The following is a 442,553-nucleotide window of genomic DNA, read 5'->3' on the forward strand; positions in this document are numbered from 1 at the left end:
GCACTGACAAGACAAATGCAAATGCCTCGATATAATCTTTGCAAGCAGAGAAATTGGTTTGACCCATTCTGAAAGCCTCTCTCTGCCATCCTTTTATGGGAACAATACAAATAATTACACAGGCCTGGTAATGCGAGAAATAGCTTGGTTTCAGATAAGGGAAAAATTTACATTTTGCACTACATGAATACAAATATAATCCATGTAGCAAAGACAACTGCTCAGCAGCATCGCTCTGCTCACTACATTTTTTATTGCTTCTCTTCTTAGAGTTGTCCAAAAATGTCCATCTTACATAATTAAAATAAATTCCAACTTGTGATATATCAAAATTCTAATTATACCTTTTAAACCTTATAAATACCATAGCTTGGACATCTTTAGATCTAGGAGGCAGATGGAGTTTAACAGGAAATATTACATCAACAGATGCCACTACCTAGTTATCTTTGTTCAGTCTAGGAATAAATTGAAGGGTAAGGCATGGAAACATGTTTTCTTATAGGGCCACCATCTGCTAATTTGAGAAGTTGCTATCACTGATGACTCAGTATCATTTGTGTTTATAAAAGTATTACTGATATAATTCTCAAGATAGCTATTATTTTATATTAACTTTATCATAACAATCGATTAACACCAAGATGACTGCTGTAAGAAAGTATTGCAATAAGAAAAACTGATGAGTCTAAAAGGAAAATAACTTTGAGCAGAATTAATTGAGAAAGGGCACTTATTTCTCACGGGGATCTTCAGAAAACAAACTTTTTTTTTCTTTCTTTTTTTTTATTTTTTTCCTTTTCTGTCATATTCTGTTAGGAAAGAAAAATTTAGAACTTCCAGCCTGAGCTTCCAGGAAGGAACCCAAACACATATTTGATTTTGAGCTGGCAGACGGATAATGATGTAGCTTTAAATCATCATCTTTGCTTTCCATTGCACTCTGTGTGCACCAAGTACATGCACCAGTCTTTCTGTCTTCGGGAATTCAGTTCAAAGAACAAAAGGAAAGAAAAAGAGATGTTCTGATAGCCTCAAGCTTTTTTTTAATTTTTATTTTTATTTTTTTTTTGTCAAAAAAACTTTTGAGTGTGGAATGTTGCTAAAGCTGACAGTGCTCTGCAAAGTTTTAGCTTCAGTGAATCTGTATTTTAGGGAGTCAGAAAAAGGGAGAAAGGGCTGACTGGAAGAAACAAACAAACAAACCAACCCTCCAACTCAGCATATAATGCTTGCATTTGGAAACCAAGCATTGAATATTAACTTATTTTCAGCTTTAAAACATCCACTGGGGGTTGGACCTGATGATCATTTGAGGTTCCTTCCAACCCCTACAGTTCTGTGATTTCAAAATAAACATTTGTTTTTTCTTGGCAGACTTGTTTGTGATAACTTAAGCAGCCACCTCCTCAGATGTCTTCTTTGGAAGGATGATGGTGTGTAGAAGTCTGCTGATTTCATGATGTACCTGGTAGAATTATTTCATTTCAGTACAGAGCAGAGTCTAAATAAGTGAATGTGACATTTCCTTCTGATTTCATTGCCAAGGGCGACAGGTTGTGGCAGGACACAGCCCTGGCCTCACGTTGGGCAGGTGAGCTCCTGACAGGACTCTGCCCACACCAGCAGCTGTAGGCATGTGTCTGCTCACCTGCCACAGAGCGCGGGGCTGCAGTGGTTAACCAGTTGTGAATTCAGTCCAGTAACAGATCGTATGCTTGCAGGGACACAGCACAATGTGTTCTATGAAAAGAGAGGGCCTGTTGCAACCACACACAACAAAAGCGGCTCCTGCCTTGGAGGGCTCCAACGTTACACAGGCCACTTGGTCCTGGCACCCCAAGGCCCTGGCTGGCATTCTGAGACAGCACCGCGTCCACAGACCTCTGCTCCATGGCACTTAGCAGAGCTAGAAAGAGAATTCTTGCTTTTGGTGTACAATTAGAATATCAGAATAATTTCACAATTGAAATTATTCCCCTGTGACACAAATTTTATTGCATGATCCAAATCTGGGGACCAAAATCTGCTCGAACAGTTTTGCAACACAGCGAAGCCAAGAGCGCTATCTTAAGGTAACATGTAGCAATGTTTTATTTATCTACCACGCATGTTATCTGCATCTATTTGCATTTTAAGTTGTAGGAATATTTAGATGCCAATTACTCTTAAGAACAGTAGGATATTAAATTATATGTTCCCATAGATATACATATATACATATAACTTTGGAATCAGCAAAGTAACTAGTTTCAACTTCAGTAAGAGTCTGAATCTGTCTGATTTACTGGGGAAGTGTTTTAATAGCAATAACTTTCTCACATGAGAGCTAAAATAAAAAGGCTGTATGCTAAGTAGAAATTGCACTCTGTAAGTATCTTACAAGTATCCTTTTTTTTTTTTTTTTTTTTTTCTCTCAACTCAGAGAGTGACTGGCTTCACAAACAGCTGCAAAGTTGAAGGGAAGCCAAAAAAGCAGAAATTCAGCTGAGAAACATCAGTCAAAAGCTAGAGGCCAAGTTTAGAAGACCACCAGGGAAAGGAAACTCACAGATCCAGACAAATCGTATAGCTTAATTTACTGTAGATTTTCTGCTGCTAAAGATCTGAGCTGAATATATTGAAATCAGAAGCACCAAACACCTGATTATCAATTGTCTTTATGTGAAGCAGTGTCATGGTTGAGAGAGGATGTAAGGAATATGGTCCAAATGAGCTGCGATGCCTGCCAGCCACCACATGCTCCCCTTACACAGGGCTGAGGGACTGAAGGAAGACCAAAAGCACAACAAATGTCTCCAGCCCAAGCTTACGCAGCCAAGTCCCATGGGAAAATTAGAGTTCTGAATCACATTTGCTGTCATTCATTGTGAAAATAAACGGCAACACAGAGTTCAATAAACACTAAACATTAAACAAAGGAAAGTTTTGTAACTATCCAGTAGTCACAGAGCAGTGTAGATAAAAAGCTTCTCCTCCAGATGAGCCCTAGAGCAGGGGGCTGTGCTGCCAAGCACCCATGCTTACACCAGGACAGAGGATGACGTACACACTCCCAGGCAGGAATTTGAATGTAGTTCCTGCAGTGCGAGCCCAGTGTGTTGGGTTCACAGAGTCTTTGATAGAGAAATAATTTCAAAAGGAACTTGAAAACTCGCAGGGTAACCAGATCCACTGGGGCTTCTCAAAAGGAACTGTGCTGGTTTTTGCTAAAACCAATGAATGCAGGCAGCAGCAACAAGCATGATTGCACAGATTTGGGTCCTGTAAAAGGATATCGACTCCAAATCACTTTGACTCATTGAGTGCAAGGGTTCATGACTCAATTAGCTCCGTGCACTTGAATGAGCACTTATTTCACTCATGTTCTTCCATAATTTATGCATTTCTGCAGGCATTTTTCTCCCACTGTGTTTGACGAAAGCTAGAGCCTTGCAAGTGTGTGTTACAGCACTTGTAATTTTTGTGCTTCTGATGTCCTGTAGCATATGACAGCATTAGGGAGGGGAACGCACTTACACAGGAGAACCACTGAGTACCTGTTTCCCCACCATTCCTGCAGGCCTCCTTTGGAGAGGCACAGTGTGGCCACCTGCTGCAGCTCGCTGATAAGGCCGCTGCTTTTCAACAGCGTTAGTAGCATTCATACCTTTAACATCATTCATCAGTTTTGATTCCTTCCGAGCAGTTTGTGTCAATAAGTAAAGTTTGGTTTAAAATATTTGGGAGACTATAAAAAGGATTTCTTTTCAATTCACCAGTTCAGCACAGATTTCTTGTGGTTTCGGTATTGCTCTGTCAGAACAAGCAGTGCCTCAAAAGGAGGTAGTAAATAACTTTGTAATTCAACCACTGTAGCATTTATTTATTTACTTATTGCCAGTTCCCATGCCTGAAAATCTTCCGGTACAGCACTGTGGCAGTTTTTCTTTTCCTTCAGGTATTTGACAAAGCCAATGTTGCAGCTCTGCATTCCCAAAAGAAGGAATTCTCTTTACCTTACCCCTGCACAATAACAATTTTGCCCAGGAGGGGCACTGTCACACAACCTTTATGCAGGTTACTTGTATCACAGGAGTTCCTAAGAATTTTTTTTTTTTTTTAAGAGAGTATCACTGACAAAAGCATTTGCAAGCAGCACTCTCAGCAGTATCACTGCCAAGACATTAACATGTGGTTGAATGTGGCCCAGATTCCACTTCAAAAATGTACTTGACTCCAGATACATTGATCCGCTTTGTTGTGTGTGTGATACATAGCACACAGAGATGAACACAAGTACACACAGGCATTTATTTTGTGGTAGGACAACAGGAGGGACCAGGCTGCCATCAGCAAGTCCAGGAGCTGCACTGGGCCATGCACACAGCTGAACTGGGAACACGTGTTGAACAACCACGGTTCTCAACCCAAGCTGTACAGATCCATACCATTTAAGGACTCTGCAGAACGTCTGCCAGAAATCCTGCACTCTATACGACACCTTACCTCCCTGCAAGACTTCAGGTGAATGTAATTGTGTAAGAGCTTGTTTGGCTGACAGTGTACATCAGGGCACATGGCAGACATACAAGAAATACTGATTCACATTTCCTAGATATACTGGCAAAAAGACAGTTTCATCTTCTTCTAAGTGTCAGAAACACACTGTGGCAACAATCACAGAAGAACAACGTGCACTGTAACACTAAGTTGTACCACAGATGTACAGTGCCATGACCATGCATTTTTAACAACACCCTCTCAGAGTATGGCAAAGATTATGCCACAGCAAAATCCACTGCTACAGATTTAGAAACAGAGCAAGCAAATTGCCTGCTCCCATCCATCTCATCAGAGGAAAGTGTGTTTTAACACCAGAGGGGGATGCTGCATTACAACCAGAATCATGCCAGAGGACAGCATGACAGAAATTAGCAGGGGGGCTTCCACTGTAGTGTGCAGTCAGTCCTACCTCTGTTTTAAACCCACTCCACTTTTAACCAGCAAATTACCAATGTGATTGCAATGTAGTGTACAAACAGATGCAGTACTGTACCTGTTAGGACAGGTGAACTGCTTGCCATAAAGCGCAGCTATTTTTTGATTAAAATGAGGCCATTATTTCCATTACAACCAGAGCTGATAATCTAATGGATGTTCCAAATAAAATGATTTCTTCTTTGCAGATGCAGTGTTGAAACAGCCTGCAGTGCATGCAGAGTCTGCATATCACTAAGACAGGCATAAAGCAAAACCCACAAACCTCTGAGAATCTGCAAGTCGACATCTTATGGTTACTTTGCACTTCCTTGAAAGACAGCAATGGTTCTGAGAGGACAAAAAGCACAAAACATATTTGGCACTTTTTATGACATTCTCAAAACAGTTCTTAAAAATTACTGGACCAATCCCCCAGTCAGCCCTGCAAGGCAGGTACTGTGGATACTGCTGGCATTAAACAGGAGGGAAGGGAAAGGAGAACAGCAAACACATTAAGATAAGAAATGAACAGAGAAGAATCCTGCGATCAGTTTAAATATCTAGAGTGCTGAAAAATAGCATGTTTAGAGAGGAATTCACCTGAGCAGTGTTAGCCCCCTAGAGGTTAGGTATCTCTAGGCTGCCTGGTCATAATCAATAGGAGGCGCCTGCCTCTGCGGGACAAGGTGTGCTGCCCTACAGCACACACCCCATATGCATCTATTACAGGATGGCAGGACAGAATACAAGAAACTAGAGCTGCCTAACATGTAGAGAGGTGAAATAAGTCCTAACCATCAAGCTACATGATTATAGAGCCTACGAACCATATCTGAGCTGTTTTAACCTCTGTCCTTCTGTACAGTGAAATCGCTTGCACAACAGGTTGAAGACTTTTCATTCTAATTTCAATTGACTCCAAAAAATGAAAGCAGAGTACTGGAAAAATGGATTTCTATCTAAAAAAAAATAGATGAGGAAGTCCTAGTCATTTCCTCCTGCACTTGCAGTAGCACTTTGAGTGATGAAAGTACGTGCGGAGGCTGGTTGATGTGGGAACACACAGCCCACGTGCACCACGTGCTCATGCTCATCGTGCATGCCAGCAGAAATGATGGGAGACAGCATTTCTAATTAGCTTTTAAAATAAACCTGCTATGACTAAATTGCAGCAGTGGTACCTTAGAAATTTAGTAACTGCTTAATTTCCATAACATTAAGGTGTTCTTATTACTCCATTCCTAGATAATTGCAATTACTAAACTAAAAGATGAGCAAACTTAAAAAAAAAAAGAAAAAAAAAAAAGGAAAAGAAGACACCTCCAAACCCTCCTCCCACACCTGGTACCCTAAAACGTCTAATTCATAGCAAACACCTTGGATATCAAAAGGTAACATGCCATAAAGTGAATAGATCTTACTCTGAATTAAAATTCTGTGCAAGGAGGGAGTAATAATGAAAAGTATTATACTTACGGAAGTCAGGAACATACGTTAAGATGAACACAGCCCTGAGGATTAATGGATGACAGAGTGGCCAAAGCCACTAACTAGCTGACACAGAACGGGGGAAAAGAGTTGATGCATGAACAAAAGCAACATCTACAGAGACAGAGAAACTGCCTTGAAAACTGCTGGTGAGCAGCTACATGGTGCAGATGATCTTCTGTGGCCAATGGGACAATTTAAGGACACACAAGGTACAAAGTTGTTTTACTGAGGTGGTAACTTGCAGAGCTTTATGTAGATATAGAAGGCAAATTCACTCACACCATTTATGTGGAAGGTCAAGATAGTCTCCATTTCAATATGAAGAGTGCCTTGATTAGACTACAACAGGCAGTGGCTACAGCAGTTCAAAAGGTGGCCTTGTTCAAACACCTCCTGCCATTAAAGCAGTTGCCTTTTGAGAGGAATAACATGTGAGAAACAACTGGCAAAGAGAACATGAAAAATTCCATTAGGTCAACACTCTATGTGATGTAAACTGAGGATAACATTTTACCCACTGTATTCAGCTATTTTCTTCCCCCAGTCTCAACATCAGGTAGGAAGTTAACTGGTTTCCCTGGGCTCTGGTGTCAAGTGGTGCAATCCAGGAACACCAGCTGACGACCTCTGCCACCAGAAGGCTTCAGATCTCAGCTGCGCCAAAATGAGATCCCAGCATTACTTCAGTCAGTACTTCTGACCAGGGGCAACCTGAGTTCCAAAGGGTATTCTGCTCATCTGGTGCCGTCACGGTGCAACCACTGCTCTGACAGTCTCACTGCGTGCGATAAATGGGTAAGAGTACCCTAGGAGAGGTTTATGCAGAAGCATAAAACCGTTCCTACTAAACCTATCAGCAGCATCATGATTTCAGAGTGCTATTCAGAAACACTTTAGAGGAGAAATCTTCCATCCTACAGACCTCATACAAAGTGGAGAAAACAGACTGACAGAGAAAGATGCTCGTACAGGTCGGTACAAAATCTCTTACTGCCTGTACGGTACGGATCTCCTCTGGCAATTTGCCACCACACAGCAACACACGAGAGGCTGCTTAACCAAGGGCAGTGGCAGCTGGTGCAGCGTTACGTCCCAGCTCTGCCTTCTGGGCTCACAGACGAGCACAGCCAGCATAGTAAGCAAAGGCCAAGGACATGAAATTCAGAATGCCAAACCAAATGAATCCTAAGCCGTCACTGCTGGAGAGCTCTTTATAAGCCTCTCATGTTCCCCTACTTCCATCACTTGCTAAAAACAGGATCACTCTCTGAAGTTCAGTGGTGCATTAACAATAACTTCTTGCATTCATATTAGCCTCTCAGCGCAGAGTCGGGAGAGAACAGAAAAAGAGCATTGGCCTTTCTGAAGGTGTGAACTTCTCCTTTGCCAGACAAGCCTGAGCTTATTTAGACTACCTTCAAGCCTGTCTTCCAACCCTATTCAACTCTGAAAAAGAGAAACCAACACCAGTAAGTCACGCAAAAATCCATAGATAAAGCAGCTGGCAAACTAACACAGCCTAGCAGATAATTCAAGATAAAAATAAGTACTATCCTCACAAAATCACCCTTCAGGAAAAAAAGCAAGGCAGTTAGCTCACACAGGGCATCACAACCAGAGACAGCTTTAACAAATGCCTAGGTAAGTTTAGTAATCTATTTTAATCCTACTGACTTCACTGAGATTTAAACGTTGGCTCATTTATGCATGCTTAACTTTTAAAGTGCTTTGCTGGATAGGGGCCAAAAGGAAACACATGCCTCTTACAGCTCATCCGTAAGCAGTGGAATGTTTCACCCTTAACACCAACGATCAGAACAGTTAAAGCAGGTCCAAAAGGCAGCAATACATCGAGAAAATGCATTTCCATCACCACCCCTTTTGAAGTAGGACTCAGACAATAAAGATCTTCCCCACAGACCCTACTTTCGCAGGTCCTTCGTCAGACGATGTGCAGAGGTCTCCTCCCAACCTCTACAGCCCCGTGACCTTTTCTTTACCACGTTCAAACACAGTTACATTTCAAGCATCTCAGGTATTGATCTCCAAAGGTTGGAGCTGGCCCACTGCCAGCTTTAAGCCGTGCCCCGAGACAGCTCCTCGTGCCCAGCACTGCCGCTCCTGGGAGCCTGTCCCATGTCACCAAGGTCAGAGCACACCTGCAAATGAGCACACAAATACAGCCAGCGAGTCCTTTGCCTTCTAGACAGCTTTTAGGGTTTCAAAACAACTTTATCTACATTTCTCATGAAAATGGACAAAATACTGCTGAAACTAGCTGGGATGTCTCTGTGAGGTGATGGAAAAACATCACCTTGGCTTAACCAGCAGGCAGGTTGAGATAGAAGAAGCTAGAAAGCATAGAAAAGTGCAAAAAAAAAAATAAAATCCTCTACTACTAAGTGCATACTTTGAGAAACCTGTACAGGAACAGGGTGCAGGTGTGCTCAACCTGAATTGAAGCTCACAAATCAGATTTGCCCTTCTCGTTAAGAAACAGAAACTTTTTCTACAAAATGCATTTTTAATGGAGTTTTGTTGACTTATTTTTTTGTTGTTTTTAAATTGGAAGAAGTAGGACAATACAGCATCTACATATGCACAGATACATCTTGTGGACAACAGTTTATTTCAAGAATAAGAAATAAAATAAGTTCTCATAGTAATTAGAAAATTGTGACAACACATTGACTAAATATTACAGTACCAGAACATTTCTCAAGCTATACTTTCAATTTATAAGTCAATTACACAGGATAATTAACACACAGGTACATCTCAATCCTCAGTAAATAGGTCACTATTTAATACCCTCCAAAAGAGATATCAGAAACTCAAGCTCATTTGCAGATTACCTCAAGCATGGCTGTCATTTTGGAAAGAACTACATTAATTTCCACATACATATATCCACTTTTCAGTGCAAATTAATTTGAAGATCAGCAGATCTAGTTAACAAGGCCGTTAATAGCCCAAGCAGAGCCCTCCCTGAGCATCCAGCCAACACGCCAGAGGATTGCAGCAGAAGGTGTCGTTCTCAACTGAGGATTTAAGCTGGTTTGTCCATCACATCAATAGAACAAAATTTTCAACTTTTTTTGCTACCTACTTAATTTTTCTAAAGTAAAGTATTACTTCATGATGAGGGTCCTAATTAAAGCAATGCTGCTTATCAGTGTTATCAAGGCAGGAGAGATTACTGCCTGTATCTGAAAACTCTCTTTAACAGAGGTTTTCTCTCTGTAACCTCACACCCTCATGATTTCAAAGTACCAAGTCTTTTAAAAACCTAAAAAAAAAAACACAAAAAAACATGTCAAAACCTTTTAAAAAACAACAACAAAAAACTTATAAAAACATCAATTTTCTCACAATCTTCCCCAAATACACATAGGCAGGTAACATATTTCTAGGTATTCTAAAACAAAACATTAGAAAAAGAGTGTCTTTTTGATCAAACTATTCAACCTGAACAAGCAAAACAGTTCAGTAAGCAAAACTGTCCTTTCCTGGACACAGACCAAAAGAATCTGTGTTATCTAAAAAGATAACAGCTAGTCCAGACGAGTTCCATCTGTTCCCTTTGGTCAACGAAGTAGTAAAGCACCATATGGAAGTAGCTCGTTTGCCTCTTAGTACAGGATCACCTGCCTTCTGAAGGTGCCTATACCTCTGCATTGCATAGGAAAATTACGGGTTTTAAAAGCTAAAGGCCCTGGAAGCCTAGCTTGCTTTTGGCATCTAGCCCACGGAGAGATTAACTCCACCTTTAAGCTCCAAAGCAAATGCACACACATAGAGGCTGCAGGGAAACAGGCAAGATCTCGGGCCCTGACTTGAAGGCATTGGCTCTCACCTTCTGCAGGCTGCACTCGAAGTAGCTTTACACGTTTTATGTTTGTGTATGCTGGAGTCGTTATCTTGGGCTTTCATAGTTATTGGTTAGACTTTTCCTTTAACCTTTTTATTTGAAAGAACATGAATTCATTTGGCCCAGAAAACATTTGAGTAGTTCTTTGGTTGTTTGTTCTTTTAAAATCACCACAAGAAAAACACTGGCTGATATCCAGAAACACCATCCCGCTACTTCAGCCTGAAGAACCTCAAAATTTTCACTCATCTTGCCCGTTCCCTTTCAGCCTTCAGTATATTTTATTGCAGGACTACCTATACAATCCTTTGTTTGCAACAAACAGGTACTTTTCTCCCTGACATTTCCATTTAGTGTTCCAGAACAGAAAAAGACCACCTTTCCAGCAACTAGCTCAGTATAAATCTTGTGTGTGATATGAGACAAAAATTATCTTGAGAACAATCCACCACAGTAAGAATCTGATTTTGTTTCCTCTGATTATTTGTAAGCTAGTATTCTCTCTCTCAAAGCGATGTTAGTTTATTAGCTCAGTTCCTCTTCTCATCCTCACCTTTTGCTTTCCTTGCACAGTTCAGCATCTGTCAGTTTCTGCCAAACACTGGCAGAAGCGTACATGCAAAATGCAGTAAATGCTGATTATTAGCTAGATCCAAAGGACAGGAACGTCAATGATTGATCTTAATATATACATGAGGAAGAAAAGAAACTGGAGTCTTCAAGGAGACATTCTTAACACTGCATATTAAAACACCACATCTTCACTTCTGTAAAAGCTCCCCCTTCGTTCAGTTCATTTACTTCATGTGTCACCTTATATACTCAACAGCAGGTTGTTACAACATACTAACACATAAAACTTCGCTCTAATGCAGTATGTAAAAAGAAATCCCTGGATCCTAGACAACTGAAAGGTGGAAGAGAGAAAAATATTATTTATCATTTGTGGGGGGGGGGGGGGGTAATGGATTTTAAAAAATCACATTAAATGATAGAGAACATGGAAATTCATTTTCCTACTTAAGTCTGTCAACATTTTTCCCACTAACAGCTAGGCATGGGTTGTTTCTTTTTTTTTTTTTTTTTTGTATAGGATGAGCAGCTCCTCTCTAAAAAACAGAGTATTTATGAAGCATATGTTTACAGTAAATCTTGTAACTCCAGAAGGTACTGGAGGAGAAGCAGCTGGGAAGTTCCAAGGCTCTACTATCAAGAGAAACTCTGACATGATAACCAGGATTATACATATTCTGCATCTGAAACAGTAAGTTTCCTGCCAGAGATGTATGGTTGCCTGTGTTCATTAGTTGCCTGACAGCCATATCATGGAATATGAAACTTGAGTTTGTGTTTTTGCATGTATCAAGCTTCTAATGGTAGGACAAAAAAAAAAAATAAATCATGCCTTTTCATTCCTAAATCTATCAGTCCAGTTTTGTCTCCTTAGATCTGAGAAGTTTTCCCTGAGAGCAGTATGAACTAACACACATCATATCCTCATTCCCAATACCACCTCTAGACTCTCCGGTCCCTTTGACTCAAAGTCCCCAAAATCCAGAAGATGGATAGGCACTGTGGAAAGTCTCCTATCCAAAGATGATATCTGGTCTGTTCTGAAGACATCACAGCTACTGCTGCTTAGAGAACCTAAGGCTGTCAGAAAGGAGGAATTCCAGTTCAACAGTATCATCTGTAGTCTCTACTGGCACATTACTTTTTTGTGCAGGGGATTGGTAATTCTGTACTTCATGTCTTGAAGCTAATATTCTTGAAGTCCCATTGCAAGAACATGCCTCCGGTTGTCTAACGCTGTCTGAGCAAGTACGGTTTCCATGGTAAACGCCTGGGCAGGAATTTGGTTGGCAGTGACCAGGGAAGTAGTAGTTAGTTGCCACTGGACTTGATTCTACTTGATTGTGAAAAGGATTATTAGTCACACAACAGGTCTGGAGGCAGTTATTTTTGAATCCATGATGGAGGCCTAATTTAGCAATAAGGGGCTTCCCAACATTAACTTCCTTTCTTTCATCCATTGTATCTTCTATTCCTGGATATTCATAGTGCAAACAAACCGTGAAGATCAAGTGTTCCTACAAAACAGAATGGGGGGGGGGGGAAGGTTATACTTCTCTAAATAAGCCAAATAGGAAAAATTTCAAGAAGCACAATCTACTAATGGAGGAGACCACCGATCTATTTTAGGAGCTAAAACCGCATATTAGTCAAGTCTTAACCACATTAGTTACATGCATGCTGCTTGAAAGGTGGAGGTTCTCGACTGATGTGTTAATATTCTTAAGAACTCTGTGGGATTGCAAAAAGCAATCTACTCATCATAAAGCTTTTTCTGCAAACTCATATTTCATGCTAATTCAAGGTTCAGTTTCCCTCTACTGCTTAAAATGTAGGTAAACCAGATCAGATGTCCCTGTACATGACAGGCAGACAGGATTTCTCAATTATGTTGCAGTCTGGATGCCCAAGATATGCTGCAGGCCAGAAAGTTTTATTTTCTGTTGCTGCAGGGCAACACGACAACAAAAAACCTCCCCTGTTGCCCACTCCTCCGAACATTTTAGAGAACAGAGTAAAATTAAACTTTGTCCCCTTTACTGGCGAAGGACACCTCAGAACTTTACTGAAGACCTCCTGATCTGCTTAATACTTGCCCACCTGACAGTCTTTATTTCTAGAAGCATTTTTATTACAACACCTGCCAGAAGCATTTAAGAAAAGATACCTAGCCATGTCCAGATAGGATGTTCATAACAAAAAGATACAAAAGATAAACTTAACAGCGCCACAGTATGCTGAAGTGAGAACCTTTCAAAAGCCTCATCCAAGTACACAACTTGGAATAGAAATATGTAACATTTTTATCTCCTTCTAATAACTGTAAGATGCAGCTATGTTTCAGGTCACACTCTTACTGTACTACAAGGTACAGGAACATTTCCACAATGTGCACAAGATGATGATCATAAAAATAATCATCCTGTCAAAGTTCAGTACAATCCTAGAAAATACAAAGTGCCTTGCACAATGGCATTGGGATTGCACATGCATTGATTCTCTGGCTTTTATTTTACAGCGGAGGAACTAGTTATAGTCACTAAGTGTTGCTATTAGTCATTCTCCCTTCTAAGTAGCTAGGATTTAAATCTGGTATGTTGCATATGTCTCCAGAACCTGTTACCTACCATGCAAACAATACACAGCCAACTCAACAGAACTGCAAAGCGACATGATTAATCTATGCTATCTGAACAAACTTGTGAGGAACAATTTATATTAACCCTTAGTTTTTGGAGTGAACTTAGCCTGGTGTAGAGGCAGTGTTTGGGAAGGTCCTTTGATACTAAATAGCTTCCAGTTTCCTCAGGAGTTCCTTTATTGGCCTCTTTAGGATCCACATCCAGGTCCTATTGCAAGAAAGAAATGATAACTCATCTGAAGGTACAGAACTTGTAGATCATAAAACAGTTAGGAACATTTATTTTTTTTATGAAGTCAACATTTGCTTCTTCTTAAAAGGAAAGAACACCCATCTTGGATTACTTGCAGAAGCTGCTGAAACCACTATTAGTCACAGGCAGAAGAGGTTATTTATTTAGGTTACCCTCTTCTGCTGACTATTCCTTTGAAATCAGCTGAAGTACAGTACCATAACAGCAATTCTGTGGGCTACAGAGACACATCTTTATTATGCACATTAACTGAAATGCTTTCTTCACCAAGCATCAAAAGTGTCCTGTTTATTAAACACCAGAAAAGGTTTCCTGCACCTAAGGAACTTCCAGTTTTACTCTTATCCTTCACCTTACTGCACTGAGCTGAGTAACATCAATGGAACCAGAAAGATCACCCAGCTGTAAAGAAAACACTAAATTCTAAGAAACCTTGTACTGCAAGGTAGACGTGCCGTAGGCCCAAAAAGAAGCTATTGACATTTAACTCACTCAATTAAATGTAACTACCTAATGTTATAATGACAATAAAAAGGTGACTTTGAAAAGGATGACCACATATAAAAATGTTGCTGTATATGTACAGAGACAGTCATGTAAGCACCTGGTTTCAATATTTTAGATTCACTTTATTACAAAAGGTGCAGTTTGACGTGGACAGACCTGACAGTTTTCAACTTCAGTGGAGGGAGATCACACCAAGACACCTACAGAAAGCACTTACAAGTGCGAAGTCTGTAACGTAGGCTCTGCAAACTACTATTTCAGGTGGCTTCTTTACTATTCGCGTGTAGATTATCATGACATTGGAAAACTCGGCTGCAAACCCCAACTGAATCTGAACACCACATTTGAATTCGAGATACATACTTTCTGGAAGCTCTGCAAGTAAATAACACATCATTACATTCTAAATAGAAGTATGTATTTTCTATTATTACTCTTTGGGAATATTAAAAAACTTTAGAAGATACAGACCTTTCCTTGTGTACTCCCTCTACCTATTGCTTACATAGTCACGCAGAAGCAACTCTTAGAAGCTAACCTGGCAGCAATATTGTTTGCTAGATGCAGTATCAGAAGGTAACTGACTAACATTGCCATAGAGCTGACTTTTCAACTTCTTTCCAATCTTTCAATTCCAAGGTTTCTTTCCAATCACCATGCAACTAGCAAGGCAACATCTAATGCTACATACATAGAATACTGACCCAAGAATATGTTTATGTATCTGTAATCAAATCAGTAAGGTTAATACAGTATTGTATATTCAGGAGACACAGAGATAGCTTTATAATAAACTTTGAATGTGACAGCACGAAAAACTTCAGGTTCACAACACAAAAAATTCTAACATCTGAACACACTAATGAAAATCAAGATATGAACTTGAATTTCTTCAATTTCTATTCATAATTATGGCTTATGGACTAGAGATTATAAAGAATGTACATCCTCTTATTTTCGAGGGAACTATTTTAGTTCTAGTGATGTAACATCCTAATATGACATTCCCACCATTCAAGTAGTATCACCTAAAGGTAGATCATACCATACCATGAGCTTTAGCCCACTGTAGGTTCCGTGCCATACACTCTGCAGAAGATATGGTTTGTTGAATGGGATCAGTTAATGCCCTTTTCTCAGACAAACTGCTGCGGATCTCCAAAGCTTGTTTGCCTTTGGTAAGGTGACACTTGCCCATATCTAAAAACAAGATGCATAGTTTCTCTCAAGATCATTGCTGCTGAAATTCTAAATAAATTGACTATACAATGTAGCAGTGGCATAGCTGCTATGGTTATGACAGTATGAACACTTTGATACCAACTTGTAGTTTCAGAAGTATTCCTTTCAGTTATTTATTCATAAGATGTTGTGGATTAACCCTGGTAGATGGCCAAGCACCACACAACTGCTTGCTTACTCCCTCCCTCACCCACTTCCAGTGGGACAAGGGAGAAGGAAAAGAATCATAAAAGCAAGAAAGCTTGAGATAAAAAATAAAACATGTTTGATAATGGAAGGAGAAGTGGAAAGACGAAAAAAAAAAGAAGCGATACAAAGGCACTCACCACCACCCCTGTGTAGACCAACGCCCAGCCAGTTACCAAGCAAAAGATAACTAACTTTCCTAAACCTCTTCCTCTCTCTTATTGCTAAGCGTTACTGCATATGGTATGGAATATCTCTTTGGTTAGCTCAGGTCATCTGCCCAGTTGTGTCCCCTCCCCACCTCTTGCGCACCCCTGAACCTATTCACTGCGGAGCAGAGTCAGGAATAGAGAAGGCCTTGATGCTGTGCAAACACTGTTCATCATTTACATACAGCACTTTTAATGTGAGTATCACCAGTGTACCACTGTACTCACTAATACCCAGCATCTGGTAATACTCACAGCAGTTGTCTCACTGCCTGATGCGATTTTTCCTCACGCTACCAAATGCGCACACACTAGCTGACTGAAACAACCAGTGCAGACACACTTCTTTTGAGCACCTGGAACTCTCAAGCAGTGGGAACACTATGTACTGCGTTTGTATTTTGTTTAGTGCAGTCCTCAGATCTTTTAGAGGTTGCCAGTTCTATTTCTTAACACAGGACTTATCTGCCTTCTATATTACCTCCCTCCTCACCCTCCTGTTTACTTGTTGGGAGAAGACTTCCACTGCAAATCCCAACAGAAGCTGCCATCATGTTCTCCTCTGTGAAATCAGTCTTTGCACTCTGAGCTCAAGCATGAGATAATGTCACACATCAGGATATCTACAGCATGGGACATTAACCTGAAAGCACAGACTAAGCAGTAAGAGACACAACATCCGGGGAAGCACAGGGAAAATGGATGCAGGCAGAGCTAAAGTAGTGTAACATTTGCCATGAGAAGAGTGACAGTTAAGCAAATAAGTTTTTAGTAAGAATTGACTAGTGTAGTAAGCTGCAATTCACCTTCTGCAACCTCATCAAGCAGTACAGTAATCTTTTTGTCTTCTAACAGACGCTCCTTCAAGAACTTCATGAAAATTCCATTGGCCAGCCCTGACTGCTGAATCTCAAAAGCTTCTGCTCCTTGGCACCTACAAGATAACCAGTGACAAGGGGAAAACAAAACAAAACAAAAAACAACGCACTGCAACAGCTGCATGACTAAGATCAACGTGAAGACAAAAGGAATAACATTTGGGAGTGGGAGAAAGAAGCCCTTATACAGCAGGTTTATGGTCAACCTGCTCTTCATTTGCAAGCAACTCATCCTGGGAAGATTTCACTTACAACCAAGCCATAGACCAGAGGCAATATTAGCTGTTTATGTGAGAGGCTTGAAATGCTCATGGAAGATTTCACTAAAGCTCTTGACTATTTCTGTTCAATAGGTATTTCACATCATTTGAAAACTAATAGCAAGAGGTTATACAGGTATCTGCAAAGTAACCTCTTCAAGTAGTTTCATTTGCAGGTGTAACTATGTATTACACCTACATGAAGCAAAAAAAGCAGGGACAGTCTATATGCCACTCTTCTAAAAAATGATTAATTTGTCTTATATATACGTATACATTTTTTAATATAAATTTAATTTGCATTTGCAGAGGAGACATAACTGCAGAGGGTACAGTAGGTAGGTTAAAGTTAATCAGTCCCTCAACAGTACGTGACTTCCTATACAAGTGGACAGACTGGTAAGCACCATTAGGAACACACAAGACAAAACTCCCACTTCCCCATCAGCACAAACATTATAGGTTTGAGGGTAAAATTTGCTTTTTCATTCTGTGTGCTTTTAAAATCTCTAATAAATAGTATTCAGATAATTAGAGAATTCCTACAAGTAGCCATTAAAAATAATCAGAAATATTGTCTAGCAGTTTCTGATTTGCTGCTGAATGCAGTTCTCTCACTGGCATTCCCTTACACCTGAATAGGAACATTAAATACCAGGAATATATATGGATATCCATGATCAGTAGACCATGGAATCATTCAAAGAATGAAGTCCAAAAGGTAGTCTGAGGATACAGATACCAATACAAGTTATCAGTCCCTTAACACAACAGTTGGTATTTTCTGTAAAAGATTAGCTACACAATCTCAGTGATATCTTCTGGCTTCAAAATATCTGCAGCACAGCAGGAGAAAAGTTTCCTTACGTGGCGTATCCAAAAACAATGTTGGCTGTAACCTTCAGAGCATCTAAGATAAGTATAGTATCATCATATTCATTTCTGCAATAAGAGGAAACAAAAGAATATTTTGAGAACTAATAATAGTAACCAACTCCATAGTTGTTCAAAATATCAAACCAGCATAGTTTAGAAACATTATTTTTCTCCCACAGTTCTAGTCACTCCTTCTAGACAAAAGCAGCACCATCAACACTCTCCATGGAGAGAATTCAAAGAGTCAGTCAAACATCACGTTAACTATATGAGGGAATGATATATTAAGCAATACAGTGCTAATTTGGCTAAAATCTCTGCAAAAATGTCTTATAACTAGCCACTTTAGGTTATAACATAAACTATATTAATTCTGTCTTTCAAAAGATGGTGGTGTCTGCACAATTAACATGAGGCTTATGTAGCTAATCGCACAGCAGATTGTGAAGCTGAATTGGGTCACTGGCATTTCATTAGCAGTGAGGTTTAAAAGCTCCACAAACATTAAAGCACTAGCAATTTTCCGTTATGAAACATTCCATAGAGACCAAATTCAGAGGTGCTGGCTGAAGAGCTAATTTCAAGTGCAAGTTTAATAGGACATAGTATTCTCTGAACATGTAAAGAAAACAGTACTTTGTTTAGAAAAAAATGATGAGCCAGTTGATTTTTAATTTCTAAATAAAGATACAACATCCCCAGCATAAAAGCAGTCCACCAAATTCATGCCTCTTAAGAGTTCTAAAATAAGTACTTCACTTGAGCCCTTCTGTCAAATTAACATGTTTTTGATAATATGGATTCTCCTTCCTTCCTGTAATGATAAAGATGGTTAACGATGCAAGGGGAGAAGGGTCATTCTTCTTCTTCAAGATGCCTAATTTCACTTTTATCTAGTCACACTGATGCTTTATAATTTGTAAACCACCACCAAAAAAAAGGGAAGAAAAAGATGTAATTCAAATCAAGAGGCAAGCATCTATCTGCACATGGAAATGGAAAGTCTAGTCCCCAGCTTCATATATCCATCCAAGGCCAAAGACAAAATAAGCCTATGAATAAATTCTATTGACTTTAAAAAAGCTCAGGTGCAGGCCATAGATTTTCAGAACCAGGAACGTTTGAGAACAGTGTATACTCAGCCCAGGTTAAAGATTTCTCTTAAGCTTGAAGTCCAGCTTTCCCTCAAGATCCTTTGCTATTTTCCCAAAGCAAATGTTCAATTTCATTCATTCATTTTAAAAGTAAGCTGCATTTTAATCTCTTACTGCAGTGAATAAACTGAACTTCACAGCTGGTTCCTGGAACTACTATCATTATACTCTCTCCCCCTCTATCACAAACCAGAAACACCCCTCAAACATTTAACAACACTTCTCAGTATTCATGAACTATTAGATTAAATTATACCTTTTCCGACACATATCCAACAGGAATACGTTGAGCCCCGTCTCTTTTTCCTGCATTAATTTGAGGATGTTTTGTACACACAGACAGTTCGCGGATCGGTAGGGATTTGGAGCATCAATAGGAACCATGAAACTGTTTCCATAGTTTTCGTAGCCATGGCCAGCATAGTACAACAAACCTGAGAGATCAAACAGATTTAACTGAAAACACAGCTCAAGAGTACACTGCAACATTCCCATCAATTTTAACATGTTAAAAAATTTCATGCGCACTACGCATCTGAGGGAGATTAAGATCCTTCAAGATACTCCAAGTAGGTTTTTTGGTATCACTATGCCTTTGTTAAAACAGGAAGGAAGAGGGGGAGATAAAAAAAAAAAAAAGTAACATCAATTTCACAATGTGCAGAGAAGTTAAAAAAAAAAAAAAAAAAAAAAAACCACAACAATTTTCAACTCATGAAACAGAATCAATTCGATATTTATATCAATCACACAAATAAAGATAGCTAAATACTCTTGAAGTGTTTTAAGTAGAGTTATGACCTCTAACAGAAATAATCTGTTATCTACTATATATAACTCTCAGACATAAGCAAGGAACCGTGCCAACTGTAAAACAGCTTCTCCACATGTGCAACTACAAAGCTTTGTGTAGCTAAGAGTCAGTGCAGATTTTACAGACAGAAAAGATAACCCTGAACAGTTTGGTTGGATTTTTTTTTTTTTGTATAGGAAAAACTGCCACCTTTAGAACTATTCTCTTTTCTTTTTAAGCTTACTATTATCATTGGCAATTCTTAAAATTAGTTTAACAAGAAAGAAATATATGTTTTACACTATGATAGCTTTTTTTTTTTTTTTTAATTTTTATAGGGAAAAAAATATTACTCCATGGTTATACTTGATAGGATTCCAGAGCACATTTGTATTACCAAATTACCAGCAACTCATTTTTATTTGATGACATTTATATCTCTTCACAGTTGCATGAACCCATAACTCCTGCTATACAAAGAAATGATTTCCTAGACACAGCAAATTATCCTCCAATCATCTTCATGTGTCAATACATAAGGCTACAGTAGTTTTGAAGATTTAAAAGTCTTAAAAAAGCACAGATTTAAAGATTTAAAAATCTTCAAGATTTAAAAGATTTAAAAATCTTCAAAAAGCACACAACAATTTTATATAAAGAAAATAAATCATGTAATTAAAAAAGCTTTTTGTAATTCTGAAACGGGAACTACAATCTATAAGTTAGATTTAATCCATATATGAATTAAAACATGAAACATTAAGGTCACATCAGTTTGCAGTAAAATTAGGCTATCTTGGAATTAATGACTTCTGCCAAAACATGCCAGAAGCTTGTATTGTCCAATGAAATTTTCCTGTTTCCAGTGCTGTTTTTGTTTATCAACAAGTTTCATTTTTTAAGAGAAGTTTTTATTTATCTATACAAAGCAGTCCATGGGTCAGATATTCAATTAGTACATAGCACTGCAATTAAATCAAAGTCAGCACAGACACGACAATTTATGCTAACTGTAGACATGGTCTTGTTATGCCTTTATTCTTACTAAAAGCAGCTCTGAAATTTGTATCACAATAGAACTTGAATATTTACTAAAAACAAGCCTCACCTTAACATACTAAAAGATCAATATTCAAGTCAGCTTGCGTAGGTAGACATGCTACATGCTCTCCCTTTTCATTACCGATAGCTACAGCAACTGAAAATACTTCTCTTGCACAGCCCTGCATGTCCTGTAAAGGAATACCAAGATACAACTATATCCCTTCAAACTAAGCCTTGCGTTTTCTTTTACTTGTAAGCTCTCAAGTCATTAGCACCTATGCCAAGACCTTGCTAACCGCTCCATTCAATCAGCAGTGCTCAATTTCTTTTTATGGGAAACTTCCATAGTCAAGATAAGCAGCAAGCAAGTGCATACAAGGTAAACTCCAGGACTTAAGGCTTCACTTCAAGAGCTTAATGGCTATTCACCTGCCAGCATCTTGGAAAATGACCTTTTAATTAACTCAAACTGTTATAAATGTCTAAAGGGCACAGAATTTTAAATGTGTCATTAAAACATTAGTTTCAAACAAGTTAAAAATGAAGTGCCACCATCAGTGATCTCGTGTCACACCTTAAGTGAAAGGGACTCCTATATTTCTTTTCCACAGAGTTTGGATCTGGACCTAAATTGAGGATATATTTGAGATCATATATCTGAGCATGTGTTAGGTAAGTAATTGGACTGACTGAAGGAAACTAGTGTCTTAAATTTAAAAACATATCAGTTTATCTTCAGTTTTTGCAAGGTTTACTATGTTAAATCAAGAAAAAAAAAGCAGAAAAAACACAAAGCTAACATCTTTGAAATACTTCGATTTGTTTTTCAAGCCCAAATTAATCAGTTGGGGCTATGTTAAAACAGAACATTTACTTATGTTCCCATTGCCTCCTCATTGGATTGTTTTGCTTCCTAACAATGAAGTTAATAACTTGCTTTCTTCAATTAAAAAATCAGTTAGAAAGGAACAGCGGATATGGACTAGTGGAATATATTATACATAAAGCAATAAATCCCAACAGTACCATTCCCCACAGCTAAAAGTTACCTTTTTCCAACATGTCCCACAGATTACGTTCAATGAGGGCAAATCAAAGTCTGCTGTGAGATGGCTTCCTGACAACAGGACTTGCCATCCCTTTGAATGCAGATGGTAAGTAACAATATTCACATGCACCCGTCCATCCGAAACAAGGAAATAATTGCTAAAGGACTATGGAAACCCAGCAGCAGATCTGCCCAACTCAATCGATGGCACGTGGACCTGGCTCACTCACGGCAGTGGCCAAGACACCTGCACCATACAGCACCAACCCAGTCACCGCTCTAGCTGGTGACCTCCAGCTTTCCTCAGCTTTTTGCCTGCTGCCAGTGGAGTTTGCGCGGCAGCAGTCACAGCTCCATTCTCACAGGGCCCTACGCTAAGAATACCATGTTGTCTTTACAATACCAGAGAGAGAAAAAAATTGATGCCAACTTGAAGTTTTTACTCCATGTGACTGCAAGCACCCTGAGGGCTGTTTCCTTCATGTCAGATCAGCAAGGCTCCTGTAGCACACTCTGAATGGCAGCTGCAAATAAGCACCCGTCAGCCAGCAAAAAAGCTCGGGAGCAAAGACAAGCATCCAGAGCTACAAAATACCTGGATAACGCACCACAGATTCATGCCATTTCCATTCTCAGCTTTGGGACAGCTGTCCTCAACGCCATTTGTGCAGGAGGATTTTTTGTTGTTACAGAGCACTCGGAACACGAAGTCAAGAAAGCAGAAGTGCCTTGACCTTCATCCTACCGAAACAAACTGAATATAGAGGTGCATGCTGTCTTTTTACAGTAGAAAAAGTATTGGAAAGGGCAGGAACCTGATATATCAGAGCCTTTTCCCAATGAATAGGAATATTTCAGAAATAGCTATGTTTCTTATTTATTTATTTATTTATTTATTTTTCCCTTGAGTGGATAACTGCAGCGTGTTGTTTTTTTTTCCTAAGTACCTTCAACAGTTAATCTGTTGAGCTCAAGATCAGAAATAAACCTCTGCATACCCAGAGTAAGCAAACATGTTTGGAGGGCCTCATTAGACACTTTGGCGCAACAATTTTAAGTAGGCTCAAGTTCCTCACAGACGTCAGCGTCTAAGTGATATCAGCAGCTTTTTTTTTTTTTTTTTTTTTTTTTAAAGAAAAAAGCCTAACTATTTTTAGTCTTTAAAATATATAGGTTCATGCTTTTCTCCTTCGTAGGATAGAATACTAACTGCACATTACATTTAATACAACATAAACTAAAACATTAGAGGAGACCATCATCATCATGTTGTTTACTAGTCTTGCTCTTAAGGAACAATATCTGAAATGCCAGTTTCCTGGCAGTAAGCAGCAATTACCCAATGTCATACTAGGCATCACGAGTATGTGTAACAAGGACTGATCAGGAGTATCTGCTATGCTTCTGTTTGGAGCTATGCCCACTAAAAATGCAATAAATCATCATCTATTTGTGCCCTGACAGCATCTTTTATATGCTTTAAGACATTAGTAGACACTATCCAGAAAGAACAAAGCGATCACAACATAGTTATTGTCAAACACTACTGAAAGAACACTCTGCTTTTCTTTCAGAAATATCAACTTGCTGGGAAAATATAACTGCCAAAACATGGCTTATAAGAGCTTTCATATGTTGCTGGTGAGAAACTTGTTAATGCCTTTCAGTACTTTATTTTCTAAATTCTTGTCAACGATTACAGAAGAAAAAAAAATAGAAGGTGCAAGAATCTAAAAGCTCACTCAAATGCATGAGCCCATCTATCCCCCAGGGTACAAAACCAAAAACAGCTACCAGAAAGTCTACTAAACTTTACTGCCATAATTAGTCCCCATATCATACGAGTTTTGGCTCCGATGTAAATGCCCAAATGTCAGATCATCCAGTTCTGCACAGAGCATCAGGTAACACACCATTTAAAAAGTCATACTAAGAAATAACTTGACCTTGTGTTACAAAAAATAATTGAACAATGTTTTCTTGACTGGATATTACTATAAAAATTCTGCAATTTAAACAGTACAATTGGATGAGCTTTCTGATCTCTGTTCTAAAGGATTTCTACAGTTATTTATGCAAACAGCATTTAGGAAAAATGACAAAGATGGGGGCATTCAGCAGCACGCTCCTCAGAGCCCACCAAAACAATTTTTTTTTTTCCCAATTCAAGTTGTGTCATTCTAGGCCTTTTCCACCTAAGGCATCAAGGTTTTTTGCTGAGTGGATCAATTCCATCATGTCCCAGCCAGCACAGCCACTGGTTCCAACCTTGTGCTTTCTCTCTCAAAGCTTATTCATAAATTCTTTGTCTTGCCTAATCATCTAAGAATCAGTGGATAACAGCACAACATGTATCAGACTTGATTGGTTACTCTTCATCCAAGAAGAAGGCAACTGCTACGCAATATGTAGAGGACAGCTTAAAATTCTTATTAATATTATGTTACAGGTATCTGATAAATAAATGTTACTCCAATTAACAAGAACATAGGGGAAAAAAAAGAGATGTGTTAAACACACACCTTTCAGTATGCTTAATTTTTACTCCTGTAACTTAAACCAGTATTGATAAGATGTTGCAGAACAATTATTAAAGTGATGGTGCAATTTAGAGGGCTGTTGCCTGGTTAAGCAATGTAACTGCGTATTAAGTTTCCCACATAATGTGCACAGAGAACACTCTGCATTCACACTGTCCACAAAGATGTGAAACAATAGCTGTATCTGAGTTTGGAGTAGAAATACAGCTTTGGAGAACTTTTTCACTCCCTCTTTAAGACTTTATGAAAAACTCTGTGCTTGCCAGGCCAGTATCATGACAATTGAAAGAAACCTGCAATCCAAAAAATAAGGATTTCTACTTAACCTGAAAACTTGGCAGAAAGAGAACAAAACATGATTTCCCCCCCGACTCCCAACACACCTGGTATCAGAGTGCAGCTTACTGTCTGTCAAGGCAGAGAAAAGCACACCTCTTCCTCTGTTCTTTAAAGATCTGGTGAGCAAGGACTAAGAGAGCACAGCAGCCCCTCCCAAAGAGCTCCAGAAGGATGGAAGTCCAGAAGTAAAGAGCAGTCTGTAGACAGCCAGTAGAAAGACAGAGGATGAACAGAAAGGTCCCAGTCCCATGAACAAGCTCAGAACATACTGCATGCTGTACTTCTGGCTGTTCCCCACTTCCTCAGCAGAAATGCAAACTAGGAACCTGAACACACCAAGGGGCTGGTCAACCTTAACCAAAACAGCAACTTGTAGGCACAGGAAAGGGGGAAGGAGGACAGAGAAGGTGTTTAAGAAGAAGGTATTTAAAAGATCTCTTAAGACCAGCACAGACTGCTGTTCAAGACTACACGTAGTCTTGCATACTGCAGTTACACATTTTTGACTACTCTGCTACGAGCTCTTAGCTGTAACACAATAATACGGAAGACACAACACTTGCTCTTGCTTGTAAGATTAGCAGAAATGCGCATTTTCTGCAGAGTACATTGTCAAACACACTACACAGATGCAGCAGCTGTTGGCAGACAAACACACTGATAGTATCGAACACAGAAGTACACTGCAGTTTTAGGTGTGGTTAAAGAAAAAAGTGCAAAGATTTTATCTGTTCCAATAATAAAGTAACAGTAATGTTTTTAAACTAACGTCTAAGGATGCTGGTGGGTGTGTTTAACTTTTCCCACTCTACATACATACTATTTGCAATGAAGTTTGTTTTATTGTCACATACAGGGAACTGGCAGAGGTAGATACGAGATGTTTGTGTGTTTCATGTCATGAAACTGACCTACTTCAGAAGGGATCCCACTTGTTCTTACCATATACTCCTCTGTCGAGGAGAAGCAAAAATTCATCCACAGCATTTCGCATCTCAGACTCAGTAAGATCCAGCAAAGAAACAACTTTGAAATCCATCTGTCTTAGCAAGTTGGTCAATTCATAGACATCCACCATTGGAGCCTTGAGTCGGGGGTGATTCCAGTAGTTCATATTTCCAATTAAGAGAGCTACTTTGTCTGTTGCTGCAAAGACAAAGGGAAAACAAAACAGCAGCACATTTGTTGTATTCCCTAGATTCAGTACCTTAAATTTAATTTATATCAAAGCAACAATAGTATCCAACCTCACTTCAGGCACAATACTTGCAAGTCATTCTGTATCAGCTATACAGCTAACTCAATTCTCATTCAAAGAACAAAGAACATTTCAGCATGTTCTGACAGTCAACATATCTGAACTGTGAGGCATTTAAGACTGGATAATTTACCAAGAAGTGAGTCACTAAGGCTATATGTCATTTAACTTTTCCTGAAAGCACAATTACTGAATTCCTCCATACAGAAAGAAATTTAATAAACATGGAAATTCTTACGCCAAGTTGCTAAAGGTATGGCCGGTTATATTCCACCTCTCCCACCCCTCAGGCCAGCATTATGACAACTGAAAGGAACCTGCAGATTCACAAAATCTTGTGCTTCTTAAAAATAAAACAAAGCAAACAAAAAACCACCACACACAAAAGACCACTTTCGTATCTCCAATTCCTACATTCACATCTTGCTAAAACATAGTATGTTTGAAGTAGAAGCTTTTACTTAAATAACAGAAAACTTTATTTAGGTCAGAAGTAAAAAGTCATTTTTTTCTGTTTGTTAAGGTTTCTTTGGTTGCTAAACAAAAGGTCCCTTCTCTTTGGGCCTCTTCTTCTGTTGCTGTAGTTAAAAACTGAGAGAAGATGAATTTACAAAACTGGGAGGGAAGTCTAACAATGTTCTTATATCCTGAGATATATTCATGATGATTTTAACACAGCCAGAAGTATTTCTGTCCCGAGGAAACAGAGCAGCTATGAAACAAAAGAAAAAAAAATCTACATTGACAGAAGTGCTTCAGAGACAGGTAGTCTCATTTTTATCCAAAAATTTTACACCAAGGTACAGAAAGGCATTTATTCAAAGTAAGGCACTTCTCCTCTGGTTTATTTGTTACTTCTCCTCTCTAACAGGAATTTTTGTCCTACTGCTCTGGTTGCAAATAGGATCATATGACTGCCCCAAATCTGCTTCAGAGCCTGTAACCCCACTAACCAGGAGACAGCCTTTGTCCATAGCCTCAGCATCTAACATTTCAATTCCTTTAGCAAGATTCCCAACTTGCTTTTAACATTCTTACAGCTGAAAAACCTTCAAGGTCTTGAACAGCATGGACTATTTTAATGGCAGAGAAAGATGTATAGTGACAGTAGAAGACTGATGTTGAAAAATACTTTTAAAAGCGTGAGTTTGCTATACAATTTAGAAAAGATGAGCCAGAACTGCACTTACACTCCCCCTCATGCTGATGAGCCTGAGAGAAGTAAGATTTTGACATAGTCTGGCAACCCTTCCACCTGGTTTGGCACTGAAGAAGTCAACTCGCCTGACCACAGTCAAATCTATGATGCAATGTGAAGAATGTGATTAAAAAAAACCCACCAAATGTTCTTCAAAACACCTATCCTTATCCATCTACCTCAGCAAGCTGCAGCTCAGGATCAATGCCTCCACGCACTGTGCACAGTTGAAGCTGAGTTTGCAGGCACAACATACTCTCTTAGCAGACAACACCAATCCCTTTACTCACCTCACCCTAATGCCATGATCTCCAACCACAGAAGTATTCAAAATAATGGTGTAACACACTTGTTAAGGTCACAGCCAGAGGAATTTATAACCGTAAACTGAAACAGGCGAGAAGTCATAGACACTCCACCAAGTCACTAAAAATCTGGTGCCTTCATCACAGCTTACTACTTAAAGGGCAACCAAACATTATAAAGGGCTATAGAAATGCAGGCGTCTTCCTCCCTGCAGCTATTTCACAAGTTATTTCATAAGCAATGACAGAAGAAGCAAAATTCAGAAGCAACATTACCTCCTAGATAAGAAATAAAAGCGTTCATTACAACCACAAAACTACTTACCAAAAGGTCTGTCATTTGATTGTTCTTGTAGGTCTGCAAGAAATCAATTACAAGAACAGATCATCATTAAGTACAATCATAGTTGTCAGCAACAGAAAATGAACTGCATGTTCCATAAAGCAACAGTCTACTAGGAAGGCTTTAATAACTTAATTTCTTCACTGGTTTTAAGAAAATAAAAATGCTTTTTTGTTGCTGTTATTTACCTGATTTCTTTGACCTATAGCAAACATACCCCAGTAGGATATGAATAGCTAGTCCTATTTATTAAGAAATGTTAGAAACTTGTGGTATTATTTTAAATTTTACAAACTGTATGTCAGCATTTTCAGTAATGTCTGAGAGTTCATATTCTCCAAATGAAATGCAGATATGTAAGATGGAGATAGTAGCAGAGATGACAATTGAATATGTGCAAAATCTTTTATTTCGTACTTCACAGAGGAATGGTAAAGCCAATGCCCTGCAAAGCCTAACTCTGGATAGCATGTCACAACAACACTACTGAACTATCTTTCAGTGACTAAGCCTTAGCAGAAGTAAACATATCTTTGATGTCTAACCCAGGAAATTATGACTTCTGTGATTTGATATTTTAGGAACCCTATCAGAGATAATCCCTGATAGGGTATTATTTCAGAATTTGTTTCTATAATAAATATCAAACAGGCTTCAAGTCACATGAGCTCACTCCAACATTGAGTTGGTCTATTTCATAAATCCATCTATCATTGGTGACAGCCAGACATCTTATACTTCATTCACTGTAATCATCTGAAAAAGCAGCAACATAGTAAAACTTACAGCCCAACAAAGCCACGGACAAGAAAACAAAACACAATTTCTTCTGTATTTACATAAGTATGTATGTAGTATAAAAGAGCAGCTTTGTGTGATTTTGAAAAGCAACTCTATGGTTCATTGCTTATCTACAAGTTTGTTTATTGGGACCAGAAAGTGGTACTGCCCCTACCTGTCACTAATAAATCCCCAGTTATAAAACACATCCAAATAATGTAAACTAAATATTGTAACTGAGCTAGGCTTCAGTGAATTGTAACATGAAATGAAGATGTGAAATTAAAGCTTTTCAAAACATAACACTTACCTGTTTTTTGAAGATCACTTAGATCTTCTGTGAAGAAATGCACCAATTCATAGTTTAAACAAGATGCAAAAATACATATGCTATTAATATATATAATTAATATATCTATATCTCTCAACATCTTTTGTGTTTTAAACGAAATTATAAGTGCAGGGCACAAAAACAGTACAAAAATGAATATTGCAAAAGAAATCTTGCTTTCCCTCCTCCCCCACCCCCCCAAGCTTTAGATCATGCTATCAAGGCAAAGAGAGAAGCACGTGCAGAAGAAATGTTACATCACACATCAGTGTTTTAAAGCACACTGAAGCTCTTAACCCACATATGCTTTTCAGCAATGCACTTAGTAATAAATCATCCCAATAATTAATCTTTAAAAATTGATTGACAACTAAAGAGTTACTTTACCTTCTGTGCACTCCACTGCCATAGATTTCCTTCCTTGTGTTTTAAGCGGGGGGAAATTGGAAGACAATTGCTCTCAGTTATGAGAGTTAGCACATAAAATGGAAGAAAAAAGTCACTTCCAAGCTTCTCTGTAATCTGGCTCATTTTACAGCAGTATAAATCTTTCAGCACTGACTGTGATACTGTACAGTAATTATTACTAAAATTCAGCAGTACTAGAATGTTCTTAGGATAGGAAAGAACTTTTCATATGAATTATGCAATAGTAGTCCCAGATAAATATAGAAGCTATATAAACAGATCTTCTCTTCTTTAGTTTACTGCAAATACATGCACATGCCCTAAACAGTGTTATATCCATTTATTTCACTTGCTGTGAATAATCTCACCTGCCCCAATTGCTAAAGAGCTCAGTGTAACACAGTTCAAATCACTAACAAGATGTTAATGAAATCAAGGTTTAAACTGTTGTCAGAAACAAAAATATAAAGAAAACAGCTCACCATCTGTTGTCAAGCTACATTCATACTAGCAATGCCAAAAAGCGGTAGCATTTCTATGCTAGCTACCTTAAAAACCCAAAGCACTTTATAACTTACAGAACTGTAAAACTGCCTCTGCTGTCAGCAAGCAACACTATTTTAACAAAGGGATGCACTAAAAATATAGAAGATTATGTGCTTGGCTTAATACTAGAAGTCTGAAAAGCAAATTCTGGTGATAGAGAAGAAATTGGTAAATCAACTGACCTCTATCAAACTGAAAAACTCCTTACCTACAACAACTTCTATCTTCTTGCTGTCTTGGTCTTCCTGGTCATTGAACACGTGACACCAATATGTTCCCCCATGTTCCATGTCCACACAAGTTACCTATGTGAGCACAATCATAGTCATCCTGCCAGGCCCCAGGCCCCCAGATAAAACAGTAAAAATTAAAAGCAAAACCTAAACAATTCCACAATTTTCTGATACCCTCATTCTACAGAAAGCTGAACAGCATACATTCTAGAAATGCTTTCAAGAATTGAAGAAAGACTGCAAATCCACATAACAGGCCTGAGATACTTTAAGCATTAAATGTAGCAGCTCTTACAAATCACAGAGCTTTGCAGTCTGGGATAGAAATACAAGCTTTCACTTTTACTGGTACTTCATCTTTATTATGTAAATAAACCTCTCTAACTCAAAATACACTGTAGCTGTCCACCCCATGACCACCACCTGGAACACCTTCAGGATTACAATTCTGCACCCTGGAGCCTCAGAGCTATATTGGCATTTGAGTAACAAAACAGGATAGCTACTTAGAAACTGTATTTGCATAAAAGGTTATCAAGGCTATGAAGAAGTTATTTTCTTCAAGGAAGCTTTATATGATAAGCTAAAGGTGATTACATATTAACCCCCCAAGAGCACTCTGCAGTAACTTACCATGTAGACATTCTTGCTCCCATTTGCCAAGGGAAATCCATTTCTGAACCACTGATATTGAGGAATTGGGTTTCCAACAGCTCTGCATTCTAATACCAAAGCATCTCCCACTGTCAAGTTTTGTGGCTGAGGCTGAATACAAATGCATATCTTCTTTTCAGGCAAACTAATTAAGCTCCCTTCAAAAAACAAAGGAAACAATGACAGGAAAGAAACTTTTCCATCTGTCAGTGTGCTTGTCTTGTTTACTTGTAGTACAGTTAACCCTCACTCCATTTCCACAGAATCTAGGTTTGCTTACGTGTCCAGGCTTTAAGCATACAAGTGCTATGAGCTTCTGTATAAGGTAGGACTTTTTTCTAGTGGCCAGGAAAGCACTGAAACTCATTAGGTTCTTCTTTACCCAGTATCTTTATTCTCAGACTGGCAGCAAACAGATAGGCAGTGGACAAAAATTCCTGATTATCAGACTAGAACCCATAGGACAAACATGCATAAAGGACTGCGTGTGTAAACACACTAACAGGTTACAGGGCTCAGGTTAAAAAAAAATAAAAAAAAATTGATTTTTCTGGTACAAGAATCCTTTAGGAATTCAAAGGATTCCAAGACACTGTTTTCCACCTATTCTTATCCGCTATTCATAAAATCATAGAATGGCTTGGGTTGGAAGGGGCCTTAAAGTTCACCCAGTTCCAACACCCCTGCCATTTCTTCCTAATGTCTAATCTAAATCTATCCTCTATTAGTTTAAGACCATTCCCATTTATCCTAACATTATCTACCCAGTAGAGTCCCTCTCTCTCCTTTTTATAAGACTCCTCGAAAGGCCCCTATTGTGGAACTTTGTTTCTCTTCTGCTTTTATAGCCAGTACAAGAGCACAATAATTGAGTATCACCCTTTTAATCATCCTTCTCTCATGTCTGCGCAAGACAGTGACGGGGACCTGAGTTTCTCTAACAAGCAGGAAGGCAGACTTTCAGAAGACCATATTTGTCCAATAAATGCTCACTCGAACGCAAAAAAAAAGACTTCAGCTTCAAGGTACAATCCACACGGAGATGTCCCGCTATAAAAAGCTTCTGCCACTCACTGTGAGATGCACCCTGGAGATCGCAAACTTCCAGTCGTGCCCACTGACTGAACGCAAATGAAGATTCACTGTTCACTCGACAGATGTAGAAGCCAGCATCGTTTACTTTCACTGGATTCAAAACCAGTTCTGGAGAATTACCATAGGGAACCTGAATCACACACGAACCAAGAAATACTTTGATTTAGTTTGATTTAAGCTAAACTAGGATCAAACATTAGAATATTTATTCATCAACTCCTCAGTATTAGAATATTTATTAACAGCAGCCTCAACTTCCGTACTTGCTTAAAAATTTTGAATGAGAAAATCTTGCTCTACACGCTTGGTAGCTTAGAGAGGGACTTTCTTCTAGGCATTATTCATGTGCGCCTATTTAAGAGGATTCTGAGCATTTAAGCTGGTTAAATAACCCTTCCTGATATTATTTATTTTCTAGGAAGATAATCAGGACAAGAAATATGGGCATTACTGCTTCCGTTCACACTCCAGAGATACTAGCTCACATACACTCTGGTATTTTACCCAAGTCTGTGACACACTTGTGTTCAGGCCTTCAATTGCTCAGTCTTTGGAACCAGTTTCCATCTGTCTAAAGCCAACGGTGACTGACATTTATTCCACTGCAGCAGTTTCTCCTCAGGGTGTGAAATTTCTTGGTCGGGTCGTTATAGCATTTATTCAACTTTTATTTTTATTAGTAGGTGAAGCAAGCATCTCCCCTTATAATTAAGGGTAACAGCCTTCAAAAAATTTTGGAGAGAAATTCCCATCTAACACCAGGAATACCATAAGCTAGTTTATGTAGTCATTACCTATTCTTTTCACCAATTTTATATACATACATGTGTGTGTATATATATATATATATTTTTTTTTTTTTTCCCCCTATTACCTCTTTTTCCTGTTTGAACCACTGGTAATGTACAAATGGGTGTCCTGTTGCCCAGCAACACAGCTTGACAATCTGGCCGGAGAGCACTGCTTGAGAGTCTGGCTGTATAACAATCTTTATACCTTTAAAAAAGAATTTAGACATAGAAAAGTGATTAAGAAATACAACTCAACCATTTAAATTTGTGCTTAAATTATCTTCCAAGCAAAGAAAGTTTCTGTCATTAATTATACTTGAAAGTAATCTATTTTTACTGTGTGAAATGAAACAGTTTCATTTAGTTAATTCTAAGACATTCAAAATTGTCTTCCATTTCACAAAATCCACACGCGAATCAATCAGCACTCTATGGAATTTTATTAAAGATTTACAGGAGATGACTGATGTTTTAATTTCTGGAAACTTCCATCACCTCTTGCTCTCTACTCACTATAGCAAACAGTACTTCCAATGGCATCACAGTTTCCTTCTGGGAGGAGTATTCCCACAATACACCTTATGGAGTTTGCTCACACCAAATGATTTCTTTGAGTTGTTAAACTTCAGATATGAGACAAGGCACAGCCTGAGGGAGCGTTCAAAATAGTAAAACCTTGTTTAACTACAACATACTGAGTTTTTCAGGTATTGCTCATGCAACTTAATAGCCAACGTTAGTTTCTTTAATGGCTTTTGCTCCTGTAGAGCACAGGGCTGGGGCTTTCTTTTTACTAGGCTGCAAGGTAAAATTTTCCACTTCAGATTTTAACTGCCAGGAAATAGTGTGAGTGAAATTCTGACACCAGTCTGATACGATCCAGTTGTTTTCTTAACCTAGACCATTCCAGAGATCTAATTACAGTACAACCCCCAAAGCAGATCCACTGTTACAACCAAGGTCATGGGAAGAAAAGGGGGGAAAAAAAAGTTATTTGCAGAACAGAAAGTTTAACCTCAAGGTGCTGACAAAGAATATACGCACCTCTGGCCAAGTACAGAAACAGCGAACGGCACAGAGGCACTTCATTACCTTTTCATTATTCTCTGAAATTAACAATCAGATACAAAATAGGTATTCATATTTAATATTTCATTTTTATTAGAGTCAGTCTATTTCCTTGTATTGGAAGAAAGTAGGTTCCTTATTACTATTTAAAAGGAACACACTTTGCAGAAGCTGAAAGCGCAGTTTGGTACAGAAGCAGCATCCCAGACTGGGGGGGGGGAATAATTTTAGAGAGTAATGTAAACTAAACAGAAGCTGCAAGCAAAAATAGCTGCAAAGAGATTGCAAACATCCCAGTACAAGGCTCAAGATTATAATTTGCTCCAAGCCTTCTTACTACACTCTATCAGGAGTTTTCTTTTTGTCTGCTTCCCCTCCCAACTCCCCACTTGCGTTCAATAGCTTAGTCACACATGGGGACTTTTTCCTAACAGAGAATGCTTGAGGAAAGAAACTGTAATGATTTGATCAACAGGCTGAAACTTGAGCAGAAACACATGTGGTTAGACCGAAACAGAGATTCTGTGTCATATAGAAATCACAGGGTCTTTGTCTAGCAGGGAAGCAGGCTATGTTAGCTTCCTCCATACAGAATCTTATTCTAAAATAGTTGAGTGCACAGGGGTCTACTCCAAACTAGCTACAGGACTTGAAAGCTCCTTGTCTATCTTTCCATAAAACATTTTCCCTCTAGAGCTTAGCTCCAGAGATGGATACTTCAGTTTTTCATTTAATACTTCCTCTGCTGTTTTTCTGAGTTAAAGGAAGCATATTAAGTCGTTCACAATCACCTAATATTAAACAATATTATCACAATCACCTCATATTAAACAAGACAAGTAGGATGTTTACAATATCAATTTAAAGGGCTTTGCACTTTCCAAAGACTTCCATTTCTATTTTTTTAATCTCTCCTGATTTGCATCACTAACATCTCTTAAGAAAGTAGCTGAGAAAAGCAAGTCATCTGAAAGATCAATATCTTGTACTCCTTAGAGTTGTTACAAACAAGTTCTAAGAAAACTGATTCATAATTTCTTCAGTTTCAGTTATTTTCCTGTCATTCACTCAGCATTATATAGCTACTTCCTGCAAACATTACAGAATTTAATGTGTTAAAAAACAAAACATCTGGCTTAATTTTCTGAATGATTACAAAGATACACCAACACTTCTTTGTTCATTCAACGAACCATGGTGCTCCTAGCAGAGTAAAAATCAGCCGCCTTAACTAGATGAAATGGCTGCAAAGCATTGCTACTACTAGTTAACCTGAAAAATTCCACTGTTGTCTTAATAGTAGTTCTAAGTCCATTGCTTCAGTTCTCATGCTGTCCAAAGAAAAGAAGAACAACTATCAGTACGGCAAAGAGCTTGCTAGTATCATTCCCAATCCCCACTTTCATGAGGGGCTTTTGTAACTTCCTAGTAGACCGAATTTTACCACATCCTGAAGGACTATACTTGTACTCTACAAGAAGCACTTGGTCTACATGGTCTTACCCATGCATGCCCTTGCATTGTCCACACTTCTGCAATTTTTGAGAAGCAGCAAACTGAATGCGTTAGCAGAAAATAATCTAGTTCGCTGCTAGGTTAGCCTCTCTGCCCAATTAGCTAGTTGGAATGGATCCAATACACAACAGAACTGGTGCTAATTGAACAATTCCCTTTCAATCAGGGTAAGCTATGAACTGAAGTTCTCAAAACCTGTAGCCTAAACAGATGGCTGGCAATGCTACTTGCCTTTCTAACTCAACCACTGCAGTTCTATAAGCATCTCCCAAAGCCCCAGTTTAATACAAGTTAGCAGAGCAAATGACAGCACCTGTCACATCGATGCAGCAAAGTCCAAGCTTACAAGACTGCATTAAGCCTGCTTACCTACTTAGCCTACTTTTAATCTCAGAATCATATAAATGATACCAGTTACTAGAATTCAACAACAACAAAAAAATGTTTTTATTTATTATAGAAAACAAATACTTCAGTGTTTCCAGTGGAAAATGCCTAGTTTCACTGAAAGCACGAACCAGAACTGACCTGAATAGCTGAGGCACTGGAGAGCCTCTGTATGCTCCAGGGCCTGCAGGAACTCCACCAGTTCCACCACAGTGCAACCCCTATCACCCAGCAGCTTCAGGAGACTCCAGCTTGGACTTCCTTCTGGCTCCAGGACTTTGAGGGAACATTGTTCTAAATCGAGAGGGCTACAAAATAATAAGACATGGCTTAGACCTTCTTAATACTCTTTCTCAAAAAGGACCTAGATTATGAAAAATCAGTTTGAGACCAAAACAAACAAATGAGATGGGAAAATCGTAGCTGATCTGGGCTTTTTCGGAGTATTTCCTTCAGGTTTCAGGAGTCCAGAGGTTATATAGCAGCACTTCCACAGACAGAAATTAGTAAGTTGTATGCTGTAAAACAAGAGATGTTTGTACCTAACAATTCTGACCAAACATACTGAGAAATCTTCCAATTTTTTTATTTTCTAAGTCTCAGCAGAAAAACAAGTACAGCACCTTTCGTTTTCATGTGCCTAATTCAGAAGCGGTAAAAACTGAGTCAGACTCTAACTTGAAAGCCCAGGAAGACTTAGATCTGCAGAGTAGCTGTTAAAACAGGCAACCGCGGCAGCTTCGCTGCTGCACACACGGCTACAGCTACAGCTGACAGCTCCAATAAATTTATGGCCAGCTATAAACTTTCCCGCTTTTAAACTTCAGTTTTATGACTTCACGTGCTTTTGTTCTCAGCAGACTGAAACAACACAGATGATAAGGGAATGAGTACTTATGGAAAGGGAACGCAAGTTTATGCATTACCGCTAAAAAGCTTCATCAACGTTTCCTTCATTAAATCCCAGTGCCACACGAACCTGGAGGCAGGACACTTTCCCACTCTCCCTTATCAAGAGCCTCGTTGCATTTCGCTGGGTAACACGGGCACAGAAACGCAGCACCAGGCCTCTCGAGGGCGTCGTGCTGCTGGTCTCGGGGTGTTTCCCCGTAGCAACAAATGACCGCCCCAGGGAAAGGAAACGTCTTCGCAGCGCACCTTCAGCGCTGCGCTCGGGCCGCCTTTCTGTTATTTCCCCCTCCAGGCTCTACCCTCTGCACGAGAGCGACACGAGCAGGAAGCGCCGCGCCGAGCGTGACCCGGGCAGGAAGCGCCGCTCAACGCCCCCAGACAGCGGAGCCGCCCCGCAGGCAGCAGCGGCCGCGCACCTGCGGCGGGGGCGCGGGGCGGGAGGCGCTCGGTGCTGGCTGCTGCCGGGGCTCGGGGCCCGCCGCCCGCCGCCGCCCTGCCCCGGGAGGCTCGCCCAGGCGCCGGGCAGCAGGGCGAGCCCCGCCCGCCTCGCCCCCTCGCCAGCGGCCCCTGCCCCGCGCCCCCGCCCGGCTCCCCGCAGCGGGCAGCGCCCTCACCTCAGGCGGACCCTGCCGCGGCTCCCCGCTCGCTGCGCCAGGTCCCGCCAGCCCTTGCCGGGCGCCGCCCGGTCCAGCAGCTCGCTGAGCCGCCGCAGCACCGGCTCGGCCAGGCGGCTGAGGGGAAGGGAGCCCGGCGGGCTGCGCGGCGGCTCCGACATCGCCCCGCTGCTGCCTCCGCCGGGGCGGTGCTCCCGCCCGGAAGGACGCGCCCAGCGCAGCCGCACGGCCCGGCCCCCGCCGCCGGCGTCCCGGTACCGCCCGGCCCCGTCCCGGTACCGCCTGGCACCGCCCGGACCCCCGCAGGGGGCCGCCTGCCCCGGGCGCGGTTCGCTGCCGGCGGCCCGAGGGGAGCGGTGGGGCGTTGGCGCCCCGTCGTGAGGCAGAGCGATGCCGCGGCCAAAAAACACCGCGTGCAGCCGGGGTCGGCCGGGGAGCAGCTCCCCTGTGGAGGGAGCGCGGCCGGGCAGGGCGGTGGGGCGAGCCAAAGCGGGGAGCTGGCAGCAGGCAGCAGGCGTTTGGCCCGGCCGCAGCGCTCCCCGCCTCACGCTCCGTCCCCGGGAGCCGGGGTCCCGGCGGGGGCGGGAGCTGCCGCTGAGGGGAGGCCCCCGAGTCCCTGCTCCAGCGCCGTGAGGCGAGCGCGGGCACGGTGTGAGGTGAATTCGCATCTTCCCGGAGCTACAGGTTGCTCAAAGTGGGCTGAAAGTGTCTTAGAAATTACTCCTACTACCATTTTTAATCAGTGACCGAGCACTCAGGTGTGACCGCCCATACTCTGCAGTGTTTCCCTGCGTAGCTGCAAGCCTGCCCCGATGTCCCTGTGTGCAAACTGGAGGCCGGTGGCTGCAGTAGCGCAATGTGGAGACCAAATCCATCAGCTGTGCATGTAGCTGGTTGTCTCGTGCCCGGCACTAGTCAGAGCTGCACAGAGACACACACCTGCCTGCAGAGCTGCTAACAGCACAGCATCTCCCCTTGGCTTCTGTGGGGTCCAGCACCTCTGAAAAACAAGCCATTTATTTGGACCTGAATTTGCATGGAGTGGCTTCTTCACGCACTGTTAATCAAGAATGTATTCCTCCCAAGTTATGTGCGAAACCAATCTGCATGGCAGCATGGGTACAGGTAAGACAGTGCATTTGGCTTCCTGGTGACATTCGCGTACCCACAGTTGTGTATGATACCAGGCTGGTGTCTTTCACCCGCCTTGGGCTGTGGACGTGCTTGTTGGGACACCCCATGGTGTCAAACAGTCAAATGAGATCACGTTGAAAATGGCTTCAGATCCTGGTCTCTCAGTTCTTTGGGGATTATTTTGGCTATTAAGCTATTGTATGAATCATAGATATCCCTGCTGCTCTGTTTGTTGCTAAACACACTTGTTTTTTTTAGCCTGTGGCCTAGGTCTCGGGAACACTGGGAATCTGAAGTATTTAGCACCTTAGTATCTGATAAGGGGCATTTTAGCTGCACTTTCTGCAAAACAGTCAAGAAAAAAACATGGCACTAAACCGGCTTTTCAGCCTTTTCTGAGCTCCTTGAGCTGAGGGCATTTTGTGTAATTCAGACAAGTTCCTTGTGTGAGAATTGGCTTCTTGGATAGCAGGCAGAGGAATACTTTTTCAGGATTCATTTAGATGTGTGTTTGATTATCATTGCCTTTGAGAAATGCAAATTGTTAGGTGATTTTTTGTGTGTAGTGATTGTTAAAAGTTCACTGTTCACCTTTGGCTTCCTCAGTCTACTTGTTAAGGAGAGTTGCGTAGATTTTTTTGCATTTTTAACTTTAAGCATGTCAGAAATTCCAACCGTGCCTAGCAAAGCAGTTAAGCACACTAAAGCATGTGCTTTAAAAGTGAGCCCAGTGCCTTATTATGAAAACCTAAGGCCAACACTTCCTCTCTCTTAAGGCCACGAGGAAATGCCCGTGGACTTCTATGGAAGTAGGATCTACCCTCTCATCACTGCCAGCTCTCTCACTCTCGCCCTCTCTGGCTGAGGTTTTCCTAGGAAGAGCCATCTGCTGCGTGTAATGAAATAGTCTCTCTTGGAAGACAAACTGCTGTGATCAGACTCACTATACTAAGGTCACACTAGCAAAACAACACTGAAGAGCTTCTCAGCTTTGAAGCAAAATGCATAAACTAAATGTCTTCTCTCTTGTAATGCAGAGTCAAACCGCAGGCCTGGTCCACAACTAGAACTTAAAGAGTGAGCACAGAAGGGTAAGTGCACATGTTTATGGTTTGAGAGGTCAAATTGTTTACAGTTTTAAAATGACTCAGCTACTTATTTCTCCTATGTTCAAATAGGAAAAGAAATATTGTAGAAAATAGAAAAGTGATCGTTAAAGATAAATAAATGAAGAAGAGCCAGTTACTTTATTCTTAGTGTATGACATGAATATAGTGATTTATACTGTTTATGTAACAGTATCATTTGTTATTTGCTTATTGTAAAGCAACTCTTGATAGATTCTAGATATTTAGATTCTGCTAAATATTTCTGAAATCACAGTCTGGTAATATCCACTGAGTTTGAGCAAGACAAACAAAATTGCAAAAGCCGCACAAAAGCGAACTTTATTCTGTAAGGAATGTGTAAATGACACTAGGTGTCCTGAAATATACATATTATTCTTTCCAAAGGTTTATTACATGGCCTAGTACTCCTGTGTTTAAAATTTCCTCCGTTTCTCCAAAAAATCTGGTCACTTACTAGCATGATAGATGGTTATTGGTCACGAATTGCTCATGCGACACTGTCAGATGCTTGACAAATGTTAAAAATAGATTAACACAGATCAGTGTTAAGAGTTGTGCTGTGATTGCTTATTTTAATTAGTCTATATTAAGCTCTTCGTTAGAGATACGCAGAACGGTCACTTACTCTTCTTAGGTTTAGCCAATGGATTATACATGTAGCTGTGGCGTTTCCTTTATACTGTGTTGCTGTTTACAATAGGTAGTGCACTAGTAGTGCACTGGTGTAAGAAATTTTCAAATCACCTCCTATGTGAGAAGTTTAAGAAGCACAGCATGTTTGCCAAGGTCACATTTTCCAGATATCTGCTTTTTGCACAGCCCAAACTTCACTGCTGTTTTTCTTATCCAAACCTTGTTAATGCAACAGATATACAATAATTGGATTAGATAATACAGTGTTTTGCTAGTTTGGTTTCTGACATTATAGGAATTTTGACAACTTTGCTGCTCTAAATGTTTGATTTGATCACAGTGTCTTGAAGTATTTGTAAAAGAATAAAATGATTATAGTTATTATTTATATTCTAGCATTAGAGATTCTGGTCAGAACTGAGTCAGAATTTCATTACTGCGAGATACAGAAAGCTCAGTCATTGTGGATCATTTTGTGCATGGGTTCTCACTACTCTTACCCCATCAAATATTATACTGCAGTAAGCAAAGTGCTGTATAAATATTTAACCATGCTAATGTGAGTAGAGTTAGCAGAGTTATAACTGAATTTTAGAATTTCAGGTTTTGTTGACTCAGAGATTTTAACTTTTTAAAAGTAATAACACTGAAGACTGAATGCATGATCACAACCTTTTTGGAAAGGAACACAACTTTTTCTGGAAGTGTTTCTACTGCTGTCTGGAACAATCACTTTGGAAAGCTTGTGTAGACAAGGAGTAGAGGAAAGCGGATCAGAAATTTCAGGTGGAATTTGATTCAATCAGTACTGATGGATGCACTGAAAAATTGCCTCACAGAAACAGGCAAACATTGATGAAACTTTTAAAAGAAAAGTTTATTAAAAGATTTGACTTATGTTAAAGGAAAAGTTTTTAAAGAGCACGTGAAAATTAGCATTTAAGTAGGGTAAACCATGTATGGCAACCTTTTTGGAAAAGAAAGTTATATCTTTCTAATCATAAATACAAATATCTTCTATGAATTTCCATTCAGGGAATATAATAACTCATTTAAAAGATGTAAATAGGAATTTGTGTCTGTGTTTATAGCAGCTATTTTGTTGAACAGGGAAAGTCTGTTTTGTTTCATTTTGTTTTGTAAGCAGAAATGTGCTAAATTTGGAGAATTTACTACAAAGTGAAAAATCTCTGAGTTGGCCTGGAAGAGAGAGAAAAAATGCATGTATTCCCAAACATAAAATCCTGTTAGGCTGGGAACAGAGCGTGCATGGAATTTTGGGTAGTACAGGAATGTTGTAGTTGTGCAAACTGTATGCAGGCTCTGTGCAAGATTGTTGAGACGTATTTGAGAAATATTTCTGGGGAGAAGGTGAAGTGAATTAGCATTAACCTTGGAACATGGCTGCATTTAAGCAGCAGACTTGGATTTCACAGATGACTGGGTGGCAGGTTGTGTACCGTACGCACGGTGCCATAGTAGTGCAAAGGGCCTGTAAGGTTATTTGAGTTATTTGCATACGAGGTCTTTGTGTCTCTGCAAACCAAGAGTCACAGTGATAAAATTGCAAGCAATCCAAGAATCAGGGTCGTAAAAACTCAAGCTTTGTTAGCAGGGATATCTAATTTTACTCTGCTTTTGCTACTGCAAGTTAATTGCTATTGCAAGCTACTGCAGTAACCATTCAAGTTACTCTTGTAGTTCTTAACCCTGGAAGTAATTGTTCAAGACCAGGGTGAACGAGGCTCTGGCAGCCTGATTTAGGGGGTGGCAGGTCTGAGTGCTGGGAAGATGTGCCTAGTCCCACTGTATGGTACTGCCCATTCTAGGTTTTTCTTGGGATTATGTTTTTAATGGAGGTTCCTTACCACTTTTATTCTTGTTTCTGTTCTGCTTTTGCTGCTGTCTCACACTTTAATCAATATAATATTTCTAAAATCCTGCTGCCCACACCAACTAGATTTCTGATTGGACCTGCATAGTACACAACTGTTTCTATTCATCAGAAAGGAAGGTTTCGTGGCTGTTAGTGTTTTGGTTTGGAGTTTTGTCATGTTCATCTTACCTGAGGTCTGGTTATGTCAGCCACCTTTCTTTGTGGCTAAGCTACCCGTCAGCATCTCTAAAAGGGGATGTATGCATCGGTTTATAATGCACCTCAGCAGGAGGAGAAGGAGCTGTTGATACATCTAAAGTTCATCTGGATAGTCTAGGGGATTGTATTTGTTTTTTCAAATGAGCAAGTCCAGTTCCCAAATTTTAGCCTATAGAGTAGAGCTAATACTAGGAAACTGCTGGCATTTGGAGAATTTGTTGTTTCAGACCAAGTATCTCAGGATGAATGGTGAAGCAGATAAAAAATGTTCCACTGACTTTCTAAACATGGCCTGTCAGATACGGAAGTGTTAACAGAGCAGGCAAGCAGACTGTGCTAGCCATGTACCTATATCCTCCTCATATACACATATGTACATAGGAGAAAGATTATGCTTCCTGTTTATTCAAGTCTCTCTCCAAGCTCATTTGAAGTGGTGTAGTTCTGTTTTCCTATCACAGTGATGACATTTAGCACAGCTATCTCTTTCTAGCTGTAAGCTCCTACCAAAATAGCCAAACAAAACCAAAAATCAACAGTGAGAACAAAGTGAAGAGCCTAATTCTGATGTTGGAGAAGCTCCCTCTGCTTCATGGAGACAGATTCTAGTTCATAACTAGTTCCCATATGTCCTGTCACTCCTGGTTTTAAAGCATACTTCTTTTATCAGGTCTATCTGATTTAAATTAGTCTTTGTTACATAAAGAGAAATAAGAACATCCAACAATCTGTGGGGGCTAATGTGCTCCAATCTCCATGCTCTGCAGGAGGTTTTGAACCAGAACCCACAATGGAACTAACTTCACCAGGAAAATCCTTTATCTGTGGTCAGTTTGGCATGCTTTTATCATTATACCCCAGTTTCTGTAAAACATGCAAATCTGAATGGCTTCTTTGAAGCCAGGAGAATTTCATGCAGGGCAGAGGTTAAGTATCTGCTTTGGGACCTTGGCCTAAAACCAAGTTTCTCAGAAGAGTGACTGTAGAATGACCTGCTGCCTGCCTCCTTTTTTTGTTTTTCATTTGATAGTAAACTGCTGACGTATATACTGGCAATTTGCATCTACTCTACTAGTTATTAGGAAAATAACTGTAATTCAAATACAATTAAGTACATATACAAAAAAGGCTGCAAACCTTTGGGTCAACCCTTTGAACCAAGTGGTGTGATTACCATCAAGATGAAACCGATTTACTCAGTTTTGCAGATTGAACTTTTCTCCCAGAGACAGACTGTGTGATAAGTCATATTTTCATTTGAGAGAGAATATAAATGTAGTTAGCTAAATGTAATATAATTACACTTGGATATACCCAAATAAATATAATTATAGAAATAACGCTCAGTTATGGTTCAGCTCTGCAATGGCATTGTGCACTGCCTAAGTACATCTTTATTATATACAATATAAAAGAACTTTGTCCATGACATTTTATGTAATGTTCATGTGTTACTTAATTCTGCATGCAAATTCATTTCATCAAATTTTAGTAGAAACTGTATGAAATGATTTTTTTTTGTACATTGTGACAGTCACCATTTTTTGTCTGTTATTTGTGTCCTCAGGAGAAAGATCTTTATAGAGTTTTAGGTGGTAAGCTGAGAACCATTGAAGAGTTTTGTTTTGGAACTCCGATACCAACTTCTGATACACGCAGGGAGAAATCACATTGTGCCTTGATTCCTTGTCCGTAAAACTGAAAATCCCAAACTTCTCTCTTCAATTTGTATGTGGTTCTCTCCTACTTTTGCAGGAGTGATCCAAGTGTGACCGCATTGTTTTGCACCAGGAGGTGCTGGTTCATTACGATTTCTGAAAGAAACACGTGCAGACTGTGTGAAGCATCGCTTAGAACGCCACTTGCAGGGGTGTCTGTAAAAAGAGAGCAGTAGAGAGAATCTCACGTCCCTTCAGAAGCTGGGTTCCCTGCACTGCATGGCAGGGCGTGGGCCTCCGGTCAGGGCGCAGTGTGCCACACAGTCCCCATCCTGGAACGGTTACGCTACGTGGGGCATTCGTGCTTCTGTCGTGTGTGCCTAAAGCACAGCAGCTCCATTCATGGCTGAGATGGCCACACAGAACTAAAGAAAAAAGGGTAGTGACAGAGTGAACGAGAAGTGGGAAGCTGGGAATTTCAGAGGTTTGTTGAGAAGCTGTGCAGAAGTCCTCCCTTGAAAGCTGCACAGGAAGTCTGTAAGAGCACAAATCTGCGCTGAACTGCACTGCCTGCATTGCTGGACGGATTCTGATGTGTGAGAAAGAGAGCACTTCGCCTGTCAGCAAGCAGTGTGCAAGCACCACAGCAGGACTTCAGAAATTCACGAGCTCTGGCTTGAAAAGCATGTCGTTTACAAAAACAGAAATAGATAAGCCTCTTTCGATTCATCTTTTGAGTTTAGTGCATTTATGGTTCATGTTTTCAAGGTTTGTCCTTTATAGTGGTGGACAGTGGGTTAGTGAGTCATTTTTCTGGAAAATGAAAACTATGGTGTTCATATTTTTGGCCAATGCACAGAACCTTCAAAAATATGTTTGTGATTTTTGATTCAGAGAATTAAGGGGGGAAGACTAATGGTTTAGTCGTGTAAATTTAGACGTGATCTAAGGAAGTTACAAGCACAGATTATTTATGGAACTATCCATTTCTCTTGAGTTTTCAGGTGTCACAGACCTGGTGTCAGTTTGGTATAGGGAAGCCAAAATACTGGCATCAGGATCTCTCTTAACATGAGACACAGGAGGGTTATCAGTTGTGTTCCTGCATGTGCTGAGCTCAGATAACGTCTGTGTGGGCCGGTGCAGGTTCTTCTCTGCCACCCCGTTGCACTGGTGTGGGCGTAAAGCCAGGCACGGGCAGAACACGCGCGGCAGGTGGGGGCATTGGTGCTCTCACGTGGAGGTTTTCAGCGTGCCCAGGCAGCGCTCCGGTTGTCAAAGCATGCTTACACCTATTACATCTACAAGATTTAGGCCTGGGTGAGGTGCTCCTTGTGCCAGGCAGCATGTGAATGCACAGCGTGGTCCCCAACCCAAAAAGCTGGCACCTTGATGATAAAGGAAGAGACAATAGGTGGGTGTGGGCGGATGGGTCTGCCCAACGAGGGCAGCAGCAAGTGCGTCTGAACGATAGGAGGGTTGAGTTTGGGGGTGGGCTGAGCAGGGCTGTGCAGGGGAACAGAGATTACGGGATGAACAGGTAGAAAATAAGCAGAAAAAACTTCAGAGAGGTCTTAAAGGGATTTTTTTTTTTCCCATTGGCTTTGGAGGAAATGAACAGGAAGGCAGAAAGTCCCTCCTAAAACACAAGCTTTCTGTAGGAATACCTTCCGCGAGTGTAAAACTGCTTGCAGAGGAAGATTACCATTTTTGTAATAACTAAATAAAGTAGAAAAATATGATGCAAGAGAGGAAATTAGCTGCCATTTAGAGAGGAAATTAACTGCCATTTTTTAAGTTTAACCAGATTTATATATTTTTGTCAGTTAAAAAAACATGCCAACGTTAGGATTAAGACCACAGTTTCTTATAAAATCAATAGAAGCAACTTTGGGTCCAAAATAACCTCCAAAAATGGCTGTATTTAAAAAATTAAAGATAATTTCATCTTTTTCATCGTTCCTTTCATCTTAAAATGTAATTTTCCAAAAATATTTTAGTTGCATTGTTAGAGCTTTCCACCAGTCTACATCTGCCCTAACTCACACCTGGGCACAGTTCTTGAGCTGCCGTGCTCGTGCCGCTGCTTCCTCTTCCCTTGACCTCGGTTCCTGGGGCACTAAGCTCAGGCAGCGTTGTGACCCTGGAGAAGAGGAGCCCACCAAACACGTCTTTCCTAGGTCCCAGCTGTTGGAGCTGTCAGGGAGAGGCAGCTTCTCTGTGCTGGCTTCGCCCCTTTGTTGTCTGTGCCCTTTTTATGGGAGATTGCGAGTGGCCGTAGGGCGCTACGTAAGGCACGATATGCGTGAAGTGCAGACGGGCCTGTGATGGATGGAGGGAGGGGAAGGGGAAGGGGAAAGCCAACATGTTGAGGGATAGCCACTGATCTACAGCAGGTGGAAAATATGTTCGCAGCTCGTTGGAGGACCAACACAGGACCCTTCTTTCCATTTCCTGCTCAGACCTGGTGGTGTTGGTTTCTCCTCCTGTGATGAGCAAACACCTGAGTCAGCAAGTAGCATCACTGGTGTCCAGAGCAAGACTTGAGACAAGCAGCCAGAACACCTTACACCTTTAGACATTCTCTCATCTTCAGCTGAACATTCAAAGCCCAGTTTGTTAGTATTTGAGCTCATTTTTGGGTTATTTGCCAATAGCCGATGGTAAATTGTCATGATCTCCAGTTCATCTTTGCTCGGTGAATTTCTTTATATATTTTCTGTTGTATTTTATAAGTTTTCCTGAGGAGCCAGGAGGGTAATGTAGTACCAATCTTTTCCCTGTTTCTATCTAAATTCAGTAATTGACATTATGGTTATATCTCATATCTTCTATTTTCTCTCCAAAATTAAAAAAAAATAATCATGTTTCCATCTTAGATGGAAAAACGTAATTTATGGTGATTTTCCTCATGCAACGTTATTTTGCTCTAATTTCCATTGCTGGATCTGACTAAACGCACAGCAATCTAATCTAATTTTCACATCAAGAAATCTGACAGCTCTTTTCCCCTTGATGTCAAAATGCAGCTGAACTAAGAAAATGATAACTGTGTAGTACAACTGCTTTGGTAAAGAGTATTCATGAGTTGGTCTGCATGAAAAATTATTGCCAAGGCTCTTTTCAGCTGGGAAAATTACCACACTTTTAAAATAACTTATACCCTCCAAAAAAAGAGGAAAGAGGCATCTGGTCTTCTGAAAAGCAAAGATGAAAGCAGATTTGAAAGAAAGCAACAGGGAACATTAGGCAAATGCATATTTAAGAGGCGATGCGTGAATGCTGGGGGTTAATTCCATGGCACAGTAATCAAATGGATGAGGGAAAAATTAATCTCTGCTGCTCCATTTTTTCCTGTTAAATATTTATATTTCTTAGAGCTGAAATGGAAAGCAAAACGTGATCATCGATCTGAAAGGCTGAAGATAATGGGATCTGATGCCTTTTTTCTCCAGGCTCTTGTTGCACATGCGGTCCAGATTGATGTTCAAAGCCCTGCATGAAGCACAAGTGTAGAGTATTGGCCCAGGGCCCAGTCAACAGGTGTCCACATTATCTAAAACCAGCACAATATGCATGATTTGTCCTCTTCTTGTCCTCTGTGTCAGGGAAGCCCTTGTTACTATGGATTTTGAACTAGACTTCTTCTCAGGCTCCGAAGGTGGCAGTGTGAGGAAGCCTGCACTCCGGCTTCCTGCCCCCTTCCTCCTGCGTGCAGCAGCGCATCTTTCCCCTGCCAGCTCTCAAGCTCAGAGCATCGCTGGCCAAGGCACTGTGACCAGGCTGACCTGCACGGCTTTCAGGTGGTTTTGTCACCGTCTGTGCCTTCTGGCAACTCCCTGGCTACACTTCCGAGCTGACAATACACCTGTGTGGCACATCAGGCTTGCTCTTCAGGCCATTCTCTCCTGTTGGTCTTTGCTTCCTTGCATACTGGACCTTTGCCAGTTTATTCCAAGGCTAAATTGCCAAACATGTTCCTTTTCTGCTACCTCCTTCCGCTCCTCCTTCTCCAGCCAGTATTCAGGCTGTACCAGGAGGCACGTACACGTGTGTGTATGGCACGCATACGTAGTGCACTGGCAGAGGGTGGTGCTCTGCTCCTCTCACCTGCCATTGTTCCTCCGCACTCCTTTGTGTGTGTGGAGACCAACTGTTCATCACACAACCTAATGTTGCCCCTTCCGCTATCTTTCCCTTCAACCTTTTTCTTGTCCAACCTTTCCCCTCCCAGGTAAGCCTGTGAAAAAGGTGTCCGTGACAGGGAATGCATGAAGGAAATGAAAATATACCCAGCTGCTTTGTGCTGTTTGCATGAGGGGCAGATTCCAAGCAAGCCTTGCAAGCACCTCTCTGTTTGGCCATCGAGCTCTAATCTAGCTCCCCACATGTTTTCTTACTGACTGTGATCAGTGTCAGCAGCGAGCTGTGACACAAAGCTGGGTGCTGACAGGTCCAGTGGCTGCTCTGCCTGTGGCCCTGCAGGGAGCAGATGGCGCCTCAGAGCGCTTGAAAGGGCATCAGGAAGGGCCACAGCCAGCACAGGAGGTCTCGCAGCCAGGACAGAGAGCTTACCGAGAAGGGTCCCCATGGGAGAAGCAGAGGAGGAAAGAGAGAATGAACATCATCAGATTAGCAGGCTGGCAAGAAAGGTTTTCCTGCTGTTCTTCGTGTCACACCAGTTCTATGAATTATTTTTCAATGTTTAGTTTGGCATCCTTTGTGAGATTGAGTACTTTTCTGTGATGAGGGAATCCCTGGGCTGTGGAAAAGATCATGGGTTAGTAGGGATACTCTAGTGAAGAATCAGCCAGAGTGATTTTTTTTTTTAATGTCCCTGTGATGCCAATGTGACTAGAATGCTTGGTAGCTGTAGAAGTCATGTACATGTAACTATTTGCATTAGTCTGTATATTTCTGTTAGCAGTTAGAAATGCCTAAGTGACGTGCACTAAAGCATGTTTTGTGCTGCTGCTGGGTGTATGTGCAGGCATGCTTAGGAATTTGTCTTCCTAACACAAATCACTTTGGACAGCTACAGTGTGTTCCCCCGAAGTGGTTCTGCATAGATAACTGGATTATAGTTCCTGCTGTTAATGTTTGATCTTGATTTTTAGATCATTATGTTTCCTTTTTTGGAAATGCTTGAAACTGTGTGGTGGTTTACCATCTGTTAGAAAATATGTATACCCATTTTCAAAATCATGTTAAACTTCAGATTTATTTTATTTGCAGGTGCACACAGCAAGATGCTGCACTTCACTGGACAATATCTGGAAACTGGCAGCTAGAATGACCTGCTACTCAACCCTTGTTGAGAGGGAATCTCACACAAAAATTGAAACTTCCCCAGAATTGGTTGCTGACCTAAATGACAGTGGGAAGCTTCAGAGTAAAATGAGGAACATCTTTTACAATACAAGTGTTACTCTTAAGAGGGTGACCCCATGTTAATTTCAACAAATTCCAACTCACCAAGAGTCAGTGTTTTATTGCATGAGAAGCCCAAAAGTATCATTCCCATGTGAGAAATCCCGCAGACGCTTGCCTAACATGGAAGACAACATGGATGCAAAAAATGTATTTGAAACACAGGAAAATATATGCTGCCTTAGGGATGCATCAGAGAATGGTGATGACCTAATTAGTTTTAACAGTATGGTCTGCGTCGCTGCTGGAGAAGCAGAGAAATACTGCATCGGTCAGGTGCATTCCCACCCTACAGATCTAATCACTGATCACACAGACAATTGTTGCCTTAAAGTGGAAGACTCGGTTTCTTGTCCACCTCCAGCTGAAGTCCAGACACACAGAAAGACTGGGTTCAGTAGACCTCTAACCATGAATGCCCTGTTGAGTGAGCAGGCAGATACTCCCGTAGTAAATCAGAATTATTTTACAAAACATGATTCTGAAAATTCTGGAGGCATTTTGGAGGCTTGTGCAAGTGTAAGTGATGACTTTTCCGATGATGTCCTAGAGTATTTTGAATGTTCAGATGTGCTGACAGCACATGAAAATGAAATCTGGGAAAAGAAATTACAGTTTTTATTAGAAAGCGGTGATGAAGATGATTTAAAACTGAGTAAGGATTGTGATGGGTGTGCTTACTTCCTCAGTGAGATGCCGTGTCTGTTCCGAGTGTCAGATAACACTACGCCTATGGATACTACCATTGGCTTCTGTGGTCATCACTCAAAATTCAAAGGAGTAAATGTAAGGAGAGACCCCTCTACATACAGCCAGTCAACTTTGCAGGCAGAGATGACTCTAGCTGTTGGACAACACCGAGATAAAACTACCAGTGTGAAAGACGAAGAGAAGGGTAAAGTGCCTGTTGCATCTGCTGTCATTGAAAATGAGCGTCTCCGAACTGAAGAAGAAAATAATGGAGTTGGCCAGACAGATTTCTCAACCAGCAAACCTCAGAACGTGGATAATGTACATGCAAAGGCGGACTCCTCTGCTGGTGGCATAGGTACTGCTTTGACAAATCAGGCTTCAGAGACAATGACAGAAAACAAGGTGGACGAGAACTTGCTAGGTGAAAGCTCATTGCTGCTAGAGGAGGGGAGAAGAAATTCATCAGAGGAAAATGCAAGGCATGCTGTCTCTACCTTAACAGAAACTCTAACAAGAAACCTTTTAAAGTTGCTAAACCCTATAGAGCTCTGCAGATATGTTGGTAATATAGGGCAATCTTTTCAGGCTGCTGCAGAGGTGAGGGAATCCAGTGCTTTGTTTCCCAGTGAGGAAGGAGTCTTTTCAGCACAAATGTGTGAGGAGACAGAAAGCTTGCAAATGCAGGCTGGTTTGTGTTGTACAGAAGAGGCGGATAAAGACTGTCATTGGGAACAGAAAAAGACTCGGGGCCCGTCTGAGCAAAATCAGGTGCCAGATGACAACGTCTCACCCAGGGTAAGTAAAGTGCTTATCATTTAACAGAAAGAGTGGTTTGACTGATTTTGTTCCTGTTTGTCAGAAAATAATGCAAATTTAAATTACTTTGAAAGACACTATTCATGCACTTCTGAATGACAGCTACGTCTGGGAAGGAAATCTGGTTTTGAAAAAGGCCCAAATAAACCATAAGCTGTTCTAATTATAGAGTGAGACTGATAATAGTAAGAGGCACTAATGGGACTCTGGACAGCTGGATAGAGAAATCTGATATTTAGGCTACTGCATAGGTCTTATCAAAGCAATGTTTCTTTCAACTCAGAAGTTTTCTCACATCCCTGTTGTGAGCAGAGAACATTTTGATTTACTTTCTTTTCAGTTTACACTCAAAGAACAAAATTGTGTCCAGTTACGGAGCTGGAAATTTAAAACAAGTAAACAGAGCTTTGCTCTGAATTCTATCAAGGGGGGAGAATTTAATCCAGAGAATTAATGTTACAGAAGCGTATGGACCTTTTTTTTTTAAAAGTAAATCAATGAAAGATTTAGGTATTCCGTGGAAATGTAAAGAGCAGTTACAAATCAAAAACCCAAGCTGATACTCTCCAAGTACTTAAATATTTTATGCTGTTGGGCAGGAAATTGACCAGGGAAATCAGTACAGATGTGCTGACTGATACGATGCCCCACCAGTTTTCATAACCAGGAGAATTGGATCATACTTTTTATTTCACATAGTAAAGTCTGAAGATATATATTTATGAGTATTAAATCATGAATAATCTTATTATCACCCACTTCGCTGATTTTAAAGTGCATAGCCAAGTGCACAGAAAAACAGTTATGACAAATAAGCACAAGCTTTTTTTCACATGCTCTACTTCATCTGTATTCTTTAAGCAAATATCTCTCCCAGTTCTGAATCACAGATTGACTTTAATCTGACCGCTGGGGTGTCTTAAGCAATGAAAAATCACTGATTTCTTCTGCCTGAAAAGCATCCATAAGTTTCTCTGTTTTTATGGTACATAAAATTCCAATCACATTTTAGCAGCACTTAATGTTCTTATGATGGAGAATAGCCCCTTATTGGAATTAACCTACTGAGATTTTCTTGACAGTGTGTGTTGCCATGGTTTGCATGAGGCATTTTTTTCATTTTTTTTCAACTTGCGGTATAACCGTTTAAATCCCAGAACCCTACTAGCACAGAGCAGCTGTTATGTTACTGTAAGTGCTGTGGCCAGGTTTCAGATTGGCGAGTTCAGATTAGACTCCTGCTACCTGCAGCCAAGAGGTATTAGTTCTTTGAGCATCCATGATCAAAACTCTGTATTAGTTAAAAATTAAGTAGGAAAGAAATATCAGCGTACAGAAAAGGGCTAGAGATGAGCAGAAGCCAAACCCTGTGTTTTAGACAGTCCTTGGGTACAGGATAACTCTGTCAAGTGGTTAGCATACTCTTGTTCTGAGTATTACATTTATACCATGTGCCACAGATCCAACAGGCGAGTCTGGCAGGCTAGACTTGTAATTTGTACAAGTTTAAATACAGAACTATGATTTCTTCTTTCTGTCAGGGTAGAGTGATAGCTACAAACCAGAAACCTCAGACGTTAACAAATACTTTAAAAAACAAACAAACAACAAAAAAAAACAAACAACAAAAAACCCTTTCATTTCAATTTAGGTCTACAGTTCAGGCCTGTGTCAAGCAGCAGTCGCATATTTTAATTCTATCACTTTTTTTTTTTTTTTTTTTTTTTTTTTTTGTAGAATCAAGGTGCCAGTCTTAAAATCTCTATCCAGAATTGTGATAGAGAATGTATGGAGCCTGAAATAGCAAAGGAAGGCATCCTCATAACTTGCCAGAATGCAGAAAACATCCATTCAGCTTCAGAATGTACTGAAAAGCCACTACAAGCAAAAAATGGAAGTTTACAAACCTATTCTCAACACCATGCTCCTTGTGATAAGAGAGAAAATTGTCACCAGCAAGTCTTCTGGGAACAAGGGAAGGATATTAGTAGTAATGGCAACAAATCAAAGAAAGACATTTCACCTTTTCCCTTATGGGACGCAGACTCTGTTCCTGATAAACAAGAAAGTTTATGTGCTGTTCTCTCTTCTGCAAAGCTGTGTGATGAGCCAAAGGAGGGAGGGCAAAGGTATGGTTTTGATTCGCATGACGGCAATGACAGAGATACTCTCTGCAGTGTATCATGTGATGAGTCTCTGTTTGAAGCTAATCCCAAGTCAGTTCTGGAATCTGGAGAACCTGGGTGCAAAGGAGATGCCGATTTATCTGCAGTGCATGACAAGCTCTGGAAACTTCTTCAAGAAGATGACTCAGACTATCAAATCCCATTTGAAAACTGGGGAATCACAAGTTTGGAGGTAAGGCTGACAGATACCAAAGTCACAGAACCGAACTCTGTGCAAGAGACCTGTTCTGATCATCCTTTGCCCTCAAATTTCATAGAACAGCAGGAACCTATTACACAGCCACCTACTAGACAAAGAACAGAGAAAGAAGACTGCACTGTCTCTAACGTCCTACTGAAAACAGATGAAGCGTGTAACAGTGCATCCATAGAAAACTTTTCTCTTACACGAGTGGTAGAAGCAGATGGTTTATGTATCAGTTCTAGCACTGAATATAAAACAGAAACACCATCCACTTGTATTTCAGAAAATAGTATCTTAAATACAGAGGAGTGCTTTGAGCAGAAGCCAAGTCAAACATTAATTGTCAATAATGGAGCCGTTCAAACGACTGTTTCTTGGGAAGGAAAGCTTACCATTCATAACACTTTCCAAACATGTGATACAGATTCTCAAAGATTAAAAAATGCTCAGAGTAGTAACTTAGCATGTGATAAACAAAACCCAGCTTACATGTCAGATAAGTCATGTTGGACAACTGGACAATTACCTCATACTGAGCAGAACATATCCTTGATAAATGAGAATATGACTGAGACCACAGATAAAGATGCTGGTAAAGACTGTCATTTTAAAGACTGTTACCTAGAAAGAAAAAAACTGGCATATTTCCCTGAGGAGAAAGTTATTTTCCCCAGTAATTCCTCTGTTGAAAATACCCATCAGTTTACACATGAAAAACACTCTTCTGTTAACACCATACGTAGAAGTTATGAAAATAATTTACAAGAAAAAAGAAATCACTCAGAGTTGAATGCACAAAATGGCACTAATTGTAGCAGGTATCATCCTTCAAAAAATTATGACTCTCAAGATTTTCAAGTTGTTTCTAATACCCAGAAATGTAGTTACACAATGAAATTGCCTAATTTCATTAAGACTCCTGAAACCATAACATGTAAGAATCTACCCCAAAATGTGCACCAAATGACAGAATTAGAAAAACAAGAAGTGATGTTCACTGCCTCTCCTGAGAGTCCCCTTTTAACAGATTTCTTTGTAAAAGTGCCCAAATATGAACCAAGTAAACCGGGAAAAGAACAGAGAGCCATTTTCATAGGTGATGAACAAAGGGCTGAAACATCCTGTGACTCTGGAGTTAGGCATGTTTCCGAGAGTCAGCCTGCAGTTTCCCCTCATAACATGTCTGAACAACATCTATTTTTTGCTGACAACACCTTTAAGTTTGACGAAGAGTTAAAAACAGATTCTTTGAAAAGTCCCACGTATGCCTCTGGGAATGTAACGTCAGTGTCAGTTAGTACCCTGCTGCCTAGAAAGGTTCAGAATGAGTACTGCACAGTAGCAAAGGAAGATTGTAGAGACATCGGTAATCAGATGGATCTCCAGCAACAGGGTGTAAGAGAAACATCACCATTCATACCTGTAAGGCAGTCAGAGGGCTCTCTTAACAGTGTAGCAGCAATGGGGTGTTCTGGCACAGGAAGTCGCGTACAAACAGAATGCACACAAACCGCTGTCAAAGGAGATGAAAAATTGACTAAGTTGGAAGCTTTCTGCGAAGCATTGCAGGATCACATCCATAGGGTACCAGAAGAAAATAAGGAGGAAGCAATCTTGCGTGGAAATAAACAAGAGATTCAAAGAACTACTGAATACAACCTGGATGCTGCTAAAATGAAGTCTCCTTTGCATGCTTTAATTAGCTCCAAGGCTCAGAGGCGAATTAGGAATAGTATCACTAAGCAGTCCTCTCCTGACTTGATCACTTCCAGCAAGCCGGCTGAGGTTGTTTGTTCAATTAAGTCTACTGAGCATAATAAAGACAAAGAAGTCATGACTTCAGAGACTGCACTAAGTGCTTTAGTTAACTTGCCAGCAGTTGATTCAGGGGACAACCGCTTTCTTCAAAGGCAGCCACCCTACAGCAGGACTCAGCCACACTCCTTAGCATTGGCCACATATGATCCGTTCTCAGTCAGCGTGGAAAGGCCAGAAGATCAAGAAGGGTCAAAGTCCTGCCAGACATCACCAACTGTTGCTGAGTCTGAGCCCATCAAATGTAAACACACAGCAAAGAGTGAGAACTTAGCTACTGGAGCAAAGAAGAAGTTACCACCAGCAACACTGTCGAAGAAACCCCGACTGGAGGAGAGAGGAAGTGTCAGCAAGGATCCTAGCTGTGTTAGAAGTGAGGCAAACGTGATTCATAAAGAAAATAGAAAAGAGCAAAGGACACTAATTTTGAAAAAGGATAGCAAAGGTAAGAGAAAACTGATTGTCATTTCTGTCCTTTCCCATCCTTATGACTCCAGTAGGAAGTTCAAATTCGTTAAACCCACTGCAAGCCTCCCTCAGTTGAAATCTTAGCAGTCAAAAGTGTCCTGCCCTCACTGATGTTATTTACAGTTCTGTGAACTTAATAACTACTGCTATCCTCATGCCACAGAGCTGGTACCTCCCTAGCATCCTTTTCCCTGCTGACAAATATATTTATTATTTTTTATCCTTTTTGAAAAGCCTACTTTTCACTTGTCTCTTCAAGTCAGTTTCCAGGGCTGTGTAGCAGGATGGTAGCACCTAACTGCACACAACACAGTGGCGGCAAGCCCAGTCCTAGCATGTCATTTCGTTCCTGCAGGGCGGTGTTCCCAGTTACGCTCCCACACTGCAGCTCCCAAATGCAATTACTCTCTCTTGGTTACCAAATGCTTTTACTGCTAGCAAAGTATTATTGTTACTTGTAGGGTGCCACTGATAAACAGAATGTTTTGCAGTCCTGTCTGATGACTGATGGCTGGTTCTGTATCCCTTTTCACCACGATTGGTCAGAAATGACACTGATGAAATTAGCATTATTAAACTGACATAAGAAGCACATAATTCAGATGAGAATTGGGTTGCTTGTCAGAGTCTCCAGGAGATTGCTAACGGATAAAATGCAGACAGGAGTAGTAGCAGCATAACAGCTCGACAGATGAGGTGTTTGTGGTTTCCATGGATACTTTGCAAGGGCCAGGGTCTTATGTTCGCCTTCTGACATTGTCTTTTATGTTCACATCATGAAATAATTTTAAAGATAAGAGCAAGACTGAATAGTGACTAATGGTAGGCTAAACAGCTCTGAAGCTCTTCAGAGATTCAAATTATAGTGAAGTCTGGTCAGAGTTCAATTTTCCAATCACATAGAAAGAGAAAAAAAACAACTTTATTCAAAAATGTGTCCTTTGCAAGCATGTTTGTCTACAAGAAATGACTGTGAAAGGGAATAATGGGAGACAAGCTATACTGAGCAAGAAAAAGGACTGGACACGGTGAGAATTTGCTGTAGGTGTTTGCTATACACCTGCAGGCCCATCAGCGATAACTGAGAGCAGAGCTAAAGTGGAAATTACCAGAGAACCAAATGTGTGGGAGAAGGAGAGACACATTTCTTCAAAGTAGAACAAGCAAACTGCAACTACCGAGAAAAAATAGACCTTTTCCATGTATCTGAGCCTATACTTGAAAAATGTTGTCCATATTCAGGCTGAATTTTGTTCTCCTGCTTCTGTTCTGCTGCATTCTAGACTGAAGGGAATGTGTGTTTGTATTTTAGAGTGTTTGCATGGGCCTCTTCCCGGCATTACGGGGAGGTTGCCGTGGTTAGCCCGGTATGCACTCGGAGTGTGCTCCTGTGTATTTTTTTACCTCCAGGAGAAAGGGCTTTGTGGCTGAGGCAGGAAAACTGGAGCCTTTAGTTCTATTTCCAGTACTGTCGCATACTCGGTGCTGGTTTAGCCCTGATTCAGCAGGATTCTTAGGCCTAAGGACTTAAGTGGCTGCAAATCAAACATAGCAACGAATTCCAGGTGCCTGACCCTTTGGGTCGGATTTAGCATTCCTTAGGCGTTAGGTGGGGAAAGTTAGACTGCTGGCAGGGGACCAGCGAGGAGATGTGTCATGCCAGCTCACTCAGAAGAGACTGGAGCGAGCCAACAAACAGTTTTAGCAGAGAGCCAGGTTATCGGGACCTTCCTGGACTGGGCAGGGTACTTTATTTCTGGAACCTGAATAATTCTGCGATTTTCTGTGCACAGCGGTCGGTGTTAAGTAAAAGAACCATGTCCTGGGTCTGGAAAAGTAGGGACTTGCTTTAGAAGAAGGAAATTGATTCTTTGAAGTAAAGGCCACTGCCGTTACCAAATGCCATGTCATTGCTAGAGCAAATATCTAACCGGAGTGTGGATTCCTCCCTCCAGCTGTGTTTTAAAAGAAATGAAGCCATCACTGCATCTTGAAAAACGCCTGATCCTGGCCGTGTGCATTAGGTGTGCTCCAAGAACACCTCGGAGCCTGAGCATCTTGCGGGACTTGGAGTCGTTTCTCTTAAAGGCCGTGATTAGATAAAAAATGCACCACATACAAGGATTCAGTTAATATGAACTCTGATCATGTAACCGTATGGTATGCTGTACCATTTTGGTGTCTCTTTTTTAGCATCAAAGCCAGCTGATTCTTCAGTCAGAGAGAATGTGTTCATAGTAAGAAACAATGTTATTCTGATGTATTTTCAGACTAGAAATTCCCTTTGGTCCTGTTCCATAAATTCAGAATGTCTTTGCATTGAAAACATTTCCATTGGCTGGGTGGGGCACTGAATCAGTCTTTTAAAACCTCCGTATTTTAAAATGTTGGTTTTATCAGTAATGTCAGATTCACATGAACAATATCTGCAAAATGTTCTGGGATTCCTTTAAACTGCCAAAACACTGTAATTATCTTCTAATCCTAAACTGTGGCTCTTCTGTTTCAAGCTCCCAAGCTGCTGAAGAAAATCCAAGCAGAGTTGTTCCCTGACTGCTCTGGAAATGTTAAGCTGTGCTGCCAGTTTGGAAACATTCATGGGGACTCCACCATTACATGGACTAAAGACTCCAAGTTACTAGCTCGACTGCAGAGAAAGTGAGTAAATGTTTCTGATGGGCTGCTAATTTCTGAACAGCGGTTGAGAAAATACTAAATGTGCCAGTAATTCACTCTTTAATGTAACAACATTAGTGTGATAGGTGCAAAAAAAAAGTTAAAATAGGGTAATTAAGAAGTATTTTTCACACAGAGCATTAATATTTGTTACAGTTTGCATTCCATCACCTGCAATTCCTCTCAGCCCATTCATAACCAGTCTCATCCAACTTCCAAGTACAGTAAAAGATCATCTGAAGTTTCAACCTCAACACCCAGGCCAAATGATATAAACATGCCTGGTTAATATGTGGCGGGCTGTCTGCCCTTGTGTGGTGGTAGTGAATTGCTGAAACAACTAACATGCAATGTAGAGCTTGATGTGATCACTCCTTTGAACTTTATATTCCGTATCAAATGGAGCTTGAAGCTTGTTGGACTAAAAGATGGAGTTGCATTTAAGGAAAAATGATCTCTTCCCTCTGCCCAGCCAGTTAACCTGACTCTGAGTGACTAGAGGCAGGGCAATGAGAAGACTGGAAAACAAAAGCTTCCTAAGGCCTTTATCAGGGTCTTGTCCAGCTTCTCCTAAAACAACATCTTCATGGAACAAGTTATTTTCTTCCATTACAGTAATAACCTTCTTATAAAATAGCTCTTAAAATTTGCTTATAGTGCTTCAAAAATTAAGTTAACGTTTTCTAAAACAAAACAAAACAAAAATGTTTCTATCAGAAGGCACAATTTTGCAAAAATCAAAAATATTTATAGGAAGGCATCTGCCAAGATGCTATTTTAAGTTGAGAGGAAACATTGAATGAATTGGATAGACTACTCATATTATTCTGATTCTTGTTTTAACTACATTGATTTTGATTATTGCATTACCATATTGGTAATGGATATTACCACATCAATTTTTTTATTGTTATATAATATTATCTGCTAAGTAATGTTGCAGTGTTTCAATAAAGAAAAATATTTGGTAATATTTTGGTAACAAAATATTTGAATTTTTACTTCATGGGATAACATGCCATTGCTAAGTGTTTTCAGATATTCCCATGCAGAGTTTTTTCAAATATTTTAAGTATCAACGAGAAGACACCCTTTATAACTTCTTGGAGATATACCCTATCTTACCATTACCATCATACTTTACATATTTGCCATGGCATGAATGGGAACTTTAGAATGCCTTTTGGTGTGATTCAATTTGTTTTATCTGGATTAAGTTGAAGTACTTTTCTCTCAGAATATAGTATGATCAGCTATTGTGAAACACTTAATAGGGTGAATGGTTCTAAATGGGGTGAAATGAAATATTTTCTCTACTTGCAGCATATGTGAATCGGTCTTGGCAGTGACAGGCAGAAATTCCAGGAAAAGATACATGGAAATATCTTTTACAGGTATTAACGTGAAAAATTAATATATTCTGTTCCAGTGCCCAGGATGACTCTCCTGTCTCTTTGGCGATAGCTAAAGCCAGTGACAAAGACCAAGGAATGTATTATTGCTGCTTGAATAATATATATGGAAAGGTAACTGCGGAGTTTAATCTGACTTCTGAAGGTAAATCCTAGTTTATAATTTGAATTAATAACAACAATGGCAGTTTTCATTCATACTTCTTGAAAATCTCTTTGTTTCCTTGTAGTCCTGGAACATCTTTCAAGTTTTCAGAATTTTGAAGGTAAGTACACGCGTCTGGTTAATTGTGTGCTTAAATCTTTGTTCCTTCTTATTTTCAAATAGAACAAACGATGGAAAAATATAACCAAAATAATTAGCAGTATTTTCACCCAAGATGTGTACCTTCTGATTTGGTGGTACAAACTGTTTTCAAATCTTTTTACCACCCAGGTAAACTGGTCTACAGTTGCTTAACATTATCAGAAAGTTACTAAGAAGCTGCACTGTCTTTGTGAATTTGACCCAAGATATGATAGTGTGAGCTATAAGAAGCACTTCTGAACCCTCTTAATAAGAAAATGAGCAGATATACATAAACAGTTATAACGAACTGTGTTTGGTTAGGAAATGGCTAGGCTGTAGCGGTGCAATCAGTTTCAGTTGAGTCACCTAATTTGTACTAAATCCTTGTTTTTATCTCTTGTCCATTTATAGGATCATAACATAATTCAGGTTGGAAGGGACCCCAGAGGGTCATCTTCTGCTCAAAGCAGGGTTAACTGTGGGGTGAGACCAAGAGGCTTAAGGCTTTATACAACAAGATCTTGAAAACATCTAGGGATGGAGACTGCACGGTATCTCTGTGCCACTGCTTGACTGTTCTTGTGAAAAAGTTTCTTCTTATATCCAGACTGAACATCTCTTGTATCAATTTACATCAGTTGTCTGTCATCCTCTCACTATGCACCATTGTGCAGAGCTTCATGCCATCTTCTTGATAAACTTCATAGTTTTATGCACCAGCTGCTGTTAGGTTCCCTGAAGCCTTCTCTTTTCCAGGCTGAGCAAGCCCCATTCCCTCAGACTCTCTTCATATGCCAGGTGCTCCAGGCCCCTCATCATCTTGGTGGCCCACTGCTGAAAGTGGTTCGGTTGTTTGAATGTCTTTACTGTACTGGGGGCCCCAAACTAGATGCAGTGTTCCAGATATGGTCTCACTTCTCTTGATCTGCTGGCTGTCTTACTGTTGACACAGCCCTGGTGCAATTGGCCTTTGCTGCCAGGGTGCACTGGCAGCTCATATTCATTTGTGTCCCTAAGACTCCCAGCAGTGCCCTTTCAGCAGAGCTGTTCCCCAGCCAGGCTGTGCTGTTGCAAGAGACTTTTCCTTCCCAGGTGCAGGACTTTCCATTTGCCCTAGTGGAATTTCATGAGGTTCCTGTTGGCCCAATCCTCCAGCCTATGCGGGTTCCCCTGAGCGACAGCCCTGCACTAGATCATGTTGTCTGTTCCCCCAGTTTGATGTCACCTGCAATTTTATGAGCAAACACTCCATTGCTTCTTCCAGGTCTTTGGCAAAGATGTTAAAAGAGGACAAGGTGAAGATTGGACCCCTGTGGTACTCCGCTTGTTACATTAACCACTGCTTCCTGAGCCTGATGATCTCACCAGTTTTCTACTCGTATGCTTATTCACTTGTCTAAACTGGATACAAGAATATCGTGAGACAGCTTCAAAAGCCTTAAAAAAGTCAAGTTAAATGACAGCCACTCCTCTTCACGTCTCAACAGATCCCGTTATTTTATAACAGAAGGTCTGGCAGGATTTAACCCTTATCTTCCTCCTTCTCCTTCATGGTTCATAAATATGTTCCAAGACAATTCACTCTGTGTTTTTTTCCAGGGACTGAAGTGAGGCCAACCAGCCTCACTTCCAGTTCTCTACATTGTTCTTTTGGCCTTTTTTGAGGATGAGTGCAATGCTTGCTTTCCTCCAGTCACTAGGGTCCTCTCCTGACATCCATGACTTTTCAAATATTCAGAGGGTGGTCTTGAAAGGACATCAGCCTGTTCTGTCAACACGTGTATGCAGCCTGCCTGGTCTAATCCCTGACGTGATCCTCACACACTGGTGGTAGTTCTTCTCTTCCTTGAACACTTTCACTAAGCAGAGAGCTCTGAGAGGCCTCACTGAGAATTCCAGCTGTATTTATGTCTCTGAATTACCCATCCCATTCAGTAATACGCCTTCAATTTACTTTTTCTGCCTTTTGTTACTGATGTAGCAGTTGCAGCTCTTTCCATTGCCCTTGATTATTCCTCAGAAGTGTCAACTACAGGTGCTGTTGAATGCGACACTGGCAACTCAAGGGCTAGCAGAAACAGTTTTGCAATACACTTTTTCAAAGACAGTCCCATGGCCCTGCAATGAAGTCCATGCATTCACAACAGCTGGTGCTGCATATTTAATACCCTGCATTTATCACTGTGTGCTCAACACACAGTTGGATGCAGCATTTCAGCAGCTGCTGCATTTTCAGCTAGCTCTGAACGCACAGGCCTTTTTCTCTGTCTACAAGAGGTGCATTACGTTTACACAAAATCTGTGTTTCAGGGGAGACAAAACAATTTAAGGAATATTTTGTTTGTTTGAGATACTCATGTCCTTAGTGATTTCCAAATCACACAACAAAGTCATCACAATATAAATTCTAGTATGGGTTGAAAGAGGCCATACAGTTTGATTTCCACCAATACTGCTTGTTTTTGGGGAGCGGTGTGAATGCAGCTATTTACAACTCATGCTTGAATTCTCATGAGGATTAAGTACATTTACGAAGGTACAGGGCATGCACTGTGCAAATTGGAAAGTCTGTGCCTGATACTATCCAGGTGAAAGTTCATTAAAGAACTGAGAAATACTCAAAATTCAGATGTGTGATTGGGTTTTTAATTTCTTTAAATCATAGAGAAGCTGAGTTCTGGGCTTCAGCTGTAATACCTCACCCCTTTTAGATTTCAATCTGAAACGCAGTGACCAGAACACCTCAAACATTTCACTGGACTACAGAGTACAAGAGACATTTTACAGTTACTCAGAAACTGTGGGAATCCCTCAAGCTGTTGAACACTGTGTTTTTGCTACTTATTTTTCCTTTTTGTAGTCAACTCTGCTATACCATCAAAGATAAAATCCACTTGAATTCATGGGAGTTTCATTGGTGAAATACCTTCATGTAGGGTAGAATGCTTTGTGCAGGGGGGTGGAGTGCACACCATGCCAGACTACTGATTTGAACTTGACTGACTAACTTCCCACTAATTTGATTCACTAGCACTTCGCACACAGTAAACAGTGAAGCAGCATTGCATCACAGTACACAGAGACAGAGACACACAGTGCACAGAAAGCTGCTTTGGCAGAAAAAACTTGCTAGTTCTGTTTGAACACATGGTCTTTGCAAGTCACCTGCTGTGTAACTTTACTCCAAGAGCCAGACAGGCATTAAGATTTGGAATGCTTTCCCCATATGTTATCTTGTGTTTAATCACACTTGGCATATGTCTTGCTGTGCTGCAGCTAAAGATAGACAGTGCATCGCAAATTGGTTTATTTGAACCAATATCTGGACACACTGTGTTAGTCAGGTTGTTCATTCAGTCAATTGATTCTTGTTCTTGAAGAATAAAATTAAAGACAGGTGTTCTCACATAGCAGTACTGTGTAACTTCTGATCTGCAGAGAATTGTAGGTGGAGTTAAGGAGCTTTCTGATTTATGTTCTCTGTTGTACTGTTGAAGTCCATGGTTAGGAATAAAACAAGTATTACTGTATCAATTTCTCTTGAATATAAAGATCACTCAAATCAATTACTCTCCAAATGACATTGACGTGGTCATCTGTAGAAATTTTAGAAATAGAAAGAATAGAAATCTTATTCAAAATCATGTAAGAAATAAAAATCCTGTTTTCTTCTGCCTTTGCTAATGAACCTGTTTTTAATTTGGTGCTTGGTGTGCCAGACCGTAAATAAATAAGTAGTTCAGCATGCTAGTCTTCAGCACTGGAGCTTCTGTAGAGAATGTGGTTAGTACTAGGAGAGGCAAATTTTCATTATGGTCATACCAGAGAATGTCTGAGACCTCTTTCAGCTGAATGCCTGTATGAACAGGTTGACAGAATCTCTTCCTGAAAAGGTTCCAAGCTGAAAGTTAAAACAAGCTCTGGTTGTATCAGCAAAAGCCACCTTCTCCCCCCCCCCATTCTTCTGGCTTTCCTGAAAAGAAAAGGAAGGCTAGCTTCAGGAGAATGTGATGTGCCTGGAACACAGTAGGCACAGAACTGTGTTCTACTTTTAAATTCATGTCTACATACACTGCTGCACATTAACTTTATTACGGTCTCTGTCTTCCCAAAACAGCAGAGTTGGACGGATCTCAGTATCCTCTCAATGCCTCTTTAGTTCTCAGCCGGCTTGACTTACTTCACATTCATTTGAAGCTCCAGTTTACAACTACCCTTACAGTTTTTAAATATTTGTTATATTTTCCTCTAAGTTTTGTGATGCTTTCTGTATTCTTGCCTTATGAAACTGAGCTGCCGCCTTTCTCTGTGTTAGCTTTAGACAATAAACTATAGCAACAAACTATGTTTAGAGGAGGGATGTCCCAGCCTCATATTAGCACAAGTGAGGACACGAGTTCTGCTTCCATAGAGCCTACTCTTTAATCCTCTATGGAGAGATACATTCATCCGCCCATGTCCATCCCTTTCCCTGTGACTGCAGAAAGATGTGTAGAACAAAGTGACATTGTCTTTTAGGTGTGGAAGAAATTGAATTCATGCAGCTCATGTTCAGAGAAGATTTCATCAGTGACAGTTATTTTGGTGGGAACCTGCATGGAATAATAGCTACAGAAGAATTTCACTTTGGTGAAGGCATGCATCGGAAAGCTTTCCGGAGTAAAGTGATGCAAGGCCTTGTACCAGTGTTCAGCCCTGGCCATCCCTGCGTTCTCAAAGTGCACAATGCTATCACGTATGGGACCAAGAGTAAGGATGACCTAGTTCAGAAGAACTACAAACTAGCACTGCAGGTAAGATTCCTCAGTCCTTTGCAGGCAAGAATTGTGGGGAAAAGCTGTCTTGGAAATATTCAAACAGTTGATCTATTAAGTGTTTTGAATAATATTCCATATGGATATCTCTTTGTAATATAGGAATGCTATGTCCAAAATACTGCAAGAGAGTATGCGAAGATATATGCAGCTGAAGCTGAACCTTTGGAAGGCTTTGGAGAAGTACCAGAGTGAGTACCACACATACACACACGTCTACGTGTGCCACACAGTCCTGTGCCTCACTTGCCCACCAATTGCTGGGGATGATTTCTAAAGAAGAAAGAGGAGTCCTGTGAACATTTGGAGTCATGACTCAGTAAATAATACTGTGTATCCAGCTGGTATGAGAGATTCTCTTTCCTTTAGAAAAAAGATAAGGAGTAGAGACAGTAAGTGGCAGAGATCTAGGAGTAAAAGGCCTGTTTATATTATAAATTTAGAGGAAATTATAGTCATGTTGGTGAAGAATATAATACTATTAATATCATCTAGTAAGAGCAGTAGGGAATAAGTCAGACCTTCCAACTTTCCCTTAAAAATGAAACCTTGAGAGAAATCATGATCACTCTGTAGCTGGTATGAAGTTACTTTTTTGGCAAGTTTTCTACGTAAAAGGAGGCTTGTCATGGAGTCATAGAATGGATTGGGTTGGAAGGGACCTCTAAAGATCATTTATCTCCAATCCCCCTACTGAGGGCAGGGACACCTCCCACTAGATCAATTTGCCCAAAGCCCCATCCAACCTGGCCTTGAATTCTTCTGGGGATGGGGCACCCACAGCCGCTCTGGGCAAACTGTACCAGTGCCTCACCACCCACATATTAAAAAATTTCTTCCTTATATCTAATCTAAATCTACCCTCTTCTAGTTAAGCCAGAAAAGCTCAATTCTGATTCTAGATTTTCCCACAGAATGGTCTATTTCATATCTGAAATTTTCCATTTCACAAATATGTGTACAGAATTATCTCTGCCCCTGAAGCTGGGAGATGACGCCTTGCAGATTTGGCAATAGAACTTTTTCAAAGGATTTGCTGTTCCAGTGTCAAACTACTGTGTAGAGTTGAAACTGCAATGGATGGTTGACATTCCATCTGCTTTGTTTCAAGGATAAGACCTACGTGCTTGACAGCAGGCTAGATCTGTATCTCCTTTTAGATGATACAAGGTCTGCTAAGCTGCAATGATTTACTGGAGAAAAAAAATAGAGTTGTGTTCTCAGCAGTGTCCATAAAAAAATCAAGTCAATTGGCTTGAGGATCCTATCCACAGACAGTTAAATAAAACATTTTAATGCCCTGACTCAAGCTGCAAAAAACTAAGCCTTTGCTAACCAGATACAGTGTGCAGTTTTCTTATTGCAAATTATTTTCCTGTCTTTACTAAGTAGGATAATTGATATCCATGCTATTCACAGTGGCAGCCATTTTACGCAGAACTGAAAGGGAAGAGGAAGGCTGGACGAACTCCATTTGGATACTTTGTGTGCAGTGTGCATGCTCGGCATTGCTGTTTTATTTTCTTTGCAGCTCTTAGATAAAACTGTCAGTGTGATGTTGCTGGGTTTGTGAGGGAAAAAAGCAGACCAGAGCAAAAAAATGAAGCTGTTACGTAAGCCTTATAAAGGTAGCTATATTCTTAGAACTGTTTCGTAGCGTTTTTCAGTGAGTATTTTTGTAATTATACAATAAAGTTTGAGCAAAAACCTTGTGGCTGTAACTGCTTCTACACAAAGGTTTCTCAAAAAAACATATTTTCAGCAGTACTAAAAATGCAACCTCTGGAAAGGTTCCTTAAAGCAACCTTTTTGGCATTAGAAATAGTATTGGAGATGGCAGTGAAATCTTCAAGTGAAAATATTTGTGCAGGCCAGCCTCTTTTCTGGAAACATATTGTTCCTGGTAAAATTTCTTTTTTAGAGATTTCTCTAGGTGTGGGATATAACCATCTAATTTTAATACGAGAGAGAGAGCATGCACTCTACAAAAACGAAGTCTGGTGTAAATAGCAAGCACACAGAAGGTTAGATCTGGTTGCTTTATTCTAAGTAATTGGCTGGAAGACAGCAGCTAGCAGAGAAAAGAGATGATGTGCGCATACATGTTTTGGTTTGCTTTTTGATTTCAAAATTTCGGGGCTTGATTACTTTCTTCTAGCCTGTCCTTGTCAGAGCAAACTTTTATTTAAAGGAACATTTTATAAGGGAAATAGAGCAAGGGAAAAGTCATCTGCATTCTCCAGAGTTGGCTTTAAAGCTACAGCCTTAGCCTATCTATGCACATTTGACTATAAAAGTGAGAAAAGGATAGAGGGAGCACTGCTGTATAATGAGCAGCAGGCTGGCAGCTAGACACTTATAAAGAGATAGGAAGGAGAGAGAAAGGGATTCTGTGGTCTTAATATTGCTTATGATACGTGCACAGTGGAGTTCTGCTAACACTTCTATTAACCCCTGACCCATTGCTTTTCCTTTAGTCTGGCTTTAAGAAAGCAAGCTACTAGAAACCTGTTTCACGTAAAACTGGTCACAGTCATCCCCCCATCTGTTCTGAGATAATGGCAGGAACACGTGTCAGCTAGCTGATAAAGTATGTTCATAAAGTAGTTGATAAAGTGACGAACTCCAGCTGAACGGCTTTCCAAAATTACCTCACAGCAGTATTAAATTCCACTCTAATATACACTGATGACGCTTTTTTGCATACTTCTAAGGTTTTAATTTTGGAGATTTATACTGTAATATTAGAATGTTGCCTAGTAAAAATGCTGAGTTATCCCAGTGTAAGCACAAGCAGAAGTAGTCTATCTGTGAGGTAAGGTACCACACTGCTTCTCCAGATAGCATAAGCTCTGGCAACCAAGAAGTTCATGTTGCCAGTGAAGCAAATACTTCCTTCCAACCTATTGTCTTTCTCACGTTATATTCAGTCTTTCTCTCTGGGAAGACCCTGAAACTCCAAGCAACATTTTATTTGATTTTATTATTTTATTTGATTTATTTGATATTTTGTTATGATGCATCTTTAGATATAAAGGGACCTAGCTTGGATTTCTTTGTCTTTCTGGCTAAACTAGGTCTCCTGGTTTGGTTGACTTGGTTGCTGTTCATTTACTCTCTGAGATCACCGGCTAATTTGTCTATTTCTTACTCTTTCCTTGCCAGAGCTCAGCGTGTTTTATTATTTTTCACCCTTTCATTTCAGGATTATTCCTATTTTTCTTGTTCATCGCCCTGCTAATAACATCCCCTATGCAACAGTGGAGGAGGAGCTGATTGGGGAATTTGTGAAATACTCTGTCAGGGATGGCAAGGAAGTCAATTTCCTGAGGAGAGACTCAGAGGCTGGCCAGAAGTGCTGCACCTTCCAGCACTGGGTGTATGAGAAAACCAATGGGAGCTTGCTTGTCACTGACCTGCAAGGTGAGTTGTCTGAGGGGGAACAGTAAAATGGCTGTGCTCATTGTCAGATCCCATAGCTTCAGGGCTTCCAGGGACTTACTTCTGAGCAATGTTATTCTTGGTATTCTGTGGCTTATTGACAATGCTGAAAGTGCTCCTCCTGTATCCTCGTAATGGGCAGTCTCCAGCTGGGGACAGTACCCTGGCCCACAGCTAATAATATGGTTAGGGCATCTTTGCACATAGGTGTGCATACTGTGAATTGGTTTTGCTTAGGAGATCTTAGACTACACTACAGGGTTGCCTTATGCAGGATGTATGCAGAAGCAGTATTCCTGTGTTCATGTGGTTCATCTTGTGTCCTACCTGACAAATCTGCTTTCTGCTACTCAGGGTGTATTTATGGCTTGAGACCGTCAGTTTGGCAACTCTGGATCATGTTTCATGGAGCTGTGTATACATGCCATCACTCTCTCCATGAATAGATGTCCGATACTCTTAAATCCCATGTCTTGTTAATCCCATACATGATATATTGTTTACCCTGCACCCCGGAAGCTCCAGAAGTTTGTGTCTCTCAGCCTTTTGGTTTGGCCTTCTTGGATGGTCTTACCAGGAATTCAGGAGCCTTCCAAGTGCACTAGAGAGCAGTCCGCAGCGTAGGGCTAAACTGTTAATGCATATCTCAACCATTCTGTGATTCCGTGATGAAAAAGTTAAGTGCCATAACCTCCAACAGCCCTTGTCATCCTACATTGTGCCTTATTGAAGAAGTAGTGTGCCACTCTGATTCCCTCTCCATCAGCATGTTGCTGTTTGAGCCATTTAGCAGCAAGAAGTTGGGAGCAATGCTCAATCTGAATCTGTTATGCAAACAAGAATGTCTCATAACTGGAATTTTCAGTGAATGTTTATGCTGCCACAGTAAAGATATAGAGCTGTGTGTGGACCCAGAGGCATCACAGCAATACAACTACATAACAGTAACTCTACAAGATTAGTTTCATGAAAACCATCCCTCATGATTAAAAACAAACTGCTATACAAAACTTTTTATAATTCTTCAAATTGCAGTTTAAGCTACTATAGTGCCAGAGGAGGCAGATGAATTATTAAATGGGGACATCAGATGTATTTTCACTGAAATCTTTTTCAGTATAATTTAGGCACTGAGACTTACTCTTTGCAAGTGCCTTTGGCAAAGCAAACAGAGAAGTAATACAAGTGTAGATTTTTGAGACAGTTCAAATAGCATGTGCTCTTTTTATAAAGAATCTCATGCAGGTCAGAGTGAAAAATATGAGAGAGAGAAAGGATATTTACTTTTCTAGCCTCTTTTGAGTGCACTGTATTTATGTGTGTGCGTTACCCTAGGGAACAGAAAGAAATGCACGAGTTCCCTACTGTGGTAGCAGCAGCAAACACATATTGACCTATGCAGTAGTATGACATTTATCTATTCAGCAGAGAAAGGGAATTTTTAACTAGCTTGAATCGTTGTAAGAAAATAGTTTGGAAAAGGGAAAAATAAATCTTACACTCTTAATGGGAGAGTTGTCCTTCCACATGTCTTCTCAGTAAATCAGAACACTCAATATGAGTCATCTGGTTTATTATCTCACCTCCCAGATGTTAATGAAATGCCTTGTTGGTTAAAGATTTTCAGTTTTTAATAACATCCTACTCATTCGCTTTTTCTTATATTTAAATACTTATCAACTGCTCCACATTTGGGTCCTGGCTGGGTTTGAAGAAGCAGATTCCTTCCAAAAAAGAATGGTGAAGAAGTACACTCCTCACAGACACCAAATGCGGTCCTTATGCTCCTATGGGTGTGACTCCCTTTCCCTGCTCATATGCTGGGCCTGTACCCAACACAATATGCATACGTGTACTTGAAACAGAGAAAAGCAGATGCTGGCTAGAGAAATAGAGAAATACTTCCCGTATTGTTTAACATGAGAAAGCAGGAATCAGCAACATCTAAACGAGGCCCCTGAAATAATTAAAAGGGAGAAGAAAGAACAACAGCCTAGCCTGAGGGAAGGAAAATGACAGAAATGGTATCTGAACCTGTACAATGATTGTTTACAATGATTGTTGCCACAAAAGGACAACGTACCTGCTGCTGCTGAAGAGAAACAACCTTCCTCTATGATCATCCTGTCATTTGAATATTTGGCTGCATTTTTCAGTTGAGATTTGTGAGAGTGTTCTCCTAGGAAAATGGTCTTGAGACCATTGTTTTTCTGTACAGACAAAATGCATACTACAGAACTGTTTTTTGCCTATAAAGAAGTCAACAAAGGGACAGGATGAAAAAAAAAAAAAAAAGTTTTGGAAATACTGAAGTAGAAAAGGATCTGGGCTTTCTCATCCAAAAAGTAAAAACAAGGTTGACTGACCAGGTTGATTAGCAAAGCAAATACAAAATTCTTACTGATAAACATTGTGGTGCAAGTTTTGCAAAGCACCAAAAACATAAACCTGCCAGTGAATATAGGCAGGTGCATAAGTGAAGACTTCAAATCTTTCTTAAAATGCAGTCATGAAAGTGTATCCCTCCTGCCAGTGACTATCCAGACAGGAAATAAGTTATGCTCTCTTTGTAACTTTGCTATCTGTAAATGACTGTAATGAGTTTGACTTCTAGTGATACAGAGCACAAACATCTTGGTTCTAATTGGGGTACATTAAAATGTTCAAAAAATAGTGACAAATTGTTAAAATGAAAAAAAAAAAAAGAATCAGTAAATAATACTTAAGTCTTCTATATATGGCTTTTTTGAATCTGAAAATATTGCAGAAATTCTACTGTAACACAAACTCTGTTTCCTTGATGTCTTGTAGGTGTAGGAATGAAGTTAACTGATGTTGGCATAGCAACACTGGCCAAAGGGTGAGTGAAAAATTGCTTTGCTACAGCACGGTTTTGCTTTATGCATCAAACTCACAGTGTAAATATTTTGCGGGAGGGTCTGTTGGAAATTTATTCTTGCTTTAACTTTGGAAGAAAGCAATATGCATCAGACTCTTTTAAACTCCTCTTTTTGTTCATGTTTACGGGAACCCTTCTATAAGGGAAACACATTTGTTTTGTTTAAAGGGATGGATCTACAGTGTAGATTGGGCTTTGCTTTTGCTTTATGCCTGCGTTAAAATAGGCTTATTCACAGGGCTTCTCAAGAATGAAATCAAGGTCTCAGGTAACTTACAAACAGGCTACTTAGTATGTCAGCTGAAGGAAGGTAGGGCTGAAAAAGCAGGGCCAACACAGGCTCCAGCCTGGGGTACAGTAAAAGACCTGTTGTTGTCTGTGCTGTCCAGAGCTTCTGACCACAGGAAATATTTCTGATTCCAGCATGCTGTTGGAGCCAGAGCTCGAGCTGAGCTTGCACTCTCTAGCACCTGCCCCAGCCAATACAAATACAAGTGCTTATACATACCTAGCCCTACTACTAGATCCTGCTGCCAGTAGCTCAGATGACCCTTTCCCCTTTCTCTGTTCCACTGAAAGAAGAGAGAAAATCTGCCACTGTGGGATCTAGAGGAGTAGCCCTTTTTGCAAGGACTACATGGGGGAACAAAGCTAAAATCCCTTTTGCAGCTAGCAAAAGTGTCAATGCTTTAGAATATGTATTTCCAAAACGAGCTTTTACAGAGGCTCTGTTTTCAACTTAGAACCCTCTGAGTTAGTTTTTCTGCCTGTGGCGAAACAGAAGAGAATATCCTGAGTTGCAAGGGACCCAAAAGGATTGTCGAGTCCATAGTAGGCAGTGGCCATTAACTTTTCTCGAGCTTGTGTTCTTGTCAGATACATGGGTGGAAGGAAGATGTCTATTCAGATTTGTATAGACCGCTTACCTGATATAAAGAGGAAATGTGTTAAGAGATTTTCTGGTATGTCTTGCCCTTCTCTCTCAAAGGCAATAATTCTGAGCTATAACAAAAGATCTTTTCGTAATACTTAAGGAGGTCCATTTCCTAGTAGTTTTGTAATAGCTTTGGATCTTTTGGGAAGATTTAAGCATAGGTATAAAGATACAGGCCATTAATGTTCTAACTTTCTTTCACTTCTCTTAAGTTTCTGTTAATTAAAGCTTCTGATTATGTCACAGATAAACAGAGCCACTGACAGAAATAGGCAGTGAAGGCAGCCATCCGAATCAGCTGTCTGCTGGAAAGGGAAAGGGGCAGGGGGCAGCAAAATAGCCATGGTCCTACTGTAGTCCACTTTATCTGTACTATTGCTTGAAATGCTGGCCAGTGGCAGCTCTTTCCTGTACAGAGGGAAGAATCTAGATGCAGCATTTACCACTGTAGGGAAGGATGGTCACCACTGTCTATCCCAGCTCTTGTATTGCAACAAGAGCACCGTGACTGTTCCCCAAGCTTGCTCGCCCCACGGGTTTGCCTGTTTCCCAGATCTGCCTCTTGGGAGAAACAAAGATAAAGAGAATGAAAAGCACACTGGTTAATATTTTTTTATTCAGAGGCTCACCTCTTACCTTAAATATACTATATTGTTTTCCCCGGTAGTATCACATTGCAATGAGATCCAGAGATTTAATGCATACTGTAGTGATGTACTTTGTGTTACCAGTTTGAAGTTATCCTGGAACATGCAGTGATTCAACCCTTTAGTCATTATGGCTACATAATTTTTCACCAGAAAAAGGTACTCCTTCCAGTATGGTTTTCTGTAAGCACATTCTTTCTCCAATGACTATATGTTATTCTTCCCACGACGCACACACACTTGGCTGTGTTGTATTGTCACCATTCTGTTTCCTGGCATCCTACACAGCTTTCTGGGTAAATGCATGTGACAGGTGCTTTAAATTCTTATTCTTCCTTTAGAAACTGATAGAAGAAAACAGATTTGATCACATGTACTCAGTCCTTATACTGAAACGGAACTTGTTTATATATGCATGGTACAGGAGAAAATCCCTCACAACGTCTTATATTATTAAAAATTTGACCACAGAATATTCTGGGAAAGTTCTTAATGCTTGCAGGCTGGCATCCCTTCAAAACTTACGTGGGTTTACTCTTTTAGCTGAAGGTCCGAAGTTAAATCAGTTGAAATATCTTTTGAAATGAAATTGCATCGTCCGGCTGTAAAACAAAGTCATACAAATTTTATTTGGGCAACACTGTTCTCTGGAATCAGGAGATTTATAGAAGGACTTCAGCTGATGTCATCCAGTTCACTATGGGCAATTACTCATATAAAAACACATATTGGCCTAAGGAAGAGGAAGGTGAAGTGAGAAAACAAATATACAATGCAAGCTGTAGTAAGGATCATCTCAGTCATATACAAGGGAATTCCCTTCATGTATAACCTCTTAAAAATATTGTCACTTAGTTTGACATATAGCTAATGATATTGCTATAAGACAAAAAATAATTTCTGGTTCTGTGTCTTTCTTTCATGCTTCTTTCCCAGAAAGGACACCGCTGCATTAATAATCTGCCATTTGATTTTTAATTCAGTGAACCTGAATGGGAAAAACAAGTACAGAGAATTCATCTGTAGTACAGGTTATTGCTACCTTTGGTATTGTACGACCATGCTAGTGAGAGATTTTATATCTTACATGTCGGGGTGAACATACATAGTCATACTTAACCAGAACTTACAGTGCAATTCTGTTCTGTTTTTAACAGTATTGTTAGAGAAGACACAAAGCTGACTTTTAGTTACTATTGCCTATACAAGTCCCCAGCAACCACTCCTTGCAGAGGTTATGACCTCACCAATCACAGTTAGGTCCTCCAGTTCTCTAAGCATATACTGATTACATCAAGGCAAAACAAAAATATTCTTGGGAAATGCTTCTGTGATCCTTGGTGAATGTAAACAAAATCGTATTGTTTCTTCTTGGGATGGAAATTAAATACAATTCTAATTTCACTCTAAAATTAAACCCATGATCCAGGGAAAAAAAGAAACTGAAAAAAAATCGCCCCCCTTCCCGCCTCTGTGCTCATAGTGTAATCAAGCTGACAAATAATCTAATGCCATGATACAAACTGTTATTGATGGCTTTGCAAAAACAAATATGGCAACTGTCATAAATTATTCATGGTCATTATTTTTCCCCCAGTGCTTCTTGTAAACCAAGCATAATAAACAGCATATATTAAATTTTCATACCTATATTCAGCATTGCTCATTGCCATTAATTTTTTATTTTTATTTTTTTGGTTCAGACTCATATTCCAGGTCTGAACAAACATTTCAGAATGAGTATTTATGTATCCTTTGTCTTTTATCTTTCTCTTCTTTCATGTGGAGAGATGGTTGTTTTCAACAACTAACATCCTTCAACACAATTATGATCTTTTATCCTTTCTGTGGCTGTTTTATCAGTGAATAGGAAAGCAAAAGAACTGACAAGCAAAATGTAGTTTATCCAGTGCAGTGAAGTAGCCACAATACAGTTTCTGTCAATAAAAGGTGAAGCCTAACTAGAATCAGGAAAGCCTGGAAAGTATTTTTTTTGAAGTAGCCACTGGGGTGCACCAGAGTCAGGAAATGCTCCTTTAGATATGATATTTAGTACATTCGTTGAACATATACAAGAATAGTACAACCTGGTGACTGGCTTTTAAGTGTGGGCAGTGAACCACTTTAGCAGCTGTGCAAATTGTCCAGGTATTTATCCAAGAATGGTGAACAAAAAGATGAAGGAAACAGAAACAGAGTGACCCACAGGCATGGTGATTAACAGGAGTGCTGTTTGCCAGAAGTGGATCTGAAAATCTGTCTGATTTCAAGACTGTGACGGGTTTGGCTTGACCCAACATGGCAATGACAGGCACTGGGGAGTTTAAGCCTGGGGACAAATTCAGCACTCACCCTTCACATTTAAGGAGAATTTGGTCTGGGCCGGACCCCAGTTGCCAGCTTTGAGAGCTGGAATTCTGTCTGTGTTTTGCTCACCAGACATCCAGTCAGTGAATTAAGAGAGAAAGTTGTGTAAAACAGAAGACCTATTTCTCATGGCTTGAAATAGTCAGTGGGCTGGTGTTACTGAATGCAGAACACGTGACAGCAATATGGACCATGCAATTTGGAAGACATTCACTAATGCAGACCTTCTCCCTATTACACATACCAGAAGCTATAGCAGCATGGAATGGTTTGAATTAAGCTCACAAGTCCTGCCAAATTACAACAGGGCTGTGTTCATTATGCCTGTACAGAAAAATGATGCAGTCTGGAAGCATCCAGGGAGGGCTGTGTGGAATCGGTGACTAACAAGCAGCAAACAGCTGAGAGATCTCAGATGCAAAGCTTTGGTCTCACATCTCTAGATTAGTTTCCTATGGCCCACTGTAAGAACTGGAGCTGTGTGCATGTTGCAGAGCCAAGCTAGGCTCAGTCATGCCTCTCAGCTTCCAAAATGGACAAAGAATGTTACCTAGGCCCCATCTGTAGCACCAAGATCACATGCAAATCTGTTATTCGAAGAGAAGGGAAATGAAGATGACTATTTAGGAGTAAAGCTAGTGAAATGATGTTTTTAATATAAATGTTGTCCCTTGTTCACAAGATATTTATGTTCTTACCTTTTTTACCAAAAATGTTGGTAATTGTTGAATTCTGAAGCTGAAGTTAGTTAGAGCATTCAGTTGTTCATTTAAAGCGTCTCTTATAGTATTGTATGAGCAAAAGCTACTGATACTGCTCTTTGTCTAGACATTCCTTCAAAGACATAGAGGAAGTGACAAATACTAAATACAGATGGGAAAGCAATTTGGACAGACCTTTATTTCATGAGAAAAGTGGGATAATTTTGCTCAACTTTTTCATGCCAGGATTATTTCCGCAAATAAATGAACATTGTCAGAATTTTATAGCTCTTGAGCTTTCTGTGAGGGAGAAAACCCCATGAAGAGATTTCCTTTAGCTGTGGTAAAATGTCCACCAAAGAAAGACAAATGAGAACAAGACAGTGTGTGGTGCAACCACAAATTAAAATAACCATTATCCCCTGCAGCAAAACTTCTTACTGAACTGCTAGTCCTGAAGATTCTTTATCATTAATATTTCTGCCAGCTCAGCAGAAAACACCTACACAACCTGCAGGAGAAATGAAGGCTCTTAATCAGTCTTGCAGCAGAAATGGAGAACTTCAGATACCAGAGTAAGCAGATGCTACCCAAAGGCTGCACAGAGCTCCTTATCTGCTCAGATAGGTAATTGGCAGCTGCATCTGTGTTACACACGCTGCTGCAGCATCCAGCAGTGACACACCATGACTGTGCAAGGTGTTGTAACAACAGCTGCTTGAATTATTTGTTGCCACTGGCGCTTACTGGAAAGATCCAATGGTTTGTTGAATATTCATGGTAAATTAATCAGAATATTTCAGTCAAAGTTATTGCCATTTGCTGGCAGTGTATTGCTCTGCTCTGAGTAGCTTCTGGAGTCACCATCAATGCTTGATAAGATTCTCTTCCTGAGCACAGCCAGGTTTGTCTGGGAAAATTATGTTCTGCTGATGGCTGTAGTAAAGGAGCTCCAGTATAAGGTCAGAAGTCTGTTACTTCCCCAGAGAAGCAAGAGAATACTTCCTTCTCTTACTGAGCCTCTGGTATAGTCATAGAATGGCTTGGGCTGGAAGGGACCTCAAAGACCAGCTAGGTCCAAGCCCCCTGCCATGGGCAGGGACACCTCCCACTAGATCAGCTTGCTCAAAGCCTCTTCCAGCCTGGCCTTGGGCACTTCCACGGATGGGGCATCAGGCAGCACTTCTGGGCAGATGTGGAGACAGATATCATCCCCCCCTTGTTTTGTAAGGAATTTCATTATATTTTCATCACTGGCACCATTCTTTTTTAGGAGAAAATTTGGCAAAACGTGTTGCAATAGAGATGTTTATCCATCTAAGAGTTTGAATGTCTCAGAGCAATGGTATTTTCTTTAACACTGTGCAATCTGCATGAGAAAATAAGTTCTCTGGAATGCTGTGCAGGGATCATATCGTGTTAATTTCAGTGCTAAATCTTTTTGTTTGTTTTGTGCAGTGATAACTCACAATATACATCTGAGGACTTTGTATGTCCAGTGAACCAAGAGAACAGGGTAGAAGACGAGCTTATTAAGATGACCAGACAAGAAGAGCACCCTAGTGTTTCTTCTCCCTTTTCTGCCTTGTCAGTCTGGCCAAAAATGACTCCTTCAAAAAGCAGGTGCAAGTTTTAAAAAGCTACTGCAGCCATTGAAATGCTGATACAGCTTAAAAAGCAGGTACCAGAGGGAAAGATAGCAACCAGAAGAGGGAAGTATGTGCTCTGTCTTCTCCCTGGCTTTTCTAGCCTGCTGAAGAAGGGAGAGGTAGCAATGGGAGATAGTTGGAGGCTTGAGAACTGTGAAGGCTGGATGAGTCTGCTTTCTTGAGGAATCCTCCTTACATCCTTCTTCCCCAAGAGGCTTGGCTCCGGGAGATCTTGTAGTCGAATCCTGAGCGAGGGAAGAGCATAGCAGAGAAGTTATTTACACACTTGGATGAAAACAGCCTCCAGTTCTGACAACACCTCCTGCTGCAACCTTGTCTCTTCCTGGTAGTCGAAAAACACTGTTTATAGAGAATGATGTATGATGGATTTCATTTGTATATTACCAAAGAAAAGTTAGCCAGCAAACAATTATGTTACCAATGAAATAAAATGAAAAAGAATAGCCAGGCTGCAGAGCTAAGCCCTATCAGCCCTTTTCTGTCTTCTGTCACTGCTTATTACCTGGTTTCTTTCACATCTTAATGGCTCACTTTGCATATCTGTGAAAGAGTTAGTGCTTCTCAAAACAGCATGGGTGGAAGAGACTTGCTTAATATTGTCAAGTTGCTTTTGAGTCAACAGTCATACTCTGCCTCCCCTGTGCTGAAAATTAATCTTGAAATCCCATTTGGCTTTGTTTTTTCTTTGTTGCTACAGATACAAAGGTTTTAAAGGCAACTGCTCCATTTCCTTCATTGAGCAGTTCAGAGCCCTCCACCAGTGCAATAAGTACTGTGAGATGCTGGGGCTGAAATCTCTCCGATCCACTCATCAAAAACAGAGGAAACCAACATCCACGAAAAGCAAAACTCTACCAAACTCACCGACTATTAAGAAAACAGTGCCCAAGAAAGCAAGAGAACCTAGAGACTTCATATCTTCGGAGCATTAAGTAGCACTGTCCCATCTTGTGAAAACTTCTCTTGAGGATATGTAATAGTGATAGGCACCAAGGCTCTGATGGGAGGATAATGTTGGTCTTTTACTAATGACTTTATTTTGAAGTCATCCTGATGCTGATGCCAGCAGCAAAAAAAGGAGCTGATTCTATGGCGTAGGTACCTGAGATTTAACAATAGGGCAAGGTTTTGAAGATAAATTAAGCCATCTGCCTGGATTGTCTTACAACCCTTCTATGTATTGGTATCTGTATGCTTTGAGTCGTGGCCTCTGAGTGCACCATGGGTTGCTGGAGAACATCTTCCTTTCTGTGTGTCTGTGCCTGTGAGACTGTGGGTTCAGCTGCAGTGTAAACATCAAAATATTTAAGATGCCACTTAGTAAAAGTTTTGCACAGTATTGTTGTTCAGGCTGCTCTGGAAAAGTTGTTTTCTCTCCCAGATCTTTGCATGTTGTAGTACTGCTATATTCCTATTCTGATAATATTTTTCCCTACTTATATGTCCCTACTTCAATACAAAACAGAGTTATTCTCGATTGGACATTTGTGCCTTCTGTCCTACATAAAGATGGCTAGGATCTTTAAGTTTCTCACAAAGTGATGTCATCATCTTAAAGATGGACAATGTGTGATTCTCCATAGAATTCCTTGCTTCCCAGGAAAACTTCTTTAACTCTACAGTTAACCCTGTGGCACAGTCCTTTTGCACTTGCACCAATCCTATTGTAAGATAGAGGTTTGAAGTCTGCATGTTGCCAAAGAGCTAGCATCTGAAACAAGCCATTACAGATGGAGAGTATTTCAATACCTTGAAACATTTTCAACTCAAATAATACAAGGGCTTTTATGTGAGAGTTGTTTCTGAAGGAACATGAAAGGTACCTTGAGCCAGCGTGTGACTACTAAGGAGTAGTCCAGACTCAGTACAGCTATCAGAATATATCAGAAATCAGTACAGCTGTATTACAGAGCTAAACCTTATGCAGCTGAACAGGATTTGTGCAGTATCACAGCTAGTGCTGCTGCACTGTGTTCCCAGAACCTAGGGCGCTGCTGGGTGTGACACTACAAAAATGGTTTTGGAGGAGTTACCTTGGCTCTAGCATGATTGATGCTGGACCAGGGTTAACAAAGTTAACAAAGGGTTTGTGTTCATTGGGTGTTTACATGTTCTCACTTGTGTTCTTGGCCTTACCTCTCAGCTTTAGCTGTCCCTCAATAAAGGTAATAAAGTCTCCTTCATATGGTACTGATCTAGCTCGGGTCTGAACCCCCACCTTCCTTTTCTACCTTTGAAGCACCTTGCTCCTCAAGCTTCATGTTTTCTGTGCTCCTCTGTCCACCATCTCACTCCCGCTTCTCCTTCATATTTTCTATCGTTGACTTCGCTCCTTCCCTTTCCTTGTCACTGTGCCTGATGTTTATTTTGGATTGGAAGGGGGAAAAAAAGCAACTCCTCATAAATGGCTGTCAGCCCATCTGGGGTGATCTGTGCTTCTGGAATGCAGGATCTGGGGAACTGCAAGCTGAAACGACATTGGTAAGATCCAGAAGGCAAAAGGTGACAATGTCTGCACTGTGTTTGTCTCTAGCCTTGGCACTCTGTAGAACCTGTACCATCAGGACTATTCCTGAACAGAAGAGCTGTTTGTGCAGTCATTCCTGCATCTGGCTAATAATAAAGTATACTCCATGCACACAGGTGTGGGCCATCCCTGGTTTAAACTTCTCATTTTTGCCTAGTGTGTAACCACTTTGAAGCTACTAAACAACAGGCTTTGTATCTAGCTGTGTATTTTTTACTGCCTCAGAAACTCAGTTTTGAAGATGGGACTGAACTGCTGACAAGATCACCCTAGTTAAATTAGGCTACAAAGGAAATTTTTACACATTTTTATACATTCTGGAGTATATATTTTTATTTAAAAAAGTAAATGTTAACATCCTTGAAATACCTAGAAATGTACTGGACAAAACACTAAATAATACTATGTGTAGAAGAGCTCAGGAGATAATGCCCATCTCTTAGTTCCTATGATTTAAATCACAAGAACTTTGACTTTTAAATTACCCTCTCTTCTTCATTTTTTTTCCTACAGTCTTCCTTCTCCCTGTAGGCAGTAAGCTTTATACATGTATTCTTCCCTATGCAAGAGTGTTCCTGCACTGATTAGTCTGAAGGCCACAGGATTATTCTCCATTCAGATATCTTTTATTGCTCTATCAGGTACCTGTGCAGAGGGGCAGTGCAGGTTTCCAGAACAGATGAAAACAAAAGGAAAAGGAGACTACAAAGAGCAGTTAGGATATATATAAGGCATAGGGAAACTGCTCTGTGTTTCTCTGTGAAGTCCAGAGGTTGTTATTATCATTTGAGGTGCTGAGAATTCTTTTTACAAAAATCTGGACTAGAACTGAATTTTACTGTACAATATTGTAGTTATTCTGTTAGTTTTCAGCAGTATGCATTGCTAATGACTATTGCACAGCAATAACTCCTGGAAGAAAACAAGGTTTAGAGAATAAAATTAAGTAACTTACTGAGCATATTCTGCTGGGAAAAACTGTAATGAAATTGGTTGCAAATGGAAATGCTGTATAATATATGAAGGATAAATATATCTTCCAACAGCAGTCTACACATCACTTAAATACAGCCATAGGAAGCTTCCTATTCATTATGTGTGCCTGATTACTTAACAATCGAAATTTGGCACATGCTGATGAACGTGAACATGCTGAATTATGGTTACCACTCTTTGCAAATCAGAAAACAATATCCTGTGAACCTAAATCTTGGATTATTTAATGGAATTTAGGCTCCCTGTTACATTGTTTGTTCCTGGCTTTCATTAATCCCTTTGAAAGTTCCCACAGTTGATTCTTATTCTTCACAAAAGTTTTCAGGAGAACTTCTATGAGGAAATTATGTCCCTTCCCGAAACAGCAGGTTCAGAACATAAAATGGTGGACTTGAGCATAGTGCTGAAATTGTATATACAGTTGTGATATGGAAGGGAACAAAGCTGCAAGCATTTGAAACGTGAATAAATGTTGTTTCCAGTTGGGTGTAATAGCTTTTTATCAACATTTTGAAAGGTGTTCTGTTTGAAAAGTGTTACAAGCATCTCAGTCAATTAATGTTTGAAACCTGTATGTTTGAATGGGGTGCCAAAATAAGAGCCAGGGTTTGACTACATCAGGTAACTGGCTTCAGTACTCTATTGTCACGGTCAATCCAACAGGCAAATGAAAATCCCAAGCCAGCCTTGTTTTTCAGAGGTAGAGTAATTACAGCTGCATCGACTGCAATGAAATCCACTTTGCCAACACTGGTGTTATGATCCCTTCAGAATTCTATGATTCTGTGATTCAGATGATTCTTGTGTGCTTTACAGCGCGAATCTGGAAATGCACAGAGTTATGTATTTCCCACGTATTATTGTGGGTTTACTTGTAAAAGGAGTCATCCTGACATGTAGAAAGCTTATTTATTCCACAGCACAGTAGGAGAATGTATTGCTACAGTTCATATACTTTTCTGAATTGATGTCTGATCTACCAGTAGCTATTTAGTGTGATAATGGCGTTTGATAGAATGGACACAAACACCATTGTCACACTCCACAGCTCTCCTAGTAGACTGTTAGTCCATGGAAGAAGTAACATGTACACATGCAGACTTCAGCATGGAGACTTCAAAGATCTGCAAAACACAGAGAAAAGACCATCAGTATGCATACTTAATGTGGCACATCAGGGTTCTCACCAAGGAAGTGGGAGATAGGATTCAGCATTTTTGTCTCAGCTAGCTGTAGACATCTGAAAGCGAAGTAGCTTTAAATGTGCCTTTATAGGCAAAGGAAACTGACAGGCACTTTTAGAAAGTCATCAGTGCTGCCCTAAGAGACAAATTTATGGAGAGAGGGATGAAGCATTCTCTGCAAGGACTTGCACCTTTCTCTTATTGATGGAGATAACTCAGAATAAGTGCTTGACTTCTATAGATATACGTTAGATCAGAGTCATGATGCTAAAGACTATATTTGTTTTCCATATACTTGTTTTTGATAGTGTTTTAGAACCAGCCTACTTAGACAGCAAGTTGGTCTTCTCTTCCAACTGTTTCATTCAGTGCAAGATCTTCTGTGACGCTTCACATCCAACAGTGAATTAAGCAGTGTAACTAAGGTACATTATTATTGTTTCTTCTTCACATTTTTTTGTTTGTTGTTGTTTGACAAGACAGAGTACATTTCTGTGTTTAACCTGCAAGTCTAGTAACTTTTCTGCACATCCTCAGTAAGTATTAAAAAAATGAAACTGTAAAATTCATGAGGAGTGGTCTAAGAGCATACAAAAAGTTACTGAGTGTCATCTTCTGCACGGTGATTTCTTAAACCATGGGTATTCAGTTGGATGTTATGATCACATCTGAATACTGCAAAGCAGCAGAGAAAATAGAGAAGGAGCCCAGAGAAGGGAGGACATTAGAATTAGAAACCATTAGGTATCCTGTGCAGATAGAAAGTAGCTTTGTGAAAGTGCAAGCCAGCTAGTGAACATTCATTATTAGCAATAACAAAATAAATTACTAATTGATAACACTAATGAAGCCTACTAACTTCAAGAAAAAGGAGGACTACGGAATGTAAGTCCTATACTCCCCTAGAATTGGATTAAAAAAAAAACAACTCAGGGAGAGCAGAGTACATTAAATATTAATTTTCAGTTTTTCAAGAATTTGGTAAGATTTTATATGTGCTTAGTTCAGCAATGGTTTCTTGTGGCTACTGAAGGCTTGAACTTTTTAACTCAGAAAAAATGCTGTATGGACTGGCTGGAAGCACCCTTCTGATGTGTTCCTGAGAGGGGAAGGAGTTGTCTTTTTGTGTCGGGACAACAGAACATATTAGTATTATACTTTTAAAACATCCATCTAATTTTTTATGCTTAGTAAATGCATTCACATTTTTATGTATTTGGGAGTATTTTCTGCCAATATATAAGAAAGCTACACCTTCTTATAGTCTTCTGGATCCGATAGCATTTTAGCAATAGAAAACGTTAAGCAAGTTAAATCATTCAATGGGTAGACTTCTCAGATCCTCAAAACTCCTCCCATGGATTTAGCCTTCTTGTCAGTCTCGTTTTTTTAATGTTTCCTAATTCACTCCCCTGATGATGTGTCATTCTCACACAGTAACAGCCTTAGCACCTGTGCTTTATTCCCAGTCTGCTGTCAGCACTCGCATCGTACGTTACAGCTTAGAAACAAAAGGGAGAGGCATAAATCTCTATCATCAGCTGTTTGTAAAATATGTTTGACAGAACTGAGGCATATCAGCTGAATGTGGTACAGCTATGGAGGGAAATCACAGTTCTGTACTTGTTCAGACCAAGTGGTCATTACTTTAAGTATCAGCTTTAAGGAGAGACATTCCCTAGCTTGAATCAGGGCATGCTGCAGTTTGTGAGAAGCAGAGGTCTGTGTGCCCCAAAATAAGAGCCTGTGTATGGGCGACTGCCACTAGGTCAACTGAAGCATTGGAGGTAGAGGGGAGTAGGACATGGCTCTCTGCAGGAAAAGCTCCCGCACAGAAACCTGATCTCCAGGTGACACACGGATTGAGGGGTACTACAAAAATAGCAGCCCTGGCTTGAGAAAGTGGAATGAAATAGCAGAGAAATGGTAAATAGCAGAGAAATGAACTGCCACTAGCTGCTTACCTTGTCAGATTGTTTTGTGTTTTGAACATGATTATTACAGATGCTCCATCATTCCCACCTTTGTCAAAGAAGCAAGCCTATAAATGCTTGGGCAGGGCCAAAACTTTTCCAATTGCTTTTTATCTTTGACTGACTTTGTGTTTTGAGTCTGCATGTGCTGTGGGGAAATGCATATGCAGAGTGGTTGGACAGATTTGCAGATCCACAGACAGGTCAGGCCACTGTGAAATCACAGCTATGAAGGAGTCACCTCCAAAAGAAGGAAAGGATATGCAGCACATCCTGTGCATCAAAATGGCACTGAGTTTTTTGAATTAATGACGGGACACACAGTCACACCCAGAACACATTATGTCTAGTCAGGATGTGGCTTGCTGAGGTCCAGAGACTATTTTTCATAAATGTGTCTATGCTTTAGCTGGTGATAATTAGAAATTAATGCCAAATAGACACAAATACTTTTACATTGTTTTCTAACTCATACCATAACCATATAAGTGGTTTCCCCCTTTCCCCATGCACATTTTACTTGGCATTATATCTGCATCAGAGAAGAAAGGTTACACAAGATCCTACTCTAAGTTCGCTAAGGTAAAGTTGGACAGTCACTGACATACACAGTGCCAAGAGCAGCAGCAGGGAACTGGCAGATGAGCCTTTAGGCTTTCTTGTGAAATGTTTATGTCCGTAGACAGCCAGATAACTACAAGCAGGCAGTTTTATAGTTCCACAACTACATGGAAGCTGCCAGCAATTCAACAGGAGTATTTCCATGGACAAAAGGTAATGAAAGAAAGAAATGGCCACCATCTAAAAGTACTGCAACTCAGAACAACAGATTAGCACAGGGAGAAAGCAAAAAATAATCAGCACAGAAAAAGAAAAACCTACTTTTTGCTTTTCTTCTGCTAGATGTTCATATAAAGAATACTACTAGAATGTTCCAGTTGAGAAGATCATTGTGAAGAACAAAAGAATTTTTAAAGAAGTATCTGAATATGGATCACAAAAATTGTCCTTTTTATATATTCAGACTTGGAAGCATTCCTGTAACCCTGGTGAAGCCTAGGCGTGCTTACTACCAACTTTATTTTTTTCCTAAAGCTACCTAATCTCTATAATAGAAAGTGCAGGCTGAGATCACCATGTACAAGACATTAAATCCTGTTAAATTACACAAGCCACAGGCATTTGCAGACATCTTGATATGCCAAAGTGTTTATTATTCAAAACTCATTTACACTATTTAATTTTTGTTAGTACATGTTAGCATTTCATTTTCTTTACGTGAAGCAAGCACAGGAAAGCACTTACCATCTCACACGACTAGCAAATGATCCCATGGTGTGTCGTTAGGATGTGTCAGAACTGAGATTCTGTTGTATGACATTTTGATGACTATCACTGTATTCTGATCATTGCAGATCTTGGTTTTCTTTTACGAGTCACAGCAGTGGTCAGCTGTTGAAAGCCTCTGTTTCCAGTGGACACCTTTGCCTTGCCCTTTATGGGATCCTGAGGTTTTAAAGTAAACAATTCATTCTCTTTCCGATAAGACATATTAAAATATTGATCTGGGGGTGGGAGATGGCCCTCACTGCACAGAGCCAGAGTCATCTTCAGTCAAACAGATTGAAGAACAGGGGAAAAAAATCCTTGAAAGCTCCATTTTCTCTCCCTTTAGAGACGACATATGTGGGCAGGGAAAAATGAAAAATACTTTTTTTTTTTTTTTTTCAGCTGCTTGTTCTCCTTAACCCCAAGATGCAGTGTTTACTAGGTCTTCATATTAATTACTTACTTGTAGCAAGAGTGAATTCATCAGTCTAATCTTAATGTTCACTGCCGGACTTTACCAATCTTTTTATTTTGATTTACTGTCTTTTTGTGCAGGAATTTTCATAACTCTGCAAGAGTCCATTGCATTTTTAATTAGTTTCATTTTCCAACTCACCTATGAGATTAAGGAAAAGTCTGACTTCAGTTAAACCTATCTGAACACTAATGACAAAAATGCTGCCTAATCACGGTGTAGTTCCAGTCTCAGATACACTAATAACATAATAATGGCTGCAGACATGAATAAAAGAGAAAGGTGTGTAACTGTGCTTTTTGTGCAATAAAGGAGCTATATTTAGAGCAGTCAAGAATAGTTTTTTTGCCTTATGAAAAAACTGCAGAATCATTATTAGAGATATAATGACATATTTTTCTAAACTTAGTTTTAAAAGCAACGCCACTGTACCATTTCCAGTTTTGTTAAAGTTTTTAATTAACACAAAGCACAAATGATTAGTGCTAACAGGTGACATGTAGTAGGGAAGTGGAGAATGAAATGAGACAGAAAAAGAAAAAAGCACGTGCCTGAGTGTTGGCTTTAATACTCTGCTCTATATGATAGAGTATTGAAGAAAGTTATTGAAATTAAGAATTTTGTAAGAACACAATCCTAGTCACTTACTCGTAGGTTAGAAGCACCTGTAATCTGTGCTGTCTAACTTCAGGTGTTCTATGAGAAGGGAAACCATGGCTACCTGCCAAGCTCAGCTGGCTGTGCAGCTACTTGCATGCACTGATACCATCTCATTTTCTATCCTTAAAAATACATGAACTTGAGACAACTGGGAAAATTCTGGAGTGAATCACAGTCATCTGATTGCTTAACATCAACCAAAACAGGGTATATTAAAGTCTTTAGAAGCATTCCCACTAACTTCTAAAAGATCAGGATATGATCTACAGCATTTGTATGTATGTATATTCTTTGTGTATGCAGACATCTTGTGCAGTGAGACCTGACTGTGACATGATTATTACTACTAACAGACTTGCGTTAAAATTAGGCAAAATATACCCCCAGTTAAAACTGTTGTTTAGGGTCCCAGTGATTAGAGCTTTTCGATGCTGCTCTCAGCCTTTGTGTTACCTTCTGCCTTTGGTCTGTTCAGGAAACCTGCTGACGCAGGGACTGCTTTTCATTTGGTACTGATAGTGCTTGTTTTCAGTGAGAAGTGTCTTAGCCGGGATATGTACATGCACACAGCATGAAGAAGATGGAATTAATAGTAGAAGCAGCAGCATTAGTAGTAGGTCATAGTCTGCTTATAGTACTAGAACAAGTCTAGGGAGAAAAATGTACTGAAAAATTACCTGTATAATTATACCAGAGTTCTGGGTGCAAACAACACATGCTGCTCTGAAAATATGAAGATACATCTACAGCAGGTATCTGGCAATAAACTTATAAATAAAAAGAGGACAAAACATCTCAAAAATAAAATGTCATCCTGTTCTCCAAAAATAATAGAGAAAAACTAAAATGTGCTACATTTCTGTGCACAAAAGAAACACCACTTACCCAGTGTTTTGGGGGATATGTTTCTGTATAAAAGCTCTTTTCTTCAAAATGGCAATCTGCAATTGTAAATGAAGTACACATGAAGCCACAGATGAGAGTCTGAAACAGCATTGCAACATTCATTACTGTTGCAGACTGGTTTTGGTCCAATTCTGTGAAATTAAATGCCAAATTATTTGGAAATTCTGGAGAAAAAAAAAAAAAAAAAAGAAAAAAAGAACTGGTTTGTTTAAATGTCAGCACAGGTGACACAAGGACAAATAATGCAATACACACTGCACATTCATCCAAGAGCCAAATTCTTCTCTTGAAAAAATGTAGGTATGACCCCAAGCAAAATTATCTAACTTCGAAGTTCATCCTAACTTTGAAGTTGGCACTGCTTAGAGCACTCCCTGTGACCTCCAAAGGTCCTTTCCAACCTGAAGAATTCTGTGATTGTCTGACTCCATTTTATGTGCTCTGCTCCTGTTTACTAAGGGGTCGCTGTACAAACACTGAAATTTGGTCCATGGAAGAATTCTTTCCTATCATTTTTCTTACATGTAATATGGAGGATATGAAGTGTGAAATAGGTATCTGAGGAATGAAGTGCTTTCCATGTGAAAAGAATGAAGGAACAACTGCAAAATTGTGGGAATGATAACTTACCACAGAAATAAAAACTGGATTTTCTATGTGGGGAATTTTTAACAATGGGATGAAGGAGATGGGCAACTGGACCCTCGGCTGAGATTCTGGTCTGAAAAATGTGATGCCGAAAGATGTAGAGATTTAAAGGGAAATTACTGAGGCACCAGTCCAAGGAGATTCCCATCCTGTAGTCCTGTGGAATAGATATTTAAACATTTTATTTTACTTTGCTTACTTAGATTACCAGCCTCAGAATTTAACAGTTATACTGATGGCCATTCGCATATGAGAATTTGAGCTATTTTATGGCTTTACATTTATGGCTTTACTCAGCCTCTATCTTTAATGAGCATACAGTGAATGCCTTTAGAATTAAACTGAGCTGGAGTTGGCTGTTTTATCTATGGAAAATTTTACAATTCCCCAGCTGTGGGCATGGTTTAAAACTTTCAGACTACTCTTGGTCAAAGTTTTAGGCCACATCATTTTATGGAAAAAAATGATATGAAACTAATGATGTATATGAATTTGTCCCTTTGCTATAACATACTAATTTCTGTAGAGCTATTCAGATTTTTGTCAGTTTAGTGTATGACCATTACATTTGTGAGAGGAAATTGCTACAGGAATTACTGGGCTGGAAGTGGGCAAAATTGGTATTTGTTTATCATTTTATTACAAATTCCTACAATATCCCAGAGGCAACAACCTTCGTGAACATTAAAGGAAGCACATTTTCCTGGCACTAATACTACAATATAATAGGCAAAGGTAAGGCATATATAGCACTAGGACAACTTAAATTACAGCAGTGAAAATGTTGTGACCCTTGTTAGTCAACTGCAAGGGGTTAAAGATTACCTATGCTGGTCATTCTGACTACTAGATAGGGAAAGATTAACTTAAAGCATTATAAAGTAGAGCAAAGGTATTTAACCTGGAAAACATGATCTCTCCTGATTACTTCTGGGGCTCAGTAAACGAAATTGATTTGAATTTCCCAATCATCAAACTCATTACATCAGTTCTAGATCATCCTGGCATTCTTCACGACAATTCACCATCTGACAGATCAGACACAAAGAATTCAGGTTGAGGATTATCTTCAGATTAAGTAAATTAGTACAAAGTCCAACTAACAATGTACCATCCATGAAATTTGTGTGTTCCCCCAGCAAAACAGCTGTGGATAGAATTTAAGTAATTTGTTGTAAGCAGATGGCTAACACAGAAAACCTGTGTTCATTTACCTGACCCTAGGAGCAACTCCTCACCCACCAAGAATACTACTCCCTCAGAAAATGTTGTTACTTGCTTCTTAGCTTTAAGTCTTTTGCTGAGGTCAGTGATACTGCTTCCATTCATCTGAGAAATTACTTACCAATCAATTAATTACCATTCAGACAATCAGATATTATCAAAGACACAGAACTTCATTTTTCCTGCCAACCACTTCTGCAACCTATGCATTTCAGGCAAAGCATTAGCCCTATAAATCGTGAATCTCAGCAGATCGAATTATTTAGTAATGGACATTTACAACGAATGCGAGATAAGTTTTTTGTAACCTGTCTTCCTTCCTAGATGCTACCAGGAGGTCTGCAGACCTCCCCTCTACACACAGCTAGCTGTAAGCACTGAGTGGTAACGGCCCTAAAATTGCCCTGCTCCTGCCTTGTACAAACTGGTACTCTGAATTTGGGTCAGTGAGTATTGGTTCACTGTGCTGCTGTATGATTTATTTTGGTCTGCCAGTCATCAAACACATAAAACTTAGTAGAACAAGTGTTTCTGTGATCAGAGAGATTTGTACCACCACTTCTCTCTTGGCCACAATTTCAACTCTTTCCGTACTGTGGTAGATACTGACATGTTACACACATGGGGTCCAGAAAGTGTAATCTTTGATCAGTAAGCATGGGCTAATCATTTCAAGACTAGAGCTCTAAGTCATTTTGGAGTCTGAATCCCAGTAGTGTTATTGCCTTCAGAATTTGCCACAATAAGTCAAATCTTTGCTCAGTAGTGGCTAATGCCACCTACGTCAGAAAAGAGAAGAAAACAAAAGTTAGCGCTTGTTCCACAGAGGAAAAGGTCTTAACATCTTACTAATTTTCACTCATGTGTGTTCAGTGTCGTTGTATCTGTGTGATACTTTTACACCCAGCAGAGGAATGATTCAGATTTTTACCTGCAGGCTTTACCCCCCACTCTCACACCTGAGAGGGAAAATAGCGTGGGTGCGACCCTCGCAGGCAGCGGAACCTTCCGGAAGGCGCCCTCCCGGCACAGGGCCTGGGCTGGGGGCAGTCGGCGGCTGTGTTCTGCAGGGAGGAGATGCACGTTTTCTGCCTGTGTTTTCTGCTCCCTTCGGAGCCATCTCACTGCAGCTGTCTTTGGCCTGCTTGGACCTGCTTGCAGAGGACACGGTGAGTGTTGGTGGCCTGCGAGGCAGCGCTCTGCAGCCTGGGCAGCTGAGCCCAGAATGTCCCTTTCTGGAGGGAACGGTCTGACCACCCACGGGAGGGAAAAGCACCCCACGGGTGAATTCAGCTCCGCTTGTCTGCACCAGAGCAGATAATGAAAATGTTGTAGAGAGTAGGCTGGAAAGGGTGCCTGGCACTGATTGCTTGCTATAATCAGCTCTAATTAATCATTGTTTTAACTTCTCTGTGAGTGATGAAGTTCATTCTGGATATGAGTGGTCACCACGTGCTTTGCCTCTGTCTCCCACTGTACTTCAGGTGAAGCATTTCAGCCAGTACAGCTCAGCACAGGCTTGGGCTGCTTTTTATTATTTTTGTCTTTTGATAAAAATTGCAGGCTCAGAAATTGGTTGAAAAATCATGACACTGTTTTCATAATTCTGTGTTGAAAATTTAACCCATCCTTTTGCTACCAGTTTGAACTTGTTCTGGCCACATGGTGACTGGAAAAAGAACTCTCTAGAATTGACCTCTATAGCAGGAGTGCATTGAGCCAAGAAATAGCCAAGTTAAGGGTACTTCAATGGAGCTTAGCAGGGCTTTTTCCCCTCTTTGTTATTCCTCGACATCTGTTATAATAAGCAAAAATAATGTGGCTGTAATATCAATGTTTTGGAGACAAAAAACGGGGACAAAATCAAAAAATGTTAGTTGTTATATGACATTGCAGACATTTCACTTGCTAAATGTAATCTTTACATAGATCTCATGTTTAGTCTCCTCAGGTAGTAGTGTTCCTTAGTTGACTAACTCACTGTCCTATGCAGCATGAAGTTGAATTTCGTGTGGCTATTCTAGTCCGGGATGCCATAGCTCTGCTGAACTGAGATACTTGTCACAAAACCTCGATTTCAAGGCCACAGAAAAACAATCCGCTGTTTCTTTTTCTAGTCTGTCTGAGTAGTCATGTTTCTGTCACAAAGGGTGTGTGTAAGGGAAGGGGATAAGCATCTTGAGCACAGCTGTCCCTCTTTGCTCAGATTAATGCAGGTGGCTAGAGTCAGGCATCACAATTTCTCTTCATGTGTTGCAAGACATTTCTATGGGGAAAAGAGAACAAGGACTAAAGCAGGAAGAAAAAGAAAGCAGCTGCTTCTGTGAAAATAGATCTTCCTCTCTTTCAAACAGAAAAATTTGATATATTGGTAATTGGAGAACGCTATGGAAGGGATATTGTTTCAGGAAGCAGAAGCTGGTTTTCAGTTTGAAGCCTGAATGGCATCCTTTAACCTGGCCAGTGAGATCTATGCAGTTTGCGTGTTGTGGATAACTTTGCACGTAGAAACAACAGGTGAGTAAAATATGGATTTTTGAGCTCAAATTAAAATGAAGTATTGGCAATTCTGGGCAACATTGCAGCATTGTTTAACAAAAATATTGGAAGAGGAATTGTTAATGTGCTGGCTGCTGAAGTAGGGTTTAGGAGTTATACTGTTGTTGAGACAAAGAGAAATGAGTAAGTCTTCAGTAAAAGTGGGTGTGATGGTGGCTTGGGGACCTTTCTAGAGACTTCTGAATCCTTGGATTCAAAGCAGATAGGTCATCAGAACAGTCTCTATTAAATTGTAAAAGATTACCTATGCACTGGGTATTAAATTTACTGGATAGTAATGGCACTAGAATTATTGCAACTGCTCATCTGGACTGACTTGGCTGGAGTAAGTTTCCAATTGACAACTAAAGCAGGAAAGATTTGTTCTAAGATCATCTTTGTAATATGGTCACTCTGAAGTGTTAATATTCAGCAATTAAAACTGCAGGAGTCATTGTTCCCTTGGCATATATCAGATTCTACTTTTTTTTTTTTTTTTTTAAATGTGTATCCATAGATGGTAGAAAGACAGCTGGATTTGAAGTTAATCATCAGTAAACTTGTGTTTCCCCCCTCCCCTCTCAATCTCTATGCCTGGGAATTGACTTAGAATTTCCAAGGGTGGATAAATCAGGTTTGTGGTTAATAGAATAAGAAGTGATCCTATGTTCAGATGGTTTGGGTAGGCGTGATAACCTCAGTCTATGCCACATGTGCAGTTTCTGTTTTGTGTATTGGAGAAAGGCTCTCTGGGCAAGACTGTTCAGGACAGAGTAACAAACTTTTTCACATTGGCTTCTGGAAATGCTCTGTATTTGCAGTCTTCTAACTGAGCAGCGTGGCACAGAGTTCCCAAAAACACTTGTCTGAGGTGTAATTCCAAAATCAGTGTTGATCAATGAGGCTTAGCTATTCATGTCCCAGCAATGTGTTGGGTAAAGTGCTTGACTTCCAACAGTGAAGCTACATAATTTCCAAAGACATATATAAATGAAATGCTGGAAAACTTACTTAGGGATAAGTGATCTATTTTGGGTTTAACAAGGGCAGATTCCACTGGTATCAGGTTCCCAAGAAATTTCCTACCCCATGGACCATGCTTAACCAATGTTCACCTCAGGGACTTGTTACCCTGCAACAGATGGTAGCACACATAAATGCTTCTTGGTATCTTACAGAAATCTGGTGTAGCGTACCATAACTTTGGAGTCTAAGAAACTACCTTTTTAAAAATTGTTTTTTTTTTTTTTTTTTTTTTTTTTTTTAATATTGAATGTTAACAGGCATGCTTTTGATGGTGTTTGAGAACATGCTATCCTGTACCTTGCCAGGAAATGTTTGCTATAAGAAAGGAAACGTGCAGTATTGTGGTCCTTCCTCATGTACATTCATATACTCTGTTGGCCTGCGTGCAAATGTAGGCTTGTTTTTGAAAGGAAGAACTCAGTGTAAAATGGTAAGAGATTCTTACTGCCTCCTCGATCCTAGATAGGGTGGTAAATGGCTGAGTGTATGAGCTTTTAAAGACACCTGGCAGTTTTGATGTTAATAGGACTTAAGTGCAAATAATGGGAATTGGCTGCCTCTAATCACATAGCAATTCAGATGACCAGAACTTTAAATTTATTGCCATGGCCACAGCAGTTTCTCAGGTTATACAGCATTGTGCTCAGAATGCATTTGAAAGGCAAATTAATTTGAAACATCTCCCTTTTTTCTGTGCTTCTCTCCTTACTATCTCATTGCTTTGTTATTAGTGTTAGAAAAGGAAATGAATTTGACCAGCAAACTAGTTCCTAAAACACCAATGTGGAGGAGTGGGGAAGAAAACTGCAAGTTCAGTTTGCAACAGATGGCCATTTGAAATATTTATATCTTGAAACAAAAATATTTTTATTTGGAAGTGCAACTGAGATGTTTCAGTATTTTTTTTGGAAACAGGATTAGCCTGTAATAGTGTGTATAGGGACTATACTTCAGAGCCCCCATAATGCAATATGACATTCGTCTTTTGGAGTATCACTGATAGCTTCTTGTTGTTTCTCAGAAAACAAACAAATAAAAAAAACCCCACATATCTAAGCTACATTTCTTGTAAAGTCATGCAAACCTATTGAAATATACGTTTAGTCTCAGAGGAGTTGTCTTGAGCTTCTTCAAGTTTGAATTTTCTGGCCTTTATTTTTAAAAGCTTAAAATTTCTACTGGCAATAAAATAAAACATCACTTTCTATGTTTGTTGTTTTTCTGTTGTATTGGAAATCAATTCAACATGTTCAATTGCTGTTTCAGTAATATAAGTAGATTAAACTCTTTTCCTACGTAGAAGATAGGCTTGAGTTTATATAAAGAACAAGTAGAAATTAGTTATTTTCTTGTTGAAGTGAAGGTTCTTAAACTATGCAATTTGTAGTCATTTCAACACTTTACTTTCATGGCTTATTCAGGGATTCAGAAATTATATATATATACATATATTTTTAACTGGTAAGCAGAATATATTCTTAAATTTTTGTTTGCTGGATAAATTCTGTATGAAATGAAATTGGAACTCACCTGCTGTTCCTAGAATACTCTTCAAAACTTGTTTTTCTTCTGCGGAAATTTATTATGACTGGAAGAAAACAAAACAAGAAACCCACCACATATGCAAAGCTTAGTCTTTATCCCCAGTGGAGAGTGGGTTATTTTCTGCTGACTTTAGCTGATGTTTTTCCAGCTTACTTTCAAACAATATCCTACTGCAGCTATCTTTGAAACTGCATGCTGAGAATGGCAGTGTACAAAGGTGGCATTTGTATCCACTCTGCCAAAACAACAGGCTCTATGTGCTGCTCTGGGGTCAGAATAGACCCTTTCTGTGGAGTTTGTTAAAGATTACTCAGTCTGAAATGTATCAAGAGCTAGTCTTCTCTTTGATTTGATCGTTACTGTGGGTATTATTTCTCCAGGACTTGTCAGCTCTGGTCTGCTGTTTACGCTTGTGATAGGACTTAATTTTTCACGGTGGTATTTGGCAGTGTCTGTTTGCTAGAAAAGTTATTGCAGCTTCAACACCTGTGAGTAGTTTCAATCACTAGTAGTGCTCTCTCCTGTTACAGCTGTTAGGCTGCTCAGTTTTGTGAGCACAGTCCTGTTCTTGGAGTGAAAGAGCTTGTAACTGCAGTGCTTTGACTCTCCTGGCAGCCTGATGGCATGCTAAATTGAGGTATGCTTTAATAAGACCTGGTCAGTGATGCAGGGAGGACGTGTATTTTAACATTGTGAAATATGCCTTCTGGTGGGGAAAATGTGCATGCATTTCCAGTGTCATTGGTGATTTAAGCTACGATATTCTCATTGATAGCTTGTTTGAGCCATTTCACATACATGAACTTGAGAATGTTAAATATTAATCATTCTTATCAGCCCTCTGTAAGCAGTAAGTCAGAGCCCTGTTTTAACTTCAGGTAAATGAACAAACGAACTGGGGCGATTCGTGAAACTAAGTGATATATGTAGCAAGATTAAGTTTGTTTCACAACTCCTAAATGCTTGTGGAACATAAAGTTCCATTTTAATTTAGGATTGGTGAGTAACTCAGCCAGACACAAGTAAAAGGTCTGTGTGCAAGCTACCTCGGTTGTGTATTACAATATATTTTAAGTGAAAGCAAGGGAAAAAATGGAATGGACTGTGTTAATGTGATCTCAAGAATACAAGCTGTGTCCAGAACTGCACTGAAAAACCTGAGCAGGGTTAGTTATCCGTCTTCGAACTTTTTCTGGTTTCTTCCTAAAGAAGCAATGAGAAAATAGCGTTGTTCCCTGAGATGGCTGCTGAGGAGTAGCTGCAACAGTAAGATCCTAAGATCCTGGTTTAATTCAGGTAGCGAGGGACGACAGGAGGTCTCTGGTCCGACCTCCTGCTCAAAGCAGGGTTAGCTGTAGGGTCAGACCAAGCTGGTCAGGGCTTTATCCAATTGGGTCTTGAAATCCTCCCCGGGGGAGAGACTGCACAACTTCTCAGCTTGACCAGATGTAATCTGGTGCATCAGCTGTGGAAGTACCAGGTACTGAGCAAGGTAACAGCAGCTGAAACAGCTGCTCTTTGGCCCGAAGCTTCCCATGGGAAATCTTACCACAGCTGCCTGTTTTTGGACCTACACACAGAATATAAGTTCTTTCTTTCAAGTGTTTGTATGCCAAAACATTTCAGAGGTGCTGTGTTGTTGGAACACCTACTGAAATCAGGGGAGCTTCCTACGGAGCGGGGCAGGTGCAGAGAGCTCCGTTCTGGAAGTCTGCAGGAAGTAGCAGCTGAAGGGGCTGGGTGTGCAGCACGTGCGTGTGCTCGTCCACAGGCTTATCGCTGGGGCTGGTAGCGCTGGCCGATGCGCTCTCACTCAGAGGGTGGTGAGGCACTGGAACAGGCTGCCCAGGGAGGTTCTGGATGCCCCATCCCTGGAGGCAGTCAAGGCCAGGCTAGATGCGGCTGTGGGCATCCTGCTCTAGTGGCTGGCAACCCTGCCTGGAGCAGGGGGGTTGGAACTAGGTGATCTTGAAGGGCCTTTTCAACCCAGGCCGTGCTATGATTCTGCTGCCTGCTAATTGAACGGAAACAGAACGTCTGAAGTGCTGCGTGGAACAGTGAAAATGAGGGTTTCTTCCATATGGATTTTTATAGTTCCAGTAAAAGCAAACAAGAGCTTGATGAGGGAGCACAAGGAAACAGTGGGAATTTCATTCTTTAAATGTGCTAGTAGCTAATCTCATAGCATGTAGTGGGGTTTTAGTAATTTTTAGTGATTTTTTTAAATTTATTTACTTTTTCCTTCTCTATGTGTGTGGTGGTTGTTGTTGGTGGCTTTTTTTTGTTTGCTTGTTTTTGGGGCAGCTCATGCTGCTGGATCGGGGACCTGTGCAGGGAGCTGCAGGCAGTCGTTGTGGCCTTGGTTGTGACAGGCACTGGTGAAAGTTTAGGGGAAAGCCCTGGGGTAGCGCTGCTGGCAGAATTCCTGCTGGCTGCCGTGGGGCCAGAATTCCCCCCACTGCATAGAATCACCCGTTTGGGCTGGAAGGGACCTTAACGAAGAAAAGGGCAGGGACACTTCTCACCAGATCAGGTGGCTTGACGCCCTGTCTGACCTGGCCTCAAACAGTTCCAGGGATGGGACATCTGTTCTGCCACAACAGACAGTTATTGTATGGTTTAAAGGATTTTACTGGAAAGTGTGAAGATGAGAGACTCTCTCTGTTAGACGGAGCATGTGGTACAGTATCTATCGGTGTCCACAGGTTCGTGAGAACTGCCTGAAGCACCTCAGTCCAACACAGAGAGGTTTTTTCAAATACATTTTTTTTCCTGAAGCATATCATTTGGCAAAATACTTCGGCTCAAGTGGAAATTTCAAACCTAAATAAGTTTCTATTTCATCTCTAACTGCAATTTTATTTAATTCTTGAAAGCTGACGTGAATGTTGTGATTGAATTAAAATATGTTGCTTTTCAAGTGTTTAGAATTACTATGCTTCTGTTTTTATTTCATTGGCATGAAGGTGTGTTTTTGTTCAAATCCAGCTTTCGGATATGGTTGTGAACATGAGGGGAACAGAGAATATTGAGCACAGACCAGGGAAAGGTACTATGTATTGTTTGAGTTCTCTAGTCCAGCACCTATTGATAGAATACTAATTGGAAAGGATGAATATTGGATTATGTCCTTAGTTTTTAATGAAAATTGGTATTTCTGTTTCTTTAATTCAGCTATTTTTTAGAAGAAATTTTTCCACATGTTTCACGTGTAACCCTTTTAACAAGTTCATTTGATTGGTCTACTAAAACCAGTGATGTGACAATCCAGGTTTCAAGACTTGAGGGTGGGCGTTGGTTTATTTATTTTTTATTTATAATCTTGCTAGCTATAGCTTCTGGGAAATCTTCACTTGGGTGATGGTGCCTTAACTCAGGTTAGAGCAAAAGATTATCAGAGAAACCTAGACTTGCCGATTCTTTCTTTCACAACCAAATAACCTGATTCTTCTCTTTTGTTACATAAACACCATTGTATGCTTTATGAATGCTCAGAATACTTGGAGATAAAATATTGTCTCATCTTGCACTTGATCTACTTTAAATCTATGAGCCTTGGTGCCTGACTTGCTGACTATTGAGCTAAACTTTTTTTGTTGGTGGTGTTTATTAATAGCTTTTGGGAACACAAAAGAGATGTAAACTGCATTGAAATGGTTTCTGAGCAATATACTTATAGGCAAGAGTGTTTCGTTAGCCATAACAGCTGCTTAGTAGTTGCTGTAATAAGCTGAAACCTCAAAGTGGGATGATACACGTGGAACTCAAGGTAGCTCCATGTCTGCTTGAACTTCTGCTGAGAGATTGTCCTTGTCCAGGTATATTATTCCAGCAAATTAGGAATCCATTTTAATCCATTTTCTGGGTATTGTATTCTTGCACATACCAAGTAGCATCTGATTTCGTGATTATCCCAACAAAGCTGGTGGGGGTTCCTGAGGATCTTTTTGTGGAAAAATCAGACCTGTGATTTTGCATTTCATTGATCGTGCTGATTACTTACTTGTTACAGTTTTAGATTGACTAGAAACAGTGGGGAGGAAGGCGATCTACTTTGCTTCTAGGAACATGTGTACATGTGTAGTCTGAGATGTCTGACAATATAATAAATCACAGAAGTTTTGCGGTGAGGGATAAGCTGATGCTGGGAAGGAGTTGGAATGCTTTCTGCTCTTGTAAAGAAGAAAACCATGCACCTCAAATGTAAGAGATGCCATGGCATGTAGGGAAGGGAAAGTCGCTTGATACTTTTTTTTTTTTTTTTTTTTGGATTTGCAAGACATTTAACAAACTTTTAGAAAACTGAGGCTGACATGAGACAAAGGGGAAAGTCTTCATATAACAAAATGTCAACCTATAGGAGAGGAAACAAAATGGGGAGTGGAGACAGTTGTCGTCAGTTCAGTCTCTGGAGTTCCTCAAAAGTACACAGGAAACTTTCAATAGATTTCAGGATATCATTGCAGGATGCAACAGGATTTTACTAATTCCCCGGTTTGAGGTTCTTGGGTGTTTTTAGCCCCACCAATAGAGATCAGTAACCAGGACAAACAAGCTACTCAGCGGATGACCAGGTGGGCTGACTGACTGGTCATTGGACTCCTGTCCTTTGGTGTATGGACAGATCGGCTCAAACAAAGATATTTAAACAGATGCCTATGGCACAGATAAGAGGTGGTATGGATATATGTGTGTATATACACTGGCCTTAGAAGAAAAAAAAAAAGGCATTTTTTTTTCTTACTGACAATCGAACACGAAAACATGACGACAGTTACTTTAGCAGAATAATTTGAAGTTTCTGTGACAGTCAAATGAGTCTTAGTTTTCTCTTTTAAATGTCACTCATGCTGATGTTGTTGCTAGATATTGTTAAGATTGAACATGCTCTGGATTTTCTAAGGTAACTCTCATTTGTGCTTGCAGTAGGCATAAAGACCTCTGAATACTGTATTTGCTTCCCTTCTAAGTGCAGCTTGATGTGAAGTACTGCTTATTCTAGCCATCCTGATGGTTGTTTTTTGTTTGTTTGTTTGTTTGTTTTTTAAAAAGCTCCGTATGTAGCCTCATTTCTTTTCCTGGGAGACAGATGTGTGCACTTGTACCAGGAAATACTTGTGTAAAAGTTGCTGTAGATTGAACTAGCACTGGATACAAAATGTAAGAAACTGTCACTTCCTCAACTGCAATGAATATATCACAAATACCCTCTGAAGTGCTTTTAATTGCTTCCATCTATTCTTTTTCTTTCCGCCGAGGTTAGATATTAGTGATAAACTTTGTTTTGGTACTGTGAACAAAGGGGCAGGAGCAGGGATGCAGTATCTGCAGACCTTCAATGTGGGCTAAAAGAAGCTCAGGCGTGGTTGTGACACTGTTTCTTCATCCCTTCCTTTTTGTGTAGAGCCAAGTGAGAGCTGTGGAAGTGTAAGGTAATGTTAAGAAAACACGTTTTTTGGAATGAAATTGGAGGGAATGTTCCTATCAGTATTGCTCAGAGCAAAGTCTGGCTCTGTGCTTACAACTGCAGGGGATGGAAAGTCATGTTTTTATCACCAGAAGTCAGAAAATACTAAGCTAGATTTGCTGATGCTGTTGGAAGACTGTTTTTGCCACATAACAGATTTTCTCTTTCTGGGGTTCTTTACGCCAGTTCTGGTTGTTCTTTATGCCAGCACACTGCCAAACTGCAGCTAGCAGCAGCTACTGTACAGCACCTCTGCACCTCTTGTAGTGCATGTGCTGCTGCTGCATAGAGACTGAAAATGCAAGAGAGCACTTGTCAAATCCAGGTCTGAGGAACGCTTTGATTTGTGTTGGGCTGCTTCCCTGTAATGGAGCAGTACCTGCCTCTTTCTTGGACTAATCCTCACCAAATACTGAGTGACTGGCAAACTCTTCTCATTGCTCGTTAGGGATGGTACAGTTGTTAAAAGATAAAAGGCAGAAAGGAGCAAAAGGAAGATGTTTCCCAACTCACAGTCAAATAGTCAAATCTGTTATAAAAGAAGAAAAAAACCCATGATTTGGACTGCGTGCTTTTTTTTTTTTTTTAACATGGAAGCACAGTTGAGAAATACAGTCTGAGATGTGTATGTTGTAACAAGTCATTGAGATAACAAAATGTTACCGTGATTTCTATTTAAATCATTATTAAATAATCACAGGGAACTATCTGCATGTTTGAGTAGAAATCAGAGCTGTTTAAAACTTGGTAGTATTCTTAACAGCTGTTTTTCATGGAACTAAAGCACTGGGACATAAGAAGTGACTGAGATGGTAGAAGACAGAAAAGGTTGTTAGTGGTCAGGTAACACTCAGTTCTATGCTCCAGATGGACTGCAGAGGAAAGAGATCACTAGGTTAGCACCAACTATTAGTCCCTAGTTGCTTCAGAATGTTTTTTAAAAATTTTCTTTGTGTAAAGAAACCCTTAAACCTAAGGGTGCATTCTGCATTAGCATACCGAAATAGTGAGAAGTACAGCAGAGAGGCACCTGTCCACTGCATGCAACTAATATTTGCCAGGTATTGATCTAGTGTCCAGCACTGTTATTCTTTAACTTTAGCCCAAGGTTCAAAGTTTTGCCTTTTGTTTAAAAACTGATTTCAAAGGGAGGTCATGTACTCTAGCTAATCCAGACGTGATAGATATCTGTGGAATAGAAATAGTTTACTGCAATCTGGAGGAAGGCTCGGAAGCCTGTACAGAACCCCCTATGGCACTGAGATATGTATGTTTCCACCCACGCTGCGGCACATAGTGAGCCTGAAAAAGTGACAAAGTGGGGCAAGTAATTAGTGCAAATTTGCAGAACAAGCAGAAGCCCCAGGTTTTTCCCACTGTTTATGCACACGCACAGCAAAAGTGAAATTGTGGTTATAACTTCTGCAGTTGTATCTGTACTAGCTTCGTCTGGTAGGACTAGATAGTACAATATTGCTGGAAACCAGAGTACAACTGTTATGGTCGTATCTGGGCTATGTGCAATGTTACTGTGTCTTTGCTGACACTGGGTTGCTTGCACTAGCTTGAGGCAGTGGTGATTGCCCACATGCCTGTATAAATGGGCATTACAGCTGAATTTCTCGTAACTCTGAGTGCATTCAGCACTCCACGAGGTCAAGCTCACTGTATTCAGGTTCAAAGGAGATTTTCAAATTTATCAGGTTCAAGCTGGACAAAAATTAAATTTAAAATTGCATGGTTAACCTGATTGTTCTCTGTTAGTATACATCCTTGCCCATTTGATAGTCACAGTCTTGTTTTGGGGACCTAACTCAGAAACCAGTTTTGGTTTCCACAAAGCCAGTGGCACTGCAGATGCTCCTCTGCACGCTGGTCAAGGGCAACTGGGTTGCAGAGCAGCCATCGAGAGGAGCCTTCTCCTGCACTGTGCTTAGGAAAATGAGGTACCTTTGTCACTTACAGCCACTGTGCGTTACCCAGTAACTTCTTTGCAAGGTCCTCAGCTTACTGTTTGGTTGTAAAGTAGTCTATCAAGGCACAACATTGAATGTCCTGCAGATCAAACACAGGTCTGTCTCCTGTTCAGGTCTTGTAACTCATGGAGCAAGAATACTGTGTACCCCAATGGATCTGGACTTGGCTAGTGGAAAATCCAGTTGCTAGAAAGGTGGCTGTCATCTTCCTCTTTGCTTTCATAGTGAAACTTGCTGGAAATCGTAGATGTTTGAACCAGCTTCCAAATTATTTAGCAAAGCATTGTGCAAGTGATCAGAATACGTAGAAATTTGAAAATATATTGAATAACTAGAGGCACAGAATTTTTATGTGGTCGCATTGTTATACACTACTGCTAGAGAATTGTCAAAGAGGAAAATGCTCTGAAACTTAATGTAAAAAGCATTGATAGTGTATTTGTAGTGTTAAGGTACAATGTACAGAGTAGAAGTGAGTAGATACAGAGCAGTATATTTTTGGTGATTATATCTTAATTTTATATTCCACTGCACTTCAAACTAAAGTCTAATCAGTTAAGCTAGTGAAACCCAGAGCAAATAGCAGAAAGTAAGTTGGGTGAAAATAGCAGGTGCATTTAAGCAAGAATAAGTTTAATTTGGTCAAGGCTCTGTAATCAAAGGGGTAAATAGCAAAGAGTAATTGTCAAGAGATTATTTATCATTGTGATCCTTGTATCAGAGAGGTTTGATACAGGAGCATTTCCTGTTGGGTTACCATAGTGAACCCTGGGTTTCTTTCTCATGATACTATTATGTATGAATATAAATGATAGTGGGTTTATGTAGAATCAATCGTGGAACGAAAGAAAAGCATCAAATTCAGCTCAATTTAAAACACTCGAGATTGCTGAAACAGTAAAGAGGCTAGCTTTGAGAAGAGAGCACAGGACAGATTTTTTAAAAGAAATTTCTGCCTTTTGTGACTGCCAGAATGTTTTGAATGCCCAAATACTCATTAAATACAACTCTTAACTGCAAGTCTTAGACAGCAACTGTAACTTCCACGTTGAGAATTGCTCCGTTATGTTATCCCTACCTAATTAATGTTTCCATAGCCATAATGTATTTCTGGGCCTTAACACAGGGTCTGTCCCTTCAGCCATTCTGCAGAGCAGATGAAGTGGCCAAGCACAGTAAGATGGAGTTAATGCCATTGTGGCAGTGGGTGCCTGGTGCTGTCATCCGGCACTCGCATGTCCTCTTTTTCCTCTAGCTTCCCCGGAAGCTGAGGTGTGCTGTTTAACTCCACACGTACGGTTGTTTCTATCAGACAGCCTACGTTTGCACCAGTAGGCAGCTCTAAACGTTACCAGAAGTTCTGTGCCAGCCTGCAGAGGTGATGGACTTTGCTCAGATTGTCACCACTGACGTAAATATGACCATGCTTTTTGTCGCTTGTCTTCCCTCGGCTGGATCCAGAACTAGGGCTGGCTTCCACTCGAGGGAACCACCTCCAGAGGCTGTTTGCATCCATGTTTTCTTGCCATGGCCTCATAGCAATCAGTCCCTTACTTGAGGAGTGTTCAGTGAGGCAGAGGTAGGGGAATGTGCTGACATCCAAATACATATCTAGTTATTTATATGCCAGGTTTCCAACAACCACAAAAAAAGAACCATTTCTGCTGTGGTAGGTCCTTGAGCTGTATGTTACTCGTGTTTTGAAAGTAAATTTGCTGGAAGCACTGCTGTTTGTCCTGCATTTCTATTGTTTGGGCAGGCTGTTAACCAAGTCTAACTTGATCTGGTATGATTGTTTTTATTATGACAGAAAGTGTTGTTGGTTTGTATTTGTTAAAGGAATTAAGTTTGCTAGTTTAGGAATTTGCTGTTAGGATAGGAAGTGTCAGGGTAGCAAAGAACCAGGTGTCAGGGTGAGCATGTCCTCATGAGCATGTCCCCGCTGCTGATACAGCGACTGCAGCGTCTCCTAGGGGTGGCTGTGGCGCATTGGTCGTACGTGGGCACGGATTTCAGGTGCTAATGCAGTAACATGCTGTTGTGGTTTGCTTGTTTTCAAAGAATAGCAAAACCTTGCTAGAAGTAGGGAAATGCCATAGACTAAGGATTTGCACAGACATCGTCAGCCACTGAGAAAGCTCCACCACAGAATGGTCTGGGGGGAACAGCTGGGGTCTCAAAAGAGCAGGGCAGAGGGGGAGAATCCCCTCCCTTGTCCTGCTGGCCGTGCTGCTTCGGATGCAGCCCGGGATATGGTTGGCTTTCTGGGCTGCAAGCACACGTTGCTGGCTCATGCTGAGTTTTTCATCAACCAACACCCCCAGGTCCTTCTCATCGGAAGGCTTCCACAGATGAATTTTCATTTCCAATTAGAAACAAATGGAGTCTTGTTGTCTTGTTTTTTTTAAACCTCCTGGATGTAACTGTGCTGAAACATTAACACAAGTAGGTATCACTGGAAAAGACGTGTATGTTGTGGTGGTCTTTGTTGGGTTATTTTTAAATCTTTGTTGTAAAGAGCCCTGGTTAGTCCTGTGTTTCAGCATCACATGTAGGTCTTCACTTTCCAGTGCTAAGGTGTGTGCTCCTGCTACAGCTGAGTTGGGAGGATGCGCTGTTAGTCGATGGCATGCACTTTGAAACATGCCACCTGGCTGCTCCAGCCCAGGAAGAAGTGGAGGCTGGAACAAAGGGGAGGAGATGGGGAAATCTTTGAGAAACCTCTGCCCAAGGGAGGAGAAGACAGACGGGCACAAGCAGTGTTTATACAAAATGAATTAGTTGCTGCTCTAGGGTCAGGAACATGTTGTGCACAGTCCAAGTTATGAAACCAGAGAATTAGTGTAAAGCAATTTGCGCTCTCAGCATGAAGGAGTCAGTAATCAACGCCGTCAGCCTGTAAGCAGAAGCTTGTCTGTTTTGGCTTTCTGAACTGCATTGTTGGCACAGCTCAGAGATTACTGCATTAATTATTAAAGCAGACTAAGTCATGCTACGATTGTGAGTTGAGATGGTGTATCCAATACCACACATGTGCACATGCAAGGAATAGCTCAGCTGCAAAACTTAATAGGCTGAATCATCCAGGGGTTTGGTGTCTTTTCAGTAGTCATATGGCGACATTGGTGAGCTCTGAGTAACTTGATTCGTTACAGGCATTGCCATCTGTTGGCAAGATGACCACGATTTCTGATGACGTGGTGTTTCTGGGTCATATTGAGATTTACTTGTTTGCCTAGTCACCTTGCTTGCTCTCGTTCCTCTCCCAGTTCCCAGACACTTGCTGAAGCCGATGGGGTGGTTGTAGCAGTGGTGGTTTGTTGTTTAGCAAATGGCATCCAAGGGTAGCTGCACAAAAATGCTCATGACCCTTGAGGTGTATTAGGCACATCACATCTGTATCTCTTGTAGGCTGTTCTTAATGCATAGAGAATCCGTGAGTGTTAATTTACGTTCTGGTTTTGTGTTTAAGACTAATAGGCACCTTAGTGCAGCCACATCTCTCTTGAGTGCTGATAGTAGGAAGACAAGCAAGCTGAGGAGGAAAATTCTGTATACCTAAGGCGAACTGTTAAGTCAAACCATGCCTTGGTTACAAACAAGACGGTCACCCTGAGTAGCAAAAAAGGCAACGTGGGTTCCATCGCTGTTGGCGAGGGCACTGAAATGTGAAGACTTGCATTGTAAAACTCAGCTTCTGTCAGTCTATGAGGTTGTTCGTCTGTACTGTGTTTTCTGTAATACAGATATTATAGTGGGGTGCAGAAAGTTCTGTTGTAAGCATATGAATATGCAGCAGAAATAGTAGCATCTGTGTTTTTATTTTGTATGTGGCTTAAACAGGAAAAGCTTGCAGGCATGCTGCTTGCCTGGTCTCTGCAGAGTTAGATAATTTGAGAACAGCCTTCTTGGTTGTGGTGTTTCGATGGAGGGTTTCTGTTCCTGTAACATAAATGGTGACGCAACAGAGGGGATACCAATAAAAAGTTGGGAAAGATGCCAGTTTTGTATTTAGTCTTTAAAGAACACTACATAATCACTGGCTTGTACTAGTTGTTCAAATCCTTATAGATAGAGAAATTCCCTTGGATGGTGCCTTCTGAAGGTGTTTGTGTGCCAGTGACTGACCAGTAGCCACTGTAAACATTTTTCAGTTTCACCTTACACACCTGAAAACCCTATACGCATCCGTTTTGTGGAAACATTGAGGATCACAGAAAAATTTGGGAACCGCTTTTACAGAAGCTGAAATAAATGGATGGTGCTTTTAACCATTTAGGAATTAAATCAGGTACAGATGTGACTACAGATAGGCTCCCTGAACCATCTCCCAGGGTGAGAATGTCTTCCAGCAGGCAATTTTTTTTAAATAAAACAAAGCTTCCATTAGACAAAAATATATTTGAAGTATAAAATGTTGTAACTTCCATAGTTCTTTATTAAATATTTAATTAAGTTGCATCATTTCATTACAACAACTTCATTTTGTCACATTGAGCTTCTGCTGTCAGGAAAAACAAACTACAATTTCATTCATTTCTTTTCAGAAAATAAATGGAAAAAATGTTTTTCTTTTTTTTTTTTTTTTGTCCTTAAACAAAACCTTTCTCCACAGTGTATCAAATCCAACCACAGTTTAAAGCTGTATTAATTGTGAAAATTAGCATTATTTATAAGTAGCATTTTAAAATCAATTTTAAGTAGTCTGGTGTTATTTTGAATAGCCTTCTAGTGTGAGGCAATTCTTACAAAAATATTAAACAGTGTGAATTTAATCTGGAATGTTTGATGCTTTCTGCATGTTTGGAGATATAAATTATCTCAGTTTTAAGTCTGAATTTTAGGTTCACAGACGTGGAACATAGCAACATCATTTTCTGGAGTTTTGCATTTGGGTTTTGAGAATCATAACCCGTTCACTTCTATGTGGTTGCGCTACTGCTGTAGCAGAGAGGGTGCTCACGAGCTGCTTTCAATTCAACAGAACAGATTAAAGTACAAAAACGCAACGCATATGTACTGTTGTATGTGGGTACATACTGTGCATATTTTTACATACATATATACAAAATTGTTAAGAAAAAAAGAGCAAAGTATGTGAAAATTGTATGGAAAAGGGGGGAACCAAGAACATGTAAGTGGCAGCTCATGTGGACGAACAGAACGTGAGAGGTGTGTACATAAACAGACGTATGACTAACTACGGCTTGCATTGATGACAGTGTTATGTATCTAAGGAGGTTCTATGTGCAGTAGGACAGACCTGCTAGGTATGTAACATTAATATGGTTAGATTCCAGTTCTGTAAGTTTCCTGTGCATTGTAACTATGCATTACTTCTTAGTGCAACATCGTAAGAGATGCCTGAAGACTGCAGGCTTTTCTTTGTTGCTGTAGTTTTAGATACAAAAGGAAAAGCTTTTTTATACAAAAGAAGGAAATTAATGTTCATTTAAGAAAGATGTCCAATGTGGTAGTCTACCTCTTTTCTACTACACATATAATGATTAGCCCTTGCCCTCAGATAGGTATGATGACTTCTTTTAACTCTGACAAATGCAGTCCAACTATCCAGCTTTCCCTCGCTAGCTTTCCCAATTCCTGGTCCACTGGTGGCACGTGCAGTGCTCCAGCCAAGCACCTAGAGGGGCTGGGCACACGCAGTGAGTGCTGCCCTTCTGGGGCTGCGGTGCAGGGCTAGTGCTTGTGGCAGCGTTTATCTGAACGTGCTTGAGGCTAGTGTGCTCCTTGCACTCAGAAACCAGCGAGGGGTCTGAGTGAGAGAGATGGAAATGAGATGATAAAAGCTCCCACTCCAAGTTTCATCTATCTTAGGACTGAAAAACAGAAAGCAACTTCCAGCACTGAGGCCTGGAAGCTGGAGTTACTGTGATAGTACAGTGTATGTTAAGTACAGCCTTACAAGGCTCAAAACTATAAGCCTTGATGAGAAGAGGAGGTGACAGCTACAGACCCTATACTCTAAATAGTGACCAAATTGGCTTTGGGCTAAACTGAATACTGTGTTAAGAAAGGCACAAAACTATGGTAGTTGCTTTGTGTTTTACTTCAAATTGTAACCAACTGACATTTCGCTACCTTTTTTCCTAGAAAGATTCCTTCAAATGCTACTTCAGGAGCTCCAGAAGGATTGCTAGGTGGCTAGAGTGTCAGAAGATAAAGCTCAAATCCTGCTCAGGACCTCAGAAAGAGTGGTAAGTCCTTATATTAAAGGGTTGGGGGCAATTTCTTCTGCAGCTGCTGCCTTGTACAGCTCATGCCAGTTACTTAGCCTCATGTAGTCTGTTGCAAAACTAGAGATAATTTCCTGGGTTTTGTCCTGGTATAGAAGATCTTAGCTTTTTGACTGATGTGAAGGGCATATCTGCCCTTTGGGTTAGCTATCAAGATAGCCATTGATAACAAAATCTGAGTTGTGTGGCTATAGTACGTTTCAGTAGGGGTTACATCTCTTAACTTCCCTGATACATGAAAACCAGACGAAGTCAAGAGTGGCATTCTTATAACCTGTCAATAACAGCAGTTGCTGTAGCTAACAGGGAGGCTTCTGCTGTCCAACACAAAAGCTTTATGCAGCAAGGGACTGGGCTGAGCAATTCCCTTCAGATTTTCTAACAAGTAGTTATGCTCAATAGTGAATGCCAAATCTGGATTACTCCTGCATCCCAACAAGAAAAGGACAAAGTTACTGTAGTGACAGAAGCTGCATTATATAAAGCTGCTTCTGTACAGGCAAAATGTGGTGGTGTGTGGTAATAGCACAGCTAACTTGGACACCCAAAAGTAATGAGCTGGCTTACTGTTAAGTTCACCTGGACTAGGTAACTCTATTGTTTGGAAGGACTTTTAAGTATTAGAAAACCTCTCGTAGAAGATGACCTCCAACCATACAAAATCCTCCAGGTAAACACAGAAAGAAAAATGATTTTGGAGTGTGACATTTCCCTTAAGGGCATCTGTGTTATAACTAGTAGTGCTTAGCATATAGAAGATCACTTTACCCCATTCTCTCAATCTTCCCCACAGTAAATGATCAGTATAGTGTTTCTCTGTCTATTCAGATGCAGTACGTTTCTGTCTCATTCAAGGTTTTCTGCTCATTAAAATGTAACAATTCAGAAAGGAATGTCAGAAAACATTTAATACAAAATTAATCTTGTGTTCAATAATAATAAAAAATCACGCATCTATTAGCTTTTCAAAATTTTTGCTAGTATGTACAGATTTGCTGAATGTTAATTACTGTTGTCTTCTTTCCAGTAGCCTTTTTAGCCAAAGCGTTAACATGCTGAAGTTTCTGGACCGTGGCTACTTATTGTCAGCGCTGGACTGTACTTGCCAGTGGGAGCTGTGAAGCAGGTAAGGCCACCACTGTTGGCAACAAGGTGAAGATTTGTTTTTTACATTGTGGTATCATCTTGTCTCATAAAGCATTAGATGGGCTCTTGGGGAAAAATCCTATGCATAGTAAGTACGTGGACTAAACTTAGAAAACTGAAGATCATCAAATTGATGAAGCCATCCCTTCAAACCTACTGTAGTAATACTGTAACCATTTAACTACAGTGGATAAAATACAAATCTTTCACTTTTAATCCATCACACAAGAGATGCAACTCAGACATTATAGTTTAAGCATGCAACATGTCATAGGTAACAAAACTGATTAGATAGATAGTGTATATTAAATAAATCTTTGTGATTAAGTAAAAAATAAATCACAAAAACAATTGCTGAGGAACATGTCTGCAGGCTCAGCTCTATATCTGTTTTTTTTCTTTTATACATCAGCAGCAGCCAGATTCACAATTGATAGATATTGCACCAGAAAGACATGTGCAGTGAGAAGGAATATAATCACATTAATGTTTATGATAAAAAACAGATATGACTTCCATGTGTTACATAAAGTGCCTTTAGAGTTGGTGCAGTTAGAAACAAACAAAAAAAATTGTTATTTAGATATCATTAGCAAATGCTTACAAACAGGAGACAAAACAGATCTGTTTTCTGTAGTGCCAAATCACATAGTGCCAGGTTTCTTTCAAAATGCCTCCATTGCAAACAGTAAAGAGGAAAAAATAATAAAAGAATCACTATACAAAGATAATGACAGGGTTAAGCATATTTTCCTAAAATGATTAATGCCAACCCTACCCCAAAATGTTTTATAGTACATGTAAATATTATCAAGGAATAATGAGGCAATTTTTTCATTGAACATGAGATTTGGCATGCTATGTTATGATTCTCTCTTGACTCATAACTATTCTATTATTTATACAAAAATGCAACATTGAATCCATACATTTTCTGGATACGGAAAAATATTTATATGCTCAATGAAAAGAGTTACTCTTGATGTAGCCAATATAGAGAAAATTCCCAACATAGCTTTCTCCTATTTTCTTAATGGTTTGGGAACACAAGGCTCAACATGTGCACATGTGCTTTGAAAAAAGGACACTGGCATCAAGTCTTGTATGAAATTAAGAAAAATGCTCATTTTTTTCCAAGTACATGATATTTAATTGTAATGAAATATAATCTGAAAATGTCTAAATGAATTAAAAAGTAAACATGAGTTGTAATACTATACCTGTAAAATGATTAATTCCATTCATTGTCATTAGAAATTATGTAAAATATTTATTAAGGGCTTTGCCTACAGAGGCACAACATAAATAGAGTAAGTCCTGCTGAAATGTAATCAGAGTACAAGTTAACCAGTTGGTAATCTGCTGTGGAAACATCAAAAAGCCATCCACAGGTTATAGTTCAAAATTCTGGATTTAGGCAACTGCACTGTCGAAGGGTTTGCTCCATGAACCAACGTTGTGCAACTGTTCTGCCATAGTCACTCAAGAGTCCGTTAGGCAAATGCAAAAGTGCAGCAGAACTTGCTTGAATGGGGGGAAAAAAGTATTTGTTTTAATCCACTCCTTCAAATCCTTGAGCGTTTTCAACTGCCATAAGTAGCTTCTCTCGCAAATCTTCAAAAGATTCATAAAGAGGTAAGTCAAGGCGATTAAAGCTGAAATTCAGAAGGAAAAAAAAAGTCCATTGAAAAACATATGAGATTTTGAAGAAATAGAAAAGGCCACATAACTTGGGGGCCTTAATAATGGACCATATGTTTTTGACCAAACACACACAATCTCTGCAGTATCCTCTGCAAATATAACTGATGCTTGGTGTTCCCTGATTATAGCATCTGAAGACAATTGTGCCTGTACTGTGATGAGTTTTCAGAAATAACTACATTTTTTCTTTCCAGAACTGAAAATGGGAAGTTGTTAATGCCCTCCCTACCTTCCCCCATAAAAAAAAAAAAAGATTAAAAAATAATTGTTAGATTGAAAATATTTCAGCTTTTGTCAACCTGTCAAAAGTCTGTTTTCCTAGGAATTAGCAAAGATGTTCTGAAAAATAATATTAAAAACTCCAAAGAAGCTCTTTAAAAAGTCATGTACAATTTAACAGGTAACTGAGATGAGAGTTGATTTTTTGGAATGCATTTTTTCTTATTTTTTTAATATAATTATTAAATAAATATAAATATAAATATTTTATTAATTATATATATATAATATTTTCTTAATATTTTTTATTCTATAACTCTCTCTTTACTGAAAGAGTGCCATGTTCTAAACACTAGCTTTTCTAAATTTACCTTAGAAAGCCTATGGGGAAAAGCTAGCTCTTCTAACATGCATTTTAGTGCAAAAACAGTTATCAGAAGAAATGTCCAGAGTTGCAAGGGTTACTTAGAGTAAATTAAAATACCATTTAAAAATTATTATCAAAAAGGCTAAGCTGTAATGAGTTTCTTGTGGATTCCTTTACCTACATTTATTGCAGAACACCTACAACTACTTTATTAACAGAGGCTTTTATCTTTCATGTGTGCATGTGAAGGCTAAACCAAGCCTTCTTCAGAGACTCTCAGAAGCAATGGCAAGCTACTGAAGTTGAACCTTGCTACTTCCTGGAACACATTCTGCAACTGTGTCAGCAGGTAAGTACTAACTTTTCTTTGCCTTTTAATAAATACATGCACACACACACGGTATTGTCCCAAGCTAAAATGTATTTGAAATAGGCACAGACATCACTCTCTCCCCTTTCCTGGCCCTATAACAATACAGAAAAGCAATAATTTTATGCTTTTATGACTTACCATGTGTGAGCTCTGGGCAGTTTATCAGGAGTTCCCCATTGCTCTATTGTAAACAGCTGAGGACCATTTGAACCTGGATGAAAATGAAAAATAGGAAATTTAAATTACTGGACATTACAGAAACTACCTAAATGCTATTTTTAAAATTATATGTTTGCACAAATTAAGTTTTCCTTAAGGCTAAGTTTTCAACTGGTATAGAATACCTGGTACAAATTCCCTCAATCAAAATTACATTAAAGTAAATAGGAGTGCAGATACTTATTTGCAAATAAATAGTTAGCTTAAGTTTACCTAGCTACCTTTGCATAGAGTATGTACAATGCCAATGAAATAAGCTCAAATATTAACACAGGAAAAAAAATAGCATTCTTGGATAAACTTGCAGTCTCCTCTTCTTCATGTGCTGTGAATATTATTGTTGTTGATAGCTGAACTCTTCTTTGGGGAGTTGATTCATTCCTGTGCAAGGAGAATGTCTACACAACACCCATGGTGCACAAAAACTTTTACTTCCCAAATACTCCAGGGCTGGTGGAATCTAGAAGAAATCTTATGTGGGAGTAAAGGTTGACTATACCTATATTCATTAATGCCCAGGCTTTCCTGTGGAAGTTCAGAAGCGGTCTGTATGGTCATTCTAAAGGTGAGCATATGGGTGGGCAGCTGAAAGGAAGCTTACCATAAAGTTCAGCAAATCCATTCATAGGCACGCGTGACGTCCCAGTAACAAACTGTAGTAATCGAATCCGTTTTTCAGCATCCATCAGTAAAACAGCCTATTGAGAAAGAAAGAGTCACTTTCACAGTTGTACATGTTGCTGTTAAGCAAAAACCAACCCAAACCTGAGTACATTATCTATTTGTATTAGACTGTAATAAACAGGCATGTAACTTTGAAGGGGAGCATAGAGGTAGCCGGCCATTTCTCTGGTTAAACCAGAGGCATCCTTTTCCAACTGTCCTCAGGCCACAACAAAGAGACAATACCCTGGCACCAGCTGGAAGCTACAACTGCTGTTCACCTTTGAGGTGACTTGCTTTTTCATCCAATCTATGACCTGTGCCTGCCTGGTGGCATGTGATAATTTATAAATATACCTAGCAGGGAGAATAGAGAAACAGAGATGGCAGAAAAACCTTAAACATCAGGCAGAGGAATGCAGTTTCAAAGAAGAATCAGTGTTGCACTACGACAGGATCTCTTAGGACCATAACACTGTTTGGGTTAGTGAAACATCACTATATCATAATGATTGTTGGTACAATTACATAGTCTTCATGTTTACCATGCATCATCATGACGATGATTTTAAAAAAGCAGAAACAAACAAACTGCAACACAGTAAGGTAGCTTTGACTTTTAGGAATAGCCACAGAAGTGAAATGTGATGAGAGTATTACCTTCCAGAACCACTGGATAACAGGATGATTTGGGCAGTAACCGTTTTTGTAGATTGTGTGTTGCCTCCAGTCATTAACATCAACATCGCCAAGGCCACACATCAGTAACTGTATACAGAAGTAATCATTAGGGTGTTAACTGAAGATGGTATTAGTATTATCCTGTGCACTTTAACAGAAAAACAAGATTAAGCTCTCCCTCTGTTGTCTGACCTCTTAAACAGCTAAGTGGTGCAAATATAAATGCAGACATAAAGGAGAGCTGAGCTCCTCTTCAAGAGAGTTCTCAAAGAATATCTCACTTTCCTGGAGAAACACTGTACAATATGAAGTACGTGTGCTTCACGTGACAGCATCTTTTATAGTATTGTGCTCAAAATATGACGGGTATAAGCATAACAACATTAACTCAGTAAGTTACTTGCATGCTTTACATATGAACATACTTAATCACCTCATTGAGTAAATAATATTTTTGTACTTTTACTTTATCAATAGGTTTATTATTTTTTTTAGGGAAAAAGTTCTCATTTCCCACTATAAGTAAAGCATCTTTGTCTCCTAATTCACTGAAGATCTAGAGACTTCAGGATATAACATATCTTTTGCAATGAGATTGATCTGGTTTATTGCCTCTGGACATCAGTTACACAAACTTACCTCTAGTTCATTTTCATCAAAAATTTTAATCAGGTCAATAGGAAGAAGTTCTGTGAATCCCTAAGAGAAAGCAAAATAAGGGTGATATTTGTACAATATGTAACACTACGTTTTTTATGTATGGGTCTTGGCTTCAGGGAAAGCCACTAGTTAATTAAATGACATACAACAAAGAAGGATTTTGAAAATGAAATACATGGTTCCTGAGTATTAATGAATCTCTAATTTAAAAATTAATCACTAGATTATTTCAAACTCAAGTAATTTAAACTTGAAAGAGAATAATCTTATAAAAGGAGAAATGTGAAACCATTATATGTAAGCATTCCAGAACTTGTGCAGTCATGCAAAGCTTCTCACTCCCTTAATGAGATACAGATATATGAGAAGTCTGCATAAAAATATGTATGTATTATGTGGGTAGAACGGAAAAAAAGTACTTTACCTCCAAAAAAGCATTCATCTGTTTTTGAACTCTGTTGACAAACCTCCACTGGATGACCAGACTATAGTAGTTAAATAAAAACATGAACACATTCATTAGAAGACTTTAGACTTAATTAGCAACCTTAACAGTTTCCGTTTCTCTTCAAGCATCTCCCAACAATACTTTGATGCTAAGGAAGCTAAATTAGACAGACATCCTATTTGCATTCTTTTCTCCAGAATTAGTTTGCTGTTCAGATCTGCCTTTATTCTGGTTTTGTATTCTGTGACAGCAGTTCATCAGGAAAAATGAAATTCCAGGGTAGAAACTCACTCCCATTAGGAGCTCTGCGAAGCTGACATAGTTAACCCTAGGCACTTCGGTGTAGTCAACGCACAGAAGCAGGCTGAATTCATACGCCTGCTTTAACATGATAATTACTATATCCAACAAGTGCCATTTTTTTCACAATTTCATCAATTGTGAAGGGTGAAGTTTCAGCTTAGAGTAATTAGTGAGTAATTTAGATGTAGATGTCTGCAATAATAATAATTCAGAGAAATGCCATCCCTTCTTGAATATTCCTCATGTCTACACATCATCAAGAAGATACTGTTTCCTGTTACGTCATAGACTACATTGATTAGTTAAATCATACAACAATAAAGGTTAAAATCTAAACTTTCTAAGGATCAGGTATAAACAAACTATGTTAACAAAAGGATTTTCTTTTAAAGGGATGTCTGATGATTTATTGCACTACAATAATTACAGTAGGGTGAATTTCAAACCAGTACTACTGTGTATTGTTACACTCCGGATAAATTCCATAAATGTATACTTACTCAATGTATTCCCTTTTGTTTTCATTTGTTACCATGATTTCTGACCCATTTGGCTTCAGGTCAACTTGATACGTCTATATTTTAAAGAAGAAAAAAAAAACACAACAACAAAAGATGACATTATTTCAGGACACGTTTCTCATGAAATCCACTGCCCTTGAGCAGCATTTTACAAGTAGTACTAGAAAACTATTATACTGTAATAGCTAATGAGCCATCATAGTATTCCACATCTAAAGATGGCATCATTATGAACAAATTATTCTATGATCACTCTTAAGAATGAATTATTTTCAAAATTCTAGTCCTGAACAGCAGGTTCATTTGGGTAAAAAAAACACATACTTCATTTTCATAAGGATAGAAAAATGTCTTCTAATTCTTCAAAATGCTTAAAAAAAAATACTATTTAAAATCCAGAGAGAAATTCTTCTGTTAAAAGGACAAATAAGCAAAGTAGAAAAATGCATTACAGAAATGTTTAAACGCAGATTTGTTGAGAATGATGAGCATAACCATCATATGAGCATAAGATAGAAACAAACAGATTCATTACAGTTCACAAGAAACTACAAGACCAAATAATACATTCAATTTTTGGTGAAAGTAATTTATCAGCAGAAATTCAACAGAATTAATGCAGACTTAGGTTCCATGAAAGCCAGAAGTTGCTAACTTTTTTACCAGTTAATGCTTACATAAAAGAGCTACCAAACCACGTGCTCAGTAGTGCAGCTATGGGGAAGGATATTTCTGAATGCAGATCCCGGTGTTTACATACATTGTAGGCACAAGATTTCATTTTTTAAAAAGAATGGGCACTTGGGAGCATTTTTCATTAAAGGAAAAGAGAGAAGGAAAGTCAAATATTCTGGCTATTGTCAGGAACGTCCCCAACAACCCCACACATACTATGAAAACATGGAAAAATGTTATATTCACGACAAAAGAAATCATAAATGCCATTACTTAATCTGCAGCCCCTGATAGATAGAAACAACATGCAGAGAGATATAATAAGGTAAGCTAAGAAACAAATCTATGAGCCTCAACCTGCAGCTATTTATAAAAGCAGTTTGTAAAGTTTCCCCAAAAGCATAAACACTTACGTACTTTTTTTTTTTTTTTAAATTATGCATCACTCGTCATGCACTTCACTGATTATCATTCTACTATTTATTTTGTCTTTTGAGAACATCTTTACCTATAGGCCCCAAACAGTCCTAAGCTGAGACAATTTTCTAATAAAGATTCTGTAACACCTTTATTACTCCTTATAAGTATTTCAGTCTGCTTCTCAGCCAGCTTCTACTGCTTTTCAGAAAGACATCGTATCGCTCTTGACAAGAATAGAATTCCTTCGTTGGCATCTCCAGCCTTAGATAGCTCATAAAAAATCATAGAATCATTTCAGCTGGAAAAGACCTGTAAGATCGTCAAGTCCAACCATTACCTACCACAACTAAGTCCACTGCTAAACCATGTCCCTAAGCACCGCACCACACATCTCTTAAATAACCACCAGGGTGGCAACCACCACTTCCCTGGGGAGCCTGTTCCCCACCCTTTCTGTGAAGAAATTCTTCCTGATATCAAATCTCAACCTCCCGTGGAACAACTTCAGGCTCTTTCCTCACATCCTGTCACTTGTCACCTGAGAAAAGACTGGCACCCTCCTTGCTGCAAGCTCCTCAGCCTCCTTTCCTCCAGACTAAACAATCCCAGTTCTCGCAGCTGCTCCTCACATGCCTTCTTTTCATTTTACTTTACAAAAGACACTTTACAGTTCTCACAACTGTGCAAGAAAGCTTAAAGGTGTAACCTGCTGAAGGGTGAAGAACAGTTAGGTCCCTCACCCTCCAAGCATTTATGAGGGTGAGCCAAACTGGTTCCTGTGCCTGAGGGAGCCACCAGGGGAGTGTGGCCAAGCCACAGCTCTTGCAGGGAAAATATCCTGACCTCTGGAGCACCACAGGCAGCTGGCTGGTGGCTGCTCATCCTCTCCAGGCCCAACAGAGGTGGGGGAGATGGCTTGTGTTAGTCATGGGTAAAGACAACTTGCACTTAATTTTTTCCCACATTCATGGACAGGCCCCAAGCTCACAGACGTAGCCAGTCTGTCACCAAGACCTCTCTGAGGTTACGTGCGGCCTCAGCTCACCACAGATGGGCTCTGCCATCGCTTGTCCCCTACCCCTCCAAGTGCCACCTGAGTACTTACAGCAACCACAGCCAAAAAAAAAACAAAACTCAGCAGCAGAGAAAGAGAGATTAATACTCAAAGCCCATAATGAGATTAACGTTCAGTAGTCCCGATCAGGTCCACAAGCACGTGATGCTGGCTTTTGGCAATAACCAGTAGGATGGATGTACAGACTTTTGGGTTAATCTTTACATACCTGTCCGAAGTTTTCCTCATCTATGCAAAACATGAGATCCAGCTCTGTAGGGTCATTTTCCAGGATCCACTTCAAAGAGTTGTAGTATTCACTGTCCTACAGGAGATTGAAATTAAGCAAAGTTGGAATATATAAACATTAAATACGCAATTTAATTTTAAAATAAACAAATAAAAACATCTAAAATTAGAACTCCAAAGGGGTTGGAAGGATGGGAACCTTTTTATTTGTATAGCTACTGTAAAGCAGTGTAAAGATGAATTACCTTATTCATTTGCATTTTTTAGATGCTATATTTTTAGGTATGTGTAACTCTCCTTAATTGACGTGTAACTATTATACAATACAATAGATTGACTGTACTAATTGGTTAGAGAATGTCTTCTAGATAAAGCTGTTCTTCTCAACACTATTTATGTACTGCTTTCATTACATCAACAATATATTATACAATTACTATTATATTGTTGTTATTAAAAACTCTTGAAATTTGCTGAATAAAAAATCCCCTCTAAATTCCTGAACAGGCTGTATCTTTATTATGTAGAAAACATTAAGAAGACAAGAAGGGTATCATACTACTAACTTCAAGGAAACCTTTTACATTTAGCTATTGTATACATCTGAAGTGTACTGTATTTCAGTACTGGTGGAGTGCACATGTCTAGATTGGGCATCTGCACAATCCTGTTAGTTGTGCTCCTTCATTTTAAAATGCAAAGTTAGAGATTACTAACTCATAAAGCAGTTATTTTTTCTCCCAGGGAGCAATGAACACAAAAGTACTTGATTGCAATTCATGTTGAAGAAGTGGAAGTCGATGAAGTGCAGAGAACAAAACCAAAGCCTGTACCAGGGCATAAGTAGTGCTGCATTCATTGTCTCTTTGTGGGTAAAACCGTTAATCATTTGGCAACCCCTTCTTCCACTACTGTGGACAACTTCCCATGCTACCAGGTCAGAACTATGTCCTTTCATCTACCTCATCCTGCTTCACAGTATGAAAAGAAGGGAAAAAAAGAAGAAGGGAAAAACAGGACCTCTTGCTAGTGTTCCTCACAACAGGGAGACAGCTGACTCAGTGGAAAAGGCAAAAACACAACCGCGAATCATTCTGTATTGCGTCTCTTACTGGCCTATTCATGCCTCTTCTCCCTCAACCCTAACTGCTCTAAATGCACTGGTCCTGAAACTGCTGATGTGGCAGGGAATATTTGTTTTATTAAAAAAATACGCACATACCATTCTCAAGTTCTTAAAACCATAACCTTGTGTTTTCCACCATGCACTTTACTGGAACTATTAGCTCTTATAATATTTCCCAGATGAAAAAAAAAAAATCAAATAATTACTAATGCTGATAAGTTTCAAATGTTATCTTACCACTGATTCCATGTCTTTTAGAGTTATTGGTTTCCCCAACATCATCTTGTAAAAAGGTCTGATGAAGAAGCCTAAAACAGAGGGAAAAGCGTTACCTCTGCTATTCTGCATTCTCACCTTACCTAAAGATATGACTGCTAAAGGATGAAACACCATGCTATTTCTTACTGTGTCTGTGGGAAAGAAATATCCTGCAAGGAACAGCGCTGTAACTGCTCAAGTTAACACAGCAGACCCATTTTTTATTTAGACTTGGCAAGCCCAATTTTTCAATTACAAGAATTATGCCAATGTTAGTTACATGGTAGAGACACTGAAGATAGAGAATTGCGCTCAGGATACTCTAATCCACTTAAAATCGCCATTCTTCTCTCAAAGGAGATACTAGAAAAACAGGACCATGAGCTTCATCTGTTGTTGGGCTGCACTGTCTTTAAATAACATCTAGGCAGTTTATAATGGTTGCTTGCTTGGATATTCTGGGATTTCAAAGTTGAGCAAAAATTTATTTACTCATTCAATCAATTGTTTTATTAACTCGTTCAATCAACGAGAAATAATTTTATAGAAAAATTCAGGCTGCAATTGACAAGCAACTGCTTTGGCTTCAGCTGGTTTGCATGTAAGTTGCTGATACAAACTTAGTGATTTTCCTTCAGGATAGAGATTATTTGAAAATGGAGATTCTCTAGGGTTAACAGGAGTGGACAGAGGAGCAAAACTTTATATGAAACATATTTGTTGAGCAAGACACTATCATTTTACCAAAATCACCATTCAAAACAGGAATGCAATTTCCAAAGCTTCCAGTTCCATTACTTTAATCTCTTAGACTTTGTTTCAAGATATACTACATTCTAAAGCATATGAATTATTGAAGTGATTCATTTCATTTAAAAAAAAATCCAGTAAGAGTAGCTTAGCAATACAGAATAGTAACTCACCATCTAATAGCTTCCCATGATATACTGCCAGACCAGCAACCCGTCCAATAAATGTAAAATACGAAAGATGATCTTCATTACAAAGACCTGAATTAGGATTAATCTGAAGTGTATAGTTGTCCCTATTTTGGGGAAAGAAAACAGCAGATTGAAACCATCAGTGCGTTATCAGTACTATTCTCATCCTAAATCCAAAACACAGATTGTTCAGAATATTTTCTTTGAATAAACCAGGTTCAACCGCTAAGATAGGAAGAGTGTGCAAAGTCTAAGCTGGTAACTTCCAGTTTCCCAAGACATTTCTATTTCAAACTTTCTAGTACACTAATAGATTCCTAAAAATCCCAACTAAATCCTATTTTATATTCTGATTATCTAAATAAAATCAATGGGACTTAAAACTATAAAATGTTGTATTAACGAGTTAATGAATAACCATGGGTGGTAATGTTTAATTTTCAGATGTGTATGTATTTCCCAGAATTAATTAAATACTACTCCCAGAAACATCAGTTATAAACAGGCTGTCTCTAGTAAAGTTTTATTTGTCTTTGCTGTTGATAGGAAGTCTCACTCTAGAGTGAATGCTTACAATTTAAAATACACCTTTCCATCAAATTGAACCTCGAATGAAAATAATGTTTTTAAAGTGATTGCAGTGATATTTTTATCACATAAGCAGTAGTAATATTTCAAAACAAATGTTTATCCAGTGAATTCTACTAACACAAAGGCATACTGAACTAGTCAATATTCTGTAAGCTATGTTTTCCTCCAAAAACAAAACGTGTATTTTCTGAGAAACAAATGCAACAAAACCCTCATTATACAGCCTTTGTTCATCTACTTTACAATTTATTCAATGCTCATTAAAGAAAGAAGCAAGTTTGATATTGGCATGAAAACATAAAAACTGCTGCTGGCAATTAAGAAATCCATCCTTACTGTGGCTAAGTGCACAATGTGGAATTACATAAGTAGACCAAAACAGATGTAATTTAAGCAAGAGACTTGCTCTCTTGTTTACTAATGCAACACTCAGGGGGTTTAAAATTGGACAAAAATACATTTAAATTCATGCAAAGCCAGTGCTGTATGACTACTGAAATGTAAATGAGAAGGTGTTTTATGAACTAATTACAAAGAACACTAATTCCGGAAGGCAGGTGCTTTACAATGCACTGGGAGGACATCAAAACATCTTGTCTAGCATCAATCCTCTTACTATTGCTAGCTTCAAAAATGGAATCTACTATTGTTGCAAGCAAGGCAACATCGAATACTATTTTAGCAATAAGAATGTTCTATGAGATTTCAACAGCAAATTTAAAGTTTCTTGGAAAAGGAAATGATAAATGATAATGCAGAACAGAGAGATTTGACTGATAGGAGTACAAATTCATGTATCATGAAGGATGATCTGACTACTCTCCAATGTAACTTTCCATTTTACTCAAAATCTAACATATATTGCTTACGAATGAGAATATTATAATGGATACTTACGTTGCTGAATATTCAAAAAGACCATAATAAGGGTTGAACATCTCCTTGGACAAGAGAAAAAACCATTCTCTGGCCACGCCTCCATAGTCAAGTCCTTTTTCTGACTCAAATTCAATCCAGAGCCTGGCTTTTAGTACATCAGGTCTCTTCACAGACATGATTCTTCTGTAGGACTCCTCAAAAATATTATTTCTGTGTAGCTTCATCTCAAATCTATTTGGTATATCGGCCTGTGTGAAAGGAAATCAATTAGTCTCAATAAATAGTCTTCAGGGAAATTACTGATCGTACGCTTAAAACTAAAGGACAGATTAGACATCTGAGTGTACCAAGTTTCCTTTATTCTTGTTTTCCAATGCTCTCTAAGTCCACAGGTTGATACATTATGGTGAACTGGGTAAGTTCCACTAGTGGGGTTCAGAGATTTCTATGATATTTGATAAAATAATGAAAACAACAAGAAAAGCAACAACAACAACAAAAGTAAGAATTGTTGATATTACCACGCTCTATTTAAAGGTCATTTTAGCTTAACATGTTAAAAAACACACAAGCTTTATGCAACCCTTTCACTCAAATATCTGTAAAGGCCAGAACTGTTTCACCATTAAGAACACCAACAGTACTACACATAAAACAGTATTGAATTGCCAAGATGTAAGCAGAACAGGACTGCCAAAATATTTAAGAATTTCTGTCTGAAAAAAAGAGAACACTAACACCCATTATAAAAGCCCAGGGAGACGAATTCAGAAAAGACAGAAGAGAATTGTGTAAAGTATTTGAAGAAAGAAGCAGAAGATGAACAGATAAATATGACCCTTACAGTCAGGTACAGTTTTCCTGATAAAATTGACTTGAAACAAGCATTTCAGGAGGTTTGCTTTTTCCTGTCAATTAAAGTACTTATTGTGTACAGTCACAAGTCAAGCTCAAGGTGCAAATTCAAGGAACTATCAACAATCCCATAAAGACATTGGTGAGTCCCTCTTCATATTAGAGTTGATGCTGCCAAGGCTGTTTGCTGTCAATTACAAGTCAATATCACATGCATGCTAATAACTTGCATTCTCTTAAGTTAAAGAAGTTATTTTTACAGAACATGAATGTGAGAAGCTTGTGCCAGATGCAGTAATACTGTGGGCTCTGCTCTGCCAGTTTGTTCCAGCTCTGTCTTTCCAAACCTACTGTTGAAGACAAAGGGAAATACCAATCCTCTAGCCTATTTTCAATCTAAAGTCTCTTAAACTAACATACAAATTAGACTCAGTTAGAATGGAAAATAGTGAATCACCGCTTGTTATCTCATCACTCTGACTTTCCATTCGTATTAGAAAGTGCAAATCTTAAAGATTTGTAAATGCTGTTGTTGAGAAATCCATCGATCAAATTCAAACTTTTCTTCATTTTCTTGGTTTCTACTTAACTCTTTTAAGGAACAAGACAAACAAGAAAAAACAGCAAATTTGTTATTGCATGAAACACCATTCTGTATCTACCCCTGGGATATTTAATTTTTTCTCCCCAGACATAACATAACTGGCTTCAACACAAAGCAGCATGGCTATTATACTCACGGGTTTCTTTAACTTCTTCCGGAAATAGTCATATTTCTGTTTGAACTCCCTAGAATATGGAACTGCCTATCAGAGAGAGAATCATAAACACAGATTATTCCAGGTATTTAACAAATTGATATTCCAATATTATTTAAACAAATGAAAACTAAATTTGAAGACTACCTAGATATGTATGCCATAGGTTCACGTAAAAAAAAAACAACAGTATGCATGAAATACAGAACCCAAAATCTTCCCATTTCTCAGTGTGTAAGTTCAGTTAAAAGGTATCAAAACGTTTAGCCATTTTTTTAAACAAGTACTTACCCTCATTTTTTTTCTTATTTTAGGAGCAGAAAAAACAAAAACATTTTTTAACACAGAGAAAAAGAGATTAGAATGCAGTGCTGCCAACTATGCTTTTCACTAGGAAATGATAAGCATGCCATATGATATTTTTTAAAATGACTTTTTGCAGAATCATAGAATGGCCTGGGTTGGAAGGGACCTCAAAGATGATCTAGTTCCAACCCCCCTGCCATGGGCAGGGATGCCGCCCACTAGATCACGTTGCTTAGGGCCTCATCTAACCTGGTCGTGAAACAGTTGTTACCAAAGAATATGGATTTATGGATTTAAAAATTACATTTTCTATTCCTTGAAAGATGAATCACAAACTGCAAAGCTCTGGTTCAAGTTCAGATCTGAGGGGAGAGTGGGTTTTCATGAGAGGGCTGGTCTTGAAGTAGACTCATGTATGTGAGAGCGTAAGACAGAAATATTTCTATATAATCTTTCTCTTGTGAAAGATAAGACATGAAAAGTTAAAAAAAAAAAAACATATTAAATCATTTTACTCTGATGATAATATGACTTTACCACAGCCATTAAAGAATCTTTTGACATGTTATCATTGTTTGAACACAATGTGAAATACAATTTACGTACTTCTTTGTTTTTGTCATAGCACCAAAAATACTGTTAAAGGCACTAAGATGAATGCTTAATGGGTATATGACTGCAAAACGGATCTAATCTTGCTTTTTCGTAAAAATAAAATAATACTGTTGTTTCCTTAATTTGGTCAGGATTGACCCTGATTATGTTGAAACAAATATCCCCCAAACAGACTGTCTCGTCTATGTTTATGGTTTCTGGGAACATAAGTAGAAGAATTTGTGTAACATTGCGTACTAGTATCTCAAGCATTATGTGCATGTTAAATGGGTACATCAGTACAACAGCAATTACGTTCAAACACGTGACTATTATCAACCTTGTTCATAAACACAAGGAACTGGAATTAAACACTAGCAACTAGGATTACAACATCCAGTAGTTCATCTGCTGTGGCCTGTCTGAGATCCTTGAGCATTTACCCCAAATTAAAAAGTATTATTGGCAGATTTCTTCCTGGAAACATCTTTAGGTTGGAAATCCAATCACTTGAAATACCACAAAGTAGCCTAAAGCAGCATAAAAAGGTCAAAGAACCATTCCATATATTTAATGTTTTAAAAAACTGATACTAAATTAAAAACATTCGTTTTTTCTAAAGTTGTTTTTCTGAAAGCTTAGTTCATATGCAGGATTTTTTATGACTCTTAAATTTGATAGGCCTGATTATTGCCTTTATTGCATTCAGAATCCACAAAGTAGTCACATCTTTTCCATATCGAGTGGTAACAGCTTTTTATTTTCCAGAAATGCAAAAATGAACAGCTCAGTGTCTCAGCTCAATAGAATTGTCTTGACGGTAATGACACAGGTAATGGTAAATATGAACAGTTCTCCTATATACGTTCCTAAAACCTTACAATCTAGAACTCAGCACAGAGTATTTGGTCTGAAACTGACAAAATCTTCCAACCAAAGAATCAGAGCAGACACCCCTCATGCCCAGCTTAATAAAAAATATACTATTTGAACACAATGGAGCAATAAAGATGGTCCACAGAGGGGCATCAATTTGGGGGAACCTTGTCAGGGTGGTGCATGACAGCAACTTCCCCTGCCCTTGGAGGCTTACAAAAGCAGGTACTTGAGCCTCCCATGTCCCTCAGGAAAAGGCAGAGGTTGGTCCTGCTTCCTTGGTTGTTCAACAGTCTGAGCTCATCCGGAGAACAGGCATGACCTGTTGCTTAACAGTACCTGAGTCACAGCATTTCATGCAAAAAGAACCATAGCAGTACTTACTGGACCCGTAATCGCTGGGTTCTGCAGTCTGGGGTCTTCCCACTGGGTAATTTTGTTATCTGTAAATAACAGAAGAAATTATATCATTACTTCTTGATTATCACACCATGAATTTACGGTGTTTTGTTTTGTTTTCCCTACAGATGTTTTCCCTACCATTTCCACAACTTAGTATTTCAGGGTTAGAAAAGACTGCATTCACGCATCTCCATCAAAACCCCACCACACCGTTTAGTTAAAACACTCATACAAAAATGCAAAACTACAACATAATCCAGCGTAACTACACTGGTTTTATTTCAACACCCATAGTAGTAAACATGTTCTATTCAAACATGGTCTTGGATTCAACACATATTAGGAATACACAGATCTCATGCCTGAAAGGTAAAGGAATCCAAAAACTTTGTCAAATGACAAACTAAGTTTACTTATTTCAAATTCTGCAAGGTTTAATAATTTTAAAACAGTCTGAATTTAAATTTGGAGGGGAAGGAATAACGACTAATTTTGGGAAAAAAAGTCCTAGACACTGATTTTAATGAAAAGGCTATAGGATCGGTAAAGGGAGGAAAAATTACACAGTTATGGTATAAGAAATTGTTCAGTTTTGGCAAGGCAGATTTTGGCATCAAGGCAACAGAATTCAGTTCTTTTCATCTACAGTTTTTAAGAGCACCAGCAGCGTTACATGGTTATACAGTGAGTTATACAGGACCATGGTGAAACTCTCCCTGCCTCCAGACAACTGTTTCTCACAAGATTCTGAACACAACAGAATCACAACAAAATGATGATGTTGCAACAATAAGACAATGCTCCAAAAACCAAACTAAACGCCATCTCCAATGGCAAGGTTCAAATCATCTCTTTCCTACACTGGAATAGTAATAATAATACACCTGTTAGTTACATGCACTGCTTTGATTTATGAACTGCATATTAAAAGGGTAGTCAAGATTTTAAGTTTTGTAATTACTACATGTTTGGGAATGAAACCACTAAATTTCAAGAAAATTGTTTTTAAGGACACAATGGGTAAAAGCAAACAACCAATCCCACTTATTTTAAAACAGGAATTTTCCATGTTTCTACAGTTGGAAAAACAAAAACAAAACCAAAAAACATCAGTTTTGAGCATCCCAAATTAATTTTAACATGGACTAGATTTTGAAAGCTGACATTCATTAAATGTTACTAAAGAAAATTCAAAAAGATCACAAGCACATTTCAAGAAAATTTGACCTATCAGTTAATTTAATATTAAATTACTCTTTTATTTTCCTTTACATGTTAAGTCTATTTAGTGCTCATGGCAATTATGGAGGAAATTTGTTAGACTCACAGCTCCATGTACTTCACAGCCTGCCCTAAAAGCATGACTCCTGAGCTGGCCCTTGTCATCTTGTTTCAACCTGTGCAGTCAAATTGAGTTCTACAATGTTTGCCAGTTCATTTCTTATACCTACTTGAAACTGACAGCTGCAAATTATGGTGGTAATTTTCTATGAAGTCAGACAGAACTGTAAATGACTTTGAGAGTTTGTCAGTTCTCTCTTACTACCGTGGCATATGTTTAAGAGCATATGCTGTTACTGATAAGTCTTTGTCTAAGTTGTTTTTCAGAATATTACAGTGATAGAGACTTCATATCATAAACACTATTCCAGGGCTTAAATGCCCTTAAATAATATCCATTCCTCTGTCAGTGAACCACTGGTAACTATTCTGAATATGGTTGGAAAGCCTTTGTGTTTTTCTTCAGGATACCTTCTAACAGGTTGATCGTAATTTCCTATAAGGCTCCTAGGAAATGCAGAAGTTTAAACATGCTATGTGAATACAGAATATTACTTCGTTTATGGATGGCAAATAATGTTGACTCAGCTGGCTAAGGCCAATCGCAGAGAACTAGAGACCACATATATATATGTATAAAGATAAATATACATATAAAGGAATTTACTATTGGACAAATTAGGACTGTGTACACTTAAAATCTGAAAAGTATCATGTTTTCACATTAGTATGTTACAAGTACTACCTAAATTATTTTATCTGTATTTTGATAGGTCAAAAGTATTAAATAATTATGCATAAGAATTACAAAATATATCTGGAAAACCAAGACATTAATAGTAGCTGAATCAGTTCATACTTCCAACATTCTTATTGTATTCTAACAGTGAAATCGAGTACACTGGTTGCATCTTAACTAATCACTTCAGTTAAGAATGACTAAAATGATGGCCAGTTTGTCACAGTAATGGGCTACTGAGACTTGCGTGTTTAGAGGGAGCACAGTTATCATGCGCATGGCTGATTTCAGTGTATGTTCTCAAGTTCTCATCAAACAATTAAGAGCCAGCAGGCTCTGTCATAAACCTATCATTATGGTCAAATGTCATTGTACTTCCTTACCAAAACTGTGGAAACAAATGCTACTATTGAGATTGTTCAAGCCAAATGACTGAACACCAAATGCTGATTGCAGTCATTTACTCAATACTGAGCATGATGTTATCACAATGGAGCTGCAAGGTGGCCACTGTAATATCACTGGCATCACCTCTGCTTCTAGAGTCCCCTGGCAATTGTAGTAGTATGGTACCACAATGAGACAAAAAGGATTTTTGCTGGAAGCAAGTAGCATCATCAGGGGGAAAAAAAAAACAACAAACTTTTATAAAGTTTGCTATCTAAAAAGGTGAAAGAAAAATTAAATCAACAGAGGGAATAGAAAGAGATTTCAGATGCAAATAAATGTATTTTTATCTAAAAATTAAACTAGTTTGGAAAATATATTTTTTCGACACTCCATTTACTTTTAGAGACAAAATAAATAAACCTTTTCAAAGCTAGGAAGATTCAACAATTATACAGATATTTTTAAAATAACAGTTCTATTCTGTGACTGTTCAGTGGCAGCAGTTTACCATAATTTGCCAGATTTAAGTTTCCAAATAACTCTTGGCAGAATCAATAACAGAAGATACAAAGAATAATTCTATAATAATATTTGAAAAAGGCTAATCTTGTTGATGAGTGTACTATTTCTGTTTTTTATTTACAAGTATGTATGTGATTCTGAAATAGGTATTACTTTTGGAGACAGTGATTTAGAAATAGGGATTTAATAACGTACTATATATATACAACTACAGATTTGCATAGCATTTATTGTTACTGATACTGAAAGAAAAACAAACTATAATGCATATTTGGCAGTATTAAGATTTTAATTCTGTAAGTTTTATGTAGCAAATATACCCTCTTCCAATTGTTTTGTGAATTATCTATTTCTGTGAAGCTTATACAGTCTGTAGTAATACCTCATTAGAAAGTTCAGATTAAGTATTTAAAAAAAGGGGGTGGGGGAATAAAACCCTTTCTGGGCTGCTTTATTTTCAAACAATGACAAAAACTAACACAGTAGTTCTGAGATGCTGTAATAAGACAAATCTACAATGAAACATCACTTACACTAGAACTTCACTAACAGAACTGAATAGATATTAATGGGCTGGGTGCAATATAACATGCTATAAATAGGAAATAAGATCAGAATCAGCACTGCCACAAGACCTTCTCAAGGGAGAGGAAAGAGTATTATCAGTGCTAATTTCTCCACTGCCTATATATGGAGTTGTGGCTATATGATCTTTTCTCATCTTATTTTCTATTCCTAGTGTGTATTTTAATTTATTAAAGTGCAAAAAAGCCATGGGATCATCAACAACAACAACAAAGAATCCAAAATATCAACAAGAACAAAAGAAACCACAAAGAAGAAATGTTAATGCTTCACAAGTCAGAGAGGGACAAAGCTTGATGAGCCAATTAAAAGCAAGCTTTCAGTGAATATACAGTACCGTATGAGGGCACTAAGTCTCTGGTATCAATGTCTCCACATATCAACACCTGGCTTCCTAAATGAAGAGTAAAATTATAAAGCTTTCACTTCAATATTTATTACCTCCCTTTGTCTAATTGCTGTAGTACCTGAGTGCTTACTTACTATGATCTATGTAAAATGTTCTTCCATCCAAATGTATTCTTTCCTCCCAGCCAGGCTGGAATTGGGAAAAAAAAAAGAGAAAATACATGAAATAATACCACTCTCAAACAGCACAAAGCAATACATTATCCGTGCCTGCTTAAATTGCCTGAAAGGTGCTTGCCAAGTAGAACACACAAAACCAGATGCATTATGCCAAGGACAAAAACCTAGCAAGATTCAAAGAACTGGCTGTTTACCCAGGTGACTGCATCTAATACAGTAAATATTTTTTTAAGGTTTGAAGTGGAAACATCTTGCATCAGGGTTTATACCTGTTTCCTACGAGGAAATGATCACAGTGAATAGATTATCCATAATCTGTTAGATTTGAGAATTTCTGGTTCTACTTCTGAAACACCTGTGGGTTACTCACTGTAATTATATAAATCCTAATAGCATGGGATAAGAACGTCTAATCTAGTCCTCAATTCTTGCCTTTTTTTCCATTCTCTTTTTCACATTTTCCATACAATTATTGTATAGAAAGGAGAACAAATTGCACAGTGCTAGCACATGCAACAATGGCCAATCTAGTACTCACTCCCTCTGTATGCCATACGCTAGCTTCAGCCTTCTATACAATATAGAAAATAAATGATTTCATTTCAATATTTTTTAAGTAACTCCTTCTAAATTCTGCAGCCATTACACTGGGAGGATACTCTTTATCAGGGAGTGTAGCAATAGGATGAGAGGTAATCATTTCAAACTAAAAGAGGGTAGATTCAGATTAGACATTGGGAAGAAGTTGTTAACTATGAGGGTGGTGAGGTAGTGGAACAGGTTGCCCAGAGGAGCTGTGGATGCTTCATCCCTGGAGGTGTTCAAGGCCAAGTTGGATGGGGCTTTGAGAGACCTGGTCTGGTGGGAGGCGTCCCTACTCATTGCAGGGGGGTTGGAAGTGGGTGGTCTTTCAAGTCTCTTCCAACTCAAAGCGTTCAATGATTCTGTGATTTTTACCTCAGTCAAAAATGGCTTGTTTAATTGAGTTTAAATCTGTGACTAATTATACACTTCCATTGATGTACGTCAGGCTACCCTGACTTCATAGCACATTTTACCTCTTGCAATTAACAGGCTAAGTTTCTCCTGTTCAGCACCTCCTTATCTAAGGAGCATGTCCTTGGACATTAATGCATGCTCAATGTATCTGAAAAATTACAAAGGAACAGCTACTTCCACAGCTTTCAAGAAAAATCACATTACTTCTGTGTTGTAATCAGAACATTCAACATAATAAATACATTCAACTGAACATAGCTTTTGATGTAATCAGTGTTTTGAGATACCGGGCCTGAAAAGTTGCCTAGCTGGATTTAAATACAAGGCAAAACTTTTTGCCAATCAAGACCAGGGCAGGGAGATTGCAGGATGTTTAAGAGGTGGATGTCTGATCATAGGCAGTAACAGGCTTTTTATTGTCCCCAGATGAAAGGCAGAATTTGTTACCAGTTGCCCAAAAGCAGAACTCATTCTGGTCTGCTGACAGAGCAGTTCTTCTAAGTAAATTGCAACTCATTTCAATGAAAATCAGTAAGATCAAAGACACATTCTTCAATTTGTTTAAGATAATATAACCTGCCGCGTCCTATACAGTGGGACAGTCACCTTTTCTAATGGCACAGCTGTCTGCAGACAAAGCCCATAATACATGCTGAGACTGCTGGTGACAACTAGTAGCTGAGTTGTAAATAAAATTTCAATGACCATTTCTCAAAAGCATATTTAATATATATAAGGCAATGGGATGAACCACTGCTATACTGTAAAAATTTTAACTTTATAAAAAGTTTCAGATTTCATGCATTATCCTCTGACATTAAGAACACAGCTGTTTAAAAACAAAGCAAAACTCTGTATTTGACATGCATGTAAATCAGTATTATGTATCAGTCACAAATATGACAAAACTTTTGAGGTTAGTACCATGATTTTCCCTACAGAATACGGGAGTTTCATTCAAAAACAAAATTTATTTAGATTTCTGAATGCCAGTATACACTGGTACAATAACAAAGTTCACTTTGAACTATCTGCTTCTTTTTTTCTAAAGCAACTGTTAATTACCTAAAATCACACAGATGGAGGTAAAACCAAGGTAAGTTTCTTCAAAGCTCCAAGCTTCAGATAAGCAAATAAATGTTCAATCACTTCAGAATACTATGGACTGGCTTCAAAAAGCCTGACTGATTCACAGATAACAACAAAGTTTTTGGTGCTATCCGTAAACATTGCTTTAATAAGTCCATAAAAGCAATGAGATCAACATATGTGTCTATATACAATATATGACTACAGTAATAGATCAGTTTTTATAAGATAGCAGGTATATACTCAAATACATACACATTGTCACTTACAGGAAGGGGGCCCAAATCATTAGGGTTCAAAGAAGCTTTTGATCTCAAATGCACTGGAAATTTCAGTCGTGGATCTTCCTGTAACAGATATATGGAACTGTAAATCCAACAGATCAAGTTGTGACAGATAAAAGTGACAACACATTTAGCATTTGCATGTATCACATATTTTATTAAGAATCAAAAATTGCAATGAATTTTTTAAATATTAAGAGGTAGTTAGGGTAAGTCCTTAACTCCATTAAGTGTGTTATTTGCAGAGATATGGTTAAAAATTAAAGCCCTCTTCCTACGAATGCATGCATTCCCCTAAGTGGTATTTAGATTCATCTGCACATTTTTGGCTCTTAAAACTTAATGAGAAATAAGCCTATCATAAAAAAGCTGGGAAATTATGCAAATGAGCTTCTTACATTTTAATTAATGCACAGATACGACACTTATGAATGAATGAGGTAAAAAGGGGCAAGCAAAACAGGTCATGAAAGACTGATATGCAATAGTTTGTCAAGTATAAAAAGGTCAAATACAAAATGCAAAACACCATTGCATCGTGCATGATATGTAAATCCTCCAAAATCTATTTTCAGTGGATATGTACGAGTAAGTTTCCTTTCTCTGAAATGAGCACCACTACAGGCATGACATGAAATTAGATACTTAAAAACTATTGCTACTGTACATCATTGCATGGAGGACTCAAGTCAGATCCCCATATCAGTTTTATGAAATGTTAGGCTAACAAATCCCATGGAACTTGAACCTTAAAGACAAGACAAATGCCAGAAAAAGAAAAAGACTGGTCAAGATGAAAACATTTAAAAGATGGCAAACGATTTAAAATTCATTACCTAGAATTCCCCTTACCCATGTAGTAGTTTTAGTATTATGATCAATGAAGAAGGGCCTGCCGTTGGGCGCTATTCGCATCTCCCAACCAGGAGGAAGGAAGCTTTGTGCAACTTTGTGTTGTGGTTTAGGAGAGTTGTAGGGCGAGGGCTGTGGAGACTGGGGATTGGAAAGGGTGTCCTTCACTGCTCTGCGCACAGGGGAGTCCTTCATACCCTGAAGAAAATGAAAGATAAAAAGATTTGCAAAATATCACTTAATACAGGAAACTGAGTAAAACGTATTTCACAGCACAATTTTTTTTCATTCCAGATGTAATTCATTCTAGAATTAAGTGCTGGGATTGATTTCCTAGAACTTAGCTAAATTCCTCTTAATTAGCTACTTCTAACTTACTATGGTTTTTGTTTTAAAGGACGCAATGTTTTATCACTTCTCTTGGCAATGATAATGTCCGCAGTATTTACATTTGTTTGTATCTTTTACTGAAGCTGTCCTGTACATGTCAATGTTTCATTTTACAGAGAAAAAAATTGCAAACATTGCTTTGTGTTTCCCGGTGCAATGTATCTCATTTTTAAACAGGAAAGTATCCTAAATTTAAGGCAACATTATCCACTTTTTAATGGATCTCTCAATTAAACTTTCAGACAAAACATTTAAACATGACCTTAAAACAAGTTCCTAAAATAAATGGAGGTTTATTCTCCTTATATCATTTTGAAATTACGGATTTTCAACATTTTGACCAGGACAGAAAGAGACAGAATTAGGAATGAGATGGTGAGAAAGAACAAATAAGGTGCCACACTTTCAGTCCAAAGAAGAAACTTTTAAGAACTTGCTCTCCTCAACACAGCCACATTTAATAGATTTGTGAGGTTTAACCATACTTTCAGAAGTAAAAAACACACCATCTTTGATTGCTTAGCCATGTAAGTTCTACTTCTGATATGTTGCAATGAACAACATATAACAGTATTCTAAACTATTTGTAAAGACACATACATTGAATACCCTTTTGAAAGACAAGGAATACGAAATTCAATCAGTATCTTAATTACAAAATTATCCAAACTAAATTGCATGTATTATTTTCAAAGGTAACACCATCAAAATAAATGTTGACCCAAAAAAATATTTCTGATCTTACACAACTGTAGCACTTGAGAGGAGTCATAGCAGCCCATGTTTCAGAAATGCACAGAATTAGTTTTAGCTGACCAACTCAAATTATCATATGTAAGACAGACTATTAATTCATATCATTCAATAATAATAGAAGTAATACCATTGTATAATATAAAGATCCAGATGGAAAACTGCAAGAAAACAGCAACATATTACGATAAAATCAACAATAGGGGAAAATGGCTATTAGTAACTAAAAAGGAAATCGAAAGTTATAAAGACACAGAGAGAGAAATCACACATAAGTGATATTTGTTGATAAGTCTGTTTCTCACCTCAAGTGGAGCAGATAAAGTTACTGTGGGTGAACTAAGGCTGCGAGGCCGTCTGATCTGAGGTTCGCTTAAGTGGTTGTTGCTGCTTGCTGCTGACCCAACCATGCCATCTTCAGCAAGCTAGTTCAGATGGAAAACTGAGTTAGTTAGTTGTCAGGATCATGGTTCATCCAGAGTTAGGACATTTAAAATATAGTATCAATATTTATTATTATTATTATTATTATTATTATTATTATTATTATTATTATTAAATACTGAGTATACTATTTTAAAGAGCAAGTACATTATTTAATTTTAATTCCATTGGAAGGGCAAACAATATACAGTATTATTAATCAAGCAACCAAACTTTCAATTTCAATCCTAAGAATGCGTTTGCCTCTATTTATTAGTACTATGTAACTCTCTGTAAATTCCTTCCATTGTAGCAATCGACTTAATCTGTACCTTAATAAAGTTAAGAAAAGCAACAAAAAAAATCCCAGGCATTGCAATTTTTTTTTATGATTATCCTGAGTTGTCATGACAATGCTTAGATTTTTATTTATTTTTTAAAGTTCTGAAGAGAGTCTTCAACTGAAGTTATACTCAATACATGCTAAGTGTGTGCTATCTAAATTGAGCAATATAACAGATTCTCATACCTGCATAATGGGACGTGTCCATGTTGTGGTTCGATTGTTATGATTGACATAATAAGTACGGCCCTTTGCATCCTTTCTTTCTTCCCAGCCTGAAGGTAAGCCTGGTGTAGTATGTACATAGGCCACTGAAGGCTGTTCAAGCAAGAAATAACCGTATTGTTACTCAATAACAACAACAACAAAAAAAAGTCTGCTCTTTAAAACGAACTTTTTAACTTACACCATTCTAAAAAACAACAAACGGAAAAACATGACTCAGATTTAATATAGTATAAGCTCTTCTTCATGCCCCTTTGACACAAATCATCTTTTCTCACAATAGATCTTTTGATTCACTTTTGCAAAAGTATAAGAAGTATCTTGTTCTAAAGCCAGCTAAGCTTATATGCCCTCAAACATTTTAATTTGTACATTATACATATTGACAAAAATGAACTTTGCATTTTAATGATTCCTCCTTAGAAAGGTTGAATTTTTCCTCTGTATTAGTGTGGATAAGTAAGAATTGAAGTGACCACGCTGTCTAGTCAAATCTCTCAAGTTCTGATCTCGTCTCTATCACAGGCTGTCCTGAGTTGGTTGCAGCAAACTACTATGCCTATAAAAACTGAAGTCCAAACATTTTGTTAGGTACAAACGTTGCATTCAGGGTCAGGTGTCCTGAAGACTCAGGATATACCCTAAAATAGAGTCCAGATTTTAGAGTGAGATGTTGCTTTCTGTAATTAAAAAGTTGCACCACAAATACATCGTTTTAAAGAAAACATACATATAATGGTGCCAAAGGCACCAATTGTTATAAAACAAGTTGCGTAAAAAGTTAAAGCCAAAAACTTTTTTACAAAAGGTAAAGCAGCTGAGGAGGCAAATGTTAGAACAAATCACCATTGCAGAAGAGGTCTTAAAAACACTGAGCTCTCTCAAAGGAAAAAAAAAGATGTTGGAATATGAGTCAGTGCATGCTATTAAGAGATGGAAGATGTTTAAAAAAGACTCTTCAAAATTTTTTCACATGATCTTAAAATAAAACCAAGGGAAGAATCAGCCTTCGAGATTACCAAATACCTCCACATAGGCTAGAAAACAACTGCTAGGCTTTCTAGTTTTAGAAAGGGGTCTTCCTGATAAAGTGACAACTGCGCTGATGACCATTATTTTGATGGAAAAATAACTAAGTATATTTGACATAAACATTTCTAGTCCTTGTAATTAAACTAAAAATCCAACACATGATGAGGAAGTGTTACTCCTACCTTACCGTTCTACTGCCCTGAACATTTAAAGAAACATTGAGATCAGTCTCCTGAAAATTCAGGATATGTTTTTGCTCTTGCTCTTATCTGACATGACTATCTATAATATTGGATACTTTAAAAACAATAATAATAAAAAAATACTGTGATGGGTAGCTCGTTAACATTCATTTTTATTCTATGTCTTTATACATTTGATATTTAATTCATTTTAAACCTGAAGTAGTCACTATCAAATTATATATGGCAGTATTGTTAAAGAAATACACGGAAAGTGGTGAGCTAGAAAATTGTAACAAAGTGGAATTAGCAAATTGCTTTAACTCAGAGTTTGATGCACTAGAAGATATGTGTTTTTTTAGCCATGAAACAGTAAAAGGAAGATGAATAAATGGTTAAAAGGACTGAAATTAAAAGTCATAAGGAATACCACAAATACATTTTTAATTGTTGAATTTATATTCATTTGAAAGAAAAAAATTTGCCAGATTTAAAAAATATATATATAAAAAAATCACTAACAACTGCACTACTAGAAAAGATGCAACATCAACCTGTAAAACTGACAGCTAAGTATGATTCCAGTTTTCAGTTCAATACAAAAACACAAAATGGGTAAGGTTGGAAGGGACCTCTGGAGGTCATACGATCCTACTCCTCTGCTTAAGCATGGACACTTCAAGCAAGTTGCTCAGAACCATGTCCAGGCAGCCTCTGAAGATCTACAGTACTTAATATCTATTCATGAATATCTTAAATTCTGTAAGACTTTCACTGTTTTTTCCTTATTTTACTTAGATTCGTAAATGTATGCATTCTGCAACTTCTTTTCTTTTCTTAAACTATCATCCACGTTTCGAGTTACTATGAAAACTTATAAGACCGTAGGATGCATTAAGCCACTACTAACTTTACATGGATAGCTACCTCTGTGTCTCTAGGTTTTTAGGTTTACTCACCATGCTAATCACAAAGTAGCCAAAGAAATTACTCTTTCAATGTCCTAATAAACGGTGGCTTCTGCTGTATGATCTTTCTATTTAAAATATTAATACAGTGGAAAACTACTACCTAGAGATCAAAGAAGCGAGTGGCACTGCACAGAAGGATTTGGTATCTCTTCAGGCTTCTAAAGGCTCCTGTTGAAACTCAGGATACATTCTTTTTCTACGGTCTACATTCTTTGCTCCAGCGAAGTAATTTACTGTAATTCTTGTTCTTGCTTCTTATTCTTAAGACCTCTTCCCAAGACTTTTGCTAAGTTAATCAATATATTTGCTTTTTAACAGAAGAGCATAATAGACACAATGAGCTGGAGAACTGTCTAGATAATCAAGAATGGAAATTAGAAAAGATAATGGATGGATCAGAAAGTTGATGGAGCACATCAGGAAATAGGAAGCAAAGGAAAACAGATGAGAAAACAAAGTAATACTCATTGAAATGAACTATGAGACTGATTTATTAATTTCCTGAGTAGACAAGTGCTGGAAATACTGCTGTTTTTCCACTTAGTTCAAAGAGCTGACAGGAGACTGACTACCTTTCCCAAGACTGTTCTAACAGTTTCCAAGCTATTAATTAACCAGTGATCAACAAGGTAACAGGTATTAGTCTGAATACAGTCCACAGATCATGTTTTAGTTTAAAATTATTTAATTAAGGTAACTGATAGCCTGGGTTCTAACATTAAACATTCTATGCGCTGTATGATGGCATGCTGCAAATGATCAACTTTGACTTACTAAAATACAGAAATACTAGAAAGATGCTCTAGCTGTACCACCTGATCTTCCCTTTCTCTTTAACACTCTATCAAAAATAAATCCAGCTGTCAGCAGTCTTTCCCCTTACTAGTCATTGTGGGTTAATGAAACCAGAATGCAATCTGCAAAACAGAAAGTTTGAAAGTTTGCCCTTCAAACTCCTTTCCATACATTAGATACCAATGTAAAAGGTATTCTACATGGTAGAATGGAAACTTAGGAGATTTATCAAGACCCTTTTACCCAAAACAAGAGTGCTTTTTAACAGGTGCCTTCAATAAACAACATGGGGAGACTGCCTCTGAAGTTAAAGCCAAAATGTCATGAGAACAGAGATGCTGGGATATATGATGCATTAACTAATGTTTTGCTCAGCCTATTTTTACAATGCACCTTTCACAGAGGAATGTGGTAAGGGGACAAAAAACAAACAAACATTAAAAAGTAAATCCATGGTGCTTTTATAACCGTAGTTATATTTACCCAAACCTGCAATTTATCTACAAACATCAACATCTACTTCATTGCAGACACTCAAGTAACAAATTTACTCATCCTCTGTCACTGACCTAAATAAAAAGTCCGCTATGCAGATGTAACATTTTTACAGTGTTAAAAAAAAATACGTTTAGATTACTGATATCTTATGAGCTATCTAAATGCTTAGACTCGGACCCACGAGTGGACAAAATCAAGTACTTGAAGTTAGTTTGCCTGAATACGCCCTTTAATAGCCACCTCAGGCCCCAGAGTTTGCTTTGACAATTCAAATCAACAGACTCTTTCCTATCTCCATCACCCTCCGAGAAAGACCAGAGGCCATGCCTGAAATCTGGGACACAAGGCTATCTGGGACACACAGGCTTGATGGTAATAACTGTCACACAAAATAACACTAATTAAGAACAATCATGCTGGTTATGCCCAATAGTAAGTTGCAACAAATTTACATAAAAAAATATGATTTAATCATTTTAATTAGGAGTCAGTGTAGTTTGAACTTAGCTATTAGCAGAAAATACTAATATTTTGTTCTAAAACGTATAATTAACACAAGATCATCTGTCAAAAGAAGACTCTCTTTACATTACAATTCAATGTAGCGTACATTTTAGCTAATGATGAGCTAGTCAAGCAAATTCTGCAAGGACACTAAAAAAATCTGCTGTTTGCAGGAACAAAATAAAAGTATGCTCCTTTGATTCTGAAATTCAAAAAACAGTAAATACATACAATATTGCAGAATGATACATCAACGCCCAAATTAAGGTCTGACATTACTATATAGAAACAAGAAACATGCCAAGTCTGAATTACATTTCTTTCCCTGAAGCAAATTATCTAGGAATGCAAATGTTCATGAAAGCCAAGTATTACAGTCACTATAAAATGATTTCTATGAAACAAATTTGCTTCAGATCAACATTTTAAAATATCAGCAAAGTCCAATATAAGCTGAATCTGTTTTCCTTTTATTATGTGGAAAAATTATTTCAGAAAAACATTTCAATAATTTTATTGGATGAGCAAAATAAAAATTCAGACTTGGACTGAAGAATGAACACTGGAAGATGAAAACTGGCAGTAAATAAGACCATTAAGAGCTGTAACGATATACCATTGTACCTCCACCGTTCTCAAATTAAGATCAACTTTAAGAATAAAAATGAATTAGTCTAATGGAGAGTAAGGAAACAAAGCAAGTTAAAAACAAAGCTATGTATATATTGATTTGATGTCTCTAATCAATTATTTCAACATCAGCTTTTAAAGAATTAGGTATTGTCTCTCATTTTTTAGAAATTTCTGGTATTTTCTTAGTGCACTCTGTTAATACTCTGGCATCTATTCATACTAGACAAGTATTGAATTAGAGTGAAATTGCAGTATTATTTGAGAAAACCTGAAACAAAAATATATATATAACTATTGATTCAGGCTGTATTTAACACATTGCATCTCTGTGAAAAAATGTTCATTACGGTACAAGACCTAAATCTACCCACATTTTATTTACAGATAGTGTTTGATAAAGAGTATTATTACCGTTGGTTCCTCACCACCTGTGACAGTTGAAGAACGAGCTCTCCTAGATGGGCCACTCTGCTGTTAAATGATAATGTTACACATAAGTATACTTTGTGATGAAGGTCACAGATTACTCTTACATCTTTAGGAAAAAGGAATCATCCATACTCTCATATTTATTAAAAGAGAGCAAGTAGATTGAAATAATGTTTCAGATAATAGCGAAAAAATGAACCCATCAATCACTGGTAACCAAGTCAGAATCTCATCCCAAAAGAACTAATTTCAAGTATCCAATTCTGTTTTTTCAATATTTCTATCAATAATTAGACCACTTAGTCTAAGTTTAACATGATTAATTTTCCTCTTTCTTATTTGAGATACAAATTTTATACGTTACACCCAAAAATATGGTATTTAAAAAGAAAATAGGTACATTCTGGTCATCAGTGAGTGCACAGAAAAACTCAGGCCAAAAATATGAAACTGGTGTTTCACATTTTCAGTAAAAATTAATGCAGTCAAGTCAAGAACAGCACTTTACTTAGAAAGAAATTATAGATTCAGTTGCTAGAAGATAAATTATCATTAGTTCAGTAAAGATTAAGGTCAGGAAACATCCTTCTTATAGAGCAATGATTTCAGTTCTGCTGTTTTGAACATCTGCTAGAGAAATGAGTGTTCTACAATAGTAAACTGAAAGATACATCATGACAAGGCCCAATCTGACTACAGCAATTAAAGAAATCCAGACTCCATAGGGCAATAGTAAATTAAGAAGTAGACCACCTCTGGAACAGACTTCATTAGGAATCAACTTCTAGAAGGGAGAGAAGACAGATAAGAAGGAATTGTACTGGAAACCACACCATTGCTGGTCCGGAGGAGAAAGTAGAGAGGTGGATAATACTTCAAAAACACTTCTTTGAATAATAGCTATGACATGCAAATATAAGCAGCAAATGTAGATACACTAAAAATCTTTGAGAACACATGAAAAATTAAAGAGAAAAATACTGTGGTTACTCTAAGTGTCTGCCCAATAGCAACAGGAAAAAAACAACAACAAAGGAGTGACGTCAGCTTTAAAAATGAACATACTAATAACACTCTACTTACTCAACATTTCCACAGCAAATTTGTGTAATCTTTTTTATGTGTGGATTCATATGTAATATATTCCTAATAAAAATTGTAAAAAAAAAAAAAAAAAAAAAAAAGAAAATCCTGGAACATGTACTCCAGAAAAAATAAAATGTTTAAAGTATTATATTGTTTTGAAATAATTGGAGCAGTTTTATTCACACGCATAATTTGCACAATCCTAGTTTAAGTTGTTTCTCTATAGCTTACCACCTTTGCTAACCTCATACTTCTGTTGTAGTATAAAACAGGTAGAACTATGAATTAGAGGGAAGGTGTGCATAGTTATAGAGTGAAGGAGAATCTTACTCTTTTCAAAACTATCTTTGCTTTTTTTTTTTTTCTTTCCTGTTTGAAGAACGTGCTTAAACAAAATTGCAGAAGCTGATGCTTAAATCACTTGGATGAAAAAATTCCAACACGCAGTTCTATTCAGTTCTATTGTACAAGGACTATCACTAAAAGGCTTGTTTTAACTACAGCTAGGCAAACACTAAGCCTGTTAAATGTTATACGTATTTCTATATTCCAAGTAAAAACAATTTACAGGACACTTTTTTTCTCTTTTTCAAACACTTTTTTCCCTCTCTTATGACCTTTCTCATTCTACTTTCTAATCGTGATGATATTAATTTGGTTTCCATTATGATTTGGGATAGTCATATGCCCATATTGGTAACTGAACTAGATCTGACTAGAACTCATCTAGGAAAAGATACTATTTACAATCAGATAATGTTGAAACAAGAAGAAAGAAATAAAACTTAGTTTTTGCTTACCAAAGATAATTGAGACTGTTCAGCGACTGTATCTGTTACGCTGCAAGATCTTAATCTTGAAGAAGGATCTCTTTGCTGAAGAAAAGAAATAAGGATGTCTGTAAGTTAAGATGTCTTAAAACATGGGGGTTTGTTTTTCTCACATTGAATTACTATGAATAGTAGCCCAAAGTCTTAAAGTCTTCCTCTTCCCAAAGAGGGAAAGAAAGCGAAAGGGGAAGGGAAAGGGAGAAAAAGCAAAACAAGCTCATGAAGCGTTTTACCAGAACTGCCTACTTTCAGTTGTAATCCTTTGTTAGTGTTATAACAGCTGATCCAGTAAACTATGAAGGGTTTGTAAAATCCTAATGTAAGAAGAGACACCCTTTAACATAAAGATGTACAACAAACTTTTGAAAAATTACCATATAATAACGTGGACAATGATTGAAACAGCACTAGCAGTCTTTCCTTTTTCCTTTGTAAATGCCTAGTTTGATACTCTCTAGTATTATTTGATGTATTTTGCTTCACTAAAGAAACAGGATAGAAACACTAAAGCTAAACACTAAAGAAACACTAAGGATAACAGAAGCAGGCTCTCAAATTAAGCTCATACAGAAAAAAATATTGAACCTAAATTGAGAAAATCTCTTCTTCAAGGCAGTTTGTTCCATGATGTAACTAAGATGCTTTTTTGAAGATACTTTTACCTGTGTGCTCAGTTTTTCCTAAGTCCATCAATTACTACTCATCCATATAAATGAGTCAGATTACTTTGAACTAACAAAAGATTACAGTAATAGAGATGTATTCAGAAAGAACAGCATGTCACGTACAATCAAAGAACTCAGTTGTTCCCCATTAGAATCAGGAGTGACCTGAAGTCTTCTGCTCAGTTCCTCAGACAGCTCCTGAGGACTGGTACGGGATACCGGCGATGCAGGAGGTGGTGGCAATGACAAGCTTAAGGAATCTCCACTTGCGCTTGCCTCCTCTGAAATGGTTTCCCAAGGCTGACAAAAGAAAAGGAACTAAGTTAAGTGTTTGTAAAGACAGACCAAGTGTCTCCTTTGCCTTCCAGATGACTACCTGATTGTGACAAACACAGGTGTGATAATCAGGTGTGATAAATGTTTAATTAAATAAACCAATCCATAGAACATACATACAAACATCCTCAGTATAAAGGGAAAAGATTTTCTTGTTGTCTTCAAGGTGGTGATGAAACAATGCTTTATGATTCAATACAGATGCAAATGAAAAGATGTATACAAATCAGCTATCACTAAATAAAATCTATTGGAAATTTTTGTTCAAAATATAACTAATTCTGCACTCTTACTAAAAACCTGTAAGAAACAACTCTCAATTTTAAGTTAGAATAAAATGCATAATAATATTCATAAGTACCTGCAAATAAAATATTAACGGATGATGAGCAAAGTAAGAGCTTCCACAATCTTTTTATTGCTCTGAAGAGCATTCAGTGAATCAAAACTTTCACAAAGAATTTTGCCTGTGATTCTCATAATAAAATATTCCTCAAGGTTGAATGGGATTATAGCTTTGCACAAAAAGCTCACCTAGGTGTACAAATATTTATGAAACTTCATTTAGTTAGTCTAGCTGTAAATTAAACAAACGTGCTGATTATTAAGATCTCAGAATTTCAAACAGAACAAAGCACTTTGGGTAGAAAAAACAGCTTCACTTTCTTCTAAATCAAGACGCTAAAGAACACTGAAGCAAACATCTATTCTATTCAGCACATTTCACGTCTTTTTACGACTCATTTCATTGTTATTCAAAGCAGAATATTGAAAGTGTTTTTATCAACTTATATACAACAAGCAATGCTTGGCATTATAAATGATTGTCCTTGCATTTACATGGTATTTATAGTGCATACACTTCCAGTCACCCACAAACGCATATGACCTTGAAAGTATAGCTCTGTCTAGGATTTTTGCTGTGTCACTAATATTTAATTCAGGCAATTTCCGTAAAATATTATGCATGTTGTATATTAATTAGCTTACAAAGGAGAAACACTCTGGCTTGAAGTTTAGTTAAATTCTTAAAAGCAAGACCTTTATATACCTCAGGAATGTCTCCGCTCTCCATAGGTTCTGGTTCCAAATCCTCACTAATGTGTCTCCGAGAGCGAAACCGTCTATGGGCTGCTTCTTGGTTTATTTGTCTGATGTTGTTATCTGAATCAGATCCCACATCACTGGATAGTGGGGAAAAGAAAGAAGGAAGGGGAAAAGTACAAGAAAACAATGAATATTAAACTGAAACACCTACTTCTTCATCCATTGCTTCCAAAAACTCATTAATGCTTCTGATTATAGTATAAAATTCATTACTCTTGCATATGTCAGGCTTCATAAATAGGAAACAGTTTAATCCTTTAGTTTAAATAATATAAAACTGGAAGCACTTCACAAATACCATGTAATACTGGAAATTAACATTCTTTGCACATCAAAGTTGGCACAACAGAAAAATTAAGTCCCCACTCTAACATACTAACCCGTTATTACTCATTGTGACCCAGGATAACGAGACTCAAAATACAAATGCATGTGACCTTGAAAGTATAATAGCAGACCCTGAGGCCTCCACCTTATATACACATCTGATGATGCTTTCTAGCCATGACTAATTGGTTATCTGTCAGTTAAAAATTTGTGAAGCCATGTACTCCTTGTTTCATTTAACATAATCAGAACACAAGGGGGTCCTAAATTAAATAATTTATAAAATTAAATTTTTATAGATGCTTACGGACTGTTACCAACCAGAACAGTGGTAGTTGATGAAAAAATAAAAGCTGCATAGTAAATAGCTCAGCATTTACAAAAATATTTCAAAACCTTCAGAATGAAATTTAATTAAATTCTAAGATAAACACATCAGACAAAAAGAACAAACAGTGCCATAAATACAGACAACACACATTTGCGTAATTTAACAATGAATATGAACATTCAAGAAGGAACAAACATCACTTATTAGAAACAATAGTGTAAGAATAGTAGCTACTCTAAAATAATGCAAGATATTTGAATAATGCATGATTTCAGTATAACTCTTAACATTTTTGATTAAAACATACTATTTAAAATGTAAACTTGCTACAGTACTATAACTCTCATTATAAGCAATGTGTAATGGAAGTTTGAACAGGAGCTGCACATTAACACAAGCGTGCATAAACAATGAAGTCTACACACTGAATAGTAAAGAGGATCTCTTCAAAATCAATCAGTTTAACTTAATCAAAACTTAATAGACTTGAAATGCTTGTGTGTTGTTTTTTGTTTGTTTGTTTGTTTGTTTTTAATACCCTTTCAACAGTCCCTGCAGAGGAATTTATTCCTTTTAAATTCCTCATCTATCTCCCAATATATGAAGGTACGTATTAATTTCTCTTCCACCTTCAGATTCCCTAGATTTTCCCAGAATACTTATGTGTATATCTGATTTGCTTGGTGTGGGGAAGTCTCTTTATATTCTTTAAAAAAGATGTTTCATTTTTAACTGAAGCTCTGCAAACTTTGGTTCTCAATTTACCAGAATACCTGAAAATTTCCTCATAGTTTCAGATAGGTAGCAGTTAGCACCAGAATCAAAATTAGTTTGTTACTCAAAAGAAAAGCGTGCCTTTACAAACAGCTTTGTAAAATTGTGCTTAAACTTTTTCCAACCTTGAATTCAAATCCAAAACAATAATGTTTGTTGGAAAAAAATCACTATCCTGACAGATAATTTTTCACTCACCCGTAAAACATTTATCTACACTGCCACTTACATTAAACTTGGTCGATGCCATTGAGTAGTTCTGTTGTTATGGTTGACATAGTAAGTCCGCCCCAGGTTGTCAACCTTTTCTTCCCATCCAGGAGGCAGTGGAGGAGGTGGTAACTCCTCCTGACGCTGAGATGCGGAGTCACTGGAATCAACCACGTCCCATCCATGCTTAGGAATGAAAGAAAAAAAAAGATTATAAACTTTGAGTTAAAGAGAAGTTGTATTACTGTTACTTACATTACTGCATGGGTGCAGATTCAGATTTTTTTTCCAAAGAGAAGTTAAAAATTACTTAAACCTCAACCATACACACATAAACTCCATGGTTACAGTGTGCACTACATTTCTATGATTAAAAAAACAACAACAACAACAAAAAAAAACACTAAAATTCTACCAGTTTATTAAAACAGGGATTCCTAAACTTATTTGGGCAGGCACTCTGCCTGGTGGTGGCCAGGTGCAGATTTTCAGTCATGAAGCCAAACAGAACCAACTGCTAACTTTTGAACTCAAGCTGTGACCTTTTCTTCATGAAGCATAATCCTTCATTTTTCCTTTCTCTTTCCCAGCTGCTATTTTCTTAAAGCATATGGGAACTTCTATTCACCACATCTATTCTATCCTTTTGTCAAATTCAGCTGCAGCTTGCCAAATGGTCTAAAAGTTATTGACAGCAGCAAAAAAGCTATGCAAAAGCAGGACAACATACAGATGTGCAGATCATTCAACCATACCTCTTCTGGGAAAATAAACAAACCTAAAATCAATATTATTTCTAAACATATTCAATAACTTCACTTATACCACCACCACGCTATATTTTACTCCTGTTTCATAAGCATAACCCAAAAGACTTTAAAATGTAAATCTACTTGAATTCAAACTGAAATCTAATTGCCTTTGTGGATTCTTTCTAGGTAAAATATCCTCACTTATGTAAGATTCAACAGGCATAAAATGCTACCTTACTGTAATTCAATTATAGTTAAAAATATTCCTTCCCCATTAATCCTCAAAAATTGAAGTATAAAATTAAGGAATAGTTGTAAGTGTGTTGATAAAACAAAGCCTAAAAGAATTTCTCTACTATTGACTTACTTGAAATGCTGTTTTCACAGGACACTACTAGAACCTTGTGGCATTACCTTATGTATATAAGTCAGGAGGATCTTGACTTAAGATTCTTGTTATTTGAAGTATCAAAGAAAATTCAGATTACATTAGAATTTGGCAATTTCTAGGATATACGGATTATATACGGAATATAATTCAGATATACGGATTATTGATTATTTTATATAAATACTATATATTTATGTGACACATAAAACTTTTTGGATTCATATATGAATTCATATACGAAATTATAATACAATACGTACAAAGTATAGACAAAATACAAAAGTACTTATACACGAACACACTCACTTTTTCATATGAGATGAGAGAGAAAAAAAATGGTTTTGAACCTGTAAACTGCCTTCATAGTAATAAGAGACTCAACACCCTGCCATAAGATCCAGACAAAGCATGGTTTTGGCTGGATATGCTGATAGGCTGGATAGCCTGATAGGCTGCTTTAACATGTGCAGATCAACGACTGCTAAGAAACAGCTCTGCTGCCTCTGTACCAGGACCAAGGCAGACCCTCTGAAAAGCAACCTCCAGAGTAGAAAAATATAGCTTGGGATGAGAGCCCTCATTCTCAAGTTACAGGCAACTGTTGTGCATTATTAGTAAAGCAAACTTGGGCTAACATCCACTTGGTCAACTCTAAATGCAGTAATTCTTAAGATGCATGATGGCTGATAAGAGTGCTGAGAAATCTTTAAACCTGCTGTGCCTCCATGAGCTCTATTCTCTGTAAAGCCAGTGCTGCCAAGAAGTGTAGAAAAGCGTTTTGACGGCTACGTTGAAATGGCTTCTCAGGAAGAGGTACTTATATATTTAATACAGACCATCATGTTTATGTCAAATATAAATTACCTGGATAGACTTCTGAATTCTTCTGCCCTCTTTGCATGACTTACAAGGTCTTGAGAATGTTCATAAAAATGAAAAAAACACCACCATAACTGAGTAAGACAAACTTTAGAATTCATTGTGCCACTTGAAATACTTTGATGTACTTGAAATAGTAGAGAAAACATCACCTTACAGCTAAAAAAAAAAACACACCTGTGTGCATGTGTGGTTGGGAGTAAGTTGCTACCAACATTGTTACCAGCATTTTATATTTCAAAAATACAACTTTTTCTATAATTATATTTTTAGATCTCTAATAATTTGAATACCTCAACCTGTATAAAAATGACAAAAAGAGGTTATCAACTAGTGAACTCTTGATTAAGTGTCTTACCTCAGATTCATCCCTTTGATCATTTTCTTCATCTTGACCACCATTTTTAGGCATATAAGCCATCTTCAGTCTCAAGAAACCCTTTACACGAGATTTGTGGCTACAAAATAAAGAAAAGCATTTCATTCAATAGCCCTCAAATAGTTGCAAATAATAAATCTCGAGGTAAGAAATGTTTTAAAACACAAAGGTCTTCCCCCTCACCTTCTTGGTCTGAGAAGGAAATCCTTAAACGTGTACGGCCTTTCCATGGTTGGGTCTTCAGTCTACAAGTATTTAAGAAAATAGCACATTACAGGGCTTTCCAACAAGCACAGAGATCTATAAAGAACATTCACATCACAGACCAACTAAAACTGCTAGGGAGGATTTGTTCAAGTGACAAAGTTGCAGCAGGCAGACCTGCTCCAGTATAATTACAGTGGGTGGATGTTTAATATATAGCTGCGGAAGAGGTCCACTAGATGTCACTGCAAATACCAGTAACGGGCTGAACCAAGCCTTGTTTTTAAGTGCACAGAAACGTTTGTAAATGCACAGAAACGTTCATATCTCAGTGAAAGCTGGGAAAGACCCAGTAAACAACCCCTTTCCAACTTGATGCAGTCACCCAACAGCATCGTCAGAGAAGGCTGCATCCACTTGAAGCAGTATTTTGACTGCACTTTAGAAAGCTATTAAATAAAATATTCTTCAGTTGGCTTTCATTTTTTTATTTCAAAACTGTTGAACCTTTCAAAACTTTCAGTTAAGACTATATGAATTATGAAATTCTGTATGAAGCAGATTTGTAATACTATCAGGCTGACAGATCACATTTTCTGATTTCCACTTAATTATGTTTCACAAAGCCTTAAATCTTAAAAAACCTTTCTATTACATAAGAATTTCAGCTTCTTTATCAAGGTAAGTTACATCCATCAAGTCTGTGAGATCAGGCACTTTATAGGTACAAAACTAGAGATTTAAAAATGAGAAGGTAAATAAAAGAACCAGAGGCCCATATACAAGTATAATCTTTGGACTGCTTGGGGCACATTAACCTGTTGTACCATTGGGGCTGACAGATTGGAAGCATGAGCTGTGTTACACTGAAAAAGTAAGCACGTTACCACACATGCTCCAACAGAGACCTGAGATCTAGTTCCTTGGATTACCATGAAACTTTCTCAAAATGAGCACCAAGGTAGCAGGAATGTTGCTCCTTTCTGCCACCTACTAAAAAAAAATGGTGGTACATCTAGAAATCCCTTTCCAGCCCCATCCTTAAAAACAACAACACTTTTTGTGCCCCATTCCTCTACACTAAGCCTTTATAAACACAGAATAACCTGCCTCCCGGGTTACTAATCAGTAAAAGCTTTATTGTCTGTGGTATTTCAAAGTGAATAAGTAATAACTTCAAAATGAAGCCTAACTCATGATCTCAGATTTTATATCAGATAACATACAGTCTTTCACGGAATGAACTCTTATCCTGCAAGGCATTTCCTGCATTAAGTTTCCACTCAATCTGTGCAAGACAGACGTCCCATTTTCTCGGTGAGATAGTAGATTATAATCAAATCAAGGACTTTAAAAAATGCACGATTGAGAAGTATTGCTTTTTAGTACTCTCATCTGTATGCAATGTGCATTAAAAACGAAGCTGTTTATTTTAACCAAATATTGCAGATAGCAATTAGATAGTGCCAGAGAAAGCCAGGATTTTGCCAAACAAATCAGCAACACAGTTAGAATGAGAAAGAAAATATTTTAAATAATTGCTCCATGATCTCTCATGGAGCATACTGGAAGGATAAATGAGGAAAACATTGATTAGAACGTAAAGAATTATAGCATGTTTCCCTGAACATCAAATGAGTACACACACCTTGATGAGCACGATGTAAGTAACTGACGCAGAGCGTGAGAACAGCCCATGGGAGACACTGCTATGTCAGAGCCAGAAACAGAACGAATGACAGCTCTGAGATGTGTATTACAAGTTTTCCAGGAGAAATTTTGGAGAAAAAAAAAGTTGCTTCTGGAGCTAAACAAATTATCTGCAAATATGGAGAGTGAGGAAGGATTTTGTACAGGACTCACATTCACTTCGGAGTGAGCCTCAATGGAAGGAAGCGGGGAGTTCTGGACTACATTTTCTCATTTTAGATAATGGAATTTATTCTTCAATGGCAGCAAAGGAGCTCAACCAGACAATTTGCATTTTCTATTTAAAGACAGCAGAAGACTTAAAAATAATTTGAAAGAGTAAGTTTAGCGTTCCACTGTTCAAACAAGAGCTAGAACGTGAGATGCACGCTGAAGTGCGAGGCAAGTCCCTGGGGAGAGGACAGTAGGGCTGTCGTCTGCCTATAGAATGCCGACGGAAAGCAGAAAGCTGCCAATTCCTCCAAAGAGCTCACAGCCTGTGACATGCCTCTAGCTCTACCTCAACTCTTGCTGATGATTTTTAATTATTAAAATAACATTTACTAAAAAGGAACTGTAAAATGCTACCTGACTGCAAAATAGACATGCACTAATACGTCCCTCATCATTTTCTACTTTGGAGCAGCGTGTCTGCAGTACACATGCAGCTTCACACCGGGCACTCTCTGTACAGTTGTGTATCTGCTACTGTGAGAGAGAGAATGTCTGCGCACATGCATGTGTGTAAATGGAAGCATACACACAAATATGGACCCAATAATACTAAAAAATGCTGCTATTATGCTAGGGAATGGAATAATGCTTTTTTCATCAGAATACATTTTTGATCCTTCCATCATATTCTTCAACTATCGCAGTTTATAAGCCAACAACAACAGTGTTATGACTCAAGATCAACCATAACAGACATATCCAAATAAGCATCATTGTGAAAGTCACTGCAAAGCCATTTTCCTCACGTAATAACATCCATCAATAGCAAGGGGTCAAATTCAGGCAAAAATAACAATGTTCATGCTCCATGAGTACTCAATGCTCATGACACTTTAATTTGATGTAAATGTTTTTCAATAACTTCCAACATTCCTGTGTTAACCCATTCAACTATAAAAATAAAAACAAATTCAAGTTCACATATCTGGTGATGACAAAGAGAGCACACAGAGACAAAAGCACTGCTTACCGGGAGGTGACTAAGTGGCACATCCACCTGACCCAGGAAGTCGTCTCTAGTCTGTCAAATAGAAGAAGAAGAAGAAGAAAATAAAAAAAAAAAAAAAAAAAAAAAAGAAGTCTTTTTACTCCTAAAATTTTTACATCAGAAAAGCAAAAATTTATAAACAGTAATCCAAGGACAAGGAAGCAAGAATAAAGATGGTTTGGTACCATTATTTTTGCAATTACTGGTTTCTACCCCTTTATTGTTGCGCATTATCAGTGGTTACAATTAAGCTATTTCAGCAGAGCATTTATGTGACACTCCAAAATGCCTTCTTAGTCCACAGCATCTATGTTAAGCACTGATGAAATTCAAATGTTTCCTGTGCCAACTCATGTATAATTCAAAGCATAAAATAATAATAATCCACTCTTTGCATGAATTATAGTCTCCATCCACATTTGAAAAAGCAGAGTGAAATTACAGTTCACCACGTAGTTGAAACGTTCATGTCAAAGCTTGGTGACTTTTTGACTTGTATGGTAAGGAAAACAGGAAAATGTTATATCCACATGGAACCGGTATGGGAGGGGGAGCCTGACATCCAATCGGTGAAGAGAGAACTGCATGAATTGTAAACATTTTTCCCCAAATAAAAAATTATCATTTTATCAAAGAGAAAACAAAGTATTAGAAAGTATTAAAAAAAAAAAAAAGTAGAAACTGCTGTTCCAGTGACTAAGCACGCTGACTTTGGAAGGAACAGTTAGGAACATCTCCTAGAGGCAGCCCTTAGGGAACTCCCACTCGTGCAGCACTTCAGGCCTGGCTCATGGATGTGGCTATGCCAGCGTTCAGGCCACACCGTGCCACCACGATACTCATGCACAGTTATGCCTGTATGCAGACCACGACTGATACTTTTCCATATTTAATTCAGTAGAAGTCAAAAGCCGCCCAAAACGTGACAATGTTCTTTGCTGCAGGCTCGACCAGTGCCGTGTCTCGGAGTGAGCAGCCTGAAGGCACTGCTGGGAGGCAGCGGTGGGAGCCGGCCTCCAGGGAAGGCAAGGAAGGCCTCCTGGCTGCCTCCCGGCCTGCCACGGCACAGGTTGGCTTTGGAGCAAGCACCGCCAGCAACCACCTGGAAACTTCCAGGTCTCAAGGTTCACATTAGCTATCTCATCTTTCAATGCTCAGCGGTGCTTAAGATGCTCAAACTGGACCATACGCAGTGGCCAAGTCACCCACTCACACCCACCGCTTCGGACAGCGCAGAAATTCCCACAAGGTTTCTCAGCGCCCTTCCAGCAACACCCTTACAGAGGCTGACAGAGGGAAAGGAACGTAACATAGCAGCAGAGATGCACAGACTAAGGATAAACTTTGAGAGGGAGAACATGCTCCGTTATCATTCACTTCACGCTTCAGTAAAACCTAGAAAGAAATAGCTCTCAATGATTTTCTCACAAAACAGCAATGTCTGTTCTTGAAATGTCTGTCCAATCAATACACTCAAGAGCAGTAGATATAATTTCAGTGGAAAATATTTGCATGCTGTCTGGACTGGGATTTCTTTAAAAACTTTGTATCCTTAAAGCACTGCTCAGGCATTGTCTTTATCATTTAGAGACACCTCAAAGCTAATTCAGCATTTTTTCACAAATCACTAGTTTTTACAATTAACAGTTTCACTGAAAGAGCAGACGAAGCTGCAAATTCAACTAAACCTCAAGGGCCATTTCTCTTTAAAAACTTTCAGGTAAGTTCCATCTGACTTTAACACATCCCATACGCAAACCAGAAATGCAGAGCACCTCCCCGCTTGAATCGCATACACATGGATCTGATGATCTTCCCTGCTGGTAAGTAACAGAGGGCAACAGGAATAAAACCAAGGAGAACACAGGCGGCACAGTTCAGCACCACACGGAGAGATTCCCTCCTGCCCCTCGGTGCTGCACCTCCTCAAAGTGCCACGTGTCCCAGGAGCTCGCTGGCAGCGCCAAGTCCCCGGAACGTGCTGGAGCGCTGTCCCACGTGGCGCTGAACGAAGCACACGCTCCTAGCAGACAGGTCTAATGAGACGGGAGAACCAGGGGCAAGGGCCCCGCCATGGGGAGGCCGAGCCCTACAACAAGGGCGCTGCATGTAAGGTAACAATAAGTTCATAAAACAGTAGCAACGAAGCAGAAAACATCAATTCTTGCAGCTTATTAACAACTTGGGCAACGAAGAGAATACTTTTTTATAGACTGAAAAAGTGTACTTAATTGAATACAAATACATAACGTTTCCAGTGCTATGCACTCATGCACAAATGAAAAATAATTCCCTTTCAAATTAATTAATTTTAAAGCCAGAATTAAACCCTGTATTTGCAACCCATGCCTAGCACCATTTTTTGTCCTATTTTAAAATGATTTAAATTTGACTGTGATGCTTCTATGATGCTTCCAAAGGAATAAAATTTTGGCAAGAGATGAGATGGAAAGTAATTAAATAGCATATACGTATTTGCTTTATGAGCCAGTCACCATGCTGGATTTATGCTTGGTATTCATTAATTTTCTAAGATACTGGTTTTCATAACAAAGCATATTGCATTAATCAAAAATCAACTGTCTGTCAGGGAAAACAATTTCTGCCAGATACTGTTAACGATACCAGATATCAGCCCTAGTGAATCCCAAATAACCTGCTGCTTATTTATAACCACACTATGCACAGAATTCCAGGAAGTGCATGCTGCTCCTTTGAAGCCAAGTTTACATATTTCTCATAGCAAAGCATTACATTTAGTATTAAAATTCATATTTTATATGATAACATAACAAAAATGCTGTTTCTGCCACAAAGAGCACCAAGTGCTACTGTCCCCAAAGCATGGACACCTGCTGCTGTGCTACAAGCTCATGTAGCAACGCAAAAAGAGTGCCTGCACCAAGGAGCCTGTCTTTTCCGAATTTAAGTAAACACAGCTAACATATTTTTAATTATGGAGTTTTGATTATTACCCTTCTTATCAGCTACCAGAAATAACTGGTAACAGGTATTGCTCTTAGGGAATTAACATGTTTCTCCCTTACTACTGCCAAATAGCAAGTACATTCAACATCCCACTTCAATACAATTACCCCAATATCAACTAATCAGAAAAAAACTATGCATACTTATTCGTAGAGCTCTTTATGCAGCTTTTCATTCAAGAAAAATGCAGCTCGTGCACATGGAAAATGCTCTTCACAGTCCAAATATGAAGCAGATAAGTATTTAATGCTAGTAAAAAGATAACTGCATGGAAATTCTCTTTGAAACACCACCTGAGCTACCATAAAGATGCTTTTATCATAGGGTCAGAGAATGCATCAAGTGGAAGATGCCTGGCCTTGAGGACAATTTCTTCAGCCAGGTGACAGATGCTCCAACCAGAGGAGGCTCTCTACAGGACCTGCTGCTCACTAACACAGATGATCTCATCAGGGAGGGCAGGGCAGAACATTAATTGCCTGATCTAGTTCGCTATGTGACTCTATAAATAATTTCACTGGAATGACTGAGGAGAATGGATGGCACAGCAAGGAGGTAGGAACTCGAGCGAGAGGGCCAGGACAGGCGTGTGTTGGGAAAGCTCACCAAGAGGTTCCCACTGAATGCTCTTGTGAAACTGTGCCGTTCATTGCCTCTGCCTGGGAACTGGCAACACCTGCAAACCACTGCAGAGATCTCATCATCTGTACGTGAAATTTCAATAATGGACAGAAATGGGGAAAAGATGAATAAAAAATAAAATTGAAAGATACAGCAGAATTCATGTTGCTTCATGTTGATGCTCATCCGTGATGCGGAGGTGAGTCCTGATCAGCTGTGGTTATCACCAATCCCTCAGAAGTTCAGAGATGTTCTGGTTCTCTAGCCAAATCCCACACTGGATAGAAGCACTCCACCCACCTACAGTTCCCTTGGCATTTTCAGTTAATCACGGTGCTCCCAGCTTCCCCCCCTTAAAAATTGTTGTGTACTATTTCTGGGCGCTGTTTCAGCAGATGCTGCATTCCAGTCCTGATATTGCTTGATTTCAGAGCTGGGTGACACAACCCCTGTAGTAACTTCGATGGCACAAACAGAGTGAGGAGGTGCAGAGCCCGTGTTATCTTTGAATTCTATTCTAAATAGACGAAAGGTATGTTAATTCCAGTCTTTTCGAATCCCTGATGGACTAGCAGGGTGACACCTAACATGACAAGAACAGCCGTGTGAAGGGCGCTCATGTGAACATAATTCAGTGATGAGGGACCACAACACGGGCAGGAATAGGACACCTGTGCAGGCACTGATGCGATGGACACGCTTCCAGGGCCAGGCCATGAGAAAGGCTGGGTGGCACTGAACTGATCTGAGACCAAACTCTCCCTTCAAAGTGCGCAGGCTGGACCAGTGCATGCAGGGACAAGAAGGCAGAATGGTGTGTTTGCACTTCTGCACAGTACTCATCCGCCTTAAGGGGGTAGCAGAGAAAGAACGTGAATGCAAGACCTGCAAGCTGCAAACAGAGGGCTCCGTGAAAAGCTAAGAGAGGAGTTGCATTGTTCAATCAGTTCTCACGTGTTTGGTGAAACAATGGGTCAGATCTTTATCTTCTGTTGTAATTTTCTCATCTTTCTTTCATGCCTAAGAGCAGGAGCTCCTGTTGGGGGACTCGGAAATGCAGTGCACCGCCGTGACGTGCCCTGGTGTGTAACCAAAGAGGGCTGAGGGGCTATAATCATTAGGGGACAATTTTAACACTGGCAGCCTTAGTCACGAAGAACGATCAGTATGTCAACATACGTCATCCCCTCACTGTGCAGGACTACATGAGACTTTGGGGAGATACAGTCGAGCTTTAAGCTGATGTTTTCTACAAGTCAGCAGCTAATGAGGTGGTATAAGCCTGGAGAAACTGGCAAAATAAACTAAACCAATGACAAAAAGAGGGAGGTCGTGAAGAGGTGATTATCACAATTGAGCAAATTCAGCTGCCAAATTATTATAAAACAGTATAAAATTAAGCAAGAATTAAGCAAATTTTGCTTATACATTACTTGGGCCCTGCACTTGAGAAATGATATATCACTGCCAAGTGTCACTGAAGCCCTTCCCAGAGTTTTAAAGACTCACACCTCTACAGCACTACATCTTCACAGCATAAATACAATAGAGTTGCACATACCAAAAGTGAAAAAACAACTCAGAAGCAGAAAATACCTAGTAGCTTTAGATAAAAGCTACACAAAATCACATATTTTACCCGGACAGAGAGCTCTTTTCACCTCAATTAGCAAACTAAATATATTACACAGTGTTGTAACAATGAAGTGAAATCCTGCTTTTGTCACTTCATGAACAAAAACAGTACTAGTTTTCTAATTTTTTGTAGAAAAGTGTTACATTTTTGCAGAAGGAGACACAGGTAAGTCAGGCTTGACTTGCCTTTGGTAGCTTCTCCTGGCTTTTCCCAGTTTCCAGCTTCATTTGGCTTGGAACACTTTCCAGGCAGACTCATTCCTGTGCTTTCCCAGGACTGAGGCCCTGTAGTTTCCAGGTCCTGTTTCTATCCATTTGATGGAACTTGTGGTCTCCATCGCTGACCTTCACATGCTCAAACATCTCTCGTACATGAAGTGCGACTCCAGCTTCTCTTCTTCCCTTCCATTTTTCGGAGGGAGTCTGTAGCCATCCACTGTTTTCCCACTGCACCACTGTGACTCCCACAACACCATACCTCTGCCTGGGCATGGAGCTCCCTTTTCCTCCCCCAGATGATGTGGGCTGGCATAGACACACTTGTGGTGGCAAGGCTCAGGGTTCTTGCCTTTGGAGAGGGCTGGGGAGCAGGAGCAGTCCTGCTGGCAGAGCCTCAGCTCAGCTGTAAGCACGGTATGCACGTGCGGTGCAGAATCCTAAACTATGGTTTCGATTAAGGAGGAAAACTCACGTACCAGTCAAATGAGATGATTTGTCTAACTATTTTCAATCTCTCCTTGCTACCACAATAATGATAAAAAAAAAAAAAGCCTAAAAGAAAACCAGTCACTGACTCTACATTTTGTAGGAAATGTAAGACTTTACTTGTAAAAATCGTTCCCGTACCAAGCATTTATTAAAAATACATTACAAAACTAAGTCCATACTTTTTACATACAGAGGTAGCTCATGCTTTATTTCTAGAGTTTAAAACACGACAAAGAAAGAACTAAAATTAAGAGAAGGGATATTTAATGCTGAAATAATTAGATTAGAATTATAATCTGTTACTGAAATTATTAGAACTTCTGATTTAGAAGGTGACGTTTTCAATTGTATTCAAATGCTGACAAAATAGGCATTCAGAAACCTGAAACTTAGTGTTCCTAAAAGCACAAGCACCACAGAGCAGTAGGCACATCACTTCTAATGAACTGCTTTCACACGTGGAAAGGCATTTAGTTGCATCTGTTAGATTCTTTAAATATGCAATACTATCCTATTTTTCACCTAACATCTGAAAGGTGCAGTTTTTGTTTTTAATCTAGCTCTTTTTTGCACTATATCTTTTGTAGCATAAACCATTCAGCGTTTTTAAAAATTTGAAGACATTTCAGTAATGCTTTGTACATAGCAAAGTGGCTCAGGAAACAATATTTTACATTGCAGACTTAAGTTTTGTTGTTAAACGTGAATGCACTGTTTGTTTATTTTTAAATAGCTCTATTGAAAAAGGGTCTACATGAAATTTTGATTTGGAATCAGAATTTACTACCTAACAATAATATAAAGTTAGTTCAGTGTTTGTGTTCAAGGCATACAATACGGCAATGCATTAAATGAACCACAGAAAAAAACAGAAGGCATTCTAGTGGCTATGCTTTTTCCTATTCCAAACCTGTCTTAAAGGGAAGGTACTACAGAAAGACCAAAACTTCATTCATTTCCTAAACAATTATCTTGACACTCATTTGTGCAGTAATGAAAGAATAGTCACTGTTCCTCTAACAGCACTCACACGAATTTAATACTAGAACAGCCATTTCGGTTAGTTATATTTTAGTTTCCATAATATTTTCTTTCTCACTGCAAACTCCTGTCTGTTGTGGTGACACGTTGATCTGAATCTTGCCTTTAAATCGCAGGTTGGGTTTTTAAGGAGTTACTGGGAAACAGTAAATTAAAAAACACAGGGCGAACCAGTAGGTTTCTATGTATTATTCTGTATGCACTAATGATACCCCCTGGAATACTGCTGCACATCAGAATGAATTTATTCTCATTCAGCCCGATCTATCACATTACGACTTCATTACTGTAACCCCTCTGGTATCGTTTCCACCCATTAGGAATAGTTAATGAGAAGATACCGCACAATCGGTTCCCAGGATATTACACACACTTGGGCACGCCTGCTGAAGGCTAAGTCTTATCTCTGGCAAGATGATAATGCATAACACCCAGACAGAGGCCCTTCACAGATCAAACTAGAAATAAAAGACACAGAGTCGCAGTTTCAGAGCTGAGGCAGCAGCGCTCCCTAACAGCCACAGCTGAGCGAGACAAGTCTATTTCCTAGGGAGCATGGACAACCATGACAACTAGATCCTTAATGAAATGGATTAAGTAAGCTGTAGTACATAAGCATAAAATATTTAAATTTTAAAATATTTGTCTTCTGTTGCCACTGCTTATTTAAACCCACTCAAAGCCATCAAGCACTTACACCAAAATCTGATACATTACTGAAATATGAGTAACACCCACCCCAAAACTCTGGACAATGCCAGAGAAAAGACAGCAAGTTAAAGATGTATTCTACATTACACTGAAACATCTTCCTTGTTAGATCCCTCCTGTAGTTAAGCGTATGCCAGAGGAGTGCTGAAACAGGCTCCTGTTGCCTCCCTCTACCAGGGCTCCCAGAGCTCTCTCTACCTGCTGGTACCCGCTGCTCGCAGCCTCCGGGAAGAGGCAGCTCTGCGTGGGGACAGGCAGCTCTGCGTGGGGACAGGCAGCTCTGCGGGTCGGTGCGAGCAGAGCCCGTGCCTGAGAGATGCTCAGCACAGGACTGAGCCGGGAGAGGGTTGGGAAAAGAAGAGCAGAGTTGTTGTGCTTAAGGGGAAGGACGGGCAGAAAGTCTCAAAGAAACTGAACGCAATAGGACAGTTCCTGTCCCTTGTTCCATAAAAAATGAAGGAACAGATGAAAAAAACAACAGGAAAAAAAAAATGAAGTCATCTTACTATGAAGCTTCACTATAACTCAGCAATTTACCACCGTCCTATCCATTAGTACTCTAAGACCAAAAAGGATTGGGTCACCCAGGACAATTTTTTAGAGCCACTAAAGTTGAATGTCTGTTGTGCTCTTGAAATTAAATACGTATTGCCACTGGTACAAAAAAGGGACCAAAACATTTTTCACACTGTGCATGTTTGAGACTGCACAGGATTCAGTAGGGAATCACAATCCCTCATATCCAACAGAGAAAAATTTATTCAAATTCTATATTCTTGTGTATTAAAAAAAAAAAAAAAAAAAAAAAGAGTACTGAATTTAGAAAACAATGACATTTTAGATAGGAAGCTAACTTTACCAAAGTCAGAGCAAAATCCAGCCAGGTTTACAGCAGAAGGGTTGTTACAAGGAAGAGATGCTGGTCTCTCTCCAAAGCCCAAACAACTGGACTTTACTGCTTGGAGCTTTCTCAGAGGCCCCAAAATTCTTCATTTGCTCAGACTCTTTTTTTTTTTTTTTATTGCTTCTTGCCTGGGAGAGGCTGGTCCTGGAGAGGATGCACGGAAGTATACCTCAAGCACACAGCTCTCGTGCAGCAGACCCCACACACGACTGACCGATAGTATTCCTCACCTTACACCTAGTAACGTACATGCAGCGGGACTCTGATGTTCCAAGCTGTGTTGCTGAAAAGTGATGGTGAACAAATGCAGCATAAGACAGAGAAAACACCAACAACTTCTACTGAGATTATGTGAAGAAAAAAGACTAAACCGTTATGACATTTCACAAAAATGTATAAAATACAATAAAATACAAAGTATCAGATTCCACAACTGGGGATTGCAATGTGCTCCAATGAAGGGCCAGGGAAATGCTTTTTTTCTTTCAGATATGCAGACTGCCAGAGATCTAGAAGAATGAGAACCCAGGTCAAGTTTCATTCCAGCTGATGGATGTCCAGCACAGAAGGGCAGCTGCCTTCAGCTCCCTCTGTCAGCAAGGAGAAGCAGCTCGGTTGGATTAATGAACTTTTTCATCTGGGCAGACCCCTAATGATGACAAACAAAAGCCTCCAAGGACTGCGTTTCTGTCAGCTAGGTGCCTAAAGTTAGCTGGCATAAATGCAGGACTTGGCACTCTCAAGACAAGAACTCTGTGATCGTCCCCACAGAACTGCCTATTTTATTTAAACTCAGCCCTTGCGTTCCAGCAAGCGTTTGTATTTTTTCCTTTCAAAATTATTCACTGTCAAGGACTGCTGCTCAGATAACTCCCCTTCAGAAACCAGTAATTCACGGAGCCATAGTGAGGGGATTTCTGAAATGAATCACAACTGTAGCTGGGAACTGCTAATAATGGTAATCACGAGAGGCAGGCTTGGGGAACTCTGCAGTGGTGCACAGATTAAGCCAATTATAAAGAGTATAATTAGCTGGCAAATTGTTCATTAATACCGCCTTGTGTTGCAGACAATACGAACCATTCAAATGGCACAGATCTTTTTACCTTCTTTCTCTATTACCACTCCTTTTCCCCTCTTCGCTAACCTCCTTATTCTACCTTTTGCTTAAGAAGTCCTACTTTTCCCTTTCTGTTTCTTTTCCTTACCAATAACAGTCTTGCCTTCTATCCAGCCTTTTGGGTTTCAGTATACACCTGTCCTTCCATGACCAATTTTTTTTTGGCATGCATGTTCTTTCTTGGCAGAAAGCACTTAAGAAATATAACCCACAGAAAAGCCAAACATTGTACGAGTATAAATGCTCCAGTGTGCTGGAGGGATTCATGTTCTCACTGCAACAAACTCCACCGTTTATAACCCTGTAACATCCTGGACAACTGCAGCAATTGAGATACAAGAGCTCAGGAAGCAACACGCACGTATAACTCTTGCAACCGTGCTGAAAGATTACCAAGAGGGTAGCAAATAATGTTAAAAATTGACATAACCTCCTCCTAAAATTTTAGCTTTTTCTGCTTATTCTTGGAAAAAACAGCTGAAAAGTATGACAGCAGTCTTTTTTTCCTCTATTGTCTTAACTGTACACTAAGATTTGTCTGGAGGAAGTCGATGATAGGTTTAGAGCATGTTGGAATGCAGCTGCCTTTGAAAAACACCAAGAATATTTTACTTCTATGGGAACTGAACGTGGACAAACCTAAGAAAATCCTTAAGTCATAATTAATTATCTCAAATATTTTCTCTTCTATTGTAGAAATATTTCTCTCAAAATCTATCAAGAATAGAACTGCTATTTTAATAAGGAGCTCAGAAAATAGAAGGATTAGTTGGACATCGTTATCACAAGGCATAATGTGTATATATATTCTGCATGCATACATGCAAGCAAACAAGATGGCATTCTTTGTACATTTTCTAACCACTGATTTTTCACTCTGCAGCTCTTCCTCCTTCACTTGCTGACTCTCTACTTTTTAATAAAAAGTAATGTACAAGTAGGGATCTGCGGCTAAAGAATCGTTTCAGTAGTGCAAAACCAGCTCTTCACAAATAAGCATGCCTTCAGTCACCTGTCACACACAGAGCTCCTTTCGTGCTGATGTAGGATTCCTTTATCACCGAGTACCATTCCTCAACTTGTTCACCTGAATACGTGCACCGCTGTGTACCAACGTCAGAGTAGCAGTAAAATAGAACAATAGAACTCAAGGAGATAGAAAAGTCCCCAGTTTTCCATTCTACAGACAGACTCATTCCTGCTATTTGGTACTCTCTTTAAGCATGCTATAGACCTGGGCATAAAGCCACTATAAACAGTTCAAGGCAGTATGAAAGACCAGTAATCCCCGCAGTGCTTTGAAATTCGCTGTAACCTGACCACATAACACAACATACTCAAATGACCAGAGACAGGTTTTGAAAGCCACTAAATGTTTATCTGACCCCTTGTGAACTCTTAAAAAACACTTAGCTGTAGGGGCAAACAACTAACATTTATACAAGCCACGACTCCCACTGAGAGCAGATCTGTTGTGTCCAGCTACCAGAGTCACGGCTCCTCCAGCACAAAGCTTGGTCACCTTTCTTTCTGGAGAAGCTGAAGGTGCATCTTCCGTAGCAACGTTCTAGAAAACTGCAATTTAAACAAGCCCCAGTAAAATTGTAGAGTCAAGCTTTTGTTTAAAGACTGCATACCAGAGCTCCAGCGACATTTTCAAAACCCTGTTCCTCCTGAATGATGTGTGAGTGTCCTATAAATTGCCAGGGATGAAAGGGATCAGAAGTCACATTAAGCACCTTCCCCAAGTATTCAGTTATATTACATTAGTAGCCATCAACATGTTTATCTTGGACCATGATGCAGCCCTTTAGGTATGCAGCTGATGGAAGAACCGTAGACCGAGGTTAAACAAAAGAGAACAGCGACAACGAAAAGAATGGGGAAAGTATCAGGAGGCAGAGAAATGAGATAGCAGTAACGGCAGCACAGAAAGCATGCTGACATTTATTCAGGCAAAATTTTCCAAAGCTACTAAGTAAGTTCTTTCAACAGTCTGATCCCAGTAGTGCTTATGTTCGAGAAGGCATTACGCTTGGCAGTATTCGAAGTAATATTTTTGCTTTAATGATTTTCCTAACGTTAAGAGAAAATGCAGCAAATACCTTGTAAGAATTCTAAATGCCACATGTATCCGACCCGAGAACACAATACCTGCTATTTCTTCGGGCACTGAGGAGAAACTGCCAGAGAGAAATTAGAACCTCAGGAGTCGAGGTTCTCCCTCCCTCACACCTCTGGAAATGGAGAACTGCCTGGTTTAGTGGAGGGCTGTTAGCGTTAGGTTGGAGGTTGGACTCGATGACCTTGAGGTCTCTTCCAACCTAGAAATTCTGTGATTCTGTGATTCTGTGATTCTGTAGAAGTGCCCTGGGATGAGGTGACTTTGGTTTATTTAATTCTTTAAGAAAAAGATAGTTACAAGTCCATTTTTACAAGTCCATTTAGCTCAGTCAAAAATATTTCCTGTAAGGTCTTTTTGGTGGGTAATTACTCACTTAGGTTGCAGTCAAACAACAGTGTATTTGGTGATACGATTTCTCTGTGTGAAAGTTAAAAAACGTAAGTAAGGGTTTGTACGGTGCATTACTTTTTTAAACTAGTGACCAATCTATTTTGTTTGTATCCTGCACGGTGAGTTGATGCTTACATATTTACTTTTGATTATAACAAAACAAAACAAAACAAAAACAGGAAGGGCAGAGACTGCAAAAATATTTGCTGCAAATGTTTGGTCAGAAATGCTAATTCCCATAAAATTCAGGGACCTAACAAAAGGCAGCAAAGAGTGCTCTCCAGCTCTGAGCTCTCAGAAACTTGAGAGAAGGAGACAGCATTGGCTGTGGAAAGGCACACAGCACAGGGAAAACACACACATCAGCTCCATGGAGAATGGAGCTGGCGCTGCAAACTGAAGACTCCAAATTCTTTTCTCCCTCCTCTTCCCGCATCTGTTTTGGCTGGCATCCGGCACAAGAAATCCAACTGATGTCACCTGCCCAGGCGAGCACTGCTGTGATTCACTGCTCAAGACAAAAACAAATCTGAAAAGCAGGCAGACAGCTCAGCAATCTGGGGACAGGAGAGGGAGTTCACGCTGAACTGCTGCCTGGAACAGCGGCTTCGACTTGCCAGTTACTGCTTCCTCCACCCCAGATTGCTGCCCTGTCACCTCCCAGATTCCCAACTGGTTATGAGCTTTTTTGTGAGCAGCATCAGGGCAGAGCGACAGGTCACAGTACAAACACACACTGACCAAAACAGATGTAAAAAATAAAGCAGCAAGTGCTTTAAGCTCCTTTAGAGAGCAGAGCACGCCAGCTCCCAGCGACTGAGCACACTTTGTGAACCCGATGCAGCACCTCGGGACCTCCTGCACCTCAGGAGTCGAGGTTCTCCCTCCCTCACACCTCTGGAAATGGAGAACTGCCTGGCTGCAAATCCCGGCAGAGTTAAAGTGCCTCCCCTTTCCATAGGCTACCATGGGTATGAGAGACAAAGTGCTTAAGGTAAGGTTATGAAGTTTTCCCTGCCGTAATTCTAAGTAACAAACTGTATTGAAATAACACCAGTTTTTTAGTATCAGGAAAAACATAGCTGTATTGCTAAACTCCAAAGCTATCTGGTCCTACTGCAGGATAAAGATACAGCTATTTAACAGGAAATTCTTCTGTGTACAGATATAGCCTGAAAATTTGGGCAATTAATTGATCCAAATTCACAGTATTTACAGGTTTATACAGGGAAAACAAGAAACTTCTTTATGTAAACCTTTCTCTACCCCATTGTTTTTTATTTCTCTTAAGAGAAAACTAAATATGAAAAAATAACATAACACAACACTAATTCGTTAAGATAAAACCACTACAAGGTTTTCTGTGGGGACGGCAGTATAAAGACACTGCACACGTACAGGTTTTATTTTTCATTTTTCCCAATGAGTATAAAGTACGGTTTGCATTTGCTTGAGGCTGGATGTGAATGGGGAAAGCTGATACTGTCACAAGTACTGTAAAATATATATATACACGTCTATATAAAACAAACCTTCCAGAGTTACTCTATGGCTTGATCAGTATGCCTTGTAGAGCATCTATTGCAATCCTACACCTTGTAACTGATGAATTTATTATTTACACATACTTCTTTTGTGGCAAAAGAGACTACTTGAAAGTTAACTTTCTCTCTCAGTATCCCATTATTTGTATTGACCTTACAACTTGTATTTTTTTTTCTTTTCAGCAGCTAACAATCTCCATGTACATATTGGTACACATTTGGTGTAGAACACCTGAAAACCAGCAGCTCCAATGACAAACTGATTTTTACAAGTCAGGAGATGTGCTCTGAGTGCACTGTAAAAAAAAAAAAAAATGCATCTCAACAGTGGACAACTTTCCCTCAAAGACATAGTTCAGACATAGTTCATATTAAGGTCCGAAGGGGCTTGTTTAACAAAATTTTGGAAGTATCTGAAAACGGGACACTGGTTCTAACACCTGCAAAAACCTTAGATCCCTTTGTGGTATTGTCTGCTAACAAAAACCTGACATAGTAAGGTAGAAAACATGCAATAAATTGTCAAAGGAGATCTGCCAGAAATAATCACTAAGTCCAACATAAAAGCATAGAACTGTTGGCTGGCCACACGACGTTGTGACAAAACAAGGAGCCCTTAGATCTGTCTGACCTCCTCTGCCTCCCACCCATTTCGCTGGCATTCTCTTCGTCCATCAGTTTTTCAGCACTAGCGCTCTCAAGCTAGTTAATTGAATGTTCCTCATCCAACACAAAAGGCCTAAAATCACTGAACTGCAGGCAAACCTTTGTTCTATCCATAAAGAAATGATGAATCCCGTTTCTGGGATGTTGTGGATTCAAACAGATTTTGGCTTTTCAGAGGTGTTTGAGAAGACTTGTGACACAACGCAAGGCCCCTAACACTACGCTGTGTTCCCCAACTTGCCCAAGTCACAAGTCAGGAAATTTCAAGACAGAAAATCCTCCTGCTTGCTGAAACCAGAGCTACTCTTGACAACGATGACAGACTAACTTCATAGGTTTGATAAAAGCACAAACCATATTGCAAATCATGCAGATCACATTCTAGCAAATAGTTTATAAATCCCCGTTTTTCTATGATAGAATATATATGGATAAATCCATTAGTCCCATTCATCAGACTTCATTTCTGCAAATGACACAGATTGCTTACATTTGGACAACAGACAGCTTCTGTAAGACATGCTAATGCATTAGGCCAGAAATTCACCACATAACAGCATATTCACTGCTTAAGGGAGAAATATGTTCCAAAAAAAAAAAAAAATCTCCTTTGTTGTGAAATAAAAGAATACCAACAACCTGTGCTTAACCAGATATATCAAATAGATACGCTGCTAATGCAAATAATTTGTATCCAAGGACATTTTAGTGTTGCGCTTCATATCATTCATTTAAAAAAATCATTAAAAGGTCACAACTTGCCATCTGAAGCTTTCTGAACTGCAAAAGAAATACTGTCTTTCTGGATTAAGGCGGCGATCTACAACTTTCAGCAATGCTTTTGGGCATTAGCATATTTATTTCTTTTTATTATTATTTTTAATAGAGAGAAAAATATGAAAACCGTGTGATTCTCACAATTCAAACATTCAAAAAGACGTTCTGTCCAGGACCAGAAACCTGCATTACGGATTACTGAATTCTGGAAAGATGTATGTTAGTAAACACTGCTACATAACTGCAAGCTGCATCACCAAATATATTGCAATCATTTCCCAACAAGTATAGTTCACTTGTGTTTATAATAATTCAGTGTACTGGCAGGCACGCTCTGATAGAGTTTCTAAAAATACTGAAGTGTTAGTAATACAGCAACTACAGCAGCCTCCACTTCCAGATCTCTGGAGAGAGCGCAAGATTCTGTGCACGTAAAGGGAAGGAGATTCTGCTAACTTTTCAACAATAACATTTATTTCCACTTTTATAGAATTTGAAGCAAATAATTTTCTTCTGGTAATATAACGCCCTGCTTGAAGCAGATTTCAAGTAACTAAATGATTAGCATATTTGTAACCCAAAGTCTTTACAGTGCAGATGTACTAAAACGTAATTATATTACTGTTAAAATGCACAAAGCTTACACTAGAAGCAGGGAGATGTGTAGAATGTAACAAATATAATTCTTTGCTTTAATAATAATGCTTCAAATTTTATTTAGCAATAGGAAAATGCTTTAAATAATTGTGATTTGACATAATCCTTTAAAATAATATTGCTATCCACACGTGTGGATATGCTATGCTCATTACTTACAGGACATTATGTAGAAATAAAATTAAAAGCAGCTCAAAGCAGAAAATTTATTTTTGGAACAAAATACACCAACTGGTTTAAATGTTAACTTGGTAAAACTTAGGCTCTAACTTTGTCAAGGAGGATACTAGTCAGCCTCCAATAGCTTGTTTTAAAGGATTTTCACTGCTTGATGAATAACTGTTTAGTTTTGAAGTGGCTTGCTTTCTGTAATAAAAGAGTTCAAAATAACTTACTCCAGAGTTTTATTTCTGTCTTTCCAGCAATCTGCTGAATACTAAAACTGATGTTTAAAAGTAGGCTCCTGTTGCCTTGCTTCTCTTCATTATAAACACTGCTTAATTAATCTTTACCACTAAAAATTTCTTTTAGTAGTAGGATTAAGGATGTAAGACTTCAACAAGCAAAGAAGGCTAGCGAGCTCATACAAGCTCACTGCTGAATGTCCCTCGTGCTGAGGACAGAACTCCCACCTTACGGCCTCTCGTTCTTCTCCAGCCTACACAAAGTGCCGCCTGGGAACGCGGCTGAGCAGGGAGGATAATTCTTGCCAACCAAGGCTGAAAGGGAAGACGAAGCTTTTACCAAAGCAATTCAAAAACCATCTGAATTCACACCACAGTACACGGTGCAGTACATGTTTCATTTGCACAACTGATCTAATTAGAAACAGATTTTCCTTTTGCCTTTCGCTTCCCGAATAGCGCACGTGTCGGCCCCTCCCCAGGCCCGAGCAGTGGGCACATCACGAACCTGGGAACAGGAATAGTGCTTTGATAACATGCCTGGGCCTTTAACTTCAGAATCAGCTTCTTCCACACACACAACACAGCCCCGCGTTTGGCTGGGTAGATGGTATCAGAGGATTTAAAGCCAGCGATGGTGATTTTTTTCCTCTTTTTGGCAACAGAAACCAGCCCAGTCATACTGCTGATGTTATTAACGTCTTTTTCTGTACATAATTGCTGTATTTGGAAGCTACCAATGCCATCTTACTAAAAGAAAAACAACAAAAGCACCAGATTTTAGATGAATGTACGCAGCAGTACATTTTACAATGGGATGTAATCCAGAAACTAAGTTAACAGGATATATTTGGATTTAGAAGAGCTTTTTTGAACAAGAATGGTCACAAAACATATATATTCCTAAATTCTTCGCTACTTGATCACCTTTCTCAAACAGCTGAGTAGTGCAAGAAGCCATGAACGCTCTGTATCTGTTTTATTACGTGCAGTTCTCTGTGGCTAGCTCTCTACTGAAGCTGCTCTGGCTGGCACCTTCGGTGTTAAGACTGTGTCAGCATTTCCATTGTAAATCGAGGGCCTTATAAACTCAGCTTTACAGAGATCACCATGTACTGAGACTCAGCACACAATTTTTCCATGTAGGAGCAAATAGTTTATTACTGCTTTTAAATCAAAATGTTATTTCCAATTCTTTTGTTCAAGGTTTTATTTTGGTTTCCTTACAGAGAAATACCAAGATTCAGCTTCCAGCAAGAAAAATGCCCAACAACAAAGTCTAGTAAAATCAGAATACTTTACCAGGGAACTCTGGGGATGGATAGGGGTAAGGTAAAGACAGTATTGCCAATTCTTCACTCTGAAAACTTGACTAAGAGAGATACCTAGATATCTATATGTGAATAAATCCATGCTTGAAGTAGTTTTCAACTAACTAAATGGTTAGGATATTTGTGACCATCAAGGGATAGCATCCTCCACCCCTCCAGGGAGATGTGAGCAAAGTCCCCACCTGCACAGCACTGAGGCCCTTAGATGGCCATCTGCACCCCTTGTGCAGCAAGCAGAGAAACACAAATTTCACAGCCCTCTTCCTTTGAGGTATGTTAAGCACCTAGCTATGGGCAGCATTAATTTTGTTCTAGAGATGCCTATCAGAGTCCAGATAGCAGTCCCTGAAGTAGGTCTCCAACCTTGGACAAGTGCAATATAAAAGATACTAACTGCTGGGTGCAGTATTAGCTCTGTGTAGCACTGGAAGGCAAGGCAGCCTCTCAAGGTGCACAGCACTTCTCACAGCACTTGTCTACCGATGTCTTCTCTCTAAAGAAGCTTGGAAAGAAATACTGCTGATCCAGCCTTCACCTTTCTGTGTTAGAAAAATCTCTAAGTCCTCAATATGCAAGTAGTATAACCAAGAATAGCACATAAGGAAAGACAAATTGTTAGCGGCTTGCTTTGTAGCATTGAAAGCAGAGGTGCACTCAGTAAGTGCTGCAGGAGCGGCAGGGAGAGCCCCATAACGCTCACCGGGCACAGGGGTGGGCACAGGGGCAGACGGACCCCAAGACCAAGTGCTTGCCTGCTCCTCACATCCCGTCCTGGATTAGAGTGCCGGCTCCGATGTGCTTCACCACCCAGGTGAAAACAGGAGAGGCAGGTCAACTGTTACAGACACGTTCTTAGGAACAGGATCTGTCCCATTTTTATCTGTTTATTCTTTGGATTTTTTGGGCAGACTTGGCTCAACAATTGCAAGAAGCAACTAAACCTCTTCTCCAAACCAACAGCACCACTGTACTCAGGTCCTGAAAAAGCATCCGAGGGAGGCTAGTTAAAGACGACAAATGTTGTATGTGCTGAACACCACATTGAGGACAGGCCAGTGAATGGCCTCAAGAATTGGCAAGAAGTGCCATGCTAAAAGGAAAATTAGGATTTCCCCCTCTCTCAGCAGACTGGATTAGCTAGCCTAAAACAAAATCTCTTGCAATGGTTATTTGAATGAGGGTAGAGGAGTGGGCGCATGGAAATGCTTTTTTCATTTTATCTTTAAATAATCCCCACCAGTTTTTCACGCGAGGATCACCAGTGTATAATCCATTTATTGGCTCAATACCATCTCAGGAAAGAGACTCGCAGACCTGCCCATAGTTTACACCAGTGAGGCAACGATATATAAGAATGTTAAGATAGGACAAGAGGACACTAAAGCAGAACCTTGCTACTGAAAACTACATAGCTTTTGAGACTGACTGCAGAGCAAATGTTCAAGCTAAAAAAGCACAAGCTTGTTTCCCTTTAAGAGTCTATTTTTTTTAAAGGTTCTGTTAAAATGTGTAAAAGTAAATAAAAACTGCATTTCCCCTATTTGCTTTTGAGCCGAATTAAAACATCCCAAGACTTCCGTATCACGGACTATAAACATCTTAGAGCACTGTGCATCAAGAGGAAGACCAAGAATAGGGTAATAATAAACATCAAATCCATAAACTTAATTGGCATTTCCCTGTCCCTTTTATTTGATAATACATGATATACTACATCATGATTGCAATCCCTTTTCCAACAAACTGCTGTCAATACATGCTTCTGAGGGGTCGCCTGTTTATACTTTGCATGGGGAACTTGTCTGCATTTCTGAGCATAAGTTCTTATATATCTGATATTAATTTCAAGCCCATCTAAGGCAGAAATATTTTTGCAGGACTTCGCTGTGAGAAAGGTTACTACAAGTGTTGCATTCTTTTGACATACATTTCTAATCCTAGGTAGAGCAGAAATGTGCTTCTTTTTTACATTCTTAATTTAGCATTAGATACTGTTCTAGTAACAGAGCTGAACACCAGCAAATTTTCACTGGGAGCATGGAGACCAATTACTACTTCACTCTGCAATCCCATTGACATATTTCCTCTAATGTCAAACACAAATAAGCAATCCCCAATGTGATTAATTAAAGAGATTTGACTCAGCTCTACTAGTGGGATAGAAATTAAATGAAGATGGTACAAGGTTCTAAGCTTGAGTACTAGTAGCAATTTATTGCATGGATTGCTATCTTTGCAAAATTTTGCCCTCTTATAACTGTATTTAAATTCCCAGAAGATCTCTCTGGTAAGAGGAGGTTACCAGCAAGCACTTACACTGAAAGTAAGAAAAATGGCAAGCAGAACAAAACAGCTCAGAGATGCCCGCATCCCCTCTGTGGGGGAAACTACTGTCAAAAGCCATTGTGCTAGGTCACAGTATAATAATGCATTAAAATACAGTGTAAAACAATTCTGTGGAAGTCTGTCCTCACCTGCACCAGCACTGCAGTCATGCAATTGTTAACTGCTAATGACTAATTTTGTAGAAGGGTTCTAGTAACTAGCCCTGCCTTCCCCCATACAGCTTTACACACAGGAGCTGGCTCTGCTCTAGGTGATGAGAATTACACCTGATCCAGCACAGAACTCACCACCGACACATCTGAAGTCCGCTGTCCCAACGATGGGCAGAGGCCTCACACAAAAACATTTTCATTAAACCAATCACCAGCATCCAGGGTATCAACAGAAGCACGAGGTTTTGAATGGCCAAGGACCACGTGCAGAACAAGGCAGGGAACTGGATGCTCCGAGCCTCTGGAGAGGCATCAGCAGAGGAGCAGCAGTCCCAGCTCCTTGACTCCATGGTGTCCCACATACCTAACATGAACTTTTTAGCCACTTCACACAGAGTCTGTATGAAAGCCACCATGTGCACTGCGTATATTCACCCAACACTGCTTCCACTTTCTAGAAAGGAAATCTTGCCAAAGACCATCTCAGCCAGACTTTGGGTACTCAACCGCCAGATTGTCACGCAGCATCAGCCCGAGCAGGACCTGTGTCTTTAGGTGCACACGTCCAAGTCTTCTGGACACTCTGCAGAATTTCAGCCCCTTGTGTTGGCTGAGCTGTGTTTATTCTAAGCTGCTCTTTTAGGTTTAGATGCCCCAGTCCCAGCTGATATCTTAGGAGCATAATTAGATTCTCTGTACTTTCACAATAAAATTTACTCAAATTATTTTTAAGGAAGGGTAGGAAGGAAAATAAAAAGCTGACTTGCGAAATGCAGACCAGCAGAGTCAAGAGTTGCCATTTCTGTTTGTCAGCTACGTATAATTCAATACTACAACTACAACATTTTGCCAGGGAGCTTTGCATTTTTTCATCACAACAAAGACGCCTTTGTCAGAGCTCTAACACAGTTGTCCAATATATGGGATTTTTGAAGATACAAATATGCACTCGCAGACCCCAAATTAAAAACAACGTAAGTATTTGTTACATGCCATGGCATATATACACGCTTAGCAGTAGTCTATTGTATTACATATAAAATACCACGGTAGCCAAAAGAGTTTCCAACTATGCTTCCAAATAAAAATGTTCACAGTTGGGCACAAGCTCATATTTTAGTTAATATTTTATAACAACTTGTAATGAAATACATCCTGCTTGCCCAAAAACACTTCTGTCTAAAACAAGATATTTGAAAGGTCATAAACACTTGGTAGCAGTAGGACTGCAGACGCCCGCATGAATGTTTTCACTCAAGATAAATAAGGCTGTAGCAGCTGCTGCGTACAGCCCCAGGCCCAGGCCCTATATCAATCAAATACACACAAACTTGTTTAACTGGAAGAGTCCAGATTTTTTTATTTTTTTTTTTCCTTCTCTAACAACCATAGGACATGGCAGCTTTTCCCCTCAGCTTCACGGAACAAACACTTCAGGCACACCCTCCCTTAGCCTCAGAGATCCCCAAACTTCTGTGGGATAGCTCAGAAATCGCACCATACCGAGGAACGTTTTATACCTAGACAAACTAAAGCAAGACCTTCAGCAAGACGTTTTCATTGCCCACACTTCCTATGGCAACTTGCCTGGCCAATCACCTCTACCCACAACACTTCTGGGCTTACTCGAAATATGAGAAAACACCACAAAGAAGCTTTATGTTTCAATTAATTCTTCATTTTTGAAATGTTTTGCACTAAAGAATGCACGCTCTGTTTGGACCGAGTGCCTCCGTGACTGCCACGCTTCATGGCAGGCTAAATTGATTTCACATGGTAACTAAAGCTAAGAGCATGCAGGAACAAATTTCTTAATTCTCTTCTGGAAACACTGAAGTACATCTTTGGTATGTGAATTGCTACGACAGCGAGGATCAAAGAAGTGACTGTGGGGGTATATCCTTTAGGAAAATGAGAAGCACAGCAGAGGCACGGGCTGAAGACACAGGGCACATCTCTGCGACTTGCACAAATCTGTAAATCTCTGACACTTTTGTACCAGGTTTGACCTACTACAGCTACTTATATAACTGGTTACGGTGGTTCTCTGTGAACAGCTATTGTTGGATAATAGGAAATGGAAAATCAGGCATACATTTCTAGTATGAGACAGAACTCTTGATGTATTGCATACATGAAATTCAAATGAAGAAAAACCAGCGGAGATCATGCATTCCAAATTTTCCTGCTGAAACAGTCTCAGGCTGGCAGAAAAGACACTATGCACTACTTAACGACACTGCTAGCTAACAAACTGAAATGAAACCTGCATTTCTTTGGCAAGAGAATTTCTAACATTTATTTTTAATGAATGCTTAGGAATATTCTGTGCATAAATATGAATAATAGTGAATTTCTACACATAATAGTGACTGAAGAGCTAAAAAAGGTTACACTGGAATAGCTTTGAGATGATCAGCTTTTTTTATAAGAAAGCTGCAGAGTCATCATATGGCCTCTCTGCAGTGAGCAGCTGTCTTTCTGTACTACATTTCACTGAAAGAAAGCGCAGGAGAATGAGAACACACAAGCAGTGAAGACCAAAATCTCTTCTAGTGAATCTGTTTTCACAGCTGGAGATAGAGTACTTACTATTCTATATACAGCATCACTGAGCTTAGGAACTCAAGTGGGCAGTGTTAAATTGCACAGTAAAGCAATTTAAGCAAATGACTAATCTAAACCCTTGAATTTCATTCCTGCCTTGGTCTTTTAAGAACGGCTTAAAACCACAAAACTTCAGCTTTTGTCCATTATAACAAAAAAAAAAAAAAAAAGCAGCGGATGAATTTTGACATCTTAAAGCAAAGTCAAAGCAAATACAAATGACAGTACAGTTCCTGAGTTGTGCCAAGCTACTTGTATAGTACTTTGATCAGGACTTGTGGCATACCATAAACAGGACACGTTTGTAATTTGCAGAAGGCCAAAAGCAAGAAAAAAAATAAAGATTTTTTTTTCTAACCTCTAAGTCATTATTGTCATCAGAATTATAAAATTTCTAGTCTTAGTTCCTATAGCGTTACAGGGCACATTTTTAAGTCAAACAGAGATACGAATGGGTACGCTATCCTTAGAAGTTATCCAAGTATTTGTTTTTTAAAGCAAAGCAAATGAAGAATTCTTTATGCGGCAGGGTCTCAGACAGCGAAATTAACACAAACAATTTGCCATTTGAATGTCCTGATTTTAAAAATCTTTCAATTGATGCAACACTGAACTGAGTAATGTGTGACATTAGAATCTCAAAATATTACACGGGATGCAAGCATAACTGAGAGCAAAGTTAAGTCGGATTAGAAATAGAGATGATTTGCAGCTTGTTCCAGAGAAACGCAGAACGTTCTAGCACTAACAACGGAAGCCCTTCAGTTGCTTCAATTTCAGAAGCCTTTGTATGGCAATTCTGTATTTTAGCAGCACAGTACACTCAGCATCATACTTACCGTGGTGCCGGCTGGTGTAGGGCCAGGGGTGCCACGACCATCTTTACCAACAACCTGATTTTGTTCTTCAGGATTACGGGTGACAAGGATTCTGAAGTGCTGTTGCCTCGTATTTTGATCTGGTCTGATTTTAAACAAACATCCCTGCCCTTGAGGAATCCTCTCTACTGAATTGCTTCTAGATATTTCTGACCCGTTCCTTCCATTTCCGTGCAGTTCTGAATTCACTCCATCATCTGCGGGGCTAATTTCTTCTGGTCGTGGCTGGACAGGGTAGGAGGTACTCCTTTCTAGCCGTATCCGAGGATACCTGACCAACCTGTCCCCTTTTGTCCCAGTAAAACCAAAGTTATATTCGCCACCGGTCCCACTTGCCTGCGGTTGCTGTAACTGGAGAACAAAGAACTTTTTCCCTGAATTTGCTGACATATCTGGCACATGTTGCAGAGACCAACGCCGGGGCTCAGGGGTGGGGGCATTATTTTGAGCCTCAGATCCAAAGGGTAATAGAGTAACCTGAGGCACGTCTACACTGGAAGCACGATGCTGAATCCTCACACCGCTTATGTTTAAACCTGAAGCTGCTTCATTTGTCTCATCCTCTTGGGCAGTAGATGGAGCATCTTCGCTCTGGTTATTGGAGGGAATAGTACAGAATATCCTCTGATTACAGCAAGGAGTTCCATTAAGCTGTCGCCCTAACTCTTCCGTCAGCCCGGGTGGAGAATTGTCAGGAGTCACCTCTGGACTGCCCAGAGAGGAAGACTGGTTTTCAACAGGGGGTGCAAAATGCTCCCTGAAGTCTGGGAACTTACAGGGAAGCGTCTCCTCGGGAGATTCCAGGGTTGCACTCTCATCCGCACAGTCGCTCGCAGCTTTGCGCTGAAGAGAGATCTGCATCGACGAGCTTCTCGTCGGACGCACGTCAATACTGTTCAGCAGCTGGGGAATAAACATGGATGTGCTCCTTTTTAAGGAGCCCACTTCCTGAAAATCGCTGCCCCCACCATAATCTGCTCCGTGTCGGGAGAAAGCGTGAGGACTGTTTCTTCTTGGCAAAGTGTGGAATGCCATGAAAAAGTCATCTTCTCTTTCCCGGTCGAGGATCTCCGATTCAGGGGCTGTGTTGCTTCGCCCAGAGCCAAAATGAAACCGCAGCCGATGGGCCATGGTTTTACAGAAAGAAGAAAAGGAGAGGGAGAACAGCAACAATTCAGGCACTGCCAGAAGTTAAAAACCAAAGACATAAACTCCAAGAAAAAGTGTCCCATCTGCCAAACTGTTAGCACTGCAGCACTGATAGCGACAGATAGCAGAAATAGCCCAAGTGGCAAGCAGCATTCCAGGCATGATTGGGTAAGAGCAATCAGCGCTCCTACACACTGTGACATAGGGTAGGATGGTGGGAGTCACGTGGCCTGGTTCCCCCTCTCCAATCTAAGCTAGTGGGGGTTTTGTTTTTTGTTTTTTTGTTTTTTAATGCCAGCAAGAGCCTGAAACAGCACCTTCACAGCTGCTCCTTTTCCATCAGAGAGGAGCGGCCCCGGCCCCAGCGGGAGAGCTCTCACAGCTGACTAAGGCAGCAAACACACTCGGCACTGCTATAAATCTAAACCACATCGTATTCGTACAGCACATTTGTATAAAGCACACGAAAAGTTAACTGCAACAGAAACACTTGGATTTAGTGTTAAAAGCAAGTCAACTCCACATGCAAATAAGAAAAAATATTTCAAGCTTAACATTTGGGTGTGCGTTACAGCATTCGGCTATCATGGCAGAACGGGAATAAATATAGCACGGTTATGCTTTCAATTTTAACTGTGCTCATAACGTGATTAAGTAACAAACTTCTTGCCTTTAAAAAGCCACGGCTTTTGCATTGTCCCTGTGGACGTCATATAGCCTACACTAGCCTGCTCGGTCCCTTTTAATAATTAAAAATCCACAACAAACAAAGCAACCCTACATATCCAAAGACTTCTCACACATTAAAAACAGCAGAAATGTGCAAAGTGACAGAAAATAAAGTTTCTTTTTAGTTTTACCAGGCAGTGAAGACGAGTGAAAACCGGAGACGGGTGTTGCATGTCGTTTTGTACTGATTTGTCTTAAACACCGTACAGAAACTCTGCCCATTGCTGGCCAGCCTCCAGTGAGAAAGTTAGCAATATTACCACGAGTGTGACTGCCAGCATGGAATACAGTTACGCTCTCTGAGAGCCAAAAGACCTCAGAAGAACAACAGACAGACAGGATACACCAAAACGCAAAACAAACACCCTACATGCAGAAAATCAGTGATCCGAGGATACTCACATTTGATGCACACGGCACAGCACTTGTTAGCACATACTAGAAAGGAAAGTGTTTAGCAAAAAGCCTACCTACAAAAAGAGACAGTGTATCTTCAATTAAATACATGGACATCTGCTCCCTAGAAGAACTCGAAAGCTTTACAGTTTTGTCAACAGCTCTGAAAATTTGTAGGTGGCGGGTCAATACTCTCTCTAGACATTTAAACCTCTGTACACGAGCATACACGAGCAGCTTGCTTTCAAAAGACAGAAAACGACCAATCACAAGAGAAATGGAAGCTTAGAATGATTTAACTGCCAAGAGCCAGCACAATCCACTATTGTTTTAAGCAGACTACGAGCCAATAAGAAGAAAAACATGAATAGCTTGTACACAGCAACAGTTCTGCGGAATTGCCTTGTGCAAGCACAGGTGTTGACTTTTTTTTATTATTATTTTCCAGGTAAAACATTACGCAAGGACAGTGTCTCTTTGCACTGAAGATGAAGCTTGCATCATATGTTCTTTGTCTCGACTGGGGAAAAAGAAAGGAAAGGACATACTGCAAAGACAAAGTGCTCTGATAATTTAGGGACATGAAGAAAGAGTTCTTATGGGGGCCAAAACCATGCAAGTATTCACAATGAGTATTTCACACAAAAGCCAAAATAAATCTGTTCAATGCTTCTCATTCTGTAAACATAAGATGGAAAATTGCTACTCTAAAAATCCCACTGTACTTGCTTTCCTTTGCCAACTGTTCAGAACACCTGAAAGGAAAGCAATGGCTCCTAAACCCAGGGCTACAGCCTAAGGGAAGGCTGTCTACAGAAGCAAGATCACAGAAAGAGCAGCCAGAAAATGGTTCAAGTATAAAATAGTACTGAAAGTACCAGTATAAGGCCAGTACCACATACAAGAAACTTGGAAATCATAAGCAACGTGTATCTGAAATGAGTATACCAGAACTGTTATTTGTCAGCTGTCACTGTGCAGCCACACTGGAATTTCTTCTGAACTGTCACCCCTTTACTGTCACACATGGACATCCCCACACATGCCACTGCCCTCTGCAGGCTAGAACGAAGCCTCTTCCACGAGTTTCAGGTTTGCCCTCTACGCCAACACAAACTTATTCCAACCATCCTCCAGGGCACACGCAAGCCACGCGGGAATGTCAGCGCAGTCCTGAGCCCAGGCTTACATACCCTGCGCGCAGTTACGGTTACAGGATTGCTGCTTCAGTGTTGTTTGCATCCGCTGGCAGCACGGCGCCTTAAAGCCAGGAAGAACTGACCGGTGATCTCCTTTAACTTCAAAAGGCATAGGAGTTTTGATAGTGCAAATGTTCATTATGATCATCTTTGCCAACAAATACACTCAGTCAGCCCAGTCTACATACATGCTGTCACAGATTTATTACATTTTGTCAGTTTACTTCACCCTAAAGGGGTGAAAATACAAAATAGTATTGTTTCACTGAGTCCTTTTTTCCCCCAGAATATTTTAACTTTTATTTTTCTTTGCTCTATATTTAATAGGAACACACAGAAAAACAACATATTTTTGGAGATTGATATTGCCATATTATGTTTGTTTAGAGAAAAAATACCTTCACAACACTGATCCTTATCTTCATAAGGCAAGCAATTTTCGTAGAGATTGTACTGCTCCCAACCAAGAAATGTAATACCTCATCTCATAAACAAAAACAATTGTGCTACAATTTTCAGAAGACAAAGCTAGCAGAAGGAACCAGAATTAAGATTTGGAGAGACTTCTCTAGAACAACTATTGCATCAGCAAAATGAATTTCAAGGCTAAAAACCCTGAAAATATGTCAGGTGTCACTGGGGACAGAACTGAATGCAAAATTCAGAGCATTCATTATTTTACCAGTTCCTAGAGCCTTCATGCACCCGCTTCTTGAGTCTTAAGTGGCGCTCTGGTTACCACATCCCAAAAAAGGATTAAGAAGTATTAAAAGGTACAAGAAATAGACACTAAAATGATCAGAGGATGAAGCAGCTGCTTTGTAAGTGACTAAAAGGGCTGGGACTGCTTATCAGTTTACATCAGAGAAGCCTAAGGAAGAATCCGATGTGGCTTCCACTGTCAGAATACTGGCTTAAGAGTGTTCTGAGCCAGCAGAGTGCTCCTGTGTGCAATGTTCCATTTGTCCATAAAATAGACGCTTTTTATGCTTTAACCTGTATTGCCCAGCACACCAATGTACAGACAAAAATACCCCATTAAGATGTGCTGTGTTCTTGCCGTTCACGTTACACAGCCTGCGATCATTGAAACAATGAAGGAGCACTCACCAGTCTGTTTTCATCAAACACTTCAAACAGGAGACGATGATTGGTTGGGTTTACCTGTGAGAAAATTAAAATATCGCTTTAGGTTCATTCGCTTGATAACAACGCTATACGGGTGCTAGTTCATACAACGATTAAACCAAGGCAAACAGAACAGGACTAACAGGTCTTAGGGATTTTAGTTTTACTTAAACTGGAGCACTCAAACAATTTGTTTCTAAACCCTACGGCAATTAGACCTAGCCTACCAGGGAATATTCAAGGCTCTTATTTACTGTGCTCAGTGCAGGACAGCTACCACGCCTCTCTGTCTACAGACAGCTCTGAAGAGAGGCCAAGCTGCATGTAGGCTGACAGCAGCCTGGAGATGTCCCAGGGCAGCATCCCAGCAGCTTCCCCCTCAGGTAAGCCTCCGTCTGTGCCACATGTGGGGACCTCGGTGGCGAGCACAGCGGCACAGCTCACCTCATCCATGACACCTACAGAGCTTCCTTTCTCTCCCCTTCCCTGTGCAATCGCCATAATGGTCATCTCTATGTAATTTGTCCTCTACGCTAAGAGCAATGTATTTGAACTCTGCCATAAAAGGTTCTCTGAAGGTAGCAACTTTGTGGTAAAATGACAGTATTGAAGCCCAGCTGCACTGCGGGCAGCTGCTGGGGTCACCTCCGCAACGAGGGGGTGCAACTATCAAGGACCACCGGGATGAAGATGGAAAGCCTCCAGGCAGTCAAAATGAACTTAGTGTCAAGACAGTTCCTATCGACTCTGCACAGCTTAAAGAAGCAACTCTGAGTCCATATTTCCCACTCATGAGTTATTACACAAATGAAAACATTAGATAAAGACAATTTTCAGAGATATAAATATTTATTAAACAGTTACAATCTAGAAAAAACTACTCGGTACATGTTTAAAAGTCAAAATTCTGTTCAAACCTTAAAAAAATGTGTATAGCAATAATATTGGTGGGAACGATTTAAATGATCTTATTGGCAGGACAGTCAAGTGCTAGGGCTATAAACAAAGTTTGACAGGATACCCATTTCTAACAATCTACAATGACAACATCTGTTCTCAAGCAGCTGTTTAAGATTAGATGTTAAACCACTGAAATTTTACCTAACCTCCTTTCGTGAAAGCTACAGCTGCAGTAAAATTAAGCCATTCTTCCTCAGAAAAATACTTTCAGCAAGTAAATAAAGTTATCATCCTTCTCATTTATACTATGTTGGTTCTGATAATAACAATTTTAACCCCCTCCTTTCTCATTTTCAAATATGAAGTTGTTTTCTCTTCTGATGAGAAGTCACCTACTAAGGAAACTGTGTCACACAGTTTTTGGTGAAACAAACTATTAACTCATTTTAAGAAAGATCTAAAAAGATAGAAGTAAACTACAAGAAAAAAAGCATATTTTGATTTATTTTGGCAAGTTATATGAAGGTCAAGATAAATTACTTTTTCAGTATTGCTTCTCTACATTTGTATTTCATTATTTTTTGCCATGATAGCTTGAATTTCCTACAGTTCCCTAAGATATTTCTGATAATTTGCCACCACACTAACATTTTAAGACCACAGCAAACATCAGGACAAGCATTTTTTAAGAAAACATACACAATGACAACAAGCTTCTTCCCAACCTTATAAAACACCATGTGATAAATCATACATGTTATAATGACTGCAAGTAAAGGGAAACTTACTCTAAAATAAAATTCTTCATTCCATTTTGGATTCAGTGTCTGTAAAAGAAATTAACATTAACACACTAAGATCTCCTTAGGTTTGCACTTTTGCAATTATTGAAATGTGCATGCAAATCACAATTTTCTAGAAAAACACAAGGAGAGAAAATAGCATGTCATAACAAAATAATGCAAATAAAAATATTGCTGTCAAATGATTTAGAACTTCTCTACTGAGTAAACCACATGTGGGAAGATATTTGAGTCAGATGATCCGAAAATAGATATTAAGCATAAATGCTGTTCTGTGAGTAAAAGGGAAATCACTGGAAATCTACAGAAACAAAACCTTCAGGTATTTCATTCTCCACATTTATTTACATCAAGACAGAAAAATATATTTTTTAAACACAAGGTCAACATTAGTATTGCAAAGATAAGGGCAGTCACATTATATAGATTAAAAAGAAAGAACAAAAGGAAAGGTTATGTCCTTTGAACAGGTACCGTACTCTTCTTAATCTCCTCCAAGACTGGAGGATTAGAGTTTCAATTTAATCATTTGAATAAAACATTTAGAATAAAATGTGTTTCATTTGCAATCTTAACAGAGCTCAAGCATGAAATCATAAATTGAAGTTTAAAAAACTAGAACTACAAACATTAACAATTTGTGCACTTCAGATTTGGATAAATTTAAAATCTAGTACGATATGTCCAATGGCTTTGTTTTCTTGCCAAACCATTCCCTCATTCTCTCACACAGCAGAGATTTACCAGAAGAGCTGATGGTAGGAGTTGGCTCTACACCCACCAAAATTTTATTAGAGCAGAAGGACAATCTCGGTTGTTTCTCTCGAACTGCTCGATATAGACGCAATAGATCTATCACGTCCAGGACACAGTGGCTCACGCACTTCTCTGCGCTAAGGAAACGTGAGTCAGTGCGCAGCTCAGCATGCGCTCGGGTGCCACGCAATGCTGACTCTCATAAAGCCCCTTCCCCTGTCAGCGTGGGCTGGATCTCAACCCGACACATATATACACACATTGTACAACTGATAATCAAATACTGAAGCTTAAAAACCTTGTTCCAGAAGATTTAAGAACTATAGAATGAGAAAGTGAAATAACTCTACAAAAAGAAAGATGTAATAAAAATCTTCAACCTCTAAACCTTTATAAGCGGTTATGCAGGTGGTTAAGGTTTGTACTCACGTTAGATGTGGATCCTGAACAACTCTCTGATTTGGGGCAGGAAAACATTTCACAAAAGAAACAACCAGCGATCACAGTGGTGGAATAGGGGGCAGAGACACTTTCAGCTTTTTATTTTTCTTTTTTGCGTTATATGGGCAAAGATGTATTTACTCAAACGATGAAGCAATATAGGAAAATGTTATGTTTCAAATATTTGTATTCATTCACTGTGGCTGCTCTTGGCAACAGAGCCTTTTTATGTAATTTAGCAACTAAATTTGAGGGCACTACTACCAATCAATAATGCAATGATTTTGAATGCCACTTAACCACAATTACAAATCTCAGGGAACGTGTGATGTATTAGGAGGCACAAGCTTTAGTAAATGAACTGGTGACTGTTACCACCTTTACAAATACAACAACTGATAGGTCAAGTCAGAAAGCACAAACACTAGAATCACAGCAAAGGAGAAAACCACTTGTAAAGAAAGTCTCCAGAAATAAATGGATGAATAACCACTTCAGAAAGGGTATTAGCAGGGAAACAACAACAAAAAGACTCATCAGCAAAAAGAGCTACATCCTAAAAAGGGCAAGTATTGTGGAGATAAAGAACTGCCAAGAGTCAAGCTGAGTTAGATCTTCCACAGGATATTAGAACAAACACAAAGAAAGTTCTTCAACCATATAAATAAAAAGAGAACAAGAAAAGAAAGAAGAGATGCTACTAAGCAATGAAGCTCTCAGGGGAGACCCAACACTTTTAGATGTAGGAAATTGTGTGTTTAACACTATGGTAAAGGCAGAAAGGTAACAGGGCTCAGTAGGAAGACACTGGTGTCACAACTGAAGTAGAATTGGAGTCTTCAAAGCTCAACGCAGTCAAATCAAGGAAACTGAATAGTCTTCATCTGGACTTTTGAAAGGACTGACACGTGAAATCACACGCTGAGTAGTAGCAAAAATTTTGAAGAGGTCATACTGAGCAGCTTAAAAATGGCAAAGAGTTCTTTTACTACAGCAAGAGAGCAAAAGAGCACTTCTAGCGAGTCATTCAAAACAAAGCTCCAAAAGGAAACGCAAGGCTTTCATCAAACGCCACAGCTGGACTAACTAGACGTGTGGAGGGAGGTAAAGCAAAACAAACAGCCTCAGAAATTCAGCATCCCTACATCACGACAGATGCATCCCAAACTCTTTGCTGATAACTTTATTTCTGCGGAGTAAGGAAACATTGTAGGTTTAATCCTGCTTGGCTGTACATAAGCACTTCAGGAGGCTAGGCCCAGCTGTACAGCAGGACACCTATCAGATAACTGCTCTGGTAATTTAAAAGGAGAATAAAAAGGGGAAACTGCAGTCCCTTATGCCTTCTTATAAGCACTCCTGCAAGCCAGTGCACACAGAAATTTACCCATTCGAGTGAGGAAGACAACGAGTAGAAAAATAAGGAAGAGGTGAAGGGTTAGATGCCATCACATTAAAAGCTGCAGACTAGAAGGAGATAATCATCAGGGTCTTTCAGAATCGCTCCTGGGAGTGACTTTGCTCAATATTTTTTCCTTAATAAATGCAACTCAAAATGAAGACAACATACACATTTGCTATTCATGAAATAAACACACAAGTTGTATGTTGCATAGGAAGAAAACTGCTCAGAGGGCAGACAAGATGAAATTCAATTCAATAATGAAATGACTGACGAGAAGTTTCCAAAGGATGAGTTAACATTACTATTACGGAAACAACCGAGAGAGTCCAGACTAAGTGACAGTTACAAGAAACAGTGAAAGAAGGCAGATGCAATCCCAAGAGTACATCATCATCATCTCGCCCTCAGCCTTCTGCACAGAAGTCCAACTGCAGACAAACACTGTCCTTTTTCTCCTTCCTAGGGCAGCACAAGGATCCCTGAGTTTACCACCTTCCCTCCGAGAAACAACACAATGCTTTCGCAACTTCACTACGGCTTTTATTTATGGTAGCCTTCTCAGAAGCTCTTATTCTCCTACCTGTCACACACATCCAAAGATGGTAATTATCATTTCAGCAATAACATTATAACCTTATTTCCAAGCCAATGCTCTCATTTCAACTGCTTGTAACTTTTACACTACTCTTCTATAGCCACCACATTTCAGGCATTTAGGAGCCAAATATGCCATCTCTTTAGTACTCATGCTTTTACACTAGCAACACCCTTCCAAATACAGGCAATGTTATCCGAGTAAGAAAAAAAAAAATAGACATAAGGCAATCTGCTTTGACTGTAACACCCCAAGAAAAACTGCACTGCTACTGGAAGAAATGAGACATTCAATAAAGCTCTGGATGTGATCACCATTTTTTCCTACAAAGCCAGGGGACAAAAAAAGCCTTATCCATGCCACACTTCCTCACCTCCCCACCCCTATTGCATGGACTTGCTACAAAGCATCTCTCCCCCAAGCCAAAGGACCCTTGCACCTCCATGACCTGTCCCACATCTGCCATGACATGTCCCCTCTGCCATCACAACAGTCCTGCGTTTCATCCAAAGTCACAAAACAGCTGAAGTCAGAAGGGACCTCTGGAGGTCATCCAGCCCATCGCAATTCACACCACCTCGTGTTCAAAGTCTTTCCTTCCACTCAAGCGAAAGGTGAAAGATCAGAATCTTTCTCCCACCTACAGGCATTTGCCAGCTAGCAGAAGCTGCCATGCTATTTTAGGAGAACAAACAAGTGCTACAAGGGCTGGACTTGGCTGTGACAGGAAGAAAGCCATCATTTTTCAGGAATGCTGAAGCATCCATTTTCAAACAAGCCCCCAAAAGCTAATGCATGGGCTGTCAGTAGGGTGTAACCTTTGCAATGTAAGAAAGATTTTTCAGTACACAGATACTGATGTAACGGTTTCTTATGAATACTGCTGTTCCATAATAAAACAAAACCAATCCCAGACTTCGGAGAGAACACACCATTTGATATTATAGCACAATTATAGCCAGGTATTATACAGCCTGCAAGTGACCTATCTAGCCTATGTGTTTTCCATTGATATGACGCCAGGACCAGGAGGCAGGCCTGTGCAAACGTGTCCCACGAAAGGGCATGACAGCATGCCCTGCCTTCTACAAAAACGAGGTATGGGAATCATAAGAAAACCTCCCACATACTTACATAGAAGTGGCTATAAATCTTGAACCTATTTGAGGAAACAAAAAATGTCACAGCCCATGTTGTTACTACACCAGCTAACTTGGTACTGCTTTTCAGAAAAATTAATGTTTTTCTCACAAACTTTACACAAAACTAAGCTAGACAGGCTATAAAGAAGGTATTTTACAGAAAGAATATATGCAAAAATGCTATTATGAAACAACAACAGATCACACGCATTGAACTCGTATACCTTTGTTTTCTCATTCTGGTTTGAAAGAAGAATGGGTTATTGGGTTTCTATACATGTATGTGACAAGTTAAGTGTTGTACCACATTACAGAAACAGGTTCAGGTGTTCTTAGTGTCTCCAAAACAATGAAATAAAGAAGTATACGCATACCTTTTTAATAGTTTTTGTCTGCACCAGGGCAAGTTCTCTGTTCTCATCTGCTACATACAAGGAAAGTTTCACGTAGGGGTCACTGCAAAAGAAGAGGTCACATTTAATGGGAATTTCACAGCCAAATGTAATTTCAATATAAGTTTGTCATTTAATGGGATAACAATAACAGCTAAATAGTTTTAGAGGAAGTGTTTTTACTGAAACCAATGTACTGTAACAAGCTACGGAAACACTTAAAAGATGTGTTTGAATGTGCTCACTCCATACTGACCACAGCACTAACTTGCAGCTTTCTCCCATTGCTGTGGACAAACAGCACGTGCTTGCATACAAGTTCTGCCCACCAGCACTAGCAAATAATTCAGCCTCCCTTCAAATACCGTTTCTAAACACGATGAAGCATAGTGACCATCAAATTCGCAGCCATGGGGTATTCTAAGCTTTGCAGAGCAGCAAGCAGAACCACCACTACAGCTAATCCCGTTGAAATTTATTTGGGGACGGTCTTGTCCACAGCATTGTACCAGCTAGCACAGATGAGCCTGGCTTCAGATTTTCTTCCCCCGCCCCCCCCTTCCTCTTTTCTGAAGGAGAAGGAATTAAGGAACTAGACGTGCATATTCCAGAGGCCATACAGCTCTGTATGTCAGATGTCTTTCAGACATAGGCTGTGGCACTAAAGGAGGTCACTGCTTTCACCAAGCTGCTCATCCCTGTCACTGTGCTGCAGGTTTGCTGTCCTCCAAATCTGCATTTCCTTATTTCTCTCAGCAGGGAGACAGTAGCTGCCAGTATGGGGTAGTAGCACTACTACCGCAGAGCAGTAACCTCTTGCATGGTACAGCCTCCTAGCACCTTCTCTTCCTGCAAGAAAGAGCGTTCTAGAAGGGGGAGTTCAAGGATGCTTTTGAAGAAAGGATAGGCAGCAGACACTGAGGCTATCCAACTAATTCATTCAGACTTGCAGAGACTCTCTCAAATACATCTCTGATACTTCATAAAACTGAAAAATAATTGTTTGTCAGTATTGCTAAAGAATAATCAGCATTTGAGTGTTCATTATACTAGGAGTTCAATTTACTTGGAAAATAACACTGCAGAGTGAAAATAACATACAAATAAACAAGATGTTGTGCAGGATTATCCTATCTGTTGATGCACATAAATGCACCTACTTAAACTGCAATTAAATTCATCACTGAGCGCCAAGGTCTGACAGGAAACAAAGCATCACAGTGATTAAAAAGAAATGCTACCACCACTCAGAATTGCTTAATGTACCATGCCACCTATATTTACTGAAAAATACCCTATTACAAGAAGCAGCAGAAACCAGACATTCATCGAAGTAAATCATACGCTTTTCAGCTTCGATAGATCAGAGTTAACACCATTTCTTCAAAATATCCAACTTCTACTACTTGAAACCCTGCAACACCCATCAGGTTTGCACGTTTCAGACTGTGCTGTCACTGAGCTGGAGAAAGGGGAAAGCACTGGAAGGGGAGAGATGCAAGAAAACTGTCATAGGCATTCACAGATCCTGAGCTCGTTCTGATTTGAGTATACAGTAACAAAACCGGAGGAGTAAACCCATTCCCCTTGCAAGGAATTCACCATGAAAAACCATGAAGAAATACTCGTTCAGACCTCAGTGTTATTCGTCTTTTCAAATGCTCTTCTCAAGGTGAGCATCAACATCATTGCCTAAAGACACAAGTTTGCTGTAACTGCATGGTGCAAATACAAATGTTTCCATAACTAAATATTAGAACCAACACTAAGATCAACATCTGAAAAATAAAAATGCAAATAATTGCTATTAGGATACCACACAACAATATCCATGAAAAATGAGGAATGGTGAAGGAGGCAACAGATTTTTTTTGCAAGACTTTTGTTTGTTTGTTTAACAAGGGAAAAACAGGTTTCTTACAAAATTGAGTAAGAAAATGTAGCCTTTCCTGAACTATTGACCCCTCAGCCTGCTCTAAAACAGCCAATGAACTGTACAAGTTTCCACTCCTGAATGCGAGCTGGGAGTTTATCTGAACGCCTAGATCTTTACAACTATTTACTCATGGGCAATCACTTCCTAAAAAAAAGCACGTAGCCTGACAGATGCTGAGGCACTGTGAGCCTGCCCGGCAGTGCACCCAGCTCTGCCCCAGCTCCTTGTTCTGGCCCTTGTGCTGCCCCCGTCTTCAGTGGGGAACACCTCCGTGTGGAGCTACCCACGGGTATAGGTGAGAGGAAGAATTCGAGTCAAAAGCAGCTGTTGGGGGGAAAGAGGTCAGCTCTCAGCCCAGTCAGTACTGTGGCTCGGTCCAGTGGAGGCATGCTAGTAGCTGCTGCTTCAGGAGAGACAGAATGCACAGCAGAGGTGGGAAGGAGCATCAAGAGGAAGGGCAGAGGAGTTTCTTCCCCTTTCCTTGCCCTTCCCTTTTCTAAAGTCATCTTAATGTTTTCTAAAGTCTACCTGACTGACTTTGTCAAATTAAACATCGCGAACAGATAGAAAACAGCCCTTGGTAGAGACATCTCTAAGCCACATGAAATGCAGAGCCAGCTTGGTTTTGGTCTTTAAGCTTTTTTTTTTCTTTTTAATAATAACAAGCATTTACAAATAAACAAGCAAACTTAAAAAGAGCATAAGGACACAAATAAAAAGTAAAGGATGAAAGAGCTGAGATCCACCATAAGTTTCTTATCCAGAGGCTGTGACTGATGGGATTTGCTGACAGCTTATAGAGGAAGCGGCCTCAGTCACGCTGCCTGCCTTACCTGCTGCTAAATCGAGCACTTCATTCACAGCCCGGGAAGCTGCAGCTGCCTCAACTGATCTGACAGTTGACATTTTTTTCTCTCCTTTGAACCCATCATCTGTCCTAAAGAACCATGAAGCTTCCCGTGTAAGGAAAGCTTCTTGTGGCACTGGAAGTGAGGATAAGAGCACCGAACTCACCGAGCAACAGCGGCACAGAGAGCATCCCAGTCACAGACCGCAGCTTCCCAGCCAAAGTCTCCCAGAAGGATTTAGCTACCCAAATAACTGCCACGCTCACTTCTGCTTGCTCCATCAAAAAATAAGAGGACGTAAGTAAGAGATACCAAAGAGCACTGAGTTTATAACCACTTCATTTCTCCACTTAGAAGTAGCTGCCGATAAGAAACGTTGCAGCCTATTCTGCTTCTCCCACCACGTGGCAGTTCCAGCTAAGTCAGCCCCAGCGTGCAGCAGATCACCTTAACCCTGCCTGCTGCTGCTACACCGGGGCGGTCACGCTGAGCTGGGAGCTCACAGAACAGACGTACCTCCCAAACCATGGACGTGGGTGTCTTCTGCATCCGCAGAAAACAACGATCAAGACTCCTGTGCATTAACTTTTTTCAATATTCAATATCAGCATGTTGGTGTACTCCTATAACATACCATTTAAACTCCTGTTCATCATAAATGAAGGCTTTTTCTATTGAACTCTAACGCTACCTGCCAGAACTAGGGAAAAAAGAAAAAAAAAGAAGTATTTCTGGGCAGAGGATGTCAGGGGTACTTAAACATCTCCATAATGAGGCCGTGGCACTATTTTCAAAAAGTAACTGCTGGCAAAACCTATGCAAATACTCTGGTCATGAAAACACAACCATATGGATTCATCACTAGAACACCTGTTCTCAGATACTGAACAAGATGAAAAGCAAACTAAACCAAAATCTTTTATAAGCAAAACAAAACAAAACAAAACAAACAAACAAACAAAAACCACAAACACAAAAGGCCAAAACAAACCACCAAACAAAGGCCAGAGCAAAGCACCAGAGAAACCCACCCGTTATGCTTAAGAGGTTTCCCTGGGCTCCCAGGAAGAAGGACAGACACACAAGGAAGGATGAGGAGGTGTTCGCCACACACTTCTGAAAGACAAGCACGCCGTCAGCTGGCCTCAGCCTCTCCTGGAGGGATGCTACAGTGGAGGCAGGCAGGAGTCCCAGTCTCAGGTACTTCACAGAAAGGCCATTTACAAAGCACGTAGCAATGGCTCTCCCTGCACAGAAAGGGCCATCCACCAGGCCACTCACCAACCAGACGTGCCCAGTACAACTCAGAACATGTTTTGATGCTCTGTCTCACAAGGTTTTACTGCAGGACTCTTGATACACAGTCCCAGATCGGTTGGGGTGGGCAGGGAGTCGCAGGTGCTGCCCCCCCGGCCCAGCAGCCCCCCGAGCAGGGTGCCCAGCCCCATGGCCTGGCGGCTGCTGAAGACCTCCCCGAGGAGCCCCCAGCCCCTCTCTGGGCAGCCTGGGCCAGGGCTGCGGCACCCACATGTAATTGCCCAGCTTCACATGAAGATTTGGAGCTGCCTCAGATTCCTACAGATTCCACTGAAACAGAATTGCCCCCAAACCCAACGTGGTGTTCACATCTGTCCCACCTAAAAACTCTTTGTTTTGCAATTTCAGTTTATCCATTCAGTTCTGGTTGGTAGAGATCCTGGATACACCTGGACGGGGCATGCACTTGAGACGAGAACGTGAATCACCAGATGCTGAGAACACCGCACGTTGGTCATTTCCATGTCATTAAGCCCGCAGTGCATCGTTCTGGCCCTTTTCCCTGTGACTTTACCAGGCCCACTTTTCATGCCAACAGGCAGCACGGACACAAAGCAACCCATGCAGGCTTTCCAAGGCAGTCACCATGACCAGGATTAAGCCAACTCAAGTGGTCAAGCACACACAATAAAAGCTTGTCATTTATTGTTTCCCACACACTTGTAATTCTCCGCAGTGATCTGCTAATGCTTTTAGGCAGCAGGCCTCTCAACACAAAGCCCTGAAACCCGCTTTTGTGCGCACATCAGCTGGCACGTTCAGGCGCACAATGTGACAGCGGGTCAAGCAAACAAGACGCACTCCTTGCTCTGCAGGGCGCTGCTCCCTCGAGCTCCCACGGCACCGCACTGTTCGAGCAGCCCACATGCCGGTACCCAAAGCAGGGGGCAGGCCTTTTGCTGAAGCACGGGGCTGCTATCCAGGGGGCACCAACGCAGAGAGATGCAGGCTGGATATACGGGGACACTACTTCACGGAGAGGACTCGAGCAGTGTCACGGGGGCTCAGGGCAACTGTAAAGCCTGCGTCTTTGGAGGTCTTGACTAGAGAAAGCCCTGAGCGACCTGGTGTGATCCCAGAGCTAACCCTGCTCCGGGGGCAAGGCTGGACCAGAGACCTTCTAAGGTTCCCTCCGGTCCTACAGTCATACCCAAATAAAAGCATCAGGACTCGCCGATCCCAGCCAGTTTTTAAAAACACACGCGCACAGTTCATGCTTGTTCCCTCCCACCGATGGTTAAAGGGCTCTGTACCCAGGCTATTTCAGCTAGGGCTGAAATTAGCAAAGTCCCTGCCCCAGCTGTAAAATTCCAGATCAGACTGCACGCTGCTCGTTAATTTAGATCAACGTCTACACAGAAAATGTTAAAACACTTCAATATTCAATATTTTAAAGGGTACAGGTGCTCAAATGGACTGGCTATGTTTTTAAAAATGAAAAAATATTATTGTGTAGTCTGAGTAATTATACTGCAATTTATTCCTTAATCCAGCAGACTTAACCCCTTTCTTCTCCTCCTTCCTGTGTTGGTGCCACTCCCCGGTTTCCAAGCACTTTATTACATTTGGCTCCTCAGCAGCACGTGTTTCAGCAAGCCAACCGTGCGGCACTGGGAGCATTCTTCTACAAATTTCCCAAGTAACACGACAGAGTTTCCAACAGTCATAAATATAATCAGGCAATTCTTTACATTGCAGTTACACAAACTCTTGTTGACTACAATATATCTGACTAATATTAAACTTCTGGTGTTTGGAAGTCTATAAATAAGTTACAAAGTCAAGCTTTTAAGAAACTTGTTACTTAGAGTCTGGCTCAGATTGCAACAAACAAATAAGCAGTCTAATTTGTAACTGCCTGTAATTCAGAAGATATTGACGAAATACACGGGTTTCACATCCACAAACTAAATGCCTCAAATGCCTGCAGAATTAGAGCTCTGTTATCAGAGCAAGGACACTAACACAGCCCTATAGGATTCAACATTAATCATACCCAAAGGGTTACAGAAAACTAGAGACGACCTGCCAGGAAACCTGTGCTTGTATAACATTCAAATAAAATCCATCAAAAGTAATTTATATTATAATCTGCCTTTTCATTGTCAATCACCCGATTCCATCTTGAAAAATTAAAAATGTGTGTTTTTTCCCTGGAATTTAAATGTTTGACAAACACACTACTTTTCTATTCTTGTGGCCAAGAAAAGTGCTTATTATTCAACAACATGTCTTGTTAAATTTCTAATAACTCTGCATTTGTTATATAATAAAACCATTACTAGCGAGCACTTACTGTATTCAGCTACAGTGGGAAAGGAGGAAACCATTCATTCCACTACCTTCAAGCGTTCCGCGGGGTTTGCTGCATAATAATGTTAAACGTAGTCCCTGCCAATAAGTTGTAGTTTGCATCTCTCTTCCTGGCATTAGAATCTGTTCAACCAGGAAAAGTCAGAAGTGACTCAAATCGTTAATGTTCATTAGGAAGACCTCCACTTAGTAAAACAAACAAACAAAAACCCTTTAAAAAAGAAAAAAAACACACGCCCCGAGCTTCTGTTGCATAATTAATCCATTGCATAATTAAACCTCAGAGCTGTCTTTTCTACAATAATCTGTGCTCATGCACCAGAAGCTTCTGGTACTCAAGTAAGGAAGTGATGATGTGCCCACACGTGCTGGACTGTGTCCAGCCCCAAAAACAGGGATGTGGAAAAGACACTGACTAGACCACTAGTGGCCCTGTAATAAGGGTGCCTGCCCAAGATTTTGTAACTCACCCTGAGTCTGCTTTACCTCACCTCGTGCATGCCTTTTAGCAACCTCTTTTCCCTGCCCTTCTCAGCACTCGTGGCCCTTGGTGACAAAGACATGCCTGGAACCAGATGGAATTTGGCAGGGTGTCAAGCAAAACCAAACCAACTGTCTGCAGCAGTAACACGCAGTCTGCTGCTCCTTATCTCTACAGCTGCCAGGTAGTACCAGCAGGTTTCCTCAGCCACCACGAGCACATTCAGCCACACCAGGCCTCAGGCAGCTAAAAACAGTGTGTCCCAAATAGAGGGACACAGGTTAATACCTACAGAATGATGTTGGTCTCTCATTCCTGATTATTAATAAATCTTATCACAGAGCAGATGAGAGACATGCATGGAAGTAGCACAACAGAACTTCCTGAGATCAGTACCTCTACCAGGAAACACAAAACATGCAAAGTAAAAGGAGACAGACTGGTTGAGACTTCTCAGAGAGCCGGCATAATAGAACACACTGAGCAAACAGGTGATGATATCGAAGGATGGCAGGACAAGGAAAGAAGCAGATCCATAATTAGTAACACAACTACAATAACAAAATGAAATATGAAAACGTATCCCAGAGAACAGACATTACATGTCAAAGGCGTAGTAGAAGCAAGCACTGAAGGAGCTTTACAGTGGCAACATGCAAGGCAAACCGATGGATTTATTAGGTAATAGCATGAAGATCTATAAAACTGTTCGAGGAAAATCTGCACAAGGACAAATACAGTATCTGATCTGTACAAAGGTACTGTGAAAAGTATCAATGAAGTGGAATGAAACATATGTGAAGACAAGAGGAAATACCAGGCATCTGTTTAACAGCAGAATTTGTAGAAGTGTTAAAGAAGGGAAATCCTGACGATCCAGATCACAGAAGAGTCAAAAATAAAGACACCTGCTAAGATTACTGAGGAAAACCAACAAAGTAGGTTATAGGGAGCTTCTGTGCACAGAAAGCAGACTGATCAGTTTCAAGTTGTAGTTAGCAGATCTTTTCACCCTGAAACTGATGGATAAAAAGGAGGGGAGGTATGGGCATTAAGATAGAGTATTATTTTCTTGACTTTTATAATGGAGAAAAGTTCATTCCTGAAGAAAGCATTATATAAAAACCCTATATGGCACTCCTGGTAACCACAGTTATAAGAAGTGATGTATGAGTACTTTTATTGTGCTCTAAAAATAAGTAACAAATGAGGCAAGTCATTCCACAGTTCCTTGTCAGCATCAGTCTCCGGCTTGAATCACTGCTGATTTGCATCAGGTTTTAAAACTGAGTGCTAGATAAATTTAAGAGCATGACACTGGATGAGTAGAATTAAGCCCTTTAAATCATGCAGATGACATCATGTACCTGACAAATGTTTGAACTAATAATAGTTTTGCAATTTGCTTAGAAAACTTGCCATAGAAATAGTTTTCGGCCAAAGTACTGGTTTTGTGTTGAGAAGAGGGCAGAACATCAAATGCAGAAGCTCAGCAAAATAATTCAGGTAGAAAGCTACAAGCCGAAAACTTAACCTGCATGAGTTTTTATCTAAAGCAGTGCTGGTATTAAGAAGGCAATCGTAATGAAGCCTGCCATGTGATAAATAGAAAAAAATCATGGACTTCTGTTAACGCAGTTGATATGTAAGTGAAAACGTACAGCAGCATTCTAGTAGCATTACTGTAATAACCGAAAGTGGATATAGGAACCGGGACAGAAGCCTGGAGCCCAGGGACAACGCAGATGGCAGTTCCTCACGGCCTGCCCCTGCTGCCCCGACACTGGCTGGCTTTCAGACAGGAGCGCAACGCCAGGGACGCCAGCAAAGGAAGGTGGCAGGCTGACACAGGAAGCCACGCAATGCAAGCAAGGTCACTGTGACCAGGAGGCTGCCATCAGAGAGATGACCCGATTGCAGCAGCTGGGCATAATAAACCTACGATTAACAGAACAAAGTAGTGCTGTAATACCCTCTGTGTCCGCGAGGATGCTTCTTGACATGGGAGAAGCAATTTTTTGCTGAAGATTAAGGGAGATAGGAGGAAGTGTATACAAAAGTTTGACCCTTTCACCTGCTATAGGACTCCTCCTTCCTAAGTATCGCTGGAGAAATTATACCAAAAGAGCCAACCCCAGCTCTATCCATAGCACAGCGCAACAACATAAAAAGGAAGGAGAACCCCCCAGGTGCAGTGAAGGAGGTCAGCACAGCCATTCTTGCAATCAGAAAGATTACAGGGTTATTAGTGCTTTGAATTTCTTATACAACGTCATCGCCCACTGCTGTCAGAAGTCAGCAGATCATTCCGCACGTGTTATTAGGCATTCAAGGGACTAAGCAGGGATTTCAAGTCAGGTCTTCGTAAATAAAGAGAAATGAGCCCAGTCATTATCTCACTAGTGCCGGGAGATGAATGGGAGTTGATTTCTTGAACACCTATCTATAACGCTCCTCCTTACAAAATCCCAAACTCATTAATTACAATCTTAGCCATCTTGACATGATTTGCCCAAACCTACAGAAAACATCAATACCTACCCAGATTAGCAGCACTATGGAGCTGATCACAGTTCTTTGGAGAATAAACTGGAATCCTAAGAGAGTTCTGTTAACAAGAAACGTTCCGCTAATCATAATCACAAGGCAGCACAAAGTGGGTTTGGCAGAACAACAGCCATAAAAACTTTGAGGTCTTAATAAAGCCTTTTCCTGACCTTCTGAAATGCCTCACATATTCAGAATTACCCACTTGTCATCTTTTTACCAACTCTGTATTTATTATTTTCTTAAAGGTCAAGCAATTCTAGAGCCTTCATTAGATCTGCAGCTTCAAAAGGCAACCTTACAGCTCTTCTTATTGGGGAGGACAACAAAGCATTGATTTGTTAAAAAAAAAAAAAATATATATATATATATATATATCTCTGAAATAAAAGAGCAAACAGACCAACACCTTTTTAAAAACTATGTTATTTCAGAGTACTGTAATACTGGAGCCCATAAACAGTTTATTTGTTTACTTGAGTCTGGAATTATATTTACTATATATTCTTGAACCAGATTTGAAAGCAGGTCTTAAAGCATCCTTTGACAATGATCCAAATTATTATTTCTTTATTTTAAGCCATAAAAGAAGGGGGTGGAGAGCACACGCATACGTGAAAGAACAATGAAACTACTAAGCCCTGCACTGCTCCATTTTTATTTTTACATATGAAAACACCTCCCAAAGTACAAGATTTAGTACCACTCGTTATGCAAGTGCATGCATGCCAAGCTTCTCACATGAAGGCAAACTTCACATTTCAGAACAGCTGTATTACTTCAAAGGAGACAAGTCTTGCCTGAAATGACAATTTTGCTTCTGTGAGAAATGCATATGCATTCCTACTGGGCCAACCCTTTCCCACCTCTGTTTCACACACACGAAAGGAACTAATCAACAGCTCACATGATTCTGTCTAGAAAAGTACTAACATCTTCAAACATGAAGGCAGAGAAGGCTTTTTCTTGAAGCCATATCCAAATTCAATTATTTCCATAGTTTTAAGGGAATCTCCACCTGGCTATTGGTCAGCTTTCATCCAACCTCTCCTCCCCCCCATTTACCCAATCTAACCTACCTGTACTCTCCCTACTCTCCCTCGGGCAGCCTCTCTGCTGCAGCAGGGCAGCCACCGCAACCTCTGGCTCCACAAAGCACGCCTGACCATACCCCAGCTGAGGGACACTGGGGACAGAAGCCCAATTTAACTTGACCTCTGCCAAATTCAAAAGAAGCAGCAAAAGCAGAATGCATTTGAAACTGTTAATATCCTATACTATTGCACCACAACTGGAGAGCTCTGCACAGTCTGCTGTGCTTATCCCCTCCTTATAGGTGGAGCAACAGAGCCAGTCTGCCACTTTCCAGGCACGATAGAGTAAAGACAGGGCAGGCCAAACATCCAGGTATGGGGAAGGGACGCCAGCACAACTAAACCTGCAAGAACTCACCTGTCAGGTTCTGCTGTTGTTTTCATTTGGTTTTACATACTTATCTGTCTGCCCAGTCTTCAAAAGGGGGTGATATTCATTTTCACCGGGATTTTGTAAACACTAGAAAATGTGAGTACCAGCATAAAAACAGTCTGCCCGGTTACTCAGGGGAAAGCAAACTTTGGACTGAGTTTCATACTGAGATTTTTTTGTAGATTGCAGTCTACGTGTACTATTAGAGATCTACTTGTACAGCCAATATACCTTCAGAAATAATTTACAAATTCAGGTCAGTAAAATACACTCTTCAAAACTATCCATCTCAGCGAGTCTCCATAAGTTTACGGGAGTAATGAACAGTAATTAACAGCAGGACAGAATGCAGACTGTATTTGGCAAGAGGAAGTTCCTTGAAAAATGTTTTACAACATCATTAAAAATACTTAGAGACGACTCTGTGCACACAAGCACTTAGTGCAGGTTAGAAAGTAATCACTGATTTTAAAAGATTAAAGTTTTGCCTAGTGTTTCAAAGGGATGATGGAAACAAAGTTCAAAATATGCATTATTAAGGTTAAGATAGGAAATAAATACTTCTACCAAAGTTTTATGAAGAGTAGTAAAACCTCAATGTTACAAGACAAATAACTTTTACAGTCTCTATTATTTTTATCTCAATAACCATTGACAGGTTTCCCTATTCTTGTCACTTTAAGTGAGAAGTACAATAAAACCATACAGAAAATAACTAGAATGTTTCAGAGTGTATGGTCTGTTTTTTGTTTTTTTTTCCTTTAGGATGAGCTTCTAGGGGTTTGTCTTCCTGTCCATACCATTTAAAATGTATTAAAGAGTTCTTCTAAAAGAGAAATGAAGCAGCTTTTTCCCCCTCACAGTCCCACAAGGTTCACACGTACTGTGACTAAAGCAAAGCCAGAAGTGACTACTTGCACTAAAATAAAGAAATGTTTTTCAGAAGGAACAGAAATCCTTACCTTATCTTTCACCAAAGAGACAAACTTGCAATCCATTGTGTCCAAGCATCCTAAAAATCTCACCTCTTCATACTAAATCCCAGAGCCATTTTATAGGCCTCACATCTTTCCTTTTTTATGTTATTATTATTGTTTTCCAAAGAAAGGCTGACACCTCATCTAGCACTACAAGAAATTTAGCAAGGCTTTATTCAAAGAGCTGCTAGAGATAATGATGACTCACATCATAGACAGCTGCAAAGAAGTGCCTGTGGGTGAAAAAGGGAGTTAAAACTGTATAGCAAACTCCACCTACAGTGTCTCCACCTTCCCTGGACGTTACTTGAGAATGCTGTGTTCTGGTAAAGAGCAACAAGACCAGATTCATTTTGCATTTTTCCTGAACTGAAAAACTCCCAGAGCATGAGTTGAGTTTTCTAAATACATCTCAAAAAATGTATCTTGGCCTTGTAAAAAGATAGAAGCGTAAACACACGTATTTCTTCCTTTTCCTTGAGGCCATTTTTCATGATTGCAAGCCAAAGGTAAATGAATGCTCTAAGGGAGAGCCTGCATACCTCAGTCTTGATCTGAATTCTTCCTATGATGTTCCACCCCACCAAAACATCTCACTAAGTCCAAAAATCCAGCAGAAAAAAATAAATTCAGCAGCACCCGGCTTTTGGAAAAGAGAAGTTCGCAGGAATTCTAGGCAGCATCTGTAGCAACGAATAGCACACGCTGGTAGTGCTGAGGAACAGGCTTTTCTGGCTTTACACAACCGGACAAGAGAGGCCACAATTTCGGAGCCACTTTAAATGACCTAATTGAGTGCTGCTGCTAGAGGAGGCTGGCTCCTCCCATGGCATGTTCCCAGCCCTGTACCATCTCCTCTTCTGTCAACAAACAGGAACATCACAGAGATGGAACAGACAGGGACACAAACGTGGGTTAAAGCTTTCCGTCCCTCAGTCCAGGCTGTCGTAAACCCAGATTAGGTCCTTCATGCAGTTCGCCACAGAGCCTCAGAAATACCTGTGCTGGCCAGCAGAAAGGAGCAAGCAGCCAGCTAGGGCAGAGGAAGGCCGGACGTGTATCCTCAGCGTGATGTGCAGGGCTCAGAACAGCTGGTCTCACCTTACCAGCCCATGCAGTCCCACTGCCACCACCCCCTGTTGTGTTGGATGGGACAAATTGAGGCGTTTTGCAGGACCAAACTGAAGAGGACTGTTCGCTGTCTTCACCAGGCTTTCTGCTCAGCAGAAGAAAGAGTGGTATGAGCAAGAACAGGACACCTTTGAAGATCCAAGTCTTCAAATAGGTCAGAAAAACTGCATATGTCATGCCACATGCAACAGTGAACGCTCTTCAAGAGAAGCAACTGTAAATGTAAATCGTCATCTCACGTAAACATAAATTGGCTTCTAACAACCAGAAAGCCAGGCTCACCCACGAGGTCGTCAGCTCTTCCATCAGCCTCACAAACCCCGTGCCCTTGGCTGCTGCAAGCAGATCTCGTGAACCCGACATGGAGCAGAATGACGTTGGATGAAAGGAAAAGCCAGAAAGCACAGGAAGCACGTAATTAGCCTGTGGGATTCGCTGCGGGTTAGGGAATTAGACAGGTTCAAAAGGGACCAAGTTGGTCATGTGGATAATAACAGTAATCGGCTAATTACTTCAAAAACTTCGGAATCCTCTCGCCTGAAGTCTGATGTTAATCTCTAGTTAGAGATAAAATTGCAACCTCTGAGAAGCACGTTATTTTCTTGCTAACGCAGGTTGAATTAGCTCAGAGACACCACTGTAAAAGCCAGACTTTCAACCACCTCAGATGAAAAAATACATTTGCAGACTTAACATAATAATTGGAATCTCAGGATAGGCTGCTAGCATGAGGTTTCCAGGGAAAAATATGGAGCTGGCTTTTATCTAAGTACATTCAGTGAGCCTTATTCTGCAACATGCCACTAGGAAAGAAGCAATGCCCTCACAGGCATGGAGGAAGACATGCAGTGAAGGTGACAGGGCTCTTTTCCAGCTCTTTTTTTTTTTTTTTTTTTTTTTTTGTTCTCCATCCCCTTCCCGTACAAAGGCTTTGCCAAGAGCAAACAGGTTTCAGTGACTGTTCCTCTTTTTCAGCACCATTCATACCGAGTACACTGTCTAGGAAACAGTATCAGAAGTTAAAGAAAGAAGAAAACAACACAGGAAAACACTTATGCAGACGACGTGCCACAGTCTCACAAATCAGTGCAGCACATGCTTCTGCCTGGAGAGCCCTACTTAACTCTCAGATGTTTTTTGTTTTGTGTAGATGGAAGCCATACGAAGCTTGCTGATGAAGAAAGCCACTTTTTGAATGCCCCACAGCAGGCTATGTTTAGTGGGAACAGGATACAGTTAACAGGCTAGAAAAGTAAAAGCACCACGCGCTGCCACGATGTCCTAGGCTGTCTCAAAGTGTTACCACATGCTTGCTACAGGCCAGACATGCTTGCCAGCTTCTTTCCTAAAACATCTCTGATCAGAAGGTGCAGGGGCCAGCAGGCTGCTGAGCTACCCTAATGCTACAACAGACTTAGGGACCAGCAACACACTGCACTTCACACCCCAACTGGTGCCCGCCAGCACAGCCACAATAGCTACGAACATTTACCACAGAAGTTACAGAAAGGGGTGAGTTCCTCTGAATTCCAAAGGGAGAGGTCTGCTAGTCTCTCGCACAAACACATACGTTTACAAACCTGTAATTCTTCTATGCTGCCTCAGGTATCGCAGTACACCTCACCGTGCCTGTTCATCATCACCTCCACGGTGCCACCTCTGCAGTGAATCCTCCTGCTGTCACGTTTCCAGGACACTCCCAGCGCCAAGCAGCTACTTGAATATGTGCGGAATTTACCCAACAACAACGAACAATGGGCTCACATCGCCCGTCCTCAGACAGATCCATTACTCTCCCCTTCAGCCCACTCCCAGCTGACACAACTAATACATTTCTTGGTTAATAAAAGAAAATAAGAGGTTGGAGAAGCAATTATTTTCCTTCCACAACACAGTTCTCTTTGTAGAATAGTGTCAACAAAAAGATCAACTGTGCTGAAACTGCTAATCAGCCTGGAGTTGCTGTCCCTCGCAGTGTTAAACCAAACAGTATTACTCCACAGAATCATGGTATAAGCCAAATCATTAGAATGTGAAATAAGATAAAACTTTCAAGACAATCAATGGAGGCAAATTACTAACAAACCAGAGCTGTCAGATGTAGCATTCTGAATGATTCTATGAATACTGGACAAACGACAGTGTAATACAGGGAAAAAAAGAAAAAAAAAAGAAAAATTAGTTCTCTACACTATACAACACACAACACATTCTAAACCTTGACTTTCAACAGCCACAGAGGTCACAGATGGAGATGTAAGCTAAGAATTCACAAAATAAATGACATTTCCATTATGGTTAAATTGTAAGGAAAGTGGCAGAGGTAAAAGTTTCTCACTATTTATCCCAAGTACAGGAGATGGCAAGCTCTGTACAAAAGCACTAACATTAACAGTCTTGAACCATTGACCTTTACGAGGGGGACTTGGCAACAAGGGTTGGGTTTAATGAATCAAATTCCCCGATGATTACTCTGTCAACAATTGCATGAAAAATGCAGGCAATGCTAACTCAGAGCAGGCAACTTGCCTCCATTGTTTCCAATGAGCTGTGGTCACCGACATCCTACAGGTTAGGCAGTGACATGCAGGCACAGCCTCTGCTGGCGCAGGCCAGCCTTGCTCAGTCACACCAGAAGTTTGTTGAACACCACAAACTTCTAAAGCTGTTTGTAAGCAGAAGGCCAGATCTACACATCATGAACGTTATCCAAAAGGGCTCCCCCCGCATCCCTTCTCTCAGCTGATATGTAAATGTCTAACTCTGTTGTTTCTCCTTGAAACACCTGAATTCATTTTCTTCCATGTGACATTTCAAGACTTGGTCATCACCAGGGTCAGCGCGTTCTCTTGGTCACTACTGTAGGCTCGCCTACAATGAATTTTGAAGGATGTGTCTCTACAGTGGCATAAAAGCCTCCACCCACCTGAAGACACATGTCACGTGCTAATTGTTGAGCAACAAAATTTCATTCATTACTGCTAAGAAATGCCACATTACTCCTCACCCAACAGTATGAGATAAGTCTGAACTTCTGACTGACTGAGCAGCTGCTTCCTAAGGGCTTTCTCTCTGTAATACAGGAGGCAAACACTCTTGAACAGAACTTATCCCTATCTGAAGATTTTTTTTTTTGTCCTGGTGCAGACACGGCTATGACTTGAAGACAGCATGCATTTGCTATCTATCTGATGCATTTGCTCAGAAGATGGCTCGCAAGACTGCAATTTAATTAAATTGCCTTTCAGACTGCAGTTCAATTAAATTGTTTTCTACATCTAGAGTGGACAGGATCCATAAGTTGCCAAAAGTTCCCAGAAACCAGTATTTGTGGGCGCCAGAGGCAATCTACTTAATTAAAAAGGAATTAACTGCTAAACAACTGAGTGCAACCCTGACTACCATGCCTGTGGAACTCAGTACAACCCAGCCCTAACATCTGCGTTAGCACCGTCCTTCCCTCAGACCCACACCACAGGCCTGCCTCACTTTCCACAGCCTCCCTCGAGCCTCAGAGGAGGGTAGGCAGCTCCAGTCCACCACATGAAGCCGCATTTCCACCACAGAGCAAGCCCTACACAGACCACAGCACAGGTCAGCCAGGAAGGGGCACCCAGTAACTGACATCACCTGCATAAATGAGAAAGTCCTTATTCAAATGAGCGGCTTTGATTGTGTTTCCAGTTGCCCTTGCATTACACCTGCCAGCCAAAGTGCAAGGCCTTGCAACCAGGAGCTCTGCCAGGCGAGATGCCCAACCACTGGTATCCTTACCACAGCCACATGCATTGCTTTTGTCAAACCTGAGCCCGAGACCTTCAGCTTCAGCAAGGGACACCTGTACTACAGCAAGTTGGGTCGACAACCTCAGCCTGTAAAAAGAGCATTTCCAAAGTCTTTCCCAAGCACTAGCCTACTTCTGCTTCAACTAAAATCAGGGCTGCACATCTCCAACCCTCAAGTCAATTTTAAAATAAAAGAAAAAATATCACACACTGTAGAAAAGTAGTAAGAATGGGGAGTGGAAAACACTAACAGTGCCTTCCCAGCAACCTGCAAGGTCTGCCTGTCCCAGGTAGGCCCAGTTTAGGCTGCAAACCCTCGCCTTCATTTGCAGACATGCATTTCCGACGAGCAGTCCAGTTAAAAACAGACTGGAACTCTCTTCCTTTTACCACAGAAAGGAACCAGAAGCTGCAGTAAATGTGCTGCTATGCCCACAAAGCAGCTGAACCCCAACTGCTGCCCGCGCAGCTCCGCGCTCCCTCACGCCTCAGCACGGCCAGGCCACGCGGCTCCTGCGCCTTTGTGTGTGACACGAAGCCACGTTTTCTATTTCACCCCAGCAGCTCATTTTATGTGATGTTTAGCCCTGTTCTGGAGGCTAGACAATTAATTTCCCCGTAGCCTTTTCTCAGGCTCCAATTTCCATGGTATCCGAGTATTTCACAAGCATTAATCCTGCCCTCCCCCAACACCCATGGAAACCGAAGGCTGGTATTTTTCCACATTTTGCAATTAGCTAACCAAGACACTGATAGAAAACAGTGATTTTCTGTGCTTCTCCTCTGACCTTGGTACTTGCAGACCTCTCTCTCACACTTTTCTCCTCAGCCTTCTGCCCATCCAGCATTTCTGCCCCTCAGACCCAGCGGCCTGGCTGCTGGGCTCAGCTCCGCGCCGCTGGGGGGGCCAAACAGGCCCGGGGCAGGCCCGGCTTCCCCTCACGCAGGCCCCTGCAGCCCCGCTGCCCATGCACGGGCACCAATGCGCGGACATGTTCAAAATACAGCTTTTGTAGAGTACTTTGTATTCCACAGCATTTTATGGCTATATTAATGTTGCTTTTGCGGACAGATGTAAACTGTTTCTGCACTCCGAGCTGCACAGACGCGAACTCTAGTTTGTGTCAGCTCTGGCACCTGGCAGACACCACCACGAGCTGGCCCCATCTGCCACACTCAACAGAAAAAGTCTTCTTGCCCATCTAGCACCCCAAAAGCACGCAGGTAGCTTCCTGCTGGTTAGTGACCTAGTCACGGCTCCTGAAAACCAACCTTGCCCCTGGGTTGTAAAATAGAAAGTGGGTTCTTCAAAACCAAAGTTAAGGGAAACAAGCTTCTAACTGAAATTTAAGCCCAGTTAAACTCTAAGGAAATTCTTTGTGCTTTAGCCTATGCTCATTTCTTTGGTGAAATATACAAGCACAGATATAAGATATGAAGCCTTACCAGAAATGCCAGCAACACTTTAATACTACCACTGACTTAAAGAAAAAAACTAATGCTTAATTGCATTGTATTATTTATTGATCTATTTCCACAACAGTTTATTCATTCATTTTCAATTAAAATAGAATATTATATATCTATTCACAAAATAATAGTTCTAGAGCAACGCTTTTTATGTATCTGTTTCAAGGCTCTTTACTGAGGAGCCCAAAATTGCAAACGTCTTCATACAGTTTGGAGAGGTACCAAACAGCATAGGAAAACCAAACCTCCCTCACCCACCCAGGATCTTTTACTTCTGCTATACAGCTGAAAATTTAGTGCTATATTTTAGCTAGGGTAGGAAAAAGAAAAAGGAAGCCGTACTTTTCCCATGCTTTCCCACCCCCCTCCTTAGGTATGAGTGCTATACCCAGTCACGAGGGCTCTGCGCAGGCACACTCACACACTTTGTGGCTCTAATAAGAACTAAAAAAGGGAACTGAAAGTTATGTCTGCCACCCTGTCCCTAACTTACCCGACAATGATTTCATAGCAAAGCCCTAAGAATACAGAAAGACTGTTTCTTGGCAGTGTGTCCAAAATAAAGCTTCTGGCTAAGAGAGCACATCTCTTTCCTCCCCCCCCCCAGTACTGGAACAATATCTACAGAGTAAGTAATAATACATGATTGCCCTACGGAAAAAAAATAAATGAACAGGCTTCAAAGCAAGATGGAGCAGCAGCTGTGCCACTCAAGCAACACCCAAAAGCAAACACACAAGCAGCAACCACGCACGCTCACTGGCGTTAGGAAACACGGCACGGTTACTTGGGCTAAGGGAGGGCTGGGCCCACAGCCTCTCACAGAGCAGCAAACCAGGGCTCATCTTCATGAAAGCAGGCAGCTACAGCTAGCTGCAATTTCCCTGCTGGTCTGTGTGCTGGCACCCACTGCCCTCAATACCTCCAGCCCCTGCCCGTGCAAAGAGAGCAGCAAGGGGCTGCCTTCTGTGTCCCAACACCAAAGCTGCAGCCCAGGAGCCTTCCAAGGCAGAAACAGAGAAATGAGTAAGTAGTAACAACATCCTGGTTAAACCTTCAGCAAATAAATCAATGCAGAAGACTAGTCCATGATTTATTACCTCCTAACACATGGACAGAGGCTTTTCCTTGTCTCAGGTAGCACTGGCAGGCATGAAACAATGAATTGCATGTCACATGTACATAAGCTCATTAAGGTATTATTTTAAAAACTAGTCCAAAAACAGAGCTCACAAGTTAGCACAGTCTGAGATGCATTTATATCCTTTCTTTTTTTTTTTATGCCTAAAAAGAAACTGGGATACATGAAGCTTTCTGTATAAAGTTGTCTTGACTGAAGTCCATCCTCTGCAAATCTTAAACCTGCATCAGGACTTCCAATGTGGAAGTGCAGAGGGAAACTCCTCAGTTCTTTAGTTCACTAACAAGGACAAATGCATGTAGAATTTGCTTGATTTTAACGTGCACCAGAAGCACTTACAGCAACAAAAACTGTGTTAGCCAGCAGCAAAATTGCATAATACAAACAAACCACCAAGTTATACCTGCTCCAGTTACTTACAAAGAAATCTGAAAAAATGCTAGTGCTATTTTTGCAAGCGCCTGTATTCCTCTCTGCTTTCTTCTCTCCACATCAGCCTACATTGCAAGGACCCACGCTGCCCCTAACATCTTAGGGGCTTCTACCTGAGCAGCTCCCCTGCCCTTAGCACAGCCCCAGCCCTGGCCAAGCCGTGTTCCCCAGGGGCTGCCTGCCCCCAGCCCACTCTCCTGACTCCAGCAGTCGCTGCCTGGCCCCAGGCAGGGTGCTATGAGTCTGCCGTGCAGTGGGTGCAGGAAGGCAGCGGCTGCCCCACCAAGGGGCACTCTGACAGCCAGCACAATACTGCAGGATGTCTCCAATTGTCCACCTGTGGGAGATGCCGGCTCCCAATAACCAGCATCAGCTCACCTCCTCACCCACAGCTACACATCTCCGCACACAGCTGCAGGCTGTGGTTCTCCTCTTCTTCCTGCAGCCACAGCATGTTCCGTATCTGCAAGCTACCACACAGCTTTAATCATAGGCTCATTTTCAACCAAACTGCCTCCCCGAACCAAGACGCAGTGCTGTGGCCCTTCCACAAGTGAGCAGATGCTGGCACCATGAGGGCACAACCATTAGGAAATGGGGCCACTACTGAAACTGTCATGAGTTTGCACTCAGTGACACTCCAAAGGCTTAGGCACAGACAGATGGTAATTATTGGACAAAGAGCAAAGAGGCAAAATTGCAGCATTTACCTGTTCTCTAGCAACTCTTTTCATGCACAAAGAGCTTACACCAAGCTTAATCAAAGTGAGGTCTAAACACCTCACACAAAGATAGAGCATCTAAGTGGAACAGTTATCAGCTTACACTGTAATTTCTCAGCCAAAGCTTACTGCCAAGTAATGTCCACCTATTGACAATCTGTCTACTGAAAGCGATGTCATTGCCATTTCCTATTACACATTTTACTTGATACATGATGTGATGCAGACACGACAGTGATTATATCTGTACCTGCCCAAAGCTGCAACCATCTTCAGAGGCACTTGCAGAATCAAGCGGAAAATAAGCCAAGAGAATCGACTTGTAAGAACTTTACAAATGATTATTTATGCTTGTATTAATAAGCCTTCCAAAAAACTGGAATCAGTAATGCTATTTTTATTTTACAATTCTGATGTTCTTAATGAGTTACTGCAGCCATAATCTATTTCTGTCCAGCACACATTCCTGCTGAAGACAGTGCTAAAAGAAAAACAAGTTGCTCTGTAAACAAATGGAATTTGCCACCCACAAATAAAGGGTGTTTTATAACAGTTCACAAGTCATGTTTTCTACTTTATAAACAGCAACAAAAACTCTGCAGAATAAATCCTCTTGGCTACTTCTCTCACGTGGTGCATCTTTAGCACATACTGCCCCCAGCAATTTCCAAGGACCCAGAGTTAGGTGTCACAAGGAACTGTTGGACCAAATACTGGCAGGAGTGCCAGTAAATCCAAGAGCTGATGTGGGTGAAAAAACAGGGAAGCCTAATTTCCGCTAAACCCAGAGTACCAGCTAGTGGTAAAAGTTGAGGAAATTCTCTGGTGCCCTCTGCTGCCAGCTAGCAAGAAATCAGCCAGATGCGACGTGGCCTGCTCCTCGCACGCTTTTCTCAACCTTCACACAGAGGCCAGCTACAGCAGAGCACCCACCTGCCCTGGCACACCGCACATCCCTGCTGTGGGAAGCCTCCCTCTGTAAACCAAAAGCCACTGAGCCGATTTAATAAATACATCGATAAACCACGTGCCCCCACTCCCAACCTTAATTCTTTTGTTGGACTTTGCCACCTCCTCTGATGGAAAATAGAGAAGACTCAGACAATTCTTCACATTTTGGCCTGCTTTTCACACGTATTCTAACAAATTTAATAATTTACCTCTTCCCCAACAATCATTACAGTTCTGCTTGGCACCTGGAGCACTCGTCCCGCTTTCAAGAGGTGTCAGACAGCAGCCTTAGACTATCAGCATTGCAGACATCATCTCTGCTGAATGTCCACCTACACACCGCTAGGAAAAAACATTTCTGTGCAGCTTTGTTTAAGAAATAAAAATTGGTGACCAAATCTTACTTCAGTTAACTAGTACAGATGCTATCTTGTCAAAGGTGCTTCTTCCTTCAGGACACCCTCACCATCTAGTGCTTTACAGTCAGCCTCTGAATTAACTTATTCGGTTTTATTCCTTTGCGCTTCAAAGCACAGCTTGGCCTAGATTTGGTGAGGCTCTTAACTGCTTTCTTTCCCTTCCCCTGCCTGGTAAATAACATGTTTGTTTCCACTACATTAGAAGTGCTTACAGTTTTTCTGAGTGACAGCTCCATACCAATGAAAGTAATGCCAGCAAACTCTTCCTCCCTCCTTGCCCCACACAATACCCTGGTAGGCACAGTGATTCAGAAGTGTTGAATCATTTGTCATTTAAAAAAATAAGAAAAGACAGTGCTGACAGGAAATCATCAGTTTCATCCCCATGCCTGCTGAAGCACTCATTTTGAGTTCACAACAATAAGAAGTCTCATTTGATGCTTATTTTTGTTAAGTACCAAAACACTGAGATTTTCCAGTGAAATTCAACCTGAATTGCCTGGTGCTCCATTGAAACGTAGCAAGTGAGAAAATTAAATAGCTGCACTGTGCACAAAGCAATAGTACAGAGCAAGCACAGCACTCGTTGGGTAAGACTAAAGACTTTTACTGATCAATGGCATTGCACAAAACTCAAGTGGAAGACTTGTGCTGCTCTGAACATCACATTTCTCAGTGCATTACACCAGCAGAAGGAAAGTGGTTTTTTGTATTCCCCCCCCCCCCAATTAGAAAAAGGAAAGAAATGCACTCTGAACTCTATCCTACTTGAGCAACTGCCACCTAGTGAAGCGGCTTTGTTGAATTCAGGCATTTGAAAAGTTTGCAGCACAAAACCCCTTTGCTTTGCTTCATCCCCAGGAACGCCTTGAGAGCACATACCCCGTACTTTCACTTTGGCACATGCCATCTTGTGCTTCTGAAACATTCCTCCAGAAGCTACTTCTATGAATCTGGCTAATCTCACATTTTACTGGGTAAAATTTCTGACTAATGGTTGATGCCAAAACAATATTTTAAGCCCTACACAAAATCAATTTAAGAGTTCAAATTTCATCTATGTTTACATAGAGTAGATCACTTTAAAGAAAATAAAAGTTACTGATAATAGATTTCTTTTTAAGCTGTTTATTAAACTAGCCACCAGAGGGAGCCTTGCTGTGTACTAGGATAACAGCTGGGAAGGGCTGTATGACTGCACTAAGGAGTCAGCTTATTAGGAGCCAGGTTATTTAAAAAAAAAAAAAAAGCTTGGTTAATTTTTGAGAGCAACTCACTTCAACTGATTTATCTCCTGCTAGAGTAGAAAAAAGAGGCAGAAAATAGGCTGTTTTTAAAACTCAATCCAACATAGCAGACTTGCTAGGACCTCCAGGGGCATAGCTGTGACAGGAATTTTCCCATTAGCTAGAAGAGCATAACCTCAATTGGACTGGAAATAGCGGTAGCGGACTGGCTAGAAGGCAGCCATCTGCTGTCTGTATCATCTGCAAGGCACAGGCACGTGTGCTCCACATTCATCACAAACCCCAGTAACAGCACGCACACGAACTAGAGTTCAGCCCCATTTCAGGTAGACTTCTCAATAGGGACACACGATGTGATTTACCATAGCTCACCAGGTGCCTGGAGCCTGCGGGGCCTAGCGCTAACGCTATTAGTTAAATCACTGACCCTAGGCCCAGGTAAAATGAAAAGGAAAAAGGCTTGTATCTTGCCTGTGTTTTCCAGGCTGCAGGCTTTTCAGAAAAGAGCAGGTAAAAGCAATAAACCCAGAGGGACTCATAACAAGCTATCACGTCATTAGAAGTGCAGCTTCCTCTTAATGAAAAACGTTCTTAATTTTATCGGAGAAGCACTCTACTTTCCTTAACTTCCCGACAGCCCCAGTTCTCATTTACTTCATGATTCAGAAGGCAGCAGCAAGTAACACATTCAGATATACCCTCTCACATATACACACAACCCTTTTTACTTCCAAACCTTTTAGTTGAATAAGAACATCCACACCATGGGGTCTTACTTCACACAACAAACAACCACAGAATCATATGAATTCTATAATTATTAATAATAATCAGAAGACATTTTTTCTTATTTATACATATGCATTCACCTTTATTACCTATGAAACCATTTGTGTGTGTATATGAAGAAACTGCATTTATAAAAAGCATGCCACAACTGTGCCAAGTAACCCAAGAGGCAGCCCAGCGCTGCTTTCAATACTGCTGTATTTCTTCTTTGTTTATTTTGGAGTGGATGAATTCTAAATTTAAGATATATAGTACATAGTGATGCAATAATTTATCTCATGTTGTTTCAACATGGTGTAAAAACAATGCTAAAAAGTAATTATATTCAGTAGATTGGTCAAACTCTAGTGATAATGAATAGCCATGATCTATTCCACCACCTAACACAAAGTTATTTATTCAATACAGTGACATGAGGGGCTGCTCTCCAGACCTTCTAGGAATCATAAATCCATGTTAAAAGCAGAAAAAGACCACCTCCTTGCCTATAATTAATAGTATTCCTCTCCTATAATTCTGGGTAAACCCCACAATCAAAACCCAAGCCCACACTGGAAGTACCTTCAGATGAGATGTATATTGTCCACTCGGGCAGACTGTGCTCAGCAGTCAGACTGAGTCACTCAAGAATGTGCTAGATTCCAGAAAATAGCGAACATATGCAGCATTCGGGAGAGGAAATTTCATTTTATTTTACAAATTTCTCTAGGCAGTAACTGTAGTTGCGTGCAGTGAAATGCACAGAGCAGCCTCAGTCACAATAGTACTCAAGGCATCATTCTAGTATGCAAGTAAAAAGAAAATAATCTGTTAAGCATGTTCTGTAATTAAGATTAATTACATTATAATTTGTGTTACTTAATTGCATACAAGAATACAAATACTAGCTGAATTCATTAAGACATAGCATTTAAGAAGTTTAGAGAGGGAATTAAGAGGAAATAAATATAAAATTATGTAATACAGTCATGACAGGTGGTAAATACGTATACATACTTGCAAATGCACTAGAGAACAACACAGAGCATAGTGTTTTTTTCAGAGTTAAGCATGCAAAGCATTCACAAAATTCCAGTTTGTAATTACTATAGCCATTGGCATATATCAAAGACTAAGCCTTATAATTTTGCAGGGCAAAATGCAAACAGGTTATAAAACAAGCCAGTTATATCCACACCAACTAGCCACTTATGCCTACATCAACTAGATCTCTAGATAAAATTCATCTCATTTAACCACCACCTTGGGTTACTCAGCAGCTATTTCATTCGACATTTACTATATATTGTGTCATTAAAATCATCGTTCTATGAATTTCTGAACTCTCATGTATCATTATTTACTATCGAAATGATTTCATAAGCCAAGAGCAGTTTCAGAAGAAAAACACTTTCCTCTAGCACTCTACACTGGTAAGACTTCCCTTGGATTTAATCAGGCAAGAAATGGCTTTCAGACTGCAAACCTACAGCTGGCGTTTTCTAATGGTAAAGTTGATTAAAAACTGTAAGGAAAGCCTACTGAAAGGCAGAGCACAGCGTATGCCTTGTGGTTCATCTTTCACAGCTACGCGGTAACTCATCATTCTGCCCCAGTGCAAACGACTGCATAACTCAACTACACGGAGGCAACTGACTGCTGGGGCTGCACCTTTGCAATTTTAACACATTTTCAAATGATTTTAGGATAAACTTATTCTGAAGTTTGCAACTATCCAAAATATTTAACACAGGCACTTGGCCTTCTTTCTCCCTAAAAGAGTGTTTACCAGGACCAGGAATTTGTCCTTAAAGCTTTGTGTCACGTATGAAAAGAGCCCAATAAAACAAAACCATGTTTGTCCATGACCCAGAACGTGCCTGCAGGCAGACATGCTGGTCAGGAACAGCACAGAAACCCAGCGTCTCCCACCACGGGGCACAGCACAGGCTGCAACGTGCATGCACTGAAGTCCTTGACCAGCCATGGCGCTGTGTGTTTCGGTGCTGACAACTTTTCCCTTTGCTAAGTCAATGACGAATGCATAATGCAACCCCATCCAAACCTGCAGCTGGAGGAACCACAAGGCATTTTCCTCTCCCCGTAAGGGTTCTGTGTTCCCCAAGGAAGGTCAATTTACCTCCTCACTTTCAAGTGCCCAGCCTGCTCATCCACGCGGAGCTGCCTCTGAACTTCATTCCCGCACCTCCCTGGCTGCCTCTGCACAGCCCAGGGCCCCGGGAGGCCTTCCAGGAGAGAAAGTGACAAACCCTCTCCCTGTTCCCTGCTCCACCCCGCTGCACAACTGGTCCCCAAGGCTCTTTGCACCCAACAAGAGCAGCCCCAAGCACATTCCGCTCTGTTATTTCATCCTTCGCCAAGTCTGCTAACAGAGGCCTCAGCGACAGCAAGCAGCACGCTCTGCCTTTCCAAATTCACGAGGCTTGCTTTCCCCTAAGATACCAGCTAGCCAGTGGCTGTGTCCAGGACTTGCAGTGTCACACATTGCTTCCAAGCTGACTTTTGGTACTCATGAAAATTACTGACGGGAGAGGGACCAAGAGCGCATGGGGGGGTGCATCTGCAGCAACAAAGAAAACCCAGCTAGCACCAGTCGCTGCTGTTTTCCAGGGATCCTGAACAGACAGTACACAGGAAATAAATATTTGGTGAGGCTGTAATGTCTGTTAATTTCCTACATCCTCCTGCTGAGTTTAAACATTTACGTATGCTTCTGCAGCTCCCCCAAACAAGAAGTCAACCAGCAACTCCAGGTGATTCCCAGCAAACCCGTTACTGGGCCAGTCAGCCACAGCACGCTCCTGACAGCCACGTTAGAATGATACTACCTGGAGAAACTTACACCGTACTTAAGATTCAAGCAGCATGAAACGTTAGTATCTCAGCAAGGTATGCAAGGCCAGTAAAACAAACAGAAAAGTCAAACTGAAACGCTAGCCAAGAACAAAGCTTCCTGAACACTTGTCAGCACAGCAGTACGAGCATTTCACCAAGCTTACGGCTGTGACGCCGTTACTTTCACTTTTACTAGAGAACTGCTTAGAACAAAGCTAAAAACATATTCCCAACTTACGTTTTTAGCTCCTCACTTTTATGGAAATGCTACTGGCTTGAGACTAATCTACTTAAATATTAAGGGCCACATAAACAGGACTCGGTTCACATTTCACTTAGTTTTAAGGTTTTGCATTTTGAAAGATATTAGTTCAATTTATCAATACCTAAGCAAATGTTAGGAGTTCTTTTGAATGACACCTGATAATAACACGAGCAATCTGTAATAGTATGAATAGGCCAAGTTACACGAGGTAAAGAAAAAGCAAAGTTAGTATGTACACACGGCAATTCTAGGGTTAGTATTGATAATAAAAAAATTGCTTTTTCTGTGCCTTAGCCTTATCTCTTCTCTGGAATTTGCTCCTCCTCTCCTTCCCTTTGGTACTGCAGCATCTCAATGCCAACTGCGGGCATAGGTGGCAAGCGGGAATTGCACAAGGGATACACTAACGCCGTGAGCAAGCAGCAGTACTCTGATAGTGCGACCCAGCCACGCTATCAGCAGGACTACCTGGGCTCTGCTTAGCAAGCACTGCGTGTCCAAGTACATCTACACGAGCTGCCTCTCTTGTTGCTTGTGGTCACCGTATCAATGTGATCTTCTAAACAGCACATTTAGAGGAAGAAATAAAGCTTTGTCTTACCATATTCTGCACACAGCTACCAATGGAACGTTTGTTGGAAATTTCACAAAAAATTAAAGTTGATTAAACTTTTAATTGCTGCTTTCATGTAGTTTCAAGCTAGATATGCAAGCTAATGAACAATTTGTAAGCATCACTCAAGAGATACAGGAAAGTCCACAGGGAGGCTTGTTTATACATTAAGAAATTAGAGTAATTTCAATAGGAGCTAAATTGGATACCATTGATTTCAAACCAATTTAAAAAAAAAATGTAAATAGGTTGGAGCATTTGCATTAAGGAATTTCCTCACAGCTGGGGGAGACAGAATGTCAAACCTCTATTAGCCTTCAAAAAAAAATGTTTACTGATCATTTCTGGCTTCAGAACCAGCTTCTCTCTCAATTACTACTACCTGATTGGATTCTTTAGATCATTATTTGTACAACAAGCCTAGACTTGGAAAAAGCTTATTTTTAAACCTGTGACCAATTCTTTTAAAATAAAAGTCTTGAAAACACACACAGTGTCTGTATTTGTATCTTTCCACACTACCTTTTAGAGCCAGTTTTCTTGTTTGACAGCTGTTATTTTGGCCGAAGACTACTGTTTGCTCCACCTTTGGATACAAAGATGAACAGGGAAACGATCTTATGAGACTGCCTTATATACTCCAAAAACTTACCTTGTCCCTGAAGTCCCCAGTTTAAAACTCAAGATGATTCAAAACTTAACTAGAAATAAAACCCAGGCCTGCCACAGCCTAACAGAAAAGCACCAGGTCAGCACAGTTCATGCTGAACTCTTTTCTACATTAGCACTTACTACTAGCCTTCTTATGCCATAGGCTCAACAGGTGAATATGTTTTTATTGCCTTTCTCTTTTAAGGTACCATACTTAAGAACTGCAGCAGTGGCACCTGAACACATCTAAGAGTTCAAGAAAATTCACAGTCTGTCTGTTCAGCCAGACTTCAACACTTGGCACCAGAGTCCTAAAAAACAGTAAGGAAAGTAGAGCTCTCACAAAGCAGGACAGAGGGTACTGCTGGCTTTTGGTCTTTCCTACGTTACGTGGGGCGTATGGGGAGATAGTTGGGAGTAATGTTAAATATTGCCACATACTGCCCGAGTCTGAGCTGCTCCTCACACACAGAGAGCAAAGGCAGCTGGTGAGCTAAGGAGCTAAGCTGGTGGACCTCCAGGGGCACAGGAGGGCACAGAGAGTCACTGCTGCGATTAATAGCTGTCTTGCCAGCAGACATCACACAGTTTGCACTGGTTGTAAGCAAGTAATAGGATTTCTCATCACGTTTATTAACAATGAATGATAAAGTATCCTTGTGCTGCTACACTTACTCTGTTTAAAAGCATAAAATAGTCAAAGCAGAACACTTACCTGGCTCCAAAGATGTCTTTTTTTGCTAGGTCAATGCCAGAAACCACCTTTACCCTGAGGATACGAGACTCCTCCTGTTAACAAAAAAAAAAACAGGTTTAATATTTATTCTGTAATTGATTTTGAAGATCACCAGTTCACAAGAGGTTAACCTGTGAATGAACGCTCACAACCTTTAGATAATATGAGTCTTCCTTACGTAGGATTTTGGAAAAAAAGCCTCTCCTCGGAGGGAGATACACATCTTATCTGCCAAAGAATAACAAACATGAAGAGCATCCAACTACAGCAGTTCTTAAGAGTTAAATAAAAGCAGAATAACAGTAGATTCTAATAACAACATAGTAGTAATAATGCTATAAAATATTAATAGCAAAGGTAGAAGATAACTTGCTGAGCAGTGCCATTTCAACCCTTAATCAATCCATACTCCACAGAAATTCATTCTGCATAGACTCTAAATCTGTCTCTTCAAAACGAAGAAGTATTTGAAATGAGAGAAAGCATTTGTAAAGGTTTTGTCCAATAATCCCAGCTGAAAGATGTCTAGGGTTTAAAAAAGGTACAAGATTAAAATTAAATTCTTAATATGGAGTTGTTCAAGCCTGTGTCATCACCTCAGTAAAAAAAATAGCTTTTAGAGACAAGCAGCAGTTTCAGAAGATGCATGTTGTCTATTGTCTTGCTTATATATGCATACATTGTAGGACAGCTGATGTCCTGGTGGGCATCGACCTGACACTCAGTTTATCACCTTGTTACGTTCAGCTCCTGAGGAACGCTGGTATCAACAGCATCTTTTTTTTCCGCCCAGTTTGGCCCATTTACTTTTGTTACACAAAGGCCACTAGAATTAAATCTGGAAAAGATCCTATGGAAACAGGTTTTGCAGCCACACGTATCAGCTATCCACCTTTTTCTCCTCTGATAAGCATTCCAGAGCTGCGAGATACCAGATTCAGTTACAGTAACCTGAGACTCCGTTCCTTGAAGCTTGTTCGGGAAACAATGCCGTTTTCCCACAGGTTTATCCTAGCATGACCACGCTACACCTACTCTATTTGCCTTAGATAGCTAAAAGACATGGACTAAAAGACATTAGCCGTACCTGAGATTTTGGAGATTATTAGGAAGGTCAGAAACACCCCAGGAGCAAATGAAAGAAACACCGAGGCTGGTCCTGTTCAACCCGTCAGCAGAGAGTCCCGTCCTAACACTCACCCTGCCATGTCCTTCTGTTGCCTTGAAACAAGAATTCAAGGCTTTACATCTTTTCTGAAAATTTGTTTGCTGGTATCTTTTCTGGAAGGGCTTACACTGTCCAGCTTCCAAACTGGGAAAATAGGTTCTTTTGGGCCCAAAACAGCCCTAAGACTTACCAGATAGGTAAACAAAACGGGATGTGAAAAGCAACATTCAGTGGAGTTCTGTTAGTGGATAGCGAAATGAATGCACTTTTTCATAATTTCAGTGGTGGCACTGATGGGTTGTACGAAGTTATCTTCGAGGCATTACAGAACATACATGATTTTATGATCTTCAGGAGTGGTTTTAATGGACAAAAGGCAATGAACTTGAAAATTAAGATCAAGAAAATTCCTTAAGATCAAGAAAAGAGGAAGCAGGATAGAAAAAACTGTCAGAAATGCAGACAATTCTGAACTTACTGAAGAAATGAAGGATAAGAATTTGTAACATTAAGTGAAGAGGGACCAAAAGAGGGATTTCTAGCAGTAACTATGTCACAAATGCTACTCAGGTTTCCTCCCATGAAGTCTACCATCAACTCTGCTGGAGTGGCATCTTATTGCTGCACTAACATCACCTCAGCGTATTAATTGAATCAAATGCTGTATGATTAAATAATAATAATAAAATCACAGAACCAGAGGATGGCCAAATAGTGGAGAATCCCTAATTCAGGGTCCACAAGACACAAAAGATAATCCTCGAGACAACTGAAACAGATTTTCAAAAACATATCCTAAGTCTCACTTCATGCTTAAAATAAAGTGCACAAAGGTATGACCCTGCTCCCACTCCGCATGCATGCTCTCAGCCTCTGCTAAATATTCCGTTTTACCAAGCAGGAAAGACAGTGCTTCTGCATGTATATGTTCAAGTTTTCATATGCATGAAATAAACGTAATACTTCAAGCACAATTAAAACATCTCAAGTGGTAACAAGGCTTCATCTACCTACACTCAGTTTTTTCCTTTGGTCAGCACAATACTCTCCTAACAGCTATTGTATGCAATGAGCAAGGTGTATTTTGGATGGCAGCAGATTGTTCTGCATTAGCATGATGCTAATTATGCGCTGGTCTGAAGCACACGAGGAGCTGTTCAGATAGCTCGCCTGCTAAACAATTCTCTTGTAATGCACTGAACTTCTATCATTTTTTGTTAAAATACTCCCAAAAGCAGTGTACCAACACCAGCACGTGCATGTGGATGCATACACCAGAAATACAACAGACTATTCCGTGTCACTTGACTGCCCAAAGCCTCAAATTACACAGCTGAGAGGTGCCCACATTGAGCTTGCTCAGCCTTCGCCGCTGGTAGCAGTGGGTACCAGCAGCAGGAGCATCTCCCAGCTTCCCAGGTGGACACCTCCAGTTTCTGTCTCCACTGATCTCCACTTCCTCAGGTGGCAATGCTGGGGGGAATAGTAAGACTGAAAGGCAGGAAAAGTAAGCTTTTCATATTCTTCTGTTCGATTCTTGTGTCCCTTTTATTTATCTGCAAGTACCTTGCATCTAGGTAGAGGAAGGAGTTAAATTTTCACAGCAATAGAGAGCGTCCATCACAAGCCAGATAAAGGATTGCTTAGCTAGGCACAACGGGAGACTTGAAACACCGTCAGCTACCTGACAGGTTTCCACTCCCCCTTCTCTGAAAGGCTGGGCAAGAAAAAGAAAACTGGGGTTTTGGTTTGGTTTCTGGCAAATGCAGGGAACAATGAATGCCGCAGCAGCCAGGACAAGATCACTGCACATGGAAAAATTCTGAGACAGAAAGTCCGGGATGTGAAGCTCAGATGAAGCGATCCCTCCTCAGCTTTGAGCCTGAGCTAATCTTTAGCTAAGGAGCACTTTGGCTTGTTGATATTACCTGCATGTTTACACATACATTTCTTTCAGTGGAAAGTGCCAACTTAAACAGCTCTCCCTCCAGTTCACTCCATTCCTGCCGAGGTTTTTCTGAACCTAGGTCAACACCTTGTGGCAGTGCAGCCCACAAGCAGCACGCCAACAAACCAAGCACCAAGACCAGAAATTTGAGACTTCTGCCTACAGCACCCAGCCATACTCAGTAAACCCAGAAAACGCTGACTACCCTTTTAAGTCCTTGTGCAGAAGTAGAGAATGTTTTAAGTGAGTTAGATGTCATCTGAATACAGTCTCCAGATTAATATTTAGAAACAAAGACATTTAACGCTGACTCCACAACTAGGTAACTACAAACCAAGAGCACTTATCAGTGAAGCCAAGACCTCTTGGGCTCACTGTTTATGCTCTGCATGGTGTGACTGATGGCTCTGAAAGTACAAACCCTGAGTCAGGAACCCAGTGCAGCAAAGTCCAGGGCTACGTGGAAATAGTTATGTATACAAACACCAGCACGCAGCCTGACGTATCCTGCAGAGGCCAGGTTGACTGTGTTCAGTGTGCAGGAAAACCCCAGATACAAGTACAGAACTGGGTGAGGACACAAATTTGGAGGGGTAAGGAGAAGCGATATACCTACTGGGGAGCTATGGTTCTTCTTGGGATCCTATGCACGAGAAAGTAGGTGTGCAGCGATGCTGATGGACACTTGGAGGGACTTACAGCTGGTGCCCTGGTTTGCAAGTTGGGTACACGAACAGGACCATGCAGAGTGGGTTAACAAAGTTGATCTGAAAAGAGGTACCTATGCCCAAAAGCTAGTCTACTTTTTCCAACTACAACTGCAATCAGTGTAATGGAATATATTCTAATAAAAGGGCCTAATAAAACATACTGACTCCACTTACAAATCTTAACTTGCTGAGAACGATCAACCGTACAAAGAACTTCATGTGAAGCGATATGCCAATAAGCAGAAAGATGACCTTAAACTGTGTAGGCATCACTGACAGACACAAATCCAGCAGATTTTATTGGCAGTTAACTATCTTGATTGAAAGACTTTCATAGATAATCAATCATCTGACACATTCTCATAGCAGTTTTGCCCAACACAAACTTCCACCTTCTGGCAACTCTGAGTCAGTAGAGGAGGCATTCACCACCAAACCCAGGGGTCAGGCCCAAGGACAAACCTTGGGACGCTCCCTCCATCCCTCCCCACACACCCAAGCAGCCAGCAGCTGGCTCACTTAGGACCTCGCCCCGTCGTTCCACCAGCATCCCCAGGACCAGGAGACAGGAACCATGGAGGTGGGGTACAGTAAAGGACAGAGGACAGTAGCAAAGCTGAGACCACCCAACAGGAATCCCTGTCCTTACCGGAGGTCTTGAGTGATTTAGAAGCCATTTGCTGCTCAAGTTGACATTCCCTGCCAGGAACAGGCAGCAGTCCACAAAAGCACTCTAGAAATGGTACATGGTCCACATTTCCCCATGGGGTCACCCTAAAAATCTATCCAAAGTGAGCTAAGATCTGGCATTCCAAGGTTACTTTGCATTTTCATAGCTCTGCTCCAAGGCAGCAGGAAGCAGCCCTGACACTGGCTGCCCGCTCACACCGCTTCCAGCGGCATCTGCCCTGAAGCAGACGGCAACGTGGGAGATCTGAGATCCGCCTTCCTCTCCCCACTTCTCCATTGCCATGGATGGGAGCTTTTGACTTGGATTCCTTCCTCTTCATTTTGTATTTAGTAATCACACAGAACTGGTCCTTGGATGATTTAAAAGCTATGACACTGACAGTGATTAATAGCAGCAACTCATCTACTGTACCCATCTTTAAATCACTTCTGGTAGTCCTGCTAAGTGGGCATTTTAAGAGGCACTCTTCTGATGCTACTCACAGTTCTAAACATTTATCAAAGAAATGCCTGTCTGGTGATAAGATTAAAGCGTATTCCCCTTCTGTACAATTGCCACGTTGTCCGGAGGAAATAGCATTAGCCACTGACAAACAGCCAGCTAGATGAGACGGACACCTCACTCGCAACTTTTCCTCTGAACTGGATTCAGTGGTATACATTTTCAGAAGAATATATTCTAAGCTTCTTTTAAAATTCACTGTTTAGGAGAGGAGTTCAGCCCACCCCAGCAAGGAGTGTTTCTATTGCTGTACCCCTGCCCAGTGTGGCATCCCCACTGGAACCGCTTTCCTCCTGGCTTGGCTCTTCAGCTATGACACAGACGACCTCAGTACGAGGCTGTTCACAGTACATTGACTAAAATACATTTTTCCCTTCTTGTTCCTAGAATTCCGTGCCTCGGGACTGGGGTTGTTAGCAGCTAAACAGTAGCACACTAATGCTTTTGAAGCCTCACTTGTCAAAGCTCTTTATGCCTATGCTCTTTCCACCCTCACCCCTCTAACCTTAGCCTCACAACCTGCTTCAGCAGGGACACCATAAAGTGCTTGGTTAGGTATTAATGTGGAGTTCCACGGGTAACCACATTCATGCTTATTTCTGCTTTGTCCAATGATTAACATGAAGTTTATGTATTCTCGCCTCCCTGAAAATGTCAGAGGTTACATACTTTTATTCTTTGCTGAAGGATACTCTTTGCACAGGCTGGGTTCTCAGCTGTAATTCACTTTGCCATTTCAGGGAAGCTGACTTAGATTGGAGCAAGTCAGCCAATAAACAACCACCTGTGACGAAAACCAAAGCCAACCACACAGCAAAACCTACAAACAGACCCCAGCACAGCTCGCACACCTCCCAGAACAGGCAGGAATACAGGTATGCTTAGAGAATCATGACATTTTGTGTACATACATTTACATATACAATTCATATTTTAAAATTTGCATTAAATGCACTTCCTCCAGGTGCTCTGAAAAGCAAAGTCATTTGTAAGACCTATTACAACGTTAATGTAAAAAAGAAAAGCAAAACCCCTCCAGCTGTTAGATTAATGAAATACGCCAGAGCTGGGAAGTTCAGGGAGAAGTCAGCGGCACCGATGGAAGAATGCAGGTAAACGGTGCCCTGGCCTGCCCGCTCCTTCCCCACCCCTGCAGACAATAACCGAGCAGAGGTAACTCAGTCCACGCCAACTAAAGCAAGATGGCTGTGCTATGAAAGCCAACCCGAACACATTTTGGAAAATGCATTCATACGTTCTGAACACACACAGACAGGAATCCACAGCAAGCCAGCCCGATGAAAGAAAAACTAGAGTTCAGCTTCCTGTAGGACAGAAAATCCCACAGGATTAGAACACACATTAAGAGAACAGCACTGAAATAATAATCAATATGGGTATAAAATTAGAAGCCTGGCCTTTTCCTTTTTTTTTTTTTCTTTAAATGAACAGACAAGTGTGAAAGGCAGACAAAGTTTGGATCAATGCAAGCCAGTATTTGAACAGATGCCACGCAGACCAGAGAAGTGACGCACTGAAGATTTAATGTGTTCCTCCCCAATTACCTAGTGAAAGGCACATAAAATCAACTACAAGTCAAATCTCTCAAGCCGGACAAGTTTCTTTCAGAAACACGCCACGAATGCCTGAGGTGCAGCAGGTATTTCCTCAGCAGCCCCAGCCTCGGGCAGCCCAGCCCTCCTCACGTCTACTCTGAGGCCTCACAATCAGGCAGCCGTCCTAGCAGCTGGGGAGCACAGTTCAGACCTCACCCCGACACAGTGCCGGAGCGGGGAACGAAAGGCAAACTCACCAGGCACTTCAGCGTCTCCTTGGTGCGGGATCTCTGCGTGCAGGGGGACGGCGTTCCTCACAGCACAGCGAGGCCCGGCTGGCTCCGAGCGCCCTGAGCAGCAGCGATCGGTACACGGAAGTTTCTCCGGTGGAGGCAATAAATTGCCGTCACCAAGGCAACAAGGTGAAAGGACAGCAATCTAGTGTTTCACCTGAAGAAAGCTTAAGGTGAAATGCTGTTTGTGTTTTTTTTTTTCCCCCTCTGTATACAGACATTTTTGATTTCAAACCAAGATAGGAGTCAGCGAGGTAAATTTCCACTGAGTGGAATGAAAGAAACCAGATAATACTGGAAATGTACCTGCACGCCAGAGACTGTGAATTCAGTTCCATCCACTGAGCACGTCTTCTTTATTTTTATTGCACTTAAAGTGTTGCAAAATGTAACAGAATGGAAAAGACAACAAATCTTTAACTTGTTTATAAACTCTTGGCCCTTTTGTTATTCTGAATAATAATAAAAAAACACACACAAAGCCCCCGCTGTGCTGGACATAACAAAAATATACAAATACCCAAACAAACTGCTCTTTAGTTTTCTGCATTACTGTGAAAAGTCAACTAGGACTTGCAGTTTCAAAACAAAACAGAATATTTTCAACCTACTTTTTTTTTAAAAAAAAAAAAAAAAAAAAAAAAGGAATATTTTCTTTAGCCAAACTAACAGTGTTAGAATAATCCTAAATCTTTCAGCAACTGAATATGTGGAAGACAAATTAGATCATAGGAGAGCCATGCTGATTTTTACTTTGATTTCTTGGTGGATTAAACCAACCCATATTACAGCCGATTGCCCGAAAAGGCAGTCCTGCTTTTTCTTCCCTGCAGAATTCTTAACACACATTGCATGAGGCAACACATTTAAAAACAGATCAACATATTTTGTCTACGGCAGATCTTGAAATTGGAGGGATTGAACAGAAGCTTTCAGAGGAAGGAATGCTGTGTGACTGGGGTTCTCCAGAGGAAGCCACCAGGCTGAGGGGAGGGCTGCCCGTGCAGCAGGCAGTGAAGCCCGAGCCAAGCTCCTGTCCTGCAGAAAGCAGGACTATACTGCTTAGCAGCACCTGCCTGCTTGTCCTCACACCACAAAGCCCCGAGCCTAGGGGGACCTGCTCTTTTCCAGACCAGAACAAGGTGCACTTTAGTGACCTCCCCACACTGCTGTGCCATGAGCCCGAAGGGCCGGCAGGAAGGAAGGGGCGTTCAGCTCGGGGAAAGCTTGCACAAAGCCAAGGTTGTGCAGTGTAACCGCAGGCTGTGTCAGGCTACACTTAAAAAGCCCTGGATATCCCAGAGCACTACAAAGTTATCGAACTAGGCTTTACTGAATACCTTGTCGAGACCCAGCTGATGAAGCCAATACTGGTAGGCAGGACGAGAACAGCAGAGCTTGTGGAACTGTGGGAACCTTAAGGCTTACGCAACAGAAAAACATCAGATGTTTCACAACAACAGTTACAGCATTACTCTTAGGCCTTAGGACTCTCAGAGGCAAAGTATATTCCTATATTCCTTGGTTAGACTGATACAGCTGGGGAAAAACACCAGGCAAATTTTCAGGAAGGCACAAGTTGGTCTTAACAGGGAAGTATCACCGTGCTGCCCTTATGTGTGGACAAAACAACTGATGAAACTGAAGCGAGCAAGTTAAAAATACACACAATGGGAGCAAGGTATTCAGATCAAAGTGTATCCGTGACAGAATTAGCAAACAGAACTCATATCTCCCAGCCTAATGCTCTGACAGCAACAACACAAGCAGGCTAAAACCACAGAGCACTGAGCTCATGAAGATTTGTTTGCAGGGTATTTTACCACATTAAAAAACACAAGAAACCACACGCTCCAGGTGATCTATTTTTATAAAAATCAGTTTAACTCCATGCAGTCAGATACACTTGAGCAATTTCAGCAAGCACGTTGAACTGGGTCACCTGTAGTCTTTGGAAATGCCTACATGAATGCAGAACTTGAAATGAATGGCCTTGCTGCACTGCAGTATGAGACCTGATTTTCCTTATTTAACGCTTAGATCTATTTATATCACTCACTAGAGGAATTCTTCTAACCAACACAGTGTTTTCCGCACCAGGTAATTCAGCAAACTCTCCAGCAGGCTCACACAGGCTGTGCAAATGTCTTCTAAGCCCAGCTGTGCCAGCAAAGGGAAACAATTCCTACCCAATAGCTTTCTTTCCAATTTTTACTACCACCAGAGGCTGCTGCCCCCCCTTCCCCAGCTCAGGGAGCACCCAGAGGAGCTCCCTGAGTTCCCCAGCTCAGGGAGCACCCAGGGAGCACCCTGGGCAGCCAGGCTGACTGGCCTCCCTCAGACAGCCTTGGCCCAAGGGGTGCTGATTCCTCGCTGCCTCCCACCCTCCTCAGCTCCTGATGGTGTCGGGGCCCGCTGCTACCTGCGGTTCACCTGCCTGGCTCCTTGGTCTGTATGCCTCCTGTGCCCAGCTCTACACTCAGCCTTACTGCTCCAGCTGCACGACCGGGGCTGCCCCGAGAAGCTGGCAGCAGCAACCCCTGTGCAGAAAGCGCAGCCACCACTCACCTCTGCTGAAATCGCATCGCTGTGTAATGGGCACCCACGAGGGAGGTAAAAATGCAGTGCAGCGGGAGAAAGGAGGGGATGTTTACTGAATCATCTGGATATGGCGGATTTTCAGCATGGGAATTTCTCTTCCTGAAAGAAGCCTCCATCTGCTTTTCTCTGGACAAGCCAAGAGACCTATTTAATTGGTGGTAGCAAAGAAACCTAAAAAGCAGTTGTGACACGTTGCTATTAAAAACCACGTACAAAGCAGTGACTAGGAGTCAGCAGGACATCTGCAGAAGTCTGTGACCTGAAAGTGACTCCCCTAAATGGACTTCAGTTTTAAGAGGGAAAAAAATTTGAAAAATCTTGCATCAGATGTCAGCACCAACATGTTCTGCATCCAGATAGAATATTTACTGCAAGAATAAACAGCAATTTCCTACAGTAAAATCTGTCAGTAAGGCTTTATTGCTGGTGGTGGTGGTTTTCCTTGGGGGATACAGAAATTCAGCTGATTCTTTAAAACTTTAAGCTTTTATTCAACAAACATCTATTTTTGGCATGCAAAAATAGCCCTTTAAGCATGAACGACCATAAAATAAAGGAATGGTGCTCTTTACAAGTAGGATGATTGCATTACACCGGCCCTGACACTCGTAAAAGCTTTGCCAACCATGGTGAGTAAAACAAGGCCAGCTGCTTTAATTTCAGATATTCATTATCCCCGGGTCAATGTCCGGACAGATCTAGTACTTACAGCATACAGAGAGCAGTACTTCAAAACTTACTAGTCAAAAGAGGAAAGCAAAAATCCAAGGCGCTGCTGAACGCCCACCAATTTTACGAAGAACAGCCCCGACCCCCAGCTAACAGCTCGCACTAAGAAGTTGCTGCCAGATGCAAACCAACGGGGGCTAACACGCCATGGCACTAACCGTCCAGGCGGTTAGTGGTGGTGCTGGACAGGACTGGGCCTGGGACTGGGCCCTGGGGTGCTCCGCTGGTTGCCGGCCTCCGGTAGCCTCAGTGCCACTGCCCGCTGGCCCCAACAGACCGCTCAGAGCTGAGCTAATACCTGAAGAAGCTGGGGCCATGCTCGTTATGGGCCTGTCTTTTATTCCTGCCACTTCACACACTTCAAAGGGCACCTTTACAGCTTTTATTGTTTCCTATGATAGCACGAAAATAATTCTTAGCAGCTCCCCAAACACAGAGCGAGTGCCCAGCCTCGAACTGGCCGGCCGCCATCCCACAGGGCGCCAGGAGGGAAAGCACCAGGCCTTCCTCCCGCTCCGCGCACGTGCTGGCCTCACACACAAAGAACTTCAAGGTCTTTATTTCAGAGTGGCAACTGCTTCCTACGTATATAATCTAAAAAACATTTGTTTAAAGCAAGTTTTATCAAAATTCTGATACCTTCTTTCTTTAAATACTGAGGGCATTGCCAGCTGTAATTAAAAAAGCCAGCACTGATCATCATCATGACCTAGATTAATACTCACAGTTCCTCCGTGAAAAGCTAAGGAAATGGTTCTAGGTAACAAACACTGCTGTCTTAGTTCTATACACAGAACACACACATTGAGAAGCATGGCGTTGGTCAGTTTAGATTTTTAAAGGCACAAATCTCTAAGGCAGGTTCAAAAGGCTGGCTATGCACACCAAGTGCACAAGAGAAGATCCCGTACCAAACGGGGGAGGTTTAGATGTACTTCATTCCAGTAGCCCAACTGGTTGCTGACTGCTCACGCAAGCATGTTTGTGTAACCACAATCTATATTCTTGTTAGATATTTAAAGATTTTAGACCATAAACAGTCAGCTTTATTGCTGCTGCATTGTTTAATGACAGGACATGCGTTCAATAAAAATGTAATTCCAACAATAAACTGTAATTGGAGGCTTATTTCTAACCGAGATAACGTCAGTGATCTATTTAACCGTATGTGCCCACAGACCAAAGCTGCCACAGGACTCTCTGTTTCATGCAGACAACGAACTGCAGGGCAGATGAGGAACAGGACAAGGAATTTCTTAAATAGGCTTTGCTGAAAAGCATTGATAACAGAAGACCTACACAAAGTGACAAGAAAATACCAGTGACATTGCCAAAACCTTAAATATCCCTAAAAGGACACCTTTGTACTGCAGCACTTCAACCTCAAAAAAAGATTTTATCAAGCACATTTTCAAAATAGTTGTGAAGGGGTATTAGTCACTTTTAGGATCTGTTGTTCTGAAGATCTAACACTGCTTTAGCACACAACACATTTCATCTTGGTACAGCGGAATGCAAAAATTAAAAGCATTGCTTTCAAAAGACTTCTGTAGAGATGCACAAGAGAAATACTGCAGATGAAATGCATCAGCTGGACTGATTCCACGCACAGTTTACACCAAGAGGAAGGAAAAAACTATTGCGAACAAAGAAAGTAAAGACAAAGAACTCTAAGTTTTGAAGGAGTTTGATTATTCTCTTCTGCTCAAACCAAAAATCAAGTACGATTGCAATGTTAATAATTACACCTTCCAATTATGAAGTATTAACGCTGGATTATTACATCTCTTGTAATTCAAACACATCATGCAGTAGCGATTTTAGGAATACTAAGAGAACAAAACCATAGAAGACTGTTGCTTAACAAAGAGGATGGTAAATTCAGTTAGGTCTAACATGATGTAATCTTAATTCATCCTGGTTTGAGCTGCAGAAGAGAAACAAGTCAAAATGTTAAAGAGCAACATACAGTGCTACCAAATCCAAAATGCTCTAAGAGCAGTTCTGGAAAAATTAGTGAACTTCGCTGGCACTAAATCTTATTCTACAATTTCAGTGCTCGGTGCATTCATTTACTACAAAAAGATCTTGTTTGAAACTTGGTTTGTAGCAAGTCTGATAAACTGTAGAAGTAAAAAGGATGAAACATAGGCTATAATCCCAGAATTTGACTGAGAGCTAGCTTCATGCATCTCAGAGCTCCACCAATGTCTTTGCTGTTCAATGACTGGAGCGTAGCAGGTATTCTCTACATTTACATGGCTAAATGAACATGATGCTAATTACTGTATATTCTACCACAATAGAAAGACAACGATTCATTTTCTAGGGAGGAGGGATAAGAACATCAGCAGGAATCTGGTAATTAACAGAGGCATATACATGTATAACATTAAAAAAAATGATAAGCATTTGCATTTATTTTAGAGCTGTTATCCAACTTCCATTCAGCCACTGTATTAATATAAAAACATGAGAAAAAAATATGGGCTTGCTGGGGTTTTTAAAAGATTTCTGTTGGAAAACAAATATTCTGCCCTTCATGTTGAATATGGTTTGTCCAAGTGCATTGGTTTAACGTAATATTATCAGGATCTGTTTTAAGGTCTTGCTCATCAAATCTTGGTGTAGTTTGCAAAAGTGTTTTTTATAATTCATTACAGGCTGCATCCATTGAAATGGTTCCAAATACTGTTACTTAAGAAAGCCTTCTAGCTAAAATATTTTAAAAACACTTTGAAGGAACAACAACAAAAACTTGAAAAAGTAAAGCCACAGATGACCCAAAGATTTACCTCTCAGTGTACGTATTGTGGTTTTTGTTTTTAAACAAACACCCCATAACTTCTGCTCAAAAGCAAAACAACAGACACGAAGATGTCTGATGCGATGTGGTTACTCTCACTATAAGAATGAAACCCACAGTTTGCTTAGGTGGCAGCAATAGCAGCTTCCACAGGCTTCCCTGGCAAACAATTCCTTTTTCAAGCCCATTAACATTAGCTACTGATCTGACTAAAATACTCACAAGAACTCCTCTATTCTGTATCCTCCTCCTTAATCAAGTTTTCCTCTTGCGTTTCTTCTTAATGTTTTTGCACAGCATTAAACTGTCTTCTTCCACGTTCTTGCAAAAGCTGTTATGAAGATTAAAAACAGACCAGATTCAAGCTTCTGGTCTCAACATTTTGAGAGCCCTGCACCAAGAGCTGAAGCCAGCTCTCAAACGCAGCTGCCATTCCATGCCCCCACTCCAGAACTAAGGAGTGGGGACAACAACCCCAGGGGCAGGAGAAGGGGAAGAGGCCACCTCGTCAGCCCCATAATTAAAAAAGGCAGGTGTGAGGCCTCACCTTTCCAGTCACACACAGGTGATGACACTTACGACTCTTTAAAAATCAATGGATTACCAAGCACACACCTTACTTTCATCTTCTGCACAACGATGACCCAAGCTTATTGTGCACTTTAAGTTTAACCTTCAAAGCCATCTTAAAATGTGCATTAGAAGGGGTCCCAAGGATTTCTGAGAGGTGTGATCACTGCCAAAATACCAGTTGATTCCCTGTGAGCAGATCTGCACTGTTCTGTCATACATATTAAAAAAAAAAAATCAATGGTAAATTAAAAATAAACCTTGTAGCAGACAGGCACACAAACCTATTTCATCAGCCTAAGAGCCCCTGGCACCTGTGATGCAGGTGACGCACAGCACACCGCATCCACACACCCAGGGAGCCCTGCAGGGGAGGCTCTGTGCAGGACCTCATCCCCAGGGCCAGGAGCCCCCCGCTGATGGCAAGGCCAGCGGCAGCCCTGGCTGCAGGATGGTGGAGGTTTATCCTGCAAGGAGGTGGGGAAGGTGATCAACTGCGAGGAGTCCCTGCGCTTCCCAGCTTGCTTGCAGAACTGGGGGGCAGGACCCGACTGGAGGCTGCCCCGATGGCGCAGGGTCTGGAGCGAGGAGCACCCAGGAGGGGCTGTGCTGGGCTCGCTCAGCCTGCAGAAGGCCAAGGGGGGGCAACTGCTGCCCACCCCACAGCCCCCACAGGGACAGCACAGCCAGCCCCTTCTCAGAGCGGGCAGCAAAAGGCCAAGGAGCGACCATCTCAACACCAGAGAAATTCATGCTGAACAGGACAGGCTTTCCATGCCACCAGGTGGTTAAGGACTGGAGAGAGGCTTGGAAGGGCTGCAGGGCCTTCAGCACAGGAGATGGGCAAAGCTGGGATGGAGACGGCCCCAAACGACCTGTGCTGATGCTGGCCAGCCGCTCCCCAGGCACCCCTTGCCTCCAGCACGGGGCTCTCACCACCGCTGATTCTGGCAGCAGCTCCTGCAGAGGGTCTGTGGAACAGCCCACAGTGTCCTAGACAGGAGGACTGGAACAGATTGCTTCAAGATGGTGCGCAGCGACAGCAAGAACTGGCTGTGATCCCTGCCGAACACACGCATGCCGCGAGCAAGGTGGACCAGCACAGACGTTTCTGCTCTCTGCGAGGCCTGAGGCAGGACCAGGAGCTGCTGCAGCGACACCACGAGCTTCAGCACCCCCAGACTGAACCTGGTCAGTGGCCAGCACGTATCCGTGCCCCTTGAGTGGCCGACACATTCAGTACAGCTATATCACAGCCCCGGCCCCATCACCTGCTCATCATGCTGGTGCTGCTCGTCCTCCTGCTCTGCCCCTCAGCTTTCTGGGGGTAAAGCGAGGCAGCACGGCTGGGTGTCCGCTGGGGGCCGGGGGATACAGAGAGAGACAGAGGCCACGGATGGACCCCAGGACCTGGGAGACATCGACAGCCTGATGTCTGAGTGCAGCCTGATCCTTTCCCGTCACTTTTTTGAAGCACTGCAATAGCTCAACTGAAGCAGACTTCAGCCTAGAGCAGAGAGCAGGAATGCCAATTTTCACAGAAAGACTCCATTTTCTAACAGTTTGTTTCCTTGCATGAATCATCCTATTATCCAGCAAGAAATGAAATTAGATCTTGCAGCTCTCAACTGAAGTTAATAATTAATGTTACTGTAAGAGTTTCCAGTCTTCCCTGGTGAAGGAACTCTTTCAAACACATTAACATTTCAATGAGCACTGCTGTCAGTCAACCCAGCAGCTCATTCCTTTGGCCTCTTCTCCATCTTCAAGTTTTTTGTTGCCGTTGTTTTTGTTTTAAATACCAAGTTTTATCCCCCAGCAGTACCTCCGCCTTGTCTTTAAGGACAAATGCAGCTGCTAGCTCTGCTCCCCAGGCATTTCTGGGCTTGGGGGACAAATTCCTCTTTACAGTCTCTGTCCAGATTAGCAGAAGAAAAGCCAGCACCTACACCAAGCTGGTGGATCCACTGAAGGGATCCACTCTAACCATAGAAGCCTAATTCTCAGGCTTTTGTATCCTGGTTTTATTCTTCCAAGATGTTTGCACTGCATTTGGGAAGAGCAGCAAGCTGAAATCTCCACCTACAGCTCCCTTCAGGAGAGGTTCAGGTTGGAAACGAGGAGATATTTCTTCTCGGAAAGAGCAGTCAGGCATTGGGATGGGTTGCCAGGAAGGTGAAGTCACCGTCCCTGGGGGTGTTCAAGGAAAGGTTGGACGTGGTGCTTAGGGACATGGGTGATGGTAGGGGAATGGTTGGACCAGATGATTTTGGAGGTCTTTTCCAGCCTCAGCGATTCTCTGAGATGCTGTTCCCATTCAGCACGCAGGTGTGGCTGAAAGCGGGGAGCTGTGCACAGCCAGCTCCTCGGTGACTGGGGGCATGGGAAAGCTCACTCTGGAGAACTTCAGCCATCTGCTTTGTCATCTTCACTGCAGCGTGTGCTCCTTCTGAAACTGCTTTAACCACCAGCTTTCTCCTCAGGCCATTATAAAAATGCATTTCTTGGCACCCGGAGCCTAGGAGGATGGGAAAAAGGAGGGTGCCTCCAAAAGAGCATCTCATCTGGCAGCCGAGGTCCAAATCGCAGGAAGGGTCTGCTGCCAACTCACGAATTGCTCACTTTTTAGCTCCTTGGCTGCTACGACCTGTACCTATGAAGGCAGATGTAACTGCACGCTTAGTCATGACTACAAAAATTCACCCCTCTGAAGATCAGAACAAAGCTCTCCACAGCCTCTGCAAAGGCAAAGACACAGTGTGCGGGCGCACAGACAGCGCACCGGCTCACTCAGGATTACACCTTCTCCCCAGAAGGCTTATTCTGACTGAAGATCTACAGCGATCAGATTTGGGGTGATGTCCACTCCAAACGTCCACTCACCCACCATATGGAGCGTTGTATCCAGGAAGCAGGGATCGGAAGAGAATTTGGGAACGTGCTGTGCAATGAACCACGCTGCACACGAAACACCTTGCTCATCCCACAGGAGATGCTCTTCTCCTGATAGCTCCTCCACCTCTCCCACTCCTCTCCTACTCACTTGGAAAAACACGGCAGCCCTCTGACAAGGATTTTTTAACTTTTGGTGGTGGCAAAGAATATTTGCAATTCAAAGCTATACTCCAGGGCTAGAAAGCTCTCAGTTAGACTGCCGTCTCCTAGAAGATGAGAAAACCGTGCGTTTATCAGTGCAGGTGTAATGGGCTGGGCTCGGGAAGCTGGCAGCGAGCAGCCACAGGCTCTGAGACGGGAAGGAGAGCAAAGCTCTCCAAGGAAGCTTCCCCAGGATGCCCCTGGCATGCCCTGTGAACAGCTGGAGGCACAGACCAGAATTAAGATGATGTGCAAAACCTGCAGTAGTCAAAAAGCGTACTAGCACAAACATGATGGATGCAGGAAAATAAATTTAAGTAATTTAGCTGGACAAGTTATTTCTTATGCATATGTGAATTTAAGCTACTTTACAGAAAGAACAGCAGTTACCACCTTCCTTACTGAAAGGACATAGGATCACTGCTGAAAAAAGCCAAAGGCACCCCGAGTTAATGTGCACAGTTGCCATCAATTTTGGTAATACCATCACGAGCAAACCAACGGGCTTTTGGAAAAAATCCAGGATTCCTGCTTGGTAGCAGAATGCCTGTAAAACACTTAACCAGTTCCCTTTTTTTATTTTTATTCTTAAGATTCACTTATCCAACGGCTGAGCCGTGCCAGCAGGTACCTGCCTACAGGACAGCTCGTGTGGGTTAGCGGCATTTCAACCCACGCCTTGCTTTCAGACAGGTGAACAACGCACCCAGTCCCGAGGCAGCGGGATGTGCTGGGAGCTGCCCTTGTATCAGAAATGCCATTAACTGGCAAGACAGGTTGATTTTTTTCCTTTTAATGAGATATGATTTTTTTTTCCTCCCCTTTGACACAGAGATTTTTAGTTTTCTGTAAATAATTTCTACATACGTGTTGAGGGTGGAAGGTTTGGTGAAGGGCCTTATTTTCAACTGCATTACTTGCTGATAGGGAACTCCGTAAGAGTTTGTGAAATCCTATAAATAAATGGATTGTTGCTGGACAAAGCTCAGAGGTTAGCTCAGTCACTTGTTCCTAAAATGGTACTTGACACTGACTAGACTAAGAAACACTCATTAAAACATTCAACACTCATTATCCCAAACAAAGGCCGGACTTTGTGTTCTGCCAGGCATTCTGGATGCAGAATGCAGCTCAACGCACCGAACAAAAGCCACATTGAAACCGATGTATTGCAGAAGATGTGTAATAAGGTCAGTCATTCACCATATCAGAGCAGGACCCGGTCCCAGAGAAACACAGATGCATGTTCTTGGATGAAGCAGAAAAAGGAGGGAGCAGAGGGCACAGCAATTCAAAATTTCTTAGCCAAGTCACAAAGCCCAGGAAGAGCTCCTACCCCATTTTCTGTGGCATTAGCAATGCAATACAGAGAGGTGACGAGCAGGTAGAAGCAGTAATTCCTTCACCACAACCAGATCAAGTTCCAAAAGTATGCAATTGGCCCTGCCTCTGCGCCAGCCATGGGCACCACCACAAAGAGCCTGGATCTGCCCTCTCCGCGCCTCCCCGCAGGTGTTTAGGGACACGGACGAGATCCCTGAGCCTCCCCTCCTGCAGGCTGATGGCTCCAGGCCCTCCAGCATACCCACAGCCCCAAGCCCCATGCTGGGCTCCCTCCCCATCTCCATGTCTCCTGTACCGGGGTGCCCAGAAGTGGGCCCAGCTTCCAGGTGCACCTGTAGCAGCACTGGGCAGGGGAAGGATCGCCTCCCCTCACCTGCTGGCTGATTTTTGTCTTATCTGTTCCTCCAAGACATCAAATTAATCTTATAGTGAACTACGTACAATGGTGAAGGTTACTCAGGATAATACAAATTAACAGAAGCAGCCTGAGGAACACAGTTTCCTTCAGACAGGTTAAATAAAGTTACATCCCCTTGCAGAAGTGACAAGATCTACAAAAAAGAAATTTTTGCTTTGGGTTTTTGTTTGCTTTTGTAATTACTGTGGCTGCACCAAAAGCAAAGGGAGGAGACTAGCGAGGAACTGCTGCAGAGATACCAAAATCCAACCCCACAGAGAACTGTGTCCTTTAACAGGCTTCTGCTCCAATAGATGTTGAGTTTTAAAACAATATCTAGGCTTAGGTATATTACGCAATGCTACTGGCCAGCATGCTATGTTATATTGCAGTTGCTCGTACTAAATATAGGAGAACCTGCCCACAAGACTAGGTAACAGCTTCAGAAAATGCAACTGCTGGTAAGGAACTTACACCACCAGAAGTGTTAGGAGAGGAGTCAAGTGGAGCTGCCAAGCCCCAGCAGTGCCAGGAGGTGAACAAAACAAGGCGACTCCTTCAGCTCTGCTCTCCGCACTGCCACACTTGCTCAAAGCTCACTAAAAGCAGCTCAAAGTGGTTGCTCAAAGGAACCCCAAAATCCAGGAATACGCAAGTTACCCAAAAAAATACCCCACACCACCCTAGATCAGAACTAGAGCCATAAATTTGAGTACAGCTCAAATACTGTCAGAGGTGCCATCACGAAACACTACAAGGAGCTAAAAGGATTTCTTAAAAGTGTTCAGACAGTGGCTAGTGTGCAACACCAGGGTAAACCATTTCGTTTAAGACCTCAGACAGCCCATTAAATCACCAAAACACAAAATAAAAATGAGGGTTGCCGTGCTGAGATCAATTTATCAAGCAGAAAGGGAAAAGCCTCCCAGAACTGCTGTACAATCCCAGTAGGTTCCCTGCTTCCCACCAATACAGCCTGGACAACAAAAACTCCAAAGCGAAAGCTTTCTCACAGGGGCAGAGCATTTAGTAGGGAGCACCGAGAGCTGCACGGCCACACCACAGCCTGCCCCCAGAGCCACCCGGGCTCTGCCTTCTTCCCAGGCTCTGCAGGGAGCTCCAGTGGGAGCACCGCTGCTCACTTGAAAACTCTCTCCCTCTGCGTGCAAGTTACCCAATGAATATCAGGTACAACTCAAAAGCCATGACCAAGAAAATTCAATTAAGTATCCGAACTCCCTCAAATTCTTGGCTTTTGCACAAAACCCACAAAGCATCACGCAGAAATTCAGCTGATGTTGTCCTTTTGCAGGCCAAGACTGACAGAAGTATTCCTCTGCCTAGGGGATGAGCTGCAGGGAGCACCAACGTTTCACACAACCACAGAGCGGGCTGCGTTGGACGGAGCTCTCAGCTCCACGCATTCCCACTGTCGTCCTTACGTCTGGTCTATCACCCGCACCGCCACAGAGCAAGTCCGATCAGCAGGCAGATTTCACAGACAAGCCCAATAGGAGATTCATTTGATGTCAGTTCAATTCTCTGAGCTGACGGGGGTTTGCTACTCATGGTCACTACAGCTGATGGAAGGGAAGGGGTCGGGTCAGATCAGATTAATCTACTGCAGTCTGAAAAGACACCGCCGTAACGTGATACTTCAGCTTCTCAGTACAAAGCTGTACCACACATTCTTACTGCACATGGAAGAAGAAGAAATTTGTTTTAAAGGTTTGTTGAACACAAACTAGTAAGTGTTTTGTAAATAGGCAAGCTTCACCTATCCAGAAATCTACGGTCTTCACCCCACTGTTGCATCATGGAAGTGGGGAGGAGGAGGTTGCAGCTACAACAGAGCCGCGCTCTCCAGCAGAGGTTTGCAGGTGCCCAGTGGTAATTCCTACCCCGAGGTACCAGCCTGGTGCCCACGACTGCCTGATCTCTGCTGGATCTGGATTCGCTTTCCAACACATGCTGCAGAGAGCAGGAACAGCCCCAGCCCTGGGCAGGGAACGGCTGATTGCATGGCACAGATCACGGCCAGCTTCATCAAGGAGGCTCAGCTACAAGGGGGAGCCTAAAAGTCGCTGGCCTAGAGAGGCAGACTGCCTAACAGCAGCTCTTTGAAGCAGGGATCATTCGGAGATATTTATTCTCTATTCCTAATAATTTTCATAGAAAAAAAAAAAAAAAAAAGACTTCTCGATACCTAGTCAAGCTGCTGAACTCCGGGTGACGCTGCAGGGCAGGACAGAACCAGCAGGCTGGAAAAAACAGTGCTGGAGAGGAAACGTACGGGTTCCTCCCCCAGAGCAAGAAACCAACATGGGATGGGAAGGTGACTAACACAGAAGAGGCACAGCACAACAGGCAGGCTGCCAAAGATGCAAGGTAGTAAATAAGAGTGAGAAATTAACATTAATCACTAAGTCTGCAACCTTTTGCAACAACCTTGTCTTGTTTCGTTTTAATTATCTCTAATGAAGACGCATGGCGGCTTTTTAGCCAGCCCAGTAATTTTCCAACTAGATCAAGCTCTGTTCCAGCAGCAGCATGGCCAAAAGAACTCTCACTAAACGTAAATCAGCTGAAATACATGGGAGAATCTCACAGGCAGTCTTCCCCAAGTCATTGCTTGAATGCAAAAGGGTGAGTGCTTTTTGGTTTTCCTAGAACCAGAGAACGGCTCGTGCTGGGAAGGACCTTACAGACCGCCCCGCTCCAACCCTGCCATGGGCAGGGACACCTCCCAGCAGCCCAGGTTGCCCAAAGCCCCATCCAACCCTGCCAGGGATGGGGCACCCACAGCTGCTGTGGGCAGCCTGCTCAGTGCCTCACCACCCTCTGAGTGATGAATTTCCTTCTAACATCTAAGCTAAATCTGCCCTCTTTCAGTTTAAGACTGTTTTATTGGCATGCAAAGCCTACTACTTCATTAGCTACTATTACCAGACGAGAACACCTGAATGAGTATTTTCAGCTGATGGATGCAGAAATATCTCCTCAAGATTTTTAGCTCTCAGAAATAGTGCCATGCCCATCCCATTCTTTCCTCATGCAGCCTTCCTCAAAACCTACGAGTGAAGACAGAAAACTGAAAAACAAACTAAAAACCACGATGTACCCTGTCTGTGCTTTCACATACTTCCTGCTTTTAATGCACCTTTCAGCTGAAATATGAAATACTGAATATTTATGAAATATTAGGGGAAGGAAGGGGGAAATCTCTCAATGTAAAAAAAGCTTTTCTAAGGCAATCACATACCGCAGCTCATTTCCTGCACCCACTTACCAATGACCACGTCTTTCCTGGAAAATTCTTCGTTTTTCTAAATCAGTAGTCTCTTTAGCATCAATAAAACGGGAAGCATGTTCCAGTCTTTAAGCTACATAAGACTGGAGGCTAACATGACATTAATAGCCAGTTTAACTGCAGAGAGGGGCTTAAACCTCTGCTGAAAAGGATGATGAATACTGCCTTTGTCTAAGACAGAAAGAGCAGAGGTTGCAACCAGAGATCAGACATGAAAACCAGAAGTCAAGAACTGCCCTCATGTGCATGCACCAAACCTTAACAGTAAAGGCCAGGTAAGACTCAAGTCTTCCATAACAACTCAGCATTTAATAACTAGATGTTCTTTATCTTAAATATATAATTGTTGTTTATTCTTTTGCTTTACAGAAACCTTCCCTCTATAGTCATATTTTTTAGCTTATTATTTCTTAGTTAAGAATCTTGGTGGATTCACACTGATTTATTGCCCTTGTATATCAATGCAATAGTACCAAGCAATAAAACCCTCAATACCCATGATCTAGCAAGGAGTCTAAACAAACGGGAACCATATTAGCACACACGGCTCCTACAACGACATCACTAGAATCAGAAAAAAATTAGAAGGGGATACCTTGATATTATCAGTCAAACCCCAGCTCTACACCAGGCAGCATCAACACAGGTTGCTTAGGGCCGTCTTCAGCCCAGCTCTGCCCACCTCCTGTGCTGAAGGCTCTGCAGCCACTCCAAGCCTCTCTCCTGTCCTTAACCACCTGGTGGCGGGGACAGCCCGTCCTTCTATTGAGCTGGAATTCCTCTTGCTGTTCTCTTGTCCTGCTGGCTGCAAGGTGGGCAGCAGTCACACCCCCTCAGCCTTCTCCTCCCTATGCTGAGCAAACCCACCGGGGCCGCCCCTCCTGCATGCCCTGCGCTCCTTCCCCCAGCCTTCTTGATGACCCATGCAACTTGCTCTGCCTCATCAGCATCTGCCCTGAGCATAGAGGGCTCAAGCTGGACACAGACAGGATCCCAGAAGTGCTGCCCAGAGAGGAACTGCCGCTTCCCCAGCGATGCTCCGGCTGAAGCACTCCAGCCTGCCTGTCACCACACGGATCAGCAGGGCTCACGGTCACTGAACTGCAGCTACAAACCATCCATCTGAGACATTAAGGAAAACGCATCAAACATCCGGCACAGAGCAACACAACTAAAGGTGTGAGAAGATTAGAGAGGAGACATTTCATCTCCAAAGCCAAGACTTCACCCAAAAACATCTGCCAAAACAAACACAGGCACATACCAGGGTGTCAACACAGTATCTCACAGGGCTGGGTGAGAAAGGGAGTGAGAGGGCACAGTTAAGGTGAGAGAGCATTAATCATCAGGTGTAAAGCACTGCTTTCATTTACACAGTTCCTTGGCACATCACAGCAACTTCTGCTTCCCACAAAACGGAGAGGAGTCAGCCGTTTCTGCAACCTCCGAGCAAATTCTGGTCCTAGAAGAAGTGAGGAACAAGGCAAGCTGAACTGGTCCCAGGAACGTGAATGATTTAACAGGCAGCTGCCAGAAAACAAGGACGAGATCATGACATCCAGCAAGAAAAACAAAGCATCTCAAACCAAAAAAAAAAACAAGCTGTTGCTAGGCGAGCACATGACTTATGTGAATGTCAAAGCAAGAAAAATTCAGGAAGTCCAGATAAGAACTGGAGAAGGCTTTTCCCACAAAAAGGCCCTGGATTTTCAGAGATATCGAGGCTACAGGGAGAACAAAAAGTTCACAAGACCAGTTCATAACAGAATCACTTCTTCCCCAAAGGATCCGTCCTTACCACTGGAGATAACCACACTGCTGTCTCGGGAAGGCTCCCGTGAGGGAAGCACCGAGGTGTCGCCAGCACGGCTCTCAGGTGCAGCCCCGTGGACAGGGCACGGCTGAGGGGGAGCACCCAGTGGTGGTTCCAGGCCCTGTCCCATTCTTCAACAACCCAGGGGAATTAAGTTATCAGAGGGCACCCTGGAAAGCAAAACTAACCCCAGGGCACACCTGGAGAACATCTGACCCTCGGGAGTTACCTCAGGCCAGACATCCAGCGCCGGTGCGACGCCGGGTCCAGGCCGCGGGGCCAGCGGTACGACAGCCCCGGCCAGCTGGACTCACCCTCCAGCCACAGCAGTGTCTCAGCTCTTCCATAAACATCAGGATGCTGAGCGTTAAACACTGAAACCAGCCGGTGCTAAAATGCAGGTTTCCACAGCAACGCCAACAGTGCCACACAGGGCCTTTGGAACATGTCCCTGTGTTATCGAACGCTACCAGCGTACGTGTGTTGCAGCTTACAGAGTTGCACAGGTTTGAAAACCTTGATTTTATTTCCCAAAGGCTGGGATTTTGGTCTTTGAAGTACACATCGTAAAATACCAAAAAAGAAAAGCGATCACAATGTGCAGTGACACCCATTGCAGACTGCAGCTCTCAGACTCCCTTCACATCAGCTTTCCTGCACGGGCTAGCGGCTCAGCCTCTTGTGCAAGTTTTAGGAATCCAAAACAAAACCTTTGTCACTCATAGGGTACAGACGAGCAAGAACACGCAGCACCCAGTCACTGAGTCACTTCATGGTTGGCTGCGAGGCAGGGAACATGCTCACACGGGTTACTTGTGCCGAACTACATCTAATAATCCCTTACTAGAAGGAAATGCAGCAAGATGAACGCAGCTACAAGCGGTTCAGAACTGAATAGGCCAGCCTTAAAAAAAAAATAATAATAATAATCAGACTGCATGGCAGTAACACAGCAGATTAAAGGCAAATTTACATGGTCAGCAGGATGAGAGAACAATACAGGTTTTTGCTAAATCAATTCAAACAAGCGTAGAGGCATTTCCTTTTTTAATAGGGATGTTAATCAAAATGCAAAGACTTGAAATCAGGACCGAAAACCTTAAAAAGATGAACCAGTTCCAACACATATTCTGGACATACTCTAAAGAAAAAGTGAATTTCTTCCACGTGTAGTCAAAAGATATGGGAAGAGCTCCACAAAACATGAAAAAATATTAACTACAAATTTTGCTTTTAAATTCTGAGGATTTTGAGGCTGCTTATTAACAGTTAAGAAAGACCCATGGCTTTGACAGCCTCCAAGAGGGGCTCTCGCATTAAGAGCAATGGATGCAGAGGGTGACAAATGGCTTCCTAGGTAATTAACATCTGTTAGTAACTGCTTATCTGTGACCTGCTCAAACCTGGTCTCGTCTTTCAAACCGCAACAGAAACTAGTAAAACCAAATCAAAACTTTACAGCACCACTCCACGTGCCATCTGGTACTACTGCAGGATGCAGACACACCCCAGAAAACAGGGAAACAGGGCTCGAATGTGGAGCCCCGCGGGACAAGGAGTTGCTGGGTGGTACTCACTGCACCCACTTCTCCCCTTCTCCACATTCAGGAGAGGCAGAGCCAACACCCTGGTGGCTGCAGCCCAGCCTTATACTGAATTAGGCATCAATGAAGTCACGTCCTCAAATTGGGGGAGAAAAACATATGAGTTTCTTCAGCATGCTAATGAGATCACAGGACAAGAAGGTACCTCCGAGCTAAAAGAAGGAACAGGGCAGCACTATCAGGATAACGCCCTTTGTGAAAGGTTTGGTTACTCAATACAAGGCTGTCTCCTAATCTGTGGAATAAACCAAATGAGGCTCACAACAGGCTTCCAAAATACAGTGAATACTAAAAAGGGGAAAAAATGTACTCTGAGGAACTGGGGGCCTGCTACACTACTTCACCAGCTCTGGAGACTTCAGTTACCAAATAGTTTGGACTAGATATCTCTGTCAAAACTCTGTTCAAAGCAGGGGCAACACTGACTTCTGACCAGCTGTCCTGGGACTTTGTCCTGTTGGGTCTAGAAGAGCTCTAGTGATGCTCCAACCTCTCTGCTCCAGTGCTGAACTGCTCCACAAACAGAGGAACAGATGCACGGAGACATAAGTGGCAGGTAAAATACAGAACATTTCTTTGGCAAGGTGAAAAAAATGCTGCACGAAGTGTGTGCTGCAGCTCTTACTCATCAGTGAGGCTACAATGACACAGCACAGAAAGCCTACTTTGAGCTAGCAGCAGGTTACAGGCAGGTCCAGAAGGAAGCTTGTTAATGAGAGAAGCACCTGCGGTATTCTCAGCCTGCTAATGCCATAATGATGTCCGGGTTTGTTTCATACCAAGCCTCTTACCAACCATTACTGTTAGAAGAGGATTAGTGTCACAACTGTGGGAAAAAGCCTGTACAAAGCCTAGCAAAGGAAGTGACAGTGCATCAGATGGAAGTCCTCCTGCTGCATGAGACCAGGAGGTTCGGGTAGGGAAGGATTACTAACGGAGAACACGGGAAACAAGAGGCATGCTGCTTTCTGGGGTTATCTCATAAGCCTCTGCTCAGGGACTGCGCAGAGTCACCACTACGTGAATCACCACTACGGATCCCATCAGGACACAGGTGTGTCACAGCGCTGTTCAGACCAACCTACCCTGCAAGGTAAAAGGAAACCACAAAGCTCCTTCACACAAGAAACAGAAACAAGAAGTGCCTCCTTGGGCCAAAGCTGCCGGAACAGGGATTATTCACCCATCCTTTTCTGGCTGAACTTCCACGTGAACTTTCAGCATCACATCTGGTATTTCCTACTTGACTTCGAGAAGCCAACTTTTTTATAGAGATGCTGGAAAGACAAGGCACCCATCCTTTCCATTCAAGCAGCAATGAGATATTACTAATTGCTCCTTTAATATAAAATAATAATAATTCACATCTCAAGAGCAACTATTTTTGTCATAGTTGGTCAGCCTCTCCTAACAATAAGGAAAATGCTACCATTCATTAAAGTTGATGAGAGCAAAGAATTTTCCACCGGTTTAGGTAAGTAACTGTACCTCCCCAATCCCGAGGCTGTTTATGCCTGGTTTAAATATATTCATAGTCATTAAAAATAGTAAAGTTTCCTACTCAGAAGTGCAATGCATTGCACTATGACACTTCTTAAAAGCATAAATACAAGACTTCATTTCTGGTATTCAGTGGAACGAAAAGCAATCGGAAAAACACCCCAGAAGGTCTAGATACTTAGCACTGAGTATTTCTAAGTTAACCAAATGCTGCTGTATAGCATTCAAGCAACTTTGGGCAGAGGAGAAGTAACACCGTCCAACAGATCTGAAGCTGCCTTCCATTTTCTAGCAACCCTGGAGCACCATTACCTACACGCACCAAAACCAAATCATGCCTGAGGACACATGAATGTGAGCAGGGAAGCAGCCACTTTTCAGCTTCCCTCCCTGTTCTCCTGAGTCAGCTGTCTCGGGCAAATGCAGGGAAGTTTGCTGTCTCCCCAAGTGTCTACCTACTGACCTACCTATGTGATCGCTTGAGCACTAAGTCCAGGTTTAAAAAGGAAAAAAAAAAAAAAAAAGGAAAGGAAAAAGACACGTACCCAAAGTCAGGGAGAGGGAGGAGTGTCCTGTAGTATTGAGACTTTAAACAACTACACCTTTACCACCACTATAAATGAAGTTGCGTACACACCACTCATGCATTTCATACAGTCTGCAGCTATCACCCAGTTCACTAAAGCAACACGTGTCCAAACCAAGTATTTTTGAGTTCTTTTGGTCTGATAGTTACAGCCAACGGCTGCGCTACCATTTTATAACACATAAAACATTAACTCACTAAGAAGAGCAGAGGTTGAGCAAAGAAGTATGCTGCTGCTTGCTGCTTCCAAAGCCGCAGTCCTATGGCTTTGTTAATCAGGCGAACCCACCCCACGCAGCAAGCAGGCGCATGGTTTTGTCCGCACATCACGCGTCCCTCCCACCACTCCCATCACCACAAACATCGTAACAGGCAATCTCAAGAAGCCCGTATTTTCTCCTCTTGTTTGCTAAGTGGAGAAAAACTTTGCCAAGTGGCTTGTCCGTTAACACTTCCAGAAGGCAGCAGATGAGACGTCTTTAAACAAACCTACCGCAGACTTCACAGCCATGATTCCAGCCAAAGCCTGGATTCATGAGACCCAGGGAGCCAGCTCGGTACCTCACAGCCACCAAACTGCAGATGCCTTGCTACCTCTTCACACACACCCTCCACCCCCACCTACCTCTCTCATCATCTCTGGCAGCCGCCACAGGTCACCAACCCAGCAGGGAGATGGGCAGCTGACTGCAAATTAGCAGTTTGTATTGGATCATGGAAGGGCCTGAGGCAAAAACAAGAAAGCAGGGCCTCCCTCTCTCTCAGCAGTGGAAATCCAGTAGGTTCATATCAGCTGCTCCATACAGCATTGCTTAACACCAGAAGAGAAAGAAGCAGATCAGAGCCTCTTACAGGAGCAGCCAATTCAGCTTCATTTCCAGGTACCCAGGTTTGTCCATCGCGGATGCCCTCAGCCTGGTCTCTTCCTTCCCATCACAAAACCTGACACTTCCCTTCCATGCTAAACCCTGTGGACACTGTCTTCTTCCACTTGGCACACAGCACGTTGGGATCACCTGGTCACCTCCCTGCCACCAAGCACGGAGCCTCCTGGCTTCCAGGGACTTTGGCTCAAGGACCTTTCAGACACAGGATCTGCCTCTCTGGGGTCAAAACCAAGAAAGTGAGGCCACCCATTTATAGAAGGAAGCCAGCTTTATTCATCTTCATGCAGATTTTATTATTATTTTTTTAATCGATCAATACATTTTTTGGAAAAAGATGGCAATTGTTCAAATAGACAAAGTTTGAGTGAAATGTCTCTACTTCTGCTTAACAGAAGCAATAATGCCAGATTTCACATCGACACACCAAAACCGAGGAAGAAATACAGTCTGGCTAGCGTTCAGCAGAAAAGAATAGGGAGAATGGGAAGAAATGTCCCCATACTGATTTCTTAATGATGAGAAAGTTAAACATTTTTACTCCAAAAGCTGACAACAGAGGAACCAAATAGACAGACAGTGGAGAACTGCAAGCAGAGCATGGAAATAAATCCTTTGGCTCTCCTTCCCTGAACGTACCCCAGAAACCTTGCTCCTTGCTGTTAGTTTATCTTCCAGGTCACCTCATCGCTGGAAGGTAAAATGCTGCTTCTTCCTCTGCAAAGCTTCACCACCACCACAGTCCTTCCCCCAGAGGGGTAGGGGAACAGAACAGAGCAGTGCCATTGAAATTGTGATGGCCACCTGACGTGCACGTGGGCATCAAAACCTCCGAAGCAGCGCTCCCATGATCTCAGCCTGGTGTCCCTGGGCAGAGGCCAGACCCCGAGCTGTTCCCAGCTAAGGCAGTTACTGCAGACACATGCAGTATAACTGTCCGCACAAAGATGCTTAGAAGGAGTACGACTTTGAACTATTTTCAATTAAACCCAAGCACAAATTATATTACCGTACTTCCAGCCTCAAGCCAGGATTATTCAAAACTGGAAACCACCAAAGGAGAGATGACAGCGTGGTTGTGCACCATTCTGCACAGTTCTGTTATTCTGCAGTGGATAAACAGCATTAGAAAAAGAAAACCTATCCCGAGTTGGCACGACACCAATACAACAACCCTAAGCCAAGCAGTTAGGCACAAAAATAAGGTACTATAGCGTAATAGCTAAGCACAACTCATTCACGGAGCCATTCCTGCCAGCGTTCTCAGAATTGTAGATATTTCTTCTGATTATGCAAGGTTGCTAATTCCTGGAAATCAGGATTCTGACAAATACCTACATCCTGCCAGCACACAGGAACTGAAGTTAAAGGAAAGGAGGGAGGAAAAAAAAATGCAATTACAAATATACAGTTTGTTGCCCAGTCAAGACATCATCTAGAAGACACAGAGAGATTTTTAAAATACATTTTAAGAGTCAAGTTTCTGGACTGTTTTTTAAACTATTTTAGCTGCAGTTGGATTTAAGGCCTGTGCAATTTAACCACATCTCTTATTTTATAATGAATTACTAGAAAATCCTTGATCTTTTGTGCAAAAACAAACTCTTTCATAAGGTTTTCTTCCTTCTTTTTGGGAGGGGACAGGAAAAGACAGGGGAGCGGGAGAAGAGAGTGCTCCAGCATTTGGAGCTCAGCAGTTATTTCTAAGAACCCCATGCTGGAAAAAGTTGGCATGACAGCGGGTTAAGCACTTCTGAAAGCTGCAGATCTAAACCCAGCTGAAGGTGTAACCCCGTGCAGACTTTAATAATGAAATGGCAGCAGCTCCAATGCTGAACTGAGTCGAGCACACCAGCAGTAGAACTGCATTCCTTTCTCCTGGGGCGCAGGAGGAGTCATTCAGCCTGCCATTCACACGCTTACCCAGCTTAACTGAAAGTCAGTGTGCACAAGATTACACTTAATTTCTTTTAAAAAGGGATGGAGCTGCCTAGTAGCATTTCTTTTTCTGCTACAGAAATCCCCTCTTATTCAACACAATTAAAATGAACATTTTAATGGGAAGTAGCAAAGAATGTAAAAGATGAAGGCATTCAGGAAAATTAGTGAGATTTTCTCTGTTCACTGACACCAGCATTTACAAAACTGAATAAATCAAGACACTGCTGCACTGATATCGCATCTGGCTTTTTATTGACCTAAGCTGTTAGGAGTAATCCAGCCCTCACTGTTACTAAAAGGCCTAGAGATTTCCAGCTTCCAGAAAAGCCCCAGTTCGTATGCCACAGAGTTTAATTAAGCAAGAGGTCTTGGCCCCATATAATCTCCTAGGACTAAAAAAGGCTGTCGGTTCAGGCTGACTCAGCCAAATCATATTGAACCTCGCTAGTTAGCCACCGAAGAGGCTGCACCTACCGTAGCTCTTGCAGCACCAGCGCACAGCTGCTTCACGCAGCCCCCATGGCAGACACCTCACTCTGCTTCACGCAGCATTACCCACAAGAGCGAATGAATAACGATAATAGCACCAAGTCCCACAGTCGCTGACAAGGCCTCTGGGATCACACAGCACCTGTGGAGGTGGCCTGCCTTGCATAACAAGCTGCGTTTGGCTTCGGAAGGGTATTATGCCCATTGAACCTCCCATCATCTGAAGGTGCAGCTGCAACCCAGAGGCTGCGGCAGTGCACTCTTTCAGCCCGTAACATCCTAAAATATTCAGTTTCGTCCCTCCTGACAGCTAAATTCACTTGGCACTCACATTACGCCTGGTTGTATTTTCAAAACAGAAAGGAATCCCATTAGATATTCACCAGACACAGCTCCCAGAAAAGCTGTGCCTGTGGGACTGAGAGGGCTGCTGCAGCAGGCAGGCCTCCCGCTGCCCAGCGAGCCTCAGCAGCTGCGGGGCTCCCAGCCCCTCTTTGCTCCCCAGCAAAATGGCAGCAAGCTGTCCACGAGCCCATGGCAGCGCTGGGTTTACATTCAGCACGACACAGTGCCCTCCAATGGCCAGCCCCACCGCCGGGATGGAAAACAAGGGCAGCCACGAGCAACTCGGCCCTCCCTGCCAACAGGGCTCGCTGGCACAGTGTGGTGAGGTGGGGTGCAGAGTGATGGGGTGCAGTACGGTGTGATGGGGCTCAGCGTAGTGGGGTGGCCTGACCGCACATGCTAACATTGCTCCACACCCCCAGACCCTGGTGTGAGCACAAACCACCTGGAACATCTGTACATCAATCTTGCGTTATTAAAGCCAGGAATGTACTTAGCATTAGTAAGAATGGCCAAAATATGCTGAAAAGTCCCTAAAAGCAAGCTTAAAATGCGAGCTTTTATAAAATCCCAAATCTATTGACCTACCACGGAGAACCACAACCTATTAATTTTGTTGTTATGCTGCTGTGAGTACACATGCAAGGCCTTTCAATTATGAAATGCTACCTCATCTGGACTTTTTAATCATCATTTAAAGTTTTACATGCTATCTCTGGGAAGCCAATGCACTTAGAATCTATAAAACCAATTCAGGAGTTTTTTCCATTTACAAAGTCAATAAAAAAAAGTTCCTGTTCTGAATCGCTTATTGCTTAGATGCTGCGCCTCTGCTGCGACCAAAAGAGGTCCTTCCTCACGCTGATGGAAAAGTTATGCTTTTATATAACCAGAATATTCAGAGCAGAAACAACAGGCCTCTATTTTTAAGAAGTCTGTGTTCCCAGACAGAACAGTTCAGTTGGAAGGGAGCTGCACGGATCACCCAGTCCGGCTGCCTGAGCACTTCAGGGCTAACCAAACACTACAGCGTGTTAATGGGGGCACCCACCGTCCAAATGCCTCAAACACTGACAGCCTCGGGGCATTAAGCACCTCGCTGGGAAGCCAGTGCCAGTGTCTGACCCCCTCATGGTAAGGAAATTTCCCTAACGCCCAGCCCAAACCTCCCCTGGCAGTTTGGTGCCATTCCCATGGTTGGCACCTGCCTCTGTGCTTCCCTCCTCGGGGTCGCCTCGGGGCCCCTCTTCTCCAGCCCGGACAGACCAGGGGACTTCTGTCTCTCCTCAGGAGTGCCCTCCAGCCCTGCTGCCAGCCTTGTTGCCCTCCTCTGGGTGCTTTCCAGGACCTTAACAGCCCTTTTGTACTGTGGAGCCCAGACGCACACAGAAAACCCACAGCAGTGTTAACTACAAGCGTGCCTCGGGAGCTCCCTCTGATCCCGCTCTGGGCCCGAGCTGAGGGAGCTGCAAGATGCTGCATGGGGCAGGGGCAGCCCTGGTGCTGCTCACTCACCTCCCAGCTTTGTGCTGGGGTTCAGCAGCCCTGGACAATGCCCCACTGCCACCCACACACCACTTCCCCCAGGCCTCAGCAACGCGTGCTGCCATCCCACAGAACTAGAGCCATCCGACCGAACCAAACCGCGCTACTGCTCCTGCTGCTGCCCCCCAGGGCTGGGCACTGCCCTGCCAGGCGACACAGCCTGAAGCCACGCTCCTGCTCCTCCAGGGGCCTGCTGCTGACAGCCCAACCTCGAAAAAGCTCCAGCTGCACAACCACAGCGCTGAAGCAGGGTGAGCAGCGGGAGCATCCTCAGCCAGTTGTAGCACACACCAGGAAACATTACCTTAAGTCTAATTACAACCTTCTAGGACACGGACGCTTCCCCCCAGCAACTCACCATCGCGCTTATTTCAAAACTGTGTGGCTTGCTTGGAGCACAACGTGGAGACAAGCACCACTGAACCCCGCTATGTCATTGAGTCAGGTGGGGAAGAACATTGAGCCTTCTTCCTCGGTAATAAATCAAGTTAATTGGTAACCAGCGCAGTAACCCCCTCCTTCCAAAGCCTTCGTAGCCCCATTGCAGGGGCAGGGCTGCAACACACATGGATGAGTGTCACTAACAGGACACTCAAGTATGGGGGGAAAGCCAATCCCCAAGGGAGATCTCTGCAGAGCAACAAACCCACCAGGAACACAAAGACCAGACAAAATCCAGCTTCCCACGTGCCTCATTCTGGAGCAGTGCGCACCAGGAGGCTGCTTCTCCACTGTGCTGCAGCCATTTTTGCTGCTCACCCCGTGGCCCAAACTGTACTTCACCATGGCATCATTTTGGCCAACCTTAGCTTTGTCTTTTACCCTGATATAGATAGTACAGGCAAACCTAGACTTTAAAGAAACCCATCTCGTGTGGAGGCAGCGCTTCCTTCACAGCTGAAAACTGTGTTTATATGAATGTGCTACAACAATGCCTCGTTGGTTTTAGTCTCAACAGAGGGCCAAGGAGGCTCCTGAGATCCTGAAATTCTTCAGGCTTCATTCCTCAGTGTGCCCAATACAGTACATGAGAACAAGGATGAGAAGAGATTAAGCAGCACTGCCTATAACCAGGCCTACTTATTGTAAGGCATATGCAACCACCGCACGCATCGGGATAATTTTCACACAAGTAAGCTCCTCTTCCACAACTTCTAACGCATGACAAAACAAATCATCTCTACAGGAAGTTCTTAATTTCAGTTTATTCAACCAAAAGTCATAGAAGTTAAACTGAACTCGAAAGCAGAGCAATGTTGGAATTGGAGAGAGCAGAGTCACACATGAACTCTTTGCCTTAGTTTGAAATAGACACAGGCAGGAAGACGGCAGATAAACACATAGGGCATGCAAACTCTTTAACAAGTGCAACAGTTGCAATGCAAAAATACTGTTTTTTTTTCAAGGATCTTTTTCTAAGGACACAATGTTTCTTCACCTAAACATGGTACAAGAAGCTGGGAATTTTTCCTCTGCCCAGGCACTGTGAGCAGCGGGAAGGGAACACTTGGACAAGACTCAGGTTACCTTGGGCCACGTTCTATTCAGACTCCAGAAATTTCCCTAAGGGACACATTATCTCCTTTCTTCTTTACAGATAAAAGAAAAAACTAAAAAGGTGAATTAGGTTCATGGGATTAATCTTGTGTTCAATGTTTCGGGAACTCCTTTAGTTGAAGCTGGGGAGAACGGCTGCAGTGCCTTGTGCTGCTGCGCGCCCTGCTCCCTGCAGCCCAGCTCCCACCCGGCTCTGCAGCCCTGCCATTGCCCACACCAGGAGCACTCGGCCAGCAGCAGCCTCACACGCCGGGCGTGGGCGATGCACACACAGCTCAGGTTAAAGGCGGCAGTGCCCTATGCGGAAACAAAAACATTTTCGGCTCCTAAGCAGCACAACTTTCAAACATGCTGGTGTTTAAAGACTGCGTGAGGGCGCCTAAGCTTCCAGCGGATCACGTGAATGCTGCTCCACAGAGCCACAGAGGCTGAGGTTGGCAGCAGGACCTCTGGGGGGCATCTTGCCCAAACGGCTGGCCCAGCAGCCCCCCAAGCAGGGTGCCGAGCCCTACGTCCTGGCGGCTGCTGGAGACCTCCCCAAGGAGCCCCCAGCCCCTCTCTGGGCAGTCTGGGCCAGGGCCGTGGCACCCACAGAATGAAAAATTTGGAGAAGCAAATCTGATTTACAGGGAATTTTAACCACCAAGATAATCTAAAATTGTGTACAATTCACATTTCCAGGGATGCAGCTTTAGGAAGACACCGTTTAAAGAAAAGTGGAGTTTGTCAGGAGACAAATGCAATGGTCAGCTTGTCATTTGTAATTCAGTAAGTCCCTAAACCTCTGAGTGTCTAAACGCCTAGCAATAAAGAAAAATTAATAGCCTCTGTGTCTCTATACATGATCTGGCCTCCAAGACTAGCAAAGAGACTTTACTTGTCAAAACCAAACAGACACGAGTCCAAGCCAATGTTAATGGGAAGCTGTGGTCCCCTGAAGCCAACACACAACGGAACTGAGAACATTCCTGCCTTTCTCAACCACTCCAGGTTTAATTTACGAAGCTTATGGCTGGTCCCCAGGGAGATTCTCCTCCCTCAGTGCTTTCCTTTCCCCTCGTGCTTACCCAAGCCCTGACAATGCTTTAGCCAGGTGGGGTATGCAAGCCACTGCCTATCAGGCTGCACAGTGCTGCCTCTGTTCTCCGTGCATTTCCTCACCCTGTCCCTTTTTCCCTTTCTTCCACCTATTTCCATTTGCAGTCTCTTCTCGTATTTTCAGATTACTGCTGCTCTGTTCTGTCCAGCACGGTCATGATTCTACAGCAGCATGGAAAACTTACAACCAGCCCACTGCCCCTAAGAGACAGGTGACCTCTGTGGTCATCGCTACCTTCGTGATGTGGGACCACCGAGGGACATGGCAGGGAGCCCAGAGGCCGCTTTCTGTAAGCCGCTGTTTTCCAGACGAGGGCCTGACGCCTCCCCCCACCTGGACGGCCGTACCGCAGCACCACGCGGCAGCCCAGGCCCCGACCCTGGGACACAGGGTGGCTCCCACCCACCCACACAGCAGTGGCTCCCACCCACCCCCTTCAGATCCCATCCGCCTGGGAGCCCAGGCCGGGCGGTGGGGGCTGCACAGGCTGCACACCTCCACGCAGCGCCCTTCTCCCCCGGTGCATTTCTCCTTAGCATTCTGCACAAGCACTAGCACATGCCGGGGAAGGAGGCAGGGACAAAAGGTATCAGCGAGCACACACACAACAAAAGCAGCCGCCAGACTCAAGTGCTCTGTTCGCAGTCACCTATTTGGAGCACAGCAGCTTTGCCCACGGGTTTCCATTTTCCTGAAGGATAAAACCTGCGAATACACCCCGAACCATAAATGCATACAACCCCTACAAATCGCTTGGGGATTCTGCATCAGCGCAGCCAGCCCAGCCTGGCTCTCCGAAGCCCCCCAGCAGGCCGGCAGCACGGCGCAGAGCACACCAAGCACACCGCGGCAGATCCCTGTTATCTGGGGGATCGGTGACATCGATCCGGTGGCTCTGGGAACCGGGGGCCAAGAGGGGGAGGAAACCAGACAGAATGAGCTGCTCTGGGGATTCCTGGAGCCACGGCCGCGCTGAAGCAGACTTGTTCTTGCATGAAGGCTTACAAAAACAAACTGGGGAGGGAAGAGATTGTCCTCCAGTTCCGTGCTCGCTGTCTCAAGCACCAGAGCCTCTTGTGATGCCTCCTCTCCTCCCTACCTTCGCACACACACACGTTTAAACCAGGTTGCTCTCACAGCTTTATAAACCAACAACAGCCGCACTAACCAGCTCCCTCCCTGCACGAAACACCCACTCGAGGCAAGGAGCCTTCCTTCCATCGGGATGAAGCGCTACAACCACCCAGCCTCGGAGCAGCTCGGCTGGACGAGGAAACGAAACAGCCCGGCAGCTCCTGCACGCCCCGGTCCCCCCGCAGCACAAAGGCCGGGCGGGCAGCCCCCCGTGCTGGGTGGCGCCGTGACAGCTCCCGGTGTCGCCTCCTGGAAAGCACGAGCTGGCCGCGGGATGCCCGGCGGGCACCAGGGCCCCCGGCACGGCAGCAGCGGGGCTCCCGGCCCCGGCCCCGGCCCTTTGTTCCGCACGCACCTGCCGGGGGGCGCCGCCCGGGGGTGCTGCCGGCGGCGGGGCCGGGCCGAGCCAAGCCGTACCGAGCCGTGCTGTGCTGTACCGAGCCGTACCGAGCCGATCCGTGCCGTGCCGCCCTCCCGGCCGCTCCCGGGGCGCCCTCCCGGACCGACCCTCGACCTTCGCCCGGGGCCCGCGCGGCCGGGCCGTGCCCGCAGGTGGGGCTGGGGGCGGCCCCCCCCGGGGGACAGCGGCACCCCCCGGCCCCGGCCCCGGCCCCGGCCCTGTTCGTCCCCGTCCCCGCGGCCGCGCCGGACCCACCTCCTCCTCGGACAGCCCGTACACCGGCTCCACCGCCGCGGTCGCCATGGAGCCGCCGCGGGGGGAGCGCCCCGCTCGGCCGCAGCTCCGCGCACTCCGTGCCCCGGGGGCTCCGCCGGCCCGGCCCAGGTGAGGAGGAGCCGGAGCCGGAGCCGCCGCCTTCCTCCTCCTCCTCCTCCTCCTCCTCCTCCTCCTCCTCCTCCTCCTCCTCCTCCTCCTCCTCCTCCTGCTGCTGCCCCCGCTGCTGCTGCTCGCCCGCGGGCGGCGGAAGGCGGCAGCGGAGCCGAGCGCCGGCGGGAAGGGGCCGGGGGCGGTGCCGGGCGACGCCGCTCGGGGGAGGCGCTGGGGCCGCCCGCACCGCGCCGACACCGCCCGGGCTGGGGCCGGGGCCGCAGGGACCCCCCCGCTCCGCCCCGCCCCGCCCCGCGCCGGGCAGCCCCGGCGGCGGCCCAGTGGGGCGGGGACGCGGCCGCGGGGGCCCAATGGCGGCGGCGGCTGCGGGGGGGGGGGCGGCGGGGCCGGGCCGGGCCGGGGCCGATTCGCGGCGGGGCGGGGCGGGGGGGGCGGGGGCCGGGGCCGCACAAAGGCGCGGGGGCGGCGCGGGCCGCGGGGGGCTCCCGGCAGCGCCCCCCCCCCCCCCGAGCCACCCCCCCGAGCCCCGGAGCGGGGAGCAGGCGCCCCCCGGCGGTGGCCGGGGCGGAGGGGCCGGGGCTGGGGGGGGCCTCCCCTGGTTCCTGGGGGGGTCCCTGGTTCCTGGGGGGGTCCCTGGTTCCTGGGGGGGTCCCTGGCTCTCGGGGGGCTCCTGCCGCCGGGCCGGGCCGGGCGGGGCCCGCTGTGCAGGCGGGGGGCTCCCTGCCGGGCTGGGGGTTTGGTGGGACTCGGCGGGCCCTGGGCTCTGGGCTCTGGCCCGCAGCTGTGATTTATTTGTTTTTTCCCTAATAAATGACGAGCACCGCGGGATCTGCGAGAGAACGGCAAAAAGCGCCCGCAGGCCCCTCGCTGCTGTTCCCTGTCCGCTTTCCATCCGTGTCCTCTCAGCAAGCCAAACACTGGGCATTGGGAGCTAGGTTACTTCTGAGCAAAATCAAGGCACGCTTCGGCTCTAAATTACTTCCTTATTTGATTTCTGCTCCTTCCTTAATTGTCTGTAGTCCCCTGCCAGCCATGCCCCACCCGTGCTACTCTCACCTTTATTATCCGTCTGTTATCTTTTGGCAAGATGCTAGCACTTAAGTAGAGCCTAATGAGCTATGGTTTACGTGGAGGCTGTTCTCAGAACATTTATGCTTGCACAAGGCAACAACCGATTTCTGCTACGATTTCTGTACATCAGAGTACACAGCACGGGAAGAAAGCTGCGTGGAGCCAGCGGCACGGGGGGAATCTCAAGCTGCTGCCCAAGACGAGAGGCCTGCAGCAGCCCCCAGCAGCACGGGGCACGGCTGGCCGCAGTGGGGGCTGTCACCCAGCCTGGTGCGGTACCACGACCTAAAACCCTCAGCCCTCGTGTGAATGTGTCAGGTCCCAGCTGCGCCAGCACGGCAGCCTGGCTTACCTCCCGTCACTCGCCTCTCCTGTTCAGCAAACTCGAGCGTGGCGCTGGGGACGTCCAGCGGGAGGGATGTGGCAAATACCTGGGGGACAGCAGTCCCTGAAACCGGCCGTCACTCACACAAAGAGATCGCGTTCAGCCTGTAACTGTTCTCCCTTTACAGTGTTCTCACAGCCAAGGGTAGGAGGGCCACTGGCAAGCAAAACCTCTGGAGCAGCTTTCAGCTAACTGCCTCTGTGTGCTCGGCCATCGTCTCGCACCTGTGTTCTGCTCCAGGGAGCCGAGGGGAAGGGGAAACGGGAGATACTTTTTTTGGAGAGATTCCACAAGCAGTCCGTCAGCCAGAAATTTTCCTCCAGCCTTTACAAAAGCTCTTCCTGGGGAAGGAAGGGTTTGACCTATGCCCAGACAACAGTGCACACGAGCAAAATCGGCAGGCTGTTAAAGTACGGCCTGCGAAGTCATTAGCCTTTGTACTCGCAGGAATGTCTGCTGCCCATAAACTCCATCTCATGCAGCTAATGCTGACACCTCTGGGCAGGGTCTTCCTCGGCATCGTGCTCCAAAAGGGCTTTGGTTTCCCCTTTCCAGGAGGATCTGTGAAGGAGTCCCCTCAAATTGTCAGGTCCACGGGAACACCCGGGCAGCTGATTCATTCAACAGTTCTGATGCCAGGATAAATCCTCCACAAATTTCAGGTTTATTACTCTGACATTTATTGTGTCCTTCTCTTCGGCTACCTTGTTTTAGCTCTTTGTATTACAGCTTCGGGGCTCTGAGCAGGAGCATGAGTCACTCCAGGCTTTTTCCCCAAAGGCCACTTCTTCTCTCCTCGTTAGGTGAGGAACTCCCGGCCCCATTTGCTGTTGTGCAGGCCCTGCCCTGTCCCTGGGGCTCTGACCACAAGGCGCAGGTAAAGTCTGAATCATCTAAAGGGCTGGCTCTGGGAGAGTACGTGTGACACTTGGAGCTCTCAAACCCTCTGATTTCAGGATTCCTTGAAATACTTTTCTGTAGTCAGTTTTGTAAATTAATTGCAGTTCTCTGCATGCCGCCATCTTCAGGTATCAGCAGCTGAGGCCATTCGCTGGAACTGGGAACTACTGAGAACCTGGCTGGACTGTCAGGAGCGCTGTACTTCTGAAGGGCAGAATGGAGAGGAAATAGGTGATGTGATTCAGTGAAGGGACCCAAAGCCATGATATGTGGACATCTCTGAATGCGAATCCTTCCTGCAGCACGTGATCCAGACACGTGTGCTCTACCAGGCCACCCGCTGGCCTCAGAAACCACGGTGATGTCTTTCCACTCGTGTTCCAGCATTTACACCAGTGTTTTTGTAAAATCAGATAGCTCTCCCATCAACAGGTCCTCCCCAAGGGGAAAATACGTACACACACAGCTGAATGAAAGGATCTCTGATGACAGAGCAGAAAATTAGTGCTCTGCCATTACCACATCAACCTGATTGGATTGCAGAGCTTTAGTATCAAATCTGTGATGGAGATTACTTGTTTATTTGCTTATGAAGATTACAAGCATAATTCCTCTGCGGAATTTTATTGAGAATGATAGATGGCCCTGAAGAGATGTAATTCATTTGAGAAAGCAGACATCAGAAGCCTCTAGGTGCAGCTCAGATGATTTATAGCTGGCCTCTTTATATAACAAAGATCCATTCATTATTTAAAATTCTCAGAGTAAAAATAGATTAAATATATATTACGGATGGCAATTCTTATCAACATTTAAGCTTCACGCAGCTGTGTAAGGCCAGATGTCGTAGGGAGCAGTGAGGATGCAGCACTTGTAGGTCTGTCCCGAAGGACGTAAGGTGAGGGGTGCACGTCCCAGGGCAGGCCGGCGTCTTGTCAGGCTGGAGACTGCTCTGACCCCTCAGGGCAGCCTCAGGGAGATGCACAGCACTGCCCCGAGGAGGCTCCTGGCTCCAGCTGGCCATCAGCTCCTGGCCTACGGCTGAGGGGCAGTGTCCCTCCCAAATCCTTTAACCTCATGGATGTAACAGCAGCTATCCCCGCTCACATGAATGCCTAATCCTTTCCTAGATCTATCTGACTGCTTCCTCATAACATCCTCCAGCAGCAATGTACCCTGGACTGATTAAATAGACAAATATAAAATTTTCTTTTGGCCCTTTAATGTACTTACGCTCTTGCCTCCCCATTCTTTTATTCACACTAATTACCCGAATAATGCCTATACATACTTGTATGTAGAAAAAAAGGAAAATGTTTTATCTGCTTTCCTACATGGGCCCACAGTCCTTTGGCTTTTAATTCCCTCGTAAGGCAAAAAAAAAGCCACAAAAATAACTGAGTACAGACCATTTTTTCACCATCAGTCTGACCACTTTGGAGAGTGGTAGAGCAAGAAAATGCAAGAAACTACTTCTACCAATGTGGTCTTGTTTGTTTGTTTTTCCCGTGCATCATGAAAGTCATGGCATTATCATAATTATCTAAGATGTAAGAAAAAAAGACTATACTTCCCTGAAGAGATGTACCAGATTTTCTAGAGAAGGAACAGCAAGAGACGTTTTCTCAGTAGCTCCTTGCTGGGCACGCACATGGAAGTTGTTCAGCCCTGAGCCAGCTCCGGTTCAAAACCTGGGTTGCCACGTGGAGTTAAGAGTCCTGCTGAGCAAAAACTGCCAAGCTCTCTTAGTCTGAGCCCCACCTGGCTTCTTAAACTTGTCTCTGCACCTTCCTCTTTGAAACTGGATGGTGTCCACCGAGTTCAAACCCATGGGAGAAATAAATTTGCTCCTGCCTTCAAAACATACATGTCCTCCAAGATATACCAAACTGCAGGGACAGGGAGAAGAAAACTCTTTTAAGGTTTGTAGCTGTTACTTAAGATCTAGACTAGTTCCAACACAAGCTCATTTGTATAAATACCAGGTTGGCAGAAGTGGGAGACAATGTCTTAATTCTCATACCACTAATTTTAGCTTTGTTTTTTTTTTTTTTTTTTTTTTTTTTTTTTTTTTTTTTCTTTAAGAAGCAGTAATCTGAAAACCCTGCTCATGGAGATCACTTTGTCCCAATGTACCGGACCCCTCCTAAATCTCAAGCAAATATTTCACGTCTCTTCCTCAGAACATATGCAAAAGATTAAAAGAGGAATGCAATCAGAAGTTAAGTGCTCGCTTACCAGGGAATGCACCTCCTCCCTATCTCTTTCAGTGACTTTCTTCCCTATGCCCTCAATGCATGTTTTGTAACATACTGCTCTTTTTTTTTTTTTTTTCTGCATTGCACCATCGGCATTCATTTATATCAGAAATATATTTTTGTTTCATTCTTAGCGCACATTGAAATGTAAAACTGTACTCTAACTTTTGTACCAATATTGGTCTTATCCCCTTCTAGGTAATTTTTGTGCTTTACCGACAATGAATCAATGATACCTGGTATTAGCATTTATCACAGTCTTTGAGCCATGAATTCCTCCAGTGTGAACAAGCGTACAGCCCCATTGTGCTTGAAGTGAATTATTTCCAATTAAAATTATAACAATTTCCATACAATAAAATTTTAGAAAACTTTTTTTTTTTCTCTTAGCTTTTAGGTTTCTTATTAATGAGGAAACATTAATGGGAAGTTCATGACAGATTCTGCAGTTTTAAAGCAGTTGTAACAGATTTAATGAAGTAAGCAGATTTTACTTTTCAGTTGCTCCATCTCTGTGTTTTATTGCTCCATGTCTCCAGAGTTTCATTTCCTGTGGACACAGGGATGGAAATCATCTGACCTAGTCACTCTAGGATCCTTTTATCCCCAGCAGAGAGAAACAGGAGCTTTTGAAATGCAATTCATCTCATCCTAAAGCAGACATCTGAAAAAAGTCAAATGAATGTTACCATGAAAGTGCTTTTATCTCTCTATTGACTATAAGAAAGCCCAAGGCAATGAGCTCCAATAAAGGCATCCACATCACAGGCTTTGGGCTGCAGGTGGGAATGGGGTTGTCATTCACAGGCAGCCTAGATTTACCTGACCCAATTTCCATAACTTCATTTCCTTTCCATGTATTGAGATTTGAGTATGGAGCATTGAATATGTTAACTCTGCTTCTTAGCACGTAAGCCAGTAACCCACCTAGCAGCTGAACTCTTGGGCGCAGAGGAAATAGAGCCAGCCCGGGAACCCCGGCTGCTGCCAGTGTCCGCAGGACAGGGCTCATCCCCTGTCACTTAGATTGCGTCACGCCAGCAGGCACCAAGGAAATGCAGTTGACAGAAAAAACACTTTCTCCTCAGAACTAAGCTGCTGCCAAAAATGCTTGGCTGCAGTTCAGCCCAATACTTAAGTGCTTTGCTAAACAGAAATGAATTTAAGCATGCGCTTAAGATGAAGCACTCGCTGTCTGCCTTTGCTACGTCAGAGCTGCTAAGAATAACTCCTGTATGTTTTTACATTTATTGGTAAGCATTTCAGAAACTATTCTATATTAATTGCATGCTAAAACAACACATCTCCTATGATTAATCCAATCAAGTTCACTACGATGAGCCACATAAGAACAAAAAGCATTCCAAGCTCTGCCCATTGACTTGCACAGCCAATGCATCTAGAAAACATGTTCGCACCTGAGGAGCCCTCAGTGTCAACACTGGTACCATACAGAAACTAATTCTTTCGAGCACAAAGCTGCAGAGGCTGCATTGCTGTGGGAGCTCTCTCTGGAGCTGCTCTCAGCAGAAGCAGTCCATGTGCGAGCTCCGAGGTCGTTCCCTCGGAGCCGTGCTTCCAGCGTGCGTGGCACTGCAGGTGAGATGCGGACCTGGCTTGGAGCAGAGCGGGGAAGTAGTGGCAACACAAAGCCCACAGGAGGCCTCCGGGGCCTCAACAAGCGTGGTGGGACAGACCTTTAGCCTAGTAGGATCTGTACTGACTGCTTATCATTTTCTTAGCAAGACCACGCCTGCTTAACAAAAAGGTTAGCTAAACATTACTGCATAATTGACAAGGAACTTTAGTAATTATAAATATAAGCTTAGTGAACAGGCTGAAACGTGGCAATAACTTAGCCATTTCCACTGTTTGTAGCCACAATACCCTGCACAGAGCATGGCTATTTCCATTATTTGGAGCCATTGCATATTTTGCTGCTGGACCTGACTGTGCTGCAGTTAGTCAAATATTGGGAAATGCTACTTAGAAGGTCACTGCAACATGCCAATATATAGACTCGCACTGTAAATCCCTAATACTTTTAATCATGCACTGCCAGTATACACAGAGAAAACCTACATAAAGCATGATCTTCACAAATACAGATGGCTTGGGTTTTACAGAATTGGCTTGAACAGATTAATAGAGCTACAACCTAAGCAGAAAATGCTCTTTCGGAAGTCAGACGGACTCTCCGCTGGCTTACCAAATAGCATTATAATGATAAACTGCTGCCAGAGCACTTTCCCAAATGACATGCTAGTCTATTTAATAGCAGTTGTAAATTCGCAGCAACACTTTCTGAGAAACTCTGGTGAAATGGAAAGTGATGATGCACAAGTTCCCGGCGCCAGAGGCAGCACGTGTGTGTGTGCACAGGAGCCACAGGCCACCGGCTCCACCACGGAGCTCAGTCTGAGCCGCGAGGCCCCGGGTGTTGGAGGTCTGCAGGCGCTGCCCCCCCAGCAGGCCCCGAGGAAGGAGCCCGGCCAAGGCAGCACGATGGCAAAGCAACGCGGAGGCAGCCAGAGGGGAAGCGGGGCCGGCTGCAGGGCTCTCCCTCCCGCGGTTTGGGTGCCCGCAGAGGTCGCGCACAGCGGCGGCAGCTCACAGTCACGCGGGCGAGAGGCTGGCTCGTCTGGTGGGGTGTGAGCTGCACGTCGAGCCTTGTAACGCCTTTGTCTTGTAGAGGGTTATTGCATTTTAATGATTTCAAAGGGGACTTTCTAAACGCGCTATTCACAACGCGCTGCTGCTTCCACTGAGCCTAACGGATCATAAAAGCAATAACGGAAAGCTATAGATTTTATCCCACTCTCTTGTCAGCCCTCAGTTTAAAATAGAAATTCATTATCCTATTTCCACAGATAAGAAAATAAATCCATGTCTCACTGAGCAGGAAGAAAGCTGTTTACAGACACACATCAACACAGTTCAATATTCAAAGCTGTTACTGAATAATCTTTGCTCCAAAACAATGCTTCTCTCACTGCAAAACTTGTCAACAGGGATCACTCCTCTTTTTTTTTTTTTTTCTGGAAAATTTTCATTAGAAATGTTAATATTTTACCAGGCTGAAGCTTGATTGGATGACAAAATTGTATCTATAATTTCAGGATATATCTTTTTTAAGGCATTGCAGAAATGTCTGGGGACTGAACATATGATTGTGGACACACAGAAAAACGGTTCTGAACATAAGAAAATTGTGTTTTATGAGGATGAAACAGCAAGCCCTAGGCCTAAACCAAGATATCCTTCTAAAGAGATTTGTGGCACACTTTGGTAAAACCACCTGGGTAAGCGCCTCAGCAGACACAGTCCTTCCTGTTGTTGGCATTAGTCCGAGCATCTTCTAGCCAGGGTAGCGCTGTGCATCACCCAGTTACACATCCCACATCTACATTTCCCTTAGCTGTGTGTCAGCAGCCGATCACGTCAGAGCAGCTTTAGAAGATATAAGCTGATAAAGCTTTAGCAGACAGAAGCTGAGGCTTCAGATGGCCACTTTTGAAGTCTATCCATTTCATTAGTATTATCCCCTAAATGCAGAGGGCGGATTCATTTACCTTTGTGCTGGGCTTTGCCGCCTGGAAAGTCAGAGGACTTTTTCTGTGTGTCTCCAGTTGTAGAAAGGTTTGACCTGCCTTGTGGCTGGGTTAATTGTTGTTCAGTTTCCAATCACTGTATAACACTTCAGGCACGAGCGAGATGCTTGTCCCTCCTTTGACAGGATTTTGCAGTGTTGTAACGTCCCTGCGGTTTTGAGCATTTTGGATAGAGGTCAAACGGGCACAGGCAGAACGTGCTGATGTATTATACATAAAGACCAGCTTTCATAACTTCCTACTCAATGTCAACAGTAATGCAAAATAATCAAAACACTTCCAAAGAAAGACAAATCGCTTTCTTGTCCCAAGGTCCAGCACAATGTGGGCGAGTGCCAGTGTCAACAGCCGCGGTGCAGCAGCAGCACGCAGGAGGCAGGCGCAGCAGAGGCGTGCAGGGGGCATGGCAAGGCAGGGAGGAAGAGCCAGCCCTGCCCGCAGCAGCCGGCCACTGGCCACCGTAGTGGCCACACACGGCTGGGGCAGCCGCCTCCCGTCACACTGGCCTGGTGCCGGGCGAACACACTCGAGGGTCCCTCTGTTGCCCCTTGTACTTCTCTCTTAACAGGAGAGCAGAGCTGTCACCTAAGCAGTGCCCAATTCGGCGATGACCAGGAGACAGGTCAAACACAGGCTTAAGGGAAACGAAGCAGAGAAACTTCCAATTCACTGGAAAAATGTGTTTTCTTCAGACACCACCAGGAGAATACCAGTGTAAGCACTGACAATTATTTTTGTCAGCCATGTCTTTACAGAGTTCTTCTGCTTCGGAGTTAATGCATATGCTAATTATAAAATTACAGAATCATTTAGGTTGGAAAAGAACTTCAAGTCATTAAGTCTAACCATCAACCTGACAAACACAGCCTATTGAGGCTGCAGAATTAACATCTGAGAAGTTGAGAAAAGGTCTGTGTTTCTATCAGCAATTCACAGTTTACAGGGGAGAAAAAAAAAAAAAAAAAAAAAAAGGAAAAGTGTGTATGGATTTTTTAAGTCCTGGTAGAATTTTACGACCTGGTTTGCAAGGTATGGTAACCCAAAGGCTTTGAAAAGAGTCCACTAATCATTTTTTAACATCTTTGATGCAGCCAGTGGCCTGTTTTTTGGACAATACAAGGAATCCTCGCAGTTCACTGTGTTTTGTGGTGTGTCAGTTTTCCAGTCAGTGGGGTAACTTGAGAGGCTGGGCCAGCAGCAGATCCGTCCCCGGAGAGCAGCGTCCGGCTGGCAGGGGCCCCGCGCTGACGAGAGCGCTGCCATCACAGTGCCGAGGCCGTTCTGCTTTCTCAGAAATTAAGCTGAGAATGCCTTGCATCACTTAGTTTACCAGAAATCAAATCTCATGAGATTTGTTATGCAAACTGCTTCTTTCTCTTGGATTTCACGTTCTGTCTGTGTTTAATAAACCTTGGCCTTGTTTGAACGAGTGTGGTACTGATAAACCCAGGCAGATGTCTCTGCAGAAAAAAAAAAAAAAGAAGGAAGGAAGGAAGGAAGGAAGGAAGGAAGGAAGGAAGGAAGGAAGGAAGGAAGGAAGGAAGGAAGGAAGGAAGGAAGGAAGGAAGGAAGGAAGGAAGGAAGGAAGAAGCATGCAGTCTTTAAAAAAAAGCATACAATCTTTATGGAAAAGTGTTGAAAATTAAGGTTTCTCCCAGGGACTTGTCCTGGCTCACGCAGCAACATGAGCACTGTGTCTCCACCCGACACGCAGCAGCACAGGTCGGAGGTGGGTGCCGGAGAGCAGCCAGCACACCACGAGATGTGGTCTGAGGACAGACTTTGACACAGAAACTCCTAACAGGCCCCCTGACAACTACAGTTGCTTCACGTGAGCCATAGGTGGCTTTGTCAGGGCAGCAGTGCCCGACCCGGGGCTGTAGCCTCTAATCTCCCTGCGGTATCTGCAGAGCAATGCAGCCTCTCCTGTTGCACCACCCGGGCATGTGCCACCCCACGTGCTCCAGACAGGAGCATCCTGCACCAGCCTCGCTGCGCTCCCCATGAACTGTCCTTGCCAAAGGACTGCCTCCCCAAAACCTAGCCACAGGCTGCTGTAATTAATGTCGGGGCTCACGTCTGGTGCCTTGCCTCTGGCAGCACCCATGGCAAGCAGCGAGGCAGGTGGGCAGTGACTCCTCTGTGCACCCTTCCTGCTCCCAGTCTGCTGCAGCTTGGGGGCTTCCTGACCGGGGTCTTTAGCTTGGTCTTTTGATACCTTTTTCTTCTGTGAACTGGTCAAAATCCTTCTTGAGCATTTTTGGCGTTATACCACAATAACAATTTCCACCATGCTGTGTGAAAAAATGTCTCCTTCTCTTTGCTTCTATATCACTTTAACTATTTAATTTTGTTTCTCCTGCTTCTTATATTATGGCTAGTTGGGAAGAATTACCAGCTGTTCTTTACTGGCTCATATCCCCCTCTTCCAGCTCCTCTCCAGGCTGCAGACCTGTAGCACACCTACTCCCTCCAAGTACACAAGTGTTCCTTGACCTTTGCTCATCTTCACAGCCCTGCTCACACCTTTTGTTAGGTCTGTTGCATCTCCTCTAGTCTTTAGTTTCCAGGATTTAGAGAGAAGAAGGCTGCATGTAATCAAACTGAGAGCACAGAGGGATTTATCCTGTAGCATTTTATTGTATGCTGTTTGTTCACTTGGCTATTTCCTTCCTAGCTATTCTGAACTAGTCTGCTCAGGCTACTTTGTTTTTGTTTGACCAGGGGTGGGCATTGAGCTGAGGTTTCCATAAGGCCATCAGCAAACAGCAGCAGTAAGACCCTGAATAAGTGGGGCAGAACATAACACTGAATTTTTGTGCTGGGCTTGGCTCTCCGTGTTACTTTGCATTTATCCAAATTAAATGTCATCTTGCTGTACTACTGCCCACTCATTCAGCAGCATGAAATTATTGTGCAACTCCTCCCAGCTGCCTTTGGTTTTTATTACTTCTAATAACTTAATGATCATCCATAAATTTTTTTCACTTCAAGATCTTTTACAAGTAATTTATACCTAGTATTAGGTTGCAGAGCAGATCCCTGAGAAGCTCATCATCCTTTCTCTCTTATTCTGTAATCAATAATTTGCTCATGGAAGGAGCTTCCAATTCCACCCGGGACCATCCTGCAAGGTTTCCTAAAAAGCACCACTGTCAGATTTTCCCATCCACGTGCTAGCAAACGTTTTCCAAAAGCTGTAAGAGACGAATGGCAGCCAAATGCTGCAGATGCTTTCCCACTGCTCCGTATGTGCCGGTGGGTTTACTGATGTTACCATTTCTGCCAGTTTGTTTGCAAAGTCAGGCTGGTGGTGTACCAGCTTCCCCTCTGGCCCCCTCTCAAAACTGGTGAGAGTTGTCGCTGTCTGCTCCCCTCTGCAATCAGCAGCTTGCTCCTGCACCCAGCAGCTTAGCAAATCCTTATCTTGGTCTCCTCAGAACCACTGAATTCCTTTCTCACTGCAGTTTGCTCAGGAGGATTTGCTCCACAGCCTCTCCTGCAGGTACCTCTTGGAGGCATTTCCAGCAGAGCTGCCCTGTGAGGAGGGCGCCGACACAAGCACCTAGATGAGCTCTCCTTTGGAGAGAACATTGCAGCCAGCTCTGCTGCCAGCACCTTATCAGAGACAACTCCTTTTCTGTGTCAATCATCCGGTGATGCTGCGAGGTCTCTGGCAGGGTTCTTGCTTTCAGAAACATGTATTGGCTTTTATACCTCACAGTCTTGTTTTTACTGTTTTATTATGATTTTATAGTTAACAAATTTACACTTTTCTCTCTTTTTCTTGGGCACAATCTAAAATCTGTGAGTTACAACCTTTTACTTACTTACAGAAGACTTTTGTTTAACCAAACTTCTTTGCTCTCGTCAAAGGTCCTACCAAACCAACAATGTACACCCATGTTCTGCTTTTCAGTAATATCCAGCCTGCCTGCAGGTAGTCTGCCCTGCTGACTGTTTGATGAAATTCTCTCCCCAGCAAACTTTCCCAGCTGTCTGTAGTTCTTCAAACTGGAAGTCCTACACCGTGTCTCTTCCTGCATCTGCAAAGGCACTCGGTCTGAGCACACTGGGTCACTGGGCGACCTCTAGGGTGACCTTTAAGAAACACACTTCATGTTTCATCCCAAGCTTGGATCCTGACTTCAAAGTAAGGGGAGGCTCCACTTCTCCAGTCTGTCCATGCACAGCCAATGGAGGACTGGTGTTTCTGATTATGGAACAGTTTTCTTTCCCTACAAAGTACCATGTATGATTTTTAGGTTAGCAGAAGATGCTAGATGGACAATATCATCAGTTGTGTACTCAGTTGCTGTGCTGAATGTGTAACAGGACTGAAAAAGGATCAGACAATGTGGTAAATGCTCTTGCCCTTCTAGTAGTCAGCCTGAAGCTCAGTTATGTCCCTTTTTGAATTTCCACATGAAAGGCTTTTCTACTCCCAAGACAGACAGCCAGTTTCTACATTTTTAGCTGACGGGGATCCACAGCCCAATTTAGAAAAACTAGGTGCAAAAAACCCAACGCACCAGATAAGCCCCCCACACTTCTGGCATCTGCTGCAGGCAGGAAGATGCAGCTGTGCCACACGCAGGAAGGGACTTGAGGACAGGGGACACACGAATGACTGTCCACATGCATCATTTCTGCCCAGCTGGACAAAACCTTTGAAAGAGAATAGGCAGGATGTCTGTGAATGGCTGCCATACGCCTGCCAACAACCAGCTTCAAGTTTCATACTGGCCGCAGGCTTTTTTCTTATCAATTTCCTTTTTTTCTCGTCAGAGTGCAGCATGAAGGCAGGTGACCCATTCATTATGATCAGCCTCTGAGAAATGCTAAACCTGCTTTTGCCAGTTTAAATGGAGCCAAGTCACCAGTGATGGCAAACATTATGCTCAGCATGGATTAGATGAAGTCCTGGGAGCAAGCACACAGTTAAAGCCTGAAAACGGTATCTGCAGTGAAAGCTGCCTTCACTGCTGAGAATTCAGTGTATAGCCCAACTCAGCCTGCTCTGGGCTCCTGCCAGCTTGAGGAAGGAGGGAGGGAAGAGAAGGGTCAGCTGGAGGTCTGGAGCCCTTCCTATGGGACAAGGGCTTTGTCACTTCAGGTCTCACAAAAATTGTTGACTATACAGCTTACTCTCTCCAAGATTATCAGTGAGGAAATTTGCACTATTTGAAGCTGGGTAATGGTAAAAATTGCACTGTAGTTTATTTCAGTTATGGAAGAAATAAAGATATGCTAATTTGCTTATTTTCTTGTACCGCCTTACTTCTGGTGTAGTGTTGAACTGGTGGGCACCAGATACCACTTCCCTGCTTACAGGTGTCTTTCAGCAAGCATCATCAAAAACCCCTCTCTAGACTTCCCTTGAAGAAAAGTCTGGGGAGCTCTGAGAAGGAGAACAAATTATCTAAATCACCTCTCCCCTATCATTCCTGCCCCAAAAAACAATCACAGAAACCACCCCACACACTCATTTGAAATCCAAGTCAGGCTGGCGTATTGCTTGTTTTAGGGCAGGGATCTTTCCCTGTATTTTGTTTTCGTACGATCAGCCGGTGTTTGGGCCACAGGTGATGGTTTCTCCTGCTTCTCACACTCTAGTTGGAATGTGGCAGCGCAACGGCTTTGTGGAGGTTCACCCAAGTTACAACACGGCCTTATCCTGCACGTGTACACCTATGCACATGGCATTCTTTGTTCTTTAGCTAACAGGTGAGCTGGCTGCAAGTGAGAGAATGTGAAGGATTATCCTAGGAGTCGGTAACTTGTGTTTGTTTCTCACCTTTGGAATTAACAAGAAATGCACTGCCTTTAGTAACATTTCCCCTACATGGTTTCCAGCTATGTGTTTGTGTGCAGACTCAGCACTGGGTTTGATCTCCCTGGGGTGTTTTGGATGGCGGTAGCAGCAGAGAGACTGTGATGATTCACTGCTGCGCAGTTGGCTCGCAGCTCACACCTCTCCAGCACTCTATATTAGGAGGACCCGCTTGCGTTTTGCAGCGTATTTGCCTCCATCCCACACAGATCTTCTGGCATCTTATTTTCACTACTCTAAATCACTCACGTGATAAATACAAAACTAAGGTGACAGGCAATGTTATTTATACTAATCCTACATCCTTTACTCTCTCTTGCCTTATTTCTGAAGTCCTTTATCTTGCCTCCATCAGTAACAATTATTACATACATTTCAAAAAGACCCATCAAAAGACTGCATAACTGAGGTGAGAAATCATCACCTGGCTGTGGGAGTCACCCAGCACACCTCTGTTCCTCACCATCACACCCCAGCATATGCCCTTCCAAAAGGAGGCCAGACCTACCGCACTGAGCTCCTAACTCTTCAGGCATTACAGATACCTACAGTTCTGTGTTCTCTTTCTTATTTCGTTCATTTTGTTGAAATAACCCAGCATTAGAGCAAATTGTGAAGATGGATACTTAGAAATTCTGTTTTATATGTACACCAACATGAAAGCTAAATACAACCACTCATTTACTGCTAGGTGAAATCCTATTGATGTAACTCAGGAGATTTATGTACATTTATTTATCTGATACAGTCTCTTTATCAAAAGCAATTCATCTGGCTTTTACAATCTGTTTATTTTAAATTCCTAGGAATCCTATCACACTGAAATTCTTGATTTTAAGAGCTTTTTCACAGCAGATATGAGCCCTTACAGCCAGGTAGTCAGGTTTATTCCTGCCACCGAATGAACAGACATTGCAAGGGATCCGTGCATCCAGCCCCACAAAGAATAAGGGTGCTTACCAGGGGAGTTGTCTCTAGCAGCATGCCAACTCCCTCACACAAAGCGGTGCTCAGTAATTACAGAGCACATGCATGCATATTCAACACTCAACATGCTCATAAAAGGCAGCTACATATGCTCTGCCAAGGAAGTGACATGATCTGCATTGCAATGATGAGGCTGCAATCAAACTGCTGCATGCGACAGCAGAAGGGAAGCCCCGTCCAACAGCCAGGCAGCAAACAGGCTGGCGGCGAAATGGGAGCTGCTGAAAGGGCTCACATCTGAGCCGGGCTGAAGTGCAAAGCGAGGGTATTGGCATTCAGCAGCACTACTGACCGTGCTGTTCGTTCATACCGTACAAGACTTTGTTCCCCTCTCCTAACATCGAGCTCTACTGTTTCTGTGAAAAGTCCCCATTAGGTAAATTTAAATGTTCCAGATGTCACGTGTATCTTGGCCGATTTGACAGGATTTTATTCAAATCTCGTGTAATTTTATCTAATTTTTCTTCTTACGTTGTAGCTGTTATAGGCCCACTAATTAGCTATATTTTACAGCCGTTTCCATCCACCCTTTTGATAAAATGCTTATGACGGCCTCTGACCAAATTGAAATTCTGCACACACACGCAAGCACACACACTCCTCCCTGGGAACGTTACCTTAACTCACTGGAAATGCTGTTTCCCAGTTCGTTAGCACAGGCAGGCTACTAAGGAATGCAGGATGCATTGCTACTTGTTCTTTTAGAAAAGTAGAGGTTGATGGGGAAAATCATTCAAGTTGAAGCTACAAAGGGCTAATTAGATAATCCGATCCTCCTGGTGTCTGTCAGTTTATGTTAATAATGAGACACATTATTATGGCTCGCCCTAGCTTTTTAATGTCATCTCTATCAAGGAGAATTTGTTTGCTTACCTCAAATTCAGAAATTGTGCTTCTAGTAGCATTCAAGACAGAGCAGCCAAAGCACATCTTTTTCAGAGACTTTTGTGTTCTCACGGCAGGGTTGCAGCCCCAAATGGTCACGCGTGAAGTTTCAGGAGGAGCAGCACCGAACTCCAAAATCTGGCCTTTTAGACCCTTTAGAATGTGAAGAACACACAATTTGGTATCATACAGACTGTTTCAAGGTGGTATACCACAAAATTTTAACCCCACCAGCTTTTTGACTGGGATGGAGAGAGGAAAAGATGTGGTAGCAACAGTAGCAATGTCCTTTGCAATTTCTGTGTCTTTGTTTTGTAAATGTAAATCAAGACAATGTTAACAGAGATTGGGGAGTGTTTCCAGAGCACAGGGAGGTCTTCAAGTGAAAAGCCTGAGACAGAAATGTAAATTTTTGTTAGTGTTTCCTACACTTCCTTCTGTTTGCTTTTCTATGTCACGGAGAAACTGGCCTTTTCTCTGTCTTCTGCCTCAGCCGTCCAAGACTAACTAACACACCTCTTACAGGAGTTCTCTGGTTTGTACCTTTAGCTGCCGCTGGAAGAAAAGTCAATGGTCAGAGAAAGCCTGAGGACTTCAGTCAGATTTCATGCTGGTGTAAACAAGAATTAATTTTACTGAAGTCCAAGAAAAACAGTAAAAGGATTGCTTCTTTACAAATGGAGGACTCATATAACGATAATATAATTGTTTCTTCCCCTAAAGCCATTATCTGCCCTGTCTCCCAGTGGTTAGGGAGTGGAGGAGCTCAGGAAATCTCACAGAAGACAGCATCCTTCACCCCGCTCCCAACAAAAGCAGCAACAACACTGCCAAGTGGAGGTCAGCCAGGTGTGCTCTTCTGGACACGGCCTGTTCTTACAAAGGGTTTCAAACACATCAATACAGGGCTATGGAGATTTGGAAAAAGGGGAGGGGGGGGGGGGGAAGCAATTTCATCCACAAAGTCTCCAAATAAAATCTTGTACAAAACACTTGTCTTCGAATAGGACATGCCACACAAAAGGAAGCACAATTGCTCTCAAGTTTTTGTGAAGCCACGGGGTTTAGCTGTCTCCTAGCCATAGCACAAAAGTTTTGTAAGGAGCAAGCTGCCTGACTTCTCTATTGTCCACCTGCAGAAAGCTAATGTGGAGACCCTGGCAGAGCCTCAGGACACAGAAAATAATGGCATCATTCTGAAAGGGATGCAAGATTAGGTTTCAGCCCCACGGAGTGATCATCAGGATATGGCATAAATCCCATCACCTCAGGCAGAGACATTTAGATATTAGTGCTTAATGAGCTGTTCGGTTCCATTTAGTTCCACACCGCTTTCAAGGATTTCTATGCATTCAACCAAAAAAAATTGTAATAGCACAATGTAGTAAAGGAGTTTCTTGAAGAGTCTTAAAACGCAGTATTGCTGTAACAGTGAATACTGTAGCCATAATATTTAAACATGTAAAAGAAACTCGTAAGTATACTGACAGAATTTTCATCACTGTGATTGCAGGATGAGAATTAATCAGCCCTGTGTGTTAGTTGAATTAGCTTTATAAACAGTTCATTTGCAGACTGAGGAAATTGGGATGCATACCGTGAAATCAATGATGTTTAAAATAGATCCGAAATGTTTTCCATCTGTTTTCTCACACTGTTTGTCTAACTTAAACTCAAACTGCAAATGTATTTGCGTATTATCAATATTACTAGCTATAAATGCAGTCTGTATATCCTCCTGTTAACGAGATTACAACAAAAATGTACACGGATGAGTGTGAAGCTACGCCAGCATACAGCAGTGTGTATACATACGCTGCAGTGATACGTATTGTGAGGAAAAGATGCAATACCAAGAAAAAAAAAATTAAACACCATTTTGTGACAGCAGAAGCTGTCCTGATATTTAACTCAAATAGATTGATGATTTACTGGATTATCTTTCTCAGATTATTTTAAAGAACATTGAATTCTGAACTTTTTGGTCTTATGTTTGCTGTCATCTTTTCTGTCTTTTAGAATGTGAATGTCACCACATTCCTGGACAAAAGACAAATATGTCTTTCCCCAGAGACAGGAGATGAAGGTAATTTGCGAGAAGCCACGTAAGTCTGTCCTCAAAATACAGATCCGCAATCTTCTGATAATTAATTTAAAATGTATTTTTATAGCACCTTTTATAAAGACCTGCTACAAAGACGTTCTGATATGGAATTTAATTATGGAATAAATTAAAAAATAATACAAATGATTTGGTATTTTATTCAGCTTTTCCACTCTTTGCCTATAAGGTACAACTAATTTTGATGCATTGCTTATTGGGATATACCTGCCTGACAATTGTTTCACCTTAGCTTTGCCTTTTAATGCGGATTGCATTCTGATACCAGCTGCATACTTTTGCCCAGGAGTTGAATCCCAGGGACTTTAAGCTGGTTTCTCAGTAGAGATGGAGCCTCCAATAAAAACATGGGGTAAACGCTAAACAGACTTTTTATGTACCATAGTCAGAAGGCACCTGCACCAATTCCTTGTCCCAGGAGTGTAACTGAAGTTTAGGAGTCTTTTCTTGGGACCGACCTCACTGGTTTTTCAGCCCCTTCTTTTCCAGGAGCTGCCATCTCAGAACAACCCCATATATCAGCAGGTTTTCTAAAACACAAGCATTTTGTGCACATGAGAAAACAGCTCTTTAGGAGTATGGATGACAGGGAGATCTGGTGATAGCTGTCACAACAATCACTATCACGTACACCGTTCTGAAAGCATATAGATCAAGTAGACAAAAGCCATCTAGAAGACTTGCTGCTTCTTAGGATTAACATTACAGGAGAGTTTGGGTGTGGGATAAGGAATAACAGTTAAAATAATCCATACACCAAAATAGTCACAGGTCTTTCAAGGAGCCCAGGAAGGCACTGTGCCCTGGGTTGTAAGGTCCATGTTGGACCTTGGCCAGGCATCTGACCAGCTGCACAAGCCCAAGAGATGGCAAGGGGGAACAGACAAAACAGACAAGGGGAAAAAGAGATGAGATTTGTTAGAGGAGAACTGGGAGGAGTATAGTGAGCAAAAGGGTGAGTAGGAGGAAAATAAATCTGAGATGTAGGTGGGTGAGAGGTACATAAAGCCATGAAGATGATACCAGATTACAGAGTCGTGAGTCAAACACTGAAGCATGAAGCAAGTCTACAAAGGGTATCCCAGATTCTTCTAATTCACACAAAAACTTCTGCAAATAACTCCCTGTCAGAGATATGTTACGCAAAGTCAGTATTCATCGTTGTGGGTTAAGCAGTGTGTAAAGAGTGAGTCACACAGCTCCTGCATGTATGTGAGCTTGAGTGGTTACATAGGTTCAAAATGCAAGCAAAATACAATATAGGGAAAGAGGGGGATTAAATATTGCGCAAAATATAACAGCTGAGACTCTTGAAAAGTCTCAGCATGAAAAAGCAGGAATTTGCATGGGTCACTCATATCCCAGACAGGCCCAGTTTTTGAGGATCTTGCCACTGTCCCATGGGTCTTAACGCTTCACTAAAATTAGCTTCCCAGAAGATATAATTACTTTTCTCACATACAGACACAGCCCCAGGTGGCTGGGCAGGGAAGGGGTTGGAGATGGGCCAAGACCAGGCTGGCACATCAGCCCACCGAAAAGCAAGCTCTCTGCAGCATTTAGAGCAAATTTAGGCTCTGAAGAGGTATCAATGCGATCCACCCAACCCCTGAGTTACACTTGTGGACATGCCAAAATTTATGTAACATTTAAAAGGATTCCAACTGACAGTGGATACTGCGATGCTTACTACTACCAATGGACACCACGGTGCTGACCAATGCACCAGGGATTGCGGAGGGCTGGGAGCTTGGGAGCAGCACTGATGGACGGGTCTGTGCCTGGGCGAGTACAAGGACTGGGCCACAGCTTTGATGTGGCTCCTGGGAGAGAGCGGAGGTGGCAGGACACACAGCTCATGAGGGGCGATTACAAATAGCCTAAGCTGAATCCTCTCCATTACTCCTGGCTGAGAATCTGCTGTGCTGCCCAACTCCTCTCCTTGTCCTCTTAGCAAAGATTTGGGATTTTTTTTTTAACGAGTTGGGACTTTCTGCCTACAGGTCACATCTTGGCAGAGCAGCGAGCTATTTCGTTCTCCTCGTGCCAGCCGAGGGCTGCGCTGCCCAGGTCTCTGCATCCCAGCAGGACAGCACCTGGGGCTCCCTCTACCAGCATTTCTACTATTTCAGAAAATGAAACAGAACAAAACAACAGCAACAAAAACACAGCCAAAAGGTGCCTTCGACAGATGAGACATTTCCAGCCATTTTTACTTACTCACATTCCTCTAGGTATTTATACCGGTAGTTTGGGACCTAACACCTTCAGTGGAAAACTAAGGGGGATGTTTCTGCAGCTCAGAACTACCCTGAAGGCCTTGCAGGATTTTATGTAGATATTTTCAGACTGGATTTGAATGGTCTTCCCTCCACCACAGATTTGAGTAATAAGTATGGGACAGTGAGTGCATATGAACGGGGATGTTGATCTTTCTGGATGAAATTCAGATCTGACTGGCTAAATATCACATGCAGACTGCTTTTCTGGCCTTTCTGTATTCCTCTCCATCTGCTGTGCTGGAAGAAGAGCCAGAAGAACACAGTGAGTGACACCTCTTCCTGCCAGAAGACCCTCCAGGTAGCAGATAATGTCAGTGGGAGGACACGCTCTTCAGGAAGGGACCTTGTTAACTCAGATAACCCTCACAAGGGTGACCTCCTCTGACACTAAAAGATCCATAGATAAGTCTTCATCAGCAAAAAATATCAACTCATCCATTAGAAATATTAAGTCTGAAGCCGCTGAAATTTCAGCAGGTTTGCATTTCTGTACTGGAGGAACATATTTTGTTTGGCAGTTTTTGTGATTCTGAACACAGCCTCTCCTGCTGACACCGTTACGGAGAGGTGGAGGCCGTGGCTGGCGGAGGGGAGCTGCAGCCATGGGGACGGGGCTCCTGCACCCGCCAGCACCCGGCCCTGCCGAGGCAATAATCTGCAGGGATTCTGAGAGCAAGGTGGATGCCGCTCATGTGCAGCTCAAGTAGAAAATGGTAAGAGACACATGAAATGCTTCTGCCAGGTTTTCTTACTGCGCATTTCCAGCGACTTGCAGCTCCAAGGCTTTCCAGCAGCAGGACAGGGTCATCAGCTGGGTAGACAAGCACAGAAGTGGAGTCTTAACCAAGAAATCCGGTTTCTGTGAGAGGAACAGGCACAGCTTGGAAGGACTCGCTGTTACTCAAGCTCTGTCTGCAGGCAATGTGAATCAGTTGGCTTTGATCAGAACTGGAACTTTCTGTCTCTCTGAGGACACAGGTTGAACACTACGGGGAACCAATTCTCAGCCTGCACAAGCAAGAGTCAGGAATAATTCTCCAGAGATCTGTTAAATTATTCTAGAATGAGTCTCATAATGTGACATTTGTGTAAGCCTTGCGCTGAATTTCCTTGCTGAGTAGGAGGAGGATTAATATAGAGACAAAAAAGACACTGCTTAAGGTAGTAAGTCTTCCATTGTCAAAAACTTATGTATGCATAGCTGTATAGATGGCTATACATCTTTACATACAGTCAACATAGATTTTTGCGTGGTTCTGCCTGACTTTTAACCAGACATATCTTTATTATATGCGTATGATTTTCTGTCTCATAAAGCTCATCAGTCTTACGAATTGTTTTTGAGTTTTCTTAAATTAAAATAATGACTTTAAATTTTTATTTTTTTTAATTGTGGTTTTAGTCACCCATTGCAAGCACCTCAACAAAAGCTCTCCAGCTTCAAAACAAACCAAAACAAAATAAAACAAAAACCTACACACATAACCTGCTCCAATTTTCCAGAACCCCTCACCCTTCTTTAAAATTGTACATGAATAAAAAATCTGCAATAGAGTAATGTTTCCCTGACACCATCTTGCACCAAGGCCTTGGTGCAGTGGGCTTCTCCCTGCAGGGCCACCACAGAGCTCACTGGCACAGGGATGTCACACGTGCTGCCCTGCGTGCTTCTCGCCTCCGCGGCAAGGGTGTGCGCGGCGGGGCAGGCTGCAGGTGGGGCAGCTTTTTGTCTTTGTCTGCAGTCTCCAAGCACTGAGATGCTCTTTGCTAGCAAACCACTCCTTCCAGAGCAAGAGCTAATTGCCTTCTCTTTCTTCACTTCTCCCCCTTGTTTTGCCTTTTCCATGAGTGTCACCATCTTATTTCTCCTTCCCATCCGGGTTTCTCCAGCTCTCCTTCCATTTCCCTCTCCCTCTTGTTTCCCTAGCTCCCTAACTTCTTTTTCTCAAACACATTTTTATACTTTGATGGACGCATCTTTAGAGGTTTGAAAGCCATAGTACGTTCACAATAGACCTAAACATGCTACTTCTGAATAAGTCCCCCAGGAAGCAACCCAGATGATGGGCAGTCTACCTGAGACAATCTAGTGCAGCTAAGCAGCAGCAACAGCCAAAATAGATAAAATAAATCCTCCTTTGATGGAAGCTAAGTCAATACATTCTAACTCAACAAATCTAATAATTACTTGCTTCCTCTGATGAAACTTGCAGTAAAAGGGTATCAAGACACTGTGTTTAAACAAATCAATGGGGAGAGAAACAGAATGTATGTGCATGTGGGTGCACATATATAACATAAATATATTATGGATAGTTTTTGGTCCAAGTGACAGCACTTTCGGAGAAGTTGCAAAAATTTAATGCAGATGTGTCTACATAAAAATTGATGAACTTTTTAATGAGAACACCAGACATAGAGCATATAGCACATTACCAGCAGTCCAGTGCTCATTCTTTTCTACTTTGCTTATTTGCGGAATTTAATTAAATACACCTTTAACATCATAAATGAACCATTTTAAGTAACGTGGGCTTAAAGATGTATGAATGAATGAATGCCTAATTAGCTCATGCGTCTTTATGTATTAAATCTAGAATTTACTCCAAATGCCTTTCAATAAATAAATAAGTAAATAAATAAATGGGAGATACATTTTTCCTGTGCCGATGTTTGATAATAATGAATTACAGCAATAAATCTATGATTATCTCTGCTTTGCAGTTCAAGAGCACCCTAAAATATTCAGACAGAACACAGAACCCCTTGCAGAAGATGCCTGCAGCACTGTGTATTAAAGTTCCAACACACCTTCACTCTATATGAAAAGGGTGAGAGTCCAGAAGTTAAATATAAAGTTTTTCTATTTCTAACAATGTAGACTAGGAGTTACAACAGCAGGTCAAGTACCCCGGTATCCCAACTGGTATGCAATGATCAAGAGAAACCAGGGTAAATGTTTAAACACTGGGAAAGAAATGCACCCACCACCCCTATTACTAGCTCAGCAGGTTGGCAGGTACAGCCCCTCATCATAATTTAAATGAATCCTTCCCATGGCTCGAGGACTGTACCATAGCAAGAGCTCTGCTGTGGGGTTGCTTTTATGCAGTGTTTTCCCCTGAGTCCCAGGCTTCAAGCCTTATCTTTGGGAACAGCATTTTAACTTCCATAGAGCACCTTTCTGTAGAGATGTGCTACACAAAAAGAGGAAAAGAGACCAAAACAATTTATGTTCACTGTGCATGAAGTTCAGTCAATCACTTCACCACTTTTTGTCTCATTATATTTTAGCAAAGACTGAACAGATTTTTTGACTACAGTTAAATGGACTTATCATTACTACTCAAAATCCTTCCTCATCTGAACAAGGTCTCAGCTGACTAATTGCTGAACAGCACAAAATGCCCAGTGGGGAAGTGCCCACTGCCACGACTGTCCTTGCACATTTATGCGGCAAAGCGATGCCCAAAAGGCAATGCCCACAAAAAATGACATGCAGCCTGCCAAAAGAACCACGGGCGCTATAAGACAGGAAGAAAAGAAGGACGCCGTGGCAAGTTTTTTAGAAAGACTATATGTGGCCATGATATTATAATGCCTCTGAAATATATATAGCCGTGGATGTTGCATAGAAGCCCACTCATGAAAACGTTACATAAAATGACTCTTCAGAGATTGCTAAAAGCAGCAACTTCCCTTAAAAACAAACAAACTGACTCACTTTCACATGGCACTCTCTGGTAAAACAGGGATGAGGCGGCGCGATGGCTGAATGCGGCGAGCTGCAGAGCCGCCGGCGGGCCCTGCCCTGCCTGCTGCCAGGCTGCGGGGAGAAACGGCCGGCCTCACGCTGCTGCAATGGGCGGCCTCCTCACGAACCACCACGCGGCATCTGGAGAGGAAAGCAAGCAAACAAACACAAGGCATGCACATATCCCATTATTACTTCTATGCCTTAAAACTGTTTGTCCAGGCATGCCAGACCGCAGGGCAAGAGAGCAATCAGAGGGCACACGTCCAGTAAGAGCACCTGGGGGCACATCCTGCAGCCACAATGATTTCTCCTTGGCATTCTTTTGCTTTTTAATTCACGGCCATACTCAATGCCTGCCAGAGTCTTCGGCAGAATTTCACTCACTGAAATTACTCTACTAGAAATTACCTCTTCGAGTTGCTCTGAGGATTATTTAAGGTTCATACAATACTTTGAATTTATAAGTAATATTATTGCTTTAATACCTTTCTTTCTCCTCTGGGATTCTGTTGTTACACTGTGGTGTTTTTTTGTAGAATAACTCCTAAAATTGCCTGGCAGACTAGTTTCTCCCATCCTCCCAGTAGGCCAGCGAGTCAGAAGCACACTAAGAACCAGCGTATGCTCTCTGGGATAACCCTCCTAAGTAAATCCTGACAAAGAGCTCAATGAATAATGTTACAGCAATTTCTGATCACAGAAGAGCTCCCAACAGTAGCTGCAGGGAAGCACAACATGGACTCCCTTTGTAAGCCACATAAAATAATAGTTGTTTTTTTTTTTTGTTGCAGCTTCAATCAACCCACCATACATTACCTTCTCTGAGAAAGTAAGAAAGCAGGAAATTACCCAAAATGTGCACAGTTTTGTGCATCCAACAATGCAGGTCACAAAATCAATAATGTGCAAAAACAATTGCTCAGAGCTGAACAATGAAATACATTAAGCGTAAGCTAAACACGACTAATGCTCCCTTCAGGAAAGACACGTCAAAATGGCAAACGACAGCTTGCTGTACAGATTGCAGAGAAGACAAGTGGCAGTCAGAAAATACAGAATCTTGATTTGTGGAAACACAGGCTCACAGGAAAAAAAAAAAAAAGAGAGAGAGAGAGAAACAACGCGTTGACAGTAAAAACAAAGGCAGACTTCCTAGGTGTATTTTTATGGTAAAATTAGAGTTTTCAAAAGTGTCCAGAGACTAGCCCCATACGAAAATTTAATACCTAAGGTGCAAGTTGCAGCCTCTGGCACAAGTGCACACCTTCGGCTTCCCGCAGGGCACAAGGCCTGGTCAGACCCGGGCAGGGTGCTCCCTGTGCTCCTTACTTTGCTGACAGCCTGCGCTGCTTCTGTCCCCGGGCACAGCCTGCTGGCCAGAACACCGCCAGGGGCCCAGCCCTACCCACCAGCAGATTCCCGAGCTCAGAGAGGAAACGTGTGAAAACAGGCACCCAAATCAGGTCCTTGGCCTTGTCCAAGACCAAATATATGTCCATTTCCAAATATTTATGTGAGAATGCGAGCACGTTCTACAGTTCTGAGTTTATCACTGCACACAGTGTCGTTTGTAATTCGCAGAGTTCATTACCTCACAGAGAAGGGCAGCAGCGGAGTGCATTTCTGTCCAATTTGTCCGCCCCGTGCAGGATTTCCATTCCCCTTCCGCCTCCTGAACTAATCTTAAGTGACAGTAACTGTATCTAAAGCTCTAAAAGCATTACTTTAAAAGATTCTCCAAAGGGAGCAGAAGAGGCAGAGCACAGCCCTCCTTCCCGCAGCGCCCCCCCTCCGACCCTCAGGGCAGAGCCTCCTTCCCTCCCCAATGTCAGGGGGCACAAACATCTGCGGGCAGCCGGATGTTTGTCATCTGTGAAAATAAGCTCTCAAATATTTTCTATAGCTTTTGGAGATGAGACAAAACACAGTTTGCTCTAAAAGCCAATAATATAATCACTGATTTAGAAAACAGATGGAGTCAAGGGTTCCTTCTGTATCATTAGAAACACTCAGCCCTGGTTGTGCGACTGCAGAAAGAAGTTGCTCTCCTCTTGTGAAACCATCGCTGGCTTGCCTGGCTCCAAAGACCTTTCATACAGGAACAGGGACTTCTGTAAGATCTCTGTGCATATATTTGAAAGATCACAGTCAGGAAAGGTAAAGTACATCACACACAACGCACAGAAGTAATGAGGCATTTCACAGACCTGCAGCTGGGCTTTGCTTAACAATGCTGCTTGAAGTAAACGGGGAGTGTGACATAACTTTGCCATGTGTTAATGAATTTTAATCAAGGTCCACTGATTGCTAAAAAAAAAAATAATTAAAATTGACAACCAAGTGTAGCTGTCATAATACTATTTACTTACTTTATACAATATATTCTGAAAAGGACTCTATTAACAATGAAAAAAAAAGATAACTTTTGCATTTGAGAGACTAGACCAATACTCAGGAATTTCTGTGTGCAGTTCCCATCTCTGCCACAGCCTACTGATATGATCTGAAGAAAAAGAAATTGTTTCTGTCTTATTTTTCTTCCTCTCTAGAGAAAATGTGGATGTAATTCCCAATCCTCAGAAAATTAGTTAATGCCCGAAGTTCTAAAACATTCTGGTGATGAGGACTGCATCAGAACCAAACAAGCTCAGGGTGCGCGCCGTTGTGTTCACTTCAGGGCGATGCAGAAGGGTAGGAGGCTGATGGTAAAGGTAATAGCTAGTCTGGTGGATTCAAAATGTTACGGTGCCTGTATCTATTTTCAGCTTGTTTGTCTCTAATTGATTAGGTTAATTAAAAAATATGTTTATTTTGCATCCACCAGGAGCTAGCACACGCTGGGGGAGTTCCTTCAGGTGGCAGCAGCTCCTTTTGCAAGGCCTGGCGCAGCAGGAGGGTGACCATTTCTGCTCGAGGCCCTGTATCTTCCCAGGGAATGCCAAGCACTGTGCAGTGAGTCCCAAACACTGTCCAACTGCACCCTGGCAGAGGGGGCTTGGTGGCTGGAGCAGGGCAAATGCAAACCCCGAGCAGAGGGAGGAGCGGAGAGGGGCCGCAGTGCAGAAACGAGTGGTGTGTGAGCAGAGCGTGCTGCTGTTTGGGGGCAAAAGGTAAGTTGGAAGAATAATGGAAAGGAAGGAATTATGTAGGAGAAAAATCAGGAAACAGAGCAGGATTCGAGGAGAAATTCAGAGATACATGCATTTGCTGGGACAAACCCAGGTCAGGGGCTGTGGGAGGCAGCAGGGGGAGCGTGCCCCCGATCCACAGAATGGCTGCTGCGTTTCCCTCAAGCATGGACCAGTAAAAGGAAGTGTTTGGACTGCGCCATTAATCACTGCTAGAGCAATTAATCACTGCTAATGTTTTGGTTTGTATTGTTTTTAATATTTATAATAATAATATAATAATAATTAATAAATTATCTAATAATAATATTTCTAATAATCTTCTTCCTGAAAGAACATCAAGCAAACCCAGCTGGGCATACAGATACCCAGATAAAGTAGTTTTGTGGACAGAAAAAGAAATCTCAAAGGCATAAGCAAACCTTTGCTTTCACATTAATCCAAAATGTTATTGATTTTTAATTAACTTGGTTTCATTCCTGTGTGAGGAATGTGATGCAGGTATTGTAAGAGAAAGGAGCTAAAAGACAGAACTTTGTAATCCAGCCTCAGATTTTAGGTCTAAGGAAAAAAAAAAAAAAAAAAAAAAAAAAAAGGTCTGTTTGAACAAATCTTTTTTTGGCACAGGGAAATTGAGCATTGTTGCTACTGAAAAATAAACCAAGCAATCTTGCATATCTGTCAGTCTGCAGCAAAGAGAACTTTTATTACAGAGCAGCAGCCAAGAGCACTTTTATTACGGAGCAGCAGCCAGGTGTGGACAGACTCAATTTCTGCAACAGCTGCTCATAAATGAACAGCTACACAGTGCTCACCTTCGTCTCTCGTGTGTGTAATGACCAAATACACTTTTATTAGCAAAACCTGCAGGGATGGGTCAAAAAATCTGATAGTTTGGTGGTGCATTAATTAAAAGCCACAAGAAGCCACGTTTTTTTAAAAGTTATTTATTTTTTTTTCTCCTGCTTGTATACAACAAGGCTAATGTCATAAGGCTAGTGTTTTGCCAAACTAAGAAAGCACGTTAAGATGAAAAGTACGGTTCTTACTTCAGGAATAACGACTGTGGTGCTTGTCAGTCTTTCCCCAGATGTGACCCCGCTGTCGGAAGTGTGACGGGGCAGCCGCTGGCACCACCGCAGCCATACAGAAGCTGTGCCCTGGCCACGGGCACCCGGACCGGGGAATTCCCCGTGCCCGGCACGACGATTCCGCGTCCCTGGCTCGAGCCCTGCCCCGTCCCCCCGGGGTGTAACCGGGCCGCCAACGCGAGCGCCCCGGGGTGCCCGCTGCCCGGCCCCGAGCCCGCCGGGGGGCGCCGCGGCCCCGCTGCTCCCGGGGCCGGCTGCGGCGGGACGGGGCGGCCCCGGGACGGGGCGGGCGGAGCGGGGCCGGCCGGGGGCGCCCCCCCCTCGCCCCGCCGTGTAACCGGAGCCGGGGCCGGGGCCGGGCGGCGCCTCCCCCGTCGGGGAACCCGTTCGGCAGGTCTGGCGGCGGCGGATCCCGCGGGAGGCCGGGCGGCGGCGGCGGCCGTCGGGGCATGAGCGGGCCCTGAGCCAGCGGGGCCGGGACCCGCGCCCACAGGTGCCGCCGGCGGGATGGGACGGGACGGGACGGGGCGCGCGGGGCCCGACCTCGGGGGTCCCGGGGCCGGGGCCGGGCCGTCGGGGGGGGGCGGCCGCGCCCTGCAGGGCCGCGGAGACCGGGGGGTGCCCCGAGCGCGGGGCACGGGGGGTCCGCACCGAGCGCTGCCGGGGCTCCGGCCGCGGGGCACAGCGGGGGAAGGGGCGCGGGGCCGGGAGGCGCTGCCCGGGGCGGGCCCGGTCGCGGCAAGGGCCGAAAAAGCTTCGGACGCTGACGCCAAAACGGCTCTGAAACGACTTCCTTTATTTATTTATTTATTTAATCGCCCTGGAACTCCGTCTCAGCAGCCCTCGGGCTGTTTGCTCTCTGCTCGGCCATTTAAACCTGGCGGCCCGGCTGCTGCTCCTCCAGCCCGCGGCCGGTCGCGCAGGAGGGGCCGTGCCCGTACCCATACCCGTACCCGTACCCGTACCCGTACCCGTACCCGTACCCGTACCCGTGCCCGTACCCATACCCGTACCCGTACCCGTACCCGTACCCGTACCCGTACCCGTGCCCGTACCCATACCCATACCCATACCCGTACCCGTATCCGTACCCGTACCCGTGCCCATACCCGTGCCCGTACCCATACCCGTACCCATACCCGTACCCGTGCCCGTACCCGTATCCGTACCCGTACCCGTGCCCATACCCGTACCCGTACCCGTACCCGTACCCGTACCCGTGCCCGTACCCGTACCCATACCCGTACCCGTACCCGTACCCGTGCCCGTACCCATACCCATACCCATACCCGTACCCGTATCCGTACCCGTACCCGTATCCGTACCCGTACCCGTGCCCATACCCGTGCCCGTACCCGTGCCCGTACCCGTGCCCATACCCGTACCCGTGCCCGTGCCCGTGCCCGTACCCGCTGCTGGTGCTTCCCTTCCTTTCGTTCCCCCCATCTATGTGTGAGGAAAATAGCTTTCGTGCTTGCGGGGTAATTACTCGCCAGTCAGTGTTTATACAGCCCTCAGAGCAGCAGTAGGGGTGTGCATTAAGACACTGTCCTCGTCCTGCAGCAGGAGATGCTGAAAAGTTGCTTGTGAGGCTGGTCACTCGCTTGGAAGATGGAAATCCTCTTGGGACAGAAACAAAGCAGCATCTCAGTCCCGTTTCCTACTGCTTAGTGTCTGTAGCTTAAATAGCATCCCTTCTCGGAAGGGCTAAGTGAAGCGGTGCTGAGTGGACCGGCCGATGAAGCTCTTACTGCCGAGTGTCAGAGGGCCATGTTGCAGCTGAAGAAGCCGTACTGTGCAGTGGGCTCTGGGAAATAGCTGTGGGGAACTGAGCAGTGCTTGGGCACATCGATGGGGCTTTTAACAAACCTGGCTCTGGTGTAAACCCTAATGCTGAAATTGCGTCTAGATTCCTTGGGTGTAATTCCTGGCACAATGTGTCCTTACAGGCTCAGATTTGCTCACAAGTTTCTGATTGGTTCTGATTTGTTTGTTTGTTTTGATGTATTTTGTTTGTTTGGCTTTCTTTTCCAAGACGGATGCAGGTGTCAAGTGGTATGTGTCCCGGTGCTGCTGTCACTGAAGTTCACGTTAGCCTGTGGTTACTTTTGTATCTGTCCCAAACCTGTATGTGTCTCGTTTTTAACTTCAGGTAATATAACGCTCCCTTTCAGTAACTTGTGAATTGTTATCTTCATTAGATCTCTGCTGTGAGACGGCCGATGAATATTCCAGTCCCTGGGTTTGCAATTTGTGATGATGAATTCAATAAGCCACTTGCTTGCTTTGCATTGAAGTCCTCTATTTAAATTAGAATTAATTTTCCATGTGCTTTTGTTGTTGTGGCTTTCCTTTTGATACCATTGGGAATCATACTGGGCCTGAAGGTAACGTGCTACCTGAATTTAGATATGGGGGGGGCTGATTGATTTTCTTTTGATTATGAGGGGTTTTGATGTTCTTCCTCATCTGTTTCCTTTATCTGGTCTCTGTTAAATGAGGTGCTTTGTGTAGACGTAATTGCATGCAGGATAGTAGCCAGGAGCTGCAGAAACCTAACCCTGGTCTATCCGTGACTTACCATTTCTGCTGTGGCCTTGGGCAAATCACTTACCCTCTCTGTGTCTCTGTGCTTGTCGGGGTACAGGACGTGGTTCCCGTTATGGCCCTTGGAGACTGGTGGTTCAGCAGCTCCCAGCCCTGTTTGGAGGATGCTGTGCTCCGTGACAGCCCCGCTGCTGCACCTTTGCTCTCCGGCAGCCTTACCAGATTATGCTGTGGTTTTTCTCATGTGTTCTTATAGAAATTAGAAATATATGCTTAATATAGTAGAGTTGGACAGCTTGGGCAAGTTCACAGGTGCCTTTGTTTATAGAAAGGTGTGCAGTGAGGTACAGGGAGATGGAAGGGAGAAGCGGAGGAAGGGTGAGCACTGCCATCTCCAGCCCCGCAGCCAGAAGTGACCTGTATTTTTTTTACTATTAAAAGTGCCTGTTGGGTTCGAAGGGGAGGGGAACACCCAGAAAAATAACTCTATTTATACTTCAAAAAGTCTTCCATGCCAAACAATATGGCTCATGTATGCACTAAAATGTTTCTGCTTTTGTTAAACCTAAACCGTGTTGTTCTATACCATGAACCCTGAGAGGAAATTAACAGTCTCTAGAAAATGCAGGTTGAAACCCCTTCAGAGTACACTTAAAGATACAGCTTGAACAAAGGTTACGAACTTTTCTATTATCTGCAAAGATAACTTGTCTTGACTTGGACTTTAAGAGAAGGGAAGTCTGTATATCTGTTAATGAAAAATCCCGGTGCAGATAATGGGTAAAATTATTATTTTGTCTCTGTAAGTGCCCCACCTTCAAAACCATCCTTGCTTAGCCTCAGACAATTCGGACTGCAGGTTGTGGATCTCTCTGCTATGATAGTTTTCTGTTACGTTGTTGGTAAGTGCCTGGTCAACTTCTTCCTTCTGCAGAGCCCTGGTGGCTCATGGTGATAATTTACCTATGTTCGTTTTCATACATAGCTGCCTACAGAAATTTTAACATTGCTGTGTTAGTGAGTACACAATGGCCACTGGTTTAATTCCAGTTCTTCCTGGGTGAGGAAGGTTGGGTTTTGTTTCTTTGGTTGTTTTGTTGTAGTAGTTGGTTTTTGTTTTTCTTAAATGAGGCAATGAGGTGCTTTTCTTTAGCCAGTGCAATTGTGCAGAACTGAGATGAGAAGCACTAGGACATTAGGACTGAAGGCATTTGGAAACTGGTGGCCCCCATCTTTTCCTTTTCTTCTGATCTTGCATGCTTTTTTTCTTTTTTTTTTTTTCTTTTTTTTTTCTTCTTTTTTTTTTTTTTTCTGTTCTGTTCTTTTTTCTGCCAAGGTTGGCCTTGGACACCTGTCAGCATTACAAAACTGCACTTCTCTCTGCAGTCAGCTCTCTCCAAGGGGTTTCATGGCTTTGATGCCTCAGTTGTTTGTCTAAACCTTCTGGATGTTCCTGGTAGAAATGGTCACTTCTCTTCAACCAAATCTGAAAATAATAACTTTGTAGAAACCAGATTTCACAGACCCTGCTGGTACCACTGTGTTAGAATGTTACCCTGGTGTCTGCCTCCTGCTGGGGCAGGTTATCTGTGTCCTCGCAGCCTCCGAGGAGGGACTAGAGTTCATGCTTTGTAAAAGAAAGATCTGCAGATACTGCAAGGCTGGCTGGTTGCAATGCCAATAAAAAAATCTCTAGGCGCTGGACGTGGCCCAGTTCAGTAAGTTCTTGATCTTGCAGTTGAAAATGTATGACCAAGACGCATTTTTGGAAACACCTACTTAATGAGTGGGTGCCCTCGGCACATCTTTGGAGGCTGGCACATACTTTTCCTGTTGCAGGGTAAGTGGGAAGAGGCCCCGCAGCTGCCTCCACGTACTGTGCCGAAGCACTGCTTGTGGCAGGGTGGTCTTAGGTGGGTACATGCCTTGTGTCAAAGCAATTTATTTACACAGTGGGAAATAACAATAAATGTTTGCTCATATCTTTATTTCCCAACATCCTTGTTCAGCACAGACCTGGCACTTACACATCCATGTGTACAGGATTTGGGGCTGGATGAAGGACAGAAGGTAGAACCAAGCTGACTCAGATGAGACCTGCTGCTTACAAGACAGGTTTCCCAGGATTTTCTTGTGTTGCAGTGATAGCCTGAGTCCCTGAAAGGCCTATCTGAGTCTTTTTGGTTCTGCTGCATGGTGGAGGCCATCTCAGCCTGTTGGGCGTGAAGTGTTCGGGAGAGCTGGGGTTTGTGATGTAGATGCGCTGCTTCACCACAGGTGTTTCACCCTTAGCCACGTCTAATCACTGGAATTTTAACCTTTTTGCTGGGAAGTCTGAGTCACCTTGCATTAAGCATGTGTTGGCATTGCTCAACTCCGGCAGGTTTCAAGGTGGGAACTTTCTCCAAGGTCACAGTGCAATGAAGGAAGGTGTGTTGCAGCTCTCATGGATAAGCAGACCTCTGCTGATGTCCTGCGCTCCGAGGCGTTCCTGTTTGAGGAGTTTGGCTGCCCGCTGCCCTATTTGCACAGTGTGAGCATTCAGCAGCTTTGTTTTCCTGAAGCGGCGCTGAGAAGCGGGGTGTGCCTGTTAGCCAGGTGCTCAGGACCTAATTGTCTGGGCAGAGTCTGTTTGTCTGATGTACCAAGCACTGAGCCCGGCTGTTTCTGGTAGCTGTTGGGAGCACCTAGGCTGACATCAAGGCATATCCATCGTATATGATGTACTCTGAGTAGTCTGCATTATAAACTAGTTTTTTTCCCTAATGCAATGTTTTCTTGATTGACCTTGAGGAGTTGAGGCTTCAGCTTCAGCATTCCAGGTGCATTTGAGAAACCCCAGGTAAACCAAGCCTTAGGTAACACTTCTGGGGTTTGAGCTTTCAGCTTTTCGTGAGCTCATCTCTTTCACCTCTATCTTGAGTGTGTCATAACGTATGCAGTTAAGATAAAGGTAGTTAAGATATACGAAACCGAAGAGGGGGAGTCATCTGCCGGGCCTCCAGCTTACAGACAAGGAAGCAGTGGTTGGGGTGTGAAGGTCGGCACAGTCCTGCGTGCAGTGACCGCGCGATGGTGGAGTTCAGGATCCTGATAGGAAGGAGCAAGACAAGTCCACAGCCCCGGACCTCAGGAGAGCGGACTTTGCCTATGCAGGGATCTGCTTGGACGAGTTCCATGGGGCACATCCTTGAAGAGCAGAGAGCTGGTTGATTTTCAGGGATCCCATCCTCCAGGGGCCAGAGTGGTCTATCGCGGTGAGCGGGACATCAAGCAAGGGTGGCAGGGGATGTGCACAGCTGAACAAGGAGCTCCTGACAAAATTCAGCCGTGGTACTTGATGGGGACTGTCTCAGATGAACAAGACCATGCCTCCTGTCACAGCTGAGTTAAAACAGTTATCTAAACAACTGAGGTTGTCTTTGTCCAAGGTATTTCCAGAGCTGGGGCTATACCACAGTCATGGTACACTGTAAGGGTGCATAAAAAAGTTGGTGTGTTCCAGAACAAACGACCAATAGAAATCATTCCTCATGTATACATAATTGTGGGGTGTTCAACTATTTTGAACTAGTCACTCAGTGAAGTAAGCCTGGCTGTTACGTGTGAGGTAGCTGTATAAATTGGGGAGCTTACAGCGTGCCCGTCACGTGGCAATCTAACTGGTGCTTACGAGGGCTTCAGTTGTGAAGAGGGAGGGGTATTTCTTTGGCCCATTTGTGCTCCGTGCTCTTTTGAGTAAAGGCTTTTTTTTTATTCTTAGTCATAAGTATTAGGTGAAAGGTTTGGTTTGTTCAGAAGATATTTCTGTCTGCCTGTCCAAACACTTGTTGCCAGTAAAACTTCATATCTGCTTTGTGCAGCTTGTGACCCATCACATATTTTGGAAGCAGATCTGGTTTTATTATTTGCCTGTTACCTTGCAGAAGCTCTTCTTACAGGTAGATGAGTTGATTAATATATTTTTAATGAAGGCCGATACTCTATTAAAGCATTTGGCCGGGATCACTGAGGTGAGAATAGAAATGCAATATCCTGCCATTAAGGGACTTCAGTTCTGACTGCTGCTTCCCCAGGATTGAATAGCGGGCAACAACTGCCGAAGCATTAGGCAAACCCAAACCCGTTTACCAACGTGATGCCTATCAGGCTGGGAGATGGCCTTGCAGCGTCCCGAGGTGTAACAGTCCTTTCAGAGGTCCTGCAGTGCTCCTTGGCAGCAATGTCTGTTTGCACAAGGTGGAGGAAGGTTAGGTGGCAACCACAGGAATTTCACTTTACAAAAAAAAAAAAACAATTACTGTTCTGTTTCCTCCCTGATACTTAAAGAACCCCTCTGAGAACGTGTTAGATGTCCCCGCTAGCCCTTGTTGTGCGGACTGGGTGTCAAGAAACGTGACCCTTCCCTGTTCTCCCGGCTGCTGCAGTGAGCACCGCGCAGTGCCCACTGCCCCGCTCGAGGGGCACCTGGCTGTGGGGCGCTGTGGGGCTGCTGTGGGGGGACGGGGGCACCGCCGGGCACCAGCGGCTGGTGGTGTGGGCCCTGGCTGCAGAAACAGTCCCTGTGCATCTCGTCTTACTGGGGCTGGCAGACCCCACCTGGAGTCACTGCTGCGTGCCACCATGCTGGCATTCCCAGCTAGCACCACGGGCTGCCTTTGTCTGTATTTTAGGTATTTCCATCTAGCTGTGCATCTGTACTAGAAGGTAAATGCAGTGGTTTTTCTGTTGTGGTTGTTTTTTTTTGACATCTCATCTAACCCTTGGCCTGATTAATTAGTTAATTAATCAATTGAATAAAGGTTAATAGACTAAAGGCTGAATCACTTTATATGGCAGGGATATGAACTTTGAGGTTTTCTGGGATTGAAAACATAATCCCTGACTCAGTTCTTCGTAACTTCTTCCGTCTGGGCAGACTCTTGGGGAGAAGAAAACCTCAGTGTCTGTAAAACCCAGAGCAGGCACCTGGGCAACAGGTCTGACCCTGCCCTGTGTGCAGAGCCACAGCATCGCTGAGCAAGGGCAGGATTGTCTGCAAGGGCAGGACTGTCTGTTGCCTGCATCCCTGCTGGGAGAGGAAAAGCTGGAGCCCTTGCCAGGCGGGCGGTGAGGCAAGTTGCTGGCCTGAAGCCTCGTCTCCAGCAGCAGCTTGCGGGTGCCTGCCCGAGGCATGGCCGGAGGTGTTGGTGTGATGGCCCCGCAGCACAGCTCCCAGTGGTGCTGAGCCCTGTGCAGGGCACGCCGTTTCCCTGGGTGCCGGCACAGGGTCGGTGTTGGGGCAGGTTCTGCTGCAGGCTGGGAGGCAGCACAGCACAGGCTCTGCCTCGCCGGGAGTGCCGGGGGCGGCAGGGTTTTCCCAGCCACACAGGAGGGAGCCTGGCTGACTTGCAGGAACGCTGCTGCTTGTCACTGGAGAGCTGGCGTAAGGCCAAGTGAAACCACCTTTGTAGTTCAGACGGCAGGCCTTTTATTTAAGGGCAACTGCACCAGCTCCTTGCTCCGCCGCCCCACATGGGCATGGCCCTCCTCCCCGCCTGGCACCTTTCTTTCCCCAGCTCCTGGAAATAAGAACTGCTGGGCTGCATCTGCCCACGGCCCCTTTGGCGCTGGGATTGCTCCCTCCTGGGTGCGGCGTGGGGGGATTTCCCGGTCCACGTGCCTCCACTCTGTAATGCAGGGAACAATGCTGTAGAAAAAGCAACCTGAGCATGCAACAAAAAGTGCGTTTGTGTAAAAACCACCTGTAGGAATGCTGTGGCTCACTTTTCCATTGCATTGCAGACAGGGCTGACACTGGTGACTCTGAATGGCTTCTGCATACACACTCTGCTTTTCTGAGTATCACTCGCCTGCTTGTGGCACCACCATGGGGTGCTTGCAGAGCCTGCCTGTCCTCCTCCTCCTCGCTGCTGGGCCCATGGGGATGCTCATTGTCCAGGGCTAGGCTTTGGAAACTGTGATGGTTGATGGAAATGCTTGCCTGAAGTTGTCATGTGCATTTCTCTCTCAACAGAGGGAAAATGTCTCTTTTTTGAGAGAATTTGAGCTTGAAACTCCTGCATCTCAGATGAGTTGCCTAACTCCAAGACAATGGAGGAAAACAAACAATGCTCCCACAAAAATTTCAGGTTCCATGGCCTGTGTATTAGAAACTGGCTGTCATAGTCCCAGCTGCTTTCATCGGTGAGCAGACTCGCACAGCTTGAGCAGTCTTGGAAGAAGCTGTATTAATCCGCACTAAATCAAACTGTGCGTTCATCTGATACCCACTAGTTTTGTCTTATTTTGTAAGCTGGTAGTCCTGAAACATTAGCTGTGTGCCAGGAGAGTACGACGGTACTGAGCGTGGCATGTGTTGGGCTTCCAGCCCACGGTCATGTCACCCGAGCAGCATATTCAGTGCTCATTTAATATTTATCTCTCTCATACGAGATATTAAGGAGGGAGGCCATTCGGCTTTGCAGAAACGGAAGGTAACGTGGGTGCTGGCAGGGTTTGGTGTCAGCCCCAGAGATTGCTGTTTGCTGGTTTTGTCGATAGCAGCACGTGGGTGGGGTAGCACTGGCCTTGCCTCCTAGGGCTGGGCTCCTGCGTTACGCAGCCTGGCCCCGCTGCCTCCGTGGGGGCGTCAGGCTGTCGGGGCAGCTGAGTGGGGCTGCTGCCCACGGGACTGCGATGTCCCCGTGCTGGGGAGGGCCCAGCGATGGCCAGAGGTGCACAGCCTGGGGATGCAGCTGCAGGGGGCACGGGCACCTGGCACGGCTGAGCTGGAGGCCAGCGCTCCTCCCAGGCATCAGGGCTGAGCCAAATGGGGCTGCTGGTGCCAGTGCTGGGGGGGGGTAAAGTGAGGCTGGCTGGGGCTGGAGGGGCTTCCTGGTGCACACGGGGCCCTGTCAGAAACCCCTGGGGTGGTTGAGCCCCTTCCTCTCCTCGGGGCTTGTAATTTCCCACAGCTTTCTCTGTGCTGGCACAGACAGATCAGAACCTGTCCCAAAGTGGTGGTCTTCAGAAAGGAATGCAAGTCGAGCTTCGGTACAAAGAGTTTGGAAATTGCCTGGCTAGGAATGAGCAGGGCACACTCATCAGAACAATCTAAACTGTTGTAAGGATCGGTAATTAAAATGCCAGGACACCCAGCAAAGCAATAGGCTGGCCAGGCGGAGATGGAAACCACCTAGGAGTTGTGCGGGTGGTTGTTTGTGTGGGACGGCAGGGGTGGAGCTGCACACCGGGAGATGGTTTCTGGATTTAGCTTACAGCCAGTTAATGGGATGCTGTCCGCTGCAGCAAATGGCTGAAGCTGCACAATGTGTCTATGTGATCTAAAAACCCTGAAGGAGGCTGCAGCTCCCCCAGCTCCTCTCATCCTGACCCCTCCATGCAGGTCGGTGGCATGGCCCTGGGTATTTGGGTGTTCGCAGGCTTGCTCATCTCCGTGTCCCATTACCGATGTCCTGCGTCACGACTGCAGGGTGTTCCTTGGGCTGCCGTGTGAGTGTGCCTAATTACACACAGCACAACGGTAATGAGGGACTTGCTGTGAACGTAACTGCCACGTGACTTCGGTCCCTACTTCCAAACCAAGCCTGCGCTCTAAGCTCGTCCAGGGAAACCGGTTTCAAACGTGGGTTTCGCTGGCTGGTATTGACAGAGCGACATTCTGGGGACATGGTTTGCAGTTCTTGCTGTGATAGCTCCGCTCCTGAACCTTTACAAAATGTTTGCAGGGTGCTAGAGGCATGATCTCGGAACGGGATTCGGAGACCACCTTCGATGAGGATTCGCAGCCTAACGATGAGGAGGTGCCCTACAGCGACGACGACACGGAGGATGAGCTGGACAGCCGGCAGCCTGGGGTCGAGTCAGAACAAGCCCAAACCAACAGAGGCACTGAGGAGAGCCGAGAGACACTGAGAAAAGGTACTGCTACGTTAGAAACTTGCTTGGGGTAGCAAATGATTCTCAGTACTGATGCTGAGCCGTGTGTAGATCGATTTGCTTTTTGTGGCTCATCTGTCAGACAGGACTTGGAATGGCTTATCCAAGTGTCTGAAGGAGCGATTGGTAGCAATTCATTCTAACAAATACCAGTGTGAAAATCAATGTAATTCCAGTCCACAACCAGAGTTCTGTGCCACTGCCTGTTGCATACAACTAATGATGTGCTTGGTGACCTCATGTTAATTAAGGCAGGTGCTAGATGTACGTAACCCGTGGTCTGAGAGCTGCTTGAACAGAACTTCAGTTAACTTGTCTTCCCCATCACCTGGACATTTGAACCAGTATAAGCCTTTTTTGTGTGTTTAGTGGGTTGTTTCCATATATTTCTAAATGATAAGGGGCCTTAATGTGGAGATGGATGGTTTGTTAGGATGTTAGGATGGTTGAAGAAATAAAATGAGTGCTTCAGGTTTTTGCTTACGATTGCAAAAGAAAGTCATTGCATGATGTGGTGATAGGATTTTATTTTTTTTCAAAAGATGGGTGAATCTTTCCATTTTAAAAAAGACTGTTTTGGGTGCTGAGTGCTTCACAGGTGTTAGCAAAAGCAAACTGGAAGAGGGGAAAGGAGGGAATTCAGCCTGACTAAATGTTCCTCTAAGTTTTCAATTTCTCATAGAACTTCCAAATTGCTATTTTGCTTCTTCCTTGCTGAGATTATATTTTAATTGCTAGTAAAGACAAATAAGCTGGACATTTCTTGAAAACCCTTTCTTAGACACTGTAATAAGAAAAGCAGGTACCAGTCTTGTTTCAATTGAAAGTACCTTACAAATATGGCATTTGAAAGAAAGGGAAGGCAGATTGGCTTCCTCATGTTTACAGCAATCAGATGTTGACCCATTTTCACCTTGTCTCTTCCAGACTGCAGCTGGCAAGTTAAAGCAAATGATCAACACTTCTATGAACAACCCCAGTTTAAGAGAACAATACTTCTGTGCTTCAAAAAAAGCAAATATGCGGTAAGTTTTCTTTATCTTAATTATGTGATTATAGTACTTGTCAGGGTGAATGCTTTCTTAATGTCAATAAGATCTTTCCAACCATTTTTGACTCATCTAAAAACCACTAATAACACTTCCTTAGGATTTCCAGCAAAGATAGAGAAATGTAATTGACTTTGGCTTTGTGAATGGAAAAACAAAGTATCAAAAGACTTGCTTAAGATGAGATAGAGAAATAGAAGCCAGGTGTCCTCAGTCCAAATTCTGAGTTTTATCTGCTCAACTACAGCTGTTGCAAACATCCAGAAAGGTGTCATCTTTTGTATAAGAAGTCTTATACATTAAGCATTAAGCAATATCCTGATAAAGCTAGACGGAGGCTAGTAGACCATTGGGAATGTTCATTTAAACAGTGTCATTCCAAATCCACCTAATTATGATCAAGGCAACTTTTTTTAAAAAAAATCTCAATTATCAAGACAAAAGGCTCAGTAATTTTTTTTTTATCCTAATTTTTTAACTTTGCGAAGTACGTAAGCTTTTGTGCTAGTATGTGGTGCTGGTTGTGAGTGACAGAGGATTGGACTTTGTGGTTGTGTGAGGACTGCCTGGCTTTATCCGTGATGTGTTGGCCTCTGTGGTTTCCTTACATCTGCTGTGGTTTCTGCCTGGTGGATGCGAGGCAGTTTGGGTTATTTCATGCATGACTATGAACATTTAATAGTAAAACTTCTACAGTCGGATCCATTATTAAAATGGAAGTCCTTTATGCTTCAACTAGGTAGGAGCTGCCACTTATCAAGTTAACCTCTGCTGGGTCTCACATTGTCCCTCCTGAACAAGTCTGATTAAAAGTCCTTTGTGTCTGGATGCATTGTTTGTGGTTTGACATCTGAGATCAATTGTATCCCTATTAGTGATACTGTGTATGTAGCAAATAAAACTGACATGCACCAGAGAGAACACTGCATAGGACAGGGAGAGCACTGAAGTCCCCCCTGTTCCCCCCCTTCTTCATGCCCTTTTGGCAGTGCCATGTGTGCTGTGTCACTCACCTGGGCCAGGCTGTCTCCTTTCCACACAGTGACTCTGTGATGCCCTGTAGTCCTTGCTGTAGCCAGGGTGGAAGTGTGAGGTGCTTTTTGGGGTGTGTTAATGTCAGTGCAGACCTTTTTGTCTGGTTTCATTAAGACAGTGACCCGTTTGAAACTGTTGACGAGGGGTACAGCTCTAGCAAAGTTTATAGGAAAGATTTCCTATAAAAATACTTTCCGTGTGTTGTGAATGACATTTGGTTTCTTCAACAGGGAAATGCGATTAAGACATACAAGTACAACCCCATCACATTTTTACCGCTGAATCTGTTTGAGCAGTTTAAAAGAGCAGCCAACTTCTATTTCCTGGTCCTTCTCATTTTGCAGGTAAGGCGTAGTTTGTAAAGAGAGAATACTAACTGGGAAGTGAGTTTGAGGTGATAATCTATTGAGCTGAATACTACTTATGAAACCGTTCATTGCTATCCTGTTAGGAAATTGCAGGTTGCTGCGTAAGGGACTGCAGCTGAACTGTTAGAGAAACTAAGCACATCTTAACAGAAATCTGGATCGGCCTACCCTAGCTTTGTATTAGCTAAGATGAGCTAGTTGCAGAGTTTATGAAATTTTTGAGGACAAGGTATTTCTTTTGGCTATTACTCTGTAAAATAGGATGGCCTTCAAGTCCCATTCATGAACCAGACGCGCCAACAGAAAATACGAACAATTAACAGTTGTTAAAGAGAAAACAGCACTGAAGTACAGCAGCACAGTCAAAATCTCCCCCCGAGATTTTTTCATCTTCACAACCTGCCTTAAAATTCTCTCTCTGATGTGTTGGTTTTCCTTTTTATGTTTTAACTGCCCCAGTCCTTAATGTTTCTGAATTGAGTTTGATAGCAATCCCATACTGAGCTGATACTCTTCGTCTCTGACAGGCGATTCCTCAAATATCTACCCTGTCATGGTATACAACGCTGGTGCCCTTACTCTTGGTCCTGGGAATAACTGCAGTCAAAGACCTCGTGGATGACATAGTAAGCAACATGTTCTGTTAATAATAAAAGCAAAAGAAAACAGTGTTGTTCTTCAGCTGTGACATGCAGTGGGGAGTACATTCTCTGCTCCTGGTTTTCAGGCCCGTCACAAGATGGACAATGAGGTTAATAACAGGACATGTGAAGTCATCAGGGATGGAAGGTTTGTACTGTTCACTTCTTAACTTAGTAAGTAAAGTTTGTTGCTTTTGGTACAAAGCTTCATCACAGATCATAAACTGTAGATGACAGGGAAAGTTCAGCTTTTTGTTCTCTACTGTTCCATACGTCTGTGTGAAAACCTAATTGGAAACAGAAGAGAAATGCCTGAAGGAGTCATTTAAACTTAGTTCTGTGGCAGTAAATCTGTGCTAAGAGCAACTTGCTTGGAGAGCTGGACAGAAATTCATATATGAGTGAACAGGAAAGAGCAGAGGTAGGTTGTCTTCTAAGTTTTAGATTCCCAACTAAACTGCAGTTCCCGAAACCAAAAAAAACCCCACATCTTACCAAGATGTAATGTCTTCATACTAAGGAAAGTTTAATATTTCAAGATGTATAGATCGTATAATGTTCTAGATTAAATAGTAATAATCATTAAACTATCTTGATATTAGGTTCAAAAACACAAAATGGAAAGATATTAAAGTTGGTGATATCATTCGTCTGAAGAAAAATACTTTCGTTCCTGTAAGTGCTTTAGATATATTTGTTTTATGTTTCTACAGAATTCTGTACAAATCTTGACTTGGATTTATTTGCTGCTTATTTATTTGTTTCACTAGGCTGATATTTTGCTGCTATCCAGCTCAGAACCAAACAGTCTCTGCTATGTAGAGACAGCTGAACTAGATGGGTAAGGTTCTACTTAAGGATTTCTTAGATTTATTTTTGACTTCCTGGTAAAAGAGCAATAAGTGTTTATTTCAGAAGTAAGCTAATGTAAAGTAATACAGTTATTGTCAGGGTAAGGGTGCAGTTAGTTGTTTTGTCTTAGTCTTCATGGATAAGGCCAGCCCCTGAGTCCCTATGTCGAGAAGCAATGGTGAACTGAATGGCAAACAACTGGTAGTATGTGATGGTCCAATTAGGGACCGTCTGTACAAATTGTCCCCAACAGACTTGAGAAGATACATCTGAACGTGATAAGAGCTGGCTGACATCATTCTAAGCCACTGTCAATCATCTTCAAAAGATCACAGAGATCCAGGGAAATCCCAGAGGCTTCAAACACAGCAAGTATCACACCCTTCTACTAACAAGGGCCAAAATAACAGTAAGAAAACTACGGACTAGTCTGCCTCACCTCAGTCCCTGGAAAAACTGTGGAGCAGGCCCTCATGGAACCTGTGTCCAGGTACATGAAGAACAAGAATTTGACTGGGGAAAGCCAACATTGTGCTTGGCCAACCTGGCTGTTGCTTTGTGTATTGAAATACCTTGCTCATTGGATATGGAGTCCATTCTGTAGCAGAAGATGTCATTTACCTTGATTTTATGAAAATATTTGGTATGGTGTCCCACAAAAAAAAGAAAAAAAAAAAGAACAAAAAAGGGGAGTTCTTGTGGACAGCAAGCAAGACAGCAGTGGCATACTGTCCTGGACTTCTTCAGGCCCACTATCAAACCAGCAGATCGAGTTGTTCCATGCTACCTGGCATTTGTTAAGCCACACCTGGAAAGCTGTGTGCAGTTTTTGATCCCCACAATTCAAGGAACATTAAAATCTGGTGAGGATCCACTGGAGTGCCAAAATAGTTGAAGCATTGGAGTACCTGGTACGCTAAGAAAGGGTGCAGGAGCCGGATTTATTCAGCCTGGAGAAGTGAAGGGTAATTTAATCACAGCCTTGCGATATCTCATGGTTACAGCAAAGATGCCCTGTACACAAGGATGCACATTGACAGGACAACAAAAGCAATGGATGCGTTACTTCAGAAGAAATTCTGTTTGGATTTAAGAATGGTTGTTCGCATGGTGAAGAATTTTTACCACTGGAATAAGTTGCCCAGAGAGGTGGGAACACCTCCCTTGCTGGAAACAATGAAGGCTTGGCTTGATGGAGCCCTGGATAACCTTGTCTAAGGTCCTGCTTCTGACTGGACGTTGGACTGTTGATTGCCAGAGGTCTCTTCCAACTGGGTCTTTTCTATTATTCTAAGCTCTCTAAGTTAGAGTGAGAAAATTAAAAAAAAAAAATAAAAATCCATGTTTTCTGTGGAAGTTTTTCTAAGAAACTGTTTAAGAATGGTAAATCTCAGTGTCTCTGTCACAATTGCGTTGTAAGTGTTGCTTTAGTTCACGTTGTCAGAAGAGGTAGCGCTGACTTTTATTTTACAAAAGGCTGTAGTGATATGAACTGCACCTAAATTAACTGAAATGATAGTTTTTCTGAATAAATAACTACTTACTCACTCAGCTTTTAGTGATCTTAAAAACAATAATTAATCATGCAGAAGAAGGATCTGCTTATATTGCAAATGTTTGTTCTCAGTTGGAATTTTCAACAATGTCAGTTATTAAATCGTGTTTTAAAATAACCATTAATCAAACTTAAATATTGCTTTAGAAAAACAGTATTTCTGAGCACCCTCACTTTTCTAAGTACAGGGATGCTACTGTGTCAGGTTTCATTTGTGAGGAGAAGCAACCGAGCAGTGCAAGAACTAGTCCTGTTGTTCATGAATGTTTCTCATCCATGCAAATGCATAGCTCAGCTCGTTGCTTCCAGGTGGGAGGTTGGTGTCTATGGCGTACTGTTTAATTTTGTTCAAACTTCTTTCCTGTATCAATGTTTTCAATATAATGACCTTTTTATCCTTTCTTTTTAGTGAGACTAACTTAAAATTCAAAATGGCACTGGAGGTAACAGACAAGTATCTTCAAGAAGAAAGTGCAATGGCGGACTTTAATGGTTTGTACAGTTGCATTTTTATTGTTACAGCTATTCAAACGCTGCTCAAACAGTTTACAGTACAAGTAAATAAAACACAGGTGCGGTTTGAGACATTGCTAATGGTTCTTGTGACACTGGAGTTAGTGGCTTCATAGCTTTTGTCACAAGGCAGCATTGGCAAGTTGCACAAGGAAACTGCTGCTGAGCAAAATACAGCCTATCTGAGGATAAGACCTTTGCCATGAATGAGATATGACGCACTGAGTATGTAGGACAGGACCCTTTATTAGCATTTGCCTGCCTGTTTTCTTTGGAAAATATGTTTGCTGTTGGGGTTTTGGTGTGCCTCTTCCTGTGCTTCTCTTCCCTGACTACAGACGGTGCAGGATTGGAGACACTGCTGTTTGGGCCTCAGAGTGTCGTTCTGTGTTCCTCTGTAGCGATCAGCATTTATGTTGCCATTTACACCTATATATTTGTTTACTTATGTCTGAAGCAGAGTTTAGATGATTCTAAGTGCAGCATGAACCAGAATTTTAGAATGAGCTCAGTTTGGGGTTGGAAACAAAAAATGACCAATCATAAAGTACACAGTAAGAATAGGGCAAGTTCTAAGAGTCAAAGAAACAGGTCTCTTTTTTAGCTGAAATATTCACAGATATCTGAACAAGTAGCAACTTATTTCATGAGGTTTGTCTCACTGTGTTCATCCTAGAGACATCCAGTGAGAGGCTCGCTCTTGTAGGCAGGCTGTTGTTAAAACTTGAGAAATATTAAAAGAAACTTGGACAAGAAAAGCATCCAATTTGCCAGTAAATGCTGTGTGTAATGATCATGGTGCAGAAATGAATTATTTCTTCTATTTCAGTCTGGAAAGTGAAAGTCCACCCAAGAAGCCATTTTTAAAAAGCCAGCAACACAGCACTGACTATTTGTACACACAAAATCTCACATACATGGTTTGTTTAGAACAATCGTACAAAACAACAACAACAAATTTCCACAAAGTAAAATAACTTGTATGGTGGGTACAAATTGATCCGTTTTTATTTAACTGTTGTATATTAAACATACTCTCCTGAAAATTTAGGTCTGATTGAATGTGAAGAACCTAATAACAGACTGGATAAGTTCACAGGAACATTATTCTGGAGAAACATGAGTTATGCGTTAGATGCTGATAAGATCTTACTACGTGGATGTAAAATTAGGAATACAGACTTCTGCCATGGAGTTGTCATATTTGCAGGTATTTATGAAATGAACAAATGAACATGTAACATTTACTCACTAGAAGTGTGCCTTTAGAAGGGAAAATGTGTCTTTCTCTTATGAAATTTGACTATATTTTATGTCCCAGGTTTGTAAAATACTAATATTAATACTTGTTAATGTATTACATTTTTATTTTTTTCTTTATTTTTAGGCGCTGATACAAAAATAATGAAAAATAGTGGAAAGACAAAATTTAAAAGGACAAAAATTGACTCCCTTATGAATTACATGGTTTATACTGTAAGACGTTTTCTATAAAATTCAGATGTTTGAGTTCACTTTTAAGTGAATAGAGTGAATGCAAATTTAGAAGAGTGTTTGTTTGTTTGTTTGTTTGTTTTGCTATAGGAAGTATGTTTCTACTTTGTTTTGGGTTGGAATGCAGTAGGGGAAGGAATCTAAAAAGGAGCCTTGCTGTTGGTGGAATCTGTGATCCTTAACTTCAGATGTTGGGCAGCCAATGCAAAGCAGGAGTGTGCTCCAAAAGCAGTGTTGTAGGTGCTTCTGGTCTGCTCTGAGCTGCTGGAGAGAGCCTTGAGGACCTGGGTCCTGGTCCTGAGCTCTGTTCAGCACCTGAGAAGTGCTGAAAGAGGAAAAAAAGAGCTGGACTGCAGGCAGGCAGAGGCATCTGTGGCAGCATGACTGTGGTTCTGCCCTTGCTCCAAGCACATTCATGTGCCCTACTCACTGCCTGCTTAAGCACATGTAAAAACAAAAAACTATGCTTGGGACATAAACTAAAATTAGAACCCTGATTATTTGATGAGACTATTTTGTGGGAAAGATTTGCTCCCTTTCTTTTTACTTAAAAATACATGTAATATTCTTTTTGGTACATGGAGATTTCAGAGTTACGCCTAGCAAACATTCCTGAAGTGTCTGACAGTCCTCTCTGTGTACTCTGCAGATTTTTCTGGTCCTCATCCTGCTGTCGGCTGGCCTTGCCATCGGGCACACTTACTGGGAGCAGCAGATCGGCAACTCCTCCTGGTACCTCTACGACGCTGAAGACTACAGTCCTCCGTATCGCGGCTTCCTTAACTTCTGGGGATATATCATTGTTCTGAACACCATGGTTCCCATTTCCCTCTATGTGAGGTAAGTAAATACCTTGGCCTTTCAACAGCTGAACTGGTTATAGGGTTGAATTACTGAACTTTAGAATTAATGGTGAGCTAACTTAATTTTCCATTGGTGGTAACAGATGCAGCTTCCCAGCGGATGGGAAAGCACACTGATTTGTCTTACTGAAAAGATGTTGGATATACTCACCCTCTTCACTGCGATTTTAGAAAAGAGTGATCTGTTATGTACCATTTTCATATAAAATCATCACTCAAAGATTTTTGACTCAGAATTCAAAGATATCAAGCTTTCCTTACAGTATTAAGCATATATACTTTATACTTTGACTAAGGAAAAAAAATTCCTAGACACAAATGCTGTTCCCAAGTGGGATTCCGATTTGTTATGGGAGCATCATCATCAATACTTTTGGCTTGATCAGGCCGTAGAGACTCTTCACAGCTGTTGAAGCTGAGCTGTGTGGTCTGATGTTAGTTTGAGACGCCTGTCTAGGGGCAATGGTGCTCTGTAACACGCTGATAAAATGTCATTGCTTTGACATACAGCCGGGAGTAAGAACTTTTGTTTTATTTCATTTAGTGTTGAAGTGATTCGTTTGGGCCAAAGCTATTTTATAAACTGGGACCTGCAAATGTATTACTCTGAGAAGGACACGGCTGCGAAGGCCAGAACCACCACGCTGAATGAGCAGCTGGGGCAGATCCACTACATCTTCTCTGATAAGACAGGAACGCTCACACAGAACATCATGACATTTAAAAAATGTTGCATAAATGGCCAAAGATATGGTAAGTCTGTGCCATGCTGCTGCATCCCATGGCATCAACCAGCTTTGATTTCCATAGCAAATGCCAAAGCATCCCAGTACCAGGGGTCCTTTCTGTGGATGGCAGTGGTGCTGGGTGCTCCATGCATGGATGCAGAGCCGGGGGATGGCCCTCTACCCAGCTGGCCGCAGGTGCAATGCTGGTCCCCAGGGGCACAGCACAGCCCTGGTCCAGCCCGCCCTGCCCTGCAGTGTGTCTGTGTGCTGTGATCTCTGTCTGCCAGGAGAAACTTGCAGAAGTGTTTGCAGAGATCTGCAGGGAAACAGGAATGCTTGCAGGTTGCACCCTCCCGCCGAAGGGGAGGAACATTAATGCTGGTTTGAAATCAGGTGCATGAGTCTTCTTACTTTCAACTGAGCTTCCACAATATAGCCCTGGCATTGAGCAAAGCTCCAGTAAAACTGAATTGTTGGAGTTTTCCCATTGTTTTCAGCTTTAAAAAGGGGAAATGGGTGGAGTTGAGTGGAAACTTCACAGTATAAAAGTCAGAAATGAGTGATTTACAGAACGCTTTGCTTTTCGTAGAAATGCTCTGGGAACAGTTCTGGAAATGAACCTAGAAATCAATAAGAAAGTGCAATAAGAGCAGCAGCTTTTCAGTTTAATGTTAGTTACTTCCATTTCCAAACTTGTCTGGACTTCAGTGTTTGGAATACACAGTGATGTGCTCCAAACCAAGCTATCGTTTGGTCAGTTCAAACAACAAAGAGCGGTGTGCTAATACTGTACGCTTCTTAAACATCATACCTCTGAAGAGAGAAGAGGAACTTCTGACAGTAAAAGCTCTGTTAAAACAAGATGGATGTTTTATGATAATTCTACCACATTTTCCTTTTCTTTGCTTTGGTATCACTGGCATAGACAGTTACACCCAACAAGACACAAAGGTACTGCTGCTATGAATGAATTTGCCTTTTTTTTTTTTTTTTTTTTAAATCAGAGACATTCTAGTGTGATAGATGTAAATATTCTATATACTGTTGACTTTGTGAATGAGTTGTAAAAACCTTTGGTTTTCTGCCCCGTGCCTTCCAACTGATGGTGCTTGCATTGCAGGAGACTGCCGCGATGGAGCAGGGCAGCTCCCGAGCCACCCGGAGGTAGGTTGGTCTGACCTGGCAGAGAAGTCCTTGCAGTTTGTAGGGGACGTTGCCGTGCCAAGGTATGAAGGGATGCAGGTAGGCTTGAAGAATTGCACATGAGATAACCCAAACTCTCTCTTCTGTTTTCTAAGCAGCAAGTGGATTTCAGCTGGAACATGTACGCAGATGGAAAGTTCTTGTTCTATGATCACTACCTGATAGAGCAAATAAAGTCCAGGAAGGACCCAGAAATCCAAAAGTTCTTTCTTCTGCTTGCTATTTGTCACACAGTCATGGTCGATGTTTCTGATGGTGAGTACCATTTTTTTCTCTCGTGTAAGGGGAAACAGCAATTGAAGTCCAGTTACACAAGAGAGGTCCAGCACTAATGCTGATCCCATAAATAAGGAGGAGTGCTAGGTTGTTCTTTTAAGTTAAACAAAAGCAAGTTCCTGTGCCATTTCCTGTACTCAATTTACCTGTTTACATAAGGAGGGTTGTCTTTATGATGGTTCCAGTTTTGACTAACGTGCATCTTGTGTAACAACAGATCTAGAAAGGTAGTGGAACAGCTTATACAGAGGGCTTGTGTTTCCTGTTACTGATCTTCTATCTATTCAAATATGTCTTTAAAATCTCCAAAGCATAAACCTCAAATAAAATGAATATGATACTAGTAAAGTCTCTGGTTCCACACACAAATGTGAAAATGGAAACACTTCTGGAAACTTGTTTTCAGTGTGGAAAAACAAGCATTTTCAGCATGAAGATCTCATTCACTTACTCCACGAAGCACAGCCCATAGCCGTACACAAACTGTATGTCTGTCCTAAGAATATCAGCAGCAGGTAACCAAAGTGAATAACAGAAGTGTGACAGGAACTGAATTTGAAGGTGAATGGGTATTGAAGAATTCATGTGGAAAGTAAGGTGGAAAGATAAATAAAATATGCTCAACACAAGAAAAGAGTAACACTGCTTTACTCGCATCTTTGTGAGATCTTTGTGAAACCAGCAGTTTCCCGTCCCTTCGTGCTCTTCCTGCTGATGTTTTTGGGGTTATTTCCACTATGTTGGTGGTTTTGGCCAAGGATTTTTGATTTTTTGCTGTTGTTGTTGCAGGTGTTTTTTTAAAACTTCCTTTGGAAATGCTTAAATAAAAATACTAAGAAATTAAGATATTTAAGTTACATTTGTCTTGAGACAGAGTAGTAAGCCTTTATACATGGAAGGAAGAGGTTCAGTGTCTTAGTCCATTTGGAAAGTACACCTGATGGGAAGGGGGAGTCCCTAGTCCTTCTCCTCTGATGGCACTGCTGTTGGGTGCTGCAGCAGTGTGTTGGACCCCACTTCAGAAAGGGAGAGGATGTGGCACTGTGTGTCCCCCTGTCAATTGCAAAGAACGGGTGTGAAGTTTTGAGCTGTGGGGTCTGAGTGCCCCTGTAATGCTCAGGTGTACCCTGGCTTTCTTTCCTTTTTACTGTGTCAACCATGCAGGTCAGATCAATTACCAAGCAGCCTCCCCAGACGAAGGGGCCTTGGTTACGGCAGCCAGAAACTTTGGCTACGTTTTTCTCTCACGGACACAAAATACCATCACGATAAGTGAAATGGGGATTGAAAAAACCTATGATGTCCTTGCTATCTTGGATTTCAACAGCGATAGAAAACGAATGTCTGTCATTGGTAAGTTGACTACAAACAACCTCTAATTTATAAGACCTTTTTATAGGATAGGTTGCTTGCATTTCCTAGGTGGAATGGCTGTGTGACACACACTCCTATGATAGATTTTGCTCCACATAGATCTGGATAGCAAAATAGAGGCTTTGTAATGAGGTGCAAATGTGTTTTCTTACCAGTCCTGGTGCTCAGATGCGGCCTCTGCTGAAGATGATCTGTGGTTCCTTTAGTAGAAGCTTGAAGAAATTTTACAAAGTTAATTCATTCCCCTTATTCCCCAAAATAAATTAGTTGTATGTTTTTTGTAAGAACTAGGAATGTAGGATGTGTTATAAATACCTTTCTCATTTTGATTTTAATAGCCTTTAAAAAAAGTCAATCTTGAATCAGTTACAGATCTGCTGTTTTTAAGGCTGTAGTTACAGTGCATCATACCTCTACTCTGTCTCTACTCAACTGCTGTGTGCAAATGAGATGAAACATTACCAAAACCATAATTCGTGGGAATTTAAATATCCTGTCCTGTCAAGAAATAGAAAAGGAAATGCACTTGATCCAAGATACTTAGCTGACTAAATAATTTCAGGGGTGAGGGACTACAAAGAAACGTGGTCATGTAGCTTTGGCAGCTAACAGCAGTACACTGAAGAATCTAATCTGAAACTATTCCTTTGTTTAAATGTACTCTAACTTTTTGTCCCACCTCTCGTATTACACTCTACAGTAAGAGACTCCAATGGAAATATAAGGCTGTATTGTAAAGGAGCTGATACAGTAATTTATGAACGATTGCACCCAATGAATGTAAAGAGAGAAGCTACAGAAGAAGCACTAGATGTATGTTTGCATTTTATATTCTGTTCTTAAAATCACATATTAAATTTATTTCTGACCATAATCTAATTTCATTTATGTCCTTTTGGTAAGCTATTAAACAAATGCAGCCCTATAATTGGCTTTACACATTATCCCAAACCTGAGAAATAATAAGAGCAACGTTAGGTCATCATGCACATTTTAAAAATGCATTATCTTTGCAGGAGAAGTGAACTTACATTTTGTCTATTGCTTTTTTGTTTGTTTTTTATGAGTATTCCAGGTCACTAAAATCTGTTCTATTTTTCACCTCCTCAGACTGCCTTTCAATTTAGACTGCCTTGCAAGTTATAATTTCCTTTTTGTTATTTCTGAAATGCTCAATATTTATTGTGCAGTCGCTTGTTTTATCAGACCTGTGTAATGCTTATGATTGTAACTTTGATGTTTGGTTTCAAAACAAAGAGTTTTTTGTGCATATGTGGGTTTTTTTCTTTCTTCATTTTTCAGGTGTTTGCAAATGAAACTCTTAGAACACTCTGCCTCTGCTACAAAGACATCAGTGATGATGAATTTGAAGCATGGAATAAAAAGTTCATGGAGGCCAGTGTAGCTACAACTAATCGTGATGAAGCTCTGGACAAAGTATATGAGGAAATAGAAAAAAACTTGATTGTAAGTCAAGCTTTAAATTTTTAGTGTACTTTTATTCTTATGTAAGAAGAAACAGATCTTTCTGAAAATAAATTATCCTTGTCTATAGACTTTTTGCTTTAGATCTTTTCAGTATTTTATTGGCTTTAAGACCAAGACAAATTCTAGAGCAAGTTGAAAAGAATGAAAGGAAATGTATTATTCTCCAGTAATATATTTTTTGCTTTCCCCCAGCCCAATCATCCTGTTCTTCCCTGTTATTCTTTAATTTACAGGTTCATTTCAGGATGTCAGTAGTTGTACATGTATTACAAATACATTGGTAACAAACAAACAAACAAAAAAGCCTCCGAATTTGCTACTACGCCTTTCAAGCCCAGAGTAGTTCTAGCATCCACACCATGATGCAGCTTTTCTATGTCAGAGGGTTTGTTATCCTTTGAAGAAAATTTTGATCATTAATAACATGCAGAAGCTATAGAAAACTTGAGTTGTCTGATTTCTAACAATTTATCTTCTGTTATTTTAGTAGATGTATTTCAGTGTAGTGACTTTTATATATGAGGCATTATCTTTACTGAATTCTTATCCTGTGCTGTACCTTGGCTTGAAGACATAGCCGAAATAGCATTGTTCTCTACTGTAAATGAATCAGTTTTCTATAGATGTTTATCCTACTGAATACCTGTGTTTGAAATATCTCCCAGCTCCTTGGTGCAACAGCTATCGAAGACAAACTACAGGATGGAGTTCCAGAAACTATTTCCAAACTTTCAAAAGCAGATATTAAAATCTGGGTGCTTACTGGTGACAAAAAAGGTAAGTTTGTTTACAGCCAAAGAGCTAGCAAAACCACTGTAACAGCTAGAAGATAAACGGACAGATGCAGACTTGTAGTGAAACACGTTTTCTAGAAAAGCACAGCATGAAAGTGCATCTAAATCAAAACTGGAAGACTTTCTACAATGTGCAGAAGTTCATGCCAGCTGTTCCCAATCCAGAATTACTGGGTGGGCTTCTGGGTAACTTCTGTTCCTCCAATAGATGAATTTAGCTGACTGATTTAGTGGCTGTCTTCTATAGGGAAATACCCAGCTCCTGTTTTTCCCAGTGCAAAGCAAATGAAGAACAATTTGCTTTAAAACAACAACAACAACAACAACAAACACAACAAAACTTTAATGCCACCATGCTTGCTTGGTTCTTAGGGCAGAACACTTACATGCCAAACTTGTCTTTTTACAATGAAATCCAGGTCCTACAACATGGATAGAGGTGCAGCCAGATCAGCGTTGCATATAGGACGCTGTTATTCTATGGGAAATAATAAAGAAGCATTCCCCCCAGCTTCTGTGTACTAAGATTTATTTGTCCTGTTCCTCCATGCTATGTGGTGGTGAAAGGGAACATGCCATGCTGAAATGTAACTTCAAAAATTACTTAAGAGGACTTCCTGTACTTCTGGCTGCCCCCAGTAGTTACTCGGGACTGAACTTTAAGTCGATACTTTCCTCTGTATTTTTTTAATTTTAGAAACTGCTGAAAATATTGGATTTTCTTGCGACCTCTTAACAGATGAGACAACAATCTGCTATGGAGAAGATATCAGGCAAGTGAAAAGCACAAAGAATTTCTGTGTAGGAGTTAAAAATGTTCAATTTTTAAAATTATCCCAGCAGTAACATTGGTTTATCCCACAATGGTTCTTCTGTGCCTGAAGAGCATTTGCTGGCTGTTGTTTGGCTGTACGCTGTCTGTTTCTTGGCTTTTCCTGGAACTGTAATTTTACAAAGCAACGTCTTCACTGTGGGTAAAGTTGGTGATACCCTATTTGGAGAAGGTTTTAAGTTCTAGGTCAACTGTTGACATTAAATTTGTAGTTCAAAAAATGGAATTAAGTTCTGTGTGCTTTGGAGTGCAACTGATTAAAAACTGGCAACCTTTATGGGGAAAACATTGATATTGAGGAGGTGCATTTTCTTTATGATTCTGAAGAAATGACTTTTAAAATTAAAGTTTTCTAAGTTTCTTGGAAAAATAAGTGTTGCTATTTGTATTGTAATATTTTTATTGTAGTCTGGGACTGATACATAGAATCGTTGAATCATACAGTCATTTAGGTTGGAAAAGACCCCTAAGATCATCAAGTCTGATCATCAGACTGACATTACTGAGTTCACCAATAAATTAGGTCTCTAAGCACCACATACACAAACTTTATCTTAGTTTAAAGTTTATCCTTGGTTTTTCTGTAATGAAAAATTTCTTTCCAGTGCTCTTCTTCAAACAAGGTTGGAAAACCAGAGGAACAGAGCTGGATCGAGTACACATTCCTCTCTAAGAATGAATGAGCCCTTCTTTCAGGGTAGTAGAGATCGTGCTTTAATAATCACTGGCTCCTGGTTGGTATGTAGAAAGGAGGCTCTCCTGTGCTCCTGTGTATTTGAGATTTGGGGGGTACTACCATGTCACAGTGTCCTTCACTCCATTCATTTGTCTGCTTTGCCAAACCAGTCAACAAAAATTCTTTGGCCCTTGTGCCACCACTTGACCATCTCTGTTTGATATTTATGTTCAAAAATATTTTTAGTTTTGAAGGTTGAAAATAGGCCTCGGTAAGGAAAGTAATGTCTTTGGCTTTTCCAATCACCGTGGTAGCTGCCATCAAAGTAAAACCAAACCCCTGCAAAAGCACAGCCTGATTTTCAGAGTGTTTATTTTTCATGAGGATGCCAGTCTAATGGAAAAAAATGAGAAAGGGAAGGAGATGACTGCCAGCTGCAGACAATTCATGGCTTCTGTGTAGGCACAGAAATCATGCTTGAAATGAAAGATGGAAGTGAAAGTGTAGAAACAAAAGACAAGTTTTCTGCTCCGTCCTGCAGTATAGTGCTCTTATAGGAGCTTAGAAAGCAGAAAAGAGCTTTTGGCAGAAGTGGCTAGCTGTAATTCAGTGACTATTACCCACCCTGTTGGCAGGCTGCTTTTACAGACAGCTGACAAGGAGAAAGTCCAGTGAAGAGCTCCACACCGTCTGCCGCATTCAGCATTCCAGCTCTAAGCCTTTATACTGTATAAAGAAACGCTATTGTGTGTCAGGCATAGGAAGCAGGGTGGAAAGCTCTCGAAGTTATCTAGCAGGAGCATCGGGTAAAATCACAGGTCTGCTACTGCTACCCGCTGTTCCAGAGGTACTGCCCCAGAGTTCGCTTGGGTATTTATAGAAAACTTCCACCTTTGCTGAGCATGGTCGTGCTTCCTATAGAAAGAGGCAAGTTTCAATATCAGAAATGTTTTTCAAAAGTGAATTAGCTGCCGCCACCAGAAGAAATATTCCTTTGTACTCTGCAAGGAGTGCTGTGACACTGAATACAAGCATTTTGATTTTGTTAATCCCACCAGATATGTTCTTTTCATTGTTTCCATGGCTGTTTTTTCACTCCTCTGCACGAGCGTTTCGTTAAAATGCTATAAATGGGATATAATGAAGTTAAGTGTGTAGTGTGTATAGGCAGCCCTTGGAGTGCTATTTTAAATGGTGTAGAAGGGAACATAACGTTTTTGTTACACAGAATGAAATCCTGCTGGAGAAGAAAAAGAAGAAAAAGAAACTTAAACTGAAATTCCCCAGAACAGCAGAAGAGAAACAAAAGCAAATTGAGAAGAGAAGAAAGGCTGAAGCTTACAAAGAGCAGCAGCAGAAGAACTTTGTTGATTTGGCATGCGAATGCAAGGCTGTGATCTGCTGCCGAGTGACTCCGAAACAAAAAGCCATGGTGGTTGAGCTTGTGAAGAAATACAAGAAAGCTATTACTCTGGCTATTGGGGACGGTGCCAATGATGTGAACATGATTAAAAGTAAGGCAGCTGTAAGACTTCTCTCGGTAGGAAACATCTCTTCTGGGAGTTCTTCCACAATCTCCTCGCTATTTCTGTTTGTTAAGAAGACTGTACCATCTGTTTCATTACCTACATTAACATTTCTTGCGTCCTTGTTACCTTCTATGCCTGCGCTGTCCCTTTTTGAGGAAGCCCTTTATGAAATGGTTAGTGGGTTTTGGTGATTTTAGCTTTTTATGTAGACATTCCCCGAGAGGGGCCTTGAATTATGTCTGTTACCATGTTGGGGGTTCCAAATGTCATATAAAGACAAAACAAGAGCGTAGGTGTCCCTTGCTTGGAGGCATTAGCCTGCTGTATTGCAACTGGCATTCTTTGAAACACTTGCTGAGGAAACCCATTGAAAAACAAACTTCTTGGAGATGGTTTATGCTAGGAAGTCTGTATCTGTAAACTGCCTGACCAGCTTGTTCAGGGGTTTTGCTTGCTCTGTCTCATCACTTACTTCTCACCTCAGTCAAATTTCCCAGTAGCCATTCAGATGGAACAAGCACGGAGAGAGAACCCAAATACCAGTGAAAACGTGAGCAGTAAATAACAGGGCAAGGAGGGGAGTGTGCACTGTTGTGTTAATCTTTAATGAAGCTTTTGTGCTGTACACAGAAATAAAATGGGGCAGGAAAGTGAGAAGCAGAGAAAAGGAACTGGTGAAAGATTTGCCCTCGGTCATGTTGTTGCTCTCCCTTTGTCTAATACAGTGTGTGTGGTCTTTGTTTGTTACCTTAGCTGCCCACATTGGAGTTGGAATCAGCGGCCAAGAAGGGATGCAAGCTGTCATGTCAAGCGACTACTCTTTTGGGCAATTCCGCTACCTCCAAAGACTGCTGCTGGTCCACGGACGATGGTCGTACATTAGGATGTGCAAGTTCCTAAGATATTTTTTCTACAAAAACTTTGCTTTTACACTAGTCCATATCTGGTATTCGTTCTTTAATGGCTTTTCTGCCCAGGTAAGAAGGCATGGTCTTGTCTACTATTTATTAACGGGCAGGTCTTCCTTTTCATCGGCACAGAATAGCAAAAGCTTAACCTGGGAAGTGATGGGAACCCAAACTTAACATCAGTAATTTCTGCAGGAGAATTGATTATAACTACTAAGCTAGTTACTTATAAGCAAAGCAGTTGGTTATGATTTCAGAGCAGTTACAGTCAATATCATGATTGTAGAGGGAGGGAGGGAGGAAGGGATTGTTAAATAGTGGTTTGGGAAACCTTTCTTAACTACGCTGTTTAAATATTCACAGGTGAAGCGAGATGGTGCATTTATCTATCAATAAGAAACCAAAACAATTTTATTTATATTTTTAATCTTGAACTGCTGGCTCGAAATGTGCTCGTTGTAAATGGCACTGCTTGAAGTTCACATAGTGTTGAAAGGTTGTGCTTATCTGTGTGCCAGAAAGACTTCAGGGGATGAGATGCATCTCCATGGGCAGAAGCAAAACACAGGAAGATGTAATTGCATGGTCCAGCATGGAGCATCAGGGCCATAGTCACAGACAAGCATCCCTGCCTGAGGTTAATAGCATTTTCTGTGCTGGAAATTATGGATGCTCAGGACAAAACAAAAGAGAAGAAACCAGGGTTCCCCAACTTGTGTGTGAGTGCTCATCACAGTCACAAATGCAGCTATAAACCAGGCTGACACCCCGTGTGGTGTTCAGTTTCAATAGTGTTTCAGGTCACGTGGTGGTGATGGTTTGTAAGGAGCGGGAAGCTTAATACATGCTAGAAATGGTTTTAACAGCGTTTTGACCTAGGGTGTTTCTTGCCTTTTGGGTAAACAGAGACAGGTAATTTAATGCTATAACGGAGCACAGAAATTTTCTCAGGAATTAGGAGGAAAAGGTGAAATCAAAAGGTAATCATTATGGACTTAAATTCTTCTGTTTCAGACAGCATATGAAGACTGGTTCATCACACTGTACAATGTATTGTACTCCAGTCTGCCGGTTCTGCTGGTTGGCTTGTTTGACCAGGTACTCTCCACGTTGTTGACAACAGATGAATTCAGAGGCAGTTAGAATCAAGTCTTAAATTACACTGAAACTGGTTGCTTTGTTTTATGTACAAGGCATCCTTTTTGAATGTAGTCCTATGCAGGATGTGAGGTAACAAAAGACAATAAGCAGAGGCTTACTGAAATAGCCAAAGTGAATCAATTCAGAGGTCTTCAGTGCTAGTGTTGCTTGCTAGAAAATACTTCTCAGTACCTGCTGTTCTATGCTATCACACACACAGCACAGAAACGGGCGGCTTTATTAATGGAAAAGGTACTCCTTGTGTAACCTTCTGACCTGAAGATGCAGGAAATGAACAATTTTGCATGACTGTACTTGACGGGAAGTCTTGGTGTGCAGCATTTGTTTTAATTCAACAGAACAAGTCCTTTTGGCCTTCTTTGCTTGTTTTTCCGTACAAGCTGATCAGGCAAATCAATGCCTCTGTTTACTTTTGTAGTAAAACTTAAGAAATAAATTCAGTACCAAGTTAAGCTCTCACTTGCGTATATGTTAGAGACTAAAAGTCAGGATGTGTGATGATAGCCCTAGTCTGCTAATTCACAGCACAGGGAAAGACTCCAAAACAATACGTAGCTGTAAAGAGTGACACAACTGCAGATGGTCTTGTCTGTGCAAATAATGGGCTAAGAACCTAGAAGCATAGAATCATTTAGGCTGGAGAAGACCATTAAGTCCTGAAAATGGGGTATGTGACAGCTTTGTAAGAGATGTCCTCTAGTCTTGGTTCGTCCCAGTTGTATGCATTACTCTGGAAAGTTGACTGCCCATGCTGCTGATTGAAAAGAAAAAGGAATCTGCCATTCCCTTTGGTGCATTATATAGTTGAATTTCTTACTATTCCAAGGTTCACACTGAGAACAAGAAATTGCAGCAATTTTTTATTTTTTTTTCCTTTATTAAGGATGTGAGCGACAAATTGAGTCTTCGGTTCCCTAGACTGTATATTTTGGGACAGAAAGATTTACTTTTTAACTACAAGAAATTCTTTTTAAGTTTGCTTCATGGAGCTATAACATCACTGATAATCTTCTTCATACCATACGGAGCTTACCTTCAAACTATGGGACAAGATGGAGAAGCACCTTCAGATTATCAGTCATTTGCCATCACAGCAGCATCTTCTCTTGTATTTGTTGTCAACCTTCAGGCAAGTAGGCTTAGCTTCCTGATGTCTCTTGCTCTGAAAACAACTTCTGGCCATGTTTATAAATATGTCTAGTAAAAACATAACAATTTGCAAAATTTTCTACTTTATTTCCACCTCTCTTCTCTGTCGACACTCTTTCAGAATGAAATGTAACTGGGTAAGAGATTACCTGACCACAGTGTTTGTCCTGATAGTGATCTGGTTTTGAATTAATGAACTCATGTGGAGTTTTTGTTTCCTTTCAGATTGGTTTGGATACATCTTACTGGACTTTTGTTAATGCCTTCTCAGTGTTTGGGAGTATTGCAATTTACTTCGGTATCACATTTGACTTACACAGTGCTGGGATCCATGTTCTCTTTCCTTCTGCTTTTCAGTTCACAGGTCAGTCCTTGTGTTTTGTGTGTCTTGTTTCTGTCTCCCAAGAACATTTTTACAAAGCAATGCAACTCGAGCAGAACCACTGCCAAAATGTCGTGGCACGAACTAATGCCTGTGAAAGGAAATGATGCTAAATACAAATATATTTCCAAGGAAGGATTTTGTTATGTTTGAGGCCAGCTTAACTAGAGTATTTCATTTCTTTCAATGAAAACAAGCTGGAACTTGATGCTGCCCAACAGGAGGTGTTTGCAAATGAAAATTAAGGTAAAATTGGTGGGGCAGCTTTGAAGTAAAGAGAATGTGATGACCTTGCAGGGTGTTTGTTTGCCAGGTTGCTCTGATCAGTGGAAGGTAAAAGCCCAAAGCAAGATAGAGCCAAATGCTGCTATCAGCTCCTTGGTATTTTGTTGGAAGTCCAGGGAGGTGTGAGGAGCAGCCATTTGGAAAACATTTATTTTTAGGAATAGTGAACTTCCTAATTTTCCTAGAGATAGATCTTTCATATGTTGTCTTACATCTAAATATCCTCTTGCTATCCCTAGGAACTGCTCCAAATGCTCTGAGACAGCCGTACCTCTGGCTGACCATGGTTTTAACGATCGCTGTCTGCTTACTTCCCGTGGTGGCACAGCGTTTCTTATCAATGACAATTTGGCCTTCGGAAAGTGACCGAGTGAGTAAAGGTTTATGTTATTTTCGGCACATGTTTACCTACAGGCACCGGTATTGGTACTGATACTGGAAACAAATAAGGTCCCAGGCCAGGGAGCGTGGCAGCTGGGCTCTCCAGCGGCCAGGCCAGGCCTGCCTCTAGCCGCGTGACAAACGCTGCCGTGGCGTTCTGCCGTCCCGTGCAGATCCCTGCTTTGATGTGTGCTTATTTCCCGGGGCTTCCTCGCGTACTTCTGTGTAATGCAGAGCTACATGTGAAAGCTCAGCACACAGTTCAGCGTGGGCTAATTTAGCCTTTGTCTTGGCCCAGCATTTTTCTTTGTAAAACCACAGAAACCTGCTTTGAAGCTACTGATGGTATTACTTCTGCTTTTTTTTTTTTTTGGGACTCTGTTGGAGTGTCTTTATTACGTACCAGGGTGTAGCGGCCAATTTTGGTTTGCTTCTCTTTTGCCTTGAGCTGGCAAACTGCACAGGGAGGGTTATGATGTATGTAACGGAGTAACAGACTCTGAAACACAGTTGTTTAAAAAGGTATTAAATAAGTATCAGCATGCAAGCACAGTAATAGCTTTCAGTAGAAGCATCTTCAGTTCACTTTAATGAAAGACATTTCAAAGATAAATGAAAATAATGAAGTACAAAGTGATACAGTAAAGTCCTTCAGAAACTTTGATATATAACCTCGTATACTCTTGTTTCAAACAATCAAATTTAAACAAGAAAACACTCCTATTAAACGGTTTCTGGTTTTCTTTGGTTTTTATTTGTTGTTTGTTTTTTTAATAAAGCCTATCAGATTATTTCCCAAGAAAGTAAATGCAAAATGAAAACATGTTGTTTCCCTTTCAATCCATAAACTAATTTGTCTTTGCATGCGTGAAGATTCAGAAAAACCGTAAGAAATACATGGCAGAGGAAGAACAGTGGAAGAGGAGGCAGAGTGCTTTTCGCCGAGGGGTATCCAGCCGTCGTTCTGCTTATGCTTTCTCCCATCAACGAGGATACGCCGATCTTATTGCCTCCGGACGCAGCATACGGAAAAAGCGAGCGCCATTGGATGCAGTCCTGGGCAACGCTGTCACGGAAGTTAGAGAAGCTCGAGAAGCAAGCTGATTTACTACACTCTTGGGGAGAGGTTTCTTATCCAAATGATTGCACATTTTTGTTGGTGTTGTTGTTTTAAACAAACTCAGGATATTTTTTTAAACCAAATTTTTATGCTTTACCACAGAACTTCTTGGTTTTGGACTACTGAAAGCACAGAAGAGCCAAGAGTTCTCTGCGGATACTTATCCTTGTGCAACTGATTTCTGTTCAATGTGAAACTGAAGGATGTGTGTGTTAGAGCATGAAACTGGCATTATAATTCCATGCCTGGAATTGCAACTTTTCTTTACATAAAATTGCAGCTACATTTCATATTATGTCTTTGAAAACAAACTGCCAAGCAGCAGTTACTTTGTGTGCGCCATTTCATTAAATTGTACAATGATCATGTCGTGTTAGATGATCAGACTTTTGAGAGTCACAGATACTCTCGTCTGAGCTTGTGCAGCTGAGATTAAGAAATATCTGGTAACAAACTTTGGTCAGCATCAGACTTTATTGGGTATTCTGACACTTATAGATGTCATTTTTGTCCACTTTGATTTCTCGGTTGACTACAGCTTGCTGCATTAAATTGAGAGACTTTTCTTTCCATGTGGTCGGTATAAGCGATATGCCGTTGTTCCTTTCAGAACGAATTCCTTGCTTTTCCCTGGAATAAAGAAATCTGAGTCCGCAGCTACCAGATGTTGTTTCCTCACTTGCCGTTTCTGTCCTTGCAGGGTAGCTGTGGCTGCCCACGCGCTGTATTTATGGGCAGGCAGATTTGATCTCCACAGGGCTGCCCTTTGGACCATCAGCTCGTGCGTTTCCGTTTCAGATACAGCAGCCTCCAATCGGTGACCGGTTGTTTTTGTATGAAACACGTATCGACGGGCAGTGAATAAACACCGTTCGTACAGTGTAAAGCGTGTTTCTTTGAGCCTCGTTACGTTGGCACATCCTTTCATTCGAGATACTTAAATGTGACTTAAACGTGTCGCTTTTATTTGCTTTTCACTCGTGCTCTGATTGCTGAACTGGTTTTACAGTGTAAATCACGGCACGCAGCCCTCGTTCACCAGCACGTGCAATGCAAAAACTCGGTGAAAATAAATGTAGGAAAGTTTTCGGCTTCTGTCACAGTGAGCGCAGGGCCGGGCCGGGGCGGGGCGGGGCGCGGCGGCTGATGCAAGGCGGCGGAAGCGCGGGGCGGCCGCTTCCGGAGCGCTGCGGCAGCGCGGCCATGGCGGGGGAGGTGCTGGGCAGGACGGCGGCGCTCGCGCTGGGTGAGGCGCGGGGCAGGGCGGGCGCTGCGGCCCCTGAGGACCCGGGGAGCGGAGGGGGGCGGGCAGGGCCGGCCCCGGGTGGCCCTGAGTGGCCCCGGGTGGCCGCTCGGCCCTCGCCGCGGGCAGGAGATGGCGGCGGCCGCGCCCCGCCGGGGCCTCGCGGGACGGATCCGGGCCCTGAGGCCGGGCCGGGGGCGGCCGGGGGGCAGCGGGGAGAGCGCGGGAGGGGCCCTGTGGTGTCTGTGTGTGTGTCTGTGTGTGTCTGTGTGTGTGTCTGTCTGTCTGTGTGTGTCTGTGTGTCTGTCTATCTGTCTGTCTGTGTGCTGCCTGCCCTTAACGGGCACCTCGGTCCTCCGCAGGACTCGAGGTTGTTCCGCACGACCTGAGTAAGAAGGACAGAGCAGCAGCAAGGCGTCGCTTTTTCCTCCAAGAGAATGAGAATTCTCTAAGGAGAGCGCTGCCAGTATCGGTTCTGCTGCGTTTCTGGCTCGGTTGTGCGAGGGTAGCGAGGAGGAGTGGAGCGTGTGTGTGTGCACGTATGGATGTGCGTGTGGGTGGTTACACGCCAGTTCATACCTGCATGGTTATGCACACACAGGCATGTAGCTGTGTATTTGTATTTACATGCGGGGCCCAGCCTGCAGCCCTGGCGGCTCCCCCTGCCCGCCTGCTGAGGTGGGAGGGGAGGAGAAGGCTGAGGGGTGCTCTGAGCACAGGACGGGAATGCTGATGTGGGAAGCAGGGGTTCTGTAATGGCCGAGCAGTCAGACACAAGTTCAGTGTGTCCTGATCCATGGAAATCGAAACCAAACTGCATTACAGAAGAAGATTCACGTTTTATCGGTCAGGGTGTGGAGTGGGAGCACCTGGTAGGGGCAGTGGCTGTCATGGAAGGCTCTGGGCCATGCAGGTCTTGTCCCCTGGCCTGTGCGTCAGTTCAGGCAGCAAAAAAAATAAAAAAGAAAAGAGAAGTGTCTTCTGTTCTTTTTAATTTGTGACTCATTTCTTGGCTATGTGTGAGCCAAATGCTGGCTTGACTTGTCTGACTTTTCCCAGCTTATTATCTGCCTGCTTGCCTAGAAGTTATGTCCGAAGAAGGCTGCTTCCTTCTTGGCTCCTCAGCCGGGGACTTGCAAGGGTTCGGTACTTTGGGAGCCCTTAAGGCCTCAACATAATGCGTTTTTTGCATGGAATGATTTTTAACACAGAAAATATTGACTGACTCTTACTTCACTTGCAACCAAGTGATTGTTTCTGAAGGTTTATCACTGCTGATAACCATGAAGATTTTATATTTTTTGCGTGTGTACAGTTTCTTCCCGTGTATTTCCACTGTTGATACTTTTGAGTAATTGCCTGTATTTGCTGTGTCTTACAGAGGAGCTGTATGTGTCCGAACGAGAGGGCAGTGATTCCACTGGCGATGGGACACAGAAGAAACCATTCAAAACTGTCTTAAAGGTAAGTGCAGAGAACCTGCTGATCTGAAGCGTGTGAACTGCTTTAGGTCAGGTGATTGGCTGTATTTTTCTAAATGTAAATTTTATAGCTGTTGTTGCAGCTCTGACCAAAATGTCAGAAGCAGACTGCCTGCTCAGTCCCTTTAGCAGGATTACTTTCATTCACCTGTGGTGTTGTTGATTCTGTTTTGTTTTTTTTTTCCCTCCTTGCTTTTCAGGCTTTGATGACAGCAGGAAAGGAACCGTTTCCTACTATTTACGTGGATTCACAAAAGGAAAATGAGGTGCTGTAACACCTTCCAACAGGAATTATTTTAATACTCTTTTGTGCAAAGGGACACAAATGTAATCTTCTGTCTTCTGCTCTCTCCTTGGTTTGGTTTAGAGATGGGCCATTATTTCAAAGTCACAGATGAAAAATGTCAAAAAACTGTGGCACAGGGAACAAATGAAGAATGAGGCTAAGGAGAAGAAAGAGGTAGGTTGTGGACGGTGCCAAGCTGGAGGAAGCATTCCTCGTTTCTTTTCCAAAAACATTAAGCAGTGCTGGTGTTGTTTCCCACACCCCATAAACCTTTAGTTTATTCTTCATCTGTGTCATATGTTTTACATTCGTTATTTACAGCTTATCTTTGCTTAGATTAGGACAAGCAATGACTGGAACTGTGTGAGGGTGAATGATGGCAATCTATTGCCTTCAGACTTTGGGGAAAAATGAGAAATGCTTCTGTGCATTGTTTCTCATCCTGGTCTTACATCAGGGCAGGCCAAACCCCAGCGGGGTAACAACAAGGCTTTTTATGACGTCTGTCTGTAAGTGTACATTATAGTCCCCAGTAATTATAAAGAGTGAGACCTTATAAAGCCTGGCCACAGTTATTTAATACTTACTTTTTCCCCTAAACCAGGCAGAAGATCTCTTGAGAAGAGAGAAGAACCTGGAGGAAGCTAAGAAAGTTGTTATCAAGAATGATCCCAGTCTTCCAGAGCCAAAATGTGTGAGTAGGATCCAGTGCCTGGTTTCCAGCATGTTGTCTGCACAAAGGCTGTGTCTCTGCGTTGTGGTTCTGACAGCTGTTGAAGGCCACTGTCCAGTTGCTGTAACTACATGTGTATTTGTTTTTCTGGTTATCTGTATACCCGAGAAAAACCAAAATCTATATATTAATGCACTCAGTGGGTGTCTAAACCTCCTCAGTTCATGCATCAGACTTTTCTCTGTCAGAGTTTGCTGGCAGATACCATATGGAAACCGTTTGGAAATGTTTGTGAGTTTTGCTTTGGTTGGTTATTGTCGTGGTGGAGGATGAAGAGACCCTGCTGGTCAGAGGACATAATTTAAGTCACTGGCACACACATAGCAGTTCTTATGTGGCTGTTTGTAGAGTCCTGCTGGATCTGGTCCTGCAGTCCTTAACGTAGTAGGCAGATGTGTGCTGCTGTGTGGTGGGGTTTTTTGGACAGTTTCTATGTAGAGTGCGGAAAATGGATCTGATCAGAGCAAGGCACTCTTGTGGTTCCCCTTTGTGAAAGGGGCAGCCAGGCCCAGCTGGGTTTAAATCCTTGTCACTTTCAAACCAGCACATGCTGTTAGTGTTTAGCTGCCTGAAGCATGTCATATGCACTTGTGCTCAAAGTAATTGTGTGGAAAATACCGTCTAAATGGTGAGTTACATTTCTATTTTTGATTGTTTTTATTCTCTGCTTTACAGGTAAAGATCTGTGCTCTGGAGGCTTATAGAGGCAAGAGAGTAAAGATTTTTGGCTGGATTCACAGGTTACGTAGGCAAGGTAAGCCACAGGCACTTAAAGCTTATTGAACCTATGCAGGGAGATGGAACAAACCGAGCAACTATCAACATTTGGACATTTAATGAATCGGACAGCATCTAGTCTGAAATTTTTAGTTCATCACTTAGATTTGGTGTGTCACAGTGATCAACACAACACTAACAAATTCTGTACGATGTATGAGGGTGTAGACGTTTCTTAGTCAAAAACTTTTTAGATGTTTGATTTGGAGGCCAGTCCTATAGAATTTCTTCAAAAGACTCATTTCTTACACTAATCCTAGAGACTGAGGAGCTAGCTAGCATCTGCTTGTAGTGAAATCAGTGAGCGAGAATTTTCTTTAAAGTTTCGTAAAGTAACATAACTTCTTTTAGCAGTTGAAAAAGTAATACTTGCTTTCAAACTAAGTGGTATTCTAGTTAGAATATCTGAGTTGGAAGGGACCCCCAGGGATCATCGAGTCCAACTCCTGGGTCCCCAAAGGACCACCCAAAAAAAAAAAAAAAAAAAAAAAACCACAATAGGTAATGTGTCTGAGTGAGTTGTCCAAACACTTCTTGGACTCTGGTTCGCAAGGTGGCATTCGCTGGGGAGTGACAGACTTAAGCAAAACTTCTAGTACAAAGCCTGAAATCCACAGGCTGCTTTCTGTGTTCTTCTGCCAAACAACTCTGGAAGCGCATGGCAAAGCTGAGTCTGACCGCACAGAGAGCACTTGTTCAGATTTTCACTGGAGGACTTGACCGAGCAGTTATGGATCAGGATATCGTGAGCATTTTATGGAAAATCAGTGTTTTAATCAGATGCCTTGTGGAGATGTGGGTAGAGGCGATGTCACTTTATCCACATCAGGCATACAGGGGGTCTGTGGCGCCCCTGGACCAGAGCCTGCCTGAGGTCACGGCATGGCAGTGCAGTCCCAGCTGTGCTGAGCTCGGAGCAAGCAGTGCTCTTGATGTTTCTATGATCGAGCTAATGCTTCAGTGTTTTCTTGGAACATCGTTGCTTTTTTTTTTTTTTTTCTTTAATGGAAAGATGTGATCATGGTCCTTCGTTAATAGTCTGCATGTCAGGGGGAAATGTTTCTTGCGGGTGGGTCTGTTCAGATGGATCAGGTGAACACATCTGAGTCTGTATTTTTTTTTCTTCTCTTTCCTACCAGGAAAAAATCTCATGTTCGTTGTTTTGAGAGATGGCACAGGTTTTCTTCAGTGTGTCCTTTCAGATGATCTGGTAAGTTGTGATGATTTAGTTCTGTTCCCTCATTAAATAAATGAGGTGTTCATGCTTCGTCTGTCTTTTATGTAAACAATAGGAAGTTCCCCTAAATGTACTGATTATGTTGTATTTTGGTTAAATTCTGTCTCCTGATGCTAGAGTTCTTTATCAACGTGAGAGCTCGTTATCTCATCTGTGTCTCCAATAGGAGATGTAGATAGGAAAACCAAAAATTAAAAATTACCATAACTATGTCTCTTTCTTTTTTTCTCTGTAGTGTCAGTGTTACAACGGGCTAATTCTCTCCACAGAGAGCAGTGTTGCAGTGTATGGTGTGCTGAACCTTGTTCCTGAAGGCAAGCAGGTAGGGAGCTGGGTAGTGCTGTGTGTTTTGGTCCTCTTTTTCAACAGTTTATCACTTTCCTGATGAGAGGAAAAGCAGAAGTGGAAATAATTATTGAATGATTTCGGGGTAATTTGTTTTAGGAAAAAGAACAAACACCCCAAGGTTGCTGCTGTCACCCACATTTTGTTGTGTGCCATGGGAACTGTATGGCTCTTACTTAACGTCTGCCTGAAACAATTTTCCCCTGATACGTCACATCGATACTTCCTAGAATATAACAGTGGAAAACTATATTAAATAAATAGTTTTATTTTCCTTAACAGGGGTAGTTAATGAGGGGTAATTAATAAATGTTGCTGTTTGGAAGATGGATCGAGTATAGAGTTAGAGCTAATGCCATGTTAAGTAGATATGCTATAAGGCATGGCCCATAAAAAGGGTTCAGACTGAAGACAGCAAAGAAGCTTCCCAGTTTACCCCTTCCTTTAGGTAGATATTCATAATTGTCATTGACTATGCAGTGAGAACTGGTTCTCTCTATGGATCAGCGCTCTATTGCCTGGTGTATCGAGTGCGCTGACTCCAGGAAGACAAGAGAAGAAATATATCCGAACAAAATCACAATTTGAAGTGATGTTAAATTGCTTCAAGCAACGTTTCTGAGATGTGGTAGACAATCCCTGAGCAAAGTAGTTCCCTCACTGTGGCTGCCAGCAGGGTGTAAAATAAGGTCAAATGTTAACCTTTTGTGGAGCTTTGTAGAGAATTCAGTTAGCTTTTAAGTAGAGTTCTGTTGGCCATTACCAGCGTGTTTTGCTAACGGAACTTGGATAAGCTCAATGGTTCTAGTTTTCCCTGTTACTCGGGTCCTATCCCCAAGAGATCTTCCAACGGTTACAGAGCCAAGCTCAGTGAAACACGAGTCCATTGCCCCGTGTGTTTGCCTATCAGCAGTTAGTATCGTTTCCTTTTCTTCACAGCCTCTACTACTGTGAAGTCTAAAAACAAGCCCAGGTAAACAGGGATCAAACGCTTCTTTTAAACAGCTTTCATGCAATTTGGTAACTAAATTACTCATTTGTGACTGCTCAGAATGTTTTGTACACTGAAAACACTTCAGTTTGGTGTCTCATCACAGCAATGGAATGCTTTTAGTGCACGAAATCATCATAAAATCTGTTAACTAGACTTTGTAAATCGGCAATTATACCGTGAAAGTGCTGTGAATAGAAAAAGCAGGACCGAAGCCTGCTGTGACCCACACGGGGGAGCTGGTGAGGCCGGCAGTGCAGGCAGCCAGGATGGAGCCCTGGCACCTCAGCTTGCTTGTCGCAGCAGGTAGCAGAGGGGACCTGGCCAGCACGAACCTGCTGTTTTCATGTCACGGTGAAATGCTGCCGGCTGGAAAGGTGGCTCAGACATCCCTAACAGATGAGCTCACAAGTACCTGCAGTGAGCTAGCTCTTCCTCTGGCATAACCTAAGTGACTTTTGGCAGTTAGCCACCAGCATGGAAGGGGAATGTGGCCCAAACAGTAGGAAGAACAAAATCCATTGAATGTCACACTGCAGTCTTGCCCAAGTGTGTTTATGAACATCACCAAAGAGATTACACAGTCAGCGAGGACCCTTCTCTTTTTGTGACCTTTGTGCAGAATTTTTCTTATAGCCAACTGAAGTCTCTTTTTCCTACAACGTAAGACATTTGTCCTTTTGTTCCATTTCTTCTGTAACCGCCCATGAAATCACTGAAAGTGGCAAGTAGTTTTCTTCTGTTCAGCTTTCTGTTCTTCCAGCTGAATAAACCCAACTGTCTCTGGTATGTTACGTTTCAACAGAACACATCTGGAAGCCTCTCATTATTTGACAATAGTACTCAGTCCCATTCACATCGAGTCTGACAGGCTTCTGGTGCGTTACAAATGGCATTTTCAAGGGTGGTGTCACTGGGTTACAAGGCAGTTACTGATAATACTGCAATTAGAAGGATTTTAGTATCTTTTGTTTAAGCTAGTCTGACATCTCTGCCACAGTGCCAGATGGGGACATCCAGGGAGTGAAAAGCAGACTTCTGAAAGTTTTGTTTCCCTTTTAAATTGGCAGGCTCCAGGAGGCCACGAGCTGAACTGCGATTACTGGGAGCTTATAGGGCTGGCCCCAGCAGGAGGGGCTGACAATCTCCTCAATGAGGATTCGGAGGTTGACGTGCAGCTTAACAACAGGCACATGATGATTCGAGGCGAGAATATGTCCAAAATCTTCAAGGTGCGCTCCATGGTAGTACAGGCCTTCAGGGATCACTTCTTTGCCAATGGATATTATGAAGTAAGTATATTTGCCCTTGTTGGTAAATGACTACTTTAATTTCCTTACTTCAAGGCTATCTTTTTCCAGGAAAACCTGTGCAGACTTTCTGATTGACTTGAAATGTTGGGGGGAAAAAAATCTGTTTCTTAGGAAACTATTATGTGATCGCTTTCGTGGGCATAGATCTCAAAGTTGTGGAGACATTTCTGAGGTAAGCGTTACAGCATGATTCACAAACAGCCTGCGTACCTCCTTTCGGGGTGCTGAAGGATATCAGGAAGAAGTTCTTGCAGCCATAGGTAGGAAAGTTTTGTAGGTGGTTTTCTGGAAGAATGTGCCTTACATCACTGCTATAACACGTTGTCATCGTTGTCCTTAATTCTTCACTCAAGTAATGGCTCTCCTGTTCTTTAACAGGTCACACCGCCAACTTTAGTCCAGACGCAGGTGGAAGGAGGTTCAACCTTATTCAAGCTGGATTATTTTGGAGAAGAGGCATACCTAACGCAATCATCCCAGCTCTATCTGGAGACCTGCATTCCAGCATTAGGAGATGTTTTCTGTGTTGCTCAGTCATACAGAGCTGAGCAATCCAGGACACGCAGACACTTGGCAGAGTACGGAGAGAGTATACTTCTCTATTGTTTGTGTAGAAGGGAATTCTTAAAACAAGGGGAGTAGCCAGTGGTTGGATGACAACATACAGTGAAAAGGCAGCATAATGCTGCTGTGGAACAGCTGGTCGAAAGTGTACTTGGAGGTAACTCCTTGTATCAGGGAACGTCCAGCTGGTCATATTTGATGTTCAGTGAAGGGAGATTTGTGCAAAACAGAGCTGATACGGTTTTAGGAAGCTTTGTGTTTTTAGAATATACACTTCATACTGCTGCTTTCCTTCCTTTTTTTTTTTATTTTAAGAACCTTATTTCCTTTGCAGTGTAGAAGTGGGAGAGTTGAAAAACAGGACAAAAGTGGGTTTTGTGTTTTTTCTTAAGAGAATTTTTTTCATAGCTATAGATTTGTTGTGTGGTTTTGTAACGTCGTGACCTGTTTTTTCAGGTACACTCATATTGAAGCTGAATGTCCCTTTATAACTTTTGAGGATTTGTTGGACCGTCTGGAGAACTTGGTGTGTGATGTAGTTGACAGAGTCTTGGCATCACCTGCATCAAGCTTACTGTTTGAGCTCAACCCGGTAAGCAGCAGTGTGGGGCAGTCTTGGGCAGACAAGGTCTGATCTTTACCTTTCCTGATGACCATGTTCACCTGGGAAAGACAGGGCATGGCAATGAGCTCTGCTTACTTAAGTAAGAATATTAAATGACATCAAAGAGTGAAAATGCTGTGAGGCTGGTAATGATTCTTCCAGGAGCTGTGGGGCTGCAGAGGAAGAAGTTATCTGCTAGTAAAGTCTAGGAGCCAGCAGCGTGCTGGGATTTATCGTAAGACGTGCTGTACCCGTAGAATAAAAACTTCTATCCTAGAGCTCATAAAATTGATCAGCTGGTACTTGCAGATAGAGCGTAAGGGAGCAATGAGACAACCCTGGCGTTTTATTCCCTGTGCTGGAAGGTGCAGCTCTATAAAGCTGTCTTCCTTTGCTAGAGACCCTTTGTCTCCTGCTGCCTTTGCATAGAAAGTCAGTAGTCTCAAAGGCATCTTATCGCCTTCACGAGCTTTTCTCTCAGAGCACGTATAGACCCTCTCATCCCTGTTATTTTGACCTGTTTTCCTGATGAGTACTGGAAGGTTCCATTTTCAGTTTGAACTGAGATGGGCAGGAGGTCCAAAGCAACAGAAGCACAACCTGCCCTGTGGACGTGTCACAAAGGCAAATTCTGCAGCAGTCTGATGCACAAAGAAGCAAAAATGTTCTTTTGTGGCACTGTGTGTGGAATGTCTGCAAACTTCAGTCTGAAGCACCTACGTGTGTAGTGAATTCATACAGAAAAGGAAAATGCTTCCTCTCTTCTCTTCTGCTGTCGTTTTCAGCATCTGTTCTGTGAACTGCACGGAACTTGGAAGATGGTTTTGTTGGGCTCCAGCTTTTCAGTACTTCTGAACTTTTTAAGTAATAGTTGATACACTACCTGCAAAGGGTAACATGTACGTGCCGAGTGTGGAAGTGGACTTGCTGATCGACTGGAAAAATAAATCTTTAAAAATGATACCCTTCTAAGCATTTTGATGTCTACTCTTATTTACAGGGCTTCAAGCCTCCCAAACGTCCTTTCCGAAGAATGAACTATGCTGAAGCAATTGAGTGGTTAAAGGAACATGACGTGAAGAAGGAAGATGGTACTTATTATGAGTTTGGGGAAGTAAGTCTTTTCTGAGTCTCCTTAGAAATTAAAACCAAAATGCCACAGTCCTCCACTAAGGGTTTGAGAGTCCCTTAAAGAACAATGCATTTGGACCATGATCCTATTTTGGGGAAGAGGAAATGAAGCTTTTCAGTGTGTGTTAGTTGTTTGGAAAGTTTGCTTCAGGTTTAAGGTTTGCCTAGTTTCCTGTGTGAAATGTCGCGTAGACTGTTAAACAGGTTTTTTTCTGACCTGTATGTTTTTGAATATAAACATAGTTTCTTCTTCTAAGATGTTTGTTTTAAAAATGTAGATACGTCAGGATGAATGCTTAGATATGTGTGGTCTGAAAGTGTCTTTGTGTCTTGCCTGATGTGTTGTGGGTCTTGAGGTTTTGGAGTGTTCTTGGTTTTAAATATTAATAGAGCTCTCTTTACCCCTAGGATATTCCTGAAGCTCCTGAGAGACTGATGACAGACTCCATTAATGAGCCAATCTTGCTGTGCCGATTTCCTGCAGAGATAAAGTCTTTCTATATGCAGCGCTGTCATGACGATTCCCGTCTTACTGAATCTGTAAGTTGGTGTTTTACATCGTGTTACAGCCTTCTAAATAGAATGCGAGTGTCTCTGTGAATGAGCATAAAATGAATGAGTACTATAGGAAAACCTTGGAGAATTCATACCAGAATTTGTCTGGGGCCTTTCGTGGCGTCACTTGTTGATACTGTAAAATGAAATGAAGCAACACTGAAGTGCTTAAAAAATGTCACTAGATCACAGTGAACATGCTTTTCATTGACCTCTGGTTAGTGCTAGTCTAATGACAATATTTCTGTGACTTTTTGGAGGCTGTATTATTTAAAAACCAGCTGTCTGGCAGCCAGGAAGAGTGCTGGTTGTTGGGAATGCTACTGTTTTTGTGGTTTAACAGTTCAGCGTCACCAAGAGTGTTAAAGACTAAGTCAGAGATCCTAGTCAGCTGGTTTCTTCCATATCTAAAACTTCCATGTATAAACCATATATTGCCTTCCCTCCTTGTGTCATGGAGAGTTAAAAATATGTGGTAAAACATATTGTAAGGTTGGGCTTCATCTTTTGAGGGCAGCTTAACTGTAACAGTTTGATCTCATGTTGTGTGTTGTAGGTTGATGTGTTGATGCCTAATGTCGGTGAAATTGTTGGAGGCTCCATGCGTATTTGGGACAGTGAGGAGCTACTGGAAGGCTATAAGAGAGAGGGCATTGACCCCACGCCGTATTACTGGTACACCGATCAGGTATGTAAAACAGATTCAGTGTGCTGCTTGTCAGACATTTGAATTCTCTTAAACTGCTTCTGAGATGATGCAGTCTAAATTGCATACATTTTCCATGACCAAAAGTAGATGGTCATTTAATCACTGGCAAAATGCAACGGATAATAGTTTCCATTCTGTTAAATTGCTTTTGTTTTCTGCAGTGCATGCTGCCCATACCAGATCACCTTCATTAAAGTGGTCTGTGCAGGTATATTCCTCTTGTAATGTCTGCCATAGTGTGCTACCTTTGTGAAGCCCTTGTCAGATAAAGATGGGTTGGTCTTTCCAGACTGGAATAGCTAGCTCTGTAAGGAGAAGAGAAAAGGATGAGGTTGGAGAGGAAAAAATAAATAAGTCATTACGACCTCATCTTTCAGCTTCCATTTTTCTCTTCTAGTCCTTACATTGCCCCAGGGAACAAAACACAAATACCTTCTCTGAGGAGAGCATAGTCTGTATTCCTCCTCATTCGTTCAGAACGTGGTTTGGTTTTGTTTTTGTCTTAACAAATGAATGGTTAATATCTTCTGTGATTTTAATTTCACAGAGAAAATATGGTACCTGTCCTCACGGTGGATATGGTTTGGGATTAGAGCGGTTCCTGACCTGGATTCTGAATAGGCATCATATCAGAGATGTCTGTCTCTATCCACGCTTTGTCCAGCGCTGCAAACCATAGCCATCCTTGTGATAAACTCCTAGGAAATCAAGCAACTGATGCTTGGAAAAGAATGATACACTCTACTATGGCCCGTCTGAGAACAAGACTTACTGCAAGCTGTTGTTCATATATTCATTAATTTGGTGTGTGAGAAAACCATTTTTTAAGGAAAACGCTACTGATTAACTGGAAGAAGCCTTATAAAAATAATGTTAGGTGCATTTATGCTCTCATGTCAACATAAAACAAAAATCCTAAGCTGGTGTTTTAGATTTTTTTTCTCTTGTGGTTTCTTTTGAAGAAATCGGTTCAAGCTTTTTAAATTCCCAAATCCTGACCGCTGAGAGTGGTATGAAGAAATGTCTCTAAATAGCTCAACAAAATATAAAGATGGAGAATAATTGTGCTGTGCTTTTTTTTTAAGCTTACTGCTTTTAATGGAAGTTCTGTTTGAGTTTATTCAGTTATAAGCTATGTAGTATCAAGCACTAAATTCTACTGAAAGATTTTTTCTCCCAAATTATTTACTATTAATTCTATTAACTAAAAATGGTAAGACTGATTGTGGGGTATGCTTTGATACTTTTTCCTGATGCCCATGGATTGAGTGCTACAGTGGGACCATGAACTCCCAGCATAAGCTGAATTACAGTAGGAGAGGATGTGCTTAGAGACACTGGAGTGTTTGTGGTGCCTTTGAAACGAAGGTTATTCCATCTATTTCAAACAAGAAATGACTAACCGAAGACCCAAAGAATCTGTAACTTTGAAGTATAATTGGGTTTCAGCATTGTGTGCTGACTGAATTACTGTCCTCTCTTGAACTGTAATTCGAGCAGTGCTTTCCCACTTCGTGCTAAAGGATGTTTTCACGGTAGAACAGTTTCCTTGCTAGCTTGGTGTACTCTTGTCCTGCTGCATCTTAGCAGACTTTCTGGCTGTATTCAGGCTATCAAATAGAATTAAGTAAGTATTTAATGTGTTGAATCATCTGCATCCTTTTTAGCCATAAATGTGAGCCTGTTTACTAGGAAGATGAAAATCTGTAGGTGCATTACTGGCTACTTGCACCGAGACATTATTTGGATTTGCCATTCATGTTGAGCTGTGCGATATCCATATTTTTGTAATAAAAGGCTTTTTCCTTCGTCTTGCATGTTAAATATACAAGCTGGTCTAAATCGGCAACCAATAAATTATGTCAACGCAAGTTGGTGTGCAGGACAGTAGTTCTTGACCTGTGATGTCTGTTTCTTTACCTTCACTTGGCCTTTATAGCTTACTTGCTTAATATATTCTGTCCTGGTAGAGACAATAATGGGGAAAAGCAGGAAAAGTAAATCTTCAAGTGTGGTGGGTACATGTTCTTAAAAAAAAGAAGACTTTAATAGGTATTCAGCTTGAAGAAGCCATGTGGGGTTTTTTTCATAGTTTGGATAGACTTTCTGGGATACTTAGTAGAAGTATTATCCTGAGAATAGATGAGAGATGTGGTGCTGGATAACTAGCTGCAGAGGCAGCACCTCCAGTGGGAGTGGGCTTGGACTTCTGCTTGCTGTGGTCGCTGAGGCATCTGACGGTGCTCATCCTGGGCTTGCCAAAGTGGGGCCGGGTTTGTAAGTGTGCTCTTTGAAGAGGATGAATGAAAGGTTCTCTAAGAAATGAGCGGTGCTAGGATGGTTTTTCTTATCCACACCTCTTCGAATTCACAGCTTTCACTGACTTTCCCAGTCTTTTCATGGGCTAGTCTTTTTCTGACAGAAAATGACAACAGATTTTAAGAGCTGCTTCTCACATTTGCCCTGTTCTTGTTATTTGTGTCTTTGTTCTTTGTCTGAACTTAGCAATTAAATTATTCTCTGAAGTAGCTGTAAAGGCATTGTCAACCATAAGTTTCTTGTGATTTGGGGTATTTGTTGCAATGTGTTACGTATGTAAGCTAGAGGAAGAAGGGAAATATGAACAAGCTTGACTGCAAGAAAACAAAAGGGATTTCTTACTCCTAAACATGTGACAATGCATTAACAGTGAGCTGTAGGAAAAGTCACCCCATTCAAATGTTGAACATGCTGCCAAATAGTAAGCCTACCCCTTGGGCTTTTATTGTTTGTGGTGTTCGTTTTGATTCTTTTCTTGTTTGATTTTACAACTGCTCTTGTGCCGAGATGCTCGAGGCTTCTGTGATGCAGGGTGTGTAGAAATTTGTGAGCATATAAGGAGTTTTATCAACGTCTAACAAAATCCTTCAACTGGCTGTGGTGATAAGGGAAGAGAAAGGTTGGGAAAAGACACTGCTAGGTAAATTCTTGTTGGCAGGGCAGTTTTCTGTCCCTTAAAGCGGAAGGGATGAGCTGCTCTGTCAAGGTTAAAAGCCTTAAAATATCCGGGGTGCTGCCAGGGGAAGGTCGAAGGGCTTGCAGGGAGCTCGTGGCAGAGGCAGCCCGGATAAGGAGCTTGAAAGGTGAGCGGGATGAAGGATGCCATCGAGTCACCCGTAACCTGCTCGTGATGCAGGGTGCCGGGGAAGCCGCCCTGCTTCCCGTGGGGGGATCCCGGAGTTCAGCAAGGGCCTGGGTGAGGCTGCTGGGGGCAGGGGGCTGCGGGAAGGCGGCAATACGAGGTGCTGCTGCACACAAACCTCGCCTCTGTGGCTGCCCGTGAAGGCTGCAAGCCCTGCGAGGCTGTGGCCGCTAATAACAGTTTTCGGAAAGGCGTTCAGGTGCTTGGAGCTCAGCGGAGCTTAATTAGAAAGGGTAAACAAATCTTCGAAAGAGGATACAAGGCGCAATTAAAACTTGGACGTCGTGCGCGTCCTGGGCTCCGTTCCCCCTGCAGGCGGCCCGCTAATGGGCTCGCTAATGGGCAAATTGGGCTGCGGGCAGCGGCTCCGCCGCCTCCCGGGCCCCAGCCGCCAGCTCCGCGATCGCTATCGGCGCGGCCAGATGCCATCTCCTCAGGGCGGGTCGCTCCGGGCCCTGCCCGGCCCTGCCCGGCCCTGCCCGGCCCCCCGCTGCGGCGGGCGTGCGCCGTGCCCGCGGGCGGGCGGGGCGGGGCGGCCGGGAGCCGAGCGGGGCCGAGCGGGGCTGAGCGGAGCGGAGCGGAGCGGCCGGGAGGAGGCGGCGGCGGCAGCGGCGGCGCCGTCTGAGGGAATGCAGGCGGCCGCCAACATGGCTGCGGCCGGCCGGGCCGCGCGGCCCCGTGAGTGCGCGGCGGGTCCCGGCCCCGGCCCCGTTAGGCGGCCGGAGGGAGGGAGCGCGGGGCCGGGGGGGCGGCCGGGCCGAGCCGGGTTGAGCCGTGCCGTGCCGGGCTGGGCTGAGCCGGCGGAGGGCAGCGGCCCCGCGTTACACAACGGCCGCGCCGGGGCCGCCTTTGCGTAACGGCGTCAGCGGCGCCGGGCCGGCCCCGGGCTGCCGCGCCCCCGCCGGGCCCCAGGCGGCGGCTCCCGGCGGGACCGTGCGGGACGGGACGGGCCGGGCCGGGCTGGGACCCGCCGCGGGGCGCGGGGATCGGCCGCTGGGATCCCGAGGCCGTGCCGGGGCCGTGCCGGTCCCCGCGGGGCTGTGCGGGGGCAGCGGGAGGTGCGCGGCGCTGAGGGACCTGGTGCGGCCCCGGCCGCGGTGAGGGAGCGGGTCCCAGTCCCGGTGAGGGGAGCTGTGCCTGGGGGGTCGCTGGGGTCCCGGACCCGGACCCGCTGCGCTCCGCAGGGCTGCTGCAGGAGCACTCGTGTTCAGCCAGCCCGGGTGCCCCCGTAGCCGTGCTTCCAGCAGTTGTTCAAACATGCAGCTAGAGCCTGACTTAGGGAGGCATCTGTTGGTTTTTAGGTTGCTGCCTGCTACCCAAGTGGGTGTGCACTGGGTTTAAAGAAAGCCAAAAGCTCGCGCTCTCTGATTCCAGGGCCTGGCGTTTAAGGCAGAAGACACCAAAGGGCTCAGTGGTGCCGAGCGTTTCCCCAGCGGGTGCGGGGCTCGTGCCTGCCTGGTGCCAGGTTTCCGATGCCTTGTTCTCTCTCCTCCAGTTGTCAAAAGCAGCAGCTCCCTGCGGGTCCCCCTGCGATGGCAAGGCCAGGCGTCCGCGGCCGTGGCGGCCAAGAGCACGAAGCCCCAGGTTCAGCCAGAAGCGCGGTGAGTTTGGGGTCAGGCCTGGCCGGGCGGCTGCTGCCCCGTCCCTGTGACACAGCGTGCAGCTGGCCCGCCTGACGGGTGGGCCTGGGGGCTGGCATGCCTCGTGTGCCCCTGCGCTGCCCGGCTGTTCCTGTTCGTAGTTCATGTTTTTTTCTCATAAGCAGGATGAACTTTAAATAGGATGCTGCGAAAGAAAAGTGCGGATGGACAAGCTGATTAAATTGCAATTAAAAAAAAAAAAACAGTATGTTGCTAGGGTTTGAAATATCATTTCCTTCCATAGGAAACCTAAAACGGGAATCTTGATGTTAAACATGGGAGGTCCAGAAAGGCTGGATGATGTGCATGATTTCTTACTTCGACTCTTCCTGGACAGGGATCTAATGACGCTGCCAGCACAAAAGTAAGAAGCACCAGGAACTTGTGTGTTACGGTCATTGTGCAATGCTTTTGTCTTAACTGCAGGCTCAGGCATTACACTTTAGTTTAGCATATATCAGCATTTCTTAGAACTGTTTAGTCTTTGGGACCAGATTGTGCAAGACGTGGTATTGTAATTTTCTGGAAAGAAGTGTGCCAAGGTCAATCTCTTCAAACTGCAAATTCTGGTTTACTGTCACCTGGCAAGTTTGGGGAGGGTGACAGAGCGTAACATTAAACAAGCCACACCATGCTGGTTTGCTTGTCATCTGGGGAGGTTGCCACAGAAAAAAACCCACTCCAGTAGAGTTTTTTTGGGGAAGGGGGTGGGGGTGATTTGGGTTACAATATTAACACGTGTGCCTTCTGAATGCTTTAGTAAGTTAGCACCGTTCATCGCTAAGCGCCGCACGCCGAGGATCCAGGAGCAGTACAGCAGGATTGGAGGTGGGTCACCGATCAAGAAGTGGACGGCAGTGCAGGGAGAAGGCATGGTGAAGCTGCTGGATAGCATGTCTCCTCACACAGGTACTTCTTTACCACGGTTCTTAGAAGCTTCTCCGGCCTGATGTGTTGAAAACACGAGCTTGTAAAGCAACTTTTGGCAGTACTCATTCACCACACAGTAATGCTGTGGCACCACAAGCCATCAGCCAGGTCCGTACCCACCTTCTCAGGCTGGATCCAGTATGTGCTGCGGTTCAGCTGCCACCTCTGTGCCCAAGGTAACTAGTTTGAGCTGTCTGTATGGCCACCCTGAGATACTTCTGGCACGTTTCATCTTGTGTAACTTCAGCCATCAGGAATGGCACCATGGGAGTGGCATTCTTGCTAGGGTAAAGGAGATGGAGATTAGTGGCCATTGGCAGTGGCTTTATAACCTCATGTGACTGTAGCTCAAATTTTTGTACCTTTTATGAAGAGGTGTGTGAGAACGATGATCCTTTTAGGCTGCACATGTGTGAATGCACACACAGAGTTAAGGAGTCTGTCAGTCTAGGGTTTCCTGGTTGCTCGTGTTCTGCACGCTGATCTATTGAGTTTCACAGAGGGTGGGATCTCCTGCTGTACGATGCACGGCCACCTTCTTGTGACCGCTGCTCGTAGCTGACGGCAGCACGGTGCTGCTCAGCACCTCACGCCAGCAGCAGCCAGCAGCTGGGGCTGCGATGGAGCTGTGCTCCCTGCTCCTGCTGCCTCCTGCACGGGGCCAGCTCGGCGGGATGCTGTGTGTGGACTGGCTGGCACGATCCAGCTCTGAGGCCAGAATTTAATGCTGTAATGCCTTTTGTACCTGTCTGGTGTGCCAGTGTGAGCTGAAAGGGTTGGTGGCTGCACGGGAGGGTGTCAGCACTCTGAAACTGCTCCCCAAAGCTGCAGGTCTGCCTTTTGTTCCTGTGAAAGGTCCCCCGAAATTACTGGTTGCTTCAGAGCTCTCTCCTGAGTTACATTGCCTGAATCTGTAGCTGCTGCTAATGGATAAAAGATCTAACACCAGTAAGGCCCCATTTCAGGCCTGAAGAGGAAGAAAAGATATGTTTTGTGGCTGAACACTGCAGGGCTTGGGTGAGTGATAGCAGTGAGCTCCGCCCGAGGACACGAGCAGGCGATAAGGCCTAATGGCTTGGCATGGCTAGGAGTAGATACTGCCTTTGCCAGTTCTTCCTCGACTATCAGAGAGCTTGAAAGGTGAACGAAGCCTCCCTCCCCTCTCTGCAGATCACAGAGCCTCTCTGAACCTTGCTCCCTCGCAGCAGGGAGGTGTGACTCTGGTGTGGGTTATCCTGTGCCACTGTGCCTGGGAGCACCAGCGCGATGGCAAAATGGTGTAGATACTTCTGTGAGTGCCCAAATTAACAATGCCTTAAGCTAATGCACTGCACTGGGCGATTGCAACCTGCTGGGTGTGCAAACACAGGCCATTGGGGTCATTCACCTCATGTTAGCCAGCTGTGGTTTGTCTGTGTTCAATGGCTTTCTCCTAAAACCCCCAACCAAATAGATACAAGAGTCATTTTTAGCCCATGCATTCGTGGTGGAATCTGCAGCAGTTTGGCTGAACTGCTTTCAGACGGGTTGTTAGCTGAATTTGACTTTATGTTGTGTTGTTGCTCACCTAGCAGCTGTGATGAATTCAAGTCTTTGTTCCTCTGCCTCTTGCTGAAGGTGATAGATCATTTGCTTGCAGTACCTCTTATGCTGGTTTCTTGCTATGTGAAATTAAAACAGTGCCATTAAAAGCATGGCATTAATAAATGTGAGTGGCAGCACCAGCAATCAGGCTGACACCCGCGCAGCAGCTTGAGGGTAGTGGCGGTCTTCTGTCTCTGTCGTCTCGTGGGACAGAGAAAAAAGACCCAGTGAATCATCACTGCTTTGGCAAGCCAGGAGAAACGGTGATGCGATGGTTGGTCTGCCTGAAACGAGCTGTCTGGGGGCCACCTTTGTTCCAGTAAGGCACTTCTCAGCATTACACTTTTTTCCTGAAGCAGCAAGCCAGCTTTGAGAGTAGAAGGAATTAACGAGATCACCGAGTTGCCCACTGTGTTCCTCCCCAATGTGTCAGCTGCAGATAATGCTTCTCATCCTGCCGCTCCAATGGGAGCACTAAGCGTTTGTACTGGAAAAGCTGCTGGAGTACAAGAAGCAGAAGAGGGGAGCTCACTGTTCTCTTCAGCTCAGCAGCTCTCTGACGAGCGGTGCTGCAAGCTGCCTTCTCCCTGCGGCTTCCACGACCTTTGCAGGTTTGATGCTGGTGGGTCAGGGAGTCACCCCCCACGTTAGACCATATGTGTTACTTGATTCTCGGCAGTTTAGTAATTCTTTGTGGATTTTACTTCAGATCTGGGTAGGAAAGGGCTAGAGGCAGGAGATTTTTAATTTTTAAAAAAAAAGATAAGTGTCTGGAGCTGAAAAGTAATGCTCTTGAAAGTCTAGCTCCAGAATTCCCTTATTCATTCAGCATGTAACACGTCACTGATGCCTTCATTTGGATGGTATTTGATCTGTTTTTCCCCACAGACACTATTCTCTAACTTAATTCCAGCTGCAGTCCCTCCAAGTACAGTAAAAGCCTGCAGCGGAGCCTGCGTCCTGCCCTGGCTCCAAAGGCAGCAGCGTGTGTGGCAGCTGCAGCCCCTCGGGGGTCAGGCTTGCAGCAGGTTCTGGAGATAAAACTTACCGAGTTTATCTGCTCTTCCCAGCACACCACTCCCATGTACTTTTGTTCGGTGCAGTTTTTGTACAGTCACGCCTGCCTCTCTGCAGTCCTTACCCCTCAGAGGTCCTTTAAAGGCTTTTTTTTGTAACCTAGCGATAGTTTTAAATACCGAATGTGCTAACCATTTCCTTCAGCGTTTCAGGCAGCCTTGCAGTGGTACCACGTACCGTGTTTCTGCAGAGCAGCCTGAAGCAGGCGTGCATGCAGCCTGAGCGGGGCAGTTATTGTGAGAGCACTGGGTCAGCGTGCCGTGTTCGCACGGCGTGTCGGGAGCCCCGAGCATGGTTAACGAGTAACTCACGGGCTGTGCCTGTGCCATGTGAAACGCAAAGTGAGGAAGAAACACTTGGCATCTGTTGTTGCCTGGATCTGGACTTGCGGGTGGCCTGGAGGTTACAGCTATTTGTGTATTTGCAGCTGATGGAGAACTCGAGTTGGACAGTGTCCCCCTGTAAAACTCACCTGTTCGCATACATCAATCGACTGACGCGTAGACTTGTCGAATATGTTCGACACGTTACTCCCTGACATTGGGACTAAGATCAAGCAGTAAATAAACAGCCTCACCAATGTCATCTGGGAACAATATAATTCTAAAATGAAGCGTTATTGTCACAGGCAGCTGGCTGAAAATAAACAAGAGTTCTTCCTCTCTGAATGAATGCACTTGGGTGGGCTCAGTGGTCTGTAAGAATAAGTCACGCAAATGTGGTGACAGGAAAATACATTTCTGTTTGTTTAGTGCTAGCATCAAATAGGCTAATGTCTCACAGCAATTATATTCCAAGAAGGCGCCTTTTGCTTTTTTCCACTGTTTTTAGTTACAAAGGTTCTGAGTGTTTTTACAAGCTGTATTTTAGCCAAGATTCCCTTGCTGTCAGAAGAATGAAAGCCCTCAGGATGAAGGGACCATGTTGTTTTCTTAGTTTGGCAGCTCTTCATAGCAGGAGCTGTTGTGTACCTGAAAGAGTAATCCTGATTCTGACTGTACCTGCAAACTGAATGCGTGTACACACACGAAAACCTGGTACTTGCTGCCTGTGGTCCAGGACAGAACATAATGCTGTGAGGGCATTGCAAGAAGTTCCCAGGTTGGTCATAATTTTCCCGATATGTCCTTTCCCAGGTTAAGCTCCTCTTGTCTTTACTCTGGTTAGTCAGATTTTTGTTTTCAATGCCATTTAAAAATGTTAGAGGTAACTGGCCTCCAGGCTCCTGAGGGTGGGTTGTTACTTGCTACTGCTCCCAGGTGGGAGGTTTTTTTTTTGCCTCCTGCAAAGAACTGGGGCTGGCTAAACCTGCTTTCCTGAGTCCTGCGTAAATCTGTGGAGTGCAGAACAAGCACAGGACATTACTTCCTTCAGAAACCTGTTAAATGGTATTTCAGAGCTAGTGACCTGGAAACCAGGGAAAAGAAACTTTGGGTTTGTTCTCCTAGAAGCCTCTGTCCTCCACTTAGAACAAAACAAAAAAATCAAGGAGAAACAAGCAAACATAAACCACCACACTCACAAACCTCAGAGCTGACACCCAGAAGGTTAGAGGTGGAAAATGGAAAAACCTGAAATGTTGTCCTTGGAAAGAAAAGTATTGCTTCCAAAAAGCACTGAAGTGCTTACAGGCACAACGGTCTCTGTGCAAAACAGAAACAAACCAGAAATGGAAGAACCTGCCTCCCTTCCTCAGCACCCCCATCTGCTGCCCCAAACAAGCCCCTGTCCCTGGGGGTTTCTGTGCAAGCAGAGCAGCTCACCAGCGTGAGGGATGGTGGCTTGGTGACTTCTCTGCTGGCACCTGGCACACAAAAGGGGTAGAATTGTCTGGTTTTCTTGCACTGCCTTGCAAGCAGCTGATATCTGTGAGGTGCCTTTTCCTGTTTGAAAATCAGACCCTCTCAAGCTGACGACTGCAGAGCAGAACATCTCAGTGCTGGCACGCACAATTACAGCCCAATTGTGTTTGAAAGTTTAGTTAAATAACATTTCCTGGAACGAACAAGCTGCTTAAAGCAGTTGTTTCCTTTTAGCAGAGTGGGTGGCAGCACGAAGAAAGCCTTGTCTTCCCGAAGGTTTGCCAGTTTAATTAGGTTGCGGTATTTAAAGCATCCCACTCCTGATTTCGGTGCGGTGAGCTGTGCTGTTAGGAAGACTGCAGCTCTTGTGTAGCAGTGATCTGTTCGGGCACAGCTGTGTTCATGCAGCATCTTTTAGTGGCACGTTTTTACCAATGCATCCTTTAGATCAGAACTCCCCAGTAACACATAGAGCTCCGTGCAGCCTAGAAGCCGTGCCTCTGCTATCTGACCGAAACGAGGAGGCTGCTGCTTTCTGCAGGTCGTGTAAATCTCTTACAGTTTCTGCTAAAGGAAACTGAGTTACCAGCCAAATACGTACCAGACAAAGATGTGTTTGTATGCCGGTGGTTTTGAAAGGTAGCCAGGGAAGTGTCAACAGGTTTATTTTGACAGTTTGGTGAAATTACCTGCCAGGTTCTGTGCCTCGTACCTGTTAGCAACACGGTGTTGCTGAAAGTCACGGGTCGGTGCTGTTTTCTGCAACTTCTTCTCCTCTCTTTGTCTGGCAGCACCTCACAAGTACTACATCGGGTTCCGGTACGTGCACCCTCTGACGGAAGAGGCGATCGAGGAGATGGAGCAGGATGGCATCGAACGGGCCATCGCCTTCACGCAGTACCCGCAGTACAGCTGCTCCACCACAGGTGAGAGCCCGCAGCTCCTGCACCCAGCCCGTCCCCTCGGCTTCCTTGCCAGCTCCAGCTCTGCTGTGTTTACTGCAGTGCTGAGTTCTAGCCAGAAACTCTTCAGGTAGGGATAGCTTTGTTACTGTCAGTACTGCAAGAGAATATAAACGGAAGCCCCAGGAACACCACTGAGTAAGCTTTCTCCATGGAAACTGCAGTAACTGTTCTGCAGTTAAGGAATGGTTGAGCGAGTTATTCTTGTACGCTGTGTGAGCTTTGAGGCGGTTGTTCCCCTCTGATGTTCTCAGTTCTGAGTTGCATTTGAAATGCATGCCATTTTAACATCTTACAGCGCCTTGCTACAAAACTGTTTTCATCTGACAGGTTGCTGATGCCTCGGATAACCTGATGTTGTTAATTCCCTGTCTTTCAGGAAGCAGTTTAAATGCTATTTATCGCTACTACAATAAAAAGGGGGAGAAGCCAAAGATGAAGTGGAGTATAATTGACCGGTGGCCCACACATCCCCTGCTCATCCAGGTACGGGTTTGTAGGAGAGCCTTTGAAGTTGGCAGTCAGAACGAGGTGTGTGAACTGAGCAGGTCTGATACAGAGGCCTCCAGGGACAACAGGGTACCCCGAAATATTCTTCTTAAGGCACTCTTAGAGCTGCAAGGGGAATGCTGCAGTCCTCTGCATGCACAGTGTGGGTGTGCTTCAGCACCCCAGAGTCAGAAGGGCTCGTTCACAGCTATCTCATTGTCTTTTCTGTGTTATCACACTGATGGACACTCCCAGGGGTTTTCTGAGGTTGGTTAATGTAGGAGAAACTTGGTATGTTTGCATTAGCACCTGATTTCAAAAGAAAAAAGAACTAAGTAAATACAGATGTTTATTCCATTTCTTTTTAAGAAATGTTTGCTACCAGTGAAAATACTGCACGATATTGAGCAAGAGGAATGTTCTGAGGAATCAGTTTACTTACTACAAGTCGCAGTAGTAAGTAAAGCTCACTGACTGCTAGTCATAGCTTGCAACAAAGCTTATGAGCTTTTTAGCTATGAAATATCCTAAAAGAAGAGGAACCAATTTGCTGATTTAGGTTGTGTTTACACATTTTTCCTGTTGACTAAAAAAATAATAAAAAGGAGAAGAAAAATGAGAAGAATAAAAGGAATATTTCAGTGTAAGGGTACATCTTAGTTATGGTAATGAAATGTGTCTTGTCTACTGTGTACGCAGTTGCAGAAGGATGGTTATTTCACAAGAGATGTTCTGGCATGATAATGTGTGAATGTGACCACCACGTACACCTTGTTCTAGGAGCGTAGTCCTGTTGTTAAAGCAGTTTGAGCTGGAAGGGACCTCTAGAGGTCGTTAGCCCAAATTCCTGCTCAGAGTAGGTCTGTGGTGAACTCGCACAGATCACGTCTCCTCTGTCGGATCAGAGCTCACAGGCAGCAAAGAGGTAGCTGTAGCCACAGCAGTGACTGTGCAGGAGCAGTTACAGGGAACCTTCTTGCTCCTTCCTTTCCTGAGAAAATGGCACGTTTGTCCCTGGAGAGAGCTTCTCTTTTGGCTTGGGTTCTGCCATTTTTGTGGTGTGCTGAGCAGAAGAGTGGCTCTGCCTGCGCAGTGTGCGGTTCCCTTCCAGCAAGTCCTGATCCAAGTCTCTGCTCTTTCTTTCTGACCAGTGCTTTACCGACCACATACAGAAGGAACTGGACCTGTTTCCACCTGACAAAAGGAAAGATGTTGTCATCCTTTTCTCAGCTCACTCGCTCCCCATGTCTGTGAGTTACGTTGGGCTGTTCCTATAACTGCTGACCAAAATCGTGCTGGCTAAGCTGAATTGGAGGGTGTGCAGCTTGCACGCTTGCAGAGTAAAACCACACAAATAGAAAGATGAGTTGCTGAGTTGTGGCTGACATGGAGCTGAGGTCAAGGCACGTGAGCTGTGGTGGCTTTGCTGCATTTGCTCGGATGTGCACCGCTGGCCACCCCTGAAGGGAGGGCACTGGGTTAGGTGGATCGGTGGTCAGGCTCCATATGGCTGCTTTTATGGTCTCACAAACTTGCCAGCTCAAACCCGGGCGATAATGGTATTTTCTCACCTCTAGGAAGTATTAATAACCCTTTCCCTGGAGGAATGAAAGTAGCGTCTTTGCAGGGCTGCACTAAAGGGCATAATCCTCTATCAGTGACTGCAGTGAAATCCAGTCATTTAAAAAAAAATCAGTGCTGTTACCAAAATGTAATCATATCTGTATGAGAAGATTGAAGAATTCCTCCTTTGTCACGGGAGGGAGGAGCAGCAGATGCCCTGGTAAAGCAGCTTTGCTGTTGGTTTGGCCGGGCAGGAAGGCATTTCAGCTGGAAGGGCAGGAGGAGCCCTGGGGGCACCCCTGGCCAGGGGCTGTAGGGTGGGCTGGGGCGGTGGTGCCTGCGGCCACCTGGTGCCACCAGCCATGTCCCCACCATGCCCCAGTGCTCAGTAGTGGCTAAAGGCTGTGTGAGGTGAGGACAGGGTGCCCGCACAGACATTCCCTGGAAGAAAACGTCTGCTGTTTGTGTCTTGAAGGTAGTGAACCGTGGTGATCCATATCCACAAGAAGTGGGAGCTACTGTTCAGAGAGTCATGGAGAAGCTGAACTACTCCAACCCCTACCGGCTGGTCTGGCAGTCCAAGGTAGGTGCTGGAGAACCACACCACCACCTGCTGCTGCCAAGAGCTTCAGGCGATGGAGCGTGTGGTCCTCCCACAGTGCCATAACCCCAGACAAGTATGCTTAATGCGTCTGTTAGAAAACCTACAGTCTCACAGAATCACAGAATTTCTAGGTTGGAAGAGACCTCAAGATCATCGAGTCCAACCTCTACCTAACGCTAACAATCCCCACTAAACCATAAGTCTCATACCACCCAATTTGGTATTTTTCTTTCTCTGTCAGAAAGGAGAGTAGAGCATTCATTGCTTTTTTAAGTGTTACTTTTAGATGGTCTTGGAGCAATTTTTCAGAAATTGTCACTGTGAAATAGGCAGTCTTTATAATGACATACACATAACCCAGAGAAGCTTCATTAGTCTTGATGAAGACTTGCATTATTTTTTGCTTCTTATTACTACTGCAAGTAACAAGGAACTTAATTTTTACCATAGTTACGTAGTTGTCGTGGTTCCGCTCGAGTGGGCAGCCGAGCTCCACCACAGCCGCTCTCTCACTCCCCCTCCTCAAAGAGGAATGGGGAGAAAATATGTGAAAAGGGCTCAAGGATTGAGATAAGGACGAGAAAATCACGCAATAATTATTGTAACGGGCAAAACAGACTCGGCATAAGGAGATAGTAAGATTTATTGCCTACAACTAACAAGCAAGAGAAGTGAGAAAACAAAGGAAAAAAAAACAAAAGCACCTTCCCCCCATCCACCCTCTTCCACCTCCTCCCCCCGAGCGGCGCAGGGGAACGGGGAATGGGGGTTATGGTCAGTCTACAGCACTTCTTCTCTGCCGCTCCTTCTCGGTCACTCTCGTCCCCTGTGCTGTGGGGTCCCACCCACGGGATGCAGTCCTTGATGAACTGATCCGGCGTGGGCTTCCCACAGGCAGCAGCTCTTCCAGAACTGCTCCAGATATGGGTCCGTACCACGGGGTCCATCCCTCAGGAGAAAACTGCTCCAACCTGGCTCCCCTACGGGCAGCAGCTCCTGCCGGGTCACCTGCTCCTGCGTGGGCTCCTCTCCACGGGCTACAGGTCCGGCCCAGAATCTGCTCCGGCAGGGGTCTTCCACAGGCGGCAGCCTCCATCGGTGCAGGGCCACCTGCTCCACCGTGGTCTCCTCCACGGGCTGCAGCGTGGAACCCTGCTCCACCGTGGTACTCCATGGGCTGCAGGGGGACATCCTGCTTCACCATGGTCCTCACCACAGGCCGCAGGGGACTTCTGCTCCGGCGCCTGGAGCACCTCTCCCCCTCCTTCTACACTGACCTTGGCGCAAGGCTGTTCCTCGCTCCTCTCACTCTCCCGGCTGCTGTGTGGCGCAGCGTTTTTTCCCTGTCTTAAATATGCTCTCACAGAGGCGCAAAACAACATCGCTTATTGGCTCGGATCTGGAAAACAATGGGGCCCTTCCCAAACATGGGGCAGCTTCTAGATCTTTCTCACAGAAACCACCCCTATGGCTCCCTGCTACCAAAACCTTGCCACGTAAACCCACTACAGTAGTACAATTAACCATATGTTTCATTAGCATTACACCTACCATGCCATTGTTTTGTTCTTAAAGTTGCATCTTATGGTACATCGGCACCAAATACTTCATGGATAGATAAGGGTTAAGGTGGGTTTTCTGCATCCTGAATGCTTCCATCTTCAAAAGGCAGGTAAATCCCCCTTCGTTAGTGATCAGGCTTTTGTTAAACTAAAAATAGCAGAGCTTCATTGAAATTTTTATTTTAATGCAAGTCTCATTTAAGGCCATCCCCTATCTTCTTAGGGGATTTAAATGGAGGGACAGTGGGACAGTATGTCTTTGTAAAAACCTAACAGGTAAAGTGAAAGGAAGAGTCAAAAGCAGAGAAATAGAGATAGCTGTCTCCTTCTTAAATATAACTTGGTCTGTGTTGCCTTGCTTAAGGAAAACATGGGTGTTTTTTCTAAGAATGATTTTTTTGAGTGTTTTTTTCTCCTTTTCTTACAGGTTGGGCCAATGCCTTGGCTTGGTCCGCAGACAGATGAGACCATTAAAGGCCTGTGTCAAAGAGGAAAGAAGAACATGTTGTTGGTCCCAATAGCATTTACAAGCGACCACATTGAAACACTTTATGAACTGGATATTGAGTATGCCCAGGTTTTAGCAAATGAAGTAAGTAGTTTGTTGTTTTCATAGCTGTTTGGGTAGTGGTGCTCTCAAATTATTTTTCCTCTCTCAAAATTTTTTTTTATGGGTGCTCTTTGCAATATAACTTGGGACTTTTTTTTTTTTTGTAAATTGAAAATGAATCTTAACTCAGGGGAGTTTTTAGCAACATGTAAGTAGATGTAGTAGGCTTAACTTTTCTCCTTGTTTTTGGTCCAGTGTGGAGTTGAAAACATCAGAAGAGCAGAATCACTGAATGGAAATCCACTGTTCTCTAAGGTATTTTTGCTGCATTAGTAATAAAAGTAATTAGTAATTACCTTTATAAGTAATAAGTAAATTAGTAATAAAAGTTTGTAGTTGTGTGTTTCCTATTAGATTATGGATGTCTTTTTGTAATTTTAAAGTATTTTTCATGTAAGAGGAAAAATAGAAATACGTACTTAATCCGTATACCACAAAGAGTTTTTGTTGACCATGTTTGTTTTTTTAAAAAGTTCTAAAGTTTGCTTTGACAAAGAAAAGCAAATTTATATTCATTAATAGTTATTGTTTAATGGAATACTTATTTTAAGATACTGTGCGAGTGCAGTTCTGAAACAGGATTTTCCACTGAATCAATGGGGGATAGTGCTTAAAAGTAGAGTGAGATCTGATGGCTGCAAAGTTTGGCGATCTCACTAGTCTGTGTGACACGTTGAAGTGTTTTCTGATTTTATGCAAGGAGGTTTGCTCACTTCTGTTTTTTAATTAACTGTCTTTCAGGCTCTGGCAGACTTGGTCTGCTCACACATCCAGTCGAACGAAGTCTGCTCGAAGCAGTTAACGCTCTGCTGTCCGCTCTGTGTAAATCCTGTCTGCAGGGAGACAAAAGCTTTCTTCACTAATCAGCAGCTGTGATGGGCAGTGCGGGATGGCACGGCTGGCTTGTGCAGGAAAATTGCCCTGGTGAAGCAGTGCAAAGGAAAATCTGCTTGACGGAGCTCTCTTGTGTTACGTACTTACAGGCTGGTAGTCTCAGTGGTGTTAACCTCTATAGCAGCTTGGAGAATTTGACTTTTTTGTTTTATTTTTTTCTTACGTTTTCTTTGTTTGAGAAGTGTTTGTAGAAAGTAGGGAAACAAGGGCGTTTGTTCTGAGAAGTGAAAAGGTCTCATCTCATCTGATTCTGGTTGGACTTAATATGAGTCTGCACGGAAAAGCCTAGCAAGCTTTTATACCAATTGGCTTGTTTCCTGCAGAGGGATTTCTTTGTATGCATTTTTTTTCACGAGTGCGTTAATTTCAGTTTTCCAGTGCAAGCACACAATTACTTTGTTTTGTTTATGCAAGGCATAGCATAACCAGCATCATCACCAGTTGTCTCTTCTGAGAGCGATCTCTTCGGATGGGCTTGAAGATCAAGTGACTTCTAATGCTTTTTAAATAATTGTATATTTTTTTAGAACATAAAGATAAGGTTTTGTTTTGTTTCTTCCTGCCAGAAACTTCCTGTGAAAGCTTAGCTGGGTTAGTAGAACTCACAAGACTTGTTTACATTTTCTAGATTAAAACACTTTCATCATCTGCAGGAAAGCCCCTGCACTTGAAAAGCATACAGTGAAAGACAAAATTCTGTTTGGACAATGCTGAAGAACGTGTGCACTTGACACAAACTGTGTATGTTTCAAATCTAGCAACCATCAGCAGCGTGAGTTGAAACATACTGGTTCGTTTTCAGCAAAGTGACTTTATTATTATTACTATTAAAAAGGGCTTTCTCTGTTTAGTTAAGGAAATTTAGTCAGGCTCCTTCTCTAGAAGGTTTATAGATCTGCTCTGTGCTTTCTACTGTGTCACAGTGCTGTGGTATTTGTGGGTATCTATGGACTTACATAGGTACAATTGATCTAGCCTAATTGATGTTGTTAATTAAAAGTGAGATGATGAATCAGGAGTAATTCACGTTGCAGATGCCTGAGCGCAGAGAGGCGAGCAGGCCCCTCGTGCTGACGGCTGTGTGCTTACACGTACCTTTGTCAGAAGCCACGTTTTGTCTGTTACATTTCTGGCACCAGTCGTGAGCCTGGAGTTAATGAACTCGTAACCCATCTACACTTCTTGCTTGTTTCGGCAGGAGTTCGGGTGCTGAGTCCCCCTTAGTGGTGGTAGCTTTGTGCAGCGCGAGGAGCCTTCCGAGGGCGGCATCCCTTCGCTGTCAGCACCAGGACTGGCATCCAGGCTGGTCTCGGGATGGGAGGGGACTCCTTTCGGAGGCTGTCACCACACAGCATGCCCGATCTCGGCACCTGAAGTAGCGTAGGGTAGAAGCACTGCAGCACCTCAGTCACTGGTCCTCCCCACAGGGGCCTCCCTGGCGGGCTGGAGGAGCCGCAAAGCTGTGAGTGTTTGCAGGGACTGAGCCATATGAGTATTAGTCTAGCTGTCGCCTTGGTGGATGTCAATGTTTACTTCATTTAACTAGCACTGAAACGCCAGCCCTTTGGCAATGCAGGTTGTTTTCTGTACAGTGATGATTCAGCTAATCATGAGGTTTGAGAAGCAGGTGCCCTGCTGCTCAGACAGGTTTACTCGCGTGTGTAACTGAGGCACGAAGAGTTTGAACTTCTGGTCTTTCAATGGTGGGCTTGATTAAAAAGAAAACAGGCCTCTGTTGGTGTAACAGAGATTGATCTTGTTCTATTTCATGCTAAAGGAATTAAAGGTGGGGTATTAAAGAAATGAATGGATGCCGTGCTGGTCAGCCAGTGGGCCAGGTACTGCCAGGGAGCGATGTAAATCCCAGTGTCCTGCCTCGGTAGGGCCCACGGCCCCCCAATAAGTCTTGAGGGTCGTTTGAAAAGTCTCCACTGCCATCCAGCAGCTTCCAAATGTGACTGTGGTGAGACAGAATTAAACTCCTTCAGTGCCAGAACTGCCTGTGTTACTGCTGCCCCCTTGTTGCTGTAGCAGAAACAAGTCTTCCTCCACCCTTTGTACCTGTGCCTCTTCTCCGGGCAGGGAGACGCAGGGGCAGCTCTGCCGATGCCAAGGACGTGCCACTGTGTGCTCCCTGCCCTGGGCTTTGACTTCCAGAACCTTGCTGTGTTTGTAGTGCTCCCCGACTAGCAGAGGTGTACGGTTTTCAAAGAGTGGGAGAATATAGGGGAATTTTTCCCCTTTTGTGGACATCAGTAGAGAATGGGCTTTAGAGTGTTGAGTAGGACCAGTAGCGTGACCACAAGACACTACCTAGTCAAAGTTGTCTCTCTCCAGGACCTTTGGTTGCCTTCAGGTCTTTCAGCTCAGTCTGTCTTGGCATGGAGAGTACCTGAATTCCCGCATCAGTGCTGCAGGGAGTTTGTTACGTGTCTCCCTTCTGCCTTTCTTGCTCAGCTCGTGGTCTCTGCTCACTGCCGCAGCAGGAAAAGGGAATGCAAAGCTGATTCCTGCCCTCTCTCAGGCGGAGTAGGTAGGGGTATCATGTATAAAGGGGTGACATTTTTATGGAGAGGCTTCAAATCAATGTCAGAGGACTGACAATGTCAGCAGTACGTGTGGGGAACGAATCCCTTAGGTCTCCTGTTGGATGAACTTTTCTCCATTCCCACTTCTCTGCTTGATGCTTGTGGGTGAGTGGCAAACAGTCTGTTTTGTAAAATCTTCCCACTCATGCCTCTTTCCTACCAGCTGAAGGTGCTTGTGACCTCCAGAGCCAGGTTGCCACCAGCACATTTCAGTGTCTGCAGCTGAAAACTGAAGGTTGATTTTATGTGATCATTGCAATGCTATAAATACAGATCAGCTTTTTATTTCCATACTGGAGAGAGTACTGAAAATATTAGCTGGCACTAATTATGAGGCATTACGTTTGTCCCCAGTAATAAAAGGTATTTAAAATGCACTTTTTAGTATGCTAACCACAAGTGAGATAATTACTAAGCATCTTTAGCAATTGTTGCTATTAGGCCATAATGCAGAAATCACTTAATTTTCTAGCTTTTAGCAGATGTCTCTCATCTCATAGAATTGGTGGGGTTTTTCATTTTGCTGAATAGTTTATTGTGATATCACTCTCCTGTTATTTAATGCACATTATTTTGTCTTAGAGCAGCATCAAAAGCCTGTTGAAAAGCTATCTGAGCAAGTTAAGTAGCAGCTCCACTATTATTTTTAATAGGAATCAGTTTCTTCCCCTGGCATTTAAAAATTGAATTTTAAAAAAGAAACCAGAGAGACTGGCAACAGTGGGAATTCTGCTGCCATTGGGATCTTCTGATGCTGGGTTTGATGTCTGGGAGCATTTCCCACTACGTTAACCGGCAGTGGAATTCTCCTGACCTTACTGAGATGCTTCCAATCCTGATGTCAACATCTGAGCTGGTCTCCTAGGTACTGTTTGTGGTCAAAAGATGTTTTTTCATAAGCGCTTCTAAGAAAGGATTCATCTCCCCTCCGAGTGGATGTCTGCAGCGGGCTGGCTGAGTTCCACCCTGCTGCTGCCCCTGGGCTGCATGGGGAGTGTGCTGCCCTGACCCTGGTGGCACGGTGCCCTGCACGCCCGGTGCGAGGAGAGGTGAATCCCATCCAGCTGTGCCTTCCTGGTAGCACCCTGCGGTGCTCTGTAGCTGCTGCGGCTGGGAGACTGCGGGCTTAATCCCCCAGTTATGCATTCGGTTTTCCCCTCTGGCAGACTTTGAACATTTGGTGCTATTGACTCAGGACCCGGTCCTGTCAGATCCTGAGCACTTTGCTCTGAATTATCTGAGTGCGTGGAAGTGTCAGCCTCTGGGAGACTGCAGTCTTCTGACAGAAATCTGGTCTGATTTTTTCCATTATCAATTATTCTCCTTTCGCAGTACTGCAGCTCCCAGCTGACGGTGCAGGCTGGCACACAGCTGGGGAGCGAGAAGCCAACCTGGTGCTGCCGAGCTCTGGCCTGAGCCTGGTTATCCTCAGGAAAAAGGTGGGGAGGGAAAGGTGCTTGCGAATGGAGTGCTGTGAGGAATTTGCTCATGGTGAGACTGTCCTGATGGAAGTCTGCAGTTCGGCTTTTTTTTTTTTTTTTTCTTTTCCCTTTTTTTAGTTGAAGTTTTTCTCTTTTGGAGTTTAATAAAATCTCCCTCGGTACTGGGTGCATTTTAGAAAATGTGATAGCTTCCAAAAGCGGTGCTGTAATATTAAAGGGTGTGTGAATAATGTCAGCAGGCTACGCTCCCACTTGCCATGGAGAAGCAGATGTTGCAGTTGAGGTCAGTGGGGCCAAGATTTTCCTAGGAATATTTAGAAGCTCGCTTTATGTTCCCTTTCTGTCACAACAGGAGAGCTGGAAATCAACATGAAATGTAAGCTGTAAAGGAGAGAGAAATCACGTTTATTTTTTAATACCAGATGTGTACAAATACTTGCTCTTAGTCCTACACGTGTATTTCAGATTGAACAAGGACTTCCATTTAATGTAATTAACAATTTGTATAATCTTGCTGTGTACCGTTTACCACAAAGTTGGAATTTCAATTAAAGTTTTTTGGAACAAGGAACTGAGTCGTGTGTCTTGAGTGCAGCCCTTCATGGCGTGCTTGGTGTCCTCTGTCCCTTTCCTTGTTTCTGCACCAAGGCAAGCACCCACCAGCAGGCGTGGGGCAGCGTTCAGCGGGATCCATCGCTTGATCCAGCGACATGGGGAACAACAAGGTTGGAGAGGGTGAGCAAATTAATTTAACATCACCCTGCTTCTTGTTAAAACACGGCTTTTGCATGCTTTCTGTACAGCAGGCTCAAGACGATGGAGAATGCCTTGTGTTAGTTTTGAATCCCACCTGCAGTTGTTAATTTATTTAGTTATGTATTAACAGTCTCCAGGCAGCTTATTTCTTATGTTAAAAATTAAGTGCTTGATTGATTATTTTTTAGAACAGTGATGAGAGTTGCTGTATACTTAAGCTGATCCATTAGTGAGCTCTCATTACTAGATTTGATGGGAGAGAGAGAGAGGAACGGCTGGAAGGAGATGGGAACAAGGGAAGAGCAGTGGCTGTGTTTCCCTTCTTCCCTCTGGTATTTCAGTGACTGCAATTTCCCACCTGAGCTGTTCCCTCTACGAGTGCCGAGGACACTTTGCTCTGAGCACTGTCCTGGAGCGGAGCGGGGTGCTGGGGCTCGCTCAGCACCCGCAGGGCACAGCCGCTGCTCCCTCCTGATGCCCTGCTGGTACCTGGCCACGGGGTACTGAGGGCTGGCCCTGCCCTTTACTGATTTATATTTTATTCCTCTTGCTTCAGGAACAAGGAAATGCACACTGCAGTGCTGAGGGAAGTGCTGTGCACATGGCCTGCGTCAGGCTCGCTCTTTCTCAGAGCCCCTGGCATCGCCACTGCCCTGTCTGGGGGCTGGTGGAGCTGAAAGCTCGCCTGAGGAACTGAGGTCTGCCCGGGGACTGCTGGAAATCGAAGGGAATCGACTCGAGCCTGCTTAGGGCGAGGTGATCCTTGGTGATGGATGGAGGCAGCACTAATCCACTGCCTCTCGCCCGGCAGGTGCTGTGCTGGCGGCGTGGTGTGTGCTGCCAGGGCGTGGGGGTGGTAACGCACAGGGGAGCTGCACACCGGGGGTTATAATACACAGGGGAGCTGCACATGGGGGGTTGTAATACACAGGGGAGCTGCTGTGGTTGTCTGACCCCAGGAGAAGGCTGCTCGAGCAGACAGCAAGCTGCCCTGCGGGGACTTCAGGGTCTGGACACTGTTTGGGGTTTACGTTGGCTCTTGTGAGCGGGGTGCTAGAGGATGGAAGAAGTACTTCCATAGCAGCTGGCACTTCAAAGCTTGGGAAGATGTCTGGGTGTCTGCGAAATTGTCCGGGATCAGACCTGGGATGGCAAGCAAACCTCGCAGTGATCCGTGTGGGGCTGCCTGGGCCCTTCACACCACCCGGCGGGGGGTCACCAATTGGGGGGCCACCAGTGGGGGGGTCACCAGCAGCAGGAGCTGGTGCAGGCTGAGCCCAGGCGTTGTTTTCCCCTGGGAAGGCGGGGAGGGAGCCGTAATGCAGAACCCAGAGCCCTCGGCCATCCTCTTCCTGTCACTTTTAAGGATGATCCATAACGTGTGAACATCACCCGCAATTGAGGCCTAATTACGTTTCTCAAGTGAGCATGTTGCATTTTCAAGGAAGTCTTAAACGAGCACTTAAGCTGTAATGCTCTTGAGTACACGCTGCGGATTTCAGGGCTCGCTCTGCATCCGAGGACGGTGCTGAGCTGGTGGCAGCATACTCCCACAAGTACTTTTATCGCAGAGTTATTAGACCATTATGGTCTACGATTGTCTTTTACTGCCTTTGATTTCTTCTGTTGTCAGACGTGAGGAAAGTGATGTGTAATCTGATCCAAAATGCCCTTGTTTGTTTTAATCTACTGTTTTAATATATTATGGCTTCCTGCCATTACGCTGCTCGGAGATGGACCCTTGAGTCACTCACGGAGGTTTTATCTGCGCAGAGCCTGGAAGGCTTTTTCCAGTGGGCACGTCTGGTGGCAGGCAGGGCCCTTCTCCTTTCCCTCTCCTCCACGTGTGTGCATGCCCTCCCACTGCCCTGGTCCACCTGGGCACCGACAGTCCCGCTGCTGCCCTCCACACTGCCCATCACGAGTGGTTTTGCTCCTGGCCCTTCGTTCTGCTTAATCACCATCCTTAGTGGGTGTCCAAACCTGGCTGCTTGTGGCCCTGGGCAGCTCTGCAGCTGCTCCAGCCTGAGCAGGGCTTGGAGCACAGGGCCACAAGTTTCTATAAGGCTCTTCGGTTAAACTTCCCAGTCACCGGGAGGTGTGGATTTCTGCAAAAACCACTCCAGCCTGGCCAATTCCTCCGCCCTCCTTCGCTGTGGCTCTGAAACACCTGCAGGTGCATGCCCAGCACACCGCCACTAACTGGCTCTCGGTGGTCACATCCCAACAGGGTTTGGGCTGCTGCACCATTTCCCAGGCAGTGCTGCCGTGCTGTGATGCAGACGAGGGCAGGAAGCAGTGCAGCTGATACTGGCTGCTTCTCTGCCCTCGCTGTGCCCCAAAACAGGGCAGGAGTCCTGGTCCCACGCAGGCAGCGCTCAGCATCCTGGCAGCTCTGTAGTGCTGCTGCCTGGGCCGCCCTGCCTTGGTGGCTCCCAGCGCTTGCTGCAGGGTGCATGGGCACAGCCCACGGCCCCCGGGCAGTGCTGAGGGCATCCCTTCCCCGGGGGGTTTCTGCAGCTGATTTGCAGCGAGCCCCCCAGCTGAAGGCAAGCGGCGTGCCACAGAGGCACAGCACTGCAGCTGCCGTGCGCTCGGGTCATCTTTCAGCTTTTTGTCAGCTTAATGAAATGGTCCCGCTTCCGTATTCCAGATGTGGCCCCTGCTAAGTGCCTGGAAAATGCGTTCCCGGGGGAGCGGTCCCGCAAGTGAAATGGAAATGACCTACTGCGGACTGCATTAGTTTCGCCGTAATCACTTCTGTTTTATCTCCTTTTGCTGGCAAATTGTTCTCGCCCTCGCCCCGCTGCTCCCCGGGGTGCTGGCACCTGGGGCACCCCCTCGCACCCCGCTGCCGCCTGCCCCTGGGGCACGCCTGCACCGCGCAGCTCGGGACAGCCGGGCTGCCCGTACTGTACCCTGTCTGAGCGTGGTGTGGGTGTGCGAACAAACCCACCCAGAGAAATACCGACCTCGCTCAGTGGTCAGTCATCAAACCTGGAGGTGCCAAAGCATCCTTGTTGATCAGCAGCTTTGGGTAAGAGTGAGTGGCGTGCCTTTGGAGGAAGCACTGGGCACGTTTGCTTGGGTGTAGAGGGCAGACCAGCTGCGATCCACTGCAGGTGAATTAAAGCCCTTTACTGGACATTAATGGCAGGATTTGTAGTGCTACAGCTTAATGATAGAAACACAGATATAAAGAATCCAGCACTGTAGAGCAAACACTGGAGTGGGAAAGCAACAGTGCCATGTTGATGACACAGAAAATATGAAAACATCTTCCCAACACTCAGCTTTATTACCAAAGAGGTGGGTATTTGGCAGGAGGCTTAAAGTGCCGTGTGTCAGCAACTACAAAGCAACATCCCCCCTTCGTTCAGGCAGAGCAGCAGCTGCAGCCAACACCACAGCTTTTTGCAAGCACAGGGCAGGGTTGTGCCTCGCTGTGCCTGTGGTGTGGGTGAGGGTTTTGGGGCCGCATTGGGAGAAATAACCTGCTGCTGGGATCGGCTTGGGTCACTGCTGCTCCGAATGGCCCAGCGGGGAGGGCTGCAGGGGGGTCACGTGCAGCAGGGCAGATGCTGGGGCTGAGGAAAATGGACATTTGATACTTGGTTAGTTGTGACTTGGATTTTCTGTGTGTATGGACAACCAATTGGTGGTTACATGTGATGGAAGTGTGGCATGGGACAGGGCACAGGAAGGCTGCTGGCCCCGAGGGAGCGCTGTGCTGCGAGATGCTGCAGCCGCCAGCCCAGCTCGGTGCCTCCCCTTCCCCGGGGTGCTCGGGCTCCCCAGAGCTGGGAGGTGAAGGTGGAGAGGAGACTTCAAAAGCACCGATCGGAGCTCTTTGAAATAAACTGCTGAAGATGCAGGTCTGCTTCTCCTTGCACCGGTAGCCACTCAGTGAAGTTAAATGAAGCAGCATAAATTTAATTAATGGCAGACTGGCTCACAGCATCAGGAGAGGGATATAAAGAGAATGAGCATGAAAATGAATTCTTCTGTGATTCCATTAACCACAAGGTTAAAAATCAGTGCTAAGGTTAGATGTGAGATAATAAAACCCAGGGTGCCCCTTTACCGACGTGGGCTGCCGTGATGCCACCAGGCTGCCCGTGTGCGGGTCGCGGTGCTTGCATGAGGATGGGATGCGGGGCTCCCCTGTGTCCTGGTTTGGGCTGCCTGAAACCCCATGGGGGATAACTTACCTCGTTTGATGGTAGTTTAAGATGTGCTGCATCATGTAATCCCGTTATTTACCTAAATATAAATGACTTGTTCTTGAGCAAACATCATGACTGCTATAATGTACACAGCAACGTACCACTGACTGAGGCTTTTTTTATTGATATTATTTTTCTTGGGAAAACCAGAGGCCATTGGAAAAGGGGAAGGACAAAAACGATGAGTTTGGTGACCTGTCTTTGTTCTTTCCTCCTGTAGCTGGTTTGCCCTGGGCAGCAGCCAGTCCCTCATGGGGGTGATGCCAGGTGCTTTCTCTGAAGGACACGTGGCTCCTCGCAGGTGCTAAACCTTTCTGAGCGTGGCCTCATGACCAAGCTGAGAGATGATTTTGTGCACGAATAACCAAGCTGTGCTTACAAATGCAGTTGACGATGCTTTTCCTATCTGCAAAGCCCCCAGGTCAGCTCCTTTCCCCAAACCAACGCCGAGAATCAAAGTGCCTGGAGGGAACGGAGGAGCACCTGGGCCCGGCATCAGAGCAACAGCACAGCAAAGACCGTGGGCAAGTTCCTGCTGCTTCCCCCCCGAGCACTGCCACTAAGCCTGAGTTCCCTGTCCCGCGAAGACCTCAGGTGGTGGCACTGGAGTCAATGTGGCTGCATTGTGCCACACATGGTAAACAGGAGGAGTAAAGGTTAATGCACTGGAAAATCTTTGCAAGATGAGGTCTGGGAGAGGAGGTTTGCAAAACCGTCCACTTGAGAAATCATCTGCGGGCTAATTAAGTTGCTTTTCCTCATGCCCTGTTTTTCCCCTATTCTATAATCCATATCCAGCATTAGCTACATGAGCTGCCTTCACAGATGAATCTGCCTTTTTTTTTTTTTTTTTTTTTTTTCCCCCAAATGTTTTTATGCTTTTTTGCTTGTACTTATCCTGATCCTACATGCAGTGTCGCATTTTTGGGATGTGGCCCTGTGTTATCTGACTGCCCGGCTCTGTTTCACCCTGCTGCACCCCTGGGCTGCTGCTGGCCTGGTGGGGAGCAGCACGGGGCTGTGGTGAGGGGCTGCTCGCTGAGAAGGCACCTGCAAAGAACAGGAACGGGTCGTCGCACAAGGAAGCAAAAGCGTTGTTTTCCTCCTTTATTGAACTTTGGCAAATAATATGTGTGTGTGGTTTTTACATCAATAGCTATAAATAAAAATTTGAAAACAATGTAATACTTGTCATTAAGATAAAGGACATCTATTGGCACAAATCATTGAGTAAAAACCCTTTAATGATAAAATAACATTCACTCTTTAGCTACTTTATTTGTCTGAAAAACTCAGCTTACACTCAGTTCAACATATCACCTTCCACAAAGTTAAAAAATGACATAAAATGGCATAATAAAATATACGTTAACTTTCATAATACAAGTACCTTGGAAAATTTTGGTAAGCTGGACCACCTACTGCTGAGCACAGCAGTGGACATTGTCGTCATCTCACATACTCCTCGTTTCCTTTGGATTGCAAAATGCGTGTGAACTTAACGGGGAGATACTACGAGGACCGCGGTGTGTATGAGTAGTCTCGGGGATCTGTTAGCATGAGTTGAGTTTACTGAAACAAGTAGCGATTCTGCTTATTGCGGAAGAACATATAAAGCTTTTTGGAAGATTAAACACTATTACAATCATTAACTGTCTTACAAAAAAAAAACTATTTAAAATTCTTGTATCCATTACTGTCTTTGGCAGATAAATAAGAAAAAAAATAAACGGACTATATTACAAAGCTTTCATTATCACAATCTACTTTATAAGGCCAAATAAAAATATGTTTCTTTGCACTAATGAAAGCACATCTCTAGTATATCCTTAATGACAGACAATATAAACACTCTACGGACGTTAACTTCAGATGTCTCGGTAGAAGACTGCGACTTTTTACCTCCTGTTCCCTAAGTTGCACTCTTCTACGCAAAGTAAAGTGTACTCAGTAGTTGATTTGGCTTTATGCTTAGCATGATCCGTGAATCGGGGTTACCTTAAAGGTCTGAGGCTGGGCCCGGATATAAGGGACAATAAATTTGCCAGCACTGTAAAACCGGGGGCTCTTGAGAGCAAAACTAGATAGTGACACGAGGGATAACTCAAACGGGGCATAAACCACGGTAATAAATATTAACCCGGAGCGAAGGGTGGCAAGTGGTGGTGAAGGACACCCTGCTCATGCCGTGAGGTCTGCTAGCGCCGAGCGCTGACCTCGTCCGCGGCACGGGGGCACCGAGCGCAGGGCGCCCCAGCCAGGCATCACCACCCTGCAGCGAGCCAGCCCCGGGCCTGCCATAAAGCCAAATAACTCCTCATCTTGGGAAAAAATGCACAGCTGGCTCCGGCGTCACTAAGAGGCGGGTTTTCAAGAGACCGACTCACAAACCGAATTGGCTGGGAAGGACGGCCAGGTGGCCGGATTCTGCTCAGATAAAGGTTTAGTTTAACTGGGATTCAATTTGAGTCGGGTGCGTTCGGAGCACAGATAGCTCAGAATTGATCTAAACACCAGCATTTATCGGTAGGTAACTGTATGAGGCGGAACTGTGCATGTTTTCGCAGTTTAAATGTATACACGACTGCTCCACGACTGCTAACAGATAACAGGCTCCCATGCATAAATAAATACCATTAAACCAAAGGATCTATTTTCAAATTCAAGAAAAGAAGTTGCCATTAAGAACCACGATGCATCACACTGCTAAGTTTTTTGCCTCATGCATAAAAATGATAGCACTGATTGGCAGTTGCTAATTATAAAACTACACCGTAACACAGAACAATTAGCTGTTCAGACCAAGTAGCACAAATGTAGAAAATAATCTTTTTTTTTCTTTTTTTTCATTTTTTTTTTTTTCAACAGAGCAAATTAACACAGATTGTTTCTTCAGCAAAATATGAAACTGTAAACTTTGGGCTCATTCTGCAACTTTTCCTCAATCCATAATAAACAAACAAAAAAATCCAACGGGAAGAAAGACTGACGTACATTTTTAAGCGCACCTTTTCGTCTATTACAAAAGCACAACCTAAAACGTATAAAGCTTTTTTTTTTTTTTTTTTAAATCACAGTTACCAAAAAGAAACAGTGAATAATTTATTACATACGCTATAATAACATTACTCTAAACAACTATTATCTATGAGGTATATCTGAGAAAATTCGGTAAGGGATTGCACGGTCTGCGTTGCCAACATGCCCAGGTATATATTAAAGCTTTGGAACCATGAAGAAATAGAAAAGGAGGAGAAGTGAGGGCAGGGAGAGGGAGAGGGAGACAGAGATTGAGACGGAGAGAAGCGGGAGAAAGGAGAAGAGAGGAGAGGAGAGGAGAGGAGAGGAGAGGAGAGGAGAGGAGAGGAGAGGAGAGGAGAGGAGAGGAGAGGAGAGGAGAGGAGAGGAGAGGAGAGGAGAGGAGAGGAGAGGAGAGGAGAGGAGAGGAGAGGAGAGGAGAGGAGAGGAGAGGAGAGGAGAGGAGAGGAGAGGAGAGGAGAGGAGCCTTTGGTATTATTACAAGTTTGTTCTTTGCAGGGTTGCATTGCAAAGCACCACAGTACAATAAGCCCACCAGGTACGATATGGCGGCCCAGTTGAAGCTGAGGTATTCACAGGAAGAATAAAAAAAAGCACAGAGAGGTCTAGACTGGCAAAATCGTTGCTTTGGTTCAAGCAAGGCACTCGTCCCGTGGTAATGTCACACTTTGCAAGTGAAGCATGGGTCTGGTAAGAAATGCAATTGCTGTAGAGGAGCCTGCCAATTCTGAGTATTTTCTGTGCCCAGCCCGTCACCGATCCTTACGGCGGGGTGGCAGAGGGCACGGCGTGGGGGTGTCGAGCACAGGGAACCGCTCATCTCCACCACACCGAGAAGGCATCCTGAGAATCATTATAGCTTTTTACTGAAGGAATATATATAGAGAAAGATACAAAAAGCACACTTGTCAAGTCCCTATCTTTTCCAATACAGACTTAAAAAAAAAGTGAACTAGGAAACAAAAGGCAACATTTAATTAAAGCGGAGCTTTTGTGTTGAGCCCTGGGCAATTTGTCGGTGGGGGCCCAAACGGCGTTGCTCGTGCTGAGTGCTTGGTGAAGGGCTGGAGCCTCCCGCACGCCTGCCCTGCGCGGCCTCCCCTCCTCGCACAGCCCCGCTACACTGGGACAGAGCCAGGGGCTGCAGGCTGGCTTTACAGCTCAGCCAGAGCCCTGTGCCCGGCACCTGGATGAGTCTTTTTTCTCCTTTTAGCCTATCTACTGGCCCGTGCAGACCTTCTCGCTGTCAGCGAGCAGCCGGCCGTGCCCGCAGGGAAGGGCCGTGTGAGGAAGGAGCCGCGTGGAAGCAGCCGCACCTCGCTCCCAGGGCGGTGCCTTCAATCCTATCAGCGGGATCAAGAAACACACAGCAAAGGGCACCGCTTACTCCCCCACAGCCAACTTTTAAGTAATCACTTAGGAACACGATACTAATGGAGCTTAATGTATCTTTGTTTCACGGCTACCTTGAGAAAAATAATTAATTGATTTTCATCTGAAAACTGCAAACGACGACAACAGCAATGTGCACAGGGGCGAGCGGCTGCTGCCATCTGCAGCGCCCCGGGGCTGGCCGGGAACCCGCTGCCTCCCCCCGGGCTGAGCCGGAGGTGCTGCGGGGCCCAGGGCTGGTCGCAGCGCCCATGCCGGGTGCAGGGAGGCAGGGAACCACCTCGGCACCGAGACAAGGCACTGCCGACATGCACACAGCCAGGGAGAGGTGTGAGGAGGCCACAGCTGGGCAGAAGGGAGCCCGTGGGGTGTTCTGGGTGCCTCGGGCCATGGTGGGGCTGCTTTCCACATCCCTGCTCTGCGCTGAGGGACAACGATGTGCCCTTGGTAGCCTGAACGCAAGCATCCTCCCTCAGCATCCCCACTCCCCAGCTGCTGGCACCTACAGGAGGTCAAAGGATGGACAGGAGCTGCTCCTCCCAGCGCCTGGGGCTCTGTGAGCACAGAACTGATGCTTATTTTCCAGCTGGCCAGAACTCGGTAGACAAATCCTACCCCTTTGGGCTGGCTGTGCACAGTGGCTTTGCTAGCCCGGGGGCTGCTGGACCAGCCGCTTGCGTTGCCTTCCAGCATCACATCAGCCCTGACCTCGTCCTGCTGCTGCTGCCAGAGCAGAGCCACGGGCACCCCAGCAGGACCTCTGTGCACAGCGGGCAGCAGCCTTTCACCAAGCACTCAGCCGCTGAACGCGACCCGATCCATCTCCAGGCCAACACAGCGCTCCGGCCACTGGGATTCGGTCAGAGGGGCAGGGGTGCGAGGGCTTCACGGCGCCCAGCCTGCTCCGCTCAGCCTCAGACGTTTTTGGCTGGCAGAAAGGCAGAAGGTAAACACAGAAAATTGCATCCTCAGAATTAGCAGCTTCCACGAGAAGTATTTCTTTGGGGTATCTGGGTTGCAGCTGTACATTACTGTATGTAGGAGAGAGAAGTTAAAACTATAAAAGAGCACAAGCAAAATGCAGACCGCACAGAGAAAGAAATCTTTGGTATCTTTGGTATCATCAACACGATTAAAATTACAAATGGAAAAAGTCAGTGAGGTAGCCTCTTTGGTTCTCACTAGAAATAGAAAGGTTTTTTCTTTTTTTCTTTTTTCCTTTTTTTTTCTTTTTTCTCTTTTTTACACACACAGAAGTTCATTCTTGGAAGCAGCTAGTTTAAGGGTTTCTCTCTTTTTGCTTGGCATGTATTATTTTTCCCCCAGCTTAAGGTTTAAGAAGCCACAAAGTTCAGGCAAAGTATCTCAGTGTCTTTTCTTCCTATTGTTTCTGAATGCACAGTTTCAGGTTGAATATTCATTGCTTGTCCTCAAAATTTGCTCTGTTTTCTGACAAAAAAAAACATCTGTAGTGCTTTAAAGGTAATTCTAATAAAAAATAAAAACTATACAAGGGCATCCTCAGATGATGATGAATAAGTTAAATAAATAAATTATATTACGAAGTCTTTATGTGCCATAATAAGGTACGTTGCACTTTCTGATCACATGGGAAGAGATTAACTTAAATAATTTAAATTTTTATATTTAACAATTAAAATCAATTAAAAGAAGAAGCTAAAATTAAAATCCTGTTTTATGTAACTTGTCATTTTCCTCCTGTCTGTAACAGAACTTGGCTGCTTTATGAAGCAAAACTAATTTTTAAGTGTATTTACTAACATAGGCTTGCATCTCTGATGCGCTAAGACAGTAAAATGGATAAATAAGCAAAATTAACCCCAAATTAATGAATGGTTGAATTAAATAGTTTTGAATAACTAACATTTGACCCTGATCCTGTAGTCTGCTTTCAGGCAAAACTCCCATTGAACTTTAAAAATAAAATGAAACTCCGTGGGATTTAGACTGAACAGAGATTTCAGGACCTACTCTAAGGCTAAACTAAATAAATTACATTACTGATAGATAATATACTGGGTTAAAACCCACAAGTGTCTGGAAAAAAAATAAAACCATTTTAAACTTTGCATTTTAAAAAAATTAAACAATAAAAATTCCCCTTAATAAATATAAAGGAGGCCAAGTATAAAGTTTCCTCGTGTCTTAAAAATACGTACGTATTGTGACAAGCAAGAAAAACATTGTTTTGTTTTTTTCCAAAGCTAACACACCCTTTCCAATACCATGTCATTACCGTGTTTTGTTTTGGAAGAGGTGATCCCTATTCCCTCACGTAGGATTGAGAGTAGTTTGCTGGTTTAGTCCTTCTCAGGTCTTTGGATTTAGCTTTAGTTAAGAGAGATCCAGAATAAAGCTATTCAACCGAAGTAATCAAGCACATTCTTTGTTCCTTCACAGGTGATTAAATAATATCCAGGGTTTCTTGAAAGTTGAATTCATCTTGGATGTGCCCATGATAGTAACTCCAAGTTCACAGTAAGGAAGATGCTGGGATACTGTCTGTACAAACTAGTCTCTCGTATCAGAATAAATAAAAGGAACAAGTTACATTACACAGCTATATAGATTCATAAATATACGGTATATAAACGCAACATATCTGAGTTTCGTGGTTTTTTTTAAGTATGAACAGAATATAGCATATATTGTATGTGTGTACATACAAATATATCTACCCACAGCATATTTTATCGACACTCCTCTTCTGAGTCAGCTGCTACATAAATGCCTACAATAGGTGACAGTGAAATGGAAGACAACATGGGGCCATGAAAGATGCAGGGATAAAAAATGCAACAGCATTTTCAGATGTTCAGATGAAAATGAATTTTGAGAAATATGAAGGAAACATGGGCAGCTATATTTGCAATCCCTAGCACAGAGAAGGCTCCCACACGTCACTAAACAAATACTGTCGCATGGGCAGTAACATCTTCCTCAGTACTACTCGGTCAGCACAGTTATGTTGCTTCCAGTGTGAGACTGCAGATCAACATTTGCAAGATCAAGGCAAGAATTTAAGTCATAATATTGCATAACAAGAACTTCCACAGTTTGGAGATAATTAATAATTTCTTTTTTTTCTTTTTTTTTTTTTTTTTATAATTCAGTATTTGATCTGTACTTTGTCACAGCTATTGGTACGAACTCTAAAATGAAATAAAAAGAACAGGTTTTTGTTCATAAACTCCATGAGAACAGGACACACTCCTCCTTGCCTCTAAGGCATGTGGTACTCGAGAGGCTAAATCTGCCAGCCTGTGGCTGTTCCTAATGCAAAGTGACCCCAAGTCCTGCTCCGCGGCAGGGACACCGGCTGGCAAGCACACTCCTGATGTGACGCCCCAGACTTGGCTCTTCCGAGACACACTTCTCTGCCTTGCAATTGCAGTGAGCTAAGGGAAGGTAGGGAACGGCGTTCTGGGTTTTTAACCTGTGCCGTGGCCATTCTTTGTATGGGTACAAAGGCGTTATGGAATGGAATGAGAGAAAAGCAATCCGGAAAACAGCATTGCACAAGGCTGCTACGAAATGCAGTAAAAACTTTCAGAATGAGAAATTTCCCACGAGGTCAATGCCACGCTCACGATCTGTACGTAGAGGCCGGGAGGCATGGACCCCTGAGATGTGAATGAGGGAAAAAGGGAATCTGGCCACAGCCCCCCTGCCGGGCCCTCGCTCTGCCGTGTGCTGACAAACTCACACGCCTGGAGGCGGCATGCACCAGCCCAGACCTGAACCGTCTTCTTTGCAACTTTATTCCATGCCTGACTAGGAGACTTTTTGGAATCACATTCAATCAGTCTGGGAAATCTGTGTTTAAGGAAGTTTTAATTCCCAGAGCTGGTACGTGCTGTCAGTTTAGCTGCTGTGAGGATCCTGAATTTACTTCTCAAAACTTTCCTGTCCTGAGCAGGCACGGCTTTTTGATTATTTTTTTTTTCAAAAGTAAAAAATGGAAAATGACTGCAGCAGTTTGGCAAAGCAGTTACAAAAGGAACTTTCATTTAAATGTAGAGATGGAACAAAATAATACCCTGGGCAGAGCTCTGCTCCCGAATTTGGTTTGCATGTCATGATTTGCATCATCGTGACTGTGACAACACAATATGTCAAAACAAATTACTGATTTGCCACATGAATTGCTGAAACCTCAGTTACGGTTCAGATCTGGATCTGATCATAATAAGCCAGGCTGTAACGGTGCTCAGCACTTACAGTGAAATAAATCAGTACATATATTGCAAGTTTTATCCCTGGGAATGAGGAAGAGGGTATATAGGTATTTCAACTGTTTTCACATAAAGGAGGATGGGTGTTCAAAGCTCTAAACATACAAGAGATCAACTCTATCTGACAAAACAAGTAATATCCAACAGACACGCTTTTTGTACGTGGCTCCGGCTAGAGCAGATGTCCCAGTTTAGTATCCCAACATCTTACACTTGGAGTTCATGCAACTCCTGGAGAGATTCCGTGTGGGGTAGAAACAGGAAAAACATAAATAAACCCACCCTTTGTGTTGCTCAAAGAAACAGAATTGATTACCTTTCCACAAATTAATGGTGCTACACGCATTTCAGTCGTGCAAGAGGAGAAAATGAACTGAAAAAACAGTTGTGAGAATCCTCATCTTTGGTATTGTAGCTGTTGAGGTTTTGGTTGCTCTGTTCCTTGTTCTTTTGAAAAAAACTGCATAGGCACAAATTAAAGACAATCTTCAACTTTAAGATTACTGAGTTGTCAAATGAAGCAGCAATCATACTGGCTTTACGTTGTTTTTGTTCTTGTCAACCCTTCCTTTGAAATCTGCTTCCTAAAATGTCCAAGATGTCTGTCAAAACACAGTGTGTTACTTGTTCGCTTCCTGACGTGCTTCCTTGTTTTTTTTTATTTTTATTTTATTTTTTAAATGGAACAGTTTGTTGCAGAAGAAGTAGGTGCAGAAAACGTTTCTTTGGTTTCGATTAAGTAGTACATAAAAAAAGTCTCAAGTGTCTCTAAAGAAGCATGACAGCGCTTGGCTTGCTTTCGAACCCCGGGCCGTGCTCCGAAGGGGCCGTTCACTGGTAAGGACGCACATCGAGTGACCGTGGCCGCTCCGGCCGCGAGGATCGCCTTCGCTACTCGACGACTGCCGTGGCTGCAGCGAGGCGGCTGTGACAGCTCCGCCGCGCCGCTCGGGACCTTGCTCACGTGTTTTTGTCAGCGCTCACTTTCTGCTCAATCGTACAGCGAATGACCGTGAGAGATTGAGGAACGGGCTGGCGTTTGCGAGGCTTTCTGGTCTCTAAAAGAACGACCACGCTAACGATGACGAAAAGAAAACGGCGAGTTACAAATATCTTTGGCTTGCAGAAATCCTGTCTCTTTGGTGTGCTGTGTTCTCGGCAGCTTCGACGGACTGGTGGACGAAAAGAACTTAAAATGTAATGGGCTTAGATGGCGTATTTAAGTCATACGTGGCACAGCTAACATGCTCAATGACGTTTGAAGGGCTTGTTTGTGTTTGTTTTTTTTTTTCCTGCTTGAAAGTACCATAAAATTCCCATAAGGGTTTTCAAAAAAATGAACAAAAATACACTGAACGCTAAATACTTCTCAGTAACAATGAGACTACAAAGGAGAAACTAGATTCCTGGTAACTGAAAAGGGCTTATTAATGACCTAAAAAAATCTAGATCTTTCAAAACGTTGTGTTTGCTCCATGTACTGTAGCAGTTAAATTGACCTCCTGAGTGTGCATCTGCATTATGTACAAACACAGAATTTGTGACAAACTGCAAACTGTGCTTGAGACTTGTGTAGTCACATACTTTTTCACTATCACCTTTGTAAATTAGAATGCATCTCAAAATAACAGCTGTAGTGAGTCCAGGATCGTACCTATTTCTATAGCTATTGTCTTTGTGCTTGATACTTTGAGCTCAAGTGACTTGAATTTTTCTGATCCAAGATCAAGCTATACTCACTGATTAAATCAAAGAAATTAAAAAAAGAAAAAAAAAAAGAAAGAAACCTGTAAATTTGATCTTTTTTTTTTTTTTTCCCCTAAAACACTTAACAAAACCATGCCTGAGATTTAAAAACAGGTTCTTGGACTCTTTAGCGTCTCCGTGTCAGACTTTGTGCTCCGTTCTCGCGCGGCGGTGCTGCACAGCGCCCGCCAGCCGGGGCTCGGGGCTCAGGAGAAACTTGCCTCACGAACGGCTCTCTTCCTTCAGACCTGCTTAGCCTGTCCTGAGCATAGTATTACATAGAAAGAGGTTAGTTTTTCACTTGCGCCTTCTAAAACTGACTAAAAGCCGTAAAAAGTGTCCTCTGTTTGCAGCTAGGACGAGTTTCCGGGAGGATTGTGCTTTAAGTCACCAGTGAAGGGCCCCGCCGCGCATCCGCTCGCTCGGTGGCTCCGCCGCGCCGGCCGCTCCCGGTCACGCTTTGGTACAAGTGCTGGGGGCCGAGGAGGAGCCCCCGGTGCTCAGATCGTCCTGCCACTTCTCCAGGCTGCGCCGCCTCGCGTTCATGAAGAAGTTGCTGACGGTGGTGAGCTCCAGGCCCAGCTGCTGGGAGATGGTGATCTGCATTTCTTTGGACGGGCGCTTGTTCTCCTTGAAGATGGCGAAAAGCGTTCGGCGCTGGAGGTCAGTGAAAACCAGACGAGATTTCTTCTGGGAGTTGTTCCTTTCTTTGTTCGGCTCCTGCTCTTTGCGTTTGCATGCTTGGGGAGGGGGTGGCAGGAGACAGAGAGAAAGAAAGGGTCAACATGTGTGAGACACTGGCGAGCCCGACCCCCAGCACCGAGGAAGCCGAGCACCCGTGAGCCTTCCTGCACCCGCTGCAGGGCGGCCACAGACCTGGTCCCTGCAGATCATCCCTTGGGAGCATCATGCTCAGCTGAGAGCTGCACTCCAAGAGTGCTCTGCAAGTGGCACCAGGGGTGCAGAGCTGAATTTCAGGGGCAGCGCACTCGTGCCTCTGCTCACACGCCTAAAACAAGGGTTTGGGATGGGCACCTGACTGTGAGGCATTTGGGCACTGGGTCTCCAGCCCCTGGCAGAGCTCACCCCTGCGTGCTTATCATCCACACACCCGACACAGCCCCCAGATTCAGATTTCTGCACAGTGAGGAATTTTTTATTTTTTCCACACTCTTTATGAAGCAAAAATCTGAGAAACGCACGGCAATGTTAGGATAAAAAAAAATAATTTCCCTGAATTCAATCTAGGAAGGAAAACACAAAGCACATCCTTTTCTTTTCACAACAGCTATGAAAAAGATCAATTATCTGTGGATACTTCCCTTGTACCACAGCATGTAACAACTCCGGATAATTATTTCTTAAGGAAACTGTACAGGCCTCCGTTCCACAAGGCGAGCTGCACCACCCGGGGAATTTCTACGGCAGACACTGAGGCAATACCACGGGAAGTCGCTGCTGGCGCATTCAGGATGAACATTTTGTCCCTGTTTTGGGACAGTCAGTGCATCCATCTCCTCCACCTACAGAAGGAGGCCTGTGTCCCCTCCACAACAATGAGGTTTAGCACTCGGAAGGGGTTCCTATTTCTTTGCACAGCCCAGAGCACGCCCCAGTCGAAGCTCTCAGCAGCAGCTTGCGGTGACCACAGCTGGGGGAAACCCACAGGCAGCACAAATCCTGCCGCCCACCCAGCCAGGCCTTTTGTTTGTTTGTTGCCTCCAGGAGCAGACCTCTGTGGCTACTTTTTAATCCTTTACCGATATGTCTGTTGTTTTCTCCCCGGCGGCAGCTGCTGTGTGCAGGAGAGCTGCTGAGGCAGGCGGCGTGCCGGGGCCGTGCAGCGTGCACCGAGGCCCCGTCTCTTTTACCTCTTTGTTCACTAATCTGAAAAGTGCTCTGACTGGCAGCAGAGAGCTCCACCTTTAATGGTGAATTAGCACAGGTTTATGTGGATTAAGTTAGCTTCCAAACACGCCTTGTATCGAGTCATTAGCCTCAGAAATGAGGAAAGGAGAGGTCTGTGATTAGAGGGGGCAGGTCGCAGGCTCCGCAGTGCTGTGCTGCAGCTCCGTGGGTACCGCTGCCCGTCCCCGCGGCTCTGGCTGCCAGGCTGAGGGCCCACTGCCTGGGGGCCGTGACGGCTGACACCGAGCCCAGCTGGGGCAGGCAGTGCAGTCCCCTCCCCTGCTGGCTCTCCCTGCCCTTCTTTGCTCTGGGGTGTTCCTGGAGGCTGGGGGAGAAGCGACGGGGCACTCCTCGGACATCTGTCAGGAGATCAGCTTCGGAGTAGATCCTGCATCTTTGATCTGGCAGGCAGCACCTGCACGTCACATAATCTCACTGCAGGGCAGTTGGGGAGAGGAGAAACGCTGCCCTTCCGCACCTTCCCCTCTCACAGGGCACCGCACACCACCCCTCCGGTACCAGGAGCAGCACCGCTGTGCCTGCCAGCAGCGCCGTCCTCTCCATCACAGCAGATCCTTAAGCAGCAATTACTTTATTTTTCCCAAAGAAGCTTGGAAGCATTGCTGAAACCAGGCACTGTGTTACACAGCATGGCACGGTCACACCTCACAGGGCACCCCACCAGCACGCCTGGCTCTTCCCCTCTCCTTTAGCTGCTCCCCATGGTGTCCCCATCCCCGGGCTCTGTTCCCCATTTCTCTGTCCCCAGGCTCCTCCTGGCACATCACACAGCTCTGGCGAGGTGCCTGCAGCCATGGCATGGGGCTGGGGGCCAGCTGCACCCCGGGGCGCAGCGCAGGGTGAAGGCAGCCGGGAGCACCCGCACCAGCGCCTGTCCGACGGTCAGGCTGGGGCGGCAGCGCCGTGTGCTCGCTGTGCCAAACGATGCTAATGGGCCTCAGAAAAATCGGTATTAATAGCTGATCCGTATTTATTAGCACAGGGAGAACATCAAGTGCTGAAACCAATACCACTGCCGCAGCACATCCAGATTTAAAAATAGACTGATAAGGCTGTCTATGCGAGGCAACAAGATAAAAAAAATCCATATGTTGACATGGTTAGGTAATGTGCTGGGACACAATAAGTAGAGTGAATTGGTAAGTGGGCAGATTTTTAAGCAGACGTATTAAATAATTCTGCAGCTCTGACGTGTGAAATGAGAAGCTGGTCCAAAAAGTAATGCTCAGGCTCTGGAAATGTCTGCAGTTAAGCTGAAGGCAGGGCTGTGCATGTATGCACGGCTGCGTGCCCGGCTGTGACGCTACAGAGAGCCTGGCTGCGCTGGGTAGGTAACGGGCTGTACTGGCCAGCTTCACTCCGTGCATGTGGCTGCATTTCCCAGGATTTCTGCAGGAAGCTGGACTATTTTTGGTGTTTTGGCTGAGCCTGAGCCTGATCTTGCACCCACTTTCAGCTGTGAAATCCAGGTGGCTGCAGTGGAGCTGCCTGAGAGGGAAGTCAGGGCCACTCAGAAAGGACCAGGGACTCGGCAGACCTTGCAGCACGGGTAGCAGGAGCATAAACCGCAGAGAAGCACGATGAGCCTGGGGCGCAGTGCTCAGCGCCACACACCTCAGCACCAGCCTGAGGGCTCTAGAGCCTTGGGTGCCCTTTCAGGGACATCTGTCTTTGCCAGAGATCAGCTGGCCTCATAGTGAAGGCAGCTCCATGGGAATAAACAGGGCTGAGCCCTTCCCGACACACCTGGGTTTCAGTCGGAGATCAAATCTGAAATCCTCAAAGATAATACTTAAAACTGAGATGGTTTTCAATTGACTGGCAGGAGCGAGGAACATCTGGAGGATGTAATCCTCCTGACCGAGGTTTGGGCACTAGTGCTGCACCCCAAGCAGTGCATCAGAGCCACGGCACTCTCAGGGAAACCCCTGCACAACAACCAGGGAGCTCGGTGGCTTTTCAGGCTCCAGGCAGCAAATCCCCCGGCCCCAGCTCCCCCTCTAGCACGGTGTGCCCTGCTGCCTGCTGTCCCAGGCTGCTGGCCCCAGCGCCCCGTCCCCATCTCCCCCCATTGGGATGCTCTCACTGCAAGCCCCCTCTCCTCTCCCTGCTCCTCCTGGCTCCTTTGTCCCTCAAAGCTATCTGCATCTCTGAGCCACCAGATAATACACTCCACAGGTAATGTTTTACTGCACGTCGGAGATGAAAAAGCAGCTTTTATTTTGGAGGGGCTGGATCTTTGCATTCAGCATTTCATCGAGCCTGTTGTCTGAGCCCCGTGCAGTGGGGAGGCGACGAGCACCTACCCTTGTGCTGCAGATCCTAATAGGTTCCGGGACACAGGGAGGATTCCAGTGGTTCCTAACATCACTAATTTATGTCCAGAGATACTCTGCGTATTACAGTTATTGGTATCTCATGATAAATAATGCAAAGGTATGTGCTTTTCAATGCATTCAGTAAATACTTTCCTTGAACTGTTAAGTTTGCTCTTGAAAAGGAACCATAAAGGCAAATGTTTTTCCTTGACATGCATTTATCAGAAGAGAAAAAATGGAGCGAGCACTCTAATAAAATAAAGTTATTACCCAGGAAACCTGCCTGCAGAAAGAGAAACGTTTTAATAGTAGAAGGAAGGGAAGCAGCCATCTTGATTCTAAGAGCAATTTGATTTATTAACTGCAGTTAATACTGGATATATTCTATGGAGGAAAACAGATAATTAACAATAATTGAAAGCCATAACTGTGAAGGAAAAAGATTCATCCCTTTTGTCCATGCCAGAGTAAAGATGCTTTACATAGAAACAACACATGAGCAGATTCGGTACCGCCTCACCTGATTTTTATTCTTGGGGAAACGCACTGATTCAGAAGGCCCCAGCAGGGGTGCAGGGACGCGACACCCCTCTGCCGAGGCGGGCCCTTCGTGCCATGCCCCCCAGGAGGCACAGTGTGCCCTCAGCAATCCTGCAGCTAGAGCTACGGGGGCACTCAAACACACTGCTCTCAGCCAGCGAGGTGGGGGGCTGGCGGGCTCAGGACCCCAGCACCCAGCGCAAGCACAGGGAGGCATGAGGTCAGGCAGGAGGCATCAGGAGATACCTGGAGCGTGCCCCCAAACCTGCACCCTCCTCACTGTTAAATAAGTTTCCACGAAGATAAATATTTAGATGTTCACCTCCAAATACGCAAGATGCTCTATTGACTTTTGGTCAGCGTGTTTGCAAGCCCGGGGTTAAGCATGTGCTGAAATACTTGGCTAGATCCCCGGGATAAGGCGAGCAGAAGCAGCCGTGGCTGCTGGTCAGCAGCCGCAGCAGCTGTTCCCCCACCTCCACCTCTCCGTGCGAGCCTTTAGCATTCCCCAGACACGTTGTTTGGCAGCCCCAGGAGCACGATTCGCCACGGCTCCCTACTTTGGAGCTGCTTTCTGAACTGAACGTGTGAGGCGAAACCTTCTAAATGGTCTGCTGCTTAGCAAGAGAAATAAGCTTGCTTCAGTTGCTGGTGTTCCTTTTACAGCAACATCTCAGTAACTGAACTTGCAGGCAGAAACACTTGTGGTGAAGCTGTAAGTAATGACAATAACATTTATAACTTGTTTGGAATTCTACCCTGTGATTTTTCACAGCTCCCCGTGGCTTTGGGAGGTCATTCGCACAGTCAAGGAGCAGAATGGTGCTGTGGGACTGGTATGCCCAGTTAAAGTCCATCAGCAATAGCTCACGTTTTGGTGGGCCCTTTGTGGCTGGCGCACGTACAAGAGGCATTCACAGCAGCATCACCGCTGGGTATTCTCACATCTCCACTGGTCGGACGTTGGGACAAAATTTATCATTCAGGCAAAGATAAATGGGAAATCCATTTATCGTTTAATCCAGTCCCTCACACTAGTAAGAGGGAACTCAGAAATGACACTTTTCAGTAATATAACCGGAGATCAGCGTGTCCCAGCTGCGATTCCCGAGGCCGAAGAACAGCATCCCGGGCTAGACCTCGCCCACAGGCCAAGCTGCCCGTGGGCCATCGTTAAATCGAGCGATGCTACCGATAGTTCCTTTGTCCGCAAAAATACTCTTATTTTCAGCAACAATAACTCTCATTTTCCATTTTCTCCCTCAGAAGGGAGGAACCCAGCCAGCCCCTGCATTACGGATAGCTATAAATCCTGGCAAATACTCAGCGGCGTCGCAGCTGGTAACTATTGTCTTTAAAACTTGGGTCTGCACAGACTGAAGTATGGTGAAATTTAACTCTGGTCATTAAAAATGAATATATGGCAACTGTTAGCAAATGGCAGTGGATTCTACTGTGCCATTACTAGTGCTGAGTAAAGCTGTTAGAAAAGAGAGATTTATGCCCGTGTACACCCTTGCTGCCCTGCCGAGCCCGCCCGTCCCCCAGGCTGTGGTGGTCGCGGCGCCGGGAGCAGCCCGGCCGCAGGCAGCCCCGTGTGGTGGGACCCCCGGCCGGGAAGCCTGAGGAGCACGGCGTTTTACAGCAGGCAGCTCGGCATTTTCTCCTGACACTTCTTCTTGCTGAAAGATGTCCAGCTGGCCCCGTCGCTAATGGCTGAAATACGCAGCTCAGAGCAATCAATTTGCAGCACGCGGCAGCGGCCTCACAAAGCCCAGGAGCAGCGCTGCGCCTTCTTGTATGCGGTAATAGTTTCTGTGAGCTATTTATGCATGCTCCGGTGGTCCGGTCCTTTTTATAGAAGCTGCTTTTGCCACATGTAGGCAAAAATTGACTGGCAGGGGGCTCACGGCTGCGACGGGCAGCACTGCAGCAGCGCTCACCCAAAGCGTGCCCCAAGTAGCCCGGTGCTCGGGGGGACAGGCTGGGACATGAGGGGATGGGGTCACCAGCACCCGGAGGTGGCTGTGGGGAGGAGGAGGAAGAGGAGGCAGCAGCTTGCTTGGGATACTGGGAACAGGTCAGTGAACCAGCCCGTGACTCGTGTCCCAAGGAACACAAACGCAGCACAAGTTCTGCTTCTCATCCAAACACAACCCCGACAGAAACCCGACGTCGCCCACAGGTACCTCTGACTGCAAACCGACCGGGCAAGGAGGCTTTCACCAGAAATCTTGGAGGATGACGCAGCCTGCTGAAATTTTCTCAGAGCCACACTTTGTGGTCTGCTTTCACTGCAAAGAGGCTCTCTTTGTCTTCACCACCTCTAAATTTATTTCCCTGCAGCTTCTCAAGGTAACCCACACCCTCAGATTGTCACTGTTTTTATGATGTTTTCACTTTAATGGCAACAGTGGCTCCGGAACTGCGAAACCAATAAACAAATGTCAAGAAGGAGCCAAGTAGAGAACAACATTCGTTTAACCCACAATAAGTCATTTCTCTATTGTTTGTAAAGATAAGCCATGAATATTGATCGCTCCTGTGCCGTTTCAGATGGGTGTAGCACAAAGTCAACCAAACCAAGTTATCTGTCTGATGGAACTAAAAAATGTTTCTCAATTTGATTTCAGAGAGAACTCAATGTGAAGGAAATTTAATTATGCTAGTTACACCGAACACAATGAAATGACCATCAAAATGTTTTCCAAAGGTTTAAAACGTTTTTCTTTTGATATGATCCACTTAAAGCAACCTCTTCTATATCTGCGTTACTACAATCTCTTAAAAACTAGGCCTCAAAAATCAATTTGATTACCTCTCTGAATTAAGTATGCACAAATGAAAGCAATTGAGATCAATACAAATTAGGTTAAGTACTCCACTGTGTACAAAATCATTATGTAACAAGAAACAATTTGAATGAAGATGCAAATAATCACATTGTTAGGGTGCGCAGCCAGCGCACATTTATCTGCTCATTCCCATCTGCTACTCACACATGCTGAACCCTCTTCATCTTTTTCACGCCCATGAACACCCTCTGAAGGCACTTCTGAGAAGAGAAGCTGCGCACAGACGGGCTGCAAAGGCAAGGTTCTCACCAGCCCCTGGCACACGGACTCGTGCAGCACCCCAAGCAGCAATCCCACACCCTGATGTTTCCTGCCGGGAATGTTTTTCTCGGTACTCCGCCTAATTTTTCTCTCGTAGCTCTGCCACGGAAAGAACGCCTTTCTATAGCCAGGACTTGCATCCTTCAGCTATTTGAGAAGAAAAGATGAATGGATTTTGGGACTTTGTTCTTTTATATTGCTTTCTGGCATGTAGCGGGTCTCAAGCTATTTGTGTCAAACCTCTTGTAAATCTGCTGGAGAGCTGAAATTGGGCTGTAAATCCTGCAGGGCAGGGACTGTTTTTTCTGCACAATACTGCAACACCGATCTCAGTGTGGGATCTCTGACAAGGGCCTCTAAGTACTATTGTAATATACTTCCATCATTAATACAGAATAATAAATAATAGATGGGGTAGGCCAATTTATTGCACTCCAGGGCAGGAGGAGTGGAGGCCTGGTGAGCGTGCAGCACGGTTTGAAGGCGCTCCTTGTCACCAGGCGGCTGCAGGCTGTAGCCGTGCCCCCCAGCAGCTCCTGCAGAGCAGCCCCGAGGTGCGTGCTGGTGGCCGAGGCAGGGGGCATCCTGAGACACTCGCCATCCAGCCCTCCCACCAGACAAACCCTCCTGCCAGCTGCCAAGGGAAGGAGCTGTCTCAGAGCTGATTGTGAGCGCTGGAGGTATCTGAAGGCATCCTCTCCAGCAGCCGGGGGATTTGCCTGCTCTCGCGCCTCGTGGGATCCTGGCCCAGATGTGCAAGCTCACGCTGTGGCTTCATTTCAGGACAGCAACCTCTGAGATCTTGCTCCTCTCCACAGGCCCCTGTTATCACAGCAAGGGGTACAACCACCCCATTAATAGCAGTGATCCTTCAAAGCACTGGCCATGGCTATACATACATGGGGAAACTGAGGCACAGAGCGAGGAGCACACCCGTGTGAGAACTCAGTTGCCTAAACCTGAAATGTACGTTGCCTAAAAGCCCTGTTTGCTGTTGCCCAGCCCTTGCTGCACATCAGGGCCAGCTGAGCAGAGACTGCTTCAGGCAGCCAGCAGCCCTCACCATGCAGCGAAGGGTGCATTGAGCTGTTTCTCCAAGACATTTACGTTGCTCAGTCTTTCTTTTAAGCAGTAGTGCTGGAGAAATCCTTCTTTTGGATACCAGCAGGGCTCCTGGAGCACTTGCTGTGGGATGGGAAAAGGGTTAACGTGGAAGAGACTGGTGGGAAGTGCAGCAGGAGGTGGGTGCCCACTGGCGAGGTGGGTCCCTGAGGGATGGAGGGGATTTGAGGCAGGTCGCTTCCCCTGCTGCCACTCGGGCTACTGGCCGGCAATGCTGGGTGACCAGCAGCGCCGCTCGGCTTGTCTGGTAACAACCCAACGCCGGTGCTTTGGGCTGCACTCAGCAAGCCCTGCCCTGCCAGCACCTGGGAGATTTATGCATCCTCTTGTTCTGAGGATTCTCCCCTTTGAATGCCCAAACAGTTTCCCAGTGAAATATAACACTTCTCTGTGGCAAGAAAGACCTGGAATTTAAAGTGAAGGGAGGCGAGTAAGCACTTGAATAGGAGTCCGAAATCCTGGAGAGGATTTGGGTTTGAAGTATCTGGTCTTCATTATTTCCTACTGGTGACTTGAGGGGCTTTCCCCCAGCCGTGCTGCCCTGGCACGCCGCCGTGCTGCGGCTCCTGCCCAGCAGCTTCCACCGCAGCCCTGAGCCGAGCCCCCTGCGTCCCGCTGCAAGGGGAAGCACGGATCCACCGAGGGCTTGCTCCGTGCCTCCGAAAGCCACTTGTTTTCAGAACTGCTGGCTCACAACAGAAAGCGGGAGATGACTTTTGACTTGTAACGGCTGCTATTGACAGGGCACAGTTATGAAGAACCTGAGAGGGAAGGGGCAAAACTCCACAGGCTTAGCTGGGACAGCGAGACCTGTGCTGCCGCCCTGGCCCTGTGCTCCTCTTGCATTTCAGACAACGGCTGCTTAATGCAAAACACAAGAGCAGGCCTTGGAGGGGCGCTGTTCTTTGCCACAAGGCCAGGTTCCCATTCCCTCCTTCCCCTGGGCTTGCCAACCCGCAGCAGGAGCGGGGTCCTCCCTCCTGACATGCGTGGCAGGACCTGGGCAGGACGGAGGAGAAACCTGGCACTAAAGACATCAGAAGGACTGGGGAAAAGCCTTGGAAGCTTACACACAACCTGTAGGGACCACCAAGCCCTTTCACACGGGCAGCCTGTGCCCAGGGCTGTCCCAGCGCCGCGGTGCCACCGGTGCCCCAGGAGGAGCCGGGGGGTGACACCGGTGGCATCATGGCCAGGTCTGGTGGCAGGGGGACACTGCCCACCGAGGACAGCAGCCGTGCCTGTACCCGGTGTGGCGACACGTGGGCATGGGAAGCAGGAGGGAACTGGGAGAGATGCGGGGCCAGCAGGGGAAGCTCTCCGAGGAAGACTTCCGTGTGCTTTTCCGCTGCCCTCCGCAGCTATGTGCTGCTTGCCAAAGCTTAATGCCTCGGCACAGGCCCTCGTTTTGAAATGTCCATTACGACAAGATGAGATCTGCTGGAAAATCACCACTACTCATAAATATGTTCCCTGCTTACTTAGAGATATTTTGGTCCCAGAGACAATTTGCGTTTTGGGAAACTGCCAGCCTCCCTTGCTTGTCTAATAATTCCTCTGTGAAGCATTTACCAGTGGCTTGAGTCCCCTTTTTCTCACAACGGAGCGGTTTGATTTTATAGCTCAGAAAACCCAAACAACCCCCAAACACTCTGATTTCTTTTTTGATTGCATTTCCATCCCCCATCAGTGAGTTACCTTGTTGATCTTATCACTGAAGCCATTTGAGATTAGTCTATTTTGTATGATTTCTGCGTACAGAAACCCTCTATAAATCAGAAAGCCTTTTATGCAAAAGGCTGCGAGATTGATAGGACTGGATACAAAATCTTTTTCCTTGGAAAAAAAAAGATGTCCTATCTGTCCCATCGGACCTAACATCTTCTCTGCATATTCACCTCCGAAGTATGATGGGGCTTTTTGTAGAGAAGACAGGAGACATGATAGCGGTCTTAAATACAAACAGATTGCTATCAGAAGAAAGGGAGTAATTTTTTTTGTGTGTGCTCTGCCTGTTGGGGATAAGATGAGAAGTAAAGGATTTGAAAGACAAAAAGGGAGATTAAGGCTACTCATTAAGGATTTTTTGTACCTGCAAGCCCTGGAAAAGATTGCCTAGGTAGCCGGGAAATCCCCACCGCCGAAGAAGGGGGCAGGCTGTGAGGACAGGTGGCATCCCAGTGCCTTCCAGCCCGGCCTCCCCCATTAGATGGACTCTCCACACACCTGCAGAGCCCCGTGGCCACTCTGAAGGCAGCCGCAGGGGAGCTCCTCTGAAGCAAGGAGCCTGCTGCTTTTAATGTTTGCAGGCTCAGAACAGGCATGTTGGGATGCTGGCAACGAGCTCATCATCGCTGAGTAACCTCGTAGGGAAGGCAGGAAAAACAGCTTGCACCGTGGGGATGGCAGGAACATGTAGTGCAAGGGGGGGGGAATAATACACGGAGTGACAACCAACTGCAACCGTGGTGCAGAAAGAGGAGCACGGGGTTTAAGTCAAAATGCCCCTATAAAGAGCAAGGGAAGAAAGAGGATCAGTTACTGGAAAATAAAATAACCCTTTTTGGCAAAAATGTTCTCTCCTTTACACGTTCCTTGTCACAAATAAATTGTATCAGCTTTAAAATGCAGAGAAATACTTGAGTTTTGGGTATTTCGGTTCAGGTGGTGACAACTAAGAGATACTGGGAAAATGTAGTATGGAAATATTGAAGGGCAGATCAGAAAAACTCAGAGTGAGTGATACATCCTGACAGACTGGTTGTTTCTTTTATATATATATATATAAATGGAGAGGAAAAAAAGAGGTAGAAATGCATTTAATAATGAATATGGTCAGATTTTTCCTTGTCAATTGGTCAAGAAACTGAGAGAAACTCCTTGCTTAACAAAAACAGTATTCAAATGTCTGCAGAGCAGAACTGTCCCCGGTGTCTTCAGAAATTACGTGGAACAACGAGATAGAGCGGGATATTGTTTCAGAACATTGGTATGTGAGAAATATAATTTATCACTCAGCCCCACAATTTACTGCATGGATTGTTCAAACATAACCACTAATCTATATCTGAAGAGAGTACTAATATTTCAAGCCACTAAACACCTTTCAAAGAGTCTTTATGCACCTGTATATTTAGTTTGACACTAAGAGATAGTTTTATACGTATTTAACACAACTGATACGGATGCTGTTACGCCTTAATTTTCAGCTGTATCTACAGACGACAAAATAGCCTCAGATTCCAGAGGCAGAAAATGGAGGTGGAGTACAGAGGCAGAGGACAGACAAGAGCAGTGCGCCTCTAACCACGCCGCCCCGGCAATCACCAGCACTCAGCACATCGCAGCACATCCGAGGTGCTGGAGGTGCCCAGGGCAGAGCCCCCTGGTGCAGCCCCGGCCTACGGGGGCACAGAGCCAGCAGCCCCGTGCCCCTGCTGGGACCCCCATGGTTGCCTTGGCCAGGAAGAGACCCCAGTGCTGGGGGTCCCGGGGCACCTCACCCCTCCCCGTGCTCTCCCTGTGCCCTCTCCTGCTTCCTTCTCCCTCACCCCTTCCTCTCCCTTTGCCCTCTAGGTCTCCCCTTGCCCTCCCCTTGCCCTCCCCTTGCTCCTCGCCTTCCCCCTGCCCCTCCCCGCTCCCCCGGTCCCCCCGCCCCGTGCCGCTCTCCGTGGTGCTGACGGCAGCGGCGGCTCCGCTCCGGCACCGGGGGCGCCGGGACAAGGCGCGCCCCGCACAGCCCCGCACGGCCCCGATGAGCCCCCCAGAGCCCCGCACGGCCCCACACGGCCCCGCACAGCCCCGCACGGCCCCGCAGCCGCGCTCGGGCGGGTGGAAGCGGCGCTGGCCCCGGCGGCCCGGGGTCGCACGGTGGGGAAGGAGCGGAGGCCGCTGAGCGCGCCTGCTCTGAATCACTGCTGGTGTTTGGGTACCCAAATGTGCGATCGGCAATAAGGGGATTCAGCAGGCAGGAAACGCGAGCGGGAGTCTCGGGGAGAAAGCGGCGACGGGGGGCCCGTGCCCGGCTCTCCGGGGCCGAGGGAGCTCGGAAACCCGCGGAGGAGCGCGGCACGGGAGCACCTGGAAGCGCATTCCTGCCCTGTGTACCCAGCAGGGCTCGGGCTGGCGATAAGGGGCTCGGCACCTCGCAGCAGGGCGGGCGGGAGGACGGGGCTCCGGGTGCAGCTGCCCTGAACCGCCGCTGAACTCTGCCCTCCGAGCCCGTGCTGATAAGCGCCCTGACGCACCCTGATCGCTAACGCTCTGCGGGCGCTGCCCTCCGGCCGCAGCAAACACCGAGCCCGCGGGGACGTTTCCGCGTGGGCGGGCGCTGCGGCGACAAGGCCGGGGCCGGGGGGCCCAGGAGGGACCGGGGGGGCCAGGAGGGGCCGGGGGGGCCCCGCCGTCCCCTGCTGCCCGCTCCTCGGCCCCGGCGCCCTCTCTCCGGGTCTTTGCCCGGGGCCACCGGAGCGGTGCAGGCGCGGCGGGCAAAGCCTTGGAGCGGGGCTCTCACCGCGCGGCTTCCGTGGAGGGGAGCGCGGATCGATGGGATCGATGCGGGAGGTTTCCCCGGCCCCGCACGGAAGGAAGGGCTTCTCCTCGGCCCGGCGGCGGCGCCGTCTGCCCCGGCCCGGCGGGACCTGAGGGTGCTGCGGGGGCAGGCGGGGTGGCGGCGTGCGGCGGGGCTGGCCCGGGGCTCCCGGCAGCTCCCCAGCGGGGCTCTCTCCGTTTCTGCCTCCCCGCCGGGTGCCGGCCGGGCCGGAGGCTCCCGCTGGGCGCAGGGCTTTGCCCCGCTTGCGGCACATTGCGGTCGGTTCGAGGAGGATTTGGGGGAGCGCGGGGCAGGCGGCTGCTGCGCTTGGCAATCCGACGGGGCTTTCGGCTTATCCTGCTCAGAGAGGCTTCAGCAAGCCAACCGAGGGGCAGGGAGCGCCGAGGCGGTGAGGCTGCATTCACCCGTGGCAATAAAAGCTCCATTTCCCGAAGGAAAGGTGTGAAGGTTCCCCAATCCCCCGGCCCAGCCGTGGCCGGTGCCGCTGCCCTGGGGCGGCCCGTCCCGGTGCGGGCGGGTGCCGGTGCAGGAGCCGAGCCCCGGCGCCGCGGGGTTCTGCGGGCGGCCCGCGGGGGGCTCGGCTGCAAGGCCCCGGGGAACCGGCGGCACAAACCCGGGGCCCGGCCCCGCGCACCCGCAGGGTGACCCAGCCCGCAGCGAAACCGGGTTGAGGCCGCGGGAGTGTGCCACCGGCCCTCCTGAAACCGGGCCGGCCTAAATCCCAACCCGGCCGCCCGGGGAAGCCCCGCTGGCCGCCCCCCCGCCGCCGCGGCGCCCCGGGGCAGCGGCACGGAGACAGGCGGGGGGGCCGGGGGGAGCGGGGTGCTGGGAAGGCCGAGCACCGGCAGCATTACTGGAAACCGGCCGGATCAGGTTCCAGATCAATGAGAACTGGGTCCACGCGTTTATGTTCCCGTTGCCAGCATTAATGCTCTTTTAATCTTCTAAACATTATCTGCATCGATTTCCCTCCACACACACGTTGGGCTGAGGAGGCGACACGGCCGCGTGTGCCGGCTGGGGCTGCCCGGCCCGGGGCTCCGCACCCCTAGGGAGCGGCCGGGGGGAATTGGGGGGCTGGCAGCAAGCAAAGGGAAACCAGATAACAGGGGCACCAAAACGGCGGTGAGCACGAGCAGAGTGCAGGCGGCACGGACCGGGAGCTCGGCTCCTCCAGCTCAGGGGCTATTTCCACCCCCTTCTCTCTTTCCGATTGCCCTCTCCGTTCTGCCGACACTCCGCCCGGGCTCCAGAAAAGAGGAGAATCGGCCGGTGACCAGCTGCACGGCCGCGGTTACGGATGCGGTCGGGAGGCAGGAGGCGAGCCCCGGCCGGGCAGGGGCTGCGGGGACCCCCGGAGCCAGCTCCCTGTGCTCCAGCACGGTGCGGTGCGGTGCAGCCTTTGGGAAAGCCTGCGTTGTGTTTCCCCTCCGCTAATCTCTGCAGGCTGGCATCAACCGACACGGCAGAACGGCAGAGTTCCCGGAACAAACATCGCCAGGTTTCTAAAATGTGTTTGCGGACATGGAGCCGTCACAGCAGGCGGCCCAGCCGGACCCCCCCGCTGCACCGCGCCTGGGGTCGGTGTGTCCGTCCGTCCACACGTGCGCGGGGCGGCCCCGGGCCCGCCCCCTCCCATCTCTCGGGGTGCAGGAGGCGAGCAGCTCCTGCCCGCACAGCCCCGGGTCCCGCCGCAGCCTGTCCCCGGGCAGGCAGCGAGCCGCAGCCGGTGCCTCTCTGCCAACATCTCCTCCGCTCTTGGCGAGCCGCGGCGGTGCTGAGGTGCCGCGGACGCGCACCCAGCCGACGGCGCTCCCCCACCGCAGGGAGAGCCATTTGTGCCGGTGCCCCCCTCGCCCCGGCTCCCCCCCAGCATCCCCCCAGCAGCCTCCCCGTGCCCCCCCGGCCGCTCGCCCCCCGCTCCTCCCGCAGAACAATAGAGCGCTGCGGCGCGCCCAGCCCGCGCCAGGGGGCGCCCGGCCGCGGAACAATGCGGGACCCCGCGGAACAATGCGGAGCCTCCGCGCCCGGCCGCGGAACAATGCGGGGCCGCCGCCAGCCCCGCGCCTCCCGGGGCCGCCACCCGCTCTCGGGCCCGGCCGCCCTCTCCCGGGGGCGCCGGGGGGCGGCCTCGGAACCGCCCGCCGAGGGTGGGAGGGGAGAGAAGGGGCCGTGGGCCGGGAGGAGCTGCCCGCACCGCCCCGCACGGCCCCGGCCCCGGCCCCGGCCCCGGCCCCGGCCCCGGCCCCGGCCCCGGCCCCGGGCGGGCGCTGCCCCGCGGGTGGCCGCGCTGCGGGACGCGGGCCCCGCACGGCGAGCACGGGCGGGAGGCGCGGGGGCAGGCGGGGCCGGGAGGCGCCCCCCGAGCGGGCCGGGACCCCCCGCGCCGCCCCCGTCCCCGAGGGTCGCGCCCCGCTCCCGCTCGCCCTCCCCGGGGCTCCGGCGGGCGGCGCCGGGACCTACCTGCGAGTCTTAAGGCTGACATCCTCTGGAACTCGGGTTCCTGCAGCCATTTCCACATCCTCCGGAAGGTCTCCCTGCCGGATTTCAGTTTACTCCAAGGCTTAGGGTTCCGTAGCAAGTCCGAGAGGGTCCCCTGAGACCGGCACAGCACCCGCTGGGCGAAGATCGCCTGGGGGATGCTGTAGCGCTTCAGCTCCGCCGTGATCCGCTGCGCCACTTCTTTGGTGTTGATCTCCTCCAGCTGCCCCGAGCCGCTCACCTGCGAGCCGGACGAGGAGGGCGGCCGCTCCCGGCCGGCGGGCAGCCCGGGCCCGTGGGCCGGCGGGTGGCCGGGGTGCGCGGCGGGGTGCATGCCGTTCAGGTGGGACATCATGGCCGGGGGCGTCGCCAGCCCCCGCGGCAGGTGCTGCTCGCCCCGGGCCAGCATGGCCGCGTGGGCGTCGAAGTTGGGGCCGAGCATCTTGTCGTGGCCGGGCGGCCCGTAGCCGTGCAGGCCCTGCTGCGCGCCGTGCAGCGCGCCCAGCCCGTTGCCCAGCGGGGACAGGCTCTGCCCCATGGCCGGCATCTCCTTGTAGGGCCCGTAGAGGTTGTTGACGGCGGGCAGCCCGCGCTCGTCCCGCATCAGGGCGAAGCTCCCGCCGACGTTGCCCGACAGGCGCTGGTGGTGGTGGTGGTGGTGGGCGTGCGGGTGGGCGTGCGGGTGGTGGAACTTGTCGGACACGGTGGAGATGGGCGGCAGGGGCTGCAGCGGCGTCAGCGTGGTGTAGGTGCCGCTCATGCCCATGCCGGGCGGCGAGGGCTCGCAGGGCACGCTCATGGCGTGGTGCAGCGGGATGGACAGCTCGGGCCGGTACTCGGCGGCGCCGTCCAGCAGCGAGGCCATGCCGGGCACCATGGCCGGCCGGGCGGCGGCCGGGGCCAGCTCCTGGTGCGGCGGCGGCGGCGGCGGCGGCGGAGGCGGCGGCGGGGGGGGGGGGCGGCGGCGGAGGCGGCGGCGGCGGCGGCGGGGGGGGCACCCGCAGGGGCCCGGCGGGGCCGCGGCCGCCGTGGTGCGGGCTGGGGCTGCCCATCAGCTCGGGCTCATGGCCGGCCGCCCCGTGCAGGCTGCCCAGCGGCTCCATCGCCAGCTCGGGGTTCATGGCGCAGGCGGCCGGCGCGGCGGCGAGGCATCGGTAGGCGCCGCGCCCGCTCCTCATTCGGGCATGGGCGCGGCGGCGGCGGCCGCAGCGGGCAGCGGGCCCGGGCCGCCCCCCCGACGGCCCCCGCGGCCCCGGCCGCTCAGCCGGACCCCCCCCGCCGGCCCCGCGCCATGTCCTCGCCGCGCCGCCGCCGCCGCCGTCTGCGGCCGCCCGGAGCTGTCCAGGGCGCGCGGCCGCTCCGCCTGGCCGCGCCCGCGGGGCGGGGCCGCGCGGACGGGCGGGCGGCGCGGCCAATGAGCGGCGGCGGCGCGGCCGGGGGCGGGGCCGAGGGGCAGAGCCGGCCAATGGAGACGCGCGGGGCGGGGCTTCGGAGCGGCCCTTAAAGATGCCGCGGCCCCTTTGTAGCGGCGCGGTGCGCGGCACGGCCCGGGGACGGGCACGGGGACGGGGACGGGGACGGGGACGGGGACGGGGACGGGGACGGGGAAGGGGAAGGGGACGGGGAAGGCGCGGCCCCGACGGCACCGCTCGTCCCGTCCCGTCCCGTCCCGTCCCGCCCCGTCCCGTCCCGGGGCTCTGCCGGCGGGGCACCGATCGCGGCGCTCGACGGCTCCCGGTGCGGAGCGGAGCGGAGCGAAACGGGGCTGCTGCGGGCGGCGGGACGGGGCCCGGCGGGGCAGCGCCTCCCCCGCCGCGAGCACACGGACACCGGGCACCCCCCGTCCCGCCCCGTCCCGTCCCGTCCCGTCCCCCCTGCCACCCGACCGCAGCCGGCAGCGGGTTTGTCCCTGCCCCGCTGCCGCCGTCCCCGTGCCCCGACAGCCCGGGGCTCGCAGCAGCGCGGTGCTGCCCGGAGCTGCCCGCGTTGCCCCGGGGCACGGCGCCGTCTGCGCTCTGCGGGGCTCCCGGCCTCTGCCCGCGGGTTCCTCGAGGTGGCTCCGCGGGTCCCCAGGGCCGACAGCCTGCCTCTGCCCCCGCTGCCCTCCCCCCCGGGGCTGGCGGTGCTCCCCGAGCTGCTCTTTGGCACCGAGCTGGTGTAAAACGGAGCTGCCCCCGCCCCAGCCGCCCTGCTGCTGTCAGCCTGCGCTGGGAAAGAAAGAAACGGAGAAGGGAAAGAAAGCCCTGGCGTGAGGGGCCTTTGTTCGGGGCAAGTTATGCGTGAAATCTTTTTGTCCTTCCGAGGGGAAGGCAAAAGTTGGGGCTGATTTTGGGGAGAGAGGCGAGTGCAGCCCCCCAGAGGCGGAGGTGCTGAGGTGGGCAGGCAGGGATAAGCGGGTGGGCAGCAGAGGCTGGCAGCCAGGTGCCGCAGGTGCATTAGCAGCCTTTTCTTTCCCCTTCCCTTTCCCCTTCCCCTTTCCCTTTCCCCTTCCCCTCTCGCAGGACAGCTCAGGCCGGAGGCACCTCGGATGCCATGCACTGCACGCCCTGCCAAGGCAGGGGCAGCTGCATCCCCTGTATGTGCTGTATGTGCAATATATAAATAAAATCACAGACACACAAGGAGAAGAGCAGTCGATACAAAAAAATAAAAGCAAGCCTGGCTAATTTGCAGTTGGGGTCCTCCTGCCCCAATGCCATCAGCTCACGCTGGCCAGGTGCCGTGCCCAGCTCGCAGCAGGCGCGTGGCATTGCCAGGGTGGGCTCTGCGGAGACCTTTTGATCCCTCTTGATCCCTTTTGCTTTCAGAAAAGTCATCTGCATGCAGGTATCTCAGAGGCCACCACAACACATTTTTATTAATTTGGGCATATTTAGCTTTAGTCTGTGCTGGAGGGCAAAAACCGTGTAACTTCTGCAGTCCAGCAGGGACCCCAAGATTTGGGGATCGTATGGTGGCTTATTACACTTACAGGTGAGTCTGTGTCACTCGGTTCTGGGGTCTGTCACTCCCAGCTGGCTGAGCCAACGTCTCCCACACCTTTGAGACAAGGATGACCAAACTGGGCTCGTTTGTTAAGCACTGTGAGCTGAACGGGGCAGCTGCTCGGTGTGAGAGCTGGCCGCGGTTACTCTAATTATTAATTGCTGGCTGCACTTTAGCTGGCTTCGGCTCACTTTGTTTGCTCAAAGTACTGCAAAGTTTTCTCTGCCCAAAATAAAAACGTCCTCGGGGGCAGCGCAGCTCTGCGCACCGGGAAGTGCAGGAGAGGAGGTGACCGCGGTGCCCCTGCTGCGCTCCCCCAGCGCGGGACGTGGCGTGGGCACCGCGGGGCTTGCCCCTAAAATAGCTGGCACAAGTGGGCCAGAGGCAGTGCAGATAATTTTCACCTGCTTTTAAGCAAATATTGCAAGTGTTTTCTTTTGGTGTTTTGAAATCACTCTCGCAAGCACTTTCTTCTCTGCGGAGGGCAGCGGGGCCGGCTCCAGCCTGGTGACGCCAGCGGCTTTGCCAGTGACACCAGTGGGGCTGAGCACGGCTCCATGGGGGACCCAAAACCAGCGCTTTCCCCATCTGTGTCTGCTGTCCAGGCACGAAGTTCTGCTCGTAAGAAGCAGAACTCAGAATTCTTCCCGATTTTTCTCCTCCCAGACAGGATTTCAGTTATTTAGCAGCAAAAAGCAAGTCAGGCAATATGGGATTTGCTTCCCCCAGAGTTTTACAGGGAGCAGCTTAGAGGATAAAGCAGCTCTGAGGAAGTTGAATCCAGTGCAAATGGACAAAGAGGAAAATGGTTTAGGGGCTACCCGGGGGTGTGAGACCACAGCTGGAGCACTCGGTGAGCCCCAGGAAGGGGCTGCACCTCCTCCATCCCCGTCACCGAGGCTCTGGGGCACCGGGGAGCCGACCTTGGACCTAGCAGCAGGAATAGGAAGTGAAGGATTTTCCCTCTCCCATTCCTGCACCAGGAATTGGATTATGGGGAAATAAATCCCAGCCTCAGCAGCACACGCAGGGCTGCCCTTGTGAGACAACTCTTGAGCAGCCACCAGCTCCAGTGCCCCAGGGCTCCTGCACATCCCCATGGGGCAGGAAGAGCAGCCTGGGTGCCAAGGGAAATCATGGGCCCTGTGGTGCCCACATCTGGAAAAAAAATGGGGAACCAAGAGGGGACAGGAGAAGATGGGGGCTGGGGAAGAGGAGTGGGGTGTTTGTGGGATCCTGCTCGCTGTGGGTGGGGGGACAGCCCCCACTGAGAGGGGCGGCAGGGCCACCCACAGCATGGCTGATGGCACACTTGGCCGCCAGGGCCATGGTTAACGATTAAAGCTGGCTCCAGTCTGCAATATTTATCTTGGGAGGGGGAGGACCCCAGGTTGTTTGGTTTGTGGGAAGTGTTGGGAAACGGTGACGCTGGCGAGGAGGGACCAGGCAGGGCTGGTGTGCAGCGGGGTCAGCGCAGGGCGGGTGTCCCTGCGTGGTGAGGTGGGGACGCTGCGATGCTCGCCTGCTCCTGCCATGAGCATTGCCTGCACCCACATGAGCCTGGTGTGGGCCACAGCTTCAGTGGAGAGGAAAATTGGGGATGCAATGGTTTGTACGGGTGGCAGGAGACACGCACAGGCTCACCGTAGAGGAAAATGAAAAGCACAGGCACTGCTGTGCCATAAGTACTCAAACCCACAAAACTTGCCAAGTCCTGCACCCTGGAATGGTGCAGGAAGAACAAAATTTTCTGTTTCGGTTTCATGGCATGCACTTTGTACCAACAGTGGCAAAACGGGCACGTCGGCAGGAGCCCACGAGGTCTTACAAGCTGATAGCAACCTGCTTTAGGCATATGTGCATTTATTGTCCTGACATAGTGACACACGTTTAAACCAGACTGAACAGTGTAACATGTATTGTAGCACTGATCCTGCGTTAATTGGGAGGGAACTAGATTATGTGACAGCTGATCTGTTTCTGCAGATAAGCTTTTACGAAGAATTGCTGGGAACCAGCTCAGAATTTTAGCTATACAGGGGAGCACCGAAATTATCACTTCATACATAATTTTTGAGGTTGGTATCCCAAAAATAGCCCCTAGCAAGTGTTGCCAGACAATAAACGCTGACAATGTAGATCGATTTGGCAATTGTTTAGGTTTCAGCCGTGGTTAGAGGGAGAAAAATCCCGAACAGGAGATGTTAACAAATGAGGCACCACGGGCACGCGCTGCAGCCGTTAACTCTGAGCGTGCCTGCTGCGGGGAGGGCACGCTGCTCCCTCGCAGCCCGAGCCTGCTGCTGTTGGAGTCTACAGCCTGGCGGCCCAAACCCCAAGACCGGGGATCCCTGCAGTGCCCTGCCATGGCAGGAGGGCTGGAAGGGCTCAGGCGGAGGCAGGAGGGAGCCGGTGCACGCAGGCACTGCCTTCACAGGCACTGGGCTAGGCTGTAAAGCAGAATCTGTGGGTACAGAACGCTCTTATTGCTGGATATCCTCTTCATTTCACAAGGGCAGAGAGGGACCCAATGCCCACAAACTGCCTCTAATAAAAGACCAGAGAGCTAAAGCATTTTTAATAGTGGGTGGGAAACCACTGTGAGATCTTAAAAATAAGCCGGTGCCTTCAGCAGCAGCGCAGCCCCTAAGTCACGCTGCTCCTGCTGGAGGGGTGGCCGTGATGTAGGGTCCCTGCATGTGCCACATGTGCCACACGTGCCATGCTGCTGGCTGAGCCGGTGCCTGTTACAGCCCCTTCCAGCTGGGGAAACGTGGCACTGGGAATCCAGGTGAGCGCTGCTGAAAAGCCCAGGGCAAAGCTCCTCTCGAGGAGCCGACAGGGAACCCAAGCAGGGTCGAGGCAAGCCGCAAGTCCTCTCTTGGCCTGGAAAGTGGCCACCATGCAGAAATAGAGGAGAAGCGATCGATCGGCTCTGACACAGCACAACGACAGCTCTCGGGGCTCCAGATCCACGCTGCAAGGAGGCCAAGCGGTTCTGAGCCCCGGCTGGAATCCGGTAGGCGTGCATCTGCCCCAAATGCCCACTGACACAGGGGAACCAGAAGTCGAGGAGCTTCCTCTGTGTACTCTGTGGTCCCCTCGGCCTCCTGACCTCACCACACTGGCTGGGGGCTTTAATCGCAGACCCTAAAATCCTGAAAAGCAAGCGAGTGGTGAGTAGTCAGGTGACCAAGGATGAATGTAAGAGCAGCACATAAAATGTAAGAAGAGTATCTGAGCCTGAGGCACAAATGAAAGAGCTAGCGAGGGAGCTCAGAAGTAAAACTTGGTGTGAGTTCATGGCCAGAAGCCCAAGGCGCGAGCTGTTCCGCGGCTCTGCGGGGAGGGAGAGCTGCTGGCAGGGAGCTGAGGTAGCTGTTGCTGCTTTGCCATCAGAGTGGGAGGGGGTATCGGGTCCTGCAGGGGTCTGTCCTAGCCAGGCTCTGCTCAGTATTTCCATTCCCAGCTGGCAGGATGGGCTGCTGGGGACGCCTGTCACACACAGCACTCTGCTGGAGGACGGGGTTAGCATTCGGGGTGGACTTGTGATGTGGTCCAGGCATGGGGGTGAGCTCTGGGGGCTGGGGGTGGGCTGGGACAGCACCGTTCGCTCTGCCCACTGACACCTTCACAGCGTGGGAACCTGCTAAGGGTTAATGTCATGGGCTGCAGTCCCCCACAGACAGGCGTGGATGCTTGGCAGCGTTCATCCACACAAGTATTTCCATGGGCCAGTTATTCCTGAGTGGGGATTTGTGATGGGGCGTTTTTGGTGTTATTTACCATCAGTTTCATCGGCTTAAAACATGCCTGGAGCTCGCACAAGAACCACAGAAAAAGAATCATCAGATCTGGTGCTCTCTCGAGGTCCGTTCCGACCCCTACAACTCTGTGATTCTGTGATCCACCAGCCTGAAGGGTAATTTGCACTAATCACCTGATGCAGAAGCAGCATGGGGAACCCGGGCTGCCAGCCGGGGCCGTGCAGCAGGGCCGGGGATAACGGCAGCCCCTTTTCTTTGTGGGGCTGTGCGGGTGAGATCGGGTGCTAGCGAGCACCGTGCATCCCTCCTGGAGATTCATACGCCAGGCACGAGGCCAAGAAAAGCAAACGCCGTTTCATCCACCGAGCATCTGTCACGGGTACCTCGAGAGGGATCGGCAGCGGAGGGCTTGAGCCGAGACCCCGCATCCCCGGTGCCTGGCCCCTGCCTAGCCCCGTGCCTGCAGCACAGCGGGGGCTGCGCCGAGCCGCGCTTCTTCTGCTGGGGCGCAGCGTTCGGGGCACTGTCACATCATCTGTCTGGGCGTGTGTCCGGCCACACCGTGCATCCTGTACAATACGGAACGGGGGCTGATTAAAATGATGATCTGGCGCTCTGCAGCGTGTGCCTACGGCACGGAAAAGCCCTCCAATTCAGGCCATTAATTATTATCGACAGCAGGCAGTTAAGAAAATACGGAAGGAAGAAGTGGACGCGGTTGAGTTTTACAGACTTCCAATGCACAATAAAACATTTTATTTAAAAACAATGCATTCAATATCGTGTTTTGGCACATGAGTCAATGTTGCAGGCACATTCACACCAAACAATAACATTGCTGGAAGATTCAAAATGAATCATCGCGTTTTTCTCCACAAACTATGGTCACGACGAGTATGCGCTACTCCTGTACAGAAAGACCCAGGCTCCTTGCTCACAAATGTGACGACGTATTTACATGCACAACGCACTGTGCAGGCCACATCCAAACCTCAGATGTGCGGCCACATCTGGTACAAGACGCGTCAGTCTGCGGGCCCGATCCTGATCGCTCTGAAGCCGACAGAGACCCTTCGGGGGGAGCAAGACTCGCTGCCAGTTCTGCTTGCAACGTATCTCACAACATGTGCAGCTTCGCATGCCGTTCACCTGAGAGTGTACTCTGGCCCCTTGTGAACATTAGCCATTTAAAAATAAATAATACTTTTAGTATGGCCATTAAATAATGAACCCTTTAGTACAACTATGGCATTTTTTTTCTCTTTTTTTTTTTTTTTTTAATATTTATCTTTTTATCGAAAACAACTCCATCAGGCATTTGAATAAAGACACATTCATTTACAGAAAACCTGCTTCCTAAGCGATTTGTTTTTGCAACCTCCATTCCCAGTGAGTTATGTTTCACGACTACTTGCTTTTTGGTATACTCCACAACTAAAACCGGTAGCCAAAACGCCTTTTTTTTAAATGTATCCTGCTACCACCCACTGAAAAGATGCAAGCAACTAAAACACAAAAGGAAGATGCATGGAAGGAGGGCAGGTAACACGCGTGTCTCCATTCCTATGTACACCTGCTCCTGCCGTTCCCGTCCTCGGCTGTCCCCGGAGCTAGTCGGAGGCCTTCTCTCCACTTGGTAAACTGAAATGTTTTGTACTTACGAGTATTGATCACACTGCATTACGCATACTTTCATTTAGCTATATTTGCTTGTCTAGACATTCAGTAATAGTGTATATTTTCCCTGAACCGTCATGAATTCATTTAGATTGAGAGCAACAGGAAGATTTTGGGCCAAACAAAAGCGAAGGAAGAGTCTAGCCAGCACAATAAGGGATGCAGCTGGGATTTGCTGTCCTGAGGACGCAGCGCTGCAGCTGGCATCTTCCTGCAGCTGCGAGGCAGGCAGGAGCACGCTCGCTTTTTTAACAAAAATGCCATTTTCTGCCTTGGTTAAGGATCAAGCCCATAACGTGGGGTTCTACGGGAAAACCAGCCTGAAAGAGGGGCTTGAGAAAGAAGCCCAGCCCTGGCCCTGAGGAACCAGGAGGGTCTTTACCCTCCTGGGGAGCAGAGCCGCCCGCACAGCCTGCCCTTCCCCTTTGGTCTCCAAGAAGAGCGGAATTCAAAGAGATCTAAGGAAACAGGCAGAAACAAAAGATGCACATTTTAAAGATGGTTTTCCACATTGCAACAGCTCGGACAAAAAATATTGATACTAAGAAGCAATTTACTTTGGGCTGTATTGCGCCATTGATTTTGGGGCAGAACTCCCCATTAAAATCAATGATTCTGAAATGTTCAATGTGGTTCTGAAAAATCAATGGGGAGTTTTGCTTAAAAATCAATGATATAATATGGCCCTTTGTCAATAATTTTTCTGTGCTCCCATTTCCGAATATTTGCAGTCGTTTCCACGCTGCCTTCCCTGCACTCGGCTCCTCTTTGTGTCCCCGCGCAGCAGCACCGTGCCCTGGCCCCCCTCTGCCTTGCGCCAGGCCTCACTGCGAGCAGGAGGAACCTACGAGGTGCCTAAATTAGGGAGGCCAAGCAAAGCCCGTGCTGTGTAAGACAGCTTTCCACCACAGTCCAGCACAGAAATGACGGCAGCCGTGGGGAGAACAGGCATGGCACGTGTGGGCGTCTTCCTGGCTTTATTGCAGTTACGGAAGTCGTTTACATTTAAAAAAAAATAAACTATGACAATTTAAAGAACTGCCTTGGGGCTATTTAGGGTTTTGGTTTCAGCTTCTAAGTTTACCAATTATCTTCTAACATGGGTGCTCTAGAGCAGTCGCTCTGAGCAGACAGAAGCCACGCGCTGCCAGGACAGACGGACGGAGGCCCCGGCAGTGCCGCTGCTCCTTCCCTGCCCCTCTCCCAGCAATGCCAGGGCAGGAGCTGCCCCTGGCCGCTTCCCTTGCTCAGCCACGGGGACCACTTCTGCTGTTCTGCCACCAGCCCCGCCAGGACCCCCGGGGGTCCTGTGCACCTGCCCAGCATCTGCAGCCTCCCCGCAGGGCTGGTGTGGTGCCCCCAGAGCAAGGGCTCGGCCGGGCTGCGCTCCCTGCAGCACAAACTGCCCCGGAGGCACACAGATGGAAATACGTGTGTTTAGGCTATGGATATTTACTTGCCAGTATGTCTAATTTAAAGTAGTTATGTCATGTAAAGAACACGCAGCAGCCAAGCAAGACCTGCCAGTGCAATTTTGCCATTGAGAGCCAGCAGCTGAAAACCGTACAGAGTGCATTGGCCTCCACATTGAAGCAAATAGAATGATAACTGTTCATATTTCTTTGATTTGCTGATTAAAAATGACCTCTCCTGACACGAAGCTGACACGAAGGGTGTGGGGGGCCCTTTGCTCCCCAGGGCTCCCGGCCGAGCCGCACGCTCAGCTGCGCGCCGACCGCAAAGCAAATCACCTGCCCTAGCGAACATGCATCCACTGTGCAGCTCCACAGCAAATTATATCAGAGATGATTAGTTGCTGCACGTCATTAGCAATTAGCGCAGAACCCTTCCTTCCCCGTGACATTTCTCTTTTGCTGTTTTAGGCTGTGCTCTGGCACCCGGAGAAGGCTTTGTGGCCGGGCTCAGCTAGGCTGGGTGTTCCCTGCTCCTGCTCACCGCCAGCAGCGTTTTGGGCTGGGGCAGCCTGGCCCCTTGGCTCAGCCCCATGCTCCACCGCATTCCCCTGGGCACCACACCGAGCAGGGCAGGGCTGAATGCCCGTGGGTGCCATCCTGCCACCCTCAGCACCGGGGGACCCCACGTCACTGGGAATAGCAGGGCTGGCTGTCCTGCTCTGCATCACCCTGACCGCGGCCCTCACCTGCTACTACAACACAAATAATAAATGGCAATATTAATAATAAATCATACGGCACCACACGGCAGAACACGCTAGCGTTACTACACAGCTATGTCTCCATAATCACGTCTGCTAGAAGTCATACTCTGCTGTACGAACAGTGGGGAGCGCAGGACGATTGCGACAGCAAGGAAAGCCGGAGATGCCAGCAGGGCCGATGCAGAATTATGCCCTGGGAAAGAGAACTTCGCAGTCAGGAGGTTTCTACACAAGCATGTCTGAAGTCACTCGTGGACAGCAGGCTGGCATGCCATGCCAGAGAGCATCCAAGCCCCTTCCACAGCTCTAAATGCCCACTGCAAAAGGAAAAGCCGGAAAACACTGGATAATGAAATAGGGAAGAAGGAGGGATTTTCAAAAGGGTCTTATAGCTCTCCGTATTCACAGCCAGTGCAGAGGGATGGAGTCCCTCCTTGCTGGAATAAGCTGAATTTGGTCGTGTGGCGGATGCGGTGGCTTTTTCCCCCAAAGCACAGGAGATGCCTGCTGTGGCTGGGGGCAGATTGAGGGGCTGGGGATGAGACTGGGCTGGGAGGGAGCTGGGCAGCCCAGGGGCCGGTTTGGGGGCTCAGGGCTCCCCTGGGAATGGGACCCCCCTCTGACCACTGTGGGCTGGGCAATGCTCCCAGTTGCTCCGAGTTTGTGTGCTACCGGAGCCCCCTGCCCTCTTCCTACGTCTGCGTGTGGGTACGGAGTCACTGAAAAACTAAAAGGTGCAATCTTAAGGGATGATTTTAAATTGTCTTTTGCATCTTCTTTCAGTGTATAGTCAGTTCTCAGCGTCATACAGAATAATATAAAAATGTTAAAATACTTTTAAGCATACTCGTTTTAATTAGAAAAACAGTTACTTTACAGGCTCCTTTATCCTGAGACATCATGGCCAAGATTTTCAAATATGTGACCCTAAGATTTGTCCTTTTGGCAAACAGCCTGATTTTCAAAGGTACTTAAAAAGCTGTGCCTCCCTTTGACCGCACCGACTGTGACCGGAAAACGAGGCCACTAATTCAGTTGTCTGACCGTGGACCTAGGGATGTAAATGGGGAAATCCAGTAATTGTATTTCCTGTTCCCTGTGCTCCAGCTACACTCGCTTCCCTTTAAAAGCCATTTTTTAGCAACTTGGAAGTCCTGATTTCATTGCGCTGCCTGCCTGGCTGGCTCCCACCCGACCCGCTCACCCTCGCGGGTGCTTGGTGGGGCCGGGCCGTGGGGACCCCCGGGCACAGCTCCACTGAGCGGCGTGGAGCACTGCAAGGTGTGGGCTCCCCGGTGCTTCCCTGCACTGCGGTACGGGCACAGGCTCCGTGTGCTCACAGCCGAGGAGACATTGTCTCCCAAAACGTGCTTCACACTGAGGATGCAGCCTCGAGAGGGGCGCACAGCCTGGTGCCGCCCTGGGGCTCGCCTCCAGGGGTGGACACTCCTCAGAGACCTACGGCCACCCATTGGGTATTCAGCAACCAAAATTAAAAGACCAAATAGTGTCACACAGATGTGAATGAAAATGTTTCAGTCGGACTAATTTGGACTAGGGAGTGGCCCCAACTGCCTTAAAACACCGGAGTATTCTAAGAGTAATACAAATGCCTAGCTAAAGTACAAGCCGTATTTTCACCTTCTCTGCGAGGTCTTAAAAAAATGTAAAATTTAGTAAATACGAAAATACGCAAGCTGTGGAAATTTGGGATCCGCGCTGAAGAACTCGTCAGTGATGATACACTGGGATTCTGGGTGGCTTTTTCAGTCAGCCACGCCAACTAGATGGATGCTGAGCTACTAATAGCAATGGATACGAGAGAAGCGATACCTTTTAAAATTAGCACTCCTAATTCTAATCTGAAAGGAACAATTGACTTGAGATGTTTAGAGGCATTTAGTGGAATGCTGAAATAGGAAAAGATTTTAAAACATACTTCATAGCATATATATAAATGCAAAATATTTCAACTTTGCTGTGCTGCTGCATGAATAGCATCCACAGAATTTGATAAATGCTTCTGCACTGCTAAATATGCTTAAACCCTTTGATGAACAGTGACAAGGGTGATTAAAAAGCATCTTTATATTATGGAAAATATTTTAGGGTGGGTATTATTATTATTTTTTTTTTTAGAATTGTATCTGAAGAATGTTTAACTCAGATTTGGGCACTTTTTAGACAATCATTTGGCACTTCAAGATTAGGTTCTTAGGCACAATGCGACAAGGTCAGTTTGGCCAGTCCTTCACCGTGCATCCTGTAGAGCAGCTGGAACTCTGCAGGCAGCTGGTGGGACTCCTGCCACTTGGTTGTGAACTTTGTTCCTTTCTTATCATAGTAGTGGTATGGGAGGTCTTCCCTCGTGTTGGGGTCGAACCCGAACGGCCAGAATCCGTACAAGTGAATCTCTTCGCATATGGCAGAAGCAAGCGTATACATGAGAATACCTGTGCTCAGCCGCTTGGGTGACAGGTGTTTGTTTTTCCAGTATCTGTGAAAAAAAACACAAAGGCATGTTAGTATAGGGTACACGTAATGCCACGGGTTTGCTGTAAGAAAAAAAGAAAAAATTACTGCATGGAGACTGTCAAAAATGCTGCTGCATGGAGACCATCGGTGCTCACAGCTGTTAACCCAAGCAAGCTAAAGATTGCTGTTCCGGTCAGTCTGTCATGAACAGGACTGCAGAACTGCCTTATTACCAGCCTGATTCTCTTCCGTGATTCCCTTCCACATGTCTTTTTGTTTTTTTTTAACCTGGAAAAGCGGTGCCTTATCCAGAAAGGTAGATTCACTGGCTCCTGGTCACATGCGCCACATTTTCCTTGTATAAATCAGTACAGATTTGCTTGGATCACTCTGCAGATATCTGTTAGCATCCCCAGTTGCTAGCTGGGAAGAGCAAGTTCTTCTATAAGCGGTGCTTTTCTCATGCAGAATCTCACTCAACTCCTCCGTACTCCTTCTGTCTCCGCGAAGCCCCGGCAGGAGCAGAGCCCATGGCAGAGCACACCCTGTGCGCTCCACCAGCCCACCTCAGATGTGCCTCAGTACAAATCCCTACAGAAATAATTGAAGCACTCTCTGAAGCAATAACAAAAGTGCGTTTGCTCTGAAAGCAGACGGTACCGGGCCCTGACTTGCCAGACAGGGCCCATCAGGTTAGTCGTGAACAGAAAAATAAATGCAGTTGTGTTTATATAGAGAGAAATATGTATTTTGACAAGTTAAATGACAAAGAAAAACACACACCTGTTAACATGTTGCATTATATTTCCTGGCCAAGCCAACTGGACCTTTAGTTGCCCTCTGTGCTCAACAAAGAAGTCAACCAGTGTTCTTGTGACTGTTGCTGATGTGTGGAAGAAAAAAGCCGGGATCCACAGAATGGCTCCGTCAAGCTTTTTGAGACTTAAAAAGAAGTTGTTGCGATCCTGAATGGTCAAAAGATTGTTGTAATACTTCTCCAGGATGCTGGGGTTGAAGGTTGTGAGATTGGTTTTCCTTCCAACATCTTTTTGGAATGCCTCAGTCGGAGCAAAATTGCAACGAAAAACAAAATCAGATTTGTCTATTTCTTGTCCGCACTGACTCCCGGTCAGGATTCCGCTGTTTCCAACCACGGCACAAATGTTGTAATGCTTATTGAGGATCGGAGACACGTCTGGAAGCAGCGATCTGAAGTTATTGCTAATAGAAAAAACGTACTTATGGCTGGAATAATCATAATGCATCAGCTGTCCGATCCGGACACTATTCTTGGTCAAAGAAAAATTTTTTATGACATCGACATGCTGAAGGATTTCTTGCCTAAAATAAAACAGAAAGACAAAAGAAACCATTGAGTTATACTTCCCCCTTTTCTGTGGTAGAGAGATTTACTTCCAGATGGATTTTTTTTTTTTTTAATGCAGCAAAGCAGTTTCCTGAGCAATGTGTTGCAATGGCTTTAAAATTAATATACATAAATAGGAACGAGGGAGCTGGCTGCTCACCCCGTGCTCCGCTTGGCTTTACTGGCCTGTCCTGACTGATGCCAGCTAAGGATGTGTCCGTATCTGCGGTGATAGTGTCAGGACTAAAACCTCGGATTTGCCATATGAGTGTGAGGAATGTAAGTAACAGCACACACTTCCCACGTTCACCTTCCTGAAGCGTAGGGCGAAACACATTTCTGCTTGTGCTGCGACATGCCTGGCGGAAGAGTTTGCTGCTGCTGCTGTTCTCTGCACACATTTCACTCGGTTCTGGACCACGGATCTCTGGTAATGATGGATATTGTGTTTGCCATGACGCATTTGAAGCAAAACCAAGAAGTCCAGCTGAATTAACAGACACGTAGCTGATTTTTTAAATACAAGTATTTCTTGTGTTCCCATTAAGGAGCTTTGAGTCACAAAACAAGTGACAGTCACTGTCTCCCTTTATGTAAACATAATTCCTTAATGTCTTTTTTGAGCAAGCATGCCAGCATCTTTGCAAGGGTTATTAGGAACACTTAAAAAAACAAACAAAACCAGCCCTGCTCAGGAATTTCCCTAGCAGGGCATAAAATTAGAAAACCAATACCACTTTATTTGCTCATGTTTATGGAAAACAAACAACCTTTCTTCCAGCTCGCATCCTCCAATGTCTAAGCATTAATGGAGTCCCACTGGGTACCCTAATTATGGGTTATGGCTGACAGACAAATGCAGAGGCAGATCCTGAGGCATTAGCTAAAACCAGCAGAGGGGTGACACTGAGTTATTTATTAAGAATGAGCTGGTGGTGCCAGGAATGAAGCCATACTACGGGGGGGCACTGCTACACCAGCCAGGGAGATCCCAGGGAAGGGATGGGGCAGGCAAAGTGCCATCACCTCTTGGATGCCCACAGCTCCTCTGGGGCTCCTCTGGGGCTCCTGATGGGCGGTGGGCAGCTTTTGGCAGTGCTGGAAGTTCATCACCAGCCTGCTGTGCCCACAGCAGTGCTGCCCCAGGACTGGAGATGTGAATGTGCAGCTGGTGCTGCAGGGCTGCGGTGCCCCACTCTGCAGGGCTGAGGGACCTGGGTTCACATTTCCTGGGTGGGATATGTGAACAGTCACGGTGCGGCCCCAAACCAGCAGGCATTCATCGAGATAAAGCCAGAGCCAAGATGGCAGTAGCTATCTTAAATGGCTATGGGATGCTGTTTTCTTTAACTTCCCTGCTGTATATAAATACTGCAGTAAGGCCAATAAATACCAGAGGCTGGGCAGACATCACCGAGTTCACATCACGGTGGGGAAAAGAAAAGCCCATTTTGCTCCACGTGAAGCACAGGGCAGCTTTGAGGCAGCTTAAGGAACCGAGAAACTCCTTCTATTGCCACGAGGCCGTGAAAGTCAGCACACCCTGTGATGGGAGGCAGAAGCCAATGTGCCGTGAGGGCATCTCAGGGGGGTCCGGGCTTGGTGGCCCCCTGAGCTGCCCCCAGCCCACCTGGCCAGCTGGCACGGTGGCAGGAGGCAGAGCCGCACTGCACTTGCTCAGAGCTGCTGGTGGCTGGGAAGTTGTGCTGGGCATGCTCTGCCCTCAGTGAACGTGGCACTTGGTGGCTGCTACAGGCCGATTTGTTTCGAGTTTTAAGCAGCCAGCCATTTATCTTGATAAATGACAATTTCTCTCGCACTCTGGGAAACTGGGTCATGTTCCGTTTGGTAAAAGGATGCGTGTTGCAGCTTGGTGTCCTGCTCTGAGATAATCAATTCCTCCACGATAACTTGGGAAATGCTCTGATTCAGCCTTTGTTTCTCACGGCTGGCGAATTGCTCAGAACTCGGAGTATTTAGCAGCCCCAGGCTGCATTTTCTTACCCCCTCGAGGGAAGGGGATAACCTCGGGGAAGGTGAGAGGGGGCGAGCGGGCGCCGAGCGCTCACCTCTGGTGCGCGAAGGCGGTCCGGTTGAACACCCACTTGGAGGGCTTCTCCTGCAGCTCGTGGCTCAGGGAGTTCGTGATGGGCACGAACGAGGGGTCCAGGAACTTCAGCGCGAACTGCGACCTGCAAGGGAGAGCACGGACCCACACGGGCACGGCGGCACAAGCACTGGGGCACGGGCACGGGGCGCACACCCAGGGGCGCACACCCAGGGCACAAACCCAGGGCACACCCAGGGGCACACGCAGGCCGTGCCCCGTCTCCAGCCGAGCCCGAGCCGGGGGCAGCACCACGGACAGCGCCGGCTGCTCCGCGCCGCTCCCCGACGGGCCGGGCCGGGCCGGGCCGTGCCCAATTGCGCCGGGATGCGCCGGGCCAAGCCGAGCCGTGCCGAGCCGAGCTGCACCGTGCCGAGCCGAGCCGTGCCGAGCCGCTGCCCACCCTGCAGCCCCCCCGATGCACCGAGGATCCCACGCCCGGCCCGGGAGCCCCGCGGTCCGGGGTCGCCGCCCGCCTCCCGCAGCCCCGGGGATGGCGGGGCCGGGGCCGGGCCGTGCCGGGGGTCCCCGGGCTGCGGGGGAGCGGCGGCGGGGCCGGGCCGGGGCCGCGGGGCCTTCCCAGGGCCTTCCCGCGGGGCTCCGCCGAGCAGCGCCACGGCTCCCCCGGCACCGGCTGCGGGCGGCGGGGAGCGGGCGCGGGGGTGCCGGGGGTGGGACGGGTGGGACGGGAGGGACGGGAGGGAGGGCCCCCGCCCCCGGGCCGTGCCCCCCCCCGGCTGGCCTCACCTGAATCCCGCGTGGAACATGTACATGCGGGGCCCCCCCGGGCCGGCGGCGCGGGGCGCGCCGAAGATGTTGTCCTTCTTGAGCGAGACGTAGCTGATGAGGGAGAGGATGAGCAGCGCGATGCTCAGCATCACCAGCCCCAGCACGCTGGCCACCCGCACCATCTTGCAGCTCCTCATGCCGGGAGGCGGCCCCGCGGCTGGGCGTGTGCGGGGGGGGCGCCGCGGGGCTGCATGGGGGGGGGGGCGGCGGGCGCGGGGGCGGCGGGCTCGGCCCGGCGGCGGGGACGGGGCCGGCACCGCCGAGAAAATGGAGGGAGCGAGCGAGCGGCGGCGCTGAAATGGCAGCCGCAAGCCCAAGGCCCGGCTCCCGCAGCCCCGAGCGCCGCCGGGCCCCCCCCGCCGCCCCGCCCGGCCCCCCCCGGCCCCGCTTCCCTCCGGCAGCCCCGGGGGTGCGCCCCGACGGCTGCCCCCGACGGCCCCGGGGTGCCCGGCCCGGCCCCGCGGAGCCCCCGGTGCCCTTTGGGATCGGGGCTCCCCCCCCGGACCGTTCCTCGGACCCGTGCCCCTTCCGCCAACGGCTCCCGGCTGTGCTTTGGGCTGCACCCCGCAAGCCCGTGGTGCCCCCAAACCCGTGGTGTCCCCAAACCCGCGGTGTCCCCAGCCCCACAGTGCCCCCAGCCCCACGGTGTCCCCCTGGCAGGAGGGCCGGGGGCTGCCGGGGGCTGCAGATGGCCAGTACAGCGCTGTGGGGTCTGCCTCTCAGCCTCGGTGCTGCAAAACGCACCCAAAGACCCCTTGCTTTCTAAAACCAAGGAGTTTGGGCCACGGTGCGACCTACAAGAGCCCTGGCTGCAATTAACTGGCCCGTAAATGACCCAGCAACCTTCACGTGAACTCCGGGAGAGCCCCACTTCTGCAAACCGAGGAGCGTTGGTCTCCTACGAACACAACTTGTGCATGCTGCAGTACTTGCCGTGTTTCTTCAAGCTACATTTCTTTTTCCTTATGAAGCTCACCCCCATAGACAGCTCTGCCTCTGAGCCCTGAGTTCATAGAAGTGCCTTATAAATAATAAATATTGTCTTTGTAGCACCATCCTTGCTCTGGGCTATATCCTACAAGCTCCCCATGCATGAGGCTCGCTTTGAAGAGGTGGAACATGAGGAGCTTGCAGGGCTGGGTTTTACGTCACAGCATGGTTCTTCAGCCTTCACTGGGAATTTGGCCTGAGTATGGCCCGGAGGACTGCATCCCATTGCCCTGGGATCCTTGTGGCTTCGGCAGAGAGGGAAGAGAATGCAAATTGAGGAAATAATGCTGCTTTGATATACAGCAGGCAGCTTTTTTGCATGGCTCTTCACATGGTTTCCGATCAGCTCCTCTGCTGCTGTCCCCACGGTGCGTGCTGTCCCCAGCTTTGGCACATCCACCCAGTGTGCTCAGGACATAGCACCTACAACTTTTTACACTTTGGAAATCAATTCTGTAATGTCTAGCATTAATTCTTACGTGGTTTCTGGCCACGTGTGTTGGGGCTGGGTATAAGCTCCTAGGGGTAGGACTACGCAGTCCTCACATCCTTTCTTTTGGGGCGCAGGCACAGGCGCGGTGTGCAGCTGGGGGAGCAGAGGGGCTGCGGCCTGAGATGCAGCTGAACCTTGTCCCGAGATGCTGCATGGCACCGGGTGTGTTGCAGGAGGGCTGAGGGCAATGCGGGGCGCAGAGGGGAGCAGGGCGCAGCGCTGCGGGCAGGACAGGGCGGTGGCGGTGTGCCAGGCCCCTGCTGGCTGATGGTGCGCCCTGATCCCACCCGGCCTCTGTGCAGGGGACACCGGAGAGGGCGGCTGAGGGGTGCGTCGGCAAGAAATACTTAAAAAGCCTGTCTAAAAGTGCTCCGTTCTGACCCGTTTCCCTGGCCCCAGCCCTGGCGGGGCCGCGCAGCGGTCCCAGGGTGCTGTGCACGCGAGCACGTTGCAGGAGAAACAAAGGCAGTTTTTGCTTCAGATTCTTCAGAGATAGCAATATGTCAGGAGCCCCTAGAGAGGCTGAAAGTAAATGAATCAGTGCTAGAAAGTGAAGGATATCATCCGCACTGAATGGTGAAGAGGAGTCCTGAACAGTATCTTCATTGATTTTCCTGTAATTGACACAGAATCCCGGCTTGCCTGAGGGCTGCTGCGCGAGAGGAGTGGGGAGGCCCAGGTACAAGGAGCTGCCTTCCTGAGCCGCGAGAATTTCTCCTCAATTAGGTGGCTGATTTTTTGTGAGCACCTTTGAAAGAGGCAGTGGGTTGGCAAGCTGGTGTTTTCATTATTCACAGGGTGTTTTGCAAGCTGTGCTAAAGAAAGGGGGCAGAGGAAGACGTGCCTCGTGCCTCAGCATTGCCACTGCTTTCCACCAGCCTCAACCTGGGGATCCGAGAGGTCTGTTCCCACCCAAATGACCCTGGTTCTGTGAAAGTGCTGGTGTCCAGGGCCGCAGCGAGTCGTTGGCTGCTGATAAATACCTGTCCGTAAGTGAGTGTGCTTGCTAGAAAATACAGCGGGGGCATACAGCAGGAAATTTGTAGGAATTACTGTTTTGATTAGATTTCAAGTCTCCAAGGAGGAATATGCCTTCCCTATAAAACCCCTTCTGCCTGCAGCTTTGGTACGGCGGCTCGAGCGGCAGGACAGACACAGGTCCCCGCTGCTCGGACAGACAGACAGACAGACAGGCAGTGCCTGGCGGGGCAGCCCCGGCTCAGGGCACTCCCCCAGCACACGCAGGACGTGCAGGCAGAGGAGACCTCCTCGCGTTTGGGGGTAATCCTTGCCCCAAAGGAGGAGGCAGGCTGCACCTGGGTCGGCTGCATCACTGGAAAATGTGTTACAGTGCCTAAAATCCCATCAGAAGTGGAATAAATCCCGACGTTAGTAGGAGGTTGGTTTTATGCTAGGGAAAAAAGACAGGTTCTAGCTGTGCAGCAGTGATGTGCCAGCTCTGGCACCAGACGCAGAGCCAAATTCCAGCTAAGCTGAGCTGCAGTTTGAACACATGAGGTTGATCATCGTAAATGTGATGGGGGAACCTCCTTACCCTTAATCTACCAGACATTTATGACTATCTGCTGCTCTGTCAGGAATACCAAGAGGTGTTTTAGCTAATACATGCCTTCGTGATGGGCCAGTGGATGTGGGCAGTCAGTGAGGTTGGAGATAGCTCTGAGGTGGTCGGGTCCTGTCCCTGCCCCAGCCAGGGCAGCCAGAGCCACGGCCAGGACGCATCCAGCCGGGCTTTGAACTTCTCCTAGGATGGAGGCTCCACAGCCCAGCACAACCTGCTCCATGCCTGACCTCCCTCACAAACACACGTTTGGGTGCAATTTCTCATATTTTGATTTGTGCCCATTGCTCCTTGACCTGTTGCTGGCGGGAAGAGCCTGGCTCCCTCTTCTTTTTCCGTGTTTGGACACAGGGAAGCAATGTAATTAACGCCGTGAAAGGCACGGTGACATCTCATTTGCAGCAGCACTCCATGACCAGGGAGGGATCTCTTCTTTACAGCGCTTGGTGGTAACGTGTTCATCTGCCACTGCTAATTCAGCTGTTAATGCCTCCCTCTCAAGCTACAGCAAGCACATGTTTTTATTTGGTGCAAAGATTGGCTGTAATTCCTATTAAATTCTGCCTTCCCAGAGAAGTGGGGCAGTCAGGACGCTGGCTCCAAGCGCTGCGGCTCTGCTCATGCTTCCCCTTGTCCCCTCTTGCTGTGGAGCTGGTGGAAAAGGAGCTCTGCTTTCTGCAAAAACTGTGAGACTTCGTAAAAAATTCCCAGGAAATGTTTGCGTTGGGTGTTTTTCTTCTTGCGATGCTGGGTGACAGTCCCTGTGGACCACAGATCTGAAAGAAGCATCTGATTTTGGAGACCGCCCTGCCACATGGCATAAAATAACCGCAGAGTGGATGGCAAAAGGCCTCTCCACACACAGCATGTGTGTGCTTGGGGCTGCCACGAGCCTGCACCCACCGGCTCCTGGCAGAGCTCCTGGAGGCCCCGCGGTGGGGCTGACAGAAAGAGCTGAGCTTCACGGCTGCCCACGGGTGGAATATTCCTCCAGACCGGTTTCCGATAATGAAAAACCAAAATCTCTGCAGCAAAACGCTGTCAATAAGTGCTTTGTTGCCAGTAAGGAAACAATATCCAACAGAGGCACATGGCAGGATTCTTCCTGATGCTAGGGAAGACTGCAGAAGAGGAGAAATGTGTGTGAAACAGGGACAAGGATTCAAGCAGTCAGAGAAGACAAGAGCTGATGTATCAGTGGAGCAGAAATGCAGATACGCTACATAAAAGAAAGCAGGAGCATCGATCTGCTTTCATGTCCGACAGGGGAAATACCCATCGGGTTGAGCGTGCACTTAGGAACGGTTCCCCCTTTTTGACTTATTCATACAAATGGGACATGGTCTTTTTAACTCTACAGGAAAGTTGTGCTTTGAAGATTTGCACCCGCTGAAATGAACCTTTTCAGAGCTGTTTTTCTGTCTCCTTCCCTTCTTTGAAGCCCATGCGTAGGGTCTCCAAGCAGTGAGGGCATCCTGGTCTGACTGACTGCACCCAAAATAGTTTTAAAGTCTCTTTAAAAACAAGTGCTTGCTAGCCTGCTGGTGTGTGAAGCTCTATGAATTTATTATCAGAAGCATTCTCCTTCCTCGGCTGCGTTCAGCTTTCGCTGCTGGTTTGTAGCATCTCCACTTGCACTGAAAATCTGTTCCCTGGGGAAGGAGGTAAAGAGAGAGCCACCTGCGACTCCAATCACGGGGCTGTATTAATAAAAGCCTCTCTCCCGGAGTCCCTCGCTCCTAAAACATTTGCAGCAGCCAACAAAGGCAGAAACTCGCTGCGAGCAGAGCTGCAAAGGGGACGGCACCAGCAGCTGGGGGCCTGGGGGACACCGAGGTGTGAGCGTGTGGCTGGGATGGCAGCGGGACACGTGCCTGAGACGTGGTGGGCACCTTGCAGGAGCCTGTGCCTGGTGGGGCATTGCGCAAACCATGAGCCATGGGCAGTGGCAGCCACCAAGGACACGAGCAAGGAGTGCCATTGAGTGGCCACAAAAAGCACGCGGGTGCTGCGACGGGGAGGGCAAGGGCAGGGACGTGCACCCTGCCATCCAGGTGGCACCAGGCTGGTCCCAGTGGCACCAGTCCGGACCTAGTGGCACCAGGCTGGTCCCGGTGGCACCTGGCCGGGCCCAGCGGCACCCGGGCCATCTCAGCAGCAGGGCAGCTCCGCTTTCCCTGAGTCACTCTCTTGAACGAAGGCCCCGGTTTTTCTGCTGATGCAGCGCCTCGGGTATCTAAATGCTTTGTTGAACGTCTGCCCAAGTGTGCGTAAGTGCTTTCAGGTTAGGTGGCTGCTGAATTGGGTTTCCTTGGACAATTATTTTCAACATAAGTACCCAAAGCTTGCTTGAGCCCTTTTCTAAGTGCTTAAGTTATTATTATTTTTTTAAACCTGGCGCTGTATCCTTATACCTGTGGTCAGAACAGTCCCAGATAAACAATTATTTTAATTACATTTGCAAAAAGCACTTGCTGGGCACAAAGGGCACGCATCTCCTGACTTCACTACACACGGCATTTTCTTTTAGCCTCTGACCTCCCGCTTCTCCTGGTCCCAAGCATCTGCTCAGTGCAGCAAAGCCCCCAGCCAGGGCTGGCCCACGGTACCATCATCCACTGGTACCGTCAGTGAATTCAGCCCAAAGCCTCAGCAGGCAATGATGGCAGAAGAAAGAAATAATCTTGAAGGGCCAAAAGAGAGAAAGCGTTGTGCGTGTGGCCACCTCCTCCACTCACTTTTGATGTAAAAGCACGACAAAGGTCCATTAAGCAGGGCTGTACGAGCCGTGGGAGGTGGGAGGCACACGAGGAAGCACAAGCGCCCTGGGGGCACTCACGAACATGCTGAGGATGCCCCAGCACCAGCACAAGCACGGGACTTCCCTCACACCACCCGCAGCCCAGCGCCACAGCACCAAAGGGGGACAAGGACACTGGGTCTGGGGACACTGCTGGCTCCTGCAGCCGCACTCACACTTCTCCTGTCTAAACCACCAGGAATTTACAAGAGGCTCCAGGATCCCACACTAACGACTGCTCCTGCTCCCCCCAGCAAACCGTGCTGGTGGTCCCCGGGCAGGGCGAGGGGCAGCCCCCAGCATCCTGCAGCGATGTGCTGAGCCGCTCGCTGCTGCCCCGTGGACGCTGCCCTCAGCCTGCAGGGACAAACCCGGCATCCCGGCCCCTGGACGTGGCCCTCGGGGACGTGACCGACCGCTGGCGCTGCCCTGACCTCCCCGAGGACAAACATCTCTGCTACAGAAAATACTAATGAAGGGGCTGGGGCTGGGAAGAGTAACGGAGCGATTAGTGGTGTGCATGCAGCTGAGCTTCCTGCAGATTACTTGTATTTAGGCCTAATCCCCCGCATTGAAAAAAAAATCCCAAATCTCTTCATTTTTTTATGGAGTGATTATCACAGCCTCCGGAATGATTGTGTAAAAATTAATCTTGGGGGATGAGATTGGTTTTGGAGCTGCGGCGCGGTGCCGGCCAGGCGGCTGAGCTGGTAAACAAGCCTGTGCCACGGAGGGGGCCCTGGGCCCACACCGGCCCCCTCAGCATCGTGCGGGGCACTGCCGGCTCAGGATCAACGTGGGTGCCAGTGGGACAGGCTGTGGCAGTGTCCCGGTGCCCTTGGTGCCATCGGAGGCTGCACGGTGCCCGTGTCCCCCGGCAGCCCCCGGCACGGCGGCGCGGCCACCCCAGGGCCCCGGTCCAAGGAGGTGCCTCAGCGCAGCGTCAGGGGTGCGCCGTCCTGCTGACAGGCGTGATGGATCTGTAACTATTCTGAAGTGCTCCATGAATATTGCATGCAGATCCACTTATTGGAGCCTCCGCTGCAGGGGTACCTCGGCCTGCTCTAATAGTGGCCGTCAGGAAATGCAAGCAGGGGAAGAAGAGTTCGAGATCAGCCCTTCTGCTGCCAGCCCACGAGACAGTGGCCAGCGGGACCGGAGAGCAGTGTGGGAGGGCACGGGGCTCCTGGCCCTTGTGCTGAGCCCTGTGGATGAGGCAAGCGTGGGCCTCAGTAGGGTTCTCACCTGGTTTTTCCCCTTGTGGGATTCCTGACCCTAAAGCAAGGTGCCCACAGGTTTGGGAAGCGAACCTGAGGAGCCACCCAGACTGGTTTTTTTTTGCATTAATTCACGCAGGGACATTTAGCCAGGAGTTGGAGCATTTGCCTTGCTTTAATTTTGTGCATTAATCAGCAGGAGAGGGGCACATTTTAGTTTGATGTAGATGGTCACCATCCCTTTCCCATTTACACCCATGTGGCTCCATTGATTTCATTAGGATCCGCCAGGCAGAAATGAGAGCGGAACTCGGGCCCTTAATGAAGACGGCTGTTAGTAAAGGCGGAATGATGGAAAATAATTAACCCTGCACGAAAACGCACGATGCTGAAAGGGAGGAATACATAATTTAGGAATCAGGAGGCAGTTCGGCAGTATTAATCGCAGACAGCATGTCTGAGCAGCACGACATGCCGAGAGTCGCCCCGCTCGCCGTGGACCCGGGCCAGCTCCGCTGCTGGGGCTGCAGCGAGGCTCCGAGAGACGCCGCGGGGCTGCCGAGGCTGCTCCCCGCCTGCTCCTCTGCTGGGCAGGGCCAGATGTGCTGCCTCCGCTGGCGGAGCCTCGGCCAATTCCATTAATTAAAGTTCTAATTGTGCTAAGGGAGCTCTGACCTCCGAGGCGGACCCTTGCCCTCGTTCACGAGGAAGATTGGATTATTCCTACCTCTCCTGATTGTCAGTGCCTTCTTTGCTGCTAAAATATTCTCCCTACTCCCTGATCAAATGACTTAAAAAGGCCAAACACGGGGCTTTCAACAACAATAACAAATACGCCGATTTATTTAAAGAGGCACCAGAACCAGTCATTCAATAGGCAATTTCTGGGGAGGGCTATAAATGAACACTTCCCCCTGGCAGTGCTTTAAGGCTCGGGTACTGGATTTAGGAGCTCCTTTGGTGCTTCCTTTCTCTCACACAGGCAGTGCTTAGGAACCAGCGACATGCCTTGGGCATTGGGGTTGTTCCTCACGCCGGGGATGGGGACAGCCCCGCTGGTAGCGGGATCATTTCAGGCACGGCAGGGACAGGAGCAGAGCCATGCCCGTGCACCTCGCAGCCCAGCGGCAGGGGAGGGTGTTGAGGATGTGATAGTGCAGGAGTGGAGCTGCAGACGAACCAAGAAAATCCTCAGACAGCCTTCAGTGCTCACCGCTGTTGAAGGCAGTGGGCTTCAGCGCCTGAATCCTGACTGCTGAGCGATTTAATCTGATGAGACTGCTCCTTGCAGACCTCGGCCTGGAGACAGCGTCATTATTCAGGCAAACCTCAGCTTCTGAGGCCAGCCCCAGCCCCGAGCAGCCCAGGTCCATGCCCGGTGGGCACACCAGGAGAAGACGCCCGTGTCAGAGCACCCCACGAGCTGCCCGCTCCCGGCCAGCGGGTGCCTGGTGCCGGGCCCCTGGAGGCAGGCACACGGGGAGCTGGGCGAGGTGTGAGGAGTGAGCCAGCGGTCATCCGCGATAACGAGCAATAACGTCATTACGAAATTGCTTCTAAGAAAACAGTTTGTCTTAGAGCTTTCCTCTGCCAAGTCCTCCCGTTGCTGACAACCCACTGTGCCAACGGCATGAGGGAGCCCGGATCAGCGCGGGGGCTGTCAGCGAGGGGCCTGGCCCTGCGGGGACCTCGGCCCTGGCACCGGCGGCTCCGTGCGGGTCCTGAGGAGGCAGCAGGTGCCGGGGTCTCCAGCAGCTCTCGGTCCTTCCACACCTTCCTGTTCCCAGCTGGGAGCAGCAGGCCAAACTTCACCCAGATAGAGATGTGCCCCTGCCATTAAAACATTACCTATTATCAGCCTCGGCTTCTCACAAATTATTTATGGCGGCGTGATAACGCAGCCAAGTGCAAAGGTGACACGAAGGAGCCGTTCAGGGTTTGGTGGCACGGCGAGCCCCGCCGGTGGGAGGACTTTGAGCCGTGGCTGGTGCTGCCACCGGGCACTGCGTGGGGACAGCTCCGGAGCCCTGTCCCACGGCCCCATACCCACTGCAGCCCCGCCGGTGCCCCCGCGCCCCGTCCTTCCCCTGCAGCCCCACTGCGGCTCCAGGAGGACGACACACGCTGCTGTCACGCGGCCTCCCTTTCTTAAATACTAAATCAAGGAATTATTCCTTAAATGACCGTAATTTTATTTTCTGGTCCTAGCTAATGAGCTATTTGTGTAATGAATCATAAATTACTTAGAGCAAGATCTTTCTTTTACTTAGAATGGGTAAAAAATATGCGGCTTCTCCAGCCCGAGCGGCTGCCCGTGCCCACGAGGTAGTGCATTTTTCCAGCTGAACCCTCAGATATGCACAAGCCCTAATTTTGCAGATAAACAGCTTCTATTTCATTAAATGAGCTCTGCACAGAATGTTTGTCTTAGTTATTTCCAGAAAATTAATTCATAGAACTTAATCTGTTTAGCATCTGATTAATGGGATTTTTAATCACCCATAATAATGATAATAAAAGGCTTAAAGCAATAACAGAGGAAAAGGTGTGTATTTGTCTTTGCTATCCCCATTGTCCTGACAGTCATCAGCGCTGTACAATAATTCATGATATTTGGCATTGTTTCTTTCAGACCTATTGATCAGATGAAAAAAGCAGATCTCGTTTGAATCTGATTCATTTAACCGTTTTTGTAAAATTACCTATTATCAGGAGAGGCTGCTTGGCAGCAGGCTTTTCAGTCTCCTTGAGTCGAGACACATCTGTACCGTTCGCTCCTGTGACACAAATACCATTAAGTCCATGTCTCCAATAATTAAATGCCTGCTGCATGACACCTAAAATCATATTTGTTGTCAGCCATGGCACGGGGTACAATAGTGATGTATTACAGCATAAATCCAGCGCAGGAGTAACTGTGCTGTGGCAAAGACATTTACCTCCAGAATGTTACTCTGGTGTATATTTGACTTTTATTTTGTTAACCATCTGAAAAATGTATGTCATGCAATATGCCAAAGCAAACAATGCCCATGCTATCCAACGCAAAAACTGCGCAGAGCAGCTGAAACCGGGCGCGCTTCGCTGGGAGCAGGGAGCAGCAGCTCTGGCACGCTCCCCCAGCCCTTGCTCCGTCCCATGGCACGCTGCGTGCCCGCTGCTGGAGGCTGGATGACTTTGCTGGACAAGGCATGCTCCGTGTCTCCCTGCTGACAGGTTTCTGGCTTTGTCCCCCCTCTTTCAGCCTGCTCGTCTGCTCCCTCCCTGGCACTGCCTTCTCCTTGCGCTCACCTTGGCCTCTGTGCATGGCACCACACATCGGGTCACCCTCGGGGCACTGCAAAGCCCCGCTGCCCTACATGTTTTGCTCGGGCTCTGCTTCAGGCTGTGCCTCGTGCTGCTCCACATGCCCTTCGTGTGCCACAAGGAGAGGCAGGAGTGTCCCCTGGATGCAGAAACAAGGGCAGGATGGAGAAGGACGAGTGGCTCTGGCAGCCCCCTGTCACGGGCACGCTGCCATGCATGCAGGGAGTGCTGGCACCTGCTGCAGCGAGGAACCTGCTCCTTTTGTCCTGCAGCAAGGTGAAACATGCAGGTTTTGCCATGGGGGGGTGAGCCGAAGGTCAGAGCGTGGGGGCAGGCTGCCCGCTGTCCGCGGGAGGATCGATAGCCCCGGCCCTCCGCACGCACACGCCGCTGACGGGCAGCGCGGGAGGGCTGCGGGGCGGTGGGAGAGTGGCAGCAGCATCCTCTGCCTCTCGCCGGGCGCCTTCCCTCTCCCGGTCTGAAATTGGAAAGGAATGGATCGATTTTTTACTCTTTTCGGGGTGAGGGGAAATTGCAGAATGAAGATGACTTGAAAGAATTAGATGGATGGGAGTAACTGAAGCTCATCCTCCACGGGGGAGAAAAATGCAGCAAAAATGAGGGTGTTAGCTATCCATCCTTCAGTCAGTGTTTTTATAGGGAGCTCCATCACGGGAGCACCTGGGCGACGGGGTGAGTGTGAGCTCTGCTAATGGAGGTGGCTGCGCAACTTTAATAATTCAGCACCAGGAGATATTCACATAGGCAAAAACACCGCGACGACCCCGAGAGCGGGTCGGCTGCGCCTTGCGCCGGGCTGTGACCGGGGCCCTGGGGGCTCCCCCAGGACTTGTTGCTGCCAGGGCAGCCCCAGGGCAGCGGGGTGGCCACGGGTGGCCTGAGGAGATGTCTCTGTGGCTGCCAGCCCTCCACCAGGGGAGGCAGAGGTCCGGCTGGCATCTCCGAGGCCCAGGAGCTGTGCAGCCACCTCCCAAGTGCATTTTTTCCTCTTGGAGCTCGGGGGGGCCGAGGGGCAGCGGCGTCCCCTTGCAGCACGCTGCTGCCCACGCAGGCTGCCGTGCACCCGCAGCCCCCCTCCCTGCAGAGCCCTTATAAATTCACAGCTTAGCAGGTTTCAGGCTGATTGCCTTTTCTCATGTTGTCTCTCTGTAAATGAGGCTTTTCACAGATGACAGATAGAGCTGCTCCTCCAGAGCATAAATCCTCAGCCCGTCCGAAGCACCGCCACCAACTCTTTAACAGCTTTGCCTCGCCGCCAGCCCAAAGTTCAGCCCTGCAGATGACACAGCCGCTGTGATGATAATTCCTCATCAATTAGTCCCCACGCCTTCCCCCTGCAATGTCTGCTGGTAAAGTCCAGCCTGGGCACGACCTTAGCCCCTGGATCAGCATCGCTGCAGAGCTCCCTGCCCTCTCCTCTGGCCAGTCCCTCGCTGAACAAGGCGAGGAGACAGATTCCTGCAGCCCCGGCCCTGAGCTGCGTTTCCCTGATCCGTTGGGTTTCCAGGAGAGCTTCTCCTTCCTCCCTGCCCTCGCAGGAGGTGCCCTGTGCTGGCCTCGCCAACCTCTGCACCCGTGGGCTCCGGGTGCATCCCCAGCACTGCGGTGCTGCCAGCAGCCAGACCCCTGCTGGCCCCCAGCAGGACCAAAATTGCCTCCTGCGGGCAGCCCTGACCCCTTGGCAGCTCCGTGCCCCGCCACCAGCACCCCAATGTGCCCCTCGCTCAGCACCCCCGGGGCAGGGTGAGCGCCTCTCCCCGCAGCCCGCGCGGGGCACTAAGCTCTGTGTCTCGTCAGGTTATCGTTTACTGCCATAATTTATCCGTTTCATCTTTTATTTATTGTTTGAGCGTCTTTCCTCGGGAGGATTTCAGGGCAGTTTGAGTCCCAAGGCCTATTTTTGCAGGCTTTCTGAGAGCTTTTCCCATGTTATTGGCCTCATTTATTATCTCCATTTCTCCTCTTGGTGCATGTGGATCCTCCCGGGGCTTTCAAGCCAGCTGCCGGGCGAGAAGCCGCCCGCGCAGCACCGAACTTGTCCTGTGCAGGGCCAGGGCAGCCAGGGCAGGGTGCTATAGGTGTGTGTCCAGCTATAGGTGTGTGTCCAGCCCCACACACAGCGTGGGGAGGTGCCGGTGCTCCCGGGGGCTTCAGGCAGGACCCCACACCCCTTTAGCCCCCCATACACGCGCTGCCTCGGGCTCCGTGTCCCAGCCTGCCACACGCCGGTGGCTTTAAGAACCAAATTGCTGTTATTTTTTTCCTGCTGCACAAGACGTACACAGGCTGATAAGAGCAGCTTATAAAAGCTCGGTAATTGTTTTATAGCGCAAAAGCGAAGCGATTTCACTTTGTCTGTGCAAATCAAGCCACTTGCCCTGGCCAGAGCTGACGAGGAGCAGAGCCAAACCCTGCAGGGTGGAGGGCTATGGAGGCTATGGGGTGCTATGGGGCACTAGGGGGTGCTGGGGGGTGCTGGGAGGGATATGGGGGCTGTGGGGGCTGCAGGGGTCTCTGAGGGGAGCCCCACACTGCTCGTCCATTGGGGCAGGGGCTGGAGCGGGGACAGTCAGACACTTGGCAGCACGAATGGGCAGGGCAGGGAAAGGAATGGGGAACAAATCCACCGCCAAAGTAAATTGCCACAGTTTAACTAAAATCAATGCTGCTATGCTGATTTACACCAGTGAGCATGTTGGCACGGATGTGTAACCGCAGGGCACCCCGTGGCACCCCCTGCCCATACACACAGAGCTCTGCCCAGCCCTGAGACCCTTCCCGTGGCCGCAGCTCGGGGCATTGCATTCCCTCCGCTGCCAGGGGCCAGCATCCTGCAGCATCCTGCCACAGCGAGGGTCTGCAGAGGAAGACAAACCTTTCGGAAATGATCTCCATTTTTAGAAGAGATCTGATTATCAACCTGGTCGAGAGCACGCTCACATTCCTGCCGAGGCAGGAGGCACAGCCCAATGTTCATTACTCTGCTCCCAGATGAACAGTAAGTCTCTGGAACAGTACTTACAGCCTGTAATAATATTACTGCTCGGTCTGCTACATGGTCCCTCAGTCATTTTTTCAATTAAAAAAGGACCAATGCTCTATTAACCTTTTGCCTGCTACTCCATTCTTCATACAACCGCCGGCCTGAGATTGCAAGCCATGTATTAAAAAAGGCATATATTACTGTAAACCATCTCCAAGTTTGCTGTCATTAGAAAGATGAAGCATCATTTTTTCATTGAAAAATATGAGGCGGTTTATCAAATTCACAACCTCTGAACTGGCGGCGAAATCTCTCTGTTACCCGTGCAGTGCCAGGTGACGTGCACACCCCAGAGCTGCGGTGGCCGGGCAGCGGTGTTTGTGTTCGGGACCGCGGGCTGTTATTGCCAGGAGCCTTGGACAGGGGATGTGGGCACCTCGAGCAGGCAGTATAACCCAACACGTACTGCAATCTGGGCAGTGCTCGGGCCCCAGGGAAGCTGTGGGTCAGAGCAGCTTCCCCGGGCATCCCCTCACGGGATGCCGGGACCTCGGCACCTCTCTGGGCACAGGGCCCACGCTGGCCTCACCAGAGCCACAACACGGATGGGTTTTCGCTGTGCTCCCAGGCTGATTTGTAGCTTTTAGTCCTGTTCTCAAGGCACCGTCTGCTGGCTGTAACTACAGAGAGCCGTCAGACAGCCGCTCGTATATAACAGTCCCAGCCCCAGTGCCCGGGGATATCTCATCCCTGCAGCCCCACAACGCACCCGCGGGGCTGAGCCGTGCTGGGTGTCCCTCTCTGGGGACAGCTCTGCTGCCCACGGAGCCGGGCTGTCCGTGCTGGCGGCCAGACCCCATCGCTGCCCTTGCAGGAACCGCAGGGCCCGGTTCATGGCCCTCAGACCGCCAGCTGCTGTTTGGCTTAGCGATTTATAAATGTTTTATACACTTACCATGAGTTTGTGCTTGGCTGCTTTATAATTCCCTTGGCATCGGAGGGAAAGTATACAAATTAACTGTAAAACTTTGGAGACTTCTTCCTCTATCGACACAGGGAATGTAAATTTGTGTGAACTCCTGATTTGTGCTTTCTCTTTCTGCTGACACGATGATACCTGGTTTTTCACCCTGTATTTTATCGCCTGCCCTTTTTGTTGCTGTAAATTTGTGCTGGCCTCCTCCATGCCGACTTGCAGCACGAAGCAATAAACATATTTTGCACAGCGGAGCTTGGCCCTGGGATGCTTTCTCCTTTAATAACACATGCTTAATTTTTGAATGCACGCCTGCATTAACCCTGTGCCACCGGCCCCACTATTTTACCTGCTGCAGGAACGAGGAGGAAGCTGCTCCTCCTCACCGTGCTGGGCTGAAAGCTGCGTTCGTGGTGCTGGGGCCTGGCGTCTCCCTGCCTCCCACCCCCATGTGCCTCCCACAGCCATGCCCCAGCCCCAGCTCCTTTTGCATCTTCTTTCCCTTCTGATCTCTTCAAGCCTTTCCACTGATAAATCCACTGGATGCCCTTTAGTGCCATCACATATGTATAATTTTCATTCCTTCTCTCTGCACCCATGGCTTTATAGTCCTCTCTAAGTACCCACCCTCTCTGAGTCCATTTCTTCTCCAAGCTGAAGGCTGGCTCCAAGTCACAGCCACAGCTGTAGCCAAAAAGCTGCCCGTGCATGGGCTGCACCAGGGAAATGGTCCCGTCCCCAGGGCCGTGAGCATGTGGCCGTGTCCCTCCTCATCTCTTTCCACCTCCTTCTTTCTTTCAAACTGGACTCCAGGCCCTGGTGACAGCGGCCCCATCTGAGAGGCGAGGGGGTGCCAGCAATCAGCGTGCAGCAATGTGTGCAGCAGCAGGAGATGGATATATCTCTCCAGCAGAAACATCAGGGCAAGCCCCCTTTTAAATTAAATGCACCACGAGACCTTTAGTGCCGATCGGCGTCAGGCAGGCCCTTGTTTATGGCCCTCCCCGAGCTCTGCAGGGGCCGCGGGGCTGCAGCTCCCTGGTGCAGGGACATGCCCAGGACCCAGCTGGTGGTGCTGGGGCTGGTGCAGGGCATCCCACAGGAGGTGGATGGGCACTGGGATGCTCTGCCCCTCACTGGGCTCCTCACTGTGCGAGCACTGCCCGGTGCCGGCAGGTTTTCTGGGGCTGCGGGGCCGGGCTGGTGCCCTCACACGAGCACCTCTGCAGCGTGGCTGGGCGAGGGTGGCAAAGCGTTGGAGCACGGCGGGGGCTCGGGGCAAACCCAGCAGCACTCCTCGGCCTGCCCCTTCTGGCAGCTGCGAGCGGAATCGGCTGCGATTGACCCGAGGAGCTCGCTGGCCGCGTTTATGGAGTATTGCGAGGGATAAAGTGCAATATATCGCAGCCATCCCCCTCAGCTAGGCAAGGCGGTGATCCGTCAGGAGAAGCACAGGGATGGCCGCACCAGGCAGCTCCCGGTCGATGCGGGGCAGGAGGAGGCTCCAGATGAGGAAGGTGCCAGGAAGGAAGCTCAACGTCCATCTTGCCACAACCAGCGAGCCCTTAGGATCTGACCTGCTGCCCCAGGGGCCAGCCTGCGAGGCGCCTGCTCCCAGTCCTCTCCCAGACAGGAGCACAGCCTGCAGGTACCGGCTGCCCGGAGGATTTTCCCCTTGCCCAGCGGTGCTGGTGAGGGGCCTTAGCTCGCCCTGCACGGCCCTCCCTGTGCTCCCAGCACCCTGCGAGCCCCAGCAGCCCCGGGCAGAGAGCAGAGCACCGCACCTCGACACGGAGCCGGCTCTGAAGTGCGGGCACACGAGAGAGACCTGGGCGCCTTGGTTCGATTTTCAGGATCCAGAAATAATGGTGTACAATACATTGTTTGCTAGAAATTACCCGAAGCTCAGCTCTTCTGAGATCGTTGTGCTGCACAGAAAAGAGACCCTGTTGCAATCAATAGGTTCTCCATGGTCTCTGACTGTCCACTGGCTATTATTTTACCGGGTTTATTTTGCTTACGGTCCCGGCTGCATCAATATGAGCATTCCAACTGTTCCTGGGTTTAATCGCTCTAGCAGTGATCAACGTGCTTTTTTTAATTTTTCTTTTTGGAAGGTGCAGCACGGGCTCTCTAGAGAGGAGGTGGTCCCACGTTTCCCCCTGATCACGCCGGTTTCTGCCCCAACCCTGCCCTGCGGCGGGGCACGCACGGCAGCGGTGGGGACCTGCGGATGGCACGCGGCACAGGCCGGGATTTGGGCAGTTCCCACGCACACACGCTTCCCCAGGATGTGTGAAATGGCTCAGAGTAAATGAGAGTCAAAGCAGTCAATCTTGTGCCCCATAAATTGGGAGATAACTCAATATGAATATTGCTATTGAACTTTCGTACTGCGAAGCCGCGTCGAAGTCCATAGATTGTTCATTATGAAAGGTCTTTGAGTTTCACTCGTTAATCCCCCGCCCTGCCCAGTGCCGGGTCTGTCTGGAAGGTCTGGGGGGGGACACGGACCCACCACCCTGGGGGCTCATCCCTACAGCTGTATTTTGGTGCTCTCATGCCTTGTGCAGCTGGCTGTGCCCCCCTCTCCTTGCGGGTTAAGGCTCTGCCTTGTGCCATCGTTTTTGCTGCAGAAGTTCTCATATTCTCTAATCAGGGCACCTTTCCTCCTTTTCCTGAGAAGCTCAGCACATTAGGCTCTTTTAGCCTGTTCCCGCACAGTGTATTTTTGGCTTGCGAGTAATTTTTATGGCTATTTTCTGTTCCCTCCCCGTTCCCTCAACACCCTTTTGAGATGTGAGTACCACAACAGGCTGCCGCACTGCAATATCTGCCTACAAGTGCCACACACTGAGATAGGAGCCGCTCACCTCCTTCTCACCCACAGGTTTTACATTTAGCCAGGGCTTCCATTAGCCCATTTTTCCACGGGAGCTTTTTGGGTATCATGTTCCATTATGTATTCGAGGCTAAACACCTAAAAGCAAGGCGCTTTTCTGAGCTGCCGGGCCCTGCAGCAGCCCCTGCAGCACCCTCCCGCTCGGCGCCCTGTGCGAGGGCTGTGTGTAAGCCTGTGGGTCTCTGGTGCCTGCCTTCAGGTGCTCGGTCCTCACGGCACGCTGCTTCCCGAGCCCCTGCCAGCAACCTCACAGACAGATTTGTCCCAGTCCCTGCCAGAACCAGCCCTATCCCCAGGCAGAGGGGGCCGTGCAGGCGGCTGGGTGCCTGGCAGCACCACAGCGAGCTGGGGACGAGCCAAGGGTGCTGCCTGGCACAGGGATGGGGGGCAGAGGTGCCTGCGGCCACCCCTCCTCGCCCCTTGTGCTCCTCCCTGAGCATACGCAGGCTCGCGGAGAGGATCAATGTGCCCGAAGGAAATGTTATTTACTTTTTCCCCTGCACAGGGAGACGCCGTAGCCAATATCGCCGGCCATAAATTTAATTCAGGTGCTTGTGAGGACTAACAGTGCTCCTGAGAGGAGCGGCTCGCCGGGAGAGCTCGAAGGCTTCTGGCAGCTTGCTCCAAGGGGCAGCGGGTTGCACTGTAGGGTTTCGCATCACAGCATGCGGGAAACCAGCAGGACATGGAGCAGCGCAGCCGACAAGCACAAGGGAGCAAAGTCACTAGTAAAAAGAGCCCACCATGAGGAGCTGGTGTGGGCACAGGGCTCTCTGCAGCCCCCACTCTGCCCCCAGCCTGTCCCCTGTGCCCCCAGGCTCTGTCCCCGCTGCCTCTGCTGGAGATGCTTGGCTCCTGGGTGCCTCCTGGCTGGCTCAGGCCCTCTCTGCAGCCCTGTGCCCCATCTCCCCCATCACCTCCCCGCTCTCTGGGGGATTACTGGGATTAGCGGAGCCCTTCGCATTAGCCCTAAACCCCCCTGATCCCTCAACGACTCCCCTAATGAGATTGAGCCCACCTTTTGCAGGCTGGCACTGGACCCCTTGCCTAAATCAGCACAAAGCTGCTGTGGGCATGGGGCTCGGCAGGGGATGTGGCCAGGGCCCCCCCGTCCCCACTGCCGCCCCCGGCTGTGCCGTGTCCTGCCGGTGTCCCTCCTGCTCCTTCGCCCCGAGATTTATTATTCTACAGTGATTGTGTTGAATTGCATTTGAAATCAATTAGCACAGGTACTCAAAGATGAATGTTCATGCTCTGAAAAAAGGTGATGAAAACATACCATTTAAATAGAAATCAATTTCCCTTTCATGTATTTCTTCCTAGCTGCTGCCCCAAAATTAATAGTTTTTAGATATTTGTGCACGAAGAGGAGCCTTCTCTCTCATAAAGCACTGCCCTCACCTCCTCCTGCCCACTCACGCTCCCGGGCGTGCTCTGCCACGGCAGCCTTTGTACGGCGAGCCCACACGAGGGGTTCTGTGTGAATAGGCAGCAGCAGCTAGGTCAGGAGCGGGTGTAATTGCCTCCTCCCTCCTCGTAGTTTAGTGACATCATTAGCCATTTCTCCATGGGAAACTATTTAATTCCAGCAATAATAAACACAGGAACTGCAGCAAACGAACCCCGGGCAGCTCCAGCACTTGCCGTTACCCCGTGGGCTGGATCTTTCCCCGAGCCCTCTCCGCACCAATGAGGCCAGCGGCCGCAGAGGTGCTGGGGAGCACAGAGTGGGGCCGTGCTGTGCCCCCAGCCGGGCTGTGGCAGGCTCCTGAGCACAGCACAGCACCTCTCGTCCTGCTGCCCCGGCTGCCAAACCCTCCATCTGGCAGGGCAGCACCTCACAGCCTCTGGAGCACCGGGCTGTGCAAGCTGCAGGGCACCGGGACGGCGGAGCTGAATTACCCCAGATGTTCCCGTGTCTGCCCCACAACCCCGTAGGAAGGCTATCCCAAAAAGCAACATTCACCAAAGGCCAAAGGCCAAGGAGTGCAAGACAAAAAGAAGACAAAAGGTGTGCAGCACTAAATTTTGCTGCAGAACAGTGGCAGGAGGACTCTCTCCGTGTTCCCCAGGGAGCCCTTCAGGAGGGGTCTGGGTTTTGTGCCACCGGTGCTGCTGCCAGCGCCCAAATGCTCAGCCCTGCCCTTCACAGGGTCTGCCCTCTGTTCCCACCTCAGCAGGACAAGCATCCTCCTACACTGCTTGTCCGCGGGAGGACTAGCATTTTAATGCTGTAATCATTTCATTTATTATCTTCTTTGGGCCGCAAAATCTAATCCCCAAATTTAAGCAAGCATCTGTCCTCCTCATTTACTGCAGAGACATCAAATTATTGTTCAGCCCCTCTGTTACGTCCTGATCCCTTTGCTCCAGTTTTGTATCAGTATTATTATTATTAATCTCCCACCATTTTCCCCACCATCTGTTTTACAGCAGGAGTCCTGTGCTCAGAGCGGGGCAGGGGCAGGACTGGGAGCACTGGGCACTGGCTCTGCTCCTGCTGGTGTGGTTCTGGGCAACACAATAGGAGCAGGGCAGTGCTGAGAGATGTCCTGGGCAAAACAAGCGTGAGGCAGGGTTAATCTGGGGAAATGCAGGGAGCTGGAGCTTGCCCTGGGGTCGCAGGGACTGCTGGCAAGCCCCACAACCACTGCCACCAAGTCGTGGTGCTGCCGTAGCGATGCCCAGGGCCACCACAGCCCGGCCGCAGGGAGCTGCTGCAGGAAGCAGCTTGGAAATCATGAATGTGAACCCCTGGACAGACATCGCCGTCACTGCCCTCATTTACATCTGCCTCGTGGTTTGGCTATTGCTGCACTTTTTGTAAGAGAAAGCAGGTCTCCAGTTCAGGCCCCTTGTAGCATCGGTCAGAATAAGAACTGCTCGCCGTGCTCCCTTTGTTTCTTGTCTTCAGGTATTGATCAGCTTCTCCGTTTTTCCCATTCTCTGCTTTCTTCCTGCCGCGGTGTATTTCTGGTCGTGCTCCACGCCAGCAGCTCCCCCAGGAGCTGCTCCTGCCCTGCCTCCTGCCCGCAACACCCGGAGCAGGGCTGGGCTGTGTGGGGCTGCCCCTGTGTCCTGGGGGTGGTTCATGCCTTTATCCGGGTCTCTAATCAGCCTTGCAGCTCCTTGGCATCTCTCTCACTACGATTATTCAGATTTGCTAATTACTAGGTTATATATTCTTTTTTAATTATTATTATTTTTAGATACAGATTTTGCAAGAAGTATAGATGTTTACCCGGGCTGTTCACAAGAACTGTTACTCACTGTTGGTTTTGGATAGGATGGCAAAACCCGAGATATTAAACCATTCTGTGACACGGCACAGCGTAGAAGGGTAATTTGGGGAAATTACCCGGATTATGTTTGTTTATGGGGTTTTCCTTATGACAGGCTATGGCCACATCCCCAGCCCGCGAGCGGCGCGCGATGTTATGAGGCATTAATAACATCCTCACATGCAATGCGTTTTGCCTGGCAAGCGCTCTCTGTCTTGGTTAGGAGTAAATGGCAAACCCGCGCCCAGGTATCTATTTGTCCTCCACCGGGTGTGCTGTGCGCACTTGATGCATTTGTTTTCCCGTGACTGTAATCTCCTTTTTGATTTCCTAATTTTTCCTTCTCTCCTCTGTGTTATTTGTTACCATCTCCAGCCGAGCGCAGACTAGTGTACTCAGAAATCAATTCGGTGCTGGAGTTTCAGTCTCAGAAGAGCTATATGGGAAAGGCCTGCCACCTTCCTGGGATGGCCTCTGACAGAGTATAAATCATAGCAGATTTTTTGCCAACATACCATATTTCAAACTCATAATCAGTCCACCATCACCCTTCGGTTTCCTTCGGCAGCGTGCTATCTCCTTCCAGCTGCGTGTGATTTATGTTCCCAGGTACTGACACCGATTGTACATTTCTAATCCTCTCTTGTATAATTTCTCTCTCCCCCATTTCCTTAATTACCCTCTTTCTGACCTTCCTTTTCCTTTCTTGCTCCTCCTCCGAGCTTGCTCTCGGGCTTCCTTGCCCTCCCTTGACTCCTCTCAATTTATGGCACTGTCGTGGTTTGTCCACGAGCCCACACCCAGCGCCGTGCCCATGAGCCCCAAGCCCAGGAGGTGCTGCTGCTGGGGACCTGCACGTTCCCAGCCCGTGGCACGGGGACCCCGATGCCTGTGGATGGGGCTTGCTAGGCCAGAGCTGGCGACAAAGATCTGCAGCAAAGGACACGGGGAATTACTCATTCAGGGCGTTTAAACCGCCGTGGCATCCCTTCCCTGTGTGTAAATGACTTGCTGACCCCGCTGCGGGATTTGTCATCTCCGCTGTCAATAACTCCCCGCAATACAAGTGATGGAGACATCCCATTTGTTCGGCACGCACAGAACTGGGGCCGCAGAGACCGGCGGTCCCCGGCACGGCGGGGCCGTGGCGGAGCAGCGAGAGCTTTCTGTACATCAGCTCCGGGATCGTGGGCCCAGGGCTGAGCGTTTGGTGCATACTGACGAGTCCTGCGAGCGATAACGGGGGCAGGCATCGCGTGGCCGGCTGACAGCATCCTGTTGTCACGGAGATGTGCAGCCCGCGGAGGGAAATGGGGGTTGTTCAGAAGGAGCAGGCGGGTTTTGAAACAGCAAGCTCTATCTTGGATTTTTTTTTTTTTTTTTTCCTTTTCTGATAAAAGCTTGTCGCTGGGTAGTGAGCAGCCTGTTTTATTCCTGATGCCCTGTGCTTGCGCTCTGCTCCCCAGCTGGGCCCAGAGGTCAGGCCACGGCTGCATGCCCCTGCAGAAGCCACCTCCTGGGCCACCGGGGCTCTGGTGTGGCACCTCCCTCCCTTCTAGCCCAGTTCTGCTGCCTGGGGAGGGCTTTGAGCAAATGTTCGGTTATCTGTAGGAAATGCGAGGTTTCTGAAGAGAGCCACAGCAAGAGGAATTGTAGGAGATCATAGACCTTTGCCAAGGATGCTGAATTTTGAATGAAAACATTTGGAGAAATCCTACCACGGACCAAAGCATGCCTGAAACCTTGAGGGGTTTGTGCCTCACCCGTCCTGCTGGCGCTGCTGCTCCCCCAGCAGCCCTGCAGCGTGCCGTGACCCCTCCAGCAGCGCTGGGCATCTCCACAGGCACCAGAGCCACTGCAGGGGGGAGTTTTCTGACCTGGCAGTCCAAATTCAGGCACCAGGGCTTGTGCTGGAAGCACGAAGGCTTCAGCCTTCCAGCCACGCACAGTGGGCAGAGCACTACGAGGGCTGGGACAAGCGAAGAAGCCCAAACCTATTTATTGCAAGAGAAGCACATAAAAGCCACTTCTGCTGCCTTCTGGAGCTTCGCTGCCACGCCGGCTGGTGTTCGGAGGACTGATGAGAGAGGGAAAAATCACAATAGTTAACTTTAAGGAAGTGCTGGAACATCTTCTTCATAATTAATAAATGAAAAATGTTACTGCAGCTGATCAATAAAGTTGTTAGAGGGAATTGATCGGATGGGGAACTCTTTTTGTGGGTACAATTTTTCACCTATTGAGAACAAAAGACTCCCCGGGGGGCTATCGGGCAGATCGACGCCGAGGAGCCTGACCCAAGTGGGGAAGGAACCGGAGAGGCGATCGGCGGGGCCCGGGACAGGGACACCCCGGGGAGCAGCACTGGGACCGATGGCACTGGGAGCCACCACCCAGCGGGGGAATGTCCCCAGAAACAACGTGCTGGGACAGTTTTCCCACCAGGAGCCTGTCTGTCCTGCTCCCCGAGGCTGGGTCAGCTTTTCCACAACCAACCAGCCCGCCTTGGCAGGAAATGGTCCCTGATTTGGAGTTTGTAAAGTGGTAACGAGCATCAAAATGGATGTGGGACTGACAACTGACATCCTAGCATTTGCCTTGGAGAAGTAGTTTAAAGACATCCTTATTTATTTCTTTATTAAGAGGTTTGTTTCTCCTCTTAGCAAAATTGTATTTGGGTCAGGACAAAATGAGGGACATTTTGGGGTCAGCTCAGGCCTTGTTGTGCTCCCGCTGCAGGCGGCACAGGAGCAGCCCAGCCCCAAATCAGGCGGCTGCTTCCCTGCCATCAGCTGCGGGTCCTGAGCCTGTGAGCAGGCAAAGATGTGCTGGGGCTCTTCACGGGTACACCGCAGGGTCTGGGTGTGAATGTCTGTGGGGTTTGCCCGGCGCAGGATGAGCCCCGCGACCATCCCCAGGGCCGCTCCAAGGGGCCGCGCTCGCCTGGAGCTGCTGTGGAGCGCGCGGCAGTAACTGAGCTCCAACCTGTGGGGATCAATGAACAATTAATTACTGTCATCAAGTGGTACTCTGCTCGGGGAAGACAGCACACTTATATTTATCAATTACTAATTAGTAGCTCTTGCCTGGCTGACAGTTGTCTGTCAGCCAAGAGGAGAGCTGCCGCGTGCGGCTCGCGCAGGGGTCAGTTTCTTAGCGGTAATTAAGGATGGATAAACTTGTTTGGAAAGGGCTTGAAGCCTGAACTACAGCTGTGATTTAGAAAAAAAAAATCCTAACAATTAAGCCTGGGATCTTTAAAAGAGCCTTTAGATGTCAAAGCTGCTAGCGTTTCACATGGGTTAAGTGCCCAACTCCAGCAAGATCACGAAAATCCCAGCCCCAAATTAATTTTTCAGATGCACATCAGCTCAGAAGCAAGGTGGCTTTGTTCCTCCCTTGCCCAGGTGAGTTGTTATGCCGAAGGGCCTGGGCAAGGGCAGGAGGGTGGCACCAAAGTTTTGTCAAGCTGTTGTGTTGTTTTTGGAAAGAGGCATAAACGGGGAGAGGTGCTCGAGGAAGGCTGGGTGTGCGGTGCTGGTCTCTGGTCCCGGCCCTGGCTCAGACAAGGTTTCTCATCCAAATGATGCCAAGTGCTGCTGTGTGCTAGTTGTTCTGGTAGAGTACTGCAACCTGACGGAGATTTTCTTCCCCTTTTGTGCCTTCATGAATGAGTTACCATTTAACCATCTCTTTCTATTGGAAAATGAATTCCTTGACCCAGCCCATCCCAAGGAAATGACTCTTTAAACCTGACTTTGCTAAATCCTCTGGCTCCACGTCAAGTGGGTTATTGATGGTGGCAACTATTTTATCTGCTGCAGGTATGTGAGCCAAAAGCACACAGTGAGCAGGCTCACAGCAGCACCTTATCGCTTCGGCAGCGTTATCACCCCGGACAATAGCGGCGGGGCCTGGCTGCCAGGCTCCCCGCGCAGCCACACAGCCGGTTATTGCTTGCCATTCACTTGATCAAGCAAAACTCCTATAAATCAATCATGGCTCGGCTAATAAATAAATCTTTGATCAATTACTATCTGCGGAATGTGCAGACAAGGGTCAGTATCTCTGATTTACCACTTTTCTTGTGCTGAACTGTAAGATCAAAGATTAATGCCACAAGGGACGTCGGTGATCTGAATGCCATGCATTATTTAAAACTTCAGAGATAATAAAATTTTTTAGGAGATTGGCCCATTAGTTCAGCGCTCATATTGACATTTCCTCCAGTGTATTAGGAGTTTGGGTAATGATTTTATATCCCCCCTGGCTTCCTACTCGTTTTTCTCTGTCCTTTTCTGGTTTTCCATGGGGTGCGGTGCTCAGCTCTGCCTGCCAGCACCTGGCTGCTCACCGCCTGCCCTCGGGATCGTGCAGCCCCACATCAGACCCGGCTGAGGGCTGCTCCCCCTGTAGCAATGGCCCTGCCTCGAAACAGAAAGGGAAGCACTCTGAAATGTGTCTGATCACTGCCGCGCAGAGGGCTGGGGGGCACGGGACCCCCGTGCTGCTCACCCGCTCCCACACCGCGGCAGAAAGCTGGGGCTGATCTCTGCTCCATCACTGAGCCGCATGGAGGTGTCCCGGCAGCCTCAGGGGAGAGGGCCCGTGGTAAGGACGCTGCTGGAGGCGTGGAAGAGCGCCTGCATCAGGGGTGTGCACTGTGTAAAGCTGACCATGTGCCTGCCCTGCACGCCTGTGACCTTCCACCAAAGCGGGTGCAAGAGGGGGATCTCCCCTGACGGTCTGCATCCCTCCCTCCTGCTGGCACCTGCCGCTGAACCCCTCCGACCTGGGATTTCAGCCGAGCAGCACAGCCAAGGCACCGAGCAGCTTCCAAAACGGGGTGTGCACCCCCCGGCAGGTGAAGCACGGATGGGGACATTCCCAGAGGGCGTCCCCAGCAGGGCCAGCTGTAGGGACCGGACCCGAACTGGGGCTCACCCCTGCCCCACAGCAGCCAGGGGGATGCCACGGGGCTCGGGGCGGCCTCGGCATCGCCAAGCAGAGGGGCAGGAGGGACCTGGAGGCGCACATCGGCAGCAGTTATCTCGCCTCCGAACAATGCAGCCCCGGCTCATATATTTTTCATTCCAGTTGAGGGTACAGTGTCAGCTGATGACCTTTGTCACACCCCAGTGCTTTCGGGGATGTAAATTAGGGGCTTTTTTTCCCCATCTGGACAGATAAGATGGACTCTCACTTGTACGTCTTGAAAGTAGATATTTATTGTGAGCCCACTGCTATTCTCAGCAGGTGGACAAAGATAATACTGTCATTATGTGCTCAGAAAATGCTTTGTAAAATTTGGTAAAGTATGCAGCGGACTCTGAAGCAGATAACATCTGCCTTAAAGGACTGTACTGCTGTAAACAGGGTTTAGAAAAATAGCACCCACTGCTTCTCCACGGGAGTATTGATTTTTGGTGTTGGAAAGGGTCAAATTCAAATTGCTGGCACAAAGAGCGGCTGCATCTCCTCCGCTGCGTGTCTTTTAACAAAGAACAAAGTCGTGCGACGGGAGCGAGGAGAAAGGAGGGCGGCAGCCCAGGGCGGCCGCTCGCCAGCGCGCCTTTCCCACGGGAGCCGCCAGCTGCTGCCCGCCGGGACCGCGGCGGCTGCGGGGACGGCTCCTAGAGGCCAGCGCTGCCGGGGGGCCCTGGGACCCCCCACCCACAGCCCCGGCCCTGCCGCAGCCCTCGGTGCGAGAGCAGCGTGCCGGGAAGCCGAGGGGCAGTGAGGTGCTGCAGCGGGGCCGGGGGTGCTGGCAGGGGAAGCGTAACTGCGGGACGTGCTCCCATGGGGGAGATGGGCCACGCAGGAGCTGGTGCCAGAGGAGCAGGGAGATCTTCCTGGGGCGGCTGCTGCCGCATCGCTCCTTGCAGGCAGCTCCAGCGATGACATTTTATTGCCTGACCCCGAGGAGCAAAGGCTTCTTCTTTTCTTTACAGGTCAGGAGCAGCCAGGAAGCGTCTGCCTCCCTGCTGGAGATCCCGGCTGAGCTGCTCGCGGGCTGGGAGAGGGAGGAAAGCAGAGCTGTGTGTCGTCCCCTCGTGCCGCAGCTATGGCCCCGATCCAGAAACAGCCTGGGGTGCCAAGGCGATGAAGAAATTAATCCTTCATCCCAAATTGCACAGGAGATTCAGGGCTGAGCTCTCCTGTGTCTGCCAAGTGCCTGAGATTACGGTACGGACAGGAACACCAGCTGGGAGGCACTGTGTGTGCCATGGGACGGGGCACAAAGACGTCCAGCCCCAGCCCCTGCCCCAGCCCAGCCACCCCAGAGCCCACGCAGGCACCCAGGATAAAATTGCCTTATCTGCACTCACCGTGCCCTGCCTTAATTAGCCTGCCTAATCCCAAATGTGTGAACAGCACGACGCGGGTACACTGGGTGGGTGGCGAGGCGAGAAATGCAAACTACGATGGATGTTTTGTACCAACCAAGCAGAGCTGCTGGTGGCGTTGTTCTCTGCCCGGGGTGTAACCCAGCCTGTGGGCAGCACATTTTGGGGGCTGTGTCTGTCCCCCTGGCACCTGGGGCAGGGCTGTGACTTGGGGCTGGGCTCTGCCCGCTCCGTTCCACCTCAGCCCAGGGGCTGGGACAGGAAAGGGGCTGCTCTTCGTGGTGCAGGATGGCGGGAGGCAAGCGCTCGGGAACAAAATCGTGATGGAGCCCGTTGGAGCAGAGAGGTTTGTTTGTTCAGCACATCGATCCACTTTTATCCTGCGAGTCATCAACGTGCACTACCCAAACCCCTCGCTTTTCCGAAGGAAACCGCTCCATGCCGCGGCCGGCCGCGCACAGGGGCAGAGCAGAGGTGTGAGTCCTGCAGCACGGCGGGGTCAGGGCACAGCAGGGACGTGTGGCCGTGTCCCCAGGGCTGGTGGCAGCCTGCAGCAGGCCTTGGGGATGCCGAGCAGCCACCACCGGCCCTCGGGTGGCCGAGGAGTCCAAACCCTCCGCCCGGCGCAGCGCTGCCATCTCCCCGCTTTGTCAAGCAAAAGGCAGCGAGATGGCCTCAAATCCCCCACGCTGCCGCGGCAGCTGGGCAGAGTGGTGTTAAGCCGTTTAAAAATCTATCTCCGGGCTCATTATTATGCAGAGCAATTTTTCATTCATCGGGAATCTACAGCAGCATTTTAATGTGAGAAGCTCCCTACTCTGTTTCTCTTCCCCTGAAGAAAAATAGCTTAATTTCTGCAGTTTGATAGATTTTCCTGATCCTTCAAACAGTAGAAAAAGACTCTTGAAAATCGGTCGTTGAACTATCCACAGGCATTTTATAATGGCCGTAAATAGGTCTATACTGAATAGCTCTCCAGGCATCAACTTGAATGGTGTCCTTGACACTGTTATTATTATCCTCGCTGAAAAAAAGAAAAGAAAAAAGAAAAAGAAAGTCTGGGAGCCTCTCCACACTGCGGTTTGCATGTCTCTGAGTTGTGAGAAGGCTGCAAGAGTGAGGCTCCCCTCGCCGCCCGGCTGCCCCCAGAGATCGGCGAGCTGTGCGGCTTTTCGCTTTGCAGAATTGCCATAAATTTCAGGGAACTTCATGCATACAGAAAATCAATGCACACGAGAAATTTTGCAAACTCTGGAGCAGATGAAGTGCAAGGAGGAGAAGTTTGGGGTGATTTGTTCTCTGGTTTCTCCCCTTTGTCCATTTTCAGTTGTCCACCTGACTCCCCGTTCGGTTGCCATTGGAGAAAGCATTTTTAAAGCTCCTTGTGCTTTTGCACCGCGTTGCTTTTCGCGGATAAACAGCTGCTGAACGTCTGTGTTGGGATGGTTGTTCTTCAGGGATAACTATTTTCTAGCATTGCAACACGTAGCTGCTTTTGGCAGCTGCAAGACAGCTTCAATGGTAAAACAAACGTCGGCCCTCGTCCACACCATCTTCAAACTTTTCCCTAAACCCATCCTCTTAACCTTAGTTCTCGGGGGATTAAGTCTCATGTCACGAGAGACGCTGAGGAAAAGCTGGAGGTTAATCAGTAAGAGCGATTTTCTCAGAATAAATAAGGTGCTTTCATTTCTTTGAAAGCCACTCTGATTTTTCCAGCCCACTCATAAGGCAAAAATAGCGTGCCCTAAAAATGTCACCGTGCTCCTGCAGATTTATCTCCATCGGGACCCGGCGCAGCGACGAGCTGCCTGCCTCCTGCAGCCGGGTGTGCTCCCCGGGCCCTGGGGCTCGGCAGGGAACGGGCTGGGGGCACGAGGTTTAGGGTGAGGCTGGGGGTGTCTGTGGGGTTCGGTGTTTTATAAAGTGCGGTTAAGGCAACGCTGAAGCTGCAAAGAGATAGCAGCACCTCCTGATGTTTATTGAACAAAAAAGTAGTTCTTGTGATGCTCGGAAGCCAGGGAGCTCGAAGGGAGCTGGGATGCTGCCTCTTCTCTATAGGAAGGGTGGCGAGGACAGGCCTGGGGCAAATCCCCCTGGTACGAAGGCACTGGGCAGCTCGGTGTCAGGCTGGCCACGCATCACATTTATCCCCCAGAGAACAAAGAGCGAGGCAAGTCTCTGGATTAACGTTGTGCATCCAGTTCTGTCCTCTCTCCCGCTGTATTTTAGCACTGCTAAATGCCAGCTCTAACCGCAACAAAGGGGCTCGACACCCCTGCCCCAGTTTCAGCGGGAGCGATGGAGCTGCAGGGGATGGGTGCTGTGAACGCCAGCGTGTGCTGCGCGCCGAGGGAGCCTCTGGGTCCTCGCATTGCTCCATGCAAACCATTTAGAAACAAAACAAGATAGCAAACACAAATCAATTCAATTGTCCTAGAATATGACAGGTTGACTTGCGACCTGTCTCATCTGGTACATGACAATGTTGTTTGCATCCTATTAAAGCGGATGACTTGTGCACTATTTATACAGAGCAGAGGTTCCTTTTGATGACAGCTTTTGAATCATGGCTCTTTCTTCATCGTACAATTCACTATGAAACCCCTCCACCAATTGACATTGTAACACGAGTGTCACTATACAAAGCAGTTTATCCTTCAACACCAACAATGCCACTGTAATTTTTGTCAGACCCTTTTACACTCCCTCTCCTGCTCTGAGTACGAGCAGCATTGCACAGCTCCAGACAATTCATTACCCTCCGGCACCAGCTGCGTGCCGTGGGTGCCTTTTGCTAGCAGCTAAAGGCTAGAGGTGTCCTGGCTCTCACAGGCACCTCTGGAGCTCCTCTGGAGTTTCTGGGAGCTCCTCAGAGGACGCAAGATTTAACCCAACACAAAGGTGCCCAGAAACGCGTGGCACAGGACTTTGAGGTGAAAGCTGGCATTTCACAAAATGTGACACGCTAAACCTGGGGTGTAGCTGCACCAAATCTGCGGGTGCTGGTGGCAGGGACCGAGCCCTGCCATTTTTTATTTTTTTTTTTTGCTAAATTGCAGACAGAGGAACCAGCCGTTCCCAGCTCTCTACCAAAACTGCTTTGAGACCGTCTTGCTGCAAGGCTGAGATAGCAGGCTCATAAATAATTAAGGCTGGCAGGGATTTCTGGACGCCTCTGGCCCAACTGCTCCCAGAGCAGGGCCAGCTGAGACCGGGCACTGCCCCTGGCCATGCAGGGCGACCCTCCTGCCTGCCTGCTGAAGCTCAGCTGAGCTCTCCGTCCTCACCCCAGACACCAGGCAAGGTGCTGGGGCCTTCCCAAGTCGCCTCCCCACGTGCACACGGGGACTCCAGCCTCCCGGACAGAGCTGGGGGGTCCGAGGCTGTGGCACTGATATACACGGCCTCACCCAGTGCCCGGAGGGGCCAGGTCCTCCCAGGCTGTGCTCTTGCACCTGGCAAATTCCTGCAAAGCTTTGTGTTCCTCCTGCCAGCAAGTGCATGAGCATGGCTGTACAGTTAGCTGCCCTAAATTGAGCCGAAATACAGCTGTAGGGCAGATGTACCCAAAGCCATGCACGCTCTACTTCACTAATTTACAGTTCAAGATCAATAGTTTTTAATTTGCCTTATTTATTTTTTAATTTCAATCTGTGTTTGAAACTTCTGAACTCCCCTTCGTCAGACACGGCCAGGTTTGGAAAGGGCGGCTCGCTCCCTCGCCCTTCTGGCTCTCCCTGTGCTGCGTCGCCCCAGACTTCATCGCGAGGCCAGGACACCTGAACGAGGAATTCATAATCTCTGGTGATCCATCCCAGGTGATGCTGAGCACCAAGCACAAAGCACAGCCCCTGCTGCTTGCGGGTGTACGACTGGCAGCTTGAGGGGTGCAGAAAATAAGCAGAGCTTCTCCATAGCACCACACTTTTTTTTTTTCTTTTTTTTTTTTTTTTTTTTTCCCTCTAGAAAGTGCAATTTGGGCTTTACTTTGCAGGAATGGAACTGGGGTGGGTGAGATCCAGCCCAGGCCATCTGGGGGCAAAGTGGGCAAATCCCCCCACCCCAACACCCTCCCTCTGCCAGTCACGGGGGTCTGCTCCGTCACCCCCAGCACATCCCCCAGCCCCTGTGCAGGGCTGCTCTGATGCTCCCAGCAAATTAAAGCCTGCCTGATAACGCGCCGGCTTGGCACAGCGGCTGCCCTTCCCGTAAGTGGCAGGCGGCTAATCACTCCCCGGCTCGTTAGGGAGTGAAGCTCTCCCTCCTCTCACGTCCCCTCCCCGCGGGCCCTGGCAGCATCTTTTCCTGGAAGTTTTTCCCCCCCGACCCCAATGTTTGTGCGTCAACTGATGGTGCTGTAACCGCTACCAGCGTGGGATGTCGTGCCCTGAGTGCTCTGCCAGTGTGCAAACTGTGCCCGGTGCTGAGCCCGTGCTGGGGGTGCCATGGAGCAGGCAGGGCGCTCTGAGCTCTCCTCTCTGCTGATTTGGGATCTCCCATGCCTGTTGCTGCAGGAGGGCACTTTGTGGAGCTCTGCCTGGTGCTTCCACGAGCACAGGGCGGGCTGTGATGGAGCAGCTCCGCTGTGCTCCGCCGGTCTGGGCACCCTCATTATCACCATTTAGCTTCGTTTTGCCTCGCATGCAAGATGTTACTTCCAATGCAACCTCTCTCTTAAACAGATGTTAAAACGTTGCTGAGGAGTCCCTCTGAAGCTGTGACGGTAATTGTGGTCTGCTCCATTAGTGCTGCAAGCAGATGAGCCAACTCTCCGGTGGCTGTCGTCCCTGCCCCGCGCCCAGCCGTGCCTCCCCCTCCGCGCGGTGGTTGCAGGATGGTGCCAAGGCAGGGTGGTGCTGTGGGAGCCCTGGGAGGTCCGGAAAGCAGAGAAAGCGCCCGAGGGACACCCAGTCTGGGCAGAAAAACTGTGCTGAGCCCAAGCCCAGTCTCCTCTGAGCCCAAGGCCGCACTCCTGTGCCGGGCGGTGCCGCAACCCAGAGCAGCTGGGGGCTGCTCGGGGAGGTCTCCAGCAGCTGCCAGGCCATGGGGCTGGGCACCCTGCTCGGGGGACTGCCCACCCCAACCACCCCATGGCTCTGTGAAAGCCAGCCTGGCTTGCAGCGACTCCACTGTCGCCCTAGAAGGTGTCTCTGGGGGTCAGGTCCCCTTCTCCGTCACGCTGCTGCCGTGCCCCCCGAGGCCCTGCGGAGCAGAGCAGACAGCATTTGGTGTGGGGAGTTTAAACCATGCGGGATTTAGATTAACCCAGAAAGCAAGGTGGACAAATCGAGAGCACTAAATTGGGGCGTTTAGCTGCAAATGCCAGCCTTCAGCCTAGAAACTGCCTAGTTCAGACACCTGCCAGGAGCCGGGAGCCCCCTGCTCACGGACCAGCCCGTCCCCAGCGCCCGCTGCCGCTCATCGACCACGGGCGGTGTGGGCAGGGCGCCCGGCGGCCCCCGGCTTGGAAACTCACACAGGGGGGACCCACGGGTGGGGGGAGCCCAGCCCTGCTGGCATGAACACAGCTGGAGCACAGAGAAGTGGCCGGGTTTATGCTGCCCGCCGTGGGTTCGCATTTTGGCAGCCAGTTTTCCTCTGTGGAGGTCCCAGTGCGCTGAGTGAAGCAGCCCTGGTGTGTCTGGGAAAAAGCAAACGTGGATTTCCAGTGCCAGATGAGCCAAAGTTAATCTGTTTTTAAAATTTTTATTTTTCCCTTTTCCCACATTTGGGCCCAGATTTCACAGCTACCCATTCTTCACACAAGTGGGAACTGGAATTTCAGATGTGTCAGTCACTCGCCTTGCTGGGAAACCTAATATCCCAAAATAAAAATCTATATTTAATACCCTAAGCACATCCAGCAGTTACATAATTCACATCTATTAGCTCAGTACGGTAATGAGTGCTCTGCATTTTTAAACCATCAGTTAATTGTCTGCCTCCTCCCTGGCAGCGCAGATCAGACAGAAAAGGCACAAAATGAATCCCGCAAAACCGCATCTGACAGGTTTAAAAATCTATTTTCCTACAAGGAAATATGGGAAGGACGGGTGATTAATGAAAGACCACGAAGAAAAGGTTTTATCCAGCAGATTAATTTCAGCGTGTGTTTAAACCCGTGGCTGCGCTGGTGCCGGCGGGACACAGCCCGCGAGCAGCCACCGCCGCAGAGCTCATGGGCGCAGGGGAGGCTGAGCGTTGGCTTTATGTGTAGTGTTTGCCTACCTGGAAAATCGAGGAAGCTTAATTAGCAGATGGTTAACTTTGCTAGAGCCAGCCCCTGTTCTGAATAACGCTGACAGCTCCTTACAAAAAGACAAGTATTTTTACCATTCGCTTGTGCTTTCCCATGCGGAGACAAATAACAAGAAAGGGAGAATGAATCTGGCATCTACGGAGGGCAATCATTTAAAGCCTCCATGTTCAGGGAGCAATTAATTATCCAAACGTGCAGTTTTGGAGAAGAAGATATTTAATCTCTTTTAATCCCCCGTGACTCAGACCTCTGACCTCGAAATCACGACCTTCGGCACCGCGCGCTGCCTCCCTCAGGACGGAGCGAAACGTGGGACCATTGTTTTGTGAACAATGCTTTCATAAATCTCGGTAGGTGTTGCCCAGGAAAGCTTTCCTGCCGGCTGCCTCACAAGATGGGCTCTTAAAAACATAAAATGGAAGAAAGCCACTTGCAGCACCGTGGATCGGGGCAGGTCCCGGAGACCTGGCGCACGCTGCCGGGGGCCAGGCACAGCGCACGGCCTGGCCGCAGGGGGTTTGGCTCAGCCCACACCAAAACCCGACAGCAACAACAGAGTTTGGAAGCTGATCATCTGGTGCCGGATACACCTCGCTTGCGGCGTGCTATCAGATGCCTTATTGACATCAGGTCTAATTACTTGCATTGTCCCTCACTACATAATTCAAAGATGACATTACCTTGTGCAAAATAAACCTGGACACACTCAGGGGTGGGGGGGAAGGGGGTTACTGCACATTTCCTAGCATAGCCCTGTGCTTGAATTCTGCTTATTTAGCTAAAAAGCCAGGGCTGGGCTTTATTTTTTATTGTGGCAAAACAGTCTGTGAGGAATGACTGCACAAATTCTGGAAAAGAAACCAGCACAAATCTGGAAAGAATAACTCAAATTTTAGGCTAATGTCTTTCAAAACAATGAAGGACTGCATGGTGCTGCTATTTTCCTGCATATTGTTTTTCATGCATCCTCTTGCTGCCAGAGCATCTATCTGAAGTCGCAGGAAAAGCGATTTCTTCCCAAATTGCCGAGGGAACCTCGACTGCAAGCCATGCACCGCGGGTTCATGAGGGATTGTGGTATTGAGCGTCTGCAAGAGGTGTGAAAGGCAGGTGACAAAACCTGAGTGATTATTCCCTCCCAAACAGAATAATTACTCGTCATCGCAGAGCGAATAAATAAGATGTCCCTGATAGGTGGTTTGTGGTTCCAAGTTCACACGTCCCATTTATGCTCCTTCCAAATATCTTATATCATTTGTAGGACAGCAGACCATTAGGGAGTTGGTATTAGCCTCACCTGCAGGCTTATATGTGAAGATGAATTACTGTACATAGTCAAAGTATCTCTTCTGCAGGAAAAACAATAGTGAGATACAAGTGAGGGAAATGAGAACACCGAGCGGTGGTTTCGCTTAATTTATCCACGGCTGGCACAAGGTGCTCTCATTAGCCACGGAGCGGAGTGCTCACATTAACCACCGCGAGGGCTGTGCAGGCTTTGGTAATTAATATTGGGCTCCAGGAAAGGAAAAATCCCTCTCCCCCAGCCAGAGCCCTACGATACTTCATGAGCAGGTGGATGTCTTCAGTAAACTGAAAAGTACAGAAAATTGACACTGAATCAAGTAATCATGGTGGCGTTGTCTGAAGCCCTCTCTGCTTCCAATTTTCCATGGTAAGCGTTCCCCCGAGAATACGTACGCCTGACCCTAAACTTTCCCCATTTTCCAAGTCAATGCACTTGATGGGAACTCATCTTGCTGCTCTCCCTTTGATTACAAACCCTGTAGATCCCCGTAGTGGAACTGTTGCCAATTTAGAGTTGCTTGAATTCATTTCACTTACGGAGCTTTTAAAAGATTGGGTTTGGTTTTCAGCTCCTGGTTTTATTTGTTTGGTTTTGTCCCTTGCAGCTCTCTGGATGCCCCAGCCTGCGAGCCACAGGCCATGCGGTGCCGCTCCTCGGTCTCACGAGCGACACAGATGCACAAATCCACGGCGTTGCCTTTAAAACAAACTGCTGGGGGGGGGAATTACCGTATAGGGAACAATACTTAAACATCAGCTTTTTAAGGGTTTTTCTGCTCCCCCCCTTTTCAATTTTTAGCAAGCTAGTAAAAATCAATAGGCTTGAGTTCCCATCTGTAAGCCACCTGACATCCTATGAATGATCAATGGAGCTCACGGAGGGGCTCTCACGGCAGCGCTGCAGCGGCCGCGACAGCTGAAACCACCACGGCCCGGCCCTCCTCGGCCCGGCCTTCACTGCGGCTCCCTTCAGGCCCTGTGCACGTCGGGCAGGAGCTCACATATAGGACAGGAACCCACATATAGGACAGGAGCCCACACTGCTGCCGGGGACAGCACCTCTGACAAAAGCAGTGCCCACCAGCTCGACACGCTAGCGGCACGGCTTTATTTCTGGAAGCAATTTAATGGTTTGCTGATAACTTTGATTGCTTTCGTGTCAGGTTAGCTTCTAATCTGGGTTCTGGTCCGCTTCCCTCCCTAAACCAGCTCGCGGCCCGCAGTCGTGACCGCGGCACCTCCCCTGCTCTCCTCCTCCTGACGAAGGGTGGGGAGAAAACGGGCAAAAGAGGAAGGAAAGCTGCTGGATGGGAGAGGCAGCAGGGACGCTGCCGGCGTGGTTTGCACGTGGAGGGCCCAGCATTTAGAGCAGGTTTCTTTGGTGCTTGCACGATGCTTGGTATGATGCCTATTGTAATAGGATCCTACACCTGCAGAAGAACGGAGATGGCGTACTTCATTAAACCGAGCTGGAAGAGCCAGCAGGAAGCAGCCATCACGTCTCATCTCTCCTCTCCGGAGACACAAAGCAGACTGCTTACGTGAGCACGCTGGGCAGCTCACCTGGAACGGGAAGGAAAGCTGCCTCTTGTCATCACGGCACCCGTGCTTCGGGGCAGCATGTGCCAGTGAAGGGGAATTCCTAACTAAGAGCTCCTCGTGCTTCAAAACGGCCTTCTGAGGAGCTTGCATTTTAAGGTTAGATCTTACCGAACTCTGCAAACAGCACAACAGTTTCCATGGCATTAACAACAGCCCTGGAACAGCAGCAGTCCTGTGGTGGCCCCGGCTGCGTGCTGTCCCCCTGCCCCTGTGCCAGCTGTGATGCTCCCCCCTTCACACACAGCCTTCCCAAATGGCTCCCGCTTTGCCAGAAGCCTGGGAATTAACACCAGGAGAGAAATTGCCCGATTTTTCTGGATTAGCGAGTCAGTAACTATTCCATTAAGGGAGAAGCAATTTAGATATTTATAATTTATCTCTTACCCACGATATTTCAAGGAATACTCCTCTTCTAAATAGGTTTACTTTAATCCAACACTTCTCCCCTTCTGGCTGCAAAAAGGGATTATGAAAAAAGAAATATTCACAGATAACAAATAGACTGACAAAAGACAAATATTTGCCCCTATCCCCAGGAGATATTTGCAGGCACTGGTGCGGTTCCACCTGCCCGCGGCCGCCTCGCACAGGCTCCGCGTTCATTTGGCGGTGCCGGTGGCAGCAGGGTGCAGGAGCGAGCCCCTGCCCCGGGCTGGGGGCAGCGAGTGGTCTCGGTACCGGGCCTGGCAGAGCTAGCAGGAGGGCTAGGAGCTCACTTTCACAAAAAAACATGAGCTGGGTTTCAAACCCCAGCTGGGCGAGCACAAGGATGCAGTTCTGCACATGATGGTGCGTGGAGTTGGGTTTGGTTCTGGCCGTGGCGTGCCCGGTGCTGGCGGCACGGCCCTCGGGCAGCCACCACGGCGAGGTCGCAGTGGCTCTGAGCACTGCTGCCCTCTCACATCGCCCGAGACGTGCAGGGCCCTCCGTGTGTCCTGCTCCCCATCCTCCCCGTTCTTCTTCTCTCTGAGCCGTCCAATCCATCAGCTGAACAATAGCTGCGTTTGTTTCTGCAATAAACCTGTAATTGCCTTAAAATGAATTTTAATCCACTGCTGGCTGAGCTGCAAATGAAGTGATCATACGCAGCCTAACATCTTAACCACGGCTCTGTTGAGGGATTTTTGGCGATTCTGTGGAGGTGCTGTGCGCTGCAGAGCGCTGCCTGTTTGCCTCCCCGCTTCTTTGCATTTCATTGCAATTCATTACCGTAGAACCTCTGTCTTGAAATATTACAAAATCAACCTTTAAGATCCTCCTGGAGCAGCAAGATAATTACGGTGGGTCGACATTATCCTTCAAGGCGGAAAGCACCTTCTCCTGAAGCCATCCCCGCCGTCTGGGACTGCCAGGAACGGGCCCTAATGGTGTGCTGCTGCTCTCAGCCCCTGTGGGCTGCTGGAGAAGACTTCACCTTCTGGTGAAACCTAAACAGAGAAAATCTCATCCATCCTGCACTGGGACGTCCCTGGCCTGAAGGGAAACGAGCAGAAATGCTCCTGTTAACCTCACCCCAATTTCCCCTGCCGTGAAATTGGGCGCAGGTCGGTGCGAGGTGCACACGCGGGGCCCGACAGCAAAGGGGGGGACGCACTCCCTGCTGTCACTTTAACAAAAAATCAGATCTGAACTTGCAAGGTGTGCAGATGCTTAGGATAAAAGCAGCAGTCCTTTTTTCTGCTGGATCATAAACCGGGAGCAGCCCTACGGGGTGAATAAATGCCTGTTTAAAATCAGTTACTTCAGTAAATAAAGGTCTGCCCTCCCCACCCACCCCCATTTTAAGCTACCCTTGCAAATTGGTTTCCAATTTACAGAAATCAATTAAAATCACATATTCTAAATGCAACAACCAACAGTGATCTTCCCGTAGATGTCATTCAGCCTTCATTTTAAAAACAAAATCAACATTCAAAAAGCTGTGCTGCTGCAGCAGAAAGTTTCACCTTTTAATTTTTCATACAAGATTAATTTTTAATTTTCAGACATCAGAGATAGAGGGAAGTTCCCCAGGAGCCCTCCTGTTCAAAGAGCACTCCAGGCAACTATTGCCATCAAGTGTCAATTTATCACACTGAAGGCTCGGACTGCCTGATGCATATTTTTCCCGATATTTTTAAGACAAAAGTAAGATTGTTGTTAAAGTTGTGGTGTTTGCTGAAGGCCAGGCACAGACGGGACAGACTCACAAGCCTGTGAACGGAGCCTTGCTGCACTTCGGAGCGCAGTAAGCGGTGATCAGCGCCCAGACCCCCTGCTGCCACTGTGAAGCCAGGTATTCCAGCTGCAAGGGATGAAGTTTGTATGAGAGAACTGCAACACGTGCAGGCGTGGAAACAGCATGCCAGGACTAAGGGAAATGCCTGGATATGAAGGCAACTGTGGGGTTGGTAGCTCTATCTGGACAGGTTTTCGAGACCAAATTCAGCCTGCTCCAAAGCACTGGTGGCCTCCTGGCTGTGTCCATCTCCACACAGAGGGGAAAGCCCTGCCCTCCACGTGGCGCTGAGACCACCAGGCAGATAGATGCCTGCCTGGTGAGCAGAGGCACATCCAGACGTGAGCTTCTGCTAACCCTTTCGCACAGTTAATCTGCTGCATGGGAAGAGCACCGCGTCCTTGATATCCACGTCACCTCGTGTTGGGAACGGGGCTCTCCAGCGCCTCAATCTTCTCCACCCCAGCCCCGCTGAGCCCGGCTGTCCCCACAGCACGGCGCTGTGCTGGTGCCCGGGGCAGCAGAGCCCACACACAGCCCTGCCCGTCTGGGAGGCCGGGATGCGTTTGGGTGAATTTCTGAGTCAGCTGCGAGGAATGCTGATGGGCCGCAAGACGCAGACGCAATGTAAAACAGGAACATTACGCTGGTTGGAAAAAATCTGGGATCGATACATTTGATGTAGTTTGCACTGACCTCAGTGGTCTGCATCTTCAAATAGCTTTGTTTTTACGCATGACTGACACGCTTTGAAGAGGACAGCAGCCAAACGCACACCCTTGCAGTCAATCTGTGCCCTGCAGCTGGCAGGCTGGGCACCCCACACCCTGCTCCCTGCCGGCACCGGCAGGGCCCACGGCCAGGCACCCCGCGAGGCTCCGGAGAGCAGCCGTGGGGCTGGCAGCAGGGGGAGGCCTCCGCCGTGCCTCGTGTGCCTGAAGGGAGCAAACTTGAAGTGTCCGGTGCAGTCCCGCTGCTTCCTTCTTTCTCCTACAAATCTCAAGTGGCTTCTCATTTCCAGTATCTTACTCCCAATCCCACTAATTAGCGCGCAATCGCTACCGCACCAGTTCAAGCAGAATATTGTGTGACAGTTCGGAGGCAATCATGCATACGCAATTAATAATGTAAAAGTACATCGCTCCTTATCTCCATCACCTTCCCCCGTATTGGCTCCTCTCCCCCAGCCTTAATGCATGCTCTTTTAAGCTGGAAAAGAGAGCACCTCCGCATTTGATCTCTTCTGACTCTCCCTCCGCCTCTGCGCCTGTGTCGAGAGCCGTCCGTCAGCCCGTCCCCGCCGGTCCCAGACCCCTGGAAATGCCACCGCCTGCCACTGACCATGCCCTCCCACCCTGAGCAGCACCCCTTAACCCTCAACACTTCCCCAGTTTGTGTTCATCAGGCCATGTTATCTGTGATGGACTTTATCCCTCCAAGTCAAAGCTGTGGTTTTACTCCTAGCGCCTTGCACTCCTGGCCAGCGCGGCCACGGCACCGGGGGACACCGCTCCTGCCCCAGATCGTCCCTCGCTGGGGACAAACCCGCCGCCCCGCTCGCTTGCCATGGGGACACCCAAAGCACCATCGGGTGCGCGGTCGTGGCCACTTGCACCCGGTCAGAGCCGGAGCAGAGCCTCAGAGCAGCGGCGCAGGAAGGGCCGCAGAGCTGCTGGGCGTTTGGTGTAGCGCTCGAGAGCGCAGCCAGATATTAAATTATCAAAAAAATGATGCTGCATAAATGAAAAAAATATTGATCCTTTTGCATCAAAATGCAATCATGCCAAATCAAAAACAATTAATGTCCCCGAATGCAGATATATAGCAGGAAATAGGCACGCACTTTTTATAGGCAAATTGCTTAAGGTACAATACAGGCTCTGGTATATTTTCATTTCTATTAAATGAGGAGTCTGTAGCTCCGAGCTCCCTGGGTTCACTACATTTGAACAGATCTACGCACAAATCAAACAGTTTATATTTTGCGAAGTAAACAGCAAAAACCAGCACATCTAATTTTTGAAATTCTTCTGGCTTTTCTTTTTGACCTTTGGTATTTGTGCGTATCGATGCTCTCTAAAGCGTTGCACAAAAACACCTTGAAGTGTCAAGCTTTAAAAATGAGTCTTCTTTTCTCTTTCTCCTGTGCAGCTTGGATTATCTTGGCCTTGTCAAAATACATTCTCTAGTTAGAGGTTGGAAATATTTCCCTCCTGGCTCCTAGGTATTGATTTTTCACCACTCAGCTCTGCTGTCAGCCAGCGAGGGGAAAGGTGAAAGTTCGCCCAGCGCTGCCTGGCTTTGCCCCCCGCCAGCGCCGTGCCCCTCCGTGCCGGATCCGCGCCAGCATCCCCGACAGAGCTGCTACCGCCTGCATTTCACCTGCAAGAAAACCCCGGGGCCACGGGTGTTTTAACACATTCGTGCACTGTGAAAATTGAAGATTCACCCAATTCTTGTTTCTTTCTTTTTTTTTTCTTTTTTTTTTCTTTTTTTTTCTTTTTTTTTTTTACTTGCTTTGTTCTGAAGGGCTGTTCGGTGATGTCTGACCGAAAAAAAAAAAAAAAGAAGAAAGTGTGTATTGTAAATTCTAACCCAAATGCATATTAAATACACTTGGCAACCCCCTGCACTCCACGCTAGGAAATCTCAGTGTTTAATTTGTGTTAATCAGTTTCTTTGGAGGAATCTGAACCGAATACAAGGAAGTATCACCTTGTAAACACCGATGTTGATGAATTTCTGGAAGACTCCAATTCCTTTGTTTGCTTTAGCTCCGTTGTGTCGGGAATTGAGAACTTTATTCCCGGCACCTTCCTACCTCCACCTTTTGCACTGAGGGCTCTCAGTGCCTCCTGCGTGACTGACGGAATGCCACTTCTGGTCCTCAAATGAAAAATGTATTTCTTGTGTGGTGAAAAAACTCCAGATTACTGGCTCATAAAGCAGGTGCAGGAGATTATCTGCGTGCCATGAGGCTGATGCCACGACAACAACACTCTTGAATACAATTCAGTTTTATTTCCCAAGCATATTTACACCAGGTTGTTCAATACATACAGCAGATGGGGAGTGGATTCAGAAGTTGCTCGGGAGGCAGACACTTCCATCATTTCCCATGGATGGTGACTTCCATCATTACAACATTTTCATACAGGTGTCTCATCATGTCATCTTTTGCTTGTAAACTGCCAATGAAGCCACATACGTCTCCACGTTTACAAGGACAAGTCCAAATACAGCACTAGCAAATCAATAGAGCACTAAGAGCTTACACCGGAATGACAATACCAATTTTGTAGCGGTGCTGAGAGACGGGGGCTGCGAAGAAGTTGGGGACTAGGGCTAACGAAGTCCCCGACGCAGGGGGTGTGTTTGGGCAGGTAGTTGTGTTCAGGCTGCAGAGGACCCTCAGGGGCTGCGGGCTGGGCGAGGACCAGAGCGAGCCCGGTGCCCTAAGATGGGTGCCGTGGGCTGAGGATGCTCCTCCACCAGCAGACCGCTCGCCGTCAGCGCCCCTGCTGCTCGGTGTGCAGGGCTGGCAGGCACACGGCTGCCTCTGCCTCGCACTTCAGAAAGCCCATTACACTTCTACCCCAAAACAAACACTTTAATGCATATATCATTCAAGATGTTTGCTCACTATACCGCAAAGGGAACCACCGGAGGGCTACGGCCCGCTGTTCCCACCGCGGCCGCGGTTTGTTTCTGAAAGCAAACACACGCACAGGTCGTGAGATCTGCCCCAACCTAACGGTGGCATCGGATCCTGGAGCACCTCTGGGCACGCTTACAGTGCACCCTAACGCCTCCCCCGCACCCCTACACCGAGCGGTACGGCGCTGCAGCCCACAGGTGGGAGCCTGGCAGCTCTTTTGTACTTTAATCATTGAGGTTACATCTACAGCTTTGTAATCACAATGTACATGCACCTTGCATCAGTTCACTTCGAAAAGACCCTGATATTCTACGACAGAGTTCTCGACTAAATTCTACATTCCCGCCAGATACAAAGAGTAAATTTTACGGCAGTTTGTGTTAAACATTCCTAATGGTCTTCATTTTTAAATTTTTAAACAGCAAACAGATATGTAGCTTCTGGACTGTAAACCTCACTTCCATATACAGTGTACTACACAGACCACCTAAAATAAAATAATAAAAAAAAAAATCAATGCTTTTTAAATTTAGAAGCCGTTTTAAAAATTAATTTATTCCTTTTGGGGAAGGGAGGATTCTATGAGTACCATTTTTACTTTACCACGTAAAGACAGCCTTCTTAGTTCTGTGAGCTTTTCAGACAAAAATGGCAAAGAAAAAGCTATACAAACATATACATCAATATGTTTAAATAAAATAGTATTTTATAGATTTTTTTTCTTTACTGTGAGCATAAACCAGCATACTTTCACACGATTAAATATTTCATAAAATTAGATATGTAAGAAGGAAACACAGTCACAGCTAACGTTACATAGGAATATTCCTACCAAGGAAACTGTTTCCATACATCCACTCAAATAACTTATTCATTTTTCACAATTTTTCGTGCCGGAATCGCTAACCACCAGTGACATTTGTGCTGTTTCCCCCGGTCTCTCGGCGAGGCCAGCCCGTGCAGCGCACACAGCCTGCCTTCCGCGCAGGGCCCAGCACAAATGGGAGCGGCTTTTGGAAGAAAAAGCTTTTTCTCTCTCTCCTTTTTTTTAAAATAAATACCTTCACTGGTAGCAAAAAACACCGTTATATATAAATACTCCTCTGTTCAAGTTTGCTATTCTATCTTAGAGACATTTTGTAATATTTACATGTGGGTTGTTACTCTTTTTCCAGGCTACAGCAAGCAATGATGAGCACAGCAGCACTGCTGATGCACTCCAACCTCCGTCCCTTCATGGTCCCGGTCCCGAGCCCATCAGGCTCTCACCAACAGGCCAGCTCTAAGGGGCGTCACCCAGCGATCATTCAGTGGTCACTAGCAGAAAGTCCATGTAAACACAGCCTTTTTGGTAAACACTGAGGGTCCGCCGGCGTGTTTTGGGATGCTGGCCAGGCCTCGGCGTGACCGGGTGTCCTGCTGCTGCTGCTCCGGGCAGCCGGGACCTCTCCAGAAGCCATCCATCCTCTCGCTGCCGCGGGGAGAAACCACCCCGTGTCCCTGTCCGTGTCCACCGCGGCCTGGCCGGTCCGTGGGGCGCTGAGGGGCGCTGGGTGCGTGGAGCACAGAGACGAAGGAAGAGGGAGAAGGACAGGGAGGTCGGGGACAGCGATGTACTTGTGGCGCGGCGGCTTCCCCTAGACCATGAAGCGGTGCTCCTTGCCGTCGTGAGCCATGAGGATGACGTTGCGGTTGGAGGTCCAGATGAGGCGGGCCAGCCGCAGCGCGTTGTGCGAGCCGGGGGAGGCCGGCTGCACGGGCGGCACCTGGTACGTCTTGATGCAGCGCAGCTGCGGCGCCGAGTTGAGCATGCCGATGCTGCCCAGCAGGGACGTGTTCATCTGCAGAGATGAGCAGAGATGGCACCCCCGTGGCACCCCAACACCAGCGGGGAACCCGCCCGGCGCCCACCGCCCTGCCCTGCCCTGCCCACCCACACCAGCCGTAATTAGCGCTCGTTAGGCAGGGCCAAGCAACGCCGTTGGATGGGAGAGCAGCCGAGAGGCGACCACCCGGTATAGCAAGCAACATCTTTACAGCTACCTACCCCTGCATCCCCCCAAAACAAGAGAAAGGCAACAACTGTATATGACTAGAAGGAATACTAATGACAGTCACGAACCTGTTAAAACTTCCCTCCTGTGCACGGGACTCAGTGAAGTTTAGCAATCAGTGACCACTTCATCTCCCTGCTTTTCCCATGTAATTTTTTTTATTAGCATTCTCCTTGACTGTCTCTTTTTCAAATAGAATTGTGAGATCGGAATCAATAAGCTAGCTAGGAAAATTGCATAGCTTATTCAGTATGGTGAGAAGTATCACTTATACTTTATTTGTATGGCTTTGTTATTGAAGGATTTTTTTTCAAAATTTAAGGAGAAACATGAAATGTTAATAAGCAAATGTTAAATATGAAGAGTTTTATTATTTTCTGGAAGAAAACCAAACCATTCAGGAGAGGTTCCCTGCATTGTGCTCTCAGAAAAGCAGACCAGTTACTGATTCATGCTGCCTAGATCTGTGTTTTAAAAACGAGATTTGCTGCTCTAGCCCACCAAGACACACAAACCACTACCCCTTCCAAAGCACTCCTCTGGAAAGCCTTCCCGTCCCTATGCACAGCAATCCTAGGATTTCCACGGACCGCCTCGCTGCGTCCCCGGGCTGTGCCACGCGCAGCACTGGGCCAGGGCAGGCGCGTTACTGCTGATGCCACGCTCTGAATTCTGATCAGGACAAAGTACAAGCCATTACTTTTTCCTGGCTCTTCTCAGCAGCAGAATGGTGTCAGAGAGTGTAAATCATGGCATCTCTAGCAGGGAGCATGCAAGCACCACTGACATTTTCACAATTTAAATCATCTTGAGTAATAACCCTTTTAAGATGACTAATGTTACTGATTTTCCTGCATTAATAATAGTGCCAAATAGAACACAGAAGGGAAAAAAATCACTAGTGCACGAGGTCACATTTTAAAACTAAATGTGTAGGTATATTTAACTCTTTATGTAAAAGCCACTTTAACGCGAGCATTTATACACCTGGAAGAATGTGGCAGCTCACAATTTAAAACACGTGCGTGCCTGATTTTTTTTTTTCCTGCCAATTTTACAAGATCTGGTCTGATTGCTTTCCAGATTTTCCCTGAGCACTTCAATTGAATAAATGTAACTGATGGGTGAAGATTCTTGCTGTTCTCATTTACTGTTTCAGAAAGCACACAATGTAATGAGGGATAATAATTTAATAATTATTATGGCACCTGTAGAACTAATGAATGGCATCAAAACGAGGGAACTACGTTAACGACTCGCTGGTAATTATGGGTATACTGAGTTCTGCTTTATAGTCTGATTACTGCAAAACTACATTATTTTGATAGTCTGCACAAATTGCTTGTTCAGATCCATTTTGAAGTCTAAAGCCATTTGAAGGAAGAAAAAAATGCTATCTAGGGAATGTAGGCAGCAGTTAAGGCCTCTTCTGGGGTAATCTGTCCCACCAAGCTACGTGTTTATTTATCTCTGATTAACAAAAATACTCCTACTGACATGAGATCACACAGACAAAAAGAACTGCTGATGTTAAAAAAAAAAAAGATAAATTATCTAGGTACTTCACAAAATGGTGGTCTGATCCTCAGTATCTCCCATTTCAGCCCCTCTTTGTATCGTCTCTCCCCAGTTTTCCTGTTTCCAGCCCTATTATGAAGCAGAAGGCAGCCCCACAGCGCGCGGTGCAGCGGAGCACAGCTCCCCGACGGCACGGCACGCGGGCTCCAGGCACGGCAGCTGTGGCTGCTGAGCAGTAGTGGGACCCACGGCCACCTTAATAGCTCTGCATCGTGTTTAATAAAAAATAGAATGGAGAAATGTCGTGAAGGTCTTCATCTACGGGAATTTATGAGATTAGAGAAGAAAAATGCCTACTGATAGGGATGGGACTGAGAATGGGAGCAGAAGCACCTGGCCTGGCCTGCTGAGAACTCGTTGGGGCTCTCCTCCATGGCCCTAAATCTCATCAGGTGGATGCTTTAGGTGTGTGAAACCGAACTGTTACAGCAGTTTCAGATTCAAACATCAAATAGGACGCAGCCCAACATTTGAGGCTGCTCGTTGATTGCCCCGAAGTTACATCCTCATCTGTATGCAAACAAGCCTCCTCCCTCACCGGGTGATAACCGCAAGGGATGTTCGAGTAGAAACAATAACAGAAAAAGACCTGCACACTGCAAAAATAGATAGCTGTGGCTAGACAGCACGGCAAAACATTGGGAAAGGGAAAGCTTCTGGAGAGTTCGTGCTGCAAGAGGTCTGTGTGCTGTAACCTGGGTGTGCAGCGGGTACCTGGGCTGTGTGGGAGCACGCGGAGTGTGACCAGCCCGCCAGGGGACACGGGGATGGGAAACGCCCGCAGGCTCCCAGGAACAGTCCTTACCTGCCAGAAGGAGAGGTGGCTGTCGGAGTTGGAGTAGGTGGCGAGGTACCGGCCGTCGGGAGCAAACGCCACTGCAGTTATGGGCCCTTTGTGACCGTGGATCGTCTGGCGAGAGGGGAGAGAACAGAAGCCGAGAGCGTTTATTACTGCGCCACAGCCGTGCTCAGCAGGCTTTCAAGTAAAAAAGGCAACAGCAGCTGAACTTCTGGAAAGACCTCTACAGTCAGGAAAAAGCACACAGTGTGCCTCTTCCTCCTGTTCCACTGTTGTAGCTTTGGTCTTGAATCTCACGTATGACACGTATGATAGTGAGTACTGAGTGCAGGGCCAGCCAGTACAGGGCTACACACAGGTTCTGGTGGGTTTTCTTTATCATTGTTTTGTTTTGTTTTTAACTCACAGTAACACATGAAGTTTTCTCTTTGAAAATATCATTTTCTACTGGATTATCATGAAGAAAACACCAGTGACATGCGCGCAAACTACTGCTTGGTAAAATATGCAGTGGCTGCTCCTTCTGCACGAAGAGGCTCTGCGCCAGCTGCACACTGGCAGGACTTTAAGTGTGTGGAAAAAAGACTTTGTAACGTTCATCGACAGAAAACTAGACTGTGAAAATAAAAGCAGGGCCCCTGCAGCCAGCTCCTGGACACTAGAAGTGGCTCCTGGACCTACTGAGATGGCACGCTGCTCCTAAAGCTAGGCTGATATTAATAACCCGTTAATATTTATTTACTGCTTATCACTTACAAGTTGAGTGAAGTCAAATGAATCCCAAACCCATGTCTTTAACGTAATCACCACAGTGTAGGATGAAGATTTGAAAGGGCAATTAATTAGGTGATCCACCCTTTAGACCCATCAAACTGTGCAGCACTTAACAAGCAAAGTAATACTTGTCAATAAAAAATGTTTTGGTAATACAAAGGTGGAAAATCAATAGTACTAGCACACTTGTTGCTCTTTTTACTACTGAAAATGTGTTCCAATAAGTACAATCCTTAGGGGAATTAACGTGCTTTGTTATTTAAAGCGAGTGCCTCTCTAATTGATGCTAATCCTTTCAAGCCAAGATTTATTTTTTAGTGCGCTATCTAAATGTGTACTTCACAACGCTCATCTTCTGTTTCTTAGGCAAGCGAATAAGCATAACAAAACCAAATTATTGCTGCTCATTCAAAATATTCCGCTTGCACCCATCCCTTTGGAGTTCAGACTTGGCTTAGGACAGCAGCGCTTCGG

General features: G+C 44.7%; 8 protein-coding genes across 31 annotated transcripts in view; 3 read left to right on the forward strand and 5 right to left on the reverse strand.

The window, feature by feature from the left end:
• Nucleotides 1-9,045: 9,045 nt before the first annotated feature.
• On the reverse strand, nucleotides 9,046-37,547 carry MALT1 (MALT1 paracaspase). 3 transcript variants are annotated; one of them, XM_084304561.1, is made up of 17 exons: nucleotides 37,306-37,547; nucleotides 35,921-36,087; nucleotides 32,893-33,014; nucleotides 31,998-32,148; nucleotides 30,903-31,081; nucleotides 30,245-30,341; nucleotides 29,470-29,502; nucleotides 29,062-29,088; nucleotides 27,954-27,986; nucleotides 25,810-26,013; nucleotides 19,360-19,537; nucleotides 17,941-18,015; nucleotides 16,742-16,869; nucleotides 15,349-15,498; nucleotides 14,516-14,673; nucleotides 13,621-13,746; nucleotides 9,046-12,414 (listed from the first exon to the last, which is right to left on the reverse strand). In XM_084304561.1, exons 1-17 carry the CDS (start codon nucleotides 37,464-37,466, stop codon nucleotides 11,953-11,955), a joined length of 2,451 nt encoding a protein of 816 aa, XP_084160687.1. In that variant the 5' UTR covers nucleotides 37,467-37,547; the 3' UTR covers nucleotides 9,046-11,952. The 3 variants fall into 3 exon arrangements, with proteins under 3 accessions (XP_084160687.1, XP_084160688.1, XP_084160689.1); XM_084304562.1 differs by lacking the exon at nucleotides 29,062-29,088; XM_084304563.1 differs by lacking the exons at nucleotides 29,062-29,088; nucleotides 29,470-29,502.
• Nucleotides 37,548-38,408: 861 nt separating this feature from the next.
• ALPK2 (alpha kinase 2) lies at nucleotides 38,409-118,311 on the forward strand. Of its 15 annotated transcripts, none has more exons than XR_014619256.1 (16): nucleotides 38,409-38,430; nucleotides 39,477-39,530; nucleotides 49,191-50,873; nucleotides 52,632-55,524; nucleotides 58,058-58,205; nucleotides 59,653-59,780; nucleotides 59,866-59,901; nucleotides 64,443-64,717; nucleotides 64,841-64,929; nucleotides 67,944-68,161; nucleotides 70,991-71,039; nucleotides 90,257-90,488; nucleotides 107,983-108,086; nucleotides 109,153-109,251; nucleotides 111,811-111,910; nucleotides 116,731-118,311. XR_014619256.1 is itself a non-coding variant. In XM_084304388.1 (14 exons), exons 2-13 carry the CDS (start codon nucleotides 49,452-49,454, stop codon nucleotides 109,244-109,246), a joined length of 5,688 nt encoding a protein of 1,895 aa, XP_084160514.1. In that variant the 5' UTR covers nucleotides 39,355-39,530; nucleotides 49,191-49,451; the 3' UTR covers nucleotides 109,247-109,251; nucleotides 111,811-112,052. The 15 variants fall into 15 exon arrangements, 7 of the variants coding, with proteins under 7 accessions (XP_084160514.1, XP_084160513.1, XP_084160515.1 ...); XR_014619257.1 differs by lacking the exon at nucleotides 38,409-38,430 and adding an exon at nucleotides 39,305-39,392; XR_014619258.1 differs by lacking the exon at nucleotides 38,409-38,430 and adding an exon at nucleotides 112,673-112,718 and having other exon boundaries at nucleotides 39,355-39,530; nucleotides 116,735-118,311.
• NEDD4L (NEDD4 like E3 ubiquitin protein ligase) lies at nucleotides 110,788-251,781 on the reverse strand. Of its 6 annotated transcripts, none has more exons than XM_084304393.1 (31): nucleotides 251,628-251,781; nucleotides 214,735-214,808; nucleotides 185,665-185,746; nucleotides 180,937-180,975; nucleotides 179,231-179,284; nucleotides 151,025-151,075; nucleotides 148,111-148,172; nucleotides 147,907-148,006; nucleotides 145,546-145,712; nucleotides 143,829-143,961; nucleotides 142,565-142,741; nucleotides 141,747-141,821; nucleotides 134,778-134,909; nucleotides 134,131-134,250; nucleotides 132,683-132,880; nucleotides 131,816-131,893; nucleotides 129,414-129,468; nucleotides 129,268-129,324; nucleotides 125,396-125,454; nucleotides 123,218-123,283; nucleotides 121,641-121,870; nucleotides 120,135-120,256; nucleotides 119,191-119,261; nucleotides 117,808-117,903; nucleotides 115,409-115,482; nucleotides 114,582-114,642; nucleotides 114,137-114,196; nucleotides 113,477-113,584; nucleotides 112,755-112,851; nucleotides 112,073-112,145; nucleotides 110,788-110,926 (listed from the first exon to the last, which is right to left on the reverse strand). In XM_084304393.1, the coding sequence occupies exons 1-31, from the start codon at nucleotides 251,673-251,675 to the stop codon at nucleotides 110,824-110,826; spliced, it is 2,922 nt and encodes a 973-aa protein (XP_084160519.1). In that variant the 5' UTR covers nucleotides 251,676-251,781; the 3' UTR covers nucleotides 110,788-110,823. The 6 variants fall into 6 exon arrangements, with proteins under 6 accessions (XP_084160519.1, XP_084160522.1, XP_084160520.1 ...); XM_084304396.1 differs by lacking the exon at nucleotides 129,268-129,324 and adding an exon at nucleotides 139,843-139,902; XM_084304394.1 differs by lacking the exon at nucleotides 129,268-129,324.
• A 62,609-nt stretch (nucleotides 251,782-314,390) lies between these two features.
• Nucleotides 314,391-327,053, forward strand: NARS1 (asparaginyl-tRNA synthetase 1). Its single transcript, XM_084304360.1, has 15 exons — nucleotides 314,391-314,459; nucleotides 315,838-315,920; nucleotides 316,138-316,203; nucleotides 316,305-316,397; nucleotides 316,828-316,917; nucleotides 317,632-317,710; nucleotides 318,873-318,943; nucleotides 319,206-319,292; nucleotides 321,377-321,598; nucleotides 321,998-322,197; nucleotides 322,640-322,775; nucleotides 323,788-323,901; nucleotides 324,327-324,458; nucleotides 325,030-325,161; nucleotides 325,730-327,053. Exons 1-15 carry the CDS (start codon nucleotides 314,417-314,419, stop codon nucleotides 325,859-325,861), a joined length of 1,680 nt encoding a protein of 559 aa, XP_084160486.1. The 5' UTR covers nucleotides 314,391-314,416; the 3' UTR covers nucleotides 325,862-327,053.
• Nucleotides 327,054-328,901: 1,848 nt separating this feature from the next.
• FECH (ferrochelatase) lies at nucleotides 328,902-346,681 on the forward strand. The gene is made up of 11 exons (XM_084304541.1): nucleotides 328,902-329,041; nucleotides 329,859-329,964; nucleotides 330,248-330,367; nucleotides 330,764-330,912; nucleotides 336,188-336,322; nucleotides 336,738-336,844; nucleotides 337,999-338,097; nucleotides 338,886-338,993; nucleotides 341,004-341,168; nucleotides 341,382-341,441; nucleotides 341,928-346,681. The coding sequence occupies exons 1-11, from the start codon at nucleotides 328,993-328,995 to the stop codon at nucleotides 342,060-342,062; spliced, it is 1,233 nt and encodes a 410-aa protein (XP_084160667.1). The 5' UTR covers nucleotides 328,902-328,992; the 3' UTR covers nucleotides 342,063-346,681.
• A 15,297-nt stretch (nucleotides 346,682-361,978) lies between these two features.
• ONECUT2 (one cut homeobox 2) lies at nucleotides 361,979-378,761 on the reverse strand (the record flags this gene model as incomplete). Its single annotated transcript, XM_084304549.1, is given in 3 exon segments — nucleotides 361,979-362,265; nucleotides 377,566-378,484; nucleotides 378,486-378,761. Coding segments are annotated over 3 exon segments (1,482 nt in total).
• Nucleotides 378,762-390,405: 11,644 nt separating this feature from the next.
• Nucleotides 390,406-395,065, reverse strand: ST8SIA3 (ST8 alpha-N-acetyl-neuraminide alpha-2,8-sialyltransferase 3; the record flags this gene model as incomplete). Its single annotated transcript, XM_084304337.1, has 4 exons — nucleotides 390,406-390,688; nucleotides 391,450-392,007; nucleotides 394,102-394,224; nucleotides 394,887-395,065. 4 exons carry the CDS (start codon nucleotides 395,063-395,065, stop codon nucleotides 390,406-390,408), a joined length of 1,143 nt encoding a protein of 380 aa, XP_084160463.1.
• A 41,195-nt stretch (nucleotides 395,066-436,260) lies between these two features.
• The window catches only part of WDR7 (WD repeat domain 7), a 97,539-nt gene continuing 91,246 nt past the window's right edge, over nucleotides 436,261-442,553 (reverse strand). For all 3 annotated transcript variants that reach the window (XM_084304407.1, XM_084304408.1, XM_084304406.1), the window contains 2 exons: nucleotides 441,312-441,416; nucleotides 436,261-438,715 (listed from right to left, as the gene is read on the reverse strand). In XM_084304407.1, coding sequence (XP_084160533.1) covers nucleotides 438,512-438,715; nucleotides 441,312-441,416 — 309 coding nt within the window. In that variant the 3' untranslated portion in view covers nucleotides 436,261-438,511. The remainder of the gene's footprint in view (nucleotides 438,716-441,311; nucleotides 441,417-442,553) is intronic.

This window comes from Netta rufina (assembly GCF_964035555.1).
Source record: "Netta rufina genome assembly, chromosome: W".
Classification (NCBI taxonomy): domain Eukaryota; kingdom Metazoa; phylum Chordata; class Aves; order Anseriformes; family Anatidae; genus Netta; species Netta rufina.

Bases quoted from the DNA above. Each gene is read 5' to 3' on its own strand.
- MALT1 (XM_084304561.1), bottom strand. From the start codon at position 37,466: ATGTCGGAGCCGCCGCGCAGCCCGCCGGGCTCCCTTCCCCTCAGCCGC. The intron at 29,089-29,469 runs GTAAAGTAACTC...ATTTCTTCACAG, and splicing joins GGCAGTGGAGTGCACAGAAG to AAGATCTAAGTGATCTTCAA. The intron at 15,499-16,741 runs GTGAATTGCAGC...TCTTGTTTTTAG, and splicing joins GCTTGATGAGGTTGCAGAAG to ATATGGGCAAGTGTCACCTT.
- ALPK2 (XM_084304388.1), top strand. From the start codon at position 49,452: ATGAGAAGCCCAAAAGTATCATTCCCATGTGAGAAATCCCGCAGACGC. The intron at 58,206-59,652 runs GTGAGTAAATGT...ATTCTGTTCCAG, and splicing joins CTAGCTCGACTGCAGAGAAA to TGCCCAGGATGACTCTCCTG. The intron at 64,718-64,840 runs GTAAGATTCCTC...TTTGTAATATAG, and splicing joins ACTACAAACTAGCACTGCAG to GAATGCTATGTCCAAAATAC.
- NEDD4L (XM_084304395.1), bottom strand. From the start codon at position 175,778: ATGGCCCATCGGCTGCGGTTTCATTTTGGCTCTGGGCGAAGCAACACA. The intron at 120,257-121,640 runs GTAAGTATCCAT...TCCCCAAAATAG, and splicing joins CTTTTTGAATATTCAGCAAC to GGACAACTATACACTTCAGA. The intron at 110,927-112,072 runs GTAAGTCATAAA...TCTGAATTTCAG, and splicing joins CTGCCCAGAGCTCACACATG to CTTTAATCGCCTTGACTTAC.
- NARS1 (XM_084304360.1), top strand. From the start codon at position 314,417: ATGGCGGGGGAGGTGCTGGGCAGGACGGCGGCGCTCGCGCTGG. The intron at 317,711-318,872 runs GTAAGCCACAGG...CTTTCCTACCAG, and splicing joins TCACAGGTTACGTAGGCAAG to GAAAAAATCTCATGTTCGTT. The intron at 319,293-321,376 runs GTAGGGAGCTGG...TTAAATTGGCAG, and splicing joins TTGTTCCTGAAGGCAAGCAG to GCTCCAGGAGGCCACGAGCT.
- FECH (XM_084304541.1), top strand. From the start codon at position 328,993: ATGCAGGCGGCCGCCAACATGGCTGCGGCCGGCCGGGCCGCGCGGCCC. The intron at 336,323-336,737 runs GTGAGAGCCCGC...CCTGTCTTTCAG, and splicing joins GTACAGCTGCTCCACCACAG to GAAGCAGTTTAAATGCTATT. The intron at 338,098-338,885 runs GTGAGTTACGTT...TGTGTCTTGAAG, and splicing joins CTCACTCGCTCCCCATGTCT to GTAGTGAACCGTGGTGATCC.